This window comes from Oryctolagus cuniculus, chromosome 4 (genome assembly GCF_964237555.1).
Source record: "Oryctolagus cuniculus chromosome 4, mOryCun1.1, whole genome shotgun sequence".
Classification (NCBI taxonomy): Eukaryota; Metazoa; Chordata; class Mammalia; order Lagomorpha; family Leporidae; genus Oryctolagus; species Oryctolagus cuniculus.
The window spans coordinates 94,281,065-94,849,572 of NC_091435.1; the positions used below are offsets into that span (position 1 = coordinate 94,281,065).

At 45.0% G+C, this 568,508-nt stretch overlaps 2 protein-coding genes, 1 long non-coding RNA gene and 2 other non-coding genes across 6 annotated transcripts; 2 read left to right on the plus strand and 3 right to left on the minus strand.

Annotated features, from left to right (window-relative positions):
- Window positions 1–16,176: 16,176 nt before the first annotated feature.
- Window positions 16,177–18,051, minus strand: LOC108177985 (uncharacterized). The gene is made up of 2 exons (XR_011388371.1): window positions 17,311–18,051; window positions 16,177–16,867 (listed from the first exon to the last, which is right to left on the minus strand). It is a non-coding gene; the product is annotated as an uncharacterized protein (transcript).
- A 31,842-nt stretch (window positions 18,052–49,893) lies between these two features.
- On the minus strand, window positions 49,894–53,229 carry LOC127482800 (uncharacterized). Its single transcript, XR_007908653.2, has 3 exons — window positions 53,039–53,229; window positions 50,538–50,788; window positions 49,894–50,334 (listed from the first exon to the last, which is right to left on the minus strand). It is a non-coding gene; the product is annotated as an uncharacterized lncRNA (long non-coding RNA).
- Window positions 53,230–116,936: 63,707 nt separating this feature from the next.
- VPS8 (VPS8 subunit of CORVET complex) lies at window positions 116,937–391,452 on the plus strand. Of its 2 annotated transcripts, XM_008266588.4 has the most exons (47): window positions 116,937–117,054; window positions 136,154–136,394; window positions 137,188–137,256; window positions 141,969–142,099; window positions 144,130–144,223; window positions 148,028–148,060; window positions 149,007–149,061; window positions 160,190–160,314; window positions 161,794–161,880; window positions 164,584–164,651; window positions 165,917–166,070; window positions 166,174–166,233; window positions 169,809–169,916; window positions 174,513–174,593; window positions 179,150–179,320; window positions 183,320–183,394; window positions 186,543–186,578; window positions 187,331–187,421; window positions 187,852–187,898; window positions 189,837–189,926; window positions 213,572–213,618; window positions 223,996–224,218; window positions 228,760–228,849; window positions 231,630–231,681; window positions 240,335–240,377; window positions 241,869–241,941; window positions 242,238–242,357; window positions 250,249–250,320; window positions 255,666–255,785; window positions 257,280–257,336; window positions 263,624–263,706; window positions 264,449–264,533; window positions 265,368–265,466; window positions 271,972–272,061; window positions 276,743–276,789; window positions 291,339–291,486; window positions 295,763–295,852; window positions 303,332–303,368; window positions 306,029–306,132; window positions 315,410–315,491; window positions 321,440–321,522; window positions 328,670–328,750; window positions 330,309–330,478; window positions 335,289–335,454; window positions 357,340–357,393; window positions 389,026–389,106; window positions 390,761–391,452. In XM_008266588.4, exons 2-47 carry the CDS (start codon window positions 136,242–136,244, stop codon window positions 390,908–390,910), a joined length of 4,275 nt encoding a protein of 1,424 aa, XP_008264810.1. In that variant the 5' UTR covers window positions 116,937–117,054; window positions 136,154–136,241; the 3' UTR covers window positions 390,911–391,452. The 2 variants fall into 2 exon arrangements, with proteins under 2 accessions (XP_008264810.1, XP_069928536.1); XM_070072435.1 differs by lacking the exon at window positions 271,972–272,061.
- Window positions 178,231–178,351, plus strand: LOC127483062 (small nucleolar RNA SNORD22). The gene has a single exon (XR_007909031.1). It is a non-coding gene; the product is annotated as a small nucleolar RNA SNORD22 (small nucleolar RNA).
- A 9,190-nt stretch (window positions 391,453–400,642) lies between the features above and the next one.
- C4H3orf70 (chromosome 4 C3orf70 homolog) lies at window positions 400,643–486,904 on the minus strand. Its single transcript, XM_008266586.4, has 2 exons — window positions 486,305–486,904; window positions 400,643–405,402 (listed from the first exon to the last, which is right to left on the minus strand). Exons 1-2 carry the CDS (start codon window positions 486,495–486,497, stop codon window positions 404,846–404,848), a joined length of 750 nt encoding a protein of 249 aa, XP_008264808.2. The 5' UTR covers window positions 486,498–486,904; the 3' UTR covers window positions 400,643–404,845.
- Between the last annotated feature and the right edge of the window lie 81,604 nt (window positions 486,905–568,508).

The window sequence follows — 568,508 nt, forward strand, 5'->3', positions numbered from 1 at the left end:
CACCTTTAGGGTGAGGAGAGGGAAGTGACCAAGGCTGTGGTCAAGGTGACAAGCAGCCTGGCCACAGGTGAGACACTCTCTTCTGTTTTCCCTGCAGAGAGAGGGAGGGGAGAAATCTGAGAAACCGGCTGCCTCACCCATTCCCGCCCTGGAGCCCAGAGCAGGCAGGGTCGCAGCTACACCCCTGCGGCCCGGTAGGTGGCTGTGACCCAGGCCTTCCCTGCACCCAGCCTGCTGCTGGCTCCCTCCGGCACCCTCGGCCATCAGGAAGAGAGAACTCTCTGGAAAGGCTTTCCAGGGAGCAAGACCCCCACAGAGCTCAGAGGGGTGTGAGAGAAAGCCGCCCCCCCATCTCCAGTCTGACTCAGGAGTGCGTGGCACCTTCCTGCTAGGGTGGGAGGAGTGGAGGCAGCCGGGCCCCTCTTCCTCCTCCTGGCTGCAGGAGCAGGGTGGCCCCGCACCTCGCTCTCTCTGGCTTGTGTTGTTCTGGGGGCGGGGAGGAAGGCAGCGGAGGCCCCACTCAGTGTCCTGAGGCTGATGGGCCAGGGAGTCGGTTCTGCCGCTGCCCATCCCCGGGCCTTCGTGGCCCGTTGTGCTCTCTTTAGTAAAAGCACAGGAGCCAGCTTCCCACAGGGAACCCCCAACCCCTTCCCGGGCGGCCCCTCCCACCGGCTCCTGGCCTCTGCACAGCCCCTCTCCCTGTTCTGCCCGGTTGCTCTCTCTCGGGGACTGCTGGAGGAAGAACATAGAGCGCTTTAATAATAGCAGCGAGGCCGATCGATCACCTGCCCTGGCCAGGCTCCGCACGCGGCCTCTCTGTACTCACGCACCCGTTACTCCTCGCCTCTCTTCCGCGTCCTGCTCTAGGGAAGATGCGCTGTGCGCAGCATAGGCTCGGGGTTGCGAGTTCACCAGGTTTGTCCCTCACAGGGGGGTTTCCAAAAAAATGTCGGTTTCTAGGGAGAACTAAGTTTTATATCCCCAAGTGGCTGCAATGTCTGGAGCTGAGCCAGGCTGAACCCAGGAGCCAGGAGCTTCCTCCTGGTCTCCCACACGGGTGCAGGGGCCCAAGCACTTGGGCCATCTACTGCTTTCCCAGGCACATTAGCAGAGAGCTGGATCGGAAGTGCAGCAGCCAGGACTTGAACCAGCGCCCATTTGTGATGCCAGCAGCATAGCAGGCAGCTTTCCAGCTCCGGCCCCTGTTGATTTCCTTTGCAGGAGAAGGTACGGAAACCTCCATCTGAGCCAGGCGGGAAGCTGCCCGCATGCGCAGTGGGCACGACCCCCACAGCCAGTCGCCTCCCGCTCTCAGGCACCTTTCTGGCCCCAGCTGCTCTCCCCATCAAGCGGGCTGACTTCAGACGTCTGTTTCTCCAGCTTGCTTCCTCTTGCTCAACAACTCGGCTGTTGTTGCCAGGACCGCTCCGGAGCGGTGGGCCACGGCGGGGCCTGGGACGCTGCTCCAGAGGGGCTGCGGGGACAGTGGAGGATTTATGGGGCAGGGCTGCCAGAGGAGGGTGGGAAAGGGGAGCGTTCCTCCCGCTGGTGGCAGGAGCTGGCTAGCCAGAGGCTGCTGTCACGGTCCAAATGCACGGCTTGGCCCTCGTGTTTATGGGCTCTGTGAGGCTTAGATGACTGCGTATTAGCCCCAGGTTTTGGGGGTCACATCAAAGGTTAGAGAGTTGTGGAAAGAGTTCCTTCCCCATGAATCACACGTCCCAGAAATGTAAATCTCTGAGAGCAGCCGACTGGCGCAGGAGAACTGGCTGGAGAGAGGAGACAGCCTAAGCTCCTGGAGAAACCTCTGGAACGCTGGACGAAAGACTTCTCAGAGAGGAGGCAGAGGAGGAGAGAGACCCCGAGGCCAGGGGGCTGTGCTGGGATCCAGGCTTGGGCTGAAGTACCAGTAGGGCCTCAGATTGTGCTGCAGGGGGGTATCCTGGCTTGTACAGTGCACAACCTGGGCAGCCTCAAATGGCAGCCCTGTCTTTCCTCATTCCTTCCTGGGTGGATTTGGTGTCTCTTTCATGGACCCCTACGGGATCCTCCAGAAGGTTGTAGATGATGATTACCCACGGACTCATCTGTACCCTATTCCTGGTCTCTCCATGGTTGCAGCAGTGAGGTTGGAGACCGTGTCTCCTAGCTCTGGCTTTCTAGCCCGACACACAGTATGTGCTCAACAAGTGTGGCTGAGAGTGCTTCTAGCGTGGGGTGGCTGGGATGGCTAAGCCCCAGCCTGAAGAGCCATGAAGAGCTTTGATCTCTTGGAAGGAGAAATGCCATCTGAACACACGCCAACTCCATTTACACCCAGACTGGCCACTACCTGCTGTAAGAAGGCCCCGAGCGAGATGTCGTTCGTTGGGTCCCCCCTGCACCCTAGCCAGCTGCCTCAAAGAAGCCCATGATCCTGATGGCACGACAGACAGGCACCCAGCCGGCTGTGACCCACGGGTGACAGCTGCAGGGTGCTGGGAAAGAAGTCGCTCCCTTGGCCAGAGAATCGGACTTCACAGAGGAGGTGACTGGCAGGTTGCAGGGACACCGCGCTCTGCTCTGCTCCCACTGGGGCTCTGGCTCTTGTGTGCACAGAGAGGCTATGTGTGTGCCCCAAGGTCACACAGCAGTGAGTAGGTCTTGCCAGCCCATGCCTCGAGTCCACATCCTGTGCATGGGACCTTGCTTTCTGGGTTTGAGCCCAGGCCTTGATGGGCACCCTCAGCTTCACGGACTGGTTGGGGGATGTGACAGGAAGGCCTCAGCACTGGCTGCGAGTTTGCTCCTGGGCCCACTTGGTGGCCTGCCAGGGCCTCCTCTTATCTCTGGCTGCACAGCTAACAGCCCAGGTCCTCAGCCACCGCTCAGTCGTCTGCCACTCTGCTGACCCACTTTGCAGCTGCTTGGGGCCCCAGCCTCGGCCTGGCCGCCGTCCTTATGGTGCCAGGCTACTGCCGGTTTCCCCGCCACCCCAGCCAGCATGCCAGCCTCAGGTCCTCTAGGCCCGGGCACTCCTCCCTCCAGCAGGCCTCCTGCCCTGGCCCAAGGCCGGACAGACTCCCTGCCACCTGCTGCAGCATCACTGGCCAGTCCCCTCTGCCAGGGCTGCTGGACATCCTTCTCCACTGGGCTCTGCCCTGTGACACAGCCCGGCCCAGCCCGCTGAGCTGCAGTCTCAGAATTCTTCACTCAGCCTGCAGCAGTGCAGCTTAACAGAGGCCTGGGCCCACTCCTGCACCTGCCAGCGCTCAAAGTTCCTGAGCTTCCTGAGCCTTATTTTCTGTTCCTCATAATTTCCTGTAAAATGATTACAACAGGGGCTGGCAGTGGGTAAAGCTAAAGCTGCAGCATTCCACACGGGCACTGGTTGGAAACCTGGCTGCCCCGCTTCTGATCCAGCTCCCTGCTAATGCACCTGGGAGAGCAACGGAAGATGGCCCAAGTCCTTGGGCCCCCGCACTCACCTGGGAGACCCAGATGAAGCTCCTGGCTTTGGATCGGCCCAGTTCCAGCCATTGTGACCGTTTGGGGGGGGTGAACCAGCGGGTGGAAGATCCCTCTCTGTCTCTCCTTCTTTCTCTGTAACTGACTTTCAAATAAATAAATCTTTAAAAAGGTTACAATACTGCCTGCCTCACAGAAACATACACACCGACAGGGGAGAGGGGAGATGCTCCGACGCGCAGCTGGGACACAGCTTATAAAGGCAGCGGGAGCCGAGGGCAGCTTCTGCTTACGAAAGCTTTGCACAGTCGCTATCAGCCTTGTTGGACCCTAGCTGCCCAGAGACAGTTTCACTCCTGCCCATTTTTTATAAGGTTTTTTTTTTTTTTTTTTTTGACAGAGTTATATACGGTGAGAGAGAGAGAGAGAGAAAGATCTTCATTCCATTGGTTCACCCCCCAAATGGCCACTACGGCCAGCGCGCTGCACCAATCCAAAGCCAGAAGCCAGGTGCTTCTTCCTGGTCTCCCACAAGGGTGCAGGGGCCCAAGCACTTGGGCCATCCTCCACTGCCTTCCCGGGCAACAGCAGAGAGCTGGACTGGAAGAGGAGCAACCGGGACTAGAATCCAGCGCCCACATGGGATGGTGGCGCAGCAGGCGGAGGATTAACCAAGTGAGCCATGGCGCCGGCCCCCATTCGTGCCCATTCTACTGGGGCTTACCAAGGTCCTCCTGCTTGTCAGCAGAGAGCTGGGCATTATTCCGCCTCCCCGGGGCCCCAGGAGAAGTCTTTCCCCAGCTCTTCTGCCCCAGCAGAATGTCCCAGCCCGGTCCTGAGAGGCTCCTCTCCCCACGCTCTGCGTGCCGGGGCAGCCTGGGCAGCATCATTTTGGCTCTTTCCATGCTGCCAGGCAGCCCCTTCTGGGGTAGCCCAATGAGAAGGACCCTCCAGATGGCGGCGGCAGGGGAGTGGGGGAGGCTCTTTTCAAAGCCTCCTTGGAGACCTTGAGCCCAGGGAGGGAGGAGGCTGCTGGTTGAGGTCCCCGCCTCTGTGGTCCTGAGTCAGCTCCAGCTCTGCCCCTCCTGCACCCAGCCCCGTCCCTGGCCGCAGAGGCTGGCAGCCTCGTGGCCACGCTGCACGACTCCGTGCCTGGCTCGTCGGTTTATTCCTTCCAGATACGCAGTTGGCGCTTTTTATTTGGTTTGCTTTCCTGCATGATGGTATTTGGGCTGTTTCTGCAGCCCCTCCCCCAGCGCCTGCCTCTCCCCGTGGCAGGATTCCTAAGAGAGCAGTGAGCACATGTGTGCTCTGGCTGCAGCATTCCGGGAGGGCCCTGTCAGGGGGCTCGGACTCGGGAGCCAGGACGCGCGGACAGTGGAGGCCAGCGGGCAGGGTCCAGCACCCCTGGCAGTGGAGGCCCACAGCGGACTCGCCACGGCAGCCGGGGGCCACCAAGTTCTGGAGCCACGGCTGGCCGGCTTGCTGGCCCTGCTGGCTGCGGCTGCTGGCTCTTGGCTCACATATGTGTAGGCCAGACTTGGGGTGAGAGAGAAATCCGGAGCCTTCCCAAACAGCCCGGGCTTCAGTCCTCTTTGGAGCAGATCTGGGGTGGGGGGTAGGGTTTAGGGGAGTGTCGAAGTCAGTGTGGGTGTCCACGCAGGCTTCCTAGAGAAAGCATGGTGGTCATGTACAGGCCTGGGTTCCATGCCTGACTTTCCCACCCACTGGCCCCGTGGACTGCGGCCAGTTACCACCAGGCAGGGAGACTGACACGCCGCCCCCGCAACCCTGCTGTGGGGGTTAAGGGAGTTAATGGGCAAGACTACTTCCTGGCACTCAGTAAGTGCTCAATAAAATGTCCTAGCTGTTGTTAGGCTGATACATGAACGGGGGTGGGGGGGTGTGGAATGCAGCTTTGGGGTGGTGCTTCCTGGACTTTGAAGTGTGAGAATGGCTCCATGGCTTGTTAAAGGGCCTGTTTCTGGGCTCACCCTCACACACGCTGATTCTGCAGGTCTTGGGTGGGCTCTGGGGTTTGTATTTTAATCCAGAGGCCCTGCTGCTGTGGACACACTGGTCCTTGGTCTGATCTGGATCACCTGAGCAGCCGGGAGGACTAGAGCCTTAGATGGGTGTGCGCGCATCCGTGTGTGTGTGGGGGGGGGTGAGTGACCAGGGCCAAGCAGGATTGGATTATTTCCTAGCCTCTGGTTTGTCGATCAGAGCTGCTTTGCAAATGGACTGGAGACCTGATGGAGCGGAAAGAGGCCAAGAGGCTGCCAGGGGCCACCCCAGGCAGAGGCTTGGGGCCCAGCAAGCAAAGAAGGAAGACTTGTTGGGCGTTCTAAGGCCCCGGGGTTCTAGGTTGGACCAGCCTGGATTCCAAGCCCAGGGCACAGCCAATGGTAAGGACAGCGTAAAGCTGCAGGGAGCTCCAGGCCAGAAGGCAACCGGGTCTACGCCCGGGGAACCCAAGAAGCCGCGGGCTCTGGATCAGGAGGGAGCACTCCAGACAGAGCAGCCGTGCCAGCCCCTCCCTTGGGTCGGGCGCTGAGCTGCTGGCAGAGTGCACAGGGCAGAGGCGAGGGGACAGCTCAGGACAAGAATCGGGCTCAGTGAGTTCATCCACCAGAGCTCGCAGCCTCTGGATGGATTTTTCTCTGCGTTTTGTCTTAGGTTCTTTCGGGACGCTTCTCTGTTTGGGCCGGACCTGGAGGACGTGGCTGAAGAACTGGCCGCTATGCTGGGGAGGAGCCTGTAGATGCCCCTGGGGGGGCGGGGGGTGCGGGGCACTGAGGAAATCATGTGGCCCCCTCCAGGCCAGGCCAGCCCCGGCAGCTCTGGAGAGGGGTCGTCCCCACCCTACCCAGGGGCTCCTTTCAGGCCGTGGATTTGATATATATTGAGAGGGTCTTCCAGAAGTTTATGGAAAAGGCACGTCATTTAAAAACTGTGCATGGATTTCAAAATACTTTGCACAAAATAAATTGATTTTGGAGTAGCTTCTTGGCACTGCAGATACGATGCTGCTTGGGATGCCTGCGACACGTATCAGAGTGCCTGCGCTGCGGTCGTGGCGCTGCTCTCGCTCCAGGTTCCTGCTGACGTGTTCTCTGGGAGGCGCAGCTGCGCTCCCACCATCAAGTGCGAGACCTCCTCAGAGTTCCTGGCTGCTGGCTTTGGCCTGGCCCAGCCCTGGCAGTTATGGGAAGATTCTCTCTCTCTCTCTGTCTCTCTCTCTCTGTCTCAGCCTTTCAAATAAATACAATTTTTTAAACAAAAAACCCAAAGCAACAAAAAATACACTTCTCTCTCTCTCTTTTTTTTTTTTTTTTTGACAGGCAGAGTGGACAGTGAGAGAGAGAGACAGAGAGAAAGGTCTTCCTTTGCCGTTGGTTCACCCTCCAATGGCTGCCGCGGCCGGTGCACTGCGGCCGGTGCACTGATCCGATGGCAGGAGCCAGGTGCTTATCCTGGTCTCCCATGGGGTGCAGGGCCCAAGTTCTTGGGCCATCCTCCACTGCACTCCATGGCCACAGCAGAGAGCTGGCCTGGAAGAGGGGCAACTGGGACAGAATCTGGCGCCCCGACCGGGACTAGAACCCGGTGTGCCGGCGCCGCTAGGCGGAGGATTAGCCTAGTGAGCCGTGGTGCCGGCCAAAAAATACACTTCTTTTAATCCTATTTTCTATGAAGTTTTTGAGGTCTGCTTGCCTATAAATGTGTGTAGAGTGTATGCGTGTGCACATGTGTGTGTACATAGGTGAGTGTTGGGTGTGTGAGTAGTCACTGAATTCATTTAACACCAAGACATTCACTGGGTGTGTACTGTGTGCCAGACACTGTGTGGGGTGGTTGGGCCACTTCTGTGAACAAAATGAGCATCCCCACATTCAAGGGGCTCATGGCCTGCGGGGATTTTGCACGGCCAAGTGCGTGTGTGCACCAGCCCCTGAGCACGGGTCTGGGAAGCCGCAAGGGCAGCAAACCGTGGGTGCCCAGGCCGGCCTGCGTGGGGACCATCGGCCCTCCCTGGGCCTGTGATCATGGGCATAGCACGTTCTGAGTCTCCATTTTTTATTAATTGGGAGAATAACCTCTTTCTCTCACAACTTTGCTGAGCCCAAACAGGAAAATACCTAGCAAGTGCCAAGTACCATACCCAGTTTCTGGTGGTTTCTCCATGTGCCCGGTGGCAGTGGAGGAGCTGTTTCTGCACGGCTACACCACGCATGGAGTTGTGTCTGGCAAGGTTCTAGTCTTGGCTTATAGGTCAAGCAGCAGTGTGATCTTGTTCCCACAGCGGCCTATTAGGAGTTGGTCCAGACCCACTTTCTAGATGCATTTTTTCTTTTAAAAGTTTTTATATATTTGTTTGAATGGTAGAGTTACAGACAGAGGGAGAGACACAGACAAAGAGGTCTTCCATCTGATGGTTCACTCCCCAGATGGCAGCAACAGCTGGAGCTGGCCGATCTGAAGCCAGGAGACAAGAGCTTCTTCTGGGTCTCCCACGTGGGTGCAGGGGCCCAAGGACTTGAACCATCCTCCACTGCTTTCCCAGGCCACAGCAGAGAGCTGGATCGGAAATGGAGCAGCCGGGACTAGAACCGGGTAAGAGACCCAGAAGAAGCTCTTGTCTCCTGGCTTCAGATCGGCCAGCTCCAGCTGTTGCTGCCATCTGGGGAGTGAACCATCAGATGGAAGACCTCTTTGTCTGTGTCTCTCCCTCTGTCTGTAACTCTACCATTCAAACAAATATATAAAAACTTTTAAAAGAAAAAATGCATCTAGAAAGTGGGTCTGGACCAACTCCTAATAGGCCGCTGTGGGAACAAGATCACACTGCTGCTTGACCTATAAGCCAAGACCCTGGCTTTCCCGCACAGAGCAGGAGAGGACCTGGTCCAGCGCCTGTCACCGTCACTCCCAGCTCTCTCCCACCACCAGGCATCTTCTTTTTTTCCTTTTCTTTCTTTCTTTCTTTCTTTCTTTCTTTCTTTCTTTCTTTCTTTCTTTCTTTCTTTCTTTCTTTCTTTCTTTCTTTCTTTTTTCAGCAGACAGGCAGAGTTAGACAGTGAGAGAGAGAGAGAGAGACAGAAAGGTCTTCCTTCCATTGGTTCACCCCCCAAATGGCCACTAAGGCTGGCGCACTGCGCCCATCTGAAGCCAGGAGCCAGGTGCTTCCTCCTGGTCTCCCATGCAGATACAGGGCCCAAGCACTTAGGCCATCCTCCACTGCACTCCTGGGCCACAGCAGAGAGCTGGACTGGAAGAGGAGCAACCAGGACAGAATCCGGCGCCCCGACCGGGACTAGAACCCATGGTGCCAGCGCCACAGGCAGAGGATTAGCCTAGTGAGCCGCAGCGCCGGCCTCTGGCATCTCTAAGAGGATGACTCACTCAGAGCGTCTGCCCCAAGCCTCGGGTTCCTCCTCCCCCCTCGCTAAGTGTCCCTGGGTATCCAGCTGAGCACCCGAGACTCCATGTGCTGGCAGCCTCTCCCGGGCGCGCAGGTGCCGGGGGGAATGGCTGCCGTGTTCTCCCAGGCACTCCAGTGGGAAGAAGCTGAGTCATATCTCACATCACCCTCAGTTTCATTTCCCACAGTTAATCAGTGCTCAAATCATTTCAAGTTATTCCCTCAACCCCTCCTTCCCCACCCCCAGCCCTGCTACGGCCGCTGCCCTGGCAGGCTGTCGCCTCCCGCGTGGACTGCTGCCAAGGTCTCCCTCCCTGCCTCCAGCCTGCCCCTGCACAGCCGGCCGGGTGCCCCCTGGCCCAGGCCCCCGGTGCCACCTTTGGCCTTCACTCCGGCCCTCTTCCACACTAGATAACATCCCTGGCTGAGCTGCACCCCAAGGTTTTGAAGGTGAGAAAAGTTGGGGGAAGGGAGATCTCGGGGCTAGCAGTTCGCTGGAAGCACAGAATTGACTTCAGCCCAGGGGCAGACCCTTGCTTTGTTTTGGGAAAATCCACACAAACCTAAAACTGCAGAGCCGCTGCTGTCAGCCTGAACACAGATGGTACCTCTTGTGCTTCGGCAAAGAAATGAGCCACGCCTGGGCGAGCCACCCGGCCTGGGCGAGCCACTGGGCCTGGCCTTCCTCCCCCCTCCCCCCACCCCCCGAGGCTTCAGAGGAGCAGCCGTGGGTGGAGGGAGCATCACGGAGACCCAGGGACACATGTTGGCACAGAGCTGGGGACGACGCTGTGTCCAGCTCTGTACCTAACCCAGCTCCTCTCTAGACACTCGGGGGTGCCAAAGGAGGCAGCACTGTGGCTGCTGGGGCCCCCACGTGGAGCAGGTCCTCCCACGGGACTCCACGAGGGCCTGCTTTGCAGTGGGCAGTCATGTGTGTGACATCACGTGAGATGCCCACGGGAGCTCTGGGGAACACCTGCAGGAGATCTCACGTGGGGTGGGGCTCAGTGGCACTGCCACTCACTGTTAGAATGGCAACAAGTCTCGCGCTACACTAGAGACAGACAGAACCATGCTGCCCTGCGAGCCATGGCCGCCCTGGGAGCCGACAGGCTAGAGAATTCATTTTTGTGAAACTTTCCAATTTTTCTGTTTGCGATTAGAAAACCAAAAGCTGTGGTTAAAAAAAAAAATCTCCTTCCGCCCCTGCCTGAGGCCACTCCACAGGAAGGAAGTCTCAGGTGTAGGGCTTGACGTAGGGCCCAGTGGTATTTGTCCCTTGTCTGAGCACGTGTGTGTGCCAGCCCTGCCAGCTCCTTAGGGACAAGGAACCCATCTCCTCCCACTGACTCCTCGCCCTCCACTCCCCGTCCTGCTGCTCAGAGCACACCTGGCCGGCTCCCGCCCTGGGCCTTACACCTGCTACTTCCTCTGGCAGCACCCTCACCCCAGCTCTGGGCTCCCTGCTGATTGACTTCCAAAGTTGTGACGCAAATGTCACTTGTCAGATTAAAGAGACATGGGGCCAGCACTGTGGCGAAGTGGGTAAAGCCACCGCCTGCAGTGCCAGCATCCCTTTGGGTGCCGGTTTGAGTCCTGGCTGCTCCCTTCCAATCCAGCTCTCTGCTGAGGCCTGGGAAAGCAGTAGAAGATGGCCCAAGTCCTGGGCCCCTGCACCCGCGTGGGAGACCTGGAGGAAGCTTCTAGGTCCTGGCTTCAGATCGGCGCAGCTCTGGCCGTTGCGGCCAATTGGGGAGTGAACCAGTGGATGGAAGACCTCTCTCTCTCTCTCTCTCTCTGCCTCTCCTCTCTCTGTGTAACTATGACTTTCAAATAAATAAATAAATATTTTTTAAAAATGTCACTTGTCAGTGAGGCTCTCCCTGGCAGAGCTGTGGACCCTGCACGGCTCCCAGCACGCTCTCTTGGCCCTGCTGCTCTCCTGCTCATGGCACTCAGCATGTGCCAGCTTGCTATGGCTTACACTTCTCCAGCATCTATCTCCTGATGCTGCCGTGCAAACTCTCTGAGGGCAAGCAGTTTTCTCTGTTTGGTTCCCTGCCATAACCTTAATGCTCAAGTGGATGCCTGGTATTTAGAAGATGCTCAATAAATATTTGTAGAGTGAATGAATGCATTTTATAATAACAGTTGCCATGTACCGGATACTGTGGTAACTGTTTAAGTAATTCCCTCATTCAGTCTTCTGAGATTGGAGGTAGGCAGCATTATCTCCATTTTATTTCTTTTTGTTTTAAATAAACATTTTTTAAAAAAATTTACTTACTTATTTGAAAGGCAGAGTTACAGAGAGGCAGAGGCAGAGAGAGAGAAAGGTCTTCCATCTGCTAGTTCACTCCCCAGATGGCTGCAATGGCCATAGCTGTGCTGATCTGAAGCCAGGAGCCAGGAGCTTCTTCTGGGTCTCCCAAGAAAATGCAGGGGCCCAAAGACTTGGGCCATCTTCCACTGCTTTCCCAGGCCATAGCAGAGAGCTGGATTGGAAGCAGAGCAGCTAGGACTTGAACCAGGGTTCATATGGGATGCTGGCACTGCAGGTGGCAGCTTTACCCACTACACCACAGTGTAGACTCCCATTTTATTTCTTTAAAAATTTTTTTCCATTTGTTTGAGAGACAGAGAGGGAGTTCCCATCTGCTGGCTCACTTCCAATATGCCCACAATGGCTAGGACAGAGTCTGGCTAGGACACAGTCAGACTGAAGCCAGGCGACAAGAACTCAATGCAGGTGTCCACACGGGTGGCGGAACCCACTTACCTGACTCATCTCTGCTGCCTCCCAGGGTCTGCACCATCGGGAAGCTGGAGTCAGGAGCTGGAGCTGGTGTCCAGCCCAGGCATCTGACATGGGACACAGGCATCTTAACCCCAGGCCAAACATCTGCCCCATTTCTGTTTTAAAGGTGAGAAAACCAAAACCCGGAGAGGTTAGCTCACTCAGCGGAAGCGGCATTGCTCTCCCACGGCTGAGAGTGGGATGCGCTGGAATGCAGCTCCGTCTGCTCCGGCGGCCAGCAGCTCCCCGTTCCAGAGGGCCTCCCCTACCTTTACGGCTTGTGTCGGCTGTCCCTGCCAGCGCTCCATACCCCGCAGGCCTCCCGAGGGTGTCTCCTACCCCTCAACGCTGCCTCCACCCTCCAGCCCAGGTGCTCTAGGTTGTAATACACACGAGCGATAGTAGAGGTTGGATTTTTTTCCCTTCCCTCTTGGCCTCATTTTTCCAAAGGGAGATGGGTTGAGCTCTAAGAGCCCTCTGTGGAGCAGCAGAGTGGCACACCCGCAAGAACTCAGAAAGTCTAGGTTCTCGTTCTGGATCAGCACTTGCTGGTGATGTCATGAGCTTGGCTGAGTCATGTCACTGGGGCACGGAACGAATCATTCTTCCCTTGTCTAATGTTGGCAGTGTTGAACCTTCTGTGCAGATGCTTGAGACAGTGTGGTTATCACACTTAGCACCATTCCAGACACGTCAGGCGTAATAAATGCTGGCTGCTACTGTTAGTGGTCATGACTGGCTCAGGACCTGGGCAGAGTGTCAACTCAGCAGGCAGGACGGGCATGGGGTGTGGACTGTGGCTGACCCCCTACTCCGATCATCAACTAACCTCTTCCCTGGGCCTTCCGTGCTGAGATTGAAATCCTTGTTCAAGGTCACGTAATCATGACTCTGAAAGGCCCTGATTAGGATACTTTTCAGGCCGCTTCGTCTCCTTGGTCAGTACACCATGTTTCTGCTGGGAGGTAACTGCTGTCATCTCTGCTGGGCTGCACAACTGAATCATTTGCAGGAGTATCAATCGCCACCCTGACCAAGGCATGGCGCGTAATTACCTCCAGTGGAAACTCTGATTGAGCTTGTGAATGGAGGCTGATTTGCAGGGGCCGCAAACGAGCTGCGTGTGCCTGCTGGATGCTGGGGCTGTAATCAACCTGAGTTTGTTTCCAAACATCCGATTCTCCAAGTTCCACTCGGTCAGCAGTCCCGACTCCGGTGAGTGTTAGGGTTCCCGCAGTCTCTGGCTGAACTGGGACCTTCCCCTTGTCCAAGACATGATTCATAGTTTTCAAGGGAATTTCGCTTTCTAGTTGCACTCTAATAAGGACGATTTGGAGTCATTCATCAGCCGTCACTTCATTAACCACATCCTCCCTGTCCCAGACACACACAGAGCGGCCCAAGAAGACCCAGTCCTGTCTGCGTCTGCATGGGAAGGGGTTGGGGGCAGCTGGTCTTTCCTTCTGCCTCGTGTGAAGGACCACAAGCCAAGGGAGGATCCAGCCCTTGCCCTGCCCATGGGCAGTGTCTGCTGCGCACATGGACCCAGAGGCCACACTCTCAGCACTTCTGGGAGGTTGGCGATGGCACCCGTCACGCGGGAGGTCTCGCTCCCGACGCGGGCGTGTGAGTTCTGCCAAGCCTTCGCGCCATCTGGAGACAACCCTGGGAACCCCGTTTACAGGTCTTCACGTGTTACTTGATTGTTCCTTGGCACGAAAGCCTAATGTGAGGCTTAGTGGAGAGGGCAGACTGCAGACCACACGGTTGGTGAGGACAAGGCACGCTCTGGGCGCAGCCAGCACCCGGCGCGGCACTGGGGAGTTGGGCAAAGCAGGCAGCAGTGTTCCCGGAGGAGTGCCCCTCTTCACTTCAGCCCCGTCGTCACCCTCCTGCAGGCCGGCACCTTGTAATTACCTTGGCTGCTCAGCCCTTGTTTATATCTCCAGAGAGACAGCAGTGTCTGAAGAAATGAGATGAGTCAGGAGACAGATGACCCACGTCTGGAAGGCGTCCCGAGGAGGAAATGTAAAACAGTGGAGCACGGGCTTCTGACTGTCAGACTTCAGCTCCGACGCTCGTTCCGTCACAGACTGTCTGTGGGACCTTTACAGCGTCTCCGAGTCTGTGGGCTGAGTGCAAAATGGAGGAGACGATATCTGTCCCATGCACCCATTATAAAAATCAGTTTTTTAAAGACATTTCTTTGAAAGGCAGAGTTAGAGAGAGGAGAACCAGAGAGACAGTGAGAGATATTCCATCTGTTGGTTTACTCCTCAAACAGCCACAATGGCCTGGGCTGGACCAGACCACAACCAGGAGCTTGGAACTCCATCCAGGTCTCCCAAGTGGGTGGCAGGGACCCAGGCTCTCAGGCCATCTTCTGCGGCTGCTTACCCAGGTGCCTTAGCAGAAGGCTGGATTGAAGCGGCGCTCATATGGGATGCAGACATCACGGGCGGTGGCTTAACCCACTTTGCCACAATGCTGGTGCCATAAACATCGTTAAAACATATGTAAAGCATTAAAAAAAACTGGCTTATCTTAGGTATTGAATAAATGGCACATATTATTATCATTAGTATCTGTAGAAGGGATGTATTTAGTAATGCTAACTTGGCAATGTGGATGTGAAAAGTCGGGGGAAAATGTCTTCAGCCTATAGGATGTGTTTTTCAAATGGTACTGGTGTTAGCCGGACCCTGGCCTTGCACCATATGTTTAACCTTGAGCAAAGTCATCTCAGTCAGCAGTAAAGCAGGGAGTATTTCTACTCTTCCTCACTCCCATAAGGACTGCAGCGGCAACTGGAGAGAATTAGAGAGCCTGCACTTGTTTCCTGGAATTGTGGGAACTAAGATCACACAGCACACACTGCAAGCCAGGAATGGGAAACAGCGTGCTGGAAAGACACCCTTGCAGGGGAGGGGGCTGGCCAAGACACGCGGGTCTGGTCTTGGTACGTTGACCTACCACGTACCCTTAGGCAAATCAAGTAATCTGGCCCTCAGCTGTGCACACCGTGGCCACTGTAAGAAAACAGAAATGTGGGGAAGGATTGTTACTGACCCTCCAGGGCAATGCCAGTCTTCCTATCGTAATAACTTTGACACTCTGCAAAGTGGCTGGCACAGACTGGGAACTAAACATTTCTGCATGTTTAATGAATTATAAACTACTCAGTCGTCATATCTTTAATCACTAGTAAATTCTGTGCAGACACTGATAGCTTTTGGTTCAGCTGATTTGATGGATCCCAGCACTTGGTCCCAAAGCAGTCTGCATCGCATGCCAACCGGAACATACTCAGAAGCGTTATTTGGACACAACTGGAAGCAGAAAATAACTGGCAGTGAAGAGAAAACAAAATACTTCTTCTAGCAGCTGGAGGGAGACTTTCCCAATCTCCCCACACCCATCTCTGGATTGGAGACCATCCAAGTTCTGTTATCCTATAAACCCCTTTTATAGGACCCCCCCACCCCCGTGTGAAGGGGCAGGCGAGCAAGGACAGAAGGGCTGGAAGGAGAATCCTCGGGGGTGCTGAGCATGTGCAGGGCACCTCACAGGTCTCCTGCAAACCGGAAGTGGAAAGTGGAAAGCAACAGGCAGAAACATGGAAGAGGGCCATGGATCTCATGGCATTGGGGGAGACCTTGAAGTGGAATTTCTGGTGGCAGAAGGAACCATGCCTACCCTCCACACATGGGGTGCAGAGTTCCAGAAATGTTACACTAGTTGCTTTCTGCAGACTTCGGAGAGGCTGAGAGAAGGGAGATGCAGAGCGCACAGGTGCCAGCAGCCACCACTATTGTATTTATTCTGAGACAAGGACACTGACAAACACGGGGGTTTTCCAAATCTGCGATTCATCTAGTTTTCTTCCCATGTTGAGGAAAATCTGTGATTTTAAGTTATTTGTTAAAGATTTATTTATTTGAAAGGCAGAGTTACAGAAAGAGGTGTCTTCCATCTACTGGTTCATTCCACAAATGGCACAATGGCCAGGGCTGGGCCAGGATGAAGTCAGGAGCCAGGAGCTTCATCCAGGTCTCCCAGTGGGTGCAGGGGCCCAAGCACTTGGGCCATCTTCCCCTGCTTTCCCAATCACATTAGCAAGGAGCTAGAAGTGGAGCTGCAGGGACTCGAATTGGTGCCCATATCAGATGCCAGTGCCACTGAGAGTGGCTTAACCCACCACGCTACAATGCTGGCCCCAATCTTAAGTATTTTCTAACACCATCCCCATCATCCCATAACAGATTCCTCACTCCCTTCGTTCTATGTCCCTTTCCCTCCCCTCTACCTGTCCTATCTTCGCCCCCTCCCCTGAAGTCTAACCAACCTCAAGCACGCCTCATGCTCCGGCTGGGCTAGGTGCCCCTTTGTGCCCCTCACTGTGCTGTAATTTCTGGCATGTTGACATACTCTCCAGTGCTGGAACTTCCTCTTGTACCGCATTCCACCTCCAAATGCCCCAAACAACGCAACAGAAAAAACAAGATGCTCAATACTTTGAATTTATTAAGTGCAGCAGGATATCTTTCTAACATATTGAACTTTTCCTCTAGTCACTATAATAGTTAGGCTAATAGAAGTACACGTCCATGTTGTTTCATACAACTGACAAAAGGTGTTCAGAGACTGGATACCATCAGCTATTTCCCCGGTACCAGATCATCACATTGCTTCGTTCCTTCAAACCATTAAAGCACAGCACTACAATGTTGCATAATCCGTCCAAGGTCACAGGATAAAATACAAACTTTCTCAAAAAGCCAGTTTTGCAGGAAACTCTACAAGAAGAGCTTACAGGAAAAAGTAGACAGACTTCACCTATAAACAGCAATTTAAAAGTCTATTAAATGTAACAAAAGGTTAACAAGATACAAAACCTAAATCCTAAAGTTCCACAATTTCTACAGAAATAACGCCTCCCCTAACACTCTAGGATTCAAGAGACAGCGAGACAGCTTTCATGCCCTCGGCCCCTGCCGCCCACCTTGCCACCTTGCCACCATGCCGGCCCCCACATCAGCATTGCTCTGGCCCTGTCGGCCTCCTCTGCGAGGGCCTCACGGGACTGTACTGGCCAGTGCTGCGGTTTTCTTCCTTACGGAGCTTGGCCACGAACCCCAGGACTTCCATCTTCATGACTTCCGGGTTGCTTCTGCGATCCCAACAGAATTCATACTCTGGGGGATTGAAGTGAGGCACCTGCCTGTGAGTGAGGTACTGCTGCTGCACAAATCTTCTGTAATAAACCCGAATCTTCGGGTACCTAAGGGACACACCCCCCAAGTGCCGCAGCATCGCCCAGACCTGGGCCTCCCTGGCGCAATACCTTTCAGGTAGATAAAGACAAGAGCATCACTAAGAGAACCAACCTGGGGCCATCTCCTCCCACATCCTCCGCGCCCCCCCGGCCCCCCGCAGAGGTGCGAGGCTTCTGATCAGGATCTAAGAGTGGTGCCTGTAGCCGCTTCAGCTCAAACCAAAGACACCCCGCAGACACGCTCTGTGGGAACAGCTCCTTCAAGTCTCCCGTAACGCATTTCACCATCCCGGAGAGGGTGACGGGGCTCTTTCTGTCCTTCCCTAGCAGGAACTGCAGCAACTCAGCCACCGTCGGACTCACCGGGGCTTCGGCGGTCAAGACCCCGGCGCCTCTGCGGATGACGGCGGGCTCCACACCCTCCTCCTCCCTCGGGGCACCAAGGTCCTCCCCGGACTCTCCTGCAGGAGGAGGCTCGGGGCTGCCTCCCGCCACGCCGTCAGGGCCTGGGTCGCACCGTCACAGCCGCCGTCCTTCCCCACCTCGGCCTGAGAGGCGTCGGAAGACCCCCGCCCTCCGGTCTATGCTTCATGTTTTCGGGCAGGCAGGTGCACAGCGCGTACCCGGGTCAAGGCGTGTGCGAGCCGCAGCGCAAACTCCGGCGGAGGGGTGGGACGGCGGCTGGGGCGGCGGGAGGAGGACTAGGAGCTACCGCACAGGGCGCTGGGTGGCTGCTGGGCGGCACCGCTCGGAGCTCGGAACCGCTCCTGCGGCACACCAGACGCCCGATACCTGCGGCGCCGCGGCCGCCGCCGCCGCCACCGCGCAGCCTCACTTACGCCCGCGCGCCCGGGCACTTCCGGCCGCCGCAGCCAAGATGGCAGCCCCGGTGGTGCGCGAAGCTCTTCCTCTTCCAGCTCTTGGGTTGGGGTTCTGCGCGGGCTTCTGGGGGTGGAAGGGACCTTGGGCGCAGTGGGGTCCCCGTGCTGCATTCAAGCTCGGACAGCGGGGCGAGGAGGAGGGAGGAAGCCAGGGCTTTTCGTGGGGAATATTTCATTGTGCAAGAGATGGAGTAGGGGTGGAGTTCAAGCCCTGTTCATTCAGCGAGTGCTTATTGATGAGCATAATCTCCAATTTTGAGTGCTTTGTCGTGGCTTAAGTTCAGAGTGCGTGACGTGACAGGGGAGGGGGGGTGGACAGGGAAGGCTGGGAGATAAGGCTGCATGGCCTCCAGCAGGATGCTAAGAAAATTGAAATGTATTCTGGACAGAGTGGGGAAAAAAACATTTATTTTTTTATTTGACAGGTAGAGTTATAGACAGTGAGAGAGAGACAGAGAGAAAGGTCTTCCTTCCGTTGGTTCACCCCCCAAATGGCCACTACGGCCTGTGCTGCTCCAATCCAAAGCCAGGAGCCAGCTGCTTCTTCCTGGTCTCCCACGCGGGTGCAGGTGCCCAAGCACTTGGGCCATCCTCCACTGCCCTCCTGGGCCACAGCAGAGAGCTGGACTGGAAGAGGAGCAGCTGGGACTAGAACTGGCGCCCATATGGGATGGCGGTGCCGCAGGTGGAGGATTAACCAGGTGAGCCTCGCACCGGCCCCTGTGGGCAGTATTTAAGCAAATGAGTGCCCTGGCCAGTTTCTCTCGTGGTGGTGTAGAGGATGGATTAGAGTGGAGCTGGACAAAAGCTGGGAATCCAGTTTGGAAGATTATTATAGGACAGAATAGGAACTAAGAGCTAGCTGGTTCACTGGGGTGTATCCGCCAACCGTGCCTGGCAAATACAGGCACTTGATAAATACTGTTCAATAGATGATTGTGATGAGAGGGTCAGGACAGCAAATTTCACAGAGTTGAGAGGAAAATGAGAAGAGATACAGCTGGCAGGAGCAGTGATTGGCTGGAGGAAGGGGGGATTTTTGCCTTAGTTAAATTTAAGTACCCCCATACTTTCTTTGTACATACTCAGAGCCTTCTTCCTCCTCTTGCCTCACCTTCATTCCATCTGTCTGAAATACCCTCTCCATCACCTCCATCTTTCCAGATGCTATCCACTATTCAGGATCTAGCTGAGACATCATCTTTCCAAAGCCATCCTTAGTCACCATGCATGGGAAGTATCTACTTTCGTCTCAGAAACAATACCACAGCAGTAGTTTGCATTTATTTAACGTCCACATATATGAGTATAGGTCTTAGTAGGTGCTAGGCTCTGTTCTAAGCACTTTTCAAATATGAATTTGATTGTTAAAATAAATACTATTCTCAGGGCCAGCATTGTGGCTTATAGATTAAGCCTCCACCAGAGACTCCAGCACCCCATGGGTGCTAGTTCAAGACCCAGCTGCTCCACTTCCAGTCTAGCTCCCTGGTAATGCACCTGGGAAAGCAGCAGGTGATGGCCCAAGTGTTCGGCTCCCTGCATCACATGGGAGGCCCAGAAGAAGCTCTGGACTCCTGGCTTCAGCCTGGCCCAGCCCTGGCTGTTGTGGCCATTTGGGGAGTGAACCAGGGATGTAAGACCTCTGTCTCCCCCTCACCCCTCTCTATAACTCTGCCTTCCAAATAAATAATTCTTTTTTTTAGTACTATTCTCATCATGCCCATTTTATAGATGATTGTGTCTTTACAATGGCATTCGCTCTTTACTTATTTATTGACTATATAACCTTGGGCAAGAACTCCTTGCCCTTCAGTTGTCTTATTAATAAAATTGGTATAGGAACAGTAATAGCTTCATGGAGATTATGTGAAGTATTGCACATAAGCATTTAGCATGATGCTTGGCACACACTGAGTATTCAATAAATATTAGCTTTTAATTATTGCCTAAGTTTTTTTAATTATTATTATTTTTTTTTTTGACAGGCAGAGTGGACAGTGAGAGAGAGAGACAGAGAGAAAGGTCTTCCTTTTTGCCGTTGGTTCACCCTCCAATGGCCGCCGCGGCCTGCGCGCTGTGGCCGGTGCACCGCGCTGATCCAATGGCAGAAGCCAGGTACTTATCCTGGTCTCCCATGGGGTGCAGGGCCCAAGTACTTGGGCCATCCTCCACTGCACTCCCTGGCCACAGCAGAGAGCTGGCCTGGAAGAGGGGCAACTGGGACAGAATCCGGCGCCCCGACCAGGACTGGAACCCGGTGTGCCGGCGCCGCAATGCGGAGGATTAGCCTAGTGAGCCATGGTGCTGGCTATTGCCTAAGTTTTGTGTGCTGATACTGTAGCCCTGCTGGATAAGTGGGATTCTATTCCCCATTTTACAGGTGAAGTAACAAAGAAGTTAAGTCACTTTTCCAACATCAAACAGTTAGAATTCGAACTTATTTAATGGAACTCCAGAGCCCATTCTCTTAACCACTGCATTAATAGATGTTAATTATTATTACTGACCATACTTGTATAATGATTATTTTTGTGCTTATTGTCCTCTCCAAACCAAACATCCTGAGAGCTGGGGCTGATGTCTTTTCATTTTTTTTTTTTTTTTAAGATTTATTTATTTGAAAGGCAGAGTTGCAGAGAGAAGTCTTCCATGGGCTGGTTCACTCCTTAGATGGCCGCAACAGCCGGAGCTTTGCTGATCCGGAGGCCAGGAGCCGGGCCCCAACAGAGAGCAGTGGAGCAGCCGGGACTTGAACCGGCGCGCATGTGGGATGCCCTGCCTGCAGGTGGAGGCTCTACCCATTATGCCACAGCGCCGGTCCCATGTCTTGTCATTCTTGTGAGGAGCCTCTCATAGCACTCTCAGGATATGTGTGTAATTGTTGGCAAATAAATGATAAAAGGTTTTACTTTTTTCCTTAGGAAATAGCAGTTAGTTGTTTAAGTAACTTCTGACATGCTTTTCTAGATCTAAACTTGAACTCTTCCTTTAAAAAACTTGAAAATACAAACCCATTCCTATGACCTATGAAAACTGAAAGCATGGGACTGAAGCAGGAGGATGTTTATTATAGCCTAGCTTGAGGCTATTACTGGTTTCCATTGTGCCAAACATTGTATGAACAATATAATTTAGTCCTCAGAATCCCCATTGGGGAGATATTATTATCCTCATTTTACAAATGGGAAGAGTCTCAGAGAGGTTCAATCACCTGCCCCCAACCCCCATCTGTTAAGTGCTAGACCGGAACCGAGAACCCGAGTCTGCCTACCCTGAAGCCAGCACTCATGACCCGCGTGCTGGACTCATGTTGAGCCACCCCTGCAAGGAGTGCTGGAGAGAAAGTAGTCCACTTACATATTCTTCTCACTACACGCATGACCGAGGAGATATGCAAGAGACGGCTGCGTGGCAAGGAGCATGCAGGACATGTGAGTGGAAAGAATTCCAAGTTCAAGTGAGCAGTAATAGGGCTGGATTTTAAACATTGATTGGATAGCACAACACTAATTTATAAAAAAAGGAGCCAACTGCTGCAACACGGATGAGTCCTACAGACACTACGGTTGAGTGAGAGAAGATGAAAGAGTTTCTACAAGGGGACTTCAGAAAGTCTGTGGGATGCTGGTGCTACAGGCAGCAGCTTTACCCACTCCGCCAGAGCTCCACTTCCCATCCAGCTCCCTGCTAATGTGTCTGGAAAGCATAAGAGGATGGCCCGAGTGCTTGGGCCCCTGCGCCTACATGGGAGACCTGGAAGAGGCTCCTGGCTTCTGCCTGGCCCAGCCCCAGCCATTGTGGCCATTTGGCAAGTGAACCAGCAGATGGAAGATTCTCTCTCTCTTTCTCTTTCTCTTTCTCTTTCTCTTTCTCTTTCTCTTTCTCTTTCTCTTTCTCTTTCTCTATCTCTCTGTGTCTGTCTCTGCCTTTCAAATAAATAAAATATTTTTTAAAAGTTTGTGGAAAAAATGAAATTAAAAGATGTTTATCTTAGTGCAATAAAACTCTGAAATCCTTGCCTAATTTTTTCATAATGCATATTTTTCATGAACTTTGAAAACCCCCATGTATATGGATTTTAAGATTTTTTTTTTGCACCAGAATGAACTTATCTTCTAATTCCATTTCCACTAACTTTTTCATACAAACTTTCATATATACAAGATGACTCCATTTATCTGATCCAAGCAGGTTAAGCTCATCTAAGGTGATAGAAATTAGAACAGAGAAAGCTTGGAGGTGGAGTTGACTTGAGGGGTATCCAGGAACTTTGTTCTGAGTCTTTTTTTTGGAGAGACAGAGACAAGCAGAGAGCTCCTGTCTGCTGATTGAATCCCCAAATGTGTACAACAGCTGGGGCTAGGCTAGGCTCAAACCAGGAGCTGGAAACTCAGTGCAGGCCTCCCCTGTGGGTGGCAGGGACCCAAGCACTTGTGCCGTCTCCTGCCACCTCCCGGGGCCTGCATTAACCTGGAGCTGGAACTGGGGAGCAGAGCGAGGACTCAAACCCAGGCACTGCAGTGTGGGATGCGAGTGTCCCAACCTGCATCTTAAGCACTGCGCATGTGCCCGCCCCTGGGAACATTCAGTGTCTTGATTTGGTTGTAGAGGTCATGTCAAAACTGTGAAACTGTGCACTTAATACCTGTGCATTTCCCAGTATATAAAATATACCTCAAAATTATAAAAACAAAAAGGATTTTACAAGCAAATTGAAAAGGCCACGAGGCATGGGAGGTAGTGAGAAGTATGAAAGGGAAGTAGGTTTTGCTTTACAAACTGCCAAGCCCTGGATGCTCCTGTGTTATACCGGAAAGGACTTAAGCAATCATTGTTCAGTTTGGATTGTGCCAGCATGTGCTGGACAGGTAGGCTGTAAAAACAGTCCTTACTTAAGCTATTAGCATGGTAGACCGGTGTGTCTCTCTAGATAGGGGGACGAAGAGAAGTGCCTTGTTGATGATTCTTAGACTGGCACCCGCTGGAGGGCGCATCCCTTGTTGCCTGGACTGGAGTCTTTGCAGGCCCACAGTACCTGGCACAGTGCACTTCCTGGCAGGGATCCGGGACTCTCTCTGGAAAAGCAGGATCGCAGCACAGACTCTCCTGAAATGCCCAGCTCCCTGTGGAGGTGTGGGAAACATCCCAGGACAAAGCTCCGAACCAGGTCATTAGTCGCCCGCCCCATGGCCTTCTCCAGGACGGAGACCTGCCCATGCTGCTGTCTCCACGGCGCTGGGCCTCACAGCCCTTGCTTCACCTGTCCCCACAGAGTTATGTTGAAGTTCAAGTCGGATTACAAATGTACATTTGCTTATAAAGTGTTCTACCATTAAGATACAAATAGAAAATGTTACAGACCTCCCCCCGCCCCCCACCTTACGAGAAACAGGAGAAAAAATCCCAGTAATGAGTGTGACTGGCCTCTCGTACAGACGTTGTGGAATGAGTTTACACATTCCTGGTTGAAAAAAAAATCGTCTGGCCAAAAAAGATTAAATAAAGAAATGTCAAGTACTGACACTCCATCTGAGGCCAGTGAACGCTTTGGTGGGGAGCCAGAGCTATCTGCTCGGATTCCGAAGAGTCCCTCCCCACTCCTCCATGCCGCCTTCACCGGGGCGCGGAGTGGGTCTCACCCCACATCCCGGTGGCCCCTAGCTGCTAGGTGCTGGTGTCTTCGCCGCTTCCCCAGGCAGTCTTGACAGGCGTGCAGCTGAGCCGGCTCAGCAGCTCAACGCAGGCACCAGAGGAAGCGCTTTGTGTGCATCCCCAGGCCCGAGCAGAATGGGCGAGTGGGAGGCTTTGCGTCCTGTTTGTGTGGCTGGGACCGAAGCAGGATGGCCAGGCGGATGATTGGATCTGACTTGGGTAATGAAAATTGTTTGTTACTGTTTGAAGAGGAATTGTGTAAGCAACAGTGCCCCTGTGTTTGGCTGCCTGTGACTCACCAGTGTCTGTAACATAACACCAAAGCTAGAGGAGGAGCAGACCCTGGCCAGCCGGGGGGAGGGGAGAGATGCAGGGATTGCAGGGCCCCCTCCCCATTCATCCGCCCCTTCCCCACTCCACCGCCTCAGCCCCTCTCTCCACCTCCAAGGAGCCTTGGCAAGAAGGCATTTGCCACCTGGACACAATGAGGCCCAGTGCGAGGGGCAGGCGAGAGGCTGGCCAGGAGCCAGGGCCCTGGTCTGAATGGCTGCTGCCAAGGGGCTGGCACCCACCCATCTCAATCCCCAAGAGGAGGCCGGGCCAGGGCCAGGGCCAGGGGGCTGGGGCGGGGGGCACCTCCCACCCGGAGGCCCAGCTCACGCCATTTGCTGGCCGTGATCAGAATGTGCGGGACACAGGGCCTTGGAGCAGCTGGACAGAGCCGGTTCCCCTCTGCTAGCCGCCAGCTCCTTTGGATTAGCGCAGGCTCTCCGGAGCCCCTTTGTCGGCTGCTTGTTATTCCGCACGCACTGAGCACTGTGCATTCATCTTTATTAGTTCTAATTGCTTCCCCATTCTAATGGGATCTTGATATTCCCATACAATTGAAAGGAAATGTATTCATTAAAATAATTCTCCTAACTGCCGCTTCAAGCTGCTCCTCTAAGTGACATTGTCCCTGCAGCCACAGCCTGCTGAGGCCTCCTATTAAGGCGCTAGTCAAAAGCCAACTTTGGGCGGCAAACTTGCCTCGCAGGAGTTTCCAGACACTGGAGAGAGGGTGCTTTTTAATCGGCTCACACAAAGTTGGAGGCCAGCTGGTGTGGTTGGGGGTGCCGCTCCGGGCTGGATGGGAGGAGAGGGGCTCGCCTCCAGCTCTGCCTCGGGTAACAATGCCTCCTTTCTGCACCCGACCAGCTCACGTGGCGAGGGCCTTTCCTCTGTTCTGCGTGTGAAACTTTCTGTTTATGCCACAGGCAGTGCCTAGGTGGGTTCCAAGCCCAAGGCCAACTGAACAAGGTGCTGTGGGATGTGGGGACCGAGCCGGAGTCTCAAAGTGTTTATGGTCTCAGTGGGTGGCTCCTAACTCCGAGTCCCTAGACAACCTGGGAACGCTCTCAATACTCAAAAAGCTGCATTGGATAGATTTAGAAAGGTGGGCGATCGTTTCCTGTGTACGTTTGATTTAATAACTGGAATATTTTAGCCCCTGGATGGGGGGGTATCACAAGACGCTTTCTGGGGCACTGCGAACCACTGATCTGTCTGAGGGGAAAGAAGCCATGGGAGAAGGGACAAGGAGCTCCTTCCCCGGGCAGGCGGCGGGAGGGAAGCTCTGGAGGAGCTTGGAGGAGAGGAAGGGGGCGTGGGCTGGGCCCTACACAATGGCACCAGTCCCCACCATAGCCCCCTGAGGGAGGCGTAAGTCCTCCCTCTAGCACCAATGTGATCTCCAAGATGTTAGCTAGCACGTCCACCATAGGGCGGCGGAGGCCGGATTTGAACCTGCCACCTTTCACGTCATATCTATCACAGAAGGTTTCTGGAGGAAGGTGGTGTTTGATCGCCCTGGCGGCTTCTCAACAGATAGAGAGTGTGGTCTCCGGGGGACGTGACTACGCGAGGTGCTGGCATATCAGGAACTGACAGGAGTGCAGGTGGCCCTGTGATGGGCGGGGTGGGGTGGGGAGGCCAAAACTGTAAAGAGCCCTGCCTGTCAGGAGGTCGGCGCCCCTCCCCCAGGGATCCTGGAAGCCTCCGGATGAACAGGCCGTTTCTTCCAGGAGCCTCGGCTTTCCCTGACGTGCATAATTTTTAACATCTTCATAGTGAAAGAAAGTCAGCTGTATCGTGGAGTAGAAGGGAACCGTCTCTTGAATTTGTCAGCAAGAGCAGGAGACTTCAAAGGGAGCTTGGCTGTGCTGGCAGGAGCTCGGGGCTACGCAGGCCCCCGTGGAACGGAAGGCATTTCTTTGTCTGTTGCTGGAGCACTGCAGCTGTAAAGTTTTGATTTTGAATGACATGTTTTGACCCCAGGAATAAAATTATTAGCCATATTTCAAGGAAACTCCCAGGGGACAAGAAGGGTCTGGGGGCTGCCTGGGCTCGGGGCCCATCCCTTGGTGCTGGCCTTTGAGGAAGCAGCCCTCGGAGAGCCAGTCCCACTGGGTAGCTGCTCTTTGCTGCCAGCCGGCCCAGCAAGAAGACTGTATGGCCACGGATGGCCTTGTGGTGCGGCAGGTTAGTGCTGGGATCCCAAATCAGAGCGCACATTTGAACCCCAGCTGCCCCACTTCCAATCGAGCGCCCCGTTAATGCTCCTGGGAATGGCAGCTGAAGATGGCCCAAGTGTGTGGGCCCCTGTACCCACCTAGGAGACCCGGATGGATGAAACTTCTGGCTGCACATGACCCAGCTCTGGCCATTGCGATCAGCTGGGGAATGAAACAGCAGATGCAAGACCTCTGTCTGTCTCTCCCTCTCTCTGTCCCTCTGCCTTTCAAATAAATAAATAAAAAAAAAATCTTTAACAAAAGCAAAATGACTAGCTAGCTGAGGAGGCTGTCTCAGAAGTAACCAAGGAAAGCCGGGCCAGGAATGGCTGCTTCCTGAGATCCTTTGTGCCCTGGCCACTTCACTGTCCTCGCTGCTCTCCAGCCACCTTTGGGCCATTAATCTGCTTGCCAAAGGCCGGTGGCTGGACCAAGGGTTCTGGGGGACTGTGCCTTCTTGCAGTGTCCAGCCTTTCTAAGCTACTGGGCGGTTTCACCGTACACCTGTGGTCCAGAGACACCCGGGGGCGGCGGGCGGGGGGGGGGAGTCCGTGCTGCGTGCACGTCTCCAGTCAGCAGCTGGAGGTGGCCCACTTCAGCGAGCAGAACTCCTTGCTTCATTTACCTATTTGATTTTCATTTTTAGAGAGGATTGTTTATCTTGGAGAATGGAGAAAATCTTGACTGTCACAAAGAAGAATGGCAACGGCACACAGCTGTGAGGCCACCACCCGGGGCGGCCACAGGGAGCAGGCTTTGGAGGGTACACTCCCCAATTTTTCCAAGCATACGCGGTTTCATTACTGTTTTTTAGTCACCTTCTGTATGCTGCTTTGTATATGCAAAATACGCGTTTCTTTACATATCGTGGGTCTTTCACACTTCTCTTGTAATTGAAGTTATCCCGTGGACCCTCTATCAGCATTGATGTCTACTGTTATGGATTCAGCTTGCATCAGGTTTTAATTATTTAACACAATTGTGATAAGCTGACTTGTGACTACACTTTTCACAAGGCAACATTATATAAACAATATTTGATTTGATTGACATTACACAGGAAACCATTTCATTGTGAAAAATGTGTTAAGGCAAAAATTAAATACCTGTATTCTTATTATCCAGAAATGTTCTGTATATCTTTTAGTGCCTGTCCTAACAGGTTTGATTATGCACATAGTTTTTTTCAAAGATCTATTTATTTACTTGAAAGAGCTTCAGAAAGAGAAGGAGACAGAGAGAGAGATATCTTCTATCCACTGGTTCACTCCCCAAATGGCTGCAACGGCTAAGCCTGGACCAGGCCAGAGCCAGGAGCTTCTCTCAGGTCTCCCACATGGGTGCAGGAGCCCAAGGACTTGGGCCACCTTCTGCTGCTTTTCCAAGTTCATAACAAGGAGCTGGATCAGAAATAGACTCAAACCGGTGCCCATATGGGATGCTAGCATTGCAGGTGGTGGCTTAACCCTTTATGCCACAACACCAGCCCCCAACATTATAATTTTATAATTTTTTTTTCTAATTTTTAGGTAAGTGTGCATTTGTTTATCCCATTGGTGTATATGTGTTTTTCCTGGAACATTTTTATTTTTTTTAAGAGTTCTTTAAATATTAGAGATTTTAAACTCTCTGTCATGTTGCCAGTATTTTTCCTGGGTTATTATTTTTTCTTGAGGCTATTTGAGGTAGGTTTTCCCCCCTTATTTTGTAATCATAGAAATAAAACAATCATTTTATAAAATTAGAAAATGCAGATGCAAAGAAAAAAAATTTAAATGAAATAGTCCTTAATCCTACCTATTAGAGAAAGCCACCATTAATATTTTAGAGTATAATCTTCTAAGCCTTAGTATTTCCTGATATATATAGTAGGACCATATAGATATATTTAAAAACAAAATTGAGATTATTCTCTATATATTTTTATGACCTACTCTATATATCATTTTTAAAAATCACTCTGTGTCACTGCAAATGAATCTGCAGCATTATGTATTAATTTTATTTTTAAATAGACAATATTTTCACATCGTTCAAAAAATCAGAACAATATAAAAAAAAGTCCATGGAGAATTCTCACTTCCAGCCTGATCCCATTCCCGTGGTTCCCGGCTCCTGCCCCCATCCCCACCCCCACCCCACAGGCCACCACTTGTCCTTGTTCCCGGGCTCCTGAGAGCACAGGTGTCAGGGGTGCTGCTCGTCCTTTCACGTTGTTAGGCGCCTTGGTTTGCTCTAGACTCTGTAGAGCAGCTTCAGGTTGGCAGCAAACTTGAGAGGGGAAGGCAGTGGTCTCCCGCGTGCCCTTGCCCTCCTCCTTCTCCACATCCCCCACCAGACGGGGACTTTGGCTGCAGCTGCTGAGCCCACGCTGGCCCAAGTCCCTCGTTTATGTTAAGATCCGCTCCTGATGCTGTAGATTCTGTGGGTGTGGACAATTGTAGACCCATGGTGAGAGGATCCTACCGGGTGTTTCCAGTCCTCAAAATCCTCCATCCCGTTCACCTGTCCCTCTCCTCTGACAGCCTGCTCTACAAAGACAAAAAACCAGAACAACTTAGTAGTATATGGTGTGAACTTTTCCATTTCAGCAAACAGACAGCTTTCTGGTGTTTTGTGGTATACATGGATAACAATATTGGATCAATTCCATCTAATTGGCATTTATGTTGTTTCCTGTCTTTTGCCATTGCAAACAATGCTATAACATATACATATGTGATTTTATATGTGTGCAAATATCTTTGCAGGAAAAATTCGGAGATTCATGAATCAAAGGGTAAATATATTAGTTCAATTAACAGAAAATACCCAACTGTGCTTCACAGGGATGTAGTATTTGGCACTCCTACCAGCAATGAATGAGGATGCTGACTTCCCTAGCACGACTCCAGTCTGGTGCCTGTTAGATATGTGTAAATATGATGGGTGGAAAATGGGTATATCATTGCAATTATAATTTGGACTTCTTTTATTACAAGTGAGGTTGAACATTCTTTCATCTGCTTAATGAACTTTTTTATTCCTGAAAATGGTTACTTTTTCTGTGAGTTGTTGGTCTCCTTTATTTATAGGAACAAAAGTAGTATTAGGGTGATTGACTATCGGTGAAATGAAATTATAATTCTTTTTTTTTGTTAGTCATTTGTTTTTCTACTTTGCTTATGATGTTTTTACCATGCATGAATCGTACTTTTTTTAAAATGTAGATGTATTTATCAGTCTTTTACATATTTCAAGACTTCTGGATTTCAAATCTATTAGAAATGCCTTCACTACTCCAAGATTATAAAGGAGTTTTATTATTCCCATGAATTTTATGGTCTTATTCTTTGCGTTTATATCTTTGATCCACTTGAAGTTTATTCTGGTGTTGCGTGTCAGATAATGGGCCCATTTCTATCTTTTGTCAAATGCCATTTATTTAAGAAGTCTGCCTTTGTCTCACTGATTTGACATTTAGCAGACTCAACTCATATACATACACACACACACACACACATACACATATACACACACACATATATATATATGGCTCTACTTCTGGCCTTTCTGTTCTGTTCTGTTCCATGGGTCGGTCTGTCTCTGCAGTGTCACTGTTGGTAGCTGTCAACAGTATGGCTTTTTTATGTTTACAGCATAATTTATTTGCTTAATTCAGTATTATTAAGCATTTAGATTGCTTCCAATCTCTTAATATCTCAAAGAGTGCTTCAGTGAATAAATGTGACTCTTACACATGTGCGCATGTGTACAGTGGATTGATTCTGTCCTTTGCATGAGGTTTTCCACATGGAATTATTGGGTCAAAGGTATGCGCCTTCTTAGGCCTTTTTCATGCAGTCGCCAAAATGCCTTCCAGGAAGATTGTAGCAATTTACACTCCCTGCAACTGTGTGTGAGTGCTGATTTCCCTCACTCATGCCAGCTCGCAGTATTATCATTCTTTTTAATCATTGCCAATCTGATCAGCAAAAGGAAAAAAAAAGGCTCTCATTGCTGTTTTAATTTGCCTTTCTTTGAATGCTAGTGAGGTTGAATATTTTTTCAATTTATGGTGGTTTTTGATGTACAGAAGTTTTTAATTTTTTATGTAGTCAAATCTATCAATCTTTTCCTCTATGGTTTCTGCTTTTGTTGACATGTTTAGAAAGTCCTTCCCCATCCTAAGATTATAAAATATTCACTTATATTTTCTTCTAGTACCTTTATGGTTTCATTTCCATCTTTCTCCATCTGGTATTCATTTTGATGAATGGTGTGAGCTGGGAAATAATGTGTATTATTTATTTATTTATTTCCCGAATGAATAGCCAGTTCTTTCATCACTGTTAAAAAGCACACACGTGTGTGTGTGTGTGCGTGTGGAGCGAACATCCTGAGCAGCTGGATCCTGAGGCTGACGCAGCTCTAGACTTTAAGACCATCGTGAGAAATTGACGTTATTGTGCTAAATAGGCAGGCACCGCACTTCCAAACCACGGTGAGGTTTTGAGCCAAACCAGCAGACCTTGGACATTCAAGTCCCAGTGTGGCAGCAGTCCTCCCTGGTCTTGGTTTTTCCATCTGTAAAATGGGCCCATAATATGTATCTCCTCGGGCTGTGATGAGAATTGGATGAAGTCATGTTTGCAGCGAATGTCCACTCATGCCTTACGTAGCACAGGGCCCTTCCCGCTGCAGCCTTGGGTTCCTTCCTCTGCATGGAGCGATCCCCAAAGGCCTTTACTGTAAATAGGATAGGCTGGAGTGAGGCGAGGTTGAGTGTGGGGTTTGCTTTTTATAGGTTTTCTATCTTTACCCATGTGAGCAGACTCTCCTGTGTGATGACTTGCTGCTTTTAGCGTCTTTTCGTCAGCAGCCTTTCTCTCCCCTTCTAAACGTTCTGCTTTTAAGCCGGCACCCGCTAGGAACGTAGCCAACTAGACTGTCAGAGGTGCAGATGAAGGAAGAGTAACTGGGATCTGAGTGGAACCCGAGGGCCTCTCCCGTTGTGCAACGCCGTGGTTCTCAACTCGAGCTGTGCGTGTCACCTCCGGGGTTCTGAAGCACGTCCCTGCCTGGGTCCGGCCCCAGACCAGGGAAATCAGAGTGCGTGGCGGTGAGGCCCAGGCACGCAGGTGACTCCAGCACACATCAGCTGAGCCCCCCTCTGTGGTGGGCGCCGGCTGAGCCAGCTTTGTGCTTGCTTCTGAGAGGTCTGCCCGTCCCCTCGCTGCGAGCTGGGCACGTGGCTTTAAGGAGCAGAAGGCCAGATGGTGGAGGTGTCGGGGAGGTAGGTGCAGGCTGCTGGAAGACGCATTCCTCTGGGCCTGTGGAGGGGATGTCAGCCCCTTCCCACTGCGGTTCCTCCTGCCACCAGGCGCTTCTAAGGCCGCGGTGACCCTGATGCCTGAGGAATGGGGGAAACCAGTCTGCAGAAAATAGCTCCAGTTTTTCTTCCTAGCCTGTTTCTTTGGGTATTCGTTCTCTTGGCCTCTTGCCCCCTTCCCTGTGCCCCCCAAAACACGTGGAGGTGACACATGTCAAGCCTGCTGGGCTCCCAACTTCGTTGGGCTCATTCTGCCCATGCATGGAGCCATTCTGTCCCAAAGGAAGGCATACCCTCCTCAAAGCTGGCAGACCGCTTTGCCTCCTGGCAAAATAGGTACGAATTGTGCACCTGTGCCACACAGCTCGTGGGATGGGTACTAGCACCACGTCCCCTGGTTATAAGAGTAGCCTTCATCTAATTCTCAAGCTTATTCTTTAAAGTTTTATTTACTTGTGTAGTAGAAAGGCAGAATGATAGACAGGCATCAGAGAGATCTTCCATCTGCAGGTTCACTCCCCAAATGCTCACAACAGCCAGGGCAGGGTCAGGCCAAAGCCAGGAGCTCCACCTGAATCTCCCACACAGGGGGCAGGGGCCCAGGTATGTGAGCCGTCCCTGCTGCCTCCCAGGGTGCACAGCAGCAGGAAGCTAGCATTGCGAGTGGGAGTGGGACTCGAACACAGACACTCCAGTACAGGAAGCAGGCATCCCGAGGGACAGCCTAACTGCCGTGCCACCATACTCACCCCATTCTGAAGCTGAGATAACCTGGGTGCAGGCTCAGTCCATGAGCTAAAGACTCCTTCTAGGTGTCTTGCTCAGTTTTTCTACAACTTAGGGCCTCCCTGGTTCCGGCAGACCCTGTGGGGCAAAGCTGCCACGTTTCCTGGTAAATCAAAGCCAACTCCACACTTAGCAATGCAGGGAGAAGCTCTGTGCGGAGAGGGGGTTTTCCCTTGAGACTTCTGCCTCATGATCCCCGCTGGACATCACACAGGGCTGCTGGGGCCGGGCTGGGTGCACAGACTGGGAAGAACAACAGAGAAACAAGCAGAGAGGGAGTCACATGACCCCATAGGACCGCATCGAGGAGCTCTGGCTTGCTCATCAGGACCCAGGCCCCAGCCCATCCCGTGTAGCAGGAGGCAGCCACGCCAGGGTCAGTGCCTGGAACAGAAGCTGGGCTCTAAAAGAATGGAACCAAGGAGAGGACCGGAGTCCCCCTGTGTCTCAGGCCAACCCCGGATCCCAATTTCCTGCCTCAGGATCTGCCTCTTCCTGCGATGATCAGAAAGGAGTGCTCCTTTCTGTGGAAATAAGACCTGGGATCAAGCCAGGTCTTGTTGCTTGTTAAGGCTGCGTACGGGAAGGAGTGGGGTGGGCACACACGAGCTCACCGCCCCGCCTCAATGGCTTGACTGGTCTTGCTGGAAGCCCGGCTCAGACCCACAGAAGACAATGGTTTTTCTTTAGAAAGCTTCCATCGAGAGGCAGAACGTGAAACATTGTGAAATACTCTGCGGCCCTGACTTCCAGCCGCGCCGGAGGGCTGCAAGCCGGGGGCCATTTGCACAGCACAGAGTGCCGAGGAGACGCTTTTCAAAGGGATCTCGTAACAGTCCAGCAGAACTGAAATACAAGGGGCTGTCCATTTGCAGGGACTGTTTCTTTCCCAGGGAGTCGACATGACATAGCTCTGGCTGTGCTCTGGCTGAGTTCCTCTTTAATCTCCGCTACAGAGATCTCGCCTTGTCCATCAGGGAATGGTCTTGTCTTCCGGCCCCAGTCAACCAAAAATGTCACAGAACACAACAAAACAGTGAGGCCCAAGGTTGATGCGCTGATAATTCCCCAAGGCTGACTGTCTGGTCTGCATTCCTGGAGGTTGCATGGCTATTATTCTGCATTCTTGAGGGTGCTACCTGTGGGATAACCCGGTCATCTCCGGTTTACTGATCTTCAGTGGAGACAGTGCTGCCCCCTAGAGGTATTTTGGGAACATGCAGTGTATTTGTTCACTGGTTGGGGGCAGGCACTACTTGGGTAAGGGCAGAGGGAGCCAGCCTTCCTGCTGTCAGTGGGGCAGCCTTGCAGTGATGATTTACGGTGCACATCATGTGAACTTTGTGCAAAAGGAATTTTTTAAATTCATGGAAAAATGGATTTTTTTTTTACCAGTTCATGCAGGTTGAAAACCTCCTTACAGGGGACAGGGCCAGCGCTGTGGTGTAGAGGGTTAAACCACGGTCTGCAGTATCGACATCCTATATGGGCTCCAGTTCAAGTCCTGGATGCTCCACTTCCGATCCTACTCCGTGCTAATGCGCCTGGGAAAGCAGCGAGAGGTGGCCCAAGTGCTTGGGCCCCTGCACCCACATGGGAGACCCAGAAGAAGCTCCTGGCCCCTGGCTTCAACCTGGCCCAGCCTTGGCCATTGTGGCCATTTGAGGGATGAATCAGCAGATGGAAGATCTCTTTCTCTCTCTCCTCTGTATCTCCCCCTCTCTCTGTAATTCTGCCTTTCACATAAATAAATCTTAGAGAGAGAGAGAGAGAAGAAGAAGAAGAAGAAGAAGAAGAAGAAGAAGAAGAAGAAGAAGAAGAATAAGAAAGGAAAACCTCTTCATATTGGTCTGAACCTAGAACTGAATCCTATTCTGTGTATAAACCCAAAGTAGTTCCTGCGTAGTTTTCCTAGCCATCAGACTTTGCATGGATGCTACCATCAGGTAAATCGAGGGAATGCTATATTTTATCATTGCCAGGAGTTGTTCACTGTTTCAGAAACCCACACTACCAACAGCAAAATGCCCATGGCATTTGGGTTGCCAAAGCGACATGGCTCTATTCATCTGGACAGAATCGTGATTCTATATGTCTGTATGAATACACACCACTGATTGATCGAGTGACAAGATTTAATTATTTATTTGAAAGTCAGAGTTAGAGAGAGAGAGAGGGAGGGGGAGAGAGAGAGAGAGAGAGAGAGAGAGAGAGATCTTCCATCTGCTGGTTCACTCCCCAGATGGTTGCAACAGCCAGTAATGTGCCAGGCCAAAGCCAGGAGCATCATCTGGGTCTCCCACATGGATGCAGAGGCCCAAACACTTGGGCTGTCTTCCACTGCTTTTCCCAGACCATCAACAGGGAGCCAGATCAGAAGTGCAGTGGCCAGGACTCAAACCAGTGCCCATATGGTATCGTAGGTGGTGTCTTTATCCCCTACACCACAGCACCGTCCCCCACAGTACTTATCCAGTCTTGTTTCAGAACATCAGATATGAAGCAATACCCACAATGTTCCAATAACGGTTGTTTTACTTCTCTAAAATTTAAACTTCTTCATTATAAGGAGGTACAATCATCTGTCTGCTTCATCAGCCCTTCTAGTACAGTCAAGCTCAAGTATTTAGAGATTACAATGCATATTTCTTTATTCTAAGGTATTTTCATTTTAGCTCTTTTAGTTTCTTTTAGTTAAAGAAGCATATTCATTTTTTTAAAAAATTGCTCGAGGGTTTTATGTTATCTGTAGGTTTCACGCCAGCATAGGGAAGGTGGTAGTACAAAATATTTGATATAAAAAAAGGTACTCTCGGCCCGACAGGCTCGGCATTCGGACCTCCAGGCAACCTGCTGGAGGGTGTCCTGTTTCATCTGATTGGCACAGCCCCCTGAGCTGGGAGCTGCTGTGACATCATTCTGCACGGGAGGAAGTTGAGTCACAGAGACCCGCAGGAATTTGCCCAAGGTCGCCTACCTGGAAGGGGGTGGGGGCACAGCACTAGAGCCCTCCTGTTGCACCGGACGTCACTCACCCGTGAGCTGTGCCAGTATCCCAGGGCTTTCTACCTGCAAGGCACCCTCCCACCTGCCAGCCTTCTTGTAGCGCGCATCGGGGCCTGAAAGGAGAAATGCGCCTTTTTCCCTTGTGGAACAAATGGATGACTGGATGACGGTTTGGTATAGTGTTAGGGAGGGCAGGGCTGGGCTCTTCAGAACAGCCCTTGGACTTCGGGTCTTCTCCTCCAGCGAGCTTAGGTGAGTCTTCCAAGAAATGATGGCCAGATCCACAGGGCTGCCTGCCCAAGGAGGGTCACCTGTGCACCTACCCCCTCGGCTGAAGGAAGCTGACCACTCCTTCCCAGGAAGCACTGCTGTTGACACAGGAGCCAGGACGTGTCCCTTGCTCTTTGCCCATGGCCATGGACATGGGCTCCAGGTACTAGAGGTAGGAGCGTTCTTTAAATGACCACCCTTTGGGGGTAGCATTGTGGCACAGTGGGTTAAGCCATCGCCTGTGATTCCAGCATCCCATATGGGTGTTGGTTTGTGTCCTGGCTGCTCCGTTTCTGATCCAGCTTCCTACTGATGCACCTGGGAAGGCAGTGGAGGATGGCTCAAGTACTTGTACCCCTGCACCCACGTGGGAGACCCGGAGGAAGCTCCTGACCATTGTGGTCACCGGGGAGTGAACCAGTAGATGGAAGATATCTCTCTCTCTCTCTGTAACCCTGCCTTTCAAATAAATAAATCGACAAATAATACATAATAAATAAATAATAAATCATTAAAAAATAAAATAAAATCAATGATCACCTTTCTCCCAGAACTTTGACCTGTGATCTGACTGTCCCTGCACCCTGGTCCAGGGGGTGCCCGCTCCTATAGGAGGCGTCCATAAAGCATGCTGCTCCGTGTTCCCTACCGGCCTTGGGCACAACTTGAGCAATGGCTTCTTCTCTCCCCCACTTAGAAATGTTTTCTGAGGGCTTGTTTTGTGCCAGATCCTTGGGTGCAGGGATGGGCAGTAACACAGAGGGAAGTGCTGAGGTGGTTCCTACATGGCCTAAGAACTTAGGTCGTCATGGCAACGCCCAGGGGTGGGGCAAGGGGTTGTCTCCGCAGTCAGATCCCAGGAGGCGCTGCTGAGGCACTGTGGGCTTGCGGCCACCACCGTCGCCTCGCCTCGCTCGGGATTATTTTGCCCAGGGTTTTCGGCGTGATGGGCAGTCTTCTGGGATTTGTCCCTGGGAATTTGGGCTCAAAGACTCCTCCAAGAATTTCAGTTCATTACTGGCCAGAGATGCTAGTGTCTCCTTTGTTCCTAACGGGGACCTTGTCCCCTGAGTCCCTTACTTACCCTGCCACTGCCACTATAAAAATAATAATAATAATAATAATAATAATAATAATAGACAAGAAGGGAATGGGTTTACTGGGGTTTTGTTGTCTGCAGAAGGAAGATGCTGGCTGAGCAGCCAGCTCACCGCAGGCTGCGCGCTGGCGGTCCAGGACCTCGTGCCAGCGGGCAGCTCACTGCTGCTGTGGCTCTGACGCTCGCTGCGGTCCCGAGGAATCTTGGAGAAAACGAAGGCGGGAACCTGGAACCCAGACGCTGGCCTCGAGGGCTGTCCTCCCAAGCCGGGCCGCATCCCCTCGCTTGGGGCGGCTCGGCAGTCCTTCCACACCAGCTGGACTCCCACGCTAGCCCAGGCCGAGCCTTCTCCCCCAGCCCCACACAAGATGCCCTCGTGAGAGTCGCCCGGGCCCTGGCATTCTCCTGCCGGCATCTCCGAGCTCTGTGACGGGTGTGTTTACCGAAGCCCCCAGGTCCTGTGCACCCAACACCTCCTGAAAGGCCGGGACTCTAGAGTCCGCTAATCTGACAGCCACCAACAGCTCTGGGCCAGATAGTCAGTGTCCCCTAACAGGGTGGAACCGGAGACCCACAAGCTAGGCTAAGCTAACCTGTCCGGAGCCAAATGGCTGGGAAGTGCACATCGCTGTGCGCAGCCGGGTATGCCTGGGGCATGCGCAGTGCGACGCACAGCCTACAGCCCCCGCCACTCCCCCCACTCCAGTCGCCTTTTGCAGGCCCCAGCCTCATTTCCTCTCTGCGCCATTCCAGCCAGCACACGGCCACTGAATGATCTGCCGCTAGGCGCAGCTTCAGGGGGTGTAGCCACCGCAGCTGCCTTGTCCTCCAAGGTGTCTGTGGAGCTCAGCCCAGGGACGGCGCCAATGGAAACGTCTCTTCCTGCACCAGCCTCTTCCTTTCTGCCCCCCTCCCTCCCTCGTCGCTCTCTCCTCCAGCCCTTCCCGCTGCGGTGCAGAGGGTGAGCCCTGGGTGTCAGCTCGTAGAGTAGCTGCTTACTATGCACGTGCAGGGTGGGGCTCTGCTCTCCAGCTATCTCATTTAATCGTCACAACAACCTCAAAGGGCAGCTACTAGTATCCTGATGTACAGGACTCACAGGTGCGGGGGTGGGGGGTGTCGCTCAGCCTACATGATCATGCCTCCAGCCCTAGGCTGGCCTTCTGCCATGTTCTCCGCATCAGACCTGTGTTATTTCCCCTGGGCCAATCCCTCTCCAGGACTAATCACCATGGTTAGAATAAATTCAATTCTGTGAGTATATAGATGCCCAAAGCTTCATGCACGGCCTTATTTAATCTTCATCCATATAAAGGATGCTCGTCCTTGCCTCACAGACAAGCAAATAAAGAGACCTCCAGGGTCACCGCCAGGGTCTTCCAGCTGCTAAGGAATTAAGCCAGGAGGTCTGAGTTCAGAGCCCCTGCTCTCCACGGCTCCAGAGGCTGCCTGGCAGGTGCCGGACTCCCGCAGGCCTCCACTGCACCCACCTCTGCCTGGGGCCCAGCCACCCAGAGCCCCTGCTGAGGGGCCAAGCTTCCAGTGCCGCCTGCACTGAACACACTTACCCAGCTCTCTGCTGGGTGTGTGTGTGGCCAAGTCTGTTCCTGTGGCCTGGCTTTCCAAGCCTGCCAGTGTGTGTCTCTGGAGGGTCCCCAGGGCAGGTAGCGGTTCCTGTGTGATTCTTACCACTCTCCACCCCACCCCCAAAGCTGGGTGGGCCATAGGGCTGCTCCCAGCCCAACACAGCTGTCTAAGGCAGCAGAAGTCAGTTTCAGTTTCAATTCCTATGGGCACCCCTGCCACTTGCCAGTGGCGGCCTTCCATCTTCCCCGTGGCCCTGTGGCCAGTCGCTTCTTGCCACTGAGGCTTGTACTTCTTGCTGGCCTGCGGAACACCCGCAATCTGCCTCCTCTGCCCTCCGAGGCCCGCCCAAGTGTGGCTCTCGAACCTGCGCAGACCCAGGGGCCCCAAGCCGCCTCGCCCCAGGACCACACTCACTGTTTCTCGATGGGACCTTCTCCAGCCTCCCCTGTTCCCCATCCCCACTCCCCTGCCACCATCTCTCAACTTCAGTTCTGCTGCGCTCAGAGCAGAATCAGCCACTCAGCTCAGACGGGCACGGGCACGTGTGGGGCAGATCTCCGAGCCGCCCCCTGCTCCCCAGTCCTTTGTGCCTGGCTTTTGCCATTTTCCTTGACACCTGCTCCCACCTCTCCGGACACCTTGGAAGGTTTGATGCCTCCCCTGTGGACTCCAGCTCAGGCTTTCCCAGTGATCACTGCACAGAAAGGAAGCGACGTTGTTTATGGGAATCAGTGGGGTAAATGGGGGGCTGCTGGCAGCCTGAGAAGGGGCCCAGACACCCCAGGCCTGGCTGCAAGGGCTGAGCAGTAGATGGGCTCCCTGCCCCGCTGCAAGCCACTCTGGCCTGAAGCTGTCATCCTCCAAGCTGTGGCAATAAACACACTAGCAGCTTCCGTTTGTGGAAGGACAGCGTGCAGGTGCTGTGCTTGGCATTCCGTACGCAGTGCAGCTGGTCTTTGAAGGTAGCTCATTATTATTCCTACTGGACAGACGAGGCCCAAGGCTCGGAGACGTTCAGCGACTTACGCAAGCACCTGACCACTGAGAGCGTCTAAGGTGCCCGAGCAGCGTCACCGTCGTGTGACTTGCCCCGTGTCATTTCTTATTTCCTCTGTACGTGTTCAGCCGGCAGCGGAACCGGGCGCTCTTGCTGGTGGCACACCTAGGCGTTCTGTGGTTCCCTCTTCTCCAGGTCCTCCTGGGAAGCCCAAGGCTCCTCAGGCCCAGCTCCTCCCTCTCTTCCAAAGGACAAAATCCACACAGCTTCCCCCAAAGAAGGCCAGGCCCTCTCTGTGGGGAGGGAGCTTGGAAAGGGAGAGGGAGCTGCCGCCACGCTGTGTGGGGACTGTGGCCCTATGGGAGCAGATGGCCCCAGGTCAGCGTCTGCAGGAACCCCTTTCTCTTTGCACCTCTTTAGCAAGAAGCCCCCGTATACTCACGTCCCAGGCATGGCCTCGGGGTCTCAAACACTTCACCCACTAATGTCGCTCCCCCTCTTCGTGGAGGAACGACACTAAACCTTGCCTAGGCTTCCTATCCGAGTCACGGCACCATTATGTCGCTCTCCGTCTTCGTGGAGGAGCAACACAGGACCCTGCGCTGTTCTTTCGTCTGCTCGGCCCTCCCCGGGTTTGCTGCTGGTTCTTCCCGGGTTGGCTACTGTCCCTTCCACCTCCGTGGAAGGGCGGTTCCCCCTGGCCACTTTCCCCACTTCCGCAGGGGAGCGGCACACCGCCGGCCGGCTCTCTGGGGGCTGCACAGGTGTTCCTTCAGCTAGATGTTCCCCTTAGATGTTCCTGGTGCATGCCGTCTCTCTCCTCCTTTATAGTCCTCCTCCGCCAATCCCAACTCGGCTGCCCACACGCCGAGTACGCTGCTCTCCTCCAATCAGGAGCAAGTCCTACAGTTTATTGGCTGAACTGGAGGCAGCTGTGTAGAAGCTGTTTTCTCCTCTCCCAGCGCCATATTGTGGGAGAGCAGATGCATAGAATAAGTCTTAATTCCAGTAACTTAGTCTAGTCCGGGTTGCTCCCCACAACTAAGAGCATCCAGGGATCTCTAGCAAGGTGCTGCTATCTTTACTTCTAAATTTTTTTAATGTTTACTCATTTTTATTTATTTGAAATTCAAGTGACAGAGAGAGAGAGAGAGAGCGAGAGCGAGAGAGATTAGCCATTCACTAGTTCCCATCCCACATGGCCACAATAGCTGGGGCTGGACCAGACCAAAGCCAGGAGCTAGGAACTCCATCCTGGCCTCCCACCCGGGTGGCAGGGACTCAAGCACTTGAGCCATCCCCTGCTGTCTTCTAGGTGCGTTAGCAGGAAGCCGGGTCAGAAGTGAAGGCAGGACTGGCTCTCAGGACTCCAACGTGGGACGCGGGTGTCCACGTGGTGGCTTAACCCACGGTGTCACATGCCTGCCTCTGGGTATTTAGTTTGGTTTAGTTTAAAGATTTATCTATTTGAAAGGCAGAACGAGAGAGAGAGAGAGAGAGAGCTCTTCCATCTGCTCAAAACAGGAACCAGGAACTCAGTCCAGGTCTCCCACGTGAGTGGCAGGGCCCCAAGTACTTGAACCATCCTCTGCTGCCTTCCAGGGTGCACATTAGAAGGAAGCTGGAGTCAGAAGCAGATGGGGACTCGTACCCAGACACCCCGGGATGGGGCATGGGAGTCCTGACCAGCATCTGAAACTGCCGTGCCAATGCCACGCGCTGGCCCCGACCCTGTCTTCCTTCCCTGCCAGCTCCTCACCGCCGCCCAGGGATCGGGAAGCGGGGCCGGCGTCCACACTCCTGCCTCTGCTGTCTCACGTGGGATCTGGGTTGGCCAGGCTGGTCCACTCTCCATCCACCGAGGGTGAGGCCCTTTCCTGCGGGTGTCCACAGGGAGACGCAGGACTGGAACTCAGTGCTCCGCCCCTGGCGGCAAGGCCTCCTACCCAGCAGAGCTGCGAGCTCCTGGGCCCAGAAAAGAGCCTGGCGGGACCAGCGGGGTTAACTGGATCGTGCTCTTTCCCCATCCTCGCAGGCAGCCGCTGCTCCCTGAGGGGAAGAGCGAGCTCCCTGCCATCTACATATTTTCAGCTGCGTTCTATTTTGCATAAAGTAAACTTAGCAAACAGAGAACACAGTGCGAATATATTTGGCTTTGAAGCGTCAGTGCTCTGACAGGCATTTCCTATTAGCTATCTCGAAGCAGACCAGCCCGGCCGGGTTTTGCTTAAGTGGCATAATTCTCCTGCCGCGGAGACAGCTCATTCATTAGTCATTCCAAAAGCCAGATACAAAATACCCTTCTCTAAGCCAACTCCACCAACCAGCTCCGCAGGCCGGGCGGAACAATGAAACTGCGGGGCTCAGGGGCCCGGCCAAGGTCAGCCCCAGAGCCACCTGTCTGGGGGCTTTGGAGGAGGGCCTGGGCCGCAGCCTCGCTGCTCCCTTGGCCGCAGGAAGGACCCGTCTTAGGCTGGCAGAGCCTCTGGGAGGGTGGGCTCCCGCCCATTTCACGGCCCAGTCGCTTGCTCCAGCGAGGCCGGGCTCCAGCGCACTCTGTTGTTTCTGTTTGCTTGGCTGGAAGCTAAAGGTGCCTGTTCTAGAAGAAGCCGAGGAATGCGTCCCTTCTTGCTTGGGGCTCTCCGCTGCGCTCAGCTCTTCCTGGTTGGCAGGCTGTGTATTATCTCATTTAATTCCTGCACGGGCCGGCTGAGGTCCCCATTGTCCCGATGAGGAAACCGGAGCTCTGAGAGCTCCCTTGTAAAAGGTCACCGGGCCCCGGGTTCCGGCTGTCAGGCGCTCTGTGCCCGCAAGCCTGTCTCAGAGCACTGCTGTGTGGGGGGGCTGAGAGGTCGCGAGACCGCAGAGGGAGGCGTGCAGCCCTCAAAGGCGGATGCAAAGCCCTGTAGAAGGCTGGGTGGTGGGGCAGAGGGGCCTCGTGGCGGCAGAGGCAGGGCTGGGACCAGGAGGGGACAGGGAAGTGTGTGCTGTGGTGCCATGGCCGGGCTCTACCCAGGCAACCCCCCTCCAAGGGCTGGCACAGACGGCTCGCCTCATGGAAATCCAGCCGGGCGGCCGGAGCGCTCGGTCTCGCTGGGGAGGAGGGCAGAGGAAGGGCTGGGCAGTGGCCAAGGGCTGGAGCTGGGGACCGCAGAGGGCAGGCAGCAGCAGCCTGGCGGGAGGGCCCAAGCAGCCTTCCAGATCCACAAACATTCACAGGCGCCCGGGCCCACGGCGAGTGGGGGACCGGGCCAAGTCACGGGTTGAACACACGTACAAGGTCTAGGAATGGGAATCTCAGGGTCCCTCTAACGCAGACACCTGCAGGGGCCGGCGCTGTGGCGCAGTGGGTCAAGCCGCCACCTGCAGTGCCGGCATCCCTTGTGAGCACTGGTTCCAGTCCCAGCTGCTCCACTTCCAATCCAGCTCCCTGCTATGTCCTGGGAAAGCAGTAGAAGATGGCCCAAGTCCTTGGGCCCCTGCACCCACGTGGGAGACCCAGAAGAAGCTCCTGGCTCCTGGCTTCGGATCAGCTCAGCTCCAGCTGTTGCAGCCATCTGGGGAGTGAACCAGCAAATGGAAGACCTCTCTCTCTGTCTCTGCCTCTCCTCTCTCTGTATAACTCTGACTTTCAAATAAATAAATCTTTAACAAAAAGCAGACATCTGCACCACTCTAGAGTGGTGCCCTCCTGAGCCTGCCGTTAAGGCCTCCCCCCAGCGAGTCTCAGCTCGGGTCTCCCTCCCTCCATACTCCGTCTCCAGCTATTTGTTGTTCCCACATGCACTGCACTTTCGCTCTGCCAGCTCCTCCTCCCTTTGCGTGTGCTTTATCTCTCCCAACCCTGGCCCCTCCTGGCAAACTCCTACACACCCTTCAAAACCCCACATGTCTCAAAGCCTCCTCCACCTTCCAGGACGCCTTTTTCTGCCTTCCTGGTCTTGTGTCTGAAGCTCTTGTGCCTCGCTGGCTCTGCCCTATGTTCCTTCTGTATTTCCAGGGCCCAGCAGATAACCTGGCACCTAGGAAGTGTTTGGTGAGCTGAGAAAGCAAGTGTAGCCCAAACGACTATAAGCGTGAGAACCTGTGTCAAAGATCATTGAGCTCAGACTGGGAGGGAAAGGGAGCTGACCTCAGCGAGGCACATCTCTGGTGTCGGAGCATCCCAGCCTGATCTAACGTCCGTAAACCACGTCATGATCCAGTCGGCAATCGCTGATCTTGTTGCTGCTGTTTGTTGATTTTCAGGGGAGCAAAATGGGCTTGGAAGTGTGCGGAGAGAACACTGACTCTGCAGGTGGCTGTGACCCTGCCTCGGTGACCCTGGACGCATCACTTCGGCCCCTCGAGGTCCTGTTTCCTTGCCCAGGAAGTCTAGGATATGAACAGACGTCTGCAACTGCGCCCTGCCCGCTGCAAGCAAACCAAGCCCAACCTGCTCGTCGTTGGGGGAGCCGGAGGACCCAGGGGCTCCTGCAAGGCCTCCCCGCCTGGCCTCTGGTCAGCAACCGAAGAAGTCAGCCGACCTGAACAGCCCTACGTCCCGGGGGCGTGCGCCTCTCCAGGCAGGGCCAATCCTGGGGGATGCAGGGGCTCCTCCCCGCGTGGCCCTTATGGAGGAGGAGGGGCACTGCCTGTCATGGAGCTTGTGGCAACGTCCTTCTTCCTCCCCGAACACCAGCTATGATGAGCTGTGTCCTCACCACGAAACTGCAGGGGTGTGAGCGGTGAGTCACCATTGTTCCAGCCACGGTTGCCAGCTCCGGCTGCCAGAGCGCCCCAGTCCACTTTTCCTGTCCGCTGCAGTTGTCCCAGTCTTAGGACCCAGGTGTTTGGGTTACAGAGCGAGAGAACCACTCTGCGCCAGGGGGGCGGCACCCTGGAGAAGGGCGTCCTACCCAGGAGGGCAGGCACAGCATCAGACCCAGGCTTCTCCTTCCTGAACCCTTCAGTCTCTGGTCCCTGCCAACGCCAGGTCCACGCGGAAGGAATCCAGGGCTCTCTCCAGGCACCCCAGCTCCCCCCAGCCCTGCCCTGGGCTCACTCTGAAGCTGCCGGCACGCTAGTTCCAAATGCCCTGTGCCCATGTAAGCATGCATGCACGCACACACACACACACACACACACACTCGTCCCGTCTACCCGCCCTGCAGTGGGGGACCCTGCGCTGCTGGCAGGAGCAGGGAGAGAGGCAGAGGCCTCCCGGGCGGGGGAGCCCTGGCAGGCAGGCAGGTCCCAACAGGCTGGTGCTGGGCTGCGGCGTGCAGACAGTGAGTCACCTGAGTCCCCGCTGCTTACTGGACAGAGGCAGAGTAATGACAATAATAACAGAGACCCAGGGTGCTGTTATTAACGCCCACCTTTCCTCCCAGGGCTGTATCTCCTCCATCCATCTGGCAGCCCTCGGGGCTGGGAGGAACCCAGGGCAGGGCTTTGGTTGCCTTGTCTTAAACAGAGGGGAGACTGGGGCCAACCGACCCCAGGGAGTCCTGAGAACGGAGCTCTTTCTCCCGATGCCATTCTGATGGCAGGGGAGTGACTGGACCTCGAATCTCTCGGCCAGGAGCGGAAAGAGCCCGTATTCCTGGAGTTCTCACAGCCAGTCCTCGAACTCTCACTTACAACCGCCCTATGGGGTCACGGTGATGATTTCCCCCATTTTATGTGAAATTCAGAGAAGTCGGTTAACTTTCCCAAGGTCACACAGCCAAAGAGTAGCAGAGCCGGGATTTGAACCAGGCTGGCTCAACTATGTATGCCCTTTCCACCTCCCAAACAACCAGGCCATCCACGGACCAGGAGCCCAGGGTCTCCAAATCTGGCTTCTGAGACATTTGGGGCCTGGCCCTTCTCCATCGCCTTCTCCCTGCTGTGAGATTTGGGGCTCTTCCCAGGGCTCCGCTGAGGCCAGCTCTCGTTTTCATCTTGGAGCAGCCGTGGAAAAGTAAAGACTCGACGCGCTAATTTGGGGGTCGTGGTAATTATCTGCCATCCTCCACCCACTCAACTCTACCCACTGGTTATTATAATAACAACAATAATAATTTAGAGAAGCAGCGGTGGTGATCACAGCGCTCGCGGGTCCCCTGTGGGGGGCTGGACGGAGCCGGAGCCAGCCTCACCCTTTCTTTTCATATCAGAACGGGGCCGGGGTTGGGAGCAGGCAGCACGCACGGCATTGCAGCCGGCTCTGGCTAGAACACCACACGTCACAGGCTGGAGGGAGCCCCTCCCTGCCGTCATCTCCCCCTCTGCAAGGTGGGGATAAAGAGCTTGCAGCTTAAACTTCATGAAAGAAGCACAGAGCAGCCAACTTTCTCTGAAGAAAGCTCATGTCTGATGGGAAAACCATGCCAGTTTCAATCAAATTAAACTTACCTCCTTTTTTTTTTTTTTTTTTTAAAAAAAAAAGGCCTATTTATTTATCTGAAAGGCAGAATGTCAGAGAAAAGAGAGAGAGATCTTCTATCTGACGGCTCACTCCCCAAATGGCCACAACAGCCAGGAGCCGAGAACTCCACCTGGTCTCCCACGTGGGTGCAGGGGCCCAAGCACTTGGGGCATCTTCCACTGCTTTGCCAGGCGCATTAACAGGGAGCTGGATCAGAAGCAGAGTAAGTGGGACTCGAGCCTGCGCTCTGATAGGCAATGCCTCTCTGATGGGGTAAGTGGTGGCTCGACTTGCTGCACCAGCACACTGGCCCTAAACATATCTTCCAGTTCCATTTTCTAGGAGCTGTTTGAAGCCCCCTCGCACACCATTAGCCATGACCCGGGAGTGTGATGCTTAACCCGCGGCGGGCTCCCTGCTCCAGTCTCCCACTCTTTGACGACCGGTCTCACTGGCGGTGACCGCCGGGAAGGATGGAGGGCTGGGGCTGGGGCTGGGGGCGCCGGCTGAGCTCCTGGGTGCAGTGGGAATCTCCGCTTTTCCAGTCCTCATCCTCAACAGCTGCCTCTGCCAAGGCCCCGGAGCTAGAAAAAGCGAGCCCATCGCCTGAGCGCAATAAATGCTTTTATTAGCGCTTTTATTAATGACGGTTGGTATTTGTCGAGAAGCTGGGACAATGGTTTTCCAGTAAGAGGATATTAAGCTCCCCGGGACGGGCTTGTATATCTAACAAGCTCTGGCACCCCCCTCCCCCATGCGGCTTTATTAGAGTGCAGCCCTGCCCAGCCTCCTAGCAGCTCCAGGATCAGAGCGGAGGGTGGGGGGGCAGCAGGGGGCGGGGATGGGCTGGTGCCATTGAGCACACAGGCCTTCCCAGAGGTTGCCGCACGCCAGCAGCAGGAAGCCTCCCCCCCCCCCCCCCACCAGCCCCGAGAGCTCAGGGAGCCTGGGCCACGTTTGCACGTCTTGGCTATTTTATAGCCAGAGCGGCCGGTGATGAGTTGGGGCAGGAAGAGGAGCTCCTTGAGCCATTTGTCAAACCACTGGAGACTGTGTCTGTCCTTTGTTTTCAGCTGTTTTTGTGTTATTTTTAGGTAACAGACACCTTGATCATACTTACTATGTGCTGGCAGTGTTCCAAGTGCTTCTCCAGTGCTGATGGAGTGAACCCTCAGAGCAGCCCTATGAGGCAGGCACTACGCTTATCCCCATTCTACAGGTGGGGAAAGTGAGGCCCGGAGAGCAGAGCGGCTTGCTGAAGTCACACAGCTGATACGCAACAGAGCCAGGGTTTGAACACAGGCAATCAACTCCAGTGTTTTTGTTCTTCTTTTAACAGTGATGTGTTCATTTTTTTCTTATTTACTTGAAAGGCAGAGTGACAGACAGAGTGAGAGAGAAAGTTGAGAGAGACAGATTTTCCACCCGCTGCTTCACTCCCACCTGCAACAGCCACGGTGGGGCAGGCTGAAGCCAGGAGCCTGGAACTCCATCCGGGTCTCCCACGTGGGTGGCAGGGAGCCAGTAGCCCAGCAACCATCTGCTGCCTCCCCAGCCGCACTAGCAGGAAGGTGGATTGGCAACAGAGACGGAGGGGGCGCTGGAGCGCAGGCACTCTGGTGTGGGAAGCGGGGGTCCTAAGCCACAGCTTAACCTGCTGTGCCACAACACCCGCCCCAAGGTCTTCATTCTTTATCTGAACTTTAAAACTGAGTCTGAAAACAACTGGGAAACACTGCCCCACTTCAGCAGCTTCATTGCTTTATGGAAGAGAGCTCCGTAGTCCCAAGTAGGGGATAGGGTAATGAATTATAACAGCCGCCTCCCGAGTCACAGCGTGCCCGAGTCGGAACCGTCTTTAAAGGCCATCCAGTCCAGTCCTCTGACAAATACGAGCACTCGCCTGCAACATCCCTGATGGATGGTGTTTTTCTTGAATAACTCCGATGACAGGGAACTCATTACCTAATCCAGCAGCCCTTCAGGGCTAGGGAGAGGAGAGCTTCCTCCCTTTCATGGAGGACAACCCCAAAAGCCTCCCAAAGAGCTTGGAGGTCGTTCGTATCCTCATTCATTCCATGTCCAGATTCTCGTCTTACTGTGCTAACCTGGAAGTGGCAGAAGCGTGGCGCACATGCAGGTGGGCTCAGCGATGCTGGGAACAGGACCACCTCCTCCTTGCCCTGCCTCTCGCCACCCACCTGTCCCTCGGTTTCCCGGAGCTCACATGGAGCTTGCGCTCAGAGCTTCCGAGTTCCGAAGCGGCACAGCTGTGCAGCCTCTCTCTCTCTGCCCACTTGGTTGCTTGGTTGGGTGGTACTGAGCCAAGGGTAAGACTTCCTTCTGACTGCTGGTGATCTTCCTCTTCCACCCTGCTTCCTGAGTCTCTCCTTGAGTTAGTGTCATCTGAAAGGTTGCCAGACATGCCACCTGTGTTCCCAATCATGTTGTCACCCATCACTGCCAACGTTGAATAGGAGATGTTGGGTGGGGGTGAGGAGATGAAGCCAGGCTCCAGGGACACCCCCCCTCCCCCGGGGAAGTTCGCTGTCTGGATCGATAGCGGTGCTGGTCACCGTGCGCCCGGTGGGGCTGCGAGCGGCCGGGTGGCCAGGCAGACGCTTGAACAGTGTCACACCTGCGTCAACCGGGGACGTGCTGAGGCAGGAAGGCAAACACTGATAGTGCCCAGTGCATAGGTCTGATAGCTTCCTTGGCACCCTCTGCTGACAAGCACTGAGGGTGTGAAATGGAGGGTGCCTTGAAACAGAGGCAGGATCCGTCCTGGGGGAGACACACAGGACTCACACATGGAGACAAGCCTGGAAACTGTTAGCATCAAGACCTGCAGATGTAGAGAAGAAGACGTGGCTGGAGCGGAGACACAGTGTGAGGGGGAGACAGACAGAAGGAAGGAAGAGCGCCGGTACCTTGCTGCACACAGCTTCCTCCCGGCTTGAGCTGCCATTCCTTTCTGCGGCTCCTCAGCCATCACCCAGAGAGCCAAGAGGCTTGCACGGAGGCCAGATCAGCAGGGCACAGCACGGAGGCTCAGGTTAGCCCCAAGGGCCTGGGAAATCAATCTGATGCCCCACTCTTGCCCTTGGCCTTGTAAGAAGCCCAGCACCTCACCCCATGCCCACAAGGAGTGCGTGTTTAACTCTCTTGCTAGCATTCACTCAATGTGTTCTCCTTCACTGTTTCTACCCGCTCTTTCTTTTGAGTTTGGTTACAGATTTATTTTATTTATTTGAAGGACACAGTGACAGAGAGAGAGGGAGACAAAGAGAGAAATCTTCCATCTACTGGTTTGCTCCCCAAATGACAATAACCACCAGGGCTGAGCCAGACCAAAGGCAAGAGCCTGGAACGCCACCAGGTCTCCCATGTGGGTGCAGGGGCCCAAGCACTTGGACCATCTTCCACTGCTTTCCCAGGCGCATTAGCAGGGAGCTGCATTGGAAGTGGAGCAGCCCATATGGGGTGCCGGTGTTGCAGGTGGCTTTACGTGCTTTGCCACAGTGCCAGCCCCTGACCTGCTCTTCTTAGCCTCTCGTCCCCACCACTGAGGCCCGGAAACTGAGCTGCTGCAGTGTCCCAGGCACCTGATTTGGATGCAGTTGCAGAGACTGAGCTGGACTTTGAGGACTGAGACTAGGGGATTCCCGGGACAGTCGTGAAGCAGAAATGGAACCCACTGCCAAGTCCAGGTAGGACAAGCCAAAAGGAGGGACCGGGGAGGGCCTGGGACCAAGTGGGAGCCCGTGGCTGGGACAGAAAGAGCCAGGTCATGGAGCAGTAGACATGAACTTCAGAGCAGGCAATACTTTTCCTGTGGCTCCCGTGCCTACAGACAGAGGCAAGCTTCTGGCAGAAGGGCCAGGCCCTGGCGACGATGTCCCCAGCTTTGTGACTGCCTGGCTCCACGCTCTCGCCTTGATGCCGCCGAGAACTCTTTCTTACTCCAGCAGTGCACCAGGACTCGATTCATCAGGCTGTAGGTACCTCCCTTCCGCTCAAAGGCCTGTGATGGTGGTGAAAGACCTGCCCCAGCCTCCTGCCCGCGCCACTGCAGCCCCAGCAAGTCTACCACCTCAGCTGGCCTCCCTGATTGCAGGGGTGCTGGCCCCGAACCCAGCCTCAGGCTCTGGGCCAAGTCAGACCTGCGAGCAGATACGCAGAAGGGGCCAACCTCCAAGGACGGGAACCGCTCAAGTGCACGGAGCCAGCGCTGCCGTTAACTTGGTAAATTGAGACTTTGCTCCATGAAGTCATGGCAAAGAAGATGAAAACCAGGGGATTTGTTTTAGGGCGCACACAAACCCATCCCTCAAGTTCACCTCGTTTGCTATTTCTCTTTACGATGTCTATTTCGGTCACACCAATCCGGTTTCTGGCAGCCTCCAGGTGATTGCTAAAGGCCATAGGCTTTATTTGTTCGTTCATCATTATCATCTTTTATTAGCAACCACATGCAGATTCTCCTTGGCCAAATTCTTTTGGGTTTAGGCTTAGGAACCTGTGGGGTTTTTTGCTTGTTTGTTTTTGTTTTTATGGATTTGTTTATTTGATTTGGAAGGCAGAGTTACAGAGAGAAAGAGAAGGAGAGACACGGATAGAGATCTTCCATCTGCTGGTTCACTCCCCAGATGGCCGCAACAGCCAGGGCTGGGCCAGGCCAAAGCCAGGAGCCAGGAGCTTCCTCTGGGCCTTCCACATGGGTGCAGCGGTCCAAGCACTTGAGCCATCCTCCGCTGGTTTCTCAGACACATTAGCAGGGAGCTGGATAGGAAGTGGAGCAGCTGGGACTCAAACCGGTGCCCATATGGGATGCCGGCGCTGCAGATCTGGCCTGTGTTCATTGGCATGACTGAGTTACTGATGCTGCATTATAATCCAGTTTATCAACTTTCTCTGCATTTTCCCACCACCGCTATCACCCCAGATGATCACAGATTCCAAGTAAATTAAAGCCCCCCTACACCAGGGGTGGAGAAAAAGAGGCAAGTCTTTTTGTATTTCTCCCTGGTGTCCCCAAAGGTAGAAGGCACTCACCGCTCTGGGAACTGGTCAGACAGCGCAGATGAGAAACTGCCAGCTCCACCCAGGTGACTCAGACGAGGGCGGGTGGCGCAGGCCTGGAAGCCTGGACGGAGGACAGAGCTGTCCAGCTGCCCGGGCTCGGGGGCGGGGGCTTCATAAATCTGCAGCAAGTCTCTGACCCCTTCCCGGCCGGCTTTGGCTCGGCTTCCTCCTGCGCTGAGGGTCCCCATTTGTCAGAGTGGAAGGGGATTGCATCATTCTGTCTTCAACGAGACAAAACAAAAAGCAGTGGACAGCCTTCCTTAGAAAGAAAGCATCGTGGTGGGATTTTTTTTTTCTTACCACCCTGACTTACCAGGCTGTAAAAAGTACATTTGGGGAGGGTGGCCAGCATTGCAAGTAGAGAAAGGGGAGCAGCAACTTGAATGCTGAAGCAGAGACGCAGAGAGAGCTGCCTGGGGATTCGCAGGCGCGCGTGTGCATGTTAGGGGAAGGCGTTGCACAGGCGCTCGTTTGTGCAAAGAGTAAATATGGCAGCAAACTGGGCCAGAAGAGAAAGGAGTCTCGGGTAAGAAAAGGTGAACGCAGGAGAGCGAGCAGCAACTTCACAGTCATCCAGAAGGAAAGGCTTGGAGGCGAGAGCCGCGGGTGGCTCTCATCGCTCTCTGTCCTCACGGCTGCTGCTCCTGCCCCACAGGGTACTGCAAGGCACGTAATGAAGTCCTTGCCTGCACGGAGACTATTTCTGCTGTCACACGTGTCGGCACACTGTGTGCCTTATCTCATGTCTCAATGCTATGAGTCGGTCACTGTCACCCCCAACCTACAGAGCGTGAAACTGAGGCACAAGGGTTTTTGTTTTGTTTTGTTTTGTTTTGTTGTTTCAACATTCATTTATTTGAAAGGCAGGAGATGGAGAGGCAGAGGCAGAGAGAGTCTTCCATCCACTGGTTCACTCCCCAGATGGTTGCAGCAGGATGGGCTGGACTGAAACCAGGAGACAGGAGCTTCATCCAGGTCTGCCATGTGGGTGCAGGGGCCCAAGGACCTGGGCTATCCTCTACTGCTTTCCCAGGTGCATTAGCAGGGAGCCAGATTGGAAGTGGAGCAGCCAAGACTCGAACCGGTGCCCATGGGGACACCAGCACTGCAGAGGGCGGCTTAACCCACTGCGCCACAGCACCAGCCCCCACTAGAAGGTCAAAAGCTTGATTGAATCACACAGATGCTATGGGGTGGAGCCAAGATTTGAACTCTGGTGAGACTCCCTGTGTTCAACCACTATGACATGCCGGACCACCTCTAGCTACAGGAGTGCACAGAAGGAGTTGGCTTGGCTGTTAAAGGGATGGGCACGAATTAAAGGCATGGGCACTCTAACCAGGTCACAGAGAGACACCGAGGGCAGGCACGGGGGCCCACTCACCCTGTAGCACAGGGGCACTGCTCTCTCAGTGTCTGCCTTCCTTTTCCTCCAGAGTCCCACGGACCCTGCTCAGTTATTAGAACCCATCACCCCAGGGCCGGTGCTGTGGTGTAGCGGGTAAAGCCACTACCTGCAGCACCAGCATCCCAAATGGGCACCGGTTCGAGTCCCAGCTGCTCTACTTCCAATCCAGCTCTCTGCTGTGGCCTGGGAAAGCAGTAGAACATGGCCCAAGTCTTTGGGCCCCTGCACCCACATGGGAAACCCAGAAGAAGCTCCTGGCTCCCGGCTTCGGATCAGCTCAGCTCTGGCCGTTGTGGCCAATTGGGGAGTGAACCAGCGGATGGAAGACCTCTTTCTCTCTCTCTCTTTCTCTCTCTCTCTGCCTCTCCTTCTCTCTCTGTGTAACTCTGACTTTCAAATAAATAAAATAAATCATTTTTTAAAAAAAAGAACCCATCACCCAGGTCATTTTTCCTGTTTGAACCTCAGTCTACCCACCTCTAGAAGGGAGAATTAGGTGATCTCTGAACTCTCTTCTTCTAGCCGTTATAGGAGGAAATCTGTGTTAGTGTCGTCCCCCCGCCCACCAAGTGCTCGTTCCAGAGACAACCAGAAGCTCAGTAGATGCTCAAAAAGAGGAGAACGCCCGGAGTGGTGTTCCCCATAGGGGTTCCACGGATTCCCTTGCAGGGAGTCTCGAGTTTTCTATGGGAATTTTCTTTTTGTGAGAGTGATTGCTTGAGAGCTCTGTGGTTGCAGAGAGAAGCAGCCCTGGGATTGGGCTCGGGCCAGAGGCAGTGGTGGAGGAGGGGCAGAGGAAGGGGCGAGTCTGCAGGGGGTCGGGACCTGCTGGCCCAGGGGGTGCTTTTCTTCTTGGAGGTTCAAGGCCAGGGCTATCCCCAGAACCGGTCCAGAAAAAGCCCGAGGCAATCGGGCCCTCCTGGGGCTCCAGAATCAGAGGCCAGGAGGGCAGGTGCAGTCAGTCCAGGCCTGCAAGGCGAGCCGGGCCCAGCTTCTTACCCCACCCCAACACCACCACCACCACCACCACCACCCCCCAGCCACCCCCTACCCCCGGCCTCACCTCGTGGCCTGCTTGACCGGTCAACCGCTCTAATGTGAGCTTTGTCGGTTGGAAAAGTGAGGCGGCTTCGTGAGTGGGGCTCTCCCCATAGCTAAAAGCAGCTTGTGTGCCTCTGATAAGCTTAGTCAACTTATTAAATTACACAGGAAAAATCGAGATGGAATATTAATTCCACACACCTCTCCTGTCTGCCTGGGGGGATGCTGCCTTCCTGGGTTTCGCTTTTCAGAGGGCTGAAATAGATCTGGAGAGTTTGAGCTCGTTAAAGGAGAAGGGCGCTCGCCTCGGGGCTTTTCCTAACCGGTTTGGTTCTGAGCTTGGTGGAGACAGTGGCCAACTGGCAGGAAAGGTGTTAACTTGGGCTCTGACATCAGATCCAGAGACAAAGGGAATGAATTGAGCCGCCCCTGGCCCCTGCAGCCCACGCATTGACCTGCTAGGTATCCAGAGTTGGGCCTGAGAGGTGACCTGCACACAGAACACCAGGTGCCAGCCCTCACCCAGCAGGCCAGGATTATCTTATCAGCCAGGCTGATAAAACGCATGCAAGTCTGGCCATCAGGAACAAATATTTATCAGCCCAACACCTTTCAGCCGGAGCAGATTAGGCACAGTGCGAGCAAGGGCAGAGGGGTGCCTCCGTGGCTGACTCCGGGCACTGGAGCCTGGTTCCGGCTCACGTGCTCCCTGGGCCCGTCCGTCCCATGCGTGGGCACGTGTTTGGATGTCCATCTGTTTTCCAGGCACTTCCACGTCTGTCGCCTCACAGGACCTCACAGGGACCTGGCCGGAACAGAGCTGTTGTCACCCCCATTGTACAGCTGAGGAGACCGAGGGTCTGAGAGGGGAAGTGACAAGCCCCTTGGCTTAGCCAGGAAGCGGGACTCAAACCCAGGTCTCCTGATTCTGGGACCTGTGTGCTTTTTACAGGACCGTGGGGGCCCTGACTGGTCCTCCCCTGGCTGCTCCCCAGTTGGCGGCTTCCCAGCTTCAGCCCCAGTTCTCTGGTCTCAGGTCCTGCTTCTGTGGCTTTGAGGCAGCCGGTGTCTCAGGAAGAGGTAAAAAGAGGCAGTGACCCCTCTGGGGCTATGGAGGGGAGCTATGAAGCAGTCTCTTCCTCCAAATGCTTATAGCCCAGGGGTCTGGTCCAGGGGCTCGCCTAGCTTCCTGCACACCCCCAGGTCTTTTCTGTAGGTTCATTCTCCTGGGAGAGACTCACTACAAGGAGGGGTCGCTGTTCTGCCTTTCCTCCTGGGCGTGTGTGCCGAGAGGAGACAGGCTCTTGGGGTCTCTCCTCTGCCAAAGGAGAGCTTGGACCCGTGGACGGGAGGGCTTCCCTCCTGCTGCGGCCTCTCAGACAAAACCTGCTGGACACACAGCCCTGTGCACCCTTCCCTTTCCACCCTCAGCCACGAGAGGTGGACGGCTCAGGAGGGAGCAGAGGGGTGAGGAACTGCAGCCAGGAGGCAGCTGTGCAGGGGCCTGGAGACAGGCGCCAGCACGCCCAGGCGGCGTGGCAGTGGGCAGGTCCACGCCACCTCCCTGAGGTCCCAGGAGGAGAGAAAGAGGAGCAGGAGTCAGGTTCCAAAGGCTGGTGAGGGCGTAGCCAGGCGCTCCGGGCTTTATCGGAAGCACAATAGGGGGCCAGGAGGAGTTGAAGCGAGGAAGAAGTTCGCCCCACTGCACATTACCTTCATTCCACTGTTCTAGGAGCTCTCTACAGCACCCCCGCGTTCGTGTCTTACAACATTCCCTCTTGGTGCCTGGTAGCTTTGGGATCCGCAAGGAGGAAGGCCTATACTTTTGGGAATGGAGAGTCCCTACCTGTACTTGCGGGGAAGAAAAGTCCTTGTCAAGGTCCCCGCGGGTGCCTAAAGGTCAACCAATGAGGATCAGACCCGCCTCAACCTTTAACCCCCATGCCCTGAATCTATAAAAGGAGCACTCCCAATCTCTGACGCGCCACTTCCCCGGCCCCCCGCTTTGTTGCTCTGTTGGGATCATGGAACCTCGCCCGGGAGCAGAACCCCAATAAAAGCCTGTGAATTAATCGATTTGTCTGCCTGGGAAGATTTGTTACGTGCCGGACACCTTGCAGTGCCAACGTGGGGTGCTGGTGAGGGGTGGGCGCGGAAGGTGGCCAGAGAGAGGCTCCACGAAGACCTACTCAGCCTCCTACCCCCTCCCTCTGGCCCAGGCTGGCCTGGCTGGGGCATCTCCCTTTGCAGGAGTGATACTGATGGCTGCCACCGCCGTTCACAAAGGCGTGTGTTGTGCTGGCCTGGTGCAGGGGGCTATGCATGCTTGGTCTCTCATTCAGGCCCCACGGGAACTCTCCCCACCCCTAATTTGCTGATGAGAAAACCAGGCTCAGAGAGGCCAGGTGTCTCACACTGGGCTGCACAGCTCAGCTGGGAAGGGTTGGCCTGGCTCAATCTGCAGCTCCTGCAGGGAACCCCAGCCGACCTGCCCCTGAGACGGCCAGTACCACACACCACATGCATGGCTCCTAGTGCCGCCCACAGCAGAGGAGAGGCAGAGCAGTGTGAGCACATGGCCAGTGCACTGGGGTCCCCGGTACATCAACCCCAGGCTGTGTCTGGGGGGGCTCCCGTCCCCCCATCCTGTGGAAGTGCTGAGGCTTCTGGAACCGTCTCCCAATCCAAGGGGGAGCCAAGCAGTCACACTTCCCCGAAGCCGGAAAGCCCCCAGCCTTCTTCCCCGCCTGCAGGGCCCCCTGTCGGGCAGAAGGGCTGGCAGCCATGGTGGTTAGAGCAAGGGCAGATGCTCATCCCGGATCCCCAGAGTCACTGGCGACCCTCAAACAGAGCCATGAAATTCCCCCACCGCCAGCCAGCAGGGGGGAGCAGGAGGTGGATCTGCTGAGAGCCAGTGCGCTCGCTTCTGATCTGGACTGTACCATCCTCGGGGGCTGAGTAGCCCTGGGAGAGCTCCTCCTCCACCCGCCGCACCTCAGTTTCCCCACTGGACACCCCTCTTCCCGGCTGGCAACCTTCATAGCCCTCTCCAGCCACAGGGGCTCATCCTCTCTGGAGCAGGCTGCCCCTCGGGCCACCCACAGCCTGGGGCAGAACAGCTGCCTGCCGGCTCCAAGCCAGAGCCCTGGGCTCTCCCTGCACCACAGCGTGCACGCGCTTGCACACACACACACACACACACACACACGAAGGATGCTAGCTCATCTGGGTTTGTTCCTCAGTTGGAAGATCAGACACCTGCAGCAGGGCCTGCTGATTAATTTATTTTGCATCATTTTGCATTACCTGGCTCCAGGGCCTCTAGCTTGACATGCAGATTTATGTAAAAGAGACCCCACATGCAAATGAGCCCAGGCTGCCACTTGTTTCCAGAAGAGGCAGGCCTGCATCCCTGGTTCCTGGGCACAGCTGTCTTCCCCAGGCCCATGGCTTCCCCGCCCCACTCTCAGGTCTGGGGAGGTGGAGCCCCGGCCAGGTGAGAAGCAAACTTGACAGTGAGGTTAGAAAAAGGGTCAGAGATGCTCTTTCCCAAGGGAGAGTTCCTGGCTGTGCTATCTGCGGAGGCAGAGGCAGAAAAGAGAGGACGGAGAGAGACAAACACAAGGAAACCAAGAGACAGCCGGAGATGGGGGGGGCGGCGGTCCGTGGGGACCGAGGGCTGATGCCATCCAGGAGACCGAGGGGGCTGGAGCAAAGGACAGAGCACAGAGTGAGAGAGAGCGAAAAGCGAAGAGCAGAGCCAGAGCCAGGGCCAGAGCGAGCTGGGGCCGCCAGGAGGGGGATGAGAGGGAGGGGGCGGAGACCAAGAAAGGCACAGATTTTGGAGTGGCTGCACAGGAAGCAGTGGGAACGCAGCAACAGCCTGGCTGTGGGGAGCAAGAGTGATGCTGACAGCTCAGTGCTGGGGAGTTGGGAAGGAGGAGAAAGGAGCCACCGGCGGAAGTGACAGGCGAGGCTACAGGGACGCAGGCGAGCTGCCCCTGGCTGCTCTGTCACACACACACACACACACACCCCTTTACACGGGCCTGTCTCTATTTATACACACATCTCTCTTCACACGCACACATGTGTAGAGACCACACAGGCGCATGTTGGGCTGACAGAGAACACGCTAGAACTGCAGGGGGTCTGACCCGAGGAGAGGGCGCCCCCAACCTTGCAGGGACCCTCTATGCCTGGATCCCCCTCTCACCCCCTGCTGAGCCCGCCTTCCTCGTCCTGGAAGCAAGCCGCTGACAGTCAGGAGAGAAGGGGAAAACCGACGTTCCCGTCCCACGGCCTGTCTGTGGAGAAGGCGCCTTTCCCTTTCTGGGAGCGGGGAAGGCAGAGCAGGACTGGGTGGGTGGCCCTGGAGCCAGGGGCAGGGCTGGGAACCCCCCCACCCAGGGCTGTTGGGTAATCTCCACCTCCCCAACAGGAGCTGCAGGGAGGGGACAGGAGAGGGCATCTCAATATACATACGGTGGCCACACCAGGGGGGGCGCACAGAGACCCTCCAGCCCACCCGACTCTGTCCTTGCACAGGAGTGGGCGCTTGACCCAGAATGATGGCACAGGTTAAAGGGCCTCCCACGGGGCACCCCTGCTTTCCTCCAAACCCCCGTCGCTCTGGCCCTGGGGCTCCCCACTATTTTCACGCCGAGACAGATGAACTTCAGACACCATGTGAAAGCCACAGCCCCTGACCCTCTCGTGCCCCTCTCATCCCAGCTGTCTGCCCCGCCCCCCCCCCCCAGCCCTGCCAGCATCCGGGAGAGAGAGCTGGCCAGCCACTTGGGCCCAGTGGAGGTGCATCACAGGAGAGACCTGCCTTGAGAAGTGGTCTCTATGGACCCCTGTCCTCCTTGCAACAGCCCTCACACCACACATGCCCTGGTCTGAGTCTGATCCATGCACCTGTCTCAGCCAGAGGTCTTCTGGCTCCACCATGGCCCTGTCCTTTGGGTCACTCTTGTCATCCTCAAGATCATTTTCATGGTAAGCTCTTGTCCAGTGTTATTTTTTCCCTTCAAGATTTATTTATTTATTTAAAGTCAGAGTTACAGAGAGAGAGAGAGAGAACAAGAAAGAGAGAGAGAGATCTTCCATCTGCTGGTTCACCCTCCAGATAGTTATAACCGCCAGAGCTGAGCTGATCTGAAACCAGGAGCTTCTCCCAGGTCTCCCACATGGGTGGCAGGGGCCCAAGCACTTGGGCCATCTTCCACTGCTTTCCCAATAGCAGGGAGCTGGATCGGAAGTGGAACAGCCAGGACTTGAACTGACACCCATATGGGATGCCGTCATTGCAGGAAACATCTTTACCCACTGCGCCACAGCGCTGGCCCCTTGTTCTGTGGTTTTTAACTTTGTGGGGTGAGAGACCCTTCCAAGAGCAAGAGTAAGGCTGTGAGCGCTCCCTGGGAGGATGCCGCATCCACACAAAGCCAGGAGATTCGTGGCCCTCCTGAAGCTCTCGGACCAAGAAGCAGCGAACGTCCTGCCAGCATCTCTGGCCTTGGGAAATCAGGACGCGGCCATTCCTGAGAGCAGCCAGAGCCCTCGTCGTGGCACTTCCAGGACGCGGCCTCTCCTTCTGCCTCAGACGCTCCTTTGTGGGCAGCTGTGTCTTCCAGGCTGGGAGTCTGATCCGAGATCCCACAGCCCCCGGCTCCGTAGCAAGGCACACGCTCAGACGGGCGTAGGAGCCAAGACTCATCTCCCGCTGCCCTGGATGCTCCTCTCTGTCGCCCTCCCCGGTCCCTGCCCCTCCTCAGTCCCAGAGCTCGACCCTGTTTTGTGCCACCCCCAGCCGGTGAGCCGAGTGGGCTCAGACTCAGAGAGCTGGCAGCGGTGAAGCCTCGCCTGTCCCCCACCGGGGCCGATGGCCGACAGCCGACAGCCGCGTTCCCAGAAAAGGAAAGCTTTTCTTGCCCTCTGAGGGCAAGAGTGGGTGGAAGGGGCCCGGAGGCCAGCGGAGAAGCAGGGCGCAGGGGTGCAGCAAGCAGGCTGCGTGTTCTGTGGAGCCCAGCCCCCAGCACACTGCCTGCCCCACCCCCACCCTTCCCCCAGGAGCTGGGGGTAGAGGAAGTCATGGATGCCAGGCCTGGGCTTGGCTGGAGCCACAGGCTGAGAGCCCTCTGTGTGAGTGGGACCTATGGGGAGACTCAGAATCTCAGGGGTGGGGGCGTGGGGGCGGCAGGGCACAGAGAGTTCCATGTAGAAGACCCAGGACTCAGGGTGGACCTGGCTCACAAGAGTGACAGCAGCCCCCCTCGCCAGACAGGGGTCCAGCCAGCCCAGGGGGTGGCCCAGGCATCCAGAGTGCCTTTGGATGGAGAAAGCTACTTAATCTCCCGGTGGAAATCAGGAAGTTGGAACCCACACAGCTGATTACAGGGCCAGAGGAGCAATTTCAGAGGAAAGATGAAAAGAATGAAAGCCAGGAGAGAACAGGTGGGGCGCTAAGGGGAATGTGTGCTAGACGGCTGCACCCTGAGCCCAGCAGGGGGTGCTCCTGGGGGAAGGGCCACAGGGCCTGAGTGGGATCTGTGGGTGAGGGGTCAGCCCGTAGCAGGGACTTGGGAGAAAGCACAGGACTCTGAATAGCATTCTGAGAGGCCACAGCAAGAGACCAGGAAGAGTTTGAGCCCGATTTCAAAGCCAGGCTGACCATGGTTGGGCAGAGGGTGAGTGTGCGGTGTGAGGTAGGGCTCTGTCCTCTCAGCTGTCCCTCTCCTCCAGGCCTGGAAACTCCGGCCTCAAACCTCTGTCTAAGCAGGAAAGGAGGACAGAGGGTGTGCTGAGGGTTGTCATTAGCAGAATGTGTCATGGAGGCTGTCCTGGGGCTGAGGGGCAGGGGTTATTGTCTCAGAGACCCTAGGTTGAAGGACAAGGACAGTCCTGGGCAATGGCCTTGTTCTGCTCCAAGTCTAGACAGGAAAACCAGGGCTGGAGGACAGCTGGGGCACAGGCAGGAATTCTGGTGGCCGCTCTGTCCTGCTGTGTGCTCTGGTCATGCACACACACACACGTGAACACACATGCACACACACGTGCGCACACACACACCGCTCAGCCAGGCTTGCTTGCTCTCACATTTTCTCTCCCTCTCTCTCTCTCTCTCACACACACTTAAACATACATTTAAATAACTTGCAGACGTATATTAGCAAAAACATTCCATCTGGGCTGGGATTTCTCTCATTGCTTTGAATTCCCCTGGGTCTTAACTTGAAAAAAAGAAAAAGTAGGAAGAGGCAAAGATTTGACTAATGTTGGGTTAAGGTTTTTTTCTTACCCCTTTCTTTCTTGGTTACTGACTGCCAAGAATTTATGTTTGTAAAAGGAAAAGAATTAACTGTGTTGATTAAGAGGCAAACTCCTTGGAAATGTTCTGTCTTAACCCTTTGGTACCCTCTCAGTGAGACATGCTGGTGTTGGGGATCAAGAACCGTCTGCCAGGCCACTTCTCCCAACAGGGCAGGGGGAGCAGAAGCAAACTGGGCCCTTCTGGTGTGAGAGCGCAGTGTCTAGGAGTGGATGTGTGGCTGAGGTGTGTGAGCGTGCATGTGTGTGCCCATGAGCCTGGCGACTGCGCACGCACGGCCCTCGGAGAGTGTGAGATGCGCAGGGAGCCTTGGCGGCTTGCTGGCTGCAGGGTGCACCTCCAGGAAGGTTGGGGGGGGCTTCACTTTGGCCACTTTAGCAGGAGCAGGACCTGGGAGTATGTAGGTGAGCAGAGGTGCTGGACTAGGGGGCCTGTGGCCAGGCAGGCAGGCTCTTTCCTGGAAGCCACTGCGACTCAAGGCTAAGCCTGCACTCTGCTCAGTGCCCTTGTCCGACAGAGGGCAGCAGCTGGGTCCTGGAGGGTCCTGGAGGCTTCCAGAGCTGGGTCCGAGGTGTCTGATGGGGGGGAGGTGGGATTGCTGCAGGCACTGAGCCTCCTGTGTAAGCCCAACCATACAGAAGCTCTTAGAGCACCCTGAGCCATATACTTGACCTCACTGCTCCCCGATTTGGCACCAGCAGCTCCCCTCCAACTGAAGAGACCTGCTAGTCTTCCTCTGGTTAGCCAATTCCTACTTGCCCATCATGTCTTAGGTGCCACCTCCTCCAGGAAGTCTTCCTTACCTCTGACGCTTAGCTGGTCCTGTCTTGTATGACAGTCCTGGGCACAGCGAAGTGTCCACTGATGTAAGCCTCACCTCCTGTCTGTCCTTTGCACCAGGCCCTGCGCTCCTTGAGGAAGGGGGCACTGCCTTCCCCATCCTGAGTCCCCAGTGCCCAGCACAGCACTCAGCACACAACGTGGGCCCCATCAATGCTGCGAGATGAACTGGAGCATAAGGAGTTGGTCACTCCTCATGTCGTGTTCTGAGCGCCTTGCCTACATGCCCGCACCGTGACGACTGCCACGACACCATGGAGTGACCCACACGGGTGGGCCCCTGTGAGCTACTCAGAGCCAGGATTCAGCCTGAGTCATCCCCGGGGCCTTGCAGAGCCTCAGGCAAACAGCTAAAGCCCAGGAAACCAACACCCGCTCAGAACTCTGGAACATACACACAGTGAACCAGCCGAGGCTGCAGGAGATAGAGGGACCGGACGACACGTGGAAGACCGTGCAGCGGAGCAAGGTGGAGAGGAGGCACAGGGCTACCATCAACACCTGCTATGTGCCAGCACTGCCCCGGCATGGTCCAGGCCTCAGGAACCCCCGATTTCACTTACCTGATCTGTGAGGAAGGGGTGCTCACCTCATTTTACAAGTAAGAAGGTCATGGGGCTGGCGCTGTGGTATAACGGGTAAAGCCGCCGTCTGCAGTGCCAGCAACTCATATGGGCGTCAGTTCAAGTCCTAGCTGCTCCACTTCTGATCCAGCTCTCTGCTGTGGCCTGGGAAAGCAGTAGAACATGGCCCAAGTCCTTGGGCCCCTGCATCCTCATGGGAGACCAGAAGAAGCTCCTGGCTTTGGATCGGCACAGCTCTAACCCTTGAGGCCAATTGGGGAGTGAACCAGCGGATTGAAGACCTCTACCTCTCTCTCTCTCTCTCCCTCTCCTTCTCTCTCTGTGTAACTCTGACTTTCAAATAAATAAATAAATCTTAAAAAAAAAACACACCAGATCTTCAGCACCTCATGGTAGGGGAGCTTTTCAAAAGGAACCAACATAGATGTAGTGCTCATTGGTGGCAAGTACTGTGCTAAGCATTTTATTAATACATTTAATTCTTTTTTAAAGTTTATGTATTTATTTATTTGAAAGGTAGAGACAGAAGTTGCTCTTCCATCTGCTAGTTGACTCCTAGATGCCCACAATGGCCAGCAGCCAGGACCCTGGAACCCAATCTTGGGCTCCCATGTGGATGGCAGGGGCCTAAGTACTTGGACCACCAGTGATGCCCTTGTCCCACCCCCAGAGTGCACAGGAAGCTGAAATCAGAAGTGGAATTGAGACTCAAACCGAGGCACTCTGATATGGGATACTGGCATCCCAAGCAGTGCCTTAGCCACTGCACCAAACACCTGCCCCAATGAATGTAATTATTTTTGTTTACTTTTTTTTTTTTTTTTTGATAGGCAGAGTTAGACAGTGAGAAAAAGAGAGACAGAGAGAAAGGTCTTCCTTTTTCCATTGGTTCATCCCCCAAGTGCCTAACTACGGCTGGCACGTTGCGCCGATCCAAAGGCAGGAGCCAGGTGCTTCCTCCTGGTCTCCCATGCGGGTTCAGGGCCCAAGCACCTGGGCCATCCTCCACTGCCTTCCTGGGCCACAACAGAGAGCTGGACTGGAAGAGGAGCAACCGGGACAGAATCTGGTGCCCTGACTGGGACTAGAACCTGAGGTGCCGGCGCTGCAGTCCAAGGATTAGCCTAGTGAGCCACGGTGCTGGCCTTGTTTGCTTGGTTTTTTAAATAAGAGTTAGTTATTTATTTGAAAGGCAGAGTTTCAGAGAGAGAGGTCTTCCATCTGCTGGTTCGCTCCCCAAATGGCCTCAAGGGTTGGAGCTGGGTCTATCTGAAGCCAGGAGCCAGGCGCTTCATCCGAGTCTCCCACATGGATGCAAGGGCCTAGGCACTTGGGCCATCCTCTGCTGCTTTTCCAGGTGCATTAGCAGGGAGCTGGATGGGAAATGAGGCAGCTGGGACTCATATGGGATGATGCTGCTACAGGTGGCAGCTTTACCCACTACTCCACAGTGCTGGCCCCTGTTTGCTTGCTTTAAAGATGTATTTTTTTTTTTAAAGACAGAGTTACAGAGAAAGAGAGGGAAAGACATAGAGAAGGAGGGAGGGAGGGAGGGAGAGAGAGAGAGAGAGAGAGAGAGAGAGAGAGAGAGAGAGAGAGAGAGAGATCTTCTATGTATTGGTTCATTCCCCAGCTGACTACAGTGGTACAGTGGCCAGGGCTAGGCCAGGCCGAAGCCAGGAACCTGGAACTCTATCCAGGTCTCCCATGTGGATGAGGGGCCCAAGCACTTGGACCATCATCCGCTGCTTTCCCAGGAGCATTAGGAGGAGCTGGATCAAAGTGGAGCAGCTGAACTCAAACCAGTGTCCACATGATATGTTGGTGTCACAGGTGGCCTAACCTGCTGTGTCACTTAATTCTTAGAACAAGGCTATGAGATAGGTCCTACTGTTGTGCACAAATAGAGATGGAAAAGAGAGAGGCCCAGGCAAGTAAAATACCCTGTCCAGTGGTGCATGGCTGGTGAGTGGTAAGCCTGGGCTTGAACCCAAGTGGTGTCGCTCAGCGTTTGTGTTTGTGACCACTACACCAAAGATGGAGAGTGTGGCTGCAGAAGACCACTGCATGAAGCGGTCACCATGAGCCAGTCCACCCGGCTGGAGTTTGCCAGTGTGGTGGGGTCTGCTTGCAGGGACAGGATGATGAGTTAAGAAACCATTTGAGGCTGGAAAAAATGCAACAGTGGGGGCCAGGGACACGGTAAGCAGTGTCTGAAGTAAACTCTGTGCGCGTAGAGGAGTCACCTTGACTTCCAGGCTTTGAGGCTCACCAGTCCGTCCCCCAGGCCCAGCCCCCTGAGCGGGCTGCGGTGCTTGGAAGGAATCAGGGAAGGGGTCACGGCCGCATGAGCACTCCCTGGGTCACCGCCCCTGGGTGACTCTCACCCGTCTCTGCCACCCTGCTGCAAGCAGGGGATCCAAGCAACACCCTGCCTCTGCCCTTGTGGTTGGCCCTGCTGGATGCCTGCCGCCCGGGGGCACTGGGCACTGTCCCCACCTGGGTGGTCCCTCTTCCATGGCCTCCTTTCTTTCTCTGCTCAGGGCAGGTGCGCTGGGGAAGGGCACTTGCAGCCTCCTGGTAGCTCAGCTACGACTGACTACTCCCTAATTAGAAGGGGACGCCTCTCCCAGCCATACTGTCTGTTAATCTTGGGGGGTGGGCACCACTGTCCCAGGCCAGCCTAAGGAGCCCATCTGGAGAGGGCGCTCCAGCCGAGGGCAGGCTGATGAACACTGGTGTATTTTTCTGGTCTGTTTTTTTTTCCTTTGGTTGGGAGGAGAGGTGAGCGCTCAGAACACCGAGGTACTCCAAACCTACGTTCAGCAGACACTTTCTACCCAGCTTTGGAACTATGGGTCTGGCTTCCTGGGATCCTCCTATGTCTGCTCTCACAGCCACTGCAGAGCAGCCCCTACCCACCACCACCACCACCATAGCCAGGTGGGAAATCAACTCAGAACACTCGCTCACAGGGCCAGCACCGTGGCATAGCAGGTCAATGCCAACATCCCATATGGGCGCCACTGCTCCACTTCTGTTCCACCACCCTGCTGATGTGCCTGGGAAAGCCGTGGAAGGTGGCCCAAATGCTTGGACCCCTGCAGCCACGTGGGAGACCCAGAAGAAGCTCCTGGCTCCTGACTTCAGATTGGCCTAGCTCCAGCCATTGCAACCATTTAGGGAGTGAACCAACGGATGGAAGATCTCTCTCTGCCCCTGTCTCTCTATCTGTCTCTCTCTGTAATTCTGTCCTTTAAATAAATAAATAAATCTTTAAAAAAGAACACTCACTCAAACAAGCCTTTTCCTTGGTACGATGCTGTGTAGCTGTCAAGAATTCTCAGGTCTCAGCCTGTGGGATCCTGCCCCTCATGACAGCACCGCAAGGCAGGCAGTTCAGAGACTATTAGACCCATTTTACAGATGGGGAAAATGAAAGAAGTCCAGCGACTTTTGCAGTCACAGGTTGGCGAGTCACCCGGGCTGCACGGTTAGACATCTAGGCAGTGGGACTAGAACTTAGCCAAGGATGGGAGGGGGCCCGGGATTTGGAGGGATTAGAGGGATGAGCCATCACAGTCCTCTGTGTCCAGGAAGTCCCACCTCGGCTCTCCTACCTTTCCCTGCCTGAGACTCCAGCACCTTCCCCACTGAGAAATGTTGAATCATCTCCCTTGTGCTGCTGGGCCCTCCCTCTGGCTTCTGCAGGATCTGACTCAAGGTCCATTTCAGGTAGCAGTGGACCGGTGCTGCCTTCTGGAGCGGGGCCCACACGTAAGCAGGAGGAGGTGTTCGGAAATTATTCATGAAGAAGAGCCCCGTGAACAGCCCTTGACCTCTGGAGAGAAAAGAGACATGTGTGTCTGCAGGGTTGTCAGCAATACTTGTACCCAGTTACATAACAGCACCAACAATTACACCTTGCATTTCTATAGCACCTGCTTCCAAAGAGCTTCAGTCATTTTTCAAGTTTATTAGGGCATTTGATCTCATAAAAGTCCCACAAATGGATGATGATGGCTGTTATTACCATTTTATAGATGAAAAACTGAGGCCCGGCAAGACGTGGATGATTTGCCCAAGGCCTTACAGTGAGGAGTAGGGAAGTGAGACGGAGTCCGTCCCGCTCCCTGAAGCTCAAAGCGTTTCCTGAGTGGTGCTCCCTCCTGGTGTCTACATTCCTGAGAGGCGAGGTGTGGACGGAGAGGAGAGGAGGTGGCTGGCAGGAGGCTCCGGGAATGTTCCTGCACAAGGTCACTCAGAGACCGTGAGTCAGCCAGCCTTACTTTGAGGTCAGTTTCCTCTTTCACTTCCCCAAACAATTGCTGGGGAGTGAGCTCACTCGTGACCCATCCTCGGCTCCGGAACTGAGGGGTTTTGCACGGTGATCCTGGAGGCTTGAATATTGGCGGTGATGCGGAGAGGAGAGCAGCCCTCCTGTGCAGGCACCCCTGGGCCACAAATCCTCTGTTCCTTCCAGTGCTGTTAGCACAACCTCCCACTGGGTCCCTGACCTCAGTATCCCCGCTCCATTCCAGCCCCACAGGACAGGTCTTCCTGATGCTCCCCCTCCACCTCTCGGAAACTCTCAGAGGATTCCCGGTCCAGCCTCTGCTCCACTCTCGAGGCCCCACCCAAGCAGGTCCCAAGCAACCTTCCCACCCTTGGCTCCTCCCCCTCATCCACCTCTCCCAAACCCTGTTTTCAGCGGGACTGGAGAACTTGCCTAGGCCTGCCTTGCGTTTTCCCAACTCCGCAGCTTCCTACATCTTATTCCCTGGGCCTGGAAAGCCACTCTCGCCCCCTCCCTCTGCCTGCTCCGTCTCTACCATCCCTCCAAGCCCATGAGAATGTGACCTCCTTCAGAGTGAAACCCTCCTTGATTGTATCACTAGCAAATGATCTGTCCCTCATGGGAAGCCTCCCAGCACCTGGGGTGCAGGTCTCTATGTGAGCAGGTCTCTGTGCTGTGGCAATGGTATTAGAGCTTTGGAGGTTTGCAGTGCTACAAATATTGCAGAATTGCACCGAACTGTGTGTGCATGCGTGTGTGTGTGTGTGTGTGTGTGTGCATATGTGAAGGGTGAACACAGCTCCATAGAACACTTTTACAGTGAGAGGAAATTGAACACTTCTTGCATTTCAAGTGTGCTGGTCATTTCTGCTCTGCCAAGGAGCAGAAAGCCAGACCTCTCTTTCCATGCAGAGAGAACACTCAGGATAAAATCTACAAACACTCTCAGAGGAAGAGCGAACCGACAGAGGGAGGAAGTGAACATGTGTAAATGGCTCCCTGACCACACTCCAGGCCCTGGATTGGAGAGGAAGTTTCTTGGGAGTGATGTGCTCACGTACACCTCTCCTTCAGAGAATGATCCAACATGGGAAGCGGGATACACAGCAGACTCATGGAATGACAAATGCCCTAAACAGCACTCTGGCCTCAGAACCAGCCCTTTAAGGCATTGGGATCTGGCTAAAAAGCCCATGAGAGTATCTCAGGCATGGAAAGCCAAGATACTGTGGCAAAAAATGACGTAAATGAAAGTTCTTTGTGAATGAGATCCCAGTGGAAAGAAGGGGCCATCAAAGAAGGAGGTGCCTTTCTCTGAAGAGAGGAGACAACTTCCACTTTGATTATGACCTTGTCTAAATAAGATTGGAGTTGGTGAACTCAAGAGGCTTCCATAGCCTTGGCAGCTCATGACAAGAGCCTCGGGTGATCACTGACATCATAAATAAGAGTGTCAATCATCAAATCAACAACAGGAGTCACTGTGCACTTGCTACCCATGTAGGACCTCTGTCCTTAATGTGTTGTACTATGAGAATTAATGGTACAACAAGTCTTCAAATGATACTTCATACTTTGTGTGTCTGTGTGGGTGTAAATTTCTCCCTTGGAGACATGGGGCTGGGTCCTTGCATGTCCTGCAAGTGGCTGGGCCGGGGATTGAACTTAGCCTGCCTGGCTCCCAAGCCCTGCAGAGGCACTGTGTGGCCAGCTCAGAAGTCAGTCTGACCACCCTGTGCCCAAGACACCTTGTGCAGTAGAAAGGGAGACCATGCCCTGAAAGAATTCCTGGGAAGAAGGACGCTCCTAGTAGCTGTGGTGTCAGACAGAGCAGTGAGAAGTGCGGGAGGGAGCCCCTGGTCTCTGCTTTCTGTGACTGTCTGGCTCCGAGTCACGCTTTGGAAACTTTGAGGGCAGGATCTTAGGGTGATGCTCAAAATAATCACTGGAGCCAGCGCTGTGGCATAGCGGGTAAAACTGCTGCCTGCAGTGCCAGAATCCCATATGGCAGCCGGTTCGAGTCCCTGCTGCCCCACTTCCCATCTAGTTCTCTGCTATGGCCTGGGAAAGCAGTGGAGGATGGCCCAAGTCCTTGGGTCCCTGCACCCACGTGGGAGACCTGGAAGAAGCTCCTGGCTCCTGGCTTCGGATCAGCTCAACTCCAGCCGTTGCAGCCAATTGGAGAGTGAACCAGTGGGTGGAAGACCTCTCTCTCTGCCTCTCCTCTCTCTGTGTAACTCTTTCAAATAAATAAATAAATCTTAAAACAAATTAGTTGCCAACCAGTAAACACTCAGTCCACCAGAGCAGATGCTGGCAGTATGGCATCCCAGCTGGAGATCAGACCTGGGGGGCGGTGCTCCAGCTGCAGTCCCACTCTCCCAAGTTCATGTACCAGGGGAGAATCCTGGCAAGGGCCTTCTTTAAAAACAACATGGAGAAAGACATTCTCCTGATTAAACTGCGTGTCTGGCCCGTCCTGAAGTGGAGGTATTAATCTGCCGCGAGCACTCCGCGTGGTGTCTTGGTTCTGTATCCTCCCATACCTGGCCAGTAAAATTGGTTCCATGAAATCTGTGGGATGCTGGGCAAGGCACCAACCACCCGGCTCTATGGCTCGATGTCCTCATTTATGAAACAGGAGATTTCCAAACTCTGTTTCCCCTTGAAATAGGAGAATCTGATGAAGTTCCCTTAAGGGAATGGAGGCGAGCGGGCCAGGCCCAGGGCCCCCTACCTTGCTTTGGCTACAGCAGATCCCTTTGGGTGTGTTTGTACCTCCATACGGTTTCACTTAAACCCAGCATTCCTCTGCTGAAAACAAAGCTTGGGAACCGTGGGGCTGCATGTGGTAGCTAAGGTCTCTGAGATAAGCTCTGATCGGCTCGGATGTGAGCCTCCAAGTGGACACATGCATGGATGGGTGGACGGACGGATGGACGGATGGATGGACGAGTGAACTCGCCCTGGCCAGTTCCTGGTCATACCTGTTCCCGGCAGTCTGGAAATTCATCCGGGGCTGGGTCAGATGCTCTCCTGATGCCCTGCCAGTTGTAGGGTTCTCTCTCTCTCGGCCACCGCCACTGTCAAGGCCTTGGATGCCACCAGGTCTGCACTGGAAAGTCATCAGTGGTGCGTCCTCCTGCACCTGTCTTCCCAATGCACTGACTCAACTGCAAGAGATACCGACACCAACAGCACGAGTCACGGGCAGGCTTGGCAGACGAGACTCCTGGGGTTTTCTCAGTGTGTGGCTGGGGTGTGGCACCAGGATGGGCTGGCGTCAGTTTCCTTCCATCAGAGGGCAAGGGCTCCCAGCTTGGGCCTTGACTCCCTCCCACCAGCCCTGATTTCCTTCCCTCCTTTCTTTCCTCTAAGGAAGTGCTCCTTACCCTTGGCCGCCCACTGCAACGGGCAAGCGAGACTTAACAGTGACAGGTACACAGACATTCTGATTTTTTTTGGTCTGGGGTGTGGCCTAGGAAACAGGAGTTTTTCAAGCTCCGCAGTTGATCCTAATTCCCAGCCAAGGTTGAGAACCACTTGAGAACTTGGAGCAGGAGTCCCCACTTCAGCTATGGCTGTTTCCTGGCACTGAGACTCACCTGTGGCTGCTGCATGGGGAGAAGTGGGGGGAGGGGCACTGACGTCTATCAGCAGCCAGAGGAAGGCAGGGAAGCAGAGAGGATGCCTCATCGCATGGTCCTGCCCCACTGCCCTGTGAGAATCCCAGCAGCCCGTCCCGTTACGTGTGCAGGTGACAAGTGGGAGGGCACATCTGGACACATTGAGGCTCCGGTGTGCCAAGGGCACCGCCCACTAGTAATATTTCAGGGAGCTTCAAGAGACAGTGCCCTGGGCCTGCCAGCAGCCTTCTCACAGGCAACTTGGCACCAAGGCTGCCCTGGAGTGCATCAAGGAGTGGGATGAAATGGGGAGAGGGAACTTTCCCCTTTCTTAAAGATTTCTTAAGTTTATTTGTAAGGCACAGTTAAAGGGAGCAAGGGGGGGTGGGGGGAGAGAAAGAAATCAACCTTCTATCTGCTAGTTCACTCCCCAAATGGCCACAGTGGTTAGGGCTGGGCCAGTCTGAAGCCAGGTGCCAGGAACTCCATCTGGGTCTCCCATGTGGATAGCGGGGGCCCAAGCACTTGGGCCATCCTCTACTGCTTTCTCAGGCACATTAGCAGGGAGCTGGTTAGAAGTAGAGCAGGACTCAAACTGGCACTCACGTGGGAGGCCGGCATCACAGGTGGTGGCTTAACTCCCTGCACTACTACACTGGTCCTGGGAGAGGGGACTTTAGGTAACACATCATCCAAGCTCTCTACCAGTCCCGTTGAGCACTGGCTGGTGAGCTCTGGGCACGCAGGGGTCCCAGTGACACTGCCTGGTGGTGGTGGTGGTGTGCTGAGTCCCCAGCCTTCTCTGAATTTGCCCCCTGGCTGGGCATCACGTCCTCTCCACGCGCCACCATGCAGTCGGAGTCCTCGCGACTCGAGCTTGCCTGCCTGCCTGTGCTTGGTGCGGATTATTTGTTTGACTTCCTGTACAAGTTCTCTGACTCGCTTTTAAAAATCACATTCCCTCCTAAATGAGAAAACCTCTTTAATTGTTAGCAGGAGCTGAGGTTCTGCTCCTTGCATGGACAATATCATTAAGCGTTGGAAAATAAACAAACTGGAAAAGTTTAAGACATTTTCAAACCCTGTGCTTCCCAGAGGGCGTCTGGGGCCCCTGGCAGGACAAGGATCTGCTGGCCTGGGTTTATACTGTGTTGATGACTTGACCCCTCCAGCTGTGAGAAGCCAAACTGACAGCAGGGTTGTTTTCACTCAGCTTCCCAGGATCGCAAACTTGATTTGGGAGGCATTTGCGCTGATTTGCGCCGAGGTCTCCAGCGACTCGCGCCGGGCTTCCTTCCCCGGGAGAGAGCAGGACGGGAGTGGGCTGGTGGCTCTGGTGGCTGACAGCTGTCGTAAACCAACGTGTCCTGCAGTCATCCCACAGGGCAGGGGGCGGGCAGGGGAGCCGTGGGAGGGGCGCTGTGCAGGAAGGCTTCGTTCCATCTTGCTGAAATGTGAGTCTAATGAAATGATAATGAGGTTGTGGCCTTTAAGCTCCGGTGAGCTTCTTGTGCGATGTAATGTTAGCCAGAGTGGGACTTTTTTTTTTTTTTTTTTGAAATGATTAAAACTATCGATTCCTAGGCCTGTGTGGTTTGAATCGAAATTCATCAGAGGCCTAGAGGTGAGGGATGAACATTTTCCCCTGGCTCCTCTGGGGAGACAGATGCTGCCTTGCAGGAACCAGCTTGGGTGCCCCTGGCCGCGCTGGCGCACAGAGCAGCAGAGAGGACCCAGCATCCAGAGACCCAGGCGGGATGAGGGCCGGGCCCTGAGTCCCAGCCCTTTTCCCTGGGACTCCTCCCTCATGTTGGGGTGTGGAGGTTGGGGGGCTCTCTGTTTAGTCTTGGCTCTATTGTCTTCCAGATGTTGCAGTGAAATGTCTTTTCCATGAAACAGGAACATGAAGAAACACAGAGACGGCCCAAAGTTTTGGTCCAAAATACCAGAAGGAGCAAGTCCAGCCGGGTGGGGTGGCTGCACGTGGGCCTCTCGGCGCCAGCTTTTCCTGGGTGGAAACAGGAGTTTCTCCCTCTGGGTTTTGACCCCACTGTGCATGCTCCCTAGAGCAGAAACTCCTTTAAATGTCTAGTGCAAGAGAGCTGAGACAGGTTGACGTCACTGAAAACAACCTTACCTGGGCCGCAGTGGGGGCACAGCAGGTTAAGCCACCAGCATCCCACATCAGAGTACTTGTTCGAGTCCTGGCTTGGCTTCCAATCCCATTCCCTGCTAAAGCACCTGGGAAGGTAGCAAAAGATGGCACCCAAGCGCTTGGGCCCCTGCCACCTGCATGGGCAACCTAGATGAAGATCCTAGCTCTGGGTGCTTGGCTCAGACCTGGCTGTTGCAGCCATTTGGGGAATGAACTAGCAGATGGAACATATCTCCCTCCCTTCTCTCACTCTCTCTATGTTGATGTGCCTTTCAAATAAATAAATAAATCTGTTTTAAAAAATAACCTTACTTATGGGGGCCAGCGCTGTGTTACAGCGGGTTAAAGCCCCAGCCTGCAGTGCTGGCATCCCATATGGGTGTCAGTTCAAATCCCAGCCGCTCCTCTTCCCATCCAGCTCTCTGCTATGGCCTGGGAAAGCAGTAGAAGATGCCCAAGTCCTTGGGTCCCTGCATTCATGTGGGAGACCCAGAAGAAGCTCCTGACTCCCGGCTTCAGATCAGCTCAGCTCTGGCTATTGCAGTCATTTGAGGACTGAACCAGTGGAATGGAAAACTCTTTCTCTCACTTTACCTTTCTCTGTTATTCTTTCAAATAAATAAATAAAAAAAAAAAACTTTACTTAATGTAAAAAAAAGTCCAAAAAGAAAAGTTGCATAATATGTCAACAGCATAAGGATAGGCATATTTCCAAAATACGGATGTCTTGCTTTACCTTAACGTTGTTCTTGCCTTGAAGGGCTGAGGCAATTTTTTGTTTGTTTGCTTTTAGATTTATTTATTTATTTATTTGAAAGGCAGAATTACAGAGACACAGAGAGAGACAGAGAGAGAAATAGAGACAGAGAGATCTTTCATCTGCTAGTTCACTCCCCAGATGGCCACAATAGCTGGAGCTGGGCTGATCTGAAGCCAGGAGCCAGGAGCTTCTTCCAGGTCTCCTACATAGGTGCGGGAGCCCAAGCACTTGGACCATCTTCCATGCTTTCCCAGGTGCTTTAGCAGAGAGCTAGAAAGGAAGTGGAGCAGCCAGGACTCGAGCCTGCACCCATGTGGGATGCTGGCGCCACAGGCAGCAGCTTTACCCACTATGCCACGGTGCTGGCCCCAGGAGGCAATTTTTGAACACTTGGTCCGGCTCCAGCCTGTGGGCATGTGGGGTCTGCCATCCTAAAGCTGATCAGTGCTCCCATCTTGATCTCTTCTCCAATGCACCTAGACGATGACATCCTAATGGCCCACTTGGGCCCTCCTGCTCACCTGCAGGTTCTGTCTGAGGGATAGGCTCTGTGCACAACAGACCAGGGTAGGCTGAGCGGCTCTGGGACGCTGTCCTCCACCTGGGGAAAAGTCGCCTGGCCAGAGCACCCCTGACTCCAATCCCTTCTTTCTTTTACAGCCTCACAGGATAGTCATGGGCATAACATGCACCCTGCAATAGTTGTATTCAGACTGGAGCATCGAGGTGCACTCAAGGTCACCCCCACATCACGGTCACGTCCACTTCGGAAAATGGTGTGATACATCATCAATTTTCCAGCTCACCTTTTGCAAGCCAGTTCAGGCACCCTAGCCTGAAATCCTCTCTGGCCACCTGGACCAGGTAAGTGGGGTCCAGGCCTTCCTCTGGGGCCCCCATTGCACATTGCATTATTATTCACAGCTGGGTCTTCTTGTGCCCCTTGCTAGACTGTGCGCTCCTGGAAGGCAAGATTCCAATCTTACTGCTTTTTTGTATCCCCTTTCCAGCGCAATGTCTCAGTATGACATACCTGAGTAGGTGATGGCTGAGCGAATGAAGGAAAGAAACCGTAACTATTGTCATTTGATTTCCAAAACAACCTTGGGAACCAAGCAGGGCAGGAATCTGAGCCCTGATTTCCTGGGGAAAAAAAGCAGCAGCAGCAGAGGCTCCAGGAGGGTAGGGCCTTGCTTAAGGTCACCTGATTCCTGGAGCTGGCGCCAGGGCTGTGGTGCAGTCTGGTAGCTCCAAGAGAGGTTTCTCCGCCCACGCTTGCTCTGCTGCCTGGAGAGGCACTCCCGAGCAGCCTCCTGCACAGGTGGTTCCCTGGTGCTTCCCATCCAGGTCCCTGCCCCGCCCCAAGCACCGGCTTTGAAAGAGTTGGCCTAGCAAACCAACTGTAATTAGGCGGTAATAATGACTCCATTTTCTCGTTTTTATTAATAAAAGGCATATGCGCCCTGCCACTCAGAGCGTTCGGGGGGAGAGTGTGTGTTTCCCTCGCTGGGTTAACAAGATTCCACCCAGAAGCAGGCAGTGAGCAAAGCACCTTTTCCGCACCTGTCAGCCCCCTCGGCCCACCTGCTCCCAGCCTCTGAAGTGGGGGGGGGGGACCCCAGGGGGCCGCTGCAGTGGCTCCCACTTGCCTCGCCATCGTCGCTGCTGGACTCAGCAGACCCTGACTTCTGGAGACGCGTCTCGGCCATGTGTCAGCTGCCCGGGGAGAAGCTGGAGTGATGTGCTCCAAGACCTGTCAGGAGAAAGGGTTTACAGTCAGTGAGGAGCCGCAAACCCCTGCCCGCGCACTGGCCAGTGGAATGTTAATTCTCCGCCTCCGCTGCCTGGACACCACCTTCCCCTCTTGGCCCTGCTCTCCCAAGCCTATGGAACACAGCTCAGGTTTGCCTTCCCTGGGGACTGCACATGGCTTCACTTGGTCCAAGTGACACTGCTCAGAGCGGAAAGCGACGGTCAGGCAGGGCTGCGGCCTTCCTGCCCCTGCTCAGCACTGGCGGGGGCCTCTGTGGCTCACTGCCCGGGCTCTCTGCCCTCTCAGCAGTGGTGGGACCCTTGCTGCACAGGCCTTGAGGGCAAAGGAAAACTGGACTGTCTCCTTTCATCCTCCCTCCCTCCCTCCCTCTCGTCAGTCCGTCCCTCTATCCGTCCGTCAGCAACTCCATGTCAAGGGCCCACTGTGCCAGGCAGTCAGCCAGGAGCTGGGCAGCCAGACGCCACCTCTGTCCTCTTGCACCTCTGCAGGCTGCTACTCAGCTCTATCGCCCCACAGCAGTGAGCACCAGATGAGGCAGGGGGGAAAGGCGGCAGGCATCGTGGCACCGCAGCTGACGCCTCAGCGTGGGACACCCCCAGTTCACATCTGAGTTCCCCTATGAGTCCCAGGTGCTCCACATGGCTTCTTTTTTTTCTTGCTCTGCACTTCTGATCCAACTCCCTGCTAATGCACCTGGGAAGCAGCAAAAGATGGCAAGATGGCTGGAGTACCTGGGTGCCTGGGTCCCTGCCACTCATGTGCAAGACCTCAACGGAGTCCCTGGCTCCTAATTTTGGCCTGGCCCAGCCCAAGCTGTTGCGGACATTTGGGGAGTGAACTGGGAGATAGGAGATCTCTGTCCCTCCCTTTCTCTGTCACTCTGCTTTTCAGATAAACAGATAAATCCGTTTTTTTGTTTTGTTTTGTTTTTTGTTTTTTAAGAAAGAGAGAGGAGGGTTGTAGGCAGGAATGACCTCAATGCAAGAGGAAATAAAAGAGAAATCAGCCTCTGAATGACTGAATGATTTGGGAAGCCCAAATCACCTGTGCCCTTCACTAAAACAAGACGCATCCCTCCTCAACTGTCGGAAGCTGCTTGACATTCTGCCTCCGTCCCCTGAGCCGCGCTGACAGGGAAGCTTTTTGTTCTTCAAGTGTCTTCTCTAAAGGTGCAACCCCTGCCCCCACCACCACAGGCTTGCCGCTCGAGTCCTTCACAGGAACGCGCTCGCCCGTGGTCCCTGCACCCCCAGCCCGGCCAGGAGTCAGGAGCCAGGATAACCTGCAGAGGATGCAAGGGAGCCCCACCCTGCTCCCTGCCCCACCTGGTCTCCCCCAAAGGGAGCCGTGCCACGAGCACCCTGTAGCCATGTTCGTGCACCCCAAGGTGGGATAGGGCGGAGGGAGGCAGCCTGGTAGTGCACCTGGCACATAGCAGGTGTCCTGTAAGCAGCCACAAGGGCTCCATCCTCTAGCCATTTCCTCACGCAAGGTGGTCTTTGACGCTTCTGGAAGGGGTGGGGATGAGGGAAGAAGAAAACCATTCACCCTGCTGAAGGTTTGCCAGTGCAGGCTCCGCACTGTGCCCTTGAGAGGTGACCATGCACAGCCTCCAAACCTTCTGTGGCTCCTACATGCCCTCTGGTCTGCCCCTGCCCAGCTTCTCCAAGGCAGCTCCGCTTCCTGGCCTCTCATTCCTCTGCCCTCCTCAGTGGCTTCCTGTCCCCAAGATGCCACTGCATCCACTCCAGCCTGCAGGGCACTGGTCACCACCCAGCGAAGCTTCCAGCACTTGTGTGTTAGGCCAGACCCTGTTGAATGCTCTTTTCTTCTTACATCTCCCTCCTTCCCAGATACAACCCTCCCTCCTCCCTGCACTCTTCTTTTTAAACAACTTTTATTTATTTGAAAGGCAGAGTTATCTAGAGAGAAAGAGAGGCAGGGAGAGAGAAAGAATGAGAGGAGAGAGAGAGATGGATCTTCCATCTGCTGGTTCACTCCCCAGATGGCTGCAACAGCTGGGGATAGGACGGGCCAACGTCAGAAGCCTGGAACTCCATCCTGGTCTTCCACATGGGTAGCAAAGGCCTGAGTGCTGTGGCCATCATTTGTGGTTTCCCAGGCATATTAGCAGGGAGCTGGATCAGAAGCAGAGCAGCTGGGACTTGAACCCACATTCATCTGGGATGCCAGCGTCACAGGCTCCTCCCCTCACGTTTCTGACCTAGATGCATCTCTCTCCTCTATGGCTTCTTTATCCTTCTCCATCCCTTTCGTTCCCTCCCCTCCACCCTCTGTAATACAGCTCTCAGCCCTCCACTCTTGCTTCCAGGTGACTTGTCAGCGCTGGTCCACACTGATACCACTGACAACTCCCAAATCTACAATTCTTATTTTTTTTTTTTTTTTTGACAGGCAGAGTGGACAGTGAGAGAGACAGAGAGAAAGGTCTTCCATTTTTCTGTTGGTTCACCCCCAATGGCTGCTGCGGCCGGCGCACCGCGCTGATCCGAAGCCAGGAGCCAGGTGCTTCCTCCTGGTCTCCCATGTGGGTGCAGGGAGCCAAGCACTTGGGCCATCCTCTACTGTACTCCCGGGCCACAGCAGAGAGCTGGACTGGAAGAGGAGCAACCAGGACAGAATCCGGCACCCCGACCGGGACTAGAACCCGGGATGCTGGTGCCGCAGGTGGAGGATTAGCCTAGTGAGCTGCGCTGGCCCCAAATCTATAATTCTTTCTCAACTCACTCGTGACCCAACCTGGCATCACCCATCAACTGCCCCATAGTGATCCCTGATTTCCGTCTCCCTGCTCGAAGACCTGAGACCCATGAGCAGTGTTCCAGCCACTGGCATGGGTGGGCATCCAGGAGTATTAAATGAAAAATGACCAGTGCCACCTCACAGGAGTGGCTTGTCCAGGATCAATTTCCCTGGTTTGTCCACACAACTCCCCTCACCCTCCTCCCCTGAAGGGAAGAATATTCCAAGGCTGGAGCTCTCAAGACCTCTGTTCTATTGACGGAATCCAAATGGAACTGGTGAAGAGCTCTTCGTCCTACTGGGAACTCCTTTGAAGGAGTTGGGGGTGGGGGTGCTGTCAGGACCTGCCTTTGTATCCTAAGTCTTCACCCACAGGGCTGGATTTGCATATGTTAATATGGAGAACTCTAACTATTTAATGAGAAGCAGTGGGCCCTTGTGGGTGAGCAGAATTCCTTAGAGTATTTTTTTCAGATGTCTTAATTCACTCTGTCTTTGTTGTACTGCGGCAGATCCAGGTGTTCAGACTGAGTTGGTCCTGGTGCCCCCACTCCCCTCCCCCAGATCTCTGAAACCACAGATCTCAAAGATTCTTCGGCCACCTTCTGTCCAGCGGGTGACAGTGCAGGGAGCAAGCAGTCTGGCTCTCTGGACACAAGGCCAAGGTGTCTGGAGGACGGCAGGCCCAGGCCAGAGAGCCCAAGCACGAAGGTTGGGGGTGGGGGGTGGGGGGAGATGCGGCTGAGAGGGTGGGGGAGAGAGGGTAGAATTCCAGAGCCGAGAGCCCTCCGTGGAGACAGCCCGCTGGGCTCCCAGCCCTCCATCTGGGTTCCACTAAAAACACATTTTGCGTGTTTCTGTTGTTCTTGAGTCTGGTTTTATTTCAAGGGGAAAATTAGAAAGAAATATCTTTCCCTTTATTTCAACAGCGTGCACTTGGGTAGAGTCTCAGCTGTCTGGCCTGGAGGTGAAAGGAGGGGGCTAGGCTGGGGTCCTAAGAGGCCCCCGGAGACTGAGGCTTCCGGCTCTGCTTGCTGCCTGCATCCCAGATCCAGGGGTCTGCCACCCGCACGTACCTTCCCAGATGACAGCAACCCCACGGCCAGGGAGACAGATGCTTGCTGGTTTGAGAGGGAGAGGGAGGGACCGATGAAGCCCAGGACAAGGAGGGCCCTGTTAAGGCCGCCTCAGCTGGGACGCCTGCATAGACGCAGAGCAACAGGGTCCCCACAGCCGTCCCGGAGCCTCCCTCTCTGAGCCCAGGATGGCACTGGCAGGTGACCAGCCAGTGAGCCTGGGTTTCATCCAGGTAGGAAGCCAGAGGTGGCAGAGATGCAGGTTCTCATCCAAGATGACGCTGACGTGCATGGACGCTCATCCTCAGAGACAGAAACAATGAATGACAGGGCGAGAACGGCTGTTAGCCATCTAGCCCCAGGCCCTCGCTCCATAGATGAAGAAACAGCCCCGGAGAGAGCGAGCTGCTTGCCCAGGCCATGCAGCAGGCCAGTGGGTGGACTCCTCCCCCCAGGCCCCATTGGTACCGGTACTTTTCCAGTCTGCTGTTCTATGAATGCCTAGATCCCCATGGAGAGGTACAAGAGCTCTGATCCACGTGCTCAGTTGCGGATTCACAGGTCCACGGGCACTCAGCAGAGACACTGGTCCCCTGTCAGTGGAGCGCTCACCAGCATTCCCGGCTGGACACAGGCTGGGTCTCTCCTCCATGGTGACCTTGGGCACCACCCCCCCAGGTGAAAGAAGAACTCAGGACACCATGGAGGATGGTCCTGGTTTTCCACGGAGCTGGTGCCAGACACAAGGAGGGAATTTTTGGTCCAGGCCCTGAGTCCTGGGCCCTGGCCCTCACGCACCAGAGGGTCATTCTTGCTGAGCCCTCTCTCTCCAAGGAGGGCCTCTGCAATGACTTGATTGGGCTCTTAGGAAAGACTTGATTGCCCCCTGGTGGTCATGTGCAGCTTCAGTTCCCCAGTGCTTCTGCCCATCATTTATCAAATCTATTGAACCCCTTGCTGTGAGCCAGGGAGGAAAGATTTGCCCTTGCTGAGTGAATGGCCACTGGCCCCCGGGAAGTCAGTAGACTCTGGGAGATGGATGTTCACTGCCACAGGTACAGTTCAGGTTGAGGGCGCAGTGTTGTGGCAGGCACAGCGGGTTCCACTTGCCAACCGCTCCACTTCTGGTCCAGCCCCCCACTAATGTGCCTAGGAAGGCAGTCCAGACCTGGCTCTTGTTGCCACTTGGGGAAGTGAACCAGCAGATGGAAGATCTCTCTCGTTCTCTCTTTTTCTGTGTGTGCATGAGTCTCTGTCTCTCTGTTTCTGTTGCTCCATTTTTTCACATAAATTAATAAGTAAATCTTTCAAAACTATAGGCTGACTAGTGCTTTCACAGAGGTGAGTGTAGGGGACAAGCGGGTGTCACTCCAGCTTTCAGAGAAGGAGTGCAGGGACAATTCCTCAGGAGTGTGCTTCCCAGGCTGTGTATAAGCGACCAGTAATTCACATTCATTCATCTAAGAGTTTGCAGTTTACCAAAAGATCACACTTGCATTTGCTGCTTTGTCTTCCCGGTGGTGCCATGAGGTGTGTAATAGTCCACATCTAAGAGATGATGACACTGAGACCCAGAGTACACTGTGAGAATTACAGTCACAGCCTGGTAATTGGCTCTCATTTGATTATGTCACTTCCCAAACTACTCCCAAGAGAAGCAGACTACCCACAGAGCAAAGGTTGCTTGCGGGAAGCCATCGCCTCTGCCACCAAAACCGTGGCTAAGTTGGGGGTCTGGGCAGCTAAGCAGCTCCCCCTCACCCTCCAGGGAGCAGAGTTCTTACCTTCCAGAACTGCAGTGGCAGGGCCAGTGGTGTGGGGCAGTGAGTTAAGCCACTGCTTGAGACGCCTGCAGCCCATATCTGAGTGTCGGCTCGAATCTCAGCTACTGCTCTTCAGACCCAGTTTCCTGCTAATGCACCTGGGAAGGCAGCAGAAGATGGCCCAAGGTGGACCTCCTGGCTCCTGACTTCAGCCTAGCCCAAACCTGGCTGTAGCACCATTTGGGGAAGGAACAAGCGGATGAAAGATCTCTCTCTCTCTCTCTCTCTCTCTCTTGCTCTCGCTCTTGCTCTCACTCTGCCTGTCAAATAAATAGATAAACCTTTTTTCAAAGATCTGCAGTAACACCTGGTGAGCCCAACACCCAGCAAATGCAAACTTGAGCGTGCTGGGCTTAGTGGCTGCAACCCAAGCCTGGAAGCAATGGGCACAAGGAGACATTTAATTTCCTCTTCACCACCAGACACTGGGTCGGACCCGCGCTGAGGAGCGCCGGCAAGCCTTGAAGGGCCTGAGCGGGGTGGGCTAGCTGTGGGAGGGGAGCACAGCTCCAAGAAGGGCCTCATCTCCCACACCCTCTCCTCTGCCAAGAGCAAGCCGAAGGTCCCCGCGGACTCCTTGTTAAAGAAGAATGAAAACTGCAGAGCAGACGTTTAGAAACAAGCAGGCCTACAGCTTAGAGCGCAGCCCAGGTTGATCTCTGGAAAATCATCCCACACTGTCGGCCTGGCAGAGGCAGACTCTGGGTTCCTGGCACAGTGGAGAGGGGATCCCTGGAGGCTCTCCTCTCGTCCCTGAGCCCTAGCGCTGGTGCCTCATGGACTCCCACCTATTCCTGCCCAGCCCACCTTCCCAGTCTTACTGCTGTCCCCACACATACCCCTTGCTTAGAAATCCAGCTCAGTTTCCACACTCTGCTCCCTCTCATCTTCCTCCCCACGGCCTCCCCTGATAGGGCAGCTGCACCCTCCTTGCCTCCCAGAAGCAGCGCCTCGGACCCACCTGCTGGGCTCCCCTGGGATGAGTCTGGGTCCCAGGATGGCGGACATCTCCTGAGTGTGGGGACTGCCTCTGGGGAGGGCCTGGGAAAGCGCAGCGGGGGAGGAGAGCCCTAGATGTGCCAGAGCATCCCAGTGGGCCTGGGTGTGATGACAGGGTGGGCCACTGTGCCTGTGCAAATGTAGGTGAGGGAGGTTGAAGACTCTACCGAGAAACAGAATGCCTTCACCTCCCCTCGTCTGCGAGGCCTGTGTGTTAGCCATGAGATGCAGATCCCAGGACAGGATATATTCCGAGCGCAAGATGCCACAAAAAGACCCTTTGGACCAAAGAAATTGGTAACAAGTGGAGGCTCTAGATGCAATCAGTTTGGATCGACAGTGCCCCATGGCCCAGCACCTCGTCCTTCCTGCCGTCCTACGAAGCAATGAAACTCAGAGAGGTTCAGTAACCAGCCCCAGATCACAAAGCTAATAATATTCAGTGCTAAGATTCAAACCCAAGTCTTCTGATGCCAGCACAGTTTGTTACAAGAGCATTCTTTTGCCTTGACTAAATTCGGGGGGGAGCCAAATATTTGGGAAACCAAGCTTCACAGGGAGGGGGCAAGTATTTTGTGCCAGCATTTTGCCCCTGACCTGGAGTCTGACCCCCTGCCAGCCCGGCCCCAGCCCAGGACCGTATTCTCTGCCTTGCATTCAGTCTGGCCAGTGTTCTCTGCAACCACATTTTCAAGGACTCCATCACTCCCCGAGCATACAAATGTCTCTCCTTCATTTTTCCTGTTAGGCAGATTTAAAGAATGAACTGAGAATCTTGGCCGCCATTAATTTCACAGCTTACAATTATTTGCATTCTTTTTTTTCCCTTCCTTTCTTTTTTTTTCTTGCTTGAGTCTTTTTAAAAAGCCCTTATGATTCCCCTAATCCCCTTTGGTAGAACAATTCCATTCTCTTCTCTTAACCTCCTCTCTTCTTGAAGTCCCCTCCCCCTGAAAGCTTTAAATAATGCAGCAAATTCTTGTTTCATTTCCTTCTTTCTGTTTCCAGATGGATTTTTCTCCCCAGCGCGTCCCTGGGAATCACTGCCGCCCTACGCTCCGCTGGATGTGCCTCGGTCTGTGCGCTCCTCCAGGCCCCTCTGCCCCCTGCCCCCTGCAATTTGCTTTTTTAATTATAGTTTCTCTTGAGAGTTGTTTTTTTCTCTCTTCAGTCCTTTACATTGCTTAGATTTTAATCCTTTCTTCCAGTGCTGAGAATTCATTAAGATTTTCCGATTTCTCTGAATTCGCTTCCTTGGTATTGATTAAATCTTAATCTGTGCATGAAGCTGCTTAGTCCTACGCTGACTCAGGTTGCTGAGGCTCCTGTCTCTGGAGTCGGGGTGTCCGTGTGTCAGTCTGAGCCCTACAGTCTGAGGTCCTGGCCCTCCCATGCCCTGAATCTCAGCCCCATGGCAGCTGGACACCTGTCCCCGCCTCCCTGGCCAGCTGGCGGGCGCTCCTGGGACTGTGTTTTGGTTCCGTGGGTTGTTCCTTGCAGGCTAGAACTGACCACAAAACCACCTGGGTCACCTGCAGCTGTTTCCCAGGTGGCTGCCGGGCCGTGGCCTGCGGCGACAGCTGGAGATGAGTCTGGACAGGAAGCAAAAGGGGAAGTAGTAACCTGTGTGCCTAGGAAGTCGCCGAGGCCACCACGCGAGGGAGGGCCAGAAGGCAGTTGCCCACACATTGCGGGCATGAAGACTGAACTCCTCACCATGGAGGAACTACTCGAAAGCTGCCACCCATACTGTTTGCGTTCAGGAACCCGGCCGCGCTCTGTCTTTTAAGCAGGTATGTAGGTCAGTGCTGGTGAAGGTCATGACCTGTAGGGGTGTGTGAACTTCAGCCTTGAGCCTGGATGGCTCAGAAACATGGGATACTCCAAAGCAGGGCAGCCAGACTCACCCTGGAACTCAGAATCTCATCACTCTGTGGCTTTGGGGGCAGCTGACAGCCCCCCACCTTGATCATTTGCATCTGAACCTGTGGGTTGCTGGTTTACAGAATCTGTCCAATTGTTTTTAACCCTGTCCTAGTGAGGATTATGAAATGGGCTTGGCTTGAGCCCTCTCCCAATGTCCCTATTTCTCTAGTTATGGTCACTTTCTCATAAAATCAAACTTGAACTAAAAAAAATATGCCCCTAGGAAAAGGTGGTACATTGACAGCTCTTTAGCCTGGGGCAGGTCACCTCACCTCCCTGGACCACGGGACTGATAGGCAACAATGTGCACAGGCTCTATGGAGGACACTAGCATTAATTTGCAGGTGAGGAAATGCAAGAGTCATCATCCATTCATGTATTTGCTTTCTACCTCACTCTAAAAGAGGTTTAGGGCAAGAGACACAGCTGGAACATGGTCAACGCAAAGGTGATTTTTGAGATCCTAACGTAGAAAACAAGGCCTGAGGTTGTCTCAAGGTCTGGGAGTAAAGGAAGTAGACAGGAAGCCTGGTCACCCACCCCTGCAGGTGTGGAGGGCCTGAGACTCTCAAAGCCAGAGGGCAGAGGGAGCTGCAGCTTCCACGAGAACTTGCCTTCCAGTCTCAGAGAGCTACTGCATTGAGAAAGAGCAGGCCCAGACCTAGAGTACCAAGTGGGATGGCAGAATATGAGGTAAAGAAATGGTCCAAAATAATTCCATTGCAAACGATTCTGACACACAGGAGTTGAACTTTCTCTATATGCAAAAGTCTGATTGCAGTGCACCTGCTATGGTTTGAACAGGAGTTGGCTCTCGAACTCACACGATGCCTAAAGCCCAAAGGCATGGCTTGATGGTTCTGGGACGGTGGAGGCTTGATCCAATCATAGTGGTTAGGAGGTGAGCCTAGTGGCAGGTCCTTAGGTCACTGGGGGCCTCCTCAGAAGGTAGTTCTTGGGAGAGGGCTTGCTCTAAAAGCTGAGCTGGGCTCAGCCATTCTCTCTTCCCGGCTTGCCATGTGATTGGTCCTTTGCTTGCGCTCCACCGTGCTGTCCTCCAGACCCACCAGATGGCTGAAGCAATGGCTCCAGCTGAACTTGGATCTCTGGTACAGCTAGCCAAAACCAGCCTTCTTCCTTCAGAAGTAGCTTCTCTCGAGTGTTACAGTGATGAAAAGCCAACTGACCCAATGTCTCTGGCCCTTCCTGCAGTAGTACAAGGGCAGTCAACTGTGGCAATGACTGGCCCACAGAGGTATGTCTGGCCCCTTCAAATCAGTAAGTAAAGAAGTGATGTCTTTCACTATGAGCAGTTGATGTCTTCTTAATCTTATAGACAATGTGAATGCAACTCCCTTCAGGTAACTTGTTCTTGTTGATCTGTAAGGAAGCCACTGAAGTCCTTCCCCACATTCAGAGCTAGTCCCCAGCCCCTGCTCCAACCAGACTGCTGTTCCGAAGCCTCTCCTGGGCAGACGTCCTGCACTGAGGACGGTGGTGCAGACGTCCTGCACTGAGGTGGTGACTGCTGAGTTCCTGGGACAGTGTGGGCTCCAGCCGAGCTGGCTGCTGGGAAGGCCGGGGCACGCTTCCTTTGGAGAGGAAGCCAAGACAAGGATGGAGGCAGGAGAGAGCCCTGCTGTTTGGGGAGACCCGAAGCTGCTCTGTCTAAAGGGAAGGCAGCCAAAAAAGAGAAGGAGGTGGGCTGGGGGACACAGTGGTGCCAGGTCAGTGGAGGCCCGGAGAGGGGACAGACCTGCGTCCTCGGGCAAGACCCGCCTGTGAAGGTTTTCGCGCTAAGGAAAACTGGCATGAAAATCTGCCTGCTGGAATGTTAGTCATGTATGGGGTGAACTGGAGTGGGGAGGGGGCGCTGGCCACGGAGGTCAGTCTGGGTGCTTCTGTCATGGGTCCAGCGTGAGACACAGGGCCTGGCCCAAAGTGTATAAGATGTGAAATCGAAGGAGTGCAGCCATAGTGAGAAGGCCGCCCAGGGGTGCGGGATTTGAAGATTAGGAGCAGAAGAAAGGTCCAGAAGCAGGCAGCATGGGGACAGCACACTCCCAGAGGGATGCCCACAAGAGGACTCGTTCCTGAGACCAGCGCCTGCCCAAGTGGCACAGAGCAGCAGAGAGGTTTCCTATGAACCCCTGCTAGGAGGCAGCAGATGAGCCCAGGGAGGGTCATCGCGGTCTGTGTGTGTCAGCCGGAGCTGGGGCCTCGCCAGGATGTGCTGCTGGCTGGCGAGCAGTGCTGCATCACAGGTGCCGTGCAGGGTAACACCCAGGCTGGCTCTGGGGCACCAGGTGGCCCGAGCTCCATTTCACACTCCGGTCCTCTCTGAGTGCTCTGACTCCATCATTTTCAGAACACCTGACTTAAAGAGGTGTCTCAGGTCCCCCTGATCTTCCCTGCAAAAACAAATCACAGCACGCATGCATCTCATGACCCGCTGGCCGTTACTATGCTCTTCCGGGGGAGCAAACATGATTAGGAAGAAAGCAGCTGGGGAATCGTGCACAGGGGGAAGAAGAAACACGCTTTTCCCAAGATTTCCCCTTCTGGTCTCCATGGAGGAAGCAGGCTTGCTCTTCAGAGGCCCTCCAGAGAGCTCGATTGCCTAAGAGATGCCCCCAGTTTGTGGTTCATTGGGAGGAATTAAATTCGCTGCTGATTGCTGACCGGGTCCCCGTGGCGCTGGGTGTCTGGGTCGAGGCTCTCGCGGCCAGTCCTCGGGGTGTCTGTGAAATGGATTACAATGAATGGGGCCCTTGTAGCCAAGAGCCTCCCACTCGTGAGCAACTCTTCCTGGCCCTAATCCATGGCAGCTGCATCCCCTGCCTGGCGGTGCCCCCAGAAGGGCGTGAGGCTCTTCCAGTGGCAGGTCCTTGGGGAGGACCTCAGACTACAGGCTGAGTTACAGCCAGAGGAGGAAAGGCTCGGTGAGTGCAGGTGGACGGGAGTAAAGAGAGGCAGCCAGGAGGGCTGCAGGAGGAGGAGACTGGGGGGAGAGGCCGGGAGCAACAGGGGTGGGGTGGGGTGGGGAGGTGGGGGTGTGTGTGGGGGGCAGGAGAGCCAAGCCAGGGAGAGAACCAGCCAGGAGAGAGGCTAGTGTGCAAGGAGGGTGGCAGGCCCGGGGCAAGAGCAGGGGTGGGAGTGAGCAAGGGGAGAGTCCCCGCCCCCAGCGAATGGGAGGAGCCCAGCTAAGCTGAGGGAGCTCCAGCTAAGTTGCTGTCCTTTCCCCTCCAGAGGCTTTCTGTCTGCAGAAAGCAGGTATGCGCGCGCGCACGTGTGTGTGTGTGTGTGTGTGTGTGTGTGTGTGTGTGTAGCACCCAGTTTCTTTGCAGCTGCACTGTCTGTGAAGGACTTGGCAAAGTCACACTGCTGCTTCCCTCCCTACTGCCCTGTGAGGTTCTAGGGGTGCCCTCTCTGGACGACTTTGGCAGCCAGGTCCAGCATAGGATCTTTGATGTTTAATTATAAATCTGAGACAGATGCACACTCAGAGGGTCTGCGAAATGCCAACAAAGCAATGGGCTCTTTGTGTCTCAAAAATGGGGTTGCGGTGCCCTGGGCAGTGCATTCGGTGTCTCCAATGAGATCTGATCGTGACCCTGGCCAGGGATTGGTCCTGTGGGATGGGCCAGCAGTGTAGGTGCAGCCGGGGCAGAGTGCTGGGGGCCCTTTCTTGCCAAGGCGAGCCTAACAGCAAAGGTTTGGAAGCAAGTTTCTATGGGGAGTAAGCAGTGGCCTTAGACAGTTCTGGTTTTGTGGTGGAGGGGTGGCTCTTACATCATCAGAAAATCAGGAAAAGAGAGAAGGAGAAGGCGATGCACACTTCCCAGGGGCTGTGAAAAGCGGAAAGTGCTCTCTGAGTGTCACCGCTGCCCCGGTGCCGTGGACCAAAGGAGTGTGAATGACTGGAGGAGGAAATGCTGCAGGCCGGCCCGGAGCTCCCGCCCCAGCTGAAGCTACTGAGGGTTCTGGGGGAGAGGTGCCGGCTGGGTGTGGCCCTCGGGGACCACCTTAGTCCCGCCGCAGGCTCGCCCTGGGAAGTTTCAGCAGAGCTTCCGGTTAGGTTGCCCTACTGCACTGTCAATGGCAGGCCTGGACGTCAGCACCAGGCTCTGCAAAGTTGTCTGTCCACCAGTACAGTTCATCGCTGGAGATGGCTGGCAGGGTCACAGAGGCCTGAGACGGGGCTTGCCCAGGCCTGGAGCCAGAGGGGTTCCCAGCCCGCCCTGGACTTTCCAGCAGCACGGCGGAGCCTGAACTGAAAGAAGGAAGCTGGTGGAATTCCCTGTGGGAGCGGTGCTTCTGACTGGCTTCCCGTCTCCATCATCCCTTCAGGTGAGCAGAATCGGTGCTTATTTAGACACCGGCCCTCGGCCCACGCCCCAGCGACTGTCGTCTGGGGGACAGACGGGCGGATTTGCCATCTCGCGTGGAGGTGAGTGCAACGGCAGATATCTGAACGGGTGACAGAAATGACACAGGAGAGGGAGGGAGTAATGTCTGAGGCTGACTTTCGGGGACAAATTATAAAAAGCAGTTGTGTCATTCAGCTTTTCCTTACTATAACAAAATGCCCGAGGCAGCCTAAGTTGTAGAGAAAAGAAATTTACTTGGACTCGTGGTCCTGGAGGTTCGTAGCCCAGGGACGGGCAGGCACTGCTGGCTTGGCCTCTGGTGATGGCTTTCTTGCTGGCAGAGTCTGAAGCAGTACAGAACATCACACGGCAAGCAGCACGAGGAGTGCACGCCTGTCTCTGGTCTCTCTGCTTACAAAGCCACCAGGATTCAGTCATGGGAGCTCCTCCCTAATGACCTAATCACGTCCCCAAAGTCCCCCCCCCCCCCCCCCCGCAAAATACACCATCATTTCCATCCTCTTAATATATTTTTTTTAAAAGATTTATTTATTTGGATGGTAGAGCAACAGAGAGAGAGGGAGAGAGAGAGGGAGAGGAAGGGAGAGAAAGGTCTACCAGCTGCTAGTTTCCTCCCCTGCTGGGTCTCCTGTGCGGTTAGCAGGAGCCCAAGCACTTGTGCCGTCTTCCGCTGCCTTTCCAGGACTCTAAGAGTCCTTCTATGCTGTTGCTTGGTAAGAGTGTAAAGCGTGTCATCCTGCCCTGCCTGCCTCTCCAGCCTCCCTTTGCATTCCCCTCCTGCTAGCAGGGAGCTGCATTGGAAGTGGAGCAGCTGGGACTCGAACCAGTGATATTGGATGCAGGCAGCAGCTTAAGCTGCTGTGCCACGCCAGCCCCATCCATCCTGTTACTATCACTGGGAACTAAGCTCCTACATGAGTTCAGGGCCAAATTATATTGAAACCATGGCGTGAGCATAGATTCATGATCTCCCGTTTCCAGGCACAGTGTTAGCGCTTTCCATCAACTAACTCCCTTAATTACCAGAAATACCCTATGAGGTAGATGCTATTGTTCCCATTTTACAAATAAAACACAGAATCAGAGAGGGCTTAGAAAAATGACCCAAGGGTCAGCATTGTGGCACAGCGTGTTAAGCCACTGCTTGCAACACTGGCATCCCATTATCAGAATGCTTGTTCGAGTCTTGGCTCCTCCACTTTGGATCCAGCTTCCTGCTAATGTGCCTGAGAAGGCAACAAAAGATGGCCCAGGTGCTTGGGCCCCTGCCACCTGTGTGGGAGTCCAGGATGGAATCCCTGGTTCTTGGATTCAGCCTGGCCCAGCCCTGGCTGTTGTACCCATTTGACTTCTCTATCTCTCTTCTCTGTCTCTGACACTCTGTCTTTCAAACAAACAAGTAAATGAAGAAATGCTTTTTTAAAACATAAAGAACACAGAGGGGCTGACACTGTGGCACAGTGGGTTAACACTCTGGCCTGAAGTGCCAGCATCCCATATGGGTGCCAGTTCAAGACCCGGCTGCTCCACTTCCAATCCAACTCTCTGCTATGGCCTGGGAAAGCAGTAGAAGATGGCCCAAGTCCTTGGGCCCTTGCACCCATGTGGGAGACCCAGAGGAAGCTCCTGGCTCCTGGCTTCAGATCAGCACAGCTCTGGCCATTGCAGCCAACTGGGGAGTGAACCATTGGATGGAAACTCTCTCTCCACCTCTCCTCTCTGTGTAACTCTGACTTTCGAATAAATAAATAAATCTTTAAAAAAAAAAAAAAAAGAAAAGTGACCCAAATTTGCATAGTTGGTAAGTGGAAAAGCACGATTTGATGTCTACATTCAACTGCCTTTTGCAGATATGAAAAGATGGTAAGCTGAGACTAAACTGTCTGTGGAGGCTTACATTTTGGCACAGTGAATTCAGCTGCTGCTTGGGGTGCATGCCTTCCATATTGGAGTGCCTAGTGTGAGTGCCAGCTGCTCCACATTTCCAACCCAGCTTCTGGTCAGTGTTCCTAGGAGGCAACGGATGATGGTGCAAGTACTCCAGTTTCTGCCACCCACGTAGGTGACCCAGATGGAGTTTTGGCTGCTGACTTCAGCCTGGCCAAGTCCTGGCTGTTGAGGGCACTGGGGGAGTAAACCAGTGGATGGAAGCTATCTCTCTCTCTCTCTCTGCTTTTCTGATAAATATATAGATATTTTTAGAAGCTATGCTGCAGACTCTAGCCTCAGAATCAGCTCTTAATGCATTCGGATCTGGCTAAAAAGCCTATGAGAGTATCTCAGGCATGGAAAACCAAGATACTGTGGCAAAAAATGACCTAAATGAAAGATCTCTGTGAGTGAGATCCCAGTGGAAAGAAGTGGCCATCAAAGAAGGAGGTGCCTTTCTCTGAAGGGAGGAGAGAACTTCCACTTTGATTATGGCCTTGTCTAAATAAGATTGGAGTTGGTGAACTCAAGAGGCTTCCATAGCCTTGGCAGCTCATGACAAGAACCTCGGGTGATTACTGACATCATAAATAAGAGTGTCAATTGTTAAATCAACAACGGGAGTCACTGTGCACTCGCTCCCCATGTAGGACCTCTGTCCTTAATGTGTTGTACTGTGAGAATTAACGGTACAACTAGTCTTCAAATGGTACTTTATACTTTGTGTGTCTGTGTGGGTGCAAACTGTTATAATCTTTACTTAGTATAGAGTTGATCTTCTGTATACAAAGATCATTAAAAATGAATCTTAATGAAGAATGGGATGGGAGAGGGAGTAGGAGATGGAATGGTTTGGGGGTGGGAGGGTGGTTATGGGAGGAAGAACCGCTATAATCCAAAAGTTGTACTTTTGAAATTTATATTTATTAAAGAAAAGTTTTCTATTGGAAAAAAAAAAAACTATGCTGCAGACAGTTCACCTGGGGAAAGCAAGGGAGGAAACCACCGCAGGTGGAGGGAGCAGATACGCAAAGCGGGAAAGCATGAGGTCCTTGGTACATCCTGGACAAGCAGAGTGTGGTTGTACAGGAGCAGGAGGGGAGGCGAAGGGAGGCTGGAGGAGCAGGCAGGGGCCGGACCACTTCCTTCATGCTCTTGTCAAGGAGCAGCATGGAAGGGCCCTTAGAGGAACTCACAGATACCCGTGCACTTGTGAGAAAAGTCACCCTGGCTGCGGGATGAATTGGAGTGAAAACCAGTTAGGGAGCGATTACAGCAATGCTCAAGTGAAACAGTAAGAAACTGAAATAAGGCAGCAAAAGGAGAATTAAAAACAAATTTTAGGAGAGTGAATCAACAGGCCTTGGTGGTTGGTGAGACAGGGGTGGGGTGAAGGAGTGTGAGTGTTGAGGAGGAGTTCTAGGGTCAGGTTTGTAAACTGCAGTGACCACCAGCTGGGATGGAAGGAGCAGGTTTATGGGAAGGTGAAGGTAGGATACCGATGTGTTCAGTTTTGGACACCTTTGCAGCAATGAGGTGAGGCTACCTGAAGGGCCCCCACATGTGTGTAGGGAGGAGAGGCAATCGGATACATGGGCCCAGGCAGCCGTTGGCCACGGTTCCATCTTCTCTCCCCAGGCTGCAGGCAGTCCCTCACTGGGAGCCCAGTGACAGGAAACATTAGACAATGGAATGCAGAGTTGGCAAGGCTGAGTGTGATTAATGCAGAAGAAATGAAGTCAGTATCGGATGGCAACAAACCCAGACTCTGTAAGGCTGGGCGGAAGGTGATCAAAGGGGAAGGCATGAAGGTGGTAATGGACGCAACAAATGTTCCCTCCTCTAGATGGGGGGAGTCCTAAGTCATTCGAAGAGAGGAGAATTTAATAAAAGCCTGATGGTGCTTTATTTTTAGTGTCGACCTTTAACTCCATATAACAAAATTTGTCACTTACCTTATTCTTGCTTCAACATTTATTGAGCTCCTACTGCATGTTGGCCACCTTTATAAGAACTGGGGATCCAGGTGTGAATGAGACAACAGGCCTGGCTCTGAGCAGCCCAGCTCCTGAGAAGGAGGATGGGGAAACGAAGCAAGAAAATATTCAGTACCTGGGTATCTAGTCCCGGGGGCCAAGACAGCCCATGCCAGGGCAAACGGCTTGAGAAGCCCCCTCTTGCCCTGCTGGGTATCTGATCCATGCAGCTCTCTCACTCCCACCACCTTAAAGAGTACCAATTGTCTAATGTGGAAAAATGAAGTAAGATTAAAAGACACGGGGCCAGTGCTGTGGCATAGCAGGTAAAGCCACTGCCTGCAGTGCCGGCACCCCATATGGGTGCCAGTTCGAGTCCCAGCTGCTCCACTTCCAATCCAGCTCTCTGCTGTGGCCTGGGAAAGCAGTAGAAGATGGCCCAAGTCCTTGGGCCCCTGCACCCATGTGGGAGACCAGGAAGAAGCTCCTGGCTCCTGGCTTCGGATTGGCACAGCTCTGGCCGTTGCAGCCAACTGGGGTAGTGAACCAGCGGATGAAAGACCTCCTCTCTCTCTGTCTCTCTCTCTGTCTCTCTGCCTCTCCTTCTATCTCTGTGTAACTTCAACTTTCAAATAAATAAATAAATCTTTAAAAAAAAGATGAAAGAGGTCATGAAGAGGGAGAGGGGTTGCAGTTGAGAACAGGATGCTCAGAGAAGGCCTCCACGAGACGATGACATTTGAACAAAGTCTTGGAAAGCAGCATGAGCAAACGTGTGGCTGTCTGGGGGCAGATTCCCCGGTGGCAGGTGGGGATGGGGGTGCAGCCAGAGCAAAGCTCAAGACAGGCGCACACCTGGAGCAGGGAGATGAAGGGGAAAGAGCAGGACACTGGATCTGAAAGGGTCAGACAGTGCCTCTGCGGCCATTGCAAGGAGGAGCTTCCACTCTGAGTGAGACAGAAAGCCTTGGAAGGAATGTGGCATGACTGTGACTTCCTTTTTAATGAGCTCCATCTGGCTGCTGGGTTGAGACTACAGGACAGGGAGGAAGAGGAACGTCGAGGAAGCTACTGCGATGACCAAGGTGAGAGGCGATGGCAGCTCAGATGAGAGGCAGCAGGGGAGGTGAGGAGCAATCAGGATCTGGGTTCATTTGACACGGCCAACTGGATTGCTGATGGGTTGGCTGTATGGTGGGAGAAAAGAATGAGAACACAGTTTCTGACCTAAGCAATAGAAGAATGGAGTTTTTGCCATTTATTGATAAAAATAAGAGGCTGTGAAAGAAACTTGATTGAGCATAGGGCTTTAATTTCAGTACCTACTTGTGAACACGCAAAATGACTCCAACTCTTGCAGCAATCCCGAGTTACAGAGGACAAATGTGGACTCAGCACAATTTGCCTAGATCTCGCCCAGGTAATAAGGGACAGAACCAGGACCCAAACGAACCCACGCATGCTATTTGCCCTGTACTGCACTGGGTCAGGGGGTCCTCCCCCCCCCCCCCCCCCCCCCCCGGCAAGGAGCCAGGCAGAAACAAATGGTGAGCAGCTCCGGAACATAAACCTCTGTGTCATTCACCTCTCTAATCCTGGTATCAGGATTCGGTGGGAAGAAGGGTGAGTGACGTAACCCCAGGATGTAAGATAACCTGAATGCAGGTGTCCTCCAGGCACACTCCAGAGAGAAAGGGAGAGGAAGGGGTTGAGCATCTCAGCTCAGATCCTTCTCTCAAGTCCACTCTCAGATAAATCATTTGCACTCCCACGGAGAGGAGTAGGAAGAGAGGCCAGGAGGGTCACTCTAGCTGCAGTCCTCCCAAAGGGAAGCGCAAAGCACGGCAATGAGGGTGCTGCCCCCGTCGCCACCCACCCAGCACACAGCAGGTGCTCAGTCAGTGCTTACAGAGCTTTTCTTAAAGCTAAAATACAAACAAGAACTTACTATCCAGCACACACGACAGAAGGCAATTTACATATACATTTACTCATCACTCTAATCCTTATGAGGTAGGCACTATTTTTATTTCCATTTTACAAATGAGAAAATGGAAGCACTGGAAGATTACAGGTGTACACTCCATAAACCCATCATAAGTTGAAAATACCCTGAGTTTTAAATGCAAGGGGCTGGCACTGTGGCGTAGTAGGTAAGGCTACAGTGCCGGCATCCCATATGGGCACTGGTTCAAATCCTGGCTGCTCTACTTCTGATCCAGCTCTCTGCCATGGCCTGGGAAAGCAGTAGAAGATGGCCCAACTCCTTGGGGCCCTGTAACTTTGTGGTAAACCCAGAAGAAGCTCCTGGCTCCTGGCTTCAGATTGGCCCAGCTCCAGCTCTTGTGACCATTTGAGGAGTGAACCAATGGATGGAAGACTTCTCTCTGTCTCTCTGCCTCTCTGTAACTCTGCCTTTCAAATAAATAAATAAATCTTTAAAAAATAAAAACTTTTTAAAAAGAAGAAAATGTAAGTAACCCACTTGCCCTACCCAACTCCCGGCTCGGCAGCGCAGTCCACTGTAGAGCAGCGGCTGCTTCCCCTGGGGTCCACGCAGTTGCCTGGGAGCTGCGGCTGTGGCCGCTGCCTAGCACTACAAGAGGGTTGCACACTGCCTACCACTAGCCTGGGAAAAGAGCCCAAATTCTCAATCCTAAGCATGGTTCCTACTAAATGTGTGTTGCTTTTTTTTTTTTTTTTTTTTTTTTTTTGACAGGCAGAGTTAGACAGTGAGAGAGAAAGACAGAGAAAGGTCTTCCTTCCATTGGTTCACCCCCAAATGGCCGCTATGGCCGTTGCACTGTGCTGATCCGAAGCCAGGAGCCAGGTGCTTCCTCCTGGTCTCCCATGGGGTGCAGGGCCCAAGCACTTGGGCCATCCTCCACTGCCTTCCCGGGCCACAGTAGAAAGCTGGACTGGAAGAGGAGCAACCGGGACAGAATCCGGCGCCCCGACCAGGGCTAGAACCCAGAGTACCAGTGCCGCAGGCGGAAGATTAGCCAAGTGAGCCACGGCGCTGGCCTGTTGCTTTCGCACCATTGTGAACTAAAAGATCTTAGGTGGAGAGCTTGTAAGTTGGGGACTGGCTATGTGTATTTGATTTACGGTAGGGGGAGCCTGAGTATTAACCAGGGAATTTGTCCAAGTCAGAGCACATGACCAGGACAGGTGCTGCCCTCACTCTGCTGTGCCAGTAAAGATCCACAAGATAAGAATGTTAGTAGACTTTCCTGTGGAGTGCTTGGGAACTAGGGGAGGGAGCAGATGATTCTGTCTGCATTTAGAAGGGGGTACAAAGGGGAGTCATGGACATAGGAAGGTGACCATTGACTTGAACACTGAAAGGTAAGTAGGAATTCCTCGAAGGGATAAGATTAGAGGACGGAGGAAACAGCAGTCTAAGCAGAGAAAACAGCTTAGCTGGCCAAGATCCTGAGACTTGAACCATACATGGCACGTTTGGGGAATAATGAATAGAGCTAGCTGCTCGAAAGGGAACGCAAAATATCAATCCGCTTTTCCATTTCAACCTCTAGGCAGACGTTTGGCTTGTACTTTTTTATCTATCATCTATCGATATAATATCTTTGTATTATTTTACAAGCTTGTGCCGCATTTAAAAATTGAGTGATTTCCTAAAAAGCTCTGGACTTGTGGCTTTTCTTGAAAAGCCAGCTGCTAAGCCTAAGTAATCCCAGGCTTGTGTACCCGAATGGCCATCTTTGCTGAGAGCTGGGAAGCTGTGGCCACCTGCAGATGGACGGACACTTTGCTAGCTTGATGTAATCTCCACGACTCGCCCTCACTCCCCACTCCCTGCCCAGCTCACCCGCTTTCTTTAACCTACTTAGCTTCTATAGGTGTTTGATCTTGCAACCCCTGGGCTAGGAGCCTGGAGCAAGTTTTGAAGGGCCTGGTGTGCCATGTCAAAGACTTTACATTTTATCCTGAAGACATTCAGAAGCCTTTGAAGGTTCCTGAACAGGGCAGCACATGATTGGGTGAATACAAAGGGCAGGATGGGTGGGGGAGACAGGGAAGCAGCATTGAAACCATTCGGCAGGAGGTGCCCAGGGATCCGTCTGGAGAACTCCTGGCAGAAGCAGCAGTCGTCTCAGAGTCATTGTTGTGGGCACTGGCCCTGGGATTAAAGCAGAAGCACAGTGGTCCTCTTCCCTTCAAACTCTGCTACCCTCAGCTTTCCAGGAAGTTCCATCTGGTGTGTTTAGTAAAGAAGAAGAAAACAAGCACAAGCCTGACTCCGAGCTCCAGCACGCCATTTGCTCCCTGTGCGTCCCTGGCAAGTAGGTAGCTTCCTGGGACCCCAGTTTCCTGCACTGTAAAACAGCAGCGCCACTATGTAATTTGCAGATGACTGTGGGCATTGAATAAAGAAAGGTGTTTGAACGTATTCATGGATACAGAGGCCTTGGAGAGTAGAGGGTTACTGGGATTGGTGTTAGAGGGAGCCCCTACATATGGGGCTTGGCTCAGCATGGTGTCAGACATTTAGAGGTGGCACAAGCCCCCAAATCGCTGTGGTTCCTGCTGTCCTGGGACTTTTACCAGTGACACAGCCACATCAAGTGCTTGAACAAGAACATGTGGTACTTAAGGACTGACATGCCCTGCCTCCCCACCTCCAACACACACACACACACACACACACACACAGGGTTTGGTACAAGGACAAAAGCCCAGCATGCAGCCTGAGCTGGATTTGGATTTGGGGCTCGGGACAGAACCTGGGGAGTCTCAACCCCCTCCCTCCTGTGCACAGCATCATGGTGACTTGGGGGTGGAGGCTGCACAGTCAGCCTGGTTCCAGCTGCTCCCCTCCTCCCCCTCTCCTCTGCCCTGCTGCTCTCTCTCTTCCCCTCCCCCTCACTCTGTCCCCAGCCCTGCAATCCATCACAGCTCTGTGTCCATGCCCTCCGTGACCGCGTCTCTCTGCAGCACTACTTTTGCATTTTGATGTTAAAACAATATTTTACCCAATATGTGACAGCAGTCGGAGCCCTTGTAAAGGCCTTTCACGGCTGTTAGTCCGTTTGATCCTTACCAGGTTGCTGTCAGGTAGGTAGGGGAGGTATTATTAGCAGGGGTGAGAGCAAAATATCTAACAGCCTACATGCCGTGGGTGCCACTAATTGGAATGGATGCAGGCCATAATGCCGAGACACAGCCTAGGTGGCCCCCTCCCTCAGTGGGTGGAGGAACTCTGAGGGAGGGGTTCTGGGGTCAGGAGCAGGAGGCTGGGGTAGTCAGGGAGGAGGGAGCAGGGCAAATTTGGAGAACTCAGGGCAGTGGCTTTTCACCAAGGAGCCTGGAAGCACCTGCGTGCGTTTTTAAGCATGATGTAACTGCACCAGCACTCACAGTTGACAGATGACCAGTTCAGCCGTGCTGACAAGGAAACGGAGGTCCTGGGAGATAATAACTTGCCCAGGGTGCAGGACGCAGAGGGGACCAGAAGTTGGGTCCCTTGGCTCCTTGGACAGAGGTTTTGCTACCACTGTAGACCATAGGCTAGATGGCTGTCATCCTGACCCAACTTCTGGCAGTGTTGAAATTTGATCCCTGTCCTCACACTTAGCACACTTGCGGCATCAAGACATCTACTCACGGTCTCTCCTCTGTCTCACCGGCACCAGAGCAAGATTCTGTCCCTGAGTTCCTTCACTTGACCTTCTCCCCGATGAGCCCCATGTCATCCACCATCCACGACCTCCCTGCAACAATTTCTGCTAGCCCCTCCACCTTGACATGCCCCAAAGCAACCTGACCTGCTGCTCCTCCCAAACCAGCCCTTCCTCATGACCTCGCTGTGCCTGTGTAGGGCACCTCCATCCTCAGGTCTCCTAGTCCAGACTGACTGCTATGTGTGGAGGGTTCTAGGAAGGCCACCCACCTGCTGTTGCCCAATGCTCTTCAAAATCTCATTGTTTTCTAAAAAAAAAAAATCTTTGTTTATTTTCATCTTATTTGAAAGGCAGAGAGACATAGGGAGATGCAGAGATCTTCCATCTGCTGGTTCACTTGCCAAGTGCCTCTAACAGCCAGGGCTGTGTCAGGTGAAACCCAGGAGCCTGGAACTCAATCACTCCCACATGGGTGGCAGGGATCCAAATACTTGACCCAACACCTTCTGCTTCCCAGGACGCCTATCAGCAGGAAGCTTGGTCAGAAGCAGTGGGGCCGGGACTTGAACTAGGTTGTGGTGTCCCAAGCAGTGACTTAACCACACCGTACCAAACACCTACCCCGGGGGGCTCCGTTTTGAAGATGGAGGTGGGGCCTGTTCTCCCACAGTGGGTGTCCAGTCATGGGATCATGATCTTTACACTGTCCTGTCCATTTTTTTGTAAATACACTTTCAATTTTTCACTGAAGTAATTCATACATATTGCTTAAAACCCAGAGTCTTACTAAGTACGCTAGGAAAAGCAAATTGCTTCCTGCTTCGTTCCTTCCCATCTCTGATTGCTACTCCTCAGAGGTAATTGCTTGCAATATATTTTTTTGCTATTTCTTCAGTATTTATCTCCATTTTTTTTAATGCAGGCAAATGCTTATGCTATAAGTCTGGGTTTTTCCATTCTGCTTATTATCTCTTGGCTTCTGTTGGAGTTGCTGTCAGTGCCCGATCTCCCCGCACACGCTCCTTAGTATTCTCCCTCCCTTCCAGCTGCCAGGTCTGCACCTCTGTCCCTGAAGGCTTTGGGGCCCTGGCTTCACACGCAGCATAGTACAGCACATTAAGGACAGAGGTCCTACATGGGGAGCAAGTGCACAGTGACTCCCGTTGTTGATTTAAAATTGACACTCTTATTTATGACGTCAGTGATCACCCGAGGCTCTTGTCATGAGCTGCCAAGGCTAAGGAAGCCTCTTGAATTCACAAACTCCAATATTATTTAGACAAGGTCATAATCAAAGTGGAAGTTGTCTCCTCCCTTCAGAGAAAGGTACCTCCTTCTTTGATGGCCCGTTCTTTCCACTGGGATATCACTCGCAGAGATCTTTCATGTAGGTCATTTTTTGCCACAGTGGCTTGGCTTTCCACCCCATAGTGTTTTGCCTAGCTCCCTAGGAGTGCACAAGCACAGCCCAAATAAAACACTTGAGAAAATCCTTGTCTCAGAGGCCGGTGCCATGGCTCACTAGGCTAATCCTCCGCCTGCGGCGCTGGCACGCTGGGTTCTAGTCCCTGATGGGGCACCGGATTCTGTCTCGGTTGCTCCTCTTCCAGTCCAGCTCTCTGCTGTGGCCCGGGAGTGCAGTGGAGGATGGCCCAAGTGCTTGGCTTCCTGCACCCGCATGGGAGACCAGGAGGAAGCACCTGGCTCCTGGCTTTGGATCAGCGCAGAGCACCGGCAGTGGCAGCCATTTGGGGAGTGAATCAACAGAAGGAAGACCTTTCTCTCTGTCTCTCTCTCACTGTCTATAACTCTCTCTCACTGTCTAACTTTGCCTGGCAAAAAATAATAAAAAAAATAAAATAAAATCCTTGTCTCAGATCCTTGTCTCTGGATCCGCTTCCAGAGAAATCCAAACTAAGACAATTTCCTCATAGGAAAACGAGAATGTACCTCTCGTTTCCTTTTCCTGAACATGCACACTTGCTTGTGTACACATACATTACCCTGCATTTTCTCAACATCGCTGTAGCATGGTTTCAGTTAAATCAACATTCAGTATTTACATTATTATGACTGTAAATACTGCTCACAACTGAGCAACATAATGAACTGTGATTACATTTCTTTATTTAAAAATACCTTTTTCTCCTTAGAGTTAGTAACAATTTCATTTTCTTCTTTGCCTTTGTTTTATATGTATTTATTACTAATTCACCTCCAAACTCTCTTATAGAATAGAACCCTCTTGATACAGTAAAATAAATCAGTTTATCTATATGTTCCCTAATTCTCTAGAAACATCTGGGGTTTTCCTGTTCCCTCCTGGACTGGTTGCTTTTCTGGTTTTCTACATAACTATTACCTCGGGGTTCCCCTCATTATCATTGCAGAAACCTCGTTCGCTTCTCTCCTGGGTTGGAGTTCTCTCTTTCCTGGACCCCATACCTTCTTTCTTGGTTCTGTTCCCCATCCTTCAGTAGCTTAATGCGAATGCGCGTATCAGAGACACATTTTTTGAAACCTGCCATGTCTCAAAATAACTTTGTTCATGTTTTATTAACAGTTTGACTGCCTAGAGAATTCAAGATGAAAAACTAATTGTCTCAGAATTTGGATAAAACTGCTGTTGTGTTCTAGCTTCTAGTATTGCTTTTATTTTACTTTATATAATAATTTGCTTGAATTATATTTAATATTCATATGTGCATTATTTTACATGTATAAAATTTTATTTTATAACACATTTATACATTTTTCTATTTGAAATGGCTTAGATATTTAATTCCATGCCTTTTTATTTTGTGAACTCTATTTTTCACAATGTTATTGAGGTATATTTTTGGATCTACAAAATTCACTCGGGTGTACAATTAATGATTTTTTCTAAATTCACTGAGTTGTGCAGCCATCACCACAAAACAGATTTAGAACAGTTTTATTGTCCCAATAAGATCTCTTATGCCCATTCCAGCATTTTTATCCAATATCTCTGAATCCTAATTCTTTTTTTAAAAAATATTTTTTTTATTTATTTGAAACTTGGAGCTACACAGAGAGAGGAAAGAGAGAGAGAGAGAGAGAGAGAGAGAGAGAGGGGAGAGAGAGAGAGAGAGATCATCCATCATCCATCCACTAGTTCACTCCCCAAATGGTCACAACAGCTGGGGCTGGGCCAGTCCAAAGCCAGGAGGCAGGAGCTTCTTCCAAGTCTCCCATGTAGGTGCAGGGACCCAAGCACTTGAGCATCTTCTGCTGCTTTCCCAGTAACATTAACAGAGAGCTGGATCAGAGTTGGGGCAGCCAAGTATCAAACTGGTGCCCATATGGGATGCCAGCATCACAGGTAGCTGTTTTGCACACTACACCACAACACTAGCCTCCCTAATTCTTTGTAGGTAGCCCAATTTTTTTCTTTAGAGGGTTTGAGGATCTTCTGTTTATTTCTAATATCTGAAATAGTACAATGATGTGTCTTTTTTTAAAAGATTTATTTATTTATTCGAAAGTCAGAGTTACGCACAGAGAGAAGGAGAGGCAGAGAGAGAGACTGAGAGAGAAAGAGAGGTCTTCCATCCACTGGTTCACTCCCCAGTTGCCCACAAATGACCATAGCTGCGCCGATCTGAAGCCAGGAACCAGGAGCTTCTTCCGGGTCTCCCATGCGGGTGCAGGGGCCCAAGGACTTGGACCATCTTCTACTGTTTTCCCAGGCCATAGCAGAGAGCCGGATGGGAAGTGGAGCAGTCAGGTCTTGAACTGGTACCCATATGGGGTGCCGGCACTGCAGGTAGTAGCTTTACCCAATATACCACAGTGCCAACACAATGATGTATCTTAACATATTTTTTTTACCATCATGGAAATTTAAAAAAAAAAATTTCATTTCATTTGAAAGGCAGAGAGACATACAGAAAGAGATCTTTCATCCATCAGTTCACTCCCCAAATGTCCACAACAACAAGGGCTGAGTCTGGCCAAAGCCAGCAGTCTGGAACTCCGTCCGTTGCAGGGGGTTGGAGGCAGAGACCCAAGTACTTGAGCCACCCACCATCTGCCACCTCTCGGAATGCACATTAGCAGGAGACTGGATGGTAGCTAGGACTCAAAGCAGGCGCTCCCATATGAGATGGAGGCATCCCCAGCGACAACTTAACTCCTATGCTTATCGCCCATCCCTGTCCTGGAAAAGTTTAAAATTGTTTCTTTGGCAATTATTGCTCCAACTTTCCTCAGTTTCCTCTTTCTGGAACTCCTTGTTAATCTGGTATTTGACCTTCTAGTGTAGTTGTTTAATTTCTTATCTTTTTTTCTTTTCTTCTTGTTTGGTCCATTTAACTTGAATTGTTTGCTTTAGGAGATTCCTTTACCACTTTTTCCTTCCAAGCCTGTACAATATTAAAATCATAGCTACCTTGACTTCCAAGAGCTCTTTGCTCTTCTGAACGTTCTTTTTTCTGCAGCCCTGATCTTGCTTCAGAGGTGCAACGGTGTCCTAGTCCTTGAGGAGATACATGTTCTTCTTCTCTCTGAATTCTGTTTCCCTTGATTTTTCATTCCCTCTTTGCCTCCTTTCCTCTTCCCCCTCCCTCTCCTCCTTCTCATTCCCCTCTTCTTCCTTCTCCTCCTCCCCCTCTTCCTGGCTCTCTTCCTCTCCTTAGTACCCATGCATATTTAAGACTAAGACACTAAGAAGGTCATTGAAACCTGTGCATGTAGGGCTGTAGTTGTGGTAACGTGGGTAAAACTGCCACCTGCAATGCCAGCATCCCAAATGGGTGGTGGTTTGAGTCCCAGCTGCTCCCTATTAATGGCCTTTTGGGAAAGCAGTGGAAGATGGTCCAAGTGGGAGACCCGGAAAAAAAGCTCCTGGCTTCAGATTGGCCCAGCCCTAGCCATTGCAGCCATTTGGAGAGTGAACTAGCAGATGGAAGATTCTCTCCATAGATAGATAGATAGATAGAGAGAGAGATAGAGAGATAGAGATAGAGATAGAGATAGAGATATCCCCTCCTCTGACTTTCCCTCTTTCTCCCTGTAACTCTGCCTTTCAAATAAATAAAAGCATCTTTAAAAAATAGCAATCTGTGCATGTGTATGCTGGACTAGTTGAGTGGTGGGCTCCACCTTAGGGTGATCAGGTAAGAAGCTAATGTTTTATTGGGGACTCCCTTACCAATGCCAGTAGTATCAGGTCTTTCTCCAAGGCCAGCCAGTGTACTCAGCAGGAACTAACTCTCTCTTGGGGGTTCAGGGGTGGTGGTGGGGGGTACATCCAGCCTGCAGGCTCTATAAGACCCACATAATCCTTTGGTCTGGCCCTGCCAATACAACTACAGGTGGTACTCAAAATTGAGTAAGTCTATAGCAGGTTAATTTTTAAGTTGATAATTTTGAGTGGCCTTGATGATGTTATAATGTATTCAAATGACCTTTGGCAGAAAAAAGATTCCCCACCCCTGCAACCAGGCTTCCAGCATCCTGGGAGCCCGAGGGGAAGGAGTGAGTGACTGGTTTGTTCAGGACGAAGACATCCGCGTGACCCCCTATTCCCAGTGTGGTGTCTCATCTCTTGGATCTGCTTTGCCTGTTGTCTTCTCAAGTCCTGAGTCACTCTCCTTGCGCCTCCCCTGTATTTTGTGGGCAGGCTGGGGAAGGCCATCTGATGACAAGGCTGAGAGAGTGCAAACACTCTCAACTCCTCCTTGTGTGTTCAGCCCAACCCCACCCCTTAGCTTCAGAGTTACGGGCACCTCATGCATTTCCTGGGCCAAGTCTCTTCCTTCTTCTCTTGCTGCCACACTCTTTTTTTTTTACAGGCAGAGTTAGACAGAGAGAGAGAGAGAGAGAGAGAGAGAGACAGAGAGAAAGGTCTTCCTTCCGTTGGTTCACCCCTCAAATGGCTACCACGGCCGGGGCACTGTGCTGATCCAAAGCCAGGAGCCAGGTGCTTCCTCCTGGTCTCCCATGTGGGTGCACTGCCTTCCTGGGCCACAGCAGAGAGCTGGACTGGAAGAGGAGCATCCGGGACAGAACCGGTGCCCCAACCGGGACTAGAACCCAGGGTACCGATGCCGCAGGCAGAGGATTAGCCAAGTGAGCCGTGGTGCTGCCACACTCTTGACCTTGACTCAGTTTCATTCTGGACTGCTTACTACTCCCCAAATAACCCTTACACTCTCTGGCCTCATGCCTTGGTTGGGGAAGTCTCTGATGTTCCTCTCATCTCCTTTCCATCCTTCTAGGCTAGTATCACGTATCATAGCTATGAAACTTCTCCACTTGTCACTGCTGGAAAAACCCCGCCTTCCCCAATGCCCATGGCAAGTTTCACCTCTCCTAAACCACACATCCATCCACCGCCTCTGCTATACAAGCTCCTTGAGGCAAGAAACAGTAGTAACATCTTGATCTTTATGCTTATAAACAAGAAGTATTCAGAGAGCTCATGGAAAATGCATATTATGAAAAAACTGGGAATTAATTTCATTTTTTACTCCAAAATACACTTATCTTTTAATTCTACTTTCTATGAGCTTTTTGAAGTGTCCTCATATATGTAGAGTAACAAGAATTGTAATAATTAAATGTCTGCCCTGTGTGTGCAGGCGTTTTAACCACGTTGGTCTCCAGCACTCGTAGTAATTCTAAGGCAGAGTATTAGCTTCAATTTTTAGATGAGGAATCTGATGCTCCAAGATGTTAAACTTGCCCAAGTTCCCTGAGCCAGCAAGAGGCAGCATCGGAATTCAAACCTTAGTCTCTCTACCCCAAAGGTCTACGCTTTTACCCAGTGGATTTGTTTCCATTATCTTTTCATTTTAAAATGTTGTTCGTTGCCCTTGTGGTTTAATCTGGGTACTTAACATCTGCCCGTCACCTGTGTGTTATTCTCACCCCGCTCATGGGATAGGTATAGCATGGGCATCCTGTACGTTGCCAGCCCTTGTACCGAAAGCTGGAAGCCTCAGCTTGGCCCCTGTGGCTCCAGATCTGTCCTTTATTGGGCATTTACTCTCTGCCAAGCAAACAGTAATGAGCATGTTAAGGTAATGGGCTGCGAGGACAAGTTCACACCCTGGCTCCTGTACTTAAGTAGCAATGAGTGTGGCAAGTTATGCCCCTCTGCAGTCCAGTTTCCTCCTCTGCAGAATGGATTTATTAAGAGGAGAGTTAAAGGGGTTAAACACAAGCATGTAAAGGAGAGGAGTGTGGGACGCTTTGTAAGTACTAATTGATGTTACCTATTATTATCACATACTGTACGTCACTGAGCTTAACCTTTGTGTGAACCCTATGAGGGAGAAGTTATTATCCTGTCTTTGCTAGTGTGGAGCCTGCAATACGGATACTAACCGAGGTCTTGTCTGACTCTAATACCATGCTCTCTCTCTCTCACTAAGTGATCCACCCAGAGAGACAGATTGTATATGTGGACATTTTTTCAAGTCTTTAAAATTTGTAACATCTATGGACAAGAAGGAGATGGTGGACATCTTTGGTCTGCAGTAGGAACCCAAGAGAATGTGACAATATCATTACTATGTACAGATAAGAGCCACTCAAGGCTGGGAGTCAGCAAACCGGCACTCAGGCCTTACTGCTGTGTGGGCCCACCCACCCGGACACCCCTGGGCTGCCCTCGCCTTCTCTAAGAGCTCTTCCTTGCAAAGGCTCCCAGCAAAGGCAGGTGTTATCTGCTGAATGCCAGCACCATCTGCTGGCCGTGGGCCATAACCCAGTCCCCTTTCTTCCCACTGCCACCTGGTGGCCACTAATGTCAGATTAAGTTTGCCTGGCATTTCAAATATCATTATTGACACGTTCACACATGTTATCTTCTCAGCACCCTGATGAGAGAGGGTAGGTGTTGGTACTGTGTTTTACTAAAGAGAAGCTGGTGCACAAAAAAAATTTGGTGAAAGGCATGGGGTCACTTGGCAAACTCATGGACTGCCACCAACAGGATTAAAACTTGGGGATTTTAAATTACCCTGAATCAGATTTAGCAGACATTTACTGAAAATCTACCAAACAGGATGCTTCCTGTAGACCATTTCATTTAATCTGAACATACAAACGAGGGTTAGTGAGGTTAAATAATTTCGTTAGCAAGGGGCATGGAAAGGTAAAATTGAACCCAGATTCTCTGACTTTACCCAGCCCTATTTGCCTTCAAAACAGACAGAATGACCAAGGTGGCCACTGTCCTGAATTCTTGTAATTGCTTCTCGGGATTGAGTTGCTGCAGTTTAGCTGGGCTTTTTAGCCGCACAGACTTGAGAGAGCACATTTTCCAGCCTCCCTTGCAGCTAGCTGCGGGCCAGTGGCAGGTGAGCAGACTGCAGTGTACAGCTACAGGGAAGAGCCTTTGAGGGCATGTCCACTTCCCTCTCTGCTAGCAACTTCTGAACCTGCTCCCTCGCACTCCGCCTGCTGGAGGTCTGTGCTCAGTGCTGTCCTCCAGAGCGTGGACTGGAAACCGGAGCTTCTAACAGACAGGCTATGACTTTGTAAAGCACTGGGAAGTTCTTTCCAAGATCAGCTTCCAGAAAACGGTGACTTCCATCTTGCTCACATTCCTGCTGGTTTCTACTGGCTTGTTTGCTTGTTTGGATGAAGCTGGCTACCATGCTGTGAGCTGCCGTATGGAGAGGCCCACATGGTAAGGAACTGAGGGCTCCTCTGGCCAAGAACCCGTGAGGAACTGAGGCCCTCAGCCCGACAGCCTGCAGCAACCAGGATCCTGCCAATAACCATGCGAGTGTGATCTTGGAAGCAGATCCCTCCCAACTTGGAGTCTCGAGATGTCTGCAGCCTGGCAACCCCTTGGTTGAACACTTTCGAGAGACCCCGTACTGGAAGATTCAGGTAAGCCCGGCCTAGGCTCCTGACCTATAGGAAGTGTAAGATAGGCTTGTCATTGCTTTCAGCCTCTCATTTTTGGGACAGCTACATAGCAAGAGATAATGAATGCACCTCCTGCCTTCCTTTTTTCTTCCTGCTAGCTGGAAAATGGATGTGATAGTCGAACAGACATCTTGGACTGGGAGGAAGACTCAGAAATGAAGGCCCCACCCAGAGGAGGAAGGACACAGAAGGAGTCTGCATCCTGACACGGTGGAACACTACCACTATTTTGAATTTTCTTTCATTTTCAGCAGCCTTGAATGCCTTTTGTGTACGTGTGGGTTAAAGAAGGAATGTGTGTCCTTTTATACAAGCAAGGCTATCTCTGGGTGACTTGGACACAGTTGCCTGTGATGCCCTTGTTTCTGCATCTTCGTTCCTTTTTCCGGGGCCTACCTTTGCCTATCTCATGCTCAGTGCTCTTCAGAGAGCCCGCTTGGGGTCTCCTCCGTCTGGCCTGGCTCCTGTGATGCCAGGCCTCAGTCCAAACACTGTCGGACGCTGTGCAGGAACACAGCGCGGGCGGGGCTGGAAGACAAAACTCCAAGCAGATTTCCAACGATAGCATCTCTGAAATTGTGACATGATCAGAGATGTCTTTAAGCAGTGAATCCTTCCAGGTGTCACTCAGCTCAGTGCATGCAGGCTGCGACCTGCACTGAGGCTGGAGGGAAGAGGAGGGTGGGAAGGCACCAGAATGCATGGGTGAATGAAGGGTGAAAGGCGGCCTGTTGTCGAAATACAAAATGGCAGGCCGGCGCCACAGCTCACTAGGCTAATCCTCCACCTAGCAGCGCCGGCACACCGGGTTCTAGTCCCGGTCAGGGCGCCGGATTCTGTCCCAGTTGCCCCTCTTCCAGGCCAGCTCTCTGCTGTGGCCAGGGAGTGCAGTGGAGGATGGCCCAAGTGCTTGGGTCCTGCACCCCATGGGAGACCAGGAAAAGCACCTGGCTCCTGCCTTCGGATCAGTGTGGTGCACCGGCCATGGGAGGGTGAACCAAAGGCAAAAGGAAGACCTTTCTCTCTGTCTCTCTCTCTCTCTCACTAACTCTGCCTGTCAAAAAAAAAAAGAAAAAAAAAAGAAAAAGAAAAAAAAAGAAGAAAAGAAAAAAAAAAGAAATACAAAATGGCAGAAGAGCACAGACCTTATTTCTTTTATGACTTTGGGAAACAATTTATGGTTCCTGAATCCCCTATTCAGCCCTTTTTTGTTGCTAGTCTAGTACCCTTTGCATATAAAATCTGAGTCTGCTAAAGGTCAGAAGAGCTTGGTCTTTGGAGCTCCCATAATTTATTTCTATTATGGACTTAATAAATATTGCATTTTTAGTGTTGTCTTTCTGGCTGGGGATCAGGGACTTGTTTCTCTGTGTATTCCTGGGACCCAGCATGGTGCCTGCTACATAGTGGGCCCACAATAGATGCTTCTATACACTGGAAGGGGCATTCTTTATTCCTTGATTCCTACTTGGGGAAGCTTTCTTAGGTCAGTATGTGTGACCCCTCCTTCAACACACAGATATCATTACAGAATAGTTCATTTATTTAAAAAAAAAAGTTTGGAGTGCCTACTGTGTGCCAGGTCCTCTTCTAGATGCTAAATTAAAGAGATAAAAATCCCTGCTCTTGTGGTACTTCTGTACTGGATGGGAAGACAGAACCTTCCTAGATGGCAGATAACATGTTGGGTGATGATAAATAAAACAAGGGAGTGCTAGGGATGGAAGGGTGGTCAGGGAAGGCCTCAACGAGGCGACTGTGGAAGAAGCAGTCTGTGCCCAGTGCACATGCCATGGCTGCTCTGTGCCTCCTGGCCTCACTGGTAATCAAGCAGGGCCAGGTGGCCTGTGCTGGCCAGTGAGCTGCCAGCAGAAGGAGCACACGTCACTTTCAGGCCAAGGCAGTTCAGAGCCAGTGGGCTCTCTTCTGCCTCTGAGAACTTGGAGGCCCTGTGTTCAGAGAGTGTCACCAGATGGAAAGAACCTGGGTCCCTGAGATCTGGGTGGAGGGAAGTCCTCCTCCCCCCTCTTCCTGTGTTTATTGTCCTGACAAGTGCAGCGACGTTTGAGCAACCCCCAAAAGAAGGCGAGGGGGTGAGCCATGTGGTGAAACTGGGGAAAGAGCCTTGCAGGCACAGGGAAGAGCAGAAAGACATCTGGACCAGCTTGAGTGATTTACACGGAATCAACCTCACTGCTCCCCAGCCTACTTGGATGTGGTAACTTAATTAAGAACACTGTATACCAAGTTTCTGTGTTTTGATTTGAATAGACCTTATTCTTTACAGCAGTTTTAGGTTCACAGCAAAACTGAAAAGGAGGTGCAGAGATTTCCTGTATTGGTGCTGCATACTCCACCACAGTGGTGCCTTTTTTTTTTTTTTTTTTTTACATTTTAGGCTTTTATTTCGTGCGAAAGATGCATAGGAAAGTGAGAGCTTTATCTAAGAGAGAGAGGGGGTAAATCTGGGTTCAATACAAGCACCAGGAACCAGCCATGTGGAGGAGCATCTAGGCCTGGAAGCCTAGGGCGGGTGGCCCGAAGGCCACTCGCCCTGGAGGTGCAGGGCTACAGCAAGCCCCCTCCTGGCAAGAGGCCAGGGAAAAGAAGCAGACACACCAACACACCATGTCCCAGGCTTTTAACCCGCTTCCAAAGGGGCGTGGTTAATTAACCTGATTGGCTGGTGGGCACCCAGGTGTGGCCAGGTAGGGATGTGAGGTCACACAGGGGTGTGGCGAAGGCGTGGTCTTCCAGCTCACAAACAATGGATTTTAACCTGTATGCCTGCCTACTTCATCTCCCCCTCAGAGACTCCAACGCCTTAATCCTAAGGGGAGTTGATGGACGTCGAATCATCTCTTCTGTAACTGCTTCCTGCTTATGAGGGACGTACTGCAGGCCCTGCCTGTCCGGGGTCTGGAAGTCTCTGTCTATCCTATCTAACAGTGGTGTCTTTGTTACACCTGATTAACCTACACGCACACAACATTAATCATTACCACCCTGATCCATAGTTTACCTTAGGGTTCCTTCTCAGTTCCATACATTCTGTGGGTTTGGACAAATCTATAATGACATGTGTCTACCATCAAAGTATCATACAGAGTTGTTTGCTCTAAAAATTCTCTGTGTTCCAACTAAGTTTCTTTTGAAAATTGGAAAAGAAGCCAATTTATTTTGTGACTATGTACAAAAGGAAAATAGTATAATTATCTGTTTCCGATTCTTTGCCTTTTCTTCTCAGGTACATTTTTTTCCTTTGGGATGGATGTGGCTTACTCTAGATGCAAGGTCAATAGCCATGTCTCCATCCTAGTCTCCATCCTTCCTGTGCTGGGGAAAGCTGGGGGAGTGGCGCTGGGAACCAGCACATCAGGCGATTGTAGCAGCCCCCTGGGAGGCGCCCCCCTTCTAGCCCCTGTCTGTCAGCTCGCACTGATTCCCACGCCCCAAGGGTCTCACAGCTCACGTGGGGATTTTTTTCTCATCAGCTTAGTTTCTCCCAAGACCACTTCACAGAAGTTCCATTTAATCACTATCTGCTCAACTCCTTTGTCTTACTTAAAGAGACAAGTTTAATAAACCCACACATTTTTCTGTCTAGGTCTTAAAGACCTGGACAAAGTTAACGTTGGCGAACAGTACATTTTAAGCCAAAACATATTTTCTGAACCTTAAACATTGTATAGCTTTTCGTATGCTTTCCAAAGGGAAGAAAATCATAACAATGTTCTATACAGAAAAACTTCAATATAAGCTGACATCACTCTTGCCTTAAAAAAAAATCCCACTGCCTGTGTTTGGATAATTCTAAATGAAATTTCATATAACAATGTTTCTCTAATTTGAATATTGTTCAAATCCCTTATAAGAGAAAAAGACTCACAGATTTCTAAAGTTTTTTTTAAGATTTATTTATTTATTCAAAAGTCAGAGTTACAAAGAGAGAAGGAAAGGCAGAGAGAGAGAGAGAGTGAGAGAGAGAGGTCTTCCATCCACTGGTTCACTCCCCAATTGGCCGCAACCGCCGGAACTGAGCCAATCCAAAGCCAGGAGCCAGGAGCTTCTTCTGGGTCTCCCACGCGGGTGCAGGGTCCCAAGGACTTGGGCCATCTTCCACTGCTTTCCCAGGCCATAGCAGAGAGCTGGATGCGAAGTGGAGCAGCTGGGACTTGAACCAGTGCCCATATGGGATGTGGACACTGCAGGCGGCACCTTTACCCACTATACCACAGCGCGGGCCCCCTAAAGTTGGTTTATATTATTTTTTATAATATTGCATACCTATAAGAGGGTACCTAAAAATGCTGTGGAAAATGGGATTAAAAGAGAAGCTTAATTTGGTACAAAAGATTTTGAATTCATGTTTAGTTTTTCATATATGCATTTCCATGAACTTTTTGAGGCTCTCTTGTATGCATAAATTTCAAAATGTTTTTCACCAAAATAAATTTACCCTTAAAAAATTTTATTAAAAGATTTCTAGTAAATCTTTTAATCTTTTAAAAAAATTGTTTACTTAATTGAAAGTGTTACATACATAGAGAGAGTCTTTATTTTTTTAAATATTTATTTATTCATTTGAAAGGTGGAGGAGGCCGATATTGTAGTAGGCTAAGGTTTCGCCTGTCGTGCTAGCATCCCATATGGGCGCCTGTTTGTGTCCTGGATGCTCTTCTTCTGCTCCAGCTCTCTGTTTATGGCCTGGGAAAGCGGAAGAAGATGACCCAAGTGCTTGGGAGACCAGGAGGAAGCTCCTGGCTCCTGGCTTCAGATCAGCCCAGCTCCAGTCATTGCAGCCATTTGAGAAGTGAACCAGAAGATGGAGGATTTTTCTCTCTCCCTCTCTGCGTTTGTAACTCTAATTCTCAAATAAATAAATAAAATCTCAAAAAAAAAAAAAAAAAAAAGGCAGAGTGACCTAAGGGAGTGGGTGCTTGGAGAATCTTCCACCCGCTGATTCACTGCCCAGGTGTCTGCAGCAGCCAGGGGCTAGGGACTCCAATCCAGTCCTCAACGTGGGTGGCATGGATCCAAGTATTTGGGCCATCCTCTGCTGATTTCTCAGGCTCATTAGCAGGGAGCTGGATCAGGATCAGAGCAGCTGGGACTCGAAATTACATTCCAATAAGAAATGAGGCTTTGCAAGTAGTCGCTTAACCCATGGTGCCACAACACTCTCTCCACAGTACAGTATTTGAACACAAACACACAGCATAAACCGATGAAGCCAGACAACTGGGCTATCCATGTCTTTATCCTTTCTGTATGTCTGGAGCCTCCCAGCATCTCTAATCTTTTAATTCCATTTTGCAGGAACTTTTTGCAATATGCACACACACACAGAACTAGAGAAAAGACTCCTTATTTTTACAGATTTTATGCAGCTATAAAAGCTAAACAGCGTTAGAAATTAAATACAAACAAAAATACTATATGAAGGAATTCACATCTACAGTACTGATTTAATATAAGGAACATTTTGCTGAAACAACATTGCTGCTCATAACAAAAACATTGTGCTGTGCGCAGCAGTACTGCTCTGTTCAACCATGTATCGTGGGATGACTCAGTTCTCCTACTAACATTTGTTAGTGCAGTTCACCACAGTGTAATTCACCTGTAACTCAGTGTGACCCCATCATTTAGTTTTTTAATCCTTCTCTGTTGGGGCAGGAGCTGTAGCATAGCAGGTAAAGCCACCTCCTGCAGTGCCAGCATCCCAAATGGGCACCGATTCGATACCTGGCTGCTCCACTTCCAATCCAGCTCTCTATGGCCTGGGATAGTAGAAGATGGCTCAAGTCCTTAGCTCCTGGCTCTGTTGCGGCCAATTGGGGAGTGAACCAGTGGATGGAAGACCTCTCTCTCTGCCTCTCCTTCTCTCTCTGTAACTCTGACTTTCAAATAAATAAATAAATATTAAAAAAAATCCTTCTCGGCCGGCGCTGCGGCTCACTAGGCTAATCCTCCGCCTAGCGGCGCCGGCACACCGGGTTCTAGTCCCGGTCGGGGCGCTGGATTCTGTCCCGGTTGCCCCTCTTCCAGGCCAGCCCTCTGCTGTGGCCAGGGAGTGCAGTGGAGGATGGCCCAGGTGCTTGGGCCCTGCACCCCATGGGAGACCAGGAAAAGCACCTGGCTCCTGGCTCCTGCCATCGGATCAGCGCGGTGCGCCGGCCGCAGCGCGCCGGCCGCGGCGGCCATTGGAGGATGAACCAACGGCAAAAGGAAGACCTTTCTCTCTGTCTCTCTCACTGTCCACTCTGCCTGTCAAAAAAAAAAATAAAATAAAAATAAAAATAAATCCTTCTCTGCTTTCTTTCTCCTAAGTCTGTGACAGTTCACTTAGTACTACTGGCCAATCACAAATCCAAACACAGGCAGTGAAACTGCATTCCCAGAGTAACTATAAAGGGTTGATACATTTATAAAGATATCCACCCCACCGTAAACCAAGGAAATTAAAAATAAAAGGCCATGCCATCTATCAAATTGGCAAAAACTTTTTAAACCAGTAAATAAATGCAGGTGGGTATGTGCGGTGGGCACCCTTGAACACTTAGAATGAAAACTGGTCTGGCCTGAATGAGGGCAATTTGGTAGTAGGTTTTCACAGACTTAAGAACTTTCTAAGCCTCTGAATCCGTGATTTCACTTAAAGGTTTCTCTCCTAAGGAAATCATTTTATGATGTGGACAAAGATTTCTGTATAAGGATATTCATGGCAATGTTCTTATTAACAGTGAAAAACAAGGAACTTCCTAAATGTCCCAAAATAGTGGAATAATGAAATAAACTCTCATCAATAATTATGCAGCAATTACAAATACTATTTGTGAACAATTTTAAAGACAGTGGCTAGTGCTCAAGATACCACAATGAGGGGAAAAATCAGGATGTGGATTGTAAACTGTATGTTCTAAGTAGCTTTGTAATGTCAAAAAAGGTAAGTATGCAGAGGCAGGTGTTTGGCTTAGCAGTAAGACGCCTGTGTCCCAGGCCTGCGTGCCTGGGTTTGATATCCGCCTCCAGCTCCTGACTCCAGCAGATCCTGGGAGGCAGCAAGTGAAGGCTCAGGTAGCTCACATGGGAGACCTGAATTGCATTTGAAGTTCCAGCTTCCATCTCTGTGCAACTGCAGCAATAGGGGGCATCTGGGAGTGATTCCAGGGATGGGAGTGCTGGCTATTTTTGTCTCTCTCTCTCTGCCTCTTTTTAAAAGAAGAGTAAATATACAAAGAAAAAGACTCAATGAGGGGGGGGGGCAGCGCTGTGGCTCATTTGGTTAATCCTCCACCTGTGGCACCGGCATCCCATATGGGCACCAGGTTCTAGTCCCGGCTGCTCCTCTTCCACTCCAGCTCTCTGCTGTGGCCTGGGAAAGCAGTAGAAGATGCCCAAGTGCTTGGGCCCCTGTACCCACGTGGGAGACCCAGAAGAAGCTCCTGGCTCCTGGCTTCAGATCGGCGTAGCTCCGGCCGTTGCGGCCATTTGGGGAGTGAACCAACGGAGGGAAGACCTTTCTCTCTCTCTCTCTCTCTCTGTCTGTCAAAAAAAAAAAAAAAGATTCAATGAGAATAAGCCAAAATTATGAGTGCCTTTTTCCTGCTTTATTTACTGATCTGCATTTCTTACATTTTCCACGTTTCCTGGAAGCATACCGTATTTTGAATTTTTAACTAATGTAAATAGTCCTAGAGGAGGTAGCATCTGAGACTATTTCCCACTGTGAACTGGGGTACACACAAGGGCCGTTGATGCGGAGAGGCCTCAGAGGGAGCGTGGACCACGCTAAAACACTGGTTTTTGTGAGGTGAAATCCACTTCTCCGCAACTGCTCTCAGCAGGTCCCAGGTGTGCTCTCCTGAGCGGCCCTGAAGGAGTCTGCCACTGCCATAGAGATGCACATTTCAGAAAGGTCACGGGACCCGGCTCTTCACCCTTCTGGGATTTCCATGCTGACCAACTTTTCCAACAGTGTTCCATCACAAGGTTCCTGGTCTTCCCAGCCTGCTTACGTTGTCCTGGACAGTCTCTTGGCACACACACATAGACACTGTGTGTGTATCCGAGATCATGGCTGAATTGTATTTCTTCCTGGTAAGAATGATTAAAGAAGTTTTTTGTTTTTGTTTTTGGACAGGCAGAGTTAGACAGTGAAAGAGAGAAACAGAGAGAGAAAGTTCTTCCTTCTGTTGGTTCACCCCCCAAATGGCTGCTATGGCCGGTGTCCTGCGCTGATCCGAAGCCAGGAGCCAGGCGCTTCCTCCTGGTCTCCCATGGGGTGCAGGGCCCAAGCACTTGGGCCATCCTCCACTGCCTTCCCGGGCCACAGCAGAGAGCTGGACTGGAAGAGGAGCAACCGGGACAGAATCCGGTGCCCCAACCGGGACTAGAACCTGAGGTGCTGGCACTGCAGGTGGAGGATTAGCCTAGTGAGCTGCGGCGCCAGCGAGAAGTTTGAAGATAGGCATTTGGCACAATGGTTAAGATGCTGCTTGGGATGCTCACATCCCCTATTGGAAGACCTGGTTCAAGCCCTGGCTCAGCTCCCAATTCCAACTTCCTGCTAATGCACACCCTGGGAGGCAGCAGCCAACGATGACTCAAGTACTTGGATTCCTGCCACTCACATGGGAGACTCTAAATGAGTTCTAGGTTCCTGGTTTTTGTTTTATTGTTGTTTTGAGACGTGCCACGGAGCTTTTTAATTTGGAAGGAAAAAGCTTACACTTAATAGAAGGCAGAGGTCTTATTAATAACTGTTCACTACAAAGCTGTTTTGACACAGAGCGAACAAGCAATGTTCTTTGGGTTCTCCAACTGCATATCAAATCAGAGTGGAGAGTAAATACCAATCTTTAGAAAAATCCACGTGTCCCGCAGGCTGCCTTCTCAATAACTTATCCAGGGGAAGTGAACAAGGGACCACCTCTCCAGTCTCCTACTTTTCCACTAAGTAAATCAGAATGACTCAGCCAACAAAGTTGAAGACCACAGGGTGCAGGGTGGTGCTGGCAAGAAAAAAATCAGCAAAGGCTCGCTCCGGGGAGATGCCTAGGAGGACCCGCTTTGTTTCTGCGGGTCCATCTGCATTGTCAGGCAACCTGCCAGGCTGAAGCTCCCCACGCAAGATGGAGCCTGAGAGGAAGGAGCTGAAGGGGAGAGTCCCCAGGAGGAGACACTAACCGAACTGTATACACAGGAGCCAGGCGTCCAGCAACTGCGGCGTGGAGCTCAAGTGCTAGTCCAAGGACCCCGAAGTGACCGACCCTGCTGACGCCCACGTGACTTCACATTAGGTGCTCGGCCCCATAGGAACCGAGGAATGACCACACGAGATGTAGTGTGTGCGCATGTGCACCGCCGCGGCCGCGCTCCCTGTTACGAGCGTTTTGGGATTCAACCAGAAAATGGGAGCTCTCTCGCACGCTGGCTCCTTGCCTTTCCAATAATAAAATAAAATAGTTTGAAAGCCACTCTTGGGCCAGGAACTCGCCCTAACGTGCTCTGTACTGCCTTTTAGCACGCGTTTTCTCAGCCAGGCGGGCTCCCTGCCCGCTGAGGCTTGAAGCTCTTCCAGGGCCAGGAAACACACGGCCTCCTCCCTGAAGCATTTTCCCCACTTTCCTTCGCCTGTGACGCTAAACTGATGGTCCGAACTCTTTATATCACTCAAAACAGCTTCCCTTGTATTGTCACTAAGCCTGTACATCGAATTCTTTTTTATTTATTTATTTATTTATTTATTTATTTATTTATTTATTTGAAAGGCAGAGTTAGAGAGCCAGAGGCAGAGGCAACGGCTGGCTACAAGGGCTGGAAATGAACCAATCCGGAGCCAGGAGCCAAGAGCTTCCTCCAGGTCTCCCACGCAGGTGCAGAGACCCAAGGACTTGGGCCATCTTCTTCTGCTTTCCCAGGCCATAGCAGAGAGCTGGAATGGAAGTGGAACAATCAGGACTCGAACCAGCGTCCATATGGGCTGCCGGCACTGCAGGCTTTATTAGCTACACCACAGCACAGATCTACACTGAATTCTTAAAGGGGACCTGGAGGAGAGGGCTGTCTTTTGCCTTGTGGGTGAAGTCTAGTGAACCCCGGTTATGCTCAATAACTGCCTACCAAACAGAACGTTTTCGGTATCTTCTTCCACGAGCCTACTGTGGTGTGCTTCCATAATTTCGTGGTTGTAGGCCCCAGAGGCATCGAATCTGTGTCTTGGGGCCAATATTATCTATAGTGGTGACTCCTAAAACCAGTCTGGGGCAGGCATTTGGAACAGCTGTTTCGCTTGGGGAGCCTGCATTGCAGGTGGAAGTGACTGGGGTGGAGTCCTAGCTTGGCTTCCAATTCCAGCTTCCTGCTTAGGTGCACCCTGGGAGGCAGCAGGTGATTGTCCAAGTGCTGGGGGTCCCCGCCACCCATGTGGGAGACCAAGATGAGTTCCTGGCTCTTGGCTGTGGCTTGGCCTAGCTCTGGCAGTTGTAGGAATTTGGGGAGTGATTCAGCATGGAAGATTTCTCTCCCTCTTTCTCTCTCTGCCTTTCAAATTATTAAATAAATAGTTAAAATAATAAATAAAACCAGTCTGCTTGAGAAGCCTTTATATTTCTTCAGGAGCAATAGATAAATAAAATATATTTTAAAGATATTTCCTTTATTTGAGAGTGTATCCCTCCTATATTTTTGATGTTAAGACACATTTTTTTTTTTTTTACATAGCAATTGATGACAAATTAGAAAATAGTAGTTAGTTTGTAGTGTGTGTCCTTATTTGGAAAGTAAAAAATCTGAAGTTCTGTATTCATCTTTTAAAAGAAATTTTAAAAAGTTCCTTTTTTGCTGGCTGAAAACTCTGGAATCCAAGGAATCACTTGTCTTTTCTGGGCTGCCTAAAGTAGGGTCACTTTCTTGAATGCTAGATGAATTCACTCACATAGGGCTAGAGCAGAATGTCTTTTCTCAACTTAAGGATTGCTATTGGTCTATGCGCCGCGTCGGGCATTTGCATCACACTGGTCCCCCTAAGTCCCTGGGATGAAACAGGGTGGCTCTTGCCCTTTAAATAGGGGCGTGGTGTGGCGGCGAGCACCGCCCAGGAGAGGGAGCTGAGAAGAGGAAAGCGGAAGCGTGGACCCCGGTGGTAGGCGCTGCGCGTGCGTGAGGCTGGAGCAGGGGGCGGGGTGACAGGGGCCGGGGCTCCTGGGCCCGAATGGCTGCGAGCTCAGGTAACGAGTCTTCTTGGAGTGGGCCGGCGGGGAGGGGACAAGTGTGAGGGGCCCTACTGGGGTTGGGAGGAGAGCACGCGCCCCATCTCTGAGCCTCGGCCCCTTCTCCCGCGCGACGGCAGCGCGGCCTCGGGGAGCTGACGGAGCAGTCCCTGATGTGTTCAGTGGCCTGGGGCCGCAAGCCGGGTGGCATGGACTCTCGGGCGGAGGGGCTTGCCCTGCATTTGGCCCAGAACTGGGTCAGGCTGTTTCCACTGGCTGGTTCTGAACGTGTGTGAGGTCGAGGGGCAGGCGCGCCCACTGCCCGGATTGTGAGAGTAGGAGGTGGGTGGCCCTTCTCTGACCCCACAGTCCAGCGGCAGGGGTGTGAGCCTGCTCGTTGAGGTGGGGGTGTGGACTCCCCCATCCTCCGAGGACGGAGATGAGCCTGCGTCCTGTGGCCAAGGCCAAGGGCTAGCTGGGGTGCACTCTTAGGATTGATGCGCTCCCTGTGAGGCTGGTCTCCGTTTGTCCCTGACTGCAAGGGCTGCCCCAGGGTGGGGACAAGAGAGTGAAAGATGAGTGTCTGTGCCCTGGCTAGTTCCCCAGGAGCGGCACCCCGGGGAAGGAGGAAAACAGTTATCTAAAGTGCACGCATGAAACTAGTGTGCTTCAAACTAGGATAGGTGAGGTGACCTGGGATCCGTGAGCGAGGTTCCATGGGGTTCCATGGTCATGAGTTATCAGAGAAGGATGGGGCGCCTTCTGTGAATAAGGAGGTGTTCTACATCATCCTGACACTTTTTTTTTTTTTTTAAAGATTTATTTATTTGAAAGGGAGAGAGAGAGAGAGATAGTCCATCTGCTGGTTCACTCCCCAAATGGCTGCAATGGCTAGGCCTGGGCCAGGCTGAAGCTAGGATCCCAGAGTTTTTCTGGGTCTCCCACGTGGGTGCAGGGACCCAAGCACTTGGACCATCTTCTACTGCTTTCCCAGGTGCGTTGGCAGGGAGCAGGATCGGAAGTGTGGAGCGGCTGGGGTGCTGGTCGCTGCAGCCCTGACCCCTCACCCTTCCATTCTTGAGACTACTAATAGAATGCACAGGAAGGCCTGTGTCTGCCACATTGCCAGCCTTCTACCACATTATCCCCTCCTCCCACCAAAAGCATAACCAGAGGGAGGGAGGGGGAAAGTGGAGTAGAAAATGACAAATACACAGGGCTTCTATCTGCTGGTTCACTCCCCAAGTGTCCACAACAGCCAGGGCTGGACTGGGCCAAATCCAGGAGTCAGGAACTCAATCTAGGTCTCCCACAAGGGGGTAGGGTTGCAACCACTTGAGTCATTACCTGCTGTCTTCTAGAATCTGCATTAACAAGAAGCTGAAATTGGGAGCCCAACCTGGGAATCGAATCCTGCCCCTGCCATACGGACTGCAGATGTTAACCAGCATCTTAACTGCTAGGCCAAACACCTGCCCCAAACTTATCTTTTTATTCAGTTTTCCACAACTTTTAGTAGTGTCCTCATGTTTCCTTTGTACTTGTACCATCGTTGGCAGGTGGATGTTTTTTGTCTTCTAGAATCTTGGGCATCTTGATGAGTCTCAGCTGTATCCCACTAATCTATGGACATTTCCATGAGAGCAGATATTGGTTATATATGTGAATGAGCAGTAAGGCCTTTTGAACTTTATTAAAGTATGCTTAACTTTTGATCTGTGTATAGATTTCAGTAGCACCTTCTCTTGACCCACAGCTTCAGTGTTATCTGCACATATTTATTATATTGAATGGTTCTGTTCTTAACCATTATCTTCATTCTGCATAGCACTGAAGTGCATTCTGTGTTTCAGCAAGGAACTATATATTTCTCACTGCTATGAACGTCTCAGGTTTACTCTGGTAGCCATTCCACTTTTTTAGCCAAAATTTTTCTGTTATGTGACAGATATGCAACTCAAATGAACAAAATGGAATTTATTGGCTCACAAACATGGGTCGGGCTAGCGTGTCACTTAATTCAGGAACTCAGATGATGTTCTTATGTGTGTCTCCCTCTCCCCGAAGCATCTCTAACTCCTTGATGCCCTGTATCTGCTTCTGTACTTATAAGTCTTAGTCTACTATGTAAATACATGAAGATGTGACTGTAGGCAGTTTTTGTGTTACATCATCCAAGCTTAAGTGCTCCAGAGTAAAGAGAAAAGTTCTGCCTTCAGTATTCACAAATTCCAGGGAAGGCTCCTCACTGGCCAGATTGGATGTTGTGTGCCTCCACTTCCGGCTAAGTGGGTGGGGTACTTGATTGTCAGCACCACCAAAATCCCGTGGTAGGAGTATAGGAGGAACAGTTTCTCAAAGGAAGGGTGGGGAAGGTGCTGAGGTGTTTGTTTTTCCCTTTGCAGTTCAGCAAGGATCTTCTTGCTCTTTCCAAAGTCAGTGAATCTCTTGTGACTCTACATTCTCCTTAACACCTAAGAGAAATTGAAATGACAATTTTTTTAAAGATTTTTTAAAATTATTTTATTTGAAAGAGTTACAGAGAGTTAGAGAGAGACACAGAAAGGTCTTCCATCTGCTGATTGACTTCCCAGATGGTTGCAATGGCTGGAGCTGAGCCAGTCTGAAGCCAGGAGCCAGGAGCTTCTTCAGAGTCTCCCATGTGGGTGCAGGGGCCCAAGCACTTGGGCCATCCTCCACTGCTTTCCTAGGCACATTAGCAGGGAGCTGGATCAGAAATAGAGCAGTGGGACTTGAACTGGCACCCATATGGGATGCTGGCGTTGCAGGATGGGGCTTTAACCTACTGCGCCACAGTGCCAGCCCCGAGATGACAATTTAATTAATTGGGAATTAATAAAGGCCACCATGGGTTGGAATCCTATCTTCTATGGATTTTACTTGCAAGAATTCACCTATACCACTTACATGAAGAAGAAAGGGGGTTATATTTCAACCTATGCAGGGCCTGTATAAGGCCCAAGTGCTTCTTAGGAGTTCTTGAGGTTGGGGTAAGAGGTTCTCATAAAAGTAGGGATATATTAGAAGTTAGAAAGAAGTGATGATTTTTCTCATTCATTTCACTTATCACCTCATACACATACTGATATAAAACTGATAAATGATGTTAGAATTATGTATAATGTAGGTCTTTGGAGACTTGCTTCTCCTTACTGTTTTGTTTATTGTGATAGGATTAGATCCTTCTTTAGAAGGGGTGCTCCTTGGGGCTGGCGTTGTGGCACAGCAGGTTAAGCTATGCCTGCGATGCATCCCAAATGTTCGCAGGTTGAGTCCCAGCTGCTCCGCTTCCTGTTAATGTACCTGAGAAGGCAGCGGAAGATGGTCCAAATGCTTGGGCCCTGCCATCCATGTGGGAGACCTGGATGAGTTCCAGGCTCCTAGTTTCAGCCTGGTCCAGCCTCAGATGTCGCAGTCATTTTAGGGAGTGAACCAAGGGATAAAAGATCTCTCTCTACCTTTCAAAGAAATAAAATAAATCCCTTTTTTTTTCCCCTCTAAAGATCCATTCATTCATCTGAAAGGCAGAGCCACAGAAAGAGAGGAAGAGAGAGAAAGAGAAAGAGAGAGAGAGAGAGAGAGAGAGAGAGAGATCTTTTATCCTCAGATGGCCGCAATGGCCAAAGCAGTGCTGGTCCGAAGCCTGGAACCAGGGATTTCCTCTGGGTCACCCATGTGGGTGCAGGGACCCAAGCACTGGAGTCATTTCCTGCTGCTTTCTCAGGCCGTTAGCAGAGAGCTGGATTTGAAGTGAAGCAGCCAGGACTTGGGTCCGTGCCCATGTGGGATGCTGGCATCATAGGCCATGACTGTACCAGCTGTGCCACATGCTAAAATAATTCTTAAAAGGAAAAAAGAAGGGGTGCTCCTTGAGGGTTGTCTGATGGTTTTCAGTAGCACCTTAGCACTGAGTGCAGGAAGGTTTCAGGCACTTTTCCCTTCCTCTACCTTGGTTTTTTATTTATTTATTTATTTATTTTTTTTATTTGAAAGAGTTACACAGAGAGAGAAGAAGAGACAGAGAGAGAGAGGTCTTCCATCCGCTGGTTCACTCCCCAGTTGGCCGCAATGGCTGGAGCTCTGCTTATCTAAAGCCAGGAGCCAGGAACTTTTTCTGGGTCTCCCACATGGGTGCAGAGGCCCAAGGATTTGAGCCATCTTCTTCTTTCCTAGGCCATAGCAGAGAGCTGGATTGGAAATGGAGCAGCCGGGGCCTGAACTGGCACCCATATGGGATGCTGGCACTGCAGGCGGTAGCTTTACTTGCTATGCCACAGTGCTAGCCTCTCTACCTCCTTTTTGACATTTGTCATTCTATATGTATTTCCTGATTTAAATGACCTTTCTTCTCACTTGGACATTTACTAAGAGAAGAGAAAGAAAAACGAAAGTTTGACTTTTTTTGTAGTGACGGCTCCAAACACTGTGGGAGCTGCAGTTACCTAAATGTGCCTGGAGTTGGGAGGAAATTCAGGGTCAAGTAAGCAGCCCATCCCAGGATACAGTATTGAGACATCTAACACAAGGCTTGTTTCTAAAGTCCATTTATCAGGGCCATATTTGTGGCATAGTGGCATAGATTTGTGGCTACAACCAGTGGCTAGCACTGATTCATGTCCCAGCTGCTCCAGTTCTGATCCAGCTCCCTGCTAATGGCCTGGGAAAAGCAGCAGAAGATGGCTCAAATCCTTGGGTCCCTGAAACCCAAACAGGAGACTCAGAAGTTCTGCCTCTTGGCTTTGGATTGGCCCTGCTTTAGCTGGTGTGGCCTCTGGGGAATGAACCAGCTGATCAGAAATCTCTCTGGGGGCTGGCACTGTGGCGTAGTAGGTAACGCTGCCCTTACAGTGCCAGCATCCCATTTGGGCACCAGTTTGAGCCCCGGCTGCTCCACTTCCAATCCAGCTCTCTGCAATGGTCTGGGAAAGCAGAAGAGGATGGCCCAAGTCTTTGGGCCCTTGTACCTGCTTGGGAGACCCAGAAGAAGTTCCTAGCACCTGGCTTTGGATCAGCGCAGCTCTGGCCGTTGCAGCCAATTGGAGAGTGAACCAGCGGATGGAAGACCTCTCTCCCTCTCTCTCTGCCTCTCCTCCTCTCTCTGTGTAACTCTGACTTATAAATAAATAACTAAATCTTAAAAAAAAAAACTCTATCTGACTTTCAAATAAATAAATAAATAAAAATCTTTTTTTTTTTTTTTGGAAAGAAATTTGAGTGTTCTCACCGTACTCTAGAAAGGAGTCACCTCAGAGATTGACATGCAGTCTCTCAGGAAGCTCAGCACAGCTGATTTTGGTGCCGTGTTGGAACAGAATGCGGTTGTTATTTTGAGCACGGATGAAGATAGTTGTGTATGAGTCATGCGAGAACTGAGAGTGACCCATAGGGACAGCAAATGTCTGTGTCCGACTACATGCTCACTCTGAAGCATATAGTTGTGTAGTGGAATGCTGTGCAGTCTCTGGCTCTGTGTAAATCTTTATCCCCCCACCCCTTTGTTGAAGATGATAGTTGAATTCCTGTAAATTGCAGTGTCTATGAGGTGCATTTCCACTGTTTGCATCTTGGCCTGTAGGCTGAGTTAATGTAAAAGAACATGAAACATCTGAGATTATGAAGCCTGTGTCATGTTATACATGATCATTGAGGGAAAAAAAAAAAAAAACCACCTCTCCTAGAGGCAAAGACTGGGACTTTCACAGATGGGAGGTGTTTGGGAGTAGAGTATCTAATCCTGTATTCGGTTGAATGAGCACAAGTGCTGTTTGAGCTCTGGAATCCTGTGCTGTGCTGCTGGACTGCTTATCTAAGGAGAGAGTGGAGGGATGGATGGATTAATTAGCTAGCTGTTTAATTAGGCACTGGGATTTCAGTGGTGGACAAGGAAAATCTTGTGTTTACTCTCATAGAACCTGCCTTCCAACTGAGGGGATGGAGTGGTGGTTCAGACAGTGAAGAAATGATTGCAATGTAATCAGTGATGAAAGAGCAGTGTATGAGTGCATATTAACAGGGGACCTAGTCCAGTTGAGCAGGACTGAAAAGGGGTGTGTGTGTGTGAAAACAGTTTTAGCTGATACCTGTTAGGACCAGCAATGGTTGACAAACTTGATTACGTAGAAGTAGAAACTCAATTGTAACTTGACATATTGTGGCACAGATTTGTATATGCTATGAGTAAAATAATACTCTTTGAAGCTTAATAATTACAGCTAATAAAATGGGTACATTTAGTTTGCAACACAGGTGTTATTCCTATAGATCAGCAAGTATTTATTGCATGTCTATGTAGCTATAGAAGTCAGTGAACTTAGTGATGTGGAGTGTACTATAAGCATAGACCCATTTTTATTATATAAATGGGGAGAGAAAATGTCATATGGTTAAGTTACCTATTGAATCAAAATGAGGATATTCATTTTAGATTTAAAGGATGAGTGAGGAAAGAGGTTATAGATAGATCCAATTTGAATAATGCCCAGGAGGAAAGAGAAATTAGGTTAATACCACTACTTAGTGGTATTCCTTAGCAATGTTGCTACATGGTTCTAAGAAAAACAAGAGACAGGTTTGTTTTTGGTTTTTGTTTTCTTAATTTATTGATAGAGACAGAGAGGAAAGGGAGGGAAGGTCGGGGTTGGGGGAGGAGAGAGAACAGATCTTCCATCTTCCCATCCACTGGTTCACTTCCTGCATGTCTGCACCTGCTACGCCTGGGCCATACCTCCCTGCTGCAAGCCAGAGGCACAAGTACTTGCACCAGCCATTTGGGGAGTGAACCAATGGCTAGACGACTCTCCCTCTCTCTCCTTTTCTCTGTATTTCTGCCTTCCAAATAAATAAACAAACCTTTAAAGGAAGGAGGAAGGAGGGTCAACTCATGTGATGTCTGGAATCACAGGCTTATAATTTGGAATTTTAACCTGTAGTTTTTGGGGAGCTATTAAAAATGAGTCTATTTTCCAAAGGAAGATAATAGAAAATAAGTAGATGTTAGCCCTTTGTTGTAGTCTTTTTCTTCATAAAAACCCAAGAAGGCAAACTAATACAAAAAAAAAAAAATAGAAGAAGAGAAACACTTGGATCAGGAAGGCCAAGACAAAGTTGACATGTAACACTGCTTTTGTATTATGCTTTTGTGATATCTTTTTATCACAGTGTAGTAAATTTGGAAAAAACCGTCATTGATTTGATTTCACTATAATTTGAAGAGTGGCTCATAAGACACTTCAAGGGGAAAAGAATGTCAGAAAATTAAAAAGCTCCCCCCCAAAAAAAAAGTTCCTCATTAACCCGGCATAATTTAGGTGACATTCTAGAGTGTTTTTTTTTTGGCAGGCAGAGTGGACAGTGGAGAGAGAGACAGAGAGAAAGGTCTTCCTTTGCTGTTGGTTCACCCTCCAATGGCCACTGCGGCCGGCATGCTGCGGCCAGCGCACCGCGCTGATCCAAAGGCAGGAGCCAGGTACTTATCCTGGTCTCCCATGGGGTGCAGGGCCCAAGCACTTGGGCCATCCTCCACTGCACTCCCGGGCCACAGCAGAGAGCTGGCCTGGAAGAGGGGCAACCGGGACAGAATCCGGTGCCCCGACTGGGACTAGAACCCGGTGTGCCGGCACCAGAAGGTAGAGGATTAGCCTAGTGAGCGGCGGCACTGGCTAGAGTTCTTACTTAGTTGGCCAGTGTCCTATTGGGATTATTGCTGCTTATATGGAACACATATTTTTAAAGTACATTTAAAAAATATTTATTTGAAAGAGTTAAAGAGAATGCAAACTTTTTCATCTGCTGGTACACTCCCCAAATGGCTGCATCAGCCAGGGCTGGGCCACGCTGAAGTCAGGAAGCAGGAGCTTCATCTGGGTCTCCCACGTGGGTGGAAGATGCCCAAATACTTAGGCCACCTTCTGCAACTCTTCCCAGGTCATTAGCAAGGAGATGGATTAGAAGTGGAGCAGCCAGGACTTGAACTGGCATCCATGTAGGAGGTTGGCTTGGCAAATGACAGCTTTACCTGCTATGCCACAGCACCAACCCCTGAACACCTTTTTTAATGGTCCCTGAATCTATTAGTTGGTCAGGAATAACTTTATTAAGAGAAAATAACCTTGCAAATTATCAAGATGTTAGATAATCCTAAATCTGAACTATTAAAATATTAGCTTGTCAGCATTTAGAAAAGAACATTGTACTAGGTAGTCATGATTCTGTGACGTACATTTCCTATAGATTAGTATGATTTCATTCTAGGAGAGACTAAGAAATGGTTACTATAACCTGTGTTGTCTGCAAGTACTGTCTGGCATAGCATCCCTCTAACAACTATAAATCACTAGATTATGTGACAGTGGGGGCAAAGGACTAGTTGTAGAACTGAATAGTTCCTTGTCAGTCTTTGTACTGGGATAGCACGTGAGTGATACCTGAAGCAGTATCTGTATCAAGTGTGGCATACTGAGCGTCATTGATGAAATGTTAAGCATTTCACCATAGGTCTGCACATTGGGATGAAGAGCTTGCTCAGTAAATATGTGGGCAACGTCAATTGATAAGAGAAGATTACTATTTCAGAATGTTGAAGATGTGGCATAAAAAATTAATTGAGCTTTGCTTATATATTCGTTTCTTCCTGCTGCCATGATAAATTACCACCAACTTGGTAGCTTAAACTAATGCTGATTTATTATTTATAGTTCTCTAGCTCAAATTTTTTTATTTTTTAATATTTTATTTATTTATTTGACAGAGTTACAGTGAGAGAGAGAGAGAGAGACAGAGAGAGACAGAGAGAAAGGTCTTCCTTCCTTTGGTTCACTCCCCAAATGGCTGCAACGGCTAGAGCTCTGCCAATCTGAAGCCAGGAGCCAGGTGCTTCTTCCTGGTCTCCCACGCAGGTGCAGGCTCTCAAGCACTTGGGACATCTTCTGTTGCTATCCCAGGCCATAGCAGAGAGCTGGACTGGAAGAGGAGCAACCAGGACTAGGACTGGTGCTCATATGGGATGCCGGCACCGCAGGCAGAGGATTAACCCAGTGTGCCATGGCTCTGCCAACCAGTTCACATATTTTGACACCAGTCTCACTAAAATAAAAATATTGTGATGGGGTCCGAGGAAAGAACCCATTTCCTTGAGCTCCGCAGCATCTAGAGGCAACCTGTGTTCTTTGGCTCCTGGCACCCTGCCTCCATCTTCAAAACCTGCAGCATAGCATCTGTCCGACCCTGCTTCTGCTGTCACCTCTTTCTCATACCCTTTTACTGCTTCCATCTTCCACTTTAAAAAAAAAAAAGTATTTGAAAGGTAGAGTTAGAAAGAGAGAGGGAAAAAGATTGATCTTTCATCTGTTGGTTTACTTCCCAAGTAGCTGCAGTGGCCAAGGCTGTACCAGGTGGAAGCCAGGAACCCAGAGCTTCTTACAAGGTCTCCCACATGGGTGCAGGGGCCCAAGCACTTGGGCTATCTTTTGCTGCTTTCCCAGGTGCATTAGCAAGGAGCTGGATCGGAAGTAGAGCAGCCAGGACCGGTACCGGCGCTCATATGGGATTCTGGCATCATAGGCAGCAGCTTAACCCTCTACGCCACAATCCTGGCCCCCTGTCTTCCACTTTTTTTTTTTTTTTTTTTTTTTGACAGGAGAGTTAGTGAAAGAGAGAGAGAGAGAAAGGTCTTCCTTCTGTTGATTCACCCCCCAAATGGCCGCTACGGCCGGCGTGCTGCGCCGATCTGAAGCCAGGAGCCAGGTGCTTCCTCCTGGTCTCCCATGTGGGTGCAGGGCCCAAGCACTTGGGCCATCCTCTACTGTACTCCCGGGCCACAGCAGAGAGCTGGACTGGAAGAGGAGCAACCAGGACAGAATCCGGCGCCCCAACCGGATCTAGAACCCAGGGTGCCGGTGCCACAGGTGGAGGATTAGCCTAGTGAGCCACGGCACTGGCCGTCTTCCATTTTTAACAATCCTTGTGATTATATTGGGCCTACATGAATAATCCAGAGTAATCTCCACAATTCAAGGTCCTAATTTAATCATACTTGCAAAGTCTCTGTTGCCATATAAAATAACATATTCACAACTTGTGGGATTTAGCAGTGGTACTGGGCAACATTATTCTGTCTATCACAGGTAGGTTCAGGTACAGCTCAATATCTGAAAAATCCACCAGAGTTGCTCTAGTGAATTGTTTTTAAAAATAATCTGAGCGTGGTGACTTTTGATTCAGCGGATCTGTTTGGATTGGAAGATTTTGCTCTCTGGAATAAAGCAATAACTGTAGATAAGTGACAAAAGAGAAGCTAAGAGGACTGGCATGTGGCACAGTGCATTAAGCTGCCACCTCCAACACTAGTGTCCCTTATCCAAGTGCCAGTTTGAGTCCTGGCTGCTTCACTTCTGACCTAGCTTCCTGCTAATGAGCTTGGGAAGGCAGCAGATAGATGGTACCTGTGAGAGGCCTAGATGGAGTTCTTAGCTTCTGGCTTTGGCCTGGCCCAGTTCGGTCTATTGTTAGCATTTGGGGAGTGCACCAGTGGATGGAAGATTTTGCTGTCTTTCCCTCTTTCTCTGTCATCTTTGAATAAATAAATAAGGTTTTTAAAATTTATTTAAAAGAGCTACAGAGAGACGGAGAGGGAGAGGGAGAAGGAGAGAGAGAGAGAGAAAGAGAGAGAGATATCTTCTGTCCAGTGGTTCACTCCCCAGCTGACTGCTATGGCCAGGACTGAGCCAGGCCAAAGCCAAGAGCTTCATCCAGGTCTCCCATGTGGGTTCAGGGGCTCAAACCCTTGAGTCATCTTCTGCTGCTTTCTCAGGCACATTAGCATGCAGCTGGATTGGAAGTGGAGCAGCTGGAACTTGAACCAACACCCATATTGGACACTGATGTCACAGGTTGCAGCTTAACCTGCTGTGCTTTAACACTGGCCCCAGGTCTTTAACAAAGATTGGGGGGGGGGGGAGACTAAGGAAAGGGACATAGTTGACTTTACTGATGACATGTATACTAAAGTTGATGTTTAAAAAGACCAAAACATGATTTTAGAATGAGTAGTATACAACACCTTTTGTAATTAAAAGGTTGTTTTTTTTTTTTTTTTCTATCTACTTGAAAGGCAGCAAGACAGAGAAAGATCTCCACCCACTGGTTCACTACCCAAATGCCCACAGCAGCCAAGCCTGGGCCAGGCTGAAGCCAGGAGCTAGGAACTCCATCACAATTTTCCATGTGTGTGGCAGGGGTGCAGGCACTTGAACCATCATTTGCTGCCTCCTAGGCTGCATCAACAGAAAGGTAGATTTGAAGCATAGTAGGTGGGCCTCAAACTGGCACTCACATATGGGATCCAGGCTTTGCAAATGGTAACTTAACCCATTGCACCAGAATACCTGTTCTTACAGTTAAGGATTTTAATTTTCTCTGATGCTTTACTAGGGGCTGTATTAGTCTTAGACACCCCACTACTGCTTAGGTTGTGAGAAACTGCTACTAGGCTATGAGAAGATATCCTGATGTGCTTGGCTGGACCTTTATGAAAACACAGGATCTTATTTTAGAGTCTTTAACCTTAGAAGAATTTGGAACTTTTGAGGATAATTTAAATAACAGATTACTTTCATAGGAAAGCACTGAGTGTCCAGCATTATTCTAAATTTTCTATAGTCATTATATCATTTGTTTCTTATAGTAGTTCTACAAAATAGTTATATTCCTAAGAATCAGTTATTTAACACAAATTAACTAAACACCTACCATATATCCATCACAGGAGACCTCCTTCCTCCCCAACTACCAGAATTTCTGTTCTAGGTTCAGATTCTCTAGTAAGAATGAAATAAAAATCTTTAAAAAATGTTAAGAAGTGCAAGGAAGAGAGTCCTGGTATGATCTAAGGCCCAGATTCTAGTCTTCTTGTTACTGAAAAGTTTGGTCCTTGTCAATGGTACCAGATCAGAATATTGATGATTGGATTTGAGGATAAAGAAAAGAGAAGATTTGAATAATCCACTGGTGGATGAGGAGGGTTGCAGGCTAAAGTTTCAAGAACTACTGTCCTCGTTAGTGAGGAGATGTGGAAATGGAGGGCTTTGGGAAGATTAAACAATTTGACCAAGGCTGTGGACAGGAAGGGGTAAAGCCCTAATTCAAACCTGATTTTAATAGGCTCTTTGGATTCTCTTTCCACTTTGCCCCAAATCATGTTAGTAAAAGGAGCACACTGAAGGGAATGAGGTTGGAAATGGAGTAGGGAGGTTGGCAGGACAGTATTCTTTCTTCAAGGAATATATGATCACCTTACACTAATTCAGTGTATATGATTATTCACAGATGCTGAATTGTGCGGTCTTTTTTTTTTAACTTTTATTTAATAAATATAAATTTCCAAAGTACAACTTTTGGATTATAGCGGCTTTTCCCCCCATAACCTCCCTCCCACCTGCAACCATCCCATCTTCCACTCCCTCTCCCATCCCATTCTTCATCAAGATTCATTTTCAATTATCTTTATATACAGAAGATCAACTTAGTATATACTAAGTAAAGATTTCAACAGACTGTACCCCCACAGACACACAAAGTATAGAGTACTGTTTGAGTAATAGTTTTACCATAGTAGTAGTTTTACAACACATTAAGGACAGAGGTCCTACATGGGGAGTAGGTACACAGTGACTCACGTTGTTGATTTAACAATTGACACTCTTATTTATGACATCAGTAATCACCCGAGGCCCTTGTCATAAGCTGCCAAGGCTATGGAAGCCTCTTGAGTTCACCAACTCCGATCTTATTTAGACAAGGCCATAGTCAAAGTGGAAGTTCTCTCCTCCCTTCAGAGAAAGGCACCTCCTTCTTTGATTGCCCATTCTTTCCGCTGGGATTCACTCACAAAGATCTTTCATTTAGGTCATTTTTTTTTTTTTTTTCCAGAGTGTCTTGGCTTTCCATGCCTGAAATACTCTCATGGGCTCTTCAGCCAGATCCGAATGCCTTAAGGGCTGATTCTGAGGCCAGAGTGCTGTTTAGGACATCTGCCATTCTATGAGTCTGCTGTGTATCCTGCTTCCCATGTTGGATTGTTCTCTCTTTTTAAATTCTATCAGTTAGTATTAGCAGACACTAGTCTTGTTTATGTGATTCCTTTGACATTTAATCCTATCATTATGATCAATTATGAACTTAAAATGATCACTTTGACTAGTAGGATGGCATTGGTACATACCACCTTGATGGGATTGAATAGGAATCCCCTGGCACATTTCTAGTTCTACCATTAGGGGTAAGTCTGAGTGGGCATGTGCTGAATTGTACATCTCCTCCCTCTCTTATTCCCACTCTTATATTTAACAGGGATCACTTTTCAGTTAATTTAAACACCTAAGAATAATTGTGTGTTAATTAAAGAGTTCAACCAATGGTATTAAGTAGAACAAAAAAATACTAAAAGGAATAAAATAGTAAGTTGTTCATTGACAATCAGGACAAGGGCTGATCAAGTCATTGTTTCTCATAGTGTCCATTTCACTTCTACAGGTTTCCTTTTAGGTACACAGTTAGTTGTCGCCAATCAGGGAGAACATATGATATTTGTCCCTTTGGGACTGGCTTATTTCACTCAGCATGTTTTCCAGATTCCTCCATTTTGTTGCAAATGACCAGATTTCATTTTTTTTATTTATTTTTACTGCTGTATAGTATTCTATAGAGTACATATCCCATAATTTCTTTATCCAGTCTTAGGTTGATGGGCATTTAGGATGATTCCAGGTCTTAGCTATTGTGAATTGAGCTGCAATAAACATTGAGGTGCAGACAGCTCTTTTATTTGCCAATTTAATTTCCTTTGGGTAAATTGCAAGGAGTGGGATGGCTGGGTCATGTGGTAGGGGTATATTCAAGTTTCTGAGGAATCTCCAAACTGTCTTCTATAGTGGCTTTAGCAGTTTGCATTCCCATCAACAGTGCATTAGTGAGCCTTTTCCCCCACATCCTCGCCAGTATCTGTTGTTGGTAGATTTCTGTATGTAAGCCATTCTAACTGGGGTGAGATGAAACCTCATTGTGGTTTTAATTTGCATTTTCCTGATGGCTAGTGATCCTGAACATTTTTTCATGTGTTGGTTGGCCGTTTGGATTTCTTCTTTTGAAAAATTTCTATTCACGTCCTTGGCCCATCTCAGTAATGCTAGATAGAAGATAAAAAGAGCTAGAAAAAAGTTGTTTACATTCTCGAGTTATTTTGGAAAGACTAATATGAAGTATGAAACATTTCAAATGATTAAGTAATTTACATAAAAAGTTCTCCTTTTTTGTGCATGGTCTTTTCCATTTTTTTTTTAAGATTTTATTTATTTACTTGAGAGATAGAGTTAGAGAGAGGGAGAGACAGAGAGAAAGATCTTCTATCCACTGGTTCATTCCTCAAATGGCCACAATGGCTGGAGCTGGGTCTGTCTGAAGCCAGGAGCCAGGAGCTTCTTCCAGGTCTCCCACATGGGTGCTGGGGCCCAAGCACATGGGCCATCTTCTGCTTTCCCAGGCTGTAGCAGAGAGCTGGATTGGAAGTGGAGCAGCTGGGACAAGAACCAGTGCCCATATGGGGTGCTGGCGCTACAGGTAGAGGCTTAGCATACACCACAGCACTGGCCCTGTCTTTTTCATTATTTTAAAATAAAGTGTAACACTAACAATAACTGTCTTTAGGAATCACTGAATGTGAGTTAGATGGTACATGTTTATAAATACTTTTTTTGACAGGCAGAGTGGACAGTGAGAGAGAGAGAGACAGAGAGAAAGGTCTTCCTTTTTATCATTGGTTCACCCCCCAATTTTAAAAAATTGTTTATTTCCATCTGTTTGAAAGGCAGAGCCACAGAGAGAAAGGGAGATCTTCTATCTGCTGTTGTACTCCCAAATGCCTGCAACAGCCAGGACTGTGCCAGGCCAAAGCCAGAAGCCAAGACCTTCATCAGTCTCCCACATGGGTAGCAGGGGCCCAAGCACTTGGGCCACTATTCTCTGCTTTCCCAGGGGCATCAGTGGGGAGCTGGATCAGAAGTGGAGTGTCCAGTACTCTAACCAGCATTCAGATAAGGCATCATGAGCAACGACTTTACCCACCTCACCCCACCACAAAATGTGCTCTTATAAGTAGTTGTTGGATGATTGTAACCAGTTCTGCTTAGTGGTGTACATAACAGTGAAAAACTTTAATCTGTCATGAGACAGTTCAATCTTCTGTGGAGAAAGGCATATAAATGTTAATAGCTCTGCAAAGGGAGCAGTACTTTTAGTACCTGATGTTGGAAAGATGCTTCTGAATGTTGCCAGATACAGAGTACTCTCAGCGTGTCTTCTAGGAATGTATTTGATAGCATATGTTTTATAGAACAGAGCCTTAGAATCTATTTTCTGTAGCATGTGAAAGAAATTCGTCTATATTTGGTAATATACCACATGTACTAACTAGAAAATTTGGTTTTAGCTCTTAAAAAAATCAGTTTTTGTGAGTCCGCATGTCTTACACATAGTGGCCATTCGTTCACTTCACTGAGGAATTAACTAGCAGATGTTTACCATGGGGGTGAGAGCCGTTGTTGGTAGTGGTGTGTGTTCCCCCTGAGAGCAGTGTGGGGTTCAGAAAGGCTGAGCCTTAAGGTTTTTTGGCTCGTCCACAGGGCATGCATCCCAAGACCTCATGTGGGCTCCTGCAACTCAGATAGTACTGGACCCTAAACAATACGCTGTTCCCTCAGAATCCATGGGGATTGGTCCCAGGAACCCACCTCTCCCCAGAATGCATGAGTGTTCAATACCTTTATATAAAAGGGCATAGTTGTTGTATTTAGCCTACGAACATCCTACTGTGTACTTTAAATCATCTCTAGGTTATTTTTAATGCCTAATACAATGTAATGCTACATAAATAGTTATTATACTGTATTGCCTAGGGAGTAATTACTAGACAAAAAACTGTACATGTTTAGTTCAGGTACAATTTTTAAAAATACATTTTCGGCCGGTGCTGTGGCTCACTAGGCTAATCCTCCGCCTTGCGGCGCCAGCACACCGGGTTCTAGTCCCAGTCGGGGCACTGGATTCTGTCCCAGTTGCCCCTCTTCCAGGCCAGCTCCCTGCTGTGGCCCGGGAGTGCAGTGGAGGATGGCCCAAGTGCTTGGGTCCTGCACCCCATGGGAGACCGGGAGAAGCACCTGGCTCCTGCCATCGGATCAGCGCGGTGCGCCGTCCGCAGCACGCCAGCCACGGTGGCCATTGGAGGGTGAACCAATGGCAAAGGAAGAGCTTTCTCTCTGTCTCTCTCTCTGACTGTCCACTCTGCCTGTCAACAAAAATAAATAAAATAAAAATAAAAATACATTTTCAATTCACAACTGACTCCATGGATGCAACATGTATGGGTATGGAGGGCAGCTGTGTTTTGTTTTTTTTTTTTTTATATATACATACTTAAGATAAAATTTAGGTTATAAATTAAGCCCAGTAAGAGGTTAGCAAAATTACATAGAATGGTTATCGCATGTTCTTTAATAAGAGTTATGCGAGAGTGGGAGTCTGGCCCAGCAGTTAAGGCACAGTAAGATGCCTGCATTCCATACCTAAGTGCCTGTATTCCGTTCCCAGCTTTGCCTCCCAATTCCAGCTTCCTGCTAATGCAGACCCTGGGAGGCAGCAGATGATAGCTCAGTAATCAGGTTTCTGCCACCTACATATCAGAGCTGGATTGAGTTCCTGGCTTTGAGTTGCAACCCAACACTGGCCATTATGGGCATTTGAAGAGTGAACCATAGGGCTGGTGCTGTGGCCTAGCGAGTGAGGCTGCCACCTACAGTGCCGGTATCCCATGTGGGCACTGGTTCTCCGCTTCCGATCCAGCTCTCTGCTGTGGCCTGGGAAAGCAGAAGACGGCCCAAGTCCTTGGGCCCCTGCACCCACATGGGAGACCCAGAGGAGGCTCCTGGCTCCTGGCTTCAGATAGGCTCAGCTCTGGCTGTTGCAGCCATTTTGGGGAGTGAACCAGTGGATGGAAGACCTCTCTCTCTCTGCCTCTGCCTCTCTGTGGCTCTGCCTTTCAAATATATAAATAAACCTTAAAAAAAAAAAAAAAAAAAAAAAAAAAGAGTGAACCAGAGGATAGGAGCTCTCTCTATCCATTTTTCTTCTTCCTTCCTGTATCTGTCTCTGTGTATCTGCCTCGTGAGTTAAAAAAAAAAATAAAGAAATAACATGATCTCCACTTGAAGAAAGCCATCCCCACTTTTTAAAAAAGGTTACATGAATATGATCTCTCAAAATATCGTACTGTAATGCACTCACCCTGATGATGTGACGTAATATAATGTCTGTGTGATGAGATGAAATGAGTTGAATGATTAAGTACTCATCATGTACTCGGGCTACAGGTACCTTTTTCTTCCTTCACAGTTTCATGGATGGATGATTCATTCTTAGTGTAGATCTTCGCAACCTCAGCATATGAAGTTTTTTCTTATTCAGTCAAGAACTTTCACCCTTTTCATTTAAAGGAATTATTTTATGGCTTCTGTCTGGCATATCCAAATTGACAGCACCATCGCTTTGGGAACATTAATTAAGTAAAATGAGGGTTTCTTGAACACAGGAACTCGACCATCCATCTGACAACTGAGATGGCCACTAAGTGACTGATGGCAGACAGTGTGTACAGTACAGTTATGCTCCAAAAAGGAATGATTCATGTTCCAAGTGGCTCAGAGCAAGACAGTGCAAGATTTTGTCATGCTGCTCAGAACAGTGCTTAATTTAAAACTTATGAATTCTTTATTTCTGGAACTTCCATTTAATATTTTCAGACTGTGGTTGCCCGTAGGTAACAAGTTGAAGAAAGTGAAACCATAGTTAGGGAAAAGTTACTATACAGGGGAAAACAAAATGACCTAGTTTAGAAAAGAAAATTCACTCTTATAGTCATGATTCCTGTGACATTGTTTCTTTATTCTAAACAGGGAAACCTAATTGAAGCACAATCTAAAAACATTTAAAAGCAAATTTAATTATTAAACTTAAAATTCTTTTAATATATTTTAGTATATATTAGAAGTGACAGCTTTGCAAGCAAACCAGATTACCTGTATTTTTTGGTATAAACATAGTGTTCTATTGTTTAGAGCAGTGAAATACAGAGATTTCTAGTTTTCCTTAGTACTTAATTTTCCTCTGAAAATGTTCATGTTTGGTGCTGGTGCTGTGGCATATCTCATGTAGACACCAGTTTGGATCCTGGCTGCTACACTTCTTATCTAGCTCTCTGCTTATGCTCCTGGAAAAGTAGCAGAAGATGGCCCAAGTCCTTGGGCCCCTGCACCCACATGGGAAACATGAAAGAAGCACTGGGCTTCTGGCTTCAGCCTGGTCCAGCCCTGGTCTTTGCAGCCATTTGGGGAGTGAACAAGTGGATGGATATGTCTGTCTGTCTGTCTGTCTGTCTCTCTGTAACTCTGCCTTTCAAATAAATAAGTAAATCTTCTAAAAAAAATCCATACTTTTTTTCCATGACTGGATTTTTTTTCCTACAGATCTTGATAGGCTGTGGGATTATTTTATCCTGGAGTCATTGTTGTTTCCCTTAGTATATTTCAACCCTTAGATGTGCTTGTGTTGTGTTAAATGACTCGATATCTATCCTCAGTGTCTGCGCTGAGTTCCTGAGACATATTTCTTTCTGTGTGACTCCAGCAACAAAACTGGTCCATGCACCCACCTCCAGGGAACTGGAGAGTAACCCTGATATTTGGGGATATAAAGAAGGAATTAATTGCAGCTTTTGGCACCAATTTACCCTCATGCTGCTGGGTACATGAATGTAGTTAGTATCAGGGCTCTTGGAAGAGCCTAAGTTTCATGACTTTGGTGGGCCACTTCCCAGACGTCTCAAGTCTGAGGTGTTCTTCCTCTGTGCTTCATGCAGACATGTGTACCCAAATGTTGATTTCTGTTTTCCTGTAATCAGAGAACTGAGTGAAGTCTCATCAAGTAAATCTTTGGAATGGCCACTTGACAAGGAAGAAATCTAAGTGATACTTTTTTTTTTCCTTTTTTTGAAAAGAGATTGTCACCCAGGTCCTCGTGATCTAAAGCCCAAAACAAAACCAACACTTGCTTGGGTTAACTGAACAAAGTCAATACAAATAAATATGGAAAATGAACCAGACCATGAAAGTGTGGAACAGACCCTCTGTGCCAAGACTACTGAAGAAGAACTGAATAAGACTTTCAATCTAGAAGCTTCACTTTCAAAATTCTCTTATATAGATCTGGACAAGGAACTGGAATTCAAAAATGACTTGGTAAAAATTTCAATTTTTGTCAAATGATGAGGTTAACCAGTAGATTGGTTAGAATGTGGTTTATAACCCAGAGACTAAATATGCCACTTTTGCATGGGTTAATGGGAGTCTATTATTATTCTTCATTTGTATAGTCCATTGCAGTTTATGAAACACTTTAGCTCATGCTATCATTTGAGCTTCACAGCTCTCACAACACTGTGATAATCCATTTTATAGATGAAGACATTGGCGTGCAGTTATATTCAATTACTTCTCAAGGTCGTAGAGCTGGCAGTGTGTTTAGAATTCTTCTACAGCAATTTTCCCCTATTGATTTAATGTTATATTAATGGCTTTCTGTGATTATGAGAATATTTAATGACAAGTGGCTTCACCTAATCATCTTTTACCATAAGTTATGAAATAACTAAGAATTGCAATGGGTATCATTTGTATATCATTTATGACTTATGTGCACACTTAGAAAATTAAGGTTTGTCAGAAGACATGCTATTTTGTCTTATTTAAGAAAGCAGATGCAAAAGTACTTAAATGCAAGCTTTCTAGAAAGAATTTTCAGTATGATGTAGTCAGTGCACACACATCCTTAATAGTCACTAAGTGTATGGTTAGGAAAGAAATAAATCTGTAGTCTTTTGATGTAAATTTTATTACTGAGTATTATTGAATTGACTGTATGATAAGTTTGCTGCTAAATTTGTCTTTTAATTAATAACGGTTATAATTAATTAAGACAGTTATAAGGAGGAAGGCATCATTATGTGACCATTAATTTCCTTTCTTTATTTAGATTGATGACAAGGAGTTTGATATTCCTCAAGTTGATACACCACCAACACTAGAAAGCATACTAAATGAGGTAAGTACATGTTAATGAAGACTATCATTTTGTGGCACTGATTTTAATGTTTTTTGGGCTATAGTGTGTCTATGTGTGCTCTATCCATTATGGTAGCTACTAGTGTCAGTTTAAAGTTTAAATGAATTACAATTCAGGGGCCTGTGCTGTGACACAGCAGGTTAACCCTCTGCCTGTCCTCTGCCTGTGGTGCCAGCATCCCATATGGGCACCGGTTCTAGTCCCGGCTGTTCCTCTTCCAGTCCAGTTCTCTGCTATGGCCTGGGAAAGCAGTGGAAGATGGCCCAAGTCCTTGGGCCCCTGCACCCATGTGGGAGACCTGGAGGAAGCTCCTGGCTCCTGGCTTTGGATCAGCACAGCTCTGACCGTTGCAGCCATTTGGGGAGTGAACCAACAGAAGGAAGACCTTTCTCTCTCTCTCCCTCTCACTGTCTATAACTCTACCTCTAAAATAAATAAAATCTTAAAAAAATTTAAAAAGTAAAAATGAATTACAATTCAATAAAAACTCAATTCCCCAGCTGCACACGGCACATGTCAAGGCCTCAATGGCCACTTGTGGCTAGTGGTTAACTATAGTGGACGGCACAGATATAGAATATTCCCGTCTTTGCAAGAAGTTCTGTTGGACAGCGCCAGTCTAGACTGTGAGCTTCTCAAGGGCAGAAAGCATGCCTTGTTCATCTTTAGAGCTTCAGACTTTAGACCCTGTATGCCCAGCACAATGCCCAATACTTGTTAGACTTCAGAAATAAATTTTATTAAGTGCATTGGAATACTGAATTCATGTCACTTTTGAGTTCTGTTATGTGCTGATAATTATCATATCTACCAATGATATTCAAAAAGCTCATCCTGTGATGCTAAATAGCATCTTGCCACATTATATAGCAATAAGCTTCATTAATCTACATGAAGAAAACAAAGTAGTTTATCTCAGGAATACCATCTCTGCTAAAAGTTTTCTAAAGTTTGAAATCGTGTTACCCTCCTTTGAATTGGAAGTCAGAAGGCTTTATCAAGGAATTTTGTGGGAGTACATGGTTGGTGGAAGGTGTATTTTTATGTACACCTTTTTTATGCATCTATAGGCATCTCTTAAACTCAATCTTCTTGGTCCTTAAAAACTTGTGTAAGACCTTCCCTTGGAGATTTCAGCTTCTAATTTGAGGAAAATTTCTCTTACTTGTAAATGTATTTCAGATCTATAGTTTTGTCTTCTAAAAGATAAGGATGCAAAGGTTCCTCAACAGAAATGCCCACTGATACCAAAGCTGTTGGGCTCTGTCTTTGTTACTATTTTATCTATACTTTAAGGGTTGTAGGCAAAACTTTGTGGGATGCAAACTCCTGTCTCTGTGAGTCATATTTAAAATTTTTTTTTGTATGGCTTTGATGTCTATTTTTTATGTCTGTTTGATGTTGCTGTTACTTTTAATGTGCTTTGGCTTCAAAAATGTTCTGTATGATGTGTGTTAAGTCTTAAGCATTTTTAGATTTGACAAAGAAGACTTTGTCCATGAAAGAATATCCTGTTACAGTGAAATATCCTTTATTTATTACAATTACATTTCATTCTGTATTTGATATAGAGGAAATCTTCCATTTAGAAATGAGATTAATTTTACTCAACTTTGTTAATGTGATTTTAATCATCCTTATTTTAATTATCATTCTACATTTAAAATAATTTTTATATTTTACATATTAGTATATTTTATATAATTTTGGCAAGGAAAATAATGCTGTTATAATGGGACTATAGTTTATGAAGGAAAGCTGACCTTGTAAAACTTTCTTATCTATGAGTGACAGTATGTGAGTCATTAGTGGCTTACTGAGAAGATAGTACTTTTATCATCCTCAATGGGAATGTGGGTGCCTAGTGTATTTGGGTCATGGTGTTAGATGTTGGGGTTATAAAGAGCTGTGTATTCTTCTCTGTCTTTGAGAGAGATACGAGACTGGAGGTGGCCAGCCTCTCACCTCCAGAAGGCTAGGTAGATAGGTAAGTGAAAGAAAAAATAATTTAAGCTGTAGAAAGTTACAAAGATTATAACAAGGAGAGGAAGTAAAAAAGGAAAACTTTTTTTTTAAGGCTTATTTATTTAGAAGTCAGAGTCACAGGGGCTGGCCTTGTGGCGCAGTGGATTAATGCCCTGGCCTGAAGCGCTGGCATCCCACATGGCCACTGGTTCAACACCCAGCTGCTCCACTTCCGATCCAGCTCCCTGATGTGGTCTGGGAAAGCAGACCTTTGAAAGTTTGCTGTCTCTGAGATTTTTAATTTTGAAATTCCATTCTCTAACTATGACTTTTTCCCCAATCACTCATTTTATTAAACTTGTCCTTTTGGGGCCAGCATCGTAGTGTAACAGGTAAAGCTTCTGCCTATAATGCTTGCATCCCTTATGGGTGCTGATTTGTGTCCTGGCTGCTCCATTTCCAATCCAGCTCCATGCTAATTGCCTGGGAAAGCAGCAGAAGATGGCCAAGGTGCTTGAGCCCCTGCCACTCACGTAGGAGACCTGGATGAAGCTCCTGGCTCCTGCCTGGCCTTTTGTGGTCATCTGGGGTGTGAACCAGCAGATGGAAGATCTGTCTCTTTGGGTCTTTCCTTCTCTCTCTGCAGCTCTGACTTTCAAATAAGTAAGTAAATCTTTGAAAACAACAACAACAAAAACCCTGTCTTTTTATCTTATTAAGACCATGTCTCAATCTTTCCTGGTCTCCTAGTTTCTGAGAGTGGTCCTGAGTTTATTTCAGTCTTGCAGTTGGAGCCAGAAAATTCTTTTGGACTTTTTGTTGAAGTATAACATACTTGCAGAAAGGTGCACAAATCTTAAGTACACTGCATGGCAAATTTTCACATGCTACAAAACCTGTTCAACCAGAATTCAGATGAAGAAAGAAAACATTACTAGCACCCTTAAGGTTTCTCTCATGCCCCTTTCCTACCCAGTTGCAGTGTAATTACTGTCCTAACTTGAACCAGCATTGGTGAGTTTGCCTACTTTGAACTTGATATAAATGGAATTATACAGTGTGTGCCCTTGTGTATCTGACTTACTTCTCTCAATACTATATATTTAGTTTTATTTGTATTTTGTAATTCATTGTTCATTATTATTGCTGTATAGAATTTTTTTTAAAAATATTTATTTATTTATTTATTTGAAAGGCAGAGGCAGAGAGAGAGAGAGAATGGAGGGTGAACCAACGGCAAAGGAAGACATTTCTCTCTCTCTCTCTCACTGTCTACTCTGTCAAAAAAATAAAAATAAAAAAAAATAAAGTCAGAGTTACACAGAGAGAGAAGGAGAGGCAAAGAGAGAGAGAGAGAGGTTTTTCATCCTCTGATTCACTCCCCAAGTGGCCGCAATGGCCAGAGCTGTGCTGATCTGAAGCCAGGAGCCAGGAGCTTCCTCTGGATCTTCCCATGTGGGTGCAGGGGCCCAAGGACTTGGGCCATCTTCTGCTTTTCCAGGCCATAACAGAGAGCTGGATCGGAAGTGGAGCAGCCAGGTCTTGAACCAGTGCCCATATGGGATGCCAGCACTGCAGGCTGCAGTTGTACCGCACAGTGCCGGCCCCCCATATATTTTTCTTTCTTTTTTTTTTTTTTAAAGATTTATTTATTTTACTTGAAAGTCAGAGTTACACACAGAGAAGGAGAGGTAAAGAGAGAGAGAGAGACAGAGGTCTTCCATCTGCTGGTTCATTCCCCAATTGGCCGCAATGGCTGGAGCTGCGCTGATTCGAAGCCAGGAGCCAGGAGCTTCTTCCAGGTCTCCCACATGGGTCCAGGGGCCCAAGGGCCTGGGCCATCTTTTATTGCCCTCCTAGGCCATAGCAGACAGCTGGACAGGAAGTGGAGCAGCCAGGACTCAAACCAGAGCCCATATGGGATGCTGGCACTGCATGTGGCTTTACCCACTACGCCACAGCACTGGACCCCCCATATATCTTTCTTAAACATGATTTACATCATTTCCCTTCATTTTTAAAAAAGCTCGGGCATTCCCACTGCCTACTACATATAGTATACTATTCCATTAAATGAGTGAGTCCTATTATGTATCAAGCATCATCCTGGGCACTAGGAGTACAGTAGTGGGCTAGGTTGACATGGGCCCTGCTGCCATTTAATGTAATGGAATATGAGGCCTTTCACAATTTGGATCTCAGCTTACCTTTCCAGGGTTATCTCCAGCTTCTACTCATATGCTTCAGTCATTCTAGACAACTTTTCTCTGCGTACAGTCCATAGTATGAAATCACTGTGTTCACACATATTATTTCCTACCCAGAATGCCTTTCATGTGCTTCCTTGTCTTGTTTCTCACAAACTATTTGTAGAAGCAGGTGATACTTGTTTACTTCTGATAAGCCAGTTGTTAGCTACCTAGTAAAGCATATATACAGGTTTGAATTTTAAGAAATGTTCTGTAACCAACAATAATCTGTATAACTGCTCTTATTTCTTCTTGAAACAAGTGGGAAATTTGGGGAGGGAAATCTTTGAAGAGAGGAATACCTGTCTAGAGTTGAAATTTAATTCTGTACTTTGCATCTCTGGTCAGCAAGAAAGTGCAAGATAGAGGTGAGAAGCAGAAATAAGCACTTGAGTTCTTTGGAGAAACCTATTAATGCCTCGCTGACTTGTCTCATAGAGTATTCAGAATTTGTTGATCTGTCTTCTTCCAATTTAGACTGATGATGAAGATGATTCTTTTGTTCTTGAGGATCCTACATTGTTAAACATCGATGCTATTGATTCTCACTCCTATGATACTTCATCTGTGGCAAGCTCAGATAGTGGTGACAGGACCAACTTAAAAAGGTAAGTATTTTTGGGGTGGACTTTCAGGGCAGCTGTTATGACGCTGCTTGGGACTCCTGTTTCCATATCAGAGTGCTTGGGTTTGTGTCCACCTCTTTTCCCAATTCCAGCTTTCTGGTTATGCATACTCTGGGAGGCAACAAGTAATGGCTTAAGTACTTGGATACCTGATACCCACGTGAAAGACTTGGATTGAGTTCTGGATTCCAGATTTCAGCCTAGCTCAGCCCTAACTGTTTGAGGCATTTGGGGAGTGAACCAACATATGGAAGATACTGATTTTTTCTGTCTTCCAAATAAATACATAAAATAAATAAATGAAAGTATTCATGTAAATCACAGTTGTGTTTGGTTGTGATATTTGATATTTAAAATGTGAATATCTCTGTAGTACAACATGATCTGTTGAAGTTTGCTTGCGAAGTAGAAAGTCTACTTGTATAGAATAATGTGCTTAATAGATCCTAAAGACTTTGACACTGTTGAGGGAGAAGATGAAAAGGTAGATGCCATGAATACAGTCTTCTGAACCACTAATAAGAATCTGTCAGAATAGTCGGGGACTCCCAGAAACAGTATAGCCTTGAGGGAGCAGAAAGCAAACCTGGCACAGTGTGTGTGGTGCAAACATGGAGCTCGATTTACCTCAGCACCCTTTTGTTCCCTGCGCTCCCTGCCCAAGGTCAGCTCCTGCATTCCTTTATTCGCTTGGAGTGGCTTCAGAGGAGAATCACAAAGATGATTAAAGATTTGGGAAAAAGACTTCTAACCCTAAATAACTTCACTTTTGGCTGCTTTTCGCCTTCCAAATTCTTGGAGAGAACATGAAAAGGAAAGAGAAATGGAGGATCCATAATATAAGCACTTTATTGAATTCATGTGTAACTTTAACATTGATAAAGTTATCTGTGTATTGTTCCTCTTAAATTTTGCCTGTATCAGTGCTGTCTCCTTTAGGTTGTCATCTCTTGTGTGACAGGAGCCATTGCTAGTTGTGTTAAGTTATTCAATCCTGTGTCTTACAAATAGATAACTTAAATGTTTTTGATGATTTGGTCACCACTGGCCTAAAAGTTGTCTTGCAGCCTATGTGATGAGGTCAGAATTTGTGTGGCATCAGTCTGGAGCCTGCTTACCACTTTGACCTAATCTCTCGGTCCCCCAGTCCATGCCTTTTGTGTGCTCACTGTTCTGCAGACCTGCTGTGCACCTTTACATCTTCAGGCTCTGCTTGTACTTTTTGCCTGACAGACTTGCAATCATCCATCAAGGCCTAATGTGGAATCTTCTCTTTTCTATAGCTCCTCCTGACATCCCCCAAATAAACAAGATTGAACACTTCTGCTTTTGCATATATATATAGTACTTGATTTGTATTTTTAGTCTTTCAACTGTCCTTTAACAGTTACTTATAAGTCCTTCTAGCCGGGCTCTGAGATCCTTGACAATGGGAATTATGACTTATTTTTGTATCCTCAGAGCATTTTTATAGTCTATGGAGTAGATGCTCAATAATGCATGGTAAAGTTTAAAAATTATTTTTTGTATGATGATAAGTAAGTGAAAGGAAGCATTGGTAGGAGCAACAGAGGGAGTAGTGAGTAGGAGACTTGAGAAGATAGTTGAGAAATGAGGGAGGTCATAGACAGCAAGTGGACAGGAGTAGGAAGGCAGGTGGAGGTAATGCAAACATGTAGGGAGGAGGAGTGTTCTGTAGGCAACCTTCTAGAGAACAGTAGAACCTATAGCTGTATTACTTAAGTTAGGCAAGGAATAGTGTGCATCAGTGAAAAAGGAGTGGTGATTTTACTCATTTTTCCCACTTGTGCTTCTATGAGGTTTAAGTTGGGTTTAGTGCAGCATCTTAGTGTGGGAGTCTTAGATTCTTTATATCCATTTTAAAATACAGCCAACTAATTACATATAGTGTCTTTTTCTGCTTTTCTTATATTTATGTTTTCTTCTTTCAAAGAATTGGAACCTGCCTTTTCATTTTTTAAATCTGTTTTTAAACATTTTCCTTTTTTTAGGAAGAAAAAATTACCTGATTCTTTTTCACTCCATGGATCTGTTATGCGACATTCCCTTTTGAAGGGAATTTCTGCCCAGATAGTGTCTGCAGCTGTAAGTATTTTATTCTTCCCCCCAGCTTTATAACCTGCAATGGCATAATGAAGTAGGAATGAGCATAAAACAAAGCACAGCTCTTCCCTTGGCCCGAGGCTTAAGAAAAATAGAATCTGGCTTTCATGGGTTTTGTGTGATTATTTTTGACTCATAAGACAGGGCTACACATCTTGACATAGAAATTAGTGCAGCCATGAATATAAAGGTCTGCTCAGAGTCTCGGGTGTGCCTAAATGAAATATGGCAGCAAGCCTAAAAGAAACACTATCTGCCTTTTCTTTAAGTTCCTTTTCAGTTCAGTTGCCATCTTGTGTATTTGGTTGGGGTAGAGTGCTTGTTATTTTAGCCTTTTTATATGAGAAATGATTGATCAGAATCTCTTACAATGGAGTGATTTTTCTGTAATTTATTAAAGTATTTTTCATGTCCCTTTTTTCATTGATTCTTACAGCTTTGCAGTAGGTAAAGCCATATCTTAGTTTACAAAGGAGAAGATAGGCTCAGAGAGGTCATCTTGTCTTACATCATTCTGTTAAGGAGGTAGCAGAGCAATTACTCAAAATCGGGGTTTCTGGCTCCCAGCTCTACAACCTCTTTGTTGTGAAATGAAGGTGGTATTGGTGAGCGTGGCTAGTACATAATGGCTGGAATGAAGTATCTGTGGCCTTTTTTGAAAATGATTATGAGCACTGGGTTAATGTAAAAAAAATTTAATAGTCCTTGAAGAGAACGGACACCGATCAGACTTTTCCCTTGATCTCAAGGCTCCTAGTTTTATGTAGTCTTTTAATTCTAGTTTTTTGAGTTCAATGTATAGATCTTGTGTGTAATAAGAACAGTAGTCATAATGACAGGTTCATACCTCACAAATCTGGTGTGTTTTTATGTTTTTTTCATGGAGTTTAATTTGTATTTTTTGTACAAGAAAGAAAGGTTTTGCTTTTCCAGAAGGGCCAGTGATTGATATAGCAGTGGCATTATGACACCACAATTGCATTGCAGCTTTCAAGCTTATCCAAGAAAGCTGTTGTTGCAGATACCAAAGGAAAAAGTCACTGTGGACAACTGGTGTATCCTGACCCAGCTCATATATCATGAAGTCAATTTAAATAGAAAGATGGTCAAGCAATGGAGGAAACCCGGGCAATTGTCCTTCCTCTTTTAGGTGGAGAGTAACTCATATTTGTTAGAATGGGAACCACCTGTTGAGGATTATATTTCCATGACGTTTTCTGAATTTAATCCTTATGTAGGTGATGAAATTCATTCCTTTCAAAATCAAGATGAACCAGAACAGTCATTTGACCCACCTGTGTAGTTTTAAAAATATTTTGAATAATGGAGACTGAACTAAAACTCAGACACTGAACAATGATTAGATAAATCTGTTATTTAAAAGGGTTTCTCCTCCCTCATGCAGAGGAGGGGAAAATTCTAATAAATCCCAGAGTGTTTGCATTCTGTTCTTATTTCATTGCTATGGCTGAGCTCCTTTGGTATGTTAAAATGAAAACTGCTTTTCCTGTGACAGTCATCATATGGTGCCTTCCTAATTTTGGATTACCAGCTCAATTTAAGTTGCATGCTTCTCTGTGATGGTTGGTTTATTAACATGTAAAGCTAGTTACATTTTTGGGTATTTCTCCCGAACAGTTGTTCAATAGTGCCTTCAGCCATGTGACTAGCTATGTTATTGGGGATGCTTAGAACCTTGATCAACACAGCTTGGAGGCCATGCCTGGAAAACATTTAGGAGAGATGAAATTTTTAGAGTTGTGAACCACATTGTTTAATTTTAGGATCCTTTTCAAAGTAATGTGACATGTGGCTATATTTTAAATTAATTTGAATGAACTTCTTAAGCATCTTTTTTATTTTTATGACCAACCTTAAGATACTAGAGGTACCTTAGCGCAATTTTTTTTTTTTTTTTTTTTTTTTTTCCAAAACGTGTCCAATGCATGAGAATCCCCTGGGGTGTTGGTTAAAATACAGATTCTTGGGAATGACTGCAGACCTACTGAATTGGAATCTGTAGTAGTGTAGGGTAGGGATTTGCATTTTAACAGGCATCCTGGTCTTTGTAATGCAGTCTGGGTTTTGAGAAGCACTACCCTAAGATTCTGCAACACCAGTACTAAAATTCTGTAATCTCTAAAATACTTCCCACATCTGTGGTTTTTTAGCTTTTGAAGTCAGGTGACTCCTGATTTCATTATTCTGGTTCATTTTGAGTATAGTTTATGTTCTTCATCTGCTGTCTCATTCCTCTTTTTCCCTGTCCAGGACACAAATCAATCATTATCAAATATTTATTGCATGCCGCTTAATTGCCAAGCACTATATTGGGTATGCTTTACATGCGGGTGCACACACACACACACACACACACACCAAGTTGAGTATATGCTTCTATCCAGAACATTGGATATAATGGCTGCCTTGGTAATTGTTCTTTCACATTTTCTGTGCACTGCAGTGTAAGTTTAAGTTATTTCCTGGGAATCTCTGTAAAATTGGATAAATAGATCCTGCCTACTTAGTGATTATAATAACAGACCACATTGACAGGGACATAGGGAAGAAGATGTATAGGAGTGATATAACAGGCCTGCGAGCTGAAAGTTCAAAGTTTGAGACATTGCTGAGTAACCTTGGGCAAGTTGGTTAAGGTCTTCAAAATTTTTGTTTTATTGATCTGGAAAATCAAATGCTGCCTTTCTTATCTCTCCATGTTTGAGAATCAAATAGTGTAATATATGAGGGTACTTCAAAAAGTTCATGGAAAAGTAGAATTAAAAGATAAGTGAGCTGGTGTTGTGGTTTAGTGAGTAAGGCTGCCGCCTGCAACACTGTTATCCCATATGGGCACTGGTTTGTGTCCCACCTGCACTACTTTAGATCCAGCTGCCTGTTAATGGCCTGGGAAAAGCAGCAAAAGATGACCCAAGTGCTTGGGCCCCTGCTACCCATGTGGGAGACCTGGAAGAAGCTCCTGGCTTCTGGTTTTGGCTTGACCCACCCCTGGCTGTTGTGGCCATCTGTGGAGTGAACCAGTGGAAGATCTCTGTCTCTTCCTCTTTCTTTTTAACTCGGACATGCATGTAAGGAAGGGGACTTCAGAAAGTTCATAGAAATGAGTATTATGAAGCAGCTATGTTTGGATCTCAAAATATTTTGCACTGAAGTAAATTTGTCTTTTAATTCTATTTTCTGTGACATTTTTTATGAATACTCTGCAATGTATGTGAAAGCTCTTTGTTGCTAGCATGCTGTATCACTGCAGGCTGTTGTTACTATTTAAGGCTATTTAAGCGTTAAATAAATACTCTTACATTGCCTTAATGTGCCCTGCTGGAGTTTTATCTCAGGGTTATTGGATAACCTGCCATGGAAGAAGCTCCTAACTAGCACTGGAATGTCTTTAACACATGCTCCTTTTCCTCAGATCTTTATGTGTGCCTACCATTTTGGCCACATAGTTCATATGGTTTAGTCACATTGTAGAGAGTGGAACCTCTTTCTTTTCTTGTTTTCTTTTACATTTCCATTTATAATCAGTACCCTTCCTGAAGCATCTGTTACAGTTAGGAAAATTAAATGATCCATTTTCATGCTCCTTGTATTTTGTTGATATGTACAACTTTTATAATTTCTCTTAGTTGGGGGCAAAAATGAAGGTTCCACCTCTTTTCTAAGTTGATGTGGATCAAAGTATGTGTAAAGAGAGTCTTATTCCACTTTATTTTAAAATGAGAGGATCTTTTCCAATACTTTTTTTTTCCCTTAAATTTCACTTAGGACAAAGTAGATGCTGGCTTGCCTACAGCAATTGTAAGTATATTTTAACCTCTTAGAGGTAAGCGTTTTATTTGATTGGGTTTTCTTAGATTTATTTTTATGATGTTCAAAGTTATTATATAAATTATGTTAATAAATTCATAAGTAATTTTACTGCCAGTAATCGAGCTTGAAATTTGTCCATGTTGAGTGTTTTCTTCTTAAATTGTTTCTCTTTAGGCTTTTGTTTGAGAAAAAGATGATGGAATAATGATTAGCCTTTTCTGGGTTTATTTGTATGTGGAACCATCCTGCCCAAGTAAATTTGCTCCTTCTGTGATTTGGCCTCCCTTCTGTTACAGGGGATGGGAAACAGCATTCAGTAAAATCACTTTGTGGTAAATTGTATATAGAACAGTTCTGGGGTCCATTGCCAAGCCTGCCAAGTAGTAAATCTGTGGTGTGACTGTAGAGAACAGGGGATATTGAAAGCACACTAATGCTTGCTTTTCTGTTCTGCCTCCAGCTGCCTCCTGTAGCTTTCTTATTAGTCAGTCATTTGGTGAGGAAATGGGCTGAGTTTTGAGCATTTCTGGTGCCTGTTGGCTCCTGCGGATAAACTGGAGAAGAGCATTCTCTTCCCTTCCCCACCTCTTGTTAGAGGCTCTTGCTGGGTACAATGAGTGCCTTTTACTTTGTCTGGACCTTTTTTTTTTTTTTTTGAGTTGTTTTAGAGGAAGCTGAGTGGCATGTTTTGGCCTATAATGTTGAACATATGATATTTTGATAGTATTTCCCTTCCAGTAAATTTGAGGGATTCTCAGAAATACAATGTCCTGAGTTTCATTTCCCGTTTTGCTTCCTAGATGAAATTCTCCATATTTATAATAGTTGGTATGTCATCTGGTGCAGAGAGGAAGGAAGGCCAACAGATTCAGCTCTGATTATTTCAAGATCCTCGATGTAATGTCTGAAAATATCATCTTCCTTTTGTTTTCAGGCAGTGTCCAGTCTCATAGCGGTGGGAACATCTCATGGATTGGCTTTAATATTTGGTAAATTTTCTAATTACTTTCTTGTTTTTAGGTAGTAAGTAGGTTTTAGAATGTCCTTTAATCACACTTTACATTGTGAGCTTTGTTATCTTAAACTAGAAAAACTTGAAAAGTAGCCGTCAGAATATTTATAGCTAAAAGTTACTGGACTCACAGTTTCTTTTTGCTGCTCACCGCAAGTTTTATTTTCATCTTTATGAATTAGCCATCATATGTATTAACTCTCTGTGGCCCTAGATGTAAAAAGAATAAAGTTGAAAAGAACCTTGGGTTGTCATCTTGTCCGCTTCCTTGGTGGTGGTGGTGGCGGCGGCAATGGCCGTGGTGATTGAGCCTTCTCAGTCACCTCCCAGTCATGGGTGGTTTTCTAGAATAGCTGCAGGGAAAGGGGTTCCCTGGGCAGGTGCTGTAGTTTTCAGGACCTCTCACTGACAGTAAGCTACTTTTCATTTCTATTGTAAACCCTTCTGCACTGAAAGTGTTTTAGCCCCCAATCCCATTATTTTCTTGGCAAAGAAGAGAATTTAAGTAGTTTTTATTTGTATGGTAGAAAGTATTTTTTTTTTCATTTTTTTCCTGCCTGAGACTAACTAGTTTTGTTAATCCTTCCTTTTTTTTTTATTTTTATTTTTGACAGGCAGAGTTAGACAGTGAGAGAGAGAGAGAGCGAGAGAGAGAGAGAAAGGTCTTCCTTTTCCATTGGTTCACCCCCCAAAACGGCACCAATCCGAAGCCAGGAGCCAGGTGCTTCCTCCTGGTCTCCCATGCAGGTGCAGGGCCCAAGCACTTGGGCCATCCTCCACTGCCTTCCCGGGCCACAGCAGAGAGCTGGACTGGAAGAGGAACAACCAGGACAGAATCCAGCGCCCCATCCAGGACTAGAACCCTGGATGCCGGCGCCACAGGTGGAGGATTAGCCAAGTGAGCCATGGCGCCGGCCAATCCTTCACATACTGAAGTATGTGAGCAGAGTGTTTTGTGTTGTTTCTTCATTAAAAATTTGTAGAAAATGATTTTCCACCAGTTTCTGTGTTATATTCTGGATCTTAACACTTCATCTCTTTTAAATGCAGTTCCTGACAATAGTGTAGAGAATATTTTAGAAAGATTACTTGAGAAGTTTTTCATAACAGAACCCCAGTGCAGGCTGTTTGGAGCCTTGCATCTTTAGTTACCATGTGAGTGGTATATATAGTTATTTCCCATTTTTTAATTATTTTACTTCCTGTTTATAAATTTTCTGTTATGCTAAAAGATTTATTTATGATTTGTTTGTAACACCTGATCTTTTCAAAGGTGATGGATTTAAATAATAGAGATTTCTTGTTTGGGGACCAGAAGAATGGTAACAAAGATATAATATTCCTCAAGGAACTTAGAATTGAGACTTTAAATAATATTTTTTTTTCTGACCATATAATTGGTGTGTATTCATAGTAGAAAATTTAGAAAATGTAGATGAGAAAAAAGTCAGAGATATCAAATACCAATTTCTGTCTTCCATCCAAGTATAATCCCTAACAATTCTGTGTAGCCTTTTAGTCTTTTTTCTGTACCTGCATATATCCCCACATGAGATCATGTTAATTTATAGCCTATTTTTCATTATAATAATCATTCCATGTAATTACTTATGTTTGCCTATAACATCATTTTGTAAACAAAAAAAGTGTTCTTTTTCAAAAAAAAGATTTATTGTATTTATTTGAAAGGCAGAGCACCATAGAGAGAGGGAGAAATAGAGAAAGAGATCTTCCATTCACTGACTCACACCCTAAATGGCCACACAGCCTGGGCCAAGGCAAAGCCAGGAGCCTGGTACGCCATTCAGGTCTCTCATGTGTGTAGGCCATCTTGAGCTGTTCTCCCAGGCATGTTAGTAGGGAGCTGGACTGGAAGCAGAGCAACCAGGACTGAAAACAGTGCTCCAATCTGGGATGCTAACATTGCAGGTGGTGGCTTAAGCTGCTGCACCACTGGTACCCATTATTTGTTTTTAATGGCTACATAGTATTATTTTAAATGGATTTGCCATAATTTACTTTACCATTTCCTGCTGTAAGATATTTAGTTTTTTTTTTTCTAAAGAAACAGTAATATGATGAGTGAATATCTTTGTTAGTGCATTTTGGGGCACATGATTATTTTCTTCAGACAGATTCCTAAAGGTGAAGTTGCTTGGGTCAGGACAGGAACATTAATGACTTTTGATGTGCATTGTCTGAGTGCCCTTTAGGAAAGTTTGATGAGCCTGCTGCTTATCAGGTGTTAAGAATGCTTGTTTTCCTGCATGGGCATAATTGATTGGTATTACATTGATAGAGTTTTGGGAAAGGATCTTAAAAAGTTTTTTTTAGTTTAGTCCCCTGATTTGATATATGAGGTGACTTAGGACCAGAGAGATTAAGTTATTTGAACAGAATCAAGGAATACTAGGTCCTAAATCAGTGCATTTCCATGATTCTGAGCAATCCTATCCTACAGAAAAGGAAGCAAATTCCAGGAAATGAAGAAAGGAATAGAAGACCCAAGGTGAACTGAGGCAGGACATGATGTGTGTGTTCCTGTCCTGGCAGAGTTCATGTTGATTGGTTGTTCTCATTTACTACCAGTGCTTATTTTTTTCAACTCTTTCTTTAACTCCCCTTCCTTATCAATAGATTATAAGAACATGTACCTACTTATAATCAAACCCATGTAAGTTTACTGCAAACAAATTTAAATGAACACTTTACAAACTAACAGAAGACTACATTATCTTTTGATGCTGCCTCCTTAATTTCCTTGGACTTGCTTCCTGATTTTTTTAGGCCTCAGCAGCTTGCTTATGGGTATGATGAAATAATAATCTCGAATTACAGACTCATGGAAAGCAAAGTATGCCAAAGTGAACATTTTGAGAAAGATTCATAATATTCTGGTTGTGCTTTGGGTTTTAATGGAGCAGTTAGTAAATTTTACTCATTGTTTGTGGGAAGCAGATGTTTAGACGATGCATTTTAACAAATGGATTAAAAGATGCTTGAAAGCCCAGAAACAAATGGCAGAATAATAACACTGTGAAGTGTCTAGATTAGAGGTCTGGGTTAGATCTGGTTTCTTTTAAATTTCTGTGTTGCTCATAGGAGACAGTGTAACAGGAGAAACTATACTTGTTTAAGTACCATTGGATTCTCTCTGAAAGAGAGGCCCGGTTCATTAAAATAATAATCAATATAAGCTTCTAAAATATAATATATTGCCTATTCTTATGAAATTAGTTAAATGCATTTTTTGTGTATCTTGATTTATACAGGATCTTTAAAGTTCAAATCTTAATCAAGATGTTTCTCTATCCTACGATCCTTAGTTTTTCATATTTCTGGTTGTTAGTATAGTACAGTAGATCATCTTGTGGATATTGTTTTTGTTTCTATCTCACTTAAATATGGATTTACTTGCTGTGGTGTAATTTGAGTAATATATATTTTATTGTTTCCTATAACCAGTACCTGAATATAATAAAAGATACTAGGGATATCAGTTAAATAAATTTAATATCATTTCCATACATAACTAAAGCTTGTCAGCTAAACTCTTGGAATTTTATCTGCCTTTTCTCTGAACTCTTGAACTGATTTCGTGCTATTCTTTCTTTCTTGATCTTTTCTTCATGGATTCAAAAGGAAAAGGTATAGTAATTTTGGTTTGCATGAATGATTCTTTTTCCTTTGACCTTTTTAATTTGAAAAAGAATGCTATCAATTACAATTGATGCTGTCTTACACAATGCTTGTTGGGTAAAAATAGCTAATTGAAAAATTGTTTAAAGTGGGTAACTGAAAAAGTATACATATATGCATATCTTCAATATTTTATTTTAATTTAAAATATACATATTTTCATTTTCCTTCAATCTTTTTTTTTAAAGGTTTATTTACTTGAAAGGCAGTTACAGAGAGAGAGAGAGAAAAACCTTTTATCCACTGGTTCACTTCTCAAATGGCTACAATAGCCTGGGCTGGTCTAAGCCAAAGCCAGGAGCCAGGAACTCCATCTGAATCTCCCACATGGGTGCAGGGGCCCAAGAACTTGTGCTGTCTTCCACTGCTTTCCCAGGCACTTTAGCAGGGAGCTAGGTTGGAAGTGGAGCAGCCAGGACTCAAATCAGTACCCAAATGGGATGTTTAACTCATTGTACTACAGTGCTGTCCCTTCTCCTTGACCTTTTTTTTTTTTTTTTTTTTTTTTGATAGGTAGAGTTATAGACAGTGAGAGAGAGAGAGACAGAGAGAAAGGTCTTCCTTCCTTTGGTTCACTCCCCAAATGGCTGCTACGATCTGAAGCCAGGAGCCAGGTGCTTATCCTGGTCTCCCATGATGATGCAGGGGCCCAAGCACCTGGGCCATCCTCCACTGCCCTCCCGGGCCACAGCAGAGAGCTGGACTGGAAGAGGAGCAACCGGGACTAGTACCTGGTGCCCATATGGGATGCCGGTGCCACAGGCAGAGGATTAACCAAGTGAACCACGGCGCCGGCCCCTCTCCTTAATCTTTTGATGCAGTCCAGCATCAGAGTCCTTTTCTTTGAGCTTATATTTGTCAATTAGAAGTGTTCATCTTTTTTTGACATGAGTCATGTAAATTTTGCAGTTTTAATTTTTTTAAATGAGATAAAAACTTTAGGCAGTTATCAAATCAGTTGATGAGTACAAAATTCTAGATTTTAACAAAATATTCCTTCGATCTTTTATCATTGTTTTTGTCAGTAGCTTATTTCCTGACAGTTTTGAAAGGCAACTTATCTTTACTATATTTTTCTAAGACACTTATTTGGTGTTCATAGAGGCAACAGTTCTTTCTTTTCTACTGTGTCATCAGTTTATAATTCACTATTACAGGGGCATGAGCAGGTTTGGGAATGAATGCAGTTGATGGCCAGTTGGCACTGGGAAGTCAGTGTGCCCTAGTCAGTAGGCTTTATACAGGGAATGTGAACTTTAGTTCTGTCAGTTGGCTAGATGCAAGCTGGGTAAAAGTGCCTCTACTGTTTTATGATCATTAATGAAAAATAATTTTTTAATGATTTATTTATGGGGCCGACATTGTGACGTAGCAAGTTAAGCTGCTGCCTGCAAAGCCAGCATCCCTTATAGGTGCTGATTCAAGTCCTGGCCACACTGCTTCTGATCCAGCTCCCTGCTGTGGTCTGGAAAAGCAGTGGAAGATGGCCCAAGTACTTGGGCCTCTGCTAACCACATAGGAAACATGTTAGAAGCTCCTGGCTTTGGCCTGGCCCAGCCCTGGCCATTAGCCATTTCTGGAGTGAACCAAGGGATGGAAGATCTCCCTCTCTTCCCCTCTCCCCCTCTCCCTCTCTCCCTCTTCCCCTCTCCCACTCTCCCTCCCTCCCTCCCAAAAAATAAATCTTTTTTTCTTTTATTTTTTTAAAATATTTATTTATTTGAAAGGCAGAGTGACAGGAAGAGAGGGAAAGACAGAGATTTTCTATCTACTGATATACTCCCCAAATGCTTGCCACAGCTAGGACTGGGCCAGCCCAAGGCAAGAGCTGAAACTTCATCCAGGTCTCCCGCTTGGGTGGTGAGGGACAAGTACTTACACCATCATCTGCTGCTTTCCCAGGCACATTAGCAGGAAGCGGAATTGCAAGTTGAGTGGCTGGGACTTGGATTGGCACTTCGATATAGGATGCTGGCCTTGCAAGTAATAACTTAACTCACTGTGCCACCACACTGACCTCAACAAATGTTTTCTACAATTTCCTTTCTTCTCCTTTAGTCCTATAGACTACTTAGGATAAGAAAAAAGCAATATAAGGGTACTTTGAAATGTCATTGGAAAAATGGAATTAAAACAGAAGTTCATTTTGGTTCAAAAATTTTTGAAATTCATGCATAAATTTTTTATAATGTGTATTTTCCATGAATATTTTGAAGACTCCTGTGTGCGTGGATTTCAGCATTTTTTTCTTTTAGGATTTATTTATTTATTTGAAAGTCAGAGTTACACGGAGAGAGAAAGAGAGATAGAGAGAGAGAAAGCGAGGTCTTCCATCCGCTTGTTCACTCCCCAATTGGCCACAATAGCGGGAGCTGCACTGATCCGAAGCCAGGAGCCAGGAGCTTCCTCCAGGTCTTCCCATGTGAGTGCAAGGGTCCAAGGACTTGGGCCACCTTCTACTGCTTTCCCAGGCCGTAGCAGAGAGCCGGATCAGAAGTGGAGCAGCCAGGACTTGAACCGGTGCCCATATGGGATGCCGGTAGTGCAGGCTGCAGTTTTACTCGCTATGCCACAGCACCGGCCCCCTCCATAAAATTTTGAAGTACCCCTCTGATTAAATACCAGCAGATTAGAGTTCTAGATATATAATTAAATTTAATCCCTCTTAGGATGGAGATATTTCATTCTTTGACAGTCTCTGGGAAGTGATTAAAACAAACTAGAGGTGAGAAAAATAGAAGATTGGGTTAATTTTGGCATGTGAGAAGAGCAGAAATTCTTGAACTATATTCACATTCAAATTTTAGGGCTAAAATTGTAGACTTTATACATTATTTATGGTTTTTCTTTTTTGAAAGGACTTATTTATTTATTTGGAAGACAGAGCAATAAAGGGAGGGGGGAGAGAAGGAAAACAGGAGAGTGGGAGAAGAGAGTGTATAGTATGCATTTCCCTCTGCAAATGACCATAACAGCCAGGGCCGGGCCAGGCCAAAGCCAGGAGCCAGGAGCTCCACGTCTGGGTCTCCCCTGTGGGTGGCAGGGATCCACACACTTGGGCTGTCTTCTGCTGCTTTCCCAGGTGCATTGGCAGGGTACATTGAGTAGAAGCAGAGCTCAGGATATGCTGAGGAAATCTACCATAAACATTGTATTTTGAAAGATATGTTAGTAAAAGAAATAGATAAAATTCATTACATTGTCAAAAAATATACTTTTTGTGATTTCTGGGCTTCAAATTCCTGTAACTGATAAGCTGTATTATTGTCATTAATGACAGTTTTCATGGATTTGTACTACCTGATAGGTTTTTAATTTTTCATAGGAATTTTGTTATTTCGGCTCCGAGTCGACTTTGTGAAGTTTATAGGGGAAGTGATCATTCCATTTCATATTTCTTGCCCAGGGTCACTGCTTTATAAGGGCATACTACAATTGTGTTTTCAGATAGAGTTTAAAATTCCAACCAAATGTAATTTTAAGTGACTTTGTAAATGAAGCTACATGTACTGTTAATTTAATATCTTTTCCCCAGTATGAGAAAAAGAGACTTCAGAGAGTTGGGGGACAATAGAATTTTTCCTTTTAAATTAATGAGATCAAGAGCATCCTGGACAGAGCTCTGATTTTCATCTTACTTGCTTTTTCTGTTTGGATCCTTTTGTTCTTTCCATGGAGCTACAGAATTTAAGTACTTTGAAAAAGTTTTATGTTTATTTCAGCCAAGTACCTCTTCCGAGAATTGCCTGGAATTAGCTGTTCAGTAGTTTGTTTAGTTATTGTTGTAGAGAAATTTCTCCAGTAAGACTCTGCTGTGTTCTTTCCACAAGATTCTTCCTTTTCTGAATTGAGTCGAAATGATGTAATAGCAAGTTTGTTAATGTAATGCCATAAAGATAGAATGTAGAATGACACAGTGAGAGTTGAAAAAAATCTTTGTGGAGCCTAAGTAGATTACATTTTATGTACTGCCCATTGCCTGTCTCACCATCAATTGCTGCATGTACATGAATGTTATCTACAAATTAGTTTGTGATAGGGTCCCTAACAATGTTTCAGGGACATTGAATTGGCTGTCTGTGTGTATTATCTTGCTCCACTAATCTGTTCCTCTTAGTAACACAATGATGTAATCTGCGGTTTCTGTTTTATAGGTATAGGTAGGGAGGTTAAGAGGAATTAAATAACATTCCTGAAATTACCCAGATGTATAGTTATAGGGCCTTTAACACTCTAGGAGTAGGGATGGGATTAAAGTCCAGGTATCTGGATTGACAGCCATGCTGCCTTATGAAGGGACATTATAAAGGTAACAAGGGGCTGGTGCTGTGGTGTGGCTCAGCCTCTGCTTGTGGTGCCAGAATTGTGTCCCAGCTGCTTCTCTTCTGATCCAGCTCTCTGCTATGGCCTGGAAAAGCAGTGGAAGATGGTCCAAGTCCTTGGGCTCCTGCACCCACATGGGAGACCCAGAAGAAGCTCCTGGCTTCTGGCTTTGGATTAGCCCAGCTCTGGCCGTTGCGGCCATTTGGGGAGTGAGCCAGCGGATGGAAGATCTTTCTCTCTCTGCCTTTCCCTCTCTGTAACATTGCCTCTCAAATAAATAAATAAATATAATCTTTAACAAAAAACAATAAATGCTTTCTAATAAAAAAGGTAACAAATACATTGTAAAAATTAAAAAAAAAATGGAGAATGTCTTCATTAATACAGACCTGTGAGATAATAAACTTAATACATATTTCAGGAATGACTAGATTTCATTATGTGGGAACTACAGGAAAGCACAGTCATGTTTAGATTTTTTTTTTTGAAGATTTATTTATTTACTTGAAAGACAGAGTTACACAGAGAGAGAAGGAGAGGCAGAGAGAGAGAAAGAGGTCTTTCACCTGATGGTTCACTCCCCAATTGGCTGCAGTGGCCGGAGCTGCACCGATCCCAAGCCAGGAGCCAGGAGATTCTTCTGGGTTTCCCAGGGCCCAAGGATTTGAGCCATCTTCTGATGCTTTCCCAGGCTGTAGCAGAGAGCTGGATCGGAAGTGGAGCAGTCGGGGACTCAAAATGGTGCCCATATGGGATGCCAGCACTGAAGGCGGAGGCTTTACCCACTATGCCACAATGCCAGCCTCGATTTTTTTTTTTTTAAGATTTTATGCATTTGAAAGGGTTAAAGAGAGAGAGAAAGAGAGAGAGGTCTTCCATTTGTTGGTTCACTTCCTAGATGGCCGCAACAACCAGGGCTGAGCTAGGCTCAAGCCAGGAGCTTCATCCAGGTCTCCCCCATGAGTGGCAGTGGCCTATGCACTTGGGCCATCTGCTGCTGCTTTTTTCCAGCCATTGACAAGGAGCTGGATCAGAAGTGGAGCAAACGGGACTTGAACCAGCACCCATATTGGATGCTGACATTGCAGGCAGCAGCTTTACCCACTATGCCACAGTGCTAGCCCCCATGTTAGGATTTTTGGTTTAGCAGTTAGATACATCCCTTCCCTTCCCTTCTCTCATTTCTTCTATTTCCGCTGTTTGCTATGTCCTCTTTCTTAATGGTTCCTTTATTTTGTTTTATGCTACTTCTCAGTTCTGCTCTCGTACTTTCCCTACCTTAGAAGAGTACTTAAATTGTCAAAGTCAGAACTTAGCTGCATCAGAAAGCAATAGTGAGTGTGTAGGTGTGGGCAGGTCAGGACTCTGGGAAGTGTGGCTCTCAAAGCTGGGACCACAAAGGATCTCAGCCATGTGCTCTTGACAGCTTCTCCTGTGCCTGGAAATCTCACACAAGCCTCTTTCTTTGTCCTTGTGCCTTCAGTTCATCTACTGCCTAGGCACTGAGCTAGCCTAGTGGTGCATGTAGAACTCTATTACCCAACCATTGTCATTATGACGGTATGCTGTCCAAGGTATGTGGATAATCCACTGACCCAGTGAGGCAGCCCTGACCAAAGCTAGCAAGTATTATTTTAGGTAGGGAATTTCAACAAAACAAAAGTCAGGAAAATTATAAAACAAAGGGAAGTTTTAATTTGGGTTAAATTGAGGGAAGGAGGAAAATTTACAAGGAAGCCAGTCTAGATGTATGGGGAAACATTGTTAATTGTGTATTTTTTAGATATGAATGAAGATAATGACTTTTAAACTACATCATACCTTGTGTGTTTATGAATTTAATCTTTTTAAATGTTCACCTGGAAAGGCTAAAATCTAAAATGACTTCTAAATACTGAGTATTTGCTGTGTGCTGGTTAGGGGCGGCCATTAATTATTTTAGACCTCCCTCTTGGGGAGGTGGGCCTGCTATTTGAGCTGGTTTAGGAACATGGTGTTCACTTTGGGTGGGCAAAATAAATCATACACTAGACCTGAGAATCAATGTTTTCAGGCTGTTGCTGAAAACTAGCTTTGCTCATAGAAGGAAGATTTCCAAATGTGAAAGCTGCTGAGAGGAGTGTAAGATGCCTCCTGAGTGCAAGGGACCAAGCTACGCTGCGAGTGTTAATTCACTCGCGCTCTTATATCCTGGTCTAAAGGGGAGTGCAGACATAGCTGAAAACTAGCACGTCAGTGGGTGAGGAAGGCACAAACAAGTGTGAAGTGAGTTTAAGGAACTTCAGGTTGGAAGTACCCTTTTTCCACCCTAAACAGTTAAATATCATAGGTGTGCTTTCTTAAATTTAAAATCTGTTATTTTTAAGTGGATTCAATAATGAACTCTGTACAAAATAAGCATTACCAGGAGAAGCCCTGGAGGAATGTTTTAATCATTAGGTAATACAATTTAAAAAAAGTTTGAGTGTCTCTGGAAAATCAGAGGTGATTAAGGCAAGATCCTTACCTTTAAAGAACTTAATCTAGTAGAGATTTGAATTATTTGCTTTTAGCATATATAAGTTATGTTTGGAATAATAAACCTTTGCTTTATGGATAATAGAAATGTAAAGTTTAGCCAAATTCCAAGTTAACACATTTTAATTTTTGAAGTTTTAAAACTACCCATATTATAAAAGAAGTACATACTTATTGAAAATAGCCAGAAACACAATTATACCTTGAGGGCATAGAAAGACACTTGGTTTGTTCAAGGCGATTCCTTATGGATTTTTTTACTTAAATTATGCTTCCTTATGGATCATGGTTTTTTGTTGTTGTTGTTGTTGTTGCTGTTGTTGTTCATCCATCCTTCCTCCCTTCCTCCTCCCCCCATTTTCTTTCTTTTTGGTATTCTTAGTTTATACTTCAATGCCAAGCTTCTAATAGATGCTCAATAAATATGTCTGAAACTGAATGTAGCTTCATCATCTGCTGCTTTGGACTCTTTCCACCTCCCAAGCCTGTGAAAGTTTGCCTATACTCTGTATATTTACTTACCGTCTTCCATTTCTTCACTTGTCTTTGTGAATCGCTTTCTTCAGATCAAAATCAAGCTTTGCGACTCTGTCTGGGTAGCACCAGTGTTGGAGGTCAGTATGGAGCCATCTCTGCCCTCAGTATTAACAATGACTGCTCAAGACTTCTTTGTGGCTTTGCTAAAGGACAGGTAAGATATGAATTTTCTTCTACTTGCAACAGTGTTATAACAATATCAGTTTTAAAAAATTAATGTCTGGGGCTTGCACTCTGATGTAGCAGGTAATGCCACTGCCTGCAGTGCCAACATCCCATATGGGCACCGGTTCGAATCCTGGCTGCTCCACTTCTGAATCTGCTATGGGCTGAGAAAACAGTAGAGGATGGCCTAAGTCTTTGGGCCCCTGCACCTTTGTGGGAGACTGGGAGGAAGCTCTTAGCTCCTGGCTTCAGATAGGCGCAGCTCAGGCCATTGTGGTCATCTGGGGAGTGAACCTGGGGATGGAAGACCTTTCTCTCTCTCTCTCTGCCTCTCTCTCTCTCTAACTCTGCCTTTCAAATAAATAAACAAATATTTTAAAAAATTAAAATTAATGTCTTAGATCAGTATTTAGGAGACCAATATATATATGTTATAAAGTGATAGATCTGTAGATCTACCCTGAGATTGTTCAGTCTGCCTTTTATTGTGGTCAGATATTTTAATGGTTGTTATTGATTGAGCCAGAGTCTAGAATTTATTTTATATCCTAACTCATGTATCTATTTGAGTAAAGAGCTTTTATAAATCAACCAGAGTGCTATATAAATATACATCTTTACAGCATTATAAATAATTGTGGCTGCTTTTTTGAAATTTTTTTTTTTTTTTTTTTTTTTTTTTTTTTTTAGTTTGAGAGGCAGAGATTAAGAGAGAAAAAGAGTGAGCTCTTATCCACTAGTTCACTCCCCGAATGCCAGAAATAGCCCACCTGGGACTGAAGCCAGGGGCTATGATCTTAGTCCCAATCTTTCAAGTGGGTGGCAAGCATCCAACTACCTGAGCCATCACCAGCGCCTTCCAGGGTCTGCATTAGCGGGAAGCTGGAGTCAGGAGCTGGAGCCTGGTATTGAACCCAGGCACTCCAAAATGTCATGTGGGCATCCTAAATGGTGTCTTAACTGTTAGGACAAATGCCATGCACCCCTCCCCCACTTTCTTTTTTGGTGGCTGTTTTTTAAATATCCTGTACTCTGCTTTCTGTATTCTTATTACTGTGTTCCTGGATAACTGTTTTGGCATTCTTTCTTTCCACTTCTGATACTGGTGATAGGTTCTGGTGTTTCCCATCTTCTGATTTATACATCACTAGCTGGTTTGGCCGTAAGCCTTTCCTATGACTTTACCAATGCTAAACAGATTGGCTTATTAGAGAAATTTCATTTACCACTGAGTATAAGAACAGCATTGAAAATCCAAAGGGAAAAGTAGGTGGGGCAGGATGAGGGGTAGATGAAGATAAAGGCTCCATGCTTTAATGGGTCTGCAACCTTGAGGTATGTTTTAACTTTATAGTTCTTTGCCTGCGATGTTTATAGACGAGGACTAGATTATTGCAGCCAGAAGGCAGGATACTTAAGTCCAAAAAGAGCAATAAATTTGTTTTTAAAGCACTTAGTTGTCTTATAGATCACCATGTGGGATTTGGCCAGTGGAAAACTCCTAAGATCAATAACAGATGCTCATCCTCCAGGAACAGCTATATTGCATATCAAGGTAATAGCTCTGTTTTCTTTTTCTAATAATTTTTATGATTATACCTTCGTGTCCTTTTTAAGGTAAATTTCTCCATATTGATAATTAGAAGTTCAAAAAGTATATTTAACATGAAGCTGAACACTTTGTATAAATAGAATTATTCACTGTGAACTATGTTTTATTTGACTAACCCAACAAGTTGTTTTCTTTATATATTCAGCTTCAAGTTGTATTGAGGTCTAATAGATACAGCAGATTGATGTGATCTTAGACTAGGGGTTGGCAGCAAAGACAAGCAGCACCCTGCTGAGAACTCAGGTGGGACTTAAAAGGTCTTTTACCTTTCTGAATCTGCCAAAGTTTTATTGCTCTGTCAGTCTTTGTTGAAAGTTGCCTGCAGTTCAAGGCAGCAATTGTCAGAGAACTGGGGTTTGGACTATGTTTAGAAATGAATCTGTTGGTTTATTTTCTTTCAGGCCTCAAAAGGGGAAGCATTAAGATCTTAGTCTTGGTTTCTCCTTCCAGGCCTGAAAAAAATAAACTGACTTAGGTAACAGATTTCATTTATAAATACAATGTGAATCTTGATTCTTGCATGCTGGCAAGCCTACATTCAGAAGCATAAAAGATAAAGACTATAACTAGAGAAGTCTAAAATCAGATCTTCTAGATTTTAATCATGTACACATTTTGTTGCTTAGCTGTGCAGAGCTCTCTTATCCATACATATGCTTTTTAAAGTCTGCAAGCATCTGGAGTTTATATGTCTGCATCTAGGTTAGTTACAAAAATGTCCTTTGTGACAAAGGAACATTGAAGAAGCATTTAGTTACAATGAAAACAAGCAAGACAAGGAAAAGGAGGGAGAATTTTTCCTCTTTTAGAATATTATGGTAATGTACTTGACCTCTTTTTCATATGACATCTGCCAACTTCTGATATGTTACAATTGTTGGTGTATGTGTCTTACTTACCTCTTTTAATAGGTTAATATCTTCGAAGGCAGATGCTGTTTGTCATCTATTTTTGTGTTTTACCTCTAGTAGCTGCTCAATAAGTGTTTGATTGAGGAAATAAGTAGTTAAAGCTGTCAAAAAGGGCCAGTCCTGTTTTAGAAAGCAACTTCCTAAAATTCCAGGGAGAAACAATAAGAAACAGAAGAGAAAAAGGCAGAAAAGAGAAGAATTCTGAGATTAAAAGCACACTAGTAGGAGCCGTTGTGTTGCTTGCGAATGGTGATGAAAGTGTGTGTGCAGGTGCTGACGTGAGAGAAAGAGATACATGTGACTGAATACTTCTGAAGCCTTGGATTGACAGTGGCCACTTGACTTCAGCGCTCTCACTCATTGTTCTCTAAACTTAATAGTGCGTTCTGTCAATAACAGTTTGGGCTTGCATGCTGTGTGTGTGTGTGTGTGTGTAATTATAGGAATGTGCTTCACTACTTTTAAAGTACATTTTAAAGTGTATACACAAGAAGTAGAAAATTAAACAGAATATTAATTCTATTATTTTTCCTACACTCCAGTGAACCATCTCCTGCACACCCCTAGGGCATATGCTTGCCACTTTGGCAACTGTTCATCTAGGATTTGAGAGCAAAGATGTACAGCTTCTGTGCTGTGTTGCTATGCCTGTGTTTGGGGTTGAGGAAGAATTTTACAGTGGTCCCCTTGACCTCAGCCATCCCTGACCCAGAACATTGAGGCTTCCCATTCAGCATGGGTCACCAACCTTTGAATTTAGTCACTGTAAATGATGAAAGTTAAGTTATCTCATTCTGTGTCCTGTAACTTTTAAAATAACGTTTAGCTATTTACTTTTTATTGATTAGAAAGTCAGAAAAATCTTTGAAAATGCCTACTCCCCCAGATGCCCACAACAGCAAAAGCTGTACCAGGCTGAATCCAGGAGCCAAGACTTCTATCCAGGTCTCCTATGTGGGTGGCAGAAGCCAGGTACTTGAGCCATCACCTGCTGCCTCCCAGAGTATACATTTGTAGGAAGCTGGAACTGGCAGCAGAACTGGGACGCAAACACAGACACTCTGATATAGGATGTGAGTGTCCTAAGTAACATATAAACTGCTGTGCCACACCCCTGCTCCAGTGTCCTGGGACATTTGTCATACCCCACATGACCCTAAGACTGTTTGTTATTGAGAATATGATTTTATTTATTATTCTGAGTGTTCCAGGTTAGGTAATAATAATTGAAATTTACTCTGTGGAAGGTCAAGGAAGTGGCATATTTAGGAAGACTTACATAAAAAGTTAAAATGTTTTGGTTGTATTCAGACAAGTTTATTTCCCAGAGATAGCCAGTATGTTTTACTCTGTCTTTGTTCTTGAAAACCAGGAAACTACAACTGTATCTAGAGGCTCCTGTTCATCTAATAGCAAGTTAGAAAGCCTTGGTGTAAGACCCAAGTAGAGAGCTTCAGGGTCTTTTCAATCATAGTTTTTAGTTTTCTTTTATCCTGATGAAAGGCAGTTTTGCTTGAAAGCCACAGTATTTTAAAGATATTAAGTGATTTCTATTCTAAATAAGGGTATACATTTTTATGTTTTGCATGATGAGCTGAATCTAGTTTAAGTTATTTCAAATGCCATTATATGTGCTTAGTGTGGATTTTCAAAATTTAATAATTTTCCTTTATCTTCCTAACACTACACTGGTTGCTTAAAAATCTACAAGAAAATAAATTCTGTCTCTGTTTAGTTTACAGATGATCCAACTCTTGCCATTTGCAACGACAGTGGAGGCTCTGTTTTTGAACTGACATTTAAGTAAGAGACTCTTGGGACATTTGTTGACAAATAAAAAGACTACATCTGGCTTAGTGATTTGAAATTGAACATGAAGAATTCTGGAAAGCCCACATGATTGAAAATAGATAATGGCTGTGTATTATATTATAATTACCTGAGGAGACTTATTGGACCTGAGTTCCAGGCCTGATCTTCTAAAATTTTCTCCTAATAGGTCTGAGTTGGGAATCCCGAGGGACTCCTATGTGCTGTCAGGCTTAGGAGTCACTTTCTGGAGTCACTAATTCTGGTCTAGGTTCCAGACCAGTTGATTATAACCATAATAACCAGGTGTGAAGATGTTTTTAATAACCTTTGTTTACTCCTTAAGTAGGTGTAAACACTGTGTAGATACATGGAAGAACATTTATGAAGGTGAGGTTTAAAAAACATGTAGAAGATAATATTCAGCATATATTATGTTTCCATAAATTCTTCAAAGTTAGCAACCATCTTTGTTTCTTGTATTTCTCATAGCTTCTAACAATGCTGAACACAAGGCAATTGCTGAAAAACTGCTGTTTGTTTATTCAGCTAATGTTTAATGAGCATCTTCCACATATAGGCATTTATTTAGATACCAGAATCACAGCTATGAACCAGGCAAGGTTTCTGCTGCAGTAGAACTTACATTTTAATTGGGATGAGAGTAGGGAGACAGATTATAAAACAACATGTAAATGAAGTAACCTCAGATAGGTATGAGTGCTGTGTACCAAATTAACAGGTCAGTGTGCTGGAGTGCACTTGAGGATAATTTAGAAAGATCTTTCTCCGAAAGTAACATTTGAAAAAAGACCTGAATAATGAGCCATTCAACACATGCCAAGATCTGGAGGAAGTGTTCTAGGCAGAGAACATTCGACCACAAAGGCTTTGGAGGTGGGCACCAGCTTGGCTGGCTGATGAATGGAAAGCAGGCGGCTGTGGCAGAAGTGTGACTTTGTCAGGAATGACAGGAGTGGAAGAAGAATAAAATCAGGAGCTAGATCAGATAGGGCCTTTGGAGACATGGAGAAAGCATTCAGGTTCTATTTTTCACACAGTGGCAAACCGGTGGAGTGTTTTTAGCTGAAGAGTGACAGATCTGCCTGTATGGAAGAAGATTGTACCATTATCATGTGGAGTTTGAATTGTTAGGGGAAATGAGTAGGAGTCAGGAGGCTATTGTCACGTGCAAACTAGAGATAGCAGTGCTGTATGCATTGGTAAATTGATTCTGAACTTTTTGGTTACATTTTCAGAAGAGTGATGGGAGTGAGAACATGTGAATCTAGATGTCTGTTCAGTGGTTCCAAGGGTGAGGTTTGCTGTATTGAGCCTCTGCACTCTAAGCCTGAATTGAAGGATCATCCCATCACCCAGTTTTCATTATTGGCCATGGCATCCTTAACAAAGGTAGGTGTATTTTGAAAATGAAACTCATAACCTTTAGATGCTTTGAACACCAAACGATAGAAAATGATAAGGTAAATATTGAAAAACTGTTTTTCTCCTAAAGATACTGGTCATTGGATTGAAACCCTCCTTGAAAGTGTGGATGACTTTTCCCTATGGACGGGTAAGTAAGCCTCTTTCTGTTACTGACAAAAATAAGGGATGTGTCAGAAAGTTGAGGGAAGTGCCTTGGAAGGGGTGAATCCTGAGAGATGATCAGAAAATGAGGTAGCATGGAAGTCAGTGCTCCAAGGATCCCTGTTTGAATTCACTGTGAGATGACCAGAGAGCATTACCTGGTGACTAGAGCAATGTCCTGGGGATCAGGAGAGCTGATACTTTTTTACTTTCATCTCTTTGTTTTTCTCTCATTAGTAGTACATAGCTGGCTTTAAGAAAAAATGCATTTGAAAAACAGAGACACACACAAAGACATTTTTCATTTGCTGTTTCACTCCCCAAATGCCTGCAACAGCCACAGCTGAGCCAGGCTGAAGCCAGGAGCTTGGAACTTGGTCCGAGTCTCCCACATGAGTGGCAGGGACCCTATAACATGTGCCATCATCTGCTGCCTCCAAGGGTGTGCTGGGTCCAGGAAGCTGGATTGCGCGTGGAGCCAGGACTTGAAGCCAGGGACTCTGATATGGGATGTGTGTGTCCCAAGTGATGTCTTCACCATTGTGCCAAATGCTTGCCCCTGGCTTTTGTTTTTAACCTCAGCTTGACAGTCTCTGTGGTAGTACTTATGGTCACACTCGATTGCATGCATGGACTTTCTTAGCCTCCTCTTCTGCCCTTTTGAGTGCAGTGAAATGCACTTAGTGGATTTGAAGCTGAATTGATATATTTTTAGCAGCCCCAATTTTCAATGTTTGAAAAATGTTTTTGTGTGACTGCTGAGCTGAAGCAGGATTTTGTCACTCTCTGCTGCTTTGATGCTGAACTACTGATAATGTTCACCCACATAATTCCCTTTCTCTTTTTTTTTTTTTTTTTTTTTTGACAGGCAGAGTGGACAGTGAGAGAGAGAGACAGAGAGAAAGATCTTCCTTTTTGCCGTTAGTTCACCCTCCAGTGGCCGCCGCGGCCGGTGCACTGCAGCCAGCGCACCGCGCTGATCCGATGGCAGAAGCCAGGTGCTTCTCCTGGTCTCCCATGGGGTGCAGGGCCCAAGGACTTGGGCCATCCTCCACTGCACTCCCTGGCCACAGCAGAGAGCTGGCCTGGAAGAGGGGCAACTGGGACAGAATCCGGCGCCCCAACCTGGACTAGAACCCGGTGTGCCGGCGCCACAAGGCAGAGGATTAGCCTATTGAGCCGCGGCACCGGCCTCATAATGTCCTTTCTAATTACTGCTGCATAGGATTTCCTTGGCTTCTGCCTCTGATATTTTACTTTTTTTTTTTTTTTAAAGATTTTATTTATGTTTATTTGAGAGGTAGAGTTAGAGACAGTGAGAGGGAGAGACAGAGAGAAAGATCTTCCTTCTGGGGCCTGCGCTGTGACACAGCAGGTCAACAACCTGGCCTGAAGCACCAGCATCCCAAATGGGTGCCGGTTCTAGTCCCGGCTGCTCCACTTCCAATCAAGCTCTCTGCTATGGCCTGGGAAAGCAGTAGAAGATGGCCCAAGTCCTTGGGCCTCTGCACCCATGTGGAAGACACGAAAGAAACTCCTGGCTCCTGGCCTCGGATAGGTGCAGCTCCAGCCATTGTGGCCAATTGGAGAGTGAACCACCGGATGGAAGACCTCTCTTTCTCTATCTGCCTCTCCTCTCTCGGTGTAACTCTGACTTTCAAGTAAATAAATAAATCTTTTTTTTTTTTTTTTTTTTTTTGACAGGCAGAGTGGACAGTGAGAGAGAGAGGCCATTGGAGGGTGCCGTTGGTTCACCCTCCAATGGCCGCCGCTGCCGGTGTGCTGCGGCCGGCGCACCACGCTGATCTGAAGCCAGGAGCCAGGTGCTTCTCCTGGTCTCCCATGCGGGTGCAGGGCCCAACCACTTGGGCCATCCTCCACTGCACTCCCGGGCCACAGCAGAGAGCTGGCCTAGAAGAGGGGCAACTGGGACAGAATCCGGCGCCCCAGCCGGGACTAGAACCCACTGTGCTGGCGCTACAGGTGGAGGATTAGCCTAGTGAGCCGCGGCGCCAGCCCAATAAATAAATCTTAAAAATAAAAAATAAGATCTTCCTTCTGTTGGTTCGCTCCCCAAATGGCCGCAATGGCCAGAGCTGCGCCGATCTGAAGCCAGGAGCCAGGTGCTTCTTCCTGTTCTCCCTTGCGGGTGCAGGGGCCCAAGGACTTGGGCTATCTTCTACTGCTTTCCCAGGCCATAGCAGAGAGCAGGATGGGGAGTGGAGCAGCCGGGACTAGAACTGGTGCCCATATGGGATGCTGGCACTGCAGGTGGCAGCTTTACCTACTACACCACAGCACCTGCCCATGATACTTTACTTTGAGGTTTAAATTTCCCAGAACTTGTTGTTTACACCACAGTCTCCCTTTGCCTACTTAGTTGTTTTTACGAAGTTCTGATCTTCCATTGTATCTGTGAGGAGAGATGTGGCTGGGATGAGGAGGAGGGGGATGGTGCAGAACTCTGGCTACTGCTGAAAGCAGCCCCTCCCCCCTATGGAAATCATGCTTGCCTTCTTGTTGGTGCCCATAGAAAATTAGCTCTGTCCTTTCAGATGGCAAGGCTGGCTTAGGTTGCCATTAGCATCTCTTAGGCTTATCATGGGGTATGTGTTTGATTCCTTGTATATGTTTTTATTGGTATTTTTCTCTAACATTTTATTATGAACATTTAAAGATAGAGAAAAGAATTTTACATCGATCATTTGTAAACCTACTATCTAAATTGTACCATTAGCATTTAATTATACTTCCTTTATTATATAGATACCTATCTATCCACCTCTCTATTTACTTATCAAACTATTTTAATTTTTATATATTTCTAAATAAATTGCAGAAACAGGTACCCTTTTCTGTAAATATTCAGTATGCATATCATTAGCTAGAGTTTGATGTTTGTTTCAGTTTTTCCTTTGATATTTGCTTCAGTTTTTCCTTTGTATAAAATTTATACCCAGTAGGGCTGGTGCTGAGGTATAGCAAGTAAAGCCGCTGCCTGCAGTGCCTGCATCCCATATGGGTGCCAATTTGAGTCCCGGCTGCTCCACTTCCCATCCAGCTCTCTGCTATGGCCTGGGAAAGTAGTAGAGGATGGCACAAGTGCTTGGGCCCCTGTACCCATGTGGGAGACCTGGAAAACTCCTGGTTCCTGGCTTTAGATTGGCCTAGCTCTGGCTATTGCTGCCAAATGGGGAGTGAACCAACGGATGGAGGACTTCTCTCTCTCTCTCTCTGCCTCTGCTTCTGCCTCTCTGTGACTCTGCCTTTCAAATAAATACGTCTTAAAAAAACACTTTTTTTCATACAATGAAATGCACAAATCTCAATTGTACATTTGCTGCACTTTAACAAATGCATATACTTTGTATTCCACACACTGATCAAGACATAGAACATTACCATCAACTCAGAAAGTTCTTCCTGTATCATTGGAATTTTTCTGAGAAACTGGATAAAGATTTACCAAGAACACCAGTCAGATGCTGGTTTTAACAAGACTTTTTTTTTTGTCCTTTCTTTTGTTAACTTTGATGCCTTTTCCTCCTTCTCTTTACTTAGATGGATCCTTCCAGTGTTCCACTGCTGGCCTGGCACTTTGTAGCTGTGCATAATTATGTGAATCCCATGCTTGCCTTCTGCAGAGGAGATGTTGTTCATTTTCTGTTGGTGAGTCAGAGTAGGATGCCAGTTCTGTTACAAGATCTTTTCATCCTAAATTTTATTTCCTAATTCACTAGTAATTTAATATTATGTCAAAGATATATCTATCCTACTATCATACGTTTTTGGAGAGACCTATTTTTTATGTAAATCTTTAATGGTTAACAAGGAAAAAAAACTGCTCACTCTCTGCTCCATAGCCTTTCATGGTTTATTTTTCAGTTCTGTCTTCTTTGACTGACAGATAATTAGTAGTTTATCCATATGTACAAACGTGAATGTGAATATATCTGTACTGATGGTCTACCTATCTACATATATATTCTCTACATTGTGATAGGCCCAAGAAACAGTTGAAAGTATAAAATATAATTCATTCTTAATATTGTTTAAAAGGCAAAAACACCGGTATATTCATTACTAGTAGGGAGAACAGTTTAAAGAGTGAACTGTGTGTTGAGAATCAAAAGTTAACATAAATACAGACTACACAGAGATTACTATAGACAAGAGAGGCCATGTAAGGTTTGACAAAGGATATATGGAAAATATTGCACGAGGTGAAGGTAAGCATCCTGGGGGAAACGAGGTGAAGTCACAGAGTTGAGAACATGCTTGTGTGGTCTCTTCTGGGTGTGCTGGTGGTGAAGCAAGTGCACCACTGTCCACCTCGTTTCTCTAGCCAGAAGGCAGAGTTACTCTTCTCCCTTCATATGTGCTCCATCACCAAGTCCTGTTGACTCTTGCCTCCACAGTCCCTTTCTCTCCTTCTGTCTCTTCTATTGCTGCTTCCCTAGTATAAATCACATACATTTCTAGCCTCCAGGCTGTACGAGCTTCCTAACTATTCTCTCTAGCATCAGACCTTTTCCATATGCTGTCACTTCTGCCTGAAAAGCTCTGTGCTGTCTTCCACTTTATCCTAGCTCATGACTAACATTGCCTTCCTCTACTTCCTGAACTTAGTTATGCTTCCTGCTACATATACCTGTAAGACCTTCTCCTTTGACAACATTCAGACATCTTTAAAATACTTGTATAATGTTTCTCTTCATCACTCGACTAAAAACTCTGTTAAGTCTCGGGATCAGCTGTACTGTCATATTTCCAGCCACTAGGAAAGTGCATATATGTATTAGATGCTTAATAAATGTTAATAGAATTAACCATGGGGAGAACCCTATAATGAAAAATAAATTGAATATCTGGAGTAGATCTAGATTAGGATTAGGGGTTGGCAAACAATGGCCCATGGGCCAAATTGGTCAGCCACCTGTTTTGTAAATAAAGTTTTATTGGAATAAAGTCATGCTCATTTGTATGTTATTTATGGTTGCTCTCTCATTATAGTGGTAGAGTTGAGTAGGTATGACAGACTGTATTGTATGGTCTGCAGAATAAAACATTTACTGTGTGTACCTATATTAGTCAGTTTTCCATCACTATCATGAAATGCCTAAAGCTGAACACTTTCATAAAGAAAAGAGGTTTATTTAGCTCATGATTTTGGAGGCTCAAGAGTGTGGGACCAGCCAGCACCACAGCTCACTAGGCTAATCCTCTGCCTGCAGCGCCGGCACACCGGGTTCTAGTCCTGGTCGGGGTGCCGGATTCTGTCCCGGTTACTCCTCTTCCAGGCCAGCTCTCTGCTGTGGCCCGGGAGTGCAGTAGAGGATGGCCCAAGTGCTTGAGCCCTAAACCCGCATGGGAGACCAGAAGCACCTGGCTGTGGGCTTCGGATCAGTGCGGTGCACCGGCTGCAGCAGCCATTGGAGGGTGAACCAACGGAAAAGGAAGACCTTTCTCTCTATCTCTCTCTCTCACTGTCCACTCTGCCTGTCCAAAAAAAAAAAAAAAAAAAAAAAAAAGAGTGTGGGACCAACATCTACTGAGCTCTGGTGAAAGCCTCCATGGCTGCATCCTACCGTGGATAGCCTTATGGCAGGAAAGGATGGTGTTGCAAGACAGGAAGCCTGAGAGTTGGGAGATGGCAATTTTGTGACCTCCTACAAAGCCCCACCTCCTAAAGGTCCCATCACTTCTTAACATTGTCCAGTTTGGAACCATGCTTCCAATACATGAACTTTGGGGGACACAGTTAAGCCATATCTGAACCATAACGGGTCTTTTTATAGAAAAAATTTGCCAACCTCCAATCTAGATGATATAATGATGGGCCTAGATTGGCAATAGGTAAGTAACATAGGTTCATAGATAATTAAAGTGATAAAGATGTGATTAAAATGGTATTTTAGGAAAATCATTCTAGAAGCAGCAAAAAGAATAGATTATAGAAGGTAGGAGGGAAATTAGAGGTTTTTCTGTTGCAGTAAAACGATGTGAAGTGTTTAAACAAAGACAGTTGGTTGCAATGAGAGGAAAGGCATGATGTTTTGAGGGAAAGACAACACTTCTCACATCTATGGACTGATGTGAATGAAAAAATACGTCTCTGACTTTGCATTTTATTTTATTTTTAAAGATATATTTACTGAAAGGCAGAGTTAGAATGAGAGGGAGGGAGAGTGGGAAACAGAGAAAGATTGAGAGAGATCCATCTTCCATCCAATGGTTTATTGTCCAAATGACTACTACAGCTGGGGCTAGGCCAAGCTGAAGCCAGGAGTCAGAAACTCTATCCGAGTGTCCCACGTGGGTGGAAATGTTCGAAGCAATTGGCCCTTCTTCTGCTACTTTCTCTCAGGCAGATTATCAGGGAGCTGGTTCGGAAATGGAACAGCCAGGACTGGAACTGGTACTCATATGAATGCCAGTGTCACAGGCAGTGGCTTAACCCACTTCTGTGCCACAATGCCGGCCCCTGAATTTGCATTTTAGAATTAAGATATATTTGAAGGGAGATTGTTTGGGGAGGAAAATTATGAGGGAAGAGTTGGCAACGTTGAGTTGGAAGTGAAGGTAGGACTCTCAAGTATTGTACCCAGGTCTGGAATGCAAATGGAATCCAGGGTAAAGAAGGTGGTTGAAGCTCTGAAATCAAAAGCCAGGGCATCTATAACCTTGGCAGACACTCATGCAGAGGAGAGGACAAAGAAAAGGAAATAGGAAAAGAGGTCATGTAAAGGCACATAGAGGTAGGAGGGGACACAGGACAGAATGGGAGAAGACAAAGGAAAGCCAGGTAGATCGAGAAATCTTCCATCCCCTGATTCACTCTCCAAATGGCCACAACAGCCCGGACTAGGGCAGGTTGAAGTCAGGAGCTGGAAGCTTCATCTGGGAATTCGATGTGGGTGCAGGGGCCCAAGCACTTGGGCCATCCTCTACTGCTTTCCCAGGCACGTTAGCAGGGAGCTGGATCTGAAATGGAGCAGCCAGGACTTTAACCAGTGCTCATAAGGGATGTTGGCGCGTCAAATGGTGGCTTAACCTGTTGTGCCACATCGCTGGCTCTTAAATAGTGTCTTTAAGAAGTAAGTGAAAGAAGGAAAAATAATTTTCATTTGAAGATGGAAAAATCAGAAGCATGTTTGAGAGCAGAAAGGAGAAGGGCCCTTGAAAATAAGCAGTTGAATATGCCAGCAAGGAAGGGGCACCATGGAACAGTGATGGGGGAGGGTAGGATGTTAGGGCATATATGGGTGAAGTGATTTTCTGTGCAAAGACTTCAGAAAATCATAGGGGAAAAGGTAACACTTGGTATTAGGTAATTTCAGTTTATGAAGCATTTTCAATGTATGCAATATGCAGAACAATTTTGGGCAGGCTTATTTTCATTTTACAGATAAACTCAGAATAAGTGATTGCTCTTGGTCACACAGCTGTAATAGTGGAACGTAAACAGATGGCTCTAGATCCCATGTTCATTTTACTAGAGCATGGTCTTATGGAGGAAGTGATTTAGTGACATGAAGATGACACTCCTGGAAGGGCCCACATTAAGTGATCTCAGTTTTTTGTGCATGGGATGGATCAGAGGGTAAAGAGGAATGGGACTTATGGGGAAAGATAGTGAGAACTGTGCTATCTGTGGTGAGTGTGCAGGACAGCCCGGGCCAAGTGAAGGTTGTGAATTTCAGGTGGTCAGGTGTATCTTGTGCTCTTTCTTGTTCAGTGTTCTGTTATCTTGGAGCAGAAGTGGGGAAAGCAAATTATAAAGGTGATTGAAGATTATAGTTTGTATGTATGCATATTTAAAATATTCACACTCAAGGTTTGGGAAGTTTGGGGCTGTTTGGGCTATAATACAGCATCATAGTTCAGAAAAGTCTAGTTGTCATTGCCACTTTTTAAAATTTTTCCTTTGCAACTTTTTAAAATTTCATCATACTCTGTCAACAATCCCAATCCATACTTTAGTTCTAACAAAACATAATCACTGATGTGATGAAGTTAGGTCGTGGATTATGACAGAGAAAACACCCTGGTACAACATTCGCTAATACCAACAGCTAGGTCACTAGTTAGGTATGCTTTAGGTTTGTTTCAGATCATGGAGTAAAATTTTTTTTCACTGGTGTCATATCAATATTTTTGGCTAATCTATATTGAATGAGAATCATCTTTTATGTGGAATGTAATTATGTAAGACAGCGCCTCAAACAGTAGCTGGTACTTAGGTTGTTTTTATTTCAACATTAGGTTAAAAGGGATGAATCCGGAGCAATACATGTTACAAAGCAAAAGCATCTTCATCTGTACTATGACCTCATCAACTTCACTGTGAGTATTATTCAACATCCTCCTGTACTTCATGCAGTTATTCTGAATTTATCATGTATTAAAGCTGCTAGCATTTCTGCAATGAACCATGACTTTTGGGATCATAAGAAATATGTTGGTAGAAGTGAATTCTGCTTATATTGAGTAGAAAATGTTGGTGTGATGCCACATAGTTATTCCTTTTGACCTGAAATACTGCTGAACACCAGCAGGTTCAGGAGTCTTTGATGTTTAGGGTAGTTTGGGTTCAGAAAGGTTTAGGTGGGTTTTTCCAAGATCATCATCCTTCTGTCTCTCTAAATCATTTTGTACTTCTGGGCTTATTGTAACTGATTTAGGAGCTTGTGTCAAATATTCTTTTCTAGTGAATAGGAATTTTACACAATTCTGTCTCTACCATGCATTTCAGTCTGGAGAAAGTTGTTTTTATTTTAAAAGAAAATTTTAATCAATTTTTCCTTTTATAAATACTATGTTAATTTTGAGAAAAGTATAATAATATTTCAGGGTCTCTATCACTAATGCCTTTAGTACATCCTTACCTGATATCCAGTGAACCATACTGTGAATACATAAAACATAAGAGAATGCCTCATTTTTTTCAATAAAATATTAAAAATGGTCTTTCCCCCAACTGGATAATATATAATTTTTTAGGATGTAGATGAAATAGATCTTTTCTTTATAATATATGATTTACTGAGCAGGCATTTGATAGAGTGGTTAAGACACCACTTGGGGCATGCACATCCCATATTGGAGTGCTTGTGTTCAGGTCTTGACTCTGCTTCCCATTCCTGCCTCCTGCTAATATGTACCTTGGGAGGCAGCGAGTGATGGCTCAAGTACTTGAGTCCCTGCCACCTAAATGGGAAACTAAGATTGAATTCCTGTACCTGACTTCTGCCTGAGTCAGTCCTGACCCCAGCTTGGCTTAGCCTTCTTGGTTCAGTCATGGCTGTGTGGCCATTTGGAGAGTGAACCAGTGGATGTGAGATATCTCTCTGTCTATTTATCTTTCTCTGTCCCTATGCGTTTCAAATAAATTTTTTTAAAATAAAAAACAAATAGGAGCTGGCGCTGTGGTATAGAAGATTAAGCCTCCATCTACAGTGTAGGAATTCTGTGTGGGTACTAGTTCAAGTCCTGTTTGCTCCACTTCCAATCCAGTTTCCTGCTGGTGTGCCTGGGAAAGCAGTGGAGGATGGTCCAAGTGCTTGGGCCCCTGCACCCATGTTGGAGACCAAGAGGAAGCTCCTGGCTCCTGGCTCCGGATTGGCCAGCTCCAGCCTTTGTAGCCATTTAGGGAGTGAACTAACGGATGGAGGATTTCTCTGTCTCTGTCTCCTTTCTGTGTTATCTCTGCCCTTCAAATAAATAATCTATAAAAATAATAATAAAAATAAATTTTAAAAATGCAGTATACAACTAAGTTTATAAATCATATTTTAAAAGTTGCTTATTTATTTGAGAGAGAGTGAGAGGCAGATAAAGAGAAAGATCCCCTGTCCACTGTTTTACTCCCCAAATACCTGCAGCAGAAGCTGGGACCTGGGAACTCAGACCAGGTCTCCTAACTGAGCTGCCTTCCTACACATTAGCAGGAAGCTGGAATTGTTAACAGGAGACAACTGGATCAGAGGTCCTTTATCTTCACAGTATACAAGCATTTCAGACATGAGCCAGAAAGTAACAGTAAGCATGCTAGCAAAGTTCATTTAAGAGAATACATCTGACTGGTCAGGCAGGCATCTCAGCAAAGAACGGAGAGCCCTGTGTGCGTTCAGATTGGAGTTATTCTAGATGGGGTATAGACCCACTCTTTTCTCCTCCACCCTCCCTCTTTGGGATATTAGTGGTAAATACCCCAAAAATATCTCAGAAAGCTCTCGACCTTTCTGGGTGTGGAATTTGAAATTCCTGCCATGACTTTACCATAACAGTTTTATTAGACCTAATATCATCCCTGGCACAGGTGGGGAAGATTTTCCTAAGCTGCCCCCAGGGCAGGGCTGGGACCCACCTAACAAGGGATAGACAAGGTACAACTGTTGGTCTGCTTCCCAGGCATGCCTCTCTCTGGTCTTCCTTTCCTCATTCAGCTGCATGAAATTCCTGGTTTTGTTCTTTAGCCCCTCGCACATCTATAGGCTAATGTCTGCCTTCCTGCTAACAAAATCAGGAGGGGAGTGAGACTCAAACTCTGGCACTCTGGTATGGCTTGCAAGTGGATTTTCTGCTGTGGCAGAAGTCTACCCCACACATTGCGCTTTTTTTAAGATTTATTTATTTATTATTTGAAAAGCAGAGTTACAGAGAGGCAGAGGCAGAGAAAGAGAGAGAGAGGGAGATGTCGTCCATCTGCTGGTTCATTCCCCAAATGGCCGCAACGGTCGGAGCTGGGCTGATCCGAAGCCAGGAGCCAGCCAGGAGCTTTTTCTGGGTCTCCCACATGGGTGCAGGGGCCCAAGGACTTGGGCCATCTTCTACTGCTTTCCCAGGCCAAAGCAGAGAACTGGATTGGAAGTGGATCACCTGGGACTTGAACCGGCACCCATATGGGATGCCAGCACTGCAGGCAGTGGCTTTACCCATTATGCCACAGTGCCGGCCTCCACACATTGCATTTTAAATTCATATATAGACAGTTCATATAGAGATAATTTTTCTATATACATTTCATGAAAATAATTTTGTTAGACATCGTGTTTTTGCTATCACCCTTTGTTGAATCATTGATCATAGTTTTGTTGAGATCTAGTACTGTTAAGACCTGCCTAGAGTTTGTCGCTAGAAAATCTTCCCCAACCACAAGTGCTGTTCTCTTAACTATAGGACACAGTTGGTGTTTTCATTTGTCCTGTGACATTTCCATGACATGACCATGAACCTGTGTGACCACTGTTTTGCAAATTACCTTTAAAAGCTTGTTTACAACAATGCTAGCACTTTGAATTATGAGTCTAATTTCAGGAATAACTAGTAAAATTGTTAACATTCTTTGTTTCTGTTATTCTTTGCTTTAACCAGGCGCCTTTGAAAGCACCCTAAAAACTATGGCTGTTCATGCTAAATAAATATATCTTTCCTAAGTGGTACTTTGTTTTTCAAAATAAACAGAAAACCTTTATAAGAGCTCTTTGTAAAAGATTTGTGAATCTAACTCTGTTTTCTGAGAGAGATTTTATGGGGGACAACCAAATTCTTCCTTTATAATAGCCACTATACAGCATAAGTTTGCTTATGTTAAAAGAAAATCTTTTAATCTGATTATCTTAGATACAGTATTATGCAGAGATCCTTGAATAGGTCATACAAGGAAACCAACATGAACACCAGAGAGCTGAGGTGCAGAGGAAGCACTTAGTTCTGTCCACTTCCAGGAGCTAGTGGAGCCCATTTATTTCTTAGGGGGAAGGATCGAGATTTCTAAGACAAATGTTTTTAATAATAAATCTTATTTTTTACAGAATCAAAGATATCTGTCAGTGGTATCTTTCAGAAGGTTTTTAAAATTATTAATACTTTTAAAACTATAATAGTACTTATTAACAGAAATTCAGAAGATACAGAGAAATAGTGACAGTAAAGAGCTCACAATTTTTAGGGAGTTTTTGAATTTTAAAAAAGGTTTATTTCCCAGTGAGGAAACACATATGTTACTTCCTGTCCTATTCCTAGAGCCTGTAAAGGTGGCCCACTGGGGCTGGCTGGGAGGAAAGAGGAAAGTGTGTTGCAGAAGGAACTGTCCGAGGGATAATACAAATAATAAATAAGTAAATTTATTTATTTGAAAGGCATAATGGCAGGGAAAAGAGAAAGAAAGAAATCTTCCATCTACTGGTTTACTCTGCAAATGCTCGCAACAGCCAGGGCTAGGCCAGACCAGAGGCGGGAGCCAGGAACTCCATCCAGGCCTCTCATGTGGGTGACAGGAACCCACATACTTGAGCCTTCTTCTGTTGCTTACCAGGTACATTAACAGGAAGCTGGATTGGAAGTGGAGTTGCTGAGATTCTCACTGGCTACTCTTGATATGGGATGCAAGTGTCCCACGCTGCAGCTTAACTCATTGTGCTATAACACCAACCTATCTTTAGGGAGATTTTGAAGAGACTATATTTTTCAAATCACTTATATTTTAAATTACGTATTGTTTTATTTAGTGTTAACCATCATCCTTTGACTAGCTAAGTTTGTGAGGCTTGATTTGCCCTTTTGTCCTAATAGCATAAAAACTAGAAATCCAAAATTTGCCCTTATGCTGAGGTCATTTGTGCCAGTGCTCCTTTAAAATTTTTTCTCTGTAAAAACTCACTCTTTATCTTCTTTTACACTATGAAAATACCAATTTAACATCATCAAACTCAGTACTGTATTGTACACCTGCTGTTCTCTGGGCTGTCAGTTGAGCAGCTCTTGCTGGCATTGTGTTGTTAAATAAGTTATTCAGTGGATGAGATCTTCAAAGTAATGTAGCTGAGTGACCAGCTTTCTTCTTAGCTCAAACGATGGTATGACCTGGGCCTCACTTCTATCTTCTGTTTGAATTGCAGTGGATAAATTCACGAACGGTTGTACTCTTGGACAGCGTAGAGAAGTTGCATGTGATTGATCGACAGACGCAGGAGGAGCTGGAAACAGTGGAGATCTCAGAAGTTCAGTTGGTCTACAACAGCAGCCATTTCAAATCGCTGGCCACCGGAGGGAACGTCAGCCAGGCGCTGGTGAGGGTGTTCGTCATCTTGGTACTGCTTCAGTAAACTGGGTATTTTGTTGTTGGTTATTTCTTTTAGAAATAGAAACTCTGGGGAGTTACTTTTCTGTCTTGAGGAGATTCTTTTAAGTCATGAAATTTAAGTGGATGTGGATGTATTTGTAAGTATATGTCAAGTGGAATAGTATTATTTAAATATGACCTGGGATAGGTTGAAGTTGCATGTTGTAAACTGTAGAAAAGTAATTTAAAAAGAATAGAATCTTAAAAATACTTCAAAGAAATATAAAAGAGATAGTACAGGTAGAAAACAGTTTGTGTGATAATAGACATAGACTGAACCATAATCAGTAATTACAGAGAATGGAAATGTTCCTAAACATTTCAAGTAAAGGAGGGGATCAAACCTGAGAAAATAAGCAAGAACCAACTGTATGCTGTGTCCAGTAAATCTACATTAGGTCTGCATTTAACATCTCCAAAAACATAGATAAATTAAAAGAATGGAGAAAGATATGCCATGCAAAAGCTGGACATGAGAATGACTGTGTTAATATCAAACTAAGTAGATTTCAGAGTAAGAAATATTGTTAGAGATAAAAAGAAATTTTAAAAATGATGGAAGGAGGTTAATTCATCAAGAAAACATAATAGTCTTGAAAATTTAAGTACCCAGTAACAGGAAAATAAAATGTATAAAGCAAAACCTGACAGAACTGAAAGTAGAAACAGACAAATACACAATTACACTTGAAAATGTAAAACTCCTCTTTTAGTATTAATAAGTAGACAGAAAATCATAAAGGATATAGAAAACTTCAAAAACACCGCTTGACCACCTGAGCCTAACTGACACTTAGGAAATACTCCACCCAGCAAAATCAAGTTGCACGTTTTTCCCAAGGTGCATGTGGAGCATTCACCAATATAGATTCTATTCTAGACCATAAAATAAAATTTAATAGTTGGAAAAGATTGGAATTATTAGCATGTAAATTTGGAGAAAACCAAAATATTTGGAAGTTAAGCAACATTTTTGTAAATAACCCTGGGTCAAAGAAGAAATTGCAAAGGAAACTAGAAAATATTTTGAACTGAATGAAAATACAGTATGTCAAAATCTGTAGTCTACAATCGAATCAGTTTTTCTGAGGGTAATTTATAGCATTAAATACTTATATTGGAAAAGAGGAAAGATATCAATGATTTAAGCTTCTACGTCAATTAATTAAGGAAACAGAAGAGTGTATAAGGTTAGATTAAAGGAAGAAATAATGGAAGTGAATACAAGTCAATTAAATAGAAAATAGACAAATGATAGAGAAGAATCAAGCAAACAAAAGCTCGTTCTTTGAAAGGTGAATAAAATAGTTAAACCTGAAGTGAAGCTAATGAGAAAAAAAGAGAAGCTATAATTACCAAAATCAGGAATGAGAGTGGTGATATTACTCTGTAGAATGATCTCTTGATTCTGTCGATACTAAAGAGTAATATTAACAACTTTGTGACAATAAATTCCATAACTTCCGATGAAGTAAAAAAAAAATTACTTGAAAGACACTGATGGCCAAAGCTGACTCAAGAAAAAAAAACAGAAAATCAAAGTGGCCTTGTATTTATTAAATAAATTAATTTTATAATTAAAAATCATCCTATAAAGAAACTCCAGGCCTTTATGGCTTCACTGAAGTCTGTCAGACGTTTAAGGCAGGAGTAGTATCAATTCTTGACAGAAATCTTTTAAAAAATGTAAGAGAAGGGAATATGTAACTTATTCTGTGAGGCTGGTTACTCTGACATAAAACCAGACATTATAATAAAGAACTCTAAAAGATTAATGTCATCGTGAGCATAGAAGCTGTAGTTTTTAGTAAAATGTTAGTAATTAGAAACCAGAAATGCATAAAAGGAGTAATAAGTCATCACCAAATGGTGTTTCTCCAAGGTGTACAAGGCTATTTTAACGTTTGAAAATCAATGTTAATTACCATAGTAGTAGATTGAAGAAGATTAACTCAATAGAGGCAGAAAAAAAATGTTTGGTAAAATTTAATATCCATTCCTGATAAAATCTCTCAACAAATTAGGAATAGAGGGAATTTTTTCAACCTCATAATCAAGGGCATCTACAAAATACTACAGCTAATACATGAAGTAGTGCTGTAAAAAACCAAACAGAAAACCCACCAAGCTAAAGCAAAACAAAAAACTCAGAATTTGATCAAGCTTCTTTTAGCGAAAATGCAGAATAGGAGGAATGTGTTCTGACGGGATGCAGTCAGTAAAATTCAAATACTGCGAAATAATAGAATAATAAGTGTTCCAGCTTTCCAACAAGTACATTTTAAAGGAAATAAAGAAAGGATTGAGAGATGGAGCTGAGGCAACTAAGAGGCATCAGCCAGCTCCAATCCGTGGGACTTGTTTGGATCTTGATTCAGACAGATGAACAACCCAAACCTCAACAATATCTGACATTTATGGCAATTTGAAATCTAAACACTGACTGAATATTTAATATTGAAGTTTGATTGTTAATTTTTAAAAATATATTAATGGAATTGTGGTTATGTGAAAAAAGACTTTTTTTAAAGAAAAGACAAGCTATTAGTGTAGGGTTAATCTTTTTTTTTTTTTTTTTTTTTTTTTTTTTTTTTTTTTTTGACAGGCAGAGTGGACAGTGAGAGAGAGAGACAGAGAGAAAGGTCTTCCTTTTGCCGTTGGTTCACCCTCCAATGGCCGCCGCTGCAGCCGGCGCACCGCGCTGATCCTGGCAGGAGCCAGGAGCCAGGTGCTTTTCCTGGTCTCCCATGGGGTGCAGGGCCCAAGCACCTGGGCCATCCTCCACTGCACTCCCTGGCCATAGCAGAGAGCTGGCCTGGAAGAGGGGCGACCGGGACAGAATCCGGCGCCCCAACCGGGACTAGAACCCGGTGTGCCGGCGCCGCAAGGTGGAGGATTAGCCTATTGAGCCACGGCGCCGGCCCTGTAGGGTTAATCTTATGAGTATAAAGTAAATAAAACAGATCCTTGTAAAAATTAAGAGTGGAAATAGGAGAGAGAAGAGGAAGGGGGGAGTGTGGTCAGGAGGGAGAGGATGGGGGGAAGTGTCACTATGTTCCTAAAACTGTATATTGGAAATACATGAAATTTATATATCTTAAATAAAATAAAAAAACACATAAGCTGGATTTTAAAAAATGAAATATTCAAAATATGGAATTTGCTTCATAATTATACTGTGTAATGGATTGGTGGAAAGGTAGATAAGACAGAATTGGTGATCATTAATTGATTGATTGATACATTCAGGGATAAATTACATTGTTCTTTCTACATTGGTAGACACTTTAAAATTCCTGTAGTAAAAATTTAGGAAAAGTTATCATAGTTATCAGTTACTGACCATGTACATTTTGGGAGTTTTACAAATACTACAATATTTAAATCCCAAAGAAACAGCAAGGGTTTTCAAAGATGGGTAATTGAATGTCAAAGATTTGAAATTTGTTTGATGTCATATCCTGTAAGAAGAGCTAAAATTTGCAGCTCAGATTTGTCAGTGAATTTCTCTTCTGTTTGCTGGGCTATGCTGACTCATATGTACTGTGCTGCTCTGGTCTCCTTGTTTCCCCTGTGTTACATGTTGATACTTATTTCAAAGAATTTGGAAGGTACTATTTTCAGTCAGTCTCATTGTTTGCTGAAAGCACTGACTACCTGTCATCCAGAGAGTTTGCATCTGTTTTCCTTTAGGTTTGGAAGTTGTATTTCCTCCTTTTACCACATTATTCTGAAACATAAAAAGGCTATGTATCTAAGCAGAGAATTATTTCATGAACCCTATCTCTCCTGTCGCTTCCACTGTATTTGATTGACATTTTCCCCTAGTCACTTTGGGGATGAAACCATGCTGACTTAAAATGTTGTCTCTGTAGCTGACATTCTTAAAACTTAATGAGACTTTGAATGCATGTAATTTTCACCTGTTTTGTTTATTTTTCCATAGGCTTTGGTTGGAGAGAAGGCTTGTTACCAATCCATCAGTAGCTATGGTGGTCAGATCTTTTATTTGGGGACAAAAGTAAGCTCTTCTATTCTATGGTTTGGTGTTTGTGTTTATCAGGAGGGTTGGGAGCTAAAGGAAATTGCTGGTGAAGAGGATAGAGTATTATAAAATGAATATTGATTAGTGATGATCTAAAACTTTATGGTTAGATCATCATGATTTTTGGTTAATTTCTTTCCTTCACTTTTAGACATACTTTTACTTTTGTCTCATGCTAGCTATAGTTAATAGGATATTTATTTTCTTGACTCATGGATATGCTTTTTTTAAATAATACCAGCTTTTTTTTTAAGATTTACTGATTTATTTGAAAGTCAGAGTTACATAGAGAGAGGAGAGGCAGAGAGAGAGAGAGAGAGAGAGAGATCAATCGATCTTCCATCCGATGGTTCACTCTCCGGTTGGCCAGGACAATTGGAGCTGCACTGATCCGAAGCCAGGAGCTTCCTCCAGGTCTCCCACGAAGTTTCAGGGGCCCAAGGCTTGGGTGATCTTCTACTGCTTTCCCAGGCCATAGCGGGGAGCTGGATCAGAAGTGGAGCAGCCGGGTGTTGAACCGGCGTCCATATGGGATGCCGGCGCTTCAAGCCAGGGCGTTAACCCACTGTGCCACAGTACTGGCCCCTCAGCTAATTTTTTTTAAAAAAGATTTTATTTATTTATTTGAGAGGTAGAGTTACAGACAGTGAGAGGGAAAGACAGAGAAAAAGATCTTCCATCCACTGGTTCACTCCCCAAATGGCCACAATGGCTGGAGCTGGGCCGATCTGAAGACAGGAGCTTCTTCCAAGTCTCCCACGGGGGTGCAGGGCTCAAACACTTGGGCTGTCTTCCATTGCTTTCCCAGGCCATAGCAGAGAGCTGGACTGGGAGAGGTGCAGCTGGGAAACAAACTGGTGCCCATATGGGATGCCGGCCAGCACCGCAGGCGGAAGCTTGGCCTACTACGCCATAGCACCGGCCTGGATATGCTTTCATAACTTACCTTCGCATTTATGTTTTCATGACCAGGAAGATACTTAATCATGTACATTTGCCATATAATTCCAATAGCCTTTAGCTTATATCAGCTTAAGAGCATTAAAATGTATTGAGATATTTGAATCATTGGAATAGGAACTTTTTGAATGTCAATTTATTTCTTTGCATTTTTTATTTTTTTTTATTTTTATTTTTTTGACAGAGTGGACAGTGAGAGAGAGAGACAGAGAGAAAGGTCTTCCTTTGCCATTGGTTCACCCTCCAATGGCTGCTGCGGCCAGCGCGCTGCGGCCTGCGCACCGTGCTGATCCGAAGGCAGGAGCCAGGTACTTATCCTGGTCTCCCATGGGGTGCAGGGCCCAAGGACTTGGGCCATCCTCCACTGCACTCCCTGGCCACAGCAGAGAGCTGGCCTGGAAGAGGGGCATCCGGGACAGAATCCAGCGCCCCGACCGGGACTAGAACCCGGTGTGCTGGCGCCGCAAGGCGGAGGATTAGCCTAGTGAGCTGCAGCACTGGCCCTGCATAGTTCTTCAAACTTTTTTTATTATTTATTTGAAAGTCAGAGTTACACAGAGAGAGAGGCAGAGAGAGAGGTCTTCCATCCGGTGGTTCACTCTCCAATTGGCTGCAACAGCCGGAGCTGTGCCTATCCAAGGCCAGGAGCCAGGAGCTTCTTCTGGGTCTCCGATGTGGGTGCAGGGGCCTAAGGACTTGGTCCATCTACTGCTTTCCCAGGCCATAGCAGAGAGCTGGATCAGAAGTGGAGCAGCCAGAACTTGAACTGGTACCCATATGGGATGCAGGCACTGCAGGCCGTGGCCTTACTCTCTATACCACAGCACTGGCCCCTGTTATTTAAACTTACAGAGAAACATTCTTTGTTATTAAAATTCAACTAGAATATTGCCAAGTTGGTACAAGGAGATGAGCTTGAGTGGTTTTTGTATTTGTTACAGCCACTGTTGTTTGTTCCTCACCCATAGAATTAACTCCTTATTGGACTGTAGACTTACTGGCTTCTTTTTTTTTTTTAGATTTATTTATTTATTTGAAAGGCAGAGTTACAGAGAGGTAGAGGCAGAGAGAGAGAGGTCTTCCATCTGCTGGTTCACTCCCTAGATGACCGCAATAGCTGGAGCTGCACCAATTTGAAGCCAGGAGCCAGGAGCCTCCTCTGGGCCTCCCACATGGGTACAGGGGCCCAAGTATTTGGGCCATCTTCCACTGCTTTCCCAGGCCATAGCAGAGAGCTGGATTGGAAGTGGAGCAGCTGGAACTTGAACTGGTACCATATGGGATGCTGGCACTGCAGGCAGCAGCTTTACCCAGCATGCCACAGCCCTGGCCCTTTCTAATTTTTTTTTTTTTTTTTAAGATCTGTTTATTTATTTGAAAGCCAGTTACAGAGAGAGAGAGGGAGAGACAGAGATATTGTCTGTCCACTGGTTCACTCCCCAAATGGCCACAGTGGCCAGGGCTGAGCTAGACTAAAGCCAGGAGCTTCATCCAGATCTCCTACCTTTTGTTGCTTTCTCAGGTCATTAACAGGGAGCTGGATCAGAAGGGGAGCATCTGAGGCTTCAACTGGCACCCATATGGGGTGCCGGAGTCATAGGCAGTGGCTATACCTGCTATGCCACAACGCTGACCCCACTGACTTCTGATTTTTAATATTCTGTTTCCATTTCATTTGAAAAGCAGAGAGACAGAGGAAGATCTTCCATCTGCTATTTCACTCCCCACGTACTTAGAATAGCCAGGGTTGGGCCAGGCTTAAGGCAGGAGTTTGGAACTCCATCTGGGTCTGTCACATGGTTGGCAGGAAACCCAGTACTTGAGCCATCATCTTCTGCCTCCCATGGTGCACATTAACAGGAAACTGGATTGGCAGTGGAGGAACCGGCAATCAAACAAGGCCCTCCAATATGAGATACTGGCATCCCAAATGGCATGTTAACTGCTGCGCCGAACGTGCATCCCATTTACTGGCTTTTAAATATTTATTTTATTTAATCATTAATGTGGGCTCTTGAAGACCTTTTAGTAAATTTTAAGATGTTCATCTAATTGTAGTATGAAATAGTTTTACTTAGATGTAAAATGACATGTGGGAGTGGAACAAGTATGTCTTCAAATAAGTCTGGTGAAGATCATTTCCATTTCTTTTTTCCATTTCTAGTCTGTTTATGTGATGATGCTGAGAAGCTGGAGAGAGGTGAGCTCACAGTAGTTTTATATGTAGGAGTTACTGAATTGATAGCTGCTTTTTTTTTCTCTTTAATTTGAGACAGAGAACTGGGTGGGGCTGGTGGAGAGTGAGAGAGTGAGAACGTTCTCCCATCTGCTCCTTCATTTCCCAGATACCTACTGTGGCTGGCACTGGATAAGTCTGAAGCCAGGAGCTGGGAACTCAAGTAATTAGTGGGTGGCAGGAAGGAACCTAATTACTTGAGTCATCATCACTGCCTCCTGGGGTCTGCCTTAGTAGGAAGCTGGAGTCGTGAGCTGGAGCTGGGTATCCAACCCAGGTACTCCAGTGTGGGATATGTGTGTCTTAACAGACATCTTGACCACTAGACCAAACACCTGTCCCTGATAGCTTCTTAACATTGCTGTCTCAACTTTGCGGAAGAGTATTTGGGTTTGTGCTTATTAATTTCAGAAATGTACATCAAAACCATTGTAACAGGAATTTGAAATGCTAAAGCTGACTTATGAATTAGAATGAAGTTTATCTATATCAGAAAATTCAAAATAACAGTGACTTAAGATATATTTCTCACATCAAAGTTATCTAAATTTAGGCAGTACATGGCTAGTATGGAAGTTTATATAAACTCTTTAGTTAGTTGTTGAATAATTTTAGTAACTAAACAGCAACTTCTGGAAAGGTACTAGGTGGAGAGGAATTTGGAATGGTGACTGACCAGTCAGAGGGATCTGGCTTCCATTGTTTCTTCATTTTAGAGAGTGGATCATCTTCTGAAACAAGATTGTCTTACAGAAGCCTTGGCTCTTGCGTGGTCTTTCCATGAAGGAAAAGCAAAAGCAGTAGTGGGTAAGCTGACAGATTCTCAGCATGGTGGACAGGGTTTCTCTAGAGCAGAGGGAATGAATCATACTGTTCACTCATAGATCACTTTAGCTGAGTGTTCAAGTGTTTTATTACAAGATGCTATTAAACCTTACAGACCTTCAGTAAAGAAGGCTAATGACAAGTAAAGGGCATGGAAATGAAAATGGCACGTTTTAAATTCTTTCATAAGGAAAATTTACTATGGGAACAACAGAGAAGTACATTGATAAGCTACCTGATCTGGCAGATATGCAGTGTGCCTGTTATGGCGTACTATCGAGTATTTTGCTTCCTAAGGATTGCTGTAACTGCATGTGTTATTAGCACAGATCATGAGCAGAAGACCAGAACACAATTGCATTCCTGAAAGGGAGGACTAATTTTTGTCTTGTTGGATTTTGCTTCTCTTCAGGATTATCAGGGGATGCCAACAAGCGAAAGGCTGTTGTTGCAGATCGCGTAAGTATTTTAATAGGGTTTTTCTCCACTACAGTACAGATTTGCCATTGATATTTGCCAATATCTTTGGATGTGATTGGTTAAGTGACTATAATCAAAGAGAGAGTGTCAGAAAAACAAGCCAGGTTGTAATTCCGTGGCATCATCTTGAATGCTTTTCTTTCTTCCTTTTTTAAAAAGCGTTTTCTTTATTTATTTGAAAGTCACAGAGAGGGAGAGACAGAGAGAGGTCTTCCATCTGGTGGTTCACTCCCCGAATGGCTTCAATGGCCAGAGCTGGGCCTATCTGAAGCCAGGAGCTGAGAGCTTTGTCTGGGTCCCCCACTTGCGTACAGGGGCCCAAGCACATGGGCCATCCTCGGCTGATTTCCAAGGTGCATTAGCAGGAAGCTGGATGGGGAGTGGAGCAGCCAGAACTCGAACAGGCACCCATATGGGATGTCAGCACTGCAGGTGGGAACTTTACCTGCTATGCCACAGCGCTGGCCCCTGCAGCCAGCAGCTTTACCCGCTGACTCCTTGAGTGCTTTCTAAATTCCTTATTGCCTTTCTTTTTGTTTCCCTTGCTCTCTTACAAAGATAGCCAAGTAGTATAAAAGACATCTGAAAGGAGGAAAACCTGGTCTGAATTTAATTATAGCTCATAAAAAATTGAAGTTTGTTAGTTTTTAAGAACCTATTATTAGGGGCCAGTGCTGTGGCGTAGCTGGTAAAGCTGCTGCTTGCAGTGCTGGCATCCCATATGGGCACTGGTTCGAGACCTGGCTGTTCTACTTCTGATCCAACTCTCTGCTATGGCCTGGGAAAGCAGCAGTTGGACCAAGTCCTTGGGCCCCTGCATCCACAAGAGAGACCTGGAAGAAGCTCCTGGCTTCCCATTGGCGCAGCTCTGGCCCTTGTGGCTAACTGGGGAGTGAACCAGCAGATGGAAGACCTCTCTGCCTCTCCTCTCTCTGTGTAACTCTTACAAATAAATAAATAAATCTTTAAAAAAAGGAACCTATTATTAAATATGAAAAATACTCTACAGTATGTACAAATGTTTGTGTTGCCTGTAGTAAAAAAGGCCAATGTTTTATTTGTTATTACTATTAATAATTAGCATTCATGTAATCAATCTAATACTTATTATTATCCTTGTAGTCTTGGTGTAGACTTGGATGAATTTATTTACTACAAAATACCTTCCCCCCTTTTTTTCCCAAAGATTTATTTATTTATTTGATAGAGTTAGGCAAAGAGCAATCTTGCATCCACTGGTTCATTCCCTACACGGCCACAATGGCCAGGGCTGGGCAGGCTGAAGCCACAGGCCTGGAACTCTCAGTCTCCCCATGGGTGCAAGAACCCAGACATTTGGGCCATCTCCCACTACCTTCCCAAGTGCATTGACAGAGTTCAATTGCAAGTAGCAGCCAGGACTGAAACTGGTATTCATATGGAATGCCAGCTTCACAAGCTGTGGCTCAACCTGCTGTGCCACAATGCCAATCCCAGATCTCCTCCTCCCCTTGATTTGTATAAATTCGTGTATAAAGATTATGTCCCAAATTAGTAGAAGCATTTAGAAAACATGAATGGAATGGTTACCCCTTAGACTCATGAATGATTTGCTCATCTGTGCTCTTTAGGGAAATATACTTGTAGCAGAAGATTACTGAAGAGCTTAGCTTCAGTTTTTCATTTCCTGAGCATAGATATTACTGAGGTCTAGAACACAGAGCTATTTCTTAGGAAAACTGAGCAAATTAATACCGGCCCTGAGGCTGAAAGAGATTAGGCCAGGGTTTGGAAGAAAAAAAAGCTGAGGAATAATGCAATAAAATTTTAAATTATATTTTTAATATAATAGCAAAACTTGATTCTGTATTGTTTAGGTGGGCCACACATATTAAATTTTGAAAAACTTTAGAAATAAGGTATATCTTTTCCTTACAGATGGTAGAAATCCTGTTCCATTACGCAGATCGAGCTCTGAAAAAGTGCCCAGACCAGGGGAAAATCCAAGTGATGGAGCAGCATTTTCAGGTACTCGTTTGCATGTACTTCTGATAGACAGTTCTATTGATAGGTCTTATTCTTCTCTTTTATGTTACTTGAGGTTGTGACTTCCACATTCTGGTTAAACATTTTTTTTTTTAGTATTCAGAGCTTTACTTCAGGACTTGTAGAATATTTTTAGTGATTAGACTTTGAAGTAATAGATACACAGTTCAATGGGAAAAGATGAATACAATGTTGTGAAGTGTTACCTTGCCCTTGCCTACTTAGTGCTATGTGGAAGGACAGGATGTGTTTATGAGGGTGTGATAACCTGTAAATTGACACCTTATGGAGGCTGACACCTTGCTGATGACTGACATTTATGTTGGCTAGGCTAGTTAGAGAAGAGGTGTACTGCCAACGTTTAAATTTAGTTCCCCTGGAAGCACCTGTGACTCAAGAATAGATCAGTTGCAAATATATATGTATGTTCTGTAAAATATGCTAATGAAAGCCCTTTGGTTTATTTTATAACTTCATGAGAAATCCAAGGACTGATGTCAAGGCCTGTACAGTTTTGTGAGTTTACTGTTTGCCATGATCTCTATATTCATCCCTTCCCCATCCGTATGGTTCCTTCCCACTCCCCTACCTCCTCTTTTAACAAATATTTGAGTATCTAAAACAGGGGTCAGCAGACTTTTTCTACAAAAAGCCAGATGGGGAGGTTTAGGCTTTGTGGACTTCAGATTGTCTCTGTCACTTCTCCTTTGCTTCGTCGTCTTCCCTCATTACTCCCCCTCCTCCCCTTCCATTTTGCCCTGAAAAATATAAAACCCATTCTTATCTATGAACCATAAAGAAACAGACTGTGGCCAAGATTATGGACTAAAATTTGCATCCCCTGGTCTAATATGTATTGGATACCAAGCAATAGTGGGTAAAATACACACAGTCTTTGCTATCTAAAAGTTTGTGGTCTGATTGACGTGATTTTTTTGATGTTTGCATTAATAGAAATATTTGGAAGAAATTTAGGGGTTTGAAGTTCTGAAGAGCAGACACAGGTCCTGTCTTTTTATATCTTCGTGTGATGCTCATAACTTTGGAAGATAAGGATAGATAAAGCAGCTATGTGTTGGATGGTATCAGAGGAACTGAACTGTTTGATGCTGCACTAGTGAGCTTTTCTGGTGGAGTCACTTTCATGGTTCTTTGGCAGGAGGTTTATAAAATCTATCACTGGAGGATAAATGAGCCTGAATAAAATTATAAGGATAAATAGGAGAAACACACAAGGCAAAAAGAAAGCATTTGGGAAAGCCTTCTGGAATAAACCTTTTGGGAACAGGTTGTATATTATTTTTGCATATAAAGGAAGTATAGAAGAGAAAACCATTAACAAGCACATACCCATCACCAAGAGATAGTAGGGTGGTATTCTGGACACTGGAAGATATTCTTTGTTGAAAAAAGATACAATAAGAAAAGCTGGGAGGAGCAAATGTCATGAGTGACACACACAGAGCAAGAGTGAGAGCAAGAGTGTGTGTGTGTGTGTGTGTGTTTGTGTGTAAATATAGAAACCACCACTCTAGGGGAAAACATGGTATAAGGCTTTTTTCCCAGAAGAACAGAACAGAATTGATGTTCTGATGGAGAATTCCTATAGAATCTCAGGATGACAGGAACTGTGCATGGCGGTTTCCCATACAGATTACAGAACTTACAGAGAAACAGTCTAGAGTCATAATGGATTCTGAACTAGGTCATTACCTGTTAGAAGTCTTATTTTGCTAAGAATACCCGGATACAAGTTTTGATTTATTCATGAATTAGTCTCATAGAAGATAAAGCAAACAATGGAGGGAACCATTATTCTGGACTTAATTTTTACCAATGATTGAGCAAGTAGAGGAGATAGATTGTTGAGAAAAATTATTTCATTTTAAAGATTATAATAACAGTGACATACTGAGTATGAATCCTATATTTTAGAAAGCAGATATTTCATTAAACAATAGAGACAATCTCATTGCTACAGGCTCCAAAATAATGGTTCACAAAGAACAGGAAATTCTGAAATTTTGACGTGATAACCATGAACGATTCAAGGAGGAAGGAGAGGGGGAGGAATGTTGATCTGTCTACAAATCATAGACAGTCTACAAATATGGAGAATGGCACATAACTAAAGATGGATGCTGGAGGTATGAGACTGTCAGAAGAAAGAGAATGGTATTGTCCAAATTGTGCCTACTGAAGTACTAAGGGGTACAAGAAAGGGATTTTAAACCGATTCACTGAGCGTTTACTATCCTCATGCATGCCTAGAACTGTGTGAGGTGTGAGTCAGAGCGTCCCTTTTCATTTAATTCTCAGCACCTCCTGAAGTGTTTTTATCCCCATTTTATAGATGAGGAAACTCAGAAGAGATTGGCTTTCTGACTTTATCTTTTTCTTTTTTTTTTTTTTAACTTTTATTTAATGAATATAAATTTCCAAAGTACAGCTTATGGATTACAATGGCTTCCCCCCCCATAACTTCCCTCCCACCCGCAACCCTCCCCTTTCCCACTCCCTCTCCCCTTCCATTCACATCAAGATTCATTTTCAATTCTCTTTATATACAGAAGATCAGTTTAGCATATATTAGGTAAAGATTTCAACAGTTTGCACCCACATAGAAAACACAAAGTGAAAAATACTGATTGAGTACTAGTTATAGCATTAAATCACAATGTACAGCACATTAAGGACAGAGATCCTACATGAGGAGTAAGTGCACAGTGACTCCTGTTGTTGACTTAACAAATTGACACTCTTGTTTATGGCATCAGTAATCACCCTAGGCTCTTGTCATGAGCTGCCAAGGCTATGGAAACCTTTTGAGTTCACCGACTCTGATCATATTTAGACAAGGTCGTCGTCAAAGTGGAATTTCTCTCCTCCCTTCAGAGAAAGGTACCTCCTTCTTTGACGACCTGTTCTTTCCACTGGGATCTCACTCGCAGAGATCTTTCATTTAGTTTTTTTTTTCCCCCCAGTGTATCTTGGCTTTCCATGCCTGTAATACTCTCATGGGTTTTTCAGCCAGATCCGCATGCCTTAAAGGACTGATTCTGAGGCCAGAGTGCTGTTTAGGACATCTGCCATTCTATGGGTCTGCTGTGTATCTCGCTTCCCATGTTGGATCGTTCTCTCCCTTTTTTATTCTATCAGTTAGTATTTGCAGACACTAGTCTTGTTTATGTGATCCCTTTGGCTCTTAGTCCTATCATTATGATCAATTGTGAACAGAAATTGATCACTGGGACTAGTGAGATGGCATTGGTACATGCCACCTTGATGGGATTGAATTGGAATCCCCTGGTATGTTTCTAACTCTACCGTTTGGGGTAAGTCAGCTTGAGCATGTCCCGAATTGCACATCTCTTCCCTCTCTTATTCTCACTCTTATATTTAACAGTGATCACTTTTCAGTTAAGTTTCAACACTTAAGGATAACTGTGTATTGATTACAGTATTCAACCAAAAGTATTAAGTAGAACAAACAAAAAAAATACTAAGAGGGATAACGTATTAAGTTGTTCATGAACAGTCAGGGCAAGGGCTGATCAAGTCACCGTTTCTCATAGTGTTCATTTCACTTTAACAGGTTTCCTTTTTGGTGCTCAGTTGTCACCGATCAGGGAGAACATATGGTATTTGTCCCTTTGGACTGGCTTCTTTCACTCAGCATAATGCTTTCCTAATTCCTAACAGGGATCACTTTTCAGTTAAAATTTAAACACCTAAGAATAATTGTGTGTTAATTATAGAGTTCAACCAATAGTACTAGAACAAAAAAGAAATACTAAAATGGATAAAGTATTACATTGCACATCAACCGTCAGGACAAGAGCTGATCAAGTCACTGTTTCTCATAGTGTCCATTTCACTTCAACAAGTTTCCCCTTTGCTGCTCAGTTAGTTGTCACCGATCAGGGAGAACATATGATATTTGTCCCTTTGGGACTGGCTTAATTCACTCAGCGTGATGCTTTCCAAATTCCTCCATCTTGTTGCAAATGACCGGGTTTCATTGTTTTTGACTGCTGTATAGTATTCTATAGAGTACATGTCCCATAATTTCTTTATCCAGTCTACTGTTGATGGGCATTTGGGTTGGTTCCAGGTCTTAGCTATTGTGAATTGAGCTGCAATAAACATTAAGGTGCAGATAGCTTTTTTGTTTGCCAATTTAATTTCCTTTGGGTAAATTCCAAGGATTGGGATGGCTGGGTTGAATGGTAGGGTTATCTTCAGGTTTCTGAGGAATCTCCTCCAGACTGACTTCCATAGTGGCTTTACCAGTTTGCATTCCCACCAACAGTGGGTTAGTGTCCCTTTTTCCCCACATCCTCTCCAGCATCTATTGTTGGTAGATTTCTGAATGTGAGCCATTCTAGCCGGGGTGAGGTGGAACCTCATTGTGGTTTTGATTTGCATTTCCCTGATTGCTAGTGATCTTGAACATTTTTTCATGTGTCTGTTGGCCATTTGAATTTCCTCTTTTGAAAAATGGCCAACAGACACATGAAAAAAATGTTCAAGATCTTTCTTTCTTTTTAAGGGAAAGGGTTTATTGGGGGAAACCCAACAGACCAGAGGGAAGGGGCAAAGAAGGAAAAGAGAGAAGGAGAGCGTAAGAGAGAGATCAAGAGACAGAGAGAGAGATTGAGAGAGAGAGAGAGACAGAGTCCTAATTGGCTTTCCAAGGTAACACTGCTGGTAAATAGTCAAGCCAGGACTCTCTGCTGGCTTCAGAGCCCAGCTTTTACCCGGCCATTATGCCGTACTGTTATTTTCAAGAGCAAGCACAGGTGAAAAAGAGTAAGCAGAGACACACATGTTAACTCATCTAATTCTTATTATAACTCTGTAAGGTCGGCACTGTTACTAATCATGCTTATAAATGAGACCAAGCAACCCAGAAGTTAAATAACTTGTTCCAGGTCCCCTAGCTGGTAAATAGAGCTGGAATTTCAATCAAGCACTTGGGCTTCTGCTCTGCACCTGGATTGCTATGCTACACTAAGACCAACATTTCTTACCTTGCCTCCAGTTTCATAGCACAGAGAATGGTTTTAAAAGTCCAGGTAAGTACATTGAAGGAAAAAGCTGAAGTCTGGCCGTGTGAAAAGAAGTGGTTGCATTAAGATTTTTCAAAGCTGAAGACCCAGTGGATTTATAGCCCAGGAACAGTCTGTGCCAGTGTTAATAATTTGTAAGTCATTTGGGTCAAATTTCAAATAAGGCACTCTTGATTCAAGTGGGGATTCCTAGGTGGGAGGACACATCTATTTCATTTAGCAGGACAATTTTCCTCCAGAAAAGGTGATCTTCAGCCCATTAGGATGAGTGAAATATACAACCATAAATCTGCCTTTTTATGTGTTTGATCATAAACATTTAATTATAAGATAATCATATAACTAACAGAGCACTTAAAAGGAAATCCGTAGAAGTGAAATTGACACTTTGAGAAGCAATGACTTGAACAGCCCTTGTCTTGACTGTTGAGGAACAGGTTTTTTTTTGTTTTTGTTTTTGTTTTTGTTTTTTTTTTTGTCTTAATGCAGAATGGGACTGGGAATGGGAGAGGGAGGAGGAGGAGAGGTGTGAGTGAGGGTGGGAGGGCGGGTATGATGGGAAGAATCACTGTATTCCTAAAGTTGTGCTTATGAAGTTTGTACTCATTAAATAAATGGTTTCTTTGGGGAAAAAATAAGAATCATAAAATAATTATATAGCTTGCTTTTAAAGGTGTATTTTTATTTAAAAATTTTTTTATTTACTTTCATTTTCTTTGAAAGACAGACACAGACACATCTGCCAGTTTATTCCCCAAATATCTGCAGCAGCCAAGGTTGGGCCAAGCCAATGGCAGGAGCCTGGAACTCAGTCCAAGTCTCATGTATCAGTGGCAGGGGCCCAACTGCTTGAGCCATCATCTGCTGCTGCCTAGGGTGCACATTATCAGGAAGCAGGAATTGGAAGCAGAGCCAGGACTCAAACCCTGGCACTCCAGTAGGGGTTGTAGGCATCCCAAGTGGTGGCTTAACTGCTATGCCAAACCCCTACAACTGTATTAAAAAAAATAAAATAAAAAGAATGGACTTAGGAAAAAGCTATTGCTGATAGCACCATTGTGGCTTGTGGACTTCTTCCATGAGTTCACCTCAACACAACCATGTTATACTTATATAATTGCCTTTTGGGGAGGAATTTCATTAAAACGTTTGTCTAAGTTCTCCCTTATCATGTAGTTGAAATGGATTAGTAAATAGATTTGCAGTTAGATAAACATCCTTACCTAAGAATACTCTTTAGTTGCTTATTGATACTATTTTAGTGCTCTTTTATACCCAACTTTTTGTTACTGATTTTTGATGATTTAGTGACTATCTTGTCAGATCTGTTTAGATAGTACCAAGAATCAAGATTCAAAATGATCCTGACAAGAAAGTGCAGTAGAAGTCATTGTTGAGAGGCAGGCCTTTAACGCAGCCATTAAGGCACCATTAGGGATGCCTACATCTTAGTGTGGAATGCCTGGGATTGAGTCCCAGCTCTGCTTCTGCTTCCAGCTTCCTGTTAATACAGACCCTGGGAGGCAGCAGGTGATGGCTCAAGTAGCTGAGTCTCTGCTACTCGTGTGGGAGACCCGGATTGAGTTTCGATTTCCACCTATCCAGCCCTGGTTGTTGTGGACGTTTGGAGTGTGAACTAGTTGATGGGAGCACTCTGTTGCTCTCACTCTTGCTCTCCCTGTCTCTATTTCTCTCTCTCTCTCTCCTTTTCAAATAAAAGAATTTAAAAATCACTGTGAGATGAAAGTTAATGAGAATAACCATCAAGATTTGCATTAGAAGGTGGGCATTTGGTGGAACCTTGAAGACACTGCTTGAGATTCTTACATCCCCTATCGGAGTACCTGAGTTTGAGTCCTGGCTCTGCTTCTGATTCCAGCTTCTGGCCAGTGTGCCCTCTAGGAGGCTGCAGCTGATGGCTCAAGTTCTTGCTGCCCTCATGGAAAATCTGGATTGAGTTTCAGGCTCCTGGATTCAGTTGGTCATTTTTTTTTTAAAGATTTATATTTTATTTATTTGAAAGACAGTTACAGAGAGAGGTACTGAGAGACACACACACACACAGAGAGAGAGAGAGAGAGAGAGAGAGAGAGAGAGAGGTCTTCCATCCACTGGTTCACTCCCCAGATGGCTGCAACAGCTGGAGCTGAGCCATTCAGAAGCCAGGAACCAGGAGCTTCTTCCAGGTCTCCCATGCAGGTGCAGGGGCCCAAAGACTTGGACCATCCTCATTGCTTTCTGAGTTGCATTAACAGGGAGCTGGACCAGAAGTAGAGCAGCTGGGACTCTACCCAGCGCCCATACGGGATGCTGGCACGGCAGGCTGGGACTTTAACCTACCGTGCCACAACACCAGCCTCTGTTATGGTCATTTGATGAGTGATCCAGTGGTTGGAGAATCTCTCCCTCCCTCTTCCTCTGTCTTTCAAATTAAAACAATTTTTTTGAAGTCTTGCCTTAGATTTAATTGATAATATTGTGTGAATACTGGATTGGGAGTATCTAATTGGACAAGATTTTGGTTGATGAGCCCATGTAGTAGTAGTACAGCCTGGCTTCTTGTTGGAAGCAAAACCTCTAAGGTACTTCCTAGGCTGTTGTGAGCTACCTCTCACAACTGGGATAGTAGAAGGTTTTAAAAAACAGACACAGGTTTTTTTTTTTTTTTTTTTTTTTTTTTTTTTTTTATTCTGAAGAGAAAGTAAATGTACACATACCTGGCTGTCACATTGGATTTACTCTACTGCTGCAAAGGGATAATACTGATTATAGGTAGATATTAGGAGATGGTGAAATTCAGTGTAAAATGACTTATGCACCTCCTGTTACAGAATGGAAAGTGTTTAAATGGAGGGTGACCACCAGGCTGGCAGTATTTAAAAGACTTCCTTTGCTGGGTGGGAACATTGGAGATTTCATATCAGTATCAAGAAACTTTTGTTGCAGAATCTAGATAAGCTGTAATCAATTTAATTTGGTGAAATTCCTTTTGAGATGGTTTCCCTCTCAGTCAGAATAGTGCTGAGAATTTGCCTTTCACCAGCAGGTGGCACTCATGTCTGCAGCTTCAATTTTAATCTGTGCCTTTGGTACCCAGCCTCAGCTTTCCTAGAGGCAAAACAGGATGTGATAACTGAAAAGTTGTTCAGTGTTCCTCCTCTCCCCCAGAAGTCAAGTGTTATTTTGTCCCATCTTTGTATAGAAGATAGCTTTTGGATCTTGGTATGTTTTGACTAGCTGTGGCTTTCATTTATCTAAGGCGACATTTGAATCTATAATTACAGCTTCTTTGTATCATAACTAGCAGGATAGAAAGGAATTAAAATGTTCTCATACACATTGTGATTCACCTTTTTTTCTGGCCTTGCTCATCAGTATTTATATGTATCCAGTTATTTCCCATCCTAAAACAAAGTCAAACTGTAGGCAGATCCCCTCCTTGCCATCAGCCATACCCAGTCTCCACATACCTCTTTTTTGCACATTCTTTACAGAACCAAACATCTTGTAAATTCAGTCTCCATCTCCTCACCTCCTTCTCATTCTTTACCCAATTCCATGTCTATAAATCCTGCAGATCCTTTTATCTCTAATCTTACTGCTCCCCATCAGCACTCAATAAGCTAATGACTTCTTGAAACTGTTTGTCCCTTTGGCTTCTCTGATAGCATTCATTCCAGTTTTATATTTTTAAAGATGTATTTATTGATTTTGACAAGCAGAGAGAGAGAGAGAGAGAGAGATCTCTTCCATCCACTGGTTCACTTTCTAAATGGCTGAAACAGCCAGGGTTGGGCCAGGCTGAAGCCAGGAGCCCAGGAACTCCATCTGTCTCCCATGTGAGTGGCAGATTCTCAAGCACTGGGTCATCCTCTGCCACCTTACCAGGATATTAGCAGGGAAGTGGAGCATTTCTCTAATCTGTTTACATCATGCTATTTATTCTTATACTATACTAGTCCACGTGACCATCATCCCTTGTTGATATATTACAGCAGCCTCCTAGTTGAGTTTCTTGTACATATCCATGGTATACATCATTGCAGTTTGTACACAGTGGTCAGAGAGAAATGAATATCAAGTATAGATATAGTGCTTCCATACTTTCAAAATGTTTTAAAGCCTTCCCATTGTTCCTGGAGTAAAGTAAATTTCCTAATAGTTTTACTACATGTACCTCCTTGCTTATGTATTTCTGATTCTCAGTATTCCTGGCATGCTAGTATTCTTTTCACTTTCTTGATGGCCTCATTCTCTCTCTTTTCTTTTCCCCCTAAACATTTATTTATTTGAAAGGCAGAGCAACACAAGAGAGAGGGAGAGACAGACGAGAGATCGATCTTCATCTGCTGGTTCACTCCCCAAATACCCGTAACACCTGGGGCTGGGCCAGGCTGAAGTCAGGAGCCAGGAACTCCATCTGGGTCTCCCACATTGATAGCAGGGTCCCAAGTCCTCAGACCATCTTCCACTGCCTTCCTCGGCCTTTTAGCAGGAAGCTGGATTGGAAGCCCAGCAGCCAGGACTTGAACCAGCACTCCAATATGGTGTGCTGGCATCACAGGTATCTGCTTAACTTGCTACTGCACCACAACACTGGCCCCTGAAGTTACTCATGTAATGTCAGTCTTCCACAACTAGACTGCATAATTCTAGGGATTTGTGCGAATTGAGTGACCATGTCTGATTTGTAATCTCTGGATTCTCAAAGTCTGGTTTCATATCCTTGATAAATATTTGTGAGGGAATTTTAGAAAGATAGGAACTTATATATAGGGTTTGCCTTGGGACTGTGTTTCACATTTAACTTCAGGAAGTTTGACCCAAGATCCAGAAGTCACACTTAGCATTTGCAACACTCATGTCTATAAGCATGGCTACATCCTTGACTACTACTTTGTTTAATCTGATGTGCTTGAGGTATCGATATTATGATTTATCCCCATTTAACAGATGAGCAAATAGAGACTTAGAGAAGTTGAGTAACTTGCCTAATATCATAGATCAGTAGACAGAACCACGGTAGATGTCCAGGCTGTCTGGTTTGGGAGCCTCAGCCCCACACTATACTGTGTTTCACTTCACAGTTTAGTCATTTATAACATCAGAAATGTGTCCTTATATAGCTCACTTTGAAATAGGACTAAGTAATTTATGGGCTTTTGAAGGTAATGAAGTATATAAAAAAGTAAAAATAGTGAAAAAAGCTAAAATAATGAAGTATATAAAACATGTAAACATGTCTGAATGACTGATTGACTTGAATTGTTAAACAAGTTCTCAAACTCAGATGCTGGTTATCAGCAGTGAATGAGGTAAGCGTATTTTGGGTTATTTCATTATGCTACATTCATGTATATGTAATTATGAGGTTTTTTTTTTCAAGTGTTCATGGCAAATGGAATTAAAAGATGTTTTTACGTTCGCACAAAAATTTTTTAAATCTAGGCATAATACATATTCTTCACATACTTTTTGAAGATCTCTTACATTTATTTATGATGCAAGGTTGAGGTACAAATAAATATGAGGCATTCTAATAGTTTGAATCAAACTAAAAGGATTTGAAAGATTTCATTTTTAAAAAGTCTTAATGAAGCCCTTTGTGAGTTGTAACCAAGCTCTGCTTTCAGTTTTATTTAACTTTTCCATGAGAATCGGGTCATTCTAGGCCACTGTTATAGTAGTTGTAGGCATATCTTTTTGCATTAAGAAGTCATGCCAAAGAGTGGCTGAAGGAACATGGAGTGAGACTAGAGGAGCTTTTCCTTTTCTAACCCAAGCTGCTTCTGAGATGATTTAATGTCCAGAACACCACCCTGTCCTTAATTCTTGATTAAGATGCTGGTTCTGGGGAATCAGGTCTTTCCTAGAAGTTTATTTTACTGTCATTTCTGAATAACAAAGCAAAATACAGATCTGTACATGCACAGAGATACCCTTACATAACTTCTCAGTGTATTTATATTCTAATACTGGGAATACCCTCTGCATTGTCCTGACATGTATTATGTTAGCTGTAGGCTTTTTGCAGGCACTCTATATCAAGGTGAGGAAGTTCTCCCCTACAAGTATTCCTATTTATCTAAGAATATTTTTCATAAATGGGTATTGAGTTATGTCACATATGTTTTCTTTACTGATTAGTATGATCATGTTATTTTTCTTCTTCAACCTATTGATGTGTCATATTACAGTGCTTGATTTTTGAATATTAATCCAACTTTGTATACTTGGAATAAGCCTCCCTTAATCATGATGTATAATTCTTATATATTTGTGGATTATAATTGCTAATGCTTCATTAAAGATTTTTACATCTTTATAAGTAAAATTGGTCTGAATTTTTCTTTTTTGTCATATCTTTCAGGTTTCAGTAACAGTAATACTAAACTTACAAAATGAGTTGGAAAATATTTCCTTCTCTTCTATATTCTGGAAAAGATTATATAGAATTTATGTTAATTTTCTTTGAATGTTTAGTAGAATTCTCTAGTAAAGCCATCTCACTGTAGAGTTTTTTTTTTTTTTAATTTATTTATTTGAAAGTCAGAGTTACACAGAGAGAGGAGAGGCAGAGAGAGAGAGAGAGAGAGGTCTTCCATCCACTGGTTTACTCCCCAGTTGGTTGCAACAACTGGAGCTGTGCTGATCCAAAGCCAGGAGCCAGGAGCTTTTTCCGGGTCTCCCACGTGGGTGCAGGGGCCCAAGGACTTGGGCCATCTTCTGCTGCTTTCCCAGGCCATAGCAGAGAGTTGGATGGAAAGAGGAGCAGCTGAGACTCGAACGGATGCTCATATGGGATGCAGCTTTACCCACTGCACCATAGTGCCAGCCCCTTGAGTTTTTAAACTGTGAATTTAATTTTCTTAATAATTATGATATTCAAACCATCTATTTTATATTGAATGAGTTACAATACCATGTGTAATTTGAAGAACTTGCACATTTCATGTAAGTAGTCGAATTTATATGTGTAGAATTTTCCTAGTGTTTCCTTTTTATCCTTTTGATGTCTGCAGTGCCTGTAAGCTACATTCGCTGCTTCATCCCTGATATTGGTAATTTGTGTTCTCGTTCTTTGTTCTTAGTCTTGCTAGAGGCTTGTCAATTTTAGTGATTCTTTTCAAACAACCAGTTCTTTGTTTTATTAACTTTCTCTTTTTCTGCCTTTGGTTTCATTGATTTCTGTTCGTTGTCATGTCCTTCCCTATATTTGCTTTGTGTTGTTGTTGCTCTTTTTCTAGGTACCTGAAATGGAGGCTCAGATTGATTTGAGACTTTTCGCCTTTCATTATATGTGCATTTAATTTTACGAACTCCCCTCAGCACTACTTTAACCAAGTCCTCCAAGTTCAGATATGTCGTATTTTCATTTTCATCAAGTTGAATGTGGGTTTCAAACTTTTCTTGTGTCTTCCTTTTAGACTTAAGTTATTTAAAAATATTTCTAGTTTGATTCCATTGTGGTTGGAGAACATACTTTGTATAATTTAAAGAAATTTTTAAAAGATGTATTCATTTGAAAGAGTGATGGGGGCGAGCAGAGAGAGAGAGACAGAAAGATATCTTCCCTTCTCAGCTTTACTCTCTCAAATGGCCACAACAGCCAAGCCTGAGCTAGCCTGAAGCATGGAGCCCAGAACTGCATCCAGGTCTCCCACATGGGTAGCAGAGACTGAAGTGGCTGAGCCATCATCTGCTACTTCCCAGGTGCGTTAGCAAAGGGCAGGATCAGGAAGTGGAATGGCTGGGACTTAAACCAGCTACTTCCCTATGGGCTGCAGCTGTCCCAAGCAGCAGCTTAGCTGCACTATCACACCTACCAGGGATTTCAAATTAACAGGGGTTGTTTTATGGTCCTAAATGTAGTCTGCTTTAAGATATGTTCTGTGGACACTTGAATTCACTTTCTGCCATTGTTGGATAGAATTTAGATTCTGTTGGTTTTTGTTGCTGTTGAGTTCTATATCCTTGATAATTTTTTTGTCTAGTTAACAACTGCTGTGAATTTGTCTATTTCTTTTTTTAAGTTTTGTCAGGTTTTGCTTTATATGTTTTGTTATTTGGTGTATACACATTTAGGATTGCTATGTTTTCTTGGCAGTTGACCCTTTTGTCATTATATAATGTCCCTGTCTGCCTAAGGCAGTTCTCTTTGCTCTGAAGTCTGTTTTATCTAATATTAATATAGCCATCCCTGCCTTTTTTGATTAATGTTTGTCTGGTATATATTTTCCTATCTCTTTACTTTCAGCCTACCTGTATCATTATATTTGAAGTAAGTTTCTTATAGATTTTAATCCACTTGCCAACCTGTATATTTTAATTGGTGAATTTAGACTACTTAAATTTAATGTAATTTTCTGTTAGGGCTTAAATCTTTTTGTTGTTTTTCTTTCTTTCTTTTTTACAAAACATTTACATTGCATGTTCATCACTTATTATGGGTGTAAAATTGGTTTCACTTTTCCAGTTGAAGTTGTATAGAAGCTTTACCTCTCTTTATGTCCCTTTACCCTTCCCTGTTTATAATATATTGTATTAAATATTCCTCTGCCTGCAGTTAAAATCTTGTCACTTACCTAATTTTTGCTTCAATCATCAAGAGAAGAAAAAATGTCTATTGCATCTATCCATTTTGTTGCTTGCCATCTTCTTTCATCTTACTGATATTCTAGGAGTTCCCTCTTATTTGTGGATGGTCAGTCTTATTCTCATGTTTTCAAAACTGATTGGATGAGGCCTATATTCACATTAGAGCAGTCAAAAGTTAATTTCATCCCCAAACACTGTAATGGATACACCCAGAATAACATTGACAAAGATCGGGACACCCCATGGCTCAGTCAAGTTGACATGTAAGATTAACCATCTTGGCAGGCTTGTGGCCATGGTTTTCTTGTGGTACTTGCCTAATGTGGAACAGTTGTTTCTTTCTTTCTTTTTTTTTTTTTTTTTTTTTTTTGGACAGGCAGAGTGGACAGTGAGAGAGAGGAGAGAGAGACAGAGAGAAAGGTCTTCCTTTGCCGTTGGTTCACCCTCCCATGGCCGCGGCGGCTGGCATGCGGCCGGCGCACCACGCTGATCCAATGGCAGGAGCCAGGTACTTCTGGTCTCCCATGGGGTGCAGGGCCCAAGCACTTGGGCCATCCTCCACTGTACTCCCTGGCTACAGCAGAGAGCCGGGACAGAATCCGGCGCCCCGACCGGGACTAGAACCCGGTGTGCCGGTGCCGCTAGGCGGAGGATTAGCCTAGTGAGCTGCGGCGCCGGCCCTGGAACAGTTATTTCTAAAATTCTTTTGCTTTGTTTGGCTATAGAGAGTTAGCTTGTATGTGTTCCCCCCACCCACTCACCGATGGGAATTTCTGGGTTGCCAACTTCTTGAGTGCCAAGTCTGGTATATGTGAGTTATAATGAAAATGCAGGGAACTGACTACCATGCCATTTCTCAGGTTCTGAGGTTCATAGCTAGTCTGACTTCATGTCCTTATGTTTCAGAGTCATCTTATGTTTGTGAGGGTGTGTTTGTGTGTATAGTATAGGATTTTTATTTGTACTAGTGAGAGGAATAGGGGGAAATATGTCTGTTCCATCTTCCTGGAAGTGGAAGTCTCCTATGCATCTTCCTTTCAAGGCATTTCAGGGTCTCTTGGGTAAGGATAAGGATCCATGCAGTTCAGATTTAAAATGGTAAGAAGGTTTAGCTCTCTAGAACTAAGAAGTGTTGCAGTAGGATGAGAATTGGCAAGTGACCTATGGTATTGGAGATCTACAAAAGAGTAATTGAAGTCTATAGAAGTATTTTAGTGTATTTTTATTACATGAGTAAAAAAAATGAAAAGGCTCTAAACCACTTGTAATCTTGCCACAATCAAATTTTTTGTTCCACACCCATATTTCCATGACCCTCGCAAAAAAATCCGTACTCCTCATTGCTCTTGCTCTAGTCACACTGCCTCTTAGTTCTCTAAGGTCCCATGTTTTCTCTTACCTCTGAACTTCCCCACAAGCTATTGTTCAGGCTTACTTGTGCATTCTGCCTTACATTTGGTAAATTGGTTGGGTAATGTTTATTTTTGCAAGTGTCTACTTAATTATCACTTATTCAGGAAGGCAGACCTAGATTTTACCTCCTTGATGTAAGTTTCCCTGTCATTTTGCATTTCCCTTTTCTAAAGTTTGATCATACTTTATTGTTAATGGTTTTAAAGTTACTATTTCAGATTGTCAGGTGTGTCTGTTTTATTGAATGTGTGTCATCATTAACACATAGGCGTGTGCCTGGGTCACGGTAGATGCTTTATGTATACATGATTGAATTTCTTCAGGGGTTTGGTGTTTATATTTGCCTGCATATCCTAGCCAGTTACATTTTCATGGAATTGAGATTGACTGTACATAGTTGTGTTACCTGATTTTATTCTTTTATAAAAATTCAATTAATTTAATTTTTGCATAAGGAATATTGTTCCTATAGTTAAAAAATAAAAAAAATGTGTTTAGTAAAATGCCTCCCTCCCACCCTATTGCCCAGTTTCTAGATGCTTCTCACCATTGTTACTAAGTTTTTAAGTGCATTTAGCAAATATACTCATATTTATCTACCTGCACATGAATATTTTCTCCTTTACAGGGTAATACAAAACTATATTTGCTGTTTTATACTCTATTTTTTCCACTTCAAATATCATGGAGATCTTTTCATATTGGTTAATAGTCTCTTGTTTTTTGGTAGTGGCATAGTATGAATATTTCTTTTTCTTTTATTTTTTGATGCTACTGTAAATGGTATTTTTTAAATTTTAATTTCAGCGTATTTATTTCTAATATTTATTTCTAATATCTAGAATTTTTTTTTACTTTTATTTAATATAAATTTCCAAAGTACAACTTTTGAATTACAGCAACTTTTCCCCCCATAACCTCCCTCTCACCTGCAACCATCCCATCTCCCACTCCCTCTCCCACCCCATTCTTCATTTCAGTATGTTGTTGATCTGTCCTGGAATCTTGCTAAACTCTAGTCATTTCTTATATATTCCTTCAAATATTTTACATAGGTAATCATGCTGTCTGTGAATAAAGATAGATTTACTTCTTTTTTCCCAATCTAGACAACTTTTATTTTTTCTTTTTCTGCCTTATTGACTGGCTCCCACATACACTCCCTTATGATGTTTAATAGAAGCGGAAGAGCATTCAGTCTTCAACTGAAAATTTCTTGCTGTGGTAAAATTAGCATATATTTTTCCTTTTTCTTTTTCTATCACCAAGGTTGTTGTTTATTTTATTTATTTGAAGGGCAGAGAGAGAGAAAAAGAGAAAGAGGGTAAGAGAGAGAGAGAGAGAGAACAAGCACCAGGCCACAGTTGGGAGCCCGGAACTCATTCTGGGTTTCCTTTGTGGGTGGCAGGGACCCAATTAACTGAGCCATCACTGCGCCTCCCAGGGTGTGCATTAGCAGGTAGCTGGAATTGGGAGCAGAACCAGGACTTGAATTCAGGCACTCTAATACAGAGTGCAGCCATCGCAAGCAGCATCTTAACCACTATGCAAACCACTGCCTCTTCTGGCTAAAAAGCACATTAGAGTTTTGCAGGCATGGAAAGCAGAGACACTGTGGCAAAACAAACAAACAAACAAACAAAACACCTAAATGAAAGATCTCTGTAATGTGAGATCCCAGCGGGAGGAACGGGCCATCAAAGAAGGAGGTACCTTTCTCTGAAGGGAGGAGAGAACTTCCACTTTGACTATGGCCTTGTCTAAACAAGATCTGAGTTGGTGGATTCAAGAGGCTTCCATAGCCTTGGCAGCTCATGACAAGAGCCTCGGGTGATTACTGACGTCATAAATAAGAGTGTCAATTGTTAAGTCAACAATGGGAGTCACTGTGTACCTGCTCCCCATGTAGGACCTCTGTCCTTAATGTGTTGTACTATGCAAATTAACAGTAAAACTACTACCCAAACAGTACTTTTTACTTTGTGTATCTGTGAGGGTACAGTCTGTTGAAATCGTTACTTAGTATATACTAAGTTGATCTTCTGTATATAAAGAGAATTGAAAATGAATCTTGATGAAGAATGGGGTGGGAGAGGGGGTGGGAGATGGGATGGTTGCAGGTGAGAGGGAGGTTATGGGGGGAAAAGTTGCTGTAATTCAAAAGTTGTACTTTGGAAATTTATATTAAATAAAAGTAAAAAAAAACACCACCCTTATCACCAGGTTTTTGTCAGTATTATCTTAGTTTTACCTTTATACTATTAAATATAGTTGTTCCAGTTTTAATTGTGAGCTTTAGAAGATACTGTGTGACTGTCAGATAAGACCAGTAATTCTTTTTTAGCTCTTACCTTCTTTTCTCTTTATCTCTTAATTTGTCTTAATATAAATATTTTCCTTGTTGTCGGAGGGTATTTGTTTTCTTACCCTTATGCCCATATTTGTTTTAGGCTTTCTTTTTCAATTAAATATAGTTAATGCTTATCGTTAGTGCGTTTGCTGTTGTTTGCCAAGTTCTGTGTCACTTGTTGAAGCAGTTGCAACAAGAAAGGTTCATGAGATATTCCTTGAGTTGTTACATCCTCAAATTGTTTCTAGCTTTTATATCGAAAGGGATTTTGACTTTCATTAAGGATCTTGGAAAACTGCTCTATTATCTTCTGGCATTAAATGTCAGTGTTGGACAACCTGAGGCTAGCCTCCAATATTCTCCCCCTCTCATAAATTTCTAATCTCTTTCCTGGCTGTTTCTTTACTTTTGGAATCCAGTAATGACTACATTGAGTCCCAGCACAATCATTTTTGGCCATTTTCCCTTGACATGTAATATACTCTTTTAATATACAGATTTAAGTATTTTTGTTTCAGGAAAGCTTTCTTGAATTACTTATTTTGTTTCATTGTTTTAATTTTCTTATTCAGGGATTCCAGTTATGCATGTACTGATGCTTACTCTCTCTCTTTCTCCCACCTCCCTCCTTCCCTGTCTCCTCTTTCCCTTTTTCTCTTCCTCCTCTCCCTCACCCCTCCATACTTCATTCACCACTTAGTTCTCTGCAGACTGGATCTCACCCTTCCTTGTACTGATTCTCTAATCAGGAAGTTAAATTCTTTCTTACCAAAGAAACCAATGATAACCTAACTACTGAATGCAATAAATGTTTTCAGCTTTTACTCATTTTTAGTGCTGTAAAACAGGGGTGATCACGCCTTCCTTTCTGTAATTCTGGGTCATGTAGATAACTGTGACTGTGTGCCCTTCTGATTTTTCAACCTTTGTGACTGTTCCCGAATTGGATTTTTATTGCCATCCTCTGACCCAGCCTGCCTGCCTGCCTGCCTGCCAGCCATCCTTCCTTCCTTCCTGTCTGTCTGTCTGTCTGTCTGTCTTAGATTTATTTATCTGTTTGAAAGTCAGAGTTACATAGAAAGAGGAGAGGCAGAGAGAGAGAGAGAGGTCCTCCATCTGATCGCCCATTCCCCAAGCAGCCACAATGGCCGGACCAGGAACCTCCTCTAGATCTCCCACGTGGGTTCAGGGGCCCAAGACCCAGGCCATCCTGCACTGCTCTCCCAGGCCACAGCAGAGAGCCGGACAGGAAGTGGAGCAGCGGGACTCCAACCTGCGCCCACATGGGATGCCAGCACCTCAGGCCAGGGCGTTAACCGGCTGCACCACAGCACTGGCCCCCATCCTCTGTCTATTTCATAAAGACTCGTGTTTCTTCTAGATTTAGTCCATTATTGACTGCTTTTTTTTTTTTTTTTTTTTTAAGATTTTATTTATGGGGGCTGCACTGTGGCATAGCAGGTGAAGCCACTACTTGCAGTGCCGGCATCCCATATGGGTGCCGGTTCTGGTCCTGGCTGCTGTATTTCTGATCTAGCTCTCTGCTATGGCCTGGGAAAGCAGTAGAAGATGGCCCAAGCACTTGGACCCCTGCACCCGCGTGGGAGACCCGGAAGAAGCTCCTGGCTTCTGATTTCAGATCAGCACAGCTCTGGCTGTTGTGACCGATTGGGGAGTGAAACAGCAAATGGAAGACCTCTCTCTCTCTCTGCCTCTCCTTCTCTGTGTAACCCTGACTTTCAAATAAATAAATAGATCTTTAAAAGAAAAATATTTATTTATTTACTTGAGAGGTACAGTTACAGACAGTGAGAGGGAGAGACAGAGAGAAGGGTCTTCCATCTGCTGGTTCACTCCCCTAATGGCCGCAACAGCCGTAGCTGATCTGATCTGATCTGAAGCCAGGAGCCAGGAACTTCTTCCAGGTCTCCCATGTGGGTGCAAGGGCCCAAGCGCTTGGGCCATCTTCTACTGCTTTCCTAGGCTGCAGCAGAGAGCTTGTCGGAAAAGGGACACCTGGGAGTAGAACTGGTGCCCATATGGGATGCTGGCACCACAGGCAGAGGATTTTAACCTCCTGAACCACTAGGCCGCTCCCCCCCCCCCCTTTTTTTTTGAAAGGCATAGATAGAGGGAGAGAGAGAGAGAGGGAGAGGGAGAGGGAGGAGGGAGGGAAGGAGAGCACGAGAGCGAGCTCTCATCCCACTGATTCACTTCCCAAATGAGCACAACAACCAACAAGTCTGGGCCAAGGCTGGAGCCAGGAGCCAGGAACACAGTCCATGTCTCCAGGTGGTAGGTAGGACCCTAATTAGTTGAGCCATCATTGCTGCCACCCAGAGTCTGCATTAACAGGAAGCTGGAGCTGGCACCACGGCTCACTAGGCTAATCCTCCCAGGCACCGGCACCCCGGGTTCTAGTCCCGGTTGGGACTCCGGATTCTGTCCCGGTTGCTCCTCTTCCAGTCCAGCTCTCTGCTGTGGCTCGGGAGTACAGTGGAGGATGGCCCAAGTGCTTGGGCCCCTGCACCATCATGGGAGACCAGGAGGAAGCACCTGGCTCCTGGCTTCGGATCGGCACAGCGCACCGGCCGTAGCAGCCATTGTGGGGTGATCCAACAGAAAGAAGACCTTTCTGTTTCTCTCTCTCTCTCTCTCTCTCTCTCTGCCTGTGTGTGTGTGGGGGGGGGGACAGGAATCTGAGTCAGGAGCCTTAGACAGGAATTAAACCCACGCACTCTGATATGAGCGGTGGGCATCTTAATCATTAGACTAAACACTCACTGCTCTTGCCTGCTTTTATTCATAAGCTTTTTCCTCTGATAAGTTAGGAATCTTTCATTCTAACCTAGGGGTTTCAGTTTGTTAGTTTTTATTATTCAACATCTAAGTAAAGATGTTTGTCAAATCTACTGTAACCCAAATTGCACTTAGCTTCTTCCTTCCTCTCATATTGCTTATCTCATTTGTGTCATTTTCATTCAACCATCACTTCAACACAAAACCTAGGAGTTACCGATTCCTCCAGTGCCTTCCCACCCATGACCAATCTGTCACTAAACTCTACAATTTTACTTACAAATATTTCTTGATTCTGTCCACTCTTCCCTATGCCTGCTGCCAACACTGTAGCGTAACTCGCATTCTTAGCCCTCTGTCTTCATTCTGGTTTTCTAGATCTTCCACTACAGTCACTTCAGTGATCTATCTGAATGGTATCACTGTACCTTAACCCCTACAGTCTACCCAGGGTAGACAATGGTCTACCATTGCTATTTATAGTTCCTACTTGCATTCATTCATGGTGCATCATTTCATGAAGTACTTGCATAGTTTTGGTTTGGACCACATCCTGTGTAGGGCCATGTCCATGGTACTTATTTTGCCTGTGTTCAGGACTGTTCAGCACTGTTGCTGGGGAATTTTTCAATTTGCTTCTTTCAGTTGCCTTAGGAGCATTTTTTTGTTTTGTTTTAGAATTACTTTTTAGGTGGCGGGCACCGCGGCTCAATAGGCTAATCCTCCGCCTGCAGCGCCGGCACACCGGGTTCTAGTCCCAGTCGGGGCGCTGGATTCTGTCCCGGTTGCCCCTCTTCCAGTCCAGCTCTCTGCTGTGGCTCAGGAGTTCAGTGGAGGATGGCCCAAGACCTTGGGCTCTGCACCCGCTTGGGAGACCAGGGGAAGCACCTGGCTCCTGGCTTCAGATCAGTGCGGTGCGCTGGCCGCAGCGGCCATTTGGGGGTGAACCAACGGAAAAGGAAGACCTTTCTCTCTCTCTCTCTCTCTCACTGTCCACTCTGCCTGTCAAAATAAAATAAAATAAAAAATAGAATTAGTTTTTAGGCTACTTTCTTTTTTATTTATTTTCAAAAGATTTATTTATTGGAATGAGTGATAGAAAAGGGGAGAGAGAGAGGGGAAGATGAGAGAGAGAGAAAGAGGAGGGAGGGAAAGAGAAAAGGAAGGAAGGAAGGAAGAAGAGAGACAGGGATCTTCCTGTTTCACTGTTTCACTCCCCAAATGGCCACAACAGCTGGGGCTGGTCTTGGATGAAGCCAGGAGCCTGGAACTCCATCCAAGTCTCCCACGTAGCTGACAGGGACCCAGGTACTTTAGCCATCTTCCACTGCTTCTGCAAGCACATTGGCAGAGAGCTGGATTGAAAGCAGAGCAGCCAGGACTCAGACCAGAGCTTTGATACGGGATGCAGGAATTGCAGGTGGCAGCTTAGCTCCCTTAGCCACAGCGTCGGCCCTAAGCTTGCTTTCCTGACTTGATTGTTCCCCACTAAGGAGATGGTATAAATTCAAATCCCATACCCATCTGTGAGCAGGATTTCGCTAACAGGTTCTTGGAGAGTACAGATTTATTCCAAGTTCAGGATGAGACAGGCAACCTTCCTTATCATCTTCCTATGCCAATAGGTAGATTCTTCCCCACAACCATTTCCTTTCACTGATGATGCAGCTTGTCAAGCATCCTGGTTTGAAGCAGGTCCTCTACTTCAATTCCTTATGCTGCAAGGATCTAAGACATCAGCATTTTAGCAATAAAACCCAAGCTTTCCTGTGACCCACAAACCTATAGGATAGTCCCAGCGATAGCTGTGCTTGTTGCTTTAGTTTTCAGTCCTCTTTTCACTTTTAGGCCTTGGGTATTGCTCTTATTTTCTTGGGAGCTCTACTGCAAATTTTCAGTGGTATTTATTGTAATTTTATCAGCATTTCCAGGGAGGTTCCCTCTTCAGCCCAGATTATTTAATCCACTATATTCTCATTCAGGGTTGAGATTTTGTATAGTTCTAACCCTTTTCAAGTATATCATTATTTTAAATTATTTTCATTTTATTTGGAAGGCAGATAGAGAACAAAAAACTGTTGTTCACTCCCCCAGATGCCCTCAAGAGCTGGGGCTGGGCCAGGCCAAAACTAGGGACCGGTAATTCTATCAGATCATCCATGTGAGTGACAGGGACCCCAGTACTTGAGTCATTACTCGCTGCCTCCCAAGGTGCACATTAATAGGGAGCTGGAATCAGGAGCAGAGCTAGGAATTGAACCCAGGCTCTCTGATATGGTATGCAGGTGTTCTGAGCAGCATCTTAATCACTGTGCCAAACACCTGCCCTAAGTCTATAATTTTTATTTGCTGGTTTTGAAGAATCTGAGTGCGATTTAAAGTCTAGCCATGAGGAGCATCAATGACTGAAGGAAGCAGACTGACTTCAGGGTTAACCCCATAGCCCTTTAGGATTGTACATCCACCTTGGTACCCCTTCCCAAGTAATCAGGGTCCTTGGTTCTTTAACAAGTGAAAATTTTCATGTAGTGTCTTCTCCCCTCCTCATGGATTTTTTTTTTTTTTCTGCCTAGAAACTAGAGCTCCTAGGATTTGTAAAAGGACTGTACTTCCCTGTAGCCAGCAGAAAATGAAGGAGCACTGCTGAAATCTGAAGCTTGGTTACTTGACAGTTTCCAGGCAAGATAAGCTGCTGTTTCTCCCCCCAGCTGTCTTTAGGAAAAGGCCAAAATTAGGGATTGTTGTTACTTAGTAGGGCCCATACATGATGAATGTAAAGCCATCAAAATATTATGAAACTGAGAAGTCAAATCACCTTTAAAATCAAAATATGGGCAACCTTAATCACCTGAGCCACTGAAAAGGACCAACTGTATTTTGTTACCAATTTGATGTATTTTTTTCTTTTTAAGTTTTCTTTACAGTGTTGTGAAATGAATACATATTTTTGCCTAGTGTTTGTTTTAATGATATTGAAAACTCTTTGAAATTTGTGGTAGATACATAATGTTTTATTTAAATAGAAAACTTCACTGAATTATTTTCCCATGTTGTATATAAATTTAATTCAAATTTCTTCAAAATTTCTCTTTCCCTGCTTCCTCTTTGTCTTCTTGCTTCTTCTCTTACAAAGCTACAGTGAATATCTTAATGCATTCAAAATACTTTTTTCCTAAATGCTTTTAGGATAAGTTTCTAGAAATAGAATTGCCAAGTCAAACTGTTTCCATATTTTTAAGACTTTTGATAGGTAGTGCCAAGTTGCTTACCAAAAGCACTGTACAGCCCAATATCCTGCCAACAATTTTAACATCATCTGAAGCAGAACTCTTTCATTATCAGTGGACCGTTGGACAGGGGTGTGGGTCTAATGCTTTCTTTGTGTTCCCCTGCAGGATATGGTACCTGTCATAGTTGATTACTGCCTTCTGCTGCAACGAAAGTGAGTATGCATTGCCTGTCAGACTCAATTATGGTGAACCCAGGAAGTCTCTTGTTTGTGTATCATGTACTGCTTATCAATTCTGTGAATTTGACAGGATAAGCTTTTTGAAAAAAATCAGTTTAGAGAAACTTGATTCTGTAACATTTTTAGTACATTTATCTAATCAAATGAACTTCCCCAAAACAGTTGCCATAGGTGTACTCATCTCATCCATGTGTTAGTGTGGCAGGATAGCAGAGGTACAGAGCAATACTGTTCATAGTCCTTGTCTATACTCCTGCAGATCAGTGGTCTTTCTACTTCCTACTTATTGAATTCTTTATTTAGTGGAAGATTAAGCCTGTGATTATAAAGTAAATTGTAAGTATGTCATTACAAAAATGAGAAGAAAAAAAGAAGGAAGGAAGAGGGAAGGTGGTGGGAAGTATCATTATGTGCTTAAAATTATTTATATGAAATACATGAACTCTGTTCTTGTTTTATAATTAAATAAAACAGAAGCTGTGTGATTTGTGTTCAGTACAGATGAGAGGTCTTTAAGAAGCTCATGGAGATGTACATTATAAAAAACCTGCATGAGTTTCAAAATTTTTGCATCAAAATTATCTTTCAGTTCTCTTTTCTATGAACTGTTCCCTCATATACTCTTCATTTTAATTTTGTGTATATGCTTTTTCATGAACCATCTCTGAAACACATTATGTCATACCCCTCATAAAGGACTATATTCATTGCACTAATCCAGTATTGATCATTTTAGAGTTTTTTTTGTTTGTTTAAAATAAGTCAGTGTAGCCGGCGCTGTGGCTCAATAGGCTAATCCTCCACCTTGCGGCGCCGGCACACAGGTTCTAGTCCCGGTTGGGGCGCCGGATTCTGTCCCGGTTGCCCCTCTTCCAGGCCAGCTCTCTGCTATGGCCAGGGAGTGCAGTGGAGGATGGCCCAGGTGCTTGGGCCCTGCACCCCATGGGAGACCAGGAAAAGCACCTGGCTCCTGGCTCCTGGCTTTGGATCAGCGTGGTGCGCCGGCTGCAGCAGCGGCCATTGGAGGGTGAACCAACGGCAAAGGAAGACCTTTCTCTCTCTGTCTCTCTCACTGTCCACTCTGCCTGTCAAAAATAAAAAATAAAAAATAAAAAAAAATACAAAAAAAAAATACAAATAAAATAAGTCAGTGTAAATAAACTCTTGATTATGCTTTGTTGGTAGCATTTTATGTAGTAACTATATAAATTAACCAGCATGTGCTAATTCACAATTTTTCATACTTACAATGATAGCCAGACATTGTGCTAAGCCCTTTATGCTTAATTTATATAATTTTATAGAAGCATCTGATTTTTATAGCAATGAGGTATTATTTTCTTCATTTTATATAGGATATTCCAGGGGCAGAAAGTTATTGACTTGCCATAAGTCACTCCCACAGCTTTTGTGGGGGGTGGCAAAAGTGGGATTCATATATAGGAGTCTTTTTTTTTTTAAAGATTTGTTTTATTTATTTGAAAGAGTTACAGTGAGAGGTAGAGGTCTTCCATCCGCTGGTTCACCCCCCAGATGGCCGCAACTGCCGGAGCTGAGCCGATCCGAAGTAGAAGAGGAGCAGCCAGGAATAGAACCTGTGCCCATAAGGGATGCTAGTGCTTCAGGCCAGGGCTTTAACCAGCTGTGCCACAGTGCTGCCCCCCCTCACCCCCTCCCTACCCTGGAGTCTAGCTTCTGTGTTCTGTCTTGCCCAGACATTTGTACCACTTTCTAAGTGATAGAGAATGATGGAAGGGCCTAATTCAGATACTACTTAAACTGTACAACACTTTCTGGACTCACGAATATATGTTCCAGTAGCCTGATTCATAAAAGATTAGGTCATCCTTTGGAAGTATCAGTGAAGGTTATCAAAGAGGGCAGTTAGTTGCTATGCCAGGCTCTTGATAAAAGTCATAGGTAGCTATGGCGCCTGCTTCCTTGAGGCTCAGCTTTCTTCCAGTGTTTTAGCTGTAGTGAAATACATTGTGTTCACAGTAGGGATGTTGTAATATAAAGCATTACTTTCTATTACACATTGTTTTCTTCATGGGGGCATAAGGGAGAATTTTCTTTCAGGTGTTACCTTTGCATCTTCTGAATAGCCATGTACCTGTAGCTGCTGGACAGGGAATTGTGTAGCTAATTATTGTTTACTAGGAAGCAAAGCACCATGAAACATGGACTAACCCTGCCCTGTCTTTTCCTAGTTTTCTCTTTAGCCCACATTCACACTCATTTCCTCATTGTTTATCTTGTATTTTTCTCTTTTTAAAAAAATTCTTTTTATTTATTAGTTTATTAATTTTCATCTACCTGAAAAGCAGAACCACAAATAGCGGGGAGGGAGGAAGATTGAGAGATCTTCCATCCACTGGTTTACTCCCTAAATGCCTGCAACAATTAGAGCCAGGAACTCCTCTCGGTTTCCCACGAGGGTGGCAGGAATACAAGTACTTGGGTCATTTTCTGCTGCCTCCCAAGTGCGTTAGTAGGAAGCTGGATCACTCAGAGGAGCCAGGACTTTACCCAGCATTCCAGTATGGTATCTGGGCATTTCATTCAGTGGCTTAATCCACTTCCCTACAATGCCCACTCATATCTTGTATTTTTTTAAGCATCTTTAATAGCTTATGGATCAGTTATATATTTTTATTTTATTTAATCTTCATAATTACATTGTAAGAGAGTAATGTTATCCTTATTTCCTGATGAAGAAATGGAGGTGTAGAGTATCTTAATACCAATAAGTACTGGCATCAACTGAAGTCTTCAGGTTGACATATTTATAAATGAGAGGAAGTGAAGTACCTAAGAGACAAAATTTAGAGTAAGAAGGCATATGTTTATAAAATGGATTATTTCTACCTATAGTTGTACCTGGTACAAATTGACTATTCAATACCTGATGGCTGAATTAGTGAAATAATTCTGCCACCCTTTTTGCAGGGTGACTTGTGATCATTATCTTGAAATTTTTTTTTTTTTAAGATTTGTGTATTTATTTTGAAGAGTTATAGAGAGAAATAGAGAGAGAGAAAGAGAGAGATCTTCCATCCACTAGTTCACTCCTCAGATGGCCACAACAGGCACAACAGGGCCAGGACAAAGTCAGAAGCCAGAAGTTTTATCGGTGTCTCCCATATGGGTGGCAGGGGCTCAAACACTTAGGCCGTCTTCTGCTGCTTTTCCTGGGCCATTAGCAGGGAGCTGGATTGGAAACTGGCAGCCAGGACATGAACCTGCACTCACATGGGATGCTGTGTATTGCAGGCAATGGCTTTACCCATTGTGCCTCAACACTGGCACCTATCTTGAATTCTTAAATACTCTCACAAAACCATAAGAGTCAAAAGGCCCTAACATTCATAAAATGAAGATCAAAGGCATGCACTTTTTTCCTGGACCATAGTACAAATCAGTGGCTTCTTCTCTCAGTTCTGTTTCCAAAGGCTGAAGACTGAATTGTGCTAGATCCTGCTTCTGCTTGGGAGAAGTCCAGAATGCGTATCCTTTCTTCCTGTCCCTCCTAATCTGTTTACTTCTCTTACTCTGTTTCAGTAAGGACAGAGGGACAGGATAGAATTCCCAGCAGAACAAGGACATTGTGTCTGTAAACAAGAAATTGGGCCAGGTGTTCCCTCCCTTTCTAGATTCGTGTTCCTTGATTGCTTGCTTCTCACCATACTGGCATTTGTTGTTCATCAGAGTGTTAGGATCCTAAATATGGGCCTGAGCTTAGGGAGAAATGGATAGAATAAACCATTGGATCGATGTTGATTGTTTGTGTCTAAGCCACCTTTTAGTTCTCTTCCATTTCAAACATGCAGTGATTAAAAATTTATTAGATCTAAAAATTCTAGTTAAATAGACCAGTGTAATTACTCTTAGGTGGTAGAGTTTTTACACTTTTTTTTCCTAGAGTTACCACGGATTATGAGGTTAAAAACATTCAATTCCTTAGGCTACAATGAAGCCAAGGATTGTCAAATGTATGAAGCTTCTTTTTAGTATGGTATGTTTCTCCTTCAACCAGACACTCCCTTTGTATCATCTTCTCTGTCATTTGGTTCCATTTGTGTGTAGAGTCTTCTACATTCCTTGGTTTGCAGAGTGTGTTATATTAACATTGCCTTAAGTATTCAGATTGTGCAAACTGCAAATACAGTCTTACAGAAAACATGAGGTAGTACTTGGCCTATTTCTGATAACTTCTTCCACTTCTAGAAGCATCACCTACTCAGTCCTGGCTGCTAGGAACCTCTTACATATTTATATCTTTTAATTGGCTACATTGTTTTTATTGTCATATATTATTCTGTTTCTTCAGTGAATCAAATTATATATGTAATACATACCCTGAAGTTAATTTTACCTCAATATCACAACAGTTACTACACTGTAATCATTGTTATATCATAGCATAATTCATAGAACCTCACATTTAGCAATACTATTAATTTTTTAAAAAGATTTTACTTATTTTGAGAGTAGGGTTACTGACAATGAGAGTGAGAGATAGAGAGAAAGGTCTTCCTTCCATTGGTTCACTCTCCAAATGGCCGCAATGGCTGGAGCTGCGCAGATCTGAAGCCAAGAGCTAGGTCCTTCTTCCTAGTCTCCCACATGGGTGTAGGGGCCCAAGGACTTGGGTCATTTTCTACTGCTTTTCCAGGCCACAGCAGAGAGCTGTATTGGAAGAGGAGCAGCCAGGACTAGAACCAATGCCCATATGGGATACTGGTGCCGCAGATGGAGGATTAACTTGTGCCATGGTGCTGGCCTCAGCAGTAATATTAATGAACTAGTGTAAGTTCATGGAAAATAGAATTAAAAGTATTTATTTTGATTGCAAGAAATCTTTAAATTTATGCATATTTTCCTTTTTTAAAGATTTATTTATTTTATTTGAAGAGAGTGAGAGGGAGAGGCAGATATCTTCAGTCTGCTGGTTTACTTCCCAAATGCCTGCAACAGCTGGGGCTGGCCAGGCTAAAGCCAGCAGCCAGAAATGCAATTCAGATCTCCCATTAGGTAGCAGGGACCTAAGTGCTTAAACCATTTTCTGCTGCCTTCCCAGGTGCATTAGCAGAAAGCTGGATCAGAAGAGAAATAGCTAGGACTTGTTCGATCTGGGATGCAGGCATCCCAAGCAGTGGCTTAACCTGCTGTGCCACAACACTTACCCCAGATTTTTTTGCACCAAAATAAATTGATCATTTAATCCCATTTTTCATGAGCTTTTTTAAAGTGCCCTTGTATATTGCAAAAAACTTTTTACTATGGCAGGCACGAAATTTTTCTTCTCTGTAGAGCATACTTATTAATGTGTTATAGACATCTTTTTTTTAGTTAAATTTTGGCTTTAGAGTGTTTTCATAATTTACTTAGAATCAGATATTATAGGAATTCTGTTTTTGATGATTTATATTTTACTTTTATAATTTGTTCTCTTTCACAATTTTGGTTCAGTTTGGTTGTATATCTTTTTTCTAGTCTTAGATAAAAGGTGAAATCCCTAATCTGAAAATCTGAAATCCAAAATCCGATTTTTTTAAAAGATTTATTTATCTATTGAAAGAATTATATATATAGAGAGAGAGAACCTGCTGGTTCACTCCCCATATGGCTGCAACGGCACGGGCTGGGCCAAGCTGAAGCCAGGAGCTTCTTCCAGGTCTCCTACCTGGGTAACAGGGGCCTAAGCACTTGGGCTGTTCTCCTGCTTTCCCAGGTGCATTAGCAGGGAAAATATGGTATAAAAATATGGTATAAATTTACCTTTCAGGCTGTATGTAGAAAGTCTGTATGAAACACAAATGAGTTTTGTATTTAGACTTGGGTTCTGTTCCCAAAATATCTCATTCTGTATATGCAAATATTACAAAATCTAAAAATTTCAAAATTCTTCTGGTATTATTTTGGATAACAGATGTTCAACTTGTATCTGATTCTATGGAAGCCATAATGCCAGTTTTATTTTGAAAGTAGATCCAGGGTTTATGTGAACTATAATCATAGTTTGGAATATTGTTTTAAAATATATGCTTATATTATTATTATTTATAAATTATTTCTCTATAAAGCAGTTATAAAACAAAGCAAAACTGATACTCTCTGTAGATAATACCACCTTAAGTTTATATCACTGTAAGCAATATCTAAAACTGTTAAGATGCCATCTTTCAGATTACCTGAGTCATATATGAATTTCAACTAAAAATATTTCTAGTTAATAGAAAATGAGCCTGAAGTCATCTTTTGATATCCAGGGTATATTTTCCATTGTGTTGTTCAACATCAGAATTGTTATTTGAAAAGCAGAAAGGTCAGTTACAAAGAATGTGCAAGAATGGGATGTTTTGGTTAACCATTCTCTCCGTAACTACAAAGCTAGGAGGGAAAGGCACTGTGTGTTTTTAAGCTTTATAACAGCTATATTAAGATATAATTAAATTCCGGCCGGCGCTGCGGCTCACTAGGCTAATCCTCCGCCTTGCAGCGCCGGCACACCAGGTTCTAGTCCCGGTCAGGGCGCCGGATTCTGTCCCGGTTGCCCCTCTTCCAGGCTAGCTCTCTGCTGTGGCCAGGGAGTGCAGTGGAGGATGGCCCAAGTGCTTGGGCCCTGCACCCCATGGGAGACCAGGATAAGTACCTGGCTCCTGCCATTGGATCAGCGCGGTGCGCCGGCCGCAGCGCGCTGGCTGCGGCGGCCGTTGGAGGGTGAACCAACGGCAAAGGAAGACCTTTCTCTCTGTCTCTATCTCTCACTGTCCACTCTGCCTGTCAAAAAAAAAAAAAAAAAAGATATAATTAAATTCTATAAACTTCACCCATCCCAATGTATGGTTCAGTAGTTTTAGTGCATTCAGAGTTTAACAACCATCACCACAGTTAAGTCAGACCTTTTGAAAGGAATTCTTTACAAACTGTGATACTTGCAACAGAAACCACAACATTTTGAAAATAATTTCCTAAAGTTATTTGAGTTTTGCTTTTACCTTTATAAGTAAGAAGACTAGCCCAAATAGACTTTGGATTTACTAAATCCCGTTTAGGCTTATTGGGAATGTGGTTATTTGGCCCTGGTTATGTATTTAGCATAGATGAGCCAGTTAACTCCTTCAAACATTCTCTGAATTTCTGTTTCTATTATAATGAAAGCAACCCTGTACATTAAAAAAAGAAGTTGATATTGTACAAAATGAAGTTAGCCGTTTTTCTATATTTGAAGTTATAAATGATAAACTCCAAAACTACCTTTAGTGAAAGTATTAATATAAGGTGACATTTTTTGGAAAGATCTCTCTGCTGTCCCTCTGTTGTTGATGGATTTTCAGTTGCACCAGCCATAGCATAGGAGGTCTAAGCTGGAAATGGTAAACAGTGCCGCAGCCTTCCTAGGAAAGGACATCAGCACCCGAAGAGTAATGCCTGAAGATAGAGGGAAACACGTGAGAGCTAAGAACGTAGCTTTTGGTGTGTGATTTCCTTTCTACCCCCGCTCCTGCTGCTGTGATAAATATTCTCCCAGAATGATGAGAATACATGTTAGAATTTTGTTTTATTTTTTCTTTGAAGGGAGAGATGCAGATAAGAGGCGCTGAGCTTTATTTTTCTTGCTGCTTTATTATAGTCTCACACTGATTAAGAGAGAAATGGATCATTTTGCTATTCATCTTACAACATAGCCTGCTGCTTTTTGTCGTAAGGCTACCTTCTTTGTCATTTTTTGTGCTCTGTTTACTGAATTTTGAACTCTCTTTAATTCTCCTCCCCAAGACTTGGTACTAAAAATTTATTACTGTTTCCCTTAGCATGTTGTTTTTCTCGACACATTACTGAGTAGAAGGGTTAGCCAATGTGACATTTTCCTTGAATTCAGTAGAGTTGTTTTGCTACTCTTACTTTTTCTCTCTTGCAATAAAAGTTAATCTCAGTGTCTTTTGCTTGGCTAGTAATTGATAATCACAAAAATGTGATGAACTATTGATTAAAATGAAACCAGCATGAAAAATACTATAATCAATGCCATGTGCAGTAGAGGAGGAAAATGATATAAAAATTACCATTGTGCATTTGAAAAGAAATGGATATAGATTTCCCCCAGGCTACTGCAAATGCTGTTTGTTGGGAAGTGGCAGATGCTTCCAGTGCAGTTGTAGGTAGGCTGATCACCACCTGTCGCTTCCAGACTTCCCCTGAGGCCCAAGCCCAGCCCATTCCTTTCCAGAGCTTCCTTCACCTTTTTGTGGCACTTGTCATGAAAAAAAACAACAACAACAACAACAACAAAAAACTATCTGTGGATAAACAAGCCACTGCTGCTTTCCACAGTTGACATGCTACACACATAAGAAAATTAAATATTTAGGGGAAAAGAAATCCTAACAGGTAATAGAATTAGCAGTTTTTGTATTTTTAAAAAATGGAATGAAAGAATAAATGAATTATACAAGGCAGTGTAAGTTACAGATGGAAAAGTGGAAAAGATCCAGTTTTGCCAGTCACCAAAGAACAAAAACAATAATGTTATTTAATTTTGCATTTATTACATTGTCAGGGGAAAAAAATCCCTCATGGTTATCTGGTCAAATTGGTATGATTGGGGCCTGTGCTGTGGCACAGTGGGTTAAAGCCCTGGCCTGCAACACCGGCTTCCCATATGCGCACCGGGGTCCCGGCTGCTCCACTTTTGATCCAGCTCTCTGCTGTGGCCTGGGAAAGCAGTGGAGGATGGCATAAGTCCTTGGGTCCCTGCACCCACATAGGAGACCCGGAGGAGGCTTCTGGCTCCTGGCTTTGGATCAGCTCTGCTCTGGCCATTGTGGTCATTTGGGGAGTGAACCAATGGAATGGAAGACTTCTCTCTCTCTCTCTCTCTCTCTCTCTCTCTCTCTGGCTCTACTTCTCTCTGTAACTCTGTCTTTCAAATAAATAAAGTAATTCTTTAAAAAAAAAGAAACTGGTATGCTTATCACTGCTGGTGGTAGTGTCTGTTGGTGCTGTGATGCAGATATTGCAGGGTATAGAAGCGTAGTGAGACAAAATGTTTTGTTTTTAAAGGTTTATTTTATGTATTTGGAAGGCAGAGTTACAGAGAAAGGGGGAAGGGTGGGAGAGAGAGATCTTCCATCTGCTGGTTCACTCTCCAAATGATCACAATGGCTGAGACTGGGCCAGGCCAAAGCCAGGAGCCAGGAGCTTCTTCCAGATCTCTCACATGGGTTGCAGGGGCCTGAGAACCTAGGCCATCCTCTCTGCATTCCCAGGCACATTAGCAGGGAGCTGAATGGGAAGTAGAACAGCTGGGACTCAGAACCAGCACTTATATAGGATGCTGGCACCACAGGTGGCGGCTTAACTCTCTGTGCCACAATGTCAACCCCCAACAAAATGTTTAATAGGTAGTAATTTACAGTAATGTTTATCATATAATGTTGCATGAAAACAGAATTTAGAATTATGCCTGTGTTGATTATGACTTAAATTTTATGGACCATTTACAGAAATGTGAAATAAAACAGTTGCTTAGAGTGGTAGTGTTTATAGTAATTTTTTTTTTTTTTTTTTAATTTGCTTCTTGGGGGCTGGTGCTGTGGCTTAGCTGGTAAAGCTGCTGCCTGCGGCGCTGGTATCCCATATAGCTGCCAGTTCAAGTTCTGGCCTGCTGCACCTCTGACCCAGCTCCCTTCTAATGTACCTGGGAAAGCAGTAGAAGATGGCCCAACTGCTTGGGCCTCTGCACCCATGTGGGAAACCCAGAGGAAGCTCCTGGCTCCTAACTTCAGTCTGGCCTAGCCCTGGCCATTGCAGCCATTTGGGGAATGAACCAGCAGATGGAAGACTTCTCTCTGCCTCTGTTTCTCTCTGTCTGTAAATGCCTCTTAAATAAACAAATTTTTAAAAATTCTTTCTGCAATAAAAGTGCTTCTAGGGATGTATTTTAAATATTGAGCTTTTTTCTTTCTTTTCCCGTCAGTACTCATTGTTCCTGCTTAGCACTATTACTTTCAGGAAGCAGTTCGCCACAGAGACTGAGCACAGGATTTAGACCAGAAAGCTGGGTTCCAATTCTGACCCTGTTACTTGTTAGTAGATGAGCCTTGCAGCAAATAAGCTAATGTTTTCAACTTTCTTGTTTGTAAATGAAGTATTGAGGTGACTAACTGAGGGAATATAATACTAAAAAGGTTTCTAATATAGAATGTCCTATGCAAATATTGTTATTGTTTTAAATTAAGCTCATGCATTAATTGAAACAGGGAGAAATGTGAGATAACCTTAGCATATTAAATGTAATGGATGTTTGGAATGTTCCTAAAAGCATTTTTCCCCTTTCTGTTTTAGGGATCTTTTATTTGGCCAGATGTATGACAAATTAAGTGAGAATTCAGTGGCCAAAGGAGTGTTTTTGGAGTGTCTTGAGCCATATATTTTGAGTGATAAATTGGTGGGGATCACACCCCAGGTAATGAAAGACTTGCTTGTTCATTTCCAAGATAAAAAGTTAATGGAAAATGTGGAAGCGCTCATTGTACACATGGATGTTACCAGCCTAGACATTCAGCAGGTGAGTGCATAGACAGTTTGCTCATTTACAGAAGAAACATCATTCCTTTATTGATTGTATTTACCCACCTGATCAGGCCTCCCTGTCTTCTAAAAACCCCACTTACATATTAAACACTTTTTATGAGAAGTCTGATAAACTTCCACTTGTCTATGTAGTTCTTAGGACCATACTTACGTGCTTTCAAGCCAAAGATTATGTGTTCTATATCTTTGACACCTCCTAAAGTTCTTAGCATAGGCCTAAAAATTTATCGATTGATTGATTAGTTAGAAACCCAGAGCTACAGAGACAGAGGCAGTGAGAGAGAGAGAGAAAGAGAGAGGTCTTCCATTCACTGGTTCACTCCCCAAATGGCCTCAATGGCTGGAGTTGGGCCATTCTGAAGCCAGGAGCCTGGAGCTTCTTCCAGGTCTCCCATACAAATGCAGGGGCCCAATCACTTGGACTATGTTCCACTGCTTTCCCAGGGCATAACAGAGAGCTGGAGCAGCCAGGACTTGAACTGGCACCCATATGCGATACCAGCACTGCAGGCAGAGGCTTTACCTGCTGTGCCAAAGCACTGTCTAGGGCTAACATTTAGTAGTTGCTCGGTAGATACTTATTGACTGATTCTTCTTCATTGGTTTGTTTGTTCACTCACAGAGTTCATCCATCAGGTATATTTCAACTATGGGTGCTCTCACAGGAATGACAGAATATTTATATCTTTAAGAGTATGATGCCGGTTTTTAAAGATATTTATTTTGAAAGAAAGAATTAAAGAGAGAGAGGGAGAAACAGAGAGAGAGAGAAAGAGAAAGAGAGATCTTCCACCTGCTGGTTCACTCCCAACATGGCCACCATGGCCACTGCTGGGCCAGGCTGAAGTCAGGAGCTGAGAGCTTCATCCAAGTCTCCCACATGGGTGGCAGGTGACTAGACACATGAGCCATCTTTCCATTGGTTTTGCCAGGCCATTAACAGGGAGGTGGATCAGAAGTGGAATAGCTGGGACGTGAACCAATACCCATAAAGGATGCTGGCATGGTAGGCAGCAGCTTTTCCCACTGTGCCACAACATTTGGCCCATGATGCCATTTTTAAAAGAGCTACTATATTAACTCATTAAGTCCTAAGTTTTCAATTCTGTATTTCAGTGATATAGTATTTATTTCAAAGTTAACAAAGCAGTATATATATTACTCAATTTATTAAGTCTTTATAGATGTCCTGTATATAGGACAGTAGTTTATAATGGGTTAAGGTCAGACTTGAGTTTTGAAATTCAGATTCTTAGCATGAGTAGCTTGCCTGTTATTTGAAAATAGTACTTTTTCAGTGTATCTGAGGTCTTCAGATATACTTAATTGAGAATCAGTTTCTATTCTGCCATAAGACATTTTACAGTTTAATTCTTTTTTTTTTAAGATTTATTTATTTATTTGAAAGAGAGAGGGAGAGGGAGTGAAGGAGGGAGAAAGGGAGAGAGGTAGGTCTTCCATCTGCTGCTTTACTCCCCAAATGGCCTCAATGTCCAGAGCTGAACTGATCTGAAGCCAGGAGCTTCTTCTGGGTCTCCCATGCAGGTGCAGCAGCCCAAGCATTTGGGCCATCTTCTACTGCTTTCCCAGGCCATAGTAGAGAGTTGGTTGGAAGAGGAGCAGCCAAGATTTGAACCAGTACACAGATGGGATGCCGGCACTGCAGGTGACAGCTTTACCTGCTACGTTACACCACTGGCCCCTACAGTTTAATTCTTTAATTTCACATTAGTCTTAATAATGAGGCCGGCGCCGTGGCTCACTAGGCTAATCCTCCGCCTAGCGTCGCTGGCACACCAGGTTCTAGTCCCGGTCGGGGCGCCGGATTCTGTCCCGGTTGCCCCTCTTCCAGGCCAGCTCTCTGCTGTGGCCAGGGAGTGCAGTGGAGGATGGCCCAAGTGCTTGGGCCCTGCACCCCATGGGAAACCAGGAGAAGCACCTGGCTCCTGCCATCGGATCAGCTCGGTGCGCCGGCCGCAGTGCGCCAGCCGCGGCGGCCATTGGAGAGTGAACCAACGGCAAAGGAAGACCTTTCTCTCTGTCTCTCTCTCTCACTGTCCACTCTGCCTGTCAAAAAAAAAAAAAAAAAAAAAAAAAAGAAAGAAAGAAATAGAAATAATGAGTATGTTACTCCTGAAAGGCTGATAGATCCTCTTGATCTAAACTTAGAAAGACCAAAACTTTTTTGTTGTTGTTTTACAGTGCACAAAATTGCATAGAAATGAAGGGTTTGAAAAAAATGATTATTGTTTTTCTTTTGGGAAGCTCTTAATAAATGGCTATGAGTTTGCAAAGTAAAACAAGATCCCATTTTTTTCAGGCTTTCCTTTTTTTTTTTTTTTTTTTGACAGAGTGGACAGTGAGAGACACAGAGAGAAAGGTCTTCCTTTGCCATTGGTTCACCCTCCAATGGCCGCCGTGGCTGGCGCGTTGCGCTGATCTGAAGGCAGGAGCCAGGTACTTATCCTGGTCTCCCATGGGGTGCAAAGCCCAAGTACTTGGGCCATCCTCCACTGCACTCCCAGGCCACAGCAGAGAGCTGGCCTGGAAGAGGGGCAACCGGGACAGAATCTGGTGCCCCGACTGGGACTAGAACCTGGTGTGCCAGCGCCACTAGGCAGAGGATTAGCCTATTGAGCCGCGGCGCCGGCTTCAAGTGATATTTTTCAACTCTTATTTTACTTACTCTTTCAGCACTGTTTGTTCATTGCTTCCAGAAGCATTTGTTAAGTGCCAGGCTCTGGGTGTGCTTCAGTGACTGATGAACGAGGCTTATCCTCTCATAAAGCTTAAAGTTTAGCAGTAAAGTTTGACAGTAAATGGATAAACAAATAAACCGTAAATAAAATTTTTAGTGTAAAGAAGTATTTTGCCCAAACCAAACAAGGTAATATGGTAGGAGGCCATTATGTTGACTAAGTATGGAAAGCATCTGTGAGGAAGGAAAGTGAGCCTTGGAGCCTGAATAACAAAGAGAATTAGTAAGGCAAAGATCTTGGAAGGGAAGATTGTATGGGTAAAAGCAATAGTATACCTGAAAAAAGGATTATACCTTCAGTGTTCAAGTAACAGCAAAGAAGCAGGCAGATCTGGAGCTTAATGAAAGAAGTAAACCAAGGGTTTCCATTTTATAATAAATGCTATGAAAAATGATTAGAAAGTTTTCAGCAAGAAGGCTTTGGTTTGCTTTATCAGTAACCCAGTGAGGAAAGGGAACCTGATCCTGTCCAGAAGTACTAGCAGTGAGATAGAATTAGCCTGGTTTTGGATGAAGGGGAGTAGAATTGATTTGCTGATAAATTGGATGTGATGAGTGTTACAAAGAGAGACTTGAAGGATAATGCCTAGTTTTTTACTTGAGAAGCAGGCTGGATAGTGATTCCTGTAAGAAGATTGGATGACGAGGGCAAGTCTAAGCTTGAGCAACAAAATGAAGAGTTCTGTTTTGCTATTTCATTTTGAGGTAGCCGTAGACATTCAGGTGAAGATATCAAGGAAATGGTTGGTATATGGATCAGAGGGAAGTTGTAAATGTGTTAGTCATTAGTGAAGAGATACATACTGATGGCAATAACAGAGAAAGAGAGAGAACAAGGAGGAAGGTTCTAGAGCCTGCCTTCTTCCAGGAAGACTCCTGGAGTCTCCTCATTTCCATTTTTGCTCTTACCTCTTTGCCTACTCTTTGTTCTCCTTAGCATATCTCTACTTCAGCTCCCTTATCACTCTGTAGCTATCATAGGAACAGAGGTAGAATACTCTGTACTCTAAGTCATATCTATTCCTGTTCTTAAATATCTCCTCAAATTGATCTCTCTCCATCCTTAAACACTTCGAGTCCCTTCATTTTTACTGTTTCTGCCCGCAGAATCCCTGGTTTATGCTTCTGCCTTTGGCTTACATGCATGTATCCTTTAGCTCCAGCTTAGTGCTTGCTCCCTCAGGGATGATTTTTTTGAATACTCCAGGCTGAGTCAGGTTCCTTTATAATGCTTACCACATTTGTAAATAATGAGCTATTTGTGTAATTGGATATCTCCCTCCCTTCCCCCCTTAACTCATATACTATTGTGTGCCTTACCCTGCTTTTGGTGAGTGTCCAAGATGAATGTAAATTCTGTAAGAGCAGGGAGTAGGTCTGGATTTGTCTTATTCTTTACTTGATCCTCTGGCCTAGGAGAGAGCCTGATTATGGATGTTCAGTAAATATTTGCAGAACTGTTGACAAAAGTAAAGCGAAAATGGTAAAGGGGATGATAAAGAAAAAACAGTTAAGACACTGGAGGATGTCAGAAGTAACTATTGTACTGTATGTAGTGCTATTAGAAGTAATATTGAACTCAAACAGCTCTTATCCTGGCATTGTGTTGAAACACTGCAGTTCCAGGTTTTTTTTATTAGTGAAGGAATAAGAAAAAGATAAGAATTCGAGATCTTTTTCAATTCTTAAAGCTCCAGGGAAAATCATTGCTGAGATGTACTGAACAGTGTGGATCGAACAACTTTTCCTTTTTATAGGTGGTTCTCATGTGTTGGGAAAATCGCCTGTATGATGCTATGATCTATGTCTACAACAGAGGCATGAACGAATTTATTAGTCCAATGGAGGTAAGCTAGTTCCTCACTCAGACATGTGTTTAATTTTATCTGTTAACTTTTCCCCAATCTCTTTTTGCTTTGAACAGTTTTTGTCTTCATCCAATCTTCTTTAATCTCTTCTAGATTTATTAGTTGTGTACCCTTTTTAACTCTGGACTTTTAACTAGTCATTAATTTTATACTTTCTGCCACTGCTTTCCTTTTTATGTGCCTAAGTAGCTATTTAAATCTCAGGGAACAATAGATAAAAGTAATGCTTGTCTGTGAGACTTTAAGTTTTTTTTCTCCTAAGAATACTATAGTAACTTTGACAAAGGGCATAAGAAATTTATTTTATATAAAATACAGGGCCTCTTCAGGGCTGGGAGAAAGAGGCAAAACCTGGAGGGAAGGCCTACGGCCACCAGTGAGTTAACGAACTTGAACTCCTGCTGCCCTGGGATGCCTCTGTTTTCTGCCTCAGCACTGTGCACAGGCACCTTGACTTCAGACATTACAGTGCTCTGCTATGAGGATGACATCAGCAGAGGGGAACAGCGTGAATTCCCACCTCAGCAAAGCCCCATTTTCCTGAACTCTTGCCTTGAATCTAACAGGAGCTCTAATCCCACAACAAATTCTTTCCAAAGCCTTCCTATGGAGCTGTGTTAGTGGTTCCCCTGTGATGTGCATAATCTCTTGCTCCAATGAGACACAAACCACACTTTTCCAGCTACAGTGAGTTCCTGGGGGTCTTTGGCTGGAAGGCATAGACAGAAGTGGAGATGGAACAAGATTCAGCTGAAGTCTGCGCTACCTTGGACTAGGACCCTGGCATCAATAATAGTCAGTCTCTCTACCTCCCTCTCTCTCTCTTTTAAAGATTCATTGAATTATTTATTTATTTGAAAGCCAGAGTTACAGAGAGAGAGAGTGAAGGAGAGACAGATCTTCCATCCACTGGTTTGGAAGTGGAGGAGCTGGGACTCGAACCAGTGCTAATAGGGGATGCTGGTGTTGTAGGCAGCAGTTTAACCTGCTGTGCCACAAAGCCAGCCACTTCTGTTGATCAGTTTCTACAATGAGTGTGTGCCCCTTCTCCTCAGGTTTAGACTCTGATAGTATGTATGTCAAGTCAGAATTGTTTGGCCTTGATCACCTTATAGCTGCCTTCTCATCTGCATGCAAAAATTATTCTCTGTGCTGCCCTAACCCACAGTCAGGAAGATTTAAGGCGGTTTCTCATTTCCTTCAAAACAGATTTTTTTTAAAGATTTATTTATTTATTTGAAAGAGATGCACAGAGAGGAGAGGCAGAGAGACAGAGAGAGATTTCTATCTGCTGGTTCACTCCCCAGTTGGCCACAACGGCCGGAACTGTGCTGATCTGAAGCCAGGAGCCAGGAGCTTCTTCCGGGTTTCCCACTCGGGTGCAGGGGCCCAAGGACTTGGCCCATCTTCTGCTGCTTTCCCAGGCCACAGCAGAGAGCTGGATCAGAAGTGGAGCAGCCAGGTCTTGAACCAGTGTCCATATGGGATGCTGGCACTTCAGGCCAGATCGTTAACCCACTGCGCCACAGCACCAGCCCCCAAAACAGATTTTAATTTGAAGCATCCTATGTTGCTGCTGTATTGTAATTTTTTTTGGAAATATTTGTTTTACATTTTTTTTTCCTCCCCTCAATCTGGGTTTGGTTTTTCTTTTTCTTCAATCTGTTTTTTTTTTTTTTTTCCTCACAATCTAGGTACATTTATGCAAGTACTTAAACATATCAAGAGGAGCTTTGGGTTATTGAGGTTGTCCTGTGTATGTTCAGAGTAGTCTTTGAGTTTAATGGTTTTCAGCAGGAGCTTGGTGTGTTATTAAATGGTCATTTGTAGACTTAAGCAGTGGGAGGTGAGGTGTATCCTGTGATTCCTCCTTTATAATTCTCTGTGTTTAAGGAAATCACTTTTTAATGTAACATTTAGCTGTTTTAATACTTAAAAGAGATCTGAATTAAGAAGAGATATCTTGTCCTTTGAAATGTTCTAGATTTTCCAGAATGAAAGACAGTGTCATCACATTTGAGATGACTACCATAGCTTCTGAAACCTTTCCTTAATTTTAAAAACAGTGCCTTATGTTGGGAAGAAAAACTTTTCCTTTTGCAACTTAGGTCCCAGTGTTGGGGGTAAGCTAGGGGAGATGGGGACTGCAAGTTAAACAGTCCTGTGTAGGTTGACTGGAGATTCATTATGAATAGCTGAACAGTCAGAGATGAAGGTGGGGGCAGGGTTAGTTCTGTTGGGCTTTATGATGCTAACCAGCAGGTGAATGTGTACTTGCTAAGGGTCTTCCAAATAGGAACCTGCCTCGTGGGAACCTCCCTTTGAGGGAGGGCCATGGGAGCTGTATTTTGGGAAGTTTCTGCTTATTGTTTCTTTCTGTGGCTGCTGATTATTTAAATATTTTCAATTTAAAGTAATCACTTTGGTAAGATGACACTCCCTTCATTTGCTTACTGTCTTTTAAAGAATAAAGTTATTTTAAGAATCTAGGGATATATTTTATTAAAAACTGTATGTTCAACATAGACTTTCATGTAATTGGTATTTATTAAATGGTTTCTTTCTGTGAGGAATATGACAATTGTTTCTTAGTGATGGTTATAAACAATTCATATATACCTTAGCCTTTATGTTTAGTCTCAACAGCAAACAACTGGTTCCATCAGAGAAGTGTTATTAATAGCATACAAAGTTTGATTATGTTTTTAAAAATATCTCTTGAAAATATGGTGATTGTTTTCCTTTTAATTTTAATGCAGAAACTTTTCAAAGTAATTGCTCCTCCTCTGAATGCAGGAAAAACACTTACAGGTATTAATTTTCTAAACTTTAATGTTTCCTGTCTTTTGTATTTTAAGATATAACAAATATTATGAAATTTACGGGTGCTTATGTGTACAGTGTGAATTTTGGTAATCATATGTAATCACTTAACCACCACCATGATCAAATGACTGAAAGACTACTTTCTCATGCTAAAATGTTTTCTCCTGCCCTTTTGTACTTGATCCTTTCCCCATAATCCCACCTCCAGGAAATTACTGATTTACTTTGTTACTACATTTTATGTAAATGGAGTTATACAACATCTAATCTTTGGTGTTCACTTAGCATAATGTTTTTGAGATTCATCATGTTGCATTTATTAATGTTTTGCTGCCTTTCCCTTCTGAATGATTTTGCATTGGTTAAATATCCTATATTGTATTCATTTACCAGTTGATGGACATTTGAGTTACTTCCAGTTTGGCAGTATTAGGAATAATGCAATTAAACATTTTTTTAAATTGTGAGAATATTATAGATTAACATGCAGTTGTAGGAAATGATACATATATGCTATATGTTCTTTACCCAATGTCTTCAATGAAAACATCTTAGAAAAATAAGTTCAATACAACTGGATATCCCATTGAGAAAGTCAAGATACAGAATAACTTCATCACCATAAGTACCCATCATGTTGATTTACCCCCATTTCTGACCTCTAGCTATAACCAGTTTCCGTGGACATTTGTGTTCATTTTTCTTGGGCAGATATCTAGGATTGGAAGACCAGACTATGTGGTAAATCTGTGTTTTGATCTATAAAGTATTGCTGTATGCACTTTCAGAAATGATTGTGCCATTTTGCATTTCTATCAGCAATGTATGCAAGTTCTAGTGGCTCCACATCCTTGCAAGTATTTGATACTGTCAGTCTTTTAAAATATTTTTGTAAACTTTAGCCATTCTAATGGGTATATAATTGTATCTTGTTGAGTTGGTTTTTTTTTTTTTTTTTTGGACAGGCAGAGTTAGACAGTGAGAGAGATTGACAGACAGAGAGACAGAGAGAGAAAGGTTTTCCTTCCGTTGGTTCACCCCCCAAATGGCTGCTATGGCTGGTGTGCTGCGCCGATCTGAAGCCAGGAGCCAGGTGCTTCCTCCTGGTCTCCCATGCGGGTGCAGGGCCCAAGAAATTGGGCCATCCTCCACTGCCTTCCCAGGCCACAGCAGAGAGCTGGACTGGAAGAGGAGCAACCAGGACAGAATCCGGCACCCCAACGGGGACTAGAACCCGGGTGCCGGCGCCACAGGTGGAGGATTATCCTAGTGAGCTGCGGCGCCAGCCATCCTTGTACTCTTTTTGGAAGAGATTGTCTTGTCGCTATTGAATTACCCAGTGTCATCATCATCTTTTTTTTTTTTTTTTTTTTTTTTTAAGATTTATTTTATTTTGTTTGAAAGGCAGAGTTAGAGAGAGTGGGGAGAGACAGAGAGAGAGGTCTTCCATACGCTGGTTCACTCCCCAAATGGTTTCAACAGCCAGGGCTGGGCCACACTGAAGCTGGTAACCAGGAGCTTCTTCTAGGTCTCCTGGGTGCAGGGGCCCAAGCACTTGGGCTATCTTCCTCTGCTTTCTCAATCCATTAGCAGGGAGCTGGATTGGAAGCAGAGCAGCCAGGATACAAATTGGTGCCCACATGACATGCCGGCACTGCATATGGTGGCTTAACCCCCTGCACTACAGCAACAGCCCCTACCTAATGTCTTTGTCAAAAGTCAGTTAACTATTAACTATGGGTCTATTTCTGGATTCTCTATTCTGTTTATACTGCCAATAATATAATGTCTTGGTTATTGTGTAACTTTATAGCATGCCTTAAAATCAGGTACCTGTAGTCCTCCAACTTTTTTGGTTTATCTGTTTTCAAAATTGGTTTATATAGTCTAGGCCCTTTGCCTTTCCATATAAACATTAAAATCAGCTCATCAGTTTCTTTTAAAATGCTTGTTAGAAGTTTAAGATTGCGTTGACTCCAGATTAATTTTGGAGGAATCACTATCTTAACAAAGTTGAGACTTCTACCCTATGACTTGGATGTTTCTCTATTTATTTTGGTCTCAAAATAAATATGCTTTCCTAATACCTGAAAAAAAAAGCAGCTGAGATTTTAATGATTGCCTTGAATCTATAGGTCAACTCAAGGGGGATTTCTGTCTTAACATTACTACATTACTAAGTTGTCCAATCCATGAACACCAAATAGCTTTCCATGCACTCAGGTCTTCTTTAATTCCTTCAAGAATATTTTTCAGTTTTCAATGTGTAAATCATATATTTCATTTGTTAAATCTATTCCTAAATATTTTATTTATTTTGATGCTATTATAAATGACATTTTACCCTTCATTTTATTTATTTTTCCTTCTCATTGTAAGTGTATAGAAAAAAATTTATTTTTGCATGTTGATTTTTTTAAAATTTTAAGCTAAATAGAACAGATATCCTGTATTCCATAGGTATAATTTTAAAATGTTAACCATACCTCCCTTCCTCTCCCTCTCCCTTCCTTAGTCCCCCTCCTTCTTTCCTTTCTTTTTTTCTTCCTTTAATTTTTGCAAAGACATAACTTCAGTCCCCTCCATAATCACAGGCTTAATTCTCCACTAATGATAATATTCAACAAATAAAAAGTAGGAAGGCCATAGCTCCACAGGAGTGTAAACAAGGGCTAAAGTCAACAATCATATCACAAGATATCCATTTCATTCCTGTACATTTTTTTGTATTCTGTATCAACTGCTACATATCAGAGAAAACATATGATTTTTGTCTTTTTGAGCCTGGTACTGGTACAGAATTAGACAAGTAGACTGATGGAACAGACTAGAAAACCCAGAAATTAATCTACACATCTTCAACCAACTTATCTTCAACAAGAAACTTATATCAATCCCTGGAGAAAGGACACTGTTCTCACAAATGGTGCTGGGAAAACTGGATCTATGCATGCGGAATAAGACCCTCCTTACACTTTATACAAAGATCAACTCTAAATGGATCAGGATCTAAATTTACAATCTGATACCATCAAATTACTAGAGGAAAACATCAAGGAGACTGAAAGACATTGGTATAGGCAAAGATTTCTTGAAAAAGACCCTAGAAGCACAGACAGTTAAATAAAAAATAGACAAATGGAATTAAATCGAGCTAAGAAGCTTCTGCACTGCGAGGGAAACACTCTACAAAGTGAAGAGGCAACCAACAGAATGGGAGAAAATATTTGCAAACTGGCAGCTAATAAAGGATTAGTATCCAGGATCTATTAAGAATTCCATATGGTCTCTCTGATCTGTAGTAACTAATAGAATACCTAAAATACAATCTGTAGGAGCAAAACTGACACTTTAAGATTCATTGATTTTGAACAGCTTTTGCCTTAACTGTCAAAAAACAATATTTTTTTCTTTCTTTTTTCTTCATACTAATTGGTGAACTCTCTACTTAGTCTAGAGTTAATTCTATGTGTATAAAAATATCTGAAAATTTATCTCTATCAAAATAAGAATGGGAGAGGAAGAGGGAGAAGAAAGAGTAGGAGTATGGGTCAGAGGGAGGCCTATGCTTTTCTTTGCTGGAAGTTTTGAAAGTACTGCTTACTTAGTCTGTTTTGTGCAAGAACAACTGAGGCTGGATAGGTTCTAAGGAACAGAAACTTACTTCTCACCATTCTGGAGGCTGAGCGGTCCACAATCAAGTGCTGGCATCTGGTGTCTTTTCTTACTTTGTTCTCACATGGGTGGCGGCAGGGGGTGGGAGTGTGGACAGATATCACATCCCCACTTGATAGAAAAATAAAAGAGGGCAAACCCACTCCACAATGCCCTTTTTATAATGGAATTAATCCGTGTGTTAGGTGGAGCCCTTGTAACCTGGAAAACTTCCAAAAGCCCTCGCCTCCCAACTTGTGGCTTTGGGGATAAAGTTTCCAACATATGAGTTTTGGAGGACACATTGAGACTTACTTCAGTTTAATTTCTTTGCTTATTAGAATATATCTGTGGCTGGTATTGTGGCATAGTGGTTTAAGCCTCCATCTGCGATGCCAGCATCCCATATGTGTGTTGGTTCAAATTTTGGCTGCACCATTTATGATCCAGCTCCTGTTAATGCATCTGGGAAAACAACAGAACATGGCCCAAGTGCTTAGGCCCTTGTACTTATATTGGAGACCTAGAAGAAGTTCCTGGTATCTGGCTTTGACCAGGTCTAGCCCTGGCTGTTATGGCCACTTGGGGAGTAAACCAGCAGACAGAAGATCTGTCTGTCTCTCTCTCTCTCTCTCTGTGTGTGTTTCCTCCTCTCTTTCTGTAACTCTGCCTTTCAAAAAAATAACTAAATCTTCAAGAAAAAAGAAGAATACTCTTTTAAAAAATCTATTCAGATTTTCTCTTTCTTCATGAGTCAGTCTGTTTAAGTACTTTGTGAATTCTTGGGAATTTATCCATGTTGTCTACATTATCTTGTTGGAATATATTTGTTTATAGTAATCTTTATAATTCCATTTATTTCTATAAGGTCAGTAGTGATGACTCCCCTTTTATTACTGAATTTTGTAATTTGCTCTTTTGAATTTAAATATATATATACGTGTGTGTGTGTGTGTGTGTGTATGTGTATGTGTGTGTATGCAAGACAGATTGATAGCAAAGAAGAGACAGAGGAAAAGAGATCTTCTGTCCTCTGGTTCACTCACCAAATGGCTGTGATGGCCAGAGCTGGGCCAGACTAAGTCAGGAGCCAAGGACTCCATCTGGGTCTCTCTCATGGATGGCAGGGGCCCAAGCACTTGGGCTATATTCCACTGCCTTCCTGTACACATTATCAGGGAGCTTGATGGGAAGCAGAGCAGCCAGGACTTACACTGGTGATCTCATGTAGGGTGTTGACATAAGCAGTGGTTAAACCCCCTGTGCCACAATGTTAGCTTGTTTTTGTGCTTTAAAAAATTTTATTAATTTACTTTATCTCCACCATTTCAGTGGTCTGTCCCTCTGGGTTTTGTGTTGCTTTTATTTTGTTTGATCCTTTTTACTCTCCATTCTTCACATTGGACAATTTCTGTTATTCTACATTCAGATTAACTTACTCTTTCCTCTTTCATGTTAATTCTTCTGCTAAATCCATTCAGTGAATTCTTATGTTCAACAATTATATTTTTCAATCTTTAATTTTTAAGATTTATTTATTTATTTCAAAGGCAGAATTAACAGCAACAGAAAGGAAGAGATAGAGAGAGAGATCTTCCATTTGCTGGTTCACTCTCCAAATGGCTGCAATGGCAGGAGCTAAGCCAATCAGAAGCCAGGAGCCAGGCGTTTCTTCTGGGCTTCCCATGTGGGTGCAGGGGTACAGGCACTTTGGCCATCCTTCACTGCTTTCCCATACCATTAGCAGGGAGCTGGATTGGAAGTGGAGCTGCCGGGACACCAACTGTTGCCCATATGGGATGCCAGCACTATAGAAGGCAGCTTAACCCACTAGCCACAGTGCTGTCTCCATATTTTTCAATCTAAGTTCGATTTAGTTCTTCATGATTTCTCTGCTGCAACTCTTCATTTGTTGAATTTTTGTACATTAAACATGTTTTGTTGCAGTAGTTGCTTTAAAATCCTTGTCTGTTCTAACATTTTGTTCCATGTCAAGATGGAATTTGATTGATTTTATCTTAAGAAGAATGAGGCTTAGCTCCTCCATTCTTCATATGCTGAGTGATTTTGAATTCTGGATACAGTGTTCCATTGTGGAGATTTCTGGATTCTGTGGTTTTTCTCTAATAAATGTTTTTAAATAGATTTTTTAATTAATTTATTTGACAGGTAGAGTTACAGACAATGAGAGAGACAGACAGAGAGAAAGGTCTTCCTTCTGTTGGTTCACTCCCCAGTTGGCTGCAATGGCTGGAGCTGCACTGATCTGAAGCCAGGAGCTAGGTGCTTCATCCTGGTCTCCCATGCCGGTGCAGGGCCATCTTCTACCGCTATCCCAGGCCATAGCAGAGAGCTGGACTGGAAGAGGAGCAACCAGGACTAGAACTGGCACCCATATGGGATGCCGGCACCGCAGGCGGACGATTAACCCAGTGCACCACGGCACCAGCCCCTCCAATAAATGTTTCTATCTTCTGTTTTACCAGATGATTTTCTTGACTAGGCTTCATTTTTTTTTTTAAAAAGGAAAAGTTTTATTGGAGGAAACATGGCAGACCAGAGGAAAGAGTCAAAGAAGGAAAAGTGGAAGAAGGAGAGAGTAAGAGAGATCAAGAGACAGAGAGAGAAAGAGATTGAGAGAGCCACTTGTTCAGGAACAGGTCTTCTTAAAACTTTGCCGGGGGCAGGCAAGGAAGTAGGAGCAACAAATCCCATTAGGGTGGGGATGGAGCTGACACCGGTGGTTGGTGGTTGGGCCATGGGGTCCCCTGACTTTGAGCCATGGCAGAAGGGGCTAGAGCCTGGGATGGCATCTAGGGCATAGATTGCTAGGCTCGAATTTTAAACTCTGTTTCTCTTGTCAGCTTTAGTCTCTGTTCAGATCTCGTGTCTTTAGCTGATCTGCTTTGATTCTGATTCACATGGGTGATGCTTGGGTCAGACAATGATGAGGGAAGACTTGGGCATCCCACTCTGGCTCTCTGCAGGATTTTGCCAATCTTTTAACTATTTATGCTTCCTAGCTTCTCTTGGTTACTCTGCCCAGAGAGATCCCTGTTTTCCTCATGTGTGCCCCGCCTCTACTGTGCATGCCAAGCCGACTGCACTTAGTTTCAGGCAAAAAGTTGCAGGGGATGCAGTTCACCTGTGCTGCTCTGTCTCCACTGCTCCATGCCGAGAGAACTGCCCGCCAGGGCCCGTCTGCTTCTCTTCACCCTCCAGTGTCCTCAAGGAGGGAATTCTGGTCTTTCTGATTTTCTGCCTTTGACTGACTGCTTTGAGGTTTTTGGTGTGTGTGTGTGTGTGTGTGTGTTTTTCCTGCATAGTGATTTAGACATCAATCACAGATGTGGGCGATTTAAAGATCTCCTCTTAAACCATTTCCTTTGTGGAATTGTCCATTTCTCTTCCACACTGATGCTGTCCAGCTTCACTTTTCTGGTTGTCTCCCCACTTTGTATGTGCTGCCAAGTAATTCATGCAGGGAAAGGCCCTGGAGGAGAAAGGTGTGGCCCTCTCCCAGGTGACTGACTCCCTGCCAGACTTGTGTGCTTTCCTTCACTCTTCAGTAACGTGTTAGATTTTGTACTGTCCCCCGGATTTGCAGATTTGTGTAAAGGCTGGGGCAGGGAGAGTCATTTTTGTACGGTCTTAGTCCCTCATACCTATTGTGGCCCTGAGCCTCCTCTTGGTAAAACATACTTGAGAATTGCCTTTTACGTATATATCTATACATGCAAGTAGAGTTCAGTATTGATAAATCCAAATTGAATTGTTGAACTTTTACGACCGAAATTTGTCTAAAAGAAGATTTCAGGAAGAGAAAAGTTGTAGAAAATTAAGTACAATGTCAGTGCAGGTCAGTCTACATTTACTAATCACCTACTTGTGTGCCAGATACTGGGAATACAGAGCTAGCACAGGCTTCCTGCTCTTAAGAAACTCGTAGTCATGAATTATGGAGATGGGAATGTTGAACTCTCTAGGAACCATGAGCCAGGTACATTCTACCTGAGATTTCTAGAAATAGAGGTATTTTATCTAACCAATGAACATGAACTTGCTATACCAGAACGGTGATTGCTGCCATGTGTCATACTAGTTAAGTTGAATTAAATAACATTTGGAATTGAAGCAAAATATAATTATTCATATAACTTTGAGCAATTCGAGTTCATTTGCATTAGAGCATTTGAAAAGGATTAGTGGACCAGCAAATGGAAGTCTTCTCTCTTACCCTCTGTGTTGCTCTGCCATTCAATAAATAAATCTTTTTTTTTAAATGAAAACATATTTAGTGAAAATCTTTTTAATAGACAAATCTAAAGCTGGCAAAAAAAAAATGCATTCCTGGTAAAAGTAGCCAGTAGACTGGCGTGCATTATATCCATTGTTCATGTACCAAAAATACATTTCATTATTACCAACTACAGATTTCTGTGATCTGCACACTATAAGCATTTCTGATCATTTCATCCTTATTAATCCTTCTATCCCATTCTATGTTTCCCTTGTCTTAAAACTTGGTCTGATTATCTTTTTGAAAGGACTCTAATAGTTTGGGAAGAGTGGCCTTCTGGGCCCTAGAGCATCAGGGATGGTGAAAGTCTATGTTGCAGATGAGAAGACTTATGGTTATGCCTCAGTCTTGATTAATGGGCTGTGATCTACAATTTGTTGGGGCATTGTTCACCTTTCCCTGGCCCTGGTTTAGAAGGGAAGCCAACAATGCATAGGTCTCTGCCCACGGACCTGTTCCTTCTATGTGCATCCTTGAATAACTCAGACTGATTTTGTGTCTGTGAAAAGAATTTAATGGAATTTCAAAAGACAATGAAGTGTTATTACATCAGTCTTAAGTTATTTGGGAATATATTTACCTTACCTTAAGTAGAAACTTTTAATTTTTGTTTCCATATAAAGATTATATTTCTGAAAGATCTTGAGGATAGAGTTTTTGACCATACTTTTCTTTCTACCTTAGATGAGCAAGTTATTATGGGCAACAAGCTTCTCGTATATATTAGGTAAGATATTTTTACTTATTTATTTGTATGTATGTTCCCTCTGTATTTTTCCCCTATGTTTTTAGAGGTACTATTCTATTGTTTCTGCAGAATGCTTTTCATGTTTCAGAGTTCTTTTATGTAAAGTAATGGTTTTCAACCATGTATAATTTTATCTCTGGCCCCTCAAACATATTAGGCATTGTCTACAGCTTTGTTCAGTTTTGACACCTGGAGAGCACTATGGGACAGACACCACTGATATCAAGTACTCAGAGGCCAGGGATGCTGCCTTAGCATGCTGTTGTGCACAGAGTTTCCCCCACAATGAAGAATATGTGGCATAGCAGGATGCCAGCATCCCATAACAGAGTGTTGGTCCAAGTCCTGGCTGCTGTGTTTCAATCTGGTTCCCTAGTAATGTGCTGGAAAAACAGCAGATGATGGCCAGAATACTTGGGCTCTTGCCATGTAGGAAACCCAGATGTAATTTTGGGTGCCTGGCTTTGGCCTGGACCAACCCCTGCTGTGTGGCCATTTGAGGAATGAGCCAGCAGATGGCTCATTCTCTCACTCTGATGCCGTGCCTTTCAAGTAAATGAATAATTGTAAAAAAGAAGTATCTGGCCCCAAATATCAATAGGGCTGAGGTTGGGAAACACTGATGTGTAGAGTATTTTACTACCAACAACCCTGGAATATATGTTGTTTATGTCACGAAAAAGTTGATGACAGAGGAAAAAGGTAGAATGTTTATGTCCTGGCTCCTGGAGCAGAGTTCATGCCTGATGGACTGTGATGGCTCAGAATTGAGTGCTCATAGAACTTTCAGATAGATAGCTGGTTAGCAGGAGGACAGGAAGATGGCAGAACCTTCCAGAATGTCATAGCTCCTATCTAATGTGAGTTAACTCTGAGGCCTGTTTTGCATTTATGTCATTGAGTCTTCAGTGTAGAACATATGCAGCATTCACCTAGTGCTTCATCATCTGTCCTTTGAACTCTTGAGAATATGCTGGTGTCTCGTCTCTGCCTAACATTGAGAACTGATGACTTGTTCAAAGACGTTTAAAATTTGCCCCCACCCCAAATGATAGGAAAAAGGAAGATGCACTCAGAAAGCATTTGTAATCATTCAGCCCACAAGGCAAATTAGTCACAGAGAATGTCTGGTTTTCATGTAAAACTGTAGTGTGGGTTTCTCTTCAGATTCTAACTCTCCCTGAAGGCTTGTCCTGTTGCACACATTGTCCAGACTTTTATTGGCCCTGTTCATTCTCTGTCTTTAATCACCATTCTTAGAGGCACTGATTTAAAAGTCTCTGGGAACATCAGGCTTTCAGCAGGTAAGTCATAGTTTAATGGTGCCATTAGGCTGTTTCTATATGTTGGGTTATGAGGCCTTAGCTAATCTGTTCCTCATCACTAGTATCTCAGAGTTGAAAAGCAGTTTGTTTCTTGAAAGTTACGCCTTTACAAATCACCAGATCTGTTCTCATTCTTTTCTTCTAGCTGTTGTCTAGCAGGTCGTGCCTATCCGTTGGGTGACATCCCTGAAGATCTTGTTCCCTTGGTTAAAAACCAGGTTGGTCTGTTTTCAAGGTGGTTTTATTCTCTACACCTTGTGTTAAAATGCGCTGAAGACAAATTGCAGGTGAAAATTCACCTGGGACAGGAACTTTTGCCCATCATAGGAGAGAGCCTACACACTATCAGTAAAGTCTGTAATACGAGCTGAGAGAGGATTTAAAGGTAAACATGTAACATAAGGGCAATTTAAACTGAATTCAACCTGTCTTCGGTTTATCCAAGTGAGAAACATTGCCTCGGAAAGATAACTTTGCAAGGTGAGAAAATAATCAGCCTTTTTTTAACTTGCAGGTTTTTGAATTTCTAATTCGCCTGCATTCGGCAGAAGCTTCCCCTGAGGAAGAAATCTATCCGTATGTCCGGACTCTGCTACATTTTGACACAAGAGAATTTCTAAATGTATTGGCGTTGGTAAGAGATAGGATGGTTTTTAAGATATTTCCAAATAAGCCAGGGTAATATTTTTTTAATAGAAAGAAAGAAAAATGACAATCCTTATGCAGGTACAAATTTTGTGCCACATCAGTAAACCAAGGTTTCAGATGTTTAATTTTTTGCCACCTGTATTTTCTCTTTAATCTCCGCCCCCCATTCTCAAGCATACTCATCACAAAGTTAAAGAGAGCAGGACTAGGTATGGTGCAGCTCTGGCTTCATAAACTGTATTACCTGACATGCTAATCACAGCTGAGGGCTCTGAGGGACGTGCCGGTGCCGGTGCCGGTGCCGGTAAGTGGGAACAACTGTGGTTGAAATGGAGCACGGAAGCTTCCTGCTGAAACATTCCCTGTTATGTGTTTAATTAGAGAGGAATTTGGATGAGCCAGGTTCTCTGTGAAAATGCCTCTAGGGGAACAATGCTCTAAAACATGATTTATCTTCCCAATTAAATAGTACTAGAGTTGTTTTATAAAAAGCTTCTGATAACATGGAAAATGCTTATGTTTCAGTGTTTAGTGAAAGTAGCAGGCTCACAAATATGTAAAATACACACATATGTGCAATATTTAGAGAAAAAACAGGAAAGAAATACATTTAAATATTAATATTGACTGTGTGAGATGGAGCAAATTTCCCCAATAAGCTTATACTACTTTTGTAAGTTGAATAATATAAACTATTAAATTGTGTTTAAAAGCTAAATATCCATGAGAAGGTTATTGTATCATACTTTAGTTTAATTTGAAAGCCTGATTTCATTAGTAGTGCCCTCAACTGCATATGAATGAGAAAGGAGATACTTAGAACTGGAAGTTAGATTTAGTTGGTTTAGGAGACCTTAGATGTTTAAAGGAGAACATAAACATTTTGGTAATGGGCTTGTAGGAAAAAAGAAACAAAGTGATGGGGCTGAGCGTTTGGGAAGAATGGTAGAGAAAACAAAAAGTTTTATTTAATTTTCATTGTTTTAAAGGACTGTGGTAGCCCTGAAACACATTTGGAATGATGCTGACGTCTAAATTATAATATTGGATTAGAGTAAGGCTATAAAACAATATCTTATTTTCTTGACAAATGTTCCAGTGCCCTGGAACATCCCCCATACTGTGCTCACTGGAGGATGCAACCTTGGCTGACAGGATGTAAACCTGCCCTGTGGATAAAGAGGAGCCACACTTGTAGATGAGTGATTATAGCATAGTATAATGCAGCCTTGGGGGAAGTACAGGATGCTGTAGGGACACTGATTAGGGTAGCTCAGAGAGGGTTAAAGAATCTTTCTTGGTTGAAATGGTGTCTGTGCTAAGTCTCAAAAGATAAGTACAAGTTGGATGAAGAGTAGAGGTATTCTAGGCAGAAGAAAATAATATTTGGAAAGATCTTAGAAATTAAATAGAACAATGTACAATCATGTAACTGAAAAAAAAATCAGTTGGGCTGTATCTTTTTTTTTTTCCATGATTTATTTGAGAGATAGAGTTGTAGAGAGACAGAGACAGAGAAGGAATACCATCTCCTGGTTCACTCCCCAGATGGCCACAAGGGCCAGAGCTGAAGTGATCTGAAGCCAGGAGCCAGGAGCTTCTTCCAGGTCTCCCACGTGGGTGCAGGGGCCCAAGTACTTGGACCATTTTCTACTGCTTTCCCAGGCCATAGCACAGAGCTGTATTGGAAGAGGAGAGCCGGGACACGAACTGGTGCCCATATGGGATTTTGGTGCCACAGTCGGAGGGTTAGCCTGCTATGACTCAATGCCATCTCCTATTGACTCTATCTTTAAGTATAAGGAAAAATACAGAAACAAATCCATAGAGATAGTCTCTGAATCTTGCAATCTGTAGTAAGAAATTTATGAAGCCTTTGAGGAAGAGGAATATCATGATTTATACTCTGATTCATATTTCTTAGTCAGTTTGGGCTGCTATAGCAAAATACCATAGTCTGAGACTATGCACAGACATTTATTTCTCTATTATTTGTTTAGCTCTGGAGGTTGCAAGTCCAACATCCAGCCCTGGCAGGCCCTGTGTCTGCTGAGGAGCCCTTTCCTCAGGAAATTTCTCCTATGTGTCCTCACGTGGCTGGAAAGCAAGGGGTATTTCTTTTATAAAGCCTCTAATCCCATTCATGAAAGTTCCACCTTTGTGGTCTAATCACCTCCTAAAAGCCCCAACTTCTAATGCCATCAAGTTCCTGGTTAGATTTAAATTTTCTTCTTGGGGCTGGCACCATAGTGCAGTAGGTTAATCCTCCACCTGCGGCACCGGCATCCCATATGGGCACCGGGTTCTAGTCCTGGTTGCTCCTCTTCCAGTCCAACTCTTTGCTGTGGCCTGGCAGGGCAGTGGAGGATGGCCCAAGTGCATGGGCCCCTGCACCCATGTGGGAGACCAGGAAGATGCACTCGGCTCCTGGCTTTGGATCAGCATAGCTCCGGCTGTTGCAGCCATTTAGGGGGTGAACCAACAGAAGGAAGACCTTTCTCTCTGTCTTTCTCTCTCACTGACTGTAACTCTACCTGTCAAATAAATTAAAAAAAAATAAATTTTCTTCCTTTAAAGGTTTATTTTATTTATTTGTAAGGCAGAGTTACACAGAGAGAAATCTTCTATCCCCTGGTTCACTCCCCAAATGGCCACAGCTGCCAGAGCTGGGCCAGTCCAAAGCCAGGAGTCAGGAGCTTCTTCCGGGTCCCCTACGTGGATGCAGGGGCCCATCTTCCACTGCTTTCCCAGGTGTATCAGCAGGGAGCTGGATCAGAGGTGGAGCAGCCAGGACTTGAACCAGAAGGCATATCTTACCCAGACCTCTTGTTCACACGTACCAGGTCCATCTTTTGATCTTTCTAAGGGCAGTACTCTGCTGCACACGTCTCAGACCTTATCTCAGGATGGGTCCCTCTTTTCTTGTGGAGGTGAATTCTGTTTAAAGTTACAAGTGTTCTACTACCTCTAGAACCTTGTCCCATCCATCTTTCTTCTTCACGGTCCTAGTTTGACTTCTTTCTGGTGTGTGCTTTGTAGCCAATACTTGCTAATTTGGGATTTTTTTTCCTCACATGTATATAATTTGAAGTTTGTAGTGTTTATTATCCTTTAGTTTTCCATTACCATGTGTTGCAGATGATTCCTTTTGCTCTTTATTATACAGAGATCTTAAGGGAGATGTGTAAGGAGATTAAGACAGAGTCTGCAAACTATAACTACAAACCTGATCCAGGCTTGGCCCCTGGCCTGTGCAAGCAAAGAATGTTTTTTATGTTATTAAGAAACGTAAAAAAGAACAAGAATAATATGTGATAAAAATTGTATGTAGCCCACAAAGCCTGAAATATTTACTATCTGGCCTGTTCAGAGAATATTTGTTGACCCATGGAATAAGATTTAGCTTTCTGTCATTGTCAACAGAAACTCCATCAAAGTTTTTTTTTTTTTTTTAATGTTTATTCAGTGTCTTTTATATGAAAAGCAGAGCAACAGAGAGAGAGAGCAAGATAGATATTGCATCTACTGGTTCATTCCCCAAGTGAGATTCTATCTAGTGGTTCATTCCTCACGTGCCTGCAACAGCTCAGAGCTCCATCCTGGTCTTCCCACATGAGGGATAGGGACTCAAGTACTTGAGCCATCATCTGCTGCCTCCCAGGAGTATTAATAGTAGCTGGGTCAGAAGTGGAGGTGGGGGGCGAGCATCATAGAAGAGCATATTGAGCCACCACTTGCAAGGCTGCCTTCTCAAATAGGAGTGCCCGGTTCAAGTCTTGGCTATTTTACTTTTTTTCTTTTTAAACTTATTTATGTATTTGAAAGAGTACAGAGAGAGGGAAAGACACAGAGAGAGATCTTCCATCCACTGGCTTACTCCCCAAATGGCTGAAACAGCCATGGCTGAGTCAAGCCGAAGCCAGGAGCCTCTTCCAGGTCTTCCACATGGATGTAGGAACCAGAGCACTTGGGCCAGCCTTCACTGCCTTCCTGGGCACATTAGCAGGGAGCTGGATCAGAAGTGGAGCATCCGGGACTTGAACTGGTGTCCATATAGGATGCTGGCCTAGCAGGCAGCACCATTTTACTTCTGATCTAGCCTCCTTCTAATGTGCCTGCCTGGGAAGGCAATGGAAATGGCCACTCCCATGTGTGAGACTTGAATGGAATTCCTGGCACCTACCTTTAGCCTGACCTGGCCCTGGCTATTGCAGCCATTTAGGGAGTGAATCAATGAATGAAAGATCTCTCTCCTTCCCCCTGTCACTCTTCTTCTGTCACTCCTCCTTTCAAATGAATAATCTTAAAAAAAAAAATAGTAGAGGTGGGGTTCTGTTCCAGACCCCCGATACAGGATGTGGGCATCCCAAGTGGAGACTTAACCATTTGCACCACAGTGCCTGCCCCAAACCTCCACCCCCATAACACTTTTTAAGGGATTACATGTGGGGAGCAACTCGGACTAGATTAAGTTACTGGAATTAAGACTTATTCTATGCATCTGCTCTCCCACAATATGGCGCTGGGAGAGGAGTAAACAACTTTTACACAGCTGCCTCCAGTTCGACCAATAACCTGCAGGAGCTGATCCTGCTCCTGATTGGAGGACAGCAGCGTACTCGGCGTGTGGGTAGCAGAGTTGGGATTGGTGGAAGAGGACTATAAAGGAGGAGAGAGACAACATGCACTGGGAACATCTAAGGGGAACATCCGGATAACATCTGAGCAGCCCCCGAGAGAGCCGGCCGGCAGTGTGCCGCTCCCCTGCGGAAGTGGGGAAAGTGGCAGGGGGAGCTGCCCTTCCAAGGAGGTGGAAGGATCGGCAGCCAACCCGGGAAGGACCAGCAGCAAACCCGGGGAGGGCCGAGCAGACAAAAGAACAGCGCAGGGTTTAGTGTCGTTCCTCTGCGAAGAGGGGGAGCGACAATTACAGATAAATTTTTTTAAGATATTATTTATTTATTTGAAAGGTAGAGTTACAGACAGAGAGAGGGAGAGACACAGAGAAAGGTCTTCTATCTGCTGGTTCAATCCCCAGAAGGCTGCCATGGCTGGAGTTGAGCCATCCAAAGCCAGGAACCATGATGCAGAGGCCCAAGCACTTGGGCCATCTTCCACAGCTTTCCCTGTCCTTAGCAGAGAGGTGGATCGGAAGAGGAGCAGCTAGGATACAAACTGATGCCCTAGTGGGATTCCGGCGCTGCAGGCAGAGGCTTAGCTCACTATGCCACAGTGCCAGCCCTAATTACAGATGATTTTGAACCTGGGTTTTCAGTCTGCCTTTGTACTTCACACACTGTATTCCCCATTAGGATGTGTTTGTATATTTACTTCTAACAGGTATTGCAGAATTGGAAATATCTTTGTGGCTTGATAATGTTCTAGCAGTGGTATGCCATTTTGGTGACAGTTGTTAAACAATCACCAAAATATGTCATTGCATGTATCATAATATTCACTCTGTAGTATGTCACCATTTAATTATGTTTATAGGAGCAAGCTTCCAATATCTTTTTCAAAATAGTGACTAAATGCTGCCAACAGGAAAATAGTCAAGGAAATTCCTTTTTGCTTGAAGTCACTGCTGTGTTTTATTTTTAAATGCATATGTTAATTGTACATGGTTTCGTATTTTAGTTGAAGCACTAGTCTTGGCAGAAAGTACCTTCTGTTGGTACCTGCAGCATGAGGTTGCACTTGAGGGGCCTGGGATTGGAGTGCTGTGGTAGGATGGAAGGGGGAGAGTTTTTGGTTCTCATAAATCAGAACAGGGAACTGAGACACTTTCCATTCTGTCTCTGTCTGCAGTAAGTGTCAAAGGTAACCCACGTGAACATCAGAATATCTCCTGTTTGAGCATTCCAATTAAGAGTTCCTCCAGTCTCCTTGGTGACTCATTTCAGCACTTCTCAATTAATTACCAGCAAGGCAGACCAGCTAAAACAAAAGTTTAAAGTATTTTGTTTTTCTCTGTATAATGTATGTAATTAGGCAATTCAGCAGTCATTTATTAAGTTCCTACTATGTGCCAGATAGGAAAGGAGGGGGATAACATGCTATTAAGAGAACATATATGAAGGTACTTTGAAGAAATAGGGAAAATTCAGTGCCCACTTAAAGAACAGGAAGTCGGGGGTCAATGTTGTGGTGCAGTGTTAGGCTACCACTTGCAAGGCTGGCTTCCCATATCAGAGGGCCAATTCAAGTCCTGCCTGCTCTGCTTCTGATCTATCTTCCTGCTAATGGGCCTGGGAAGGCAGGATGTTGGCCCAAGTGTTTGGGTCCCTGATGCTCGTGTTGGTGATCTAGATGAAGTTCCTGACTCCTGGCTTTGGCCTGGCTTCTCCCTGGCTGCAGCAGCCATTTGGGGAGTGAACTGGTAGATAGAAGGTCTTTTTGTCTCTGTCTTTCCCTCTCTCTCTGACACTCTGCCTTTCAAATAAATAAATGAATAAACCTTAAAAAAGAAAAAACAGCAATTTTTTTTGTTTGTTTTACCTATTGGGACAATATGTAGTTCATTTTCTTGGTTCAGGATAATAGGAAATTATTGCCATGTGGATTTAAGCATTTCTTCAGAACCAAATATACTACAGTGAAAACCATACAAAAGATCTTCAAGTCTTTTATCTTTCCAATTGTTCAATAAATATTTCCATTTCATTTTTCTTTTTAAAGATTTATTTATTTGAAAGTAGAGTTGCACAGAGAGAAGATGAGACAGTGAGAGAGAGATCTTCCATCCACTGCCTTACTCCCCAAATGGCTGCAAGGGTCAGAGCTGGGCCAGGCCAAAGCCAGGAGTCAGGAGCTTCCTCCAGATCTCTCACGGGGTACAGGAGCCCAAGCAGTTGGGCCACCTCCCACTGCTTTCTCAGGCACATTATCAGGGAGCTAGCTTGGAAGTGGAGCAGCTGGAACATGAACCAGCGCCCATATGGGACGCAGGCATCACAGGCAGTGACTTAACCTGCTCTGCCACATCGCCAGATCCCTCCATTTCAATTTCTTAATAGTGGATACAGCTGCAGTTTCTTCTTACGTGCATCCTCTATGTGTTAGGTGTTTATGTGGCTTGCTTTTATATACTGCCAACATTCTACATGGTTTTGTATCTTAGTTGAATAGCACTTGCATTAGCAGACAGCACCTTCTGTTTGTACCTGCAGAGTGACATCTCATTTAAGCAGGCTAGGGTGGGCGTGGGAGTGAGTGTGGGGTACTGTTGGTTATTCTCATATGTGAGAAGGTAGAATCTGGTACTGTCATTTACTTTTTAATATGTTATATTTAAACCGTGTTTGGCTCCGCTTGAGCAGAGATATAAAACAAAAAGTTCTGTACTTGGCAGTATTTTGAGAAAAGTATACCTACCTATTCCTTGTAAGTAGAATGAAGAATATTAATACTTAAGCGGTTTTACTGTCATAATTTTTTAAAGGCCTACCTTTGAACATTTTTCTTAATTGTTACTGGAACCATGAAAATTATTACTTCCAAGTAACAAACTGATGGCTGAGCACATAATCTGGCATCTTCTAGTCTTCCCTCTTCTCTCACATTGCCTCTTGCCATTAGTGTTCTTTCCCTTCTTCTTTTTTGCTCCAACCAGTAGACTTTGCTTTCTTTTCTCAAATTGCTTTTTTGGTTGTGTGATAACCACTATATTTTTATACTTCTTATGTTAAAGTCTCCAAATGCTGTGCAATACTAAGTGCATTAGCTTTCTTCTTACTAAAAATAACTTAGTATTAAAAAACTAATGAGGAATTTACTTATTTGGGAATTTCCTTAGATATTATTCTCAAGAATTTAATGATTTGCTTCCTTTACAATTTGCAAATAATAACTTAAAAGATTTTGTTTCTCTTTTTTAGACCTTTGAAGATTTTAAAAATGACAAACAAGCTGTGGAATATCAACAGCGAATTGTGGATATTTTGTTGAAAGTAAGTATTCAAAAAATATATATCATTATATTGATATTTATATTAATATAATTGACTTGTTTTATAGCAGATCTTAAAATCTTTTTAGTGAAAGTTATGTTGCACTTGCACCTTTAATTTCTATTATTATGTTTTTGTCTTCAAGAACTGAATGTAATGATTCATTAAAAAAACAAATTATGTATCTTAGCTTTAGACTGGATACCAGAATATAGGTTACTATCTTGATTTTGTGAAAATTACTTTGTTAGTATGATTATGTGTTATAACAGAGATTAACTTTACAGTGCTTTCAGAAAATAATTAATGTAAAGAATCTTCTCTCATACCAACATCACTCCATTGCCAAGATAGTGCCATATTTTACCATGACACTGAGCTAAGTGACACACAGAGAAGATCCTCCTAACCTAAATTTCAAGAGGCTCAGTAAAAAGCTATTTTGAGATTCAGGCTGCTGGCAGTGAATGTATGTAGAGAGAGGTTCTTTTTCTTCCCATCTGCATGACTTCAAGCAAGCCAATTTCTTCTTGTAGTTGAAAACTTCTAGGGTTCGTACTGTGTCTGGCTGTTAAGTGGAGATTTCTTCCTTTTAATAACTTTCAGGCTATTTTGGACAAGAGACCAGAATTAAAATGTCCTCTAGTGTGCCCAATATCAGTCTATTACACTTGTAATTATTTTTATAATTTTCACAGTCTTTATTTACATTTGCTCATTTTAACTATTTTTTAACCTTGCAAGCCAAGCAGTGCTGAATATGAGAATAGGTTTACAAAATTCTCAGATGATTCTAGTTTGACCCAGATAGTTAGTTAGAGTGGAGAACTTTGGCCTAGATTTCCAAAACAGCTTCCTAAGAGATCACCCCTATTCCTGATTTTACCCTCCTTTCATTTGTAATCTGGTCTCTCCTCTAATTTCTTCTATGGCTCTGTATTGGATCCTTTGGAATTCAGTTGTCCTATCAGTGAGAGAAAACTCAAAAGTACGGTAGTTTGATTGTGGTGGCGGTGTGTTTCCTCCTAGAAGTCTGGAGATAGGCAACCTGATCTAGTAGAGTGCCTTAACAAACTTCTCAGTGGTGTAGCTTCCCTGTGTCTTACTGCTGTAGTGTGTAATTCCTGTCCTTTGGTCTAAGGACTACTCAGGCTCCAGGTCCACCTCTGCATTCTAGCCAGCCTGCATATAGAAAGAAATAAAGAAACAAATATTCCCTCTGTTTAAAGTTGTGTCCTACAGTTCTTTTTATGTCATCCTCCCCAGATTAGCTGCTTAAAGAGACTGAGAGGTGTAGTGTGTGTTCTGTGTAATCATGTGTGTAGCGAAAAATGAGGAGATCTGTTTCTAAGTTAAGAGGGAGGATAGATGTTGGGGCATAAGCCATCTTTTCTGCCACACCCATCTAAACTATTTAACATGATGTCTAGCATCCTTCTATATTTTCTGGTCCCTGGCTGCTTCTCTATAATTACTGCCCTTTCCAGCCACCTCCTCACCCAACACATACCTTGTATTATGTGCTTCTTGACCATACTAAATTGTTGGAATTCATTCAAGTTTCTGTGTCATCTTCATGGTTTAGGTTCTTTGCATGGGTTTCCCTTCAGCTGTCACGTTCTTGCCCTCCTGCCCATTTGTTTTTGGCTGGCAAATTCCTAACAATCTATTCAATGTTTAACTCAAATATCATCTATAAGAAGCTGTTTCTGAACCCTCCCCTACACTCCAAAGTTAATTAATAGGCTCTTCTCTTTGTTCACAAAACATTGCTATACTTAGCACATAGGTTCGTAATAATTTACACACATTTTCCTATCTGAACTTGAGTTTCCTGAAGGTGGAAACTGTGGGGATTATTATTATTATCATCAATTTTTAGAATCATTGTTTTTGTATACCCAGAACATGTCCATCAGTTCTTGGAACCTAGTCAATGTTCAGGAAATAAGTTGATTAAATTGAAACTTGAATTTAAAGCTTTAGTAGGTTATAAGAGTGACTCAGGTGAAGAAAATGATGCTTTGTGAAGTACTTGCTTGTTAGTAGTTACAAGTTGCTACTCCTGTATATTGTCTTGATGATACTTACCTTGGGTCAACAAAGAGGGAACTTTTTGAGATTATTTTTCTCATTCTGGTGGTTGAATTGTACTAATTTGTTTAAGTATACTTCGGAGGGAGGTGGTAAGGATGGAAGGATAGGCAATGATGGGGGAACAGGCAAATGGGGATTATTATGTGCACTGAGTGGTTGCAGAACTAGAGAAAAACTGACTTTTTACAAAATTGCCCTGAAAATTTTGTAAACATGTTCTCTGACGTAATTCCAAGAGAGGACATGGACAGTTTGTTGGAGGATAACCAATTAGCCACTCACTGAGGTAGCAGTGGAATTGACTGTGAATTAGAACTGCTTTTTCAAAAGGTATATTTAAGGTCAGACAATTTAGGGTTTTACACTTAGCAAAAGGAAGGGTTAAAATGGAAAGGAGCACTCCGTGGGCCCCAGGGTTGGGTCCTAGAAAAGGAACTCAGACCCTGAAAGGGAGTGATGACTGACTGAGTATTTAAAGCTATGGAGAGCTCTTGGAATATCATGAATTGAAATTTACATGTACATATGGATAGCTAGAAAGAGGATGGAAGGGAGGGAGATAGAAAGAAGCATTTATTAAAACTGAAATATTCCTGTGCTCTTTTAATGATTATGCTCTTGAGCAAGTAGTGATTGCTGGAGCAGTGCAGGACGGGTAAAAGCAAAGGGTATTCTAGCAGAGTTAAGAAGGGTAGATCAGAATCCAGGCCTTAAGGGAACGTGTCTAATAGTAGAAACCTTACACTTTATTTTTCATCGGAGGATGGAAGGAAAGACATGGGTCTTTTTATTAGATTTTTAAGGTGTTACCACCTGATTTGCTCAAGTGTTTCCCTCCATGAATTCAGCAAGCCCCAAACAATACATACCCTTCCTTTCCAAACTTGTGCATTCGCTCTTTATTAATCGTGTCATCATTCCAACTGCCAGTCAGGCTCAAATTTATCTTTTTTTTTTTAAGATTTATTAATTTATTTGAAAGAGTTACACAGAGAGATGGCGAGGCAGAGAGAGAGAGAGAGAGAGACGCCTTCCATCTGCTGGTTCACTCCCCAACCTGCTGCAATGGCCGGAACTGCGCTGATCCGAAGCCAGGAGTCAGGAGCCTCTTCTGGGTCTCCCATGTGGGTGCAGGGGCCCAAGGACTTAGGCCATCCTCCACTGCTTTCCCAGGCCATAGCAGAGAGCCAAATCAAAAGTGGAGCAGCCAGGACTCAAACCGGCACCCATATGGGATGCTGGCACTGCAGGCAGTGGCCTTACCCACTACGCCACAGTGCTGGCCCGCAAATTTATCTTTTTAAAAAAAATTTTTTTTAAGATTTATTTATTTGAAAATCAGAGAGAGAGAATCTTCCATCCTCTGGTTCACTCCCTAGATAGCCACAACAGCCAGGGCTAGGCCAGGCCTAAGCCAGGAGCCAGGAGTTTCTTCTGGGTCTCCCATGTAGGTGGCAGAGGCCCAAGCACTCGGGGCATCTTCTGCTGCAGGGAGCTGGATTGGAAGTGGAGCTGCCAGACTCGAACCTGGTGCCCATATGGGATGCCTTTGTTGCAGGTGGGAGCTTTACCCACTGCGCCACAACGCTGGGCTCACCATTTTTTATTGCTCCGTTGACCGTATGTCTTCACACATTAGGAATGCTTGTCTGTGTTCTTTGGTATCTTGCACCTGTTTCTCCTTTCCTTTTCATTGTTATTGCCCCAGTTCAGAACCTCTTTGTTTCTCTCCCTTGGACCCCTGCAGTCATTTGCATTTTAGACTCCTTGCCTTTTTTTTTTTTTTTTTTTTTTGACAGGCAGAGTGGACAGTGAGAGAGAGAGAGAGAGAGAGAGAGAGAGAGAAAGGTCTTCCTTTTCTGTTGGTTCACCCCCCAATGGCGCGCACAACACTGATCCGAAGCCAGGAGCCAGGTGCTTCTCCTGGTTTCCCATGCGGGTACAGGGCCCAAGCATTTGGACCATCCTCCACTGCACTCCTGGGCCACAGCAGAGCTGGACTGTGCAACTGGGACAGAATCTGGCGCCCCGACCGGGACTGGAACCCGGTGTGCCGGCGCTGCAGGCAGAGGATTAGCCTAGTGAGCTGTGGTGCCGGCCACTCCTTGCCTTCTGTATCTTCCTTAGATTATTTTTTTCCTTATGTGTCTGACATGGTCATTTTCCTAAGCACAGTACTGATGATGGCCAGCTCTCCTGTTGAGCACCTGTAGTAGCTCTTTGGTTTTCTAGAAAATAAAATCCAGATTCCTTAGGGCCTAGGATGACAGTTGAGGCCTGATCTTGTATTTCAGCCTAATTTTCCCTTCCTCCTTGTGTGTGTTGCTGCATTGTGGTGAACCCTACAGCAGTCCCTGGGACAAACTCTAGCCTTTTGTTTCCATGTTTTTGCTTACATTGTTCTCTCTGCCTGGTTTACCTTCTCTGCTTTGATTTCCCCCCGGTAAAGGTTGGGCTTGGGCCTTAAAGCTTAGCTTAAAAGCTGGTTTTCTCATTTCTTTTCAAGTTCCTTCCCTAACCAATTGAATGAAATTTTCTCTGCTGTGCTTCTGTAATCATTTTGCCTCTATAATAGCACTGATCCTCTCATGCTTTTTATTTAAGATTTATTTACCTGCCTCACCTTCCTTTCTTCTTCATAATTCCCTTACCAGCATTTACCAAAGCCTCTTGCACACACTGGGTATCTAGGAGATCAAAGCTGAGTTAAAGCAGATGAATGACTGGGATTTGACAGCTGTGTGTAATTGTAAAACGCCTGTTATACAAAACCATCTTTTCAAGGAACTGCTTGTAGACAAGGCAGAAACCATTCAATTCATCAGGCAGACTTCTTTTCTGGGATACCGTCACTCTCAGGTTATCCTTTCAACCACAAAGCAGCTGTCTTCTTCCATTGTTGATGTACAGATGTTTAGAAGGACTATTTAAATTCACTTTTGCTGGGATCCTCTAAGAAGTCCAGAGGGAAACATGATCAGTGATCCTTTGAAATCTTGCATCCACCACTCCAACAATTCATCTTTCACCCAAGTTGTGCTAGAAATTTGCCAAAAGTCACTAAAATGTTCTCCTTCAGAGTGTGCAGGTTGTTATACTTCTTCTCTAAATGATATTGAACTCACTTTTTGCATAGTCAATGAAAGAATCTTCATGAGTCTGCAGTAGTGAGGTCCCCCTTCTAATTGTATATATTTTTGCATGAAACTAGATGGCATATTTATAAAATAGTCTCTTTTGCTCTTCAGGTTATGGTGGAGAATTCTGATTTTACTCCCTCTCAAGTAGGATGTCTCTTCACATTTCTGGCTCGTCAGCTTGCAAAGCCTGACAATACTTTGTTTGTAAACAGAACACTTTTTGATCAGGTGAGTGTCTTTAACAATGAGAACTTGAAGTGTTTGTTCTCTGTTTACTGTACATTTCACTGGGTTACACTGTTATACTGGGTTTCATTGTTTCTTGATAGGATAGACCTTTTGATTAGTGTCTTATTAGAGAGAAACCTATTCATGTTTTATATATAAATTTGTGTGTGTGTTGTGTGTTAATAATGAGTCCTGGTGAGTATGACTTTGCCTAATAACTGAATGGAGTGTGATTTGTGGAGATTGGCTCACAGAGATTCTGTTCTCTCAGTTATTCTGCTTCTCTAAATTTCATAGGATTCTTTGCTTGAGAATTTTCCACTTATGCATCACCCTATCTCACTAGTAGTAAGACCTTGCCAACAGTCATCTGGAGGAGAGATTACTTTTGGGAAATTTTAACTTACTTCCCAGTGGCTTTGACTCTGGATCTGTTTACTGATCCCAGTTAAATATGTCCTACTCATCCGTAGCTGGCAAAAGAAAAAAGTTAAATATGTCCTACTCATCCGTAGCTGGCAAAAAAAAAAAAAAAAAAAAAAAGTTAAATATGTCCTACACATCCATAGGTGGCAAAAAGTAGCTAATAAAATGACTGGCATTTACAGAGCACTTCATGGCACCAGGCACTGTTCCACAGCATCTAGGTGTTACCTCAGCCCTCCTGCCAGCTGTGAAATAGTGCAGTTATCCCCATTTTACAGACGAGGAAACTAAAGCCTGGGGAGGGTCGTAACTCATGTAAGGTCAGACTTTGTGTTTTTGTTAATAGTGAATGTCATTACTAAGTGTCAGTAAGATTAGGATTCAAATTCAAGGGGCTGGACTTCAAAGTGCATCCTTTGCTTGGTCCATGGTATCAGGGAACTGAAACCCTGAAAGTTAAGGTGTGATGCTGCCTTCTACTTTTGTTTCTAAGACTACAGAAGTATGTCTGTAAGGTAAATACTGTTGGCACACCTGAGCCTGATGTGTCTTTTTTTTCTTTTTAAAGATTTATTTATTTATTTATTTGAAAGTCAGAGTTACACAGAGAGGCAAAGTGAGAGAGAGAGAGAGAGGTCTTCCATCCAATGGTTCACTCCCCAAATGGCTGCAATGGCCAGAGCTGCACTGATCCGAAGCCAGGAACCAGGAGCTTCTTCCGGGTCTCCCACATGGCTGCAGGGGCCCAAGAACTTAGGCCATCCTTCACTGCTTTCCCAGGCCATAGCAGAGAGCTGGATCGGAAGTGGAGCATCCGGGACTCGAACCGGCGCCCATATGGGATGCCGGCACTGCAGGTAGCGGCTTTACCAGCTAGTCCACAGCAACAGCCCTGAGCCTGATGTTTCATGTGCTAGGCCAATCACAGGGGAAGATACCATATGCCTGTGGTTTGTTATGGCTGTGTGTGAATAAATTGATAATCTTGAAAGCTTAGTTACAATTATTTTTACTCTAAAGTGTTGGGGCATGCTTGTTTCCAATAAAAGATCGTTTTTCTTTGGCCAGGTTCTTGAATTCCTCTGTAGTCCTGATGATGACTCTCGGCACTCTGAACGACAGCAGGTAGGAACGACTAGAACTCTTTCTGCCAACACAAGTCAGAGTAAGCCAGAAAGAATTCTTCTGTGCTGGGTCTCACTCGACCTAAGGGGAGAATAACTTGTTGCCAATCTCTAATGCCGTGCTGAAGACAGTGGCAAACAGAAAATAGCGTGGATGATTGTTAGAGGTACACGTCACAGGAGCCTATACCAAACTAAATTCTTTGACCTGCCTTGAATCCAGCATGGCATGAAAGAGAGTACTTCATCATCAGGTAGCAACAGTTAGTGCTGCTGTCCGTCAGTGCCATTAAACCTGGCATCCACTGCTAGCTGCCATGGCCCTGAGTCAGAGGGCTCTCAGATGCTGCATATTGCTGCACGCAGCTTTCAGGAGTGCTCTCAAGTCCCCCTCACTGGGCTAAAGATGTCTGCACCTCCACTAATCACAGTGAAACAGTAAGTATTTCGTTATCACTTTTTCTGCTTATGCGGCTTTTTGGAGGGTTCCTTCTACACTTGATCTTAGCCATAAGGCCAAGAAGCAATCAAGGATCCCTTCTAGGAGTAGGACTTTGAAAACGTACCCACTGTAATTGTAACTTTGTAACCACTGAGAGAGTCCCCACATTTAAAGTTGATAGCAAACTTTGTCAGGTCAGGAAACTGCAAAAATTAAGTTCTTTAAGCTGTGCTGATTTTTATGTGTGTGTGTGTGTGGTAATAGTGCACAGCTAGAAAATCAAGACTCAGGTAAAGGCCATAGAAGAGCAATGGTGATGCTTCTCTCTGCACAGCTGTGGCCCAGTGGTTGCTGCAGGCCCTTGGGAAAAATAACGGTGGCCAAAATTTTGGTTAGCTCTCAAATTATATTGAATATAAAGAGTAATATGGATTCCCCACCCTCACCCCCCATTTCTCTACTGGAAGTAGGTGTGCATCATGTTCAGCATAGCGCTTTTATATAAAGTGACCCAAAACTGCAGTTTAAATAACAGAAAGACAAGCCTCTCAATGGAAAAGCCAAACCTTGAAAAGTAATACTAGTATGTTAATATTATATCACTGGTTGTCTCTTTGATGTTATCTAGATTTGTCTCCTCATTTTGCTTTTTAGTTAATGAATCATTTTTATTTGAGAGGTAGAGCGATAGACAGAGATCATTCATTGGCTGATTTGCTCCCCAAATGCCCACAACAGCCAGCACTGGGTCAGGCTGAAGTCAGGAGCCAGATACTCAAGCCAGTTTCCTGTATTGCAGAGGAGGGCAGGGACCCAAGTACTTGAGTCATTACCTACTGCCTTCCAGGCTGCACATCAGCAAGAAGCTGCAGTTGGGAAGAGCTGAGACTCAAAACCCAGGCACATCAGCATTGGGGTGTCATGTCCCAAACAGTGTCTTAACCAGTAGACCAAATGCTCACTCTCTCATTATAGAAATACAGAGTCACAGTTGAGAGTAGAACCCAGTTCTTCTTCTAATCTACCACTCTTTGCTTGTACCATTTGTTGTATGTAAGCATTTATTTGTATAATATTTTTCATCTCTTCCAGTGATATGCTCATAAATGTTTCACAAGTGGCTCCCGCCTATAGTTCCTTTTTTTTTTTTTTAAGATTGATTTATTTATTTGAAAGTCAGAGTTACACAGAGAGAGAAAGGAGAGGCAAAGAAAGAGAGATCTTCCATCTGCTGGTTCACCCCCTAATTGGCTGCAATGGCCAGAGTTGTGCTGATCCAAAGTCAGGAACCAGAAGTTTCCTTCACGTCTCCCACGTGGGTGCAGGGGCCCAAGGATTTGGGCCATCTCCCACTGCTTTCCCAGGCCATAGCAGAGAGCTGGATCGGAAGTGGAGCAGCCGGGTCTCGAACTGGTGCCCATATGGGCTGCTGGCACTGCATAGCTTTACCCACTATGCCACAGCGCCAGTTCTTTTTTTCATTAAAAATGTTTAACAGGCATGTGAAAATTATACATATTTATGTAGTACTGTGTGATGTTTCTTTACATGCATATGTTGTGCTAGCTATAGTTCTGATATGAATGTTGTTTGATATTTTTATTTATGTAAATTAAGGCATTAAAAGCACAACAATGAAAACATGTCAAAACTAAATTTGTCAGTGAAATGACTTTTTTGCTGAATGAGTTAACAGTTTTTGAATACTAGGAAAAATCCTCAGTTTTTTTTTTTTTTTTTTGTATTCACAGTTTAATGACTATACGTTTGCACACTTTTTTAAAAAAATTTTAAAAAAAATTTATTTGAAAGAGTGACACAGAGAGGAAAGAGAGAGAGAGAGAGAGAGGGAGGGAGAGGGAGAGGGAGGGAGGGAGAGAGAGACCTTCTATCTGCTGGTTTATCCCTCAAATGGCTGCAATGGCCAGGGCTGGGCCAGGCCAAAACCAGGAGCCTGAAACTTAATCCTGGTCTCCCATGTGAGTGTCAGGGACCCGAGCACCTGGGCCATTATGTGCTACCTCCCATGGTGCATATTCACAGGAAGTCTGAGCAGAGGAGACAGCACTCAAACCATGCACTCTGTCATGGGATGCTGGGGCTTCAAGCAACAACTTAACTATGTGCTAATAATACCTGGCCCGGATGTGCACACTTCTAAGTTTAATTTTCTTATGAGTACTCTCTCTATCAATTTCTTTACCCAGGGATTGGAAAGCTTTCTTTGTAAAGGAACATATTTTAGGTTTTGTGAGCCATGTGTGGTTTGTCTCATTTTTGTTTTTGTTTTACAGTCATTTTGTTTTATTTTATTTGAGAGGCAGAGAATGAGAAAGGAACAGAAAGAGACAGAGCTCCTGTCCACGGGCTTAGTCCACAGATTCCAACAGCTGAGACTGGGCCAGGAGATGGAAACTTAGTCCATGGTTTCCCATGTGGGTGACTGGGACCCAACCACTTGGGTAATCTCCTGCTACCTCCCAGGGTGCATATTAGCAGGAAGCTGGACTCAGGTGTGAGGAGATGAACACAGTCACTCTGGTGTAGGTTGTGAGCATCTTAACTTGTGTCTTAACTGCTCAGCCAAATGCCCACCCCTTTCAAATGCAACAGCCCTTTAAAAATGTAACATATTCAATATCATTTGTTCTAATTTATGTCGTTTTCCAGTTTCCATGATGTAAATTCTCTCCCATAAGTGCTTTAGCCTACCAATGTGCTGTCACTGAATATTGAGTCAGGAGGAGAGGGAGTAGCACACCCTCCTGTAATGTTTCTAGCTTACAGACACAATTACAGAAGTTGCAAATGAATAACCTCAAGGGCACACACGGTAGTAAAACAGTTAGGAAGTGGTGATTTTGAGTATTATGCCCCTGTTTCTAATTTAATTTATGTAATTGTAACTTGATATAATTTAGTTTTTATTAACACCTGTGTTTAATAACTGGCTTGCAAAATTCCTGAAAATTTAAGTCACTTCTAGTGAGTTGGAAAGACTGACTCCCAGCAGTAGCTTTTCTATTAAGTTATTTCAAATTGATGCTTACAACAGATGGGTTCACTCTATATTTATTCTCTAACAGTATGTTTTAGTGCTCACAATGGATTCAATTTGGGTTCTGAACTGTGTAATTTGTTGCTTTTTTGTTAAGTTTTAAAATAATGTATATACTGTGTTAGAAAAGTATTTTTGTTAAGTTTTTTATTGGAGTCCTGAGAAGGATTACGCTACTCTGGATCCTGAATTTTTGTAAGGTTTTATTTTATTTATTTGAAAGACAGAGTTACAGGGAGAGGTAGAGACAGACAGAAAGACGGGTCTCCCACCTGCTGGTTCACTCCCCAAATGCGTGCAACGGTCGGAGCTGAGCCTATCAGAAGCCAGGAGCCAGGAGCTTCTTCTGGGTCTCCCACATGGGTGCAGGAGCCCAAGGACTTGGGCCAGCTTCTGCTGCTTTCCCAGGTGCATTAGCAGGGAACTTGATTGGAAGTGGAGCAGACAAGACCTGAACTGGTGCCCTTATGGGATGCTGGCACTGCAGGCCATGGATTTAACCTGCTGTGCCACAATGCTGGCCCCTGGATCCTTAGTTTAAATACCAGGGAGCTTTCTCCTGTTGCTCCAATGATTGTATTTTCTGAGGCCTATTTAAAAATATTGATGATTCTAGCACAACAGCCTACTCAACTTTTTTTTTTTTTTTTTTTTTTTTTTTTTTTTTTTTTTTGACAGGCAGAGTGGACAGTGAGAGAGAGAGAGAGAGAGAAAGGTCTTCCTTTGCCGTTGGTTCACCCTCCAATGGCTGCCGCGGTCTGCGCACTGCAGCCAGCGCACCGCGCTGATCCGATGGCAGGAGCCAGGAGCCAGGTGCTTTTCCTGGTCTCCCATGGGGTGCAGGGCCCAAGCACCTGGGCCATCCTCCACTGCACCCCCTGGCCACAGCAGAGAGCTGGCCTGGAAGAGGGGCAACCGGGACAGAATCCGGCGCCCCGACCGGGACTAGAACCTGGTGTGCCGGCGCCGCTAGGCGGAGGATTAGCCTAGTGAGCCGCGGCGCCGGCCCTACTCAACATTTTTATTCAGCTACTTATTGTAGTCAGAATTATTTATTTGAGGGGCCAGCACTGACACATAGGTTAAAACCCTGTCCTGAAATGCCGGCATCCTATATGGGCACCGGTTCTAGTCCCGGCTGCTCCTCTTCCTTTCTAGCTCTCTGCTATGGCCTGGGATAGCAGTAGAAGATGACCCAAGTCATTGGGCCCCTGCACCCAACGTGGGAGACCCAGAAGCAGCACCTGGCTCCTGGCTTCAGATCGGTGCAGCTCCGGCCATTGCACCCATTTGGGGAGTGAACCAGCGGATGGAAGACCACTCTCTCTGTTTCTGCCTCTCTCTGTAACTCTTTCAAATAAATAAAATACATCCTTAAAAAAAGAATTATTTATTTGAAACCCAATAATTTTATTTTTTATTGTGGTAAATATACATAATATAAAATGTACTGTTTTAAGCATTTTTACATATGCATTTTACATATAAACATATAGTGGCATTAAGTATATTCATACTGTGCAGCCATTCTCACTGTCCATCTCTGGGACTTTTTAATCTTCCCAAATTAAACTGCAGTACCCATTATACATACCCCTCTGCAGTCCCCATTTAGCTGTTACGAGTTTGGGTGCCTCTGCATACCTCATATAAGTACAATCATACAGTATTTGTCCTTTCGTGTTTGCTTATTTCATTTAACATGATGTCGTGGAGGTTCCTCTGTGTTGCAGCATGTGTTGTAGTTTCATATCTTAAGGTTGAGTTACTTTCTATTTTGTGTATAAATCACCTTTTGTTCATTCATCTGTTGATCAATGTTTGGATTGTTTCCACCTTGTGACTGAGTAGTGTTGCTCCCCGTCTTCGTGGAGGAACGACACAGGACCCTGCGCTGTTCTTTTGTCTGCTCGGCCCTCCCCGGGTTTGCTGCTGGTTCTTCCCGGGTTGGCTACCGTCCCTTCCACCTCCGTGGAAGGGCGGTTCCCCCTGGCCACTTTCCCCACTTCCGCGGGGGAGCGGCACTCCGCCGGCCGGCTCTCTCGGGGGCTGCTCAGATGTTATCCAGATGTTTCCCTTAGATGTTCCCAGTGCATGTTGTCTCTCTCCTCCTTTATAGTCCTCTTCCACCAATCCCAACTCTGCTACCCACACGCCGAGTACGCTGCTGTCCTCCAATCAGGAGCAGGTCCTACAGTTTATTGGTTGAACTGGAGGCAGCTGTGTAGAAGCTGTTTCTTCCCTTCTCAGCGCCATATTGTGGGAGAGCAGATGCATAGAATAAGTCTTAATTCCAGTAACTTAGTCTAGTCCGGGTTGCTCCCCACAAGTTGTGCTTCTGTGAAAAGCTATAATTTTTAATTTAAAAATATTAACATGTAAGTGTTTGGATAGTATCTGTGGACAACAAATTGTAAAGGACCGTAAGACATGGAAGTGCCAGACAAAAGCTCACTTCTTAAAAGGATATATGCAGACATTTTTATCTTGATGGAGAGTCAGTTCAGTATTCTAATAGGCTTTATTTGCAAACACTGTGGCATTCCTTCCATGGTAGAAAAACAGAGCTATAACAATATAAATTTATATGCAACTTAAATAGAAGACAGTCAACATTATAATGGCAGTCTAACCAGGCATATATGAAAGCACGACAAGATATCAACAAGTAAGAATATAAAAGAAAACTGATGAGAGAGGTGGTCTATATGGCTGAGTGAAATCTTAAAGAGCTAGTAAATAAAAATAAATTCCCAAGTGTTTCCACTCAATTGTTTTATATGTTCAGGTCCTTTTAGAATTGCTGCAGGCTGGGGGCATAGTTCAATTTGAAGAGAGTCGGCTCATCCGCATGGCAGAAAAAGCTGAGTTGTAAGTTGCTTTGAAGCCATTTATTAGTTTTTTATGGAAATATTAAATTACATTTCTCTAACTTGAATTTGAGTTTATTGCTGCATTGCTGCTTCTGTAATTAAGAAAGGTTATGCAAACAACAATAGCAACCAAAACCTAAGAAAGGTTTTGCCTTTAGCTGAATTCTAGAGATTATTAAAATTTGCAGAACTTTTTGGTGTAAATTTGAAATGTTTGTATATTTATTTTAATATAAGAGTGAAATAGAAGTTTTATTATTTTTGTTTTTTACTTACTATTTCTATAGTATATCATAGATTTTTGATAGCTATGTATATTAGAAACAATACAGAATTTTTTATGACAAATAAGATACAGTATGCTAACATAGCTATTTATTTGTCATATGTTTTGTTTAATGTATTTGACTCTGAAAAGAGAAAGTTCACAAACTCTGAAAAAACTTTAATTGCAAATTATTAGTTGATATCAAATGTGTTGATTATAGCTTATGTGGCAGATGGTTGCTTTAGCATTTCTCTTGTGCCCGCCCGGCTAGGAAGTCCTATCATGGAGTATTCAGGGGTATCTGAGGAGGAATGGCAGAGCTCCTCTCCCTTAGATACTTAACAGTGGAAGTCACATCTAGTGCATCCGTTTTTAAAATACTAACCTGTATACCTGAACACACTTCTCAAAGCAATAAGCCAGTAACTACCTGTCTTTTTGGTACACTGAAATTTTTCCTTTTACATTCTAGCTACCAAATTTGTGAATTTATGTATGAACGTGAACATCAGTATGACAAAATTATTGATTGCTACTTACGTGACCCACTGAGAGAGGTGAGTTCAGAGTATGCTTTGTCTTTTTTTTAAAACTGGTTTTGTCCCCTTACAGAGGAGAAATATTTGGATATGTGATTGCTGATCCAAGGTTTTCTTCATTTATGAAGCAGGTGTTTGCTGAGTGTCTACTCTGAACCAAGTGTGTATTGATAATTAACACAGATGTAGTTCCTGCAGTTTGGAAACTTGGAATTTAGTGATGAAAGCTGACAGTAAAAGGAAAGCCAAACATATAATATTAAATTGTTAAATATCAGGGGAAGAAATCAGGTACAAATTTAAAGGATTATGGGGGACTGACTTTCACAGAACAGCCAGAGAGGGAATCTCAGAGAAAGTGGCATGTAAACTGGGTTTTGGGATTTTAGAAGCCAGTCAAGCAGAGAGTCAAGGGAAGAGTGGTCCAGAATAGAGGACAGTATGTGCAAAAGCCCTGGGTTGGGGGGAAATTGACATGTTCAAGGAACTGAGTAAAGACTATGAATAAAGCAAAAATCCGTGAAGGTGGAGTATGAAAGACCAGGATAACAGTGACTTGAGATGATATTGGAAATGTGGTAGAGATTACCAAGAGCAGAAATATGATAATCCCTCTGTAGGTCATTGAAGGTTAATCCACTGAGACCAGAATTATTTGGAGCAAGCTTGTAACGTCTAAGATTCTACCCTAAAGTTTAAATAATTACTCTCTTCAGTGGCGGTTAACAATCCCCAAAAGATTTTCCATCTCCAAATAATAGATATTTCCCAAGAGTTACACAGATTGTAGGTAGTGACGACTGTATTGCTTGAGTGAATGAACTAACAGATTATGTTGTCTGTGCTCTTCAGGAGGAAGTCTTTAATTACATTCACAATATCTTATCCATTCCTGGACACAGTGCAGAGGAGAAGCAGTCTGTATGGCAGAAGGCAATGGATCACGTTGAGGTACTAATTCAGCAAAACTTTAAACTGCACATTTGAATGGATGACTCCTGTGTTAACTGTGGCTAAGCAAGGGCAGCTGTCCTGTTATTAAGTTGATTTCCCTGAGGATTAAAGTCTTTTCACATTTAGAAAGATCAGAAATGTGAGCAGCACCTTATGTGAAACATCTGGTGTGAAAGGTGGGGCAGTCAGCCATGAGATGGGAGGCCTGAAGTAATTTCTACACCCTAACCTATGGGATTAAGAGCATGGTATATTTATTTATCTATTTTTATTTATTGGAGAGGCAGAGAGTCAGAGATAGAGAGTGCTTACATCCACTTGTTTACTCCCCAAGTGCCCACAAAGCAGGTAGCCAGGAAACCCCATCCAGGTCTCCTGGGGGTGGCAGGAACCCAGTTATTGGAGCCATCATTGCTGCTTCCCAGGGTCCACATTAGCAGGAAGCTGGAGTCAGGAGTGGGAGTCAGCAGTCGCACCCGTGGATTCCAGGATGGGATATGAGTTCACTGCCAGGCCAGGTGCCTGTGGTGGTATGTGTTATTTCATGTTACCAGATGCTTTCTAACAACAATGTGAATATAACTTGGTGGAAAAAAACCAGCAAGACCTCCTTCAATTTTGAATTTTATCTTTTTTTCCCCTTAATCACTTTATATTCTTTCTCCTTATTCTCGTCAAGTCTTCTTAGTTACATTATGGCCCATTCTTCACTTTACCTCATCTGCATTAGGCAGTGGTTTGAGCACACGAACTCCAGACATCCAAAAATGAAGCTGTGTCTCTCTGCATAATGTGAAACGTGATGAATTAATCAATGAGCAAACAAACTGCTCAGCAGAAAACTCATGCTGGAGAAGCAAGAGTATTTTTGCTACACAACAATTATTTCTGCTGACTCTTTTTTCCCACATCTGTACTCCTTTTCACCTTGAACTTTTTAATATTTTTTAAAGCCACAAGTAAAACTATAGAGTTTTTGTTGAAGGACTTCTGTCCTTCAGTAATATAAATATAATCAACATAAATACGTGGGGGAAAGGTCATCATAATAAGGTGTTCCGACTTTATACACAGCTTACATCTTAGTGGGTCGTAACACTTTTGAAATTCTAGACCTCTTTTGAGAATGTAGTGAAGGATTTGACCTGTTACTTGTGGTACTGCACAAATACATAGATACATAATTTTGTTTCTCAGAAATCCACAGGCCCCCTAAAAGCCACTCTTGGATTGAGTCTGTGGAGTCTAAGCACAGAATCTCTGGTTTAGGTGGTTTTTCCAATAAGGATAAAATGTGTTTCATTAGGTTTTTAAAACATTTTTTATTTTGAAATACAAAAAAATTTCAAGTTGTAGCTAAAACAATGTACAGTTTAACTTTTAAAAAAATGTTTAAAGTAGTCTTCTTTTTTTAAATTTATTTTTCTTTAACTTTTATTTAATAAATATAAATTTCCAAAGTACAACTTTTGGATTATAGTGGCTTTTTCCCCCCATAACCTCCCTTCCACCCACAACCATCCCATCTCCCACTCCCTCTCCCATCCCATTCACATCAGGATTCATTTTCAATTAACTTTATATACAGAAGATCAGTTTAGTAAATACTAAGTAAAGATATGCACCCACACAGAAACACAAAGTATAAAGTACTGTTTGAGTACTAGTTATACTGTTAATTCACATAGTACAACACATTAAGGACAGAGATCCTACATGGGGAGTAAGTGCACAGTGACTCCTGTTGTTGGTTTAACAATTGACACTCTTGTTTATGGCATCAGTAATCACCCGAGGCTCTTGTCATGAGTTGCCAAGACTATGGAAGCCTCTTGAGTTTGCCAACTCTGATCTCATTTAGACAACGTCATAGTCAAACTGGAAGTTCTCTTCTCGCATCAGAGAAAGGTACCTCCTTTGATGGCCTGTTCTTTCTGCTGGGATCTCACTCACAGAGATCTTTCATTTAGGTCATTTTTTTTTTCCAGAGTGTCTTGGCTTTCCATGCCTGAAATACTCTCATGGGCTTTTTAGCCAGATCTGAATGCCTTAAGGGCTGATTCTGAGGTCAGGGTTAAAGCAAGCTTCTTAAACCCAGATCAAGAAATAGAATATTTCCATTACCCCCAAACTCCCCGTACATCCTTTCCTTATCCTAAGCCCTACTTCTCCCTCCTCTGACCACCAGTATACTATAAATTCTTACCTTTCTGTAAACTGTTATTGCATATGCGTGTAATCCTAAATATGCATGTTTTGTTTTGCCTGGTTTTGAACATTATGTAGATAAAATTACACTCTGTGTTTTCTGTTTAATTCTACTCAATATTTTGAGAAGTTTGAACCTTTTATTATATGTAGTTGCAGTGCATTTTCATTGTATAGTATTCCATTTTTCCATTTTATATCACAGTTTATCTAGTCAGTTGTTCATGGACATTTCAGTTGTTTCCAGTTTTGACTATCTTTTTTTTTTTTTTGACAGGCAGAGTTAGACAGTGAGAGAGAGACAGAGAGAAAGGTCTTCCTTCCGTTGGTTCACCCCCCAAATGGCCACTACGGCCGGTGAGCTGCGCTGATCCGAAGCCAGGAGCCAGGTGCTTCTTCCTGATCTCTGCAGGTGCAGGGCCCAAGCACTTGGGCCATCCTCCACTGCCCTCCCAGGCCACCAGAGAGCTGGTCCAGTTTTGACTATTAACAGTGATCTATGATCATTATTATACAAGATACTTCAAACCACTAGTGGAAAATGGAATTAAGATAAGTTTGCCCAAAAAAATGGAAATTCATGTATACTTTTTTCATTCTGTGCATTTCCATGAACTTTTTGAAGACCCAATTGTTTGCGTCTTGAGCAAAAGTCACATGTGTATCTGCAGTGTAGTCCCCAGACCAACATTGCACCATGAGCTGAAAACCTGATGCAGAGTTCAGATCCATTGTATCAGAAAGGCTATGGGTAGGGCAAATGATTCTGTCACCTCAGTTTCAGGTTATCTTAAACTTCACTGGGTCCCAGCACCGTGTATGAATTCCCCTTGGTTCTGTATCCTTGCTAGACCTGAAAACCTTGCCAATCGCGTGGATGTTTAGTGACATCTTACTGTGTTTTAAATTTATATTTTCTTAATTAATTAATGCGATGACAACCTTTTGGTATTTATTGAACATTTAAATTTCTTATTTTGTGATGTGCCTGTTGAAGTCTTTTGCCCGCTTTTCTATTTGAATGCTTCTCATCCTTGTTGATTTGTATGATTTGTTTTTATGTCTTTTTTAGCAGTATGGAGTAGGTTGCAAATACTTCTTCCATTTTGTGGCTATTGCTTTCAATCTTTTTATAGTTATTTATAAGAAAAATTTTTTAGGTTGTTAAAATAATTTTTTTCCTCATCATACTTAGGAGATGTCCTTCTTTATTATCATCCAAAAGCTTTTTCTTTTTCTCTTTAAACCTGATTAATTTTTAAATATAAATGCCCAGTTTTGCCTGCAGTCGTTATTTTAAAGGTAGCCTTTCCCGATCACCTATTGGTGCTACCTTTGTCATAAGTGTATCAAGGATCTGTGTGCTTAGCCCATTGTTTTGTGCCTTTTCCTATTTCATTGGCCCATTTATCTGTCTGCATTGGTAGCATACACTGTTAAATAGCATTATTGTGTAATAAGTCTTGCCCTTGTAGACTTTCTTCCTTCCAAATATATTTTAGAGTCAACTTATCAAGTTCTACCAAAACGATTTTAAGCTTAGAATTCTTAACGGGCATTGCATTGAATCTGTTATTTTGAAGGTAATTTACAATCTTCACAATACTGAGTCTTCCAGACAGTAACTGCATGGTATACTGCTTTATTCAACATTTTTCTGTAAAGTCATATGATTTTTCTCTTTAGAGGTTTTCTGCTCTTTGTTAGATTTACTGTCATAATTTTATATTTTAATATTATTAATGATGTTTTTGAAAATTTCAATTCCTATGTAAGCAAAATATTTGTTATAAGGATTTTAATAGAAATTTCTTTCTATTTCTGGTATACTGAGTTGCCTCATAAGTAGATTTTAAATTTTATCACCTTTCCTCTTATCTTTTTGTGATAAATTTTATTGATATTAAACATGTAAGGAAAGGGGGCAGAACAGAAAGGAGAAGGAGACAAACTCACAGCCAAAATTGATTTATTCAAGAACAAAACAAACAAATTCACTGAGGTGGCTAACTGCTGTCATGCACAGTGCAAACACGTGCAGACAGTAAGTGCTCCAACAGGCTGGTCTTACATAGCTTACGGTGGGCTAAGGGTCCTTAGGGGAAGGACCCTTACAGTTTTTTTTCAGGGGCTATCAAACCTGGAAAAGAATGCAGAGGGTTGGGTGGGGGAGCAATACATGGCTTGGGGCTGAGCTGGTCTCTTGAATGAAGACAAGGCTAAAGGGAATTTTATCTTCTTTCAGACAAGGAGCTAAAATGGCTGAGGCTTATATCCTTGTTCCATGAAACCAGCCTAGAATTGCACAGATAAATGCAGCTGATTCTGACATCTGATTCTGACATTATTCTTTTTTATATATTGTTGGATTTTGTTTGTTTTTTTTTCCTTTTAATTCAGGACATTTGTGTCAATATTTATAATTTTGTTTCTTTTATTGTGTCATTGGGTTTAGGTATCAAAATGTTGCTAGCCTCAGTGAGCTTATAAAGTTCCTTTCTTTACTATTCTCTGTAACAGATTAGTTAATATTAGAATTATTTCTTTCTTAAGTGATTCCTAGACCTTATCAGTAAGACTGTTTGGTTTAGAATTTTCCATGCAAAATATTTTTGACTAATCATTCAGTTTCTTCAATGATGAAAAAATAAATTCATTTTTTCTATTTCATCTTAAGTCAATTTATTAAAGATAATTTTTGGGAATTTATCTGTTTTGTTAAAATTTGCAAGTTCTTCTCATAAAGTAATTCATAATCATCTGGCCCTCTATATCTGTGGGTTCCATATCCATAGATTTGACCAACCACAATTAAAAATATTTTGGTAAAAAATTGCATCTATATAGAATATGTACACTTTTTTTATGATCACCATTACCTAAACAATGTAACTATTTTTTTTTTTTTTTTTTTTTCTTTTTTTTTTTTTATTTTTTTTTTTTTTTTTTTTTTTTATTTTTTGACAGGCAGAGTGGACAGTGAGAGAGAGAGACAGAGAGAGAAAGGTCTTCCTTTTGCCGTTGGTTCACCCTCCAATGGCCACCGCTGCAGCCGGCGCACCGCGCTGATCCAATGGCAGGAGCCAGGATCCAGGTGCTTTTCCTGGTCTCCCATGGGGTGCAGGGCCCAAGCACCTGGGCCATCCTCCACTGCACTCCCTGGCCATAGCAGAGAGCTGGCCTGGAAGAGGGGCAACCGGGACAGAATCCGGCGCCCCGACCGGGACTAGAACCCGGTGTGCCGGCGCCGCAAGGTGGAGGATTAGCCTATTGAGCCACGGCGCCGGCCGAACAATGTAACTATTGTTAACAACTATTTACATAGTATTTACATTGCATTAGATATTGTGAATAATCTAGAGATGGTTAAAAGTATATTGGAGAATGCGCCAATTTATATAAGATGTTGATATCCACCGAGGATTCTGGAACCAGTCCTCCCTAGTCATTGAGGGATAGCTATAATTTCTTAGTATAGAAATACTATGTAACATAATCATTCATTATTAGATATTTATAATGAATGTTGCAGTCACAATAAGTTGTCTTAAGTGGTATTTGATGGTGTACTATGTTGGTCTGCGTTCAGTCTCTGCATTTTAGTCACTCATGGTTGTGTTTGGTCACATTTTGTTCACAGAGAAAGTGAGGTTGGAAAGATGAAATGTTTGGTGACAGAAAGCAAGCAACAAAATTTCAAGAAAAAAAAGGATAGCCGTTGATGTTAAGGAAAGTTCAAGAAGAGGGCAGATTGGAAATCTTTGACAGAAATAGGTCTTATTAATTTTTAATCAACAGCAGTGACTTTGTAGTCTTATCTAACTAAGACTTAGGACCTTAACTTAATTTCTCAAGACCATTTTTCAGTTTCTAAATCCACCAGGCACCAGAAGTAAAGTTTTAGAATTCTTAGCCAAAAAGAGTTTACCTACACGCTCTCATTTCTTTATGACTTTAAACTCAAGGATGAAAACTGTTGACAGGGAATTCAGAAAGGTTTTGTTTCTTCTGCTCATGGCCGAAATGCAGAGTCTGAGAATGCTTTTGTTTTCTAAGGATTCTGACTCACCTTTTTAAAAAACAGTCCAATTCTGATTTTTCGCATGGCACATTTCTTACTTTGTTCATTTGCATTGCGCCCTTTTACTTTAGGTCCTGTAGGGAGGCCTCTTGAAATGCAGTGTGGAAGCTTGTGACAGTATTGAAGGAGGTAGTCATCCTTCCATCTGTGGGTTTTCTGTGTAAATGTGCGATGTAAGTGTAATGATGACTTTGTCTTTTCCCTTGACTCCAGGAGCTCGTGTCCCTGAAGCCCTGTAAAGCTGCAGAGCTGGTTGCTACTCACTTTTCTGGACAGATTGAAACAGTCATAAACAAACTGCAGGTATATGTTGGGAAAAAGCATTCGGTGAAGAGAAAATTATTGAATCTCCATCTGGGAACTTTTGATTATAGCTATTTCAATTGATAGCAGCCATTTAAAACTCGGTGTGTGTGTGTGTGTGTGTGTGTGTGTATGTTTGGGAGCAGTTGTATGAAGATCTTTGAGTCTTGAAATAAGAGGATTGATCATTGTGCAAAGCAATATTAACATCAAAGAAGCATTTTTGAAACTATAGCCTGTACTTATTCTAGAAGTTGTAATCCACAGAAGATTCTCTTCTTCCCATTTTCCTTTTGCTGGAGGACCAATGATTTTTTTTTCTTTGAGGTTCATGTTATTTGTTCAGAACTTTGTCATCCTAAAATTGGGTTAGTGCTATTTAGAACTTTTCTTGGAAAATCTTGCATAGAATGTAACTGTATGCAGACTGAATATTGAGATGCTCAGTCAAAAGCATTGTTCAGTGGACCTGGTTTTCTACTCGTGGCTTACCGTAGTGGTGCTAGCGTTGAGCTGGCTCATTGTCGTTACAGCCACAGTGATAGAGTAAGGAATAGGACAGTGACAGGGACATAAAGGGCATCCTAAAGTTCTCAAGTGGCAATAACAGTGGTAGGGAATGGCTATGCAACTTGAAGACCAGAGCAGTGAGTTGGGGGGCAGCTAGCATAAGAGACAAAGATATGTTGGGCCGGAGCCCTGGCGCAGTAAGTTAATCCTCCACCTGTGGCGCCAGCATCCCATACGGGTGCCCATTGTAGTCCCAGCTGCTCCTCTTCTGATCCAGCTCTCTGCTATGGCCTGGGAAGGCAGTAGAAGATGGCCGAAGTGCTTGGGCCTTGCACCCGCATGGGAGACTGGGAGGAAACTCCTGGCTTCGAATCAACGCAGCTCCAGCCATTGCGGCCAACTGGGGAGTGAAACAATGGAAGGAAGACCATTCTTTCTGTCTCTTCCTCTCACTGTCTGTAACTCTACCTCTCAAATAAATAAAATCTTTTTAAAAAAAGAGAGAGACAAAGATATGGAACTCGTTCATTTGAAAATGTCTTGTGGCCCACTCTGTACCCCCATGAGCTAGGCCTAGGGACGTGGATGAAAATGCAACCTTTCCTATCATTTTTCCTGTGGAACAGAGGATGATTTGTATAACTTCAGTGTCATTCAAGCCTCAGTAGAGATATCTAGTAACAAGAGAAGAGATGTTGGAAAAAGTCAGACAGAAACTCCCAGAGATACCTGGACTGGGTCTTAAATGATTGATATCAGTTTTCAAAACCGACTTGGGAAGGTTTTCTGCACGAGGGATTTGGGTATGTAAAGAAAAATGTGAAGCAGCACACATATTCACAGACTGGTCAGGTCTACATGAAGCATGGTGGTATGGGGGCAGTGGCGGAAGTGGCATTAGATTAAGATCTAAGAGGTATGTTGGAGGGAAGGAGTTAAGTTTATAGAGGCCGGAGAATACAGCTTAGGGTCTGGTATTATATTAATATTATGTGTAGTACGAGCATTAACTCTGGCTGGTAGTGTGGAGAATGAACCGGCAACAGGAGCAAAGGGAGAGGAGAATCCAGTTAGAAGGCAACAAACTGGTAGGGGGGGACCAGGGCTAAGGGGAGAGAGCAGATCTCAAGAGGTACTTGAAATGTAAAATGTATAGGACTTAGGAACTAGTTGAATGTGTTGGCAGTATTTGACTCCCAGGTGTCAGGCTTGGTTAGCCAACATGATGAGCTCCATTAACTCAGAATAAAGACTCATCCATTTATTCGGTAAATATTTATGGACCAGCTGTGCACCCCAAACATAAAGCACTGAGACTGAGTTCCTTTGTTGTCAAGAAAGGAGAGAGATAAGCCAGCACACAGTTACGGAATAGTTTGGCTGGAGTGCTGACCAAGTACTGCCCAGGTACCAAGGAAGTACCTGAGTCCAGCCTAGTGGGGGGGGTGGAAAACTTCCTCTGCCTCCAGAGCTTTTCTCGCCATTCAGAGGCAGCAGTGCTGGTAAACCTTGCCTGGGGTGGGGGTGGGGGTGGGGGTGGGGGCCGGGGGTGTCATCACTCTTTAAAATAGAAGATAATCAGTTGCAGAATTTTCTTTTTTCTATAGTCTCCAAAGATACTAGAGACAGAGAGGCCCAGTAGTGACTATAATGCTATTCACGAGAAGAATATATAAACATTGAAGTGTACTGGATGAGAAAAAAGTGGCTGTTAGACCACTGTCTGTTTGTAGACCTTAGACATTGCGTTTAAAGCAGTGAAGTGTTTGTTTTATTGCAGAGCTTTATGGATTGTGCAAGAATCCGTCATAGATCTTCTGAAGCACCTTATTTTTAATGGCAGGAAATAGGCCTCTAATTGTTTTCAGAACTCTTGAAAAATTAGCCAGAATGTTAAGTGATAACTAGGAAGAAAACTATATAAAATGAAACAAAGTATTAGGAAACAGAAAACCAGAGATTGATAAATATAAACATATTTTTTAAAGTAAACAAATTTTGTTTGAAAGACAGAACTCCCTCATCTTCTGGTTCACTCCCCAAATGCCTATAACAGCTGGAGCTGGAGCTACACTGGTTGAAGCTGGGAGGCAGTAACTCCATCCACGTCTCCCCTGTGGATGGCAGGAACCCAGTCACTGAGCTGTCACTGCTGACTGCCACCCTCTGCATGGGCAGGAAGCTGTAGCCAGCAGCTAGAGTCGGTTGTTGAACCCTGGCGACCAGCGTAGAATGCAGCCATCTTAACCCCTGGGCTAACTACCAGCTCCTGTAAACATATTTTAAAACCGTATTCTGAATAATGTTATCCCTTTTCAAATTTGAGGATCCTCTCATTTATACAGGTGAAGTTTGGATGTATCAAAAAATATAGCAGTGGGCGGGCATTGTGGCACAGAGGGTTAAGCTGCTGTTTGCGACTCTAATATTCTGTATTGCAGTGTTGGTACAGGTAAGAGGCTACTCCACTTCCTGCCCAGCTTCTGGCTAATGTGTCCTAGCAGGCAGCAGATGATGGCTTATATACTTGGGCCCCAGCACTCACATGGAGACTGGATAGCATTCTCCTGGCTTTCACCTGGCCTAGTCCTAGCTGTTGGGGGCATTCAGGAAGTGATCAGTGGATGGAAGATCTCCCTCTCCCTCCCCCTCTCCCTCTCCCTCTCTCCCTATTCCCCTCTCCCCCATTCTCAACTCCCCCTCTTCCCCTCCCCCTCTCTCACAAGTAAATAAAATTAAAGAAAGAAGGAAATGGCCCTGCACCAGGGCTCACTAAGCTAATCCTCCACCTGCGGTGTCGGCACACCGGGTTCTAGTCCTGGTTGGGGCACCGGATTCTGTCCCGGTTGCTCCTCTTCCAGTCCAGCTCTCTGCTGTGGCCCGGGAGTGCAGTGGAGGATGGCCCAAGTCTTTGGGCCCTGCACCCCCATGGAAGACCAGGAGGAAGCACCTGGCTCCTGGCTTCGGATCGGCGCAGCGCCAGCCGTAGTGGCCATTTGGGGGGTGAACCAACGGAAGGAAGACCGTTCTCTCTGTCTATAAGTCTCTCTCTGTCTCTCTCTCTCTCACTGTCTAACTGCCTGGCAAAAAAAAAAAAAAAAAAAAAAAAAAAAAAAAAAAAAAAAAAGGAAACTAGACAATCTTTTTTTAAAACAAATATTTATTTATTATTTGAGAGTCAGAGTTAGAGAGAGACAGAGAGGTCTTCTCTGTTGGTTCACTCCCCAATTGGCTGCCATGGCTGGAGCTTGGCTGATCTGAAGCCAGGAGCCAGGAGCTTCTTCTGGATCTCCCATGTGGGTGCAGAGGCCCAAGCGCTTTGGCCCATCTTCTATTGCTTTTCCACTCCATCAGCAGGGAACTGGATCAGAAGTGGAATAGCTGAGGCTTGAACCAGTGCCCTTATGGGATGCTGGCACTGTAGGTGGAGGTTTAACCTCTGGCCCTGATAGTAATATCTTTTTGCTTAGATTTCCCGAGAATTTAGAAACATTATTTGTATTTATGTAGTATTTGAGGTTTTATCTCATTTAACCCTCCCTCCTACTCCATGCACAAGACAGAGAAGCTACTGCCATCCTCCTTTTTTTCCCTCAAAAAATGAAACTGAATTGCTAAAAGGGACAAGAGACTTACACAAAGTCACATAACTAATGAGCAGCAGAAGCAGAATCCCCAGTTCGGTGGTATGTTGATTGCTAACACGTTACGGTTAGATTGTCATCTCTGCTGTAGCTGGCTGTGTTGAGCAGAGTGAGCTTTCCCTGGCCGTGGTTGTTGCCGTGGGCCTTATACTCCCACCATACCTAGATTAACTATCTCACAGCTGACTCGTGATAAGGAGGGCCAGGTCAGGCAGTGCGACTGCCAGCTGAGGAGTTCTAGGTGCCCACCACTCCGAAGGGCATGGGCTGGAAACAGCTTGGGGATTTGTCTCAGTAGAAGTCTTTTGGTCATAACAAGGACTCTGTGTCCCCTCTGTACTCAAAATGGAATGTGTGACTGATTAGAATTATTGAGAGGATGTTAAAGACCTCCAAATGATTCTTTAGAATTTCTTAATTGAAATGGTCATATATCTGCATTTTAAAGGAGTCATCTGGATTAGTTCTTCATTGTATCCTAATTAGGAAAATTTGTTTTAATTGTTTTTTATTGTTTTCCTATCCAGAACCAGGTTTTGCTTTTCCAATTTTTGAGAAGTCTTCTTGACCCAAGGTATGTTAATAAACTTTAGTTTTTCATAATACATAGATGAGAAATGAGTGGAAATAAATTGAGGTTAAGATACTAATGGGAGAAATCCAAATAATACAATTAACTCTTGATTTTTAACATCAGTCGAAGTAACTGTTAATATCAAAATGCATGATGTGAAAATAGATTGTATCTTGAGGGGATACTTTTCTTTCCATTTGAACATGAGCATCCTGATGAGTTCTCATCAGTGTTAAGTAAATGGGGAAGCCTGACTTGAGGATGTGCCTCAGGAGGAACTGGATGGCCAAGCGGCTTCCCCTTTCTCGCCTGGCTCCCCTCCTACCTGTTCCTTGCTGCAGGTAGATGGCTGTGTTTAAAGTGCCTAGTTCCCAGCTAACCGCTACATTATTACCGCAAACGCTCAAGTGAAATCTTCCGTTTTAAATAACTTCCTGGTGGAATGGGAAGAAAAGTAGAATGTGTTTTTCAAGTGCTGCTGTGGAACCTATGAAATAAAAACAAACCCAAGGAGATGATGAGATCAGTAGTGGATTTGTAAGCAAGGTAGCTTAACCTGTGAGATCTTAAAGTTTGGCCGTGACTAAGTTAGCAGTGCATTGGATGTATAGTGTAGCAATATATAACACCCTCCAGGACAGTAACTCTTGATCAGAAGTGTGTGTTGGAACCACCTAAACTTTTAAAAATATGCAGATGCTTGGGCCCAATCCCACACAACCATTGCGGGTAGAGATATTTCGATGCACATAAAGAGTTAAGCATCACTTGCTTAAGTGTAATATCTCAGAATAGTATAGCATAGCGTTCATATCAGACATACAAACTGTAGGTTTCATTACAGTATACACTGGCCATTGAAAATATTTACGTTAGTGAATTGTATCAATTTTGGTTATTCCAATGTGCTATTTTTAAACATGAACATAACAATAATTTTTTTGATTGCTGTAATTTTTTAAAAGCTTAATCTTTTACATCTTGAGCAGGCTATGCTGCATTTAAATTTAGAGTTAAACAAATGTGTATGTGCCAGTGTTAAGGAAAAGCCATCTGACTACACATTTCCATTCCAGTTTAAGAACTTTTCGAAGTATTTGTGTTTAATTCCTTGTTTCCAGATTATTACTGAGGCTACACGTCTTTTAGGATGTCTATTAATCATGTATATTTCCTTCACATCCAGTATGGGCTGCAGTCTACTTATGGAAATGACTGGTAGAGATATTTTAGAATTGGAGTTGGGGTGCAGGGGGAAGGAAGAGACCTGGAAAGAGAATTGGGAGAGCTGGAATGGGGAGATGTGAGAGAAGTGGGAGAGGGACGGGGAGGACTGAGCTGCAGGGAGGAGGGAGGCAACCCCCAGCCCTGCTTCCCAGCACTTTCTCCACAGCCTTTTCTCTTGGTACAGTTCCCTGTTCCTCCCCTGTGTTGACTCGTCCCGTTAGATCTGTTCTCTTAGGGCCTGACACTTCTTCCTCTAGGATAATTATTTTAACCAAGTCCTTTTCCCCAGCCGTGCTCCCCAGAGAGACTCAAGCTGGAAGGACAAGAGGAAACTCAGTTTTGAAGTTGGCACCTCCCCAAATGTAGCGAAATGTAGAAGATAATGGTGACCAAATATACTTTTTGTAATCGTGAAAAAAGTGTTAGGTAATGTAAATATCAGTATAATCATTTGCTCAGGTGTTACACTAACTACTTAAACTTTGCAGTCATAAAAATGGCAAATCACAAGCACGTGAGAGGTCTCCAGTGGAAAGTCTTGGCTTAGCTATTTCCTATGCTTAGATTTGAAGATGCTGTTAGATGTGAGACCTTTAAAAAAAAAAAAAGATTTATTTTATTTGAGAGGCAGAGAAAGAGAGAGAGGTCTTCCATCCACTGGTTCACACCCCAAATTGACACAACAGCTAAAGCTGGGCTGATCTGAAGCCAGGAGCCTGGAGCTTCTTCCAGGTCTCCCATGCAGGTGCAGGGGCCTAAGCACTTGGGCCATCTTTACTGCTTTCCCAGGCCATAGCAGAGAGCTGGATCAGAAATGGAGCAGCCAGGACTCGAACTGGTGACCATATGGGATGCCGGCACCACAGTTGGCGGCTTTACATGTTACACCACTGCAATGGCCCCAGATGTGAGACCCTTTAAGAGAACTGTGGGGGCCAGTGCTGTGGCATAAAGCCACAGCGGGTAAGGCCGCCGCCTATACTGCTGGTATCCCGTATGGGCACCTGTTCGAGTCCCTGCTGCTCTTTTTCCGATTCTGAAGAATAAACTAGTATAGGAAGATCTCTCACTATCTCTGCCTTTCAAGTAAAAATGAAAGTAAATAGTGGGCCGGCGCTGTAGCATAGCGGATAAAGCTGCCACCTGCAGTGCCAGAATCCCATATGGGTGCCGGTGTGAGACCCAGCTGCTCAACTTCCAATCCAGCTCTCTGCTATGTCCTGGGAAAGCAGTAGAAGATGTCCAAGTCCTTGGGCCCCTGCACCCACATGGTAAGACCGGGAGGAAGCTCCTGGCTTTGGATCGGCACAGCTCCAGCCGTTGTGGCCAATTGTGGAGTGAACCAGCGGATGGAAGACCTCTCTCTCTCTCTCTCTCTCTCTCTCTGCCTCTCCTTCTCTCTGTGTGAACTCTGACTTTCAAATAAATAAATAAATCTTTAAAAATAAATAAGTCTTGAAAGCAACAAAGAAAAGAAAGTCAATAGGGGCCAGCATTGTGAGGCAGTAGCTTAAGCCACTGCCTGCAATGCCGGCATCCCATAGGAGCTCTGGTTCAAGTCCTGGCTGTTCCACTTTCAATCCCGCTCCCTACTAATGCACCTCTAAAAGCAGTGGAAGGTGGCACAAGTACTTGGGTCCCCGCACACACATGGGAAACCTGGATGGAGGTCTGGGCTCCTGGCTTTAACAGCCCCAGCCATTCTGGCCATTTAGGTCCAGATAGACTATATCTTTCTGTCACTGTCTGTCATTCTGTCTAACTCTGCCTTTCAAATAAATAAATCCGTTAAAAAATAAAATGACTTTTAAAATGAAAATAAAATTTTAAAGTAGTTCTATCAATCTAAAAAAAGAAAAACCAAGATAAGCTTAGCTTTATAATTCTGTTTTTCTATGAACTTCTTCAAATACTCTCAAACTATGAATGATAAAAAAAAGAGAGCGACTTCCTAATACTGATTGACATCAAAGGCGAGAAGGAAACAGAATGTGCACTGGTTTCCATTAGTCTCTGAATTCCCATCACATATGAGCCTTTTTAAGTAACCAGGGGCCAGCACTGTGGCATAGCAGGTGAAGCTGCAGCCCATGATGCTAGCATCTCATATGGGCACTGGTTTGAGTCCTGGCTGTTCCGCTTCTTATCCAGCTCTCTGCTGTGGCCTGAGAAAGCAGTGGAGGATGGCCCAAGTCCTTGGGCTCTTGCACCCACGTGGGAGACCGGGAGGAAGTTCCTGGCTGCTGTCTACAGATCAGCACAGCTCTGGCCATTGCGGCCATCTGGAGAATGAACCAGCAGTTGGAGGACTTATCTCTGTCTCTGCCTCTGCCTCTCTGCACTGGTTTCTATTAGTCTCTGAATTCCCCTCACATATGAGCCTTTTAATGTAAAAAGAGGCCAACGCTGCGGCATAGCGGGTAAAGCCGCAGCCCATGGTCCCGGTATCCCATATGGGCACCACTTCAAGTCCCAGCTGCTTCACTTCTGATCCAGCTCTCTGCAGTGGAGGAAGGCCCAAGTCCTTGGGCCCCTGCACCCACGTGGGAGACCAGGAGCTAGCTCCTGGCTCCTGGCTTCAGATCAGAACAGCTCCGGCCGTTGTGGCCATCTGGGGAGTGAACCAGCGGATGGAGAACTTCTGTCTATCTCTGCTTCTGCCTCTCTGTGACTCTGCCTTTCAAATAAATAAATATATCTTTAAAAAAGTAAAATAAAGTACCTGTGCTTGTTGACTAACCTAAGTAAAGGATTGGAATCTGAAGTAGAACACTAGAGGATCATGGGAAAAGATGTAGCAACAGAAGAACATCAAGAATGGGTGGACTGCCCTGCTGAGCAGTTTTCACTGGCAGCCAACTGAAGACTATTTTTGCCTTTGTTTCGTTGGTTTCTGTTCTTAAGCAAAAGATTTTTTAAGCTCCAGGTTTCTTTCCCCCATGAAGCTCCTGTGCCAGCATTCTGGAGAGGAGGGAAAATGAAAGACAGTTACTTTGAGATGAGGACTGCGTGGATGTAGGTGTCATATCAGAATGTTGCTGTTCTTGCCCCAAAACCTGAGTCAACAAGATCCTCATTCCTTATATATAGCTTATGTATATTTGTTTTAACATTTACATGTGTCATCAAGTTTTGTTTTTTGTTTTTTTTTTTTTTTGGACAGGATAGCTTTTAATTCTACCAACAGCGTTTTTAAAGGAACAGATCCTGTAGTTGAATTCTTATTTATATTTCTTTGTACCCAGTTTCTTTAAGTTACTTATATTATGTAAATAATTTGGTCTGTAGAATTAATTGACCCACTGGGGGCATCTGTATGTAGAAAGATTGGATAGTTTGGCGGGCGGAGGAAGGGGTGTGGAAGATGGGGTTAATCCTCCAGAAGCAAATTACTTGCTTGAATTGAGGCCAGCAGCTTGGGAGAGAAAGGATTTGCATCCTCTTCCAATTCTCTCCTTCAGGACAGCTGCTCCATAAAACCCCACTCCCCCGCCCCTCCCTGCGTGCATTCCTCCCAGGAGGCCTCCTGATGCATTGACATCCGCATGCAGGCCCTTTGTGCAGAGATGCTGAAGGATGGTACAAAAGAACACTGGTGGCTGTTAGGAGACCATGAGCTGCATAAGGAATAGGGAATGTGCAAGTATATTTATACTCAAAATGTTTTCCTCAGTGTGATTTTCCTGGTAATGTCAGTTTCACCTGTGTTAACAGTGTCCTGGAGGCCTCTGAAATATGTAATGTGATTTTCTTGTAGGGGAAAAATGCATAAAATGTCACATTTGTATTTTTTAAGCCTTTAATCAAAGTAAAGTAAAAATGGAACATTGCTAAAAAATGAATAACTTTGCCAAGAAATAAATATAGGTTATGGAAATGGTTATACATTGGGTTTTAGTTGAATCTGTCAGTGTTTCTGTGGGTATATGTGAAGGGACATTTTAAGATATTGACAGTGTTGAAATAGCATCTTTCAAATTGAAAATTGGATCATTAAATACATTTACGAACTGTGATTTATAGAAATACATTCCTGCTTCAGTGAGCACCTTCAATGATCAGGGTGGCTGTCAGCTTGGCCAGGCTTATAGTATCTTTGGGTAGTATGAGGGGACATCAGAAAGTTCTCGGGAAAAATTCAATTAAGTGTTTATTTTGGTACCCCCAGAATTGAAATGTATGCATAGTTTTTGCATAATACTTATCTTTCATGTACTGTGAAAAAAATTCTTTCGTACCAAAATAAACTCAAAACTTTTCATTCCATTCTTCCATGAATTTGTGTGTGTGTGTGTGTGTGTGAGAAGAGAGCAAAGCTTTATTAGACAGACTGTAAAAAAGCGGCCTGCAGTGGGAGGAGCTGGGGGGAAAGGACCAAGCCCTCCTCCATGAGCTTCTTGAAGTACTTGTATTTCACCAGCAGCTCAATTCCACATTTTAAATCCTGACGCATCATCTACTCTTCAGTCTCTATTGATAGATTGACACTTCGTATTTTTCTGTTTTATAAGGAAAAGGATATGTTTTAAGATACTTTTTGGCATTTATAGTCCTTCTTGTACTATGTGTGTGAATGTTTTCTGTTCATTGCTTTTTTTATTTGTTTTCATTCTGTTTCTGCCTTTCCTGTTTTTAATAGCACATTTTATATGAATCCATTTTTTCCCTTTAGTATATCAATTATACTTCTTTTTAAAAAATCTTTTTAGTGGTTTCACTTTTGTTTTAAATATACATTTACAACTTACCCAAGTCCAATTAAAATGGCCCTCTAGCACTCTCTGAGTAGTACAAGTACCTTATAACAGAATACTTTCAGTTCTTCCTTTTCATCCCTTGCAACATTGCTGTCATTCATTTTACTTATCTGTAAGTTTTATTAACTGAATGCATTGTAGTTGTTCTTTTGAGTATACTGTTACCTGTTTATTTAAGAATAAGAAAAATAAGATATTTTATTTCAGTTTCATTTGTGCCTTCTCTAATATCTTTCCTTTCTTCATGTGAAAAAGTTTCTGACCTCTGTCACCTCCCTCCTTTCAAAGAGCTGCTTTGTACCATTTCTTTCAGGGCAGTCTGTGCCAGCAGGAAGTTCCCTCAATTTTTGTTTGTCTATGAATGTTGTTTCTTCTATCCTTTCTTCACTTTGAAGATAGGATTTTTATGGATACAGATTTCTAGGTTGGTGATGGTTTTACTTTTTCCTTTCAATGTTCCCCTGCACTCTCTTCTTCCCTGCAAGATTTATGAAGAGTAAATTCTTACCCTTGTTCCCTGGAGGTTTGGGCTCCCCGCCGCCCCCTACTGGCTTCTTTCAGGATTTTCTCTTTGTGTTTGATTTCCTGAAGTTTAAGTAAGATATACCTAAGGGTATATTTTTTTGATGTTTATCCTGCGTGGTGCTCTTTGATTCTCCTAGATTCATAGTTTTGTGTCTAGCCTTAATTTTGGAGAATTCTGGCATTGTCTCAAATATTCCCTTCCTCCTTCCTTTCTTTCATTTCCTTCCGGAATTCCTATTATGTGTATGTTACATGTTTTGTGATTGTCTCACAGTTCTGGGCTATTCCATTCCATCTTTTTCATTATTTTTGTTTTATTTTGTCTTTAAGATTAATTTAGGGGGCCTGCACTGTGGCTTAGCAGATAAAGTCACCACCTGCCATGCCAGCATCACATATAGGTGATGCTGTTTAAGTCCCAGCTGTTCCACTTCCAATCCAGCTCCCTGCTAATGTGCTTGGGAAATCAGCAGAAGATGGCCCAAGTATTGGGCCCCTGTACCCACATGGGATGAAACTCCTGGCCCCTGGTTTCAGATTAGCCCAGCCTGGCCATTGCATCCATTTGGGGAGTTAACCAGTGGTTGAACGATTCTCTCTCTCTCTCTCTCTCTCTCTCTCTCTCTCTGTTTCAGAGATATTTATTTGTTTATTTATTTGAAGGGCAGAGTGACAGACTAGTGGAAACAAGAAGAGAGATCTTCTCAGCTGGTTCACTCCCCAGATGGCTGCAACAGTGAGTGCTGAGCCAGGAACTCCTTTGCTCACCCATGTGGGTAGCAGGGACCCGAGAACTTGGACCATCTTCTGCTGCCCTTCCAGGCACATTAGTAGGAAGCTGGATGGGGAAATGGAGCAGCCAGAACTCCAACTAGTGCTCTGATATGGGTTTCCAATGTCACCTTAACCTGCTGTACCATAACCCTGGCCCCCTTTCTTCCTTTTGGATTTTAGTTTTGGAAGCTTCTATTGACATTTCTTCACAGTGACTGATTCTTTGCTCTACCCTGTCTAGGCTGTTAATGGAACCATCAAAGGCATTCTTCATTTCTGTTAGTGTTTTTTGTTGGTTGGTTGGTTTGTAGCATTTTGCTTTGATTCTCTCTTAGAACCTCTGTTTCTCTGTTTGCATTACCCACTTGTTTTTGCGTCATGTCCAATTTTTCTCTTAGAGCCCTTAGCATGTTAATTATAGTTGTTTTGAATTCCTGGTATAATAATTCCAACATCTCTACCAAATCTGAGTCTCTTCAAACTGCATTTTTATTTTTTATGGTTTTGAGTTTTCTTGTTTGTCTCTGTATATGTTGTAATTTCCTGTTGAAAACTAGACACAGTGTACTGTACGAAAGGAACTGGGGCACATAGGCTTTTTCTGTGAGGGCTGATGTTCTGTGAGGGTTGAGAGATTATTCATCATAACAGTAGGTGCCTGGGGCTGAAGTTTCCTCTGGTGTCTTTACTTTTGTCTCCTATCATCTTTGGGTTTCCCTAGAGACTTGTTCTTAAGTAAAATGTGATATGTATAGTTCTTCCCATTAAATTCTCCTGTAGTTATAATGGGGGCCCTATTAATATAGTTGTGGAGTGTGGAGGAGGCAAAGTATTCTGTAGTCCTATGATTAGCTTTCAGCCTCTTAGTGAGTTTGTGTCCCTGGGGTGTTTCCTTCATAAGTACTACTCAGCTCTCCCACCCCAGTGCCACAAGTGGGGTTACAGTTGGTTATTTCCTTCACCTATACAGAAGGTTAGAGTAGATGAGGATTGGGTATTTCATTTCCCCTACATTGGGTAGGCTCTAGTAAAATCCAAGTCAGTTAGACTCTGATAAAAGTAGTTGCCTTTGAAGGCAGTATATTACATTTTCTAAGGCTGCCTTAACAAAGCATCACAAACCGAGTGTCTCTTAGATCTAGATGCTAGAAGTATGAGATCAAGTTGTCAGATGGTTAGTTCATTCTGAGCACTGAGAGAAAGATCTGATCCATGCCTTACCCCTAGCTTCTGGTGGTTTGCTGGCATTCCTTGGCTTGTAGCTTATATCTTTGTGTGGTATCCCTGTGTGTATGTAAGTGTCCAGATTTTTATTGGGGCATTCATTGTATTGGATTAAAGGCTCACCCTGTTCAGTGGCATCACATTCTAGCATAACTAGTCACATCTGCAAACACTCTTAATTTCAAATTAGGCCCCATTCTGAGGTACTGAGGGTTAGCAGTTCAACATATGGATCTGAGGGCAATGTACTTCAGCCCATCACAGCAGGCCTTGTTAGGAAGAACAGAATGTTCTGGGCTTTCTCAGAGTATAAAATTCAGATTGGACATTCTGTCCTCATAGTGGAAGCATGAGGAAGTTTTCCTCTGATTTTCACAGTGAGAACCTGGTTGGCCTCCTGGAGGTAAATTCAAGAGCGTATATTAACCCTCAAAAGACTGTTTTTCCCTTGAATTTTTCATTCTCAAGCTTGTCTATGGTGGGCCTCTGGCAATTTGTCAATTACAATTTGAAGTTTTCCTGCCATAGTATTGGCTCTGGCAGCCACAGTGTCTACTCCTGGGCTTCTGCTCCAGTAAGCTGTGGTTGTGTGTGTCTGCCTGCCTGCCTGCCTGCCTCTAATTTGGTTGGTTTGGTTTGCCCTTGCCTTCAATTTGTAGATGAAACTAAGAGTTGCTGAGTTTTCAGTTTCTTCAGCATTTTTCTTCTTGTGAGCCTAGGAGTGATGACTCCAAGCTATTTACTTGCATGCCAGACTAAAAACCAGAAGTCTTTGTTCTATCTATGTTGAGAATTTTAATAAGATTATCGAAAGATTTACAGCAGCCTGATCCAGCATCGGTTCCAGAACCCTTTCTGCATCTACTGTGTGGTCACAGAGCTGTCTCTCATCTCTTCCATCTCCATCTGTCACTTGGGGGAGAGAAGGGCACCAGGTTTCTCACTCAGACCCAGAGTGTGTCAATTATGGTGTTGTGTTGAGATGCCAGCGCCTGTGTCTGTGCAGGCTTTTTTCAGCATGGTCTAGACAACCCTTGCTAGTAAGGTGGCTTATAGATTTTAGTGATAAGGATAGCTTTGCATTAGGAGGAATATCGAGGATGAAGATGACTGCAGTACCCTCTTTAATATTATTATTTATGATAATTTGAAATCATTGTAACTATACTACAAGTTTTTCATTGAAGTCTGTACAGCATCAGAATGATCCAAATATTGTTTATACTAATATGGTCATGGAGCTAAATGATTCTGTGTCCCCAAAACATTAGACTCATTTCTGTTAGTGCATGTGGTTCATTCTTACTGCCCCTGCAAGAAAATAGTCAAAACAATGTACTTTCATTTTCGTGGCTGTCAGAGGAATAACAAAAATTCTATTCTATTCAGATTTGAAGGAGTGCGTTTTGGCACTTGATGAGAAAATGGAAAGTAATCAGACCCCTAAAGCTGACAGTCTTAAACATGCTATTACATCACATAGATGCGGCCTGGTCTCTGCCATCAGAGCAGAGAGCTTGTGTGCTTTGGTCTGTGCCTCATGAAGTTGATAAGGGATCTCAGTTGTTGCTGGCAGCTCCTGGCAGCTCTACCCTGTGTGATATTTATTATGTTACAATTTTTTTTTTTTTTTACTTATTTATTTGAAAGAGTTATGGAGAGAGAGAGAAGGAGAGACAAAGAGAGATCTTCCATCCACTGGTTCACTCCCTAGATGGCCACACAGCCAGGGCTGGGCCAGGCCGGGGTTGGGCCAGGCTGAAACCAGGAGCCAAGAACTTCATCCAGGTCTCCCACATGGGTTGCAGGGGCCCAAATACTTGGGCCATCTTCTGATGATTTCCCAGGCCACTAGTAGAGAGCTGAATCAGAAGTAGAGAAGCCAGGACACAAACCAGTGCCCATATGGGATGCTGGAGTCACAGGCAGTGGCTTTACCTGCTATGCTACAAAGGCAGCCCCATATGTTACAGTTTCATACAGACTTTAGGTGTTGTCTTTGCTGCCCATGATCATCATATTTGAAGATTTTGCAGGCAGATTGGCATATCAGTTCTCTTTTGTTGTCTTCTGGCACAGGATTACATTGTGGCCTTTTTAACGTGGAATGTGTGTGGAAACCTGAAAGTTGAGCTTAAAGGCTTTGTGAAGCAACTTGATTTCAGTGAAAACTGTAGAGAAAATAGTTGTCTTGACTCTTATGTGTTAGGAGAGAGATATTTGAGTTCTCAATCTAAAAGGTACTGGGTAATCACCCATGTACTGCCACCTGCAAGGACTAGCTGCTGGGAATGAGCAGAGAATTCAAGCCGTCAGGATTTAGGCCAAGCTGAAGTAGCCCCAAGATGTCAAAACAAGTAGGGAAGGAGATGTGACATCCTCTTCTACAGAAATATGGAAGAATAGTCTAGATTGGCTCATTTGTGTCCAATTTTTAGAGTGTGAGGAAGGAACTATACCAATTTTATTTTTTATTCCACTGCCACATTTGCATTGTCAAATATTAGGAATCAGAATTTGAGTTTTAGAATCATTTTAATTTAAGTTCTTCAAAACTGATATATACTGTAATCCTTTCCCAGAAATGACCCAGTATATAAAGATTATATTTTAAAACAATTTTCACAGTCTGAGTAAAGGTGGATCTGTTTTCTAACCTGATTTTGCTCTGTGTGTGTGTGTGTGTGTGGTTTTAAAATTGATGAAAAAAAATGTGTGTACCTTGAGAAATTCTCCCTTGTACATATATTTAAACATATATCCTTATAACCAGTACTGTTATTAAAATAGAGATTCCCAAATGAGTAGATAAAGTTTAGATCTGAAATGCATAATCTTGACAGCTATTAAAGTTAAGTGAGAATGTGGCAAAGCAGGTAGCTAATAGAAGACTAACCAAAATAGCTCTGGGAAATGGGTCTAACAAATTGTATTTATGTGCAAGACTGAAAAGCAGTCAGAAATGGATGTAAATTCATTAATGCTGCAGCTTATTTATTAAAGTTTTGATTATGTTGATGTTGCCTGATAAATTTCCCATCAGACACATTATTTTCCTCACAAATGAATGCATCAAAATGTGTTCATTTGGGTGATTTGCTGGGTTTGATGCATATTCACATCTTCAGTCCTTGTAAATGGTTTTGTCAATAAATGTTCTGGAAAGAATTAAGTACGACGATTCATTGGCAGATGCTAATGTCTGATCTTAATTTGCCATGTAGCCTTGCATTTGTAACATATATTAACAGAAGTCTGACTTAGATAAAATACTAACAACAGCTATAATTGGTGTAGGCCCCTGGAAGGTACACTGGCTCCCCCTGAATGTGGATCCCCATTCTGTGTTTTTGTTTTTGTTTTAAGATTTATTTATTTATTTAAAAGGCAGAGTTACAGAGAGGCAGAGGCAGAGAGAGAGAGAGTGAGAGAGGTCTTCCATTCAGTGGTTTATTCCTCAATGGCCAGAGCCGAGCTGATCTGGAGCCAGGAGCTTCTTCCAGGTTTCCCACATGAGTGCAGGGGCCCAAGGCCTTGGACCATCTTCTACTGCCTTCTCAGGCCATAGCAGAGAGCTGGATATAGGACTCAAACCAGTGCCCATATGGGATGCCAACGCTGCAGGCTGCAGCTTTACCCACTACACCACAGCACCATACCCTCCCCCATTCTGTTAAGGTACAACCTCGTCCTTTTGATATGAGATAGGAATAACCAAACTGCTTTAGTCACCAAAATGTGTGTGTGTGGAGGGAGATTTTCCCACACATCAAGGAAGCAATTCTCCAATGCACAGTAACTGAGTATCTTACAATTTAATTCAATTCTAACACAATCTACACATTCACGGGTAAAGGACTCACACCCACAAGACCATCCCTCTCATTGTGATCTGTGCTGCTGACTGCCTATACATTGGGGTTCCCAGGACTTCCTCATTGTGTCCGATTATTTTGCTAGAGTGGCTCACAGGAACTCAGGGACACCTCTTACGTATCCTGTTTGATTGCGAAGGACGTTGCAAAGGATATAGATGAACAGCTGGATAGAAGAGATGTGGAGTTGGGCAAAGTATGGCCAAAGGGTCACAAAGCTTCCTTGCCCTGGTGGGGTACAGCGGTCTCCACGGTTAACAATCTGGAAGCCCTCTAAACCTTTTCATTTGGGGTTTTTATGGAGGCTTTGTTAGGTAAGCATGAGTGATTACATCATGGGCCACTGATGGTCAGCTCAGCCTTCGGCCCTTCTGGAAATGTGTGCCAGGAACCAGGGCAGAGACCACACGTAGTATAGATCACAGTCGCACATGGAATTAAAGTTTCCCTGGATCTGTCCTGTGCATTTAATAATTTCTCCATGTGGAACTTTCTGACAGGATTTATTGCTGGCTTTCTCTGACTTTATAGCTTTCGTCCCTGTAATTTTCACTCCAATATACTGCTCCGCAATTCTTGAAGGCAGTCCAATGTGTGCTGTTTCCAGAGAGTTCAGTTGTGTGCAGTGTACATGTACTGAGCAACTGTGCTGATGCGGGGAGCGCAGTGATGCATATACCATGGGCTTTGCTCTCATGGAGTTGATTGTGGAGCTGAGGACACAGACCCTGAAACAGGCAATTTTCAAGGTATGTAGTAAGAACTATGATGGTGGCATACAGAGGGAGTAATCGGTCACTTAACACAGTTCTGTATTAAAGGCAGTTGTGAGATACTTCCCTCCACCAAAAAAGTGGAAAACTTGATTTTTCAAAAATTCACAGCCAGTTTGAGGAGTGAGTGCCTTAATCCAACTGCAAGTACTAAAAGCCAAACAGCAAAACTTACTTGGTTTGTCCCTGAAACTCCAGTCAGTGCCACGTATCACAAAGCTTTAAAGCAAGGGAATGTTTCCAATGTCTAAATATAGTCCCTCCTTCTGTAACTCAGGCTTCTTACTAGTAAAAACAGGACTGCTACTTAAACATGGTTTATAGCCTAATTATAAAATCCAGATCTTCTCTATGGAGTCTGGAGATTCACACGCTGTGACCATTGGTGCCATGGTTACAGGTGTGGTTGAAGACTGCTGCCCTCAGGTCCGGAGGCAGCCAGAGTCCTCCCTACAGTGGACCGCGTTAATATCACCACGTTTTATGTGCCATGACATGAGAAGAGCTGGAAACTGCTACTGTAGACCACCTGCCTTCACTTCTCTTCAGAAGGCCATTTTTCCAAACAATCACGTGTGTAACTTATTAACCCAATTCCAATTCATATAAGGAACTTTAGTTCAAGAATTCTGAAGAGAAGATTCTCAAAAGAAAATAACTTCTTGTGAAGCCAAAGAGAAGATGATTCTTAGGTCTCCAGTGAGCATGAGTTGATTTCCTAAAAAGTTCCTTTTGGCCACAGTAGTTGAGTGATCAGCTTGATGAAACTAAGCCTCTACTTCTAGAGCTTTTGATAGGCATTATGAATAGTGGACTTTGTGAGTAGTTGGCATATAAGGCAAATAACCCGTAAAAATTGCATATCCTACTATTCATCACTTTTTGTTTGTTTTAACGTCATCTAAAAAAAATTAGTTCTTACAAGGCACTGTATGACTTCAGAAATCCATTAGTGAGAAGATGCATGGTGTCTGCCTCAACGGAGTTTGTTGTCTGTTGGAGAAAACAGATGATTAAAGAAGTGATTAGAACATAGTAGAGATGGTTGTTGAGACTAGAAGGTGGTTTCTTGTATATAAAATTACTCATGGATCAAATTATGTAGACTTAATTGGGTCTTCTTGTTTCTTTTACAGAAAAGGGTAACTTTTGGTATAATTTAGAGGGTCTCAACTGAATATCACTTCTTTATTTTATGTAAATTGAGAAATATTTCTGTTTATTCTGTAATATACAGTTCATCTGAATAACATCAAGATTTTCAGTTTGCATTTTAACTTGATCAGAAGGTAGTCTTGTTTTTAACATAATTTACTTTTTACTTGTAGCCTTTAATTCTAGGTATGAGCAAATAAGGCTACAATTTAGTACTCTCTTGCCTTTTATGTTTTCAGGGAAGGTGTTCATGTAAATCAAGAATTGCTGCAAATATCTCCCAGTATTACAGAGCAGTTCATTGAACTGTTGTGTCAGTTCAGCCCAAACCAAGTTATAGAGACCCTGCAAGTCCTTGAGTGCTACCGCCTAGAGGAAACTATTCAGGTAAGACTAGTAATGTAGCAAAGATAAGGATAAACTTTCCCTACGCATTCTCTATTTGACAGGTGAATGCCTAGAGTCTCACATATAAAGATACGTCTATAAATTTATAACTAGTTTGTGATGGTGCCTGAGACGGAGCCCAGACAGTCTGACTTGAGAGTTCTTGCTCTTAATTTCTATGATAAAGTACTTCCCTATTTATGTTATTAAAGTCAGAAACAACACATGTCCACAGCTGTTATTAACCAAACTTGTTGCAAATTCTAGCCAACACATAAAGCCTGGAGAAAAGAATACAGTAAAAATGCTAAAAGGAGAAGACCAGGCTCTTATTTGCAGACACTGATGATTAGTCCTGTTGCATTCTGAAGCATAACAGGCTAAATAACAATATGGCAGCTTTAGCACCCTCATTACTGTTTTTTCCTCTGGTTTCCAAATGAAAATTATGTATGTGTGGATATACATGTGTGTGTGCATGACACACTCTCGAGTAGGTACTGTAATTTCTAAAAGACTAGTATATTCCCTGTTTAAAATTTAATTTTAAGCTACCATTGTATTTCTTTTCCTCTTCTGTCAACCCAGTTGAAGCAGAAAACTGTGTTTTCTGCAGTCCACCTCCTGAAGTGCTCACATACTTCAAAAAATGTTTAATTATGGAATATTTCAAATATATAGAAATGTGAAGAACACCAAATACATTTGTGCCCACCAACACAATTTCGTAGTTGTTAACACTTGGCCAAACAGGCTTCAGATCTTCGTTGTCTTGTTGATTTTAAAGATTAACCACCCTTTATCCATCCCTTTCCTTTTCCCTGATGTCATCGCAGCCAAAAGCTGAAGTTTATCCATCCAGTCCATGTTTCAGATTTTTCCTGTGCCTATATATGTATATATGCATAAAATATGTGATATACAGTTTTATGTTGTTGTGTTGTTTTTTTGTTTTGTTTTTGCTTTTGTTTTACAAGCAGAGTGGACAGTGAGAGAGAGAGACAGAGAGAAAGGTCTTCCTTTTGCCGTTGGTTCACCCTCCAATGGCCGCCACGGCCAGCGCACCACGCTGATCCTAAGGCAGGAGCCAGGTGCTTCTCCTGGTCTCCCATGGGGTGCAGGGCCCAAGCACTTGGGCCATCCTCCACTGCACTCCCGGGCCACAGCAGAGAGCTGGCCTGGAAGAGGGGCAACTAGGACAGAATCCGTCGCCCCGACTGGGACTAGAACTTGGTGTGCCACCGCCGCTAGGCGGAGGATTAGCCTATTGAGCTGCGGCGCCGGCCAGTTTTATGTTTTTAACAATTCTGTTAATGATATCATAAAGTACATATCCTATTTCAAATAGCTTTTTTCACTAAACATTTAAGTCTGTTTTTATATAGTTAGATCTCCCTCATTCATATTAATGATCATGTAATGGTCTATCAAAAAGAATTTGCCAGCTTATTTGTTTTTCTGATGATACATATTTAGGTTTCCAATCTTTTGCTGTTGTAAGCACTGCTACAGTAGAAATCCATGTACAAATCTTTGTCTGGTCGTATGAGGTTTCTGTAAGATACCTGGAAATGGAATTGGCTTGATAATAGAGAGCAGCATGCTTCTGCTGGTATTGCCAAGTTGATTACCTAAGTGTTTCTATTCTTATCAGAAGTGTTTGATAGTTGCTACTTTTCCACATCCTTCCTGATTCCTAATATTTTTTGGACTCCATTTTTGCCACTGTGATGGCTGTCATTGATTACTTGTGGCACAGACATCTTTCCATATATATGCAATGCCTTTGGGATTTTCTTTTCTCTGAATTATCTATTCATTTCATTTGCCCATTTTTTTTCATTGAGTTTTTGCCCTTTGCTTGTTTCTAATTTCTGGATAGCAAATCCTTTCTGATCTTATGTGCTAGAACCTTCTACTAATCTATTGTGACGTACCTTTTCACTTCATTTTTAGTAGCTTTTTAAATTTATCAGTCTTTTCCTTTAAAGTTTTAAGTTTCTATATCTTATTTGCTTTCCTATTGTGATGGCCCATAGGATAGTCTCTTATATAAATTCTGTGGTTTAGCTTCTTACATTTAGGCTTTTAGTCCATCTGGAATTTGTTTTTATAGCCTGATCATGAGGGATTTATATCTTTTCCCCCATGTGATGGCTAATGGTCCATGTGGCACTTTATTATCCTTTCCTCACCGATTTTTATGTCATGTGGTCATATCCCACTCTCCCAAATACACATGCTTTTGTTATTTGTGTTTCCCTGTACTGAGCCTACACATTTTAATTAATATAGCTTCATAATAAGCTTATTATTTGAAGAAGGAGCCCTTTAATTTAAAAGTGCAATGAATTTATAGTTTACCTCTGGAAGAATTAAAAGTCTCTACAGTATTGATTCTTCACATTCAGGAACATAGTTACCTTCAGAAAATGACTTTTTTGTTCTGTGTGAGGTTTTATAACTTTTTTATAAGGTTCTTGTACATATTTTTATAAATTTGTTCCCAGATACTCTGCAGTTCTTATTAGCATTGTTCAAGGAATTTCTTTTTTTTTTTTTTTTTAAGATTTATTTATTTATTTGAAAGTCAGAGTTACACAGAGAGAGGAGAGCCAGAGAGAGAGAGAGAGAGAGAGAGAGGTCTTCTGTCCGATGATTCACTCCCCAGATGGCCACAATGGCCGGAGCTGCACTGATCCAAAGCCAGGAACCAGGAGCTTCCTCCCAGTCTCCCACGCAGGTGGCAGGAGCCCAAGGACTAGGGCCATCCTCTACTGCCTTCCCAAGCCATAGCAGAGAGCTGGATTGGAAGTGGAGCAGCCGGGACTAGAACTGGCACCCACATAGAATGCTGGCGCTTCAGGCCAGGGCATTAACCCCCGTGCCATAGCGCCGATCCCTCAAGGAATTTCTTGAAATGACATTTTAAAATTATTTGATGCTGATGGCCAGCACCGTGGCTCACTAGGCTAATCTTCCACCTGCGTGGGCACCCTGGGTTCTAGTCCCTGTTGGGGCGCCAGTTCTGTCCCGGTCTCTCCTCTTCCAGTCCAGCTCTCTGTTGTGGCCCGGGAAGGCAGTGGAGGATGGCCCAAGGGCTTGGGCCCTGCACCTGCATGGGAGACCAGGAGGAAGCACCTGGCTCCTGGCTTCGGATCGGCGCAGTGCGGCAGCCATAGCGCCATTTGGGGGGTGAACCAACAGAAAGGAAACCTTTCTCTCTGCCTGTCAAAAAAAATTTATTTGCTGCTGGTATTTTAGAATGTTACTAATTTTTGTATATTGCTTTCTCATCTAGTCAGCAGGGTGAATTCTAGTTCAAATAGTTTCTATATTGTTATGGCCATTTTCTAAGAATAATGGTAATGTTTTGTTTGTTTTGTTTTTCATTCCCTTCTTACACTTTGTTCTTTCTGTTATCAGATGTCTAGGAGTTCTAGAATATTATTAAACAGAAGCAATATAGTGGGTTTTGTTAGCCTTTTTCTTGATGTAAAAAGGAATGTATCTAATATTTTACATTAAATGCAGTGTTTATTGCAGAATTTTGTTAGACAACTTTTATTAAGAATGTTGATTTCCAATTTAGGCAAGAGTATTTTGTTTTAGATTTTGTCATAAATAGGTAATGAATTTTACCAGATGCTTTTCTTGCATTTATTGACGTGTTTACATGTTTTCACTCTCAACCTGTTAGACTATTAATGTGTTATTTTGGGCATTTTCTTTTTTCTTACTTCTAAGGATGTTTTTCTACTATATTAATCTTTCTAAAGAAGCTACTTTGGAGTTTGTTAACCTAATACAGTTTACTTTCTGTCATTTTCTGTACTCTTCCTGTCTTTGATCTTTTTTTACTAATTGGGAATTTCTAGTTTACCAATTATATATTAAGATCGTATTAAATGACATGCAGTGTTTTCATAGTTATGTTATTCTAAATAACTTGTATGTAGTTACACTTGATCAATGTTGATTTTATCACTGTTTATGTATATGTGTTAGCTTTTTTCCAGTGGATAGACCTCACTGAGTTATGTAACAGTTTTTGTAATAAGTAAAAGTAAAAATGAATGAATTTGGTCCTATTATAACTTTTAGATCCACTATTATAAGACTAGAAGAGCAAATATTTGCATATTATACTGTAAAATGGCACACCTATTAAGATACGAATTCTTTATTTACTATTATGTTGTATCTTTCTCCTCAGTGGGATCTTCCTACTCTGTAAACAAAATTTGTGTACAAAAACATTTATTTTCTTTTCTAGATTACTCAGAAGTATCAGCTTCATGAGGTCACTGCTTATCTGTTAGAAAAGAAAGGAGACATTCATGGAGCCTTCTTAATAATGCTAGAGGTAACGTTTTGCTCCATGTGCTTTGTTGTATCTCTGTCTATTCCTCTATCCATTCATCACCCTATCTTAATTTATTATGTTTCAAGGTAAGTTGCAGACAATAGTAAATTTCACCTATGAGTATTCTTTTTTTTTTAACTTTTATTTAATGAATATAAATTTCCAGAGTACAGCTTATGGATTACAATGGCTTCCCCCCCATAACATCCCTCCCACCCACAACCCTCCCCTTTCCCACTCCCTCTCCCCTTCCATTCACATCAAGCTTCATTTTCAATTCTCTTTTCTTTTTCTTTTTTTTTTTTTTTTTTTTTGACAGGCAGAGTGGACAGTGAGAGAGAGAGACAGAGAGAAAGGTCTTCCTTTGCCATTGGTTCACCCTCCAATGGCCGCCGTGGCTGGCACGCTGCAGCCGGCGCACCGCGCTGATCCGATGGCAGGAGCCAGGAGCCAGGTGCTTTTCCTGGTCTCCCATGGGGTGCAGGGCCCAAGCACCTGGGCCATCCTCCACTGCACTCCCTGGCCACAGCAGAGAGCTGGCCTGGAAGAGGGGCAACCGGGACAGAATCCGGCGCCCCAACCGGGACTAGAACCTGGTGTGCCGGCGCCGCTAGGCAGAGGATTAGCCTAGTGAGCCGCAGCGCCGGCCCTCGATTCTCTTTATATACAGAAGATCAGTTTAGCATACATTAAGTAAAGATTTAACAGTTTGCTCCCACACAGAAACATAAAGTGAAAAATACTGTTTGAGTACTAGTTATAGCATTAAATCACAATGTACAGCACACTAAGGACAGAGATCCTACATGAGGAGTAAGTGCACAGTGACTCCTGTTGTTGACTTAACAAATTGACACTCTTGTTTATGGCCTCAGTAATCACCCTAGGCTCTTGTCATGAGCTACCAAGGCTATGGAAGCCCCCTGAGTTCACCAACTCTGATCATATTTAGACAAGGCCATGGTCAAAGTGGAAGTTCTCTCCTCCCTTCAGAGAAAGGTACCTCCTTCTTTGATGACCCGTTCTTTCCACTGGGATCTCACTCATGGAGATCTTTCATTTAGGTTTTTTTTTTTTCCCCCCAGAGTGTCTTGGCTTTCCATGCCTGAAATACTCTCATGGGCCTTTCAGCTGGATCTGCATGCCTTAAGGGCTGATTCTGAGGCCAGAGTGCTGTTTAGGACATCTGCCATTCTATGAGTCTGCTGTGTATCTCACCTATGAGTATTCTTATCATGCATAGCTTTGACAAGAGTTCAGTGTTTCTGTATGAAACCTTTTTTGTTTAAATTTTTATTTATTGGAGAGACCTAGAGGGAGCACCCATCCTCTGATTCACTCTCCAAATGCCCACAGGGTTAGGACTTATCCAAGCCAAAGCTAAGAATCAAGAACTATATCAGGTGTCCCACATGAGCAGTAAGAACCCAATTACGTGGGCCATCACTTCTGCCTCTCAGGATCTGCCTTAGTAGGAAGCTCAAGTCAGGAGCTGGAGGCAGATGTCAAACCCATGCACTTCAATATGGGACATGTGTGTCTTAACCACTAGGCTAAATGCCCACCCCATGATGTTTGTTTAAAGGTAAAATTTACATACAGCAAAAAGCACAAGTTTTAAGTGTATCATTTGATGAGTTTTTGATAGATGCATGTATTTGTGTAAACCAAGACTAACACAATAGAGATCACCTTCATTCCAGAAAGTTCCTTCATGTTCCTTCAGTGTGTTCTCAATTCCATCCTCCCACAGCCACCAGAGAAAACCCTTCTGAATTCTTCACCATCTGATATTACTCTTTCATGTAATTCTTTCACTCAGCATAATGATTGACCTCTGCTATTGCATACATCAGTAATTTATTGTTTTTATTGCTGATTAGTATTGAATTTTGTGAATATACTTGGGTTTGTTTATTCTCTTGTGGGTTGACACCTGGATTTTTTTTTTTTCTTTAAAGATTCATTTTATTTATTTGAAAGACAGAGTTACAGAGAAAGGTAGAGACAGAGAGAGAGGTCCCCCATCCACTGGTTCACTCCCCAGATGGCCGCAATGGCCGGAGCTGCACCAATCCAAAGCCAGGAGCCAGGAGCTTCCTCCCAGTCTCCCATGCGGGTACAGGGGCCCAAGCACTTGGGCCATCTTCTGTTGCTTTCCCAGGCCCATTAGCAGGGAGCTGGATTGGAAGTGGGGGCTGACGCGGTGGTATAGCAGGTTAAGCTACTGCCTGCAGTACCGGCATCCCTTATGGGCAGATGGAAGACGTCTCTCTCTCTCTCTCTGCTTCTCTTTCTCTCTGTGTGTAACTGTGACTTTCAAATAAATAAATGAATCTTAAAGGAGGGGGGGGAGGATAGTGGAAGTGGAGCAGCTGGGTCTTGAACTGGTGCCCATATGGGATGCCAGCACCTAGGGAGGAGGTTTAACCTGCTATGCCACAATGCCGGCCCCTATGATTGCTCTTGTATAAGTCTTTTTGGACAAAAATGTTTTCATTTCCCTTGAGTAAATACTATGAAGTAAAATTGCTGGGTCATAGGATAGTTTTATAAGAAATTGTTAGACTTCACTCGAAAGTGATTGTACCAGCTTACACTTCTACCAATGTATGAATACGGGTTGCTTTACATTCTCACCTTGAATTCTCTTCATTTTTCAAATGGTCCTTGGAATTCTCTCCATTTTTTAAAATGTTTTTTCATTCCTAACAAATTTTTAATAGAAAGCTTTTATTTAATAAATATAAATTCCGTAAGTACAACTTTTGGATTATAGCTGTTCTTCTGCCCATACTGCCCTCCTAAAAACCATCCCACCTCCTACTCCCTCTCCCATTCTTCGTTAAGATTCATTTTTAATTATATACAGAAGATCAACTCTATACTAAGTAAAGATTTTAACAGCCTAACAAAATCTATCATTTTATCCATTTTTAAGTATATAGGTCAGGGACATTAAGTATAGTTCCATTATTTTGTAACCTTCACCACCATCCATCTCTAGAACATTTTTTTAAACATTTACATATTTATTTGAAAAGCATAGTCACAGACAGCAAGAGAGAGAGAAATATCTTCCATCTGCTGTTTAATTCCTCAGTGGGCTTGAACAGGCCAAAGCCAGGAGTCTGAAACTCCATCTAGGTCTCCCATATGGGTGGCAGGGGCCCAAGAATTTGGGCTATTGCTTTCCCAGTTATGTTGGCAAGGAGCTGGATCAGAAGTGGAGCAGCGGGGACCAGCACTGTGGTTTGTAGGCTAAGCCTCTGTCTGTGGCACCAGCACATATGGGTGCCGTTCATGTCCCTGCTGCTCCTCTTCCAATGTAGCTGTCTGCTAATAGCCTGAGAGAGCAGTAGAAGATGGCTCAAGTACTTGGGACTGTGATTCGGGTTACCAAGGATTTGGATTGGCTTAGCTCCAACCATTGCAGCCATTTGGAGGAGTGAACCAGTGGATGGAAGACCTTTGTCTCTGTCGCTCCCTCTCTGTAACTCTGCCTCTCAAATAAATAAAATCTTTCACAACAACAACAAAAAAGAAGTGGAACAACTGGGACTCAAACTGGCACTTACATGATGTGCTGGTATCACAAGCAGCAGCTTAGCCCACGGCACCACAGCACTGACCCCTTGAGACCATTTTCAACATCCCAATTTGAAATTCTGTACTCATTAAATAATTACTACCCATCCCCTTGGTAACCCTAGTCACTATGAATTTGGCTACTGTAGGTACCTCATAGAGTAGAATCATACAGTATTTAGTTTTTGTTTTTTTTTTTTTTGTCTGGCTTATTTCACTTAGTATAATGTTTTTAAGGTTCATCTGCTTTGTCACTTTTTCTTTTAAGACTGAATAATTTATGATATGTTTATGCTGCATTTGGTTTACCCATTTACCTGTCAATTTACACTTGAATTATTTCTACGTCTTGGCTGTTGTGAATAATGCTGCTATGAACATGAGGGGTCAAATACCTTTTCAAGTCCCTCTTTCATTTCTTTTGGGCACATATACAGAAGTAGAACTGCTAAATCAAATATTAATTCTATTTTTAATTTTTGAGAAACTGCCATCCTGTTTTCCATAGCAGCTGTGCTGCTTGCCATCCCCACCAGCAATACACAAGGGTTCCAGTTTCTCCATGTCCTAGCCAACGCTTGGTATTTTCTTCTGGCTTTTTTTAAAGTAGTCATCCTGATGGGTGTGAAATAGTATACCACCCCTTTTTCTCATAATCTAGTATGAATTTTGTGCCCTTATCCAAAGCATGGATAAATTTTAATCTTCATTACTGTGCCTAATATTGTTGCCTAGTTAGGAATTGATTATAGATGTCCTATCTCTTTTTTTAAAAAAAAAGATTTATTTATTTTATTTGAAAGTCAGAGTTACACAGAGAGAGGAGAGGCAGAGAGAGAGAGAGCTGCGCCGATCCTAATCCAGGAGCCAGGAGCTCCTTCCAGGTCTCCCACATAGGTACAGGGGCCTAAGGACCTGGGCCATCTTCCACTGCTTTCCCAGGCCAGAGCAGAGTTGGATCAGAAGAGGAGCAGCCGAGACTAGAACTGGCACCCATAGGGATACCGGCTCCTCAGGCCAGGGCTTTAACCTGCTGTACCACAGCACCGGCCCCTATCCATATGATTCTAAAACAGACTAGGAAGAATACCCCATGAGTCTTTGTGTAGTCTCTTAATTTCTTTTAGTCTATGAATTACCATTTTTTCTGTAGAATTTAATTGCTGAATATAACCATGGACCTAGGTTTTTATTTTTTTTTTAAGTTTTTAAGCTTTTTAGTCAGTGAGAGAAATGTTCAGGAGAGTGAGGGTTTTATTTAGGGGAGAAAAAGAAGTATAGAACCTAAGTTGGGTCCATAGCAAGCAGAGAGCAGACCAGGAGCAAGCCACGTGGAGCAAGCATGCAGGTAGAAAGCAGGGAGCAGGCCTGAAGGCCACGCGCCCAAAGGCATGGGGCAACAAGGGAGACCGTGGACCTAGTTTCAAAGGGCAAGTAAAGTATTCCTGTCATGGATAGGGAAAGGAGAAGAGATCCTCACAGGAAATAAGATGATCATTTGCAAAATTTTAGGAAGTTCTGGGGCAATTATTGTGGTACTACTGGTTAAGCTGCTGCTTGCAATACTGCCATCCCATGTGGGTACCAGTTCAAGTACCAGCAGCTCCACTTCTAATCCAGCTCCTTGCTAAAACATCTGGAAAAGCAGTGGAAGACAGCCCAATTCCTTGGACCCTTGCACCTACATGGGAGATCTAGATCTCTGGCTCCTGGACTGGCCTAGCCTTGGCTCAGCCCTGGCTCAGTCCTGGCTTAATCCTGGCCATTGCTGTTTTTTGAGGAATGAATCAGCAGATAGAAGATCCCTCTTTCTCTGTAACTCTGCCTTTCTGATAAATAAATCAATTTTTTAAAAAAAACTTAGGAATACAAAAACAAATGTACTACTAGGAGAGAGCCACCCGCCTCACTTAGGTGCAGTGATGTAATATATAACCAGGTCATGATTTGGACAGATTTTGTAAGACACAGTGAGGAACTGTGACTTATCTATTTTCAGGTCACATGGGCTCAACTAAAGATTTTCAAGCAAGCAACTAACTTGATGTTGTTTATAAAGGCTGCTGTGGTGACTGTGGGAAGATAGGGTGGGGGGATGCAGAGAAAGAAAAGGTATAACTGAAAGTAAATAGCACTTGGGTGGCCATTGCAATAGCACAGATCAGTGTTGGTAAGGGCTTAAACTGGGTGTGGCAGTAGTGATGGAAAGAAGAGGAAGTAGATTTGAGAACTTATTGATCATTTGAATATTGCATGAAGTAAGAAGAAATAGTGATGATGTTAGCATATAAGCTTATTTTTGTTTTGTTTTTTCACTTTCTGTTGTAAAATTCTGTGATCAAAAACTGCAGAAGAAAACCCTAAGAAAAGGAGCAAGTCTAGGGTAGAAGGGATATATTAGGGCCAGCTTCCATGTGTATGAAGAATCGTTTCAAATATCTGTTAAGATTATCTGAGGATGTAGATTCAACAGAATAGTGGGTGCTACAACTGCATATTTGGAAGTTACCACACCCATGGCTGTGCCCTATGCTGTGAGGATAGGCTTGTGTGTTCTTTTCTTCTCCCACTCACCCAACCATTCCTTTTTTCTTATAACCCAATATGAATTTTTTAAAGATTTATTTATTTATTTGAAAGGCAGAGTTACAGAGAAAGAGAGACAGAGAGAGATCTTCCATCCACTGGTTCCCCAAATGGCTGCAACCTTTGGGACTGGGCCAGGCTGAAGCCATGAGCCTGAAACCCCATCAGGGTCTCCTACATGGGTGCAGGTTCTCAAGGACTTGGAATGTCTTCCGCTGCTTTCCTAGGTGCATTAGCAGGGAGTTGAATCATCACCCATATGGGATGCCAGTGTTGCAGGCAGTGGCTTAACCCACTGCTCCACAATGCTACACCCTCCCCAATATGAATTTTATATGCTTATGTGGAGCATCCTCATTATTGTGCCTAATGAATGTCATTGATGACTGTGTGGGAGGGTGGCAGAGACAGAACTGGAGCAGAATAAATGATCCTTGATTTTTCATGTACTGCTGGCTGTGCTTTCGATATATGCAGTATTGTCTCCTGAATGGCAAGAAGAGACCATTCTCTTTTTTTGTTTTAAAAATTTATTTATTTATTTGAAAGGCAGACGTAAAGAAACAAGGAGAGACAGAAAGAGATTGTCCATCTGCTGGTTAACTCCCCAAATGGCTGCAGTGGCCAGGGCTGCACCAGGCCAAAGCCAAAAGCCAGGAGCTTCTTCCAGTTCTCCCCCAGGGGTATTAGGGGCTCAAACACTTGGGCGATTCTCTGCTGTTTCCCAGGCACATTAGCAAGGAGCTGGATTGGAAGTGGAGCAGTTGGGACTTGAACTCACCCACATGGGATGCCAGCATTGCAGGCTGAGGTATTACCCTCTTTACCATAGTGCTGGCCTTTTTGTTTGTTTGTTTAAGATTTATTTTATTTCAAAGGAAGAGGGAAAGAGGGAGAGACAGAGACAAAGAGACAGAAATCTTCCATCTACTGCTTCACTCCCCAAATGGCAGTAATAGCCAGGGGCTGGTCCAGACAAAAGCCAGGAGCCCCAAGCTTCATCTAAGTCTGCAACATGAGTGCAGAGGCCCAAGCACTTGGACCACCCTTTGCTGTTTTCCCAGGCACGTTATCAGGGAACTGGATTGGAGGCTGAGCAGCCGGGACTCGAACTGGTGCTCTGATACAGGATGCCAGCAGTGCAGGCAGCAGCTTAGTTCATTGTGCCACAATGCCAGCCCCGGGACCATTCTAAAGAACTTTGGTGTTTCTTGGGATTTTACCTTTATAATGGCTTAATTCAATTGTTTGATCGATAGAAATTTATAGTGTCCCTTTAACTCCTGTATTCTTTTTACCTCCTAGAGACTACAAAGCAAACTTCGAGGGATAACCCATCAAGGTAAGAGTAAGTTCTTAAGTGCAATGTACAGTTTTTGTTTTTCTTCCAAAGAATCCATGTTTTAAAAGATGCTAACAAAATGCATTTAATAAGTAATAATTCCATTAGTCCATCCACATAATTACTGTTTATCCACTTTAACATTGATTAAAATTTTAGCCAATTTTTAAAGATTTTAATCGTAAATCATATAAGCCAGTGTGGCTTTGTGATGCCAGTTGTCAACAGATTAATTATACAGGAAGCTAGTCACTGTTCATGCTGTTGATTTTCTTTATAGTTATATATTTGTACTTAATTTTGGTTATAAATCTGGCATAACTAAAAATTATTATAATTTGTGAGACAGTAGCAGCTCAGAGCTCCTTATTGGCAATAGCTAATGTTTCTTTTTCTGAATTTGATTACTCCAGGTACCTCCTTTGCAAGAAATTACAGTGTTTGTTCTTTTGTTACCAGTAGATAGAAATTTCTATCATGTTCCTTGACATTCTAAAAATAATTGTTTATTTTAAAATATTGTGGTAATAAATATAACATAAAACTTACCATTTTAACCATTTTTAAGTATACGGTTCAGTGGCACCAAGTATTTTCACATTATTATACAACTGTCACCATCTATTTCCAGATTTTTTTTGTCTCTGCAAACCAAAACTGTGTATCCATTAAGCAAAAACTTCCCATTTCCCCAGCCTCTGCCCCTGACAACCACCATTCTGCTTTGTTTCCACCATTCTTTTTCTGAATTTGATTATTCCAGGTATCTCCTTTGCAAGAAATGATAGTGTTTGTTCTTTTGTTACCGGTTTATTTCACTTAGCATAATGTCTTCACAATTCATGAATGTAAAGCATGTCAGAATTCTGAATAATACTCCACTGTGTGTATGCACTACATTCTGTTTGTTATTCATCTGTACATGGACAGTTGCTTCTGCCCTTTGGCAGTTATGAATAATGCTGCTGTGTACATGAGTGTATAACATCTTCTTGAGACCTGACTTTCAGTTCTTTTGGTTTCTATTCAGAAGCAGGATGCTGGATCCAGCAGAAATTCTGTTTTTAATTTTTTGAAGAAATGCCATGCTGTTATCGAGTGTACCATTTTACAGTCACACCAACAGTGGGCAGAATTCCAGTGTATCCACATCTGCACTGACCCTTGTTGCCTCCTGACTTTTTGAAAGTAGCCATCCTAGTGGGTGTGAGGTGGTGTCTTCTTGTATTGTTGATTCACATTCTCTGTGATCTATTCATGTGCTCTTTGGACATTTATAAATCTTCATTAGAGAAATAAATATTCAGTCCTTCATTTTTTTTTTAATCAGGCTGTTTGCCTTCATGTTCTTTAACATTTTCAAAATAGCCCTCCTGAAGGTCAGGGAATCATTTGGTAGGTGATTTTTAAATTAGCCTACTTCTCTAACATAAGCAGATTTTTTTTAGATCCTTTGCTCCACATATTCCTGTAACACAGCTTTATCCTAATTCTTTGTAGATAATTTATATACATTATTTTTAAAATTATTTATTTGTTTATGTGAAAGACAGAGAAAGAGATCTCTCATCTACTGGTTCAGTTCTCCAATACCTGCGGCAGCCAGGGTAGGGCCAGCATGAAACTTGATCCAGATCTTCCATGCAGGTGGCGGGGACCCAACTATCTGAGCTGTCACTTGCTTCTCCCAGAGTGAGCATTAGCAGGAAGCTGAATCAGAAGCAGTGCTGGGACTCAAGTCCAGACTCAATATGGGATGCTGTGTCCCGAGAGGCGACTCATGTGCTGCTCCAGACACCCACCTCAGTCTGCATTTTTAAATGGTTAGGTCCTAGATAGTAGAGTCTGTGTTATGTTTTGAGCATCTGGTATTATACTAAATCTTTGTGAAACCTTGGTAAACACTAGATGGGCTTTTCCATATTGATAGCCCAACTAAGTATTTAATGATTATACTGATATATTTAATGATTATGCTGATATATGTATTTGATCAATTTGATCATATCAATTTTGTTGCATTTTATGACTTTTTAAAAAATTTACTCTTATGAGAATAATTTTTGCAGATAATGCATAAAATAATGAGGAGAAAATGAAGACTATTTCTTACAAATTACTGCAATGATTTGCAGGTGGTCTAGAAAAGCCAATTTTTAAAATTCCTATGCAGATAAATTTCCAGTAATAATCTCATGTCTGCCATCTGTTTGCAGATTCAGTTTTGACAGTATGCTTAAGAATTTTGTAGCAACTTCAAGACACTGTGCTTATACCTATGGATTTACACAGATAACTAAACCACAGAACACGGCCTAGGATAATATCTTGTGGGAATAGCTAAATTTAAGATATAGGCAGAGAAAGAGATGGCAGAGCAAGCAAGGTGAAGGCTAACCTCGACTAACTAATACACAGATGACTGAGGCGAAAGCATATTGAAATGCTAAATGTCATATGCTTTGTAGATGCTGGAATTGCAAACATTCACACAGAATGGTGTGCTTTTTAACCTACTTAGCCTTGGTATGAGGTCATATGGATGTTTATAAGATAGAAAACTAAGGCTGTACATAGGAAAAAAGATTTAGTTTTTCACAGAGCTCAGAGATTACCCATAATATATCCTTAAGTGATGTTTACCCTTTTTCTGAATCTAGATACCAAAGAGGATCCCTCCTTGAAGGATGTTGAAGATACCATGGTAGAGACAATTGCTCTTTGCCAGAGAAATTCACATAATTTGAATGAACAGCAGCGAGAGGTAGGAGAATGACTACTCAGGTGTTTAAAAGCCTGTTGTGATTTGAAACTAGAAATTAATTCTATTCCCACTGCCCTGTCAGCCACCCGCGTTTAATTCAGCAGGATTTAATCACTTTTTAGTGTTCCCAGGAGTGGAAGACTCTTGAAGTTATTACAAGGAGTGTCTGGCTGCTTTGTTCTCACACAGGCTTTCAGTTCGTAGATTGGCTGTGCTACAGGACTTCAGGCGTGTGGATGCTAGATGTTCCTGTTCTCTCTGGACTGAGAGTTTGTGTATTCCATGTGGTGGTACTAGGGATCATTATTTATCATCTCTTCTGTTCCCCGTGCATGAAAGTTAGCATGAGAAACTGGGGGAAAGCCCTGAGAATATAGAGGAAGCTGGGAAAAGGTCAAAGAAGGCCTAGGGCGTAGTGGTTCTCAGTGTCGGCTGCACGTCAGAATCGCCTGGGGAGCTTTGAAAACTCTGCTTGCTCAGGCTGCGCTCCAGCTCGGTTAAAGCCTCCGGGGCTGGGACCCAGTCATCAGTATCTCTAAAAGCTCCCCACAGATTCCAACGTGCAACCGAGGCTGGAGCCACTGCTGCAACTACTGCAGACTGTACAAAGGAGGGAAACGAAATGGAAAGAGGTATAGCTGAACACCTGGTGCAGTGGGAGTCACAGCAACACTGAAGGGGCGAGATGTCCTTTGAGAGCTGAATTCTGCAGTGGTTTGAGGAAGGTTGTATGGTTACGCATCCTCACTCCTCCATGCCTCACCCCACAGGGCACAGGCCTCTGACTTCACCCTGCTTGGCCTATTTCTGCTGCCTGGGATTTTGAAATGCAGGATGCAGTTGATTTGCCATGTATGTCTTTACCATATGTGTTACCCCATGAACATAGATCTTAGTATGTTTTCTGATCTTAAGAGATGGGTATATTATCTTTTCCGTCAGGGATTTTTCAAGGTCATAAATTATGAAGACTCTTTAGAATACAAATTACATTTTTTCTTCATTAAAAAGGCTTTTTCATGAATTGATACATACTCATCATATTAAAAAAAATGCAGTATATAAAGTTACACAGAAAGATATTGTTAAAATTATAATATATCTACCCTGCCAACCAGAAATTAATATTATCATTTAGTGAACAGAATTCTAGATGAATTTTTGTCTGTCTAGCTTGATATAATTTTAGAAAAATTGGATCAAATAATGCTTGCTTTTAAAAATATATTCAGGCGGGGCCGGTGCTGTGGTGTAGTGGGTAAGGCTGCCACCTGCAGTGCTGGCATCCCTTATGGGCACCAGTTCAAGTTCCGGCTACTCCACTTTCAATCCAGCTCTCTGCTGTGGCCTGGGAAAGCAGTGGAAGATGGCCCAACCCCTCAGGCCCCTGTACCCGCGTGGGAGACCTGGAAGAAGCTCCTGGCTCCCGGCTTTGGATCAGCTCAGCTCTGGCCGTTGTGGTCATTTGGGGAGTGAACCAGTGGATGGAAGAGCTCTTTCTATGTCTCTCTCTCTCTCTCTCTCTCTCTGCTGCTCCTTCCCTCTCTGTGTAACTCTGACTTTCAAGTAAAATAAATAAAATCTTTTAAAAATAAATGTATATATTATATATATTCAGGCTTCTTTAGGAAGCTTAAGTAAAATTGAGGAATTTCTAAATTTCAGATGAGTATTTCTAAACATATAAGGAGTCTTCAAAAAGTTTTATGGAAAATGTGTATTATAACAAGGATATGGGGCCGGCGCCATGGCTCAATAGGCTAATCCTCCACCTAGCGGCACCGGCACACCGGGTTCTAGTCCCAGTCGGGGCGCCGGATTCTGTCCCGGTCACTCCTCTTCCTGTCCAGCTCTCTGCTGTGGCCCAGGAGTGCAGTGGAGGATGGCCCAAGTCCTTGGGCCTTGCACCCGCATGGGAGACCAGGATAAGTACTTGGCTCCTGCCATCGGATCAGCGCGGTGCGCCGGCTGCAGTGCACTGGCCGCAACGGCCATTGGAAGGTGAACCAATGGAAAAGGAAGACCTTTCTCTCTGTCTCTCTCACTGTCCACTCTGCCTGTCCAAAAAAAAAAAAAAAAAAAAAGAAGAAGAAGAAGGATATGCACAGATTTAAAAAAAATTTTTTTGAGATTTATTTTATTTATTTGAAAGGCAGAGAGAAAAAGAGGGAGATCTTCCATCTACTGGTTCACTACCCAAATGGCCAGGAGCCAGGAGTTTCACCCACATGGGTGCAGAGGCCCAAGCAGTTAGGCCATCTTCCCCTGCTTTCCCAGACATATTATTGGAGCTGCATTGGAAGTGGAGCAACCAGGCCTCAAACTGGCACCTATGTGGGATGCCAGTGCTGCAGGTGGTGGCTTAATTCCAGCCCCCAGATTTCAAAATTTCTTTCACCAAAATGAACTTATCTCTCTTTTTTTAAAGATTTATTTATTTTATTTGAAAAGCCAAGTTACAGAGAGAGAGAGAGATCTTCCATCCACTGGTTCACTCCCAAAATGGCCACAACAGCTGGAGTTGAGCAGATCCAAAGCCAGGAGCCAAGAGCTTCTTCCAGGTCTCCCACATGTGTGCAGGGGCCCAAGCACTTGGGCTATCCTCTGCTGCTTTCCCAGGCACATTAGCAGGGAGCTGGATTGGAAGTGGTGCAGCTAGAGCTGGAACCAGCATGGGTACTGGCACCGCAGGTGTACTACAGTGCCAGTCCCAAACTTATCTTTTAAAATCTATTTTCTGTGAACTTTTTGAAGAACCTTCATATTATCTTTGTAAATCTCTAAAGTTAAAGAAATGTGAATAACTATAGTAGATTGGAATTATGTTCATATGTTTATAATTAAGTTTTTATTTGTGGCATCTTTAATGCCACGCAGGTAAGAAATTGTATAAAATAACACTTGCTACCCAGCCTCCTCTCTTCTCCATCCCCTAGTTATTTTACCTTATTAAGGTTTGTGGGGAGCAGCCCGGACTGGACTGAGTTACTGGAATTAAGGCTTATTCTATGCATCTGCTCTCCCACAATATGGCGCTGGGAGAGAAGTAAACAGCTTCCGCACAGCTGCCTCCAGTTCAACTAATAAACTGTAGGACTTGCTCCTGATTGGAGGAGAGCAGCGTACTCGGCGTGTGGGCAGCCGAGTTGGGATTGGCGGAGGAGGACTATAAAGGAGGAGAGAGACGGCATGCACCAGGAACATCTAAGGGGAACATCTAGCTGAAGGAACACCTGTGCAGCCCCCAGAGAGCCGGCCGGCGGTGTGCCGCTCCCCTGCGGAAGTGGGGAATGTGGCCAGGGGGAACTGCCCTTCCACGGAGGTGGAAGGGATAGTAGCCAACCCGGGAAGAACCAGCAGCAAACCCGGGGAGGGCCGAGCAGACGAAAGAACAGCGCAGGGTCCTGTGTCGTTCCTCCACGAAGAGGGGGAGCGACAAGGTTTTTTGTTGTTGTTGTTTTGTTTTTGTTTTTGTTTTTGTTTTTGTTTTGGACAGGCAGAGTTAGACAATGAAAGAGAAAGAGAGAGCGAGAAAGGTCTTCCTTCCGTTGGTTCACCCCACAAATGGCTGCTACGGCCGGCGCGCTGCGCCGATCCAAAGCCAGGAGCCAGGTACTTCTTCCTGGTCTCCCATGTGGGTGCAGGGCCCAAGCACTTGGGCCATTCTCCACTGCACTCCCGGCCACAACAGAGAGCTGGACTGGAAGAGGAGAGACCGGGACAGAATCCGGCGCCCCAACCGGGACTAGAATGCGGGGTGCTGGCGCCGCAGGCAGAAGATTAACCTAGTGAGCTGCGGTGCCAGCCCTTATTAAGGTTTTTAATACATTATTTTTCTGTGTCCATAATTCTCACAGTTGTTTACTGTTTACTCACATGGATTATGGGCTCAGTAGCAGTTTTTGCCATGATTTTCCCATTCCAAAGTTCTTATTTTTATTCCTCTTTAGGTTAGCTGGCCATATTTGGAAATTGTTTTATTTTGATAGAGAAACACAGAGGGCAGAATTATTAAAGCTATACTTACACATTTTTAACACTGAACTTTTTAAAAATATTTGGCACTTCTAAGTCCTCTCATAACTTTTTGATACTCTTCCTTAACATGGAAACTTGAAGAAAAATGTTTTATAAATACAGCAGCTTAGGTTCACATAAGGTAAAACATGTTCTGATTCACAGATATTAACAGTACAGTAAAATTCAAAATCCCTATCTCTACAACTGTAGTGTTTGAATTTGAGTTCTATTTGTATTTGAATTCTGGGTCCCTCAGTTAGAGACAGTGTTTTTGCCACATTGATGTGGCAAAAGGAGAATTTTCTTTTTGTGAATAAAACAAATGTGTCTGAATTTAATTTGTTTTGATAAAGATTCTCTAAGAGTAGTACTTCATCTAACTGCATATATTAGGGGTCTTCAGAACTTTTATGGCAAATATATGTTTTAAAAACGCTACGTGCAGATTTCTAGTTTCTTCATGCACAAAAATAAATCTATCTTTTAACTCCATTTTCCATGAGCTGTTTGAAATGCACTCATAAGAGAAGTCTACCTTTGTTGCTGACCCCAGGTTCTCTGGCTCACTTCAAATAGAAATTGATCAGAGGCTGATATGCAGCCCAGACAAGGTTAATTGGGGCTTGTGCTGGAACACAGAGGAGGCAGCATAGTGGGAAGAGGTGCTGCCGACTGGCTCTCCAGTGGGAGCTGAATGGGTGCTTTTATTGGGTTGGTGAGGTGTGGTAGACCCCCTCCCCCCTCCCCCCTGCCCCCAGTCCCAGCATAGGGCACTGCCCTTCAATCTGCACCCAGCCCCAGCATAGGGCACTGCCCTTCAATCTGCACCCAGCCTGGAGTTCTGCTCCTACCCCGCAGCACATGACACTTCAGCCTGTATTCAGGTTGATGTTCTATGTAGGTATGTTGGGGTTTTTTTTACACACAACAAGCTCAAAATGGTGGTATTAACTCACTGCCATCACTCCAGGAAGGTCATATATTGGTGACATTAGGCTGTTCTAGGCTGAGTACAGGTCAGGGAAGTCCCTAGTAGGACTATAGGAGGCTGCTTGTTCCTGATTGGTTGGAACTGGGGATGGATACATAGTCAGGTTAGGGAATGATGACTGTCAGATCAGGAGGGGACTGATTGAGTCCAATTTCTATCCTGTCTTAGCTGTAAAAGAGGTCTCTTTCCCTTTCGTAAAACACACACACACACACACACACACATATCCCTCTCTTACTCCCTGCTCCCTCTAACAACTGGTTTCTTCTGCTTCAGTCTGAACAGATTAATAACAACATCAAAATATATTTGAATATTCATTGTTTTTTTAAAGATTTATTTATTTATTTGAGAGGAGGCAGAAAGAATGATAGAGGTCTTCCATCCACTGGTTCACTCCCCAGTTGGCCGCAAAGCCGGAGCTATGCCGATCTGAAGCCTGGATCCAGGAGCTTCCTACGGGTCTCCCACATGGGTGCAGGGGCCCAAGGACTTGGGCCATCTTCTACTGCTTTCTTAGGCCATAGCAGAGAGCTGATTAGAAGAGCAGCAGGGACTTGAACTGGTACCCACACTGGATGCCTGCATTGCAGGCGGTGGCTTCACTGACCCCATAGTTTTATAAATACTATTTTTGTAACAATGCTAATACAAACGTTTAAGGGATTTTAATGGTTGACTGCTTTGTTTCTCTTTGCTTTGCTTTTTGTTAGTTTTGTTTGTTTTGTACTGGAGATTCTAAAAACAAGAACTATTGCTTCAGACCCTATAATAATTAGAAAATGTAAAATATCTAAAAAACTTGATAATGAACTGTCTCTAATATCTCCCACCAAAAAGTTCCATCAGAAGATTTAACATCATGAAGTTGGGTGTCAACCTTTCCCAAATAGAATCCCTAACTACCTCTTCTACTTTGATATATATGTTTATGCTGCTGCCCCAGTGTCCAGCCTTACTGGTACCAAAGTCTGTGGCTTTGCTATGCATGTAATTCCCTGAAAAGCAAGCTATTTGTTATACATCGAGAGAAAGTAATTCGGTCCAGTTGTGTGGCTCTCTCAGGAGGTAGGATTATCTTTGTGTTCTGGATACCTATTATAGGTTGTGGGTTTTTAGAGTTATCCAAGTTAAAATGTTAAGCATCAATATTAAAGAGTGAGAGAGAGAGTAATATTTACAGAGTGTTTAGCACATATTTAGAGTTCATGTGGATATTTAATGGAAGAAGAACTCCACTGTTTGAGGATGTGAACACATCCCCTGGCTGTTACCTCCAGTCTACCATTTATAAATCAAGAATAAACTAACCTTTGAAAATATAATTCTTTTAAGTTGTGTGGGTTAAATAAGAAAATCTAAAAATCAAACTTCTAAACATAATAAATTTTAAAACCAAAAGGTAAACATTGGACATGCTATACACAATTAGAAAAATCATTAAATACACAAAAATAAATCACATAGTTCTAAAAATAAGTTAAAGGTTGGCTGGCGCCACGGCTCACTAGGCTAATCCTCCGCCTGCGGCCCCAGCACCCTGGGTTCTAGTCCCAGTTGGGGCGGCAGATTCTGTCCCGGTCTCTCCTCTTCCAGTCCAGCTCTCTGCTGTGGCCCGGGAAGGCAGTGGAGGATGGCCCAAGTGCTTGGGCCCTGCACCCTCGTGGGAGACCAGGAGGAAGCATCTGGCTCCTGGCTTCAGATCGGCGCAGCACGCTGGCCGTAGTGGCCATTTGGGGGGTGAACCAATGAAAAAGGAAGACCTTTCTCTCTCTCTCTCTCTCTCTCTCTCTCTGTCTAAATCTGCCTGCCAAAAAAAAAAAAAAAAAAAAAAAAGTTAAAGGTAACTTACATGAAGCTAGCTAAGAATAAAACACAATAAAATAACATTCAAAGTTCATGAATATTGGATAAAATAAAATTTCAATAACATAAAGAATCACCAGTGTAAAAGAGTTAACAAGTTGTTCAAGAAGTTTAAGAAGATATGCAGAAAGTTGTCATAAAATCCTGCCTTTACCTTGAAAGGGGGCAGATAACAGTTGCTTGGTAGAGCTCCTAAGCGGACAGTCACCGGTGGAGAAGCCTGCTGGACTCAGCCTGTCCCCTTGCCTTAAGGCACTCCCGCCTTCATTGTCAGGCCGATTGCAGGTGGTGGGGACAGAAGGTGCACTCTTCTGTCAACAACCGCTCTCATCCTGCTCAGTTAGTGCTGACTTCTCTGCATGCTCTCTGGATATTCACAGCAATAGGATCCTTCTAAAACACTAATTTAAGGCATTTGTAAATCATTATTTTAAAAGAGACATGTTTCTAATGTTGATTTTTATAATAAGACTGTTTCCTTTAACTTAGGAAGAGTACCAAATCCAGAATCCAGTTAACAAATTTATTGCAGTGTAATCTTTGGTAAATTACATAATTTCTCTAAGCCTCAATTTCTTAAGTGAAGATAATTCCTACCCTATAAGGTTATTATGAGATTTAAATGAAAAAGTATATGTACAACATTTAATAGAGTACCTTGTGGGGAGCAACTCGGACTAGACTGTTACTGGAATTAAGACTTATTCTATGCATCTGCTCTCCCACAATATGGCGCTGGGAGAGGAGGAAACAGCTTCTACACAGCTGCCTCCAGTTCAACCAATAAACTGTAGGACCTGCTCCTGATTGGAGGAGAGCAGCATACTCGGCGTGTGGGTAGCAGAGTTGGGATTGGTGGAAGAGGACTATAAAGGAGGAGAGAGACAACACGCACCAGGAACATCTATCTGAAGGAACACCTGAGCAGCCCCCGAGAGAGCCGGCCGGCGGTGTGCCGCTCCCCCGGGAAAGTGGCAGGGGGAACCGCCCTTCCACGGAGGTGGAAGGGACGGTAGCCAACCTGGGAAGAACCAGCAGCAAACCTGGGAAGGGCCGAGCAGACAAAAGAACAGCGCAGGGTCCTGTGTTGTTCCTCCACGAAGAGGGGGAGCGACAGTACCTAGCATGATAAGGGATAAATAAATGATAGATCTATTTCTTTATCTCTTGGCATGGTTGGTAATGTTCATTACAATAACATTAATGTCCACTCTGCAATCTGATGACTGGTAAATATAAAATAATGCCTGAGGGGCCTGATTTGTGTCATAGTGGGTCAAGCCATTGCCTACAATGCTGGCATTCCATATGAGTGCTGGTTCAAGTCCTGGCAGCCCGGCTGCTTCACTTCTGATCTAGCTCCCTACCAGTGCACCTGGAAAAGCAGCGGAACATGGCCCAAGTATTTGGGTCCCTACACCCATATGGGAGACCCAGATAAGAGTTCCTGGCTTCAGACTGGCCCAGCCCCAGCCATTGTGTCCATATAGGGAATGAACCAATGGATAGAAGACCTCTCTCTGTCTCTGTCGCTCTCTGTAACTCTGACTTTCAAATAAACTATTAAAAAAAAAACTTGATATATTAAAAACTTTGTATTACCTTTATTTGTTTTTTTTGACTGATGTAGCAAAAGAAAGAAACAGGAGGACAGCCGTGGGAGTTGCTTATTGCTTATTGCTTTCTGCTGAGTCCGTAGGGTCCTTCAGACTGTGTCAGTGATACATTTATACCAGAGTAGATGAGAACCTCACAGGAAGCTCCTGCCTGGCTTCTCTGTTCTCCAGGGCACAGGAGGTTGCAGTTCCAAGGCCTCCAGTTACTTCCTTTCAGCGTGGTTCTGTTTCCCAAGGCCGCAGGGTAAAGATATCTGTTCTAGCTGTGGTCCCTGTTTTTTGTTGTCTTTTCTCTGGTCCCTGTTTTTTGTTGTCTTTTCTCCTCCCAATCAAATGTTCCCTTTTTTCTTTTTGTACAGAAGTACACTTCGTTCTCTACAACACTGTGCTGATGGTAGTTTGTTTTTTGTTTTGTGCTCTTTGTTTAAGATTTATTTATTTATCTGAAAGGCAGAGTGACAGAGAGAGAAAGGAACAGGGATATATCTTCCATCCTTAGTTCACTCCCCAAGTGGTTGCAGTGGAGTCTGCCGGACTGAAGCCAGAAGCCAGGAACTCTGTCCATCTTTCTTCCTTCCAAATACTTGGGCCATATGCTGCAGCTCTCTGAGGCACATGAGCAGGGAGCTGGATCAGAAGTGAAGTGGATAAGACTCAAACCAGCACTTGGATGTGGAATGCCAACATCACAAGCAGCAGCTTAACCCGCTGTACCACAGCGCAGTCCCTTGATGCTGTTTATTCTTAACAATAACACGGTGTTTGCTTTCCTCTGACATTACAGGCTTTGTGGTTCCCATTACTGGAGGCAATGATGGCCCCTCAGAAGCTGTCCAGTCCTGCTGCACCTCACCTGCAGGCTGAGGGTAAGGTCATCAGAACCTAAGCAACAGGACCGCCTGTGTCTTCACTGCCGTTTTTATTTACAGAAGCCTTCACTAAGATACTTTCCACAGTCACGTCTGTACTGTTTTCATAATGAAACCACAGTGACGTGATGGCGTTGTCATTCAGGTGTGAGTCGTTCTGCCATACCACTAAAAATGCTGAATCTTGAATAATAGTAGTCATTGCAGCTTGCAACAGTTATTGTAAGGTATCAAACTAGCCTTGGTTACCTAAGTTTTCCAGAAACTATATAAAACCACTCCTTTTCCCTGACTTACAAGAAAAAGTGAAAAGTCCTATTTTAAAGTAAATTTATTTTTAAATTTTTTGTATTCTTCATTTTTAACAGGTTCAATAGTTCATAGATACAGTTCTGAGAATATAATGATATTCCCTTTTTCCTTCCCTTCCTCCATTCTCCTCCCTCCTACCCTCTCTCCCTCTTTACTTTCCCCTTCTTTCCTTCATGGTTTTGTTTGTTTTTAAGTTATTTTGTTTAAAATTCATGCATTTCATAAATACAAATTTAGGAACATAGTGATTCTTCTCACCCTATCCTCCCTCACACCTGCACTCCCCCTCTTCTTCCACCCTCTCTTATTCTCCTTCACCTTTTTTTTTTTAAGATTTATTTATTTATTTGAAAGAGATACACAGAGAGAAGGAGAGGCAGAAAGAGAGAGAGAGGTCTTCCATCCACTGGTTCACTCTCCAGCTGCCTGCAATGGCAGGAGCTGTGCTGATCTGAAGCCAGGAGCCAGGAGCGTCTTCCAGGTCTCCCACGTGGGTGCAGGGGTCCAAGGACTTGGGCCATCTTCTACTGCTTTCCCAGGCCACAGCAGAGAGCTGGATCAGAAGTGGAGCAACCCAGATTTGAACCGGTGCCCATATGTAATGCTGGCACTGCAGGTGGTAACTTTACCCACTATGCCACAGTGTTGGCCCCTCCCCTTCACTGTTGAGATAATATATCTTTAATTTACATTGCAGTCAAGGGCTTAATGCTCCAGTAAATAAAGTGTTCAATAAGTAAAAAACACAAAGACTCTAGTTTAGTGGAAATGTAAGCAATGGCTGTAAACAGTAATGAAATAGAGAAATGGCTATTTCACCTATATACAGTAAATTTCAAAGTCATCACAAATCATTAAACCTAAATGCTTAGTGAAACAAGCCAGTCCCAAAAAGACATATATCATACGTTTTCCCTGATCTATGGTAACCAATACAGTACAAAAAAAGTAATCCATATGAGCAAAATTGACATTTTGAGGTTTGATAATTGTTTACAGCTTTTGTCTCTACTGTTGAGGAATAGTGTTTTTCTTCTTACTATTTGTTGAATTCTTTACTTAGTGGAGGGTTAAGCTTATGATTATAAAATAATGCCATCTCACTACTCCAAGTGATCAATTTCAGTTCACAATTGATCATAATGAAAGGAGTAAGAGTCAAAGGGAGCACATAAACAAGTCTAGTATCTGCTAACACCAACCGATAGAATAAATAAAGGGGAGAGTGATCCAACATGGGAAGTGAGATACTCAGCAGACTCATAGAATGGCGGATGTCCTAAATAGCACTCTGGCCTCAGAATCAGCCCTAAAGGCACTCGGATCTGGCTGAAAAGCCCATGAGAGTATTTCAGGCATGGAAAGCCAAGACACTCTGGCAAAAAGATCTCTGTGAGTGAGATCCCAGTGGAAAGAACAGGTCTTCAAAGAGGGAGGTGCCTTTCTCTGAAGGGAGGAGAGAACCTCCACTTTGACTATGACCGTGTCTAAACAAGATAAGAGTCGGAGAACTCAAGGGGCTTCCATAGCCTTGGAAACTCATAACTGGAGCAGAGGGAGATTACTGATGCCATAGACAGGAGTGTCAATTGGTAAAGTCAACAACAGGAGTCACTGTGCACTTACTCCTCATGTAGGATCTCTGTCCTTAACGTGCTGTACATTGTGATTTAATGCTATAACGAGTACTCAAACAGTATATTTCACTTTGTGTTTCTATGGGGGTGCAAACGACTGAAATCTTTACTTAATGTACACTAAACTGATCTTCTGTTAAAAAAAAAAAAAAGAAAGAAAGAAATTATCAATTCCCAACTTGACTCTCACTGGGATTAAACATGACAATAGGTCTGATCTGATTTCATCATCATTTAAAAAAAATCATCTATTATTTTTCACTTTATGTTTTTGTGTGGGAGCAAACTGTTGAAATACTTACTTAAGGTATACTAAGCTGATCTTCTGTATATTAAGATAATCGAAAATGAATCTTGATGTGAATGGAAGGGGAGAGGGAGTGGGAAAGGGGAGGGTTGTGGGTGGGAGGGACGGTATGGGGGGGGAAGCCATTGTAACACATGAGTCGTACTTTGGAAATTTATATTCATTAAATAAAAGATTAAAAAAAATAAAATAAAATAAAATAAACTGAAAGTATGTCACTGTAAAAATAGAAGAAAAAATACAAAAGGAAGGAGAAGAGTGAGAGGGAGGGTAGAATGGGAAGTATCACTATGCTCCTAAATCTTTACACAGGAAATACATGAAACTTGTTCACCTTATATAAAAAAAAAAAAAAACTTAAAAATAAATAAAAAGAATATGGAAAAACACTAACAGTATAATATTCTTAACCATTAGTTTGACAAAGGTATGAAATAAAGTTAGACAAAACTCAGGGGATTCCAATTCAAACCCATCGAGGTGGCATGTACCAATGCCATCTCACTAGTCCAAGTGATCAGCTTCAGTTCATAATTGATCATAATGATAGGATTAAGAGTCAAAGGGATCACATAAACAAGACTAGTGTCTGCTAATACTAACTGATATAATTAAAAAGGAGAGAATGATCCAACATAGGAAGCAGGATACACAGCAGTCTCATAGAATGGCAGATGTCCTAAACAGCACTCTGGCCTCAGAATCAACCCTTAAGGCATTCAGGTCTGACTAAAAAGCCCATGAGAGTATTTCAGGCATGGAAAGCCAAGACACTCTGGAAAAAAAATAAATAAATAAATAAAATCTACTGTAAATGAAAGATCTCTGGGAGTGAATCCCAGCGGAAAGAACGAGCCATCAAAGAAGGAGGTACCTTTCTCTGAAGGGAGGAGAGAATTTCCACTTTGACTATGGCCTTGTCTAAATATGATCAGAGTTGGCGAACAAAAGAGGCTTCCATAGCCTTAGCAACTCATGACAAGAGCCTCGGGTGATTACTGACGCCATAAACAAGTGTCAATTGTTAAATCAACAACAGGAGTCACTATGCACCTACTCCCCATGTAGGATCTCTGTCCTTAATGTGTTGTACTATGTCAATTAACAGTATAACTAGTACTCAAACAAACTTTGTGTTTCTGTGTGGGTGTAAACTGTTGAAGTCTTTACTTAGTAAATACTAAATTGATCTTCTGTATATAAGGATAATTGAAAATGAATCTTGTTGTGAATGGGATGGGAGAGGGAGTGGGAGATGGGAGGGTTGCGGGTAAGAGGGAGGTTATGTTCATTTCACTTTAACAGGTTTCCTTTTTGGTGCTCAGTTAGTTGTCACCTATCAAGGAGAACAAGTGGTATTTGTCCCTTTGGGATTGGCTTATTTCACTCAACATAATGTTTTCCAAATTCCTAACAGGGATTACTTTTCAGTTAAAATTTAAACACCTAAGAATAATTGTGTGTTAATTATAGAGTTCAACCAATGGTACTAGAACAAAAAAAAAAAATACCAAAATGGATAAAGTATTACATTGTACATCAACTGCCAGGACAAGAGCTGATCAAGTCACTGTTTCTCATAGTGTCCATTTCACTTCAACAAGTTTCCCCTTTGCTGCTCAGTTAGTTGTCAAAAAGGAAACCTGTTAAAGTGAAATGAACACTATGAGAAACAGTGACTTGATCAGCCCTCACCCTGACTGTTGATGAGCAGCTTAATATGTTATCCCTCTTAGTATTTTTTTTTGTTTGTTCTACTTAATACTTTTGGTTGAATACTGTAATCAATACACAATTCTTCTTAAGTGCTGAAACTTAACTGAAAAGTGATCGCTGTTAAATATGAGTGGGAATAAGAGAGGGAAGAGATGTGCAATTCGGGACATGCTCAAGCTGACTTACCCCAAACAGTAGAGTTAGAAACATACCAGGGGATTCTAATTCAATCCCATCGAGATGGCGTGTACCAATGCCATCTCACTAGTCCCAGTGATCAATTTCTGTTCACAATTGATCGTAATGATAGGACTAAGAACCAAAGGGATCACATAAACAGAATAGTGTCTGCAAATACTAGCTGATAGAATCAAAAAGGGAGAGAATGATCCAACATGGGAAGTGAGATACACAGCAGACCCATAGAATAGCAGATGTCCTAAACAGCACTCTGGCCTCATAATCATCCCTTAAGGCATGCAGATCTGGCTGAAATGCCCATGAGAGTATTTCAGGCATGGAAAGCCAAGACACTCTGGGGGAAAAAAAAACCTAAATGAAAGATCTCCGTGAGTGAGATCCCAGTGCAAAGAATGGGTCATCAAAGAAGGAGGTACCTTTCTTTGAAGGGAGGAGGGAACTTCCACTTTGACCATGGCCTTGTCTAAAAATGATCAGAGTCGGTGAACTCAGGGGGCTTCCATAGCCTTGGCAGCTCATGACAAGAGCCTAGGGTGATTACTGAGGCCATAAACAAGAGTGTCAATTTGTTAAGTCAACAACAGGAGTCACTGTGCACTTACTCCTCATGTAGGATCTTTGTCCTTAGTGTGCTGTACATTGAGATTTCATGCTATAACTAGTACTCAAACAGTATTTTTCACTTTATGTTTCTGTGTGGGAGCAAACTGTTGAAATCTTTACTTAATGTACGCTAAACTGATCTTCTGTATATAAAGAGAATCGAAAATGAATCTTGATGTGAATGGAAGGGGAGAGGGAGTGGATAAGGGGAGGGTTGCGGGTTGGAGGGATGTTATGGGGGGGAAGCCATTGTAATCAGTATTCTGTACTCTGGAAATTTATATTCATTAAATAAAAGTTAAAAAAAAGAAGGAAAAAAAAGGAAGAGGAAACATTCTGAGAAGATGATGCACAGGGTTTTCTGGTACTGACTGAATTAAGAGTGAATAGTAGAATATTTTAGGATAGGGAGGAATGGTAGCAGAGGAATAGTTAGAGAAACACATTTTGTGAGATTTGTGAAATAGGCATTGAAAACATTTATGGCAATGTTGGGAAGAAGACAGCGATGTGTTTATATACACATATTTATATTCATGTGCAGAATAAATACAAAGGTCTATGCCAAAAAAAAAAAAAAAAAAAGAGGGACGTTATTGGGCAGGGGAAGCCACTGTAATCCAAAAGATGTACTTTGGAAATTTGTATTTATTAAATAAAAGTTAAAAAAAAGTTTGGCAAAACTGTATTTGCAGCAGCCATATAATACACAGAGGCATATCTGTTTTTATTTTTGTTTTTTCTTTCTTTCTTTTCTTTTTTTTTTTTTTTGTAAATTGTAGCTCCCACATGTAAGAGAGAACACACACTATTTGTCTTTCTGTGTTCAGCTTATTTCACTCAACACAATGTCCTCCAGTTTGCTGCAAATGGTAGAATCTCATTCTTTCTTATAGCTTAATAATATTCCATTGTATATATATGCTACATTTTCTTTATCCATTCCTCTCATGAGAAACACTTTGGTCAATTCCGTATTTTGGCTATTGTGAACAGTGTTGCTATAAGCATGGTGGTGCAGGTATCTCTTTGATCCAAAGTGTTCCTGTCTTTTGGGTATATACCCAAAAGTGGGATTGCTGGATCATATGGCAAGTCTATTTGTGGTTTTTTAAGAAATCTCCGTACTGTTTTAAACTAACCTTATTATCAACATTTTGTTCTGACAGCGCTGAAATCTTTGACCATGCAAGTCCTAAACAGCATGGCAGCTTTTATTGCCCTTCCATCCATCCTGCAAAGAATCTTACAGGTGAGTTCAAGGAGGGAAACTATATGTTGACGGATTTGAACTAATACTTTAGTTATGTGTAAATAGCAAATTGAGCTGGTGTTTAAATGAGTCTCAAGCATAATGCAGTTAATTTTTGGCATTAGCTAAATAATTAACTCAGGATCCTCCTCTTTGAATCTTTTCTGTCACTCCTTGGTATGAGTTTGCCTGATTTAATTGGGTAGTCACTGTCATCTCGGGATTGAGATACACAGGCTTCCTATTGGTGTGCCAACTGGGAAAGAATTAGCACTCATTTCCAGTGGATTATACTTTTTAAATCAAAAGTAGAACCTAAAAATTTATCTAATGAAAGCACTTCTTAATTAGTTGTTACTTGGTTTTCTAACTCATCCTAAAACCATTTCTGTGTTCAAGATTCATCCCTAGCTCTAAATTCTAACTGGCTTTGTGTCAACAGCCTTGTTAGGAAATGTCATTCCAACAGGTTTTTTTTTAGCAAAATGGCCTGAATCTTCTAACTTCATCAAAAAGAAAACACTAGAAATAATGTAAGATGTATATTTAGAAAAACCTGTGAGCATGCTTGGGGAACAGCAGGTTCTAAGGATCCATTTTCTCTTCCCTCATTTTATGCAGTGTGGACACACACACACACACACACAATCAAGTAGCAATATGATGCTGTTGGTTTTTTTAAGTTTAAAATTATTTTCGTCTGATCAGCAGTGTCTATAAAAGCTCCCTTTCAAGGCCTGCCAAGCTCTCTCATCTGGTTTGAAGCTCCTGGGCCATTACTGATAAAGACAACCACATCTAGTAGTCTCTGTCATCACACTGCACGCTGTCATTGAAGGATGTATTTTTAAACTTGTTATCTCATTTGATGCTTAGTGACTATCGCATGCTCAGTAATTCTTTGACTTAGGCTACTTCTAGCCATCTTAAAATACTTGAATCATATTTTTAATCATATGTAAAGTAATATCTCCATAAGTCAGGAATACTTTACCAATTAAATTAGAAAAAAATTAAATCCGAAAGTCAAAAGTGAGTTCTCTCTCTTTCTTTTTCATCTTTATTTAATTGAAAGACAGAATTACAGACAGAGGGAGGGAAGGACAGAGAGAAAGGTCTTCTGCCTGCTGGTTCATTTGACCAGAGCTGCGCCAATCTGAAGCCAGGAGCCAGGAGCTTCTTCCAGGTCTCTCACGTGGGTGTAGGGGCCCAAGCACTTGGGCCATCTTCCAGTACTTTCCCAGGCCATAAGCAGAAAGCTAGATCAAAAGAGGAGTAGCCAGGACATGAACCGGTGCGTAAACAGGATTCCAGCACCACAGGCAGAGGCTTAGCCTACCACGCCACAGTGCTGGTCCGTGAGTTCTCTCTTTATATTGAATTTTAACTACACATTGTGACACATAAATTTTAACAAAAACCTGTCTCTCAGTTCATAAAAAGCATATGAATTTTTAAATTTGTGTTTCAACATGTGGTATATCTTAAAAATCATTAGAAATGGACTATTGATATGCACTGGGCCTTAGCTCAGTCTGCTGTAACAGATTGCCTTTTGCTGAATAGCTTAAGCAACAGACATTTATTTCTCGCCGTTCTGAAATAGGGTGCGATGTGGTTGGGTCTTGGTGGAGGCCCTCTTTCTGATTTACAAAGGGCTGCCTTCTCACTCTCCTGTATGAGGGTGGGAGGGGGGTGGGGGGGGCAGGCTGTCTCCTCTTGTTTTCTTATAAGGTTACTGATCCCACCAAGAGGGCTCCACCCGCCTGACCTCAGTACCTGCCAAAGGCCCCATCTGCAAGCGACATGCTAGTGTCGATGAAGGCTTCAGCATACAGATTTGAGGAGGGGGGACAGAAACATTAAATCCATAGCACGATACAGCATGGGTGATCTCTAACCTACAGCACTGAATGAAAGAAGCCAGAGAATGTCCCATCTATCGGATACTCTAGAAAACACAAAGCAGTCTGTAAAGATCGAAAGAGTAGTGACTGAGGATGCAGGTTCAGGGTCGGGGCGAGGGGTGATCTTTCCAGGACAGGACATTTCAGTGGATGATGGATATATTTGTTATCTTTAGTGTGGCACTGGTTTTACAAGCGTATACATATGTCAGAACATACCAAATTATATGTCAATAAGACCTTTATAAAGCTTTTGTTTTTAAATCAGTTATCAAATTATAGTAAATAAGTTCTCTGCCTCCCAACCCTCACACAAGGCCCAATCATGTGACTATTAACTCTTTTACTCCTGCCTTCATATTGGCGTACCCTCTGGGCTGTGAGTTTCATAAAAGTAGATAGCATGACTGTCTCATTCACTGTTTTATCTCCAAAACCTACTGCAATGCCTAGCACATAGTATTTGCTCAGTGAATATTAATTGAGTCAATCATCTAATGTCCTAGAGTGGTTTTCAACAATTTATAAAGAACTTTGTGTTCATTCTCTCTCTTTTTTTTTTTTTTTTTTTTTTTTTTTTTGAGTTCTGTGCACATGGAGCTGGGGAAGTAGTAGTATCCTCATGCTTCTCATGAGGAAAATGCCACCTGACTGAATAGCTTGCCTTGGTCATTAAATGGCAGCAGCCAGCCTACTAACCCAGGTCTTCTAACTTCACGTTTTAGGTCTTTTCTTCCGTACCTGACACTAGTCAAGGTATTTTATCATATCCGTATCCCTTTATTAAGTCCCCTGGGAAAAGATGGGAAGTAACAGTTAAGATGCACAGTTGGGAGGCTGGTGTGGCACAGCAGGTGAAACCACCACCTGCAACGCCAGCATCCCACATGGGTGCCCTTTCAAGTCCTGGCTGTTCTGCTTCCCATCCAGCTCCCTGCTAATGGCCTGGGGAAAGCAGCAGAAGATGGCCAAGTGCTGGGGCCCCCACACCCACATGGGATGCCAGAAGAAGCTCCTGGCTTCAGGCTGGCCTAGCCCTGACCATTGCAGCCCTCTGGAGAATGACCAGTGGGTAGAAGATCTTTCTGCCTCTCTTTAATTCTGTCTTTCAAATAAAGAAATGAATATTTAAAAAAAAAAAAAAAGCACCACTGCTCAGTTCCACTGAAAAATGCTGGTTTTTCCAAAAGGCAATGTTCACATAACAAGCCGTTCTGAAAGATCTTCTTGACCTCTGCATGTTTATTTAGCCTGATGCCTGGACGTGGATTGCTTTAATGAACACTGGGTGATAAGTAAGAGAGTGCTCTTAAGGGGACCTATTTATGTTATAGACATTCTGTCTTCACTCTGGCAAAAGTGATTCTTGGCTTTGGAGAAGCTATTTATGATTTTGTTACTGAGGGAATTAAAGCATACAAATGCTTTATGCACTCTGCTGTTTAGGGCATCATTCATATTTTAAAGAAATGTTCAATTAGTAAACATTTTGATTTTAAAACAAAACACAGGCATGATACAATAGATATTACAAAGCAATAGGAAAACATTTGAAAAAACAAATTTTTGTAGGGTACTCAAGTACCTTCTTTCAGTTTACAAACAAGTTAAAGAGAAAGCTCAGCAGTTATTCATTGCTGCAGAATCTAGCTGACATCTTTGGAAAATAAATGTGAAGAGCCAGTGGATTGTGTACCTGCTGTGCCAGAAGCCTTGAGCTTCCTTTTGCATTCTATAATTTATTTGTTATCCCAGTAGGAGGTGGTTTTCATGATTTTGCTTTTAAATTATGTATATTAAAGTGAAATGTACTGATGTAAATATAGAAATGACCTATAAGGCTGTCTTATTTTTGCCAGAATTTAACCTTTAAAGATTTCTTATTCTCCAAACCACCCTTGTCATAAACAGATGCCAGAGCTATATTAGCATATTGATGCACATATTATAGTAGATCTTATAATAGATTTCTTATAATAGGATACTGTACTATCTGTTGACACTTTACAGAGTAATAAATGTGCTTATTAAGAACTTAACTGAAAGCATAATTAAGTGAAGATGAGAAGCATTAACATGGATCTGTTTTTATGAAAAGAAATAAAGATAAAAATTATCCGTGTATGTATAGCCTGCATTGTTTCTCTAGTTAAAGGACTAGTCTGAGATTTAAAAAAAAAAAAAAAAAGTCATAGCTGTTGAAAGTGGCCTATACATGTTTGACAGGTATCTTTACCTTAGTAATATCGTCTCCAGCCATGAAACAGGAATGTTTTCTGTGAAGCTCAAGTCACCTGTTCCAGCCCAAACTTGTAGGTGTGTTAATTAGCCACAGATTCAGAGTTCTTGTGGACCTAGACTCTCTTCAGCCTTAACTCAGCAGCTAAAAGGACCAGAGGAGCAGATGGTAGCAAGTTCCAGGTGTTCTAGATTGACCTAGAGTGCTGAAAACCTAGTCGTTAGAAACTGCATGGCCCAGCCTGCCAGAACCATCATCGGAAAAGAAAAGAAAAATAAGCCCATCCTGAGACTGTTTGCGTGGTCTTTCTGCTTATTTACCCTTTTCTCTTTCTTCTGAACCTATAGTTATTCTTCTAACACTAAGGTTTTAATACCCTAAATCCTCCCTAAGAAGTAGCCAGATATGTTACCTATGTTACCCAACTGTCATTAATTTATCACATAGTTACCTGTATTTTTCTAGGAAAAAATCAGTTCACATAACTATACTTGGGAGACAAAGTGTGCTCATTAAAAAAAAAAAAAAAACACGGTTCTAGGGGCCAGCATTGTAGTACAGCAGGTTAAGCTGCAGCCTGCAATGCCAGCCTCCCAACTGGGTGCTGGTCTGAGTCCCAGCTGCTCCACTTCTGATCCAGCTGCCTGCTAATGTGCCTGGGAAAGTAGTGGGAGATGGCCCCTCTCTCTGTACTCTGCCTTTCAAATAAATAAATAAACCTTAAAAAATGAAAAAAAAAAAAAAAAAACACCACGGTTCTTCAGTGCCGTTATTCAAACCTTAGCTCGTCTGCTTAATAGTTTTGTGTCTTAGAGGAGCCTCAGTGTCTTCATTCACAGACGTTGAAGGAATTTAGTGATGTGATTATATGGTTATTCCATGACCTCCCCTGGGAAATGATTCCAGCACCCCTACAGACACCAAAATCCACAGATGCTTAGGTCCCTTATGTAGAATGTCATGTTAAAAGCATGTAACTTACACACATGCTCCTGTATACTTTTAGGGGTGGGGAACATCTGGCATGTCCACAAAATCATTTGGTCTGGCCCTGCCAAGACAACCACAAATGGTAATCAGAATCCAGTAAATCTATAGCAGACTTATTTTTTAAGTTGATAATTTTGTATGGCCTGTGAATAATGTTATAAATCTCCAAATGGCCCTTGGCAGAAAAAAGATTCCCCACTCCTTCTTTAAATCATCTCTAGATTACTTTATAATACTTCATAAAATATGAATGCTATGAAAATATTTGTTACATTGTGTTGTTCAGAGAATTAATGACAAGGGGAAAAGTCTACACAGGTTCAGCACAAACGTAAGTTTTCCCTCAGATCTTTTGGATCTTCAGATGAATCCAGGGTTCTGGAACCTGCAGATCGGGAATCCACGCATGCAGAGAGCTGAGTGTATAAAGTGCTCACTGTGCTTAGCATTGCCACCCACTCAGTAAATAACAGTGACTTTATCATCATTGCATAATTGGGTTCTCCTGTTTGGCGTGAGAGTTATTTGTGCCACATATAGCCTCACATTAGAGTAAAGTGGTAGATGTGATATGCTCACTTATTAGCAATTTTTAAAATTACAATTATCATTTAACAAAGGTGCGGTAAAATGGGCATGCAAATGTGCTGGTGGAAGTAAAAATTGCACAGTAAGCTTTTTGGTAGAGTAATTTGCCAATATATATTGATGCCATTAAAAAGCTCCTTGACCCTATAATTTATTTTCTAGAAATCTGCTCTTAAAAAAAAAGGATCAGAGATTCAGAACAAGATTTGAAGCCACTAGGCATTTCATAATGGTGGGTGGAGTTTACAGAAGGGGAGAGTTTTAAATGCCCAACATCAGAGAATGATTAATAAACCATGGTATTTTCACAAGATTCATATTCTGCAAGTATTAAAAAATACTTGATTGATATGGGAATATCTCACAATATACCATTAAGTTAAAAAAGATAAACATACTATATGAAATACCCAAATTTTGTGCGTTAAGACGTACATCACTCCACCTTTTCCTTTCTCTCTTTCTCTGGAAACAATATTGGAGGACTGTACATCAAAATGACCACAGCATTCATGTCTAGGTGGTTGGATTTCAATTTTTGGTGTTTTTAGGGACACAGGTCAGTGTTTTCCAAATTGTACATAATCAAGTTAGTTGGCATGCCCCATGAAAAGCAGCATCAAGGTATCTGTTGTGTATCAGTAGTGAATTTATTGGGGGAAAACTTAAAATACCATGAGTTATGGTGTATGTAGTTAGCCTCTTGGTCTAGATGATTACCTCCTTGGGGACGGCATTGTAGTGCAGAGTGTTAAGCCACCACCCGTGATGCCTATGTCCCATATGGGTACCAGGCCAAATCCAGCTGTTCCACTTCCAATCCAGCTTTCTGATAATGTACCTGGGAAAGCAGTAGAAGACTAGGGTCCCTGTCATCCCATGTGGAAGACCTGGATGGAATTCCTGTGTCCAGACGTTGGCCTGACCCAGTCACAGCCACTGGGAGTAAAACAGCATATGGAAGATATCTGTATCTTTCCCTCTCTCATTTTCACTCTCTCTCTCTCCTGCTCTCCCTTTCTCTCTGTTTCTTCCTCTCTCTTTCAAAACTCTGCCTTCAATTAAATAAATGCATCTTTAAAAAAAAAAGATGCCCACCTCCCATACTGTAGTGCCTCGATTCAGTTCCCAGCTCCAGCTCCAGTACCTGCCTTCAGCTTCCTGCTAATGAAGACTCTAGGAGGAAGCAGGGACTGCTCAATTACTTGGTTTCCTGCCACCTTCGTGTGATACCTGGACTGCATTCATGGCTCAGCCTGACCCAGCCCTGACCATTGCAAGCTTTAGGGGGTGAACCAGTGAATGAGAACTCTGTGTCTGTCTCTGTATTTCTGCGCCTCTCAAATAAATTATTAAAAGTAATAATAAAATAAAATACTAAGAATCATAACAATTAAAATTTTTACAATTTTTTTCTAATTAGGATCCAGTTTATGGAAAAGGAAAACTTGGAGAAATCCAGGGACTTATTCTGGGGATGTTAGATACTTTTAACTATGAACAGGTAAGTAAGCTACTTGCTATGTCTGTCCTAGGGTAGAAAAAAGCAAATTTTTTTTGCATCTGTATTTTTTTTCCTTAAAAGTGACTGTATATTTACTATAAGTTAGGTAGGTTGAGGTATATGTGCAGTTTTTTTCTATTTTTAAATTTCTTTTGGCTTTAATTTGCATAAATGTGCGCGCACACACACACACACACACGTATATATTCCAGAATGTGGAAATGCACCTAAATCAGACTCATATTATTTTTGTAATTGATTGGTAGTTAGACAAATATCTTTTTTTCAAATTGAATGTAAGAAAGACTTTCTGGGAAAAAAATAGTATACAAAGTTGTAACCCATGAAAAGTGAGGGTCAGCATGAAAATAAAAGGTGCAAAATAAAAGTAAATGAATGTTTTAAGCATTCTGAAGCAGATTGTTGCTAATGACCCAACGTAATCATTAGTCTTCCTTTAACTCAGAATTGTCTATAGCTTTCATTCTCTGTGTGAGCTACCTTGCTGTAAAAAATTTATTTCTTGGTAAACCTCGACATAACTCACGAAGCCACCTAGGAAAAATGCCACTCAGGCATGTTAGATACAATGTCTGTGTTTTTAAGAATCTGAGAGAAGAAAAAGAAAAATTGGAGTAGCCCAAAGCTTTTTCAAGAGTGTTATAAGAATTGCTGTTTTGCTAAGCACAGCCCAGTGAAGCTTGATAGTGCTGTAGGCACAGATGCCAGGTTAGTAGAAGGAAAGTAGAGTGTAAGACAGAAAATGTTGCCCAACTTCTCAACTACCGAAGAAGAGAAAAAAACGGCATGGGTCGGAAAAAAACAGTCAGACAATCAGAACTAAAAGGTCTGCGTGACAGATGCAGTTAGGGCCAAGCTACATAATATAGCAAGGAGGGTGGGCAGTACCAAGCTCAGTCTTTCCCTTTGGAACTGACGGAAAAGAACACAACTGCATATCCAAATAATATATATGAATGTGAGCCTTAATGTGGTAGCTATGAAAATGTCTTTATGTGACTTAATGACAGATGTCACAGCCTTGAGTAGATTCAAATGGCTTATAATTGCCCATCAGGAAAATGTGATCTCCCTGCCCTAGGGAGACGAGCACTGAGTAATGGCTATTAGCTTTGCCAGTGAAAGGTTATTTGAAACATTGCCATGAGTGTGGTTTCAATAAAAAATCAGGAATCCAGACTTAGCTATGTTCTTTGTTACAACACTCTGAGTCATTCAGAGAGAAGTTACTATATAAGTGTAATAAATAGACTTGGACTTATCTAGTCGTTTGAAAGCCATCAACAGTCAATTAAGCCACAGAATGGCAGAGCATACATTTCTCAGTAGAAATTAGTGGCAGGCTTCAGAATCTTAATGTGTATACTCATCACTACTCTGTACATTAAGATTAACTACTTGAGAGTTTGGGGGTTCTGATGCAAGTTTCATCAATTTTATCCCTTTGAAAACTAAGTAAGTGCTATTCCCCTTTCATCTCCTCTGTTCCTTTCATTTCTCACCTTCCTTTGTTTGTTTCTGTTTTGGCCTCTCATAGACTCTGCTAGAAACAACTACTAGCCTTCTAAACCAAGATCTCCACTGGTCATTGTGTAACCTGAGAGCATCAGTCACCAGAGGACTGAATCCCAAACAGGACTACTGCTCCATATGTTTGCAGCAGTACAAGCGACGCCAAGAAATGGCTGATGAAATTATTGTCTTTAGGTAAGAGAAAGAAGGAAATGTAGCAGTATGGTATTTGTACATGTATGATACTACCAGGCAGGAATATGGATACACATGTGGATACATAGCCCCAGCCTGTTGTTCTAGCAATGAACAAGACTGGCAAGTGCCTGCCTTCATTGACCTTACTTTCTCCCCAGGGGTGAAAAGGAGCAGAGGTTTGGGCACTCGGACAATGAACAAATACAGAGTAGTAAGAGCTATGGAGAAAAATAAAACACTGGGCCAGAGGATGGAGGGAGGCAGTGTTCTGGAGGAGATGCTATTTTGAGAAAGCACAATGAGGGAAGGCGTCTCTGAGTAAGTGACATTTGAGCAGAGAGAGAGAGGAGAGAAGGTTCTGAGAAGAGTTTGTATTTAGAATATATTTTAAAGGTAGGCCTGATTGGCTGCTGTATCAGATATGGGAAGAGGGCGAGGGGTGGGGGGGAATTAGTTCTTTTGCCTGAGCAACTGGTGACCCTATTACCAGGAGTAACAGATGCAAGGAAATGAGGAAATCAAGAGGTTTTTACTTGCAGATGTTAGGTTTGGGATGGCTATTAAATATTGCAAGAACAATGTCAAGTAGATAGATGGTATAGTCAGAATCTGGAGACATGTTGAGACTGGAAATATGTCATCAGCATATAAGTGATATTTAAGCCACAGTGCAAAGGAGAGGTATAGTGCAGAAATAAAGGGGTTAGTCTCAGAGCAGAGATGGCCCATCCAGGATATCCAGGTACTGCAGACAGTCTCATGTGGACTTGAGCCAGATTTCAAGAATTAAGATCTTAACACCACCACGTGCTATCTGTAAGTCTCTAGGCAAGTTATTTAACTTCTTTGTATCTTTGTTTTTCCATCTACAAATTGAAATAACAACAGTACCTACCTAAGATTTTTTAAAGGTTAAATGAGATAATTTATGTAAGGTAGCTGTAATGGTAACCAGCATGAGTACTTCATTAATGGCAACTGTGCAGGAAAATGGATAGATTGGGTAGTTGGAAGAGGAAATAGTTCTTTTCACACACACAAAGAATGCACTATGGTTCAACAGGTTAAAGTCCTGGTATGCAGTGCCAGCATCCCATATGGGCACCAGTTTGAGTCCCAACTGCTCCACTTCTGATGCAGCTCCCTGCTGATGTGCCTGGGAAAGAAGCAGGAGATGGCCCAAGTGCTTGGACCCCTGTACCTGCATGGAAGACCTGGAAGAAGCTCCTGGCTCCTGCCTTTGGCCTGGCCCAGCTCTGGCTGTTACGGCCATTTGGGGAGTGAACCAGCAGATGGAAGACCTCTCTCTACCTCTGTCTGTAACTCTGCCTTTCAAATAGATAAAAGTAAATCTTTACAAAAGAAAGAATGCATTTATTCAGTAGATATTTATTGAGCACCTACTGTTTGCCAGGTACTGTTCAAGGAGATAGGAGACCTTGTAAAAGGATCTGCCCTCATGGAAATTTACATTCTAGTGGTAAACAAACAATATGAAATGCAGATGGTGTTAACCACTGTGGAAAAAAACGCAGTAAGGGAGAAACAAGGTTTTGGATAGAGGAGCTTCCAAGAAAGACATTGTTAAGGTGGTGGACAGACAGTTTTAAAAGTTGATAAAAATGTAATTAACAATTGCATGAGTAAAAATAAACCACGATGTAGAGGAAAAACATTGGGTGCCACGAGTATATAAAGAATAGTCAGGGAGCCGGCACTGCGGCTCACTTGGCTAATCCTCCACCTGCTGTGCCGGCATCCCGGGTTCTAGTCCCGGTTTGGGCACTGGATTCTGTCCCAGTTGCTCCTCTTCCAGTCCAGCTCTCTGCTGTGGCCCGGGAAGGCAGTGGAGGATGGCCCAAGTGCTTGGGCCCTGTACCTGCAGGGGAGACCAGGAGGAAGCACCTGCCTCCTGGCTTCGGATCGGCGCAGTGCGCCGGCCATGGCAGCCATTTGGGGGGTGAACCAACGGAAGGAAGATCTTTCTCTGTCTCTGTCTCTCACTGTCTTAACTCTGCCTGTCAAAAAAAAAAAAAGATTCACTTATTTTTTTAGGTTTATTTTTCTTTTTTAAGATTTATTTATTTATTTGAAGGTCAGAGTTATACACAGAGAGAGAAGGAAAGGCAGAGAGAGAGGGAAAGAGAGAGGTCTTCGATACGCTAGTTCATTCCCTAATTGGCTGTAACGGCTGGAGCTGCGCTGATCTGAAGCCAGGAGCCAGGAGCTTCTTCCAGGTCTCCCAACCTGGAAGGATTTGGGCCATCTTCTACTGCTTTTCCAGGCCATAGCAGAGAGCTGGATCAGAAGTGGAGCAGCCAGGACTCGAACCAGTACCCATATGAGATGCTGGCACTGCAGGTGGCAGCTTTACTCGCTACACCACAGCGCCAGCCCCCATGGTTCACTATTTAAGAGACATTTGGACAGAGACTAACAGGAAGTGGCTGTGCAGTCTGAGGGGCTAGGCCCAGGCGGAGCATCAGGACCAGGAGGCAGGAGCATCCCTGGCATCCTAAAGGAGTAATGAGTGAGTTGGCTAGTGACCCTAGCAGACGCAGGAGAAGGAAAGTGTTGAAAGAAGACTTCAGGCCGGCGCCGTGGCTCAACGGGCTAATCCTCCGCCTAGCGGCGCCAGCACACCGGGTTCTAGTCCCGGTCGGGGTGCCAGATTCTGTCCCGGTTGCCCCTCTTCCAGGCCAGCTCTCTGCTGTGGCCAGGGAGTGCAGTGGAGGATGGCCCAAGTGCTTGGGCCCTGCACCCCATGGGAGACCAGGAGGAAGCACCTGACTCCTGCCTTCAGATCAGCGCAGTGCGCCGGCCGCGGCAACCACTGGAGGGTGAACCAACGGCAAAGGAAGACCTTTCTTTCTCTCTGTCTCTCTCACTGTCCACTCTGCCTGTCAAAAAAGAAAGAAGACTTCAGAGGAGGAGCACAGGCCAAATTATGTAGGAGCTGGATTGGATCATTATAAAAAGTTTATCTTTTACTCAGAGATGAGAAGGCATTGGGTGATTCTGAGGTTAAGGATGGCATGATATGACTTGTATCTGAGGATCACTTTTTTTTTTAAAGTTTTATTTGTTTGTTTATTTGAAAGTCAGAGTTGGAGAGAGAAGCCTTCCATCTGCTGGTTCACTCCCCAAATGGCCACAATGGCGAGATTGGGTGAGGCCGAAGCCAGGAGCTTCTTCCAGATCTCCCACATGGGTGCAGGGGCCCAAGGACTTGGGCCATCTTCTACTGCTTTCCCAAGCACATGAGCAGGGAGCTGGATTGGAAGTGGGGCAACCAGGACTCAAACTGGCACCCATATGTCTGTACCCGCTACATCATGGTGCTGGCCCCTTAAGGATCACTCTTATGGCCATGTAGTGAAGGGATATAGGGGGTCACAGAGAAAGCAGAGCAGCTAGCTAGGCTGTGGCAGGAGCCATGTGAGAGGTGGCGTGGGGGACAGTAAAGAAGGGAGAAGCAGGAGTCTGGATATATTATAAAGGTGGAGCTGCTAGGATTTGATAATAGATTAGGTGTGGGGTATGAAAGAAAGAATGGTCAGTTTTAGTCTGAAACACCAGAAGGATATAATTGCCATTACTAAGTTGTAGAACTTTGAATGAGAACATGGGGTGGGGTGGAAGCCAGACCTCTAGGACTGGACATGTTATGTTTAAAACACCTGTTAGATACCTCAAGTAGAGAGATGGGGGTTCAGGAGAGGTCTGTGCTGAAGCGGTTAATGTGGTGATTAGGAGCAATGGGAGATAATTTAGAGCTATGGAGCTAGAAGTAATCTCTAAAGGAGCAAGGCCAGTTATAGAAAAGAGTATGGGAAAAAACAGGTTACATATGTGGGGGACAGAAAGAGGAGAGCAAGATTATAAAGACTATGGGACTAGAAAGAAAGAAGAATTAACTTCTGAGATAGTCCAACTTTCAGGTTGGAAAATGAAGGTGACTGAGAGTAATCTCAGCTCTCAATTTTTGGAAGCCTCATTTGTTAATTCTTTTTAAGAATTTACTGTATAGCAGTGACATTTTTGTAAGTGTTTAAGCCAATCATAACTGTTGCCTTGAATTTATGAGGCAGATCACTCATGTCATTATCAAGCTACTTACATAATTATGACTTTTCCCGATTGCCTTTTTTTCAAGCTATCTAAAAATACTGTCAAAATTTCATAGTTTGAGAAATGAACAGAAGTTCAACTCATCCTCCAGGTGGTTTGTAACTAGGGAACTGTGATTTTGTTCCTACTCACAAGTTAAATATACAAACATGTGAGTCGAGATTTTTTTTAAAGATTTATTTATTTGAAAGGCAAAGTTACAGAGAGAGAGGGAGAGATATGGAGAGACACAAAGAGGGAGAGAGAGATCTTCCATCCACTGGTTCATTCCCCAAGTGGCCATTAACAGCCAGGGCTGGGCTAGGCTGAAGCTGGAAGCTTTTTCCTGGACTCCCACACGGATGCAGGGACCCAAGTACGTGGGCCATCTTCTGCTGCTTTCCCAAGCACATTAGCAGGGAGCTGGATGGAAAGTGGAGCAGCCAGAACTTGCCCATATGGGATGCCAGCACTGCAGGCAGCAGCTTAACCCATGCAGGACAGTGGTGGCTCCTGAGTCTGGATTTTTATAAGGAGAGGACCACAAGAAGTACCTTTCCTTTCTTGTTTCCTACAACCCTCAGTGCACTGCAGCTTATTGGAAATCTTTATTGCTTGTAAATACTCTGTATAATAACTTAACATTTATGGTTTTTATTATAATGAAAAGTGAAAATTGATTGCCTTCATTTTGCAGCTGTGGCCATTTGTATCACTCATTCTGTCTACAAAACAAAGAATGCACCATAGAAGTTGAAGGCCAAACAAGATGGACATGTTACAAATGCAGCTCAAGTAACAAAGTAGGAAAACTAAGTGAAAATTCGTCTGAAGTTAAAAAGGGAAGGATAACCCCATCACAGGTAAGACTTTTGTTAATGGCAAGATGCAGGTGGTTGTTTCTTGCTAGTCTTTTAGGTGTGGTCTCATTTTCTTCAGGTCCTGTAGGCTCCAGCAAGTTTACCTGATGAGTACTGAGTGCATGACATCTTTTTAGTCTGTCTTAGTGTTTGAAAAGACTCTCCTCTCTGCCTAGCACTGAACAACATGGCTTTGAGGGCAACAGGAGATGTTTTCTGCCTTTGAGAAGCCTGAGATCCAGCTGAACGGAGAAGTTGTACACAAGTCTCCTTGTAAGAACATTTGGCTGGGGCCAGTGCTATGGCACAGCAGGTTAAGCCACAGCCTGCACCACCAGCATCCCATATGGGTGTCAGTTTGAGTCCACTGCTTCATTACCGGTCCAGCTCCTTGCTGGTGGGCCTGGGAGAGCAGCAGCAGACAGCTCTGGTTCTTAGGCTCCTGCACCCACTTGGGAGACCTGGAGAAAGCTCAGGGCTCTTGGCTTTGGCCTGGCCCAGCCACAGTTGCTGGGACCATTTAAGGAGTGAGCCAATGGTTGGGGGACTCTCTCCCTCTCCCCCTCTGTCTCTGTCTCTCCTTGTCTCACTCTGTGGCTCTGCTTTCAGATAAATAAATGTCTTTTTTTAAAAAAAGAATGTTTATCTAATGAGGAACTACCTGTACACTAAAGAGTACAGAATTAGCACTTTAATGTAGGGCTGATACAAGTGCATAAACATGTGCTTGTGCATGGTTTTCTCAGCCAGGTAACTGTCTTCAAAGTACGTAATGCAGTAGTGTTCATTTGAGTAGTTTTTATTGCTTTTGGAGTATAATAGACTAGATTAAAAAAAAAAGCCTTAGGGTTTTTGTTTGTTTGTTTGTTTGACAGGCAGAGTGGACAGTGAGAGAGAGAGACAGAGAGAAAGGTCTTCCTTTGCCGTTGGTTCATCCTCCAACGGCCGCCGCGGCCGGCGCACTGCAGCCGGCGCACCGTGCTGATCCGGAGGCAGGAGCCAGGTGCTTCTCCTGGTTTCCCATGGGGTACAGGGCCCAAGCACTTGGGCCATCCTCCACTGCCTTCCCGGGCCATAGCAGAGAGCTGGCCTGGAAGAGGGGCAACCGGGACAGAATCCGGTGCCCCGACCGGGACTAGAACCCGGTGTGCCAGCGCCGCAAGGTGGAGGATTAGCCTAGTGAGCCGTGGTGCCGGCCTGTTTGTTTTTTTTTTTTTTTTTTTTACAGATCACACTTATTTGACAGAGTGGATATGCTATTATTGTTTTTTAATGTTTACTATTATTTATTTTCATGTACTTGAAAGAGGAGAGAGAGTCTTCCATCTACAGATTCACTCCCTCAAATGCCTGTAACAACCAGGGCTAGGTCAGGGTGAAACCAAGAGCCCAGAACTCAATCTGGGTCTCCCACATGGGTGGCAGGGATCCAAGCACTGGACCCATTATCTGCTGTCTCCTAGGTGCAGTAGTAGGAATACTGGATCAGAAGCAGAGTAGCTGGAACTTGAACTGGATTCTGATATGGGATGCAAGTGTCACAAGCAATGGCTTAACCCAGTGTGCCACAATACCCACCCCCAACCTTGGTTTTTAAGCAGGCAGTAGAGCAGAGTTTGAACTCTACTGCTTGGTAGCTTTTGCAAGAGCAGAACTTGACAGCACAAGGTGTTCAGTGTAGAGAAGAAGTTCAGTGTGAAGAAGACAAGTCACAGCTGTGACTTAATCACTGTGCCATCCTCTAGGGTGCTCCTCCTCTGAAGTGGTTCCACACTTGCTGCTGCATGTCCTTCCTCTGTGGCACCGTGTGCTGTAGTCAGCCTTGGCGTCACATACTGAAAAGCTAGACTTGTCACTTTTCTTGGTTTGTTTCATCAGCTTTAAAGGAGAGCCAGGGAGGACCTCTTGACTAGCTTCTCTTCCAAAGAACAATTGAGAACTTCTCTACCCCAGTGGTAGGCACCCCATTTATATATTCACTGAATCAGTTTTGAACAGCGTGATGTTCACTGTGTGCAAACATGGTCTTGTCCTGAGGAGTTTAGTCAATGAAATGGCAAACATGTTTTGAATAACTGCTCTCAAGTTCTTTCCGATTCTAAATATATAATGTCTTCCAACACTGGTTATGACACCAGTTCTCTAATTATCATCTGAGTGGCTCACAATTCTAATCAATTCTTATATTAACCACCTGCAGTTAGAAATGTCCAGGTTTGAGGCTTCAGTGGTATAAGACTGCTCTTAATTTAAATGCCAGTCACAAAGCAGATTCTAGGCTACCCACACTTCTGTCTAACTTGGCCACAAATTCAGAGATGCCCATAATCTCCCATCGGGTTCTATAATTCACTAGAATGACTCACAGGACTCAGGAAAACGTCTGTTTTTCTTTTTTATGTTTACAAATTTACTTTTTAAAAGTTGCAGCTGAAGAACGGCCAAATGGAAGGGATGCATGGGGTAGGTCTAGGGTAGGAATGAGGAGTGGCAGATGGCCCAAGCCCTCTTCAGACCCATCAGTGTCTTCACCAACCCAGGTCACGGCAACTCAGTCACTTGATGATTGATTATTTGTGATTGGATTCTATCTCCAGTCCTTTCCCCTTCCCACAGGTCGAGGGATGGGGCTTGAAATTCCCAAACCTTTCATCATGGCTTGGTCTTTCTGGCAATAGCCTTCATTCTGAAGTTATCTAGGGGTCCCCAGCCACCATTCATCACATGAGCATGCAAAAGACACTCTGATACTCCGGAGATTCCAAGGGTTTTAGGAGCTCTGTGCTTTGAACCTAGAATGAAGGCCAAATATATGCATCTTTATTGTACTACATGCATTTACAGGTGAACTGTAAGAGCAAATAAGGAATACACCTGAACCAGATGTGAGGACTCATGAAAGGCTTTCTAGAAGTGCCATGTGAGCTTCCCATAAAGGAAAGAAAAGAATAAGCTAGACAAGTGTAGGGCAAGTGGAGACTAGTGGAGGAGTACTGTAGACAGAGCAAACTGTAGGCAGGACAAACAGAAAGGAAGCAGGAGGGCGCATAGGTCTAGAAGTTGAGCATGATTAAATCTAGAGGGTGTATATTGAGGCAAGTGAGGCAAGCAGAGACTATATTAATAATTGCGATGTTTGTACTAAATTTAAGAACAGGGAAGACTTTGGAAAGTTTTAAGGGAAAAATGATCTGATCAGAATAGGATTCGTGTATAGTATTGTTTAAATTAATTAGTTAATTAATTTAAAAGGCAGAGAGAAAGATCCTCCATCTACTAGTTCACTCTCCAAATACCCCACAACAGCCAGAACTGCTACACAAAGCCAGGAGTCCAGGACTCCATCTGAGTCTCTCATATGAGTAGCAGGAAACCAAGCACTTGGACCATCATCCACTGCCTCCCATGCACATTACTAGGAAGCTGGACTCAAACTGGCACTCCAGTATGGGATGTGGGTATCCCAAGATGGATCTTAACTCTGTACCACAAGGCCGGACCCCAGACTAATATTTGTAAAATAACTCTCTAATTGCAGTGCACAAGAAGCAGGAATGGATGTAGGGAGACCAGAAACCACTGAAGGAATTTAGAAGAGAGCAGTGATAACTTTTACTGGAATGGTACAAGTAGAGATGGACGAAAGTCTTCATATTTTAGATGTGTTTGAGATAAGCACACAAAACAGCAAGAAATTAGTTACTGCCTACCTCAGTAGCCTTAGCACATACCACTGTTTCATCCAATCATGCTCAACTTCTACTTCCATGCTGTTCTGTGCTTCATGGGAGAGGTGTTGTAGTTAGCATGACTTGGTGATAAATGAAGTTGTTGGAGGAAGTGAGACAGAGGGAGAAGTCAAAAATGGCACCCATATTTTTTAACTGAACAACTGAATGCATGGTGGTATCATTTACTAAGTGAACAATAAGCAAAGAACAGATTTGAGAGTAAGATACAAAGTTCATTGTTGGAGTTAGAGATGTCTAAGATGTATAGGTAAAGATTTTCAATCAAGTTTCCAGATTAAAAATTCTATTAACAAATCATCTAAAATGCTTCCTTGTTTGCATTCAGGAAAGGAAAGACAGGTTCTGTTATTTCCAGGGTTTTCAAGTTGAATCCAAATTTAGACGGGGGAACTTTTATTTATACCGATTCTTTTTTTTTTTTTTTTTTTTTTTTTGACAGGCAGAGTGGACAGTGAGAGAGAGAGACAGAGAGAAAGGTCTTCCTTTGCCATTGGTTCACCCTCCAATGGCCGCCGCGGCCAGCGCACTGCAGCCGGCGCACCATGCTGCAGATGGCAGGAGCCAGGTACTTATCCTGGTCTCCCATGGGGTGCAGGGCCCAAGCACTTGGGCCATCCTCCACTGCACTCCCTGGCCACAGCAGAGAGCTGGCCTGGATGAGGGGCAACCAGGACAGAATCCGGTGCCCCGACCGGGACTAGAACCCGGTGTGCCGGCGCCGCAAGGCGGAGGATTAGCCTAGTGAGCCACGGCGCCGGCCTATACCGATTCTTAAGGCATTACATCTTGAGCTCTTCAGGTTTTTTTTTCCTCTGAGTTATATCCCATTCATAACCAACTTATGATTGCATGTATGTTATTGCCTAGATAATGCCAATTAGATCTTTTTCTTCCTAGACAGTATTCAGTGTTAAAATTGATTTGTTTTCCTTTAAAACATTTTGCTTAGAAACAATAAATTCATCTTTTGTGAATTTTGACAAGTACTTCCACAACTAAGATATAGAGTAGTAGTATTGCCCCCATAAACAGTCTTCCACGTCTCTTAACAATAAATCTTTCCCCCTCAACCCCTGGCAACCACTAACCCATTCTGAGTTAATTTTTTATATAGGATCTAAAATATAGAGTGAGGTTCATTCTTTTGCATGTAGATATCCATTGAATTGCCTTTATACCTTATTCAAAAACAACTGGCCATGTATGTGTAGGCCTGTTATATTCTGTTTCATTGATCTAGCTATCCTGTCTCCAATGCTGTAGTTTTATAGTATGTTGTGAGTCTTCAAACTTTGTTCTTTCTAACATTTGACCATTCTACTTTTACCTTCATTATAAATTTTAAAGTAAACTTGTTGTTTTCTGCAAAAAAAAAAAAAAAAAAAAACTCTACTGGAATCTTATTAAGCTTATGTTGAATCTGTTGATCAATTTGGGGAGAGTATTGAGAACAGTATTAAATCTTCTAATCCATAAAAATGATATATCTCTCAGTTTTCTTTGATTTATTTAATCAATGTAATAGTTTTCAGTATTTAAATCTTGCATGTTTTGTAGGATTTATTTCTATTTAGTAATTATGTATTTTACTGTTTTATAATTCAGTTCTCAGTTATTCATTGCTAATGTATAGTAATACAGTTGACTTTTATACACTGACCTTGTATGTGATGACTGGTGATCTTACTAAGCTTATATGTGCTAGTGCTTTCTTCAGGATTTCCTACATAGACACTCATGTCATATGCAAAGAAAGACTTATTTCTTCTGTTCCAGTCTCTGTTTCTTACTTATTTTTCTTGCCCTATTGCATTCGCCTCGAGTACAGAATTGGTGAGAGCAGACATCCTTGCCTTATTCCTTATGTTGAGGAAAGTGTTCAATTTTTAGTCACTAGTATAATTTTAACTGTAGACTTTTTGTATATAACCTTTATGTCATGTTTAGGAAATTTCCTTTTTTTTTTTTTTTTTTTTTTTTTGACAGGCAGAGTTAGACAGTGAGAGAGAAAGACAGAGAAAAGTCTTCCTTTTTCCATTGGTTCACCCCCCCAAATGGCCACTACAGCCGGAATGCTGCACCGATCGGAAGCCAGGAGCCAGGTGCTTCCTCCTGGTCTCCTATGCGGGTGCAGGGCCCAAGCACTTGGGCCATATTGTACTGCCTTCCCTTCCCAGGCCACAGCAGAGAGCTGGACTGGAAGAGGAACAACTGGGACAGAATCTGGCGCCCCGACCGGGACTAGAACCCGGCGTGCCGGTGCCGCGGCGCCAGCAAGGAAATTTCCTTTTAATACCGTTTTGGCTGAGAAATTTTTCATGAATGGATATTGAATTTTAAACACATACTCTATTGGTTGCCCTCTTTGCACTGCCCCCCCCACCTGATGCATTGAAGGATGACAATAATTTGTGTCATTTGACTTTCTTCGTAACTTCTCTGAGAACATGCAGAAATGGGAAATCATTTTTAAATTGGAGCTACATATCAACAGCAGCTTTGTTTCTGAGGCTCTCTCATTCTTCAGGACGGGATTTAATCCAACTTTTAAGGTCAAGTCTAGATGCTTCCTAACAATGGTATACAGGCTAGAACAAGAACTGTTTTGATTTTTCTTGAATTTTCTGTAGCTGTCTATCTCCCTTTATTTTCTTGCATAAGATGTTGTAAAAATCTAGTGAACTGGCAACACAAGAAGTAAACAGGAAATGAAACTGACCAAATACTTGCATTAGATGTTTTTATGTTAGGCTTCACACTGATTTTATGAGGGTGATATATTCTTTAATTTACAGCTGAAGGGACTACTATATATGTAACTCACAGAGGGAGGGCCAATATTTGAATACAAGTTTATAGAATCATCACCATCCTCAGTTTTCTTGACACCAGCCTTTTCAATTTTTTATCATTCTGGTTTTGTTGAAACCCGATAAAGCTGACTTTTTTTTTTTTTTTTTAATATTTATTTGAAAGGCAGAGAGTTACAGAGAGGCAAAGGCGAGAGAGAGAGAGAGGTCTCCCATCTGCTGGTTCACTCCCCAGATGGCCGCCACAGCTGGAGCTGCTCTACTTCTTCCGGATCTCCCACGCGAGTGCAGGGGCCCAAGCACTTGGGCCATCTTCTACTGCTTTCCCAGGCCATAGCAGAGAGCTGGATTGGAAGAGGAGCAGCCTGAACTCTAACCAGTGCTCTAATTCTAACTCTAACTCTAACTCTAACTCTAACTCTAACTCTAACTCTAACTCTAACTCTAACTCTAACTCTAACTCTAACTCTAATCATATGGGATGCCAGCACTGCAAGCAGTAAAGCTGACTTTTAATATACATCCATACCATACTGACAGCACTAATTAAGATTTTCACCATTGCATGAACCATTCACTTTTTTTATTGTAAGAAAATTTAAAGGGCCAGCATTGTGGCGCAGCAGCTTAAGCCGCCACCTGCCACCTATAATGCTGCCAGCCCATATCAGAGTGCCCATTCAAGTCCTGGCTGTTCCATATCCAATCAGCTCCCTGCTAATGTGCCTGGAAAAGTAGCAGAAGATGGTCCAAGTACTTGGGCCCTTGCCACCCACATGAGAGACTCAGATGAAGTGCCAGGCTTTTGGCTTCAGCCTGGCCTAGCCCTGGCTTTTGTGGCCATTTTGGGGAATAAACCAGCAGATGGAAGATCTCTTCTCTTCTCTGTCATTCTGCCTTTCAAATAAATAATTTTTTTAAATGATGAGTTTATTAAGAAATTTTAAAATGAAAATACTAATTCTGTACTATGATGGCTTTTCTGAAACTCTAGTACAGGAAAGTTTTACTTTGCTTTCTTAATATCCTTTGAAAATCTGTCCAGCACTGCACTTGCAGGGTAGCAAAAGTGAGAGCCCCAGTAAAGAAACTGAGCTGAAACTGCCAGTCTACTTCCTCCTACTGCCCTTTGCACCTGGAAGGCAGCAAATGCATTTGAAACTTTGTATTGCCTTTGTAATGTAATCCTATATCAGATGGTTCTTTATTGTAATAACTGACTTTCACCTCTTCAATTCCTGACTTTCAACACAACAGGCCACAGCAGTTAACCTCAAAACTGTGGTACTAGAGGATAAAGACTTTCTTCTTGTCTTTCCTATCTCACTTCTTTTTCCATAAATGCTCAATACATATGACCAGTAACTTGCATATGTTCATAGTCTACCAAAAAGTGTACATAGACATGCTGGAAATCAGTCCCCAGGAAGCCTACTTTTCTCTGGAATTGATAATTTTATTCTTCAGAAATAAGGAAAATGGTCCAAATTACTTTCTTTCCTTTTCTCCCACCTAATACACGCTCCTCCTCCCCATCTTACAGCAGCTCAATATGAAACCTTTAGATCTACAGAATAAACCTTGCAAGTCTATAGGATTCACTTTCTGATTTGTCTATATATTACCCGCAGATGAAGTACGCAGTAGAAAGTAATTTCTAAGCCAAGGCACTCAACATTCTGTTGCACTTTCCAATAAATATTACTTACTTTTTTAAAAGAGATTTATTTATTTATTTGAAAGTCATAGTTAGGCAGAGAGAGAGAGAGAGAGAGAGGTCTTCCATCTGCTGGTTCACTCCCCAATTGGCCGCAATGGCTGGAGCTGAGCTGATCCGAAGCCAGGAGCCAGGAGTTTCTTCCGGGTCTTCCTACACGGGTGCAGGGGCCCAAAGACTTGGGTCATCTCCCACTGCTTCCTCAGGCGATAGCAGAGAGCTGGATCGGAAGTGGAGCAGCCGGGGCTCAAACTGACGCCCATATGGGATGCTGGCACTGAAGGCAGCAGCTTTACCTGCTATGCCACAGTGCTGGTCCCTATTATTCACTTTTATTAATGTAATTAAATAACTTAAATTTCATCTTTGATTATTCCTTTATTAAATTAATAGTAGCAGGGGGCAAGTTGGCGGAACTCGGGGTACTGGGCTGCAGCGGTGGCAGCTGCGGCCCATGCCCCGAGAGCAGGGTCTTCCAGGGTATAAAGGTCTATAGCCTGAGGGTAGCAAGTGGGAACAGAGTGGTCAGTTCTCCGGGTGGTGGGGCTGGGAACTTGGAGGAAGGTGGTTTGGGGCCAAGTCCCAGCCGCGGAGGGGCAGGTGCTGGGCGCTGGCCTTTGGAAGCCCGGGGAGACTCTCCGCAGCCTTTCCCACCTCATTCCAAACATGGGGTGATGGATGTTTACAAATGGACTAATGGCACGAGAAAGACTTGTGGTTGTTGATGCTGAGGAGAAACTGGGTTTCAGGAATCACCGGCACTGGAATTAGGCTTCTGTTTGCTTGCTGTGTGACCTGGGGTGAGTCCCCTCACCTCTGTGGGCCTCAGTTTCCTCCTCTGTAAAACGGAGCAATTAGTTTGTCCTATGGGCTACCTTCTACTTCCATACTATGTCTGATGCTGAACTTTTAATAAAGAAAAAATTGGTCCAAAAAAATTAATAGTAGCAAATAACCTTCTTCCTTGGAACTAATTAGCATTAGAAGAAATGAGCTTGCTTTTAATGTTTTTAAAAAACAGTAATTACTAGTCAACAAGTAACTTGATATAAATCCCAAGAAAAATAACTTAAGATTTATTAGATTTCAGTTTAAACACTTTTTTTTGTTAATAAGATTTGGGCCGGCGCCACGGCTCAATAGGCTAATCCTCCGCCTGTGGCACTGGCAAACCGGGTTCTGGTCCCGGTCGGGGCGCCAGATTCTGTCCTGGTTGCTCCTCTTTCAGTCCAGCTCTCTGCTGTGGCCTGGGAGTACAGTGGAGGATGGCCCAACTCCTTGGGTCCTGCACCCGCATGGAGACCAGGAGAAGCACCTGGCTCCTGGCTTCGGATCAGCGTGGTGCACTGGCCACAGCGGTCTTTGGGGGGTGAACCAGCGGAAAAGGAAGACTTTTCTCTCTCTCTCTCTCTCACTGTCCACTCTGTCCAAAAAAAAAAAAAAAAAAGATTTGGAGTTCTTGAGAGCAAGTAATGAGCTAACAACACCCCTTTTTTGTACCACAAACATTCCAATTGTTATTCCTTTCAAAACTTCAGTAAACAAGAGCATGTAGACACTCATTAGTAAGCTTTATAATATATTGCACAAAATCAACCACTACAAGCAGAAGCTGGGAGCATTAGATATCAGAGGGCTTTTCTCTTTTTTGCTAAGAGGTAAATATCTGAGGAAGAAGTCAACTGGAAATACATGTGCAGCTGTCCACTTGTCCTTGAATAATCACAGAGAGAAGGAAACGAAGTAAGCTGAGCTCTCCCCTAGTACTTGGCATTGCTTCTGCAGAGTTCTCTCAGGAAATGTTTTGTCTTTGGAGATGGATCTATAAATAATACGAGGGGAGGTATTTGCAATTTCTAGTTATTATATGGTAAATGATTCTTATCACACTCACCAGTCACAGTTTTCTAGTAACCATTACACATTGCTTATTTATTTTGAATTCCCACTGTAACATGGAGATCTGGGTTACATGCTGTTTAATGAAATAAGAAATCTGGTATTAATGGTTGATGTTCATTTGCCATTTTAAGGGAGTATTAGCTCCCTATTATAAACAGGTTAAATTCAAATTAAGTACTTAAAAATGAGATTTCAGTGTTTGCAACATTTCTCAAAAGAATACCTTTAAAATTAAACTTGTAAATTAAATGAAGATTAATATGTCTCAGGTACATAGAGATGATTGATGAGCCTAATAGATATGAAACTTTTTGAGTTTTTTACCTATTTTCCAATAATCTTGTTATTATAGTCTAGCACTAAGTGATTAATTACTTCAGCTAGTATTTAGCATATGCCTACCTTGAGCCAAACACTGTTCTTGGTTCTTTAGTGAAAATACATTAGTGTACCTAAGAACCTATAAATCCTACCACCATGGAGCTTACCACATAGTAAAAAAGCTACAGGATAATTAAGTAAACAGGTATCATTTCTCAAATATATAATTTCATCTTGTAGTAGGTATCTGATACGAGGGGAAGAATAGGGTGCTATGGGAAAAATAACACGAGGGAAACCCATTTTGAACTGGGTGGTCAGGCAGTTCTCTCAGAGGTGGCTTTAAGGTACGACCTGAAAGATCAGAAGGTACCAGCCCTGTGAAAAAGCATTTCAGACAAGAGAGAGCTGTGAGCTCAAAGGAGCTGAAGAAGAAAATGACTTGTTCAAGGAACCAAAAAACATCAGCAGCTAAAACAAATGACCAGATGGTAAAATAGCAAAGAGTGAGATTGAACAGGTTGGCAGGCAGGGCCTGAATAGCCTCATAGACCTCTTAAAGAGTTTGTTTTTTCTTCTTTTTAAAATTTTATTTATTTGAGGCTGGCGCTGTGGTGTAGTGGGTTAAGCCTCCGCCTGTGGCACCAGCATTCCATATAGGCACCCGTTCAAGTCTCAGCTACTCCTCTTGCTATGGCCTGGGAAAGCAGTGGAAGATGGCCCTGCACCTGCATAGGAGACCTGGAGGAGGCTCCCAGCTTCTGGCTTTGAATTGGCTCAGCTCTGGCCATTGCAACCATTTGAAGGGTGGTCCAGTGGATAGAGGACCTTTCTCTGTCTCTCCCTCTCTCTGTCTGTAACTCTGCCTCTCAAATAAATAAATAAAATCTTTTTTAAAAAGGACACTGCATTAAATAAATAAAATAACATTATAAAAAACTTATTTATTTTAGAGGCATATACAAAGAGAGAGTAAGAGATACACAGAAAGGAAGTGAACTCCCATCTGGTGGTCCCTTGCATGCCTGCAACAGCTGGAACTGGGCCAGGCATGGAGCTGGAAGCTGGGAACTCAATCTAGGCCTCCCACATGGGTGGCAGGGACACAACTACTCAAGCCATTACCTGCTGTCCTCCAGGGTAAACATTAACGGGAAGCTGGAATGGAGAGTAGAGCTGGAAGTTGAGACCAGACCTTCAGTATGGAATATGGACATCTCAACTGGTGTCTTAACTGCTAGACCAGTGCTTGCCCCTGGTTTTTATTCTTAACAAAATAGGAAACATTGAAGGGTATAAAACACTGTGACCCAGTGATTGTGATTGTAAAAAATGAATACATAACTAGTCCATTGCTCAGCTCTTTTCCAGAGCTGTGAAGCAGTCAAACTCTTAAAAGTTCTGTAAATGTGTGTACCTACCATTGAAACATAGAAAGCTGTGTTCATGAAACCTAAGGATGATGACCGAGTCAAATTTTTTTAAATTGGCAAATTTTAAAAAAAGTTATATTAATCACTTCTCAGCCTTTTGCTAAGATCAAGTGTAAAAATAGTTGTTAAACTGGTAAATATTTAAAAATACATGTGCATTTATATTGATAAATCATATGACTTGAACTTACCCTAAGGTCATATGTTGGAAACTTAATCCCCAAATTCATATGTTGATGGGACTTTGAGGGTAATTAGAATTGGATGAGGTCATGAGGGGCTCTCATGATGGGATCAGTGGCTTTATGCACGATCCCTTGTTCTCACCATGTGATGACTTCCCCTATGCCATGAGGCAGCAAGAAGGCCCTTCCAGATGTAGCCCCTTGATCTTGAACTTCCTAGCCTCCAAAACTGTGTGCCAAATAAACTTTTTGTTTGCAAAGACTGTAATACTCAGTCTATATTAAAATTATAGCAGCAGAAAGCTCAGACAGTAAGGATGTGAGGAGATAGACACTTTGATGGACTACTAATGGGAATGTATGTTTGTACAAGTTTATATTCTATAGCTAAGTCCCTTTGGCCAAGTATATTTCAGAATTCAGAATTCTGTTTTGTATTTTAGAAGATAATATAGGAACTTCTACCCAGAACAAATTGCATTTGGGGAAAATGGGTAAAATTCATGAAATAATTGTTCTTAAGACAGTAGACATCAGGCAATGAAAGATAGTGACCCCTGAGAGACAAGAAACAAATGACTTAAACCCTCTTAAGATTGCCCTCATATTACTGCCCAGAGAAAATTTCTAAGCCATAACTCAGACAACCAAGGCAAGACTCATCAGTCTGTCTGAGTTGAGACCAAGCCAGGAGTCCAAGGAAAGCAATGGTGGCTGGAGTTCTTAGGACACAATATTAGGCAAGAGAAAGTCACCAAAAAAGAGAAATCTCCAGAAATCTGCAGAAGGCAATTTTGAGTGTTCAATTAAGTAATGAAGCCTTAGAGTGATGAAACTTCTTGAGGTCAGAAAAAGGACCATTCAAAAGGATTACATGGAACACGTGAAGACAGGGGTAATTCCTGTTTCACCCGGAAAGTTTCAGAATTCACAGGGCAGCATGGAGAGTAGTGGGAGAAAAATTAATGCTGGACTAGCTGCTGCTTTTATCTCACCTAACAAAGGTTAAAAACATCTAAAAAGATCTGACTATTTCTAGGTATTTTAACCACATCTCAAAACAGAAGTTAAGAATACACTAAGAATTATAAAAAATAGCCAGCACCCAATATGCTGTGTGATATTTGATCAAAAATTACCAGGCATACAAAGAAACAGGAATATTCAAATTGTAAAGGCAGCGAGGCAAGGGGAAGGGAATAGGGATTAGTCCTTTAAAACTGACCCAGAAATTGTATAATAGTAAACAACGATATAATAGTAGACAAATACTTTTAAAAAAAGATTTGTTTATTTATTTATTTTAGAGGCAGAGTTACAGACACAAAGAGGGAGGGATAGAAAGGTCTTTCATCTGCTGGTTCACTTCCCATATGGCCTCAAGGGCTGGAGCTGAGCTGATCTGGAGCCAGGAGCCAGGAGCCAGGAAATTCTTCCCAGTCTCCCACGCAGGTACAGGGGCCCAATCACTTGGGCATCATCTACTGCTTTCCCAGGCCATCAGCAAGAAACTGGATCAGAAGTGGAGCAGCCAGGACTCAAACCAGCACCCTTATGGAATGCCAGCACTGCATAACCTCTAGGATGCTTAACCTACTATGACATAGTGCCAGCCCCCAAATACTTTTAAAGTTAATATAATTCCAACTGTTCAAGAAAATTTCGTTAGATGTCAACATCATTTTTTAAAATGCAATAGCATGCCTTTTTGTGGTTTTTGTTTTCAGAGATTTATTTATCTGTTTCTTTGAAAGGCAGAGTGACAGAGAAATGCAGACATTCCCCAAGTGGCTGCAATGGCCAGGGTTGAGCCAGGCAAAAGCAAGGAACTCCATCCTGGTCTCCCACATAGGTCAGGGGCCTAAAGACTTGGACCCTCCTCTGCTGCTTTCCCAGACGCATTAACAGGGAGCCGGATCAGAAGCAGAGCAGATGGGACTAGACGCAGTAGTTTGATAAGGAATGCTGGCATTGCAGACAGTGGCTGAACCCACTCTGCTACAATGCTAGCTTCTCAGTGGCAGTTTTAACACTGAGAAAAAATTACTACTAAATTTGAAGACAATTTAGTAAAAGTAATTGTAACAGAAGCACAGAGACAAAGATTGAAGAAAAGTTAAGAGAGCTCTTCGTGACCTGTGAAACATTATCAAGAAGCCCAGCACACATATGAGGGATCTCAAAAGTTCATGGAAAATACATACTAGGAAAAGACTAAATCAAGGATTTCATAATCTTGTTACACAAAGTAAACTTATTTTCTATCTTTTAGTTGTATTTCTCCACAAACTTTAAAGGTAAGAAGGAAGAAAGGAAGAAAGGAAGAAAGGAAGAAAGGAAGGAAGAAAGGAAGAAAGGAAGGAAGGAAGGAAGGAAGGAAGGAAGGAGGGAAGGAAGGAAGGAAGGCCGGAGGGAGGGACGGACAGGGGTTCTGGAACATAAGAGAGAAAGACTAAATATAAAGATGAACAAAAGATGAGGAAGCTTGATCTGAGGTCTGAATTTTTACCAAATTTGGTGAACAACATCAACCCATAGATCCAAAAGCTAAGCAAACCTCTAGCGGGATAAATATAAGTGCTTCAAAAAAGTTTGTGGAATTAAAAGTTATGTTTATTTTGATGCAAAACAAAACTGAAATGCATGCATAAGTTTTTCACAATATGCTTTTCTGCAAATTTTGAATATTCTATGTATACATTGATACAAAAAAATTTTTGTACCAAAATAAATGTTTTTTAGTTTCATTTTCTGTGAATTTTTTGAAGTATCCTCATGTAAAGAAAACCACCAAAAGATACATCATAGTTTGCAACCAAAAGGATCCAAGAATAGGACAGCAAAAAGAATGACTTTTTTTTTTTTTTTTGACAGTCAGAGTTAGACAGTGAGAGAGAGACAGAAAAAAGGTCTTCCTTTTTCCATTGGTTCACCCCCTAAGTGGCTTCTACAGTCAGCTCCCGAAGTCAGGAACTAGGTGCTTCCTCCTGGTCTCCCATGCGGGTGCAGGGCCCAACCACTTAGGCTTCACTGCCTTCCCAGGCCACAGCAGAGAGCTGGACTGGAAGAGGAGCAACCAGGACAGAATCCGGTGCCCCAACCAGGACTAGAACCCGGGGTGCCAGCACCACAGGCAGAGGATTAGCCTAATGAGCCTCAGCACTGGCTAGAATGACTTTTCATTACAAGAAAAAAAATGAAGACCAGAAGCCAATAAATGGCATCTTGAAAATGATGAGTGATAGAAGATAGGAAGTGATAGAAGAAAGGAAGAGGAGCAACCAGGACAGAATCCGGTGCCCCAACCAGGACTAGAACCCGGGGTGCCAGCACCACAGGCAGAGGATTAGCCTAATGAGCCTCAGCACTGGCTAGAATGACTTTTCATTACAAGAAAAAAAATGAAGACCAGAAGCCAATAAATGGCATCTTGAAAATGATGAGTGATAGAAGAAAGGCTGTGGTGTAGTGGGTTGAACCACCCCCAATGATGCTGGCATCCCATATTGGCGCTGGTTTGAGTCCCAATACCTCCACTTCCAATCCAGCTCTCGGCTAATGGCCTGGGAAAGCAGCAGTAGATGGCCCAAATGCTTGGGCCCCTGCCCCAACTTGGGAGTCCTGGATGAAGCTCCTGGCTTCAGCCTGGCTCAACCCTAGCCATTATGGCCATCTGGGGAATTAACCAATGGTTGGAAAAATCTGTCTGCCTCTCCCTCTCTCTGTGTAACTCTGACTTTCAAGTAAATAAATAAATCTCTTTTTTTTTTAAAGTGATAGAAGAAAGACAGTGTGGTGCACAATTTGTATACTCATAGTGTGTAACTTTGCAGTGTGAACTAGCACCCTATAAGCAAATGCTTACATGAGGGTCAGGCAAGTGGCACAGTGGTCAAGATGCCGCTTGGGAGACCCTCATTCCACATCAGAGTACCTGGGTTCAAGTTCTTCCTCTGCTTCCATCCAGCTAATGTGTGCCCTGGAAGACAGCAGGTGATGGCTCAAGGTAGTTGGGTCCCTGCCACCCACATAGCAAGACTCAGGTTGAGTTTCTGGGTCCTGGCCTTTGGCCTGACCTGACCCCAGCTGTTGAGGGCGTGAACCAACTGGTGGAAGATTCATTCATTTTCTCTCTGTCTCTCTCTTCATCCATCTATGTTGTTTTTCCCATCAAATAAATAAATCTTTTTAAAATGTTAAATGCTCATGTGAAATAAAGACTGCCAGATGACTGTGGTGCCAAAAGTTTTAAAGAAACAATCCTTTTTGCCTTCAAAACTTTTTGGATTTCATAATTATAGGAAAATGGTTTGTGGACTCATTTGTTAGGAGAAAAATGGACAGTTTTTATTTTTCAATGTTTATATCCTTTGAAGCAAAAACTTAATCTGTCTGAGGGAAATACACTTATGTGTTCAATGTTTTATATATTAAGATGCTTATGACAGCATTTTTAATATTTTTTCTTTTTTTTTTAATCTTTTATTTAATGAATATAAATTTCCAAAGTACGACTCATGTGTTACAATGGCTTCCCCCCCATACCGTCCCTCCCACCCACAACCCTCCCCTTTCCCACTCCCTCTCCCCTTCCATTCACATCAAGATTCATTTTCGATTATCTTAATATACAGCATTTTTAATATTTTTTCAAAAGTTAAAAGCAACCCAGTGTCCCACAGTTAGTTAAATTAGTTATGGGATTCAAGTGGTCTTCAAAAACTTTGTGGAAAATGCATATTATGAAAAAGCAGTGCATAGATTTCCAAAAATTTTTTGCACTAAAATAAATGTCTATTAATTCCATTTTTCTGTGATCTTTTTGAAGTACCTTCATATCTATACAGTGTGTGAACTGTCTTGGTGACTGTGACAAATCACACTGTAGAAAAATATCAGTGTGAAATATTTATATCATGCAACATTAAAAGGTCATAGAACAGCGTGATTCCAAATGTTAATAGCACTTATTCCTGTGTGATCAGATTGTGATTTTTTATTTCCTTTGTTTGCTCTTTTATGTTTCTTAAATTTCCATCAGTGAACCTGTAGTTCTTTTGTAATCAGGAAAATGAAGACTTATTTAAAAAAAATAAAGCAAGGTGATAAGGAAAGGTATTCCTATTGCAACTTCAGCCCAGATTGCTTCTCTAAGTCAGGAGTCATTTTATTAACAAGGATCACAAAAGTTCAGGATTATTAAGACTATAGCTCAGTATACCATCCATATCCCCAGATCTAGTGTCTGCACACCTGGGTTTAAAGTGTCTCTTTTAAGCTGCATTGCCTAAGGCATTTCCAGAAGGAATCCTGTTAAATGAAAAAATAAGACCTTTCATGACTGATGCTGAACCATTTCTGTTACCACTTCAAACACTCTCTGACTTAATCTCCAGAGAACAGCCCTCGCAGATAAATTGTCCACCACCACATCTAGTTCTTGGCTTGTTTTTAAAAGTCTACAGATTCTTTCATGGGGTCATATTTTTAAGTTTAAATATCTACTTTGCTTTGAAAAGCTATTTTCTCCCTTTTCAAAAAGAGCATACTAGGAGTTAAAATTGGATCACTTTTTGCAAGCTGCACCATACATCTGGAGTGAATTCTAGAGTATTAATGTCATGCTATGTTACAGCAAGAATTGTCAAGTCTAATTTTTGCAGACCTGCTAAATCTGAAAGGGCAGTCTGGGCAGGCAGTGGTTTTGATCCCTGAGCTAGGTGTGTTTCTTAAAGTCAGAGGGGCGAAGCGAAAGAGCCTGCATCGTGGTCCTGCCTGCATAGCAACATGACAGAGATAGGAAACATCTTCATCATCTATTCTGTAGGCTCTTTTTTTAATATAAAGTTTATTTATCTATTTGAAAGGCAGAGTTACAGAGAGGCAGAGAGAGAGAGAGGTCTTCTATCCACTGGTTCACTCCCCAGATGGCTGCAACAGCCGGAGCTGTACCGATCCGAAGCCAGGAGCCTCCTCCTGGTCTCCCATGAGGGTGCAGGGGCCCAAGGTCCTGGACCATCTTCTACTGCTTTCCCAGGCCATAGCAGAGAGCTGGGTCAGAAGTGGAACAGCTGGGACTCGAACCGGCGCCCATACGGGATGCCAGTACCACAGGCGGCAGCCTTACCCAGTATGCCACAGTACCGGTCCCTGTAGGCTCTTATAACTAAGATAGAATTGGAAGAAGCATGAGGTGTGTTGAGCGCAGATGCTTACCCAGTACTGAAAATTCTTCTTCATATTTCTAGACAGACAGTATCTTCTACCTATTGGGGTACTTATAGTTATACTTTAATTAATGAGTGATATCAATGAGTAAAATTCTGATTTTTGTAAATTGATCAGAATATATTTAATACTTACTATAGTTAATGCTAAATTCATATAGATTTGGGATTTCTCTATGAAATGATGTTTGATAATATTCAGTTTCCTTAATAGTTATAAGGTTATTTGCATTTTTTTGTTTCATTGTACATCTACTTTTTTATTTTATTTTTTTTTTTTTTGGCAGACAGAGTGGACAGTGAGAGAGAGAGACAGAGAGAAAGGTCTTCCTTTTTGCCATTGGTTCACCCTCCAATGGCCGCCGCGGACAGCGCGCTGTGGCCGGCGCACCGCGCTGCCGATGGCAGGAGCCAGGTACTTCTCCTGGTCTCCCATGGGGTGCAGGGCCCAAGCACTTGGGCCATCCTCCACTGCACTCCCTGGCCACAGCAGAGAGCTGGCCTGGATGAGGGGCAACCGGGACAGAATCCGGTGCCCCGACCGGGACTAGAACCCGGTGTGCCGGCGCCACAGGGCGGAGGATTAGCCTAGTGAGCCACGGCGCCAGCCTCATTGAGCATATACTTTTAAAATTTTTGTTTTTCAAGGACTATATCCTCTTCATTTAACTTGTCAAGTTTCCTGGCTTAACAGTTTTCATAATAGACTCTTTAATATAAGTGCTATAGCGTTATTGTAATATATTGTCTTTCATTGCCATTTATAATTTATATTCTTTCTCTTGATCAATCTCAATAGCAGTTTATCAATTTTATTGATCTTCTCAAAGAACAAATTCTTGGATTTTTAAATTTTCTTTCTTGTTTTATTTGATTTCTGTTTATTTCAGTGCCTTATTATTTCTTTTACTTAGTTGGTTTTACTTTGATCTTTTTCTAGTTTCTTAAGTTAGAAATTTGAGTCCTTTATTTTAAGCCTTTCCTCATTTCCACTCTAAACCTATAAATTTCTTTCTAACCTTGTTCAGCTACATTTTACAAATTTCTTTAAATACTTTTTGAGGTAATAATTGATATAAAATAGACTAGTCTATAAAGTAACATCTATTAATCCATCACCATCAAAAATGGACTCAATTCCTCTCTCCTGTTCCTAGCAGTCACTGACTAGCTTCATCTCAACAGAACTATTTTCATTTTCTAGAACTTTAAATGAAAAAAAATCTATCCTTTTTTTTTTTATTTCTTTCACGCAACTGATTGTTTGAAATTCATCCATATTGTCTCAAGTGTTTGTTCCTAAGTAGTGTTTTATTTTATGGATATGCCATAATTTATCATTTTACCTGTTGTGGACCTTTGGATTTTTCTTTTTTCTTTTTTCTTTTTTTTTTTTTTCTTTTTGACAGGCAGAGTTAGACAGTGAGAGAGAGAGAGAGACAGAGAGAAAGGTCTTCCTTCTGTTGGTTCACCCCCTCAAAAGGCAGCTGTGGCCAGCGGGCTGTGCCGATCCGAAGCCAGGAGCCAGGTGCTTCCTCCTGGTCTCCCATGCAGGTGCAGGGCCCAAGCCCTTGGGCCATCCTCCACTGCACTCCCAGGCCACAGCAGAGAGCTGGACTGGAAGAGGGGCAACTGGGACAGAACCAGCGCCCCAACCGGGACTAGAACCCAGGGTGCCCACGCAGGTGGAGGATTAGCCTAGTAAGCCACAGCGCCGGCCAACCTTTGAATTTTTCTAGTTTTGGCTATTACAGATAAAGCTGTAAGGAAGATGTACATACAAGTCTTTGTGTAGACATACACTTCGGTCTCCTTTGGGAAATCCCCAGCAGTGAAATGGGTGCTTGCATGATACATGCATGTTTATCATTTTAAGAAACTTCCAAGCTGTTGTTCAAAGTGCTTCTATTTAACTTTTCCATCAGCAATATATGAGGGTTCCAGTTCCTTCATATCCATGATATAGTCAATCTTTCTAGTTTTGGCTGTTCTAATATATGCATAGTGATATCTCATTGAGGTTCTAGTTTGCCTTTCCTGAATGGCCAGTGATGTTGTGTGTCCTCTCATGTGCTTATTGGCCATCTGTGTAAATTCTTTGGAGAAATATCTATTCAAGTCCTTTGCTCATTTTTAAAAACTTATTTTTATTTGTTTGAGAGACAGAGAGAGCAAGTGAGTATGCACAAGAAAGCGTTCCCACCCATTGGTTCACTCCTCAGATGCCCACAACAGAGGGGCTGAGTGTGCGTGTGCGTGGCCGGAATCCAACTACTTGAGCCGTCTCCACTGCCCCTAGACTCCACTTTAGCAGGAAGCTGGAGCCCAAGAATCGAACGTGGGTCCTCCAGTATGGGACACAGGCATCCAAACCCTCATCTGTTGAATTTGGTGTCGTAGTATTTTGTTGAGAATTTTTGTGTCAATTCATAAGACATATTAGTCTCTAGTTTTCTGGTGGTTTCTTTGTCTGGCTTTGATATCAGTTTGATGCAGATGCATAGAGTGAATTGGTATGTATTTCCTCCTTTTTTAATTTTTTCGAAGTTGAGAAGGATTGATATTCCTTTAAAAAAAAAAAAACTTGGTTGGATTCAGCAGTGAGACCGTCTGATCCTGGGCTTTTCTTCATTGGAGTGTTTTTGTTTGCTTGTTTTTTTTTGTTTGTTTGTTTGTTTGTTTTTTTATTACTGATTCAATCTCTTTACTAGTTATAGGCCTTTTCAAACTTTCTGTTTCTTCATGATTCAGTCTTGGTAGGCTGTGTGTTTCTAAGATGTAACTTTCTTTTGATTTCTTCTTTGACCTATAAATATCCTACTTCATTTCCAAATATCTGGGAATTTTTTCAGAGACGGACTGTACACTTGAAAAGAATATGCATTCTGTTTTTCCTTTTGCTGAAATCGAATGCTGTCACGGCATACCTTTCCTCTTCTATTCCTTTTAGCCTACTTGTGCCATTATATTTACAGTGCAAGTCTTTAGGCAGCATGTGGTTGGGTCCTGCTCATTTATCTAATCTGACAGTCTATCCCCTTCAAACATGTGAAGATACTCCTGAACTGTCAGCCTTTCTTTCTTGGACTAAATCTTGCTTTATTACGATTTGGCTGATGCTTTTCCTAAATCCTTCGCTGTTATTGTCAAACTTCTCCGTGCTTGCTGTGATTTAAAGGGATATTACATTATAAAGGGCACTCAGGGTTGACCTCCGCAAGAACTGCTGACTGTTGCTTACTGCTTCAGTTGATCAGCGCTGCTCCCACAGATCTTTAACGGATCTCCTAAGTTCCTCCCCATCTTCTTAAAATTTTGGACCATTTTTCTTAGCCTAATTATATTTTTATCTTGGCTAACTACTGACTTTTTGATCTCCAGGAAAACATTGAGGATATTTAGCATAAAGTCTATTAATTGTTCATCTTAAATGTCTGTTTTATCTCAGTTATACCAATCCTAATTGAATTATTTTGAATGTGGGTCAAATAAAACTAGACTACAACTAAAAGGGAAGTGAAACCTTTGCCTTTTTTTCCAGGTAAAAATGTCGCCATCATATCATCCATCCAAAGAGGATCCTGCTGTGAAGAAGGTGAGTGAGTTCTAAAGGCAAAACACAATGCCGCCTCCTGTGCATTTATTTTCCCTCGGGGAGCAGTTTTCTCAAAATGGCAATGACTTTTAATCATCTTAATTCCATCAAAGCATCTTTCCAGTGGGGTGCTTTAATTACATCTTCTCTTTCAGAGAAGGCAGGAGGGGCTTGGGGCCCAGCGTCAGTCTGAGTTCCGGAGCACCACGCTCTGCCCCAGGCCAGGCGTCCGGGTGTCAGCAGTGGGAGGAGGTGAAAAATACACCAGGAGGAAAGCTGTAGAGTTTGGCTTAATAGTGGGCTTTCCCTGTAGACAGCTGTTCCTTAAAAAAACTGGCCTGAGATACTAACATTTCAGCACATACCCTGTAAGAAGGGCCTTGCTGAATGCTGGTGGTTCCTGACAGTGAAGACTGTGGCCCGGCTGGGGTGCAAGTCTCAGCTGGGCCACGGAAAGCCTTTCTTTACCCGGGTGAAGCCTGGTAAGCAGGAGGCCGTTTTTGCTGCGCTCTTTTGCTATTTTTTCTTTCTCAGATGGATGAAATGTTCCATTTCTTTGCCCTTTTTAAAAAACCACTTCAGCCTGCACCCAGGTCAGCAAAGGACTGTAGACCAGGAATAACAACTTGCCGGCTCTGTTGACTAACAGTGGGTTTTAGCTTCGAAGCAATGTGCCAAAAATGGGTCCCTTTTCACTATCTGCAGAATCTGAGACTTTCTCAAAAGAAGGAAGAATAGGAACAAATTGTGCCACCTGCAAAGCCCTGTGGCATGCTGCACATGAAGTTCTCTTAACTCTTGTGAAGGCAGCAAGGGCAGATGAGACCGACGGGGGCAGTGACTGCTGTCCTCGGAACCATCACACTAGAACTGGAGGAACTGGAAGGAGCCCGAGTCGGAGAACAATGCACTGCAGAGGGAGTTGTTTTAGTCTAAACTTCCCGGTGTTAGCTCTGGGCCCACTTCTAAGTAGTGATTTAAAATATGCTTCAGGGCCGGCGCCGCGGCTCACTAGGCTAATCCTCCACCTGCAGTGCCGGCACCCTGGGTTCTAGTCCCAGTTGGGGCGCCGGTTCTGTCCCGGTTGCTCCTCTTCCAGGCCAGCTCTCTGCTGTGGCCCGGGAAGGGAAGGCAGTGGAGGATGGCCTAAGTGCTTGGGCCCTGCACCCCATGGGAGACCAGGAGGAAGCGCCTGGCTCCTGGCTTCGGATCATCGCTGCGCGCCAGCCATGGCGGCCATTTGGGGCGTGAACCAATGAAAAAAGAAGACTTTTCTCTCTGTCTCTGTCTCTCTCACTGTCTAACTCTGCCTGTCAAAAAAAAAAAAAAAAAAAACATGCTTCAGGCGCAGGCATGCAGGCATGTTGCCTTGCAGTTAGATGTCCATGTCATGTATCAAAGTGCCAGGATTTGATGCCGTTTGTACTCCTGACTCCAGCATCCTGCTAATGCACAGCATGGGAGACAGTGGGATGGCTCAAATGATTGGGTCCCTGCCACCCACATGGGAGATCTGGAGTGAGTTCCTGGCTCCTGGCTTCAGCCCCAGATGAGGCAGAGCTCATTCAGGCATTTGGAGAGTGAAAATGATAGGAACTCACTCACACTCTCCCCCCCCCACTCCCTCTCTCCCCCTCCCCCTTTCTCCCCCTCTCCCTCTCTCCCTCTCCGTCTCAGGAAGGTTGGTTTTTAATAGTAGAGCATCCACTTGGGATGCCCACATTCCACATCAGAGTGTTGGTTGGAGTCCAAGTAGTCTGAGTATCAAAGCTACTCTGCTTTTGAGCCAGCTTCCTGCTGATGTGCGCCCTGGAGACAGCAGATGATGGCTCCAGTACTCGGGTCCCTGCCACCCACATGGGAGAGCCAGATGGAGTTCTGGATCCTTGGCTTTGGCCTGGTGCAGCTCTGGCAATTGGGGGCATTTGGGGAGTGAAACCAGTGGACAGAAGATCGATCTCAATATTTCTTTCCCCCTCTCTCTGTCTCTCTGCCTTTCAGGTAGATGAAAATAAGTAAATAAGCATTTTTTTTAAATGCTTGTGTATACAGCAAGATTTGGGCCCAAAGATGTACTCTCTACTTATTTATCTGAATGACCTTGAATAAAACAGCTCTTCTATTTCTACTCACACAAAATGGTGATGCTACCTCTCACAGCTGTCCTGCAGATTGAATGAAAGCTCTTGACCGCCTAACACAGTGTATAATGCATAGTAAGCACTCCGGCTGCTGGTGACACAGGTTTCCTGACTCCTGAACCCAACCTCTCACTCTATCTTGCTACTTGTATATTGTTGTTCAAAACCACACACATTTCTTTATACTCCATACTGAGCAAAGCAGCAGGCTACAGAGATGAAAAGTATAGTCCTTGTTCTTATGGACCTCAGCGTTTAGTGGGAAAGGTAGGCAGGTAACCTGATGATCACTGTACTGCTTGATGGGTGCCGTGCGTGGTGGACAGGCTGGCGTGAGAGCACTGGGGAGATCCTGAACTTGTTCATGTACTTTTATAGTCAGTGTGGTGAGGAGCCCAGTGGAGAACTTTGAGGAATGGTGAACTGCTCCCCTGCATCCTTGTTATCAGGTTAAAAGCAAATTCTGCCCCACACAGACAGTTGTTAAATAAGCACTAATCTCAAAATAAATAAATGAACACTATCTTCAGATAAATTCCTTATTGTTTGCACTGCTTCAGCAGCACTCTGAAAGAGATTCACATCAAGATCATAGTGAAACTCAGTAATATTTTCTTAGCCAGGTGTGTGTGTGTGTGTGTGTGTGTGTGTGTGAGTGAGTGAGTGAGTGTATGGGTGGCTGCATATACGATAGGTCCTCAGAAAATTCATGGAAAAATGCATGTTGTGCAATTATGCAGATTTCAAATTTTTGCATCAAAATAAACTTAGCCTTTCTTTTCCTTTTTCCATGAACTTTTTGAAGCATTCTGGTTCTTGTCCTTGAGCTGTAATCTCTCTTCCCAAAGTTGTGCTGACAGATGGAAGCAGCAGTCATGTCTGTTGAACGGTGACTGCCAAAGTGACGTGTGTGAGAAGCACAAAGGAAGCAGTAGCGTTCCTGATTTAGCCAGAGTCTTGTTGGCCGATTGCTGAGGGAAGTGTTTGGTGACTCTGCCCACAGCGTCGGCCCTGCCAGGAGCCTGGGTTCTATGCAAATGGGAGCACGTTCTGTAGGGCTCTGCTAACTTGCTGGGACAGGGCGTCTCAGTTCCAGGGTACCTGTTCCAGGATGCCTGTCTTTTCACAGGCATCTTGCATTTGAGATACTCTTTACAAAATCTCTTGGGTAGAGATTTAAAAACAAAACAAAACAAAAAAATCCTATCAGCTATTTTAATTTATTTATTTGGAAAACAGAAAGATAAGAGAGAAAGATCTTCCATCTGCTGATTGATTCCCCCAAAAACCTGCAACAGCCAGGACTGAGCCAGTCTGAAGCCAGGAACCAGGATCCCACATGTGTGGCAGGGACCCAACTGCTTGAGCCGTCACCTGCTGCCTTCCGGGGTCTGCATTGGCAGGAACCTGGAATCCCAAGCAGAGCTGTGACTCAAATGCAGGCACTTCAGTATGGGATGCAGGTGTCCCAAATGGTATCTTACCACCTGCACCAAACTCTCACCCTTAGAAATATTTATTGTACAAATGTATATAGTATATAAAATCTGTGTGTAATATTTTTTAAAGTTTCTAACTATAGAATTTCCATTTCATCCTTTAAAAAAAAAGATTTTATTTATTTATTTGAGAGGTAGAGTTACAGACAGTGAGAGTGAGAGAGAGACAGAGAGAAAGGTCTTCCTTCCATTGGTTCACTCCCCCAAATGGCCACAACAGCCAGATCTGTGCAGATCCAAAGCCAGGAGCCAAGAGCTTCTTCCTGGTCTCCCACATGGGTGCAGGGGCCCAAGCACTTGGACCATCTTCTACTGCTTTCCCAGACCATAGCAGAGAGCTGAATTGGAAGAGGAGTAGCCAGGACTAGAACTGGCACCCATATGGGATGTCAGCACCACAGGCGGAGGATTAACCTACTGCACCACGGCACCGGCCCCAACATTTATTTTATATAATGGGCTCTAACTGATGAATACCGTAGCTGGAACAAACATTTGCTTTCCTGGACCTTTTCAGTGTTTGAGCTTAGGTAAATCGAGGAACATTGCCCACTGATATAAAAGCCCACTATAGTGAACTCCCTGGAATAGATGCAGATTAGGGAGTTTTGAGAGTTCATTGAAGGCAACATCAAACCCACTTGGCTGGGATGCGTCTCTCCTTGACGACTAAGGAAATCCCTGCCAGGAATTCTTGTAGCAACGCTGGCTCTGTCACATGCATGACTGCCAGAGAAAGCACTTTGTTTTATATCTGGGTCGGTGGTATGTGCAGGAGCCTGAGGGGCCTGGTGCCCTGCTGGAGACTCTTGTCAGGCTGGTGGCACTGCTGAGCACCCACAGCTGAGCCTCCGCTCCGATGCCTCCTTCCACTGACGACCAAAGCCCTGGAAGGAGAGAGGGAGAAGCCCCCTGGACGTTCTGTGATTCCATTCAGTCTAGCATTGCCTCTGGTAGATCCAGGCTTTGGAGAAACTCAGCTCAGTGAAGTACAGTCTGTGCTCTCAGCACATGCGCAAGTTCATGGTGGCCAAACTGGTAGATTTAATAGCCAGGGCTCCCAGAAATTGGTTAACAGTTTCTCAGGTAGCCTTATATGTGAGGCTGATTTTTTGTTGTTCTAGGAAGTCGGGCTTTTGTAGCCCAGTTGCCAGTCTCGCCACTCATGTCAAGAATGTAGACAACTGCACTTGCTCATGATTTTCTTGGTTTTTGGATTGGAAGTTCTTTTAAGGAAGAAAGCCTCACAGAGCCACTGTTTCCATAACAACAGAAAAGCTGACTTCAGGGTCTCAGCTGGCTGGCTCCAAGAATGACTGGCTGATAGTTTCACAGAAGTCAGGGGAAGCATGAAATGAAGCAAGCACTGAGGTGGATGCGGCGTTTTCTGGCCATCATTCAGTTATTTAGATTCAATCTGAACTAGATTCCTTTCCCTTTTTTCTGTCTCATCCTTAACTCTTTCCTGTGAAGATCCACGTCCTCATCAACAAGTGACTGCCCTTGGTGGGTGTAAGTGCTTCCTTGCTCAGAGTATTTGTTGAGTAGGACTATATCCAAACGTGACTTCAGGGCCATTACTACAAAAACAAAAAATGGAGGCTGCAATTTAATCTTAGTTTTTGCATAGGCAGGGTGAACGTCTCAGGGAGCCAGGAGCCTGCTTGTGCTGATATGAAGAAGTTGGGGTCTCCTTGCCTTCAGACATCTGGAAGGCACTGACTGGAAGAAAGCATGGGTCTTCTTCCTAGCACAAAGGACAGAACTGGGCCCTGTGGGTAGCCCCTGTGTAGACGGAGATGTTGGCTGTATGAGACTTATAAACCATGGAAACAGCTGTCTTGTGTGACAGTGCCTAACCTGTTACTGCAGGGAGGGTTTCATTTTTTTTTTTAAGATTTATTTATTTATTTATTTGAAAGAATTACATAGAGAGAAGGAAAGGCACAGAGAGAAGTCTTCCATCTGCTGGTTCACTCCCCAGATGGCTGCAAAGCCTGGAGCTGGGCTGATCCTCAGCCAGGAGCCAGAAGCTTCTTGCAGGTCTCCCACAAGCATGCAGGGGCCCAAGGACTTGAGCCATCTTCTCATGCTATCCCAGGCCATAGCAGAGAGCTGGACAGGAAGTAGAATGGTCAGGACTCAAACTGGCACCCATATGGGATGCTGGCACTGCAGACAGTGGCTTTACCCACTCATTTGTTTTTAAAGCAGAATGACACAGAGGAATACACACACACACATACACACATATGCATACACACAGAGAGAGATTGATTCTATCCACTGGTTCACTCCCCAAATAGCTGTAATAGCTAGGTCTAGGCCAGGCCAAAGCCAGGAACCAGGAATTCCATCTGGATCTCCCACTTGGGTAGCAGGGGCCCAAGTATTTGGGTCATCTTCCTAGACGTGAACTGGTGTTCCCGTATGGGATGCCATCACCTATACAAGTGGTCACATGGCCCGCTGCACCACAGTGCTGGCCCCAGGTTACTGGATATTTGACTGATGGCCAAATGTCTGTTCAAAGCATCTGCCATGGTAGTGGTTGGATCCTTTGATTCTTAGATGGAATGTTAAAATCTTAGGAGTTTATAGTTGTATTAAACAAGTGGCATATTCACTGGTGTGTGAACAACTTCATTAGGCTCTAACATCCAGTCTAAAGTACTAGAATGTGTTGTCTCTCAAAGGAAAAGCCTGGAATGATATAAGAAGAGCCTTTATTCATAAAAATTATTGCAAATAGACCATTGTAATAGGGAAAATGCCCCAACCATAAACTCTACAAGGGTCTAAAAGATCAGGCAGAAAGGAAATTTCTTCTAGGAAGCTAAATAAGGCTAGAAGAACCAGGTATGGGGAAGCAGGTGGAGGGATCTGACTTCGGCCAGGGAATGTCTCTCATTGCATTCAGTTGGTTCTCAGAAGGAGCCTCGAAGGAGGGACTGGGGCTGACTCAGGCTAAGCGTGACTCTAGAGATCAGAGCTTGAGGGAGGTGGAGGAGCGCAGCTAAAAGTCGGTTGTTGGTTCATAAACACTTTGGCAGTTTGAATGATTTTTTAAAATTAACAAACTTTATTTTTTAAAGATTCATTTGAAAGGCAGGTAGAGAGAGAGAAACAAAGAATCTTCCATCCACTGGTTCACTCCCTCCCTAAATGTCCCCAACAGCCGGGGGTGGGCCAGGCCAAACCAGGAGCCAGAAGTTTTTTCCAGGTCTCTCATGTGGGTGCAGGGACCTAAGCACTTGGACCATCCCCTGCCACTTTTCCAGACCATTAGCAGGGAACTGGATGGGAAGTGAAGCAGCCAGGATATGAACCAGCACCCCTATGGGATGACAGCATCACAGGTGGCAGCTTAACCCACTGTGACACAATGCCGACCCCAGCTCCAGCAAACTTTATTTTGTAGAGAAGTTTTTTTAGGTTTTCAGACAATTTGAGCATACCTGCAGTTTCCCATTATTAGCAGCTTGCTTTAGTGTGGTATCTTAGTTACAGCTGCTGAGCCAATACTGAGTTAAGGTGGGGCTCACTCTTGAGTTCTGACAAATGTGTAGTGCAATGTATCCACTCACAGTAGCTGTCGGTATAGTTTCACTGCACCCCAAATCCCTGTGCACCACCTTTTTATCCCCTGCCTGTCTCAAAACTTTTTGGCAACTACTGCTGTTTTTACTAGCTCCATAGTTTTGCCTTTTCTAAAATGTCATGCAGTTAGGCAATATATAGCCTTTCCAAATTGGCTTCTTCCTCTTTGCAGTCAGCATTTAAGGTTGCTCATGCCTTTTCTTGCCTTAATAGTTCTTTTGATCAATGAATAATATTGCATTGTCTGGAGGTGGCCATCGTTTGTTTAGCCATTGACCTGGTAAATCTTAATTGCTTCCAGGTTTTGGCAGTTATAAATGAAACTGTGGTAAACATCCATGTGTAGGTTTTTGTGTGGACACACTTTTTAGCTCATTGGTATTTATAGCTGAATTGTATATAGTAAGACTATGTTTAGATATTTTAAATTGCCAAACTACCTTCCAAAGTAAATCATTTTGCATTTCCATTAGCAATGAGTGTTAGTTCCTATTGCTCCATTTTCTTACCAGCAGTTGTTGTTGTGTTTTGGATTTTAGCCATTCTAATAGGTATATGGTGGTATCTCATTTATAAAGTTCTCAGCTCACTAATGACATAGGACATTAAATATCTTCACTTTTTTCTAACCTATATATCTTTTTTATTAAGTCTGATGATATTTCAGTAGTTTTAAAGGTTTCTTTATGTGATGTTCTAGGGTTTGCCATATGCATCTTACCTTTTCTGATTTCAAATATTCCAATTAAATATAGAAATATTATTCCTATATAACTTTCTTTACCTTCTCCCCTTTTTTGCAGTATTATTGTTATACAAAGAACACCTACTAGTGTTACAAATGCCACATTACATTGCTATAGCTATTGCTTTAACTTCTATAGTCATTTTCTTTGCTCAATAAAGTTTTGCTTCCACCCACCCCTTTTATGCAAATGTTATACATATATTATATTTCTGCGTATGATGGCCCAACATTCCACTATATATACTGTTATACAACTTTTTAAAAAAATTAGTTATAAAAATAAAAGTAGGCATTATACTGTATTTTATAATTAGATAAGTTTTCTAGTTCTTGTTTTTTCAGGAAGGTTTGAATTACTTCCTTGTTTATTTACATAGATTTTAATTACACTTGCTTTCATGCTGAAGAACTCCTATTTTTTTTTAAGACTTACTCATTTATTTGAAAGTCAGAGTTATATTTAGAGAGAAGGAGAGGCAGAGAGAGAGAGAGAGAGGTCTTCCATCCACTGGTTCACTCCCCAGTTGTCCGCAACAACCAGAGCTGCACCAATCCGAAGCCAAGAGCCAGGAGCTCCTTCTGGGTCTCCCACACGGGTGCAGGGCCCCAGGCACCTGGCCCATCTTCCACTGCTTTCCCAGGCCATAGCAGAGAGCTGGGTCAGAAGTGGAGCAGCTGGAATTCAAACTGGTGCCCAACGTGGGATGCTGGCACTACAGGCAGTGGCTTTACCTGCTATGCCACAACACTGGCCCCGCTATTTGTTTTTGTTTTTGACAGGCCTAGTTAGACAGTGAGAGAGAGAGACAGAGAGAAAGGTCTTCCTTTTTCGTTGGTTCACCCCCCAAATGGCCACTACGGCCAGTGCGCTGTGCTGATCCGAAGTCAGGAGCCAGGTGCTTCTCCTGGTCTCCCATGCAGGTGTAGGGCCCAAGCACTTAGGCCATCCTCCACTGCACTCCCTGGCCACAGCAGAGAGCTGGCCTGGAAGAGGAGCAACCGGGACAGAATCCGACGCCCCAACCAGGACTAGAACCCTGTGTGCCGGCGCCGCAGGCGGAGGATTAGCCTAGTGAGCCATGGCGCCGGCCCCCACTATTTGTTTTTTAAAGCAGATCTGCTAGCAACAGATTCTTTCAGTTTTTGTTTATCTGGGAAAGTTTTTCACTTTCATTTTTGAAAGCTAGCTTTGCTGGATCTAGTATTCTTGGCAGTTTTTCCTTGGAACATTTTGGATGTGTTGCCTCCCCCTAGGGATTGTTCCTGTTGTGTATTTGTCCATGACTGGCTAGATTAGTGAGGTCTGTTTTCCTGCATGATGTTGAGCCTCTGGTCCTGCTCCTTGGGAGCCACAGCTTGGGTCTGCCTGCCTTCACCCTGGATGACAGTGACTTTGGCTGGGCTCTCTTTCCTCTTTTCCTTGACCTTGCCCAGCTGTTAAACACCACTATCACCAGCTAATTGCTATATTTTCAACCATGCCCCAGGACAGATACTGCTCCAGGAACTAATCCAGTCATATTATGCTCCTTTGAAGTGGTAGGTTCTGAGGTCTGTCTTCTGACCTCACAAGGGCTCCCCGCAGTGGGCTTTTCCTCAGTTCTCCCTTGCCTGTGAGCTGTCTGGTTTGTATCTTTCTTAAATCAGTGGATCTCCTCCCCATCACCTTTCACCTCAATCTCCATTGTTCTCAAGAACTCCTGTAGGCTTGAATTTCTCCATGCTCAGCTGCAAATGAAGTCAGTTCATGGAGAAGGGATTAGGAGATCCTTTCAGGGTCCACTTCTCCCCCAAGGGAAAACTTCTGAGCAGGGGCTGCAGAACTGAGGGGAGAACAATGGCAACCTCCTCTCTGAACGTCACCCCTACTCTAACAGCTGAATGCTTGAGAAATAGGGAGGTAGTGGTGTCTTCTGGCGTGACACCATCGCCTCAAGCCTGGGCAAAGACAGTAAGAGCCCGGATTTCTCATGCACAGCCCCCAAGATGGAGCTTCCCTTCCATGAGCAGTCTGCCGGAAGAAGGAAGCCCCCGCCACCTCATCCAGGACTCAGCCCAGCAATACAGAGCTGAAAGGAGACAGGGAAGAGAGCCCTCTCAAGGGGGTTTCAGGGGAGGGAGCCAGCGGTTCCTGACTGCGGCAGTGTGATCCTGAGTTGGTAAGGTTGGGAAGGAGCCCCGCAGCGTATCCTCTGACACCTAGGTTGCTTCATTCGTTAGTCACCATGCCAAGGCAACTGCAAGCTATTGGATGTGCTTTTTTCCCTCTTCCTGTGACACCTGTTCATGAGCAGTTGACCAAGGCTGTTTGCACTCTGATCGTGTGAGCCTCTCACATGGGACTGGATGCAAGACCTTCTCAGTGACAGTGGCTATTCTCCATACCATCCCTTAAGAAAACAAGTGTAGGGCCGGTGCCACGGCTCACCAGGCTAATCCTCCACCTGCAGTGCCGGCACCCCAGATTCTAGTCCCGGTTGGGGCACCAGATTCTGTCCCGGTTGCTCCTCTTCTAGACCAGCTCTCTGCTGTGGCCCGAGAAGACGGTGGAGGATGGCCCAAGTGCTTGGGCCCTGCACCCACATGGGAGACCAGAAGGAAGCACCTGGCTCCTGGCTTTGGATCAGCACAGTGCGCCGGCCATGGTAGCCATTTGGGGGGTGAACCAACGGAAGGAAGACCTTTCTCTCTGTCTCTCTCTCTCATTGTCTAACTCTGCCTGTCAAAAACAAAAAAAAAAAAAAAGAAAAAAGAAAAGAAAAGAAAAAGAAAAAGAAAACAAGTGTGATTGTGTCTATTATCTTCTTGGGGTTTGCACCCCTACAGTTGAGACAAAATGGCCTTTCCCCTCCAGCAGTGTTTCCCAGTCAAGCTTTTAAGCATGTCCCACAACATTGGCAGCTTTTTTCTCTTCAGCATGTGAGACGGAACAACTAACAGCCTGTTGTTGTGCATTAAAACAATGCAGTAAGCCATTTTTGATTGCACTGAATTACCCCCTGTTTGTAAAGGTCGGGGGATCCAAACAGCATAGCTGTGCAGTGTGGCTGCCCGATGGATGCCATACTCTCGGGTGCCTGATACACAGTTAGCACAGGCAATCGCCTCTGTCTGCACCGCTGTGCCCCCTTCCCCCCCACACAGAGTGTCACAACATTGCATTGGGGGTGTTCTGGAAGAGGAAAGAAAGAAGAGATGAAGACCAAATGTGGGCTGGAATTTAGTGCCGTCTGCTCTGACACAAATCACTCCCGTAGGACTTTTGTGTTTTTTGTTTTGTTTTGTTTTTTGTTTTTTTTAAGATTTATTTGAAAGGCACAGAGAGATAGAGAGAGAGAGAGATTTCCCGTCTGCTAGTTCACTCTCCAAATGACCACAATGACCAGAGCTGAGCCTATCCAAAGCCAGGAACTTCCTCCAGGTCTTCCACATGGGTGCAGGGGCCCAAGGACTTGGGCCATTTTCTATTTTCCCAGGCTATTAGCAGGGAGCTGGATCAAAAGCAGAGCAGAGACTTGAACTGGTACCCATTTGGGATGCCAACATCTCAGGCAGACACTTTACCCACTGCACCACAAACACCGTCCTATTTTGTTGTTTTCTACAAATATCCTGGGGATATTCTGGTTATGATTTACATTGGTTTTCCTATAATGACACAAGTTTCAGCTTCCTGGTTTGCTATGAAATGTCTGCTAATGGTTGGTATTCCAGATACAGCATGTCCTTGAAGAAGGACCTCACACTGTGTCTGGTTAAGTTGCTTAACTTGTTTTTTATTCACTGAGACAGCTATGGCTACCTTGTCATGTTAGTAAAATGGGCCAGTTCATAACTTCCTCTGGCACCTTCACAGCAATGTATGAGAAAAAATGAAAAGTACACAGATAAGAAATGGTTTTTGCAGTCTTTGGAAGGAGATTGCTGAATTCCAAAGATCTCTCCCACCCTTCTGTTCTAGCTCTGACTGGCCTTCATCAGCAGTGCCAGCTGTCTCCTCCACCCTGCAGGAGTGCTGTCATTCCCAGACCTGTGCGCTCCTGTGCTGTGCCACAGGTCTCCCCATTGCCTCCGTGCCCCGTCTTCTGGGGCTGCAGTGCATCCCCTCCTTGTCCAGTGCTCAGAAAACATCAGTGGCTCCCTGATGCTAATGAAGCAGTCTAAGCAATCACGGAGCGACACGCAAGGCTTTTCACGCATTAGCAGCCACGTTTCAGTATCTCCTCTTCCTTCTCTCTCCTTCCAAGGAGACTCCTCACACTTTCCCAAGCATAACCAATCCCACAGCCATATAGGACCAATCTGCTGTCAAGATTAAATCAGGTGGTCAAGAAGTATTCAGTGAATCTTTCATATCAGATACCGTATTTGTCAGTTATGTCTTTTAAAGCTTCGTTTAGGGGCCAGTGCTGTGGCATAGTGGGTAACGTGCCACAGTGGCAGCATGCCGTATGGGCACCAGTTTGAGTCCCAGTTGCTCCACTTCTGATCCAGTTCCCCACTGGTGTGTCTAGGAAAGCAGCGAAGGATGGCCCAAGTGTTTGGGCTCTTGCACCCACATGAGAGACCCTTAGGAAGCTCCTGGTTCCTGGCTTCAGATTGGCCCAGCTCTGATTGTTGTAGCCATTTGTGGAGTGAACCAACTGTTGGAAAATCTCTCTCTTTTTCTCCTCGCTGTAACTCTGCTTTTAAACTAATTTTTTAAAAAAAGTTTTATTTATTTAATTGAAAAGCAGAGCTGCAGAGACGAGGGAGAGATCCTACATCTACTGGTTCACTACTCAAATGGCCACAGGAGCTGGAACTGAGCCAGGCCCAAGCCAGGAGCCTGTAACTCCATCCGGGTCTCCACATGGGTGGCAGGGGCCCAAGCACTTGAACCATCACCTGGATTAGCAGGGAGCTAGATTGGAAGTAGAGCAGCCGGGACTTGGACCGAGGCGCATATGGGATGCCAGCATCGCAGTCAGTGCCTTAACGACTGAGTCAACAAAACCAGCCCCTATACTTTTCAGTTTCACAGTTCTCATTTGCTTCTTTTTGTCATCCTTCTAATTACAGGTTACTTTCTTTTTCTTTTTCTAGTTTCTTTGTTGGAAACGCGCATCATTCATATTATTCCTTTCTTTTTACATAAGAATTTAAAGTTATAAATTTCTATGCAAGAATAGCTTTAGCTGCATCCCACAAAATTTGATGTATTTTCATAGTCATTCACTTTAAAATGTTTTCTGTATTTACCTTGTGATTTCTTTTCTCATCTGTCGGTTATTTAGAGTTACACTATTTTAATTTCCAAATATTTGAACACTCACTCATATCTTCCTGTAATTGATTTCTAATTCAATTGTCTTGTAGACAACATAATCTGCCAGATATCAGTCTTTGGAAAGTCACAGAGACTTATTTTGTGACCAAGTGTAGAGTCTAAGTGGACATTACTCGAGCACTTGAAAAACAAATGTAACGTGGAGTTACTGAATGTGATTCCTGTGTTAAGACAAGGCAGTAGTTGAGTCTTTTGGAGCTGTATGCTTACTGTGTTGTGTTGTTTTGTTTTGTCTAGTTATCAACTACTGAGAGAGAATATGTAAAGTCCCCAACTTTGATTGTTGGTCTGTCTCCTTCCTTGGCTCTGTCATTCCTTGATGTATTTTGAAACTGTTATTAGGCACATTTACACTTATTCTTACACCTTCCTGCTGTACTAACTGTTTAATCATTAAGGAATGTTCCTCTTAGTATCTAGTAATGTTCCTTGTGTCAACGTCTATTATCTGTTCATATAACTTGTCAAGCTTTCTTATGACTAGTGTTTTCATTATATATCTGCTACTCAACTTATGATGGGGTTACATCCTGAAAATCCATTGAAACCCAAGTTTCAATTAAAATATCTTAAGTTGAAAATTCGTTTAATATACCTAAGCTACAGAAAGGATAGCTTGGTAACACAGCGCACTTCAGAGGGTCGGTTGTGTGGAATTGTGATCACGTGGCTGCAGTTCACTTGTGGCCAGCATCACAGGAGTATTGTGGTACATGCTGCTAGCCCAGGAAAAAGCAAAACTCAAAACTCAAAGCATGGTTTCTGCTGAACTCACTTGGTTTTTATTCCATCATAAAATTAAAAATTAAAAAAGCTAAGTTGAACCTTCATAACTTAAGAGCTGTCTACATTTTTCCCATCCTTTAGCTTTCATTCTGTTTTGTTTTTGTATTCAGAGTATATTTATGAAAGCATCTTATAATTGTGTATTGCTGTTTTTTAAATTTTTATTTACTTGGAAAGTGGGCAGACAGAGAGCATTGCCATCTGCTGGTTCACTCCCTAAATACTGGCAGCAGCTCCTAGCTGGACCTAAAGCTAAGAGCCTGGGATCCATTCCAGCTTTGCCACGTGAGCGGCAGGAGCTCAATCACTTGAGCCATCACTGTTGCCTCCCAGGGTCTGCATTAGCAGGAAGCTGGAATTGGGAGCAAACCCAGGCATCACAGCTAGGCACTCCAGTACAGAATGCGGATGTGTTAACCACCAGGCCAAAGGTCTGCCCTGTGTCTTGCTCTACTAATCCAGTTAACAGTCTTCACCTTTTGTCTGGAGACTTTAATCTGTTTAAATTTAATAATTAGATTTAGGTCTCCATTCTTCCTCTCTCTCCCTCCCCTTCTTTCCTCTGCATTTGTTCCTTTGTTCTTTTCTTTTGGGGAATTATTTTAATATTTATTTTTTTATTTTATTTTTATTTTATTTTATTTTATTTACTTGAGAGACAGAGCTCCCATGCATTGGTTCACTCCCTCAAATGCCAGCACAGGCTGAAGCAGGGCGGGGATGAAGGTGGGAACTCAATCCAGGTCTCCTGTGGGTGTCAGGGTCCTAACTACTTGAGCCATCATCTGCTACCTCCCAGGCAGCTAGGATTGGGAGCAGAGCTGGGACTCAAATCCAAGCACTCTGATATATGATGTTTGTGTGTCCCAACAGATGTTTTAACCACTAGGACAAGTACCCATCCCTAAATATTTTTAAAAAGTTATTCTGATTCTTCTATTTTTTTTTTTAGCTATATATCTTTGCTTCCCTTCCCTTCCTTTTTTTTTTCTGTAGTCGCTGTAGAGATTGAAGAATGCATCTTTATTACAACCTAATTCAAGTTGGTATTTTACTACTTTACATGAAATAAGGACCCTTGCAGTGCTGCAGGTTCACTCACTGTCCTCTCATCACTGACTGGTGTGTTATACTTTCCATCTCTCTATACAGGATTCTCCTGTATATTCACTCACTAGGTCCAGTCCCTTAAATAATCATACTTATAAGGTAGATGCCTTAGCTTTCTTGTCTGGTAACTGATATGTCTGCCATCTCAGAGTCTGTGTCTGCCGACTTCCTTTCCTGGTCATGGATTACATTTTCCTGCTCCCCGCACCCTGGAACATCTGACTGTAGGCTGCACACGATAGATGCTATATTGTTGAGTTTCTAGATTTTGTTGTCTTCCTTTAGAGATTTTTGAGTTTTATTTTGTCAGGCTATTAATTATGTTAAATATTTTCAGACATATTTTTGAAGCTTCTTTTCAAGCTTTGTTAGAGCAGATCTAGAATATCCCTGTCCTAATACGTGGGTCTTTGAAGGGTCTGATGGGTGTTTGTCAAGATCTCCACTCTGATTGGCCATTATTACCCTGTCTTCCAGCACTGAGCAGCATCTAGAATCTCCATCTCTCTCAAGCTCAGCCAGGCCTCTGGAGTCTTGGCTGCAGATGTGCAGCTGAGTATTAGGCCAAAACTCAAACAGACCCCTCTGTAGATTCCTAGCGCTCCTTGTCAGCTCAGATCCCTCTTCTTCAAACTCTGTCTACAGCCCAGTCCCAAACTCCTATTTCTTTTTTTTTTAACTTTTATTTAATGAATATAAATTTCCAAAGTACAGCTTATGGATTACAATGGCTTCCCCCCCATAACGTCCCTCCCACCAGCAACCCTCCCCTTTCCCACTCCCTCTCCCCTTCCATTCACATCAAGCTTCATTTTCAATTCTCTTTATATACAGAAGATCAGTTTAGCATACATTAAGTAAAGATTTCAACAGTTTGCTCCCACACAGAAACATAAAGTGAAAAATACTGTTTGAGTACTAGTTATAGCATTAAATCACAATGTACAGCACACTAAGGACAGAGATCCTACATGAGGAGTAAGTGCACAGTGACTCCTGTTGTTGACTTAACAAATTGACACTCTTGTTTATGGCCTCAGTAATCACCCTAGGCTCTTGTCACGAGCTGCCAAGGCTATGGAAGCCCCCTGAGTTCACCGACTCTGATCATATTTAGACAAGGCCATGGTCAAAGTGGAAGTTCTCTCCTCCCTTCAGAGAAAGGTACCTCCTTCTTTGACGACCCGTTCTTTCTGCTGGGATCTCACTCATGGAGATCTTTCATTTAGGTTTTTTTTTTTCCCCCAGAGTGTCTTGGCTTTCCATGCCTGAAATACTCTCATGGGCTTTTCAGCCAGATCTGCTTTTGCCTTAAGGGCTGATTCTGAGGTCAGAGTGCTGTTTAGGACATCTGCTATTCTATGGGTCTGCTGTGTATCTCACTCCCCATGTTGGATTGTTCTCTCCCTTTTTTATTCTATCAGCTAGTATTTGCAGACACTATTTTTGTTTATATGATCCCTTTGGTTCTTAGTCCTATCATTATGATCAATTGTGAACAGAAATTGATCACTGGGACTAGTGAGATGGCATTGGTACATTGCCACCTTGATGGGATTGAATTGGAATCCCCTGGTATGTTTCTAACTCTACCGTTTGAGGTAAGTCAGCTTGAGCATGTCCCAAATTGCACATCTCTTCCCTCTCTTATTCCCACTCTTATATTTAACAGCGATCACTTTTCAGTTAAGTTTCAGCACTTAAGAAGAATTGTGTATTGATTACAGTATTCAACCAAAAGTATTAAGTAGAACAAACAAAAAAAAATACTAAGAGGGATAACATATTAAGCTGCTCATCAACAGTCAGGGTGAGGGCTGATCAAGTCACCGTTTCTCATAGTGTTCATTTCACTTTAACAGGTTTCCTTTTTGGTGCTCAGTTAGTTGTCACCGATCAGGGAGAACATATGGTATTTGTCCCTTTGGGATTGGCTTATTTCACTCAGCATAATGTTTTCCAAATTCCTAACAGGGATCACTTTTCAGTTAAAATTTAAATACCTAAGAATAAGCCGGCGCCGTGGCTCAATAGGCTAATCCTCCACCTTGCGGCGCCGGCACACCGGGTTCTAGTCCCGGTTGGGGCGCCGGATTCTGTCCCGGTTGCCCCTCTTCCAGGCCAGCTCTCTGCTATGGCCAGGGAGTGCAGTGGAGGATGGCCCAGGTGCTTGGGCCCTGCACCCCATGGGAGACCAGGAAAAGCACCTGGCTCCTGGCTCCTGCCAGGATCAGCGCGGTGCGCCGGCTGCAGCGGCGGCCATTGGAGGGTGAACCAACGGCAAAGGAAGACCTTTCTCTCTCTGTCTCTCTCTCTCACTGTCCACTCTGCCTGTCAAAAAAAAAAAAAAAAAAAAAAATAAATACCTAAGAATAATTGTGTGTTAATTCCAAACTCCTATTTCTAATTCCTCAGCTCATCAAGACTTCCAGGCCGTATGTGGGCTGTCACTCTGTTCCACAATCCAGATAGTGCTTCTAAAATTCCAAGAGGAGGGCATTTGGCACAGAGGTTAAGACACTGCTTGAGATGCCCACATCTCATATCAGAGTCCCAGTTCCTGGATTCAAGTCCTGGCTCTGCTTCCCATCCAGCTTCCTGCAAATGCACACCCTGGGAGGCAGCAGGTGGTGGCTCAAGTACTTGGGTCCCTGCCAGTGAGTTCCTAGATCCTGGCTTTAGCCTGGCCCAGCCCCAGCTATTGCAGGAATTTGAGACATGAACCAACAGATGGAAGATACTGTCTGTTGCTCTTACTCTCATTTTCCCCCAATCATAAGCAAACTAAATAAATAATTTTTAAAATTTCCTGGAAATTGTGATTAACTTCATCTTTCAAAGATCACAGTTCTACTCTGCCTTTTGTTCAAAGTTTGAAAACAACAGTTGTATACATTTTGCCCAACTTTATATTTAATTATGATGGGAAAGCTACTCCAGTGCAGTACTGTTGCTTTATAATAGGACTATTTGGGAACATCTAGTATTGTGTAATATGTTAGCTTCAGCCAGCTTACATCTTCTCATTTCACTTTACTCCCTGCCTTTCACCTTCCAACAACCCAATCCTACAGAGCAGTGGTCCAGAAGTCTTTCTCTCCTTCAGACAGCAAAATCCTCTCTACAATAAGCACAGTGCAACCATACGTCTCACTGTTCTCCTGCCTATGGTTTGGAGTTACACTGTGTATTGCTTTGAGGGCTGCACCTGCTTTTTCAGTTGATTCTATACTCATCTTGTTACCCGGTAACCATAAGTAGGTCCATCTGATTAGGACAGGCAGGAATATGGGGACTGGAAATGCCTCAGCAGTCCTGGCTCCGGGAGGAAACCATGAGGGAGCTGCCCCTCAGAGCACCGCGCTGTCATCACAGAGGCTCACGGCGGCATCCAGCAAGGCTGCTGGATTTTTGTCTCAAGTAGGCAACAACCAGTGGGATAATCCCAGGGAGCAAGCTTCATTACATGTATGAGATTGTCTCCCCTGTTTGGATTTTATGTTAGCATGGCCAAATGCCAGGCCAGTGTAAGACAAAGGCAGGGTTCTGACGTGCGTAGAAGATGCCAGCCACTAAGAAGCTTCTGCAGTTAACTGTGCTTCCCACTATAAAAATAGTCTCAGGGTATATTTTAGGTCTTCCCTTCTTATCCAGTGGCCACAGTATACCAAGTGGCAAGACTCTGGGTGTGCATAGGACATGCCCCCGGGTAAGAGTGAAACTGATGGTCGCTGCCCCCGTCACCCATCTCATCCCACAGCACTGCTGTTTTCATTTGTGTCGTGGAAAGTCCTACCCGCGACCCTGACATCGCTGGATACTGGCTCCCTTACCTGGGAGGTGACAGCATCCAGCAATGATTTTCTAATGTGTTTGGGAGCTTGAGCTTCTTGTATGTGTGCAGCACTTACACTACGGTGGCCAGCCCTTCTAATAGAACACTTCCTGTCAAGAAATTGGGCAGGTTTTAATGAATTTGATGAAGGAACTGTGTTAGTTATCTAACAATTCAGACTTCATTCTGTAGATGTCTCATCAGTTGTTTGGGGTTTGCTTTCTTGTTATGTTTTTTAATCAGTTCTTTCCTTTTTATTTTTAGCATAGTGAGATCATCAGCTTTGCCATCACAGATTTTCCCCAGGCCATTCCTCTCCTAGCAGGCCAGGCACAGGGTAGCCAAGCATGTGCAGGTGCAGTGTGTGCGCCTCAGACCTCTCAGCCGATTTGGACGTTTCATTTTGTGAGAGGGAAAATGTGTAGATTAACCTAACAGGCAAAACCAGCCATGTTCGTGGAAAGCTCGCCTTCTCCATGGGTACATGGGTCCACGTCCTGTCAGATTCCCCAGACACCTGCCAGTCCCCTCATCCCGGGAACCCACGGTCCCAGTGCCTTTGTTGCCTCTGTGACACCTCAGGTTTGTCAGGTGGTTCAGCCGCTGCGGGGCCGCCCTGCTCTCGCACACTGCTCTTCAATGTGTGTGGACCTCGGCTTCCTCACACACGTCGGGGACAATAACTTCTGTGCCCGTGGGCTTCCATGTGCAGCCAGCAGGGGCCAGAGACTGAGGCCTGAGGCCGGCGGGAGATGTGTGTTTTCTCTGTGTCCCTCCCAAGAGCCTTGTGAGGCAGGCTCTGCAAGCATACCCCCCGTGTCGTAGGTGAGACAACTGACACCAGGGATAGCAGCTCAGCTAATTATAGCCTCCCTAATTGGCGTCTGCACCACATTCCGTGTTTTTCTCAGGTAGTGGTGGGAGCGTTCCTGAGCGCCCAGCCTGGATCCCAGCTGTCCTTGTATCTTGGTGCAGGGCTCTCACTGCACAGCTTGTCAGGCACTTCACTCTCCCCAACACAGTGCTCATAGCTGAGGCTCACTGCCTTCAGTGGGTCTCTCGCTCCCTCTCTCCCAGGCCCTGCATTTGTACCTCACAGGGCTGGTGGACAAAGTTTGCAGTTAACGGAAGCAGAGTCATGAAGGATCCCCAGGAGAAGGCCAGTGCCCACCAACGCAACAGGGACAAAGGGCTCCCTCAGACACCATTGGTGGGAATGTAAGTTAGTGCAGCCATTGTGGAAAATAGTACACCGGTTTCTCACGATCTAGAGGAGTCCACATTGTAGTGCAGCAGGGAAAGCCGCCCCCTGCGATGCTGGCATCTGATATGGGCGCCGGTTCGAGACCTGGCTGCTTTGCTTCTGATCCAGCTCCCTGCTAACGTGCCTGGGAAAAGCAGTGGAAAATGGCCGAAGTGCTGGGGTCCTTGCACCCACTTGGGAGAGCCAGAAGAAGCTCTGGGCTCCTGGCATTGGCCTGGCCCAGCCCTGGCCATTATGGCCATCTGGGGAGTGAACCACCTGATGGAAGATTGATCTCTCTCCCTCCCTCCCTCCCTCCCTCCCTCCCTCTCTCTCTCCCTCCCTCCCTCCCTCCTCCCCATGTGTGTGTGTGTGACTGTCAAATAAATAAATAAATCTTAAGAAAAAACCCTAGAAATAGAATTTCCATGTGGTACTACTGCTGAGTGACAGGTGTCTGAAGCAGGTGAAACAGCTGCACAGACACCTGCACCCAGGCCTATGGCGTCATTGTTCCTAATAGCCAGGACTCAGAATCCACCTAGGAGTCAATTGACAGATGAATGAAAAAGGAAATGGAATACTATTTAGCCATTGTAAAAGAACAAAATGCTGTCATATGCAGCAACATGGATGAAACTAGAGGACATACATACGTTAAGTGAAATACATCAGGCCCAGAAAGACAAACACCACATGTTCTTACTTGTGGGAGCTAAAGTTGATCTCAAAGAAATAAAAATTAGAATATTGTGGTTCCCAGAGCCTGGGAAGGCTTTGGGGGAGGGAGAGATGGAGAAAGGATGGTTAATGAGTACAGGGGTGCAGATGGATAGAAGGGTAACTCTTAGTGTTTTGTAGCACAGTACGATAACTGTGGTTGAGGACAATTAGTTATTTCAAAATAACTAATAGAGTGCATTTTAAATGTTCCCAACCAAAGAACTGAGACATGTCTGCGGTGGTAGAAATGCCAGTTAGCCTGATCTGATTATCCCACACTGTGCACATGCAGTGAAATGCCACACTGCACCCCGCAAGTATGTACATGTACTCTGTGCCAATTAAAAATAGATATATGTTACAAAATAAATTTTTAATGTAAAAAGAATATTGCAGAATAATGTATAAGTTAAACAAGCATAAAAGTGTGGCTTAGAGGCCAGCATTATGGTGTAGCAGATGAAGCTGCCTCCTGGGACACTGGCATCCCATTTGGATACTGGTTTGAGTCCCAGCTGCTACTCCACTTCTGATCCAGCTCCCTACTAATATGCCTGGGAAAGCAGCAGAGGATAACCCAAGTTTTTGGGCCCCTGCACACACAGGAGAAACCCAGAAGAAGCTCTTGGATTGGCGCTGGCCCAGTCCCAGCTGTTGCGGCCATTTGGGAAGTAAAACAGCAGGTGCAAGATCTCTCCCTCTCTTCCTGTCTCTCTGTTGGGTTCTGTCTTGGATTCAATTGGCTAGAATTTTGTTGAGGATTTATGCATCTGTGTTCATCAGGGAAGCTGGTCTGCAGTTCTCTTTCTTTGTTGTATTTTTTTAAGGTTTAAAAATTAAGGTGATGCTGGCTTCATACAAAGAGTTTGGGAGGATTCCCTTCCTTTCAATTGTTTTGAATAGCTTGAAAAAAAATTGGGATTAAATCTTTAAATGTCTGGTAGAATTCAGCAATGACGTTATCCAGTCCTGGGCTTTTCTTTGCTGGGAGGATGTTTATTACTGATGCAACTTCCATCTTGGTTATTGGTCTGTTTAGGTTTTCTGTGTCTTCATGATTCAACTTAGGTAGGTTATATGTGTCCAGGAATCTATCCATTTCTTCTAGGTTTCCCAATTTGTTGGCTACATCTCTTTGAGGTAATGTCTGATGATTCTTTTTATTTTTCTTTCTGTGATGTTGTTACATTTCGTTTTTCATCTCTAGCTTTATTGACTTGAGTCTTCTTCCTCTTTTTTTTTTGTTAGTTGGGCCAATGGTGTGTCAATTTTGTTTATTTTTTCAAAAAAAAAAAAAAACCAGTTCTTCATTTTGCTGATCTTTTGTGTTTTTTTTTGTTTCTATTTTGTTTATTCTCTAATTTTAATTATTTCTTCTACCAATTTGAGGTTTGGTTTGCTAGTTTTTCTAGGTCCTTAGATGCATTGATAGCTCATTTATTTGGTGGCTTTCTAATTTCTTTATGTAGGCACCAATTGCTATAAACTTTCCTCTTAACACTGCTTTTGCTGTATCCCATAAGTTTTGATATGTTGTGTTGTTGTCTTTATTTGTTTCCAGAAATTTTTTTATTTCTCTTGATTTCTTCAGTGACCACTGTTCATTCAGGAGCATGTTGTTCAGTCTCCTTGTCTTTACATATGTTTGAGAGATTCCTGAGTTGTTGATTTCCAGCTTCATTCCATTGTGGTCGGAGAAGATGCATGGTATGGTAGAGAAAGTTCCACGCCCTGCTGAGAAGAGTGTGTATTCTGCATCTGTAGGATGAAAAGTTCTGTAGGTTTCCGTTAGGTTCATTTGGTCTGTAGTGTCAGTTAACTCTGTTGTTTCCTTGCTGATTTTCTGTCTGGTTGATTTGTCCATTGCTGAAAGTGAAGTATTGAAGTCCTCCATTACTATTGTATAGGAGTGTATGTATCCCTTTATATTCATTAACATTTCTTTTAAATAGCCTGGTGACCTATAATTAGGTACATATATATTTACAATAGTCAACATCTTCCTATTTAATTGAACCCTTAATCATTACATAGTGCCCTTCTTTGTCTCTTTTAACAGTTTTTGTGTTTAAAAAAGATGGCTACATCTTTTCTTTTTTTTTTTTTTGTTTCTGTTAGTATGGAATATCTTTTTCCATCCTTTCACTTTTAGTCTGCATATATCTTTGCTTATGAAATGTGTTTCTTGTAGGCCACAAATAGATTTTTTTTTATTTGACAGGTAGAGTTATAGACAGTGAGAGAGAGAGACAGAGAGAAAGGTCTGCCTTCTGTTGGTTCACTCCCCAAATGTTTGCTACGGCTGGAACTATACTGATCCAAAACCAGGAGCCAGGTGCTTCTTCCTGGTCTCCCACCAGGGTGCAGGCACCCAAGCACTTGGGCCATCCTTCACTGCCTTCCCAGGCCACAGCAGAGAGCTGGACTGGAAGAGGAGCAGCCGGGACTGGACCCCGGCACCCATCTGGGATGCCGGCGCCACAGGCAGAGGATTAACCAAATGACCCATGGTGCCAGCCCCAATGGGTTTTGTTTTTTAATCCATTCAGCCAGTCTGTGTCTTTTAACTGGAGAATTGAGGCCATTTATATTCAACATTACTAGTGATAAATAACAGCTTTGCTCAGCCATTTTTCCATAAATATTCCTATTTTTTTACTTTGGATTTCCTTTGTATTTTTACTGGGAGATTTTATCTCTTCACCTTTTTTCATAGCGATGACCATGTGTCTGTGTTTTTGTGTGTAGCACATCCTTAAGCATCTTTTGTAAGGCTGGAAGAGTGGTGACAAATTTTTCTGTTTGTTATGGAAGATCTTATTTCACCTTCATTCATAAATGAGAGCTTTGCAAGGTACAGTATTCTGAGTTGACAGTTTTTTCTTCTTAAGACGTGGAATATATCTCACTATTCTTTCCTAGCCTGAAGGGTTTCTGATGAGAAGTCCACTATGAGTCTAACTGGAGATCCTCTGAAAGTAACCTGGCATTTATGTCTTGCACATTTTAGAATCTTTTCTTTATGTTTTACTGTGGAGAGTTTGACTACAGTGTGTCATGGTGAAGATCTTTTCTGGTCATGTCTATTAGGAGGTCTGTGTGATTTCTGTACTTGGACATCCCTTTCTTTTTTCAAATTGGGGAAATTTTCTGAAATTATTTCATTAAAAAGGCCTTCTAATCCATTCTTTCTTTCTACACCTTGAGGAACTCCTAAGATGCATGTGTGGGGTCATTTGCTAGTATCCCATAAATCTCCAACACTGGTTTCAGTTTTCTGATTTCTTCTTTTTTTTTTTTTTTTTTCTTTTTGGTCTGACTGTAAAATTCCCAGAGATTTGTCTTCTTACTCAGATATTCTTTCTTCTGCCCCACCAAGTCTGTTCTTAAGGCTTTCTACCATATTTCTTATTTGTTCTACTGAATTCTTCATTTCCAATATTTCATTTTGATTTTTCTTTAAAATCTCCATTTTGTGAGAAAAATTTACATTCATATCATGTATGGATTTCTTTAGTTCATGAACTTGCTCTGATTACTTCTAAGTAATCTGATCAATTTTTTAAATTCTGTTTCTGGTGTTTTCATCGATCTCTTTTTCTTCATGTTCTAGTATTGAAGTGCTGTGTTCTTTTGGGGGCATCATGTTGTCTTCTGTATTCTTGTTTGTGGAATTGTTGCATTTATTATTAGGCGTTTGTGGAGATATTTGCTGATTTTTTTCTCCTCCCCTCTCCCCATGATGGCTTTTATCTTTGGACTTGCTTCTGTGGCTTAGTGGAGTCTGTTTTCTTCTTCTTCTTCTTCTTCTTTTTTTTTTTTTTTTTAACCTAATTGCTCTGACCTACAGAGAGTTTCAAGGCACTGGGAAATGAGGGATGTTGTGGGGTCAGGTTTGGGAGCAAACTAAGTTGTGGGTGGGATGTCTGCAAAGGGCAGGAGGTGTGGTTGGCTCTGAGCCCTGAGCCAGAATTTCATTTGGGGCAAAGGCTTGAATATTAAGTCCCTCTGGGCTGAAACAGCTTGAGCAGTAGCAGAAGTCTGGCTGAGGCCTGTAGCAGATACAGAGAAAGATGTGAAACACAACCAGGCTGGTGTTGTGGCGTAGCAGGGTCAGCCACCACTTGCTACTGACACTGGCATTCCATATGGGTGCCAGTTCAAGTGCTGGCTGCTCTGCTTCCAATCCAGCTGCCTGCAAATGCATCTGGGAAGGCACTGAAGGTGGCCCGAGTGCTTGGGCCCCTGCCACTCACATGGGAGACCTGGATGGAGTTGCAACGTCCTGGCTTCAGCCTGGCAGAGCCTCCGCCATTGTGGCCATTTGGGGAGTGCATTAGTGAATAGAAGATTCTCTCTCTTTTCTCATTCTGTAACTCTGCCTTTCAAATAAAAATAAATAAATTTCTCCTCCCTCAAAAAAAGAAAAGAAAGTGAGGCCAAGGGAAGAGCAGCAAACGAGCACAGTAGGAAGATGGTCCTCATTCCAATCCTGCTCCCTTCGCCATCAGCACATCACAGAAGTGCCCATAGATGGCTCCCAGAACCCATAAGGGACAGGTGATCCTGTGACAGCAAGATAAGAAGTGTCCCATTCCTCCCACAAACCGGGCTTGACCTCTTGTGTTCATGTGACGAAATGATTAGGGAAGAAAATGTTTGGGTTTTGATTCCAGACATTATGTATTGTGGGAAAATAACTAAGGAACGAACAGGCAGAGCTCAGTGTTCTGTGAGTGTCCGTGTGTTCAGGAATGACTCTCAATGCTGGTATTGGTACCACCCGTTCTCCGGGAAGCCAGCCTCCAGGGTGGTGGCTGAGCGCCCTTGCTTTCCTCTAGGGAAGCATGGTGTGCCCGGTGAGGGTCTGCACATCCCCATAGCCTCGTTGGTTGTCTTCCTTCCAGTGGATGTAGTTAGAGCTCTCCCTTCCACCACATCTGTGAGCTGCTGAGCTTTGAAATGCGCCGGTGCAGTGCGTCAGCCCTGCCTCCCCATCCCCGGGGCCCTCGGAGACATCAGGACTCATTTGCCACGGATTCACTTTACAGCAGAGTGCCACGAGGTCATTTCCAGGGCTGTCACTGTTTCTTCCTCTGATGTTCAGCTACAGTTTAATTTTCAGCTCTTATCACTGGACTTCATTACACGGGAAGAAGGGAATTTGCTTTAGCAGATAGCATCAAATGCTTCTTTCCTTCTGCAATTGGAAAACTGGTTTAATCAATTCCATGCTGGGGGTTAGACAGTCTGGGTCTGCCGAGGAGTTTGCTCTATATTTATGGATTTGCAAGACTAAGATGCTGTTCAAATTTTGTTGCTTCTTCTCTTATGTTGTGTATGACACAGTTTTGGCAAATCGGTCTCCCTGCCTGATTTCTGAGGACTGGGGCTATTATTTCTCTCCAAGGCTACCGTAAGTCTTTGTGATGTGATTAGTTGGTGGCCCTAGTTTCCTTCTGAGTATGCAATCAAAGCCATGATTAGCTTCAGTAATCATTACTGGATGACTTGGAACTTTCATTCCCTAAATGTACATGGTCTTCTGGTCCCTGTATCTTCCCTAGATGTTAGAGTGTGGCCCAGCGTGGCACTGCCCCAGCATGAACGGGAATGGGAGCATAGACCCAGAAGAGCCCCATAACCTGCTGAGGTCAGACAGGGAGCTGGTGGCAGGAGAGCTCCGGCTTCCTGTATCTTTTCTTTTCTTTTTTTTTTTTAACAGTGGTACAATACTCAAGTGGCATCCAACTCATACCTTTTATTCTTTTTAAACTTCTCTTTTAAAAAATTATTTAAGGTATACAAATTTCATGCATTTCATATATACAGATTTTTTTTAACTTTTATTTAATGAATATAAATTTCCAAAGTACAGCTGTATCTTTTCTACTGGACCTACTGCCCCAGGGGTGTGAGTAACTCAATCGCAGTCATCACACCAGGCCCATACATCACGTCTATTCCAACACCAGTTATGCAATGTAGAGTTTTACAGACAAAGAACCTGAGACTGAGAGCAGTTGAATACCTCACCCAGGGCGACTGGGCTGGTTGCAGGCAGACAGGGTTGAATGCAAGTCTGCAAGGGGTCCTGCCTTGTGTGCTTACTGCATTCAGAGGGTTTATGGACACCCCAGCAATTTCTGTAGCCACATTAGGACGAGGACTGGACGACCTCTCGGAGACTGGCTCTGTGTGCTGTACCCGAAGTTCCTCCTGGGCCTGCAGTGAACAGCACCTAATGAGAAGGAACAGAGCCTGGGCATCTGATGCGTGCTCTGCACACACGGCCTTCGGTCATCTTCTCAGCCGCTGTACGTGGGATCACTCTCGCCATTACCCCTGCGTTACAGGAAAAAAGAAAGGAAAATAATCCAGCCCAGGGACAACAGACAGCTTACTAACGTCGTGCTGCTGCAGTCGCCAGAGCCATGGTCAGGCTCAGGCAGATGAGCCCTGGAGCGCTGGCTGTTGTCCACCAGCCTCTGCAGTTCCCAGCTCCTGCCCACCCCGCAGGCCTCGGTCACACCGATGGGGGGTGCTGCCCTGCCACTGAGCAGGGCAGCTGCAGGAGCTTTTTCGCCACATGTCCCACTGGCTTGGTAAATTCTACTGCCTTCTAAAAGGGTTAGTACTTACAGTTACTGATGTTTTCTGATGTTTTAAAATGATTCTCTCCCCAAAAGCAGATTATACAAAATGAAATGGTTATTTTCACTGAGATATAGGACAGCTACGCCCGGTATAACAGAGAACCTTTTTTAAAGTACAAGTTCTGGAAAATAAGAAGACAAATGCCAGTGATTTCACATGAGGCCAGGAGAGCCATTTGCTGCCTGCTGCTGCACCTGCCATGGATAGTTGAAAATAAACCAAAGCATAGCACTATTGAGTGGACGTTTGTTGAGTGCTTTCTGGGTGCAGAGCATTGAAAATTCAGGGGTGAATGAGATCCAGTACTGATTCTGAATTCTGGCTCTTTTGAGAATGGGGGAGGAAGATAAATCACTCCAGTCTGGTGAGTGCAGCAGCGTGGCTGTGCCTCAGTCGTGTGGAGGCTGGGGGGGGGGGCGGGGGGGGGGGGGAGCTGGTTCCTTCACAGGACTGGGAACTTAGTGAACGCCCGCCAGACAGGGAGCCAGCGAATTCTGTGTGTCACTATGTGTGAGACTACAATTTGGACCCTGAAATGTTGTCATTTCAGGATGTTTTGATGATTTTTCTAGATCATCTTAAGAGCTTATTTCTAACAAGGCCTGCCTGGGCAAAATACGCAGCATATGATTACTACACTTCAGTAACCCCTCCAGCTTTGCTGATTCGACACCGGACAGAGAAGGTGAAGTCTTCTTGTGGGGGTTCAGTTCCCCAGAATCTGTGAGAATTACCCTCCTCTTGTCTGGCTCATATTTGCACCCGAGCCTGATACAGCAGGGACTCCTAGAAGTGAGTCCCAGGTCATGGGTGGTGTGGAGGTGATGGGACAGAAGTGGATGGGCATGTCAGGGGTCTTTCTCCTTCCCTCCCCCGGCTCCCACCTCTGGAACCCACAGAAATCCCCTCATGATGTGCAGTCACCCCCTACCTGCTTCCTGTCTAAAAAGACTCCATCTGCAAGTCACTCCCCCAGTGACTGCTCCGCACACGACCACAGAGCTGTGACCGTCCTGCAGCGCCTGCTTCCGAGGGTTGCAGCGCAGCCCCAGCTCTCATTCCTGAGCTCCGTCTTTGGGTGCCCAGAGCTGTGGCTTGGGCTGGAAGAAACTCGCCTTCAGTTACGCCACACCCATGACACGGCCACATCTCCCCGTGTCTGAAAGGTGGCATTAGAATCCCCTTCTCTCAGCGTCTCCAGGCAGTTAGGAAGGGAGAGCGAGAGCCCAGCGAGAGCATCAGCGCGTGCACGCACCCCTGATGGCGGCGTGTCGGAGCCCACCCTAGCTCCTCCAGGCTGACTCAGCCCTGAGGTGTAAGCCGGCCGATCTGTAAGATTCAAAGGGACAGGCTTGTCCTGTTACACATTCCTAACAAGCTTCGCCAAGATGCACGTCAGCTCAGTGAGCGTTGAAAACAACCCACCTAATGAGGACGGCTTAGGGAAAAAACAGTGCTAATTGGTTGGTTTGGTGCAGTTGAACCAGAAGGAGACAAAATACCAGGGACCTCAGAGCGACCTCTCAGCACGCGGATTCCGCAGGACAGCTCCAGCCCCGTGTGGTGGTTCCCGTGGTCAGATTAGAGTCTTGCTTCTTCAAGGGCCGGTGGGAACCCCAGCCCCGCCCCAGGCCTGCTGACGCCCACTTTAACAAGGTCCCTGTGATTCTGCCGTGAGATGGGAGGAGGCGACGGCACCGTCGTGGGAGACGTGGGTGCTTTCTGCCTCGGTGAGCAAACTCCCGGGCCAGGCTCTTCACCCCGCGCCTGAAATAGACTCCTGGACAGCGAGCGTTTCCTGCGGCTTGCGAGCCGGATTCTGTTTTTAGTAGGAGCATTTGCTACTTGTGAGCTGACAAACCTTCCCTTTTTGTTAAGATTAGAATTGGCTTCTGAAATACAGCCCATAGGATGAAATAAGTGAGGAGATCTAGATTATAAGAAACTGTATGTCTGTGGGAAAGAATGCAAAACCAGGGGTTAAACAGCACCTCTGGCTGCCACCAGCACTGGCGGTTGCTGAGTCTATGTAGCACACGGTTGGGTTCTGAGCTCCCTGCTCAGAGAAGCAGAAAAGGAAACAGCTGGTCCGAGGAGCACAGCGTCCAGCCCGGCTTCTGGCTGTGCAGGCTCCGATGGGAGTCGTCCAGGTCTGGGGGCAGCTTTGCTGCATTGCCTAGTACAGTCGTGGGTGGGGGTTTCCTGTTCCTCGGCAGGGATTCAAGGCCCAGGGCTGTTCTACACAAGCACCTTTGTAAAAGGAAGACTTGATTTGAAAGGCAGTTACAGAGACAGTGAGAGGTCTTCCATCTGCTGGTTCACTCCCCAAATGGCCACAACTGCTGGGGCTTGACCAGGAGGAAGTCAGGAGCCAGGAGCTGCTTCTGGGTCTCCCACGTGAGTGGCAGGGGCCCAAGGACTTGGCCATCTTCCACTGTTTTTCCGGCCATTAGCAGGGAACTGGATTGAAGTGGAGCGGCCGGGATTGGAACCAGCACCCATATGGGATGCCAGTGCTGCTGGCAGGGGCTTTAACCTGCTACGCCACAGCACCAGCCCCCATCTTCTCTTCTGAGCTCTTTTCTACAACATCAAAGCCCTGACCTTGTCTCTGGGGTGCCAGTGAGATCCCAGTGAGATCCTGCCCACCACAGCACTGTCCACGTGAGCAGCTGCAGAGGGGCTGACTTCATGCCAGCCCCACACCGCTGAGCCCAGGCCTAGGAAAAGTGAAACCGACTTCACCTCTGGACAGTCCTATATATGATGCTTTCTCAAGTGGGCTGCCTGCCGGGCCTTGCCAGTGGTGTGGCTCTGTGGGTTTCGAGACAGAACTATGGACAGCACAGGGGGCACGGCACAGTGCTCAGCCCATGGTCGCTGCTGTGAGTGACCTATTTTGCCCTGAGCCACCTCTCTGTCCATGCTGTCGCCTTGCACATCCTGGACACAGGTGTGGGTTCCATCATGGCACTTGCCTGTCCCCAGCACGTGTCCTGCTACTGCGTTTTGTAGCCCCCTCAACCCTACGGCCTGGCCTTGCCCGTGCAGACTCGTGCTTACGTGGAGCTGTGGCCCCCAGAGCATGATCGCTGGGACCCATCTCGCCCAGTGATTTGGTCGTGTGTTCAGTCACGCCGCCATTCGCCGGGGCGCTCTCAACACAGGGCGGAGAGACGTGTTCTATGAGTCTCAGTCACATACATCAAAACACTTCTGATGTTCCGTTTAGCCAAGGCTGTCCAAGTTGTGCCAGGAAAACCAGCACATACTGAGCGCCTGCCTGGGGCCAGGTAGGCCAGTGCCTCATCGGTGGCATCTCCAGCGGCCACACAGGTCAGCACTGCCCCTCTCTCGGGAGGCTCAGAGAGGGGAGGTGCTTGCCAAGGTCTCTGAGCAGGTCGGGGTCAGAGCCTCGGACTCCAGGGCCCCTGGCTGCTGGTTCCTGTTTCTTCTCCCTCCGTAGGAGTTGCTCAGGGCCATGGAGGGGAGAGCAGCGGAGTGGGTGTGCTCTGCCCCGGTCTCAGGTGTGACAAAGCGGGAGTGTTCTCAGAGCTGGCCAGACGCCCACAGCAGCCTCCACTTGCTGAGACAGGGCAGCGACGGGATTTTCACTGATGATGCATCCCCCACTCCCCTGTGACCATCACCAAGGGAGGTGGAACAGCAAGGCCCACGGCCACGTGCGCTGCACAGGATCGGTGAAGAGGGGCTGAGAGCCCTACAGGGAGATCACAAATCCGGAAAACCCCAAGGCCACACTAGATCAGGTAGGGGCCGCAGCCGGAGCACCCTGGTGGCGGCACCAGGAAGACCGGAGAGGGGCAGGCCCACTTCCAGTAACTGACTGCCCTCAGCGGGCTTTGTCTTCGGAAGCCCGAAGGAAGCACCATGTCTGCTTCAGCGTGGCTGTGGACCCGGCCATGTCCTGTTCCTAACCCTCTCGTGTTCTCTTTCTCAGGCAAGCTCAGAACCTGTTCTGGATCCACAGCAAATGCAAGCATTTGATCAGCTTTGCCGTCTCTATCGAGGGAGTTCCAGGGTAAAACTTGTGTGGTTGTTTGTTTTTATTTCCCATTTATAATTCACTGTCTTGGGATGGCAATGCCCTTGACTACTTCTGGTCTCCTCCTCATATCCCTGTGGGCCCCCGGGAGCCCTCAGGACTTGGCCAAGCAGCAGGGAAGTCTCTCTCACTTGTTGTGGCCGCGAGGACACAGGACCTCCCTCCAGAGAGCGTGAGCCAGAGGCCTAATCCCACAGGCAGGAGGCTCTGCAGATGTGCCCCGCACCCCACCCAGCCCTGGCTTTCTCGGCCAGCTGTCCCTCGCCGAGGACTGCCCCAGCAATGGCACCATCTCATCCAGTCAGAGCAGGCCCTGTGTGCAGCCCCCAGTCACTCACTGCGGAGACCCTGTAGGCATCCTGCCCTCCTCCCCTTTCCCTAGTACTGCCACTGCCATGGCTCAGGCCTCCCTGTCACTCACAGGCTGGTTAGAGACCTCCCGCCCCTCCTCCATGCTGTTCTCATTCCAAACCCCATACGCCCAGTGCGTCACCTGACACACACACACACACACACACACACACACCCCGCTGCTTCCAGCACATCCTGATCTCCACCACTCACAGCGCCCCTGCCCCCAGGCACGCTCTGCGCCAGCCAGCTCTGGGACGCCCCCTGCGCTCATCTTGAGCTTGTGCCAGCTGCTCCTCTGCCTGGCCTCTGTGCCTGGGCCCCCTGCCGCTGCCCATCTGCAGGCAAACGCCCGCGAGGTGGCTGGGCAGCCCAGAGGAGGGTGGCCTTGCCTCACAGGGGGCGGTCCACCCCAGGAGACGTGTGCAGGGCTCTGCTGGCCTGGCGCCTCCCTCCCTTCCCGGTCCCAGCTGCGCTCTTCCAGGCCTTCCATGGGAGTTCCCCCTTCAGCCCCGGAGCTGTGATGCAGGGCGCGTGGGCACCCGAGCAGTCAGCGGCAGAACACGGAAGTGTCCGCTTCCGTGGGAAATGGGCCTTCCCCAGCCGCGTCAAAAGCGTAGGGGGGTGGGGTCCCCGTGACTCCCTGTGCTCAGGAACGGGGGTGTCACGGCAGAGCAGCAGGAAGTCTGCTCTGCGCACCTGGGAGGAGTCCCCTCTTCTCCGACCACCCAGGGACCTCAAGGGCTGGCCGCCGGAGCCCCGCTGTTGTGGAAGGTCTCTGGTGGTGACAGAGGTGGCTCCTGGCAGCCACAGCCCAGCTCCCCCCCCCCCCCCCGTCAGGCTCCCCTGCCTCCCTTAAGAGGCGGGGAGGAGGGGAGGGGCAGGGAGCACCTGTAGGCTGTAGGTGGAGTAGGGCCGTGCGGAGCTGTCCAGGGCACAACAGCGAGCTGGCAGCCCATGGGTGCAGGGCAGGGGTGCCCACCCCGCAGAGCGCACCCAGGGGAGAGAGGAGTGAGCTGAGCCAAGGAGGGGATGCTTCAGGGAGGGGCAGCAGCAGGGCCCCCCCAGCAGCCCAAGAAGGACTGTCCAGGATCGGACACAGGGTGTGGGTACCCTGGGGAGTGGCCCAGTGCCGTCATTGCAGAGTGAGGCAGTCCAGGCCCGTCCATACTGGTTTGGAAGATACACACCGGGGACCTCGCCCCAGGTTCTTCTCCGCAGCTCCGCTCCCCACCCCGCCAGGCCCTGCCTGACGCGTGTCTGTGTCTCTCCCTCGCAGCTGGCTCTCCTCACAGAGCTCTCCCAGAGTCGCGGCAGCGAGAGCTACAGGCCCTTCAGCGGCTCCCAGAGCGGCTCCGCCTTCAGCAGCATCTTCCAGAACGAGAACTTCCAGCTGCAGCTCACGCCCCCGCCCGTGACTGAGGACTGAGGCGCCTGGGCCTGGCCCCGGAGCCCCACCCAGGATCCCGGGCGCCCCGTCCCGACCCCGAGCGCCCCTACCGACTGGCTGGGCCTCCACGGCCCCATACTCGAGAGCCGAGGTTGCAAGCAGAACTCCGTGCCCAGGGTCACCGCCCGCCAGGCCCAGGCAGACTCGCTGCCTCTCCCGGTGTTGTCCGGCAGCTGTTCGCTGAGCTGGCAAGCAGAGGCACGCCACACGCTCCGTCCAGCACTGCAGGATTCACGCTTTGCACCTGGGAACCGCTCCCTGGTTCCTTGGGGCCTGGGGAGCAGGCGGAGCTCACACAGGTGGCGGTGCCAGAGCCCGTCACACTCCATCTCTGCCAGCTGTGGGTGACAGGGGGCACTTGCACGCCTGCGGGGAGCTGTGGTGGCCAGGCCCGTGTGACTGAAACGTGGGTGAGAGCCCAGGGTGGGCTCGGGGCGTCTCGCTCTTGATGTGTGTATGTCAGTGCCCACCCGCGCGGAAGCCTTGTCCATCCTGCCAATAAACCCTCTGCGGTAAGTCCCGCTGGCTGCCCAGCTCGCTGTCTGTCCAGCACGGGGCTGGCTACAGCCCTGTGGCCACGACGCCCTGTTGTGGCTCAGTCGGGTGCCCTGGCTCCACTCGGACCGGCAGCTCCACTGCAGGCTCCGGGCAGGGCCGCCTGCCGCCCCGGTGCTCCCGTGCCAGGGGCGAGACTGCCCGGGAGAGGAGCGCTGGGGAAGTTTCTAGCCTGGGACTTTGGGTGTCACCGGACCAAGGACCACAGGCAGTCACCATGCCCAGTGGCCGAGGTCCCACCTCCCACTCCCCAGTGCCCCACCAGCCGGTTCCTTGAGAAACAGATACCCATCTACACGCCGCACCAACATGGTGGCTTCCGGCGGAGCAGACCCTCTGCACACCTGAGCGAGTCACGCAACCTCCAGAGACGCAGCTGCTGGGAAGGCGGCCGAGGAGAGCACTGCGGGCACCGAGCGGATGCCCAGAAGTGCCCGCTTCGCTCTGCGCGGAGCTGGCCCTGCAGGAGGGTGGAGGGAGGTGAGACGCAGCGCAGTGGCTGAGCTCCGAGTGACTGCCAGTCAGACGCCCACCGCCCACGCAGCTGCGTGAGGGAGGCCCCCGCCAAGGCCCGGGGTGGTGGGTAATTCACCAGAGCGACACACGAGGAACCCAGCGCTGCGCTCCGGGGCCTGCAGGGCCCCTCCCCCAGCCGCACGGTTCCGGTGGGCCCTGAAGCAAAGCCAGAGGAAGTGGGTGCTCTCGAAGCGTGAATTGATCACATGGTACAATATAAAGTGGTCTAAGTTGTGACACCGGAAACCTCAGGTAGGGGGTGGGGGGCCAGGAACAGTAGAAGAGAGATTTCATGACCCCAGAGTTGTTATTACCCTCTACCGACAGCCTGTTCGGAAAGACGTCTTAGCCTCATGGGACCCACAGGACAAAAACCTGTGAGAGTCGACAAAAAAGAGATAAACAGCAATGAATCAGAGTGCACCACCGGAGCAAACCAGCCCCACGTGCGCGGCTGTGTCGTCAGTGTTCATAGTGCCCCAGTGAGGAGTCACCCTAGCTGTCCATCGGTGGTCTACACACACACACGGCTGTGTCGTCAGTGTTCATAGTGCCCCAGTGAGGAGTCACCCTAGCTGTCCATCAGTGGTCTACACACACACACACACACACACACACGCGTGGCTGTGTCAGCAGTGTTCATAGTGCCCCAGTGAGGAGTCACCCTAGCTGTCCATCAGTGGTCTACACACACACACACACACACACACGGCTGTGTCAGCAGTGTTCATAGTGCCCCAGTGAGGAGTCACCCTAGCTGTCCATCAGTGGTCTACACACACACACACACACACACACACACACGCGGCTGTGTCAGCAGTGTTCATAGTGCCCCAGTGAGGAGTCACCCTAGCTGTCCATCGGTGGTCTACACACACGGCTGTGTCGTCAGTGTTCATAGTGCCCCAGTGAGGAGTCACCCTAGCTGTCCATCAGTGGTCTACACACACACAGGAATACTGGTCAGCCCGGAAAGGGGAAATTTTGCCCTTTGCAGTAAGGTGGGTGAGCCTGGAGGCAAGGCACAGACGGCTGCTCTAGAGAGTGAAGAAGTGGGACTCCCAGGAACCAGAGTGGGCGGTGGTTACCAGAGCCTGGAGTCGGGGGGGGGGGGGGGGCACACTGGGCAATGCTGGAAGGACACACAATTTCAGTTATACCCGGGGGCGTGAGTGAGTGACAGTGTTGTAGATTTGAAAATCGCTGAGTAGATTTTAAGGGTTCTTACCACACAAGCAATAAGTATGTGAAGTAATGCACGTGTTAAACAGCTTAATTCAGCCACTCCACATGTGCACACATCAAAATACAGGGTATGTCATAAATCTGTACTATCTACTTGGCACAAACATTGTAACAGAACCAAGGCGGTTTACTGAGTATCAGAACCTTCGTTCACATCGGGACCAGGAAACGCTGACAAAGTACCCTTCCCCAGCCCCTTCGCTGTTTTCTCGGCCCCGAGAGCCCCCTCCCTTATTGGAGTCACATCGCCGTAGAATTACTCGCAGTCGTGCCTTCCGAGGAGTGGCCTCAGGGTTGGGTCTGAAAAGCTGCTTGTCTCGTGTGAGGGTAGGGGAGACCCCAGCTCCAGTGCTGGGCGTGGGCACGGGCCAGGCCCCTCCTATGACACTTAGCACCCGTGTCAGCCTGTGGTGATATCAGTCCCTCTGCAGAGCAGTCCCCCAGGGCAAGTCCCCCCCCCCCCCGCCATACTGCTCTCACCGCCTGCAGGCTTGGGGGGGGGGAGGCCAGGAGCCAGGCCCCGCAGCAGAACGGGCAGCGCCTGGTGCCGCCTCCGGCCCGTGCCTGTTCCGAGGAGAGGCTTCAGCTGCCTTTTGGGGCGGGAGCTGAGATGTGCCCCTGTTCCCATCCCACACCGTGGATGAGGGCGCTCGGGCAGGCCAGAAGACAGCGTCGGTCACGGCCTTCGGCCCTGCACCTGCTGAATGGTGACCACGTGGATGGATGACGTCCTGTCACACCCGAAAACACTTGCTCTCAGCCACCAGCTCCGGTTAAGTAACCTTACCCTTCCCTCCTCCGAGGACACTCGCATGCATACAAGGGGGCGGAGGTGTCATCACAAAACTGAGAAATGAGTTTTATGAGAACATTCCGCATGGATTCCCACGCTGTTTGCACAAGGATATACTAATTCCATTTACCCACAGACTTCCTGTAGCGCCCGCACATCAGTCATGTCCGCAGGCCAGATGCCGCTGGCTGCCCTGGACGCAAACGTGACCAACCGGGCACCCCACCCCTGTGTTGTGGGAGTGTTTCCCGGTCTGTCTGCCCAGGTTTTTTTTTTTTTTTTAAGATTTATTTATTTTTGAAAGAGAGGAGAGAGACTTTCCATCTGCTGGTTCACTCCCCTTTGACTGCCACAGCCAGGACTGGGCAAGTCCAGAGCCAGGAGCCTTATCCGGGTCTCCCATGTGGTTGCAGGGCCCAAGCACTTGGACCGTACTCCCAGGCCACAGCAGACAGCTGGATCAGAAGTGGAGCAGCTGAGACTCTAACGGGCACCCATATGGGATGCCGGCACCGCAGGCAGCATCTTAAACCGATACGCCACAACTTTGGCCCAGAGAGCAGGATTTAAAGTGAGAGTAAAGTGAGTGGACATACATTCACACCTGAGTGTGGGCAACACCGTGAGGGAGAGAGCAAGAGAGAAGCAAAGCCAAAAAGACCCCCCCCCCAAAAAAAAAAACCACTGCCACGCCCTTTACGGGGTAGGGGCTCTGCCCTAATTGAGGATACAAATAGGGTGGAGTTGGGCAGGATTCAGTGTGCGTGAGGTTTTCTGGAAGCTTCAAGGCCTCCTTCCCAGTCCCAGGTGAGACACAGGTGCATGGTGGGACAGCGGATTGACAGGGAAGGGGGTGGGGTTACAGTGCAGGTGCAGGGCCAAGGAAACCGCAACTGGGAAATCGCGCAGCTCACGTATTCCCGCCTAACGTCCAAGATGGCCCCGTGCCAGCTGCAGGCACTCACCGCGGAAAACCCGCGCAGCTCTGCCCACACTCGGGTTCATTTCTGTACTTTAGTTCTAAAGGAAAACGACCCGAGGGCCTCTTGCCCCCTCAGGTTGCCTGTTCACGTGGGAAGGGCGGCGGGGGCGGCCTCCCTCCGGGTCCCTTTTTCTCCCTGCCACCAGGTGTGGCCGTCCAGCCGCCTCCCCCTCGCACGCCGGTGGCTTTGCTGCACGTGGGAGAACTAAGCTAGCCCACCTGTTCATGCCGCCCCTCCCTCCAAAATCCAGGTGCTGACACTACACGCGCAGCTGAGGGTGGGGCCTTCACAGGCGACTCCCGCTCAGCTTGCGGGCTGCGAGTCCGGCCACGCTGCCGCCTGCCCTTGGCCAGCTCCAAGGTCGCGGCCGGCCGGCGGGCGCCACCGGGGAGCAGAGCGCGGCCCAGGCCCGCCGGGCCTCCGGAGCTGTGAGAAGCTCCCTCTCCCTCCGTCTCAGCGTCGGGCGCGTGGGCCCCAGCAGGTCCGGTCCGCCTGGCGTGGGGGTGGTGCGGCCGGCGGGGGCGCACAGCGGGGGCCTCTGCTGCGGGCCAGGGCGGTGGAGGCCGGGGCGCTCGGTTTGCGTCGGGAGAGGGTGGCACGCCGTGGCTTCGTTGGGCGTGCGGCGGGGCGCTTGGTGGGGTGGTGGCCGCTGCATCTCGGTCCCGCGCGGCTCTGGGCCCTGGGGTGCGGGCTCCGCTGGGGCAGCCGCCGGCCCTTGAGCGGGAGGTGAGGCGCCCCCTGTTCTCCTGGACAGGGCGCTCCCTGACTTCTTACACAGGAAGGTAGGACTCAGCCTACGCGTGTGAGAGGAGCCTAAGGAGAATCGAGCATGGCCGGAGCTCACCGTGGAAGCGGCCCAGGATCTTACACTACACTTTCCTGCGCAGACCCTGATAACTTCCCAGGTGGGCTCAGCCCTCGCAGCCAAGGAAGGCCCCCCAGGAGAATCCTCCCTGCTTGGCACCAAATGGGAAGGCAGGCAGACTCACACTCCACAAGCCCTCTGTCCCGGAGAATAGGGGCAGCAGAAACAGCGGGAACAGCTGGGCCCCATTCCCTTAGAAGCCCCCGTCTGAATACAGACTGCGCGCTCAGCTCTCAGCTTGAACCCAGCCTGCCAGATGTGTTCTCGCCATTAAACCGTACAGCCTTGCCTTCTCGGGTCGGAATGGCTGCGCGCTCCCTGGGGTGCTGCCTGCAGCGCGCCCGTCCATTCTGATGGATGCCCCGTCTTGCCTTGCTCTCACAGCTGAGTTCTTTCTTGCGCCGGCACTGGGTTTTCCTTAGGCCCCTGTAACACACATAGGCTAATTTCCAGCTTCCTACCAGAAGGAAGGCATGAGACCTGGCCCACCTGAGGTGGGCGCTGTGTGCTAACGCCCACCAGTCCCGGAGTCACCCCTGCCTTAGGGCCTCAGTAGTTGCTGCACTGACTTCACTGCAGTGCCTCAGTGTCCCGCTTTGTCCCCTTTAATGGCCAAGCAGACGGTACTCATGGCCTTCACACCCCAGCCAGTGGCATGGAGGAGGCAGGCCGCAGGGCCCCTGCATCTGTTCCACCCGCCAGCTGCAGGGGTGCACCTGCAGGGCTCCCCAGGGGCAGCCCAGTTCTGCGCAAGAAAAGCCGTGTGTGCCACCCACCATCGTAGGGCCCTGGTTAAACGATGTCACGGGAGGCCAGCAGGCCTGCTCGCGGGAAGGAGCGTGGTGTTTGCGAAGGGAAGGGGAGAACAAGTGCTTGGCGAGTGCGGAATTCAGGGCCCCAGAAGCCTTTAGAAGCAGCGTTTCCACTCCCCCGCCTGCCCAGGAGGCAGCCCCAGGGTCAGCTGCTCCAGGCCAGGCTGCAGAGGCCCCAGCCCCAGTTGCCCAGGCATAGTCACCGAGGCACTGGCTTTTCTTTAAAGTCACTATCTCTTTCAGGTGAACTTTTATATAGTTTTTAAAGATTTATTTGAAAGGCAGAGTTATGACAGACAAGAGAGCTTCCATCCGCCGATTCATTCCCCAAATGGCCACAACAGCTGGAGCTGGGACCATCATTGGGGTCTCCATGTGGGCGCAGGGGCCCAAGCACTTGGGGGCATCTTCTGCTGCCTTCCCAGGTGTACTAGCAGGTGGCTGGATTGGAAGTGGAGCAGCTGGGACCTGAACCAGGGCTCACAGGGGATGCTGGCACCACAGGCGACGGCTCAGCCCACTGTGCCACAATGCCAGCCCCTCAAGTAAACTTTCTAGAGACATACATGTTCGCAAAACCACATGTACACAGCTGGATTAATTCCGGTGGTCCCATCTGTTCAGCCGGCATCAGGTGAAGCACAAAGAAATGACCGGCACCCCAGTGTCTCCTGATTTTCTGCAGTGACCACGCCCCTCCCACCCGAGCTCACCTGTGACGCAGGGCACGGGTGTGTGTGCTTCCACCTCCGTGTCGGTGCAGTTCCCCGCTGTGTACTCTGGGAATGGCTCCTTTCGCCCAGTGGTCTGCCTACATGCTTTATCCATGCCATTAGTTCTCATGGCTAAAAAGCAGTCGATCCTGCGACTCTACCAGTGTATACATTCTGTTGTGAATGGCCACGGGGCCAAGGGACCTGCTGCTAAGCTGCTGGGTGCTCGCGGGGAGCGGTGGCTTCGTACCGAGGCCCTTCTCTGTGCGTGTCTGCCCCTCAGAACTGTGTGTCTTTCTCATCTCAGGAGTCAGGACTGGGTTGTAACAGTGGTAGGGGCCACACCCCAGCCCCTGGCACACGCAGGGACTCACGGGTTCCTGACCCTGGCCTCTTCTCTTTCTGGAAGAACAGATGGGCCCGTCATCCTCCACGTCCCCAAAAGCCCCTCACTTCCCCGGGGGCGCCCTCCAACCTGCGTCTTCGCCACTGCCAGCCTCGCCTGGCCCCCTGGGACCTCCGAGCGCTGGCATGAGGCGCTTCCGGGCTCCGACAACTTCCCATTGGATTCAGGGACCCCAGGGCAGCCCCAACAACCATGGCCTCTGTATGACACCTGCACGGGTCTGTGGGGGGAGACTACATCCTTTGGGAGTAAAAGTGACCCCTCGTGGCCCCCCCAGTAATCCGAAGGGACCCCAGTGAGCTCGGCCCCACAGATCCCACACTGACCTCTGGGTGAATTGTGCAGCACTGCGGACCCCACTTTTAACTAGCACCTGGGGCTTCGTCGGGACACTGCGGTCCCAGTGTCTTCCCCACTTACCCAGGGCAGCCTCTGTCTCAGGCAGGAGTCCCTGTGTTCCTCAAGATTCCCAGGCCGAAGAGGCCGAGCGCCCGTGCAGACCTCACAGGCCTTAGCGAAGCTGCTCCTCAGATACTGGGGCCCCTGCGCTGGCCACTCTTGGGGTGGGGACAGCTCTTCCTCGTCCTTCTGCCGATAAAGGGGCCTGTGGCTGCACTGGCTTACAGATTGACATCAGGGTGGAAGCCCGCCCCTTGGAGCACCATGTAGGCGTCGGCTGGGGCAGACATCCCGTGTTCCTGGCAAGGAGTCAGCCTCCTGGAGCAGACTGGCCTGGGGCAGGCACGAGGTGGGTGATACTGAGGATGCGCCAGAGTTGAGGGAGGGGGACAGCGCACCTGGGAGGGACAGAGCATAGGGGGAGTTGAGGGGGTGGGAGGAGGAATGTGGATGCGGCAGATTCTACAAGTGCCAAGATCAAGGCCTCTTCCCAGCATGAATTCTTGGAGCCAGGGGCCACCTAGCAATGAGGGCCAGCTCAGGCCACACCCAGAGGGCTGAGCGTGGCTCCCCGGGTTCCCTCACCCACGGCAGGGCAGGACCCTGCCCGGGAGGGCTTGGGGGTGGGAGGAGAGAGAAGAGGCCGTGGTGCCGGAGGGGCCGCGGAGGCCAGAGCTATAAAGGAGACCTTTACAGCTGATGGACTCTTGGCTGCTCCACTGTCAACTCGGATTATCCCTGCCCTGCACACGCAGTCGCTGGAGCGGCAAAGCTGCTGCCCTGTGGGAAAACCTTGCAACCTGCGGGTCTCCATCTGGATGCTGTTTGGCCGCTGCCCGTGGTAACGTTCCAGATCTCTCTCCAGGCCTGGGAGAAGCCAATGAGGCTTTACACCAGGTGACAGCGTGGTGTCACACACAGCAAGGTGTCCCCCAGAACCCAATCCTACAGATTCATACCTAGAGCTTCAGGCTGGGGCAAAAGAACTTCTTTCCCCAGTCTACTGGCCGTGACCTTTGCAGGGCGGGTGGGGCACGGGCACGGGGTCGCTCCTGAACGAAAGCCCCTCTGTTCCGGGACGCACACGCCCAGCCCGGCCCTTACCCTCTTCTGGCAGGTGCATGAGCCTGCACTCCCGGGTCCCGCTCTGTCCACAGTGGGGAAATGGGGCTCCGCCTGCCCTCACTACCCTGGAGCTCAGCATCTCCAGAATACCTATACTTATTTATATTAACTTCGACTTTAAAAGTAACAGATTCATTTTCCAAAAACTAGAAGATTCAAAAAGGCAAATCGAAAACACTGCTAATATCTTGGCATATTTATTTTACTTTGTGTTTTAGTTGTATCTCCTGTGCTTGCTGTAGCTCCTTGGGTCCTGGAGAGTCCATCGGACCTCTCACTGCTCCTCCTGCCTTACTGCAACAAGACCCAGTCCCAGGTCCTGTCTTAGGCCCCTTCTGCAGCACAGAACCGGGGAGGGACTTGGGGCGGGGGCGGCTGAAGCTCTTACCAATTCCCAGAGACTGAACTGCTGTGAGGAAGGGACACTAAATTGAAGTCCACTGCAGAAAGTGTGGTCAGCATCTGTCAGAGGCGCCGATGAGATGCCTTCCAGAACTTGGCAACAGTTATGTGGAGTGAAATTAGCAAATGCACATAGCCAGTGAGATGAGCTGTCTGCAGGGGTCACTTAAAGTGACAGGCTAGCATTTGTGGAGGCAGGAGCGTGCCAGCCAGGACGTTTACACAGACGGCACCGTGGCCTCCCCGGAGCACCGGGATCCCTGCAGAAGGCTGGCGTGCGTGCACATACGTGTGCAAGCAGGGATCCTGGGAGGAGCACGGGGTGGGGGTGGGGGGGCTGTGTTGCTACTGCTCTGACACTGTCTGCATGAGATGAGCCCCAGCCTGTGGGAAGCCACTCACTGGGTTGGGGTCGGGAAGGGGCAATGCAGACAGAGCACCAAGAGCAGGCGGCCCCGCCGGCAGGATGGGTTTCCAATGCCGGCTCCTCCTGCCCGACAGCGGTGCTGCCGTGGGCAGAGAAGTGCCCCCGCCCCAGGTCCTCCCCTGCTCTGTGCGGTGGGGCCGCCGTGTCTCCCCGACGGCACAGCTGTGGAGACTGCAAGCAAGCCTCCAGGGAGCTGTGTTTAGTATTGGCAGTGACGTTTTAGTGAGCAGTTGCTAGGAGGCTGTTCAATAGAAGCCACACCCAGAGCTGTGCTTTTCTGGGCATGCTAATAACGCACCCATGAGCTTGTTGCTCGGAGGCTCGGACCCTGAGCCTTGGCACCCGAGGGTCTGGCCTGCAAGGCAGCCACCTCCCTTGCCACCTGGCCGGCACTCAGGTCAAGCCAAATGCTGTCTTGGGTGACAGGTGCATGTCGAACACAAAACGGTAACTGAGAGAGAGGACTGCTCTTTGTGGGTCACAAGCTTTATTTGATATAAACCTGATGTAGCCAACAGAGGATCAGAGTTTCCGGAGTCCCCGGGAGCGGTGGCGGGGGGCCGGCAGTGGGCGACGGTGCTTAGGTGCGCGCTGTGAAGCTCTGACAGTTGAGAGCGGACAGCGGGTAGGTACGCACGGTGTATCTTCTGGCCATGGTGAACACGCGCTGTGAACGTGTCACATTTGGAGAACGTGGGTTTCTTTAAAGCTTACACTGTGGTGGGGTTTAAATTGGACAGAGCTCTCCAATTCGGGAGAGGAGGTAGGGCGGCATTCCAACCCCCCCACAGCAGATCTGTTCTGATACAAAAGGGAAAAAATCACGTTTATTTTCACAAGGCAGTATTTTGCTAAAGTATTACACATAAAGGAAATCGGAGCTGTCTATAGGAAAACAGCAACTTTAGGAGATCACAGAAGACTCAACATTGTGCTTAAAACTTTCAAACAAACAGGTTTTAGAAAAGGGCACAGCAAGTGAGCATGGCAAGGTGCGCCCGCGTGCACGCGGACACGCAAGCTCGGCCTGGAACCCGCGGCCGGGCACAGCTGGAACACGGCCCTGTGCCACAGCAGGCAGCTCGCAGCCGTCCTGGCAAACGGCGAATGCTTCCAAAGCCACGTGGCAGCGCCCTGGAGTTCCGTCCGGCTGTGCGCGGGCCCAGGACGGCAGAGCTGCTGCGGCGGGCGCCTCCCGCGGCCGGCCCAGGCCGCCTTCAAGGAGCCGGCAGGGAAGAAGAGTGGCGAACCTGTTTCCCCGGTCAGGAGCCAAAATGCGACAAGGAAATTCTGCAGAGACGTGAGACTACTCGCGAGCTGACTGTATAAATATTTAACTTGTGCTTTTCGCCTTGCCTGGTGGTGGCCGTGCGCTGCCGGCTCTCTGAAGGCTCTGGCTGCATCGCGTGACCCCAGATAGAACTGATTTTGCGTAAAACGAGTTTGTTTCAATCAGTCCCAAAAGAGCTGTGGTATTTCAGATGGGCTGGCGTTTGGAGGTTAAGAAATAAACCCAGCATTCCCAAGGTAAAACCAAATCTAAAAGGTAGTTTTAGGAAAACGGTCAGGTGCTGTGGTCCCGATAACGCGCGTTTTGATGTTCCGTGTGGTGTCATGGAGAACTGAGCCCGCCCCTTCAGGAAAGCGGGTGTTTTTCTTCAGGGTTATCCTCAAACTCTCGTTTCAAATCTTAAAAACCGCAAGGTATAAAATACCTAGATGTGCCAATAAAGCCTTATTTTTTAAATATACCAAATGGCTATGATCACAGAAGCATTTTAGTTGCTCTGTCATTTCTCAGAAAAGTTGTGATTATATCTGAAACTTGAAAATCCTAAAATAAATCATTAGATGAGAAAAGTTAAAATTTCACATTTAGAGAACTGAACGTCTACAGCAACTCTGAGCAACGTACACGGGGCACTACGCTCCCCACAGAGGCCAGCGAGCAGCTCAGGCGCGTGCACGCCGGCCGCCGACGGCTGACCCAGCGCCCACCCCGCCGTGCTGCGCTCCGGAGTGGCTGCTGCACGCGCGTGCGTTCACGGGCTGCAGTACCCGCGGCAGGCTAACATTTTCTAAAGTGCCTATGAATATGCTTACACAAACTAGCCACATAGTATCAGGGCTATGGAGAAATTGTTTCATCTAACACAGAACAGAATAGGCCTACAGTTTAAGTTCAAACTACACGTTTTCATATACTACTCAGTTGACTTTGGAATGCAGGCATAAACAGCTCCAGTTCAAACACATACTCCAGAGAATCACTAACATTAACTGTGCTAGGACCAAAATTCTTGTGCTTATAGAAAAGGCTATTTTGAGATCCAGAAGTATCTGGTATTTAGAATCCAATGGAATAGTTCCAATTCTATAAAACAGATAGTAGTAAGTGAAGCTTAGTGAGTTTTTAATTATAAACAGATTGTGCAAATATTTAAAGTGATTATCAACCATTATCAAATCCAAAAAATTCCATTAAAATCGTGGCTACTCTGCATGGCAGTTCAGAAATGTAAAAAAACAAGAACCTGGACAGAAGTCATAGATATTACTGAGAACGAGCCCCACTCGGACAGCGCCACACTCCCGAGCTGTGTGGCCCTGGGACTAGGGAGCTCCATGGCTGTGCACAGCTGGTTGCTGGCTGCCATCAGTTTAACAGGTGGGGCTGTGAGGCCGTAATAGAAAACTGACGTGAAGGGTACAGAGAAAGGAGCTGCACTGTGTGCCCGGGGGGAGTCGGGGAGCCCCAGGCCGGAAGCGCTCCAGCTCTGCCGGGTCCTGATGGTGCAGCTAGGAGCCTGAGCACCGACCGGAACCCCATCCAGTGGCCTGGGAGGTGGCTTGTGGGCATTTGCCTCCCAGGCCTGCCTTCAGTTGCCCACTTGCTCAGAGTCACTGAGAGCTTCAGGCAGGGCGAATCCCATGTCCCCAGGCCACTCGGGCCACCCCCACCTCCGCCTGCCCTCCCCCGTGCCTTGTTCTTAGAGCCCCTCTTACCACCTTGATTTGCCTCGAGTCTAAATTTCACAGAGTGGGAACTTTATAAGCATAGAAAGTTTTTAACTAACTGTTTTCAAAGAAAAATGCACTCTATCTTGTAAAACCTATCTGTTTGGGCACCTGACCCTCACAGAGTTCCACCTGATCACCTGAACCGCACACAGGACTAGGAAAGCAGGCTCTTCCGTGAGCAGCTGGGGAAGGATGCCACGTGGAGGCTTTGGGGAGAACACAGCAGGCCTCTCTTATCCCTTAACACACGTGGACAGACTCACGAGGAGACACCATGAAGCCAGGGAGCGCGCCCGCGGAGCCCTGGGGTGTGAGAAGTGTTCTATCTCCAGCTCCGGTGGCTCACAGTTCATTAGGCCACCCTTTCAAGTTTCTGGATTCTTAACTAAGCCTCGTGGCTAGGAAGCATGGAGAAGTGGCAGATACCCAGTGCACAAGAGAACGCCTGGCGAGAATGGAGATGAGGAGTAGGGTTGTGAAGAGAGCTAAGTAAGACAGAATCACTCTTCTGTGCATGTGAGACAACATATAGAACAGCATGAGTGTCGGTATAGGAGAGTGAGTGACTGTTACACACAATGTTTTCTCCTGACTTAGCAGCAAACTAACTCAACTGCTTTTGCATTTGCATAAAAAATCCATGCAGCATACTGAATGCTAGCCCGTTTCTCACCTACGCCTTCTAGTGCTTCATACAACCAAATGAAGCGGAAGTAATCAAACCTATTAGATTCATTCCTAATCCCTAAAGGACTTTCGTCTTTAGCATTTCCATGCTAACTAAAACTATTACTGGATTTTTGTTTCTTGATGTGGCTGCCTCCTAAATATAATACCTATATAACTTTCTAAAAGTTATCTCCAGGTTTGGAGAACAATTAAGAAAAGCAGGAAATGTTGGGGAGCCCACCCGAGAGGCCAGCCCGAATGCTGCAACACCTTCCCCGGCTGGCCAGGGCCAAGTCCATGCCTCCTTCCCCTGGGTTCTCAGAGCCCCTGTCAGGTCCCCTGCTGGGTCACTGTGGGGGTGGGCTCCCACTCTGCATCCCCTAGCACCCTGCAGTGTGTAGGGTGGCCCTCAGCTAAAGCTAGACTGAGCAGGAAACTGGAGAGGCCATCTCTGACGGGAAATCTAGCTCGGCCCAGGCTCGCTGCGCTGGCCTGCGCTGGCTCCCCCGACATATGTGGTGCGGGCGGCAGGGAGAGGGGGAAGGGCAGGAACAGCCTTCCCAGTGCACACTCTGTTCCCCCACGGGACCTGCAGGTGGGGGTACCTGTGAGCAGGCCAAAGCAATGCCAGGAGCCTGTCTGGGGGAGAGCGGCTCTCTAGAACACAGCGTCACCTTCACTCCGGCAGCGCCTCCATCTCTTCGACGCTCCTCTGCTCTCCAAGTCCCCAGTGAAATTAAGGCTGGGTCACGATTCTTGACGCCAGATGCTACATAGAAAGGACCTCAAGATACAAAAGGAAAATCATGTATCATAAAAACAATCTCAGTTCAAGACTAAGAGTGAAGCTAATCAGCAGACCACTGAACTGCTATGGGTGTTAGAGGGGTAGAAAATCCTAACAGCATTGGAGAAAGGATCCATCAGACAAAGTACAAGAACTCAGCCAGGAGCGGAGGCTGCGCTGCCCGCCCGCCCGGCGCTCACACGGTGGTTTCTATCGTCTCAATCACTTCCAGATCGGACTGCGACGGGGAGAGGAGGGTGCACTCGTCCGGCTCCCAGCTGCTCTCGGGACTGTAGTCTTCCTCGGAACTCAGTTCTGCGCCTTCCTCCGTGTCCTCGTCGCACGATTCCACGTAGTGAGCCCCGACGGCGTTGATCCCGGAGTCCTCGGAACTGGAGGGAGAAGAGCAGTGATCTATTTTTGGTGTACTGCTCTCTCTCGAAATTAAGGCATCGTGTGCGGAGACCTCCTCGGGGCTCGTCTTGTGGGAGTGTGGCGCCGGCTGCTTCTGCACGTAACACATCTTCCCGTTAATGCATTTGACCTGATAGTTGTCGATAAAGAGGTCTGAAATCATGCAGTACCTAGGTGAGTCAGGGGGGAGGGGAGGCTGGAAGACAGACGCGAATTTCAAAAAGTGTTCGGTGAGAGAGACTGAGATCTGAATGGTGTTTGTGGGCTCCCGAGGCCTGGCAGGGATCTCCGTGCTTGGGAGCTGCTCCACGGGGGTCATGGGCTGGTACACGTACTTGCCTGTGGGGACACAAAGAAGACGGTTGAAGTCTACGTCGCGTACAAACCATAGTGACGCGCCAGAGTGCTTTCCTTCTGAGGACTCAGACTCAAGGGAAACTGGGATAGAATCATTCAACATCGTCACAGCCAATTAAACACAGAGCACAGCGCGTTAGTTTCATCTGGAACTCGGCATACTCTCCTACATGTGACTTTGTAAGTCATTCTAATGCTCTGAGGTCGGCTGGGAGGACACTGTCATCCTAGCTTTCTAGACAACTTCAGATGATTTGCCCATCACACGGAGACAAAGAATGTCCACGACACAGATGTTAAAGCACATGTTGTAAATTGTGTAATTCCATTTTTATCTTTAGTAAGTGAATGTTACACTTAACTAGAAAGATATACCAGCTTGCTAGAATTATGAACAATGCTCACTTCCTGTGTTTTAATCAGAACTCATACACTCGTTATTGAACAGGCAATGGCCTGCCGGAAGGGCCCGGCCGCCCTCCACGACTGGGGTAAGGGTTAGGGTGTGAAATGATCTCTGCAGACTCAGAGCTCATCAGTGGCTTAAGTGAAGTCATTCTTCCTGATACCAAGCAGAAGTGAAGGCATGGGGAGAGATCAGGGGATGACCTGCTAGATGCTTCTAGAGGACCGAGAAGCTTATCCCCAAACCCTCCCCTCTGCTCATCTCTACCTCACATAGTTACATGCAAGGGAAGCCTCCATGAATCTGGTCCTAACGTGTCCCTTTCCTGGTTTTCTTTTGTTCGACATTTAGCAGTGCCTCCCAAGTGCTAGGTGCTAAGGAAACAGAGATGAAAATGACCCAGTCTGTAAGTCTAAAATGATTTCAAAATAAAAAGCTGGAGGCATTTCCCAATGGTTAAGATGCTGGCTAAAATGCTGTGTCCCACCTCAGATCACCAGGGTTGGAATCCAGGCCGTGGCTCCCGACTCGAGCTTTCCACCTAGTGCAGACCCTGGGGGCAGCAGTGATGGCTCCGATTATTGGGTCCCTCCCAGCCACGTGGAGACCTGGACTGGCCCACATCGTAGACCTTTGGGTGGTGAACCAGAGTGCTCTCCCCCTCCCAAGTGAAAAGCTAAGGGGGAAAATTCCTGAAAAATGACATAGATGGCAATGCCACTGTGGCATTATGATCTTGGATTTTTCTTCCTAATGTGACCTATGTGTATGACAGGGCTTTTTTTTTTTTTTACAATTTATTCTTATTTTAAAATGTTTCAAATAGAGAAAAGTATAAGAGTTAAATATGCACACACATTTAAAAATTTTTAACATACTCCCATATTTGCTTCATATGTAAATATTATTTTTCTTGAAAGCAGGAGTGGTACATTAGTATCATACAATGTGAGATTCATGACAGATCAGAAAATGAGAAGGGTACACTGTTAGGTTAGGGATATAATTCAGTGAAGACAACATTTATACATATAGACCAATAAAATGGCATCCACACATTTTTATACTGTGTGTGTGTATGTATGTATGCAAACACACACTTCCATACAGAAGAGAAACACATTTATGCTTGGCTTATTTCACTTAGCATAATGATCCCCAATTCCATTCTGTTGCAGATGTCAGGATTTCTCTTTTCATGGCTAAATGAATGTCAAAAAATGCCCGGAGTCACTAGCCATCAGGGAAGTACATATAAAAACTGCAGTGAGGTATCATCTCACTCTAGTTAGAATGGCTGTTAATCAAAAAGTCAAAAAAAATGTAAAAAATAAAACTGGTCAGGATGTGGAGAAAAGGGAAGGAACCCTAATGCACTATTTGAGAAATGCAAATTAGTATAGCCTTTGTGGAGTACAGTACGGAGATTTCTCAAAAAACTAAAAATGGATCTACCATATGACCCAGCTATCCCACTTCTGGGAATATATCCAAAGGAAATGAAGTCAGCATAGGAAAGAGATACCTACATGTTTACTGCAGCTCAATTCACAATAACAAGGATATGGAATCAACCCAGATGTCCCTCAACTGATGACTAGATAAAGAAAATGTGTATATATACACACGGGCTATTACTCTGCTGTCAAAAAAATGGCAGGGCTTTTTAAAAAAACTGTATATTTTTGTGAAGTACAGTGGTACTTTAATACGTGTGTATAGTACATAATGGTCAAATTAGGGTAATCAGCATTAAACTTGTAAAACACTTTAACTTATAATAGCTGCACTTACATCTGGGGTCCAGTGTGATAATATAGGTATATAGTGTACACTGATCAAATCGGGATAAATAACACTTTCACCTCCTTCTTAATACTTTAGGTTGAGCCTCGCAGCTCCTCTCTCCTAGTCATTCATAAGCCATACAATAGATTATTATAAACCACAGTCACCACACTGCTAGAAGAACCTACTCTGTTCCTTCTGTGTTCTGACACCTGCTACCCAACCTCCCTCTGTCCCCCTCCTCTAATTCTCTTCCCATCTCTAGTAAGTCCATGTTCAGATCAACTTTTTTTAAGCTTTCACACGAGAGAACATGAAGTATCTGTATTTTTGTGTCTGACTTCACGTAACATCATGTCCTCCAGTTCTATCCTTTTTGCTGCAAAAAAGACAGCAAAGGGGGCCAGCATTGTGGTGTAGCAGGTTAAGCCACAGCCTGCGACACCAGCACCTGGTATGGGTTCAAGTCCTAGCTGCTCCATTTCCAATCTAGCTCCCTGCTAACAAGCCTGGGAAAGCAGCAGAAGATACTTGGGCCCCTGCACCCATGTGGGAGCCCAAGTCATTGCAGCCACTTGGGGAGCAAACCAACGATGGAAGACCCTTCTCTCTCTGTGTGTCTCCCTCTGTCTCTGTAACTCTGCCTTTCAAGTAGTCTTTAAAAATGACAGCAGAATGGGTGGAACTTGAGATGAGGCTTCCTAACCTCAGCAGCACTGGCACTGGAGGTGGGCAGGTCTGCTGTGCTGGGCCATTCGACGCACAGCTGGGTGGCTAGCAGCAGCCAGCCCTGCACATGCCACGTGCCTGCGGCAGCTCCTCCCCTCCTGAGACACTCAGGGAAAAGGTCACGGATCAGATCCACTGGTGGAGGAGGTTCTCAAGAGCACCTTTTTTGAGGTAAATCACCCGTTCTAGGTGCTTGTTCTGTTTAGTTTATTTCTTGGTCAGATTGAAAATCCTTCTAGGATAGCAGTCATAGTTATAAGGAACATACCTTAAGTGTTTAATGTTTATTAAATCATAGAATACATGGGGACTTCAGAAAGGTTGTAGAGGAGATGGAATTGAAGATTATTATTTTAAGCTCTTATTTCTCAAAATAAGCTCCATTAAGTTCAAGACACATCTATAAGTGATGATAACCAGGGATTCTGCCCATCACTGAAGAACTGAGGGGCCTGGGAATTTAACCTTGGTAACACAGCCTTTTATTAGCGGAAGAAAAGTGGTTGCCTTTTAAAATTTAAGATTAAGGGAAGTGGGGCCAGCACTGTGGCATAGCTGCCTGTGATGCCGGCATCCCATACGAGCGCCAGTTTGAGTCCCAACTGCTCCACTTCCAATCCAGCTCCCTGCTAATGAGCCTGGGAAAGCAGTGGAAGATGGCCTGAGTGCTTGGGCCCTTGCACCCATGCGAGAGACCAGATGGGATTCCAGGCTCCTGGTCCAGCCTGGCCCAGCCCTAGCCATGGCAGTCTTTTGGGGAATGAACCAGTGGATGGAGAATTCTCTCTCTCTGTCTCTCCCTTTCAAATCAATAATGTTTATAAAAAACAGGAAGGGCAGTGAGAGGAGCCAAGTCCGTGACAGGCTCTCAGAAGTGCCCTCGTCTGAGGGAGGGATGAGGAGCACCGTGCTGAAGCCTACCTGGGCGTTTTTCTGCTAAGGCGTTGGCCAATTTTCTCAGAGCACTCTCGTAATAAGCAAATGTAGCAATGCCTTCAGCTGCCCAAACACCGCTCCCATGGTCTTTGCTCCTGACCAGCCTGCTCCATTTCCCCTCCTGGGAGCCGCTGCTTTACTTGTGCTGTGTCTCCGGGACTGTCTTGGTTAAGCCACAATGCAATTCCTGTCACAGCTCCTCAAAGAGGTGCTTCAGGCTGGCTCTGGACCCCAGCTTTTAAAGTTTCCACCAAAATCTCTGCGCTTATCTGCAGCTGAACTGCGCACAACGGTTCTGGCCCCGGCAAGCAGAAAGCTTGCTCCGCTCCAGCTCCGGTCAGATGAGGGGTCGGCGGTGCTGGCTTCTGTTTCTGCTGCTACCCACCAGTCCTCCTCGAGGGTAAACAAGGTTCGTTTTCCCTTACAAATGTGGGGATCTTTGCCCCATGGGCCATACCTTCGACACCATCTCAACCCTTTTCAAAACAAGTTCTCCATCTGTGAACTGCTGCTTTCTTGGGGGCACTGTCCCCATAAACCGCTTGTAAAGCATCAGTGGCTTCAAGCTTACCATAAATGTGATGTTTTCTCTTTAATTTTAGTAGAATTCATGTTGATTTTATAGGGGCTCCTTTCAAATTCATGTCCTATCCTTAACAGTGCCTCAAACCAGATCCTGTTCAGGCATATTATAACAAGTTAGTGTTAGTTTTATTTTGGTACAAAAAAAATTGAAATGTGTGTATAGATCCTTTCATAATTCTTGTCTGCATTTTCCATGGGCTTTTAAAGAGCCACCGTAGCAACAGTTTCTTTTTTAAATTTTTAATTATTTATTTATTTATTTTTGACAGGCAGAGTTAGACAGTGAGAGAGAGACAGAGAGAAAGGTCTTCCTTTTTCTGTTGGTTCACTCCCCAAGTGGCCGCTAGGGACAGCGGTTTGTGGCCGGCGCGCTGCGCCAATCCAAAGCCAGGAGCCAGGTGCTTCCTCCTGGTCTCCCGTGGGGTGCAGGGCCCAAGGACTTGGGCCATCCTCCACTGCACTCCCGGGCCACAGCAGAGAGCTGGACTGGAAGAGGAGCAACCTGGACAGAATCCAGCGCCCCAACTGGGACTAGAACCCGGTGTGCCGGCACCCCAAGCGGAGGATTAGCCTAGTGAGCCGCAGCACCGGCCGTAGCAACAGTTTCAAAGATTATTTGAAAGGCAGAGTGGCAAACAGACAGGGAGAGACAGATAAAGGTCTTCCATCCACTGATTGATTCTGAAAATGCCTACAACAGCCAGGCGAGGCCCACTGAAGCCAGGAGCCTGGAACTCAATCCTAGTCTCCTGTGTGTCTGGCAAAGCCCCAAGTGCTTGAGCTGATGCTTCTCAGGATGTGAATTAGCAAGAAGCTGGAACTGCAACAGGAGCTGAGACTCCTACCCAGGTCTCTGATATGGGATGCAGGTGTTCCCAGTGCATCGCAACCAGCAGCCAAGCATCTGCCTCAGCCAGCGCTCCTGGACGTGGAGGCTGCACACGGTAGGCACTCAAGAAACGCTTGCAGCACAACAAGGACTAAGTTTGCTCTGGCCTCAGTGCACTCCGCTTTAGTTACCAACTGGTCACAGCTAGAGGATGATCTTGGCAGCTAAAACCATCCTCAACCGAGAGGGTCCAGGGCTTTACTTAGTCCTAATACAGAGGGAAGAGGTGGTCCTGCTGTTGGGACTTCTCCAGCACCCCTCTCCTCCTGTCACCGAGTCCTCTCCTCTCCTTTCTCCTTCCCTTTTGTGCTGGGTCCTGTTTCCTTGCTTTCTCTCCTCTTGGCTCTTCTACCTCTTTCCTTCTCTGGCCTCCTCTCCTCCAAGATTCTGTGTCCTCAGAATTCCTGTGTTTTAGCCCTGAGACCAGGTGATGGTACTTAGAGGTGGCTCTCTTGATAGGTCATGGGTTTAATGTCTTTGTAAGAGGAGGGGACCAGGGCCTCTCTCCCCTCCATGTCAAGGACACAGCACTACAAGTGAGGATGAGTGCCCTCAGCACACACCAAAACTACCAGCACCTCCAACCTGAACTTCACAGCTCCCAGACTGTGAGAAACACGTCCATCACGTAAGCCACCCAGCCTGTGGCATTTCATTATGGTGGCCCAAACTGACCAGCACATGTGGGAGAGGAAGCTGTAAACTGTAGCTGAGATTCCATTTCCTTCTACAAGGTGTACCTCTTAAACCTGCTTATTCACACCAAGGTGGCCGCCCACTATCTGGTGATAATGGGGCTAATGAAAGGAAGTGGCCAAGAAGAAAACAATAGTGAAGGTGGCCACTTGAGAAACAGAATTTAGTGTCTGTTTTTCAAACACTGTAATACTGTATTGCTTACTATAAACAAATAAACAGTAAAACCACTCCTACAAGGATTTAGATTTTTAACGAGTCCAGGGTGGTTGCTACTTTGCTCCAACCTTCTGTGGCCAGCTCTGCTCTCAGTCATGACGACGGTGATGGCTGTGAAGCTCTGCAAGATCCTAAATTATCCAGAAGATCCAGTAGGTCTACTACTGTGCTCACTAAGAGAAGAAAATGAACTAACACTTCTTCAATAGCAAGACTTGGAACAAAGGGGCTTCTGGCTATTTAGCTAGGAAATTCAGTAATTCTTTACTCTAAACAGTTGTCTTAAGGGTTTACCATGCCATTTACAAAATAAATGGATGAGAACTTTAAAATCGTAAACCTTAAAAGGAAATCAGGGCTTGGAGAAAAGTAAAGTAAAAAAAGGATCAGGATGCCACACGATACAGCGATCCCACTTCTGGAGGTACACTCAATGAAGATCTTAGAGATACTTGTATGCTCATGTTCACAGCAACCAAAGCAACCCAAGCATCTGTCGAAGAATGAACAGATAAGAAAACAGGTCTCTGCACACAATGGACATTAATCGGTCTTTAAAAGGAGAGAAACTGGGGCCAGTGCTGTGGCATAGCGGGTAAGGCCGCTGCCTGCAATGACGGCATCCTATGTGGGTGCCGGTTCTTGTCCGGCTACTCCACTTCCAATCCCGCTCTCTGCTATGGCCTGGGAAAGCAGTAGAAGATGGCCCAAGTCCTTGAGCCCCTGCACCTGCGTGGGAGACCCAGAAGAAGCTCCTGGCTTTGGATCGGCACAGCTCTGGCTGTTGCGGCCAATTGGGGAGTGAACCAGCGTAGGAAGACCTCTCTCTCTGCCTCTCCTTCTCTCTCTGTGTAACTCTTTCAAATAAAATACATACATTTAAAAAAAAATAAAAGGAGAGAAACTTTGATACATGCTACAACCTGGATGAATCTTCATGACACTATGCCAAGTGAAATAAGCAAATCACAGCAAGACAAATACTGTGTGAGTCCATTTATTTGAGCCACCTAAAGTAGTCAAATCCACAGAAACAAAGTAGAATAACGGTCACCAGGATTTGGGGTGTAAGAAGGAAAGGGGACTTATTTCAGTTTTTGCAAAATGGAAATTTGTGGAGATGGATGCAAATGATATTTGCATCACAATATGAATGCTCTCAACTGTATACTTTAAAAACGGCTGAGACGGTAAATGTATTTTACTATGATATATATTATTTAAAAGTAATCAGTATACTTCACCATACTAAGAGAATGTAGCGAAAGATGCATATGCTCCAGAACAGAGCACGAATTCTTACAACTCAGTAACAAGAGGACAGCCGGCTGTTTATACAGGAAGGTGTGTGGCTGTTCCAGAGCGCCGTGCTGGCCAGGCGGGGTGGGGAGGGAAATGCTCTGTCTCCCGGCACCCATCTCAACACCTCTGCTGTGATACTGTACTACTGTTTTTCAACTAAGTTGTCACTGGGGGAAAATGAGCAAAGGGTACATAGGAATTCTGGGTTTTTCTTAAAATACGTGTGAATCTATAATTCTTGCAAAAGAAATCATCTAAAACAAGGGGAGAAATGACCCCACAGGAGCAATGGCTTGCCCTTTTCAACGCATCGTATCAGGAGGTCCACGCTGGTGATGGTCCCAGTACCGGTGCTGTCTGTCAACGCCGAGCACTCGCTCAGTATGGTGGCTGTCTAGGTTTCCCATCACACAGTTACTGTTTTCTCTGTGTAAGAAATACATGAAGACTATGCAGATACCGTGTTTCTCACCACACTTTCAGCCCTAATTTTAGCAAGCAGAGGTGGATCGTATCTGCAGCAGTCACCACTATGGCATTTGCTAAACAGTGATTTTCTACTTATGTTGTTCCTCCTGTATTTATTAGTCAGACTTCTATGTAGCACCAGGACTTGCGAGCTGAAATAACTTTTTCAATAATGAAACTGATTAGGCAGTACAATGAAGATCCCCAAAACCAACTACAGCCAGAAAATGAAAATTTCATACACTTTATTTCTTCTAGGGGATTCTGGCTCAACAATTTCAGCTATTTTTAAGCCAATCAAAAGTACAAAATAAGGAACTTCCACTGTTCTTTTAAGTTCTGATTCATAAAATTCTTGATTTCCTCCTCTTTGGTGTTATGGAATAATATGTAGTGCACACACTTCACAATGCCTCAGCGAGACACTAAAAAAAGTTGATGTTGCCATCCTGGGTCTTTGATTAAACAAAGAAGAAACAGAAATCACTACCTGCTGAAGCTCACGTAATAAGGGCCAGCCGTGAGAAACACTGTGTACTCTCTTCGGAACTGATAATGTTTAGATAATGCGCTATTAGTTTACTGCCATTAACTCCAGATAACAACCGGATTTGTGGCCCAAATGTAATTATATAGCAGATAGATGCCCTTGAAGGTGTTTCTTTCTGTTGGTTTTAGGGCACTAAAGGAAGAAAAAAAATACAACGGAAAACCTAAACACAGAAAGTAAACTAGGGGCCAGTGCTGTGCACAGTGGGTTAAAGCCCTGGCCTGAAGCACCAGCATCCCACATGGGCACCGGTTCGAGACCCAGCTGCTCCACTTCCAATCCAGTTCTCTGCTATGGCCTAGGAAAGCAGTAGAAGATGGTCCAAGTCCTTGGGCCCCTGCCCCCATGTGGGAGACCAGGAAGAAGTGCGTGGCTCCTGGCTTCAGATCAGCGCAGCTCTGGCCATTGCGGCCAACTGGGGAGGGAACCATTGGATGGAAGACCTCTCTCTCTCTCTGCCTCTGCCTTTCCTCTCTCTCTGTAACTCTTTCAAATAAATAAATAAATCTTAAAAAAAAAGGTAAACTAAATTTTATACATCTGTTCAAGCTATTGTTTATGTTAAATATTTTTGAGGGTAAGTTGTACATTTAACATTTTTTTATTTGAGTGACAGAAAGGGGGCGGGGGTAGTCAGAGGAAGCTCCTAGCTACTGGTTCCATCCCAGATACCCACAGAGCCGGGGCTGGGCTGGACCAAAGCTGGGAGCTGGAAACAACATTCAGGTCTCCCATGCAGCTGGCGAGAACCCAATCACTGAGTCATCACTGCTTCCGCCTAGGGTCTGCATTAGCAGGAAGTGGAGTCAGGAGTCAAACCAGGTACTGAGAAGCTGGGGTGCAGGCACCTTAATAGCTAGGCACATTGTGCATTTTGATTGCTAAAAAAAGATCGTTTGGGGAAAAAACGGGCTCTTTTTCTTTTGCCAAGGTAGTTTTATGGCTGTGAAATGTGTTATGACACATGAAGCATTTTGCTTTTAGGGAATGCAAAGTAATTTAAATATTAGTCTAAGCAAAATATAGTAGAAAGACTCTGAAAAAAAAAAGTGGTCTGGGGTAATCTACATGAGCAGCTCCGCTCTCTGACTTTACACAGTGACTCACAACTGTGTTTACTTTATTCCCAAAGGCAATACATTATTTTCAATTTTTTGCAATGTTCACTGAGTAGCAGATCACACACTAAAAACAAAGAATATAGTATTTATTATAACCAATAACATTTGTGGCCTGACCCTCCACCATGCCCCACTGGTAGTCAATATTCTGTATTTTTATACTCTGACCTAGAACAACATTAAAGTTCACATATTTTCTAATTTGTTCAAGTCCCCAATTGGAAATTTACATAAGATCTTCATTTTCTCATTTTAAAGTGGTGTAATTTCTTTCATGTGGTGGGACATATTAATGTAAGGCAAATCCCTACTGAGATAGACCACCAGAAGCATGGTTTACTTACTCATTTAACAAATGTTTTCCAATATCTACTGTGTTTATCCAACTAAATCAGATTCTATGGGGAAATAAAAGTATGATTTGTAACCACGCTTCTAGGAACTTTCAAATTGAGATAGACGATATGGCGCTAGTTCATTTCCCGGCTGCTCCTCTTCCAATCCAGCTCTCTGCTCTGACCTAGGAAAGCAAGGGAAGATGGCCCAAGTGCTGGGGCCCCTGCACCCACGTGGGAGACCTAGAAGAAGCTCCTGGCTCCTGGCTTTGGCTTGGCCCAGCTTTGGCTGCTCTGGCCATGTGGGAAGTGAGCCAGTTGATGGAAGACCTCTCTCTCTGTCTCTCCTTCCCATCTGAACTCTAGCATCTGTCACACTGTACACAGTCTGCTGTGCACAGAAGGCAGAGCTGCCTGGAGCGCTTTCCAGCACTCCAGAGCCTCACCAGGGCCATCATCCGGCCGACCCTGCTGACCCTGTGGCTCCTCTTCTTGAGTCTCTGATAGGCCCTGAATGCGCCCGGCTAACTTCCTGACTCAGCTCCTCCTGTAAACTTTTAACCATAGCTCTCTTCTACCTGACCTGGATCACAAACCCTACCGTCACTTCCACATTGGCCTGCACTCATTTCAATCTAACAGTCACTGAGCCTCAGTGACACGCCAGGCACTCAGCCCAGGACAGAGGGTTAAATGCCAAGCAGGCAAATTGCCTCCCTGCCCTCACTGAGCTTTTTTTTTTTTTTTTTTCTGACAGGCAGAGTGGACAGAGAGAGAGAGAGACAAAGAGAAAGCTCTTCCTTTTCCACTGGTTCACCCCTCAATGGCCACTGCGGCCGGCGCGCTGTGGCCGGTGCACCACGCTGATCTGAAACCAGGAGCCAGGTGCTTCTCCTGGTCTTGCATGCAAGTGCAGGGCCCAAGGACCTGGGCCATCCTCCACTGCCTTCCCACACCACAGCAGAAAGCTGGACTGGAAGAGGGGCAACCGGGACAGAATCCGGCACCCCAACCAGGACTAGAACCCGGTGTGCCGGTGCTGCAGGCGGAAGATTAGCCTATTGAGCTGCAGCACCAGCCCTCACTGAGCTTATTACACTCAAGAATGACATATTATCACTTATGTCATCTCACAAAAAGAGACATACTCACAAACTAGCAAAAGTGATAACCACTAGGCCAAATGCCCACTCCTGGCTAAGATGCTGGCTAAGGGGGTTGGCATTGTGGCAGAGTAGGTAATGCCACCGCCTGCAATGCCAACATTCCAGACAGGCACCCGTTCGAGTTCCAGCTGTTCCACTTCCAATTCACTTCCCTGCTAATTACCTGAGAGAGCAGCAGAAGATGGCCCAAGTATTTGGAACCCTGCCACCCAAATGGGGGACCTGGATGAAGCTCCTGGCTTCAGCCTGGCCCAGCACTGGCTATTGCAGCCATCTGAGGAATGAACCAGTAGATGGAAGATCTCTCTCTCTCTCTACCCCCTCTCTATAATTCTTTCAAAATAAATAAATCTTTAAAAAAAGATGCCAACTTGGATGCATCCCTTACCAGAGTACCTGGGTCCAATGCCCAGCTCTGGCTTCTGACTCCATCTTACTGCTGGTAACCACCATTACACTGACAGCAAAATTCTAGCAGGAGCCTTACAGACCAGGAGAGAATGGGATGACATAGCCAAAGTCCATACTCTGCCTTTTTCCCTCCTCTACCAACCTTAGTGAGACAGCAAAAAACCACAGGACTGCAACTGAGAGGGATTCAGCAGCCAGCTGGTGAAGCCCAGCACTGGGAAGATCCTAACTGCCCTGTCCCTAGGCCAGTGCCTGTGGTTGGAACCTCCAGACTCCCCCTGGTAGCAGTCAGAGACCTGCACCTTGGAGGAATGAACTTGTTTCAGTGTGTATCACTGCCAGCCTCACAGGGGCCTGGCACACATCCCCGAGATTATACAAGACCTGCGCACCATAAGGCTATGACGCACCTAGTGCCCACCTGGGCAGCTAAGCAGCCACATCTATCATCCCTCTTCCAAACTTGGGCAGATAGCAAGGAACCCAAAGGACTGTTCTGGGACTCGGTGCCAGGCTGTAAAATCCTAAAAGTGCCTGCCTCCAGGCTAGTGCTTATTAACAGAATCTCTGGAACTGCTCTGGTGCCAACTGCAATTCCATGACCCCAGCTAGTCAGTCTTATATCCCAGCCAACATCACTAGTGACTGGTGGAGGTGGCCTTGGGATGTGAATCCCATCATAGCAGCAAACAGACCACATGCAAGTTAGATTTTGGTCTTGTGCTCAGACTGTGCAGGTATCAGCAGCAGCAGCAGACTCCAGGTGTGATAATGGCATCATGGTCATGGTAACCACAAAACTGGACATCTAAGCTAACACCACAAAGAGACTTGTAGGCAGACTAGCTCTTTTTGGAAATTTCCTGTTCATTTGAACAACACATCAACTGTGGATCTGGGGCAAATCTGAACTTGGAGTATACTTGAGGAATGAAACAGTGAAAATACACCAACAGTGCCCCTACAGCAAACATCAATGGAGGGCGCCATCTAGTGCTCAGATGGCAGAAGTGTCCACAGGCTCAGAGAAAAATGGCCTAGAATTTCTGGAACGAAAGCCACTAAGACTACTCTAAGTCATTCTAGTCATCTCTGATATCTAGAAGACACTGCACAACAACTTCCAGGGAACCATGACCTTGACCTAATGAACAAAACATGGTGCCAGACACCAACCATCTAGGTTTTAAACTTTTCAAATACTCAGATGAAAATTTCAAAACAGCTATTTAAAGGAACTAAGGAAACTTAACTGTAACACAAACAATTTAATATTCTATTTGAGACTTAACAGAGAGATGGACTAAACATAAATCTTTCAGCTGAAAGTACACTAAGTGAAGTTTAAAATGACAGAGGCATCAACAGCAGAATAGATCAAACAGAAGAATCAGTAAATCTGAAGACACACTATTTGAAAATACACAAAGAAGAAAAAAGAAGGAATCAAGAATTTTTCAGGTACTCTGGGACAATGTGAAATAAGTGAATATCCAGGTTACTGGGGCTCAAGGGACTTGAGAATGCCAAAGAGACAAAGCATATTCAAAGAGAAAATAACAGAAAATTTTCCAAACCTAGAGAAAGATTCACCTATCCAGGTACAGGAAGGTCACAGGTCACCAGTCAGATTCAAACCAACGAAGGCTATCCTACATATTATAATCAAGCTCTCCAAGATCAAAGGTAAAAAAGACATTCTCAAAAATGCAAGATAAAAATAACACATAAAGGTGTTTCAATTCACCTGACCACAGACTTCTCAGTAGAAACTTTAAGTCAGAAGACAGTAGGATAAGACTTTCACAGTATGCCAGCAAGAAAAACTGCCAGCCAAGAATACTGTACCCAGCAGAGCTATCCTTCAGATATGAAGGAGAGACAAAGACATTCCTAGACAAACGACAGCTTAAACATTTTAATCACCACCAGACCTGTCTTAAATGCTAAAAGGAGGGGCCAGCATTAGGGCAGTCAATTAAACTGCCACTAGTGACTCTGCCAGCATCTCATACTGGAACATCAGTTCAGTCCCAGCTGCTCTGCTTCTGATCCCGCTCCCTGCTGATGCTCCTGGAAAAGCAGCAGGAGATGGCCTGAGTACCTGGGCCCCTGCACCCATGTGGGAGACCCAGATGGAGTTCCCAGCTCCTGGCTTCAGCCTGCTCCAGCCCTAGCTGTTGCAGACATTTGAGAAGTGAATCCGCAGATGAAAGATCTCTGTCCCCTCTCTCCATCTCTCTGTTGCTCTGCCTTTCAAATAAATAAATTTTTTAAAAAAATATTAAAGGGAGTTCCTGAAGCTGAAAAAAAAACATTAACAAGAAGAAAATGTCAAAAAGCAGAAAAATTTACTGGCACAAGTAACTACAGACAAATTCAGAATGCTTGATTATTGTAAACATGAAGACTAAAAGCAAAGTAATTAAAAAATAATAACTTCATTAAAATGTTAAGACATAAGAACTACAAAAAGAGGTAAAATGGAATATCAAAAATTCAAAATGTGGGAGGAGTTCTTCATTATTCTTCTTTTCTGTCTTATAATCAATGTAAGTTGCTAGCATTTCAAAACAGATTTTTATAATTAAAAGATATTTTTTGTAAGTTGCATGGTAACCACAGAGCAAAACTACAATAAAGACTTACCAAAAATAATAAGCAATCAAAACCTACTATTAGCTATCCACAAAGGAAGACTCTAAGAGAAGGAGAAGGAAAGAAATGATAATAAAACTAGAGAAGTATCAATATGGCAGTACTAAGACTTTACCTATCAATAATTACCTTAAATGAAAGTAGATTAAATTGCCCAAGTAAATGATATAAAGTGACTGAATGGATTAAACAAAGAAAACAAGACCCAACTCTATACTGCTTGTAAGAGGAATGATCCTTCCATATATCATGAAAGGATGTTGTATTGTTATCAGATGTTTTCTCTGCATCTATTGAGATAATCATATTTTTTTTACTTCAAATTGTTAATGTGACCTATCACATTTATTGATTTGCATATGTTCAACCATCCTGGCATATGAAAGATAAATCTCACTTGGTCCTGGTGAGTGATTTTTCTGATTACTGTTGGATTTGATTAGCTAGTATTTTGTTGAGGATTTTTGCATCAATGTTGATCAGAGATATTGGTCTGTAGTTCTTTTGGTACTGGATGTCCTGGCTAGAGCAATTAGGCAACAGAGTAAAATAAAGGGCATCCAGATTGGAACATAGAAAGTTAAACTGTCACTGTTTACAGATTTCTTATATACAGAAATCACTAAAGAGTACATCAAAAACCTATCTAATAAATGGATTTGGCAAAGTTACAGGATACAAAGCCATTGTGTAAAAATAAGTAGTGTTGTGTATTATACACCAATAGTGAACTCTCTGAAAAAGAAATCAGGGAAACAATTTCATTTCCAACAGTTAAAAAAAGTTAAAAATCTAAGAATAAATTTATCCAAAAAGGTGAAAAATCTCTATAATGAAAACTACATATCATTGATGAAAGAAATAAAAGATGACATAAAGAAATGGGAAGATATTTCATATTCATTGACTGGAAGAACCAGTATCATTAAAATATCTATAGCATGCAAAGCAATTTGGAAATTCAAGGTAATCCCTATCAAAATGTCAATGACATGCTTAACGGATCTATAAAAACACTACTAAAATTTGCATGGAACAGCAAAAGACCTGGAATAGCCAAAGCAACCTTGAGGAAAAACAACAAAACAAGAGGCATTACATTATATGACTCTAAAACAGAATTATGAAGCAACAGTAATTAAGATAGCATGGTATTGCATAAAAAGATATGTAAACAAATGGAACAGAATAGAGACCCAAAGAAGTAAACCTGTGCATCTATGGCCAACTGCTCTTTGACAAAGATGTTAAGAAGATGGCACTGGAATAAGTGGTTCTGGGAAAACCAGGTATCCAAGTACAGAAGAATGAAACTAAATCCCTGTCTTTCATCATGTATAAACAAACATCAACAAAAAATGGATTAAAGATATGAATGTAAGAACTGAAATTTTGTAACTACTAGAACAAAACATAGGGAAATGCTTCAACACACTGGAACTGGCAAGGATTTTTTGGATTAGATCCCAAAAGTGCAGGAAACAAAAGAAAAACTGACAAATGGGATCCTATTAAAGTAAAGGACTCTGCCCAGCAAAGGAAACAATCACCAGAGTAAACAAGTAAGTTATAGAACTAGAGGGGGAAAAAAACTCAACCTTTTTATCTGAGAAGGGGTTAACGACCAGAATATATAAGGAACTCTACATACTCAACAGCAAAAAAAAGGAAGGAAGGGAGAGGGGGAGGGAAACAAAACAAACAAACAAACACACAACCCAAATAATCCAATTAAAAAATATGCAAAGGGAGCTAGGGCTGTGGCTTAACAGGTGCAGCTGCCACCTGCAGTGCCAGAATTCCATATGGGCACCGGTTCGAGTCCCAGCTGTGCAGCTTCTGATCCAGCTCTCTGCTACGGCCTGGGAAAGCAGTAGAAGATGACCTGAATCCTTGGGCCTCTGCACCCACATGAGAGACCCAGAAGAAGCTCCAGGCTCCTGGCTTCAGATCAGCTCAGCTCCAGCCATTGAGACCATCTGGGGAGTAAACCAACAGATGGAAGACCTCTCTCTCTGCCTCTGCCTCTCTGTAACTCTACCTTTCAAATAAATAAATAAATCTGGCCAGCGCCGCGGCTCAATAGGCTAATCCTCCACCTGTGGCGCCGGCACACCAGGTTCTAGTCCCAGTCAGGGCGCCGGATTCTGTCCCGGTTGCTCCTCTTCCAGGCCAACTCTCTGCTGTGGCCCGGGAGTGCAGTGGAGGATGGCCCAAGTCCTTGGGTCCTGTACCCACATGGGAGACCAGGAGAAGCACCTAGTTCCTGGCTTCAGATCAGTGCGGTACGCCGGCCGCAGCACGCCCACCACAACGACCATTGAGGGGTGAACCAACGGAAAAGGAAGACCTTTCTCTCTCTCTCTCTCTCTCACTGTCCACTCTGCCTGTCAAAATAAATAAATAAATAAATAAATAAATAAATCTTTTAAAAATATGCAAATAAGATACAAATGGCCAACAGGTACATGAAAAAAATGCTCAATGTTGCTAATTATCAAGGAAATACAAATCAAAACCACAATGAGTTTGGGCCGGCACTGTGGCATAGCGGGTAAAGTCACCACCTGAAGTGCTGGCATCCCATATGGGTGCTGGTTTGAGTCCCGGCTGCATTCGACTCCACTTAGCACCCAGCCCTCTGCTATGGCCTGGGAGAGCAGTGAAGGATGGCTCAAGTCCTTGGGCCCCTGCACCCACGTGGAAAACCTGGGGAAGGCTCCTGGCTCCTGGCTTCATATAGGTGGTGCAGCTCTGGCCTCTGCGGCCATTTGGGGAGTGAGCCAGCGGGTGGAAGACCTCTCTCTATATATCTACATCTGCTTTTCTGTAACTCTGCCTTTCAAATAAATAAGTAAATCTTTTAAAACACACACACACACACACACACACACACACTGAGCTAATCACAAAAAGTTAATTACCAAAAAGAGAAAAAAAAAGAAAGAAAGAAAGAAAGAAATGCTGGCAAACACTGGAGAAAGGGAATCCTTGCATACTCTTGGTGGGAATGTAAATTAGTACAGCCATTTTGGAAAACAGTATGCAGGTTCCTCAAAAACCTAAAAAATAGGGGCGAGTGCTGTGGCACAGTGGGTTAACACCCTGGCCTGAAGTGCCGGCATCTCATATGGGTGCTGGTTCTAGTCCTGGCTGCTTCTCTTCCAATCCAGCTCTCTGCTATGGCCTGGGAAAGCAGTACAAGATGGCCCAAGTCCTTGGGCCCCTGCATCCGTGTGGGAGACCTGGAGGAAGCTCCTGGTTCCTGGCTTCAGATTGGCGCAGCTCCGGTCATTGTGGCCAACTGGGGAGTGAACCAGCGGATGGAAGACTCTCTCTCTACCTCTCCCTGTAACTCTGTCTTTCAAATAAATAAAATAAATCTTAAAAAAAAAAAAAACAAAACTAAAAGTAGATCCAGGGGATATATGCCACTACTGGGTATATATCCAAGGGAAGTAAAGCCACTCCGTCCGAGACATCTGAACAGCCATGTTTATTGCAGCACTGTTCACAACAGCCAAGAAATGAACAACCTAAGTGCCCATCCACTGATGGGTAAGGTAAATGTGCTAAATGTGTATAATAGAACACTGACATCCAAAACCACGGATGGAACTGGAGGACACAATGTTAAATGAAGTGAGCCGAACACACAGAGTCAAGTACCTCATGATCTCACTTGTATGCAGAGGTTAAAGTAAGGAGATCTCACAGAAGTTACAAGGCATAATGGTGGTTACTAGAGGACATGGAGGGAAAGAGAGAAAGATAGGGAAAGACTAATAAGTACTAAGTTATAGTTATGTAGGAGTAAAGTTCTGGGGATCTATTTCCTAGTACAGCAACTATAGATAATGTTAATGTACTGTATATTCATTAAAAGGATTTTTAAAAACAACCAAAAAATGCACTGTCTACAAGAAACTCCCTTCATCAGTAAAGACATCACAGATTGAAAGTAAAGAGGATGGAGATAGATATTCCATAAGAATGGAAACCAAAATGAGCAGGAGTGGCTATATTTGCATCAGATAAAACAGACTTTAAGTCAAAAATTTAAAAATTGTAAGTAAAACAAGACAAAAAGCTCACTATATAATGGTTAAGGGATCAGTTCAACAAGAGAATATAACACTTATAAATATATATGCGCCAAACATTAGAGTACCCAATTATATAAAGAAAAAAAATTATAGAATTTTATTTATTAGAGAGGCAATGAGACAGACTGACAGAAAGAGCTCCCATCCTCTGGTTTATTCTCCAAATGCCTGCAACAGCCAGGGCTGATCTGGGGTCAATGCTGGGAGCTGGGAAAACAATCCAGCTCCCTCATGGGGGCTAGAAGAATCCAGTTAGTTGAGCCTTCACTGCTGATTCACAGGGTGTGCGTTAGCAGGAAATTGGAGTCAGGAGCTGGAGCCAGTAACCAAACACAGGTGTTCCCCTATGGGAGGTGGGCATCTCACCTGCTAGAATAAATGTTTGCCGCCAAAGCAAACATTAAATCTAAAGGAAGAGAGAAACTCCACTACGATTATATTTGGAGGTTTCAACATCCCACTTTCATCAACTAACAGATCATCCAGACAAAAGAGTAACAAAGAAACACTGGAGTTAAACTATACTGTAGACCAAAAGGACTGAAAGGATATATAAGATTATATATAAGATATGTAAATATAAGGTATTTACAGAATATTTCTTTCTTTTAAAGAGATTTATTTATTTGAAAAGCAGAGTTACAGAAAGAAATAAGGAGATAGATATTCCATCCTCTAGTTCAAAAAACTAAAAATAGATCTAAAATATGACCCACCTATCCCACTTTTGTATAAATGTCCAAAGGGAATAAAACCAGCACATCAATGATTCTGACATTTACTGAAGTAGTATTCACAACAGCCTTGTGAATAAATCGACCAAGGCATCCACTGGCAAATGAATGAAGACAATGCAGCATACGTACACACCATGGAATATTTTGCAGCCATAAAGAAGACTGCAATCCTGTCACTTGCAGCAAAATGGAACTGAAGGACATGATATTAAGGAAATAGGTCAGACACAGAAGGACATACTTCCTGTTTCAATCATATGTGGATGCTAAAGATGCCTGCCTCAAAGAAGAAGCTTGAACAGTGATCATTAGAGGCTAGGAAGGGAAGGTTAGATAGTGGGTAACAAAATACAGTTAGACAGGATTAAGTTTTTGATTGTAGTTTTCAACAACCTATATTATAAAGAACTGGAAAAGGGAAGTTAGAAGGCTCTGAACATGAAGAAACAAGAAGATGGAAGTGCTAATTATCCATCACACATTCTAAACATGTGCTAGTTATCACACTGTACCCTAATAAATATTAATTATGTGTCAATTAAAAAGAAAAAATTAAAATTACACATTTGGGATGCTTGGTACAGACTGGGACTCAGAGAAGACATCCTTGAGAAAGACAGTATCTAGCACCTCATCCCAGCACTCAGCAGGCAGGAGAGAGCCAGAAGGGCTGAAGCATGGTGAGTGAGGAGGAACACGGGGTGAGGTGAGAGGTGGAGGCCAAACCATGTGGGACTTCCAGGGTCATGCTGATAACTGGGGATCTCACACAGCAGAAAGCATGGCATCACTCTAAGAAGCAAAGTGATCTGATCAGATCTGCTTTTTTTTTAAAAGATTTATTTTATTTATTTGAAAGAGTTAGAAGAGAGGCGGGGTGGGAGGGTCTTGCATCTGCTGGTTCACTCCCCAGATGGCTGCAATGGCTGGAGCTGTGCTGATCCGAAGCCAGGAGCCAGGAGCTTCTTCTGGGTCTCCCATGTGGGTGCAGGCACCCAAGAACTTGGGCCATCTTCTACTGCTTTCCCAGGCCAGAGCAGAGAGCCAGATCAGAAATGGAGCAGCCGGGACTAGAACCAGCGCCCATATGGGATGCTAGTGCCTCAGGCCAGGGCTTTAACCTGCTGCGCCACAGTGCCGGCCCCCAGATTTGCTTTTCTACTCATGACCGTTTCTATCTACTTTTCTCACCAGATGGGCATAGACAAAGCTGATCTAAATCACAAAACAGATTTTTCAACAATCAAGTACTACCCTTCTCTCAGTATCATGCTCAGATCTGGATTTTTGTCAAATAGGCAAGAGATGGAACACAGTGAGTGGAAGACAGTACCACTAGGCAACCTGTACAGAGCAGGAACCCTTTACCAACAGACTTCTGTAACCCACACTGCTCAAAGCCACATTTTTAATTTTTTTGACAGGCAGAGTGGACAGTGAGAGAGAGAGAGAGAGAGAGAGAGAGAGAGAGAGAGAGAGAAAGGTCTTCCTTTTCCGTTGGTTCACCCCCCAAATGGCCACTACAGCCAGCAAGCTACGCTGATCCGAAGCCAGGAGCCAGGTGCTTCCTCCTGGTCTCCCACACAGGTGCAGGGCCCAAGCACTTGGGCCATCCTCCACTGCACTCCCGGGTCACAGCAGAGAGTGGCCTGGAAGAGGAGCAACCGGGACAGAATCTGGTGCCCCGACCAGGACTAGAACCCAGGGTGCCGGCGCCGCAGGCGGAGGATTAGCCTAGTGAGCCGTGGCGCCAGCCTCAAAGCCACATTTTAACACTAAAGTATAGGCAGCTGGTACAATGACACCTGCCTTAAAAATAGCATTGCTGTAAGTGCCTTAAAACAAAAATAGATAAGCTGCTCACCACACTTAGGAATTCACAGCAGCCAATATGGAAAGAGAGATTAGTGAAGGTTGTCCACTTTCAGTCCCACCTGTTTAGCACTACCTGAAGCCAAGTCTTCTGGTTGTGTGTTTTATCAAGTAACTGCCAGGGAATGATGAAGGGAAGAGAAGTGTAAAATTCATCCTGCTTGCAATTGAGTTTGGAACACACAAAGAGCCATAAACACAAGGAAGGAAGAATAATATGAAGTTGTAGGTATAGACTATACACCGTATAGAGTTCAGAGAAAGGTGAGGGCTGGAAGGACTAGAGAGGACTCCTCTGAAAAAATGGAACATGAGCTACAGAGGAGCTGGGACTTGAACCAAAGTACAGTGGTCCACCTTGTGTGAAAATGCAGATGTGCAAACAGTGAGGGACAGTGAGGTGACCAGCTTGACTTGAGCCAGGGGCCCTGCTGAGACTGAGACAAACCTCACCACCCAGATAATCTGAGAGCAATGCAAACTCTGCCATGGAGGTTAGGAACAGTAAGAACCACTCAGCTGAGTGAAGTGGCACAAGGAACCCCTAAACCTGGCAATGCCCATTGAGAGAGGCCCCCTTTTTGGCCACAGAGTCAGAAACACCTTGACAGGTACATCTGGCAAAAATGGGCAATATTGGCAGGGGAAAAGCAGAGAATGATAACTCCCTCAGGCTTTGTACCCACTCAGATGGCCAAATAAGGGTTCTCATAGCAAATATGTCTACCTCTTTCCATGAAAGCTGTAAAGTGCTACTTACTCACTAGGAGCTACTCTGCAGAGCTGGCTAAATATAGTCATTGATTAGAAAAGAGAGCTGCAGGAGCCTTCTCCCAAGGTTGGGTCTCTGAAGTAGGATGAAGGGTGAAAACCACAGGTTTAAAAAAAAAAAAAGAGGCAGCTACTGATGGAAGCATGGAGACTCAAACCAGTTTGTGGTGTCTGCGGTTTGCAGTGCAGGAAAAAACACATAAATGGAAACGCAGCTGAGTGTAGAAACTACCATCATTACAAGTAAGAAAAACTGCAGGAGTACCATGCCTTTTTTTTAGTCTAAAGATGGTTGTTAATGCTTTTCATTTTTATTATTATCTTCAAGATATACATAGGGGCCAGTGCTGTAAAGCGGCCGCCTGCAGTGCTGGCATCCCATAATGGTACCAGTTCAGGTCCCAGCCATTCTACTTCCAATCCAACTCTCTGCTATGGCCTGGGAAAGCAGCAGAAGATGGCCCAAGTCCTTGGGCCCCTGCACCCATGTGGGAGACCTGGAAGAAGCTCCTGGCTCCTGGCTTTGGATCAGCACAGCTCTGGCCATTGCAGCCATCTGGGGAATGAACCAGCAGATGGAAGACCTCTCTCTCTCTCTGCCTCTCCTTGCTTTGTATAACTCTTTCAAATAAATAAATCTTTAAAAAAAGATACATATGTATATATAGACATTACACACACACACACACACACACACACAGAGGAAGCCTTGACTTTAAAGGCACTTTCTGAGACTATCTCAGATTCCTACTTTCCCTGTAAAAATCAGCAGTGCCTGGCCTGAGTCACCAGACTGGACAACATATTTCTAAAAACTTCAGCTTGAAAATAATCCATTTTGAAAACAAAGAAATCCTATGGGGAGACAGCAAAATTAGATAGGCTGGAACAAAATGACTCCGGTACCCAGCTGTATAGTTCTACAGACACCAAACAAGTTATTAGCAGCCATTAATTCAATGGACAGATATTGTTGACCAACTAACGCCAAGGGAGACAGTGTAAGACATCTGTCACATTTATTTATTGATCTGGGAATGAAAAATTCAGAAATTCATGAGAAAATGATGCTAACCTGTCAACTGGATCTAAGAAAAAGAAGATCTTGAAGCATCTGAAGTATCTGTGCACAACGCAGGGGCTCAACAGGGATGTGCTAAATGTTTACTGAATTTTTTTTTCTTTTTTTTTTATTTAATGAGCATAAATTTCCAAAGTACAGCTTATGGATTACAATAGCTTCCCCCCACCCATAACTTCCCTCCCACCCACAACACTCCCCTCTCCCACTCCCTCTCCCCTTCCATTCACATCAAGATTAATTTTCAATTATCTTTATATATAGAAGATCAATTTAGCATATATTAAGTAAAGATTTCCACAGTTTACACCCACCCAGAAACACAAAGTGTAAAATACTATTTGAGTACTAGTTATAGCATTAATTAAACACCTAAGAGTAAATGTGTATTAATTACAGAGTTCAACCAATAGTTTTAAGTAGAACATAAAAAATACTAAAAGGGTAAAGTATTAAGTTCTTTTTTTTCTTTTTTTTTGTTTGTTATATAGTTTTTTTTTATTTAATAAATGTGAATTTACAAAGTGCAACTTGTGTATTGTTGTGGTTCCCCCCAACCTCCCTCCCTCCTGTGGCCCTCCCCTCTCCCACTCCCTCTCCCATCCTGCCCTTCATCGAGTTTCATTTTCCATTACCTTCATATACTGAAGATCAACTTAGTATATACTAAGCAAGGATTTCAACAGGCCGCACTCACACAACCGCACAAGGTATAGGGTATTGTTCAACTAGTAGTGTTATTTTTAAGTTTCACAGTAAAACACATTAAGGACAGAGATCCTACATGGGGAGCATGTACCCAGTGACTCCCGTTGTTGATTAACAACTGGCACTCTTATTTATGAAAATGAAAACTTTGTTGGGGACCAGTGCTGTGGCATAGTGGGCTAAGCCTCCATTTGTGGCACTGACATCCCATGTGGCTGCTGGTAGGAGTCCCGGCTCCTCCTCTTCCTATCCAGTTCTCCGCTAATGGCCTGAGAAAGTAGTAGAAGATGGCCCAAGTACTTGGGCCCCTGCACCCACATGGGAAGCTCAGAAGAAGCTCCTGGCTCCCGGCTTCAGCCTGGCCCAGCCCTAGTCATTGCGGCCATTTGGGGAGTGAACCAGTGGAGGAAGATCTGATAAATAAAATAAATTTTTAAAAAAGTCTACTAGGCCAGCGCCGTGGCTCAATAGGCTAATCCTCCACCTTGCGGCGCCGGCACACCGGGTTCTAGTCCCGGTTGGGGCGCCGGATTCTGTCCCAGTTGCCCCTCTTCCAGGCCAGCTCTCTGCTATGGCCAGGGAGTGCAGTGGAGGATGGCCCAGGTGCTTGGGCCCTGCACCCCATGGGAGACCAGGAAAAGCACCTGGATCCTGGCTCCTGCCATCGGATCAGCGCGGTGCGCCGGCTGCAGCGGCGGCCATTGGAGGGTGAACCAACGGCAAAGGAAGACCTTTCTCTCTCTCTGTCTCTCTCTCACTGTCCACTCTACCTGTCAAAAAAAAAAAAAAAAAAAGTCTACTGCCTCCCAGCTCTTTCCTTTCCATACACGCATGGCTGTAATGGACCACAGTCCTTTCAGCGTTTCTTTACAGGGAGTATGATGTGATGCTTTACCAGCAGGGTACTGGTGACCCTGTAGGAGGAAGGGGTCTGCAGGAGCGCTATCCCTGCCATTCACTCAGAACATGCATTGCACTGGCAGCCCTGCAGCTTGGCCTGGTTTATGATACCTCCCTGTGGCCCTCTCCACACAGAAACTGAAAGCCGTGGGTCTCTGCTCCCTCCCCACAGCCACACCACCGGCTGCTGATTGCCTGCGCCACACCTGTACTGCAGAGGGCTGCCTCCTGCTTGATGGCAGCCCAGCCTGGGCAACCTGGCAAACCTCTCTGCAGTCCTCTAGGCTACACTATCCTCTCTCCAGCAAAGTCTGAATCCCAGCCTTGTGGAGGGGACCAGCTTCCAAGTTTGTCCTTTTTGAGACCCTCTGAAACCACACAGAATTTCCTCATCGTCACTTACTGCTTCGTGTTTAATAATTCTTTGAACTTCCTCTTCATTTAGTCTACTGTAGTTTTTATTTTCTGACTGGACTCAAAGTGATTCAATGACCAAGGTCACAGTGTGAGACTTCTTGTAGGTAGCACCTTTCTGATTGTCGATGGGGACAATATAAGCATTAATAAATTGAGAAGGGGACCAGCATCTTGATGCTGGGATCTCCTGTCAGAGGTATGAGTCCTAGCTCCTTGCTAATGCACCTGAGAAAGCAGCAGATAGCCCAAGTCCTTGGGCCCCTGCCACCCACATGGGAAATCAAGATAGTTCCAGGCTCCTGATTTCAGCCTGGCCCATCCCAACTGTTGTGGCCATTTGGGGAATGAACCAGCAGCTGGAAGATCTTTTCTCTCCATCTCTCCTTCTCTGTGTCACTCTGCCTCTCAAATAAATGGAAGGAAGGAAGGAAGGAAGGAAGGAAGGAAGGAAGGGGGGGAGGGAGGGAGGGAGGGAGGGAAGGAAGGAGGGAGGGAGGGAGGGAGGGAGGGAGGGAGGGAGGGCATTTGTCATACTGGTTAAGACCAGTTAAGATGCCCACATCCCACATTGGAATACCTAGGTTCAAGCCCTGACTCCAGTCTCAATTTCAGTTTCTTACTAATGTGCCTCCTGGGAGACAACAGGTTCAAGGACTTCAGTCCCTGCCACTGACATGGAAGACCTGGATTGAATTTCAGGTGCTTGGTTTTAGTCTGAGCATGCACTTATGGAGTGAACCGGGAGATGGGAGTTCTCTGTATCTCTGTGTGTATGTCTCTCTGCCTCTCAAAATAAATAAATAAAAGGTGGGCATTGCTTTGGTGCAGTGGCTAAGATCCTATACTGGAGTACTTGGGTTCAAGTCCTAGTTCCACTCCTAATTCCACATTCTTGGTAACACATACTCTGGGAAGCAGCAGATGATACCTTAAGTGGTAGGCCCCCTGCTGCCCATGTGGGACGTCTAGATTGAATTCTCTGCTCTGGCTTCAGCCTGGCTCAGCCTCAGCTGTGGCAGGTGTTTAGGGAGTGAACCAGTGTATGAGAGATATTTCTCTGTTTCTTTCAAATAAATAAATACATGGAATATTGTTTAAAAAAGGAAGTAGTTTATATATATGGACCCTTGCTAACATAATAAATATTATATATTAAAATACCAATAATTCTTTTAAGGAGTGGGGGATGTTCAGCCCATGAAATCATTTGGTCTGGTCCTACCAAGGCAATCACAGGGATTCAAAATTCAAAAAATCTACAGCAGGCTAATTTTTAGTGGATAATTTTGTATGGCCCACAAGTGATGTTTTAAATATCCAAGTGGCCCTTGGCAGATAAAAGTTTCTTCATTCCTGCTTCTAGATGTTTAAAACTGGACAAACTGAAAAACTGATGTTAAATAATTGTTTAATATTAATGGAGTGAGATTTTAGAAGGATACATTCTAAAATCTATTTTTTGTCTTGTATATTTCTATATCAATAATTAATGTAAAAAACAACTAAGAAGGGGGCTAGCATTGTGGTATAATGGGTTAAGCCACTGCCTGCAACACCAGCATCCTACATGGGCACCAGCTTGTGTCCCAGCTGTTGCATTTTTGATCCAGCTCCCTGCTAAAGCCCTGTAAAAGTAGCAAAACAGGCCCAAGTGGTTGGGACCCTGCCCCCCATGTGGGAGACCTAGAAGAAGCTCCCAACTCCTGGCTTCTGCCTGGCCCAGCCTTGGCTGTTGCGGCCATCTGGGGAGCAAACCAGCAGATGGAAGATTTCTCTCTCCCTCTGTAACTCAGCCTTTCAAATAAACAAATAAATCTTAAAAAATAAACTATGAAAAACAAAAATAACTTATTGAATACACTTGATTATTCTCTCTAAAGGAGTGACATGTAAAACTATTGAACTAGAAGTGCTTTTCTCTAAACGAGTAAGTAGGGGAAGAAATTTTGAATCCTGCCTTCATAATAAGTGAACATATGTAAATCTTAATTCCAGAATGAAAAACTTGAGCAGGTGCAATGCAAGTATTAACACTGAGTAGCTTTATGAATGAGAGCAGAGTAGCATGGGGTCCAAGAACAAAACAGCTCTTTTCCCTACAATCTTGTATAAAATCGCCTTTGAAGAGAACAATGGAGACAGGGAGGAAGCATCCATGCCTGTGAAGGATATGGAACATAAAAGGCAGAATCAATCATTTGAGAAAAGAAATCCTGATTTACATGTGAAGTTCTGGACAAACCTGGGACAATGAATAGAACAAACCTAAAATATCAGTATGTGACGGGCACTATGAAGCTTTGCACATCTCTGTCCACACTGCAGAAATCTAAAATCACAACACTTAGCCTACTGATACAGCGATGAGAGCTGGTAACTTGACAATGTAGGATTTCAAGGCCAAATATATTTCCATGTGTTTGATGTGATTTTTTAAAAATATCACTAGAAAAATACAAGAAAAAAGGCATCACCAGCGCAAGTGCGACAGGTTCAGAGAACGTCGCAAGCCTGCTGGGGAAAGGCTGTGGCTAACAAACACTCCAGGGACACCAGCCTCACAGCAAGGATGAAGCATGTCCAGGTACAGTTGTTCTGGATGTGCTGGGGCTAAGCTAAGCATAAAACCACCCTGGGCATTATCTAATTGTGCAGATGGCTGGCTCAGTGAAGTCCCCCAGCTGTTATTGACAGTGGCATCCCAACCGGGGAATTAAAAAAAAATGCTGCTAACAATGAACCAAATAGGATTTCTGCAACTCCTTTGCAGACCATAAGCCTAAAATGTCAGGTAAGATCTTGATGGTTTCAAACAAAGAGATTAATGAGGCTTTTATTGCTTCTGTCTTGAATATAAACAGGCCACATTCTATTCAAAACACGTATTTTCTACAGTCCACTGATTAATGTTAATAACTCAGAAAATCTACAGTTTTCCCATAAAATCTGAAAGGATTACAAAATGAATTTTTAAAAGTAGAAATCATCTTTCTTATGGTAAACTTTTTTTAATAAAATCATAGAGAAAAAAGCATGTGTCCACATATTATACTATCCAAGGAAACTAATTTCAAAACTCATTTTACTGCCTGGTAGGTGTGATGATTAATTTAACGTGTCAGCTTGGAGGGTGTTTTTGAATAAGATAAACATTTAAATCTGAACTTTGTGTAAACAGATTGCCTTCCATAATGTGAGTGGGCCTCATCTAGGCAAAGAAGAGGCTCAGTGCAGAGGCAGCAGCTGTACCTTAGCTTTCCTGGTTCCTCAGCCTGCTGGCCCTCGTGCTTCAATGAGAATGTCAGCTCTCCTGGGTCTCTGCCTACTGGCCATTGGATTGCAACCACACTACTGACTCTCCTGGTCTCAGGCCTGCTGGCCCACACTGCAAATCTGCACTTGCCAGTTTCCATAATCACATGAGCCAATTTCTTATCATAAATCAACTTGCTCTCTTTCTATGAAACCTGTACATAGAACCTATACCAATATGTAACAAATGTCACAGTTCAAAACGCTAATAGTTATTTAGATGTTTAAGGTTGGATGAGTTAATCAACTGATTTTTTTGTTATTTAAAAAGCAGAGAGAAAGAGTGAGAGTGAGAGTGAGAGAGAGAAAGATAGAGAGGTATCTTTCACCACCCACTGGTTCACTTTCTGATTGCCTGCAACATCTGGAGCTTGGCCAGGTTAAACCCAGGAGTCAGGAACTCCATCCAGGTTGCCCATGTGAGTGGCAGGGACCCAAGTTCTTCAGCCATCATTGCTGCCCCCCCGAGTGTGCATTTAGCAGGAACTCTGGATGGGGAGCCAAGCCGGGACTGGAACCCAGGCACTCTGATATGCATGGAGGCAGCCTAGGCAGTGACTTAACCTGCTGCACCATAACGCCTGTCTTGAGAAACTGATTTTAACAATTAAATTAAACAATTTTAATATTAAAGGAGCAAGATTTTAGAAGAATGCATTTGAGGGGCCAGCACTGTGGCACAGCGGTTTAAGCCATCGTCTGCGACACCTGCATCCCATGTGGGCACTAGTTTGAGTCCCAGCTGCTCTGATTCTGTCTGATCCAACTCCCTCTTAATGCACTTGGGGAAGCAGTAGAAGATGGCCCAAGTCCCACATCCACGCAGGAGACCCAGATGAAGCTCCTCGCTTAGGCTGGCCCAGCCCTGGCCACTGCAGCCATTTGGGAAGTGAGTGAGCAGTTGGAAGAGCTCTCTGTCTTTCCCTCTCTGTAACTCTGTCCTTCAAAGAATAAAAAATCATAAAAAGACTGGATTTGAAAACCTATTTTTTCCACTAATAAGGAAAAGGAAAAAAATAAAAGCCCAGTGTCCAACTCCTGAGTCCTCTTTTTCCTGATGAGACCACCCATGAAAGGGGATCTTCTACCTCATCTTCAACCAATCCTGATGCCAGCAGGCAGGAAACAGCACAGAGAAGCCCCAATTTTCCTTCCTTTAAAGACAAACATGAGTCTCAATAGATTGTATTTAAAAATAAATTGATTGAATTATATAGCTTGACCTAGTCCAATTCTATGCCAGGGTGGGGAATATATAGCCTACAGACTGTATAAAGCCTGCAAAAATCATTTGGTCTGGCCCTGCCAAGGCAACTGCAGTTGGGGCTGAAAATGCAGTAAATCTATAGCAGGCTAATTTTAAAGTTGGTAATTTTGATCACTTTTCAGTTAAAATTTAAACACCTAAGAATAATTGTGTGTTAATTACAGAGTTCAACCAATGGTACTAGAACAAAAAAAAATACTAAAATGGATAAAGTATTACATTGTACATCAACAAGTGATCCCTGTTAGGAATTTGGAAAACATTATGCTGAGTGAAATAAGCCAATCCCAAAGGGACAAATACCACTTGTTCTCCCTGATAGGTGACAACTGAGCACCAAAAAGGAAACCTGTTAAAGTGAAATGAACACTATGAGAAATCTTTGTCCTTAGTGTGCTGTACATTGAGATTTAATGCTATAACTAGTACTCAAACAGTATTTTTCACTTTATGTTTCTGTGTGGGAGCAAACTGTTGAAATCTTTACTCAATGTATGCTAAACTGATCTTCTGTATATAAAGAGAATTGAAAATGAATCTTGATGTGAATGGAAGGGGAGAGGGAGTGGGAAAGGGGAGGGTTGCGGGTGGGAGGGACGTTATGGGGGGGAAGCCATTGTAATCCATAAGCTGTACTTTGGAAATTTATATTCATTAAATAAAAGTTAAAAAAAAAGTTGGTAATTTTGAATGGCCTATGAATGATGTGATAAATATCCAAATGGCCCTTGGCAGAAAAAAGGTTCTCCACCCCTACCCTACAACATCAATGGGTTGTTTTCTTCAGATACTTCTGTTAGGTCTTTTAAGGAATATTGTCAGCATGATTCTCTCCCCACTTGCTTTGGTTTCCAGTATTTTTGATTCCTAAGCACCAGTTTAGAATGCCAGTTTTTTATGACATTGTTCTTAAAGCAATCTCATTCTAATGTGACAGTGAATAAAGACCACACTGCACTCAGAGCCCTACGTTCCAATTCAGTGTTGCAAAGTCCCATGAAAATAACGTTAAGTACTTCAAGTATGTTCAGTTACTTCACGTATTTCCCTTAGTTATTCTGAGTTTTGATACTGGGGTTGATGTGATTTCTATTCCAAACTTTGTATCTCTTTTCTAGTTTTCTGATGCCTATATATCCCAGGATTATCACTAGAAAATGGCTGCCATTTTTTAATGTTGGCTAATAGCACAGAAATAACAATTCCAGTACCACAGTAAGTACTGTAATCAGATGACCTATGTAGTCCAGAGGGCAGAGGAACCAAGGGGAGCACCCGACCCCAGGAGGGCAGGACGGCAGAAAAAACTGCAAGAGATGATGCTTGAGCCGAGTCTGGTGGCTGCAGGCTCGGTGAGGCTGGAAAAGGTCAGGCATTCAGAGCAGACAGTGCGGTGTGTGAAGGCCCAGGGCTGCCAAACAGCAAAGGCTTTCAGAGAACTAAAGCACTTCATTATGGCTGGAACGAGGGCAGGCATGAGATGGGAAAGGAGCTCAGAGACAGGCAGGGGTTTTGCCGCAAAAAGCTATGTATGCCACGTTAGAGAGACTGGGTCTCAAGATTTTATTCAGGAGGTAATGTGGAGTCACAGAAGGATTTTAAGTGAAAAACAGAGGTGTCAGAGCAAGTCTGTGTTTCAGAAGGACCAGTATAAGCAGTATCAAAGAATTATAGGATCAGGAAGACAAATTAGGTTGCAAGAGAGAAATATGTAAGAGCCTGAATTAAAGACAGTAGCAAAGGAGCGTATTAGGAAGGGATAGATTCTGTATGACTTGATAATTTGATATGCAAAAGAGAGGACAAGGAAGGGCCAAAGGTGACTCCTTAGTTTCAAGTTGAGCAAATAGGTAGCTGGCAGTTCCATTCACCAAGTAAAGAAATACAAAAGGAATTTTACTTCTGGGAAAGACAGAATAATAGGGACTGGTAAACACACACACACACACATCATATGTGAAAAAGTGGTTTTCAAGACCCTGGATATAAAAGAACAAAAAACCAATTATCTCTGAGAAACAGAAAACAAAAGAAGTAAGCCCTACCAGTTCCCAAATTTACTACCTCAGGGCTACTTCTTGGTCATAGCTCAGGGAAGGGGAACTGAAGTGAAGGCCAGTCCACCCTCTGAAATGAGAAGACAACGCTGATAGTCGAGAAGGACTAAGGAAGTTAGAGTGCTGTGGAGTGCAGAGTGTCACAGAGAAAGAATGTGGAGATTCAGAGATCCCCTTGAGGGTTCAGTAGCATACTGATGAGTGTGTGAAGAACCTCATAAAGGCTAGGAAAAGAGCCATCTGAAACAGCGCCTGCCACTGACAGAGCTGTTCCTGCCGGGCAGGCTGGAAAGTGTATAATTCCCAGGGCAATGAGGATGGCACTCAGAAATGTCTTGTCAGTACCCGGGGAAAATCAGCCCCGGAGTGGGCATTGCTCCTGATCTAAACAAACCATAAGGTAAAAATGAAAGAACAAAACCATTTCCATCTCAGAAAAAGTCTCAAGAATGTTTGTTTTTAGGAATGCAAAAATATCCAGTAATCAACCAGGTAAAATTCATACTAATAGCAACCAAAGCTATCAAAGAAAGTACAACCTATAATGTAGAGAATATCAATTAATCAAAATCCACTAGTACTGACCCATCTGCTAAAATCAGCAGACACCAAAACAATTATTATAACCACGTTCCATATACTCAGGTTAAGCAGATGTTGGAACAACTGGACAACCACATGAAAAAGAAGTCAGACCCCTGCTTCATATTAGAAAGTAAGAGGTAAAATTATAAAATTCTTAGGAAAAAATCTAGGGATAAATCTTTGTGACCTTGAATTAGGCATTATTTTCTTGGATATGACACCAAAAGTACAACAGCAAAAGAAAATATGTATCTGATTTCATCAAAATAAAAAACCTTTGTGTTCCAAGTGGTACCATTAAGTGAAAAATCAACCTTCAGAGAAAACATTTTCAAATAATGTAACTGACAAAGGACTCTTTTCAGAGTATACAAAAAACTCTGACGACTCTCAACAATAAGAAAACAAATAATCTATCTTAAAATGGGCAAATGTTTTCATTAGACATCTCTCTAAAGAAAAAATATAAATGACCAACAGGCATGTGAAATGAAACTCAACATCATCAGCCATTAGGGAAACACAAATCAATACCACAATGAACAGCAGGCATTTGGCCTGACAATTGGAATGCCTGTGTCTCGCTGGAGTGTTTGGGTTCAATTCGCAGCGTCAGCTCCTGACTCCAGGTTCCTGCTAATGCAGACCCTGGGAGGCAGCAATAATGGCTCAAGAAACTGGCATTAATTGGGTTCTTGCCACCTACACAAGAGACCTAGATTGTTTTACCAGCTTTTGCTTTCATTTTTTTTTTAATTTTTTAAACCACAATAAGGCACTGTCACATCCACTAGGATGATGATGATGATGATGATGACAACAACAACAACAAAAAGGGTGGGCAAGAATGTGAAGAATTACAACTCTGATAATACTACTAGGAATATAAAACAGCACATCTGCTTTGGAAAACACTATTTCTGTTTCTCAAAAAGTTAAATATAGTTATCATATGACACAGCAACTCCATTCATAGCTATATAATCTAGAGAATTTTGAAAAGATATACACAGGAGCTGGCATTGTGATTCAGCAGGTTGAGGCACTGCCTGCAATGCCGGCACCCCATGGAGAAGTGATGTTCCAGCCTTAGCTGCTTGGCTTCCTCTCCAATTTCCCACTAATGTACCTGAGAACGCAGCAGATGTCCCAAGTCCTGGGGCTCTTGCTATCTATGCAAGAGATCAGGATGGAGTTCCTGGCAACTGGCTTTGGTCTGTCCCAGACAGATGGCTTATTGCCACCATTTGGGGGGTGAACCAGTGGATGGAAGATGGCTCTTTGTTTCTCTGCCTTGCAAATAAATAAACAAATCTTTTAAAAACAAATATATACACAAAAATTATACAAATGTTCATAGCAACATTGTTCACATTAGCCAAAAAGCAGAAAAACCCAAATGTCCATCAACAGATGAATGGATAAACAAAAGTGACACATCATACAATGGAATATTGTTCAGCTACAAAAAGAAATTGCTACGGTTTGAATATGATTTGAATGCACCGTCATATGCTGGAAGTTTGGTCCCCAGTGTGGCTGTGTTGAGGTGGTAAGACCTCTAAGAGAAAGAACCTAGGGGAAAGTAATTAGGTCATGAGGGCACCATCCTAAGGAATGGATCAGTACTGATCCCAGTTATAAGTTGGGTCCCACAGAATTGAGTTAATTCTCATGAGCATGGGTTGTTAGTAAAAGAGTGAGCCTGGCACTCCCAAATCTCTTGCCCCCTGTTTTGCCATATGATCTCTCCCTCTTATACACACTCTCACCATGGAGCCATCCACCACACTGTGATATAGCCAGAAGGCCCTCACCAGAGCCAAGCAGCTGCCAGTGTTGTACTTTAGCAAAACTTCTTTACAAAAATGGCAGCTGGCCACGTTTGGCTCACGGGCCATAGTTTGCCAATCCCTACCCTAGAAAATTTATGTTCATCTATATTAACAGAAAGCAGATTAGTGGATGCAGCTGGAGGAGGGGAAAAGAGTGATGACACAGAGAGGAACTGAAGGCAGAGAAATTGCAAAGGAACAAGATTTTGGTAGTTTAAGATACATTATCTTGTATGGTGATAGTTTCAAGAGTGTGCATATGAGTCAAAACTTACAAACTGCACTCTTTAAATATGTGCATTTATTTCCAATAAATCTTCTAAGGAATTATGAAAGGAAGGGAGGTAGAATTGTACATGCCAAACTACTTGAAGTACCTGCGGGAAATCCACAGGTACATAGCAATAGGCAGACATAACAACAGGCAGCAGGAACACCTATCAAGAACACATGAGCGAGAGTTGGACGCAAAGAACTTTAGCAGGCCACAAAGTATTTAAGGCCACAGATATGAATGTTACCACCCCTGATGACATATGAAGAACAATTTCAGTGGGAGGGAGTGGGGAGCAGGGCCTGTGTGGGAACAGATCAGAAGGTTAATGTGGAAGTGTATCTAGTTTGAAAAAGCAAGTTAGCTCAAAACATAAGTTTATACATCAGCAATTCTTAAGACACATATTCGGTGGCTCTGCAAGTCTGCACAGGAACAATACGCATGCAACTGCACACAGCTGAGTATTGTCACTTAACTGCTCCAACAGAATATTCTCTGCCCAGCCCCTCTGTCGGCCCATGTCTGACTCCAGCTTGCCTCTGGCGAACTGACACTGCAGGGCAGACACCAGAGTGAGTTAACATATAGCCCATCATTCCTCTCCAGCAGTGCCTGAATTCCTCTTCACAAGACCCCTACTGCTCATAACCCCAACCTGCACCACAAAGGACAGAAGCAGCTACAGATGTCCCTGGAGTTCCTCAGGGAGGATAAGCAAGTCAAACTCTAATCGAGATTTTACATGATACCTAAAACTGGTTATTCTCTCACCAAAACTAATTCCTTGTAGTAAGATGTTCTAAAAGGACACTAGGGAAATAGTTACATAATCAGCTGGGCAGAGACCTATGTTACACTTTCTATTTTATGTTATTAAACAGCTTGATTACAAACCTTATTGATTCAAATAATGTCAACGATGTCTTTGTTGAAACATTCTCTAAACTATGGGTCAGGTAAAGTCTTGGACTAATATATCCCACTTTAAAATGAAAAACCTTTTTATTGGGGCCAGTGTTGTGGCATAGTGGGTAGAGCTGCTGGCTGTGACACCAGTATCCCATGTGAGCGCCCGTTCATGTCCCGGCTTCTCCACTTCAGATCCAGCTCCCTGCTGATGGCCTGGCAAAGCAACAAAGATGGCCCAAGTGTTGGGGTACCTGCCACCCACGTGGGAGACCGGGATAAAGCTCCTGACTCCTGGCTTCAGCCTGGAGCGCTGGCCACAGCAGCCATTTGAGGAATGAACCAGTAGATGGAAGATCGCTCTGTTTCTGTGCCTCTCTCTGTAACTCTTTCAAAATAAACAGATCTTTAAAAAAGTTTTTTTTTTAATTAAGGAATTACTATGAAAAGTTTAAGATTTTTATTTTTACAAGTGGAAAAAATAGATAAAAATGCTCGTCTTTTTTAAAAAAATATTTATTTATTTGAAAGGCAGAGTTACAGAAAGGCAGAGGCAGAAAGAGAGGGAACCAGGTCTTCCATCTGCTAGTTCACTCCCCAGGTGACTGCAATGGCCAGAGCTGGGCCAATCTGAAGCCAGGACCCACACGGGTACAGGAGCCCAAGGACTTGGGCCATCTTCCACTGCTTTCCCGGGCCATAGCAGAGAGCTGGATCGGAAGTGGAGCAGCTGGGACTCGAACTGGTGCCCATATGGGGTGCCAGCACTGCAGGCAGCGGCTTTACTCGCTATGCCACAGTGCCAGCCCCAAAGTAAAGTATTTTCAATAAAATTATATTTGAAATGTACTAGGAGGGACTGATTTGTGATGAATTCAACAGCAACTATTTTTAACTACATATTTCTTTTTCTTTTTTATTTTTTTTTTAGAAACCTTGATCTCTATGCAGTTTAGAGAGCAGGCACCTTAAATATATGCTCAAAGCAGCACTTATATCTCAGAAACATCGAATTTAAAAACAAAAAGCAAAGCCAGATATTGAGTAGAGAAAATGATCATCTCTCTTGGAGTGGTGTATTCCACAAGTACATCATGCATTTGGAAGAGGAGAGACAGGCAGGCTATCATTCCTGTCATATACGACGCCAAACAAATGTTTACTCAGACTATAAATGATACGCGTACGTTTATATTATCCTAACTACAAAATATTTTAATATTTCCACCCAACAGCTCTGAGGTCACTAAAAGATTCCTTGCTGGGGCTGGCTTTTGGCACAGTGATTAAAATCTCATGTTGGAGTGCCTGGGTTTGAGTCCTGAGCAGACTGGGAAGCTGCAGGTGATAAGGCAAGTACCTGGCCCCCTGCTACCTATGTGGACAACCAGATTGGGTTCCAGGATCCTTGCTACAGCCTAATCTAGTCTGGCATTGTGGTCATTTAGGGAGTGAACCAGTGGATGATCTCTATCCCCATTTGTCCTTTAAATTACACACACACACACACACACACAAACACACGGAGGGGTAAAGAGAGAAACCTTACTATAAAAGGAATACATAAATTGATCAATGAATAAACAAGTTTAAAAAACTTCTAAGGAGACAAGTACGGCACAGTGGGATGCCTGCATCCCATACTGGAATGTCTGGGTTTCAGTCCCAGCTACTCCACATGCTTCCAAACTAAGCTTCCCAAGAATGTACCTAGAAGGCAGAAGATGATGGCCAAAGCTCTCACCCACGTGGGAGACCAGGATGGAGTTCCTGGCTCCTGGCTTCGATGTGGCTTCACCCTGGCAGTTGCAGGCATTTGGAGAGTGAATCAGTGGGTGGAAGATCTCTGTCTCCCTGCTTCTATTTCAAATAAATAAATAAATTTAAATATATATGTATATATATTTGGTTTTGGCAAATGAGTTTGCTCACAAAAACAACTGAGAAACTGTTGGTTTAAAAAATAAATTTACCAGAAAAAAATGTTTGCTTTTGAAGTCTACCCTTAAATCAGTCATTTATTTTGCAAACATTTATTTACAGATCTCACAGAAAAGTCTTTACCTACTACAAGTACACTCAATACAACTTGCTAAAAGGGGCCAGTGCTGTGGCACAGCAGGTAAAGCCAATGCCTGCCATACTGGCATCCAATATGGGTGCCAGTCTGAGTTCTGGCTACTCCATTCCTGATACAGCTCTTGCTATGGCCTGGGAAAGCAGTAGGAGATGGCCCAAGTCCTTGGGCCCCTGCACCCACATGGGAGACCTGGAAGAAGCTCCTGGTTTCAGATTGGCCCAGCTCTGGCCGCTGCAGTCATTTGGGGAGTTAAACTCCTGGCTCCTGGCTTTGGATCAGCTCAGCTTCTTCTGGGTCTCCCATGTGGATGCAAGGACCCAAGGACCTAGGTCGTCCTCCACTGCTTTCCCAGGTACACCAGCAGGGAGCTGGATTGGAAGCGGAGCAGCTGGGACACGAATGGGCACCCAAATGGGATGCTGACGCTGGTGCTCAGGCTGGGGCTTTAACTCGCTGACTGCAGCACCGGCCCCTTTGTTTTCAAAGGACTCATACAGGTAGGAGATTTAAATATCACCTGTTCTCACAATCTTATTTTCTAGATGAGGATACTGAGTCCAGAAGGTCAAAGATTAATAGACATTTTTCTTGACACCAACAAGGACTCTCACGCAATCTGTGTTAGCTTTGTGTCTGTTACAACAAATTACCACAAACTTGGTAGCTTAAAAGAACAGAACTTCCTTCTCAGTTTTGAAGGCGAGGAACCCAAAATCAAGGTGTCGGCAGGGTCATGCTACCTCCAGAGGTTGTTGGGCGTCTGGCGGCTCCAGGCTTCCCTGGCTTGTGGCTGCATAACTCCAGTCTAGGCTTCCACCTTCACGTGGCCTTCTCTCTTGGTTGTCTTCTGTCTCTTCCAAGGACATCTGTCACTGGATTTAGGGCCGATCTGGATAGTCCAGGATGATCTCATAACCTTAATCTCAATCACAACTTCAAAGATCCTTCTTTTTTTATGATTTATTAATTTATTTGAAAGTCAGAGTTACACAGAGAGAGGAGAGGCAGAGAGAGAAGTCTTCTATCTGCTGGTTCATTCTCCAACTGGCCACAAAGGCCAGAGCTGCACCAATCTGAAACCAGGAGCTTCCTCCGGGTCTCCCACATGGGTGCAGGGGCCCAAGGACTTGGGCCATCTTCTACTGCTTTCCCAGGCCATAGCAGAGAGTGGGATTGGAAGTGGAGCAGACGGGACATGAACCAGCGCCCACAGGGGATGCCGGCACTACAAGTGGCGGCTTTACCCACTATGCCACAGCGCCAGCCTCAAAGATCCTTTTTCTAAATGAAGTCACATTCACAGGTTTCAGGGGTAAGCCTGTGTACATTATCTTTTGAGGGCCAGCAATCAACACACTACAGAACCTGAAGAGTAATCAGTCAATTGGCAACTAATCTCAGATTCTTTCTTCTACGTTACAATGAAGACGGAGTGGAAAGTCACAGGTGGAACTGGACAACAAAAATAGTAAAAGTGGTTAGTGCTGCAGGGGATACTGGAGTGAAAGGAGAGGCTGTAGAGTAAGAAAATAGCTTTAAAAGGCTTCACAACTTTGTCAAAGATCAACTTTACTATCATCTGGGATAAAATATCTGAACTGTGCAGAAATATTTTATCATTCAGGTTGCATGTACATCTGCTTTTTGTGAAATGTTAAAAAATTTGGGGGGCTGGTGTTGTGACATAGCAGGTAAAGCCGCTGCCTGCAGCGCTGGCATCCCATGGGTGCCAGTTCAGGTCTCGGCTGCTCCATTTCTGATCCAGCTCCCTGCTATGGCCTGGGAAAGCAGCAGAGGATGGCCCAAATCCTTGGGCCCCTGCAACCATATCGGAGACCCGGCAGAAGCTCCTGGCTCCTGGCTTCGGGTCAGGCCAGCTCCAGCCATTGGAGCCATTTGGGGAGTAAATCAGCAGATGGAAGATCTTTCTCTCTCTCTCTCTCTCTCTCTCTCTCTCTCTGCCTCTCTTTTTCTCTCTGTGTAACTCTGACTTTCAAATAAAATAAATAAATCTTTTAAAAAATTTTTTATTTTAGGCATTTAACCCAACTTTTTTTTTTTTTTTTTAGAAAGAAGTCTAGGTGCCAGCGCCACGGCACCAGCATCCCATATGGGCACCAGGTTCTAGTCCTGGCTGCTCCTCTTCCAATCTAGCTCTCTGCTGTGGCCTGGGAGAGCAAAGGAGGATGGCCCAAGTGCTTGGGCCTCTGCACCCACATGGGAGACCAGGAGGAAGCACCTGGCTCCTGGCTTCAGAAAGGCGTAGCTCCAGCTATTGTGGCCATTTGGGGAGTGAACCAACGGAGGGAAGACCTTTGTTTCTCCCCCTCTCACTGTCTGTAACTCTACCTCTCAAATAAATAAATAAAATCTTTAAAAAAAAAATAAAAGAAAGAAGTCTAGTTCCCCAGAGTTTCAGATTAATTAGATGTCTCTGGAATCCTGCCAGTACAAAGTCCAGATGACTTCTGAAATGCTCTTTAGTACGACAAGTGTCAGCACAGACAAGGCTTGAGATTTACAGCTTGGCTTCTCCATCAAAAATCACTGTTATATAAAAGTATCAATTTATATGTAAAGAGGAAATTTCTGCCATTGGCAAGTTTACATCCTGCTGACTTCCACGGGGACTTTGGTGAACACGCTTGTACTCAATCTAATGTCTCCTTTCCCTGAGAACGTACAGAAAGAAGCAGAGATGAAGACAGCGTATTGGAAATGGAGGAGGACCCTGTCCACAAAGCATTCGCTGCTGTCCCTGAGCCCAGAGCAGCACTGGGGCAGCTTTCTGTCACAGTACTCATCACGGCTCAGCAGCATCGCAGCCTCCATGGCTGGATCTGGACAGTGCTCTCCCCATACAGGAACTTCACGTCGGCTTCTCAGCTGCAAGCTCTGCTGACCGGGGGGTGTTGCAGTGTTGCAGTACAGGTCACCATCGGAGTTCACGCAGTCACCCAGGTGGGCTGCACCCAGCTGCTGCTGCCGTCGCTGTTCTGTATGCTTCTCAGTCGTTGCAAAGTACCGGCGCAGCTCCTCGGTGATCTCCACACTGCTCAGGTCACACTCTACCTCCCCAGATGACTCAGACTCCATCTCTTCTACTTCTTCCACCTCCTCGGGTGCAGTCTGGTCTTCTTTTATGGCAGCCTGTCACGTGGAAGCTGTCCACACCTTCTGCAATGTGTGGGAGTGCAGTGAAGTCCTGTGAGACCATCCGATGCTCACAGAAGAGCTGAGGATGCCCAGCCCCATGGTCATATGCACTTCAGGGCTGCACCTCAGGGGCAAAGTACCCCAGGGAACTGAACGAGGACTGCCCTCCTGTAGGCATTGTGGTGGCTTCACATCAAAGTCACAGCCTGATGATAATGTTGCCAGTACCGTGCATACACTGGATGAGAATACCACAAATTGGAGCCTCTGACACCTCCACTGCCACCTCTGATTGTGAAAGTCCAGATAGGCACAGAAGAGTGATGTACTCATAGCAAACTCCATATACCCACTACCAGTTTTTAAAAACCAATCAGTAAATAAATCAATACACTTGGACTCCTTGCTACTCATCCCAGTGTCATTCACCTGCCTCTGCTGCCCCATCACTGGAAGACGCAACTTCCAGCTTGACTCTTGCATCAGTCTAGCTTGAATCTCACCTAATGTGTTTTCCATTGTATCCCTCGACTTTGCATGTCTAGACTAGATAATACTTTTCTTTTTTGAATATTACCTACCAAAAAAACTTTCAATGTACAATAAATATTCATCATACTTAAAAATCCAGATCCTGTAAGTTCTGGGAAAGTTAAAAAAAAACTTTCATGATATTTAAAATTTGAGTCACTGAAAATGAGTTAAAGTTTTAACATTTTTATTCCAAAATGATATTTGCCATTTGACATACAAATCCTATAGAAACTTATAACAAAAATAAAGTAGTATACAAGTATCTAATGATTGCCTTCAAATAGAAGCTTTTCACTAGACTAGAAAAAATGATCTACAACATGTAGAAAGTTAATGTCAATTGAAAATGAAAGACATGGAAAAAATACACAGTGAGCTATTAATACCAGAATATAACACAGTAATTAAGGTGATCAAACTCTATTAAGCACTTAAGTGCCAGAGATAGAGCTATGTGGAGCAAGAAAGAGGGAGGTACACAGCCTAGTTCCTTGAATACAACTGGCCTTGTCCCTAGAGCCAGAAGTCATAACAATTTAAATTAATAACAAATTTCAAATAATAATTAAATTCATTACTATAAGAAAATAAATTAACACAAAAATAAAAACTGAAATAATCTTGTCTCAAGTTATATTTATTTATTGAGAAATAGTCAAATAAAAAGGACACTATCCAGATATTTGAACATTTCCATACTTGGAAATACCCAAGAAGAATTAGTAGCATTTTTCTTATATTTCCTATGATGTAAACATGTCCTTACACATGTCCTCAGAGTCTATATCTAGAGTGAATTAATGAAACAAGCTCAGATACTCAAGGAATGACAATCATTTTATACAGTGGTAATGTCAGGATCTTAATGATTAAAGATTCCCTATCAGAAACTCATTCTAAAATATTTGAATTAAAACAACTTCAGATAAATGGGAGCACCTGTCATCATACTTGCTAGATAGTGGATTAATAAAATTTAAAACAGCACCAGCAATTAACCCTAAAAAAAAAACAAAAAAAGCTCTTTTTTTATGTCAAATTACAAAGAGAATTTTACTGACTCAAAAAATCTTGGAAATTATTTCATCTAACCTTCTAATTTATTAACTTGAAAGGGTGTGTGTGTGTGAGAGAGAGAGAGAGAGAGAGAGAGAGAGAGAGAGAATGTCTCCCATCAACTGGCTCACTCTCCAAATACCTGCCAACAGCTAAGATTGGGCCAAGACCAATGCCAGGAGTCAAGATTCTCTCTCTTTCTCTCTTTAAAGATTTACTTGTTTATTTGAAAGGCAGAGTTACAGAGAGACAGAGGCAGAGGCAGAGAGACCGAGAGAGAGAGAGACCGAGAGAGACAGATCTTCCATCTGCTGGTTCACTCCCCAAATGGCCACAATAGCTGGAGCTGGGCTGACCCTAAGCCAGGAGCCAGGAGCTTCTTCCTGGTCTCCCAAGTGGGTGCAGGGGTACAAGTATTTGGGTCATCTTCTGCTGCTTTCCTAGGATCTGCATTTTCAGGGAGCTGGAGTCAGGAGCTAAAGTCAGGCATCTAACCCAGGCATCTGAACGGCTAGGTCAAACACCTGGCCCTAAAGGAAACTCAGGCCCATTGACTTAATCAGCTAACACCACAGCCAGGGTTAAAACTCATGTTTCCTAACTTTAAAAATTTTACCAATTCTTATGAGCTAAAATTATGAAAAGGAAAAAACTGACCCCAGCAAAAGCTTTGTTTTCAATAAGTCCTTGACTCTGAGGCAGAAGGCCAGAATCTTACTCCATTGCTCACTAATTACAGCCTTAGGCAAGTCACCAAAACTGTCTGAGATTCAGGCTTTTTTTTTTTTTTTAATAAAATGAGAATATTAGACTGGATCAATGATTCTCAATCTTGGCTGTGCAGCAGAATCTTCTGAGGGGCTTTTTACAAAAGAGCAATGCCCAGGCCCCAACTAAGATGTTATTATTTATTTATTTTTATTTGAGAGGCAGGAAGAAAGAGACTGATAAGAGAGATGGAGAAAGAAGTGAGGGGCGGGGAGAGAGAGAGAGAGAGAGAACACACAGAAGCCTCCATGCAGCCAGGGCTAGACTAAAGTCACAGCTGGGAGCCAGGAATACAATCCAAGTCCACATTGGTGGTGGCAATCCAATTACTTGAGTCATTACCACTGCTTCTTGGGATCTGCACCAGCAGGAAGCTAGAGCCAGGAGTTGGTAATCGAACCCAGGTACTCTGATGTAGGATGTGGACATCTCAACCTCTAGGACAAATGCCCGCTCCCCCAATATTTTTATTTAAGTGGTCCAGAATGGCACATTGGGCACCAACATTTTTAAAAGGATACTCAGGTAATTCCAATGTGCAATCAGCACTGAGATACAATGGACTAAATAATCTTAAAACTATCATTTAAAATTCCAACTCATTTTCCCTTGTTTTAGTTACAATCATTTGGATATCAGTTAATTGGTAGGCATATCAGATGCAATAAATGTACACAAATCCAGGAAAAACATAAACTAACATTCCCCACTTAGAACTTGCACATACTCAGGGTGTCAGCAGATTCTGCATCATGACCTATTAGCATTTATTAAGGCCTGTGATGGAGAAGGCTGTTCTTCCTTCCCGGATGTGATATCCTTCCACATGGAGGGAGCTCAGTTAGGAAAAGACTCTCGGCCCTCCTCTATGCCTTTCCTCCCTCTGTTCAGGCACAGAGAGAATGAATTAATGGTTGGCAAATCTGGAACAAGTAAACTGTATTTGCTTAGTTCAGCTCCCTCTTTTTGCCATTGATTGGGAGTGAACCAATCAGAGTATACAAGTTCTGGCCTAGTTCCCGAAGGGACTGTGTTTTAGTTCAGGCTACAACAATAAAATCAGACTGGTTTATAAAGAACAGCAATTTTATCTCACAGTCTTGCAGGCAGGAAATCCAAAAACTGGTTGCTGGCATGGTCAGGCTCTGGGGAAGGTTGTCTTCCAGCGTGCGGACTGTCAATCTCTCATGTCTTCACAGGGTGGAAGGAAGCCTACAGAATGCCCTGGGATCTCTTGTTGAAGAGCACCAATGCCATTCACCAGGGCTCCATCCTCATAACTTAATTACCTCCCAAAGCTCCCACCTCCCAATATCATTACACTGGGGCTAAGGATCTCAACCTATGAAACTGGAAGAATACAAACATTCAGTCCATTACAGACAGTCTGTGCACCAGGCCTTGTCGGGGTCCAATGCTGCAATGACTGAGTGGATAACTCTTCTAATTCTGAGGTTCAGAATCTGAAGACCCATCTGCTGGCAAGTTCAAGCTGCGTCTTCTAACAGCTTTTATTACAAAGGGGGTAATATATTGGCTCACAGAGGCTTATTCTTATTTCTCCACTGGTTCAGAATTTAGTGAAAGAAGAGGAATTCTATTTATGGGGTGCCTTCAGAGATGCCAGTAAGGCATACTCAGTATAATGGCACACGGAAAATAAAAATGATGTACTTAGCATCCTTTGACAATGTTTAGAGTGAATGAATGAACAAATAAATATTATAGCGGAGACAGACCATCTAAGAATCTTTCCTTAATTTGAGGTTTTTCACCATTATTATGATAAACATTTTGGGCTGCATAGTTCTTGTTGTGCAGGGCTATTCTGTGCATTCTAGGATGTGTAGCAGCAGCCCTGGCCTCTGCTCACTAGAGTAGCAAACAACCTCCCAGCTATGACAACCAAAAATGCCTCCAGACATTGCTGAAAGCACCCTAACTGGCAAAATCACCCTTTGTTGAGCACCACTGCCTTTAATGTGATGTGACAGTACAGGAAAGCAGAAGTGAGTGACTACCTACTGAAATAGTGCTTGTTGAAAAGCAAACACAGAATCATAGTCTATGACAGCCAGAAAGAACTTTAGAAATCAGCTAGTCCAAGCCTCTGCATTTTCAGATGAGAAAACACATTTATGGAAATATCAACATTTGTCACTATTAAAGCAGAACCTCTTATTTGTTTTTTTTTTAAACTTTTATTTAATGCATATAATTTTCCAAAGTACGACTTATGGATTACAATGGCTTCCCCCCCATACCGTCCCTCCCACCCACAACCCTCCCCTTTCCCACTCCCTCTCCCCTTCCATTCACATCATGATTCATTTTCGATTATCTTAATATACAGAAGATCAGCTTAGTATACATTAAGTATGGATTTCAACAGTTTGCTCCCACACAGAAACATAAAGTGAAAAATAATAGATGATTTTTTTAAATGATGATGAAATCAGAGCAGACCTATTGTCATGTTTAATCCCAGTGAGAGTCAAGTTGGGAATTGATAATTTCTTTTTTTTTTTTTCTTTTCTTTTTTTTTTTTTACAGAGGATCAGTTTAGTATGCATTAAGTAAGGATTTCAACAGTTTGCACCCCCATAGAAACACAAAGTGAAATATATTGTTTGAGTACTCGTTATAGCATTAAATCTCAATGTACAGCACATTAAGGATAGAGATCCTACATGAGGAGTAAGTGCACAGTGACTCCTGTTGTTGACTTTACCAATTGACACTCCTGTCTATGGCATCAGTAATCTCCCTATGCTCCAGTCATGAGTTTCCAAGGCTATGGAAGCCCTCTGAGTTCTCCGACTCTTATCTTGTTTAGACAAGGTCATAGTCAAAGTGGAGGTTCTCTCCTCCCTTCAGAGAAAGGTACCTCCTTCTTTGATGACCTGTTCTTTCCACTGGGATCTCACTCACAGAGATCTTTTGCCAGAGTGTCTTGGCTTTCCATGCCTGAAATACTCTCATGAGCTTTTCAGCCAGCTCCGAATGCCTTTAGGGCTGATTCTGAGGCCAGAGTGCTATTTAGGACATCTGCCATTCTATGAGTCTGCTGAGTATCTCACTTCCCATGTTGGATCACTCTCCCCTTTATTTACTCCATCGGTTAGCGTTAGCAGGTACTAGACTTGTCTATGTGTTCCCTTTGACTCCCAGTCCCTTCACCATGACCAACTGTGAACTGAAACTGATCACCTGGAACAGTGAGATGGCATTGGTACATGCCACCTCGATGGGATTGAATTGGAATCCCCTGGTATGCTTCCAACTCCACCACTTATTTGTAAAGATCAGCAACCTTGTCACTAAAAATGCAAACAAAAGCACATCCCAGGAATTTCCTTTTTTTTTTTTTTCTATTTTAAAAGATTTATTTGTTTATTTAAAAAGCAAAGAGAGAGAAGGGAGAGACAGATCTTCCATCCTCTGGTTCACTCCCCAGATGGCTGCACCAGCAGGTCTGGGCCAGTTCAAAGCTAGGAGCCTGAAACTTCATCCTGGTCTCCTGTGTGGGCGGCAAGGGCCCAGGTACTTCAACTATCTTCCACTGCCTTCCCAGGTACATTAGCAAAGAGCTAGCTCAGAAACAGAGAAGCCAGGACTGAAATTTGCACGCCAATATGGCATGCCAGGGGCGCAAGCAGTGGCTTAATCCACTACACCACAACACTAGCCCCTCTGCATTTGTTTGGTTTTTTTTTTCCCTACAGAAAACATGAGTCATATTACTTCTGAAATAATGCTGTATCAGTTTAAGATATGTGAAATATATTTCTTTTAACGCTGCTCTTGTAAGACCTGTGAGAAATCTTTAGAAGCCATGCTCACTAAAGGTAAAAACTTTAAGCTTTTACCATATGTGTATCACCAAAGAAAAGGATAGGGGCTGGCACTGTGGCACAGTAGGCTAAGCCTCCGCCTGTGGCACCAGCATCCCATATGGGCACCGGTATCCCATGTGGGTATCGATTTGTGGCCTGGATACTCCTCTTTCAATCCAGCTCTCTGTTAATGGCCTGGAAATGCAGTGGAAGATGGCCCAAGTACTTGGGCTTCTGCACCCACATGGGAGACCGGGAAGAAGCTCCTGGCTCCTGACTTCAGACCAATCCAGTTCTGGCCATTGCTGCCATTTGGAGAGTGAACCTTCTAATGGAAGATTCATTCTCTCTCTCTCTCCCTCTCTCCCTCTCTCCCTCTCCCTCTCTCTTAACTGTAACTCTGCCTCTTAAATAAATAAATAAATCTTAACAACAACAAAATAGGATACACATGCCACTGCAGAATTCAAGGAATTAAAATACCAACATCTGCAAGTTCAGAACTTTTCAGATATCACTTAGCAAAGAAACACATAGATATCAATGTAGTCTCTTACCTTTTCTAATACAGGACACAGGCATTCCAAATGGCAGTTTAGCCTCTAGGCCAAACGCCCACCCCTTACATGAACTTTTTGAAGAACTCTCTATGCACGGATTTCAAAAAATTTTTACACCAAAACAAACTTTCAATTTCCATGAACTTTGAGTACCCTCCTATTTTTATGTCGCACATACACTTAATTACAGTTATCACTGTTCTCGTCTGTCTCACTAGCTCCTTAAGGAAAAGTGCATTGCCTTTAATCTCTCTGTGCCCTGCAGGTGGCACAATGCCTAACATGGGTAGCACTCAGCAAATGCTGGAACATGTATGAATATGCATACTCTGCATTTTATTATACAGCTTCACACTCACTGCAGGAACCCCAACAGAGCGAACAGAGTGTAAGGATGAAATTAAACTTCAAATAAAACTCTAACATTTAAATTACATGAAGAATTTTCATAAAGTACTGTAACTTTATAAAATTGCTTTTTAAAAGAAATTTTTACAACTGTTCTCTTGATAGGGCCAGCACTGTGGCATAGCAGGTAAAGCTGCTGCCTGCAGTGCCGGCATCCCATATGGGTGCCAGTTCGAATCCTGGCTGTTCCACTTCCGATCCAACTCTCTGCTGTCACCTGGGGAAGCAGTAGAAGATGGCCCAAATTCTTGGGCCCCTGCACCCATATGGAGTCCCAGAGGAAGCTTCTGGCTCCTGGCTTCAGATCAGTGTAGCTCCAGCCGTTGCAGCCAGTTGGGGAGTGAACCAGCGGATGGGAGACCTCTCTTTCTCTCTGTGTGTAACTCTAACATTCAAATAATAACTAAATCTTTAAAAAAAAAAAAAACCTATTATCTTGCTTATGCTTTAACAAATCTAAAACCAGTTTCAGAACATTTAGATTTAAAAAAAAAAAACAATTTAAAATCACCTATCAGTTCTAATAAGCTCTAATATAAAAGTTGAAAGTTGTACTCTATCCAAGTGGGGTCATTTTAAAATAATGGTATTATCACCAGAACCATACCATTGTGTTACTCTACTACTCAAAGGACACTTTAAGATAAGAACTCCCCTGCAAATAACTTTGCCCCTTTATATTTAGTGGTAATGACTTCAATAAATTCTTCCTAGCTTTCTTTATTGAAAGAGAGAAGCTGGTTGCTAAAGCAACTTAATTTTTCTTGAAAAATGATCTATCCCTCGTGACTTTTGAAACATAAATGTTCTTCCAATGATTCTTTAATGGACATAATTAAAACAATATAAGAATGGAAGCTTACTTTTTTTTTTTTTGGCTGTTTCTATCACAGCTCATAAATGACTGCACATTTGTTCTACATTTTATTATCAGGAGGTAGTTTCTCCTAAACCAAGAACATAAGGAAGTTTTCAAGAAACAAATGAAAAGCTAACGATCGGCAGAGAGTAAAAACTTGCAACTCTAAGGCAAGCTCTGGGGCCTGAAAACACAGCATGGTGACTGTAGTTACACTTCAAATTTTCTAAGAGAGTGTATCTTAAGTATTCTCCCAGACAGGTAACTAAGCGAGGTATTGGATATGTTAATAAGCTCAACTATGCTAATCATTTCACAATATATACATAAGTCAAAACATCACATTGTACACCTTGAATATGCACACCTTTTGTCAATTAAACCTCCATAAAACCAGAAAAAAAGTCCATGACCACAAGCCTACCCTTTTTTCTACTTTACACTTGTAAAAAATGCAATAAAATGGAAACTCAGTGGGAAAGAGGGTAAGATAGGTAGGGGCTAAACGATGAATTAAAAAGACAGACTCAGCTTAGTACAAATTTTAATAACCAACTGCCAGATCACTCTGTGCTTAATAAAAACAAAAACTGGATTACAATTATCTAGGAAAAAATCAGTTGCTTTCTTATATGAGATCTGACCCATGAGTGAAAATACCCTTTTATACGCTGTCTTCTCTTCATTACTACTCATACATTCAGGCCATGATACCAAATGGCACCCCTACTCTGGGCTAAAACTCCAGAGGCTAATATCCAGCCTAAGCACTGTCTCAGAGGCCTCAGAGAGGGACATCACAAATCTATTTTCAGTTTAATATCTCCTGGCTGTTATCTGAATATTTGAGAATTTTGAGTGCTTTTGGAAAAATGAAGCTAAGTTCTATATAGTGTCCTAAAAAGATCCTATAGTTGGTCATATAATAATAACACCACTGCTGATTACTTGAGATGCACGTGTGTGTCATTCTAATGGGGTAAAGGGTAATTTAACAGGTATAAATCCATTTCTGCCTAATGGTGAATACATACAAGTATATAAAATTATATAACCCCCCAAACAGCCAAATTTTTAAAAATCATTCACTTGTTCATTCAGTAAATATTTTATGCCAGACATTGTACTTTGCTAATCACTGAATGTAGGATAAGACAGACAAGACCTTTTTACTTTCATAATGTTGCCATTCTAGTGGGGGAAGGTACACAGCATAATAAAGAGACACGCAAAGCAAATAAACAAAGGAGAAGCAGGCATGGTTCTGCTACAAAGACTAGGAAGGTCTAGTCTAGACAGGGTGGTCAGGAAAGGCTCCTGTGAAGAGGTAACATTTCACAAGAGAGCTGACGGACAAGAAGGGCATTTAACAGAAGCTTACAGTACGATAGGATGATGGGATGAGAATGGTGAGACGCCCTGAGGGATGAGACGCCACGGGGGATGAGAAGGTAAGATGCCAAGGTAGAGACACCAGCAAGAACAACAGTTTGCAGCAAGGAAGAATCTGAAGTAGTTCCACAAACTGAATGAAGGCTACTCTGATGGGAGAGTAGTGAAAAGGACAGAGAAGGTAATAAGATATAGAAAGCTGCAGAAGTAAGGCCAGGTAACAGAAAACAAGCAAGTTTGCTATGATGTCAGACTATATAAAAAAGCAAGGCTCATTAAAATACTATCTACAAGAAATTCACTTTAAACATAAATACAAAAATTGGTTAAAACTATGAAGGAAATGTACTACAGATATATTAATCAAAAAAAAGCTGGAGGCCGGCGCCACAGCTCACTAGGCTAATCCTCCGCCTTGTGGCGCAGGTACCCCGGGTTCTAGTCCCTGTTAGGGTGCCGGATTCTGTCCTGGTTGCTCCTCTTCCAGTCCAGCTCTCTGCTGTGGCCTGGAAGTGTAGTGGAGGATGGCCCAGGTCCTTGGGCCCTGCACCTGCATGGGAGACCAGGAGGAAGCACCTGGCTCCTGGCTTTGGATCAGCGCAGTGCACCAGCCGCAGCGGCCATTTTGGGGGTGAACCAATGGAAAAGGAAGACCTTTCTCTCTGTCTCTCTCTCTCACTAACTCTGCCTGTCAAAAAAAAAAAAAAAAGAAAGTTGGAGTGATTATGTTAGTATCAAAGTAGAATTCAAAACAAGGAATACTATCATGGATAAAAACAGGGGCATCACCAGCACTGTGGTGTAGTGAGTAAAGCTGCCGCCTGTGGTGCCGGCATCCCATATGGGCGCTGGTTCGAGGCCCGGCTGCTCCACTTCCAATCCAGCTCTCTGCTATGGCATGGGAAAGCAGTGGAGGATAGCCCAAGTCCTTGGGCCCCTGCACCCGCGTGGGAGACCCGGAAGAAGCTCCTGGCTCCTGACTTTGGATCGGCACAGCTCTGGCAGTTGGGGCCACCTGGGGAGTGAAGGACCTCCCTTCCCTTCCCCTCCCCTCCCCTCTCCTCCCCTCTCTCTGTGTAACTCTTTCAAGCAAAATAAATAAACCTTAAAAGGGGGGGGGCATCACATAATAATAAAAGAGTCGACCAACTAAGAAGATATATAATCCTGGATGTGCATAAACTTACAACAGAGCTTCAAAATACATGAAGGAAAATAAAATTTCTCCAAATTGATCTACAAATCCAATGCAAATCCAATCCAAATACCAAATATGTTTGTTTTACAAATGAAGAAGCTGATTCTGAAACATACATGGAAAGGTAGGTAAAACAACTTTGAAAAAGAACAATGAAATTGGAACCATCAGATTTCAAACCTTACAATAAAGTAATTAAGATTAATTAAGATAGTGTGGTACTGTTGAAAGCACAGACACATGGATCAATAGAACCAAACGAAGGGTCTCAGCACATTTACAGTCAACCGATTTTTAATAAAAGTGTCAAGGTGATTCAATGGGAATGAGTTTTCAACAAATGGTGCTGACACAAATGAACGTTGTGGTATAGCACACAGCACCTGTCTCCCAAATCAGAGTGTGGCTTCAAGCCCTGGCTCTTCCCTTGTGACCCAGGTTCCTCATAATGAAACCAGGAAGGCAGCAGATGATGGTTCAGCTGCCAGGTCCCCTATCATCCATGGAATTCCTGACTCCTGGCTTTGGTCTGGACAGGTAAAGAATTCTTAAATGGAACACAGGGGCCAGGTTAATCTGCTGCTTGCAATGCTGCATCCCATATCAGAGTGCTGGTTGGAGTGCCAGCTGCTCTGCTTCAGATCCAGCTCCTTGCTGATGTGTATGGGAAAGCACGGGGCAATGGTATAAATGCTTAAGTCTCTGCCACCCATGTGGAAGACTCTGATGGCGCTCCTGCAAAGACTTGGCCATTGTGGCCATTTGGGGAATAAAACAGATGGAAGACCTCTGTGTCTCTCCCTTCCTCCCTAAGGTTCTGCCTTTCAAATAAATCTTTTAAAAATAAAATACACAAAGCATAAGCCATAAAAGAGAAAAAATGTTAATTTGGGCATCATTATAATTTTAAATCCATTTTTACATACTATCAGAAAAAGAAAAGACACCCAGACTGATGAGTGGCCAAGATGGTGGAGTAGGGTAAAAACTTAGTGCTCTAGTCTAGGAGAAGATAGTTTTTAAAAAAGTGGAGAGAGTGCAATCTCAGGGAAGAGTCAGGGAGAAAACAGCAGAGGAAATTCTACACAAATTAGAGGAAAACTGTGGACCTACATGAGGATATGGACTCGAAAAACTCTGGACCCCAGCAGCTGAGAGCCTTCATTCCAGCTTTGGAGAGTGAGGTGAGACCAAACTGCAGCAGCCCAAGCCACTGGCTATAAAGTTGCAAAAAGCGCCTAGAGGGAATCTGGCTTGGAGCCTGGTGGAAGACTGTATACCTGCCAAACTAAAGGGGACAAAAGGGTGGTGGGTACATTTCTCTCTCCCCGATCATCCTGCAATGGCATTCTGTAACAAGCCAACAGAGAGCCAGTGCCACTTTGGACATATGTAACAGCTGAGCAAGCTCATATCTACACCCAGCAACCAGCCAAGTGGAGACTCCTGAGTCTGGTGGAGAGAACTGGAGGGGGGCTGGGTGTTTGTGACCCCGGGAGGCTTGTGTGCCGGGACTGTGAAAACACTGAGGCTGCATGGGATGGCTCAGGGTGTGGCTGGGACTTTGAGAGGCTCCACGCACTCATGGCCCCCCTGGTTCCCAGGTGAGGAACACTGCTGGGGAATCTGTGCTTACATCGAGGCCTGCATAGATCCTTTGTGTGGTTCTTGTGGCAGAGTGGTCAAATATTGTCACCACTGGGGCTAGCACCACAGCACTGGTCTCCTTTGAAAAAGGTGAGCTGAGTCTATGCAACAGAGCAAGACAAACCTCCCCTCTGATGAAAGAGAGAGAGAAAGCGCTTACCATGCCCAACCTGGGTGTCTCCTCAAACACACCCTACACCCTAGAGAACTAAACAGAGCTCCCTGACCACACCCACCACACGCCTCTAGGTATTCACTGAAAGCAGACACTCTGCTAACCCACAGGGACACAGTACAAAGATAAAAGCCACCACAGTGAAAAAACAAAGAAACCAATGAGTATCTCTACAAATGCCAAATAACAAACACCAATTCAAGAAATAATAAGGAAGACAACATGATGCTCCCAAAAGAAAACAAAACTTCAATACTAAATTGTGAAGATGAGATTGAAGAAACCAGAAATGGAATTCAAAAAATTGTTTATAGGATTACTTAGAATTAATCAGAAGCAGATGCATGAACTAATCAAATCCATATATGATAATAGAAAATTTATCCCACAAAATTGAGATCTTAGAGAAATCAAAATGAAATCCTGGAAGTGAGGAATTCAATAGAACAAAGAAAAAATGCAATGGAAAGCTTTAACAAAGGAATCAGTGAAGCAGAAGAAAGAATATTGGACTTAGAAGAAAAAGCACAGGAAATCAGACCAAAATCAAGAAGAAGAAATCAGAAAACTAAAAAACACTGTTGGGAATCTAGAGGATACTATCAAACAACCCAATATATGGTTCTACGGGTTCCTAAAGGCGAGGAAAGAGAGGAAGGACTACAAGGACTTTTTAGTAAAATAATAACAGAAAACTTCCTTAATTTGTAGAAAGAAAGGGACATCCAAGTACATGAAACACACAGAACTCCTAATAGAAATGCCCAAAAAAGATCTTCATCACGACACATTATAATCAAACTCTCCCCAGTAAAAAATAAAGGAAAGATTCTAAAATGCACACGAAGAGAAACGCTAGATTACTTTCAGAGGATCTCCTCTCACAATGGACTTCCTATCAGAAACACTACAGGCTAGGAGAGAATGGTGAGATGTATTCCAAGTCTTAAGAAAAAAACTGTCAACTCAGAATGCTATACACTGTAAAGCTCTTGTTTATGAATGAAGGTGAAATAAAGGCCTTCCCAAACAAACAGAAATGGAAAGAATTTCTCACCACCCATCCCGAATTACAACAGATGCTTAACGGTGTGCTACATACAAAAACATAGAAACATGGTCATCACTATGAAAAAAGGTAAAGACAGAAAATCTCCCAGTAAAAGTACAAAGGAAACCCAAATTAAACGATAGGAATATTTATGGAAAAATGGCAGGGTAAGGTCCTTACTTATCAATAGTCACTTTGAACATAAATGGCTTGAACGCTCCAGTTAAAAGACACAGACTGAATGGATTAAAAAACAAAACCCAGGGGCCAGCGCTGTGGTGCAGCAGGTTAATACCCTGGCCTGAAGTGCCAGCATCCCATATGGGAGCCGGTGCGAGACCCAGCTGCTCTGCTTCCAATCCAGCCCTCTATTATGGCCTGGGAAAGCAGTAGAAGATGGCCCAAGTCCTTGGGCCCCTGCACCCACATGGGAGACCCGGAAGAAGCTCCTGGCTCCTGGTTTCTTTTTTTTTTTTTTTTTTTTTTTTGTTTTTTTTTTTTTTTTTGACAGGCAGAGTGGACAGTGAGAGAGAGAGAGACAGAGAGAAAGGTCTTCCTTTGCCGTTGGTTCACCCTCCAATGGCCGCCGCGGTTGGCGCGCTGCGGCCGGCGCACCGCGCTGATCCGATGGCAGGAGCCAGGAGCCAGGTGCTTTTCCTGGTCTCCCATGGGGTGCAGGGCCCAAGCACCCGGGCCATCCTCCACTGCACTCCCTGGCCACAGCAGAGGGCTGGCCTGGAAGAGGGGCAACCGGGACAGAATCCGGAGCCCCTACCGGGACTAGAACCCGGTGTGCCGGCGCCGCTAGGCGGAGGATTAGCCTACTGAGCCACGGCGCCGGCCTGCTCCTGGTTTCAGATAGGTGCAGTTCCGGCTGTTGCGGCCATCTCGGGGGTGAACCAGCGGATGGAAGACCTCTGACTCTCTGCCTCTCCTCTCTCTGTGTGTAACTCTAACTTTCAAATAAATAAATAAATCATTAAAAAAAATCTATTTTTTTTGCCTATATGAAACACATCTCACCAACAACAATACATACAGACTGAAAGTAAAAGGATGGAAAAAGATATTCCATGCTAACAGAAACCAAAAAAGAGCTGGTGTGGCCATCCTAATATCAGACAAAATAGACTTTAACACAAAAACAGTTAAAAAACATACAATGAGGGTCACTATGTAATGATTAAGAAATCAATTCAACAGGAAGATGCAACTAATGTATATGCACTTAATTACAGGACACTTGGCTATTAAAAAGAGATGTTAAAGGACCTAAAGGGAGACAGACTCCAATACAACAGTAATGGGGGATGTCAATACCCCACTTTCAGCAATGGACAGGTCAACCAGACAAAATCAACAAGGAATCAACACATTTAATTGATAGCATAGACCAAATGGACCTTATATCTACAGAACCTTCTGTCATAGCCACAGAATACACAATCTTCTCATGAGTGCATGGAACTTTCTCTAGGATTGATCACATGCTAGGCCATAAAGCAAGTCTCAGGAATTCAAAAAAACTGAAATCATACCATGCATCATCTTCGTAGACCACAATGCAATGAACCTGGAAATCAGTAATTCAGGAATCTTTAGAACATACCTAAACACATGGAAACTGAACAACATGCTCCTGAAAGAACAGTGAGTCATTGAAGAAATCAAAAGAGAAATGAAAAAATTCCTGGGAACAAATAAAGATGACAATACAACATATCAAAACTTATAGGATACAGCAAAAGCAGCGTAAGAGGAAAGTTTACAGCAATTGGTGCCTACATCAAGAAAGTGGAAAGGCACCAAATAAAAGTACTATGACTGCATTTCAGCAAACCAAATTTAAAACTAGTAGCAGAAAAGAAATAATTAAAATTTAAAAAGAAATAAAGTTGAACAAAAAAATCAGTATAAAAGATCAGCAAAACAAAGTGATGATTTTTTGAAAAAATAAACAAAATTGACACAACATTGGCCCAACTAGCCAAAAAGGAAAAAGAAGATCGAAATTAATAAAATTAGAGATGAAAAAGTAAATGTAATAATAGATACCACAGAAATAAAAGGAATCACCAGTAATTACTACAAAGTGCTGTATGCCAACAAACGGAAACACAGAAGAAATGGATAGATTCCCAGACACATACAACCTACCTAAATTGAATCATGAAGACACAGAAAACCTACACAGACACATACCCAATACAGAAATTGAATCAGTAATAAAGACCCTCCCAACAAAGAGAAGTCCAGGGCCAGAAGGCTTCACTGCTGAATTATACCAGACATTTAAAGAAGAACTAACTCCAATTCTTCTCAAGTTATTCAAAATAACTGATTGGAGGGAATCCTCCAAATTCTTTCTATGAAGACAGCATCACCTTAATTCTTAAACCTGAAAAAGATGCACAGAGAAGGAAAACTACAGACCAGTTTCCCTATGAACAAAGATGTAAAAACCTCAATAAAATTCTGGACAATCAAATCTAACAACACATAAGAAAGAACATCCAGCCAGACCAAGTGGGATTTATCCCCAGTATTCAGGGATAGTTCAACATTCCAAATCAATGTAACACATCACATTAACAAACTGAAGAACAAAAACTATGTGATTATTTCAATAGATGCAAAGAAAGCATTTGACAAAATACAACACCCTTTCATGATGAAAACTGTAAGCCAACTGAGTAAAGGAGGAGGAAGATTCCTTGACACAATCAAGGCCATTTATGAAAAACCTACAGCCACCATCCTATTGAATGGTGAAAAGCTGGAAGCATTCCCACTGAGATCTAGAACCAGAGAAGGATACCCACTCTCACCACTGCTATTCAATATAGTCCTGAAACTTTTAGCCAGAGCCATTAGGCAACAAAAAGAAATCAAAGATAAACAAATTGGAAAGGAGGATGTCAAAATATTCCTATTTGCAGATGACATGATTATATAGGGGACCCAAGATATTCCACTAAGAGACTACTGAAACTCATAGAAGAGTTTGGTAAAGTAGCAGGATATAAAATCAATACTCAAAAATCAACAGCTTTGGTATACACAATGTGTATCAATCTGAAAAAGAACATCTAAGATCAATCCCATTCACAATAGCTACCAAAAAAAATCAAATACATTGAATTAAATTTAACCAAGGAACCAGTTCTAGTCCCAGCTGCTCTTCTTCCAATCCAGCTCTCTGCTATGGCCTGGGAAAGCAGTAGAAGATGGCCCTAGTCCTTAGGCCCCTGCACCCGCGTGGGTGACCCGGATTAAGCTCCTGGTTCCGGGCTTCAGATTGGCGCAGCTCCGGCCATTGCAGCCATCTGGAGAGTGAACCATCAGATGGAAGACCTCTCTCTCTCTCTCTCTGCCTCTCCTCTCTCTGTGTAACTCTGACTTTCAAATAAATAAGTAAATCTTAAAAAATATATAAAAAATTTAACCAAGGATGTCAAAGATCTCTATGATAAGAATCACAAAACATTAAAAAAGGAAAAATCTCTCATGTTCATGGATCGGAAGAATCAACATCATTAAAATGTCTATAATTCCAAAAGCAATTTACAGATTCAATGTGATACCAATCAAAATACCAAGGAAATTCTTCTCAAATACAGAAAAAAAATGATGCTGAAATACATACAGAAAAACAGGAGGCACTGAATAGCTAAAGCAATCTTATACAACAAAAACAAAGACAGAGGAATACCAGATTTCAAGATATACTACAGGGCAGTTATAATCAAAACAGCCTAGTACTGGTACAGAAATAGATGGATAGACCAATGGAACAGAATAGAAATGTTAGTCCAAAGTTAAATCCAGAAATTAACTACACTGATTACAGATTTTAAATGAAATATAAAAATGAAATATAAATATAATATAAAATAATAATATAAATATAATATAAAATGAAATATAAATGAAATAAAAATTCATAATGTTAGGCACTATTTCAGAAGCACAATTTGATATGTGTATTAATTTTTTTTTTGACAGGCAGAGTGGACAGTGAGAGAGAGAGACAAAGATAAAGGTCTTCCTTTGCCGTTGGTTCACTCCCCAGTGGCCGCTGTGGCAGGCGCGCTGCGGCCAGCGCACAGTGCTAATCCGAAGCCAGGAGCCAGGTGCTTCTCCTGGTCTCCCATGTGGGTGCAGGGCCCAAGGACCTGGGCCATCCTCCACTGCACTCCTGGGCCACAGCAGAGAGCTGGACTGGAAGAGGGGCAACCGGGACAGAATCCGGCGCCCCGACCGGGACTAGAACCCGGTGTGCTGGTGCTGCAGGCAGAGGATTAGCCTAGTGAGCCGCGGCACCAGCCAATGTGTATTAATTCTAAAATGCTGCTTTACAAAGTGCCAAAAATTGCCAATAATGTTTCTTTATTGCTTCAATGAGGTTTGATCATACTTTATAAACTTTATAAAGCAACTAAACTTTATAAAGCAACTAAAACACTTTACAGGTAAATTAACTGTAAGTTAATGTTAAATTATGCAAAATTATACTAAAGCCGTTAACTCCAAATTATATATTATATTTAATACCTCAGAGCAAGTAGTAATATGAACACAAAGCTTCATTTCTAGTAACAGTTAATGGTAATATATTCATTAGTTCTTGAACAAAACAAAGTATAAATAACATCAGAGAGAACCTGCTCACTATAAGTGTCAAAAAGGAATAATATCACTAAGAAATTATTTTAAAAATGAATTAACACCAGCATAAAAATCATCTATGATGCATATTGCTTTCATATTGAAAACTGAGAAATAATTCCATAACAACATGGTTACAGTCTATATAAAACATTTGATTTTTTTAAAAAAAGCTGATTTACCAAATTGTATATTCCCTGAATTTAATCAGACGAGCCCAAATTGAGGGATATTCTACAAATAACTTGCCATTGTTCTTTAAAAGTATCAAGGTCATGAAAGACAACAAAAGGCTGAAAAACTGCTCCAGATTAAAGAAGCCTATGAAGACATAAAACTAAACTAAATGCAGCAGGGCTGCCTGGATTTGATGCTAAACCAGAAAAAGGACATCAGTGGGACACCAGAGGACACAGGAATCAAGTCCATGGATTAGATCAGCTGTCTGCAAACTTTTTTGTGCAACGAACCAGAGAATAAGTATTCTCTGTAATATATTCCTCTTTTATTTTTATAATCCTTTAAAAATATGAAATCTTATTCATCCACAGGCCTTAAAAATATACAATAGGCCTTATTTTGATAATCTTACCATAGAACTGTAAGATTAATAGTAACATCCAGGGAATCATAAAAGAATGTGTACTGTTTTATAACTTTTTCCTAAGTCTGAAATTATTTAAAAAGTGAAGTTGAATGAAAAAATAAAGGAGCCGGTGCAGTGGCACAGCAGGTAAAGCCACCATCTGCAGTGCTGGCAACCTATATGGCCACTGGTTCAAGTCCTGGCCGCTCCACTTCTGATCCAGCTCTCTGCTATGGCCTAGAAAAGCAGCAGAAGATGGCCCAAGTCTCCTGCACTCACATGGGAAGACCCGGAAGAAGCTCTTGGCTCCTGGCTTCAGATAAGCGCAGCTCTGGCTGTTGTGGCCATCTGGAGAGTGAACCAGCAGATGGAAGATCTCTCTCTCTCTCTCTCTCTCTCTCTCTGCAACTCTGCCTTTTAAATAAATATATGAATATTTTTAAAAAATGAAAAATAAAATTCAACTCCTTATTAAAGCACTCCACCACCCAGCAAACTAAGTAACAACTACAAAAATTGACAGTGGCAATTTGTCACTTCCTTGAACCTCCACCAATCAGTCACACCTCCTCCCTAAGGATGTTCAAGGCTTCTCTCTCTCTCTGGATGACTGCTCTTCCAATCCTCCAGAGTCTCTTACATAGTTCTAGGCAATACCTCAGCTCTCAACTCAAGCTTCATTTTCTCAAACAAGCCTCTCCCTTGTCACCCTGCCCCTTGCCTCTGTATCATACTTGGAGCAGTCTCTGTATCTTCCTTCTTAATGGAAATGACAGTGGTAATTAAAAACTTAATTATATAATCAACTACTTAATGTCTATCTTACCTGCTAGAAACTCAGTCCCAAAACAGGGTAGGAATCCCAGCCATGTTGTTCAATGCTGTATTCCCAACACCTACATCAGAACTTTACACACAGCACAGGCTCACTAAAATACACAGGGATGGATTCTGAAATGAGCAGACTTCTTCAGTGTAGCTCTAATGGGGGAGTCAAGACACAGGCAGATACAGAGGTGGACTTAGAAGTGAGATTTTTCAATAGCATAAGAAATAACTTACTAATAATTAAACTGTATTAAAATTATAATCAGCAGCTTTCTAAGGCTACATAGAGAATGATGGCCATTTTGAAAAAAAAAAAAAAAGAACATAGAGAAGACTTGACATACAGGTGTGTACCACATAATGGCATTCTGGTCAACAATGGATACATATACAAAAGTGGCCTGTCCATTAGATTACAATGGAACTGTAGGGGGGGTCCAAGATGGTGGTATAGCAACAGGATGATCCAAGTCATGCGGGGCAAAATGGCTAAAAAGGAGAAAGGATACAAGCTGGAGATAGAGGCATGGGAGATTCAGGCAGGGAAGCCCAGGAGTCCAACAGAGGCTGGGCAGGTCCATGCTGAAGGAGCAAATAAGAAAGGGAAGTGGCGGAGGCATGGCAGAGACTCAGAATCAGGAGGCTGGCACCAGTCCCCAGCAGAGCAGGTTAGACGGGAAATCACAGGTCCATGGAACTGCAGATGGCAGCGGGAGGGGGAACATGGAGAACTGCATTTGAAGTTCCATGCGGGAAGAAAGAGAAGGTATAGGGGAACAAACGGAGAGGTCGGGCACACTCCTGTCCATCTACATCTCCCACCTCCCAACAGGACCTGCAGCTGGCTGAGAAAAGCCATAGCTTGCTTACATTTTCGAGTGTAAGCAGGGGGCTACCACATCTGCCTCACGAGCACATGCCCATCAATTGCAGGGGCCACCTCACAACACCCCTACCCAGGAAGGAGGACCACTACATTTCAGAGTAATAGCCTCCCCACCATGCAAGCTGTACAACAAGCAGAAGTCCTGAATATCGAAAACTTAAGCTCATTTCATGCACCAGTGAGAACTGAGCTGGGCCCAAGTAGGTGGGGCTTTAGTACATCAGAGCTGGTACCCGCCCCCATCACAACTGAGAAGTAAGCAGGAGGCAGAGCTGTGTGCTTCAACTTGCAATGCACAGACACACAGCAGTTCATAGCAGAGGGAAATCTCACCACAAGCACAAAGACACAAATTAAAGAGAAAAGCTGGCCGGCGCCGCGGCTCACCAGGCTAATCCTCCGCCTTGCAGCGCCGGCACCCTGGGTTCTAGTCCCGATCGGGGCGCCGGATTCTGTCCTGGTTGCTCCTCTTCCAGGCCAGCTCTCTGCTGTGACCCGGGAGTGCAGTGGAGGATGGCCCAAGTGCTTGGGCCCTGCACCCCATGGGAGACCAGGAGAAGTACCTGGCTCCTGCCATCGGATCAGCGCTGTGCACCGGCCGCGGCGGCCATTGGAGGGTGAACCAATGGAAAAAGGAAGACCTTTCTCTCTGTCTCTCTCACTGTCCACTCTGCCTGTCAAAAAAAAAAAAAAAGAGAGAGAGAGAGAGAGAGAGAGAAAAGCAACCTGACCTCCCCCCAAAAAATACACAAATGACAAAAAAAAGGAAATACCCTAAGTAAGAATAAAGAAGATACTATGAGCCCCACAAAGGAACACTATACCTCTTCAATAATAGAAGGTGAAGAAGAAGAGATAGAGGATATGCCAGAAACGGAATTCAGAAAATTAATCATCAGATTACTTAGAAGCAATCAGAAGCAAATTCACGATATAATGAAAAGCATCCCCAAGAAACTGAGATATTAAAGAGAAGTCAGAATGAAATACTAGAAATGAAGAATTTAATAGATCAGATAAAAATGCAGTGGAAAGTCTTAACAACAGAATAGGTGAGAAAGAAGAAATAATATCTGAACTAGAAGACAAATTTCTGGAAATATTACAGTCAGACCAAATAAAGAAAGAAGAAATTAGAAAATTAAAAAACACAGAGATCTACAAGATTCTACCAAATGACTCAACATATGGATCTTTCTCCAATCTGGAGATAGAAAGAAGCATCCAAGTACAGAAAGTACACAGAACTCCCACTAGACATGATCAGAGAAGATCTTCACCAGGACACATTGTGGTAAAACTCCCCACAGTAAAACATAAAGAAAAGATCTTAAAATGTGCCCAAGAGAAACACCAAATCACATTCAGAGGGAATCCAATTAGACTCACTGCAGACTTCTCATCAGAAACTCTACAGTCCTAAGAGAAAAAAACTGTCAACCCAGAATACAATGCCCTGCAAAGCTCTCACTTATGAATGAAGGAGAAATAAGCATCTTCCACAACCAACAGAAATTTAAAGAATGTGAAACTACTCAGCCAGCCCTAAAAAAGGTGCTCAAGGATGTGCTACACACAGAAACAGAAACATCACTACAAAAGATGAATACAGAAAATGACCCAGCAAAAATACAAAGGAAATACAAAATATAAAATCAGGACTATTTACGGAAACATGGCAGGGTAAAGTCAGTACATAACAATAGTCACCCTATATGTAAATGGTCTCAACTCTCCAGTCAAAAGACACAGACTGGCTGAATGGAATAAGAAAACCTATCAATTTGCTGCCTAAAAGAAACACATCTTACCAACAAAGACTCACACAGACTGAAAGTGAAAGGATGAAAAAAGATAATCCATGCTAACAGAAACCAAAAAAAGAGCTGGTATGGCCATCCTAATATCAGACAAAATAGATTTTAACACAAAAACTATTAAAACAGACAAAGGGCCTGTGGCGCAGTGGGTTAACGCCTTGGCCTGAAGTGCCAGCATCCCATATGGGCACTGGTTCAAGACCCGGCTGCTCCACTTCCAATCCAGCTCTCTGCTATGGCCTGGGAAAGCAGTACAAGATGGCCCAAGTCCTTGGGCCCTTGCATCCTCATGGGAGACCTGGAAGAAGCTCCTGGATCCTGGCTTCAGATTGGTGCAGCTCCAGCCGTTGCAGCCAACTGGGGAGTGAACCAGTGGATGCAAGACCTCTCTCTGTCTCTCCTCTTTCTGTGTAACTCTGACTTTCAAATAAATAAATAAATCTTTAAAAAATAAATAAATAATAAATTAAAAATAAAAGAGACAAAGAAGGACACTATATAATGATTAAAGGATCAATTCAACAGGAAGATGTGAATATTATAAATGTATATGCACCTAATTACAGGGCACCTGATTATTTAAAAGAAATGTTAAGGGATTTAAAGGGAGATATAGACTCAAATACAATAGTAATGGGGGATTTCAATACCCCACTTTCAGCAATGGACAGATCAACCAGACAGACAATAACAAGGAAACAACAGAATTAATCAACACTACAGACCAAATAGACTTAGAGATATCTATAGAACTTTCCACCTTATAGCCACAGAATACATATTCTTCTCACCATGGAACTTTCTCTGGGATTGACCAGATGCTAGGCCATAAAGCATGCCTCAGCAAATTCAAAATTATCAAAATCATACCATGCATCTTCTCAGACCACAATGCAATGAACCTGGAAATCAGCAACTCAGGAATCTCTAGAACATATGCAAACACATGAAGACTGAATAACACATTCCTAAATGAACAGTGGGTCATAGAAGAAATCAAAAGAGAAATTAAAAAAATTTCTGGAAACAAATAAAGAGCACAGTACAACATAGCGAAATTTACAGGATACAGCAAAATCAGTGTTAAGAGGAAAGTAATTAGTGCCTATATCAAGAAATTGGAAAAGCACCAAATAAACGAACTCTCAATGATCTCAAGGATCTAGAAAAACAAAAGCAAACCAAATCCAAAACTAGTAGGAGAAAAGAAATAATTAAATTAGAAAAGAAATCAATAAAATTGACACTAAAAAATACAAAAAAAAATCAGTAAAACATTTTTTTAAAAAAATAAACATAATTGACACACCAAAGGCCCAACTAACCAAAAAAAGGAGAGAGAAGACCCAAATCAACAAAATTAGAAGTGAAAAAGGATATGTAACAACAGACACCACAGAAATAAAAAGAACCATCAGAAATTACTACAAAGAGCTGTATGCCAACAAACTGGGAAACATAGAAGAAATGGATAGATTCCTAGACACATACAACCTACCTAAATTGAATCATGAAGACACAGAAAACCAAAACAGACCAATAACTAATATATAAATTGAATCAGTAATAAAGACCCTCCCAACAAAGAAAAGCCCAGGACTGGATGGCTTCACTGCTGAATTCTATCAGAAATTCAAAGAACTAACTCCAATTCTTCTCAAGTTATTCAAAACAATTGAAAGGGAGAGAATCTTCCCAAATTATTCTATGAAGCCAGCATCACCTTAATTCCTAAACCCTGAAAAGATGCAACAGAGAAAGAACTACAGACCAATTTCCCTAATGAACAAGACACAAAAGTCCTCAACAAAATTCTGGCCAATTCAATCCAACAACACATCAGAAAGATCATTCACCCAACCAAGTGGGATTTATCACTGGTATGCAGAGATGGTTCAACATCTGCAAATCAATCAATCTGATGCATCACGTTAACAAACTGAAGAGGGGCTGGTTCTGTGGTATAGCAGATAAAGCTGCCGCCTGCAGTGCCCAATCCATATGCACATCAGTTTGAGTCCCGGCTGCTCCACTTCAGATCCAGCTCTCTGCTATGGCCTGGGAAAGCAGTTGAAGATAGTCCTTGGATTGGTTTTGGATTGGCCCAGTTCTGGCCATTATGGCCATCTGGGGAGTGAACCAGTTAGATGGAAGACCTCTCTTTCTCTCTCTCTCTGCCTCTGACTCTCTGTAATTCTGCCTTTCAAACAAATAAATAAATCTCAAAAAAAAAAAAACAACAACAAAGAACAAAAACCATGTGATTAAAAAAAAAACCTGGTACTGGTACAAAAACCATAGATGCAAAGAAAGCATTTGACAAAATACAATATCCTTCCACAATGAAAACTCTAAGCAAACTGGGTATAGAATAAGGAAGATTCTACGACACAATCAAGGCCATTTATGAAAAACCTACAGCCACCATCCTATTGAATGGTGAAAAGTTGGAAGCATTCCCACTGAGATCCGGAGACAGACAAGGATGCCCACTCTCACCATTGCTATTCAATATAGAACTGGAAGTTTTAGCCAGAGCCATCAGGCAAGAAAAAGAAATCAAAGGGATACAAGTTGGGAAAGAGGAGTCAGACTATCCCTATTAGCAGATGACATTATTCTATATATACTGGATCCAAAAAATTTCACTAAGAGGCTATTGGAACTCACAGAAGAGTTTGGTAAAATAGCAGGATATAAAATTAACAGACAAAATACAACAGCCTTTGTATACATAGACAATGCCACAGCTGATAAAGAACTTCTAAGGATCAGTCCCATTCACAACAGCTACAAAAAGAAATCAATTACCTTGGAATAAATTTAACCAAAGATATTAAAGATCTCTACTATGAGAATTACCAAACATAGAAGAAATAGAAGAAGACACAAAAAAATGGAAATAATTTCCATGTTCATGAATTGGAAGAATTAATATCATCAAAATGTCCATTCTTCTGAAAGCAATTTACAGATTCAATGTGATACCAATCAAAATACCAAAGACATTCTTCTCAGCTCTAGAAAAAAATGATACTTAAATTCATTTGGAAACACAGCAGATCCCAAATAGCTAAAGCAATATTATACAACAAAAACAAAGCCAGAGGCATCACAATACCAGATTGCAAGATACTACAGGGCAGTTATAATCAAAACAGCCTGGTACTGGTACAAAAACAGATAGATAAGCCATGGAACAGAATAAGAAATGCCAGAAATCAATCCAAGCATCTACAGCCAATGTATATTTGACAAAGATGCTAAAACCAATCCTTGGAGCAAGGAGAGTCTTCAACAAATAGTACTGGGAAAATTGGATTTCCTCATGCAGAAGTATGAAGCAAGACCCCTACCTTACACCTTACACAAAAAGCCATTCAAAATGGATTAAAGACCTAAATCTATGACCCAACACCATCAAATTATTAGAGAACATTAGGGAAACCCTGCAAGACATTGGCACTGACAAAGAGTTCCTGGAAAAGAACCCACAGGCACAGGTAATCAAAGCCAATATTAACAAATGGGATTACATCAAATTGAGAAGCTTCTGTACTACAAAAGAAACACTCAGGAAAGTGAAGAGACAACCAACAGATTGGGAGAAATAAAAGAGTTAGCTGCACCTCCATGTTTATTGTAGCTCAATTCAGAATAGCTGAGACATGGAATCAACCTAAATGCCCAACAAATGACAACTGTAAACAAATTATGGGATATGTACTCTATGGAATACTACACAGTGGTTAAAAAATGAAATCTTGTCATTTGCAACAAAATGGAGGAATATGGGAAAGATCATGCTTAGTGAAATAAGCCAGTCCCAAAGGGACAAATACCATACGTTCTTCCTGACCTGTGATAACTAATAGAGCACATAAAAGTAAACCTGTAGAAGTGAAACTGACACTATGAGAAGCAATGACTTGAACAGCCCTTGTCTTGACTGTCAATGAACAGTTTTTTATTTTATTTTTTCCTAGTTAATGCCATTGGTTGAACTCTTTAACACAGAATTAATCATATCTGTATAAAGTCAATTGAAAATAGATCCCAGTAAAAAACAAGAGTGGGAATAATAGAGGGAGGAGCTGCATAGTTCTGAATACATTCCCACAGACTTACTTCTAAGAGTAAAGCTAAAATCTTGCCATGGGACTGCAAATCCCATTAAACTGGGTGGTAATAATGTCACCTTACATGTTAAAGTGATCAATTAAGTGTTTAATTGATCATAAAGACAGGATTAAGTGTCAAAGGGATCGTATAAATAAGATCAAGTATCTGGTGATAACAATAGATAGAATTAAAGAGGAGAGAATGTTCCAACATGGAAAACAGTCCACACAGCAGACTCATGGAATGACAAATGCTCTAAATAGCACTCTGATCTCAGAATCAGCACTTAAGGCATTCTGGTCTGGCTGAAAAGCAGAGAGCATTTCAGGCATGGAAAGCCAAGACACTGTGGCAAAAAAAAAAAAAAAAAAAATCCTACATGAAGGATCTCTGTGAGTGAGACCTCAGTGGAAAGAAGAGGTCATTAAAGAAAGATCTACTTTTCTCTGAAAGGAGGAGAGAACTTCCACTTTGTTAATAGCCCTATCCTAAATGCTGTTGGAGATTGTGGACTCAAAATGGTTCTATAGCCTTGGCAGCTTATGTCAAGAGCCTTGGGTGATCACTGACAGCATACATAATTTAACAACAGGAGTCACTGTCCACTTATTCCCCAGGCAGAACCTCTGTCCTTAATGAATTGTACTAAGAGAATGAACTGTAAAACTTGTTCTCAACCAGTTTTTTATACTTTGTCGGGGGGGGGGGATGCAAATTGTTGAAATCTTTACTTAGTATAGCATTGGTCTTCTGTATATAAAGTTAATTAAAAATGAATCCTAATGAAGAATGGGATGGGAAAGGGAGGAGGAGGTGTATGGGAGTGGCGGTGGGAGGGCAGGCATGGGGGGGAAGAACCACTATATTTGTTGTACAACTATATAAAGTTGTACTTATGAAAGTTATATTCATTAAATGAAAGATTTCTTTAAAAAATGATTACAATGGAGATGAAAACTTTCTATGGCTTAGTGACATGGAAATGTCATAGCACTCATGTATTTGTGTTAATGCTGGTAAAAATAAATGTATTGCACTGCCAGGACTCTAAAAGTATAGCACATACAATTATGTTCAATACCTAATACTTGGTAATGATAAATGACTGTTACCTATACTTTTTATCATTACTTTAGAGCGCGCTTGTTCTGCCTATTAAAAAGAATTAACTGTAAAACAGCCTCAGGCAGAGCCTTCAGGAGGTGTCCACAAGAAGGCTTTGTCATCATAGGAGGTGACAGCTCCATGCATATTACCGCCCCTGAGGACCTTCCAGTGGGACAAGACATGGAGGTGGAGGACCCTGTATAGATCTAGGCTAACTAATGTGTTTGTGCTTTAGTTTTTAACAAAAAAAAATTCTTTAAGACAAAAAAAAATGGTTATACAGAAAGAATATAAAGGGGCCAGTGTTGTGGCAGAACAGTTAAGCTCCCATTTGTGACACTGGCATCCCATATGGATACTGGTTCGAGTCCCGGCTGCTCCACTTTTGATCCAGCTCTCTGCTGATGTACCTGGGAAAGCAGCGGAAGATGGAAGTGGGAGTTCCAGGCATCCTGAAGAGAGTTCCAGGCTCCTGGCTTCAGCCTGGTCCAGCCCTGACAATCACAGCCATCTGAGGAATGAACTGGCAGACAGAAAACTCTGTCTTATCCCCCCTCTCTCTGTAATTCTGACTTTCAAATAAATAAATAAATCTTTTTTAAAAGCAAAGCAAATATTTTTGTATAGCTATACAACATGCTGTGTTTTAACCTAAGCGTTATTATCACAAGAGCCAAAAAGTTTGAAAAACGTAGTTAAAAAGTTTATAGGGGCCTGGCACTATGGCATAGTGGGCTAAGCCTCCCACCTGTGGCACCAGCATCCCATGTGGGCACCGGTTCATGTCCTGGCTGCCCCTCTTCCAATCCAGCTCTCTGCTATGGCCTGGGAAAGCAGTAGAAGATGTCAGTGCTTAGGCCCCTGCAACCACGTGGGGGACCCTGAAGAAGCTCCTGGCTCTTGGGTTCAGATTGGCTCAGCTCTGGCTGTTGCAGCCACTTGGGGAGTAAAGCAGCAGACAAGGACCTTTCTCTCTGTCTCTCCCTCTCTCTGTAACTTTACTTCACAAATAAATAAATCTTCTAAAAAAGTTTATAAAGCAAACAAATTACAGTAAGCCAAGGTTATCTTATTATTGAAGAAAGAAAAATGTTTATAAATTAAGTGTAGCCTAAACGTCAAGTGTGGATAAAGCCTGCAGAGGTGGACAGGAACATTCTAGGCCTTTGCATTCACTCCCCACTTACTGACTCACCAGAGCAACTTCCAGTTCACAAGCTCTATTTATGGCAATTTTTCTGTTTAGACACACAAATACCATCGGGTTTTAATTGCCTCAGTATTCATGCTGTCCAGGTTTATAGCTTAGAAGCAATAGGCCATACCATGTAACAGCCTAGGTGTACAGTAGGCTATTTCATGTAGGTTTGTCTAGGTACACTCTGTGATGTTCACACAACAATGAAATCATCTAATGACATTTTTCTCAGAATGCGTCCCCACTGTTAGGCAACACCTGACTATGCTATGAACAACCTTACATACACTTAGCTTGACAACTTAGAAAGGATTCTTAGAAAACACAAACTATCACAACTTACCCATTGGTAATACTTTGCACAGCCCTATAATTATTATGGAAATTTAATAGTAATTTTTATTTTTAAAAAAGATATTTATTTATTTATTTGAAGGGCAGAGTGACAGAGAAAGAAGGAGGGGGGGGAGAGAGAAGGGGGGAGAGAGGGAGAGGGAGAGGGAGAGGGAGAGGGAGAGGGAGAGGGAGAGGGAGAGGGAGAGAGAGAGAGAGAGAGAGAGAGAGAAAGAGATCTTCCATCCTCTGGTTCAATTCCCAAGTGGCTGCAACAACCAGGGCTGGGCCAGGCTGAAGTGAGGAGCCAAGAGTTCCACTCTGGTTTCCAACACACATGGCAGAGTCCAGGGACTTGAATCATTTTCCATTGCTTTCCCAGGTGCAATACCAGGGAGCTGGATAGGAAGTGGAGCAGCTGGGATTAGAACAGATTCCCATGTGGGAAGCTGGGGCTGCAGGTAGAGGCTTAACCTGCTGTGTCACAGCACCAGGCCCAAATAGAAATCTGAGGTGGGCATTTGGTACAGCAGTTAAAATGCCACTCAGGACGACTACATTCCCTATCAGAGTACCTGGTTCAAGTTCTGGCTCCACTTCCAACCCAACTTTCTGCTAATGCACACCAGGGAAGACAGCAGATAATGGCTCAAGCATATGGTTTTCTGCCCCCAACACAGGAGACCTGGCTTGAATTCCTAGCTTCTGGCTTCACCCCTAGCCCAGCACTGACTGCTGTATACATTTGGGGAGTGAACTAAGAGATAAGAGTCTCTCCCCCGCCCTTTGCCCCGCTCCTTTGCAAATAAAATGAGAATAAATAAATACATGTTAAAAATCTCAGGGAGGGAACTTGGTCTAGCACTTAGGTTGCTTAGTTAAGATGCCCACAACCCATACTGGAGTGACAGTAAGAGACCTAGTTCTGCCTCTTGACTTCGGCTTCCTGATAATGTAGACCCTGGAGGCCGCAGTTAGAGTTGAAATAATTGGGTCCTTGCCACTCACATGGGAGACCTGGATTGAGTTCCTGGCTCCTAGCTTCAGCCCAGCTCAGTTCTAGCTGTCACTGGCACTTGGAGAGTAAAGCAGAGAGCCAAAGGTCGGTCGGTCGGTTGGTCTGTCTGTCTGTCTCTCTCTCTCTCAATCAAAAGGAAAAGGAAATCTATAGACCAAGATGGCTTCCCTGGAAAATTCTACAAACTTTTTAAAGAAAAATTAGTATCAATTGTATACTTGTTGTCAAGAAAATGTAAGAGAAAGGAAAACTTCCCAATTCATTATACAAAGCTAATATTACTTTGATACCAACGCTGAAGACAGTATAAAAAAGGAATCTATAGACCATCACTCCTCATAAATATGCGAGGACACTTAAAAACATTCATGGAAAAGGGAATTAAAAGATAAATTTACTTCAGAGCAAAAATATTTAAATACATGCAGTTTTTCATAATATGCATTTTTCATGAACTTTTTGAAATTTTTCATTTGCATGAATTTCAAAATTATTTTGTACCAAAATAAACTTCTCTTTTAATTCCATCTTCCACAGACATTTTCAAGCACCCTTATAGACCATAAAAATCCTTAACAAACTGTTAGCAAACAGAGTTCAGCAACATACGGAAAGAATTATTCACTATTACTTCAGGGGTACAAGGCTGGTTCAATATTTGAAAATAACTATAATCTACATTTTAACTGGCTAATGAGGAAGAATTTTATGACAATGAAAAAGCATTTGATAAAATTTAATATCCACTGTGATTCTGAAAAAACTCTCAGAAAATTAAGAATGGGGATACTTCCTCAACTTGACGAAGAGCACTTACAAAAAAGCCACTGCTGATATGGCACTTCGAGGTGAAAGCCTTCACGCGTCCTACTGTGAGGGGGAGCAAGGCACAAATATATGCTCTCACCACTCTAAACACAGCATCGGAAGCTCCAGCTGATGCAATAAAGCAAGTAATGTAGGGGAAAGTATGCTGATTAAAAGCAAAAAAACTTCCCCCTTATCTTCTAGATCAAACTATTGTCCTTGTAGAAAATCCCGAGAAATCTACTGGCATTAGAGGGACACTTCCAAGTGAGTTCAATAAGGTCACAGGATACAAGATACAAATGTAAAAATTATATTCTTAAATACTAGTATTAAGTACAGAACACCAATAGTAAATGTGCAATACCATTTGCAACAAGTCAAAAAATGTAAATATTTACATATAATTCTAATAACACATGTGCAGACTTACACACTACAAATTACTCAACACTGATGAAGATCTAAATAAATGCTAAGAGACACACCACGCTCATGGAATGTAAGTCTCCACATAAATATTTCAATTCTCTCAACACACTTATACAGGTTTACTGCACTTTCTATTAAAAATCCCAGCAATTTTTTCACATAAATAGAAAAGATTATTCTGTAACTCATATGGAAGGCAAAGAAACTAATATAGCTAAAACAATTTTGAAAAAGAAAAGCCTACCCAATTTAAAGACTTCTTATACAAATGCTCCTCAACTTACAATGGGGTTACAAATAAACTCACTGTAATTTAAAAATTTAATAAATCAGTAATGTACTTAATACATTGAACCTATGAATATCACAGCTTAGAAGCACAGGGTACTACAGAGTATGAGCTGTTTTGCTTCAGCATTTTGTACTTAACCAGGGAACTGTGTCTGGCCGCCACAGCCCAGCATGGCAAGTATCACAATGCAACTCACTACCCTGGGCAAAGATCAAAACTCAAATTCTGAAGTACAATTTCTACTGAATGAAAGTACATTCCTGTACACATGTGCATCACTTTCACCCCATCATGAACTGGAAAAATCAGAAGCAGATTTTTAGGTGAACCAACGGAAAAAGGAAGACCTTTCTCTCTTTCTCTAACTCTGCCTGTCAAAAAAACATTTTTTTTAAAGATCAAGTGGTATCAGCAAAGAATGAGATCCAGTGACATAACTAAAAGCCCAGAAATGGGCCCACACACTGAGTTTTGACACATCTAAAAGGCAATCCAATGGAGGAAAGACAGCCTTTTCAACAAATGACATCCACCAGCATGGGCTTGTGCAGAAGTTAATTCAAAATGGATCACAGAATTAACCACAACACTTAATACTGTAAGAGTTGCAGGAGAAAACAGAAAAGTTTTGGGCTCTTGAGTTTGGCCTGAGAGTTCTTAAAAGAACTTTCCTCTGGAAATCTGTATCTTCTTTGCTCAATCACTAAATATAGTTAGAACCCTCAGTTGACTTCCATCCAAACTACCACTATATTTATATATATAATTTATATATAAGATTTTTTTGACTAATTTTCACTATCAAACTTGAATTCATTTTCTGTAGCTTCTGTTATTGATATGACTGAGATGTTTTTGGGAATGCCAGATGGCACTCCCCTGGGGAAGTTAGAACCTTCCCTAGTGTTGTGTAGAAGCAGGAAAACAGAACTACTAGAATAACCAATAATAATAATAATAATGCTAATTTACAAACAGAAAGAAGTACATTTCCCTGAAGGTCCTAAGAGCTGAATTCTCTAATCAGCTCCTCTTTCTATATAGAAAATCTATAAATAGGAAGCCAAATTATCACCAAACATTTCCTGGGGCAGTTCAGCCTTTGGGACCAGGCATTCAACCTTCCAGGAAGCATACCATCTTCTCTGAACCAGCCTGAAAAAAAATCACTTCCAAATTCTGCTTCTCCAACTCCTATTTTTCTGAATTTCTATGCTGCCCATCTACCTTCTGCCTGCAACAATCTTTCTTTAGATATGCTAATATCAACTATTAGACTACATCAAGTCCCACACTTCCTGCTTTCAACGTGAAAGAGACAGACATCTTTTAAGATGTCTTCTGCAGAAAACTGAGCTCATCATATTATGTGATTTCATTAAGCCAACTCTTAGTTCTGCTGGTGGCACCTAAATCATCTTAGGCACACCCACTCACCTCTACCTGTCACCTCCTAATCACTTTCTTTTTTTTTTTTTTTAAAGATTTATTTTGGGGTCGGGGCCATGGTGCACTAGGATGCCTGCGGTGCTGGCATCCCATATGGGCACTGGTTCTAGTCCCGGTTGCTCCTCTTCCAGTCCGGCTCTCTGCTGTGGAGGATAGCCCAAGTGCTTGGGCCCCTGCACCCGCATGGGAGACAGGGAGGAGGCACCTGGCTCCTGGCTTTGGATATGCGCAGCTCCCGCCATTGCGGCCATTTGGGGAGTGAACCAACGGGAGGAAGACCTTTCCTCGGTCTGTCTCTCTTTCACTGTCTGTAACTCTGCCTGTCAAATAAATAAAATCATTTTTTAAATTTTTTTTTTATTTTTTAACAGGCAAAGTGGACAGTGAGAGAGACAGAGAGAAAGGTCTTCCTTTGCCGTTGGTTCACCCTCCAATGGCTGCCGCGGTCGGAGCGCTGCGGCCGGCGCACCGCGCTGATCCGATGGCAGGAGCCAGGTGCTTTTCTTGGTCTCCCATGGGGTGCAGGGCCCAAGCACCTGGGCCATCCTCCACTGCACTCCCTGGCCACAGCAGAGAGCTGGCCTGGAAGAGGGGCAACCGGGACAGAATCCGGCGCCCCGACCGGGACTAGAACCTGGTGTGCCGGCGCCGCTAGGCGGAGGATTAGCCTAGTGAGCCGCGGCACCGGCCAATAAAATCATTTTTTAAAAAAGAGATTTATTTCATTTATTTGAAAGAGAGTTACATAGCGAGGTAGAGCCAGAGAGAGAGAGAGAGAGATCTTCAATCTGCTGGTTCAATCCCCAAATGACCACACGGCCAGAGCTGAGCTGATCCAAAGCCAGGAACCAGGAGCTTCTTTCGGGTCTCCCACGTGGGTGCAGCGGCCCAAGCACTGCATTCCCAGGCCATAGCAGAGAGCTAGACTGGAAGTGGAGCAGCTGGGACTCAAACTAGTGCCCATATGGGATGCTGGTGCCGCGGCTATAACCCGCTGCACCACAGTGCCAGCCCCCCAATCACTTTCTCTTCCTTAATTCTTCACTTGGATTTCACTCCCCACCACATCCAGTGACTTCTTTATAGTTCTCATTTTCTGGATTTCACATATGCATTTGATACAACTCAGCACTCATTTCTCAAAAACATTTCCCAGGGTGGCGTAGCAGGTTTAGCCACCACCTGAGATGCCCACAGAAGGCTTGCCTCCACTTCCAACCCAGCTTCCTGGAATGAGTACCCGGGGAGGCAGCAGATGATGGCTCAAGTACTTGGGTTCCTGCCATCCATGTGGAAGATCCCGATGGAGTTCCCTTGCTTCAGCCTAGCTCAGCCACGGTTATTGGCAGGCATTTGAAGAGTGAACCAGCAGATGAAGATCTCCCTTTCAAATAAATAAGAACAAACAAACATTCCAAAAAAAAAAAAAAAGACATTTCCCATCACTGGCTTTAATGGAATCAGGCTCTTTTGGTTTGGCTCATTAATCTTTAAAGTTATGTTAGTATGTAAGTAGCACATGTATATATTTATTTATGAGAGAGATCTCTCATCCACTAGGAGATAATGCCCCAAATGCCTGTAACAGTTAGGGGGCTGAAGCCAGGAACCAGGATCTCAATCCAGGTCTCTCCTGTGGGTAGAAGGACCCCAATTACTTGAGTCATCATAAAATCAACAACCAAAGCTAGGAATGGAACCCAGGTACTTTGATATGGTAATGTGGGCATCCTAAGCAGAGGCTTAACTGTCAGGCCAAACACCTGCCCCCTACCAATTATTAAACTGCTCTGGAGTACCTATGGTACTTAGGAGTCTGGAATTTGGTTCTTACTAGCTATGTGCCCTTAGGAAAATTATTCAACTTCTCTTTTTCTCAACTGTCAAATGGACATAATGATATAATTAGCTATTACATGTTCAGCATAATAAGCCCACATATGTACAAAGTAATCACTCAATAAATATTAACTTATCCCTGTGTCCTTATTCTCAGGTCCTGACAACCTATTCTCTTTTACCTGGAAGAACACACTGTCTCAGGTAGCATTAACAATACTTCATTAAGCATATTCCTAAAGTTGCTGTTTCAAGCCTGAACCTTTCACCTTCTTTAATAAAAAAGAAAACCACTATTTATGCATTTCACCAGTATCTAAGAATTAACTTGTTGAAAACAGGTTCCATCTTTGAACTCTTTCTTAAAACATTCATTTCCCGAGCCGGCGCCGTGGCTCAATAGGCTAATCCTCCACCTTGCGGCGCCGGCACACCGGGTTCTAGTCCCGGTTGGGGCGCCGGATTCTGTCCCGGTTGCCCCTCTTCCAGGCCAGCTCTCTGCTATGGCCAGGGAGTGCAGTGGAGGATGGCCCAGGTGCTTGGGCCCTGCACCCCATGGGAGACCAGGAAAAGCACCTGGCTCCTGGCTCCTGCCAGGATCAGCGCGGTGCGCCGGCTGCAGCGGCGGCCATTGGAGGGTGAACCAGCGGCAAAGGAAGACCTTTCTCTCTCTGTCTCTCTCTCTCACTGTCCACTCTGCCTGTCAAAAAAAAAAAAAAAAACATTCATTTCCCTTGGTTTCTGCAATACATACTTTCTACACTTTTCTTCTCTAGCCATCTGTTCTTGGATTCCTCTGTCAGCCCATCCTCCTATATCCAGACTCTAAACATTGGTATTTTCAGGGGAACCCTAAGGGTTATCTTCATTTTTCATAATAGGGTCCCTCCCTTAGCAATGGTACACTCCATCATAGCTACAAATATAACCCATAAATAAGTAAATGACTACCATTGTACCTGCAGCCAAGATTTCTGAGTTACAGATTCCTGTACATAACCACATACTGACATCACTATGTGATAACAGAGGCAGTTCAAATGCACTAGGTCCAAAGCTGGATTCATGATCTTCCTCCCAATCCTAATTTTTCTCCAGGATTTAGTTGTTGCTAATGAATGGCACCACCATTCATCAAACTTTCATTAGGCAGAATCCCAGACATTATCCTTAATAACCTTCCTTTTCGTCCCTCTCTGAAATCTAAACAAGCCTGTAGATTTCACCTCAAATACCTCTCAGATCTGTCCACTTATCCCTGTCTTCCAAAACAATTTCATATTTTTTATAGTCTGTCTACTTTAATCATGAAAAATCTATTGTATAATACCTACATACGATTTAATCTTTGCTACCTCTTTTCTCTAACCACGATGTATCTTTTTCTCTCTCAAAATTCTCCTTTTGGAACTTTCACTCTTTAATTCAATCCAATATTATTCCTTACTTGGAAAAAACAAAGTTACAGACTAAAGGTAATGGCTTATTCAGTCCAATAATCTATCTTTGTTATGGATGCCAACTGAACATACTACGGTTTTCCTCCCAGATTCTCTCCTAAAAAATCCATTGTAACCCAAATACACTGATCATTTCCTTTAACAATACATCAAGGCTGGCACCATGACCTAACAGGTTAATCCTTGAAACCTGCAGCAACAGCATCCCATGTGGGTGCCAGTTTGAGTCCAGGCTGCTCCACTTCCGATCCAGCTCTCTGCTATGGCCTGGGAAAGCAGTAGAAGATGGCCCAAGTGCTTGGGCCCCTGCACCCGCATGGGAGACCCGGAAGAGGCACCTGGCTCCTGGCTTCGGATTGGTGCAGCTCCAGCTGTTGTGGCCATTTGTGGAGTAAACCAACGGAAGGAAGACCTTTCTCTCTTTCTCATTGTCTGTAACTCTAACTCGCAAATAAATAGATAAAATATTTAAAAAAAATACATCAAGAAGTGCACCTATGAATATATATATATGTATGTATGCTTCATATGACCTTTATGATTAAGTACATATATTTCAGCCTTTTCTATTTCATATGGTTGTGAATTTCATAATTTAACATCAACCACATAAAGCTGAATGTTCTTATTTGTTTTGAATCTACCTTTCTCAAGTATCAAGGTAATCCTTTCATTCTAGCATTCTCAGATTTGGTGAATAAATGTCGTTTTCTCACCTATATAATTTGTGAATTTAAGTAAATTACCAAAAAAATGTAGCATGGATCATGTCCTTTGACTCTTCTTTAAGGGTACTGTCCATGTATTCACATATTCACATTATAGTGAGTTTCCATAACAATGTCTCATAGAGTGAATGTGCTCAAAACACATTCAAAAGAGGCAAAGGAATTCTGCACAGGACCGATACCATGCATGTCAGCAATGCAAAAAAAAAAAAAAAAAGCACAACTTCTGTAACATATTAACTTTGCTTCAAGAAAATGATGCTTGGACTAAAATGGGGATGAAGAATGATGCCCAGTGTAGGTGAGGAGACTGTAACAAACACTTGGCTGCTTTAAATGAAGTCAAGTTCCTCTTGAATGGGATGGCTGAACTGCTGCCAGCAGAGGAAGCAGAGCGAGCCAGAGGGTTGCCAAAGACTGGCAAAGAACAAATAAACATAAGTCAGTTGTTTAAAAAACAGAGAGAAATGCCAACAACAGTCCAGTATACTGGACATCGAAGCTTTTCTAAATTTACATTTATTCAAAAACAGCATCTAAACACTTAGAAAAGCAAATGATAAATGTCTGTGGAACTAACCTGAGTTATGCCAGACTAATCTAATTTCCTTTCTTTTTGTAATAAATGGGTTATAAATAAAAGCAGCAGTAAAAACTGTGTTAGTTGGATCTGAACAAGTTAAATGATCAGGTTCTCATTATATCCATTTGGACAAGATAAATGTAAATGGATAATAATACAATTAGGTGGCGAGGTAAATGTTAGAACAATTTTAACAAATATTCATTAATGAATGAATGAATAGCTGTGAACATGAAAGGCAGTTCTACCATGAAGCTTCAGGACTGTATCTGTGGTCTCGTCCTGTTCAACAATTTTATCAATAACCTGAAGAAGATATGAAATATTATTTGTGTCCAACAATGAAACTCAGGAGGGGGGTAGGTAGTTAATATATATTGTGAAAAAACCAGGATCAAAAAAATACAATAAGAAAAATGAGCTAATTCTAATAAAACAACATTTTTGAAAGTGAACCTTACGAATGTATTGTCTTCATAACAGAACAGAAGATGAAGGCTAGAACTGATCACTCACTTGGCCCTTTCTCCCTTTATCTCCTCCCTGCTGGAGATGTTTACAACATTCTCTTAGATCTGCAGTTGGGCTCAATGCCCTCAAAGCCTTCACACAATCTTCTTTGTAGTTTTAGCCTTTTTCTGGAAAATCGGCTTACTCCGCCCACCACAGCCACTCCGCTCCCCAGCAGACGCAGCTCTCCCCGGGCACACACAGACTCTCAGGCCTCCTTGTCCTGTGTCACTCTGTGGGACTGGCGCTTGCCACACTTCTTACAGAAGGGCCAGTGCATTTTAGGAATGTTCACCACGTTTGCCGGAGCACTATCAGCGCAGAAAGAGCCAGCTAATAAAATGAAATGTAATAGGGAAAAGTAAAGAAGGGGTCAGTTTATGTGCCCGAAAATATATGTGTAACTCTGAGAGAGGCGAGCCGTGGCTTAAAGTGTCGCATGTGTTTTCCAAAGCACCACATTCATGTATTGGCTTTAGTTGACAGCAAGCTTGGTTCAATCTGATGGCAGCAAGCTCGGCATGATGTGATGTGGATTTCAGAACAGCTAAGATGCCGCTGCGAGCTGCAGCCGTAGTAATATCTCAAAAATGGGAGGAAGCAGTCTCGCTCACCTCCAGACTTACCAGACCTCAACTGGGAGAGCATGTACTTTTCTAGGGCTCACGGGCTTTCAAAGGTCATAACCACATGGGCAAATGTTCAGAACAGGACAACCAGGATGCTTAGAGGCCTGGACACTACTCCATAAAAGGAAAGGAGAAGAGAGTGCAGATTTATAAACAGGACAAAACAGTGCCTTGAGGGGAAAATGATGGCTCTCTTCCTTCCTTCAGTGAACGTGAATTTCCACCCTACTTCAGGAAAGACATTCTGAGAATGGTTAACGAGAAGATGGTCCCTGTTTGCAAGAAATTCCTATGTATAGTCATCTATGATTTAAAAATGGGAATCGATTGTTCAATATGATTTCACAAGGCAGGAATAGGATCAGTGAAAGAAGCTAGAAAGTAACTGACTTCAGCTCCATATAAGGAAGAGTATTTGAAGAGTCAAGGTTAATGAAGCCCTCGGAGAACACCGCAAGGCTGCGGTCCGCAGTGGTGTACTTAGAAGGGCTACTGCTGAAGTAAGGCAGGTGCTGACCTCAACCATCTGTAAGGCTCCTGACACTCTACGCTAAGATTCTGTACTTCCCAGGGAAATGCACTCACCAGACTCAGGCTGCCTGTGCACTCGGGCATGGCAGCTTTGCTACAGCTGCTGTCTGCACCTCCACCAAGGCAGTGCTTTCCAATTGCGAACAGATCTGAGCACAATAGGAACAAGGAGAAATAGGAAGAAACTGACCCATCAGCACATGCACCACACACTCACACACCCACAAATCAATACCGCTTCATGTGCCTTGAATTTGCAAAGAAAATGCAGAATTCTCTATCCTTTGATACAGATTCATAAATTCAACTAAAAATATTCAATTAGTTTAAAAAAGGATTTGTTATGTACTGCATCTCTGGTTGTGAGCCATTTTTTTTTCCTGACCAAAAAGAAAAAAGATAATTTTAACTTAAGACCACTTGGAAAATCTGTGTCCTAAACACTCTATTATAAGGTATGTGGAAACTAAGTTTAGAATATATTTGTAAAAAGAAATGATGCAATGAGTAGAGCAGGTCAAACAGCATGAACAAATCAAATTGTGGAATTCTGATTAAATGGCTACTTAAGTTGAATCTATTTAAAATCACAGGCAGGATAAATATAGAGAAAGGGTCTAGACCATTAAATTGTGGCTTTATAAACCAGTTTAAGGTTACTTAAGCTTACGTTCATTCATTTTATTTCGCAATTTTAACGGACTCATAGGTCGCCCTTCCAAAGTGTCAATATTAACTTCGTAGGAGCAATCGCACACACTTAGGGCCCTCTCGGTGAAAACACACCGAATGGGACACAATTCGAGTCCCAAAGGCTCTTGCTTTAAAACTGCAGCCCAGAGACACAAAAGTGAGAGGGGGAAAGAGGGCACCTCCACCACCGCCCCTGAGCAAACTCTCCCCCTCCGCGGCCATCCGCTCCGCCGCCTGCGCTCTGCCATTGCCCACCGCACTGCCCCAGCCCGGCGGGCAGCAAGGAGAGAGGCGGAGACACCGATCCCAGCCTTCCCGGGACGGGGACACCCACCTGGGGAAGTGGCTCGGGCTGCGCTGCCCGCCAGCCGCCCTCGTGGCCAAGGCAGCGCCCACCCGAGTCGCGGGCAGCCCCGGCGGGGCCGGCCTGCGGCACAGCAGCCCCGGCCGAGCCCGCGGCCCCGCGGCGGCCGCCCAGTCCCGGCCGCCACCCCGGACGGCCCGCGGGCGCCCCCAGCACCGCGGCGGAAGGCGGCGAGACGCCGCTCCACTTACAGTGACACCATCCTAGGTGACAGCACCAGTGCAGCTTGAAGCACTTGCCATGGCTGTGCGTGGCACAGATGGAGAGCCCGTCGCACGGCTGGAAGTCGGGTCTGCGGGCCGCGCAACTCCGCGCCAGGGCCTGCGCCTCGTCCACTTTCTCGCTCTTCCAGCCCCGCTCGGGCGCGGACGCCGGCGCACTCATCTCCTCCGCGTCCGCGCGGAACCCCGCGCGGGAGCCGGGACAGGCGGCGTCTGGGCGGGCAGGACCGTGCGGGAGCCTCACGCTGGAGAGCGAGCGCGGCCAGGAGTCGAGCAGCGCGCGGCGACGGCAGGAGAGCGGCGGCCGCAGGCTCGGGAGGAGCCGCCCCGGGCGGGCGCTGCGACCGGGGCCGGGCCTGCCGCCGCCTCCTCCCTTCCTCCCTCCGCCGCGGCGCGCCCCCCGCGCACGCGCGCACGCGTCCGGCGCCCGGCCTCCGCCTCGCGTCCCTCCGTGATCCCGGCCCCTCACAGCTGCGCCGCCGGGTGGCGCGGTCACCGGGTCCCCTCGCTCTTACGAGTGTACCTCCCGCCCCTCGCTCCTTCCTCACACGCAGGCCCGACGGAGGGCCCCTTTGGTACCTCCGCGCGCGCCCGCCCGCGCGCACGTCCCGCACGCGTCGCCCCCGTGTCGGGGCGTGTGGCGAACGGACACCGGCGTCCCTTAGGACGTTGTGGGCTGCGCAGCCCGCAGCCGCGCCCTCCCGGGCCTTCGGGCGCTGCCCCAGGCGCGCCTCTGAGGGGTGTTTTCTGTCACGAGCAGCCGCCTCCGAAGCGCGCCCCACGTTCCCTCGGTCTCAGCTCCCCGAGTGTCCATGCCCAGGGACCCCGCCCGGGAGACGTCCCGGGATGCCTTGTTAGGTGCCTTACGTGGTACATGAGGGTGTGCGTGTGTGACGTGGGTGTGTGAGCCTGGAGTGGAGGTGGTGTGAGTGTGGGGGGTGTGGGTATGACTAGTTGTGTAGCCTGTGTGTATGCGTGGTTGGCGTGTGCACGGATGGGCATGGCTGTGCTTGGAGTTGAGTGTGTGGATTCACAGACTGGACTCGTGTTTCCCTCGGATTCTGAGGTGACTGCTTGCCCCGCCGAGCCAGGCCGCTGTGACTGCCCCTGGGGGTGGCCCTGCCTCCCTCCTGGGAACCGGTTGCTCTAAATAGATTTTCCGTGGCAGGCTCTGCTGCTAACAACTGACCCAGGCTGGATTCTGGGAGAGAAAACAAACCATTTGCTCCTGGAAAGCACTGTTGGGAATTAGTGTTTCCCTGCCTCGGGGCCAGAAGAGGAAGGGACCCTCTCTCCTGAGGAGCAGGCCTCTCAGAGCGCAAGAAACCGCCTGCAATGAACAGGGCTCAGGGACCAGCGAGGCCTCAGGGCACGGCTGCTATGTGGGGATGCGTTTCGACGCCCAGGTCCACCTTCTGCTTCACTCAGTCCTTTCCGGCTTTGTGCTGAGGACAGGCGCATCAGCCTTTTGAAATAACCAAATTCGTCTCCAGCACTGAAATTCTGGCTGCCATAAGTAAGCTTCAGAATTTTCCTTTTGTTTAGCCTTGACTCGGGAAGGGAAAAGGAATTTGTGTCTATCTGGATCTAGTGAAATCTTCGCTTATTAGGCGCTTGGGACAGGCTTGATTTGGCAGCAATGTTTGCAAGAAAGGGCTGAATCAAAATCACAAAATGTGGTCCCCCCAGGAACCTAACATTGAAACAAGTGTAAACATCATCTCTTCAGCTTCCTCCCCAAGAACCCCCCCCCCAAAAAAAACCCCTCAAGTATGTCTGTAATTCATTCAACTCCATGCATCCCTGCTGTTCAGTGCACAGTCGGGCCCATCTTAGAATAACGTGAACAAAAGGAAGAGGAAACTTCAAAGAAATCCATGAGCTATTATTGCAGCAAGCCAACCAAGGATTTTCAAACAGAGGATTTCCAGCTGTCCTACTCTGTTTTTCTCCTTCCCCAACCTGTAACTCACTGTATTATCATCTTACGGAAGTCCTAAAAACATAATCCTTAAAACATAATCAGTGTTTTAGTCATTAACAGTGTTTTAGCCATTGGAACAGGATCCTTCTATGGCTTTTAGTCAAGGGTGAACCATGTTATTAGATTTCACGGGACATGAAACAGGCCATCTTAGCTAGTGGAAAAGGTACATGAAAAAGAATACAATATAGAGATATGTGGGAATAGTTCATATAATGACGCTTTTTGTAACTACACCTTTGGATAGTCCCCTAACACTGACTCTGCCCTTAACTCTGGGTAGTAGTTTTCTATTGTGTCACAATAACCCCCAAATTAAAACAATACACTGTCTCTGTAGGTTGGGAGCCCAGGTATGAATGAGGCTGCACAGGCTGCAATGACAGCGCTGGCCAAGGCTGCATTCTCATGGGAAGGTTCAATTGAGGAGGCAGCTGCTGCCAAGCTCACTCTCACTGCCTTTTGGCAAGATCCAGTTCCTTAGGGGACTCTTGGACTGAGACTTCCATTTCTCCCTGGTTGCAGGGCCTCTCCCTAGGACCAGTCACACATACAGTGTGTCTTTAAGAAGAGTCAGAGAGGGGCCAGTGCTGTGGTGCAGTGGGTTAAAGCCCCAGCCTGCAGTGCCAGCAACCCATGTGGGTGCCGGTTCGAGTCCTGGCTGCTCCTTTTCCGATCCAGCTCTCTGCTATGGCCTGGGAAAGCAGTAGAAGATGGTCTAAGTTCTTGGGCCCCTGCACCCACATGGGAGATCTGGAAGACGCTCCTGTCTCCTGGCTTCGGATCAGCTCAGCTCTGGCCATTGTGGTCATTTGGGGAGTGAACCAGCAGAATGGAAGACCTCTCTCTCTGTATCTCTCTCTGTCTTTCTCTCTCTGGCTCTATCTCTCTCTGTAACTCTGTCTTTAAAATAAGTAAAATAAATCTTGAAGAAGAAGAAGAGTCAGAGAGAGCATCACACTCTTATACTCTAACCTCAGGAGTGATGGACCATCACTTTTGCAGTATTCTATTTGTTAGAGGCAAGCCAGTTGGTCCAGCCCTACTCCATCAGAGTAGATTACCCAAGGGCAGGAATATCAGAACACAGGATTCATTGGGAGCCATTTCAGAAGGTGCCTACTGCACTTTGTGCCTTGCTTTAGCCAAGGGGAGAATGGCAAAGAAGGCATAGTAAAAATTTGCAAAAAAGCATGCTCTTTGGGATTTGCCCTTTCATTCTGCATGCGGGACCCTGAAACCACAATGTGTATCAGCCAGAATGGCCTGCAGGAGAGGGCAGTGGCTTGTGGGGCTGATTGGAGGTGGCCCAGTTGATGGGCAGCCAATCCCCACCAATGGTCTGTCAGCTACTAGCAGGATGAATGAGGCTATGCTAGATCAGCCTAGAGCCACCTGCTGACCACAGAAGCACAAGAGTGCAGGATGGATCCCCCAAGCCAGTCCAGATCAGAGAGACCACCAGGACAAATCACAGAACCCACAGAATTACAGAAAATGGCTCTTGTTTTAAGCTCCTTAACACTGGGTAGTTTCTTATAAAGCAAAAGCTAACAACATCCACCTGGCAGTTGGAGAACAAGTGACTGAGGATCAAAAGCCAAAGTGACTTGCTCAGTGTTACAGTGTGGCGTGGGAGGAAAGGTCTCTAGGGTCTGGCATGAGCACCGTGGGAATGGCTGAAGCCTCAGTGCTGTGGTTTTCTGGCTGGGAGACCTCAGCAAATCCTTTTATGCCTTCCTGGCTTCAGCTTCTTTACCAACAGAAACAACAAAACCCAGAAGCTTCTCCAGAACATCTCTTAGAACTCAAAGCGGTGTCTTGTTCACCTGATTTTAGACCTAGCATTTGAGTCCCTTTTGTTCAGATGTCATTTGCAAACAGTAGATACTCCCTTCCTATTGTATCACGTGTGCTTGCCTTATGCTCATTCCAAACCGCTGGACAAATTGAGTCATTACAAATCAGTTAGTTTTGGGGTGCTTGACTGAACCAAGCAACTAATTCCACAATGCTTATAAATCACTTGCTGGTAATTGGTCAATCCGTCATGTGAAAGCCATGAGGATCATGATATGGCTGGGGGAGCTTCCAATGAGCTGCAACTGACCAGCGTCTCCTGTGAGAAGGGGGGACGTCCCTTCAGCGTGGCTGCCGGCAGGAGTCAGACTCTCGGCACCCTGTCCAGAGTAGAGGAAAGAACAGCAGCTTTGTTCTCAGGATGGAATCCAAGCTCAACTTCTTGACCACCATGCCGGGTGATCTTGAGCAAGTTATTCAGCACCCTCTCTCAAGTGAGAATCACTGTTCCTAGCTCATTCACTTGCCGTGAACCTTGCATCCGATCGTTTATATGAAGAGCTGAGTTCTGTATCTAGCACACTGCTGATGCACAATAAATTCCCAGAGACTACAGGGCTTCCGTGTCTGCAAAATATCTTTCTCTCTTCAAATTTATTTATTTATTTACTTATCTGAAAGGCAGAGCAAGAGAGAGAAATTGAGGGAGGAAAAGAGGGAGGGGGGGAGAAATAGAAAGAGAGATGGACAGAGAGATCTTCCATGCACTGGGTCACTCCGAAATGGGTGTAAAAGAACCAGGTCTGTGCAAGGCTAAACCTAGGAGCCAGTAACTCCATCTAGATCTCTCACGGGGTGCAGGGTCCCAAGCACTTGAGCCATCTTCCACTGCTTTCCCAGGCCCATTAGCACGGAACTGGGTCAGAAATGGATTAGTCAAGACTGAAACTGGCACTCCAATACAGGATGCCAGCGACACGAGAGGCAGCTTCACCCCGGCACCAAGCGGCCCCCAAAGTCCACAGCCTCTGCTCCAATCCTCCCTTCAGTATGCTGAGAAGAGGTCACTCCCAAACAAAAATCCAATCACACAGCATTTGGCATGGAAACCCCTGGCGCCTCCCATTGGCCACTCCTTTGTAGGATGCTCAAGGGTGTTTCAGAAAGTTTGTGGAAAAGAACATTAAAAGATATGTTAATCTTGATTAAATAAAATTGAAATCCATGAATATGTGGTGTTTTTAAAAAGCTCATGGAAAACACATGTCGTGAAAAAAGTATGCATGGCTTTATGGCTTTCTGTACCAAAATAAACTCATCTTTTTATCCCATTTTCCCACGAACTTTTCAGAGTACCCTCAGACAAACTCTCCCAGCCTCTTCTCCAGGTATCCCCAGTGCCACCCAATCTGTAAGCTCCCTAAATTATTGTTTTGTTTCTGGACATCTCATTCCCCCTCCTGCCTGTCTCTGTGCCTTCCCTCATCCTATTCTCAACCCCCTTTACATGTGGGGAACCATATCTTCCTTCAAGCTGCAGCTTCATTACCACTTGGGACTTCTATCCACTCCGTCCCCCACACTTAAGGACTTGCTCTGCCTACTACTTGGTCCGTCAAGTAGTGAGGCAGGTGCTGTACTTCCTCAGTACTGGATGTCATGTGGGGCACGTAAGAGACACTCAACACATGTATCTCAATGGACACGTTAAAGACTTATGGTTGAAAAATGCAGAAATGGTATGGAAGTACTAAACGTCTCTTTCACATCTTACACCCTCAGGAGCAGATGACACATTTGTAGTCTTAGAATGGTAAAAAGATACCTTACTTTAAGACCTGGCTTATAATAATGCTGAATGCCTTACCCCCATAGATGACACAGGCTGCAGCAACCTTAGATCCAAAGAAGTAGGCAGACACGGCAGCAACACTCCCATAATAGAGAAATCGCCGTGTCCGCTCCCTCACCTTTTGATACTGCAGCCTTCCCACAAAATACACCATCGGCCCCATCAAGGGCTGACCTGAAGTCAGCCCTAGATAACATTTCTCCTGTTTTTGAAGTGGCGATCGTGGTTGGTATTTGTGGGTCACCTTAATAGGATTTTTAAAAATCACCATCCCACTCCTCAACTACTCTTTGAAAGAAACACGGGCAGTTCTGTGCCAATCTGTTTTATCAACTAGAGAAGTATTTTTATCCATGAAAATTTTTAGTGGAAAAGTACACCTCTAGGCTAGGTTTTGAACATGAAAGGGGAGGGCAGGAAGGGCAGTCATTAAACTGTCCAACGGCGTGGCCCAGGGCAGGCATCAGAGAACACCCTCGGCGTGCACGCTCGTCTGAACCCATGACCCCCGGACTTCTCCCGACTGATGTGAGGCGACACTAATAGAAGTAGAATCTGGGTCAATTGTGTGCTCCACACACACAGCCCACTCTTCACTCTCTGGCAGTCCACACCTGCTTCTGGAAGCAATGGCCCTCTCCTACTCACAAAACGAGAACATGCAGATTTCTTTTGATGGTTGGATAACACATACATTCTGCCACTTCCAATTTTATATTTTTTAAATCTTTTTTTTCATGATGATTAGCAATTAAAATAATTCGGCTTTAATTAGCTCATTTCAGCAAGCAGCTAAAGGCTAAAATGACAGTGAAGAATAATCTGGAATACAATGACTGACTCATGGATTATAAATGAGGCAGCTGACATGCCACATGCAACCCAGAAAGCTGCTGGGTGGTGGCGGTCAGTGATCCATCCACACTCCAGGCTTCAAGCATTCAGGTGACAGCCAGCTTCTACGCCACTCCCCACATAGCCATCGAGAGTCTGCTAGGTGTCAGGCCCCAAACTGGATGCTGGAAATAATTGAAAGGGTGGATGTAAACCAACCCAAAGGGTATACAGGTAATTGCTTTGATTAGGAGCTTAAACTAAGCCCAGGAGGAGAGTGAGGGAGAAGCACATGTCTGCCTGGAGCCATCAAAGTTCTCACAGAAAGGATGGATCATAAAAGGCCACGCTGTTTGGTCTTCTAAGCCAGAGATCTTTGTACATCTTTCAGCTGGGAGCACCTTGTTGCGTGCACATACTTAGCAGAAGCATAAATGAATTGGAGTTGTAAGGCCCAGCTGCTCCCGTCCAGGCTGGATTGCGTTGCCGGGGAATGCTGGAACCCCATTGGTTTCTGATCTCCACCATCTAGGGCAGAACTGCTGCTGCGGCAGGTGGCTAGAGTGGTCCCCAGTGATCACCACCTCCGGGCAGTCACATGCTTGTGCACTTCCCTCCCCGGGAACTTCAGCTGGACTCGGTGACTCCAAAAGTCGTGATAGAGGTCACTTCCAAGAATGGGCTACATTGAGTGTGACTTCTGTTGTGTTGGCCTTCACCCCGTGGATACCCCCTGCCACGTTGTGAATGGCAATACAGAAAGCACACAGCAAGACGCTGACATCCTGGCCTACAGCCAGGAAGGATGCCAGGCTGCCAACAGCCACATGAGTCAGCTGGGAAGCAAATCCTTGCAGTCAGTCCCTGAGATGAAACCAGAGGCCTGGCCGACCCCGTGAATTTTGGCCTTGTAAGAAACCTTAGCCAGCCAAGTTGCACTTAGATCTGTGACCTGCAGACACCGTGACATAATAATAAATAGGTGTTGTTTGAACATTCCAAGTTGTGGGGCAATTTGTTATCCCACAAGAGATAACTAGTACAGGAGCCACTGAAGAATTCTGAGTGCACAGGGATGGGATCCCCTGTGCATTCTAAATGCTAAGAAAGGCCAAGAGGATGAGTAGAGACGAGCTAAGGCGTTTGCTGGTCCAACAGGGAGACAAAGAGGGCAGAAAGGGTGGGATGGGAGGGAGAGTAAAGTGGGTGGGAGAGACCCTGAGGAGGTAAAGCCAGTGAGGCCTGGCTCTGGGAGCAGAGGGGTCTCAAAGACAATGCCAGGCTTTGGCTGGGGAATAAAGAAGAAAGAACACATTTGTAAACAAGTAAAATGGGTCCAGTTTGGGAAGTGTGCAAAAGGAAGTGGCTGGGGTTCAGCCATGTGGAAAATGGCAATACTGAATTGGATACATGATTCAGAGATGTCTGAAATAGGGTTCTGCACCTGAGAATCTGTCCTGAGACCCTCAGGGCATAACCCTGGGAGAGGCTGCAAAGCCCAGCACCTCTAGGGCCCATCAAAATAAGGTAAAGCAGTGATGAGTCCCAGGTGTGAGCTCCCAGGGCTGAGCCACCTGCACGGCTGAATCGAGTTTCGAGAGAAGTTGGCTTTAACCATGCTTCGTGGTGAGCTGTCACAGCTGATTGAGAAGGGACAGCAGCTTTAGAGTCAGACAACACCAAGTTCAAATCTGGCCTCCACCACTTGCTAATGGTGTCACTGGATGAGTGAGTAATGTGCTGCCTGAACCAGCATTTCTTTTGCTGCATTCCGGACTGCGGATACCAATTTTAGTAGGGTTGTTGTGATCAAATGAGGTCACGATTGTTAAATGTCAAGTATAATTCCTGGCACTAAACAAACAGGCACCTGAGAAGTGGCGCTGGCACTATGATCGATCGTGATATAACAACGGCTGCCTTCTCCCAATGAAGGGTACCCCAGCACGCTGCGAGGGTCCTACACAGTCCACTCGGAGAGCAGGAGTCGGCAGGAGCATCTTGCTAGAACTCTCTAGTCAGTGTCTAGGAGGTGGGGGTGGGTATCTGTCTCTGTGTACCTGTCTCCCTCTCTTCTGTTGCGAGTTCCTTAAGAGATGGGAAATTGAATGTCAGAAGGTGCCCGGTGCGATGGAAGATTCTAAGAACGAAAGCCAGAGTACATTTGGTTCTTGAAGTGTGGGGGTGGTTCCAAGGGGCGGAGCTTCACTAGGGTGCTCCCAAGGTGCAATTTCTCTGCGCCGCCTGTGCTGCTGCCTCGCGTCACCAACACACTCATTCTGTCTTGTCTTCCCCTGACAGCTTTTCTCATAATATCCCACTTTGACCTCATCTAATCCCAACCCCAGTTTATCCTTTTCCACTGCAAATCCTTTCTAATTCCACCCTTGATCCGACCCCCATTTCCCCCTTCTCTCCCAGTGTAAATTCCTAAGGGTGAGGCTTTGTCTGGATCACCGCCTTGGCAGGCAAGAAGGAAGAGGAGGGAAGTCACAGGATGTACAAGCCCCCGAGGCTGTCCTTTTATCAGAAGCGATGGATGGCCAATTTCCAGTAGAAGGTACTGAAGACAGAGAGGCACCAGGACTGACTTGCCTCACCTAGGGCACGTGCGTTCGGGTGTTCAGTGGAGGCCAGAAGCCTGGGGGAGCAGGGCTGATCCGGGACCTGATGCTGCCGTTTGAAAAGTCACTGTGAAATCAGTCGCAGAAGATGACACATAGCCCATACAAAGCCGGAAGCTTTTTCCAGGGGTCCTTCTGCTTTCCCTCACTCCCAAGGTATCAGACCCAGGAGAATCACCCACGAGGTCGCTCCCAAGCAGTGCCTGTGATGGATGGCTGCATCTGGTTTTCCATATAAGTGGAAAATGAACTCCTTCCCTCTCCCAGCTGCAAAGGGGTGAGGATTCTCTCTCCTGCTTTCCCTGCTATTCATTCCTGCTCAGCTGGCTGTGCACCTCTGCAGGACTGGAGGGGGTGAGATGGGGAGGCAGAGCAGAGCTAGTGCACCTGCGATGAATGAGAGGGAGGCCAGGGCCTCTTCCCCTCCCCGGCAGTGAGCTTTCCCTGGGGCAGCTGCTGTTTGGGAGAGAGGCAGCCTCTCCTGCAGGAGAGACCTGAGCCTTGGTGGCAGCTGTGAGGATTTCCAGGTGGCACAGCTGGGCGCACCCTGCCTTCCTCATGCCCCTCGGGAGTCCGAGGACGGGTGCTCACCCTTGGCAGCTGAAGCTCAAATAGCTTTGCATGTGACTGAGAGGAGCGACATGTGGATTCAGAGATGGACAGGATTGGCTAACTACGCACTCTTTGTATTTTTTTAAACATTTATTTATTTATTTGAAAGTCAGAGAGAGAGAGAGAGAGATTGAAAAAGAGAGAGAAAGAGAAAGAATCTTCCATCCACTGTTTCACTCCCCAGATGGCAGCAATGGCCAGAGCTGGCCTGGTCTGAGACACATTTCATTTTCCTATGCCTGAAAAACCCATGTGAAAATCAAATTTATTTGTTTTAAAGTCATATCACATGTTAAATTCAAATACAATAGAAGTGATACCTGTTGAAAATTCACCTGAACTTGAACTGGGGTCAAGAGGGGATTGAGGGTGGAGTTGAGAGGCTGGTGAGGATGAGGAGGTGAGGGAAGAGCAGAAATGGCCAAAATGTAGTTACCTGGAACTTCGAGGGTGTCACAGGCTACCAACGCCAGTTCTTGAAAGCAGTTCCCATGGTTTTCCAGCTGTAAATCCAGGGAATGAGCTTGGGGATCATGGGTCCTCTTCTACCCTACCCCCAGAGACCAAACCTCAAAACCCAGGCTTCTCTTCCATCCCACCTCTCAGCAGAAATGTCTCTTTCCTCGGAGTCCTTTGGAAGGAACTGGAACATTCAGACTTGCCAATTAAAAAGTATAACAACGGGGTGGGAGTTGTCGGCACAGTGTTTAAGATGCCACTTGGGACATCTGCATGCATCCTGGAGTGCCCGAGTTCAAGTCCTGGCTCTGATTCCAATTCCAACCTCCCTTCTAATGCACACCATGGGAGGCACCAGGGATGGCTCAAGTAGCCACACCCCTGCCACCCGTGTGGGAGACCTGGCTTCTGCAGACATTTGGGGGAGTGAACCAGCAGAGGAGAGATCTCTCAAGGTCTCTTTCTGCCTTGCAAATAAATAAAATGAATACCTAAAAATGTTTAAAAATAACAATGATGAACACATTAACTTTTGTTAACAGTTTATTCTGTGCCAAGTATACTATGTTAAGTGTTCACTGTATATTTCATGTAATTTTTACAGAAATAATATACAAAGTAGTCATTCCCTACTTTATACATGAGGAAGCTGGATGCACAGAGAGATTAAGTAGCTTGCCCAAGGCAGCACAGCTGGTAAGGCCTAAAGCCAGAATTTAAACTCAAGCAACCTGAACTGGAGCCCATGCTTTTAGCCATGGCATTATTTTATGGGGACACCACACATACAGCAGTTATTTGAGGAAACAGCACACTGATCTCCTTTATGTAAAAAAGAAGATACACAGGATGAACTTAGGTGAAAAAGACGCAAGGTCAAGAGCAGAAAAAAGTGAAACACAAATATGCATAACTGTGGCACAGCAGGTTAAGCCAACACCTCGGACACTGGCATCCCACACTGGAGTGCCCGTTCGAGTCCTGGCTAGTCCACCACTAATCTGGTTTCCTGCTGCTGCATTCTGGAGGCAGCAGATGATGGCTCATGTGCTTGGGCCCTGCCATCCGTATGAGAGACCTGCACAGAGTTCCTGGCTCCCAGATTCAGACTGGCCCAGTCTGGCTGTTGCAGACATTTGGGGTTATTGAACCAATGGATAGATCTCTCTCTCTCTCTCTCTGTTCTCTTTTTCTCTGTCACTCAGATTTCCAAGTAGATGTTGTGGGGTGGGAAGAATATGCATAAATAAAATGAACAACAAAACTAGCTTGGTCTATGGAAAAAATAAAAACAATAAAAAGGGATTTTTATACAAAACACCACTGTCTCAATGAAAACAAGAAGAGAAACACAAATGAATAAGATTAGAAATAAGAACATAAGTAGATTAACATTTGAAAAAATACTATTTGAATACATATAGATACAAGTAATAATAATGAATATAATGAATATAATGAAATGAGTGCTTTCTTATAAAAATATAAATCACTACGACAGATCAAATAACTGGAAAATAAATACAAAAAGCTACCTCCCTCCAAAAAAACCTGGTGAGTTTATGGAAATTTTCCACACTTTCAAAGAAGAAAAAATACTCTTCTTACCTTATATATACTTTTAAAAAAAAGATTGATTCATTTATTTGAGAGGCAGAATTACAGAGAATTACAGAGAGAGGGAGAGAGGTCTTCCATCTGCTGTTTCACTCCTCAAATGGCTGCAATGGCCAGAGCTGGGTCGATTTAAAACCAGAAGCTTCTTTGCGGGTCTCCCACATGGGTGCGGGGGACCAAGCACTTGGGCCATCCTCTACTGCCTTCCCAGGCCACAGCAGAGAGCTGGATCAGAAGTGGAGCAGCTGGGACAGGAAGCAGTGCCCATGTTGGATGCTGGCACCGTAGGCAGAGGCTGAACCTACTAGGCCACAGTGCTGCCTCCTTTTATACACTTTTAAGTATATGAATATATGTGTGTGAAATGCATGTCTCTGACTCATTTACAGAGAGAAAATGATTGATTTAAAATCTAAGTAGAAAAAAAACCATTTAGGCCAATCTCCTTTATGAATCTAAATATTAAGAGTTTGTTCCAGGTGCCAGCGCTGTGGCATAGTGGGTAAAGCAGCCGCCTGCAGTGCCGGCATCCCATATGGGTGCCAGTTCAAATTCTGGCTGCTCCACTTCCAATCCAACTCTCTACTATGGCCTGGGAAAGCAATAGAAAATGGCCCAAGTGCTTGGTTTCCAGCACTCCTGTGGGAGACCTGGAAGAAGCTCCTGGCTCCTGGCTTCAGATCGGCACAACTCCGGTCATTGCGACCAACTGGGGAGTTGATGGAAGATGATGGGAGAGGATGGAAGATCTCTCTCTCTCTCTCTCTCTGCCTCTTCTCTCTCTGTGTAACTGACTTCCAAATAAATAAATAAATCCTTTTTTTAAAAAAGATTTTATTTCAGCAAAAGGAAAGGAAAACATCTTATATATACTATTTACTATGTTTTATAGAGACTTAAAACTAGTACATGGAAGAAAAGATAGCAGCTTATCACATTAATAGGAAAACTGTAATCTATATAGTTATATCTATATATTCATGTTAGACATATGAATATATTTATAGTAAATTATATATACATATATATATAGAAAATTATGCAAAGACTGTGGTAGTAGGTATCTAGAGTCCAACAACAGATGAATTCAAGACTCAGGTACAGGGACCAGCCCTATGGCATAGTGGGTAAAGCCACCACCTGCAGTGCCAGCATCTCATACGGGCACTGGTTCAAGTCCCGGCTGCTCCAATTCCTATCCAGCTCTCTGCTGTGGCCTGGGAAAGCAGTAGAAGATGGCCCAAGTCCTTGGGTTCCTGTATCCATGTGGGAGACCCAAAAGAAGCTCCTGGCTCCTGGCTTCAGATCGGCTCAGCTCGGGCCACTGCGGTCATTTGGGGAGTGAACCAACAGGTGGACGATTCTCTCTCTCTTTCTCTCTCTCTCTCTCTTCCTTTCTGTAACTCTGACTTTCAAATAAAATAAAATAAAGCTTTAAAAAAAGAAGAAGAAGAAACAAACCCTGGATTTCTGAAGTCAGAATCTGTTGTTCCAGGAGTGTTGCCAGTAGCTATCCAAGAAGGAAAACCGTTGTATATAAATATAAAAAAGAAATAAACAAAATTATCTATTTTGCAGAAGGCATAATTGCTAACCTAGTAGTATAAGAAATCAGCTATAATTTATGAGAAATAATGACCTCAGCTACAGTATTTTTTATATTTTATTTTATTTTATGAACATAAATTTCCAAAGTACAGCTTATGGATTACAATAGCTTCCCCCCCACCATAACTTCCCTCCCACCCACAACACTCCCCTCTCCCACTCCCTCTCCCCTTCCATTCACAGCAAGATTAATTTTCAATTATCTTTATATACAGAAGATCAATTTATCATATATTAAGTAAAGATTTCAACAGTTTGCACCCACACAGAAACACAAAGTGTAAAATACTATTTGAGTACTAGTTATAGCATTAATTAAACACCTAAGAGTAATTGTGTATTAATTACAGAGTTCAACCAATAGTTTTAAGTAGAACATAAAAAATACTAAAAGGGTAAAGTATTAAGTTCTTTTTTTTGTTTGTTATATAGTTTTTTTTATGTAATAAATGTGAATTTACAAAGTGCAACTTGTGTATTGTTGTGGCTCCCCCCTAACCTCCCTCCCTCCCGTGGCCCTCCCCTCTCCCACTCCCTCTCCCATCCTGCCCTTCATCGAGTTTCATTTTCAATTACCTTCATATACTGAAGATCAACTTAGTATATACTAAGCAAGGATTTCAACAGGCTGCACTCACACAACCGAACCAGGTATAGGGTATTGTTCAACTAGTAGTGTTGTTTTTTAAGTCTCATAGTAGAACACATTAAGGACAAAGATCCTACATGGGGAGCATGTATCCAGTGACTCCCGTTGTTGATTTAGCAATTGGCACTCTTACTTATGACGTCAGCAATCACCCGAGACTCTTGCTATGAGCTGTCTAGGCTATGGAAGCCCCTTGAGTTCACTGACTCTGAACTTGTTTAGTCAAGGCCGTATCACAGTGGAGGTTCCTTCCTCCCTTCAGAGAAAGGTGCCTCTCTCCTTGATGGCCTGTTCCTTCTGCTGGGGTCTTGTTCACCAGGATCTTTCATTTAGATTGTTTTTTGCCACCGTGTAATGGCTTTCCATGCCTTTGAGACTCCCATGGACCTTTTAGCCAGATCCGAATGTCCCAAGGGTTGATTCTGAGGCAGGAGTGCTGCCATTCTATGAGTCTGCTGTGTGTCCTGTTTCCCCCCGCAGGATCATTCTCTCCCTTTTAATTCTATCCTTCATTATTTGCTTACACTGGTCTTATTTGTGAAATCTCATTGACACATACCCTACCTTTTTGATTGGTTTTGTATTTATACTTATCACTTTACCAAGTGCGTTGGCATTGTACCTGCCTCCTTGGTAAGATTGAGCTGAAATCCCCTGGCACATTTCTAGTTCCACCATTGGAGGTAAGTCCAAGTGAGCATGTGCCAACCTATATATCTCCTCCCTCTCTTATTCCCACTCCTATGTTTAACAGAGATCACTTTTCTGTTAATTTTAAACGCCTAAGAATTATTGTGCATTGATTACAGAGTTCAACCAGTGGTCTTATGTAGAAAAAACAGAGTAACAACAACAACAAAAATACTAAAAGGAATAAAATAGTAAGTTGTTCCTCAACAGTCTAGACAAGGGCTGATCATGTCATTGTCTCTCATAGTGTCCATTTCACTTCAATGGGTATCATTTTAGATGCTCGTTTAGTTGCCATCGATCAGGGAGAACATATGATATTTGTCCCTTTTGGACTGGCTTATTTCACTCAGCATGATGTTTTCTAGCTTCCTCCATTTTGTTGTAAATGCCCGAATTTCATTGTTTTTTACTGCTTTATAGTGTTCCATAGAGTACATATCCCATAGTTTCTTTATCCAGTCATCCGTTGATGGACATTTAGGTTGATTCCATGTCTTAGCTATTGTGAATTGAGCTGCAACAAATATTGAGGTGCAAATGGCTCTTTTTTTTCTCCCCTTTAATTCCATTTGGGTAAATTCCAAGGAGTGGGATGGCTGGGTCCTGTGGTAGTGCTATATTCAGGTTTCTGAGGACTCTCCAGACTGTCTTCCATAGTGGCTTTACCAGTTTGCATTCCCACCAACAGTGGATTAGTGTCCCTTTTTCCCCACATCCTCGCCAGCATCTGTTGTTGGTTGATTTCTGTATGTAAGCCAATCTAACCGGAGGGAGGTGAAACCTCATTGTGGTTTTGATCTGCATTTCCCTGATGGCTAGGGATCCTGAGCATTTTTTCATGTGTTGGTTGGCCATTTGGATTTCCTCTTTTGAAAAATGTCTGTTAAGGTCCTTGGCCCATTTTTTTATTGGGTTGTTTGTTTTGATTTTGTGGTGTTTTTTGATCATTGTGTAGATTCTAGTTGTTAATCCTTTATCTGTTGTGTACTTTGCGAATAACGTCTCTCATTCTGTTGGTTGTCTCTTCACTTTCCTGACTGTTTCCTTTGCTGTAAAGAAACTCTTCAATTTGAGGTAATCCCATTTGTTTATTTTATCTTTGATTACTCGTGCCTCTGGGGTCTTCTCCAGGAATTCTTCGCCTGTTCCAATATCTTTTTTTTTTTTTTTTTTTTTAGGGTTTTTTTTTTTTTTTTTTTTGACAGGTAGAGTGGACAGTGAGAGAGAGGGAGAGAGAGACAGAGAGAAAGGTCTTCCTTTGCCATTGGTTCACCCTCCAATGGCCGCCGCGGCCGGCGCACTGTGGCCGGCACACCGCGCTGATATGATGGCAGGAGCCAGGTACTTATCCTGGTCTCCCATGGGGTGCAGGGCCCAAGGACTTGGGCCATCCTCCACTGCACTCCCTGGCCACAGCAGAGAGCTGGCCTGGAAGAGGGACAACCGGGACAGAATCCGGCGCCCCGACCGGGACTAGAACCCGGTGTGCCGGTGCAGCAAGGCGGAGGATTAGCCTAGTGAGCCCCGGCACCAGCCAGCCTGTTCCAATATCTTGAAGGGTTTCCCCTATGCTCTCAATTAGTTTCATGGTGTCGTGGTGCATCTCTAGTTGTTTGATCCATGTTGAGTGGATTTTTGTATAAGGTGTAAGGTAGGGGTCTTGCTTCATACTTCGACATGTGGACATCCAGTTTTCCCAGCACCATTTGTTGAAGAGGCTGTCCTTGTTCCAGGGGTTGGTTTTAGGTCCTTTGTCGAATATGAGTTGGTTATAGATGTTTGGATTGATCTCCGGTGTTTCTATTCTGTTCCATTGGTCTATCCATCTGTTTTTGTACCAGTACCAGGCTGTTTTGATTATAACTGCCCTGTAGTATGTCTTGAAGTCTGGAATTGTGATGCCTCCGGCCTTGCTTTTATTGTAAAGGATTGCTTTAGCTATTCTCGGTCTCCTGTTTCTCCATATGAATTTCAGCATCGTTTTTTCTAGGTCTTTGAAGAATGACTTTGGTATTTTGATTGGTATTGCATTGAATGTATAAATTGCTTTTGGGAGAATGGACATTTTGATGACATTGATTCTTCCAATCCATGAGCATGGCAGGTTTTTCCATTTTGTTGTGTCATCTTCTATTTCTTTCTTTAGTGTTTTGTAATTTTCATCATAGAGATCTTTGGCATCCTTGGTTAAATTTATTCCAAGGTACTTTATTGTTTTTGTGGCTATAGTGAATGGAATTGATCTTAGAAGTTCTTCCTCAGCCCTGGCATTATCTGTGTATACAAAGGCTGTTGATTTCTGAGCGTTGACTTTGTATCCTGCTACTTTACCAAACTCTTCTATGAGTTCCAATAGTCTCTTATAGGAGTTTATCAGGTCCCCTATATATAGTATCATGTCATCTGCAAGTAGGGATAGTTTAACTTCCTCCTTTCCCATTTGTATCCCTTTAATTTCTTTTTCTTGCCTGATGGCTCTGGCTAACACTTCTAGGACTATATTGGATAGCAATGGTGAGAGTGGGCATCCCTGTCTGGTGCCAGTTTTCAATGGAAATGCCTCCAACTTTTCCCCATTCAATATGATGCTGGCCATTGGTTTATCATAGACTGCCTTAATTGTGTTGAGGAATGTTCCTTCTAACCCCAATTTGCTTAGGGTTTTCATCATGAAAGGGTGTTGTATTTTGTCAAATGCTTTCTCTGCATCTATTGAGATAATCATATGATTTTTGTTTCTCAATTTATTAATGTGATGTATTACATTGATTGACTTTCGAATATTGAACCATCCCTGCATACCAGGGATAAATCCCACTTGGTCTGGGTGAATGATCTTTCTGATGTGCAGTTGGATTCAGTTTACCAGAATTTTATTGAGTATTTTTGCATCTATGTTCATCAGGGAGATAGGTCTGTAGTTTTCTTTCTCTGTTGTGTCTTTTCCGGGCTTAGGAATTTAGGTGATATTGGCTTCGTAGAAAGAATTTGGGAGGATTCCCTCCCTTCCAATTATTTTGAATAACTTGAGAAGAACGGGGGTTAGTTGTTCTCTAAATGTCTGGTAAAATTCGGTGGTGAAGCCATCCGGTCCTGGGCTCTTCTTTTTCGGTAGTGCGTTTATTACTGATTCAATTTCTTCCATGGTTATGGGTCTATTTAGATTTTCTATATCTTCACAGCTCAGTTTAGGAAGGTTGTATGTGTCCAGGAATCTATCCATTTCTTCCAGGTTTCCTAATTTGTTAGCATGCATCTCTTTGTAGTGGTTTCTGATGATTCTTTTTATTTCTGTTGTTACATTTCCATTACTATCTTTGATTTTACAGATTTGGGTCTTCTCTCTCCTTTTTTTGGTTAGTTGGGCCAATGGTGTGTTGATTTTGTTTATTTTTTCAAAGAACCAGCTCCTGGTTTTGTTAATCTTTTGTATTGTTTATTTTTGGTTTCAATTCTGTTTATTTCTTCTCTGATCTTCAGTATTTCTTTCCTCCTTCTAGATTTGGGCTTGATTTGCTGCTGTTTTTCTAAATCCTTGAGGTGCATGGAGAGTTCATTTGTTTGGTTCCTTTCCAGCTTCTTGATGTAGGCACCAATTGCTATAAACTATCTTCTTAGCACTGCTTTTGCTGTGTCCCACAGGTTTTGATAGGTTGTGTTATCATTTTCATTTGTTTCTAGAAATCTTTTGATTTCTCTTTTAATTTCTTTGATGACCCACTGTTCGTTTAGGATCATGTTGTCCATTCTCCATATATTTGCATATGGTGTAGAGATTCTTGGGTTGTTGATTTCGAGTTTCACTGTGCTGTGGTCTGAGAAGCTGCATGGTATAGTTTCAATTTTTTTGAATTTGTTGAGGCTCCCTTTATGGCCTAGTATATGGTCAATCCTAGAGAACGTTCCATGTACTGGGGAGAAATATGTGAACTCTTTGGCTGTGGGGTGGAAGGTTCTGAAGATATCCATTAGGTCTATTTGGTCTATAGTGTCAATTAACTCTGTTGTTTCCTTGTTGAATTTCTGACTGGTTGATCTGTCCGTTGGTGAGAGTGGGGTGTTGAAGTCCCCTGTTACTATTGTATTTTAATCTATATCTCCCTTTAAATCCTTTAGCAATTCTTTCAGGTAGCCAGGCGCCCTGTAATTAGGTGCATATACATTTATAATAGTAATGTCTCCCTGTTGGATAGATCCTTTAATCATTATATAGTGCCCTTCTCTGTCTATTTTAATAGTTTTTATGTTAAAGTCTATTTTGTCTGATAACAGGATGGCCACACCAGCTCTTTTTTGATTTCTGTTAGCTTGGAGTATCTTTTTCCATCCTTTCACTTTCAGTCTGCGTGCATCTTCGCTGATAAGGTGTGTCTCCTGAAGGCAACATATAGATAGATTCTCTTTCTTGATCCAATCAGCTAGTCTATGTCTTTTGGTAGTAGAATTAAGACCATTCACATTCAGTGTGATTACTGTTAAGTACTGTCTTTTCCCATTCATGTTTCCTAAATGAGCTGTTTATGTATTTTGAACTTTGTAGGTTACTCTACATTCGCTTTTTTTTTGTAGTGAAGTTCTTGTTTTTGTATTTCTGTGTGCAGCACATCTTTGAGCAAGTGTTGTAGGGTTGGACGCGTGGATACAAATTCTTTCAGTTTCTGTTTGTCTTGGAAGATCTTTATTTCCCCTTCATTCATAAATGATAGCTTTGCAGGGTATAGTATTCTAGGTTGGCATTGTTTGTCTTTTAAAACTTGAAATATATCATGCCATTGTCTCCTTGCCTGTAGTGTTTGCGATGAGAAGTCTGGGGTGAGTCTGATTAACTTACCCCTGAATGTGATTTGTCGTTTTTCTCTGGCACATTTTAGGATTTGTTCTTTGTGTGTCACTGAGCTGAGTGTTGCCACAATGTGTCGCAGTGAATTTCTCTTCTGGTCTACCCTGTTCAGAGTCCTGGCTATCTGTTGAATTTGCCTGTTATTATCCAGCTGCCTTTGTTTCAAGTTTTCTGACATTATTTCATTGAAAACACCTTCCAATCCATTCTCTCTTTCCACCCCCTCAGGGACTCCTATTATCTGAATATTACACCGTTTGATTGAATCTTGTAGGTCTCTGACCATATTTTTTAATTTTTTAATTTCTTCTTCCTGCGTTTGAACTGACTGTATTATTTCTGGAAGTTTGTCTTCGAATTCTGATATTCGGTCTTCTATTTCATCTGTTCGATTTCTGAGGGATTCCACGATGTTTTTATATGGTCAATTGAGTTTTTCATTTCCAGTATTTCATTCTGGCTTCTCTTTAGGATCTCTAATCCTTGGGCTTGTTTTTTGTTCAGCTCTCGACACTGTTTCTCATTATTTCTAAGTATTCTGATTATTAATTTTCTGAATTCTTTTTCTGGCATAGTTTCAAATTCTTCTTCTTCTTCAGCCTCTGTTATGGTTGGTTTAGCCTGCTCCATTGGCGAGTTTATATGTTCTTCTATATTCTTATTGTGGGTTTTTGTTTTGTTTTTTTGGCATTCTGTCTGGGTGGTTTTTCAGATTGATTTCCCTCTGCTATGGGCTGCTGTGAGTCTGTACCAATATCCAGTGTAAGCAGGCTGCTCTGCCTTCTAGAGTTTGTTTGTTTATTTTTTACTTACTTATTTATTTATTTTTTGTAACTTGAGTGGACTGGTGTCAGGGCTTTGAGTGCCAATCTCCGCCCCTTGGGGGGCTGGTTTCCTTGTTCCTATGTTCGCCCTTACGTGTCTGTGCCTGGGGTTCATTGGTCAGCCACTCTCTTTCACTGCACCTCCTCGGCTTCCAGCGCTGGTGCGTACACACTCCTGCTGGTGTCCTGCTCCTCAGGCGTCCGTGTCCTCCTCGCAGGTCCACCCTGTCTCCCCCGTTTCGGAAGAGCTTCCCTTTCCCCGAAACTACAAATTCTCACCCCTCTTTGAACCTTCCCTTCCCGGACCATCGGTGTGCTCCCTCCCTATTCCACCATCTTGGAACCTTCTCTCAGCTACAGTATTGATTGTAAAGCCCTCCCCCAAGTTGTAAACATGTGTAATAATGTATTGTGTATCTGTATTCATGTACTGTTTCATGCACATGTATATAAGTAAGTTCATATATTGGCCTGTAATGGGGAAAACAATACAAAAATATTCTATTGTTGCTATTGTAATAAAAATAAGATTAAAAACTTGGGGATTGACTTCACTTGTGGCAAAGTTTATTTGGCAAAAATAGAAAGTTGTTAATAAATCAAGTCCTATACCTAATTAGAAAAGTAAACAGCATAATCTTTCCTGGATGCTATGATTTGAACACAGTTTGGCTGTCCATGTCATATAGACATTGAAAGCTTAAATCCTACAGTCTGGTGTCACTGGTGCTAGGAGGATGGAAACTCTGTCCAATAGAGAAGGCCCTCGGGTCATCGGGGTGTGCATTTAGAAGGGTTATGTAAGCCCAAGTTGGCCCAGCTGTTTTCTGTCTCTCTGCTTCTTGGATTGTCATGTGATCCATCCTCTGCCCAGGCTCTGCCTCCCCAGCCACCACACTCACCAGGCCCCCAGTCCATGGGGCCACCCAATCTCGGACGGTGACTCCACAGCCAGAAGCCAAAACAAAGCTCTTTCTGTTATAAGTAGTTTCTCTTAGGTATTTAGATAAAGTGATGAGAAGCTGACTAATTATAACCTCAGGAAGGTTTACCAATTAAAACCTCAGGAAGTTAATGTCAAATATGACACAAAATAAGATTGCAATTCAGCTGGTATAATTACAAGATAAAGGCCAAAGACTATTCATTTTACGAGACATAATAATTACTCACTCACCCTAGTGTTCCTGTACTAAATTTTAAAATGTTACAAAATGATAATTTTAAAAAGCAATGGAACATTAAATTAAAAACAGAATAAAAGTTTTTAAAGTAAGAAGACAATACAAATTTAACAAATTAAGCTCTAAAGGTTTAATATTTGGCAAATCAGAAGTAGTGTAAGTGAGGAAAAGCAATATTAAATGATATTAAGAGAATCATACATACTGGTATAAAGATGTATTTACACCTAGATAAACAACACAAGAATACTTCCAAAATTCATGGAAACATGGAATTAAAGATGTTCATTTTGATGAAAAAATATTGAAAGCCAGAATAATGCTTTGATAATATGCATTTTCCATGAACTTCAAAAAATTTCTTTACTTATTTGAAGGGTGGAATGAGAGAGAAAAAGATCTTCCATCTACTGGTTCATTCTCCAAATGCCTGCAACAGCCAGGGTTAGGCCAGGCTGAAGTCAGGAGCCAGGAACTCCATCTGGGTCTCCCATGTAGGTTGCAGAGGCCCAAGTACTTGAGCCAAATCTGCTGCCTTCCAGGCTCATTACCAAGGAACTGGTAGCGGAGACTTGAATTGGCCCACGGATATGGAATGCAGTGCCTCAACCCACTGTGTCACAATGCTGGCCCCTCCATGAACGTTCAGTTCATATGCATGTATTTCAATGTTTTTTGCACCAAAACAAACTTATATTTCAATTCCATTTCCCATGAACTTTTTGAAGTACACACACACACACACACACACACAGATAGTAGTTAAGAATAACACTTTGAAATCACATTGTATTCCTTATTGGTAAGGAATTTTATTGGTAAAGTAAGATTCACAGCTCTTTTTTTTTAAGATTTTTATTTATTTATTTGAGAGCCAGAGTTACAGAGTGGGGGAGAGACACATAGAGAGGTCTTCCATGTGCTAGTTCACTCCCTAAATGGCTGCAACAGCTGGAGCCAGAGCCAATCTGAAGCCAGGAGCCAGGAGCTTCTTCTGGGTCTCCCACGTGGGTGCATCTTCTACCGCTTTCCCAGTAGCAGGAGCTGTATTGCAAGAGGAGCAGCCGGGACAGGAACTGGCAGCCAGGGATGCTGGCGCTGCAGGTGGAGGCCCAGCCCACTACAACACAGGGCTGGCCCCAGATTCATAGGTCTTGAAGATGGTTTTGAGCAACAACTAGATAATGAATGGGAAGCACTTACCGTGAAACTAGGGACACAACAAACAGTTGTTATAATGAGCCTGGGCATTAACTATAAACTAGAACAAACAAAGTAGTTAAATGATGTAGAAATAAAAACAGAGAAACACTTTCTCCCAGTGGTGGAAACATAATTCTGATCACAGAAGCGTGAAGCACATGATAGAGACAGGATGGATGTTCAAAAACTTTAAAAACAAAGCCAAACAACTTTCAGATGAATTGCTACTGAGAGGAAACACAAGAGCCAGCGCTTCCGTGCAGTAAATTAAGCGTCTGCCCGCAGCGCCAGCGCCGACATTCCTTATCAGCACTGGTTGGAGTCCCGGCTGCTCCTTTTCCAATCCAGCTCTCTGCTTATGGCCTGGGAAAGCAGTGGAAGGTGGCCCAAGTGCTTGAGTCCCTGCACCCACGTGGGAAATCACAAGCTCTGGGCTCCTGACTTCTGCCTGGCCCAGCTCTGGCCATTCCGTCCATTTCAGGAGTGAACTAGCTGATGGAAGATCTCTGTCTCTCCCGCTCTCTGTAACTCTGCTGCTAAAATAAAAAATAAATCTGGCCTAATGTTTGCAACAGCCAGGACTGGGCCAGGCTGAAGCCAGGAGCCTGGAATTCAATCCAAGTCCTCCAGTTGTGTGGCAAGGACTCAGCCCTGCTGTCTCTGAAGGTGTACATTAGCAGAAAGCTGAATTGAGAGGGGGTAGGGGAGGCACTGTGGTGTAGTAGGCTAAGCATCAGCCTGTGGCACCAGCACTCCACGTGGTGCAGGTTCGAGTCCCAACTGCTTCACTTCCCATCCAGCTCCCTGCTATGGCTTGGGAAAGCAGTGGAAAATGGCTCGTGTACATGGGTCCCTGTACCTGAGTGGGAGACCCGGAGGAAGCTCCTGGCTCCTAGCTTCGGATTGGTCCAGCTCTGGCTGTTGCGACAATCTAGGGAGCGAACCAGCAGATGGAAGACCAAAGACCTCTCTCTCTGTTTGTAACTCTACCTCTCAAGTAAATGGATGAATGAATCTTAAAAAAAAAAAAAAAAAAAAAAAGGAATGGAGCCAGGACTAAACTCATGCACTGTGACATGGCATTTAAGTGTTCCAGCTGCCGAATGTCCAAAGATGACAGTGATTATTATGCATACATTTATTTTTTTAAAAGATCTATTTATTTACTTGAAAGTCAGAATTACACAGACAGTGAAGGAGAAGCAGAGAGAGAGAGAGGTCTTCCACCCCTGGTTCATTCTCCAATTGGCCACAACATCTGCAGCTGTGTCAATCCGAAGCCAGGAGCCAGGAGCTTCTTCCAGGTCTCCCACGCATGCTATGCCACAGCTCCAGCCCTTATGCATACATTTGTGTATATTTTTTTTTATTTTTATTTTTTTGACAGGCAGAGTGGACAGTGAGAGAGAGAGACAAAGAGAAAGGTCTTCCTTTGCCGTTGGTTCACCCCCCAATGGCCGCTGCGGCCGGCGCACTGCGCTGATCCAAAGGCAGGAGCCAGGTGCTTCTCCTGGTCTCCCATGCGGGTGGGTGCAGGGCCCAAGGACCTGGGCCATCCTCCACTGCACTCCCGGGCCACAGCAGGGAGCTGGACAGGAAGAGGAGCGACCAGGACAGAATCCAGCACCCAGACCGGGACTAGAACCCGGTGTGCTGGCGCCACAGGCGGAGGATTAGCCTATTGAGCCGTGGCGCAGCGGCCACATTTGTGTATATTAAAGATGTATACTCTCTCTCTCTCCTTACCTCTCACAAAAAAAAGAGTATAATTTTACAAGTTTGGCAATTATTATTTTAAGGACTCTACAAACTATTGTGGAGGCACAAAAACCAAAGAACAGTGGGGCATCGGACCAAGATCCCTCTTTTTGAAGGTGCCCCTTGTGCCTAAGCCAGTCTCTGTCCTGTGGATCTGGGCTGCACTGCCAAGTGGCCTGACTGAGGGGAGGGAGAAGAGGGCCCTGATTTGTAGGGGTTATTTCTGCAGCCCTGCCTAGGACCAGGACAGGGACTGCTGCCCGGAGCCCTCCCCCTGCCAACAGCGGGATGCAGAGGCCCAGACACAAGGCTCCACTCTGCACCACTTCCTGCTGCCGCCAGGGAAGAAGAAAGGCGTCTGTGTGCTGGGGCAGCGCCCTGCCAGCAGCCCAGGGAACAGCTGCTGAGCCCTGCGTGCAACTCTCTCCTCCCCCATTTCCAGCCCAAGACGGAAGGAGGAATTGCGTGGAGTTTTGCTTCGGCTCCTGCCCCTCTTTCCTCCTCTGATCTCTTCAGGGATAGCGTCTCAGTCTGTCCTCCCGCAGATGCCGACACCCTCAGGCCCCGATGCAGGCCCCTCGGCTCTTCCCACTGCCTGGGTGCTGGAGCCCAGAGTCCTTCTCCCTGGAGGGAGGCTCCAGCCCCAGCCGGGCTCCTCACTGGGCCTGCTCTAGGTCTCTCAGAAAGACTTGGAGCTTATGCAGACAAGTGGAGGTTGTTAGGCAGTTGACCGTGTATGTAATGCCTTCCCTTCCTTTCCCCAGTCCTAGGAACACTAGGAGAAAATAAGACTATGAGAAAAAGACGGAAAATAGGGTTGACATGGAAAAGCAAAAGCAGCTGGAGTTGATGTAGAAAAGAAAGCATAATGGTGATGTCCCAGCAAGACTCATTTCACAGAGGATCACACAAAAGAGGCTGTTGACTTCAAATTTTTATGAAATCCTCAAACTTGTGCAAATAAATAATAGACTATACCTGTAGTCACTGGATTTTTCCTTTGGGGTTAGTGGCTCTCAGGAAATGATGATCAAGTGGACTGTTTCATTTTCTGATTGGTTCATAGTATTACATTGGTATGCACTGTATATTTAACACTTAAAAATTCAGAATTTACTGTCTCATAGACAAAGTATCTGTGTAGGAGGAACCATAAATCTAGTTATTGAATGATTATTTTTAGAACTCTTGCCCATGTTTTAAAGAATTAATAAAGCTGACTTTTCATGAAATACTTAAGAATGAGCTATTGGCTTTTTAAAATGTAAAAGACTATTATTGTGCTCACTCTAGCAGACTGAACAAGATATAAAGAAAGTTATGCACTTGTTACATAATTTTAAGACTAGGAAAAGTCCTTGGAGGTCAACTACATAATGATCGCTGGATATCAAATCATATCAAAAGTTGCTAAAGTTCTATCTACAAACGCCCATCTACTTGCTTATTATTTATGAAAGTGACTCCACCCCACTAGGTCACAAGCTCCTGGGGTGTTTGTGTAGGTTATAAAACAAAAGGTGTTGGCTGGCCCCACGGCTCACTAGGCTAATCCTCCACCTGTGGCGCTGGTACCCCGGGTTCTAGTCCCAGTTGGGGTGCCAAATTCTGTCCCGGTTGCTCCTCTTCCAGTCCAGCTCTCTGCTGTGGCCCGGGAAGGCAGTGGGAGATGACCCAAGTGCTTGGGCCCTGCACCCGCATGGGAGACCAGGAAGAAGCACCTGGCTCCTGGCTTTGGATCAGCGTGGCTCGCCAGCCACAGAACACCAGACATAGCGGAACCAACGGAAGGAAGACCTTTCTCTGTCTCTCTCTCTGTCTCACTGTCTAACTCTGCCTGTCAATAAAAAAAAAAAAAAAAAAAAGGTGTTAGAGAGCCACTGTGGGACTTAGAAGTCATGGAGTTTATTGCATATCTGAATGTGGACCTGCAATGTGGAATTTTTCCGAAAACTACTCAGCAGCACCATCTAGTGGTGAGTGGGTCAAGAACCCATACACCCTGTTCTTGGTTTAATTCTACTGCACTTCATTAAGCTTGTTCTATTTTCTAATAGAGGGTTGAGGTTATCGCACTAAAGGTATGAGATGTCCCTGAGGATCACGTAGGTAACTGAGCATTCATTGGGGGTGGTAATACCTAGATCTTGAAGAACAGCTCAGATTTCACATATTCACACATTTTTATTAACAGATTCAGTATTCTTTTATGTGATATTATGTCTCACAAAAAAGATTTGTTAACTTTATGACAAAATGTAATTTTACTTTTAGTTCCTTCTTAGTATTTTTTATGTCAGTGGCCAATTAGGTGAAAATCTAGGCCGGCGCCGCGGCTCAATAGGCTAATCCTCCGCCTAGCGGCACCGGCACACTGGGTTCTAATCCTGGTTGGGGTGCCAGATTCTGTCCCAGTTGCCCCTCTTCCAGGCCAGCTCTCTGCTGTGGCCCAGGAGTGCAGTGGAGGATGGCCCAAGTGCTTGGGCCCTGCACCCCATGGGAGACCAGGAGAAGCACCTGGCTCCTGCCATCGGATCAGCGCGGTGTGCCGGCCGCAGCACGCCAGCCGTGGCGGCCATTGGAGGGTGAACCAACAGCAAAGGAAAACCTTTCTCTCTCTCTCTCTCTCTCTCTCACTGTCCACTCTGCCTGTAAAAAAAGAAAAGAAAAGAAAAGAAAAGAAAAGAAAAGAAAAGAAAAGAAAAGAAAAGAAAAGAAAAGAAAATCTATTGGACTGTGTGTACTGTGGTCGGGGTGGGGACAAGGTAAGAGGTAGGCTGCTAATGGAAGTTGAGTTTTTGTGTTGTTTTATGTGAAGCTGTGCTAGGTAGCCTTCAGATGGGCAGAGGATGAGCAGTCTCTCCACAGCCTCACTCTCGTGTTCCTCAGATAGCCTGGGCAGACCCTGAGGGACACCTGAGTGGCTAGTTTAGGACAAGGGGTAAACTCAGATTTTTATTTGTTTATTTATCTTCATCTACTTGAAGCATATATATATAGAGAGAGAGAGACAGAGAGACAGAGAGACAGAGACAGAGAGACCGAGAGAGAGAGATATTTTCCATCCATTGGCTCAATCCCCAAATGCCCTCAACAGCCAGGACTGGGCCACCCTGAAGCCAGGAGCCAGGAACTCTATCTGGGTTTCCCACATGGGTGGCAGGGGCCTACGCACTTGGGCCTGTATCCCAGGATGCATTAGCAGGAGGCTGGATCAGAAGTGGAGGTGCTGGGACTTGATCACTGGCACTCTCATACGTGATGTGGGTGTCCCAAGCAGTGACTTATGCCATTGTACATTGTTTATTTTATTATTATTTATTTCTTCAACCACTACATCGAACATCTTCCATGTCCAGTACTGGTCTAGGTCTCAGACACAACTATAAAGAAAAGACCCAAACTACCTGATGTTACTGTAAGTAAAACCCCATCCTTCAGTCTGGCTTTTACCACTCATGAAGGCAATGTTTTGGTTCCCATAGTTATTGTTTTATTTCTCAATCTAGTCAGAAGCCAGATGATGACGCTCCTTGAAAATCCCATGATTTAGTCAAAGAAGATACAAGAATGTCCAGAGAACAGGTAGAGACTAGAGGAGATGTTGCTGATGCAAACTGAATTCTAAAGGATCAAGGCGGCTCTGGAGCATGGAAGAGCACACGTAAGAGATGCCTGTCCAAAAAAAAAAAAAAAAAAAAAAAAAAAAAAAAAAAAAAAGATTAGATGGCTTACAGCGGTGAGTGTCCCTGTGATGAGAGAGGGCTAGCAGTTTGGAGTTTCCGTAATGAATGACAGAAGAAGACATAAATGTGTGATGAGAGTAATACTTTTAGGTGCTCTGTTAGTTATTGTAAATTAGGGAGAACATATGGTATTTGTCCTTTTGGGACTGGCTTATTTAACTAAGTATGATGTTTTCCAGATTTATCCATTTTGTTGCTAATGACTGGATTTCATTTTTTTTACCACTGTGTAGTATTCCATAGTGTACATATCCCATAATTTCTTTATCCAGTCTTTTTTTACGGGTGTTTAGATTGAAGAGTCTTAGCTATTATGAATTGAGCTGTAATAAACATGGTGGTGCAGATAACTTTTATTTACTGATTTCATTTCCCTTGGCTAAATTCCCAGGAGTGGGATGGCTGGGTCATATGGTAGGTCTATATTCAGACTTCTGAGGTATCTCCATTCTGTCTTCCATAGTGGCTTTACCAGTTTACATTCCCACCAACAGTGGATTAGGGTACCTTTTTCCTCACATACTCACCAGCATTTGTTTTTTGTTGATTTCTATATGAAAGCCATTCTAATTGGGATGAGATGAAACCTCACTGTGGTTCTGATTTGCATTTCCCTGATGGCTAGTGATCCTGAACATGTCATCTTAAAAAGTGTTAAAGTGATCATATTAAGTGTTAAAGTGAACATATAGATAGGATTAAGTATCAAAGTGATCATATAAATAGGATAAAGTATCTGGTAATAATAATACATATATTATAAAGGAGAGAATGTTCCAACATGGGAAGTAGTCCACACAGCAGACTCATAGAATTACAATTGCTTTAAGTAGTACTCTGACCTCAGAATGAGCCCTTAAGGCATCCTGGTCTGGCTAAAAAGCCCATGAGAGCATTTCAAGCATGGAAAGCCAAGACACTGTGACAAAAAAATGTTCTACATGAAGGAGCTCTGTGAGACCCCAGACAAAACAAGTGGCCATCAAAGAAGGATGTACTTTTATCTGAAGGGAGGAGAGAACTTCTACTTTGCTTATGGCCTTGTCTAAATACTGACGGAGCTTGTGGATTCAAAAGGCTTCCGTAGCCTAGGCAGCTGATGGTAAGAGCCTCAGGTGGTCACTGACATCATACATATAACAGTGTTAATTGTTAAATTAACAACAGGAGTAACTGTGCACTAACTTCCCATGCAGGACCTCTGTTCTCAGTGAGTTGTATTATGAGAGTTAACTGTAAACCTTGTTCTCAGTTGTGTGTGTGTGTGTGTGTGTGTGTGTGTATGAAAGTTGTTGAAATCTTTACTTAGCATAGTGTTGGTCTTCTGTGTATAAAGTTAATTGAAAATGAATCTTAATGGAGAATGGGACTGGGAATGGGATAGGGAGGAGGAGGAGGAGGGGTGGGAATGTGGCTGGAAAGGCAGGTTTGGTGGGAAAAAATCACTATATTTTTAAAGTTTTACTTATAAAATTTGTATTCCTTAAATAAAAGGTTTCTTTGGGGGAAAAAAGAGTGATACCAAGATCTCCAAGGCAAAAGCATGTATTGGATGCTGCAGTACACAGATTCCCCCTTTGGTACCAAGGCAGTTAGTCCCCTAACAGTCTGGAGTACCTAGAAGAAAGTAAGGACCCCTGTTCCTCAATGGATATGGCCTCAGCTGAAGGTATGTCCAAGGCCATGACTCTGTCTCTACAGGCAACCCATATCCAAAGCAAGTCCAGGTTGGGGTACAAAGGCCCAGCCCCCTTGCTGACCTCACATCTCTGAAGGGCTGTCTGAGCCTCAGAAATGCCCATGGATTCACTGAAGCTGCTGTGGCACCTGCATTGCAGTTCAGTTCCTCCTCCTGCTCAGTCCTGCTGTCCTCACTCCCCCACAGGTGCTGATCTGAGGAGCCCGTACCAGGGGACCTCTTGCATACAAGTCTCTACCTCAGAGTCTCTGTCCTCAGGAACCTGGTCTCTGTTACTTGCAGAAGTGCTCCTTGGCATCCAGCTCTAGGTGGGATTGGGGACAGGAACACCAATCTGCCAGCCAGCAGTGAGAATGTCAGGACTGGTAGTAAGGAGAGCGCTACTGGTGGTAAGGCAGCATGGGCTGTGCCTGCAAAAGCAGACACCATGGAAGTCAGGATGAGATTCCAGCAGAAGGAAAGGAGGGCACTATCTAAGGCATCTGAGAGGTTTACAAGTAGTAATTCCATGGAGTCAGATGGCTGTGCCAGGGGCTATGGCCACCCTAGAGAAATGAACAAAAGGTGTAAAGGTGATGGGTCACGCAGGAAGATGGACTGTGAGCACGAGGGGATTCTCCTGGCAGCATATGAAGACTCATCTTCTGCAGGCACAGGGAATTATAAGGGACGCAGGGTTCCAAAGAAGGTTGACTTCTCATGGCAAGGCCACTGTGCCAAGGTTAGGGTGTTGGTTGGGAGGAAGAAGGACCTAAATTCAGAAATGTCAACTTCTCAGTTTTCCCCAAAGGCTTGGGGGCTCCTGGTTTTGGACCTGCCCAGTTCCAGCCATTGTGGTCATTTGAGGAGTGAACCAGCAGACAGAAGCTCTTTCCCACACCCAACCCCCCGTAACACTGCCTTTCAAATAAATAAATAAATCTTTTTAAAAAAAAGTATGGGCAATGGCACACAGCTTTAATGGTTGGTCAGGAGGTGGAAGGAAAATATTGGAAGGAAGGGAACAGCCAGAACTAGGGATTTGAGTGGTGACACTATGGAGAAGGCATGAAATGTGAAGAGCTGTGTATCACATACTAATGACCTCCAGAGACATCCAGCATAGATGATGAATTAAACAACCAAGTAGATAGAGTGACCAACTAGCTGATGCCAGCCAGGCACTACCATTGCCCAGCTTAGTGCTGGCACCAGGGGCCCATGAACAGGGTGGGCATGGTTATGCCTGAGCCCAATAAGATGGGCTCATACTCACCAAGGCTGATCCAGTAGCTGAATATACAATTTGCTCCCCAGACACCAATGCTGTACCCCAGATGCTGGTGCTCAGAGCTCCAACCAAACCCTCGGTGATCAGCTGTTCGCGTCAGAATGCTTCTGCTCTGGACGCGTCAGGGATCCATCCTCACTGGGATGGACAGATGTTCCAGGTGCATTTTCCTTTCCTGACTGAAGGGTTTCAGCACCATTTTCCAAGGACTTAGTGTCTGGCCCAGAGACACACAAGACCCCACAGATCATTGCATCAGACCAGAGGACACATTTAGAACAAAAGAGGTGCAGAGGTGGCATACGACCATGGAGCTCCTAGACTGAATGCACACTGCATCACCCAAAAGCCCACAGCCATCCTAACAGCACAGAACACTTCTATGAAGACAGTGCTGAGGTGTCATTTTGGGATGAGTCCCCATGATGATGGAGTACTGTCTTCCTGAGTGTAGTGCGCACCCCAAGCCAATAACCATTATAGGCACTACATTCCCAATCAGTAGAATTCAGGGTTAGGGGAAGTTGAATGGCCACTCTTACTCGTATTTCCAAAGACCCACTTGGAGAATTTTGCTTCCTGATAAACATCAAGCAAATGCTCTGTGACTTAGAAGTCCTGGTTTCTAGAGGGGAAATACCACCACCAGGGAAACAGTATGGATTCTTTAAGCTAACGCTGCCACCCAACCCCTTCTGGCTCTGTGTGTCACGGAAGGGAGCCAGCTCTCTGGCATCGGGTACTTGACCCTGATGTTCAGATGGAGAAAGGCCTGCAGATGAAGCATCAGCAAGGCTGCACTGCAAACCTAACACAATTAACACAATCTCACAGGGAATCCCAGATTCATCATATGGGAAATGCTCACTCTTTTCTGGCACGCATGAATCCTCTATCAGAGTTGATGGCACGTGAGAGTAAAAGACATTTATTAAACAAATGCCAAAGAAGTGACAGCATATGGACTGATGGTTTTCTAGTATTCTGAATCATGTGCCTCCATGTTTGTAGGTTGAGTGTCCTGAGAAGCAGACTCTGAGATGGAGATCAGTGTGCAGAATAGTTAGGGAGAGACGTTGGGAAGCAGGAATGAGCAGAGGGAGAGGTTGGTCAGCAATGCAGAATCAAGAAGGGCCTGAACCCAGGGAGGACAACAACCAGCATCGGCTCACACAATGTTACGGGAGTAGTTTCCTACTCTGTAGACAAACAGCAGCCGCAATAGCAGTTGCCAGCTTTCTGCCCCCACCTCTGTGGGTCACCCTCCACACTCCCGCTTTGGCGATCTCTGGCCCAGAGAGAAGTTCCGTGCGCCCAGATTCAGAACTGCCCTTGGGCGGTACCGAGATGCTGCCTTCCCAACCACTTTTTGGTTCCACTGGGTCACTGTCGATCACCTCTCTTGATAACACACACACAATCAGTGTTTTTCTCTTGACGTTGAAGTGTTCAAAGAGTTTGATTATTCTGCATACAACGGTTGCAGGCAGTTCAAGGAGATGCCCACTAAGAACCTGAGGGTGGGGCTTTACATCGACTTTTTGTAGGAATGAGTCTTACAGGCTGACTTCACCTCAAACGGACAGCTGTGTAACTAGAGATAAAAATACTCACAAAGGGAAAAGGACAGTTCAAAAAAAAATTTTGTCTAATGAGACAAGAACAGAAGCTGGCATTGTGGCACAGTGGGTCAAGCTGCTGTTTGCAATACCCTCATCCTCTATGAGCACATGTTCTAGTCCCAGCTGCTCTACTTCAGACCCAGCTCCCTGCTAATGCTCCTGAGAAAGCGGCAGAAGATGGGCCAAGTACTTGGCCCCTGCACCCTTGTGGGAGACCCAGGTGGAATTCCAGGCTCCTGGTTTTGGCCTGGACCCAATCCTGGCTATTGCAGCCATTTGGAGAGGCCACTCTCTTGCTCTCGCTCTCTCTCTGTCACTCTGCCAGTCAATTAATGAATAAATCTTTTTAAGAAAGATTCTTAAAACTTCCTGGGCATTGGCCAGCGCCGTGGCTCACTAGGCTAATCCTCCGCCTAGCGGTGCCGGCACACCGGGTTCTAGTCCCGGTTGGGGTGCCGGATTCTGTCCCGGTTGCCCCTCTTCCAGGCCAGCTCTCTGCTGTGGCCAGGGAGTGCAGTGGAGGATGGCCCAGGTGCTTGGGCCCTGCACCCCATGGGAGACCAGGATAAGTACCTGGCTCCTGGCTCCTGCCATCGGATCAGCGCGGTGCGCTGGCCGCAGCGCGCCGGCCGCGGCGGCCATTGGAGGGTGAACCAACGGCAAAGGAAGACCTTTCTCTCTGTCTCTCTCTCTCACTGTCCACTCTGCCTGTCAAAAAATAAAAAAAATAAAAAAATAAATTAAAACTTCCTGGGCATCATAACTACCAATGGTACTGAGAAATAATTAACAACAACAACAACAAATAGTGCTTTTTTTTTTTTTTTTTTTTTTTTTTTTACAGGCGGAGTGGACAGTGAGAGAGAGAGACAGAGAGAAAGGTCTTCCTTTGCCGTTGGTTCACCCTCCAATGGCCGCCACGGCTGGCACGCTGCGGCTGGCACACGGCGCTGATCCGAAAGGCAGGAGCCAGGTGCTTCTCCTGGTTTCCCATGGGGTGCAGGGCCCAAACACTTGGGCCATCCTCCACTGCCTTCCCGGACCACAGCAGAGAGCTGGCCTGGAAGAGGAGCAACCGGGAGTAGAACCCAGCGCCCTGACCGGGACTAGAACCCGGTGTGCCGGTGCCGCTAGGTGGAGGATTAGCCTAACCAATAGTGCTTTGACCTCACCTATATTAGCTTGGGGAAGCTGTAAGTATACCACTGGCTTAGCCAGAATTGGAGTTGATGATGTCTCTCTCACATAAACAAATGATTGTTGGAAGGTCTCTAGGAGCCCTGCACTGCACTATGAAGTCTTTGGAGACTCAAGCTCCTTACTGGTCTTTGTCTTACGGTTCAGCATAGTGAAAGGAACTCCAGCCATTACATCTGTGTTCCAGGCAGCAGGACGGAGCAAGGGACAAAACAGAAATGGGCAAGGATGCACATCTCTGTTAAGGCAGGTTCCCAGAAGTTGTCCACAGAGGATTCCTGCTTACATCCTGATGTCTACAACACAGTCACATCTACATAACTCAATATATGAGAAGTTGACAAGTATGTTGTGTGCCCAAGGCAACTACTTGCTCAGCTAACATTTGGGATTTTTATTAATGCAGAAAAGAAACGCTGGGGACAGCTAACAGACTGTCAAAATTCCTATCAACAACTCTCCAGGCCTCAGCTGGTTCAGGAAATCCATGTACATTTATGATTTGGCTGGAGAAGGTTTTGCCATAACCTCATCCTAAGGACATCCTATTAAGACTGGAATTAGGAACTGCCCCTGTATCCTCTTAGAGGATGGGTGGGATAACCCTACGGACAGTGACCATGTGCACAAGATAGTTTGTGTCAGCTCTACTCACGTCATATCCTAAGATGCCTTCAGACACCCATTCTACCAGGCTGTTTTAGATTGGGGGAAAAACAACAAATAAATGGTACAATGGAAATGTGTAGAATTCTTTGGATAAGAATTAAAAGCCTGTTCATCTCCTCTTCCTCTTTCCCAGGGCAGCAGGAAAAACTGCTAAGAACAAAATAAGATGTAATCACTTCCTAAACAGTTGGTCCTGTTGGAGAACAGTCTAAGTGGAGATTTTTCCCACAATTTTCATCGACCAAGATACTTCTTTTTCAGAAGAAAGAGCTTTTGACTTGAAACCTCCACAGAATGCCCTAGAAACAATACTGGGCAATGCCCAGCACTAGGGGGCACCATTCATATGATCTCTATGTAAAGGACAAATCCCTGAAGCACAGTGCGCGTGGTGTCCCCCAGGCTGGTGCAATGTGGTGTTCTGTCTGGAAGCACTGTACCTGGTCTGTTCATCTCAAAATCCGTACAAGCTGGTAAGATAAGCAGCTGGCACTGACAGTCCCAAGACAGTCAAGGACTACACTGTTCTTGAAGAAAGCTGTAAACACAGTCCAGGAATTTGACAAGGATTAATCTCTCAGTGGCTATGAGAGGGGTTCAGACAACCTACAGAGTTTGAATAGGTCTGACTTCTAGGTGTCTACTTTAAGATTTATTTTATTTATTTGGAAGCTAGAGTTATGGAGAGGAGAGGAGAGGAGAGGAGAGGAGAGGAGAGGAGAGGAGAGGGGGCCATCTTCCGTCCACTGATTCATTCCCCAAATGGCTGAAACAGCTGGAGCTGAGCAGATCCAAAGCCAGGAGCCAGGAGCTTCCTCCAGGTCTCCCATTGGGTGCAGGGGCTCAAGCACTTGGGCCATCCTCCACTGCTCTCCCAGGCGCATCAGCAGGGAGCTGGGAAGTGCAGCAGCCGGCACATGAACTGGCACCCACATGCGATGTAGGCGCTGCAGGCCCAGGCTTTAACTCACTGTGTCACAGCACCGGCCCCTGGGTGTCTACTGTAAAGACAAACGTTAGCTCCTAGAAATTCTAGGTGGCTACAGTGTGGTAGCATGTAATTTACACAATCTCTCCCGCCATCAATCAGGGGAGTCTATGAGGATTCCCTGTATCTCTCCCATACACACACGTACCTGCTGGCAGCAAAGTGGACCTGCACAGCGTCTTTACTGATTTTAGGAGTATCATCTGTCTCAGCTTCAAAGCTGGAATGGTGCAGCCAAGTTTCAAGGGTGTCTCCTATACACCGTTCTCATCAAAGTCAATTATTATTAGAACACTTTTTTAGGGGGCCGGCACTGTGGCATAGCGGGTAAAGCCGTTGCCTGCAGTGCCAGCCTCCCATACAGCGACCAGTTTGATCCTAGCTGCTCCACTTCCTATCCAGCTCTCTGCTATGGCCTGGGAAAGCAGTAGAAGACGGCCCATCTCCTTGGGCCCCTGCACCATGTGGGAGACCTGGAAGAAGCTCCTGGCTCCTGGCTTCAGATCAGCGCAGCTCTGGCCTTTGCAGCCAACTAGGGAGTGAACCAGAGGATGTAAGAACTCTCTCTCTCTCTCTCTCTCTCTCTCTCTCTCTGCCTCTCCTTCTCTCTCTAACTCTGACTTTCAAAGAAATAAAATAAATCTTTTTAAAAAATCATTTTAATAAATAAATAAATAAAAGAGCTACAGAGGGGGTGATAGACAGACAGACTCTTCCATCCTTTGGTTCACTCTCCAGATGGCCTCAATGGCCACAGCTGAGCCAGGCGAAGCCAGGAGCCAAGAGCTTCTGCCATGCATCCCTACATGGCCCAAGCACTTTGGCCATCTTCTGTTGCTTTTACCAGGCCATTAGCAGGGAGCTGGATTGGAAGTGGAGCAGCTGGGACACGAATTGGTGTCCATACGGGATGCTAGCATCGCAGGCAGCAGCTTTACCTGCTACCACATGATGCCAGCCCCCTTTAGAACTGTTTTTAAAAATGTCACTCAGAATTTTTTTTATATTTTAAGACAGAGAGCTTTTATAATAAAGCAACAAAATCAGCCTTTTAAGTCAGTGCACTTCCAATGACAGGATACAATATCATTAAGGTATCATAATATTAACTCCTATTACAGGTAGAAGACAATAAATTCAAATTTGTTTAGCTTCCTTTGATACAAAATATGAATAAGTGAGCTAATACTTCTTCTAGAGTTGTCGCTCCCCCTCTTCGTGGAGGAACGACACAGGACCCTGCGCTGTTCTTTTGTCTGCTCGGCCCTTCCCGGGTTTGCTGCTGGTTCTTCCCGGGTTGGCTGCCGTCCCTCCACCTCCGTGGAAGGGTGGTTCCCCCTGCCACTTTTCCCACTTCCGCGGGGGAGCGGCACACCGCCGGCCGGCTCTCTCGGGGGCTGCTCAGATGTTATTTGGATGGATGTTCCCCTTAGATGTTCCCTTTAGATGTTCCTGGTGCATGTTGTCTCTCTCCTCCTTTATAGTCCTTTTTCACCAATCCCAACTCTGCTACCCACACGCCAAGTACGCTGCTCTCCTCCAATCAGGAGCAGGTCCTGCAGTTTATTGGTTGAACTGGAGGCAGCTGTGTAGAAGCTGTTTACTCCTCTCCCAGCGCCATATTGTGGGAGAGCAGATGCATAGAATAAGTCTTAATTCCAGTAACAGTCTAGTCCGAGTTGCTCCCCACAAGAGTGGTCTTTAATCTGTTGTGTCATAGGTACTTTTGAGAATATTATGTTAGCTATCCAAGAAATGCATTTAGATACACTTACACACATTTTCTCAAAAAATTTCAGGGGTTATGGACTTACATCTACTCATGGAACCTTCTGTACAAAACCTCAGCCAAGAGGCTGATATGGAGGGAAAATTACTTTTGGGCGAAAGATCCATTCACAGTTGAAAGAAGAAGAGTTCTCATGTTGTTTTTCTGCTTATTAACTATTTTACTGAAACATAATTCACATACCAGTTTACTCAATAAAAATATACAATTCAATGGTTTTAAAATATATTCTATGTTGTCTTCTAGCGCAATATATTTAGAGTATTTTCATGAACTCAAAGAGAAAGTCACTCAACAATCCCTATGTCCCTGCAATTGCTGCCTTAACAAATGGCTAATGAATCTTCTGCTTCTATAGATTTGCCTAATTCTGCATCTTCCATGTGGATGTCAGCACAATATGGAGCCTTTGTGATGAGCTCCTCTCACTTAGAATGTTTTCAAGATTCCTCATGTTGTCAGCATGTTATGGCTGAAGTAACAGGCCACAGTATGCATATGCCATGCTTTGTCCATTCATCCACCAATAGTTATTGTGATTATTTCCAAGTTTTGGCTATTATGATGACTCTGTTATAAATTTGTGTACACATTTCTGTGCTAACCAGCCTCTTTTATTTATGTATTTGTTTGAGAGGTAGAGTTACAGACAGAGATGGGAGAGGTTCACTCTCTAAACAGCTGCAACAGCCAGAACTTGGCCAATCCAAAGCCAGGAGCTAGGAGCTTCTGCTGGGTCTCCCACGAGAGTACAGAGGTCCAAGCACTTGGGCCATCCTCTACTGATTTCCCAGGCCAGAAACAGAGAGATGGATCAGAAGAGAAGCATCTGGGACATGAAATGGTGCCAACAGGGGATACCGGTGCCGCAGGAGGACGTTTAGCCAACCACACCACAGCGCCAGCCCCTTTATTTTAGGCCCAGAAGGTAAAACACAAAAAGGAAAGGATTCTTTTAAAAAAAAGATTTATTTATTTCATTTGAAAGTTACAGTTCCATACAGAGAGAGAAGGAGAGGCAGAGAGAGAGAGAGAGAGAGAGAGAGTCTTCCATCCACTGGTTCACTCCCCACATGGCTGCAACAGCTGGAGCTGTGCCAATCTGAAGCCAGGAGCTTCTTCTGGGTCTCCAACATGGGTGCAGGGGCCCAAGGACTTGGCCCATCTTCCACTGCTTTCCCAGGCCATAGCAGAGAGCTGGATCGGAAGTGGAGCAGCTGGATCTCAAACTGGTGGCCATATGGGATGTTAGCACTGCAGGTGGCGGCTTCACCCTCTACACCACAGCACTGGCCCCAAGGAAAGGATTCTTATAGCATTATTATGCAAAATAGGTTTTGCAATAATTTGAGATATTTTAAGATTCAACCATTTCCATATACAACATCACAAAGGCTTGCCCTGGCAGGGAAACTGTCAAGAATTAAGAAATCCCAGAAGGTGAGATGTTCCCTGAGACCCCCTCAAAACTGACAACTTAAATGCCTTCTAGTGTTTTTCCCTGAATAGAAAAAAAAAAAGATAATAAACACCAGCTGTGGATGTCCACCATCCTGGGGAAAGGATCGATAAATGTGACTGAGCCGCTTGCAAGCAACAAAAGCAATAGTGTACCTGCGTCTGGGCCTGTGACAGATGTGATAGGTTGAGCCCGACCTGCCGAACCACCGTGGAGTTCCCCATTCTGCTCTGGAATACTCGGTTCCCTCACCAGTTCCCACCTGTGCTTAACTAGCGTGCTACCAGCAAATGCTCACTAGCTCTGTCTCTCTGGTGGCTTTCCATGCCCTCTGATAAAGACCCCTCCTCCTCCCCGCCGCCTCTGCCCTGCCACCTCTGTGCTCCACCGCACAGAACACACACTGCACTTCAGCACGGGCTTCCCTGCCGCTTTCGTGGCCCCACGGACTCTGCTCTGCCAAGTGCTCCCAGAGGGGGAAGACACCAGGGAGGTGCTCACTCAGTGTTTACCGAATCTTTGATCTGTAGCATTCCCATCAATACTATGTGTGCGAGGCTGAAAGGGTCAAATGATTGATGACTTTGCTGCACTTATCATTTATTAATTGATGACATATTTCTCCAATGATCAGAGCACTTGGGAACCTCAACTGATTCCCACGGCTCTCTTATCATATCTTACTGTGGTGTTTGGTTAACACAAGTTTAACCCTTGAATTTACTGGTAGAGGACAGATACAAAGGAATAGGAAGCACATTCCTTAAAATTAGCTGACAAATTACTCCTTTGCCCTGTATCTCTGAGCAATCTTACCTTCAATTCTGGATTTAATTTCATTGGAACCCAGTGGGAATCAGCTGATGCCAGCCACGAGGTAACCGGGGAGGCTGGATCACAGTTTACTGCTCGGGGGCCCTGCCAAGCGCTGCCACTCTCTCAGAGGAGGGTTTCCCTGGGAAGCCAGTTTTCTGAGATAGGCGCTGGGCTCCAGCTGAGGGATATCAGGGTTCTGTCTGTAATATTTCTCCAGCTTCTCCAGAACCGTGGGCAAGCCGACTGTGGAAGCATAGAACATGGGCCCGCCTCTGTGCCTGGGCCAGCCGTACCCGTGTAGATAGATAACATCGATGTGCTCTGGGCTGGCAGCCATCCCTTCTCCCAAGATACAGAAGGCTTCATTGATGAGTGCATACAAGCTATGCTCAAGACCAAACTCCTCCAGCACCTGATCTATCTCCTCCGGCTTGCTGCCATCTTCCAACAGGAAATACATCTGATCATAATAAGGTCTCAACATTTGATTCCCAACAAACCCATGACAGTTGCCTACAACCATAACAGAGAGCTGGGTTCGAAGTGGAGCAGCTGGGACTCGAACCGGCACCCATATGGAATGCGGGCACTTCAGGTCAGGACTTTAACCCGCTGAGCCACAGCAATGGCCCCTCAACTTTCCCAATATACATATTTCAATATGGTTTTTCTTTAAAACTCATTGCAAATGGATGGATCAGGAAAAGCTTCAGGACAAAGAAATCTGAGCCTCTCATGTTACTGGATCATATAGGATGGATATTTCTGGTCTCTTCTTCCCATTGCTGAACAATAAGCTACCTGAGGGTGGAAACCAGTTGTATTTTTTCTCTTATGTAATAGAGTGATTAGGATAGAACTCACATGTCATAAAGTCCATCATTCTAAAGCATGAGATTCAGTCCAAAAAGGTGCAACCACTGTAGACAATAATACGTCTGTTTTGGCTCAATAGGCTAATCCTCCGCCTGCGGCGCAGGTACCCCAGGTTCTAGTCCCGGTCGAGGCGCCGGATTCTGTCCCGTTGCCCCTCTTCCAGGCCAGCTTTCTGCTGTGGCCTGGGAGGGCAGTGGAGGATGGCCCACGTCCTTGGGCCCTGCACTCGCATGGGAGACCAGGAGAAGCACCTGGCTCCTGGCGTCCGATCAGCGCCGCAGCGGCCATTGTGGGGTGAACCAATGGTAAAGGAAGACCTTTCTCTCTGTCTCTCTCTCTCACTGTCCACTCTGCCTGTCAAAAAAAAAGAAAAGAAAAGAAAGAAAGAAAAAAGAAAAAGAAGTTCCAAGTAGAATTGCTGGGGCAGGGTTTTGCCCTAGCAGTTAAGTCAATGAGGATGCCCCAGCCCCATGTTGAAGTGCCTTGGCTCAATTCCTGGCTTAGGTCCTGATCTAGTTTCCTACTAAGTCACACCCTGAGAGGCAGTGGTGACGACTGAAGTGACTTCCTGCCACCTATGTGGGAGACCTGTATTGAGTTCCCAGATGCTGGTTTCACCTACCCAGCCATTGCAGGGTTTAGGGAGTGAATGAGCAGATGGGAGTGCTCTCTCACTATCTCTCTGCCTCTCAGAACAAAACAAAGCAGAAACCTTGAATACCATCTGACAAATCCACTTCTGGGTATGTACCCACAAGGACTGGAAGCAAATAGAAATTTGTACACTTATGTTCATAGTATTCACAATAGCCTGAAGGTGCACGCAATCTAAATTACTAAGTCATTTCCAAGCACAAACAAAATGTGGTATATACACACAATGGAATGTTATTCAGCCTTAGGAAGGAGGAGATTCTGACACATGACAACCTGGATAAACCTTGAAGGCATAGTGCTAAGTGAAATAATATAGTCCCAGAGGACAAATACTGTCTGTATCCACATATATGAGGGACCTACAGTAGTCAAATCACTGAGCTAAAGGAGGACAGTGGTCAGGGCCTGGAGAGGGGACAATGGAGAGTCATCCTTTCTGAGTGCAGAGTTTGTTTTGCCATTTGGGAGAGCTCTGATGATGGCTATACACAGTGCTTACGTATTTAATGCCACCAAATCATATACTGCAAGTGGCTGTGATGATAAATCTTGCATATATTTTACCAAAATTTTTATGTTTTAAAGATATATTTATTTAAACCAGGGGAAGCAGTAGAGGCTGGCCCAAGTCCTTGGGCCCCTGCACCCACGTGGGAGACCTGGAAGAAGCTCCTGGCTCCTGACTTCAGATTGGTGCAGCTCTGGCTGTTGTAGCCATTTGGGCAGTGAATCAGCAGATGGAGGATCTCTCTCTCTCTCTCTCTACCTCTCTCTGTAACTCTGTCTTTCAAATAAATAAAAATAAACCTTTAAAAAAAAGAATGTTGAACCATTCAGGCTGGCAAAGGGAAAAAGAAAGGGAGGTGCATTTGAAGGAAGGCAGGAAAAAGGGAAAACAGACAAATTTGGTGGAAAGAAGATTCTATTGAGTCCCATTCCATTTCGTTTTCTTCCTGGTCACTTAGGAGACTGTTCTCCAGTTCCCCTGCACACAGCAAGGCCTGTGTGTTCTGGTCATGAAAAGCAGACACGGCGATGGTGCTGTGGATCTAGGCCTGGCCACTCGGACGCCCCACCAGACTCTCCACTGCCACCTGCACATAGGGGATGCAGAGAAGGTCGTGGATGCGCAGTGCGTCGTTGGCACACTGGGGCCTGCAGGGCAAACCTAGCCCTGGCCTATTTCTAGACAGTCTTTGAGCAATAAGTGGTTTTAAATTTTTAAATAGGTGAAAAAAACAAATAAAAGAATATTGTTCGGTGACACACATAACTTCTTTAACCTCAAATTTCAGTGTCTGTAATTAAGGTTTTATCGGGATGTAACTCTGCACATTGGCTTCTACACTGTCTGGGGCACACTGGCAGATGTAAGTAGTTGTGACAGAGGCCAAGCAGCCCACAGAGTCTAAACTATTTACTCTTTGGAACGCCATAGAAAAAGCCTGCTGCCCCTTGTCCACAACAATAGCAGAGCCGCTGGCTGCAAAGAACTTGGTACTAGAACAAACTGAGAGACCGAGCAATGCATATCTCTTCATTGTGATGAGCCACTGAGGCTGCTGGGCCGTCTGCCACAGGAGCAGGTTATCTGTTACCTAACCCACCCACTGCGGATGCGCCAGCTTTGTGGAAGCTACTGACACGGATATGAGGAGTCTTCCTGGAGCTCGTGGGAACGGCACCACAGGGTTGAGTTTCATCTTTCCACAAGCGTACTCTCTGTGTCACTCTTCTATATGTCATACTGATTAGCTTCAGGCATTGTTTTCTAATATGGGATATATCAGCCATACATGTCACTGAGTTAAGTTTCTCTGGAACATACTGAGTTCTTTCAGATTTTTAAAAATTCTTTAATACCAGATAATACAACATGTAATATAAAAACAAGTATGTTCAATTATAAAAACACTTATCCCTTCCAAATTTATCAAATATCTGTATTTCTCCATGTATCAAGATGGTTGAATAGTTTCTACTGCCATAGCAACTTCTATTCTAAATTTTAGCTTAGGTAGAAATGGGGAAGCAGTGCATGGGCTACCTTAGCACCAAGATCCACAGAAATGTCTAATTCGGGCCAACGTTGTGGTGCAGTGGGTTAAGCCACCACTTAGGATGCCTGCATCCCATACAGCAGTGCTGGTTCGAGTCCCGCTACTCTACATCTTGTCCAGCTCCTGCTAATGCTCCTGGGAAGCAGCAGATGATAGCTCAAGTATTTGAGTCCTTGCTGCTCCTGCGGGAGACCCAGATGGAGTTCTTGCTTCCGAATTTCCTCCTAGCCCTAGCTGTTGCAGCAATTTGGGGAGTCAACCAGCAAATGAAAGATCTCTCTTTCTCTTTTTCCTTTGCTCTGTCACTCTGCTTTTCATATAATGAATAAATCTTATAAAAAGAAAATTCTAACACTGAGTGGGCATTTATTTTAACAGTTAAGACACCTGAGTCCCGTATCAGAGTATCTGAATTTGATACCCAGCTCTGGCTTCTAACTCCAATTTTCTGGTATTCTAGACCTTGGAAGGCAGTGGCGATGGCCATTTGAACCTTGCCATCCATATGGGAGACATGGATTGAGTTTCCAGCTCCTGGCTTTGGCATCTTCCAGCAGCTACCACCGACACTTGAGTAGTGAGCCTAAGGGCAGCTGCTCTCTGTCCATCTCTCTCTCTCTCACTTGCTCTCACTCTTATTCTCTTTTCCTCTCCCTGTCTCTCAAATAAATAAATTTCTAACACCGTAGACATTCTGATCTCACTGGCACAGTGGTGAGGAATGAGAACTTACATGCGGGTGCTCTGTAGGTCTGGGCTGCAGGTGCCACCTTAGCACTGGAAGCACAGCAGGAGAGGGAAGGCCGGGCAGCAGGGGGATGCGGCCGATCTTCAGCGCTTCCCTCCTACAGCAGGTCTGTCTGCTGGAGCAGGCAGGTGGGGACGGCCAGAGGGCAACCCCCACCCAGATCACAAAACTGAACCAGACTGAGGCTCTTCACAAGTTTATAGATACAACTTTAGATTTTCTTCCTCATTTCTATAAGCTGACACTCTCAATCATTAAAACAAAACCATGCATGAAAACACAACGTTTGCTTCAAAAGTTCTCCACTCCAACTTCTCCTCTCACAACTTTGGGTCTCAAGACATTCATAATCGTCAGACAAGGGGCTGAAGGACCCAGCCATCCTTCACACTGCCTATTGGTTCACACTGCCTTTATACTGACCTTGGCTTCTTCATTTTGCCCCACAAACACATGGAGATGGGGGAAGACAGCCTGCCATGCTATCAGATTCCAGCCCTGAACTGCCATTGAATGAAATTTGTCCAGGGACCTCTTCCAGTCAGGATGCTTAAACGCTGGTTCTGCAGTTGCTCCCCAGGCACATTCTTCTCCCATCCTGACAGCCATGACAGCTCAGGCAAGGTGGGAGGAGGTGAAAAGCAGAGGTGCCGAGCTAAGCTGCATCTCCAGCAGTGCTGAGGAGCTGGGCGTGGGCTCATGCAGTACACAGTTAGGATCATCAGGGCTGGGATTTTGCCAGGAGCCTGGTGGACAGTCAATGACATCACAGGTTTGCAGATGCTGGCAAGAGAGTAGCTGAAGGGATGACTCTTCGAGTCGAACAGAGATCTAAGTGAGGCGAGCTGACCCAGTCATTGATGGAGCTGAACAAGCACTCGGGAGACATAGGTAGGTAAGATGCTGTGATAAGAGCAATGCGGTTTTTCATTTCGGAGGTGGAGAAACAGGATGGCATCAGAATCTCGGGGTGGAGTCTGGGGGTGAAGAAAGGTGACCGGCACTGGGCTTGAGGAGGCAGAGGAACCCAGAAGATGCACGGCTGGAAATGTATCCAGAGACAATGAAGATAACCATGATGTGGCAGTTTTACAGTGACGGGGGGGAGCAGACAGCAATGAGGAGGTGGGTAGTGAGACCACGTGGCAGCACCACAGGGACAGGGCCTGAAAGAACAACGGTCTGGGAGGGGGACTGAGATGTGAGCCTGTGGCCTGTGGGAGGAGCTGAGCGTTCTCTGGGGACTGAGATGTGAGCCCATGGCGTGCTGGTGAGGGCTTCAGGAAAAGCAGGTCTCAGGGTAAGCCGGCTTCAGGCAGGAACAGAAGAGGGAGCAAGGACATGGAAGCAACCCAGCGGGCAGTGGAAGGCTGCCCCGCAAAGACAAAGTTTGCAGCAGGACTGGGATGCACAGGCGAGGAACGGTCCACATTGTCTCACTTAATTTTTAATCTGTGCTGATACACACACACACACACACACACACACACACACACACATATCTACTTGAAAGGCAGAGCGACAAAGACATTCCACCCGCTGGTTCATTCCTCAAATGCCTGTAACAGCCAGGGCTGGGTCGGATCAAAGTTAGGAGACTGTGTGTGACTCTCCTGGGGGTGTCAGGGCCCTGAGCACCCGAGTCATCATCTGCTGTCTCCCAGGAAGCTGGGAGGGAAGTGGAGCAACTGGGACACAAACTAGCAGATGTGGGATGTGGGCATCCCACGTGGCAGCTTGACTCACTGTGCCACAAAGCCTGCCCTGCTTTTATATATTTTCTATGTCTCTTTAAATATTTTTCAAAATATTTTAATACAATTTTAGACGTACTCTAAAAACAACCAGCTTCACACTTCTAAACATGTTATGCCAGGCACAAACTTAACATCTTTTAAAAAGGCTCACAATTAGGAAATAGGGAACTTCTCAAACAGTAGTTGACAGACACAAAGCCTGCATATCTAAGTGGCTGCAATTATTTGGCGGTAATTATTCTTGGCTGGAGCAATACGGGGAAAAGGCACAGAGAAATACACAACAGCTAGAAAAAAAAATATTGGTTCTGCCGAGAACGGAGAGCTCCCTGTCACACTGTTTATCTACCCCCTTAAAATGTGATGCATGACGCAGGGGAAACCTAACAGAGCCGCAGCTGGCAGGAGCACGGTGGGTCTGTATGAGAGACAAACTCTTTTATACCAACATTTCATTGAGAGAACAGACTGAGCTAGTGTGGAGTGAGCTCTTGGCTCCAGACTGGTTGGTGTAGGGAGCCGGCTGAGGATTACGACAGCCGGAAACTGTGGACCTCCTGCCCTGACTCCACAGAAGCTGGTGCACTTGGCATTTTGCTCGCTGTCCCAGCAGGCTTAAAACCCACCAAAGACCACCATGCATCAAGAATAAGTGCAGTAGGCCGGCACACTGGGTTCTAGTCCCAGTCGGGGCGCCGGATTCTGTCCCGGTTGCCCCTCTTCCAGGCCAGCTCTCTGCTGTGGCCAGGGAGTGCAGTGGAGGATGGCCCAAGTGCTTGGGCCCTGCACCCCATGGGAGACCAGGAGAAGCACCTGGCTCCTGCCTTCGGATCAGCACGGTGCACCGGCCACAGCGCGCCTGCCACAGCGGCCATTGGAGGGTGAACCAATGGCAAAGGAAGACCTTTCTCTCTGTCTCTCTCTCACTGTCCACTCTGCCTGTCAAAAAAAAAAAAAAAAAAAGAATAAGTGCAGTGACGCTTAGGAAATTGGCCCAGAGCAACCAATAAAGGAGCTAGGTTTGGGAAAACTCCAGGGGGAAAGATTGGAAAGTCATGACTTCAGGGTTCAGATGGATTAGAGGAGAGTGGTTCCAGATCAGAAGGAGGGAATGCATCCAGGGACCAGAAGGACAGAGCTTTCATTCCATATATCAAGCTCCAAGAGTGACAGGCCACACCTGGAAATGTGGGACAAACCATCATCACTATTGGGAAATCCAGGAGGGAAAGACAAACAAAGGCAGAAGTGGGAGTGAGCCAAAAATGCCCAGTGTATGGAATCAGACAGACTTAGGGTCAGACCCTCAAACCACCCATACTAAGCTCACTGTTGGAAAGGCAGCATCTCTAGGCCTCGTGTATAACATGAAGACAGCGCATGAGCTTGGTGAGAATTAGCTTAGCTAACACAGGCAACGTGTTTAGCACAGAACCTGCACCCAGTGACCCTAGGCTGCAGATCTGGAGAATGCCATGAATGACCCCTCATGCTCTTACCCAGAACACCGACAGAGGAGACGGGCCATGCCGACGCTGTCTTCCAGGATGCTCCAGAGGGAGTTGACCACTTATTTGCATTTTTTTTCAGCAAAGAAAGCATATTGCAGGGCTCGAGCCTGGCCTGATTCCCAGAGGTACATAAACAGCTCCTCCTCCTCCTTGATGCCCACTGTGTAGGGATACTTCACAGCGGCCTGGATGGCACGGACACACGTCTCTGGAGCAAGGCACCCAGGGTACCGCTTCCGCATCTTTACGAAGGCGTCACTGAAAATGGTATCCATGTTGGGCAAGCTCTGAACTGGCTTGTTGCAGAGTCTACGGGATTCTAGAGGTTGACCTGAAAGGCATAAGGGGACCAGAGCTTTGGAAATGTTGCTTATACAAAGGGAATATGATTATAGAGTAATAATAGCAGCTATCACAGTAACCTATTCAAAATTAACAAATAAAACTAAATACTATTCTTCAAGGTATTTAATGTAACACTAACATCAAAATATCTGTCATCTTTGTAAATTAGTTCTAAAGACAGAATATAACAGATTCAAAACATTTTAATTTACTTCACATAGGCATATAAGTTGAATTTTGTTTTATTCTGAAGGCAAGAAAATTTTATACTAGTTTAGATACTAATCTGTCAATGAGTCTGATGAAAATAGTTCTGAGTTAACATTTTTGTTAACTCCATTCTTAATAGGAACAAAAGTTTATAATACCTGGAAAAGAAGTTGTCCTTAAATATAAGAATTTACTGACGAACTCGTAGTTCTGTCCGGTTGGTATATAAGCCTAACTTTGTAGCACATTGACTTCTTTTCCAGGTATTATAGCCCGAGCACTTGGACCATTCTCTGCTGCTTTTGTAGGCGCATTAGCAGGGAACTGGATAGGTAGTGAAGCAGCTGGGACTTGAATCGGCACCCATATATGATGCCAGCATTGCAGGTGGTGGCGGCTTTACCTACTACACTACAATGCTGGCCCTTTCTGCTGGTTTTAAAAACTGGTTTCTTTTCCTTTTTATTATTGAGTCATAGGTGTTCTTTATATAGGATACAACGTAGGTGCCAGATATTCAAGGGAGGAAAAGAGTGTCTTCTCAACACATGGCGCTGGGCCACATGGATATACGCAAGCAGAGAAGAAAACAGAACTGCAATCCTTACCACCAAACATTAACTCCAGATAAATCATAAATCTACATCGTCTAGAATTGTAGAAAACCGTATGGCCTTGGATCAGGCAAACTATTTTAGGTACGTCACCAAAAGCATGAATCCTCAAAGAAAAAGATCAACAGTTAAGAGTTCATATTGATTAAATACTTTCAATACTTCAAAGCTTACTGCTAAGAACATAAAAGGACAAGCTGTAAACTCGCAGAAAATACTTGCATGCAAGGCAGAATAAGGCCTTGAGATGGGGAGATTACCCCGTAACATCTGAAAGGTTCAGTCTATTCACATGAGTCCTTAAAAGTGGAAAACCAGGGGGCTGGCGCTGTGGCATAGTGTTGTCTGCAGCGCTGGCATCCTATATGGGTGCCGGTTCCAGTTCCAGATGCTCCACTTCCAATCCAGTTCCCTGCTTAGGTACCTCCAAAGTACAGGAAGATGGCCCAAGTCCTTGGGCCCCTGCACCCACATGGGAGACCTCTTGGCTTGGACCTGGCCCAGTTTTGTCCATTGGGGCCATCTGGAGAGTGAACCAGAGATGGCAGATCTTTCTCTCCCTCTCTCTCTTTCTCTCTGCCTCTCCCTCTCTGTAACTCTGCTTTTCAAATAAATAAATAAATCTTTTTTTTTTTTTTTAAATGGAGAATCTGACCCCATTGTGGTAAGAGAGGTGGACAATGAAGAAGGGTGAGAGACATGCAACATGCAAGAGACTGGACCATTTTATAACAACGTAGATTTGAATGTTGGGAAAGGGAACTAAGAACCAAGGAATGAAGTCACCTCTAGGAGCTAGAAGGGACCTGCAAGTTACAAAAAGCAGAAAAAAAGGGATTTGTGTCCCCCAATGCAAGGTACTAATAAAATCTGCCAACAACTCAAATGAGCCTACAGAAGATTTGCCACTAGGGCTTCCAGAAGGAGTGCAGCGGCCAATGCTTGGATTTTAGTCCAGTGAGAGAGACCTTTACCAGACTTGTAGACCACACAACTGGAATGAAACTGTCATTGCACCTGCTAGGCCTGTGCTAACTTGTTATCACAGCAATAGAAAACCAACACAATTTGCATATCAAATACTTAAAAAATAACTAGTATCCTATATAAAGAACACCTATGACTCAATAATAAAAAGGAAAAGAAACCAGTTTTTAAAACCAGCAGAAAGGGCCAGCGTTGTAGTGTAGTAGGTAAAGCCACCGCCTGCAATGCTGGCATCATATATGGGTGCCAGTTCAAGTCCCAGCTGCTTCACTACCTATCCAGTTCCCTGCTAATGCGCCTACAAAAGCAGCAGAGGATGGTCCAAGGGCTCGGGCTCCTACACCCATGTGCGAGACCCAGATAAAGCTCCTGGTTCCTGGCTTTTGACTGGCCCAGCTCCTGCCATTGTGGTCATCTATGGAGTGAGCCAGAGGATGAAAAATGTTACTCCCTCCCTCTCTGTAACTCTGCCTTTCAAATAAATAAGTAAATCTTAAAAAAAAAAAAAAAAAAAAAAAAAGAGGGCTGGCGCCATGGCACACTAGGTTAATCCTCTGCCTGCGGCACCGGCATCCCATATGGGCGCCAGGTTCCAGTCCTGGTTGCTCCTCTTCCAGTCCAACTCTCTGCTGTGGCCTGGGATGGCAGTTGAAGATGGCCCAGGTGCTTGGGCCCCTGCACCTGCGTGGGATACTCGGAGGAGGCACCTGGCTCCTGGCTTCGGATCAGTGCAGCTCCGGCCGTTGCAGCCATATGGGGAGTGGGCCAACGGAGGGAGGACCTTTCTCTCTGTCTCTCTCTCTCTCACTGTCTATAACTCTACCTGTCAAATAAATAAATAAATAAAATCTTTAAGGAAAAACCAGCAGGGGGCCAGTGCTGTGGTGTAATAGGTTAAATATCCACCTGCGGCAGTAGCATTCCATATGGGCGCCGGTTCGAGTCCTAGCTGCCCCACTTCCGATCCAGCTCCCTGCTGATGCCCTGGGAAAGCAGCAGAAGATGAGCCAAGTGCTTGGGCCCCTGCACCCACGTGGGATACCCAGAAGAAGCTCCTGGCTCCTGGCTTCAGATTGACTCAGCTCCGGTCGTTGCTGCCATTTGGGGAGTGAAACAGCATATGAAAGACCTCTTTCTCTGCCTCTCAAGTAAGTAAATAAATCTTTAAAAAAAAAAAAAAACAGCAGAAACATGAACAGGTATTTTACCTAAGAGGATATAGAAATGGGTGACAAGCACATGAAAAGATGTCCATTACCAGCAGACATTAGGGAAATGCAAATTAATCCACAACAAATGTGGTAGGCAGCTCTACCTCTCCTCTGTCCTTCTCTGTTGTACCCGCCTTCCCGTGATTTAAGGATTGGGCTAACTCATTATACAATTAAGTAGTTTGTGTGGATTTATTATACAATTAAGTAGTAGTGGGATGTCATTTCTGAGATGGGATTAGTAGAAGACTCCAGCTTTGGTTTTTTAAAATAGCTAACACAGCAGAGCACAGCTTTAACAGCAGCAGGGTTCACGACAAGACAAGAGCAGAACATTTGGTTCCTGAGTTGAGGCTCCCAGCTACACACCTCCTGTGCCTTGCCTGCTGGGAATGGTGGGCAGAGAGCCCACAGGCTCATGGTCTGTGAATAAAACACACACTTTCCGCTTCATGTCAGAAATGTGCCCATGGGAACACGGAGCCTGTACTTAGTTCAAGCCTAAGAAGTCTGGCAACCACATTCAAGTGCGAATGAATACCACTTGTAGAACCCTCTGCACCCACATTTAGCCAAAGCAATCTGCCCGGGCCGCATGGTTCTTCCGTGGTCTGCTCAGTCTGTGGTTCCGCAGGAGCCTGGAAGGCTTCGGGGCACAAGAGCGCCGAGATGCATACAGCTTACTGACTTCCACGGTCAGTCCTCCAGGACACTATTTCTCAAATCACCTTTCAGATACTCTAACCTCCTACATATTCCCTTCCGCATCATTACCGCTTCCTAACGTGCTGACTGCGATGCTGACCAAAGCATTCTGTTCCCTCCCTCCTTTCACACAGGATGTGGAAATTAATTAGTGTTCTCATATTTTTCCTTCCTTTTTTTATTCTTCTGTTTTTTTTTTTTTAATTTTTTCTTTAAGGGCAAAGACAGAGAGGGAAGAGAGGGAGAGAGATATATCGACTGATCTCTGTGCTGGTTCACTCCCCGAGCGCCTGCAACAGCTGAGGCAGGGCTAGGCAGAAACCAGGACCCAGGAATCGGGGTCTCCTTCAAGGGTGGCAGGGACCCAAGAACTTGAGACATTACCTGTTGTCTTCCAGTGTGCACTTAGCAGGAACCTGGAACACAGAGGAAGCTGGGACCCAAACCCAGGCCTCCAATATGGTTTGTGGGCATCCAAAGCGGCATCTTAACTGCCATGTCAAATTCTCGCTCCTCCATTGCTTTTCTTTTTTCTTGAGATTTATTTATTTATTTGAAAGTCAGAGTTACATAAAGAGGGAGAAAGAGAGAGAGAGAGGGTGAGCAAGAGTGCTAGAGAGACAGAGAGCGAGAGAATCTTCCCCAAATGGCTGCAACTGCAAGGGCTGGGCCAGGCAGAAGCCAGGAGCAGGAGCTTCATCCGGGTCTCACATGTGGATGCAGGGACCCAAGCACTTGGGCCATCCTCCACTGCTTTCCCAGGCCCACTGGCAGGGAGCTGGATTGGAAGTGGAGCAGCTGGGACCCCAACTGCGCCCATATGGGATGGCAGCACTGCAGAAGGGGGCTTAACCTGTTGCGTCACAGCGCCGGCTCCTCCATTGCTTCTCAAACTGGATGTCTGAGTGCTGGAGTCAGGCTAAATTCAGGGAATATTTTTGCGAATGGAAACTGGAATACACAATTTTACTTGTTTTTACAATTTTTATTTATTTATTTATTTGAAAGGCATAGAGACATTGGTTCACTCTCTAAATGGCCACAACAGTTGGGGGTGGGTCAGGCTGAAGCCAAGAACTCAGTGTGGTGGCAGGAGCCCAACTACTAGAGCTACCACCTGCTGCAATCCCAGGTGCACATAAGCTAAAAGCTGGAATCCGAGCAGAGCCGGGACTTGAACCCAGGCACTGTGATGGAGGATGGGGGCTTCTCAAGCAGCGTCCTAGTGCACTACACCAAACGCCTGCTCCTACAGGAATTTTTAAAACAGATATATAGCACATGCCCCCAGAGTCACTATGTTACTGTGTAGAACTCCCGGCTTTTTTAGTGCATTCACAAGGTCGCGCAAACCTTTAAACTACACCTTTCATAAGTGACTTACTAACATCTTTAACACTGACATACGCCGGCTATGAAAAGTCAGCACCAGGAAAAGTTACATCCCTCCTTACTCTGCTCTAAGCCAGTGGTTGTTAATGTGTGGTCCCCAGGCCACAGCATCAGCATCACCTTGGCACTTGGCACTGACGCCTGTTCCTGGGCCCCACTGCAGATGTCCTGAATCAGAAAGTAATGAGTGGGGCCCTGCGGTCTGTGTCTTCACCAGCCCTCCAGGTGATTCTGTCCCGGATGAAGACAATTGCAGTAGCTTCACATAACTAAGCTTCAGGCACTTGAATGGTTATGACAGATGCACATGTATATTTAATATTAACAATATCTAAGATCTTTCGGAATCTGTCAATCAAAAGTCAATCCATCAACTTTGCTTTGTGGAATAATCACATACTAATAGCTACATTTAGAAGTGAATTGGGAAAAAAATGGTGGGTTGGGGTAGAGAAGCATAAGGAAGGAAGGAGATGCATAAGGTCTCAAATGACAAAGACAACATGAATAGGCTTGGTTAAATTTTCTCTTTCAAAAGATAATAAATAGCAAGTCTGAATAAGAGTCTCTGAGTTTGTCCTTCACTGCTTTGCCTCTTTCTCTACCTTGAATTGGTAGAATTTATCTATTATAAAGCAGCATTAACACACACACACACACACACACACACACACGAGTAAAAGTCCCAGAGCTTTCCATGGTGTTCTTTTTTTTTGTCATAATTTTATTTTTTATTTTTTTAGTTTTTTCATTTATTATTTTTTTAACTTTTATTTAATGAATATAAATTTCCAAAGTACAGCTTATGGATTACAATGGCTTCCCCCCCATAACGTCCCTCCCACCCACAACCCTCCCCTTTCCCACTCCCTCTCCCCTTCCATTCACATCAAGATTCATTTTCAATTCTCTTTATATACAGAAGATCAGTTTAGCATACATTGAGTAAAGATTTCAACAGTTTTCACCCACACAGAAACACAAAATGAAAAATACTGTTTGAGTACTAGTTATAGCATTAAATCACAATGTACAGCACACTAAGGACAAAGATCCTACGTGAGGAGTAAGTGCACAGTGACTCCTGTTGTTGACTTAACAAATTGACCCTCTTGTTTATGGCATCAGTAATCACCCTAGGCTCTTGTCATGAGCTGCCAAGGCTATGGAAGCCCCCTGAGTTCACCGACTCTGATCATATTTAGACAAGGCCATGGTCAAAGTGGAAGTTCTCTCCTCCCTTCAGAGAAAGGTACCTCCTTCTTTGATGACCTATTCTTTCCACTGGGATCTCACTCATGGAGATCTTTCATTTAGGTTTTTTTTTTTTCCCCCCCACAGAGTGTCTTGGCTTTCCATGCCTGAAATACTCTCATGGGCATTTCAGCTCGCTAAATTGATCGTAATGATAGGACTAAGAACCAAAGGGATCACATAAACAAGAATAGTGTCTGCAAATACTAGCTGATAGAATCAAAAAGGGAGAGAATGATCCAACATGGGAAGTGAGATACACAGCAGATCCATGGTGTTCTAATCACAACACCCCAAACAGACCCAGTGGAGCTGTTCAGGTGATAGCAAGGATCAAAAACTGGGAGCCCTTCCACTGTCACAGCGAGGTCTGGGAACATGGTTTGAAATTAACTAATTTTGTTGAATCCTTTACTTTTATTGATGAGGGAAAAAGAGCACAAAATGATGATTTGCTAAGGTCCATGTGGCCAGGATGGATACCAGGACCCAGGTCTCCTGACCTCCAGTCTTGAGGCCATTTCCCTAGCAGACATCCACATGGTCACATGTCCCTTTTCCCTTTGGGGACACTTAATGAGTCAGAATTGCAGAACAAGATGAATTTTCTGATGTCATTTAGGTGGGATAACTTGCAGTTATGAATTCTGCTTTAATATTTTAACAATTGTTTTTATTAATATGCAATATTTACAAATGTTAAAATATTTCACTGTGCCCCATGAAGAGGCATAAGATAAATTTTTATTAAAAATTAAAGAGTCTTCATAAGCTATTCCTGATTACAGCCATTGCTGTTTACTGCATCTCCCTGCGTTTTTTCCCCATACAAAGTAAGTACATGAATACACACACATTTGTGCAATTTCCTACCTAGTGGTTTTTCCCTATTACCGTATGTGAGCATCTCCCCAACCTGCTTCAACAATGGGCGCTGTAATGGCTGAATGGAGCTGCTACCTGGAGATGGATCATCTATGCACATAATCGCAAACGAGAAATACGGCTGTTGCCAGTATCTCACTCGGATAAATAAAGCTTCAGTGAGCATTACTATACCTAAATCATTGAGTGTTTCTGTGAATATGTCTCTGCGGTGAATTTCCAAGAATATAAATACCATGTGGCAAAGTGCGCATTCCATAAGGTGACCCACGCTTGCCCAGCTGCTTTCGAGGTGCAATGTGCCACGGGCAGCAGCAGGAGGGCTTACTTAAACCCCGTCTCATCACGTTGTTCTCTCTGTCATTTCCAACCTGCTTAGCAACGATTAGTGTCTTTTAAAGCACTAATGGTTTTTCACTCATCAAGACTCAAAAGCACTTGCAAGCGTACGCTGACTTTGCAATCCAGAGTACTAGTTCATGCATTTACTCAAGAAAAAGGAAAATGTCTGTGAGCGCTGTGGAGGCCCAAAGTAGAAATAACCCGAATCTCCATCAGCTGGTGAACGTGCAAACACACTGCACTGTCCTCACACTGCCAATGTGATTCAGTAATAAAAAGCAGCCAGATGTTAGCACAATGACAACAGGGACGGATCTCATGAGCACCAGGCAAGGTGGAAGAAGCCAGACAAAAGACTCCGTGTGTAATTCCACCCCATGACCTAAAAGACAGTGACAGAAAGCAGGTCAGTGGCTCTGGGGCAGGGAAGACGACTTTTACTGGAAAGAGGCATGAGAATTAAAATAATGTAACTATACCTTGAGTGTGATATTGGTTACACAACTGTAAACAAGCACCAAAAGTCCCCAAACTCTACACTTAAGATGGGCTCATTTATTTTGAATTACACCTCAGTAAAGATGGAAAAATAGAAACTAAACAAAACATAAGGTAGAAAAGTTTAAGAAAAACAGCAAAGCAAAGCAAAAGAATTTAAGAAATTTTGGGCAACTGTTTTCAATTTCACATACTTGCTTTCCATATTTGTGTGTATTCATGCATACTATATGCAGCTATAATTATAAATGGTATGTAAATTTTTCTCACAATTTTATATTTCCATACAGTCTTCATGGTTATAATTTAGAAGAGCTATACCTAATTTTCCACAACCCAGAGCAGTTAACAGATGAAGTACCAAGTTTTATAGCAAATGATGAGACAATATTTGGATTGCACCAAGTGGACAAACTGTAATGTTGCTAAAACTAAACATTTGTAAGTTTCAAAAATTATAAAACTTTCAATTTAATGTTCAAAAAAATCCTAAAACCAAACTTTTTAAAAAATTATTTATTTTATTTGAAAGGCAGAGTTACAGAGAGTCAGAGAGAGAGAGAGAGAGACAGAAAGGTCCTCCATCCGCTGGTTCATGCCCCTGATGGCCGCAACATCTGGAGCTGAGGACTTGGGCCATCTTCTGTTGCTTTCCCTGGACATAGCAGAGAGCTGGATCGGAAGTGGAGCAGCCGGACTCATACCGGAACCCATATGGGAGGCTGGCCCTACAGGCAGTGGCTTTACCTGCTATACCACAGCTCCAGCCCCCAAAAACTTAAACTTTTAAAATAAATAAAACACGGGGCCGGCACTGTGGTGCAGCGGGTTAAAGCCCTGGCCTGAAGCACCAGCATCCCATGTGGGCACTGGTTCTAGTCCTGGATGCTCCTCTTCCCATACAGCTCTCTGCTGTGGCCTGGGATAGCAGTGGAAGATGGCCCAGGTCCTTGGGCCCCTGCACCCGTGTGGGAGACCTGGAGGAAGCTCCTGGCTCCTGGCTTTGGATCGGCGCAGCTCCGGCCGTTGTGGCCATCTGGGAAGTGAACCAGTGGGTGGAGGACCTTTCTCTGTCTCTACCTCTCTCTTTAGCTCTTTCAAATAAATTAAAAAAAATCTAAAAAATAAAATAAAACATTATAACCAGACCATTGCATAAATATACTATACTATGATCCTCATCAATTTCTTTTTTTTAAAAAAATTCATCCAACAGTATTTTCTGAAATTATTACAAAATCACTGATTAATTGAAAGGCAGAGAGACAAATTGTGAGACAGAGTTCTCCCATTTGCTCGTTCACTCTGAAAATGTCCACAATATCCAGAAATGGGCCAGGCTGAACCCAGGAGCTGAGAACTCAATGTGGTCTCCCACCTGGGTGGTAGGGACCCAACAATGTAAATCATCAGCACGTGCATTAGCAAGGAGCTAGAATTGAGAGCAGAGCTAAACCCAGTCTCAATTAGCAAGGAGCTAGAACTGGAGAATTAAACCCAGGCACTCTGATACGGGATGTGGGTGTCTCAAGCTTCATCTTAATCATTCTACCAAATGCCCACCCCTTCATCTGCTTCTTAAAGTTAGTTCACTCTGTAATCAGAATCTAGGGGAATCAGCTGAGCAACTCTGCACACTAAAACCTCAGGTGGGAATGATGGGAATGATGGGACATGGGTCTTTCTTGAGCCCAAACCAGTGATCCTGTAGGTAGGTACCTCCAAATGCCTTTGCTGAGAGCCAACCCAGCGACCTGGACAAAGCCCCAGGGCCTCTCAGGCAGCACAGTGAGGAGACGCGGAGGAGACCTTCTGGAAGCAGACAGGGCCTGCAGGACTCGTTTCCCTGCGGGCAAAGACCGCTGGTTCCCCTCGAAAGGCAGCAGTGTCTTCCCTCCACAGCCCCTCCGCAGTCCAGTGCTAGCTGTCACTGTGACACTGGCACAGTAACCCGGCAGAGCCACGAGAGGGACAATCTCAGGGAAGGTTTGATCTCTACCAGGGCCAACAGAAGAATGGCTTTTCAAACAAATAATGCAAACAACACACAGGCATTGCCAACCACCAAACAGAATAGCACACGTTCTGTTCTGCCTGTGGCCCCACACTCTTTCTCCTGTCATCTGATAATGTATATTCTCTCCATCTTCCTCATTAAAAGCTGACAATTGGGGCGCCGGTGCTGTGGCGTAATGGAACACCTGCAGTGCCGGCATTCTATATGGGTGCGGGTTCAAGTCCAGCGTTCAAGTGGCTGCTCCACTTCCGATCCAGCTCTCTGCTGTGGCCTGAGAAAGCAGTGGATGATGGCCCAAGTGCTTGGGCCCCTATACCCATGTGGGAGACCCAGAAGAAGCTCCTGGCTCCTGGCTTCAGATTGGCCCAGCTCCAGCTACTGGGCCAACTGGGGAGTGAACCAGAGGATGGAAGACCTCTCTCTCTCTCTCTCTCTCTGCCGCTGCCTCTCTGTAGCTCTGCCTTTCAAATAAATGAATAAATCTTTTTTTAAAAAAGAAAGATGATAATTGGGAGGTGTGTGGGGGGAGCTGGCACTGTGGCACAGCGGGTCAAGCCTCTGCTTGCAATGCTGCCAGCCCACATAGAGCACCAGTCTGAGCCGCGGCTGCAGTGCTTCCCATCCAGCTTCCTGCTGATGCACCTGAGAAAGCACTGGATGATGGCTCAGGTGCTTGGGCCCCTGCCATCCGTGTGGGAGACCCGGATGTAGCTCCAAGCTCTGGCTTCAATGTGGCTCAGCCGCATAGCTGCAACCATTTGGAGAGCTCTCTCTCTCTCTCTCTCTCTCTCTCTCTCTTCCTCCCTCCTATCTATCTTATCTTTTTTGTTTATCTCTCTGTTACTCTTTTGAACAAATAAATAAATCTTAAGAATAAAAATGTTAAAACTGGGTAGGCATCTGGCATAGTGGTTACGAGGCAGAGGCCTGCAACCTATAGTAGAGGGCCTAGGTTCAAGTCCAGTTCTGCTCCTGATTTGGCTTCCTGTTGGTCAGCTGGTCATGGTTCAACCAGTTGGGTCCCCACCACACACATAGGAGACCTGGATTAAGTTCCTGTCTCCTGGCTTCCCCCTGGCCCAGCAATGGCTATAGCAGGCATTTGAGGGAGTGAACCCGCGAAGAGGACATTTCTCTGTGTCTGTCTCTGCCTTTTTTTTTTTTTTTAAATTAAAACTGACAACCTTCATGAATTGAAAAAGTAGTTTAAAAGGAAGGAAGGAAAAAAAGAAACAAGTGAAATCTGTAGGACTGCCACACAAAGAACTCTGAAAGAATATAATGAGTCCATAAAGTTAGACCCAGGGAGAGGAACAGAGCTCAGCTGTTGACACAAGCTCCGGAGCCCACAGCTCTGCTGTGCTAATTACAGAGCTTGTCTTCAACACGCTGTTAGCTTGTTTACTGTTTTAGTGTTAATTCTATTTCTTAATTGGAAAAGCAGTCACGGGATTAGAAATCCTAAAGGTGCAGAAGGGTAAACAGTGAAAAGCCTCCCTCCAGCTGCACTTCCTGGCTGACCAGCCCCACTCCCAGTGACAACATGACCCATTTCTGTACTCCCTATGGAAATGCTTTAGGCATAGAGAAAGAGTTCCATGCATACACTCTGCCATAGAAACACTCTATCCTATTACCTCTTTTTGTTATATCAAAGGCAAACCACTACATACATCATTCAATACCTCATGGGGCTCAGACCCTGTCATTACATATCATTTCTCAATCACTTTTGAGCTCTGTCTTATTCCCTCACATGATGTCCTACAAAATGTTTAAGGAGCTTCTTATTAAAATGGACATTTACTTTGTTTCCAATGTTGTGCTCCTCTTAATATTTTCATCTCACCTAAGAACTCTCGGAGAGTTTGATTGTTCAACTGGGTCTGAATTCACTTCATCTTGGATCCACAGCTTGAGTGCATTACCTGCTGAAACACACCTTCCTAAAATAAAACAAAACATCATTACTTACTCTAGTATGGAATGTTTTCTTTTCGGTACACAAATCTCTATCATTAAATAAGACAAACAAGGGCCACACTGATTTTTCTAGTAGAAAGATCATGGCAGAGGTAACCAGAAAAATGGGGTTCAAGTTCTAGCTCTGCTTTTTACCATCTGTGTGACCATGAAGAACTGTACCAGATTCACTATTTCCCTCTTGGTAAATGAGAATAATTCTGCTTATCCCAGTAATCCCAAGTATTAAGTGAGAATAACACACTTTTTATATTCCATGCACCTCTACAGAAACATAAGAAATGACTGACATGGTGACAATAATAGTAGAATAGTAGCAGTACTACATAACTCTTTAGCCGTAGACAAAGATCAAGGTATAGTTGATTTTAAAAAAGACAGTTATCTTGGGCCAGCACCATGGTGCATTATGTTAACCCTCTACTTTTGGTGCTGGCATCCCATACGGGTGTCAGTTCTAGTCCCGGCTGCTCCTCTTCCAGTCTAGCTCTCTGCTGTGGCCTGAGCACAGCGGAAGCTGCTGGCTTCGGATCAGCCAGCTCTGGCCATTGCAGTCATTTGGGGAGTGAACCAATGGAAGGAAGATCTTTCTCTCTGTCTTGCCCTCTCACTGTCTGTAACTCTACCTCTCAAATAAATAAATAAAATATTTTTAAAAATAAAGTAAAAATAAAAGGACAATTCTCAAATATAAGTATAATTAAATAGATCAGGAAAAAATATTATCAATGAGGTTTGCATGATATAAAACACAACCAAAGTTACACAGGACAGATGAGGGGACTTGCACCATTTTTTGAACACTCAGCTCCCTGACCCTTTCCTTAGTGTGTGGAATTGCCACTGAGTGAGTTTCGGAGCCCTGCCTGCATCTCTACAACTCAAAATGGAAGCAGAGATGATCAGACCACTAGATGTAAACATGTGGTTTGATCTGCATAGCTGAAGCAGGGAGTGGAGTATTAAGCAGCCCCACCCACAGAACCAGGAGGATGTGACACAGCTGGCTTTCGTGTCAGTACCATCCTGTCCACTGAAATGGACATCAGGTCAGTCCCACCCACACACTCAGGCTGTGCTGGAAGCTCGGTGTTCCTCATGCTGCCCTCAGTGCAAGCCGACGAGAGCCACTGTCCAGGGCTGTAGGAGGAGCCGAGCACAGACCTCCACCAGGGGGAGCCCAAGGCTTCTCTTCTTCCAGGTGTGTCATCACTATTTGTCCCAATGTTCTTCAAGGTTTCTTTTCCAACCTTTAAAAACTTATTTTCCAGTATGAACCTTTTCAAGATGTCATTCTAAAATCCCCCCTGTAATCGAACAGATGAATAAAAACAACAGGTGCACGGTTCTAACATTAGATTTCTTCTAATTCACAGTGACCTTTCTGTGCAAATCAAAAAACACACCACACTCTGCCGGCTGCACCACTGCTCTCCATCATGTTAAATAGTGATATTTCCTGAAGCAGTGCCTTGGGAAAAGGCCAGTCCTACTTCACTACATTTCTTTTTGTTAAAGATGCCAGTTTCCTCTCAGATTTCTCCCAGGATACTCTTGCCTTTCAGACTTAACTGCGAATGGGATTACAAAGTTCCTTGATATTTGCACACAGGCTTTAATTTCCGTAAATTAAATCCACATTCACTTCCCACCACTACGATGTCCCCCTTTATTTTATGCTTCTTCATTTCCATCCTAGTTTGTCTTCTGCAGAATAACCTGTCTCGTGTGCTTAGAATTTCTGTAGCCTACTGGAGCATAAGCGTCCTCTTACGAATTCTATATTAGGCATGTAAAATAGTTCATAGTTCTTTAAAATGTACTTATCGTGCCATTGTAAATTAAAGCAATTTCTAACTGAATTTATTGAAGAAATGAAATTCAATACTTATAATTTTTCTAACACTCCCTTCATAGTTATCTATATGATTTTTAATATCACTCTCATATTTAAAAGAAAAAATTGCATCTAAACTCATAGTATTTTCTAATTTGCCTCATATACATAGCTTTCTATCATGGTTTCAGAATATACACACTACTATGAGCAATTCTCAAACTTTTCAGGTTTTAGGATCCTCTGCACTCCTAAATAGTACACAGAACTCCAAACAGCTTTACTTTGATAAAAATTAAAACTGAAGACTTAGGAAATGATTCTTCATTAATTCATTTAAAATAATACTGATGGGGCCCAGCATTGTAGCTCAGCAGGTTAAACTGCTGCTTACAATGTAGACATCCCATGCTGGAGGACTAGTTTGAGTCCCGGCTGCTCCACTTTCGATCCAGCTCCCTGCTAACGTGCCTGAGAAAGCAGTGGAGGAGGGCCCAAGTGCTTGAAATCCTGCCACCCACATGGGAGACCCAGATGGAGTTCCAGGCTCCGCACTTCAGCCTGGCCCAGCCTTAAGCTGCGGCCATTTGGAGAGTGAAAAAGCAGATGAAAGATCTTTCTCTGTGTTTCTCTCTCTGCCTCTCTTTCTCTCTCATTCAAGATGAAGAAATTCTTAAAAACATTGACAATGATAAACTCACTACTTGCTAACATAAATAAAAATTTATGTAAAATAACCAATCTTGGGTTCTTTAAAAAGTTCATGGAAAAAACTGCATTAAAAGTTTATTTTCAGGCCGGCGCCGTGGCTCAATAGGCTAATCCTCCACCTTGCGGCGCCGGCACACCGGGTTCTAGTCCCGGTTGGGGCGCCGGATTCTGTCCCGGTTGCCCCTCTTCCAGGCCAGCTCTCTGCTATGGCCAGGGAGTGCAGTGGAGGATGGCCCAGGTGCTTGGGCCCTGCACCCCATGGGAGACCAGGAAAAGCACCTGGATCCTGGCTCCTGCCATCGGATCAGCGCGGTGCGCCGGCTGCAGCGGCGGCCATTGGAGGGTGATCCAACGGCAAAAGGAAGACCTTTCTCTCTGTCTCTCTCTCTCTCTGTCCACTCTGCCTGTCAAAAAAAAAAAAAAAAAAAAAAGTTTATTTTCAGGACCAGTGTTGTGGTGTAGTGGGTAAAGCAGTGCCAGCATCCCATATGGGCACTGGTTCGAGCCCCAGCTGCTCCACTTCCAATCCAGCTCTCTGCTATGGCATAGGAAAGCACTAGCAGATGGCCCAAATCCTTGGGCCCCTGCACCCACATGGGAGACCAAGAGGAAGCTCCTGGCTCCTGGCTTCGGATCAGCCCAGCTCCTGCCATTGCGGCCAACTGGGAGTGAACCAGAATATGGAAGACTCTCTCTATCTCTCCACCTCTTCTTCTTCTCTCTCTGTGTAACTCAGACTTTCAAATAAATAAATAAACCTTTAAAAAGTTTATTTTCATGCAAACCAATTTTGAAATCCATAATTACATATTATTCATTTTTCATAAACTTTTTGAAGACACCTTGTATGAATGGATTTTAAAACTGTTTTACATCAAAACAAATTTACCTTTTTATTCTATTTTGCATTAACTGTTTTCCTTTCTTGAGCAGTACAGGCAAGGAGAGAGAGTGACAAAGAGATAGAAGAAAAGAAAGATAGAGAGAGCCCCAATCTGGTTCATTCTCAAAATATCTGCAATGACCAGCATTGAGCCAGACTGCAGGTAGGAGCTGGGAGCTCAATCCACCTCTCCCACATGGGTGGCAAGGAACAAACCAGTAGCACTGTAGCAGGAAGCTGGAGTTTGGAACAGAGCCAAGACTCAAGTCCAGGCACTACCACCAAATGGGATGTAGGTGTCCCTAGCTAGTGGCTTAATCACCAAACCAAATGCCTGTCCGTCTACAAAGTTCAGTTACTTTCATATTTACAAAAATGTTTTAATTGGTAAAGAGTGCATTGCTTTACATTTTTGAAATTTTATGTAGGATATAGTCTAAAAGAAGACAGTTGCATTCTCCCATCTGTTCCTGTGTTCGATCTGTTGTCATATCATATGGCAAATAATATCCTGTGGACAACTCCACTCTACACTTGTGAATGAATATGAACAAGGCAGGTTCTTATAATTACGAAGAGTTTTCAGCACAGGCTCTATTGTGGTCTTATGTACATCTAAGAGTACTTGGATCACATTTTAGGAACATTTTGTTTCTCTGTCTCTCAAATCAATTAATCAATTTTTAGAAATTATTATTATTTTAAAGATATATTTATTTATTTGAAAAGCAGAGTTATATATAGAGAGAAAGAGCTAGAAAGCAGAGAGAAATCTTCCATCTGCTGGTTCACTCCCCAGGTGGCTGCAACAGCCAAGGCTGGGCCAATCTGAGGCCAGCAGCCTCTTCCAGGTCTCCCATGTGGGTGCAGGGGCCCAAGCACTTGGGCCATCTTCCACTGCTTCCTCAGGCACATCAGCAGGGAGCTAGACCGTAAGTGGAGCAGCGAGACGCAAACCGCACGCCAGTGCTGCAGGCAGCAGCTTAACTCACTGCGCCACAGCACCAGCCCCTAGAAATTTTTTTTTTATTCTTTTTAAGATTTTATTTGAGAGGCAGAGTTACAGACAGAGAGAGGTCTTCGATCTGTGGTTTACTCCCCAAGTGGCTGCAACGGCCAGAGCTGGGCTGATCTGAGGGCCAGGAGCCAGGTGTTTCTTCCAGGTCTCCTGTGTGGGTGCAGGGACCCAAGCACTGGGCCATCTTGTACTGCTTTCCCAGGCCATAGTAGAGAGCTGGATCAGAAGTGGAACAGCTGAGTCTCCAACGGGCACCCATTTGGGATGCGGACACTGCAGGTGGTGGCCTTACCCACCACGCCACAGCACTGGCTCCTAAAAACACTCTTTAAAAGAAAGAGTCCCAAGAGTCAAAGGGATCACATAAACAAGACTAGTGTCTGAAAATACTAACCGATAGAATAAAAAAGGGAGAGAAAGATCCAACATGGGAAGCGGGATACACAGCAGACTCATAGAATGGCAGATGTCCTAAACAGCACTCTGGCCTCAGAATCAGCCCTTAAGGCATTCGGACTGGCTGAAAAGCCCATGAGAGTATTTCAGGCATGGAAAGCCAAGACACTTTGGAAAAAAAAAAAAAAAAAACACACACACACCTAAATGAAAGATCTCCGTGAGTGAGATCCCAGTGGAAAGAACAGGTCATCAAAGAAGGAGGTACCTTTCTCTGAAGGGAGGAGAGACCTTCCACTTTGACCATGGCCTTGTCTAAATATGATCAGAGTCGGTGAACTCAGGTGGCTTCCATAGCCTTGGCAGCTCATGACAAGAGCCTAGGGTGATTACTGACGCCATAAACAAGAGTGTCAATTTGTTAAGTCAACAACAGGAGTCACTGTGCACTTACTCCTCATGTAGGATCTCTGTCCTTAATGTGCTGTACATTGTGATTTAATGCTATAACTAGTACTCAAACAGTATTTTTCATTTTGTGTTTCTGTGTGGGTTCAAACTGCTGAAATCTTTACTTAATATATACTAAACTGATCTTCTATATATAAAGAGAATCGAAAATGAATCTTGATGTGAATGGAAGGGGAGAGGCAGCAGAAAAGGGGAGGGTTGTGGGTGGGAGGGAAGTTATGGGGGGGGAGAGCCATTGTAATCCATAAGCTGTACTTTGGAAATTTATATTCATTAAATAAAAGTTAAAAAAAAAAAAAAAAGAAAGAAAGAGTCCCTGGTTTCTGGTCAGCTCAGCTCTGACCACTGCAGCCTTTTGGGGAGTGAACAAGAGGTTGGAATACCTTTTTTATTTATTTATTTAATTTGACAAAGTAGAGTTATAGACAGTGAGAGAGAGAGAGAGACTGAGAGAAAGGTCTTCCTTCCGCTGGTTCACTCTCCAAATGGCCGCCACGGCCAGCACTGCTCCGAACCAAAGCCAGGAGCCAGGTACTTCCTCCTGGTCTCCCATGGGGTGCAGGGCCCAAGAACTTGGGCCATTCTCCACTGCGTTCCCAGACCACAGCAGAGAGCTGGACTGGAAGAGGAGCAACTGGGACTAGAACCCGTGCCCATATGGGATTTCAGCTCTGCAAGCGGAGGATTAACCAAGTGAGCCATGGTGCTGGCCCTGAAAGACCTTTCTCTCTGTCTCTCCCTCACTCTGTAATTCTACCTCTCAAACAAACAAATAAATAAATTTTTTTTTAAAAAAGAAATTATTTTGGCTGCTATTTTAATTTAAAGCAGTGTTCTTAGCTAATATTTTATTTTCTAGTTTAGAGTAATGTAAATTGAGGGTGATCCCGTGAGGCTGCCTGCCCTGCCCATTCAGGAGATTGAGAAGGCATGGCACACCATGCCTCCTAGGAGGGACCCTACATTGGGACTGCTGGCAGGAAGCGGGAGCCCCAGGCACATTTCTCCCAACCCCTGCCTTCTGCCAATCAGGTAAACTGCTCCCAGGTATGGCCCAGGCCCACCTGGAAAGCTACACTAGCTACATGACCTTCAAGCAGATTGGAGAGGCATATCGGTGCCAGTGTCGGTTCTGTCCTATAGAATTAGTGTTGGCCGGCACTGTGGCTCACTTGGCTAATCCTCCGCCTGCAGCACCAGCACACCGGGTTCTAGTCCCGGTCCGGGCGCCGGATTCTGTCCCAGTTGCCCCTCTTCCAGGCCAGCTCTCTGCTGTGGCCAGGGAGTGCAGTGGAGGATGGCCCAAGTGCTTGGGCCCTGCACCCCATGGGAGACCAGGATTAAGTACCTGGCTCCTGCCTTCGGATCAGCGCGGTGCACCGGCCTCAGCCTGCTGGCCGCAGCGGCCATTGGAGGGTGAACCAACGGAAAAGGAAGACCTTTCTCTCTGTCTCTCTCTCTCACTGTCCACTCTGCCTGTCAAAAAAAAAAAAAAAAAAAAAAAAAGAATTAGTGTTGCCCTGAATTAGTGACGCCCCTTCTACCTGCCCCTTAAAAGTGTACATAGTTGTTAATAAAGACGGACACGTTCACCGTGCCTGTCCCTGAGCTTCTTGTGGAAGAACACTACTGCCCCACTCTCGCAGGACGAGTCCACAGTAAATTCTCTAAAATATTTCATTCCCCTTTAATCTTTTCAGGAGAGTCACATTTTCATCTCATTTTTCAATATTTTAGTTTTGAGGTTGTTTAAGTTTTAAGGTTTTTATGTTTGGGTCATGGAGCACTACATGCTGATAATTGATCATCACTGCCTGGGAGCTCCGAGATGCTCAGACTAAAATTCACCCCCAACACACTGTCTAAAGAAAAGTCATCTGGACCCACAGCTAAAAGGCGGGCAGGACAGCAATGCCACTCCCGGCTTCCCTCCCAGCATTGCAGTGGTAAGATGTACATAGACAGCAGGTGTAGATGAGAAGGCTGGCCTGCCCTGAGAATGAACACGAGGAGACTCATCAGGGCAGGCAAGGCTGTACGTGCACAACCAGGCGTCTGATCCCTGCCTGCAGCCTGCCTTACCCGCAGAAACGCGGCGAGGGCCAGTGTTAGGCCGCCACAGTCAGCCTGACGCCCCTCCTTCTCGCACAATATCCTGTTGGCTCCCCACCAAAATGTGTCCTCGTCCTGACCATGTCTCAGCCCAGCTCCCACTCAGTCAAGTCGTCCTCACATCTCCCTTGGATTATTCTAGCAGCCTTCTAACCTGTCTTCTGATTTCTGTCCTTGCTGCCAATTAGTGTCTTTTCAACAGCCAGCAAGGTATTTTTTAAAACACGTAGGGGAGAACATGTTACTCCTTTGCTCAAATACTCCAAAGTCTTTCTACCTCTTTCAGAAGAAAAGCCAAAGCTGTTTCAATACCTTTCAAGGCCTGGCCCGATGTGATTTCATCCCTCATGACTGTAGCTACACTGACCTTGCTGCTCTTTCAACTTCCCAAGCATGCCCCCAGCTGCAGGGCTTTTATTTGCTATTTTCTCTGCATGTCGTGTTTCCCTTCAGATACTTGGAAATGAAAAAAAAAAAAAAAATCAGTTGTTTCCACATTAAAACTTGAAACCTTGGCTTAAAATGTATGGTTTTAATTCTTATTTATATTGCAATTTCTAGAGTGGCTCTGAATATATTATACCTGATATGAACATGGGTGTCTATGAATACAGACTGGACCTATAATAAGACCCAGAATCTGATTAGCATTTTGCGCACACTCATTTAGAAGGCTCCCACATTCGATCTTCCTGGCACACTCTAGAGGCTCTCCGGGAGTGTGTCTCTCTCCACTTTGCAGATGAGGAAACTGAGAGTCAAGAGGTTACAGGGTCCTCTTCAGGTGACACGGGCAGTGAGTGGTCAGGCCAGGGGCTCTGTGAGTCCTGGGCCAGTTCCTCATGCTGATTTGGACAGTTACTGGCAAGGTTTGTACTGACCTGAGGTAATTAAGTCAAGTGCAGCAGGAACCCCAATGAGTCTGGGGAGAAGCTGGGTTCCTCTTCCACCAGGAAGAAGTCCTAGTGTGACTTCTGGGAGGCCGACTCGAGCCTAAGAAAGACGGAAGGCATAGAGGCCATTACTGCTCTGAGTTAAGGCAAGCATTCCCCTGGATTTCCTACACCATGAACAACACTGTTTCACTGGATTCAGCAAGATGTCTGCAGAGCAAATTAGTGCTCACCCTCTCCTGCCAGTGCACACCGTCTCCTGCAGTGAACAACATAAGCCAAGCTGTGCTGTCCCCATCTTCACAATGAAACAAATCTCTAGCTTCTGACACACTTTTTCTCTCAGAGGAACTTGTTCCTGAGAGCAAAATAAATCTCCAGGATCACCTTCCAGGAGTCTTGCCACAGCCAGGAGCACAAGAAAGTGCAAAGACAATCCACAGAACAGGAGAGAAGATTTGCAAATTATACGTGTGATGTAGGATGGCTTATATCTAAAATACTGAAGGAACTTCCAGAACCCAGCAACAGATCTGAATGGACATTTCTCTAAAGAAGAAATAAATGGCCAATAAGCACATGGATATCTGCTCCTTATCATCAGCCATCAGGAGAATGCAAGTGAAAATCATAAGATTATACTTTACACCTACTAAGATGGCTGTAACAGAAACAATAAAGATGGTGGAGAATTTGAGAAAAATAAAAAACCTCATAGACTGCTGATGGGAATATACAACTGTGCAGACACACTGAAAAGAATCTGGCAGTTCTGCCAAGGTTAATCATAGAGTCACCAAGTGACCCGGTCTCTCCAAGTATATTTCTTTCAAGAGAAATGAACGAACATGCGCACAGGAATTTTGTATGTGATTTTCATAGCCTTGTTTTTCACAAGAGTCAAAAACATCAAAACAATCCATGTGTCCATCAACTAATGAATGGATAAGCAAAATGTTGGGGTATGCATAGAACAGACTATTATTCTGCCGTAGAAAGAAATGAAGAACTGATTTATGCTACAACATGAAAACATTAAGCTAAGAAGTCAGTCACAAAACACTACTTATATCATTCCCATTATAAAAAATACTCAGATTAGGCAAATCTACAGATATAAAAAGTAGATTAGTGGCTGTCTAAGACTTGGGGGAAGAATGGGAGGGAGAGGAACTGCTACAGGACACCAAGTTCTTCTTGGGGGTGGTGAAACACTCTAAAATAAAACATGATCACGGCTGCTCGACTCTGTGAATATACACATATGCCATTGAATTGTGCACTTTAAGTAGGTGAGTTATATGGTATGTGAATTATATTTCAATAAAATTCTTATAGAAATAAAGATTTAGACAGCAACCTAGGCCCAAATAAGAGAGAGTGAGCTTGAGTGCTGTACCACAATGCCTTCCTTGGCTATTTAAAACTGGTCAAAGCTCTGCTAGCTATTTATAGGTGTAAGGGTGGGAGGAGGAGCAGACTTCAGTGTAGATTGCCAGGCTGTGCTAACAACAATTCCAAACACCTCCATATTTGAGGTGTTCATCCCTAGCACCTGTTTCTCCACTCAGCAGGCAGAAAAGGAGCACTTCAGATATACACGTGTCATTATGTATAAGTTTTTTTTAACAACTAAAGAGAAAAACCACAGAGATAAGGGTAAATTATGATACACCTGTAGGATATAACACAATACAGCCATTTTAAGTGATATTTTAAAAAGAATACTTCTAACAAGATTAACAGAAATTCTCATCAGTAACCATGGAGGCCAGAAGGCATGAAATGTCATATTCAACATGCTGACAGAATATAGCTGTCAACAAAGGATTCTAGATTCATCAAGACCTTTCTTTGAAAATGAAGGCAAAATTAATACCTCTCCAGGTAAACAAAAGTTGAATGTGTTGCTAGCAGAATGCCCTATAAGAAATCTTTCTAGATAGACATTAAATTGAAATAATATGAAGAAATAAAGAATACTGGTAATAGAGAGTTATCTGTCTTAAATATAAAATATAGTGCTAATGTTATTTTTCTTTGTAATTTCCCTTTTGTTATTTGATTAGAAGACCATGACATAAATCAGTACTTACAAATCTATGTTATGGGCACACAGCTATAAACATAAAATTTGTCATAGTACCAGCATAATGGGGCAGGCAACTTAGGTATAAGGCATCATATTTTTACATATTATTGTAATTATGTTGGTATTCACCAAAACTAGATTCTTATAAATTAAGATGTTAATTGTAATCACTATGGCAACCTCCATCTTAGAAAGCAACTCAAAAACATATAGTAAAAAAACAAGAAGAGATTGGCCGGCGCCGCGGCTCACTAGGCTAATCCTCCGCCTTGCGGTGCCGGCACACCGGGTTCTAGTCCCGGTCAGGGTGCCAGATTCTGTCCCAGTTGCCCCTCTTCCAGGCCAGCTCTCTGCTGTGGCCAGGGAGTGCAGTGGAGGATGGCCCAAGTCCTTGGGCCCTGCACCCCATGGGAGACCAGGAGACCAGGAGACTGGCTCCTGCCATCGGATCAGCGCGGTGCACCGGCCATGGCGGCCATTGGAGGGTGAACCAACGGCAAAAAGGAAGACCTTTCTCTCTATCTCTCTCTCTCTCTCACTATCCACTCTGCCTTTAAAAAAAAAAAAAAAAAAAAAAAGAAGAGAATTCAAAGGATACATGGAAAATATGTATTTAACATGAATGAAAGCAATATTGGAGGAACTGAGGAACAAAAAGACATAAAGCACAGATAAGAAACAGGAAGATGGCACAAGTAAGTCCTCCTCTCAGTCATTACATTAAATGTAAATGGATTTAATTCTTGAATAAAAGATAGAGATTGATATGATAAAGAATATGTAATAATGGGAAGAGTCCCGTACTAGCATAAAAATAGAGTAACCTAAATACAATAAATATATATGTAGTTTTTGGGACAGGTGGGGGAGGGCAAGAAAGGAAAAGAAACATAAGAAAAAAACCAGAAGGAAATATAACAGAATGTTAATAGTGATGATTTCTACATTCTGAGTTTACGATCATTTTAGTTTATGCTTTTATACTTTCTTGTATTTTCAAGTCTAGTATAATCATGAATATTACTTCTATTAGAAAAATATTTCACTTTCAAAAAAGTTACCATATTACATTTGGTGATACACACTGGCATTACAGATCTCATTCTATATGCCCAGAAACATTCTATACTTCCAGAAATAAATGTATTTACTAGTTTTATGTTATTGAGCATTAGGAATTTGTCTTCTTGGGTACTGATATTACAAAGGACTACAAAAATGAAATCTTAACGATGACAAATTGGAATTTAAATAAGTATGCATACTCAGAGATGATGGTCAAAATATTTAACACCTCATATTAAGCATGATCAGTGAAATTTGATGTGAGCCGAGGTACTGGAGGAGAGTCCTTGGGGCCCCCTACTGACCCAGTAGTTCCCATTTAGTTGGTGGATCATAGGGAGGCCCTTGGGCTAAGGTCAGTGGGAATAAAAGGACAATAAAAAGATAGGGCTGAGAGAGCAGCTATTTATCAATCAAAATGAAAGTATTTCAATATAGTAACAATCAGTACCACTATACTCATATAGTCAACAGCTAAACACCAACATCAGAGATACCAAGAGTTGTTACACAGTAAGCTAACCAGTAAAAATGATTACCTCTGATGCATATGACTACACTTAGATCCTGCACTAAAGAAAAGCCACACATCTGAATCCCCACATGGAGCCTCAGCTGTTACCTGTGCATGGGCAATCCTATAGTGACAGCCCAGGGCCAGCTCCAGTCCTCCTCCCAAGGCCACGCCCTGGATAGCTGCCACCACGGGCTTCTCATTTCTCAACAACTCATCTACTAAATGTCCCAACCCGAAGCCAGAGTTCCTAGGAGCCTGGAAGCTGTGGATATCAGCACCTAAGGACACAAGACAAGGAGAATAAAGGTTCAGAAAGACTTGGACTTTGTCACATAACCACAGGCAACTGACCACTCTTAGGAAGTCTCAGACCTCTTGGGGCCCAGGAAACACTTCATCCTTTGGTTGGAGACACAAGAAAGGAACAAGTTAGCTTTGAAAATATAGGATGATATGAGAACAAAATCCTCAAGTCTTTATCAGGTATCCTGTAATCTTCTAAACTCTGTTATTCCATATGATAGTCAGCAATCCCAACCTTACAAAAATTTAAAAACTCTGAAGGTGAGTAGGGATTCTCTTCCAAAGATCACCATGCTAAGATTGAGTCATTTCCTCCCATTTTTTTGACAGCTACTGCTTTGAATCAGGTTTTTGTGTAGATATTTTATGATCAATAAAAGTAACATTTATTGCTTTTCTTGATTATAAAAATAACATATGATAAAAATGCCAAAAAATGTACAAAACCACATAGAACTATGAAGTAGCCAAAATTTCAAATTGTTATCTCAGTGTATTGATATAAATATCAACCTAAATATCAACACACAGAGATAACAGTTTGAAATGTTGACTACTTCATAGTTCTTTCTCCATGTATATATGTAAATGACTCTAATCTTGAATAAGTCATTTTTGTCTCAATACCATCTTAAATGACTTGTGTGAGAATTAAATGGGAGTTTAATACATATATGTAATACATAAAGCATACTGTAAAATTGTTTTTGATATTTTCCCCATTACCTATTCTTTGAAAACTTCATCTTGGGCCACATTTCATGCTGAGCTGATTCTCTGTTTTTTCTTCTTTGCTCCCTACTCCACAGAAAGCATCAATTCGGGAGTCTTCCTTTTTGTCACAAATCCTACATATTTTTCTGTCTAGTCCAGTGTTTTATTTTTTTTTTCTTTTTAGATTCCTTTTGGTCCTACAGAAACAAAATCAATTTCAATTGGAGTCTCAGGCCTATCATTCTGTAGCTTTAGATTGAGATTATTTTTCAACATAATAATAAAAAAAAATACTAATTGAACAAACAGATCAGGCAATGCACTAAGTAGACTCCTACACTGTCTCATGTAATTTTCATAATACCTAGGTTAAATATGACAATCCCATTTTAAAAGAAAGGAAGTTAGAGCTTTAAGATGTTACATGACTAGTTAAGACACATGACTAGTACCTGGTAGAACAAAGATTTGAATTTAGAAAGTTTGACCACAGAGTCTATGTTCTACAACATCATAGTATTCTACTTGTATCACAAGCTTAGTATTATCATTATCCCAATTCTATAAAAACCAAGGCAGACAAGCATACTGTAATTTCAGTTTTTAATCATTTCCAGCATATGTAAATCCAATTAATTTCTGGATATTGATATTACATCCAGAAAACTGCTAAATTTTCTTACTAACTGTAATCATTTCTGATACATTATTGTGACTTTTCAACAAACATTATCATATCTTCTGCATAATGAAGTTCAGTTCCTTTCTAATCATTATACCTTTTAGTTCTTTTTCTAGCCTTATGGGACAGGCTAGCACCGTGAATTCAGTGTCAAATGGAAATATGGAGTGTACTTGGCTTTTCTTGTTCCTTTCTCAAAAGAAAACATTTCAACTTACCATTTCGTGTTTGCTGTAGCACTCTGAAAATAGATGTGTTGCCTCATTAAGACGGTTCTTCTCTATATCTATTACTAAGAGGTTTTAACCGTAATGCATGTCAAATATTACTAAATTCTGACATGGTTAAATCTTGACATGATTATTCTGTTTAACCTTTTAATAGACTGAATTACTTTGATCATCTAGTGTTCAACCAATCTGCTACTTCTAGGACAAAAGTTATGTATTATACTTTTATATATTCTTAAGTTTGGCTGTATAATACACTAAGATGCTTACGTCTGTTGTCTATAAATGAAATTGGCCTATACTTTCGCTTTTCCAAACTCTCTTTGTCAAGGGTGGCACTGAGATTATCCTGGCTTCAGGAAATGAGCTGGGATGTGCCAGTTAACTCGGGGTTGAGGAGGGTCCACCCAGAGTCATCGATGTGATGTTATTTGGAACCAGGCTCCTGGCAGATGCAATCTCGTTAAGATGATGTAAGCCTATGTGAAATCAGGGCTATTTGGACACACACAAACAGGGGTGACAAGGACATACAGGTCACATGAAACCTGAAATAGATATCTGAGTATTGCTTCCAATAAAGTGATGCCATGGCTGCTGGATTTGGTGACTGGAGTTGGTGATTAGAGGTGGGACTTTAAAAAATGACTTTTATTAAACATATCCCGTGAGTAGACACTGCACTAGGGGATGTCAGATCTGTTATCTCATTTAAGTTCATAAGATATTGTTCCTGCTTTAGAGACAGACTGAAGTTCAGAAGATCAGAGAAAGTTGCCCAAGCTTATTTATATGAGGTAGAAACATAATAAGCACAAGTGATGGTCACACGGCACATCCCACACTCAGCAGGTAACATAGCCATCAAGCCCAGGACTAAATGTCCTCCAAAGCCCCAGTCGTATAAAAGCATCTAGAGGCAACCTGTTCTCTGGGTGCCTCTTAAGATCCTTGTCTCTGTCTCCACGTTTCTGATTCCCACTCAAGTCTCCCACTTTCATTACCCATACAATGTTACTATCCATAGGGAAGTCAATGCAGAAGCCACCTCATTCGGGGGCTGATTCTGGAGAGACTGGAAAGGAATCAGATGCTAGTTACCTGCACAGAAGTTGCCACCTGCTCCACAGATCGCAATGGCTTTCACCATCTGGTCCGGTACAGCTTTCTGAAGGCCTTCTCTTATTCCACTAAGTACAGCCACACTGTGAGAAAAACAGTTACATGAAGCAAATTAGAAATAAATTTTTATCATCTCAGAGTTTTTCCCTTCCTAAAAGTAAAAATTAAGTGTATATATACTGGATAAAAACCATCTATAGCTATCATTAAAGTTTTCATGAATTGGTTTAACTAAAAATTAGTGTGTGTATTCTGTTGAGCACTGAGCTATAATTATAAGAAATCAATTTTTAACTTATTTCCTGCACTCTGGTTTAACTTTAGAATCAATGCTAATCTATTTAAAATGATCATTATATATACTCTGCATAACGCCAAAAGCGACCAGAAAAGTGCACCCAGTTTACCATACAAGGTCCTCTAAGATGAATGCTGTGATAAAGGTACGAACAATGCTCACAGAACAAACCTACTCTCAACTGAACAGTCAAAGAGGTGTGGCAGGGACTTCCAGTTACCTCTAAAATCCATTCCTCCCCAGTTTCTGCCAAGTTGGAAACACTTGATTTTCAGCTGGAGACACAGTTGCCAAAATAAAGTCTTCCTTTTCCAGCCTGCTTGGCAGGAACGTCTGCCAGAGGTAAGAGCTTCTGATCAAAAGGATGGAAGCATATTGGGCATATGCGACTTACAGAAGAGTCCCTGCAGGACTGGGTATGCTTTCCTCTCCATTTCTGGTAGGAATGAAGATGTGATGGCTAGACTGGAAGCAGCCATGCCTGACCGAGAGATAGAAGCCATATGCTGAAAAAAACAACAGAGCGGCCGGCGCCACGGCTCACTAGGCTAATCCTCTGCCTGCGGTGCTGGCAACCCAGGTTCTAGTCCCGGTCAGGGCACTGGATTCTGTCCTGGTTGCTCCTCTTCCAGTCCAGCTCTCTGCTGTGGTGCAGGAAGGCAGTGGAGGATGGCCCAAGTGCTTGGGCCCTGCACTCGCATGGGAGACCAGGAGGAAGCACTTGGCTCCTGGCTTTGGATCGGCACAGCGCGCCCGCGGTAGCGCGCCTGCCGTAGTGGCCATTTGGGGAGTGAACCAACAGAAGGAAGACCTTTTTCTCTGTCTCTCTCTCGCTGTCTAACTCTGCCTGTAAATAAATAAATAAATAAACAAACAAACAAAGCAACAGATAGATGGAAATGGGGTCCCTGATCTTCGTGGTGCTGCCACACTACTCCAGGACACTGCTGTGAGAAAAATTAACTTTTCCTAGTTTACTCTATTGCTTTGAGTTTTCCTTTGATGATAGCCAAACCTAAACCCAACTTCAGAGATAAAGGCAAGGTCAGGAAAAGTGAGAGCATGTAAATTTCACCAAGTTTCAGAAGGCAACTGACTCACTCACAGATGAGACAGCTAAAGCCAAGACTGCAGGAGCGGACCAACGGAAAAGAAAACAGAGCTGAGGGCAGATCCTGGGATACACCTTCCTTTGATAAGTGGGACAGGCGCAGCAGGGTGATCAGCACCAAGAGAGCCCAAGTCACGCAGAGACAAGAGGATTTAGCTAGATGCAGGAGGTTAATAAGTGCCAAGGGTTGGTGGAGGAGGAGAATGGAGGAAAAGAGTGAGGAAGCGGTTAAAGGAAAAATGGCAGCATCAGATTCCAATCGGGAATTCTGTGTATTCTGGGTAAAAATGTCTGTTTTTTAGTATAAAAGGTGAAAAAGAAACTTAAGACAAAGAACTACAAGCGTGTATAAAGGTGATGAATAAGACTGGTGACAACCCCAGGGAATAAAGGTGATGCTTGCCCTTACATACAATAACACCCTTTCATCTAATTACTTTTCCCTTTACCTAGTGCAAATAAAAACCTCTTGTCTTAGATTAATTAGAAACCAAATCTCTTAGCGACAAACAGATTCTAAACATTACATACTAATGAGAACTCCAAAAGCCTTATATGATCATTTGTCACTCAACAACACAACATTCTGGGAAAAATGCATCCTTAAATTTCTGCTGCTTTAGGAACACTACACAGCCACACAAACTAGCTGGCGTAGCCTATCACATACCTGGCCTATATGGAACAGCCTATTGTGCCTAGACTACAAACCTGGACAGCAGGGATGGGGAATGTCCAGTCTGTACACTGTATAAGTCCCGTGAGATAATTTGGTCTTGTCCTTCCAGGTAGTACTTGAATTGAATAAATCTGCAGCAGGCTAATTTTTAATCAGAAATTTTTTATGGGCTGATAAGCATGTTATAAATATCCAAATGGCCCTTGAAAGAAAAAAGGCTCCCCACTACTGCTGTACTGCACAGAACACCGTAGGTAATGGAGACATAATGGTAAGTATTCATGTATCTAAACCCAGAAAAGGTAACAAACACTGGGCAACAGGAAGCGTTCAGCTCCATGTAAACTTGTGAAGCCACCCGCTTATACATGATCCGTCTCTGGGTAAAGTGTCCTCATGCAGGGCATGACTATTTTCTTTTGGAAAAATGACTAAGCATGTGGCCAAAATTAATACTATGGAAATGAGTGCGACTCTTCCCATTCCAACCAACCCCTCCTCTTTCATTTCCTCTGTTCTTGTTAATTTAAAAAAAGAAAAAAAGGAAAACAAGCATGGCTACGGCAGATACAGCACTAATGGATTCAAGCTGACTCGGAGTGGCCATGAGCTCCCGGAAGTATGAAGGCTACAGAGGTTAAGAAATGCTTTCCTCCCCTTAATATTACCTGGTATGGAGAACTGCGGGTTGGAGTGAAGCCATTTCCTGAGGGCTGGCCAAACCTTGCAGCTTCTTTGACCATAGGAAATCTTTGTTTTTGACAGCTTATTTTTATTTTAAGCCAAATATCAAAGTGAGAAGACAAAAGAAATAGAATAGATGAACCTGAATAATATAGAAGGACAGGTTCTCATGGAACTTTGTTTCCAGTCATATATTTATATGTATGTGGGTCTTAGTTACTCCGTAAAACATGAGGATTTTTTTTTATGATTTCATTTACTTGAGAGGTATAGTTACAGACAGTGAGAGGGAGAGACAGAGAGAAAGGTCTTGCTTCCATTGGTTCACTCCCCAAATGGCCACAATGGCCGGAGCTGCGCCGATCTGAAGCAAGGAGCCCTGAGCCAGGAGCCAGGAGCCTCCCCCCGGTCTCCCACGTGGGTGCAGGGGCCCAAGGACTTGGGCCATCTTCTACTGCTTTCCCAGGCCACAGCAGAGAGCTGGATGGGAAGAGGAGTACCCGGGAGCCCATATGGGATGCCGGCGCCACAGGCATGGATGATTAACCTGTGCCACAGAGGTCACTTTCTATGTGAATTATAGTAACACAAAGTAGAACCCGTTTTTTCTGGGATGTCAGGTATGTCCTCCATTCCTAAAGAGGGTTGGCTTTCATTTGAATAGAGGATGCATGGCTGGGTAGACCAGCAGCAAAGGATTTAAACTACAGTTCTACACCACGTAATGGTACTGGGGTTAAGGAGGACTGCAACATGAACGGGTGGGCCCACAAGATTGCATCCCCTAGTGATGTCACAGCATCTTCACTGTGTAAGTGCATTCCATGAGGTTCTCATTAGGAGGCAACTGGCTAATGCCACATTTTCTAGGATGCATCCCCAACGTTAAATATGGCATGACTATATGTGATTGGGCAAAAAAACCCCAATATTCAAGTAAGGATCTTTCAATGAGCTAGAAAGAGAGAACTTCTCACATAAAGTTAGAAAGAGTAAAGAAAAAAAGGAAGAGAGGAAGGAAAGGAAACTGTATTTTAAAAGAAAAAACAGGAAATCTGTTAAAATTGATGAACGATGTAGTAAAATCTTTAGTGAACGGGATGAAAAAAACCCTTTCAACCCAAACACATAACACAGTCTTCTATAAGAGCCATATTACGAAGACCAGCAACTCTGAATCAAAACCTCAGATAAGGTGACGGCACAGTGCTGGCACCCCGTATGGGCACCGGTTCGAGTCCCAGCTGCTCCTCTTTGATCCAGCTCTCTGCTGTGGCCTGGGAAAGCAGTGGAGGATGGCCCAAGTCCTTGAGCCCTTGCACCCGCATAGAAGACCTGCAGGAGGCTCCTGGCTTCGGATTAGTGCAGCTCTGGCTGTTGTGGCCATTTGGGGAGTGAACCAGCAGATGGAAGACACCCCCCCCCCTTTCTCTCTCTTCTCTCTAACTTTGCCTTTCAAATAAATAAATAAATCTAAAAAAAAAAGCTTCAGAAGAGAGGAGATTCTCACTCTGGTGAGTGGTAATTCTCTTCACCTCATTATTTTTCACCTCTTAACCTAAAGGAAATCAAATAAAACTTAACTGCTTTGGACTGGTTACTTACAAAGCAAATCTGACAATGTAAAACACATTCAGAACCATTACCTGATAGTCAGAAGTCCATCCAAAAGGCATATATTTCCCTTTAGGTAAATGATGCTTATAGAATTAGCCAAAGGAGCTCAATCGGTGCCACTGAGGAAAGACTAAGTTTCCTATTCAACCAATCCTATACCTTTTATTTATGTTCCTATTAGTTTTCAAAAGTATTAAACAGGAGAGAAGGAAAATGCAAATGACTGTAACAGATACAGGTGTAGAGATTCAAGCTGAGAGGGTGCACTGGCAGTGGAAAGGCACAGAGCTTAAGGAAATATTTTCTCCTCTCAATGCTGTCGGGTACAGAGAGCTGGAGGCTGCGGTGAGCGCTGACCCTAACTTACGGCCTCCTTGACCATAGGAGGTCTTTCTGCTTTGAGAGATTAAAACACACACACACACACACACACATTCATCACAAAATCATGTTTGTGACTTCTGACCAGCTTTTCAAAGAAACTGAGGACATGGAGTCAATCGCAATATATATATATAGGCAGGTAGAGTTATAGAAAGTGAGAGAGAGAGAGAGAGAGGGAGGGAGAGAAAGGTCTTCCTTCCATTGGTTCACTTCCCAAATGGCTGCCACTGCGCTGATCCGAAGCCAGAAGCCAGGTGCCTCCTCCTGGTCTTCCATGCGGGTGGAGGGCCCAGTGCTCCCTCCACTCCACTGCCCTCCCGGGCCACAGCAGAGAGCTGGACTGGAAAAGGAGCAACCAGGACTAGAACCCGGCGCCCGTATGGGATGCCGGCGCCACAGGCAGAGGATTAACCAAGTGAGCCATGGCGCGGGCCCCAAGACTCCGATTTCTAATACTGTTCCCATTTACCTATGAATGGAACACCTATGATGGGCTGGTCCAAGGCAGATTAAAGTTGAATAAGGCCAAGCCCCCTCATTCTTTTTTTTTTTTTTTTTTTTTTTTGACAGGCAGAGTTAGTGAGAGAGAGACAAGGAGAAAGGTCTTCTTTCCGTTGGTTCACCCCCCAAATGGCTGCTACGGCCAGCATGCTGCTCTGATCCGAAGCCAGGAGCCAGGTGCTTCCTCCTGGTCTCCAATGCAGGTGCAGGGCCCAAGCACTTGGGCCATCCTCCACTGCCTTCCTAGACCACAGCAGAGAGCTGGACTGGAAGAGGAGCAACCGGGACAGAATCCAGCGCCCCAAGCCCCCTCCCTTTTGTAGTTCAGGCTGGGACAGGCTTTTCTAAATCTGATTGCCTTACCAGGTCCTCACAGTTAGTTCATCAAGTACCCTGAAGCCAGGCTAGAAATTTCAGAGGAAAAAAACAATGGAATACTTCTTTTCACTGAGGTTTCAAGAACTTTCAAAATTATTGAGGATTACTCTTTCTTTTTTTTCTTTATTTATTTGAAAGGCAGAGTTACAGAGAGGCAGAGGCAGAAAGAGAGAGAGTGTCTTCCATCCACTGGTTCACTCCCCAGATGGCCGCAATGGCTGGAGTTACACTGATCCGAAGCCAGGAGCCAGGAGCTTATTCCGGGTCTCCCACGTGGGTACAGGGGCCCAAGCACTTGGGCCATCTTCTACTGCTTTCCCAGGCCACAGCAAAGAGCTGGATCAGAAGCGGAGTAGCCGGGACTCGAACAGGCGCCCATATGGGATGCCGGCACTGCAGGCGGCAGCTTTACCTGCTGTGCCACAGCGCCAGGATTACTCTCATGGGTAGCCATTCACCTCTTGAAAAGAAAACCTGGTCCCTACTACTAGAACAGTACTGACTGCTTTGGGCTCTGAAAACAGATAGGTGCCATCAACAGCAGTCACCAACAGCCCTACGTACACGCTTTTGGGCACCAACAATCAACAACAGCCTCTTGCAAGCGACCAGTTCTTACAGGTGACATCAATGCCTAAGACCTCGCAAATCCCTGAGCTCCGCCTTGCCTCCAAACTCTGTGTAAGATCACTGACTGTTCTCCCGGAGGAGACTGTGCAGGACGTAGCTCTCCCCTCCTACAGCGAGGGCCACGGTCTGTTTAAGATGTTGTCTCTCTCTAGATACTGTTCTCCAGGGGACCTCCTCTGCCATGGACTCCCAGCAACCTTGACCACCTCCACAAAGGTCAGCAGGCAAGGCTCACCTGTCCCTAGATGGCCTGGAATTCCCGCCGGAGCAAGGAGAGATAACAAGCACGGCGTGGAGCAGTGCTGAGGCAGCTTCTCATCTCCTCTATCTGGTCACCGGCCATTTCTCATCTCATTCCCTCATTTCAGTAGGAGGAAGAACTTGCTGCCTTCTGCCTGCTCCTTAGGATCCAGCCATAAGCTTCTGTGCATCTGAAAAGACGTTTGGCAGTAGTTTAAATCTGGCTCGACAACAGGGCAGAGACTTGGTTTATGCAACTGAGGCACTTGCTGGCACAATTTAAGGGGCTTGCAATGCTGTCCCTGCCCTGCTGCTCAACTCCTCCTCACATCTGTCACCTAGTCCCTCTGTCTGGTGCCATGCTGCGGAGCTGATGCCACGCTGATCTTTCTCTTGCTGTCTGTGTACATAAACTGTCTACATTCTTGCTAAATATATGTCAGCGTGATGAGCCAACTCTGCTGCTACTCTTAGGTCACATGACAGTCTCTTGATCAGGGTGACGCTGTAAATTATCTTCTCACTCACTTTGCCTCAGGAACTGCTATGGAACATGATGCCATTGCTTTTGGTTAGCGCTTCCACACTGCGTGCATGTGACTGCATCTGCATGTCGTGTTCACTGTTTTCGTTGCTGTCCAAGTGTTGCCACATGTCCCCTTGGCACAAAGACAGTTGGTCAGAGAGGTTTCATTACAGTTTTTTTTTTTAATTTGACAGGCAGAGTTAGTGAGAGAGAGAGAGAGAGAAAGGTTTTC

Bases quoted from the DNA above. Each gene is read 5' to 3' on its own strand.
- VPS8 (XM_008266588.4), top strand. From the start codon at position 136,242: ATGGAAAATGAACCAGACCATGAAAGTGTGGAACAGACCCTCTGTGCC. The intron at 161,881-164,583 runs GTAATAGCTCTG...GTCTCTGTTTAG, and splicing joins CAGCTATATTGCATATCAAG to TTTACAGATGATCCAACTCT. The intron at 335,455-357,339 runs GTAAGACTTTTG...CTTTTTTTCCAG, and splicing joins GAAGGATAACCCCATCACAG to GTAAAAATGTCGCCATCATA.
- C4H3orf70 (XM_008266586.4), bottom strand. From the start codon at position 486,497: ATGAGTGCGCCGGCGTCCGCGCCCGAGCGGGGCTGGAAGAGCGAGAAA. The intron at 405,403-486,304 runs GTAAGTGGAGCG...GTGTCCCCACAG, and splicing joins TCACCTAGGATGGTGTCACT to GCAAGTACGTGTACCAGCCC.